The sequence below is a fragment of the Puma concolor genome, chromosome A2 (assembly GCF_028749965.1).
Source record: "Puma concolor isolate L17-30 chromosome A2, mPumCon1.1.hap2, whole genome shotgun sequence".
NCBI lineage: Eukaryota > Metazoa > Chordata > Mammalia > Carnivora > Felidae > Puma > Puma concolor.
This window is the reverse complement of record NC_141668.1, coordinates 67656850-68144436: the sequence shown is the minus strand read 5'-3', so window position 1 is coordinate 68144436 and position 487587 is coordinate 67656850. Positions and strand designations below refer to the sequence as shown.

The following is a 487587-nucleotide window of genomic DNA, read 5'->3' as shown; positions in this document are numbered from 1 at the left end:
AGGGCATCATTCCAGGTCAAGCTCTGGTGAAGCAGGGCTGGGAGAGGTAACCAGGGAAGTGGGGGGAAGAAGAGTGCTTTTTGCCTTGCTCACACTTGTGGACTGAGTCTGGGCACCGTGAGGAGGTGCTGGCGGCCTGGCCAGCAGTAGAAGGGCCTGGTCCTGGGATTTCACCCCAGGTATGGGCGACGCTGGCCTGAGGGTTGCGCACTGGAGAGAGTGAAGGGAAGAAGAAAAGGGCAAGGTTTGAGAGGAAATGGCGGGGTGAGGTAAAGACAGAGAAATACAGACATGGAGAGAGTCAGAAATCCTGAAAGAGACAGAAAGGTAGAAAGATGCGGCCGAAGGACAGGCACAGAGCACAAGAAAGAGAAAGGAGATAAAAAGACGATACCGAAAAGAGAGACAGCAAGGGAGAAAGGGAGAAAGACAGCGAAAGTCAGAGAAGAGGCCGAGAGTGGGAGACGCTGGTTGGTAGGAGGTGTCAGGAACGAGGGAGGTGGCGAAGGCTCAAGGCATCCACCGGAGTCCCCCCTCCACCCCACTCTTCCTCTCACTCGCCCAGCCCTCGGCGAGGAGTCGAACGCGCAAGGTCGCCCAGTCCTCTCAGCTGTCGCGCGCTGAATGGCTGGCGGTCCGCAGCGCCCCCGCATCGCGCCCCGCAGCCACAGGTCGGTGGTGCCCCGCGTCGGCGCCCGAGGCGGGCTGGGGGGCCCTGCACCCGCCTGCTCCCGTTCCTGCCCTACGCACCGCCCCACCATGCTCCCGGTTACTCCTCTGGCTGTCGCAGTTCTCCTCACGCCCCCCGGGGACTGGGCGCTGGGGCCACCAGAGACACCGTAGGAGCCACTTCTCCCTGCGAGTCCGGCCCTCCGAGAGCCTGGGAGCGGGATCTATTTACTCGGGGTATTAATTAGTCTCTGAGGAATCGTTGACCCACTCGCCAATGTCATTGCCAGTGTCGGGAAGGTAGGCGCCGCGAGCTGCGGACCTACGGAGAAAGAACGGCTTCGTCGGCGCCCCGAACCCCAGCGCGCTCCAGAGCGTCCCCCAGTGGCCGGGCAGGACCGTGCACGGGGCCTGCGACTCGGCTCTGGAGTGGTTCCTTGGCTTCCCAGTGTCGCGGTAGACGTGCAGCTACTCGGTGCGCCGGGAGCCTTCAGGTCTTGCCACCTCACCCCTCCCTCAGAAACTCGGACCGTTTGCGCCCGCCGTGTGGCTCTTTTCTTCCGAAAGGCCAGTGTTTCTCTCTCGAGTTCAAGTCCAGTCTCCTCCCCTTAAGTCATTGCCACCATCCTTTGGCAGCTTGGGAAGGCAAGGAGCCCCGGGCTGCGCGTCCCAGAGCCTGCGCTGGCAGTCCCAGTCTGTCCGGCACATTCGCTTCTCCCTCCCTCTCTCACTCCCTCCCTTTCTCTCTTCCTCTCTTTTCTCCTCTGCTTCCCCCTCCCTCTCTTGCCTCTTAAGTTTCCTGCACCGTGAATCAAACTGTGCCGAGCCTAGGCTCCCACGGAACCAAGCCTGAGCGCCACCCGGGCACTGAGACGCGGACTCCGCCGAGGCTGAACGAGGCAGCGGGACCGGTCCGCGCCTGAGCATGGAGATGAAGCGCCAGGGAGGGCATGTCCGGGGCGCCGGAGACGCCAGGCCCGAGTAGCTCCTCCATGGAGCCTGCCCAGAGCGGTCCCTGCTCGCCGAATTCGCCCCCAGTCCTGTGCGGTACGTACGCTTCGCCTCCACAGTCCCGGAGAGGGTATTTTGGGGCGGGATGGTGGGACAACAGAGAGGGGCGGCGGGCAGGCCACTGGTTGGGGGACAGAGTGCGCCTGGCGGGTGACCTCACAGACCGGGGCAGGCTCCCACTCTAGAAGTTAGCGATTGACTGTGTCCCTTGGCTCGAAATAAAAAAGTAGTGGCAAAGATGTGCTTGTATGCGCGTGTATCTCTCTTTGTGCAGGGGGCTCGAATGGGTAAACTGAGCCCGGCTTTACTGTATGCAAATTGCATTCCTTTTCCCCACCCCCACTCCACCGAACGGGTGAAGATACCCAGCACCTAATCCTGGTCAGCTCTACCTACCCCTTCCTCTTCCCGTGCCACCCCCCCCCCCCCCCGCCCGCCCCAGTCTCTCTAGCTCGCTTTCTCTCTTTCTCTCTCCATCTCTCTGCTGGTGTGTACGTGTGTGAGCCCTGCCAGCGCTGGCGAAGAACCAGCCGCCGCCTTTAAGTCCGAGCCGCCTGGCCATCAAACACTAGGGCAGGTCTCGCTGCCAAAGACGTTTGGGCTCCGAACCAGCTTGCACGCGGCTCTGTGAGCCCCGCCACCTCCTGTCTTCACCGCCGGGGAACACGCACCCGAGGAGCGCAGGGCGCAAGGAGCCCTTCATCCTCCTACCCTCCTGCCCGCCTGCCTGCGGACCGCGCGCTCGCTGCTTTCAGGCGCTGGATTTACTTGCTTTTCAATTTTTCCTGCCCCTACCCACTTCGGGTGTTTGGTCCACCCCTCCCTTCCACGACCCCCTTTCCCCGCTTGGTTGCCAAGCCTAACCTTGCCCGCGTGGTCATGGGATGTCTAATTTCATTTGTATCTAGGCTGCTGAGAGCGCTCCTTGCTCTGTAAAGTGGATGTCAGGTGGATCTATGTTTTTGAAGGAACAAAGACTCAGCGAAAGCACCGCCGAGGAAGTTTGAGACGCGGGAGGATGCAGGCTGCGTGCTGGTACGTGCTTCTCCTCCTGCAGCCCACCGTCTACTTGGTAAGTCGCTGCGGATCCGGCGCCCCCGCAATCCCACCCTGGTCGCGAGGCCAGACACCCAGGGGCGCGCGGGAGGAGGGTGAGACTGCCAGTTCAGCGAGAGCAGCGTTCCTAGCGACCGTGTTGGAACAACTTTGGCAAGCTGGTGTCTGGATCCCTGCGGGATTTTCCAGGGTTCCCACCCTCATTTCTTGCTCCGGTCCTCCCTCTCCTGTGCGTAATTCCGAACATGGTATAGGGTGCCCTAGACCCCCAGAAACAGAGGAGATAGTGGGACGGGATGCTTTATGGGGAGACAGGACAGAGAGAAAGGGTGTAAGACATGGAACTCTCATTAGTTCATCCACAGAGTTTAAACGAAAGGAAATGGAGGTAGAGAGTGCGGAGCACGAATCTGCCCAGGTCTGTGACTTTGAAAGTGAATCCACCCACCTAGTCCCCCAGTTTGGAGATATGGCACGTAAAGAAGTACAGGTAACTTTGTTCGACTCGTAGGGTTCACACAGGACAAGTTAATCAGATAGGAGCACCACAAGCGATCAGATCAGAAAGAGTTAAGTGCCCTAGCAAAACAAGTAGTGGCTCTCCTCCCTAGCTCTCCTTTCCACCAAATAATTGAACCCCAGTTCCAGCGCCGATCCCCTTACTAGGGAATGGCGGACCTTGTGGTCAGGAAGGGAATACTAAACAGAGCCAGCCGCTGCCGTGTCTTTCTGGAATGGAGTTTCGGGGGTCCGGATTTTGCACACAGTTGGAACTGGGGTGGAGGTGAATTGGTAGAGGTGGGCACCGCGTGGAGCCAAGACGGAGGGAGCAGTTTCTCCTATCTGGCTACAGGGAGGGCCAGGGACACTCGCACCCTGCTGGTAAAGTTGTGCTCTGTGCACCGACTCCCCATAGCTTATTTCACAAGAGCACACAGAGGGCTTAGTGAGTTCTGACTAGGGGCGAGGAGCGCTGGGGCGGCCTGAGCTCTCCGACGGGGCTGGATAAACGGGATGGGGCGGGGGATGGGGGGTCGGTGCGGTCCCTCAGTCCCAAGGGTTTCAGAACCCACAAGCTTGGGAGCAAAAGTGTTGCTAACCTGAGAACATTTCCCAGCTGTTGCCCCGGTGCATGTGATTGAGGGGTTGCTAGTTGTGTGAACTCTGTGTATGTTAATGAGTGTGTATGTATACGCGTGTGTGAATATGTATGTGGGGCGTGTGCTTTCCACGGGTTTCAGCTTCAATCCAAGAACCCTCAGTGTTGCCTGTCTTTGCATCTTTATCGCCTATCACAGCCGTGGACGCCAGAGGGCGCTGCGCGTCAGTGTCCTCGCCTACAGGACACCTTGGGGTAAACAGGTGAAAGCCAGGGCAGCCAATCCAAAAGAACAGCCTTTCTGACTCTGTCACCGAAGTCTGTGCTTTCCTAGACTGGAACGCAGACAGAATGCAAAAATTGTCCTTCCCATTTACCATCTTCAATCATTCTTGCCCCCACCTGTGTCCAGTCAACCCACTGACATTGAGAGCCCAGAGACCGAGGACAGAAAGTTTGACCAGAGAAAATAGAGAAATTGTTTATTGAAAGAAGGGAGGGACGGCAAAATGAAAGCTACGGAGGAGGGATATTAACGATTCCTTTGACCATGGAAAACCTTCTGCCCCTTTCCTCTGCATACCTTTACGCATGACCTGAACCTCAGGACTGTTCTTATTGTCCTTGGACTGTGCTCACACACACGGCAAAGGCTCCCGACCGTGGTGCAGTTTATTGCTTGGAGCAAGTATTTCGATAGTCTGTGAAATAATCTATCAAAAGCAGAAGTGAAATCAATACGTTGTGTTAAATTTTAAATGTGTTTGTTGGCAGTTAAACCGTTTTCCACTCATTACAACAACAGTGCTGGATTTATTCTAATGCGCTGCGTTCTCAACAACAAGCGCATTAATTCTCCTTTAATTGTAAACTGGGAGCATTTGAAAACCATTCAGTGTGCAAATTATGCTGATTCAATTACCGTTTAGTTACAGACTTCATTACCTGAATGCCTTTTGGCAATACTGAGAAAGGAGACAATTTTTCCAATCTCACTCAAAACAATACAAAATGTGAACAATAAAATAGAGAAGGTGATTTAGAAGTCCATCCTTTTCTTTCGGATCTAAAGTTGTTTTGTGTGTCGGGGATTAGAAACCACAAAAACAAAAGGCTGGTGGCTGTGACCCAAAGTAGTATTTCCAGGGATTGTAATCCTCTGGTTATTTGCCCACAGAATTCCAAGATGTTTTCCTGGAGGAGCAGAGAGCTGATTTTTACCATGGAAATAAGCTTAAAAGGGTGAATTGGACAGTCAGGACAGGTTGGTTCTAGGCAGTTAAGGAAGTGGAGAGCCTTGATTAAAGCTCTAGGGCAGTGGGACCAAGAAATGGTCAAAGCTTCTTTCTCCATCTGTTTTAAAACACCTCATACTGTAACTGAATTTATCATTTATTTGTAGTTGTACCTTAGAACATCCCAGGTCTTTGCCAGAAACTACAATAGATGCATGCAGTTTATCAGGAGCTGCTTGAAGTTACACTCCAAGAAGGCAGGGGTGGCAAAACCATTATTTTATTTTTTTTTCTCCTTGAGTTGACATAGCCAAGAAGGAGTTTAATGAGTAATTTTATGTCTTTATGAGCTCACACCACAAGGTAAGTGACAGGGTGCTCTGTTTATGCGTTGCCTTCTACCTGATAGCACAGTGCACCTTCCTTTCCCTTTTCAGCCCCTGGAATCCCAGTTATGTTTTCCAAGGTGTGATCGCTACATTATGTCCAGGGAACAAGATTTGTTTAGGTATTTCTTACACAAAAATATTTGTGCTTCTGCTTATTGACAAATACCTTAAATATTCCCAAATTGTGGATTTTTTTTTTTTTTAATGAAAACCAGTTCTCTGTAGAGAGCATTCAATGCTCTATTCTTAAGCCACAGTCTCCTGCCTGTATTTGGGTGAATGTTCTCAGAGTATGTTTCTTGGCCCAGAGTTCTTTGAATGCCTGTTCTAGGTTGAGGATTTTGAGTGTTTTTGTGTTTACTGTGAGATGAGTCTGTCCTATTTCAAACTGGAAGCGAATTTAGTACTGCAAAGGGAAGTTAATTAGAAATGTGTCTACAAAGTAACCTTCTGAAGCATATTAGCTGGCATATTAAAAAATCACCACAGGGCTAACTCCAGCCATAAAAGCAGGGGAATTGGAAACCATTAAAAAAAATAAAGGCAAGGAAATTTTCTGTCCATTGAATTTTGTGTATTGTAGATTTATTTAAAAGTCTCAATTCAGCAGGAGAGGAACCTATGGCATAACAATACTTGTGTAAAAAAAAAAAAATCCTGCAATCTTTATTCTCCTGTCAGTTCTGGACTGATTCCCAGATGTTTTCAGTATGATAGAATGGGTAACAGGACGATAGCATTTTAACTGAATTGAAGCACACACTGGATAAACTAGGAAAATGTGGTTTCTGGTCTTGAAGAAAGGAAGTCCTAAATTGGGTCATTCTCAGTGGATCAGACTGAAGGATAGGCCAGGGCACTCAGGGAGAGCACCTCCCTGTAGGAAGCAGAGGTGTCTTGTTGGGGGCTCACCTATGGCAATTTTCAGAGTTGAGAACTGAGTCTAATGAGCAATCCCTGGGCATGTCAACAAAAATGTTATTCAGAAATTGAGTCCAGGGAAGGTGACAAGGGGTTGAATGATGTTATTGTGGTCAGTCACACATCCACAGTTCTGTTCTCATGAGAAGAGGCTCTTCACTCTCCAATTTGGGCCCCACTAGTTCTGATAGGAATTAAAATCGCTAATAATCTGGTTGCTTTTTTAACCAATATGGGCATGAATTGAAAAATTCTTTCCAAACATTGTCCTTAAAAAAGATTTTGAGTCAGTTATTCCCTCAAAATTAGAGTGTCCTTAAAATATGAGTTCCACACCAATTTTTAACAGAGACTAAAGAATGATTAATAAATCCATGGAATACTACCTCCACACTATTAGAAGCCAGACCGTTTGGGTGAACTTCAAGCAGTGTGAAGATGGCTGTTAAGAACTGAGGAAGCTGAGGAAAAACAGCAGGAGAGAGACCACCAATCTCTGTCCTTTGGATTAGGTATAAGCACTTTACATCCTTGGAAAATTAAGCCACTGCCCACTGAAAATTTTACAATTTGGGTTTATTCCTAAAAAGAAAAGTGCATTAACTACCTAACAGTTATTCAGTGTTTTCTATTAAGCCCAGTTCTTGGAGACAGTACTAAAAGTTCCCCGCCCCTGCTGCATTTCCAGAGTTTTCTATCCTGGGTCAGCCTTCCTGATACAGGATTAAACCTAGATTTTTGAAGAAGAGTATACCCCAGCAGCCTGACATGAGAACTCATCAGTCCCAAGACATATTCTAGGGCTCTGTGGGAGGAAAAGTTGTTACTATCCCAGCTATTTTCCTGAAATGTTCAACTATCCATTGACCAAGAAAGCTCCCTGGGTGGTAGGAAGCGCTTGGGTGGGTTGTCCTTCTGCCACACTTCAGGGGGATTATTGTGGTGTGGGGCCTTCTAGTAATAGCTTCTGGGAGAAACTGCCTTCAGTATCAGAAGGGGAGAACCAGAATTACTCCAACTTTCTCAGCTGTTTTCCCGGAAAGCCATTAAGTTCGTGGCTCCTCTTTGTGTGAAGTTGATTTCTGTTTGGCTTTGAATTGTTGACTGCTATTTCCTCCTTAATGAAAGTGTTGTCTGGGTGAAAAATGTATCTGGTGGCAGGGAAATTGGTTGATTTTTTTTGAGACAGGTGCCCAATGTCCTACTTTTTTATATGAGGGAAAATTTTCTGCAGACTACAGAAATTGACAGCATTGTCCAGGTAATAACCACCGTGGACAATATTTTCAAAAGGACATTTGAGTGATGAAAGCATTTGGATATTGCTTTTTCAAATAAGCAATTTTCTGTCTTGGCCTTCTTTGATTTTATAGGGGGTGAGGGAGAAGGGACCACCGATTGGCAAAGGGATGCCTTCCTGATCTCTCCCAGTCCTGAATTATCGAGGCGGTCCTCAGCTTCTCTTGGAATTCCGGGGTCTGAAGAGCCTAGAATGAGTTTGGCTCTGGCGGCGTTTGTTCAGAGTCAAAAGGGAATCTTGGGAATGAGAAATAACACTCTTGTTGCACCCTTGCGCCCAGAAAGAAAGCCGATAGAGGCTCTGAAAGTTTGCTTGCTTTCCAGTGGCAAGTTAGGGAGTGTGGATTCTTTCAGAGTTGTTTGTTTGTTTTTAAATAAGATGCCTAGCTTTGATTCGATTCTGTAAAGTTCCCTTAAAACAACCAAGTCCTGTAGGATCTTCAGATCTCATTCTAAGACCTTAACAGTCTTTAAGTATTTTAATTAATAGAGGGAGGCGGACTAGTCAGACAGGCGAGGGGCGGTCGGGGTCGGCTGCGTACAGGAGCAGCGGGGTGGTAAATTGGGTATAATCTCTCGCCTCCCCCCCCCCCCCCCCACCTGCTGTCTACTCGCCACCATTCCTCAGGTCCCGACGCGTGTTTGCAGGAAGTTGCGGTCTTGATTTATCCGCTACTCCAGCTCCCGACCAGCTCTTTTTCTCTATGTCAGCACTAACCCCTCCCGGAGCTTGGTAAACAAGACGCGCACATTTTTTCTGCTGTCGATTGGCATGTTGACGACTCTGCTTGAAGGAATGTGACAATAAAGTGGGAAACCAAAGCTTGGCAAGCACTTAATCAAGGATAAAAAGGTTCCGCTGTAAGGATGTCACTCAATTTATTGTGAAAGTCGAATGAATTACGTTTAATGAAAGTGCTCCCCAGATGAATATTACCCGCAATTTCCTGAGTTGGCTCTGTCAGCTCGAGATGAGGAAATGCCAACCCAGATCAGAAAAGAGCGCCCATCTCAATTACTATGCAAGCTTTCCAAGAGCGGCTTTTTATTGAGATGATATATATTGGCGGCTTCTTCGTGCCCCTCCGCGCGCCTAGGAGCACGTTTGCGCATTTTCCAACTTTGCAGTCTGCCCTCGAGGGTTGCTGGCTGTTTGTTTAAACTTCTAATGAGCGCGCCGCGTTTCTGCTGCTGGCTGAAAACCTAATTACCCCGTCTGTAAACAGCTTTTTCTGGCATATTTTGTTTACTACGGAGGCGAGGGCTGCCGGGGGTGAGGTGAGGGTGGGAGGGAGAGAAATCTTTTTTCAGGTGCCCTTCGTTACAGAAAGTTCCTTTGGCGTTTAGTCGGGTGCTCGGGACGGTGGAAAGCAAGGTGGAGAGCGGGGGTTTGGGATAGTGAGCGCAGTGGGGTCCCAGGAGCAGCGAGAGTACACTACTTGCCTCTCCGGCCGCCGCAAGTAGCGAAACGCCTTCTGACGCTCCAACTTCCTTTAAATTAATGAGGGTATTTTACTTGTTCAAGCCGGAAATACGATGGGGAGGGGGATACACAGGCCGCAGCCGGAGCGCATCACCTCATCTGCATGAGAATGGAGAACCGAGAGGCTTTTCTTGTACTGCTTCTTTCTCCTACAATAAGACAAATTGCTGCTGAGAAATACTGAGGGTTTCCTTAGAAACTGGCTCGTGGGGGCTCTGCGCGTCTCTGCTGAACCTGACTCCGGCCAGGCCTCGCCCATCACCCTCGTAAGCCTAATGGATCCTGACGGGAAGGATCCGAGGCAGTGGCGGCGAAGGCCGCCAAGGGAGGTTGGACTCCCTCTCCCCACTGGAGGGAAGGGGGGCCCTCCTGACACATCCCGCCCTAGGTCTCAGAACCCCTCCCCATCCATTGATTTTAAAGGCCATATCAAGTCGTCTTCTGCAGTTTAGGGGCCAGAAACTTTCTTCGACGTAGGCTTCATACCCTAGAGTCGGAAAACACAGCCCTCTCACCAAAGCCGCAGAGTGTTCGGGCCCCGCGAAGTTTCCGGGCGGGAGTCGCCGCCGCCACAGCTACGCACGCTCTATTGTCTGCTTTTAGCCTCAGGTGACCTCGAGCAATCCCAGCTGGTTGGAGAAAACACAGGTGCAGCCTTCTCGCGTCTGGAATCCAAGCCTTCCCACCAAAGCGTTGCTTCAGGGGAACTTTTTGTCGACGCCGCCGAGCTTCGGCGCTTCTGGGGCAGCAGGCAGGACTGCAGCAGTTCTTCGGAGGGAGGTCGCGGGTACGAGATTGAATGGTTCGGTGGCCTGCGGCTGTGCCAGCCCGGCCTGCAGAGCGGTAGTTCAGAACCACGGACAGAGCCACAGGCTCCGCCCCGCCTGGTGTCCGCGGCTGAGCCCTCCTCCCCCGCGGCCGCTCGAGCTCGGCCCCTCTAGAAGTAGAGTTGGCGCTTCCCGCAGTCACTTCTCTACCGCCCAGTCGCGACTTTAACGACCTGCCTCCCCCTCCCAGGCGTTCGGGAGCAATGAGCTCGGATAGCTAGGTCCCGGTGTTTCCTGTGGTCAGATCGGCTCGTTTGCACCCCTTCCCCCCACAACATCGGTGGTTGCGGCGTCACGTGATTGCCACAGAGTTTAGGCTGAGGGGTGGTGAATCCTTGTGTCTCCCACTTTCTCCTCCCCTGTCCGCATTCCCTCACACAGTTCGTTAAATCTCCCCCTCCTCCCAAACAGGCATGAATCAAGTGATGTAAAGTTGTATCTTTAACAGCGTAAAAGCCCCATTTGACACACAAGGAAACTGAGGTTTGGAGGGGGAATCAACTTTCTCTTCAGAGTAAAACCACGTGTGTGTGTGTGGGTGGGTGGGTGGGGGGGGTGATTCATGCTCTCTCTCCCACCTGCAGGGAACACGGCTGGAGCCACCGAGACGCCCTCCAGGATCAGGCGCCTTTAAAAAGCGGCGCGGGCGCAGGGTGGGAAGTCCTAATTATTATGAATTTCTAAAGGAGCAGCAATTATTCACGGGGAGCAGGACAAACCAAGGCCCGGGCAAAGGAATCGATATATTTCCTATCGAAAGTGCCCGGCTCGCCTTTAATGCAGACGAATGGGGATGCAGCCTCATTATTTTCCGTGTGGTTAGGCTCCCCAGCGTGGGGCCTGATGCAGCGTGGAATCTATCATCATTAGAACAGGGATGGGGTGGGGGGAAATTTCTCCTTATTTACTTAACAAAACAAATAAAAAGCCCCTAAACCCCCCGAACAAACCCCCAAACCCTCCTACACCACGACTGTCCCTCCTCCCCTTTTCCTTCCTCCGCTCCCCTTCTCTGGCTGCTGTTGCACGTCCTTCCTGGGCCTTTCTGAGCCCTCTAGAGCCGTCACTGCGGTCACTTAAAGTGTGCGCAGTTCCTCTTTGGCGGTGGTCACACGCTTGATTTGGTCCAGAAATCAGCCGGGGAGTACCCAGAGTTGGCGCTAGGGGTTCTCTGTGTCAAAGGCGAAGGTTGGCTGGGAAGTTCTGTCCGTTTCTCTCGCCTTATTGGAAGAGTCAATCCTTTCAGGATACCCGATTCTGCAAATCCCCACAGTATTAAAGGAGCAGAGGTCTGGCAGGCAGTGCTCCATCAACCTGTGTGAGAAACCGGCTTGGGGAAAGGCAAACCTGCGAGAAGAGAGCCAATCTGGAGGTGAAGAGAGACCGGGAATTGAATAGGAGTGGAAGTAAAGGTTCAGGCGCAACGTCTCCAGGGTATTCTTGAAGGCCTGGCTGAGATAGCCTTCCTCTTCCCAGCGCGAAGCTAGCGTTTTGCCTTCGGGGCCAGCTGGCTGCGGTTTTTAACCTACCTTAACCCCACTGAAGTCACTGCAGTGTTCAGGGTCCTGCCTAGTGAATTGTACAGCGTTTTCCTGTTTTTCCCTGTTTGCGCAGCCCGCACTCCTGGGAAGTCTTTCTTACTCTTAGAAGTTGCCTGCCACCCCTGGTGGGCAGCCACTGGGATGAAAGTTGTATTCCTTGTGCGGGTGTCTTCATTGTTTCCTGCAATGTTGCTTTAACGGATCAATCCAGGGGTGTTGTGTGTATGTGTGTATTTTTTTTCAACGTTTATTTATTTTTGGGACAGAGAGAGACAGAGCATGAACGGGGGAGGGGCAGAGAGAGAGGGAGACACAGAATCGGAAACAGGCTCCAGGCTCTGAGCCATCAGCCCAGAGCCCGACGCGGGGCTCGAACTCACGGACCGCGAGATCGTGACCTGGCTGAAGTCGGACGCTTAACCGACTGCGCCACCCAGGCGCCCCTGTATGTGTGTATTTTTGAGGGCTTGGCCTTCATCTGCCTCACCCCTTCTTTATATCTGATCAGTCTAGCAGAGAAGAGAGGGTGTGGTATTTAGAAAACCTAACTCCTCCTCCTTAATTGCATTAAAATTATCATAATTATAATAATATCTGTAATAGCGTTAATGAAAACAAAGTTGAAAATTGTGAAGTTCCAAGCACTAAAGTAGAAATCATACTCTTTACCCCTTGGATTTTCTTTTTCTCCAAGCCCAGCCTTTCATGGTATATTGTGATTACCTGAGTGTCTTTGTTCTGTGCTGTCAGAGACAGCCAGCTAACTCAATACCAGAACTGTATGATCTACTGACATCATTTCCTCCCACCATCTTCATTTTTAGAGGCTTTATAATTAAACTCTGTGAGATATATGTAACATGCATCCAGTGGAGAGCCTTTTTATTTATATTTATGTAGCATGCTGAGGAAGGAAAATTAAGGAAGTGCTTATATTGAAGTAATAAGCCTGCTTTGATATTAGCAGGAATGTCTTTTTAATTTACTTTTCTCAAGTCTGAAAGACTATCTCTGTAAGACCAGACCTCACAGTCATGTCTTTTTAAAGAGAGGTCCCAATAAAGTGAAAAGACATTTATTAGCTTGTACTAACTTAGTGGAACAAAAGGCCCGGCTAGCCACTCAATGAAAATGTACACTGGGCTTAGCATGGCAAAGTTGCATTATGATGCAGGAAGCTGAGCAGAAAGAAACATCTGCAAAGCCCTGCATTTTTTCTGCCTCTCCCTGTACCTAACCCACCACAGTGCACACATTTATACATAGAGTAAGTAACGTGGCCTTCCAGAGCCAACACAAAGATATCACACTGCAAATCGGGAGGAATTTTAATAAAACCAAAAGTCACAGTCTAAAAGGAAGGAGGCACAGATTTCCTTCTGTAAAATAGATTATTACCAGAAAAAATTATGATAGAAAGGCTTGGAGAAAATTTCCTGATTTAGAAGAGTCTTTTTCATTTACAAGTTAAATGCACGTACGCGCGCACACACACACACACACACACGCACATACACACATGCATATAGAGGAAGATTAGATATACATCTGTACATTTCCTTTTTGAAGGATTCCATGGGAAATTACAGTGGGGAATCCTTTTGTTTTCTAAGTTGCTGGCCTTGAAATTTCAACTTGAGTTTGACAGTAACATTTCCTTGATAGGAATCTGGTAACTGACACTATACTACTGTCCTGTTTATGTCAGTATTTTCAGCTACAGAATGAAAGCAATTTTGGTAAAGAAACTGCTGGCAGCTAGAATTTTAGTTATGTATATATACGCCAACCTCTCCAACTGAACTTTAGAAAATGATTCTTCTCCTTGTAACCTTGTAGCTGAATGTTATTAGAGGCCCACAGGTATATAAAACAGCTTATATAAAATTAATGGACTGCTTTACATTCACAATCTCTTACTTGTGAAGCCCTTGTAAAATATCACTTCTACTTAAAATAGGAAGAATATAAAGTCAGGTTTTGTGTGCAATCAATAGTTGTAAATGGTTCAGTGAAATATTTGATTGTTTTGAGTGAGTTTGACAATATAATGGAAATTTATTGTCCTTCTTTGTGAACTGATGTGCTAATCATAAACCTGCCCCTTCTTTTATGTACTTGACCAGTTTTGAAACTGATTGTAAGACTCTGAGGCAACATCGAAGTACACAATCAAAATTTTAGGAAAGATTCATTTGTTTGATTTACCAGATTACAAGGAGATCCATGGGTTACTATAAAGAAAATTAAAAAAAAAAACCTTCCAATATTGTTTTTATTATTTGGTTTAAAATGATCAACAATATACTTATTGGAGTTGTGGACTGTGAATATTAAATGTGAATTTTTGAAGAAGAAAATAAGTAGAGGTTTTAATTTAGCCTCAAACTCCTTATAAATGAGACTTTCTGAATATAATGACACTATTAAATCTCTTCAGCTACTTTCCATAAATGTGGGCAAAATTTAGAAAAATTGGTGGTTTTCATTCTTTTCTTCCCTTTAAACACACGTTAAAAACTATGGTTTTCTTTATTCTGTCACTTGGTTTATGGATCTCATTAGCCCCACTATGAATTTCTTTCTTCTCTTTTCTTTCTTTTTTTAACGGTGTATTTTCATTTAGAGAATGAAGGTTTTTTTTTTTTTTCTTATTTTGTCTGATTGGATTGAAAATTATAATGGCCAAAAACCATTTTCAAAACATTCTTTTCCCCCCTATTTCATTCAAAGACTACCTAAAATAGTTAGACTCTTTTTTTTTGTCCCTTTTGTCCTTTTTGTAAAAATGGGCCCTTAATTATTGTGTTAACATCTCCTTTAAATAAGAAACAATGCCCTAAGTTACCAACTGGCTGTATTCATTCCTGATGCTGTTCAATGCTTGATAGAAAACTCTTAAAAACATGGACTGGATAACATGACTTCTGTTACGCTTTCTGTTTGAGAAGTTTTCAGTGAAAATACTATAATTAATCCCAGGTTTGATTCTAAATCTCTTTGTAAAATGATAAGTTGTAATTTGTTGTTGGGGCAGCTGTGGTGTTGATAATAGGGCTGACTATATGATCTCTAAAATTGAAAATATAAAATACCTTTACTCACGTATCTTTTTCAGTTATTTGTATATAGTTTCTTGTACCAAGGCACCGTCATTTATTGTTTTCCAGAATTAAATGCAGAGAAAGATGCAAACCACTGCATGTGAAAGGAAGTTATTCATGCATAGTCAGTGTAGTATTTCTCTAGTCTTGATGTGAAACTTAATTGCTATTGATGTGGAGATTTTGCAGAACATGGCAGAGTTTTTGCCTCTTTCACAAGAAATACATAATTGAATGATGAGTGCCTCATGTTAGATTTTCAACCTTATTTCTTTTGGTTTAATAAGACAGGGTTGTGAACAGCTGCACCAAAGAGTCAGTCGTAATCTCTAGCCATTATCAAACTAATGCAGATCTGGCATTAGCACAGGTTTGCTGAACTACTGCTTTTGGATCTGCAGCTTTGCTCTCTGAAATGTGCTGGAGAGTGGAAACGTGATAAGTGAATGGCTTGGCCCGAGATGTTTAATCCTGCCTTGCATTCTTGACTGAAGTCCTTTACAATTAGAATGGCTATAATTAATGTGTGGCTAGATATATATGCACCTCTCTCAGATTGATGTATACCCACACACCCCCTCCAGCCCCCTACAGTCTGCTTCTGTTCTTTGATCAACTGGTGAAGAAAACAAGAGGCTTTAAAGGCAAATGCACATGTGGAAAGATGGCTGATATCCTACCAAGACTACTTCTACTATTATTTCTACTAAATGGGTAATGTCATGGCCCCTGTGCAAGTGTCAACACTGAATTCATGGTAGAAATAGAAGAGTTATGATGAGGGGCGCCTGGGTGACTCAGTCAGTTCAGCGGCCAGGTTCAGGTCATGATCTCATGGGTGGCGGGTTCTGGCCCTGCGTCAGGCTCTGTGCTGCCAGCTCAGAAGACTGGAGCCTGACTCAGATTCTGTGTCTCCCTCTCTCTCTGCCCCTCCCTGACTCACACTCTGTTCCTCTCTCTCTCAAAAATAAACATTTAAAAAAATGCTTAAAAAAAGAGTTATGATGAAAAAGTGGATGACTTGTTGGCTCCAATGTGGACCTGGCCACGGGAGGGAGAAAACAGGCCGTTTTTCAGTCATTTCAGGATCTCTCCCTCTCTCAGATCACTCGCTTCCCTTAAGGGAAGTAGCACTAAAAAAGACTTGTTAAGAGAAAGAAGCTGAAAGAGAATAGCAGTGTGATTTCTTAGTTCTGTGACCTTGGGCAAACTTGTTTTTTAATTTTTCAAATTTATATCCAAGTTAGTTGGCATACAGTGCAACAATGATTTCAGGAGTAGATTCCTTAACGCCCCTTACCCATTTAGCCCATCCCCCCTCCCACAACCCCTCCAGCAACCCTCAGTTTGTTCTCCATATTTAAGTCTCTTATGTTTTGTCCCCCTCCCTGTTTTTATATGATTTTGGCTTCCCTTCCCTTGTGTGCATCTGTTCTGTGTCTTAAGGTCCTCCTATGAGTGAAGTCACATGATGTTTATCTTTCTCTGACTGACTAATTTCACTTAGCATAATACCCTTTAGTTCCATCCACGTAGTTGCAAATGGGAAGATTTCATTCTTTTTGATGACCTTGGGCAAACTTTTTTTTTTAAATTTTTTTTTTTCAACGTTTATTTATTTTTGGGACAGAGAGAGACAGAGCATGAACGGGGGAGGGGCAGAGAGAGAGGGAGACACAGAATGGGAAACAGGCTCCAGGCTCTGAGCCATCAGCCCAGAGCCTGACGCGGGGCTCGAACTCACGGACCGTGAGATCGTGACCTGGCTGAAGTCGGACGCTTAACCGACTGCGCCACCCAGGCGCCCCTTGGGCAAACTTTTTAACCTCTCAGAACCCAGTTTCCATATCTGTAAAATGGGGCTAACAATACTTCTTAAACCATACTTTTATTATTGAGGATTAACTGAGGTAATGCGCTATAAAGAGCTTTGACAGGTGCCTGGCACATAAAAGTGGTAAACTAGTAAAGAAAAAAGTGTTGATACTTTTTAGACAGGAAGGTTTCTGGACCAGGTTCCCCTGCTCCCAACACAGCCCTTATCTGGGTAAATGCAAAGGCTGACTCTATCCTAGGACCATCTTTTCTTTCCCAGTGGTTTATTGCTGTACAGTTGCCCAGTGTTGCCCAGAGAGCCATATGAATTTAATGGGAATAGTAACCATTGTGTAAAGCCAGAAGAAAATGGCCATTTCCACAGCAACCAATCAAGTGTTTATTGAAATGAAGACACAAGTAATTGACAGGCCTACTGAACAGATTGCCTAGTTGAGTGAGAATTTTTGTGATGTTTTAATTTAGGTGGCAAACAGTGTGAACATTTCTTAAGATCTGATTTAAAATATTGATATTTGTGTGGTGCCAGTGTGGCTCAGTCAGTTAAGCATCTGACTTCAGCTCAGGTCATGATCTCACAGTCTGTGGGTTCGGGCCCCGCATGGAGCTCTGTGCTGACAGCTCAGAGTCTGGAGCCTGCTTCAGATTCTGTGTCTCCCTCTCTCTCTGCTCCTCCCCCACTCATGCTGTCTCTGTCTCAAAAAATAAACATTAAAAAATAAAATATTGATATTTGCGAGCAATTTTTGCTTTTAATTACTGCTAACAGTTGAAATTCTGTTAAAATTTGCATACAAAGTAATCAAAACATCTAGCCTCCTGGGTTTTGAAGTCCAAGGTCCTTTGGCCATGGTATGGGCTACTTTTCTCCACTAAAGTTCATTGTAGCTGACTTCCTAGATGTGGCAGCACCCTAAGCTCCCAGCAGTACTAGATGAAATAATTTAATAGGTGAAAGCCACAGCACCCCTCTCCTATATGGCTCAAAATATCTCCTGTCTGCCACCATATACCTCCTTCCAAGGCATTGCCCTGATTACCCAAGAAGAGGTTCCTACATAGAACTTTTTGGTGTCTTGGATTTGACATGAGAATTGGGGAAGGTATGGGATGACTGCAGAGGATAAAGTGTTCTACATTCCTGTTTATACCCAGAGCCAAGCACTGTGCCAGGACTTTAGCAACTTTAGCATGGATTTTTCTTTTTCATTTTCATTTTATTTTTCTCAGTCCTATGAGATGATAGGTACTATTAGTATCAGTATTGTTCATATGATTAGTGTTAATATATTACTAAGCCCATTGTAGTCATATCATTAATAATACACCATTTTATAGATGAGGAAATTAAGGCATTGAGAATGTATCTAGTGCAAGGTGGCAATAATCGATCCTAGGCAATATAATTCTTGAGTCAGTGCTTTTAATTCCTACACCATATTGTGTGTGTGTGTGTGTGTGTGTGTGTGTGTGTGTGTGTGTGCATGTATGCATGCATGGGTGCCTGTAATGGAGGGGGAGGAGAATGAGCCTCATTTTAAAAAGTTTTTGAAAGAAGTAACTGTTGCTTTCCACTTTAACGCAGAGTTCTTCTTTTCCACTGCTCTGGGTAGACCTTATTTGGGTAGCTGGAGTGCGCATAAAATTGCTGTGGTGTTACTGTAATGTTGTTTTCATCATTAGATGTAGTTATTCTGGAGAGGCTTCCCGACAAATGGGGGATACAAGGGTAACAAATGCAGGTTTGATATTAATGGCTGTGACTCAAGCTTATGCTGATGGCATGTGGGACACAATCTCTTTAGGAAGTCTACATCTATTGACCTGACTGATATAAAAAATGATCCCTGGGCCTCAGGGTAAGGTAATAAGTGAGACCAGGGCATAAAGCACAACCCTCACAGTCATCTGTGATGGAGTTTAAAATGATCCATAATATCTGTATCTTTCCTAGCAAATCATATACCTGTATTTTGAATTACTTGCCATGTCTGGACAGAAGGAGGTGGGGAGAGAAGAACAGAGTTTATTTGTAACGGGATAACCACATGTAAGAGGCAAAAACTCTAGTTTCTCCTGTGGCATTCTCATGAGTCCTGTGTTCCGACAGCTTACCGGATATAAGACAGAGATGCAAATTCGTATTCTTTTAAAAGTAAAGTCTTTGTGTGATGATACAAACCAAGAAACTTTAAAATATCTGTTTAATATAATACCTTATTGTCAAAATAGTCCCAAACATTCAACTATTTTAGCTTAGGCATTCTTATCATAGTCTAGATATATGATTTAAAAAATAAAATAGAAAAATGCCCACCAAATATTCTATATACTTACTTGTGTTAGAATTAGGAATTTTTCTATTTCTGAAGAATAAAAGTAGACCCAACATACTCCTGCCCAAAGTGGCATTGGATGGTGGGGGGAGAATCTGGTTTCATTTCAGGCTTGTGCTACGTTTGACCTTGGGAGAGCTTAGTTATGCCTTGGGGCAAAAAATTAAATGTTCCATTTTGCAGCAGTATCATCTTTCACCTTTATGTGGATTTAAAAATGTAAATAAAATTGCTTTCTGTAAATGGTATACATGAAGGTCATATTCATATTCTCTGCAAGAATTCAAAATGCCATTTGACCCATCATTGGCTCAATAGATAATAATGTGTTCTATTAGTTTCTAGTAATCTACTTTTTAAGCATTTTATGACCCAATATTTTTATGCCTAGTTCCTAGTTTGTGAAATAAGAAATCAGAAATAAACCTTTTAGCACTTCATTGTAGGTTTATTTATAGAATGTATGCTTTCAACTTTGAACTTTTAAAAATGCCACATCTTCTCAGAATACATTTCCTTAGTATGAAAGTGGTCTGGCTGAGAGAGAAGAGTGTACTCTTAAAAAATTTTGAGGGCTCAAGCTATTCCAGTTATAATCTGAAAAGCAGAGGACAACGGATGAATTGAAAAACTAAAGTAACTGCTCTTCTCTTGGGGGGAGAGGGTGTTGGAATTCTTTTCATTGAAATTTGGATAATAAGACCCTAATAGATCCTTGTATTTAATTGTCATGATTTTGATCGTTAATGACTTTTGATTGCTTCTTCTGGAGGCACCTGTCAGCCGTCTCTGAAGCACAGATGGCTTCATCAGCAGCAGTAGGAGTTTCTTTTTCTTACTAACCCTGAGCTGAACAATTTTTTTTGGGGGAAGATGAACAGACCAATGTCATCCTAAGTTTTTCTGTGTTTGGGAAATTATTTTGTTATTGAGTAATGAATTGAGATCACTCTGTTTCAAAAGCTTCTACTTGTGTTTTTAATTGTGAAGAGAATTAGTCCTTTTTCTAAGTAGGTATTTAATGAATATTCAGTGATCAAGGCCATAAGACTAAGATGATAATATACTTCTGTTTGCTTGAGACAGTCCTATTTTATGCTTGTTGTTGATATAAACAAAATTTTCTTTTACTTTCAAAAGTATCTTGGTATAGATGATAAATTATATGGTCATCTTACATGCAACTCAGTGTTCAAATGGCTGACTGAGAAAGGTTGGTTATAAGTCTTTATAAAAGTCTTAAGATTATGCAAGATTGTTGAACAGGCAAGAATAGCATTTGTTCTCTTTCTCATGAAGTATTCAGGTTCTTCATGAAAACTTGGGTAACTAGGCTCCATTACCATGATGTGCTGCTCCACCCCATACTCTTTTATTTAAAAATCTGGAAAATTTTTTAATTAAATATTGTGCATTAAACAGTCCTGAGAAAAGCTGGTAGAAAAATGATTAGCTGAGGTCCTGCAGGCTGGCATCAGCTTGGTGAAACTGCTTTAGTCCAAGGCCCAGAAACTAAACTTTGCCAGTGCTTTCAGAGTTAACAGTTGGAAATAGACTCACTGTAACCAGAACATTATTTTGATAATGCCCTTTTCCTGTGAGAATACCTAAAGCACATATAGCAGCTCTGGAGAGCCCAATTAGTAATCAAAACTTGATGTAGATCCATATATCGATGCATCCGTTTCTCTCTATATATCTAGAAAGCTTTGAGGTTATTTCATAAGAGGACATGGCAGGATCCAAAGTAGAGTGAAGATTCTCTTTCTGTCTTGTGCTTTCCTGTCTTTGAGAGTGGTGAGCGTGCATGATCTTGCTTGCTTCTCTGAATCCCTATTTTCTATGCTAACAAACCCATTCAGTCCTTTTGATCCATTCTTTCTCTGAATATGTTACTATCACTGATGAAACTTCAAACAACAGTTCCTATTGGATATTCTTCCTATCCCACTTTTTGTTCATTCAGGGAATCTAATAGTTTTCTAATAGTTTTCTTCTTTAATATCATGGTTCTTTATGGGCTGGAACTTCGTTGACACTGTTGACCCTCTACCGTCTTTTATATCTTCCCTTTTTTAGGGCTCTGCAAGGCCTTGAGACTAGGATATGTGAACATGTGCTGTTGATTTAATAGGTTTTTATTTCATACCTTTACTGAGGAGTTATTAATGGTAGGTAGTTTAAGCAAATAGATAGGCACCTATGCGAAGCCATGTGTGATGTGTGATGGGAAAAGGGGAGAAGAAAGTATTTTCTATGCCTCTGTTTAAATGCTTGATCTGTTTTTACAGTAGGCATTCTGTAGACCTGTCTTGGTTTTTCCAAATTTCTTGGGATTGTAGAAGTTGGTACTTGGTAAAGCATTAAAAAGGTTGGTGGGGGGAAGGGGAGTGGAGTGAGGTGGCTATGGGGATTAATGCTAGAACCACCTCACAGATTCGCCTCTGTTTTGTAAATGCACTGGCAAAAATTAATTGGATCCCCCTTGGTAGGAAGTATCAATGTGGATTGCTCCTTTTGATAGCTCAGGAGATGAGTGTGCTTCCTACTTTGCTTTTCTGGGACAAATCTCATGAGGGATTTTTTTCCCTAGAAATCTAATTTGCACAGGTCTCTGGCAAGGTCAGAGTTTAAAATTAATTTTTAAAAATTAGTTTCTACTTTTAATTATGGTAAAATATGCAGCACATAAAATTTACCACCTTAATCATTTTTTAAAAAGCTTATTTATTTTGAGAAAGAGAGAGACAGAGGGAGAGAGTGAGCAGGGTAGAGGCAGAGACAGAGAGGGAAAGAGAGAATCCCAAGTAGGCTCCACACTGTCAATGCAGAGTCCAACGTGGGGCTTGAATTCACGAACTGTGAGATCATGACACGACCCAAAACCAAGAGTCAGATGCTCAACTGACTCTTAATCATTTTTAAGTGTACAGTTCAGTAGTAAGTACATTGACATTGTTGTGCAACCAATTTCCAGAACTGTTTTCATCTTATAAAACTGGGACTCTGTACCCATTAAATGGCAACTTCCCCATTTCCTTTACCCTCCACCCCAACAGCCATGATTCTACTTTTCGTCTCTACCAGTTTAACTATTCTAAGTACCTCGTATAAATGGATCATACAATATTTGCTCTTTTGTGACTGACTTATTTCTCTTAACATAATGTCCTTAAGCTTTATCCATGTTGTAGCATATGTTAGAATTTCCTCCCTTTTTAACTAAAAATATTCTTTAATGTAGTCATATTTATTGACCTTTTTATTTTCTGTTGATTTTGAGCCATAGAGAACTTTAGCTTATACCTCGTTAATATAGGAATTCATCCACATTTTCTTGTACACGTGTGGTTTTATTTTTTTTTTTACATTTAGAACCCTGATCCATTTGGAACTTATGTCTTGTATATAGTGTAAAGTATTAGTTTAATTTTATGTTTTCAATCGGTAACCAGACATCCTAGCATCATTTATTTAATGTCTCATGTTTGCTTCAGTGATTTCAGATGATGCTTTTATCATATACTAAATACCCTTACATCTGTTTCTATTCCATTGGTCTGTATGCATCAGAAACACTATGTTCATTAGGATGACTGTCTAGCTATTTAATATTTGTTGAAGCCAATCCCCTCTCATAGCTTTTTCCCAGCTTTATTGAGGTATAATTGATAGACAACATTGTGTAAGTTTAAAGTGCACAAGTGACTATTTGATACACGTATATATTGGGAAGTGTTTGCCATAATAAGGTTCGTTAATGTATTTCTCACCTCACATAATTACCAATTTGTCATTTTTGTTGTGGTGAGAACATTAAAGCTCTGCTCTCATAGTAAATTTCAAGCGTATAACACAGCATTGTTAGCTATAGTCACCGTGCTGTATGTATAGTTCCCATGCTGTGCTTTAGATCCTCAGAACTTATTCATCTTATAACTGCAAGTTGGTACCCTTTGACCAACATACCCACATTTCCTCCACCCTTCAGCCCCTGGCAACCATCATTCTATTCTCTGTTTCTGTAAGTTCGATGTTTTTATATTCCAAATATCAGCGAGATCATACAGTACTTGTGTTTCTCTGTCTAATTTCACTTAGCATATGGCCCTCAATATCCATCTATGTTGTCACAAATGGCAGGATTTTCTTCTTTTTTATTATGGCTAAATAATACTTATGTTGTTTCCATGTCCTGGCTATTGTTAATAATGCTTCAGTGAACATGAGAGTGCAGATGTATATCTCTTTGAGATAGTGATTTTGTCTCCTTTGGATATATACCCATGACTGGGATTGCTGGATCATGTGAGAATTCTATTTTTAATTTTTTGAAGAACCTCCATACTATTTTCTATAGAGACTGTACTAATTTATATTCCCACCAATGGTGTACCAGTATTTCCCTCTTTTCCACAAACTCACCAGCATCATTTTCTTTCTTTCTTTTTTTAATTTTATTTTTTATTTTTTAAAATTTACATCCAAATTAGTTAGCATAGAGTGAAGCAATGATTTCAGGAGTAGATTCCTTAATGCCCCTTACCCATTTAGCCCATCCCCCCTCCCACAACCCCTCCAGCAACCCTCAGTTTGTCTCCATATTTATGAGTCCCTTCTGCTTTGTCCCCCTCCCTGTTTTTATATTATTTTTGTTTCCCTTCCCTTACGTTCATCTGTTTTGTCTCTTAAAGTCCTCATATGAGTGAAGTCATATGATTTTTGTCTTTCTCTGACTGACTAATTTCACTTAGCATAATACCCTCTAGTTCCATCCATGTAGTTTCAAATGGCAAGATTTCATTCTTTTTTTGATTGCTGAGTAATACTCCATTGTATGTATATACCACATCTCCTTTATCCATTCATCCATCGATGGACACTTGGGATCTTTCCATTCTTTTTGATAATAGCCATCTTAACAGGTGTGAGGTGATATATCTCACTGTGATTTTGATTTGCATTTCCCTTATGATTAGCTATTTTGAGCACCTTTTCATGTACTTGTTGACCATTTGTATGTCTTTAGGAAAATGTCTATGCAAGTCTTCTGCCTATTTTTAAATCAGACTTTTTTTTTTTTTTTGCTATTGAGTTGCAGGAGATCCTTACATATTTTAAATATTAACTTCTTATCATATTTATGATTTGCAAACTTTTATTCCCATTCCATAGGTTGCATTTTCATTTTGTTGATTGTTTCTTTTGCTGTGCAGAAGCTTTTTAATTGAATGTGGTTCCATGAGTGGATTTTTGCTTTTGTTGCTTGTGCTTTTGGTGCCATATCCAAGAAAACCCCCACACACAAAGCACAAAAACAAACAAACAAACAAACCAAAACATTGGCAAGATCAATGTTGAGGAGCAAGGAAAGACTTAAGAGTTAATATCACATGCCAGGAACCTCACTCCAACCTGGAAACTAAAATGGACTAAAAGAAATCATCAGATTTCTTTTCAAAGATACTTTTTTTCCCCCTATAGGATTAGGAGGAGAGAAAGAAAAAAAGAAAGGGAAAGAAAAATATTTAGTATTTGCAGTTATTCTCTATTTAGAAACTATCATCATAAAAATATTGCCCTCTCCAGTGAGCTAAATGGTTGACAGGAGCTTCTGCCTTCTTAGTCACTCAACATCCGAAAATGATTCTAAATATTTTAATCAGTAAAAAAGAGACCAAAGGAGAAACACTCCAAATAAACAAACAAAAAACAAACTACCAAGCAAATACCATGTGCAACCCCCAAAAAGTTTTATGGAAATGTCTCATTGATTTCCAAGATGGCTATGTATCCCACGTGGCATTTTGCAATGGGATTGTTTTTCTAAATATAGAAAATGGGCAAATATGCTCTTAAGCAAAACATTTGCTTTAAGAAAATTCAGCGTTTTATTTATTAAACTTCCTTAGCTGAGGAATTTCTGAATTGTGTGTTCTAATTGCTCTGAAGACTATCACGATATTGGTACTAATAAATTCCAGATGTCCCTGACTTTTCTGATATGTGTCTTATACATAATTTTGAAACAAAAAGTTAGGGGACTTTGGGACTTGGCAGATTGCCAGTAAACGATAAGATATGACTGAAATAATAGATGATTTTCTATGTCTTAGGTATTTAAAGTGTAAAGGAGATGATCAGTTTTAACTACCACAGGTAAGGGACAAAGCTTTTCTCCCCTGCATTGTATACCATGCTTCCCTTGTTACACAATACATCTTTTCCATACTTGGCTTCTAATGACTGGGGAAGTGATAGAATTAGGGCAAGAAGGATATAAAAGATCCTCTGATATGTTTTTGGTCACTAGCTCCTTTTTTTTTTTTTTTTTTTTTTTTTAAGTAGGTTCCACACCCAATCGGGACTTAAACTCAACAACCCTGAGATCAAGAGTTGCATGCTCTACAGACTTAGCCAAACTGATGCCCCACTAGCTCCTCCTTTTGACTCCTACTGTATCTTACCTGTCTCTATTTAGGATATCCTCAAAATTAAGAATGAGTGCAAAAGTGTTCTTTAAAAAGGGAAACATGGTTCTAGAGACACATTGCCAGTTCATGGTGAAGGTAGAAATGAGTCAAATTTTGCAGTAATCAGTGTTCACTGGAGTCCCAACATTGAAATCAGAGTTTATTTACATCCACATGGGGCAATGTGACACTTTTTGTAAATCATGAATTTCTCTATTCTTGTTATGGTACATTGTGTTTCAGGCAGGAAATATAGATATGAAGAGGTTGTATAGAAGTTTTTTTTTTCTTTGGTAAATGCAAAAGACAAGGGCATTAAAAATATTTTTAATGTTCATTTGAGAGAGAGAGAGAGAGAGAGAGAGAGAGAGAGAGAGAGAGAGAGATAGAGAAGGCGCAAGTGGGGAAGGGGTAGAGAGAGAGGGAGACACAGAATCCAAAGCAGACTCCAGGCTCTGAGCTGTCAGCACAGAGCCTGGCTCAGGGCTTGAACTCAAGAACTAGGAGATCACGACCTGAGCTGAAGTCAGATGCTTAACCGACTGAGCCACCCAGGTGCCCCAACAGGGCAATTTTTTAAAGAATAGAATCTAGAAATCTAACTTATGCTACTGGTGCTATCATTTGTGTTGCTACTTACTGTAGAGTGAATCATGAGCCAGAGGGGCTGGGCGTTTGTGCCACATTATTATCACCAGTAACCTTGTAATGGTATGTCTTGCCATTACTTTCCATAAGACCTCAAATGAATCAGTGAATTATTCCATGAACTATATATTGTTAGTTCTCCTATGTGTAAATTTCATAAAAGGAGACTAAAGTCGGGTTTGCAGAACTGTAGTATAGGGCTGAAAAGAAAATGAATTGGCTTAAAGATCAACTTGTGGCCACTTTAACAGACTAATCCTGAGACTTTAATCAGTTAGTGTAATATTCCATGCATGAGGAAAATTGATGTACTGTACATTGTGTCTTGGTGAATAATCTCTGGTCCTATTTTCCTTTGTGGTGCCATTGAAAAAAGAAATGAGTGGATCTTTTAATGGAAATCAGGGCTGTTACAGCTTTAATGGAAGGGTGAAAGGTAAAGCTTTATTTCCCAGCCAGCCATTTCAGCTCACAATGAGAACAGACTTCCCTCTTTCTGTACACCATCTGCATGCACAGTCTTGTGGCCTGGGTTGCCATTTACTGTCCAGAGAGAATGGCACTTCCCAGAAAGGATCAGAATTTGAGCCTGGAATTTTAACATTCACAAGCCGTCTGTGAGCACAGGTTGGGAGGAAATTGGCTGATGCTTATCAGCGTCCACTTTTTGCCACTTCTTCCAAAAGCGTTTGGGCCAATATTTGATATCAGATGCTGTTGCAAGTCACTAACCTATAAAATATTAAGTGGCTTATTACAATGCACATTGATGTGCTTGTCATTTGGTCAAGCTAAATATGAGAGGCAGGTTTGTTTTTTTTCCCTTGTGCCCTAAGGACTTTTTTTTTCCCCAATCATTTATTTGCTGACCCTGACAGAAAAGAATAATTCTTTTGTATCATTCTTGTTAAGTCATCAGGAACTTTTCTAGATGTAACCTCTGCTCTGAAATGGGAAGTTAGGGAAGCTAGGTGTTGGTAAGTTATTTTATAAGTGGTAAGGGTGAGGCACAGGATAGTTAATAAATGTCTTACCTGAGTATTATATGTTTGAGTTAGAACTCAAGTCTACTGACTTCTATTTTGCCAGCAAGAGAAAATGAGAGCTACAGGATTTTGTTATATACCCCTCCCTGTCTAGATAAGGGTAAAAGTTCAATATATTGGCTTAGAGGGATCTACCTAAAAGCACAATATTTGTAAGGGAGATAAAGAATTCTGGTTTATACTGGTGGTAGCTGATTATAGTTCATTGATTGCTGGGTTGGGAATAATAAATACGGAATAAGTGTTGTGATTGTTTGCCATTATTTCTTGATTCCAAGGTTGCTGTAGTTTGAGCAATTTCAAGAAATAATATGCCCATCTCTTTAGAATTCACAGAGGCTGTGGGACCTTGAGTCTGGTCCAAGTGGCTGTGTGTGCTCAGCATGTGACAAAAATGATGAATGGAGATGTAGGTTCAAGGAAACAGAGGTCTTATTGGAATGACATCTGCTTCTCTTCTAGGCCAGACATGTCATACCAGGGTTCAGTGAATCATGGTAGAAGAGAAATTCGACAGGCTTGAAAACATAACTTTTTTTTTCTGGTCTATTTGATTTTGAGCAGAAAATGAACAAAAACTAAAGTAATTGATTTTTCTATTTCCTATACTTTTTACATCCAAATTCATAAAGCTATATTAAATTAATTACAAAAGTAAATAAATTTTGGTTTTATCAGACTTTTAATTTAAACCATGGTTGCCCTTTTATATCTATTTGCTTATTAAAGTCCAGCTTGGGGAAAACAGTGCTTTGCTTTTGATTTGTATTTTCATTTTTTTTTAAAGTTTATTTATTTATTTTGAGAGAGACAGAGACAGCATGAATGGGGGAGGTGCAGAGAGAGAGAGAGAGAGAGAGAGAGAGAGAGACTCCCAAGCAGGCTCCACACTGCCAGCACAGAGCCAGATATGGGGCTCCAACTCATAAACCATGAGGTCATGACCTGAGCCAAAACCAAGAGTCAGATGCTTAACCAACTGAACCACCCAAGCACCCCTTGATTTGTATTTTCAAATTGTTTCTTTGCCAATGATTTTTAACTCTCCATTCACACTACTCTCCCTACCACTATCTACATAGACTCTCCAAGTTTCAAATTAAGTTTTCAAAATGGTAACACATTATCCTGGGTAGACTTCCAAATACTACCTCACATCTAGAACAGAGAATCTCTTATTCCCATAAAGATTAACTGGGTATTGGGGCGCCTGGGTGGCTCAGTTGGTTAAGGGCCGACTTCGGCTCAGGTCATGATCTCATGGTCCGTGAGTTCGAGCCCCGCGTCGGGCTCTGTGCTTACAGCTTAGAGCCTGGAGCCTGTTTCAGATTCTGTGTCTCCCTCTCTCTGACCCTCCCCCATTCATGCTCTGTCTCTCTCTGTCTCAAAAATAAATAAATGTTGAAAAAAAAAATTAAAAAAAAAAAAAAGATTAACTGGGTATTTATACTCAACAGGTGGACATTTGAAAACACTTTGTGGGAGCAATGGGTTCTTTACATTTTAAAATGGCTTTTTTTTTTAACTTTATTTAAAAATCTTTTTAAGTTTTTTTTATTTTGAGAGAGAAAGAGATGGTGCAAGTGGGAGCGGGGCAGAGAGAGAGGGAGAGAGAGAATCCCAAACAGGCTCCACGCCATCAGCACAGAGCCCGATGTGGGGCTCAAGCTCACAAATGACCTGAGCCTAAATCAAGAGTCAGACGTTTAATTGACTGAGTCACCCAGGTACCCCTAAAATGGCTTTTAAGAGGTATTTTCAAACTTCTTAGTTATGGAAAAGACATTACTTCTTGACTTTTCCACTTAAGTTCTTATGGCATTAAAGAAATGCTCTGTGGTACAACCATTTTACAACAGTTGCCAACTAATGCAAATGAAATGAATCTCTACTTCTCTGGTGTAAGTAGTTTCATTTTCTCAGGCAGTTCCACAGCCTCTTTCTAAATGGGGGAAAGAAAGAACTACAGATGCAATGTGTGACTGGTGTATGCTGGATCAGAATTGGTGCATTCCAATGCAATTGGTGCATTCCAATTGGTCCATTCCATCAGAATGGAGAAAATATTTGTCAAGCTACACAGCTAAGAATCATGGTACTTGTGACAGCCCTGGACTGGAGGCCCACATTCTTAACATAGTTGAGAAACCAAGGGTCTCATCACACACCATATTTTTCATTGGTAGGATGCTTTTCATTGCCCTAATTTTCATGGATTTAAAAAGAAAAAAAAAGAAAAAACAGTTGAAAGCAGCCTCAAAAGGCAGGTAAGCCAAGTTCATTCGTCCATTAGGTCTTGTAGCTACTGGCACTCTCCTCCATTGTTAATACTTAGATTTCCTCAGCATTCTCTTTGGGTTGAGCTCTTAGTGAGGATCCACAGAAAGTACTCACATATCTATCCTTTGCTTCTCAGTCCTCTGGCAAAGACTAGGTGCAGGCTATTTTTCTCCCCTTTCTGTGTGTGTGTGTGTGTGTGTGTGTGTGTGTGTGTGTGTATCTTTTTTTGAAGACTACGGTAGGCATTTCTATCATCTTTGTTGCCATTTATCAAAATAATTTAAAAAAAATTTAGAACTATAAAAAGTTTAGAAATTTTTATGCTTACTTGCTTAAGGTCAGACAGCCAGTCAAATGAAGAGCCAGGTTCCTGGAACAGTTCTTAATGATGTCATACTAAAGGCCCACTAATTGTTTGAGACCTCTTTCAGTTAAATTGATACATTTTTTTAAATTATGAAAATAAGTGCTGGTTCATAAAAATAATACAGTGGTCCTAACAAATTGATGTCTAAGGAGACTGCATATATTTTGCTTTTTTTTTTCTTTCATAGTTTGTAGGGCTATGCTGATGTAAAATGATGAACAAGGGTGTTCTGAGGAGACATTGGGGATCTTTTACTTTTAGGTTTATTGACTTAAGCACTGGAAAGAGAACCAGATGAATAATCAGAGACTTATATCCTAAGTATGACTCTCAGTCTTGGGCAAGACTTAGAATTCAGAACTAAAATGCACCTCGGAGTTAATTTACACTAGCCCCTTATCTTCCTGGTAAGGAAAATCAGCAGAAAGATGACATGACTAATTCAGGAGGAACAAAGAATAGGATTCTGGTCTTCTGACTTTAAATCCTTTAGTATTTTTCCTACAGTAAACTGCTGTCAAAGTCATTCAGCTTCTCCACATCTCCATTTTCTCATCTGTGAAATGATGATTGTGGTCTTTTGTTTAACTATTAATAATAGCATTGTTGCAGAGAGTAACCTGTGATGAATGAGAAAGAGATACAGAGTAGTAGCTATATTAACAAATTAGTGGAGTAGGAATTATGAGTGAAACATTGTAAACATAGTAGGGTGAAATAATCTTGATGGAAAGGACCACACTGAATACAAGTGTGTTCAGTTGAAAAGATGCTTTCTGACCTGGAAATGGAATTTTAGGGTAAGGTTAAGGGAGAACAAATGACCCCTTTCTTTTCTTAAACTAAATTTATGAATTGATTATTGTCTTGGGGGCATTCTTAGCCATAAACTTAAAATTATATAACACAGCTCCATGTCATATAGTAGCTTTTTGATGATGATCTATTAATGATTTTTCTTTCATTTTTTTTTTTTTTTTGAAGTAGGAAGAAGTTAATTTAATGAGCATCTTGTGTTGTCTCTGCGGTCTAATAATTTAATGCTTATCTAAGAATTTTAGTATTTTGCAGGCAAAATAGTTAATGAGGACATAAAATTATTCATTTTTTACCTGAATTCTAGATGAAATGATATGAAAGAAGGATGATTAATTTCATCATGTGGAGACTTTACTGGATTTTAGAAATTAAAGCCAAATACCCTTCATGAAAATTCTTGGAGATGTGACAAACCGATTTATATTCCATTAATTTAACTCTACTTAGGCAGAATCATGGACTTTTGTACTAAAACACAAAATTAATTAAATTGCCCAGTAGTATAATTACAGTTTCATCAACAGAGAAAACAACTTTGAGTGCCAGAGTTTTGAAATGTTAAACTGCATTTTCAGTTTAATTTGGGAAAATGTGTAATTGTGCACTGCCCTGTCATTTTCTTCCACCTAGCAATATTAATGCAGATGCATACATGACTTTCCTCTACTTATGACTTCAGCTTTGATTTCAGTTTGTTAAACTTGTCCATGGTGGGTCCTCAAGGCCGGAAGAAACTGTGAGATTGGGGAGACAAAAGCATCAAAATGGAGTGGAAAAGGTAAGGGAAATTTAAGGGGAAAAATGTAAGGATGGGTAGTAGATATAAAGCCCATTATGAAGTATGTGTATCTGTGAAGAGAATGACAGAAAGCAATATAGAGCTAGATAGGCAATAAATATTTGTTGCATGAATGAATTCATGAATGAATGATATAGGGCAGGAGACCCCTTAGAAATGAAAGCAGCCATGAGCTATATAAAATATGGATGCTTAGCCAGACTGAACTATGCCATGATGACCCACAAAGTTTAATAAAATAACTGGCTTTCCTCAGGATTACAGTTCAGTTTGTGACATCTCCTGTTTTCATATTAGGTTCTCTGTTAGTTTTGTTTACATAAGTAAATAAAAAGCTTCCTTGCATGTAAAAAGAACTTAACAAATATTTTATTTACAAATATAAGAATGATATGATATATAATTTTGTAACCAGGATGAGTTTTTAACTGAATCTTTTATTAATTTTGTCTGAAAATTATCACTTACCAATTTTGTATCTCAGTTCTTCTTCATTTATTTTCCCTAATGGCCCCAGACTCCCCATTCCAAAGGAAGACGAAAGTCAAGAGGGGCCCTCTTTATATCTTTTCTTGTCCATCCAGTCATTGTTTTATACTAGATTCCATTAAGTATCAATTTTTAAAAATTAAGTGGCAGTGTGCATACAAATTTAGGTGTTTGAACCTTGATAGTAAAATTGAGTCCCCTTTGCGTGATCCTTTGCTTAGGAAGCAGATCTGAAGCAGGTCTCTTTCATTAGTAGTAGAATGGGATCAATGGGAAGGTTATCAATGGGAAGGCTAACTTTCAAACCTTGCATTGGCTTTGGACATGCCAAGCTCTGATCTCCCCAGATGAGTAGTAGGTTAGGGGAAATAATTCCACAAGGTTTTGAATGGTTTTTACTTCTTGCACTCAAGTTTTTTTGTCCCATTTTTGGCAAAATGCGAAGTGGAAAGTAAAACAGCAGGAGCCTTGGGCCAGACACACTTGAGTTTGAATTTCAGCACTCCCAATTATTGGCTGTCTACCTTTGGCAAAATTATAACAGCGAAAGCCTCTGTTGCCACATCTGTAAATAGGGCTGAAAATAGTAACCATCTCCCAGAACATTGTGAAGAATAAATGAAATAGTATCTATGAAAGTATCTGGCACATAATAATAGGGCTTCATTACATTCCTTCGTCTTCTGTTTCCTTTCCTTTTGGCTCTTTGTGTCTGCAACTTTGCAACATTAGGTATTAAAAATGACTGGATTGCATTGTTGACAGAGTACTGGACTGAGAAAAATGTGGTAGCTGTTGTCTATTGAGAGCATTGCGAAAACACAAGGATCTGAGTGAGGGCCACTGGGAGAGTATGCCAGCATTTGGTTGCAGAGGAGGGCATTTGGAGAGCGGACCCTGCCCCCAGCATTTGCTAAGTGTTTAGCTTTGTTCTTCTCCATCTTCCCTCCCACATTACATGATCAGGAAGAGATACTAGTTTGCACAAATCCCTTTCTTGCTCTCCAGTTTTCTCCCTCTCTCTCAGTCTCTCTCACTTTGTTTAAAACCCCAGTTGAGCAGAGTAACTTTAGCCACTACCTGGTTCTATGGAAGAAGAAAAGAAGAAGAGAAAAGGTAAGTGAAAAAATTAAGGAGCCTAGAAGACAAAGGAGGGCCTTGTAGAGACTCTGGACAAGAAGCATTGATTTGAAGTAGATAGTATTATCTAGGTCACTGAACTTCCCTCAAATCCAAATGACTTTGTTGCATGCTAACTATCAGAATAACATATACACACACACTCACGCACATACACACACATACACACACATGCATGCACACACGCTTTCATATGCAAATGTACCAATATTTTAAATTCTTAGAAGTGGAGTTGTTGGAAAATTAAATCTATGATAGAGAAAACAAAGAAACAAACAAAAACTGTGATAGATATTTCCAAATTGCCCTCCTAAAGCTTTGTCCCAAATTGTAGCTCCAACAATGTATACGTGAGCTATTTCTCTCATCCTCATCATGTTTTTTGATCATTAGCGCTTTCAAAGAAGAAATATAGTAACATTTTTATTATTTTCACTTACTTAATTTTGACTAAGTTTGAGAAACTTTCATGTGCTTAAATGCATTTGTATTTCTTTTTCTATGAACTGTTCATTCCAGGTTAGTCACTCAAGCTTTCTAAACCTCAGTTCCCTCATCTGTAAGCCGAGGGGCTCTTAGGGCTAAGAATGTAAGGGGGTTTTGCACGGCACCTGACAGAAAATAGGCAATTAGTAAATGTTGATTGGTATTGTTGTTTTCTTATTACTACTCTATATCAGCACCTTTTCTTCTCTGTCATTTGGATCTTTCTTTAGAATTCCAGATTTCTATTTCTATTTCTATATTTCTATATTTACATTATATTTATATTTCTCTTATTGTTTTAAGCAGTATCTCCCAGGAATCTTTTCTCCTCTTCCTCCTTCTCCTTTTTGTTTTCTTAGTGGCTCTTTCCTACTCCTATATAATCAGGGTTGACAATTCTTGGAGCTTTTCACTCCTCCCATTTCCTCCTTTCCCATATCTAATCAGCTGCTAAATCTTATCAATTCCACCTCAATAATCAATCCATTTAGTCTCCTTCTTTCTTAGCCCTCCCTAGACATCTTCTTTATATCCATTGATAGAGCCTTTTCTTACAGTCCCTAACTGGGAACTTGCCTCTTCAATCCATCCTTCTTACTGTTTTGGTAATTTTTCTTTCTAAAAACCAAATGATTAAGATAATAAATAATCTTAGGTAATGACACAGATATTTGCTGTTATAAAAGAGGGGGAAAAATAAAAAGAAACTTCAGGAAGAATAAAAACAAATCCAAACAAACAATTAGAATCCAAAAAGGACAAAAAAAGAAACAAAATAATGAGATATCACGTAATTCCAGAAACAAGGAATGCTAAGTAAATGTTTTTCACTTAAGCAAAACAAACAAAAATCAAAAAACAAAAACAAAAACAACAAAAAACCCCACCAAATTAGTTATTTTGTATCTTTTTCAAATTATTTGATAGCTGCCTAATGCCCACAGGCTAAAGTCCAAACTCCTCAGTCAGGTCTTCAAAGCACTTCTCAGTTTCAGTCTTCCAGACTTTTAGCCCACTATCCTAATCCTCTCCATGGCCCCAGAGGTTTCCTGATATTTAGCTCTTCAAATCCCTCTATTCCCTGAACATTCTCAAACCGTTCCCTCAACTCTTATCACTTAATTGTTGAATCCTCACCCATTTCTTTAGGGACAATTCAAATTCCTGTCCTTTAAAGTGGTATTCTTATATGTTTGTGGCCAGAACTGATCACATTATATGAAAACAGCACTTTGTACTTATGAGGCATTTTGAAGTAACACGACTTGTTTTAGAGCAGGAGTTAAGCTGATTTGGATTTGAATCCTCGTTCTGTTTGATTTGGAAAAATTACTGAGACTCAGTTTCCTCATTTATTAAGATCCAGGGTAACAAAAATTAAATGATGATTATCAAAGAGTTTAGTAGAGTGAGAGGCACACAGTAGACATGTAATGCGTGCAGTTTGTTTTTCTTATCCTTAAAGACTGTCTTCAACAGCTCACCTGGAAGTCTCCTGAGAATGCATACAGCAAGTATACTGCTCACTGGGCTGGCACCATTTATGGCCAAGGATTCATATGCACATGCTCTGGGGGGCTTTAAAGTTAGCCTAAGTAGTTTAGACTTTGGACTTTTGATGTTTTTTGAGTAAGGGAGGGATGCAATCAAAGTGTACTCTGGAAAATTAATCTGGCAGCGTGATGGGAGAGAAGGAGACACAGAGAGACCAATTAAGAAGAGGTGGATGTAAGGGTGGCTGGGTGGCTCAGTCAGTTGAATGTCTGACTTTGTCTCAGGTCATGATCTCACAGTTTGTGAGTTTGAGCCCCACGTTGGACTGCGGACAGCTCAGGGCCTGGAGCCTGCTTCGGATTCTGTATCTCCCTCTCTTTCTCTGCCCCTCCCTGGCTCATGATCTGTCTCTCTCTCAAAAGTAAATAAAAGAAAAAAAAGAAAAAGAGGTGGATCTAGATACTAGAATTGAGGAGTCTGGGCAAGGGAAGCAGGTATAACTAGGAATGATTTCACTTATAGCAGAAAGGACAAAAGTAAAAGATATAGTAAAGAGTATCTTCCCAAAGTCTAAAAGAAAGAAGCCTGAGGAGGTCTTGGTTTAATGCAAAAGCATGAGTAAAATCCAATTAAAACTTCCAGGAGATTAAAATGGCAAACTTACAGAAATACTTGGTTTACCTCCAGAATTTCTGATATAACCCTTTTTCAGTGTGATCTTTATAAAGAATTTAGAATAAGGGAATTTCGTACTCGCTCCTCTATGCTCAGGTGACTTTGGGGATTGCGCCTCCCAGAGTATTAAGTACCATGAAAGGCCTCTCACCCCTGAAAGGCTTCCTTTTAGGTCATGGTCTAGCTCAGCCTGGGTCGAGCTGGGAAGGCTTGTATGTCGGATGCCTGCAGTGCCCCTGACAAGTAGATAGATGAGCTCTCATTTCCCGTATCGTGCTATTAGATTCCAGAACCAATGTAGCGCAGGATACTGGGAAAGTATTGCAAAGCAGGGGGCATTGTCACAGTCCCTTTCCAGCTGTTGGCTGTTAGCAACAACATCCATTCTGCTGCTGACACCCTGCTCTCCCCAGCGGCACTTATGCTTAGGAATTATTTAAACCACTTAAAGACAGTAGAATATTTAAAAGTCAAAATGCCTGCTTTCTAATTATTCCCTAGACCTCACTTAGCAATAGCTGGCTTCGTGTCACACAATGTGACTCTCATGGGGACTTCAGCAGCCCCCTGAGCAGAAGTGGCTGCATTGGCATGCTATTAACAAAATGAGAGACTGCTCTGCCCACAGCCTTGAAGAGGAAGGCGAGAAGCCCCTCCCCCTTCCCCATTCCCTCCAGTCTCTAATCCAGTGGACAGGGCAATTTCAACGGGCTGCTCTTAGGTGTTAAGAGGGAATCTTGAGGCTATTCCTTGATTTGCTTTAATTCACTCAGGTCATTTCTCATGAAATGATCTGTGAAAAATGGGAAGTAGTGAAAAGGGGATTTGGTACTGTTGGCTTCTCTTGACCCTCCCTGACTTTTTCGTTAACGTCTTGAAAACTGGTGAGAAAATACAAAAGAATTAATGAGTTATAGCAAATCAGGACTGGGACCATCATATTGTCAGGAAGTTTGTTGAATGGCTTTTGAATTTGCTTTGTTAAATCTTGAAAATGGCATTAAGCAGCTAATGGGGTTGGTATATTAAATACAGCCCTAGTCTGTACACAAAATGGACCCTAGCTAATCAGTGATTTGGTACATCAATTGATATGGGAAAGATGAGCTCTTTTTATTAGGTCAGCAGAACCAGTGATGTATGGAGGCACTAAAAATGAGGGAGAGATTAGGCTTCTCTTTGCAATTTTAATTATGAATTTTTATGAACAGAAAAATAAAATGTAGACATCTTTAACTGGGAGAATAAAGGTGTCTGCAACGTTTGCTGGAGTTCTGATCTATTCATGTTCCATTTTTCTTTAGTCTCACATCTAGATAAAGATTTGAAGGGACATTATAAATTTACATATTCTTAGTTTTTAATATATTATTAAGGGAAGGTGAGGTGTGAAAAATTCTTTTATCTGATTTCCTCTGATATTACTCATATTACCCATTTGAAAAAAAGAAGAGAAAAAGAATTTTAGACCCAGAAAAAATGTAAGAGAGGCTGAGTCCTAGTCTTTTGTTCCCTAGTCCTGAAAATTCACTTCTCTCTCCATTTGTTTCTCCCAGTGATGCGCATGGGAGGTGGTGTAAGATAGTGGGGATGCGCCCAGCACCTGGAGTCATTAAGGCTGATGCAATTAATGGGCTCTGACACTTGCTAATTCTGTAACCTGGGACCTTTTCCTTAATTTTTCTAGATTGTAGTAGTTTCTACATCTATAAAATGGAGATAATAACTCCCCTATGGTATTTTGAGGATGAATAATATAAATGAGAGAAATATAAAACACTTAGCACATTGACTGATATTTAATGTTGAGTGAATATTTTTTTACTATTTGGGTTTGAGTCCTGCAAAATCCTTCTATTGTAGAGTACGTTTTTCTATATAGAAGTCTGTGACTGCTTTGGGCCTTTTCTAGTGTGGCCAAGTTTAACTCAAATTTGGTTTAAAAGGTCAATGTATTTTATAGGACTATGAAAGGGTATTAATAGCTAAATACTGCTAAATGAGGAATCATAGAAGCATCAGGTGATGAGGCCTCTTCTTAGACTCTCTCTAAGGCCATATCATGCACATTTGCATATAGTTGGCATGTGATTTACACACGCTTCCTATCTGTTCTGAGATATTTTCAACTTAGACTTTTATTATGGCTCCCCTCAGGACACCAATTTCCTGAGTTTCCCTAATCTTCTTGGAGAGTTTCTTATGTCTTACACTCTTTATGTTGTTAATTTTCAGAAATCATGAGCCTGAGACAGCAGATAGATAAACTTAAATGAGGAGTGTAGAGTAGGGGGCTGGCATAAATCTTTGCCAGCATTTTAGCCTGGGCATGAAAATGTATTTTCAATCTAGTATCTTTAGATCTTGCTAGAGTATCTTGGAAGTTCACTGGTATCAGGTTGTTAATTAGGACTAGTTGGTTAATATGATGATCAGTAACAAGTTAACAGTCATTCTCAATTTAGAACTTTTTGATTTAAAGTGAATAATCGTGAATAGACATTTTCCTGGAAGAAAGGAGTTACTGGATATTCTGTCTATTTTTTTTTCTAGAAATTTATTACCAAGCACTGCTATTTATTTTGAGGCCGATTCCAAGTTTTTTTGGACATCTCAGGCTATCAGTGTTATTGATTGCCCTCTGTAGGGATGCCTGTAATTTGTATGTAGTTAATTAATAAAGTTTATTGAGCATTTAGTTGGGAAGTAAATTGCACAAAATGAGAAAGAGAAAAGAAATTGTGATCTGTGCATACACTATTTAAATAAATCAGAAAAAATAAGTAAGGAAAGTGTTTTGGACCATGTTTTAATAAGCTTTCACCAGAATTTCTAAAACAGATGTATCAGATTCTAGGAAAAATGATAAACATAAATCCTTCCAGAGTGTAATATATAGGGTGTTGTATGAAATCAAATCTAGAGATTGGCTAGAACGTGAAAAATAAAGAAAACTCAGACAAATGTCTTAGCAAATGGTTAAGAATAATCTTTTCTTCTATAGTTTCTTTTAAAATGGGTATGTAGATGACTTTAGAGAGTTGAAGAGGATTTAAAATCAGTTCAAAAATTTAAAGCCTATTTGCATTTTATTTTTGAAAGCCTCTTTCCTGAAAATGAGTTTTCTTATAGTGACTCATAGACGCTCCATGATAATAGTCATTCAAACATAATTTTTATTTGTCAATACATTTTTGTTTTTATTAAAAAATTAAAAAAATATATTTATCTTGAGAGAGAGTGAGAGCGCAGGTAGGGGAGGGGCAGAGAAACATGGAGAGAAAGAGTCCCAACCAGGCTCCTCACTGTCAGCACAGAGCACTGGGCTCAATCTCACCAACTGCGAGATCATGACCCAAGCCAAAATCAAGAGTCAAACGCTAAACCGACTGAGCCACGCAGACACCCCTGTCAATACATTTTTATTGACTACTTACCAGGTGCCAGACACGATGCTGGGTTGATTTAGTTCTAGCTTAGGAGCTCTTGGTTTTGGGAGAACAATCATGTAGGACATAATGATACAGAGGAACAAATATGTCTTTGTGCTCTCATCTGTTTTTGTTTTTGTTTTTTCCTTTTTTTCTGAGTCCTGTTTCCTCCAGTAATGACTCCCTCTCCTCTTACTCTTTCATGAAACTACTGGTCTTTTTCTTCTTCAAAGTATGATCTCAGGAAACAATCATAGTCAGATAATCTTACATCGTACATCTTAAATAAGTTACATCTTATCTTGAATAAGTTAACTATGAATAAGTAGAACAAGTTCACTGTGAAGGCTCCTAGAGATTTTTACACTTCAGTATAATTGCAGATTGAAATGTACACTATGTTTGGGGCAAAATACACATCGTTACTATTGTTAACTGTAGAAGTCTACCATATGTATAGCATTTACTATAGGTTAGACATTATGGTGAGGTTTTGTATACATTATCTGTAATACACATACAATCTCCGTGAAATGTCATTATTATTACTCTAATTTTGCACAAGGAAGCTGAACTGTGTTGTTGGGCTTGCTCAAGTCCCTATAGCCTGTGACTGGAAGAGCTGTGGTTCCATCTCAGTTCTGACTGCTTCCAAAACCCAAGTCCCTCGCACTCTACTACTTGGCCTCTGAATATATTTTAATGATAAAAATATTAGACAATGGGGATAGTGTGTCTTTTCTATATAGTTAAATTGCATGTGTTATAGAAATCCAACTCAGGTGCAGTCAAATTGTGTGAAAATCCTTTTGGGATGAGTTTAGCTCAAGAATCTGGAGTTGGCCATAGCTCAACCTGCCAGGCTTACAGAAAAGACTCTATTTGTAATTTATGCTGTGCTTGCATTGCCAGATAGATCATGTAGAGAATTACAGTGACCACTAAGATGGTTAAAATGTAGATTCCAGTTGTTTCATGTATGTGTAAGTGAAGTTAGTGCATATCATCTAAGAATGAGAGGTATTTAGGGGGTTGAAGTTTATGATATGTGGTTAAGAGTAACAGGCGAACATTCCTAAGAAATCCTGAATCTGGAAATAATTTTCCTATAAAGGGAAACATTTCACTTTATTCAAGATGTATTGTTTTTAAAATTCTCAGAGAATGCATATGTTGTTTAAAGTTGAACCACTTTTGAAGTTTAGACCATTTAAGGCCAACTTCAGCTTTACTGGAAAAAATGCAGAGTAGGAATAGAGATAGATCTCAGGGAGGGAAACCTGGTGCCTGGCTAGGCCATCAGGGAAGGGGAAGACTATACTGAAGGTTGATGAGGGGGTGAGTACAAAATGAGCACCCCACCTTTAAGATTCTTGTTTAACAGGTGTTTCACAGTCTTGTTTTCACATGGATTTTTATAATGGCTCTTTATCAAGCTCTTTCAAATGTTGTGAAATAATCATAAAAAGCTTGTTGCAAGTTGCTACTTTTGTACAATGTTTACAAGGCCAATGGCTGTGAGCTCTGCTCTTTCCCACCAACTATGCCTCTGGGATGATGAAAAATGACTTTTTATTTATTTATTTATTTATTTAGTTAGTTAGTTAGTTAGTTAGTTAGTTAGTTAATTAGAGACAGAGAGTGAGCAGAGAGTGAGAGGGGCAGAGGGAGGGAGAGAATCTTAAGCAGTTGCCATGCTCAGTGTGAATCCCAATGCGGGGTTCGATCCCATGACCCTGGGATCATGACCTGAGCCAAAATCAAGAGTTGGATACTCAACCGACTGAGTCGCCCTGAAAAATGACTTTTTAAATTAAAACTTTTAAAAATATTTGTTTGTTTGTTTATTTATTTTTGAGAGAGAGAGAGAGAGAGAGAGAGAGAAGTGCATGATCAGGGGAGTGGCAGAGAGAGGGAGACAGAATCTGAAGCAGGCTCCAGGCTCTGAGCTGTCAGCACAGAGCCGGATTCAGGGCTTGAACCTACAAACCACGAGATTATGACCTCAGCCAAAGTCGGATGCTTAGCCATCTGAGCCACCCAGGAGCCCCCAAAATGGCTTTTTAAATAAAAAACATGGGACTGGCAGGATGGGCTGGACATGGGGATGGGGGTCTTACAAAATTCTGTGGTGCAGAAAGATAACTGGAGGTTAGGGCAAGGTTAGGAAAGGAAGTAACGACTTGAAACTTCTTGGGTCTCATTTTTAGACAGTCAGGCACTGGTCAGATACAAAATGATGGCATCTGAATTTCCAAGGGATTTGTATCTGAAAATTAGAGCTACTTCAGTAAACCTGGTTTTATCCAAATTAGATTTGAAAAACTTATGTAGAACTGCCAAGTTTAGCATCTCAGAATTAAAAAGAATAAGCACTTAGCATAACATTGCCAGGTAGTAAATAAAAATTGAGAATAAACTGAGGGTTGATGGGGAGTGGGAGGGAGGGGAGGGTAAGGGGATGGGCATTGAGGAGGGCACCTATTGGGATGAGCACTGGGTGTTGTATGGAAGCCAATTTGACAATAAATTTCATATTAAAAATAAATAAATTCATAAAAAGAATAAGCAGTGGGACATGGTCATCTTTGAATTTCACCTTTTTAAAAAGTTTATTGATTTATTTTGAGGTGGGGAGGGACAGAGAGAGAGAGAGAATTCCAAGCAGGTTCTGCACTCTCAGTGTGGAGCTTGATGTGGGTCTTGAACTCACAAACTGAACTGTGAGATCATGATCTGAGCCCAAACCAAGAGCCCGATGTTTAACTGACTGAACCATGCAGGTGCCCCTGAATTTCACTTTTTTTTCAATATATGAAATTTATTGTCAAATTGGTTTCCATACAACACCCAATGCTCATCCCAAAAGGTGCCCTCCTCAATACCCATCACCCACCCCCCATCAACCCTCAGTTTGTTCTCAGTTTTTAAGAGTCTCTTATGTGAATTTCACTTTTTTAAGATGGGTATCAGTTCAGTGAGGCAGCACGCTACAGTTAAGTTTGCATTTAAGGGAAATTATAAGTAGAATGAGCCCTCGCTCTGTGAGGAAGTATTGTGAGGAGTAAAACTGGGTCAGGCATATCATTAACTTTATGTTATGTTCTCATATTCTCATATATTCTCATATATGCTGGTCATATCTGCTGGATATATTCTCATAAAGCTGGTCTTTTGTTTAGAAGAGGGATGGAAGGACAGAGGATGGAGAAGGATGACTATTAAAAGTCACAATATCCCAGTTTTGTTACTCAGGGTAGGAGCTGCTGAGTCAGGGATTGCTTTGGAAATAGATTGTAAATACAATTGAAGTGACTTCTCATAGGAACTCGTTTTCTTGCTTACTACCGAACAGATCTTGATTTACCATGGAACATTAGTAGGATGGATTTGTCCATGGCCTTCAACTAACTGGAGAAACTACTTTTTAACTTGTTAAATTCTTCACCTATCTGTAGTCTTTTGTTCCCTGGAGAATACATCAAGACCTTTATGGGGGTTTTCTCTTCTCATGAAAATAAGTGCCCTATTTTTCTTTCATATTTTTCATTATTAACATATTTCACAGGTATTACTTTGTTAGAAGATACAGAATAGCAATTTAAAAAATTTATGTATTTTGAGAGAGAGAGAGAGAGAGAGAGAGAGAGAGAGAGAGAAAACATGAGCAGGGGAGGGGCAGAGAGAGAGAGAGAGAGAGAGAGAGAATCTCAAGTAGGCTCTGCACCAGGCTCAATCCCATGAACTGTGAGATCATGACCTGAGCCAAAACCAAGAATCAGATGCTTAGCTGCCTGAGTCACCCAGGTGCCCTCAGAATAACATTTTTAATTCTTCTCATTCAAAATATCAGATCACAAAATGGTATGCAGAGTATAATGTCATGGTATATGGTGTTTACCATAATGTTAACACCAACATTTTTTTCCTGAGAGAAGGATTACAGGTAGTTTTTATTCATTTATTTATTTTCTGCTAACCTATAGTGGGGCCAGAAAAACTGAAAATGTAAATAATTTTACCATGTTTACAGTGTCATCACAATAAGCCATTTATTACATATTCTGAACTCGGATCACTCCCTGATCATTTCATTTTATTTCTATAGGTGATGTGTCCTTTGTGCGGAGAAGAAAGAAAAATAAGTTATTAATATATATGTAGTCACATTGGAATTACACTGATTTGTAATAATTGTACTTTGACTTGTACAGAAGCTGTGCTTCTGTTTGACATTGTTCAAGTCATTTAAGCACTTGGGGACTGTTTCCTCATCTGTTTGTAATAAGGGACTGCACTAAATGATCTCTAAGGTCTTTCTAAAATTGTATACTTTTATGAGTGAACATTTTTCAAAGTAATTTCATATTCATGATTTCATTTGATTCCCAGACTGCCCAGTGAGGGAAATAAGATCAATGCTATTTTACAAATGAGGAACTGAGCCACAGAGGGGTTGGGCGCTTTGTCCAAAGTCACCCTGAACCAGTATCAGAGCCTATGTGAAGGCTGTAGCTGTCCTTCTTTGAGTCCATGTTTCTGTCCCTGGGCTGCCTGCCTCATTGCCACCAGTTCTTTCAGATGCTCTGGCTGCTGTAAATGCTGCGGATGCCATTCTCCTGGGTGGGCCCCTACATGGTAGGAAAGAGACTCTGGCTGGGAGACCACATTCCAAGAGTAACCCCATGACAGGAGATGGAAGAAATCACCAGGCTATGTCAGAGGATTGCAAATAATCCCTCTCAGCCTAATAATGAGTGAAACTAGATTGTGGAGGAAACCTGCTTATTAGCCACAATAGATTCCCTTTTCCCTAATGGAGGCAGAAAGCTTGAATACAAGGATCTGGACTAATTGATGGAAACTTGCTTGTATTAGCACCTTGTCCCAACTTTCCAACAGACTTCCAGGAGTTTGGAAAAGCCATTACTGCTCTGATGCTCCAGTTTCTCTATAGTTTAACAACACAGCCAATATACCTCCTCACTGAGACATCACCTTGTTGTCTTTACATAAAAGAGTAGATTAATATTAGTGTTATGTGCTGCCCTCCAGTTAATTCCAGAAGCAGAGAATGTCTGGGGCCAAGAGCCACTTTTCCAGTTACAGTGTTTAGACATGGCATAACTGATGCTCCTTTCCACTCTTTCTTTCTATTACTATACCTGGAGTTTTTGGGGGAACAAACTATTGGATAATTCTTCCATGTGGGAAAATGGTCACTGTCATGTGCCTGGAACTGTAAATGCTTTAGCAGTGCAGCTGCTCCCAACCAAGGCTTGAAAATCATTGACTGAAGCAGGCTGCATCACCTAAGTTAGTTGTTCCAATGCATTACACCCAAGCTGTGTTATCCATCATATGTACAAGAAAGCCTTTTTCCCGCTGCTATTGATTTTTGCATGGTGTGTATTTGTCTGTACTCTTGACAGGATGACAGTTGGCTGACATTGCTAAGCTTGGGTGTCCTTTTATACCTCCTGAACTCTAAAACTGGCATGTGGGTGGGAAGATTCAGATTAAAGCCCTCTTAAATAATTGTTCTCTTATTGGCTTTTCCCCATATCACTTGTTATTGTATTGTACTGTCGGTTCCAACATCTTGTGTCCCTTCACCAAACTTTAGTCCTATTTTTTTCAGGGTTCCTTCTCCTTATGCTGTGTTTTCTGTATAAATAAGGTTATATTCTCATGTGCTAGATTCTAAAGCCATTCTGAGGCAGTAGACAAGTGACTTGAGGTAGATACTAAAGTGCCACACTTCTCTAGGAGAGAAGACAAGTTGCCAAACCCCAGCAATGATAGACCTTCTATTTAGTTAACTTCTTAGTCCAATTTTAGTAGTCTAGATGAATCTACCCCAAAAGAACAGACATTTTCAGCTTGGGCAGAATGTCATTTCCCGTTTATAGGCTACTCAGATTTCATTTTCCACTTGAGCTGCTTGCAGGTATCCTGAGCTCCCTTCAAATTACCCAGGGGCTTGATGAGTAGCTGGACTCACCAGTGAGTGGACAGCTCATTAGCCAATCTGTGAGGGCCTGTTGTGACTATTTTGAATCAAGAAGCCAGGTTTCTAATGGTGGATGGCCAATTAACAGCAAAATGTACCCTCATGAATTTTAACTGTTGCCTTGTCAGAAGGCTGAGTTTGATGTTCTTTTTCATGATATTTATTTGCCTTATGATAATTTGGAACATGGGAGGACTTGAAATTGAGAATCAGGTGAGTGAAGACAGTTTTAGGGGTTGTGTTGATTGTTATGAAAATACTTTCAATTATTTTTTTCTTTCTCTTCAACTGGTACAAACAGTTTTGATCACAAGTTTTCATCAGATGGGTGTTGGAAAAAAGGATACAGAAAAAGAAGTAGTAGCATAGCTTTCTCATTTTTTTTTTTAATTTTTTTTTCAACGTTTTTATTTATTTATGGGACAGACAGAGACAGAGCATGAACGGGGGAGGGGCAGAGAGAGAGGGAGACACAGAATCGGAAACAGGCTCCAGGCTCCGAGCCATCAGCCCAGAGCCTGACGCGGGGCTCGAACTCGCGGACCGTGAGATCGTGACCTGGCTGAAGTCGGACGCTTAACCGACTGCGCCACCCAGGCGCCCCTCATTTTTTTTTTTTTTTTTAATTAAGTAGGCTCTGTAGGGGAGCCTGGGTGGCTCAGTTGGTTAAGCATCCAACTCTTGATTTTGGCTCAGGCAGGTCATGATCTCATGGTTTGTGAATTTGAGCCTTGCATCAGGCTCTGTGCTGACAGTGTGGAGCCTGTTTGGAATTTTCTCTGCCTCCTTCTCTGCCCCTCCCTCCCTTTATAAAAATAAATAAATATACATTAAAAAAATTTAAAAAATTAGGTAAATTAAGTAGTAGGCTCCACACCCATGGGCTTGAACTCATGACCCTGAGATCAAGAGTCACATGTTCTACTGACTGAGCCAGTCAGGCTCCCCTTAGCTTTCTCATTTTTATTAATTATTATTATTATTTCATGTATTACACAAAATTAAACAATACAGAGAAGCCTAAAAAAGAATAAAATCTCCCATAATCCCATCACACAAAATAACTCATGCTTACACTTTTTTCTACTTCCTCCTATCTTCTCACCCATCTCTATCTCACACACGGCTAATATATACACAAGTACCCTAACCTCTATGTTTAGACATATTGAAAAGAGTGAATAGATACTCTGTACACTATTTCATAACCTGCTATTGTAGTTGATGATTATATTGCAACCATCTCCCTGGTATCACTACATGTATTAGGAAATATGATTTCAATAGCTGCACAGTAGCATATAGCATTTTACTCAGCTCAGCCCTAATCATTCACCTTTTTCTTCTAGTTTACTTCATCCAAGCCCACACTTTTCCATTTTTCTTTTTTCTAACCTCACTTTCATGTACCTCTCTCCAGCTTTAGTACATTATCCACCTGAAACTGGCTTTTTACTCCCTCTTAGATGGAGTTCAAGATGAATGTGTTATGAAGTTGTGGCCACACTAGTTCTTCCATGAACCCTTTCCCGAGAATAAAGAATAAAGAATAAAGGCAGAATAAAGGCAACTGAAGCCTGAGTATAAGGAGGGAAGCAGGTATGAGAGCAGGGATGTCCCTAGCAACATCTGGAGCTGGACACCACCTCTACTGGTGGGCAGCCATCTTTGGTTGTTTTCTTGCCTGGTTTTCCTACAGTGTCCTACTCTCTTTGCTTTTGCTTCCACCTTCCTTGACTCCTTCAGAAATCCTTAAACTTCAGGTGTTTAAACCTTTTATAGAGAACTCTAGGATGTGAAGCCTGATTTCCATACTGACTTGTCCCCCACAAACTCTATTTAAACTCTTCTGCTTGGTCTCGTCAGAGGGAATCTCTGGGACTTTGTGCTTCCTTGGATGTTTCCCTTGGATGTGAGTCTTTCTGTTCCATAACCAGAATATAAAGTTGTACCACTTACATTTGGTATGAAACTAATGGGTCATTTGGGAATATTTGGGATTAGGTATAGGAGGGCTAATTTAGACATGATTTATAATTACATTGTAATTAATTAAACCCATGGATTGGAGAGCCTTTGTAAGAAATAGCAATAACTATACTGAAAAACCAACTAGACCAAAAAATAGCCCTCTATGAATCACATGAAGCTGGCGGCTTTCATATGCTTTCCTTTTCTGCTGCCCAGAGCATAGTAATCAGGAATGAATATAGGAGAAATTTTAGTGTTCAGTGTCTCTTCTTTGGTGGGAAGTTCTTCTTTCCTCTTTCAGTATCTTAACTCTAGTGTTTTTCAATATTTTTATTGTTTTACTTCTCCACCCCTTCTTTCCTTTCCTCTTTTCCCCCATTAAGTAAGATCTGATATCACATATACAATTGTAGATTAGGGATTGCTAATAATTTGATTGAAGTAAGACTAGTCATGGTAAAATGGTATCTCAAACAAGCTTTTAGATTCTATGATCTTTATCTCCACTTGTTTCCATTCTAGCTAATACCCATGTCCCCCACCCCTGCCCAACCTTTCCAACTGTCACTCACCTTGCTAACAGGGAATATTTTTGTTTGTTTGTTCTTAGGGCAATGGAAGTGGGGATGAGTCTGAAATGATACTAACATTATTCTCTTGATCCTGAAAGTAGTTTAAATTCTTCTGTGGGAGGTTTCTTATTTCTCTGTTTTAGAGATTTTGTATTCCCTTCTCCCATTATATATGTATTTAAAGGAAGTTCATCAGAGAAGTTCATGATTATGGTACCTGCTCTTAGTACCACTTTCAATGAGTGTGAGAAAGGCCCAATTATTTCTCCATCAGCTGATCACTCTCTTCCCTTAAGCACTTGGCCTACTTCTTTTTTTTTTAATGTTATATGTATTATACATTGTATTCTTTTTTTCCTTCAATTCTGTGTTTGTTTCTTTTTTTTTAATATGAAATTTATTGTCAAATTGGTTTCCATACAACACCCAGTGCTCATCCCAACAGGTGCCCTCAATGTCCATCACCCACCGTCCCCTCCCTCCCACCCCCCATCAACCCTCAGTTTATTCTCAGTTTTTAAGAGTCTCTTATGGTTTGGCTCTCTACCTCTCTCACTTTTCAGTTTTATTTAAAGTTCAGTTGGTTAACATATAGTGTGATAGAGTCTCAGGTCTAGAATTTAGTGACTCATCACTTACATTCAACACAAGGTGCTCATCACAGATGCCCTCCTTAATACCCACCACCTACTTAACTCATCCCCCTGCCCACATTCCTCCAGTAACCCTCAGTTTATTCTCTGTAGATGAGAGTCTATTTACTGGTTTGCCTCTCTTTTCCCTGTGTTCATCTGTTTTGTTTCTTAAATTCCACATATGAGTGAAATATGGTATTTATCTTTCTCTGGATGATTTCACTTAACACAATACATTCTAGCTCTATCCATGTCATTGCAAATGGCAGGATTTCATTTTTTATGGCCGAGTAATATTCCATTGTATATATATACACTGCATCTTCTTTATCGATTCATTAGTTGATGGACGTTTGGGCTATTTCCATAATTTGGCTATTGTTGATAATGCTGCTATAAACATCATGGTGCAGTAAAAAAATCTTTGGCTATCCTTTTAGGCCTAGGTTTGTGTCTTCATGTCCCCAGCACAGATATGCCCTCTGGCTCTCTCCCTACAGAACTATCTTACCCTAAATAATTTCTTATCTGAGATCATACTAAATTAATTTTCTTCCCTTTCTAACAGTATTCAAATGTTCACTTATTTTCTTTCCCCTCAAGACTTCCAAATTCATATTTGATATTATTAGTGTTATTATTGGTGATATTAACAATTATAGTATTATTTTAGTTACTTATAAATGAATTTTTATGCTAAAGTTCCTCTGATTTGACATCCTTAAATGCAACTCTATGCATCTGGGTTTTTTTATACCTTAGCTATGAAGTGTGTCAACAAAAGACATGCTTTCTGTTAGTAAATGTATTAATGTGCTTTCCCTTAATAAAGAGAATAAATCTATCGTTGCATTTAAAATCTCACAACAGTGTAGAACAGTTCCCAGAGTTGATTTCTGGAGCAGGTTACAAATATCTTCCCTCCTTATGCTCACCCCACCTTTATTTCAAATTGATAATTGGCTGAGAATTTTAGCTAAAGGAGGATATCCAAGTTCAAATATAGTCACATTTTTGTGAGACTTGGGCTTGTCTATATGTCAAACAATTCCCCAAAATGTATTGTGTCTGCATAGGTGGGAGAATGAGCTGATAAGGAGTTTCTTATTTTATTTTTCTTGGTTCTAAAATGGAGACAATAGTCTGAGATACAATTCTAAAGAGGCACTTTCCTGGTAGATGACCTGGGACGACAAACTCCCACAGTTCTTATAAGCAATAAAAAAATAGAAAATTCTGGTCTTCCCAAAGATTGGTATATTTGTCCACCTTGTGTTTACTTATCCTTTCTTGTTTTTTTATTAATTATGTTGCTGGAGTGCAAGTGACTGATGGCTATAGGTTGTAACTTCAGCTGGATGAATGAATACATATTTCCTTGAGATGAAGATGACTGGGGAAATAGCAGTAACTCTCTTTCCTTCTTACCCTTTTGTGTAGATGCACATATTGATGTTCAATAGGACAGAGTGAACTATATAATTTAAAAAGGGGATATGCAAATGTATCTGATTTTATCACATCTCTAATGGGTCTCTTAATATAATTCTACATTTAATGGCATATTAGTGCTTGAGTTATACCAATGATTTTTTTTAAGTTTAAACTGTACAGCATGATGGCTTGATTTACATAGATTGTGAAATTATTACCATGATAGGTTTAGTTAACATCCTTCATCTCAAACAGATTAATAAAAAGAAAAAAAAAATTTTCTCCTTGTGATGAAAACTCTTAGGATCTACTCTCTTAATATCTTTCCTCTATATCATACAGCAACATTAGCTATTGTCCTTATGTTGTATATGGCATCCCTAGTACTTACTTATCTTATAACTGGAAGCTTGTATCTTTTGATCACCTTCTCCCAATTTCCCATCCTCCTGTCCCCCACTTCTGGTAACTACAAATCTGATCTCTTTTTCTATGAGTTTGGTAGTGTTGTTGTTTTATTTTGTTTTTATTCTACATATAAGTGAGATCACATAGTATTTGTCCTTTTCTGACTTATTTCCTTTATCATCATGCCTTCAAGGTCCATCTATGTTGTTGCAAATGATAAGATTTCTTTGTTTTTTTTCATGGCTGAATAATATTTCATTGTATATATACATGCCATCCTTCTTTATTTATTCTTTCATCAGTGGACACTTAGGTTGTTTACATGTCTTGAGTATTGTAAATAATGCTGCTATGAACATAGGGATACAGGTATCTTTTTTGAGTTAGTGTTTTCATTTCCTTTGTATGTATTCCCAGAAATGAAATTTCTAGATCATGTGGTAATCCTATTTTTAATTTTTTTTTTTTTTTATTTAAAAAAAAATTTTTTTTTCAACGTTTATTTATTTTTGGGACAGAGAGAGACAGAGCATGAACGGGGGAGGGGCAGAGAGAGAGGGAGACACAGAATCGGAAACAGGCTCCAGGCTCTGGGCCATCAGCCCAGAGCCCGACGTGGGGCTCGAACTCACGGACCGCGAGATCGTGACCTGGCTGAAGTCGGACGCTTAACCGACTGCGCCACCCAGGCGCCCCTAATTTTTTGAGAAACCTCCATACTGTTTCCTATAGTGGCTGTATGAATTTACAATCCTACCAACAGTGCATGAAGCTTCTCTTTTCTCCATATCCACTCACTCCAGAATTTGTTATCTCTTGTTTTTTTTTTTTCTTTTGGTGATGGCCATTCTACCAGATATGAGGTGATATCTCACTGTGGTTTTAATTTGCATTTTATTGGCGACTAATAATCCTGAGCATCTTTTCATATACCTGTTGGCCATTCATGTATCTTCTTTGGAAAAAATGTCTATTAAGGTTCTTTGCCCATTTCTTAATTGTATTATTGGTTTTTTGGTATTGAGTTGTATGACCTCTCTATATATTTTAGATATTAACCTATACAGACCAATGATTTTTATTTATTTATTTATTTATTTTGAGAGAGAGAGAGAGAGAGAGAGAGAGAGAGGAAGAGAGTGAGCCAGAGAGGGGCAGAGAGAGGGAGAGAGAGAGAGAGACAGACAGACAGACAGAATCCCAAGCAGGCTCCACACTGTCAGTGAAGAGCCCCGTGCAGGAATCAGATTCATCAACTGTGAGATCATGACCTGAACTGAGATCAAAAGTTGGGCACTTACCTGACTGAGCCACCTGGGTGCCCCCCAATGATTCTTAATATGAGTCACCTCTTGCTGCAGGAGTTTTGGTGGGGAGGATAGCTGTGTCAAAATCATGTGGAGAACTGATTGATGTGCTACTGTAAGGAAATGTGCTTACTGAGCTGAAAAATCTTCACTGCCTAGTTAGGCTATTATCTATTGCTCTTCCATCCCTTATATATGTTATGGTAGAAGAAGGTTGAGGATCACAGAAGTAGATTTTCTTTGAGGACTTATTATAGTTACCTATTTGATTTTTCTGACCCCCCTCCCCCCACCATGAGGTTGTAAATCTATAGTGGCCTCAACCATGTCTTTTCCAATAATCATTCATTTTATTAATCATTAATTATCTTATTGGTAATTTGATCTATTGCACACATATAGGAGTTAACTCATTAGATGTTTGTTGAATGAATAAAATAATTAATGCATGATGATTGGGGAGACATTGCAGATGGAGATTTCTCTGGGGTTTGAGTTGGATTGTTTAGTTAGGCGTAGCTTGCAGGGCACTTGAAAAACTTTTCTTCTTCCATCTCCTCCAAAAGGTCACCAAAAAGATATAGTTAAAAAGAATTAAAGACTGTAATATATTATGTAAAAATAAGGTAAAGATTAAGAAAATTATTTAATACATGGATCAATCAAAGAAGATTAAAAAAATACTTAGAAATGAGGGAATGTGACTCAGGAAAGAATCAGAAATAAAAGAAAAATCAGTTCAAAAATAAAGATTAAATTAGAATAAACAAGAATGAATAACAGACACTTTCTTAAAAGAGATATAAGGTGAAAAGGAGGAAAATTTTAATGGCCAAGAAGAAATGAAGTAAAGAAGTTTTGAAAGAAAGAAGATCCATCACAAGTATAATAGGAATCCCTGAAGTAGTAAACCAAGAGAACAGATGAGAACAAATTCTAAAAACTTAATTCAAGAAAGTTTTCCTGAAATTCAAAAAAGATTTGAAACTACATATTGGAGGATGTATCTGAGAATATCAATCCAGAACAAATAATGCCAAGGCATATTCCAGTAAAATTTGGTGAATAAAATTATTTGAACATCTTGACAAAACAGAAAGTGAGTTATAAGGGAAATAAAATTAGATTATCATCACACTTTTCTTTTGACAGCAATGTTTTATGCCAGAAGAAAATGGAGTAACATATTTAAGAAATTCAAAGAAAGAAAAATGTGAGCCAAAGATTTTTATAACTTTCAAGTATAGGACCACAGACTGTGATTAACATACACTGACCCAAAGAATATTGTTCCCATCAGATTTTTCTGAGGAATATCCTAGAGAATGAACTTCAAACAAAGAGGATAACTAGAGAGACATTGCCATAATGACTTGTGATGAGTATTAAAGATATAGTTACAAATAGAGCTAAGATTAAATGAGGTCTGGAAGGGAGCAAGTATTTATAAAATAGCAGTATGCTATAAAATGTAGTTAAAGGTTAACTATAAACATGGGAGCACAAATAAGAAAGCATATGCAAATAAACACCCCAAAACTGTTCTCATTAATTATATTGGTGGTGGTAGTATTTGTACTGTTATTCTGAGACACTTATACTTCTAATAAAAGAAAAAGTACATGAGTAATTATGTAATTTTCTAATTCTGTCATCCCATCTACACTCTCTTTGAGAATTGTAATTTTTCATGTGGAAGAAAGAGATATAGGTGTAGTCTGAGGGGTTTAATAAAAAACCCTATATTCTTGAATTGCAGATACCAATTTGAACTTATGAAACATCGCATATATATAAATATGTGTAAGTATGTGTATCTATTTCCTTTCTCTCCCTACTAGAGAGGCCCGGAAACAAAGAGCAATCTAGGGGCAAATGTACACCTAACTTCCAGATTGTGGTGGATTTGAAATAACATTTCCCTTTAAAAGAAACTGGGACTTGGAGAAATGGCTAATTGTAGGTCTGGGACAAGAAATGTACAAGATTCATTTGGAACATCTTGTCATACCATATCAGAAACTACTGAGGTCATGTAAAAGAACTCAGGAACCAACTTTCAGAGCTTCCCATTGTGGGGGACCTGGGTGGCTCAGTTGGTTAAGTGTCCTTGATTGCAGCTCAGGTTATGATCTTGTGGTTCATGGGTTTGAGCCCCATATTGGGCTTTGCACTGACAGCACACGGAGCCTGCCTGGAGTTCTCTCTCTTCTCTCTCTGCTCTTCCTGCTGCTCGCATGTGCACTTTCTCTCTCAAAAGAAATAAATAAACTTAAAATAAATTAGGGGCGCCTGTGTGTCTCAGTTGGTTGAGCATTGGACTTCGGCTCAGGTCATGATCTTGTAGTTTGTGGGTTTGAGGCCCTCATTGGGCTCTGTGCTGACAGCTCAGAGCCTGGAGGCTGCTTTGGATTCTGTGTCACCTTCCCTCTCTGCTCCTCTCCACGCCTGAGCTCTGTCTCTGTCTCTTTCTCAAAAAAAAAAAAAAAAAAAAAAAATTAAAAAAATTAAAAAAAAGAGCTTCTCATTGGGACAATTTAAGTTTCAAAAGAAATAATAATTCCAATAGAATGAAACCCTATAAATTATGCTTAAATTCACAAGTATATAATTGTATTTAAAAAAACCTAGCCACCTTCAGAAAATCCTAGAGAACCAATTTATTTTTTTGAAAATGGACAAGCAAAGGGAATGAATGAAACATTTATACTGCCTTTCCAATATGAAACACTGGGAAACCAAATAGTGAATGAGCATTTACTTATAAAATATTTTAACTAGTAAATGAAAAATACTGGATAAAAGTTCATTATCACCATTTTACAAACTCCAAATGAATTACTAGATTTATGTATTAAGGTTCAACAGCTGCGAACAGAAGAAGAGAGATCATCAGACATTAAATGCTTTTTGATGAAAGGCCACACTAATTAGAATCTTTGCAAAGTATTGGAACCCAGACCTAGTCAAGGTTCTCGATCCCGCTGCCAATTTTCAGGAAATATACAGGGCAGAGGAGCATGTTGAACTCTGTGTACCATCTCCATCAGCAGGGGCCATGAGAAGCTCTGCAGGTCAAATGCCCAGATTCTTGAATAAATAAAATCTTTTTTTTTTAAACATGTATTTATTTTTGATAGAAAGAGAGAGAGGCAAAGAGGGAGACAGAGGATCCATAGTGGTCTCCGTGCTGACAGCAGAGAGCCCGATGTGGGGCTTAAACCCACGAACCATAAGATCATGACGTGAGTTGAAGATCATGACTGACTGACCCACTCAGGGACTGCCCAGATCCTAGAATAAAGAAAGTGAAAGGCAAAGAAAAGAATAGTTGTGAAAACTGTGCATTAAAAGAGAGTTAAAAAATGTATCAGATTTAATAAAATGGGCAAGACTAAAATATGAGGTCTAGGAATGTGCACTTATGTGTTAAAATCATAAAGAAGTGATTACTATGAAAATTAGGATAGTTATAACTTTTGGGAAGAGTACAGTTTTGAGATATGGATGGTGCACATGCATGGAGTTTCTTAGGTGGCTGTGAAAAGGTCTATATCTTGACTTAGGTGGTGGTTGCAGGATGTCTGCATTATAATAGCTCGTTAAACTATACATAAGTTTTGTATGGTTCTCTGTATTTTATTTTACAATTTGTTTTACAATTATTTTAAAAAAGGAAAATGAAATTGGATGGGATTTTTATTTCCTCTCCTAAGTAAATTCTGTGGTTCTTCCTCTGCTTATATATGTGACCTGAGATCTTATTAATGCCTAAAGTCCAGAAACTCTTAAAGTACAGGACAAATCCAACTTTATATGAGAGTATGCCTAATGCTCTAGAGAATTGACATGGTTCAAAACAGACATAATTTCCTTTTGGAATCCAGCATTTTTCTGCATTTTATGTGCCTCCAGGGAAAACAACATGACTTAATGGGCTTGTTGTCATCAGTGAGAATTTCTAACACTGGGGTGCCAGGGAACTGGGCAATAAATCTCAGTGGACTAAACCACTGCCCTAAGTGGCTTACTTATGCCTTAACATTCCATGAATAGCTGCTAACAATGACTGCAAGCTGTACTTTCCAGAAGCTGGAGTTGATCTTTATTTAATCTATCCATCCATTGTGTGAATGTGGCCACCTGGGAATTGTAAGAAGAAAAATGAGTCACCAAGACTTGTACATTGTGGAAGGCAAACTCTCCCTCCCCCAAAAGCAGTTGTAAAAATTAAACCTTGTTTTCCTTAGTGATTCACTAAGTGTTTGCAATCATGGTCCACGCATTTAGTCATTGTCAAAATGGATGTTTCTAAAGGAATTATTTTTTTCATTTCATGGTGAGATCCTTTTTATCTTCCAGACACTTCAATTACTGATAGAAACTGGACATGAGAGGCTCAAGTAGTGAGGTTTCATTTGTACATTGGTGCTTAGGGATGAGGGTCACACATATACTGTCTTCACTGTTGAAGGAGCCACAGCAGCCTCTTTCATGGACAGTGATGAAGATTTCTGAAACTCCATTCAGGGTCTGCCTTCTCAGTCAACATCTAAAAACATAAAAGAAATACCCTGCAATGATTACACCAGTCAACAATTTTTTCTCTTTTTTTCAGAACTCATGTTGAATAAACTGCTTCATAGATAATGCCAGACTGACTGGAGAGGGCTCAAGGCAAAGATTTTTGCATTAGCTTCTGGAGCGTATATCAGAGGCATTTGCAAAGGTGCAAAGCAATGGTGATCGAATGGGTATAGAAGCATCTTGGGACAGGAAAAAAAAACCCATAAAGACATTTGATTGTAATTGGGAAAGATTTTTTTTTTTTAATTTGAGGGTTTGGGAGTATTGGGGAATGAAATAAATACTGTCAAATGAAAAACAGAGGTCAGAGGTAAAATAGTTCATTTTCATTGCTTTTGGATTTGTTTGTAACTTAGAGACCTTTTATCTGGAGGAAGTTCTCATTGAGAGGAAGCAATGTATTTTGTAAGGTTGAAAGTAAAATACCCTCTACCACCATAAAAATGCTTTATCTTGGTCTAATAACTAGTTTTTGAAATGAATCCTGATAATTTCCATTTCAGGAGCCCTGTGAAGTTTTTGCATAGACCAGACTCTGTGCCTCAGAACAGGCTGAGCAGGACCCAGTACCCTCTTTGGGCAGCTTCATTTTGGCTTGGACCTAATGCACATGGAGTTCTGTTGACTTTTTGCGTAACTCCCTGTAAGACTGGCTTGGGAGGCCCTGAGCATCTGGCCAACGTAGCAGAATCCGTGGGCTGGGACTCTGCAGAAGCTTTGGCCCAACAGAGTGAAACTGCTGAACTTCAGCTTTTTCGCCAGTTTGCTTCACTTTAAAGAGCAGCCTCAGCTTGAACAGCTGGGGCTAAATTACAGGGGAGAGTGTTTCCATGAGCTTCGCTGGCTTTCCCAAATGAGTGTGTGGAATCTGGCCCCTGTCAGCAGTGCCCAAACACAGCCATCTGATTGTGCCTCAGTCAAATGAGGGTGGTTTCATTTCCCTTTTTTAAAGTCCATTTCCCACACAATCATACCTCCTCTAGTCAGGCCCACTTACTTCTGTTTTTAGCTGGGAACTGTTTAGGCAAGGAAAATATCTAGAAGCACTTATTTTTTTCATATGGCTTTGGGGTCTATATATCTCCTTCTGGGCTTTCCAAGCCTAACTTGGCAGGTAATGTGACTTAAAGGGAAAACTAGCTTGCGACTTAAGATTTAGCGTTCTAGTCTCTTTCTCTCTTCTGATCTTTCGGCATTTTAAATAAAGGATGGTGATGATTTGACGTGCATGGCTCCATTTCTCCCTTCCTGTGCCAAAGGCTGATATTGATCATAATCATGGACTCCTTTTTGCTAAATCAGTACTCAACCTCAGAATACTTGTTAATATGTCCAATCAATGAGTTAGCCTATGTGTTGCATCCTTTTTCCTGTTCTTAGTAAGAGGTGCTTGAGTGAAAGTGGAGTTGCCCAAGAGACTGGTAAGCTGGCCTTGCCCCAGTACTGAAATGAATGGAGTCTTGGATAGAATGGTTAGAAGAATTATGTTCTTGTCTCAGCTCTTCTACTTACCAGTTAACTACAACTACATTTGATCTCTTTGGGAGTTAGTTTTCCTCATCACAATAAATGGACTATCCAATTTAAATACTTTGCAGGCTTGTTATAAATTTGCAAGAATAAACAAATGTATGTGGATGCCTTTGCAAACTGCCTACTGTGAAACACATATAAGCTGTTAGCAATGTAATATATTGAAAATATCTGCTTCTCTATTTCCTAGACTTATAGGAAGTATTAGATGCTAGGTACTTTAAGTAAATACCTATAATTCCCAGTATGAATATTGCTGTGAAAGAATATGAAAGAAGCAGTAGATTGGGATTTAGCACGTTTGGGTTTTTGTTTATGACATCTTGGGTGTTTGAAATCTACATCCATATCTGCAAAATTAGAGTGTTGAATTAGATGAGTGGGTGTCAGGCATTGCTTTTATGTACCTGAAACCACATTTACTAATAAAATCGTATGAAACCCTGTTATATAATTGGGATATATAAGAGGAGCTGTGCTAAATTGTAAGGGAGTGGGATGTCTAGAGGCCTACCTATTTGACCATTTCTGCAAGTGTCCCAGAGTTGTGGAACCCTGGGGTCCCCTGGAACACAGTTTGAAAACCATTAGCCCAGATATATATATTTTTAAGATCCATTCAGTCTTTAAGATTCCATGATTCTAACTGAGCAAAGAAGACTTATCTCTCAATACCTGGATTAATTTTTTTAATCATACATTAGAAATAATCAAAGTTTATACCTTGTCTATGCAAGCAAGCATAGCCAATAATTAGAGTAAGTGACTCTCTCTCTCTCTCTCTCTCTCTCTCTCTCTCTCTCTCTCTCTCACTGTCTCTTTTTAACAAGTAGACTATAGAGGACATCAGAAATGTCTCTCACAGTCTATGGAGCTGTGTTGTCTATGGAGCCATCTGTTTCATTAAACCTTGAATCCTCCATACGCTCTCTTAAGGACCATAGAAATTTGTTTCGTGTCCTGTATGTGCTAGGCATGATGTTGCCTGGGTACCTTTGTGCTGGGGTTAACAAAGGTCACTAACACACAGCTCTGCCTCACGGATCTCACATAATCACAGTTGTTTTCAAACTGTGCTCAGCAAATTACAAATTGGTACTTTATATCTTGGACCTTACATACCAGGATTTTATTAGGTTTTTAAGGGTTGGTAAAACAAAATAGTTTGATTTATGTACCTGAAATATTTGGTCTGCTTTATTGGCTGTAGCTTGTCTTCGCTTATACCATCAAATTGGATGATGGCAATGCCTGTGTCTCAGGGCTTAGTGATGGCAGCTGTCAAGAAATAGGTTTTGGATTTGTGTGTGAATTCTGCAAAGCATTTGAACCTTCTTTTTAACAAAGTGAGAAAAATGTAAGTTAGAGATTTTAAAAATATCTTTTTAAAAAAAATTTAACAAAGCAATAATCGAAATGAAATTAGCCCTCCCCTTTTTAAACAATACACAACATAACCAGCTCATACGTTGCTTTAGGGTTATTTACCCTGAACTTCATTGAACTAAGCTTCATTAAAAATGAGAAAATCTTCGGGGTGCCTGCATGGCTCAGTCAGTTGAGCGTCTGACTTCAGCTCAGGTCATGATCTCACGGCTTGTGAGCTCGAGCCCCGTGTTGGGTTCTGTGCTGACTGCTCAGAGGCTGGAGCCTGCTTCAGATTCTGTCTCATTCTCTCTCTGCCCCTCCTCCACTTGTGCTCTGTCTTTCTCTGTCTCTCAAAAATAAATGAATGTAAAAAAAAAAAAAAGAAAATCTTCAATAAACTATCACTTTGGAGAGCAGTGAAGTAAAATGGGCATATGTAAGTTTGTGTAATTTTTCTCTTTTCCCTCAATAAAAAAATTGGTCTTTTTTCATCCAGCAAAAATATTGTTCATTCTGTAATAGACTTTTTTAACCTTAAAATTATATTCCAGATGTAATCAAATTCCAACAATGACCTTTAACCTCTGTCATTTCATACTATACAGAGATCTAGAGACCATCACCTAAGCAATTTGCAAAATCTAAGCTTCTGACTGAAGGGAAGAAGACATGACCAATCCTCAAACTGAAGTCAAACTAGATTATAGCTTGTCAGCTCATCCTCCAGAGCATCCTGTTCATAGAGATCTCAGAAGTTTCTTTAGATGAAACTTTGGATTTCTCATTACGTCCATGCCTTTGCTCCCCTGAAGGATGACACAAAGAACTACCCTATTCTTCTCCAGGTACCATGAGATTCAATTCCCTTTCAGGACCTAGGTGGTGATAGAAGTGGGATAGGAGTAGAGGTGTAGTGTTTTGTTTGGAGTAGGGTAGAGGGGGAGGGCTTAAAAGACTTAACTTTCCATTTGGTAAACTTTTTTTCTGTGTTTTAAATATGTTAAAAAAGGGAAACCGCTTTTTCAACTTCAGGCTAATACATTTCATGGGATTCACCAGAGATAGTGTACAAGAGGCAATTAACTACAAATCATTTTTCTGAAGAGAACATTTTGGATTCAGGTATTGATTAGGACCCTCTGTGATAATGAGAGGAGTCCAGGGTTGATAAGCTCAAATCAATGTCATAAAAACAAGAACAGTAGCTGCCAGAACCATTTGATAGGTTAAACATTATTGGTGTTTATCTGGCATTGGCGCTGGTTGTAAAGATCAGTTTCAACCTACTTGGTTTTCCATTTCCAAGCTGACTTGCTAGGATAAAATGCTTAGAAAAAGAGTTACTTCTTAGATTTTAAAAATACACTTATATTATGGTATTTAAGATGTCCCGATAAACATCACTACTTTCCCTACCTGAATTTGAACCAATTGAAAGGTGTCAGAAAAGATGAGTCCAAAATATCTCTATTTCTTTTTTTTTTTCAAAATATATGTATACAATTTTAATGGCTTCTTAAAATTGGAAAGATATATGGCATATTAATCAGTTTTCTTTTTGTACTTGTATTATAAAGGGTACGTTTTTGTTAATTTTTAAAATAATTTATTATCACATTAGCTAACATACAGTGTATGCAATGTAGTCTTGGCTTTGGGAGTAGATTCTTATGATTCATCACTTACATACAACACCCAGTGCTCATCCCAACAAGTGCCCTCCTCAATGCTCACCTCCCATTTTCCCCGCCCCCACCCCATTCCCCTATCCCCATCAACCCTCAGTTTGTTCTCTGTATTTAAGAGTCTCTTATGGTTTGCCTCCCTCTCTCTTTTTGTAACTTGTTTTTCCTTCCCTTCCTCTATGGTCTTCTGTTAAGTTTCTCAAATTCCACATCTGAGTGAGAACATAGGATATCTGTCTTTTTCTGACTGACTTTGGAAAGTGTGGCTTTTATCTGCTTGCAAATGGATTTCCTCATTCTAAATTTTTTTTTAATGTTTATTCATTTTTGAAAGACAGAGAGAGAGACAGAGCACATAAGCAAGGGTGGGGCATAGACAGAGGGGGACACAGAATCTGAAGCAGGCTCCAGGCTCTGAGCTGTCAGCACAGGAGAGAGCCTGAGGTGGAGCTCAAACTCACGAACCACTAGTTCATGACCTGAGCCGAAGTCAGATGCTTAACCAACTGAGCCACACAGGTGCCCCAGATTTCCTCATTCTAAAGGTAGAACTGGGGAGAATTGCCCTAAGCCACAAGCAGCAGAATGGCATTGTGTGACTCCTAATGTAACACAAGGAAGACCAGAGCAGATGTGTGCTTCTTTAAGGAAGAGAAAGAGAGGAAGCAGAACCTAGGCTCTGAGCACCCCCTTTCACCTTCCAAACTCACCTATTGGATGAAGTTGCTCCTGCAGGAGTGGAGAACATCTGGCTTGTTCTGCTAGTGGAGTCTCTCACTTGGAAGAAATCATCTGGAAGGGAAGGGACATTTTCTTAAAGGATACATTCTTATAATAAGACTACTCTCCTACTGACTAGTTGTGTGAACTCAGAGAATTTGTTAATTTTTCTAAATCTTTGTTTCCTCATCTGTAAGACAGACACAATAGAGACGTACCTCTTTCACGTGATTGATTTAGATGATACAGGCATGCTAAACTGGATCTAGCCCCTGACTTCCTCTCCAGACTCATCCTGTGCTCTTCCCCTTTTGTTCTCAATGTTTGGTTCCATAATCTTGCAGTTCCTGTACATGTCAGGCTCTTTGTTATCTCAGGAGTTTTGGTATACAATTATCTGTACCTGGACAGGCCTTCCCATTTTTCTTGATCTGATTAATTCCTACTTCAGCTTAAATATAATTTCTTTAGTTAAGCTTTTTTATATATAAAAATATAATTTTTTTAGTTAAGCTTTTCCTGACCTCCTCATTATCTAAATTACCTGCCCTTTATTATTTCTCTTTCATAGCCCTTATGATTTATAATTCATATTTGTTTATTTAGACGATTATTTATTTAATGTCTGTTTTCCCTGTCTGATTATTATGCATATAAGAACAGGACTGTGTTTATTTTGTTTGCAATTGTATACTGAGAGCCTTGCAGAGTATCTGACATATAATATTTTCTCAATAAATATTTGTTGAATGAATACATTAAGTGCCTAGCATGTAGTGTGTGTCCCATCGATACTAGTTTTCTTCTTTTTCTTTTCCAAATGATCATCTCACTGGCTAATAGGATGGTAGACACGTCAATGGTTAGTTTCTCTTTTGTTCTTTCATTTTATAACCACCTCCATAAGTAGAGTAATACTTATGAATTAATACTGTATTTCTTAAATCACTGTGGAAGATTTGAGTTTCCTGAAATGTAAGTCTTTACAAAATTTTTAAAAATGTTTATATATGCTGAGATAGAGAGAGATAGAGCACAAGCATTGGAGGAGCCTAGAGAGGAGAGAGAGAATCCCAAGCAGGCTTCACATTGTCAGCACAGAGCCCGACGCTTGAACCCATGAACCATGAGATCGTGACCAGAGAAGAAACCGTGAGTCAGATGCTTAAGTGATTGAACTACCCAGGTGCCCCTAAAATGTAAGTCTTTTCGTTTAACTTTACTTACCACTTGTCTTGAAATAAGTAATTTTACCTAAAATAGGAAGTCTTAGAGAATAACATTTTGGAATTCACTTAGGTAGGATAATTTCCCCATCTGGGGTGAGACGTGAGATCTTGAGATAGTGGGCCAGTGGAGAGAGCTCCTAGTTTAATATTAGAAGGTTTAGTTCTGAGTTCTTCTTCCAACACTTACTCATTTAAAATTTTCAAACCTTAATTTCCTCACCTGTAGCATACTGAGGGTCACTTGAAGTAATATATGTTAAAAAAAAATACAGAGAGCTATTACAAGGCTTATAAAGTTCATCAGTTGTAGCATGGTGGGACGAGGTACTTATCAGGCCCTGCCACTGGACTATAAACCTGTTTAAGGAAATTTTTTTACCCATCATTTTATCTGGTACACTCCTTGTTCTTAATCTGCTTAATCTTAATAACAATGTCTAATTTATAGGATGTATGAAGATACTGCATAGAAAGCATTAGCTTATAGTAGGTACTTCTTCTTTTCCTTCCTTTCCACTGTACCATACTATGCTATCTTATAAATATAGTATTACATACTAAATATTTATGTACTACCATAATATGATCTATCAGTTTATAAATCATATATCAGTGGTTGGATGGGGAGGATTTCTTTGCATCTCAATAACTTTGCTGAATCCTATTTTGACTTGACACCTAGTTCAGGGTGATTTGGCCCTTAATTAAGCCAAATTCCACATTGATCCTCTGAATCTGCATCTTGGTTCCTCCCACCCTCAAGTCCTATTACATCATCATTGGTAAAGCCAGAAACGCACAACCCTGCCTTGAGAGGGAGGTTCCTTCTGGGTTGCCTAATGACCTAATCTTACTCTTTGGAACATCTTTCTCTACATAAGCTTCTGATTTGGACATTCAAATTTTATAATTCTTCAAACAGTATATCTAACTACTTTTCTGTTAATAAAAAGGGCTTTTATGAATGATACCTAGAGAAAAATTAACCAACTCGCTTTGGCAGTACTTCAGATTAAGTCTAAATGAAAAAAAAAATAAATGGAGGGAAACTAAAAGAATCCATCAGCAGTACTTGGATTAGTACAGAAATTGTCCTCACATATGGCACGGGCTGTTTTCCCAACACATTTAACTCACCAGTTGCAACTTTGCAACCAAACTGTCTACCTAGTACTTCATAGAAAGAGCACTGTATTTCCTTCTCACTCAGCCTTGTGTGAGTGAGGGAATGTGGAAGTGATGATTCATTTGTGTGGTACAACACTTAACAACCAGGGAGGTCTTTGCTTCCTGTGAAGCAGATCAGTTCCAACATTCGTGGGAAAATTTTGAGTAGCACTATTTACTAGTATAAAAATCTGTGTTAAAAAATGTGAGAATTCCTGTTTTCTCTGTAAGATGTCAATAGTTTTATAATGGCAATAAATATTTAAGGGAGGAAGGAGGCACAGTGTTTAACTTATTCTAAAGCTTGACATCCCAAGCCATATAATTTAATCACAACAGCCCCACCCTCCTGTTCTTTAATATTTTACCAAATACATTTCATGAATAAATATTAGCCAAGTACTTCTGGAGTTTGTGATTAAATATTAACAGGGTTATTTTTACAAAATGCACAGGAACATTTCACAGGATTGTGTCTATGAATGTAAATAGGTCCACAGATATTTTGACAGAAGATTGTGGTTTCTTTTAGTGACACCTACTTTAGATATTACTTACTTAAAAAAAATTTTGGCTAATATACACCATTTGCCTTCTTCCTCATCAGGGTAGCTATGATTTGTAGTCATCTAAAAGTGTGATTTTTACCAGGGCAATGAATAATAAAAATTTTTTGTAATTCATCTTAATAAGTTTGAATGAGAATCTACTTGCTTTGGACATTTCCAGCCAGGCATAATTTATCCCCATCCTTGGCTGTGAAACAGTGTGGATCTTCTTAACTGAGTCCCTGACAGATGGCTTCAGTATTTTCAGGACTCCATTTCCAATCATTTTGCCCATATTGCAAAATTGGCCTTGAAACAGGGTAAAGAGTTGTTATGCTGCATTAACATCCCTTCAGAATTGCTTGCTGTGAAGGGCATGAAGAAATGAAGGAAATCAAGAGAGCAATGCTTGAAAAATATGCTTCTGGAAGTTAGAAGTATTAGTGACATATTGATGGCCCCAGATTACATCACAATCTCCATTTAATTTTGATTGTAAATCCCAAAGACACATTAAATGCAATAATAAAAACACAAATATTCAGTTAATGTGGTTCATAAGCCATTCTAATGGCATCAATAATGTAGCAAGCTAGAAAGAGCTCTAGTTTAGGCTGGCTTCCTGTCGTCTTAAATCCTGCTGATAGGTACCACCACTGACTATTAGATGAACAGAGATTCTCATAGTACCGTTAAAGCCTTGCCACCAGCTCATAATGGAAGCACTCAAATATCTACATTCATTTTCCAAGAAACATGAATTGATCACATTCAGCATGCCAAATTTTCATTTTCTTTTGCAGCTTCAGCTGACTGACTTCTTCATATAAAGTGCTGTTCTTTTCTTTTTGTCGCCTTTTAGTTTATGATCAAAATCAATGAGGACTGAAGCTTTCCACAGCCATCTATAAAATGCAATTACTGTATACAACACACAGTAAAACTCCTGTGGTGTATATGTTGAGACATAATTTATGCCACTTACCTCCAGAGAGGTATTGATCTTTTTCTGTGAATGTTTTACAAAAGGGTCTCTTGAGTGCAAGTGCAAGAAAATATGTGGCTATTGGGGCTGATCTATAATTTGATTAATAATGACCAATCTCTTGAACTTGACTCCTCACTACACTTTTATTGTGATCTGACCTTAGAGTTTTAAAATTTTTTTCTTTTGCCATTCTTTTCAAAGGCATAGTTGCTCCTACACTTTGACTATGCTAATCTTATTACTTGCTTTATCCACGATGTAGCTCTCATCAAGTTTGGCAGCACTTGTAGGGGAATGAGTTCTAAATTTGGAATTGGAATACTAAATTAGTTTGTCTTCTGACTCAGCCACTATGTGTACACCTTGGGCACACTGCTTACTTCCTGAATCTCAGTTTTATCCTATGTAAAATGGAACTAATAATTTACTTGGGGGACATTGCTTTCTGAGAATCCAATGAGATATTTAATTTGTCTATTCAACAAATATTTACCAATCAGGCATTTTGACAGGCTTTGGGAAACATGACAGTGAATAAGACACTCATGATTCCTGCCTTCATGGAGTTTAATCAACTGGTATATAAATAAACTCCATATTCTTGAATATGTCACACATATGGAATGTGGCATCATCATCATTATTGTTATATTGTTGTCATTGTTATCATGCCTGAGAGTGGAAAGTAAAACAATGCTGATGTTGTTTCTGACAGTCGGTCCCATTGGTGGAGGGAACAGTTAGAGCTAATGACATGGAAATTGTTCTGAAACTGCACAATGAGACTTCTTAATGCTCCAAGGCTTAGCATTTACCAGTTCATCCCCTTAAGTTTGGCTGGAAGCTCTATTTATTGATTATTTCCCTTGTATCCAGAGTGTTCTAAGTGAAAGAGACAGAAAGAAAAAAGAAGGAAAGGCCTTTTCTTTATACTCTTCTAAAATATAATCTATCAGAGCTAATGAGCTCGGGAAGTTAGTTTTCAAAAAATAAACTTTCCTATTTTATCCATGACCTCTCAGAATCTTATCTTGGGTCAACATGTGACCCACCATTGTCTTAACTGTCTTTGTGAGGCAGGGCAAATTTGTGATTAAGGGGTTGTGACTCTTTGAACTAGAAGGCTTTAGTCATGACTAGGGTTATATTGTGGGATTTTTTATGTCTTTAACTAATAGGGGGCAACAGTTAACTTACTTGGAGGGATATATCCTTTTGAGCCTTCTGTACCAGCCAAGGAAGAAAGTATGTTTCAAATTACTTGCAATTTTAACCCTATAACTCTGGCTATTTCAGCACGGCTCAATGAAAGGTAGGGTTCAAACCCGGTACTTTGCTGGTGTAAAAAATAGCCGGTTAGTAAATGATGAATGATCAGACTGCTTAGTGCTTTGACTTTGCTTACTGCTTGCTGTTCCAGGAACTTATATTCTGAAATTCTTCACATGTGAAGAAAGAACATTTTGTCCTGATAGAATGAAGGAACAGTTCAGGCTAATTTACCTTGAGCAGAAACCTGGAGAGTAGTATAAACTTCATTGTTATATGACCACAATATATTTTCCCACCTTGACCTGGGGTAAGTGTCCACTTTTGGGATTAGAGGAAAATTAATTGCCTATTTTCTGCTCACTGATGTCAGCAACATAATAAAATGCTCATATATATGCAATCAGAAATATAATATGGTCAAGGAAACTTTCTAGGGAGGTCAAGGCCTACTTTTTGGCTTAGGAAAAAACTTCTGGAAGAAGCCACTTCTAGTTAGATGAGAGCTGTGTGTGTGTGTGTGTGTGTGTGTGTGTGTGTGTATGCAAGTGAGCTCTTGTTTTCTCTCTCTTTTTAAAAAAAAATTTTTTAACATTTATTTATTTTTGAGACAGAGAGAGACAGAGCATGAACGGGGGAGGGTCAGAGACAGAAGGACACACAGAATCTGAAACAGGCTCCAGGCTCTGAGCTGTCAGCACAGAGCCCGACACGGGGCTCTAACTCATGGACCATGAGATCATGACCTGAGCTGAAGTCAGATGATCAACCAACTGAGCCACCCAGGCGCCCCTCTCTCTCTTTTAAGATGAGAGAATTTTCTACAAGTCTGAAGCATCAGGGACAACATGGGGGTAGTTCTGGATGAGATCCATAGAATGGGACATTTTGTCCTAATTTTGTTTGCTTATATAAGGGTAAGAGTACAAAAGTAAAGTGAAGGAAAACATAGGGAGCAGTTAGTTGATTTTTAAAACTATTTTTCTATTGGGAAGGGCCATACTTCTATATCCTAGATTTTTTATTACTGTGTCCAATATCAGAGGCCACAGCTGAGAATCAGGTGCTTAGCAGGCTCACAAGAGGTACATGTTGGCACACTTTGTTTTCTAATTCCTTCTTGAATTTTAATAGCAAAATAAAATTTTTAGGCAGGTAAGTATAATTTCTGTAGGTAGATATTTATTTCTGCAAAGGAGAAGGGCCTAATATTTATTGAATACATAGAATGTGTTAAAATTGTGATAAGCATTTTTACATATATTATTCATATATTATTCTTCATGTCAAACTGTGAGGTAAGTAGTATTTTTTAGTTTTACTGCTGATGTAGCTAGGATTTAAACTTATTCATTGTGCAACCTTATTTGACATCTGTAAGCCTCCCTTTCTTATTTGTTAAATGAAGCTAATAATACCTTTTCTATAGATGTTTAACAATAACGTGCATAGAATGAAGATCACTCAGAATAAGGATTTCAGAAAATTAATTCTTAAAATTTTTTTTACTATTATTACAAATATATTTCCTCACCAAATACCTTGACAATATAAGCAAAATGTAGTCAGTCATCTGAATGGTATATTTTTGTCAAGTGACAACAAACTGGTTCAATCAAGTTGATAAAATTATCTCTACCTAAAATTACTGAGTTAACTGTTCTTGTTCTAGATATATGATTTCATGGGTGAATCTACTTATGAGTTACAACTGCTGTAGGGATTCAGCCTTTATAGGCATGTGGTGATACTCTATGGTGGTGAGAACATGATCGTTAGAGTGAGAAAGTCTTGTTCAAATCCCACAGCTAGCTAGCTATCTCTGTATACTATCTATCTATCTAGAGATTGATTTACAGATATTTATTTTAAGGAATTAGCTCACACGATTGTGGGGGCTTGCAAGTCTGGAGTTTGTAGGATAGGCTAAGAGGCTGGAAACTCCTGCAAAAGTTAATGTTGCAGTCTTGAGTCCTGAGGCAGTCTTGAGACAGAATCTCTTCCTTTTCAGGAAACTAAAAAATGCTTTCACAGCCACACTGAGATAGTTTTTTTTTTAGATAGTTTTTTGATTAAATAAGTGGACGTTTTAGTCTAGCCAAGTTGAAATGTAAACTTAACCAGTACACCTATGATTTAATGGATGAGAAATTTCAAAACTGTTTTCACATAGGTCAATTCATAGAAGAAATGATCAAGAGCCAATTCCACACTTTTCTAACCTTTTCACATGCTGAAAATATAAAGGGCTAAGGGGAAGGAAGAGAAGGCAAGATTTGTGAAGAGATGTAATTGAAGAGAGGGACAATGCATCATGAATCTGTACCCCCGCCCTTACTCTAAGGAATGGGCATGTGTATTACATCCTTTGTCTCAAGCTTTGTGAGGGAGATTTCCATGAGTCCCCTTGGAGATCCTGAAATGTGTTCCTTGCAGTTGGGAAAAGACCTAGAGGATGAAGGCATACACATACATGAGAATGGTAAAGAGGCTTGTGGCAGCAGCATAGAAGTGGCCACCATACCATTGGTGTATATTCCTGGAATTTGTTGGGGCAAGATATGTGGTAGTGTTTCTGTGAACCAAACAAAGGAGAGAGAACTAATGTCATAGGTCATGGTTCTATCCAATAGTGCCTTCTGAAGGGACAGAGACCCTGTGGCAGGAACTTAAAGGGTGAACATTAGATTTCTAGGGGCTGAGGGAGGAGTAGGTGGCAGCTAGTTAGAATAGAGATATAGCACATGACTTGCAATGTTGACATTCTCAATTAACCCACTAAAGCACTCATGGGAGAGTCAATTTCAAACTGCCTGAGTGAGAGTGTGTGAAGGTCATTACAACAGAACCAGTTCATGTAAGGTCTTTCTTTACGTGTTATCTTTCTTTTTTCTACCTCTACAAGATCCTCTCCACCAACCACAGAGGAGCTGGTCTATGTGGGGAAGAGGAAGGAGAGAAATCAGAAGCCAGTCAGGTCCCTCTTTGCTACTCTGATGTCTATCAGCCTGAGAAAGCCTGAAGAGAAAGAAGGGAGGAGTCTTGACATGCAATTAAGTCAGAATTTTGATTAATAGCATAAAGTAGACATTCCACTTTCTGAATTGAGATTATGTTTATAATTATGTTTATAATTTAGAGTATTTGTAGTTTAGTAGAACACAACTGTGAGCAGGAATGCCTTGGGACCTACTCAAGTTTTCATCTGGGGCCAGTGGAGGAAAGAAGAGAATTGTGTCTTGAGTGTCTAACAAATGGTTCTCAAAGAGTGGTCCACAGACCCTTTAAATTAACGTTGTCTGAGAACGTGTTAGATATGCAACTTCTCCTCCTCCTGCCCTTGACCTACTGACTCATAAACTTTGGCAATCTCAACCCCTTTTGGTGATTATTATGCATGCTAAACCTTGAAAACACTTGTCCTACAACAATGTCTGACAGTGGCACATACCACACTCAGATAAATCTCTTTAATGATCATCACCTCTGGTAATAAATATAAAGAAGGTATGTAAATAAGAAAAGATTTAACCTGTTTCTTTATGGCACTAGTATTACAACTGATGTTTTCTCTTCTGTATGAGATAATCATTCCTTCTCTGATTATTTTGTAAGAATATATTGTATCAAATAAGCTAATATACTTGGAAAAGCTTTTTAAACCATGAAGCACTGTACATATGCAAGTTGTTATTATTACAAGTAACTTATTTACATGGACATCAACTTCAGTTTGAAAGTGGTATCCCTGGGGTTTGCTGAACATTTAACTTTCATTATCACACCTGTCAACCAGATCCTACCACTAACTAATAAGGTATCAAGCAGAAGACCCAAATCAGAAGGGAAAATTGGTCAAATCATGGCTGAATGCTTCAATTTTAGTGAGAAAAAATACAGTTGATGGATTTTGTTAAGGCTGAAATTGGATATTTAGAGTAACTTAATGACATCTGGTCTATCAATCCCCCTGTTTCCTTTCCCTCACTTTCAAAAATGTTTCTATCCATCATATGGACACAGCCTTGGGTGAGGTTAATAACATTTGCAAACCAAAAGGAATTTAAGGATGAGATTGACTGTTTTTGAAATTCCCATTTGTGGAAAGTTGTTTCCATGTTGAAAATTGTGTCTCATTTTCCTCTTTTTCAGTTCTACTGGGGAATTAGAGCACCATGGGATTTTGCATTTAAAAATACTGAAAACCGTGTGTTATGAACTTCAGTTTTGCCAGCGGTCAGGGATCACACTATTTTGAGGAGCTGTTATATGTAAAGTCCTAGGGGAGATGCCAAATGTGATATAGCTCCAAGTTGTTCTCAGAGCTTAGTTAGATAAAGGGTTGAGATTTTAGACTTAGGGAAAGGAAAAATGTGATGTCAGTCAATTTGGTATGAACAAATAGAGTCTAGGTTTGAGTTGGGTAGACAATGTATGGGCATAAGTGGCTTTATTGAGAATTTGGAAATTTTAGTTCTGGTTAGGTGGTATATATTTTGTTTAACATGAGAGTATAATGTTTGGCAGTTGGTACTCCAGCAACTTGGATTTAGGCAACAGGTTCTACATATTGTAAACCTCAGATCAGCAGGTTGAGATGAAGCAGTAATGCTAGTGGGAACCCCCACTACAGGTGACTGGGTGATTAATGGTGTTTGACAGGAAGTATCTTTGAGCTGTGCCAGTGGAGGATCCTTTTTCAGTTCTACATCAAGCAGGAAGAGACCATTCTTAAGAAAAGGGCTTAAAAACCCCTCCCATTACCACTACAAAAGAGAACAAGTTGAGCATAAGAATGCTCCTTCCAGCTGAGACAGCTCAGACGGAATGCTCGGGAGAACTCCAGCTGAGGCAGTCTTATACAGCCCTCCCCAGGTTCACAGAAAACATCCAGTGCTCCAAGACTGTACTTTAATCAAGTGCCCAGGCAAAGACAAAGACTTGGTAATAAGGGGCCTGATGCAAACAGCAGAGATCCCAGCTGAGCTATGCCAGCCCACAAGGGCCTGTCTGGGTTTAAAGATTAGCAAGAATGAGACTTGGATTCAGCTTTAAATTGCTTGCAGTTTGGTTAACTATTGAACTACTAAAACAAGCAGTGTAAAGATAAGGGTACAATGAGCTAGTGGGTATAGCACTTTCCCAGTGCCTCTCATGTTCTACACAGAGATAGATGCTCCCAAGTTCTGCAATCAGTACCTGTGTCCAGTGGGAAACTAGGTCAGAAGAGCAAAAACTGGGTTTGAGCAAGGCCCATCCATCCCTCAAAGGTCTATTTGAGGGGTCTTTCCTGTCAATGCCATAGTTGCACACTTCTGCATGTGGGCCTGTGCAGCTGACTAGCCATGGCTTCCCACATCACCGTAGACTTTAGTGGGGGAGGGGAAGACTGGATGAGCAAAGTGACTCCTTCTGCAGCCACATTAGTTACAGGTGATCTCTAGTTCTCTTGTGAGGAAGAATTACAGGCAGGGAGCTCTCTCCATATTCTTTACACCTTGTTTTGTATGCAGTCTATGAACTGTAAAATAAAATGAATAATGTTTTTATAATAGAGTGTGGGTTCTAACATCCTGGATAAATCTTTTTTGTCATTTTCATGTATTTGTGAGTTAAAATATTGCATCTAGGCAATATTCTAGGCAATATTTTATGTGTAGATTTGCACTGGCAGAAACTTCCTGGCCATGAGGGTCAAGATTTTGGAACCCAATAGAGCAAAACAAGGCAAGACTTTTTGGAGTCTGGGTGTACACAGACTTAAAAAGATAGCAAAAAGGTTAGTTTTGGAGTAGAATGCATGTAAGCCATGGTCACTTTTGCATTTTAAATGTTTCCCTCCAACAGCATCAAATTCCCATGTGTTACACAACCACTGATGGTAAGAACATTGAATCAGGTATTTGAATTGCTTACGGTTTCTCTGGAAAACTGATGACCCATTGATTTGTGGAAATAATTCCTAAGTGGGAATTTTTAAAAGTTTGTTGAACTGGGAAGAGGCAGGATATGACAATAAGAGCACAGACTTTAGGATCAAATTGCCTGAGTTTGAATCCCAGTCAGGCATTTCCTAGCAGTGGGACCTTGGGCAGGTGTTGATCTCTCTGCTTCAGAGATGGTACCTATTTTATTTGGCTGTTGTGAGGATTAAGTAAATTGCTGTTTTGAACATTTATCACAGTGCCTGCTATATAAGCATTTGCTATTATTTCCAAACACAGGCTTCCTCTTTTGTGAAGGGCACAATATTGTCTAGACTGCTTATTTTACCTGCTGCTAGGATACAGAGTTTTTGAAAGGAAACTTTTTTCTTAACTCAGTGGTCATACCACTGCCTATAACTTTTAGAACTAGCTGATACATTATCCATAATCCTTATAGCAAAATCAAATTTCTTAACCTCACCTTTCACAGAATCATTTAATTTTAATGCAGACCATTTCCAGTTGGACATCTTTATTTTTCAGACATGTATATGACCAAAGGTTAAGTAAGTAGGTATCAGTCCTCAAGCATACAGTTAAAGTCAGAATTTGAATACAGATCTTTATACTCTTAGATCTAAGAAGTCTCCCATAAAACATAATGTTCAAAGAGAAATACTATAGAGGAAGTCTCTATAACTCTAAGCTTCTGTTATCATGATAGGTGTCTTATTAAATCCTTTTATATACTTGTTTTTGAGTTAGGCTCTTCAGCATATGTTTTTGGTTTTTGCTTTGAGAGCTTTGGAAAATCTGTCAGCTGTCATAGATATGATTTCTGTCATCTGGTTCTTTCAAGCACTAAGGATCTGTCATTTCTAAATTTCATAATATAATGTGGCTATCAGTTTTCACCACTGAACTGAAGTTGGGCTTTTGATGTGCACAATGCAAAAATGAGAAACTGTAATTTGTTATCGAGTAATGAAATGGCAAATAATCAGTTCTTGGAAGCTTTGAGGAGCTGCGCTATACAAGATAGGACTATAAAACAATGAGTCTGAGTGCCTGGAAGCAGTGATTCTCACACCCAGCCATGCAATCCCTGGTACATTTTAAAATACAGATTCTTGGACCCATTCAAGCCTTTGGAGTCAGAATATATAGTGGATGGCATTATTCTTTAAAAATTCCATGGTGCTTCTGATGAACCACTTTCCCAAATGACACATTAAAATGGTCATAAAACTCTGGAGTCATGTTTCAAATATTAGAATCAAAGCACATGAGCACTGCTAAGGATTTAATGTAACATCCAGTCCAATTCTACATTTTGTAGGTGAGGAAAGTAAGATTGGGAATGACTTAGTATTTTTAGGATTATAGTGGTTTAGAGGAGGAAGAAAGCTCATACTTGATGTGACAGGTCACTAACCTCTTAGAGATGAAAAAAACTGAGATGTAGGAGGGTTGTGTGAAGGGTCTGGGGTCAAAGTCAGAGCAGCAAGCTGAGATCTATCATTGCCCCCATCACACGGATAAGGGAGTGATAACAGACATATTCAAGGTCTTTCCAAGGGCTGTGGACACATTGGTGTGGACATGGGTATTGGAGGGTAAGGCCCAAGTTGTATACTTATCAATTTGGCCTGCATAAATCTAAATTTGTCTTAGAATATTTCACATTTTAGAGAAAAAGTTAATTTAAGATGTCATTTGAGGTTGAATCAATCTTGATCACAGTTGTCGAGGAGTTAATACAGTAAAGGGGAAAAAGCATTTGGCTGAGAACTGGGAGATCTGGAATCTGTTCTTACATTCATCACTAATTAGCATTGTAAGGGTCATAGGGAGAGCATTTAACCTCTTCCAGCCTCAGTCTCCCTATGTCAGAAATTAGAGCGATCGTATCTTTCCTAAGTACTTTCAGAATCATATGGATGTAAAAGTTAAAAAAATGTCCCAAGAAAGTATATTGAAAAGCATGATGTATTATACATTTTAAATCTTGTATGGGAAACCATTTAAGTACAAATGCCTTTTTATGAAATAGGGGCATGTTAGTTAACTTGAGTTTATCATCTAGCCAGTGCTATCATACACATCAATTAAAAAACTAAAATATATATGCTTTAATTGTATATTTGTTTTTAATATCACTTATTTAATGTAAATTCCTGGTCTTTGTCTATTATGACAGGCAATAGGTTTTATTACACAAGTGTATTTAATGGCAAAAACTGTAAATGAAATAGAAGGAAAACAGATAGTTCTTCTTTCCCCAAGGATACTGGGTCATAGCAGACATTTATATAATATAGTTAGATCTAAAACTATACTTACTCCTTTCTTTTCTGGCCTTCATATTAAAATATTGTTATAATAAACACATTAAAAATTCTTATTGTACAAGGGATTGTTTTATGCTTAACAAATAGGATTTTATTAATCCTCCTACATCAGTCAGGGTCCAAGAAGGAGACAGAAACTACACAGTGATTTGAGCAGTGTAAGTAAAATATAAAGCATTAAAAGCCATGGTAAGAGATTGGATTTATGAGGCATTGGCTAGTAAGAAGTAAACAGAACTCTAAAAATTATGGGATTAACACATACAGGAGCAGCCACTACCTGCCTCCCCCCGCGCCCCCCCCCCCCCCCCCCCCCCCCACTGCCCAGGTTGAGATAGAGCCCTCAAGGAAGAAATAAACCTGAAAGTGGGTTCTCCCCACTCTGGGATTAAGATCCAGACCTCAATGGAGAAGGTGTGGTCATGGCATGCAGGATGGCAGAGGAGATTCCAAGGCACTTCACTGGTGGAACCTGCTAGGAATCTGTTCCCTAGGGTGCTGGAAGAAGCTATTCACATCACCAGGGTGTGTGGTACTTCAGAACTTGCTGCAATAATGCTCAAGGAAGTGTTAGTTTAGGGCAGCAGGGAGGCTGCTGGGTGCTAGGTGCTGGCTGATATTGGCCACTGCACACTGCAGAAACAGGGTACTGGAAAACTAATTCCCTACAAGAGCCTCATACTGGAAAGACTGCAAGCTGCACGAGGCTGTTGAATGAGAAGAGGGGAAGCTGGTAGGGAAAGCCCTTTCTCTTCCGGTGTCTCCCCAGTGTCCTCTTATGATGATGCTCAGCATCATGCCAGTTGGCAAAGGAGAAATATTTAAAGGGCCCATCTCAATTTGTGCAGAGCAGGCAGCAAAGGTTGAATTTGGAACTTTGAAGGAATATATCGATAACTGGAATACCTTTCAACAGTTCTGTGAAATAGGTCCTACTATTATCCCCATTTTACAGATGAGAAAACTAAGGCACTTGCCAAAGGAAGGTCACATGGGCATTAAGTGATGAGCTAGGATTTGAATCCTTATATTTTGGCTCTGGTACCCACTCTAAATTACTCCCCTGTGCAGCCTTCATGTTTATTTCCTCACCTGTGATGCATGTTCAACATTATCTCGTGGCTTCATGTGCAAGTCCCACTTGACGGTTCTTGTATTTATAGACATGATGTAAAATCCTTGAACTTTAATACAAAGTTTTCTTGTTGCTCTTCCCACAAGACCATTCTTCTGTTTGTTTTCCATGTTTATTTAATTTTTCCTAAAATTGTATATCCAAACCAAACCTCAGATTGACTTGCTTTTAAGCATTTTCTGTTCTCTATGAGGGGGAAAATATGAAGGAGCATTCTGTGGATTCTCTCTATAACATTTCTATATCTGTGTATCTATGTACCTTTACATTCTTTATCTGTATACTTCTATATCTGTTTTCTGCTTTCCATCTCACTATACTAGTTCAGACCCATAGTACCTCTTACCTGACTATGAACGCAGCCTACTAGTCTGTCTACTGCCAGTCAGAGGTCTGGTTCATCTTGAACAGCATCACTGTGTTAGCTTCCATGAAGAGCAGCCCTGGTCTTATCACCATCCCCCTCCACAGTCTCCAGTGGGTTACTCAGGTGCTTTCCTATTAATGCACATTCCTTCAGTTCAACCTGCCATGCTGTCTACATGATGATCCTGACTAAGCAGCTTTCTGGCTCTAACTCTCCTCTCTTCTACTAGCACCAATTCTCCTAGCTAAGTGACTAGTTAGTTTTCCTCCAACCTTGTTTCCTGCCCACAGCCTTTGTTTCAGGTGTATATTTTGCTGGGAACTTTTCTGCTCAGCTGCACAGGTCCAATCCAACCTCATTTCAGAAGCTCCTTCTTCCACAAAGCCTTGTCTGTATTAAAATAATATTTTTCTTTCCATAATTTGGCTATTGAAAGTGCTGCTATAAACATTGGGGTACAAATGCCTAAATGTCCATCAACTGATGAATGGATAAAGAAATTGTGGTTTATATACACAATGGAGTAATGCTTGGGAATGAGAAAGAATGAAATATGGCCTTTTGTAGCAATGTGGATGGAACTGGAGAGTGTTATGCTAGGTGAAATAAGTCATACAGAGAAGGACAGTTACCATATGTTTTCATTCTTATGTGTATCCTGAGAAACTTAACAGAAGACCATGGGGGAGGGGAAGGAAAAAAAAAGGGGTAGGGAGGGAGAGAGCCAAACAACAAGAGACTCTTAAAAACTGACAGTAAACTGAGGGTTGATGGGGGAGGGTGGGAAGGAGGGGAGGGTGGGTGATGGGCATTGAGGAGGGCACCTGTTGGGATGAGCACTGGATGTTGTATGGAAACCAATTTGACAATAAACTTCATATTAAAAAAATAATCTTTTTCTCTTTTGAGACTCTAGAATGCTATATTTTTCTCATATTGTAGCCTTTTAGGATAGCAACATTGGTCTTGATTTCTGTACTATTATTAGATTCACAAATTCCTTAAAGGCAAGGACAATATTTTATTCTTTTTTTTTCTTTTTTCTAATTCTCATATCATATCATTATCTATCTACCTACCTACCTACCTACCTACCTACCTACCTACCTACCTACCCACCTACCTACTTAACTCCCTACTTACCTAATTGACTGATTATATATCCCAAAATTCAAGAGGCCACCAATATAGGTTTCAAGATTTGGATTGTCAGTCAAGTTTGCAAGACTTGCCTAGGCTTACTTAGCATCACATTTACTTAGGATGTAGAACAGGGAAGACAAGTATGAATTATAGTGTCATCATAGAGTCTAAAACCATTCATACATGGTTTCTAATGTCTCTTAGTCATTGCTGGGATATGTTTTTGTGTCAAGATTAATAGTGAATGAATGGAGAGGAAATATATCAAGAGAAGTCACTGTTTCTGGGGTCCATGAGGTCAAATTCCCTGTTAGCTACAGAACTTTGAAAGGGTAAAGCACATTACCTAGCATGGTACCCTACACATAGTAGAAAATTAAAAATTAAAAAAATTGTAATTGTATGTTATTTTGGATTAAGTTTTTGGTTTTTTTCTGCCCTGAAGAATCAACATTCTCCTACCTATCAAGAGTATGCTTGGCCTCTGAGCCACTGCAGGCCCTGCTTCTGTCTATATATGCCTTTACCTGTTTGTAATTCCTAGCCCCATTCACACTTCCACTAACTGCTTGATATTTGAAACTTTTATAGTGATCTGGGCTCATTTTCAGTGCTGACATCCTGCTGATCCTTGAAGGCTTGCCTCCACCTCCTCTCCAGTTCTAGGGCCTTATTGTTTGTCTATAATTTGTTCCAGAGTAACTTGAACTGCCAAAATAGTCATTTATAGAGTTCAGTGTTGTAGATTGAATTCTTGAACCATTCAATGGAGGCTCCTGGTAGAAGCAGTATTGGAAAAAAAATAGTTTTAAATCACATTTTTCGTATTAGCACACTCTAGGAGATATATCACAGTGTATACTTATTAGATAACATCCACAAAACTTTTTATAAAAACCCAGACTCTTTTTGTGCCTATCAGACTTCCCATGTGGCTAACCGGGGATTTCAGCTTGCACTGAAATTTTGCGTACGCTGAACATTCAGTAGCTGTTAGTTGAATATCTATCCGTGTAAGACACATGGTGTTTTGTTCTCAATTATCAGGAATTTCATTGTTTGCTCGAAAATTACTTTAAAGAACAGGTAGGTTTCTCTGTTAAGACAAGGTCTTAACCAGGTGATTCGTCTTCTTGAGGGCACTTCCCTTTTTTTAAGCAGTCTTGCTGCAGATACATCACTGTTTCCAAACTTTGATGTGCATAAGAGTCACTTTCCATGCAAATTAAAAATGTAAATTTCTGAAGCCCCAACCATTTTGATCCAGTAGATCTGGAAATGGGTCTAGGAATCTGCACTTTTAAAGCATCCAATGTAGTTCTGATGTATGTGGTGTGAGGACCACACTTTAAGAAACACTAAATTAGTCTCTAGAGAAGATATTCAAGTGTTCCATCATTTTTGAGGTACTTTCTGGGTTGAGTTTCAAAATATCACTTAGGAATTATGATGATTTTCAAAAACAAATTTATCGAAGGATAATTTACATGTCATAAGCTTCACCTACTTTAGTGGACAATTCAATATTTTTAGCAATTTGCTGAGTTGTGCAGCTATCGTGACAATTGTTATAGTCTCTTTTTTTGCCTGGATCAATCTTCAACACAGTCCATTATGCTGACCAGTGAAAACGTATAATGTGATTTCTTATTTGGAAGGTAGCAAAGTGTTTGGGGAGGACCAGAGAGTCAAAAGACACAAGTTTGAGCTTTGGCTGCATCATCCAGTGGCCTGAGACCTAGGGCAAGAGAGTTGGCCTTTCTGAGTCTTCATCACCTCCTTTATAAAATGGGGATAACATTAATTAATATTTCTTCTCTAGGGCTCTTGGGAAGATTAAATAGAAAAAGGTTTTTGGAGTATAATTTGCATGCATATTAAATTATTTAACTAATGAGTACCTACCTTCTGTTGCTCAATTACTGGTCTAAGAAGTGAAGGTACTTTAATGAGACACCATCCCTGCTGTCTTGGAACAGACAGTAAGGAAATTGAACATGATCCTCTAAGGGCATATAACAAAGAAATTTAAATTGAGTGAGGAGAGGGGAGTCTGAGGAGAGTCAGGAAAGTTTTGTTCAAGGGGAGAGTGTTTGAGATGAGAGCTGATGAATAAACTGGCATTAACTAAGCAAGGAGATGCTGGTGCTAGCACTCCAGGCAGAAGGAGTAGGGAACAATGTGGCAGAGGGTACAGGATACAATTGTAGGATGTGAACAAATGCTGGGGTAGCTGGAGGACGAAGTTCAGGGAATAAGGTGGTGCTAGGGAGCAGCTTCCATGTGATGATTCAGGGCCTAATCCTTGAAGGGTGTTAAATGCATGGGCAGGTGTGTGTGACATGACCAGATTTGCATTTCCAATGCTCACTCTGGGAAGATGAATGGGGAGTGTGGGAGGGCAGAGGATGCCAGAAAGCCTGTTGAGAAGCTATTGGAACAACTGAGATGAGGGACGATGGGTTAAGGTGGTTGTGGTAGACCTAGAACGATGATGAGTATTCAAAATAGATTTAGGGGATGGAATTGATTGGATTTGGTTATGGGTTACATTTGGAGGGTGTGGGGAGTATGGTATCTGGATGACTTTTATTTCTGACTCACATAATCAAATAGATGGTGATTCATTCACTAAGATATGGAACACTACAAGGACAGAGTTTGAAGGTGAAGGGAGAGATCATGAGTAAAGCACATGTAAAGCACTTAGAGCTGTGCCTGATGGTCAATGAATGGTAGCTGTGATGATGATGGTGATGATTTTAAGATGCCTTCAAGGCATCCTAGTGGATATCTTGAGCTGTAATGAGCCATACAAATGTTGGTTATTACTATTATTTTGGTCATAAAGCTCGGCAAGCAATATATTAATTCATGTTTTAATTTCTTTAACTTATACTTCAAAATCACTTATAACATTAATCCTTCCCCCAACGGCATAAAAGCAGGATTTTACTATATTAAATAGGAACCCATGTTTCATAATCTTCCAAGTTTATTGATTGAAGCTGAAAGCTTCAACTAGATCATTCCTCAGAGCTCCTCTAGGGAGTGTTACATTAGAAAGATAACAGCAGGCTTGTAAATTAGTACAGTTTACCAACCCACAAACATTTGTCACACTCCCCCCCCCAACCCCCCGCCCCTCACAAGAGAGCAGAAGGAAAATAAGCAGCCTTTCCTCAGTGCCTTCTGCCTCATGATTTGTTTGGCATAAATTGCTACCTGCCTTGTGGCTGGGAAGTTAGCTAATTTAAAGGCTGAATGAGAAAACTCTGAAAACAGCCAGAGTATTCTATTGAAGTAGATGGCCAGTCAATAGGGAAAAGGGGGAATAAGCTGATTAATGATGAAATCAGGAACACCCTTTGAAAAGAATCCTTAAGCTTTGCCAAGCTGATTTAAGTGGATCTCATATTCCTGGTGCCTGGTGGTCATCCAGTGTTTCTGATTTTTACTCTAGACAGTTCCCAGTTTATTATTACTAAATTGTGGTTGATATGTATATTTTTGCAGTGAAGCAATACTCAGATAATTGTGACTTAGCTCTTTTATTTTTCTGTTATACATTCAGTTGCCTACTGTGAAACAAAATCACAACTAGATGCGTATTTGCATATTTACAGGTGTATTTCAACCGAAGAGAAAATCTAGATGTTTTTGGCTAACAAACTTAGATTGCGAAGAATATGTGGAGTTAGCGGTTCTTTGCCATCTGATTTAGGTTAGCATTCTAATTGCTTCATTAATTGTATGGCATTGGCTGTGTTAAATTACCTCTCTAAGGTCTGCTTTTCTCACCTGTGAAATAGAAATGATAGTAACATTATTCCCTCGTAGGATAATTGTCAGAATTAAATGAAGAAAATATCTGTTATAAATGTCTGCAAAATGCTTTAAACAGTGTCCGCCACATGATATGAATGTCTTATTCTCTTCTAGCTGCTGTGATGGATATGATGGATACTTGAGATTGGGTGACTTATAAACAAGAAGAAGTTATTTTTTATTGTTCTCGAGGCTGGGGAGTCCAAGACCAAGACCCTGGCAGGTTCTGGGTCTAGAGGCAGTCCACTTCCTGGATCACAAATGGCTGTCCTCTCCTGTGTCCTCAGAAGGTGGAAGAGGTGAGGGAGCTCTCTGGGTTGTCTTTTATAAGGACACTAATCCCATTCATGAGGGCTCCACCCTCATGGCTTAATCATTTCCCAAAGGCCCTACTTCCAAATACTATCACATTGGGGGTTTAGATTTCAACATATGAATTTTGAGGGAACGCACGCATCCAGTCTTGCAATAAGCATTCATTCTGTGAGGGCTTTACTTATTGCCAAAGACTTCCTTCTTAGCTCAACATAGTGAGAGAGAATGTAAATATTTCTCCATTCTTGGGTGAGAATTGTGGGTAGAGTGTGAGCCAGACCAAAAGAAATTGCCCTTCACTTATGAGATCTCAAATTTGCTCAGTATTTTCCTTCTAAATGTCTAATGTCTAGAATGTGAATTCTGGTGGCCAGAGGCTCCATCTATTTCTCTTTATAACCCCAGTGTCTGGTCCCATGTGCTCTATGTGTGTTGCACAAATGAATACAAAGTACAGTGATTTATAGGCTTTTCATTATCCTCAAGACTCCATGGAAGGTACAAGTCAGGGTATTTTAAAAGGAGAGGAATCAATCTGAGGCTGTTAATAACATACCTATAGTCGTTTGAGGAGTCGTTTGAGTCGTTTGAGGAGGACATCAGAGAAAATGGGACTGAATTTCCTGGCAAAATGGAAAGCTGATTCTTGCAACACAGTTTCTTGCAACACAATCCCAACAAGTGATATTTGTAAAAATAACTCCATGTTTGTGGATATTTCCTCCTTTTAAATGATAAGATTTATTTAAAGGAGGCATGAAACACCATGAAACAAAAATTCCAACATTTTGCATAATTTTGATAACTTCATTAAATGATATAATCCATTAATGTATGACTGCTAAGTCTACTGTTTACTAGTCTGAGATGAACCACAAAACTTACATATATTATTTAAAAATTAGAATATTGATTCCGCAGGGTTATTGAAAAATCCAAGTCATGCTCATTTAATATTGCAAGATAGAATTAATTTTGGAAGGCATTTTGTATAATTCAAGTAGCTTAATTCTTTTTTTTTTTCTCTTTTTTTTTTTTCTTTCTTTTTTTCCCCGGTTCGCACCTCCCAGACCCCGGGTCAGGCCCAGGCCCCGATCGGACCCCGACCCCAGTCCTGGACCCCCTCAAGTAGCTTAATTCTAAATTAGTAAATATATTGTGGTGTCTAGGATAAACACCTTGTCTTGGAGTAGCACATTCATTCTCCAAGGACAGTATCGACTTGTGCCTTATTATAAAGAGTAATATCATGATATGTAGAGTGTCTTTTCTTTCTTCTTTTCTTTCTCTTTTTCTGTCTCTGTTGATAAACATCTTCATTTGCCCAGGGTCTAGAGTAATCACAGTTACCTTGAGGAACCTGTTGGTGAGTCTGATTCTCCCTCTTTACTGCATTCTCCCTCCTGTTTCTGTGTGTGGGACCAGCAAGGGAGCTTGCAAGGGTCTGCTGTGGGCAGAAGCTAGTGCTGTATCTGAATGAGAAGAGAATAGTGAAAGCGGAGGGGGATGTTGGCTGTCCCATTCAACCTCAGTATGACCTGTGCTGCTTTTGATGTTTGTAAGCATGAGCCTCACTAGCACCAGTGAAATAGTTCACACATGTTCCAACAAAAGCAAAACCAACATAAGGATGTCTCATCAATCCCTTTGTATAGTGAGCAACAGGAAGTATGGGTGACAATGTTTTATCATGTAGCTGAGAATTAGCGGTGATTATTTTTTCTTAAAGCATCTGCTTAATAATGGCTTTTTAAAACTTCAACAGAAAAGAGTCTGTGAACAATCCTTAGCTACAAATGTTGCACTGAAGAGTTTATTTAGATGTTTACTGTTTCAGAGTCACTAGCTCAGAGCTCATCCTAAACTTTAAGGTTTAGGTGCCAATCCTGACAAGCTTATGTGTCAGACACAATTCTCCCACATACTCTGGGAAAGTTGTTAATAAAAAAAGGGAGCCCAACTGAGGACCAAGTGAGGCTAAAATCCAGGTGTGACAGAAGGGGAGGTGCTGGGGAGGCAAGAATCATAAACTTGACATTTGACCTATTTCTGACCCTGAAATGACTATAATGACAAATCTAATTGTAGTCTTATTAGTAATTCCTAATGTTTATCACTGTACACAAATATTAAATGAAATGATTTCCCAAGCATTTTTTTCATATAATTCTCACAACCACTCTGGGAGGTAATTCTTATTATCCTCATTTCTACAGATGGCAAAAGTGAGCCTCAGAGATGTTGAGACATTTGTCTGTAGTACGATTGTGACTTGATTCCAGGAACCTTTTTTTTTTCAAATACTGTGTACATACGATTCTAGCATTAGCCTCATTAAAAACATAGGGTCACAAGGAAAGTTTTTGAATTTTGATGATTGAAGAAATGTTGCATTTCATATTTAGGTAGAATAAGAAGTATGGCAACAAAAGTATAGAAAGCTTGCTCCTTTTGAGGGGGAATTATATATATTTGCTAAAATACAGGGATATATAACTTCAAAAGATATTTATATTTTATGTTCTGTGTGTATGTATTGATATATATATGTATATATATATATATATATATATACATGCCATTAATATTTACTTAAAAATTCTTTTGTAGAGTCAAAATGAGGAAATGGTATAAATTTAAGGTATTTGTTACTTTTAGCTGGTGCTATAGTCTCTCTCAGTAAACACTTGCCATTTGGCTCTAAATCATTTAAGTTTGAACTTCTGAACCCTTTTGTTGGAAGGTTCCATTTATTTTGTCATGGGATCTTGGGAAATACCTGTAGTATGTGGTCCCAATCTGATCTTTGTTTCTTTGACCTTGGATCAATAAAGGAGAGGCTGCAATAGATGTTCTCAACTTTGTAAACAAATCTTACTTTAAGTAGAACAATAGAGCTTGTTTTTAACTAGAATCCAAAAAGAATTAGACTTGAATTACAATTACAGACAAGTTTTCTAAAAAAATGATGCATTGTGTGTAACATTAAAAAAACATTCTAACCACTAATGATAACAGGCAAAATGGGGTATTATGAATACCTCCTTTATGAATCCTTGCTATATTACCAGGCTTTGTGTTGGTTACTTTCTGGGTTAATTCCTGAAGAGTTTATCTCCTTTTCTGTAGAGATTGTAAATCTTCTGTTAGATGCTGCCAACCACAATTTTGCATTTCCTTCCTAAGTGTGGAAATTGTACTGCCTATGAATATTGTCTTTGCCTTCGAGTTCAGATTTTTTGCTGCAAGTGGCCTTGGGTCCAATGGTGTCTGGCACCCTGCCCTTCTCCCAAGTATGAGGCCATTGTGTACAATGTAGACCAATCCCTCATTCAGCTAGAGACCTTGAAATGTCTCCTTCATTCTGTGAAGACTGGAGATGAGCAGCCTAATAGTAGAACAAAGGAGGAAGCTGCACATTGTGGCCAAAGGATTTGGGAATAGACTTCCTATTTGCACCCTAACCCCCTGGCCCTAGAGAAATGGTGGGCTCTATGCCACTGGCACCAAAATAATGCAGCTAATACCAGTTATTTCTGTTCTAGTGTTGAATTAGATTCTTAGCTTCAAATCCTCACGCAGCAGGTTTGTAGATCCCGCTGAAGATTCTGGCACAATTTCAGTCCTAGTGCAGGCAGCTTCAATAAGACACGGGCCAGGGGATTGAATTGAAGGCATATTTCCTTTTATCAAGGTTGACTGAAAGAAAGTAGCCACCAGGAGGTTCTGACAGCTCAGGACTGGGCGACCCTGCCCCGGCAGCTCTGGCCCTTGGAATCCAGCCAGGGCAGGCACTAGAGATGAGTCTCTCTACAGCTGCAGATGCCAGGGCTCAAGATGCATAATCCAGAGCTTGACAGATGCCAAACTAGCCCCCTGAGTGCCCAAATGAGTTGGCTCTTCTGAAGGAGATGACAGGAAGGAACCAGAGGGATTGCTGTGGCTCTTCTCCAAATACAACATTAAAGAGAAGTTAAGAGAACATTGCAATTTCCTCTATATTTTAAGAAGCTCAAAGAACCATGCAATAATCTTTACCCAGAGTATCATTGCAATACCTAGAGAAGGTGGTGAGCCAAATTCTGTACATTTTTTTGTGACTCTTTTCCATTCGTAAAGCATTCATCTGTTGAATTCATTGCTACTACATGGATAGTAGCAAGACTACAGAGGTTAAATAAAAATATAGTAATTTACTTTAAGGTAGTGGTTCTCAAACGTTTTGAACACAGCCCACATAGGAGGGGCTGAAGGCTCTATGGCTCACTTGCCTCACCCTTTTCCCTCTTTCAGTGGCAGGAAATTTGAGAAGGTGAGTATGATGAATTTATTTTAGAACTAGTGATATATACATGGCTTATATTTGAAATAATTGCCTAGTCTAGTAATGTAAAACTATAGGCTAAAATAATTTTGATGCAAATACACATTTCATCCTGCTATAGTATTAACCAAATAACTCAAAGTAAATTGATGATGAAGAAGTTAAATTAATCGTAATTTTTTACTAATTGTAACAAATGCAAACTACATCCAGTTTATAGTGCTGATAATGTGCTGGTAATAAAGTGTTTGTCTTCCAAATTCAAAATCCCATCTATTTGCTTGCATGTGTATAGAGGAGGACCAACATTTCATAGCAACCAGATTACTTAGCAGAAAACTGAATGACTTAGAAGTAGGTGCTCAGAAACACTCATTTTCTTTGGCAAATGCTAGGTGTTAGAAACGTCTGGCACACTTGGTATTTTACTAGTAAGTAGTCCTTAGTGATACATTAACATGTATAATATTGACTTTCATTTTCCCTAAGGACCCGGAAAAAGGTGTTCTTTTTGGATGTGTACACAGTCAATTTGAGAATTACTCAAATAAATATATACATTAGAAGATACCGTGGAAGAAGATAGGGAAAGTGCCCAACTACCTAACTAATGAGGGAAGATTTTTTCAATTGGTGCTTTTTGAACTGACTGATAATCATGGTATAGGAATTTTACAGGTGAATGGAATACTAACACATATAGGAATACTCAGAGACTTATTCTAGGCGAAGGAAACAGAATATATAGGGATGAGAGGATTAGAATGATCTATGGGTTCTTAGGCCCTTATCTGAAATTTTGAAATCTCAAAAGCTTTGAAACATGAAGGTTTTTTGTTAATTCATTCAGCAACTTTTGACCTGAAGTGATGTGAGGTTACATGTAGTTTCTGTTTATTCCTCTTAGTGGTAGTATTCACATGTTTATTTGCAGAAATATTAATGTGTCAATTATAGGGTGTATTATCATACCCTACCAGGAGTTTTACATAATATATGGTACATGTACTATAATACTTTTATAAAAAACAAAAATTTCTGAATTTCAAAACATATCTGGCCCTAAAGGTTTCAAGTAAGGGATTATATACCTTTGGGTAGCTCCAGACATTTCATTATGTTTAGGGAACAAGGAACATTTGGAGGCATGGTGGGAGATAGGATGAGAAAGGTAGGCGTCATTTGAGCCCCTTGAATTTCCTTTGAGCTCACCATTAAAGATTTTGCAGAGAACTATGTATGTTATGTGGTTTTCCAGACTTGCCTTGCTCCATGTATTCGTTTCCTAGGGCTTCCATAACATAGTACCACATACTGTATGACATCAATAGCAGAAATTTATTGTCTCACCATTCTGGAGATAGAAGACTGAGACAAAGGTGTTGGCAGCATTGGTCATTTCTCAGGGCTGTGAGGGAGAATCTGTTTCAGGTCTCTCTTGTTGGCTTGTGGATGGCTATCTTCTCCCCATGTCTCTTTACAAAGCTTTCCCTCTGTGTGTATCTCTGTGTCCAAATTTCTCTTTTTTGTAAGGACGCCAGTCAGGGCACAGTCTAATGACTTGATCGCAATAAATTACATCTATTAAAAACCTCATTTCCACATAAAGTCACAGTCAGAGATACTGAGGGTTAGAACTTCAACATACGAATTTTGGGGGTACACAATTCAACCTATAACTCTCCACATCCTGCCTGTTCTCAGTCCCTTCAGTTTCTTATATTACTAGACTGAAGATAAAAGCATTGATTCTCTGTTAGTTACTCATCCTCTTCGAGCATTTATTAAGCATTTAATATTCATAAAATATGTAAGTTAATTATTGTTTCCTTATTTCTAAGAACGACTCGGAGAGGTCCAGTAACATCCCTAAGGTTACGCAGTAAGTAGCAGACTTGCGATTCTATCTTAGGCTTCCTACCTTGGTAGACAAGCTTTGGGTTTTTGCCCACTTATTGGAAAATGGTTAAACCAGGACAGAAACCTGTCCCCCATACTTCCTCAGGATGGTATATAAAACATCCCTTCCCCCTTTGCTGTTCACATCAAAAGTGTGGATTTTTGAAAGCTGTAGGATATATGTGTCTGGTAGGTAGGTCCTGCCATCTCTTTGGTGCTTTACACTGTCAGCTGTGATCCAGACAGGCACTCTGTAAGCCTGCATGTCAAGGTTTCCAATTTCATGACATTCTGTTTCACCAGGCGAATGTCTACCTCATTGAACCTCCTACCCCTCCACTCACTTCCTCTTGCTATAAGTCAGTGATTCAGCCGAGATGACCTAACACAGATTACACTCCAAAAGAAATGTACTTTACTGTCTTATTTTACAAACACATTGTGGTCAGTTTAATTCATATGGCCCATATGTCCTCTGTCCCACACAGAAGGAACTGCATACTAAGGGCCTTTTCTCCCTTTCCAAAGAACATTAGAATAAACAGAGCATTGCAGAAAGGATGTGTGTGCATATGTGTGTGCATACACACATATGCTACAGATAGAACAAGAGTGAGAAAGAGACAGAAAGAGATGGTTTGTAGTTTACAAGACACTTGCCAGCGAAATGACCTTTTTCACTAGTTTCTAATCTAGCTAGGTTGAGAATGTTTCCCCGGGGGACTGATTTTGAGTGAGGCAAAAAATCTGCATTTCTGGGCAGATGCGTCTAGGTAGGAGGTGGGATAAATAAGAGAACAGTTCTGCAGAACTCCCACTAGTCTGTGTGATTCTGCTTCGTCATCATCAATTAATATTTATTGAGTGATAGATCATGGGGCACATGACACTGAATGCTGTTCCAAAGGGTAATATTTTATTTCCTGCCATGGGATCCTGGAGAGTTGCTACATTTCACAGCTAAATGGTGGATACTTGAACAGTTGGTTAAAGAGACGCCAGTCATCTATTGTTTACAAAATTACTTCACAGTCTTTGGAATCAAGAGAAACCTATTATAAGTATGTATCAATTTTAGCTGATTATCATAGAAAAGAAGAGGAATATATATATTACAGTGAAAACTAGCTTTTTTTCTTTTTGCTAAGAGTATAATAATAATATAACTCATGGACTCCATGTTACATTTTACCAAGACGTTCTAAAGTGCTTTAGATAAGACCTAATATATATTCAGAATCATTTCTGGGAAATGTGTTTATTGCAGGTATTATCATCTTCCCCATTTTAGAGTTGGGAGAACTGAGACACTGAGCATTTTAATGATGTCAATAAGCTCACATATGGAACATGGATCTGTTCATGTAGGCCCTCCAGGCCAGGACAAATTGAATAAAATATAAATTTCTCTTTGTTGTGGCCCATGGGTTACTTGCTAGTCTGTAGTTGTATTTTCTTCTAAATCTTCCCTCTTCCCTTCTTACTCCCTTGCCCCACCCCCTACCCAGCCACTCACGTGCTCCTGCACACGTATCTGGTATTCTTGCCAAGCTAGATGATTCATAATACCTTCTTAGTCATCTATTTTTCTGCCACCAAACTTTTGCTTTTATTGTTTTCTCATCTGTATCATCATATGCTATTATCCATGTTCTGCTTGCTTAAATCTCAGGCATTTTTATGGAGTCTCAAATCACACCATTTTTCATGGCCCTTTTAGATACCCCTTCCTTTTCATCATTGGTAAGCTTTCCTTCCCTCCCCCCCCCCCCACCATTACACATCTTTTGGATCATCTATCATAACCCTCCTGTTGCCTCATTTCTCATGCTCTGTCTACTTGGAATTTGCTTATTAGTGGGGGAATATCTCAGACGTGGGTCTTCTCTTGAACCTTATAGCATTTGAATAATCAATCAACAAGCCAATCACTCAATCAAGAACATTTGCTTACTTGTCCATTGTAAAGTAACAACATAAACATAGATCAAAGAGCATTATAGTGACCCTCAAAGAACTATCTAATACTGTTTTTGCTGATTAGGAATTAAAATTGCTTTGTATGGAGTGTCATTTGAAAGTCTTCAGATATAATCTGGGGCCCATAAATATCTTGATCCTGCTGAGATTTTCATTAAGTTGAAAAGTAATGGTCTTTCCTCAAGGAAAGTATTGGCACAAGGCCAACACCTGAGTGGGAGAATTGCATTATCAAGTTATTTGTGCCTTTATATACATGTCCAAGTATATAAGTGGTCAAGAATAGGTAGAACTGTAGAGTCTTTTGAGTTTAGAACTTTAGTAAGAAGTAGAAGAAAGACAAAAAGAATGGATCTCTTGTCATTTATTCCCACTGAAATGAGTTTATTTCTTTATCTGTCTCTGCCATGATAGCTAATATTTATTGAGTTCTGTTTGTTTTTTTTTTTTTAGTTTCTTTTTTTTTTTCCTTCCTAGTTTTAATTTAAATTCCAGTTAGTTAATATATAGTGTAATATTAGTTTCAGGTGTACAAGATAGTGACTCAGTACTTCCATACAACACTCCATCTGTTGTGATGTGCCCGTCACAATTGCCCTCCTTAATCCCATCACTTATTTCACCCATCCCCCTACCCCGCCTTCCCTCTGATAACCATCAGTTTGTTCTCTGTAGTTAAGAGTCTGTTTCTTGGTTTGCCTCTCTCTCTCTTTTTTCCCTTTACTTGTTTGTTTCTTAGATTCCACATGTGAGTGAAATCATATGGTATTTGTCTTTCTCTGCCTGACTTATTCACTTAGCATAATACTCTCTAGTTCCATCCATGTCATTGCAAATGGATGCAATTTGCAATTTGCAATTTTTGTGGCTGAGTAATATTCTATTGTATATCTATACCACATCTCCTTTATCTAGTTGTCAGTCAGTGGATATTTGGGCTCTTTCCAAAATTTGGCTATTGTTCATAATGCTGCTATAAACATCGGGGTACATGTATACCCTTGAATTATTATTTTTGTATCCTTTGGGTAGATACCTAGTAGTGCAATTGCTAGATCATAGGGTAGTTCTGTCAAATGGGTCTATAAAGCTCTTTATCAAACAAAACCATGAATGACTGCAGAGAGGTTCAATATCGAGGGTATAGAAAGGTAGCTAGAAAAGAAAGAAGGCAGATATTTCTCCTACATGATCTCTCATTTGGTTACCTTAGGGTTTTCTTGTTGTTTAGGGTTCAATCTGATAGGATTTATCATTTAATGTCAAAGAAAGCATACATCAACTAACAAATTAACATTAATTGATTTACAGATTCATTCAATCCACAAATACTTACTGAACACCTATTTTGTGCAGGCAAAATGTGAGGCACCAAGAAGACAGTAGTGAAGAAGATAGGGGCAGTATGTCCCCCAACTGAGCTTGCAGATGAGTGTATGTAACAACAATTGAGCAGTGAGCAATAGTGGCGTGTGACCAGGCTGTTACAGGGGAATGACAGGGTGCTTTGGGGGAGCTACAAGCAGATGTGGGGGCCCATCTACAAGTTGGGAACTGAAGGCTAAGTAGAAGTTAATTGGTCAGAATGAGAAGAGGATCATAAACAGAGGAAGGGACATGTGTGAAGGTCTGGGATGAAAGAGAATGTGACATGTGTGAAGGTCCATGTGGCTACAGCACGAGGCGGTGGGGGTGGGGTGTGGGGGTGGGGCAGATGGATGGTTGGGGCAGGTACAATTCAGTGCTTCCTGGATATGAGGTTTATTTTTGAGGGAGCCCACTTTCTGGATAGGGGAGAGAGAAGCAGAATCTAGAGTGGTTCTTGCACAATAGCTTTTACATGTGCTGCTCAAGATCTGACTGAGTGTGGAGGATATACACAAGGACTAAAGAGGTACTCTGATTATTTCTCTTAAAAATTTTTTTTAGGGGCGCCTGGGTGGCACAGTCGGTTAAGCGTCCGACTTCAGCCAGGTCACGATCTCGCGGTCCGTGAGTTCGAGCCCCCGTCGGGCTCTGGGCTGATGGCTCAGAGCCTGGAGCCTGTTTCCGATTCTGTGTCTCCCTCTCTCTCTGCCCCTCCCCCGTTCATGCTCTGTCTCTCTCTGTCCCAAAAATAAATAAACGTTGAAAAAAAAAAAATTTTTTTTTTTCAACGTTTATTCATTTTTAAGAGACAGAGAGTGAGTGGAGGAGGAGCAGAGAGAGGGAGACACAGAATCTGAAGCAGGCTCCAGGCTCTTAGCTGTCAGCACAGAACTTGGCTCAAACTCACAAACCATGAGATCATGGCCTAAGCTGAAGTCGGACGCTTAACCGACTGAGCCACTCAAGCACCCCTGATTATTTGTCTTTAAAAAGAACATATGACACTGGAATACTGAGCCCTCCCAAGAGAGATCTCCACCCATATTTGTGCCTGGGCTTCTGTTTATGGGAATAATAGAGTGGAGCTCAGGGAAGAGGGAGAGGAATAATATTGATTTTTCTTATGCTCTGCTAGGGACCTTTACACAGAGGCAGTTCCTGGCAGTTCTTTGTGTTAACATGCACTGGGGAGCAGGCTATGGAGGTGATTTCTGACGTCTGTAAAGAACTATTGGGAGTGAAAAGACCTGCCTGGGACTGTGTTTTGGTAAACAAAATTGTACTGAAACTTGGAAGTTTCACGTATGTTTGATGCCCTGAAGCAGTTTCTTTCCGCCATTGTGTTGTCAAACACGCAGATAAAATGGAGGTAGAAATAGCAATGCTTAGGTGCTGAATTTTAGTAGCTGTACTTGTGGAACTTTGCAAGCCTAAGGTATCCCCCTTCCCATTTAGATCATGATACAGTACTTGGTGCATGATACGTGTGCAAAAATATTATTTGACTGAAGTTTAATTTTGAATATATCACTAAAGACTGTAGATCAATATGGAATTCAAGGGAAATCCCAGATTTATTTTTTTTCCTATTAAGAACAGTTTATTTCTTTCTTTTGCACTATCCCTAGTACTGAGCTGGGTGCTGGATGTGTACTATATGTTGGTATGTTGAAGGAGTGTAGTCCCAATTAGGAGAAGCATAAGAAATGTTTTCTTCATCAATGACAGTTACTATGATGTCTCACTTTTTCCAAGGTGTTTTCATATGTATCTGTCCTAAATCATAACATTTATCAAAAAAAAAAGAGGTAAGACATTGATAGTAAAACCAGAGAATAATTTGTAAAATATACATTTATTTTCTAGCTCCATGTAGCTCCTTCTAATCCATGGAGTTTGGAACCCTACAAGTTTGTGCTTAAACCTGTGTTTTATTGGGAGGAATACGGGGCAAGTTCTTAAATTCTCTGGGTTTCCTCCCCTGGGTACTCCTACCTACCTCCTGACTATTATTTTTATTTCCAAACGGAGACAGTACCAATTTCATAGGATTTTGTGACAATACAATGATAGTTGTGTTTTTATGTGCGGCATGTAGCAGAAGGCCTGCATGGAGAAGGGATATTTAATTTTTGTTTGTCTCTTCTTCCCATCACTTTCTTCTTTGCTCTGAAGGTCCAAGTTCCTCAGTAGTATGGCTCAGCCTCAGTACTATTATTTATGTATTCTGAATTATTTATTATTTGTCAGGGATAGACACAGGCTTACTTTTGTAAACTGTAGAAGGGCAAGTTTTTCAAAATAAATTATGTCAAGAAAGTTATATTACATAAAATGTGTTAACTACACTCAAAAAACACACTTTAAAATGGTGAAGCAAATGACATAGATGTTAATTAAAACTTCCCTGTTGCATGTATATATAATTCTGAAGAATTATCTATTCTATAAATTACTTGTTCCGATTCAGCATGGCCTTACCATATTGCTTGATTTAGTGGCAACCTTTCCCCAACACTGCAAATGCTATTTTGTTTTTAGCAGTGAGCACATTTAAACTGAAAATGCACTTGAACTAGGGGATTCCAAGGAGAGAAAAAAGACTACACAAAGAAAGAGTTATAATCTGGAACAAGCACACTCACTACTTTTTTTTTTTTTTTTTTTTTGCTATGAAATTGAACTGTCAATACTTCTGTCTTGATAAATTGTAAAACAGCATCTCTTTTCTTCTGCTTTCTTCTCTTCCCCCTGCCCCCGTCTTTTTACCGTTCTTATTTGTATACTTTACTTGAAAGTCGGGTATGGGCTAAAGGATGTTGCAATCGAAAAATCAAGAAAAAGGCAAATGAAAGGTTATTGATTTTTGCCATTTGTTAACATGAATATGTATATTTGAAATGGAAAAGTTTGTGAGAAACTATCTGAAAAACTCAATGCTACCTCATCAAGTAGCTGTAGATAAGTGTGCTAGTGTTACTTCGCAACTTTGTGCACAGTAATCCTCAGCAATAATTATCTATATGAATGTAAGCATAGTATAGGTTCCCTATTATATAAAAAGGATGGGAGTATAGTCACCAAATTTAAGATTGAGAAGTCTGTACTGAAAAAGCTGCTTGACCACAGTGTCATGAGACTCTGGAATAATCTTCCAATCTTTCATGCTGACCTGGATGAGGCGCTCAGAAAATCCATTGCAGTGATCCATCCTCTCCTGCCAGTAGCTAGACAACTTAAAAGAAAGGTTTTTTTGCAAGTCACTGTCTGACTTTTCCAGGCAATTCAACAATTTCTTTTTAAGAGGAAAAAAAAAAAAAAAAAAAAAAACACCGCATTTGTTTTCCTTCAAAGCATTTTTGTTCTATGATTGAGATGACATGGTTTTTGGACTGCTCCCTGCAGGAGGAGAAGCCAGACGGAAGGCAGCTTTCTCTCAGCTCTGGCAATTATAACAAAGTCATAAAACCCCAGGTAAATGGGAACTCTTTAAACATTTGCAGATATAAATCCGACACAGTAGGAAAGTGACCCAAAGGGAAGTGCTTATTGATCCATTTTCCCCCAAAGCTGTCAGTGACGAATGAACATCATCTAATTTAATAGGAACGGCTCTAAGCCTGCAACCGTGCAGGTACTCTCCCTGGCTTTTCTTGGGTGGCTGTTTGACTATGACCAAGAAACTTAACCTTTTCAGGTATCATTTCTCCATCTGTTAATGGGGATAACAGTGTCTCTACTCTGAGCCTTCCTATCTAAGGTGGTTCAGGGAAATGTGCTGTTGTGTTGTGTTATATCATAAATATGTTTCTTGACAGGTTTTGTCACTTCATTTTCTCCTCAGTAGGGTCTTGTCCATCATTGTTGATTTCATTCTGTCCTAGAGTACAAAGCAGTGAAGGGGGAAGTTTCAGAGTTGTGCCATTCACATGTAGTCAATTGAGACAGCCACAAGAAATTCTGACATCCCTGCCACATTCATTTGTCTTACAAGCTGCACTTTTTTCCCCCTGCAGTTAGAAAATGGGGCCAAGAGCTATGGAAGAGACATAACTTGATCAGGTATAATGTTTTCCCTGTCAGTCTTCAGATTGAATCCATCAATAAATACTTTCTAAGGCAATTCTATTATATATGATGCATAGTTCTAGGAACTCTGGCAGACTCCCAAACATGTGTGTGAGTGCCTTGCACTTAAGAACCCCAGAGAGGTCAGACAAGCCAGCCCACCAACAAACAACCAAAGTGCAGTTTACCTGCCATTAGCATCACTGATCTCCCAGTCTGTTTGAGAGACATGACATAAACTCACTGTGGCAGAGAATACTAGGGCTCATCCATATCTAGATCTCCTGTTCTTTTAGAACATATAGAAATACTACACCTCCCAGCTTCCTTGTTGGTACGTGGGTTACGTGACTAGTTCTAGCTAGTTACATGTTAGTGGCTGTGATGTGTGTCTCTTCCAGGCTGGAACATTGAAGAACTGAAAAAGGTACCTCCATGCTTTCTGTTCCTTTGCCATGGTATCTTTGAGGGTCAGGTGTTGAGATGACAGCATCCCAAGATGGAGGGAGCTTGGGTCTCTGAGCCCCTAAATGGTGAAGAGACCCTAAGTAATCCTCATCAGGCTTTATGTGAGTGGAAAATAAACTTTTGAAGGGTTACATAATTCAGATACAGGGTTTCTTATTCAGATAGCACACCACAGTGTGGCTTATTCTGCCTAATGTGATGTTAAATAAAGTTATAAGAATTAAATGGAAGTAGAAGATAATGGCAAATACGAATATTCACCAAATGAGATGTAGGGCCAACAAGTTTCCTTAGCCTAAGGAGGGTTGAGGTCAGTGTACATGGAAGTGGTTTTAAAGATGTGGAAGACTTGGATGGGAGAGGACAGGGGAAGGAGGAAAGATGTTCTGAGAAGGCAGTAGTGCGATGTTGTGAGCCAAGACTTCCACGGCTGCATGGGAGAGCTTCATAGTAGGACCCTGGCACTGTTGCCTTGGGAGAGGGAAGAGAAAGAAAACAAAAGTTCTTATCATTAAATATGAAAAGCTATTAGTCTGTGTGCACAAAGCTTGTCATTGTTCTCAATTAAGAGTCCATGTTTCAAAATTAGGGCTGCAATTCATTACTAGCATTCAGGATAGAGAATATCAGACTTTATTATTTGAAAGAGAACAAGACAAGTTACAACTGAACAAAGACAATAAGGACCTCTGGGCAATCGGAGGCCATTCTTGTGAACTCAGTGGTACTAGCTTGAGTCTAGCTCCGTCCCTTGGCCCCACTGTCTGCTGGGCTTCTTCTCTAGAGGTGTGCAGTGTTGGCAATGCCAGCATATTTTATTGCACAGAGTTTGGGCCCATAAATCAGTTAGTTCATACAATTGAGTGTAATGACCAGTTATGTCACAACATTGCTAAAAGTCCTGTAGAAAATGGATCCAATCTATTTTATGCAGTTAATATTATTTTATTGAGTATGCATTATTGATTTTATAGAGTAGATAATTCTTTGAGAGATATGTGCATGAATTTGTATCAGCTCCGGCACCATTCTTTTAAAAGCACAGAAGATGCTGGTGAGGGTCTTAAAATTCAAGTCCACATTTTGTGATTGTTAACTTTATTCCATTGTCATTTAGATTAATTTCCTCCTGGGTTCCAGAAAACCAATTTTCCTATTTAAAGGCTCAATTGCCAGCTCAATTATAGACTGGTTTCCTCAGTCTGTATCTCCCGTAAATGGCCAAAGCTGGGTCCACTGCTGCTTCCTACCTGTATGTCCAGGCCCCTCGTGCACCCAGTCCCTCTGACAGTGAGTCTGATTACACTAGACTTTGAACTCAAAAGCCTGGACTCTCTATAGTCAGCTGGGCACTTGTGGGGTTTCCCTTTGGAGAGTGTTACGATGTGATACAGAACATTGGCTCTGGAGGCAGACTGACCTGGATTTCAGTCTCAGCTCTCTCACCTTATTTACTTTGTGCAAATCAAGATACCTCTTCATGATTGGCTTTCCTCATCTGTAAAATGGGCATAATGCAGGAGTAGTTGTGAGAATTATAAAATATGGTATGTTTCATATTTGAAGTTAACAGGCCCTCAAAAGATCATTGCATGAATGAACCTAACTGTCAATGCTGGCAAGGTGCTATTCCAGGACTTGCTGCGGCTACACTGGGCCTGATCTGGTGTCCAGCAAGCCTACATCTTTGAGAGTTAAGGCAGGAAGCTTATTACTGCCTCTCACATGCGGTACGTTATGACAGGCACACTCAGAATTCCCTGTTTGGGAGATGTTCCTAATTTGACCTCTGTGGTATCTGTATCTTGAAGCTAGGGTACCTCCAAATCAAGGTAGCCCTATATGAAAATTCTTATAGTAGTTTATTCTTTACTCTTCAGTTTGTATGAAAATGACTGAAGGATTTGATAAATAGATTTATACAATAGCCCTTAAATGAGAATTAAGTACAATTTGCTCTATACTAATATTTCCAAAACTGTCCTAGGTAATACTAATTCTTTGAGATGATCTAAATGTTCTTAGAAAGAAAAAAAAAAAGTAGGATTCAAAGGATTAAATACATTTGGGGAACATTGAACTAAATTTTTTTTTCTTTTAGTTCAGTATTCTAATTTGTACCTTACATCTCTAGGATACCAGGCATAGACTAGGCATGCAAAAAATATTTGTTTCATGAATGAGTAAATAAATGAATGGCTGAGTTACACCTAGATTACTCTTCTTGGATCCAGTTTTGGAACCTCATCAGCTTCCTTTTTTATCCCTCACCTCTCATCCCTTACTTACATGGTCCTGGACCTGGTTTCTTCTCCTTCCCCACTAGCAATATCTTTTCAGGCCTGTATGTCCCTGTCTCAATTCTGAGGATGTGAGAGGAAACACCACTGTTTCTGGTATATTAAAGATTTAGGAAAGCTATTTCCATGCTTGTGAGTCCTTAGACTGTGTATATAGTGACCCTAGCAATTAATTCTCAGTCATTAAACTCTGGAGTCCTGACTGTTTTCCCCCTGGGATGCTAAACCCTTAAAAGGAGCACCCCAGGCAGGACTTGCCTATAGTGGTCAGTCTGCAAGGTCTGTTTCAGAGGCTCACCTACCCTGTCCTTCTCCTCCTTACTTAAACAGACTTACGAATTGCCCTTTAAAAATCACAAAGTGGCTTCCTAGTTTATTCCTCTACTTTTTGCCCAAATAAGGGGCTCTCTTAGAAACTAAACACTGCCTTTGCTTTAGAGAGAAAATGCAGAAATGTCTTGACAGAGGCAAGGCACAGGCAAATGTATCATTGTGCTTGGGTGTTGCAGGCTATCACAGCCTTGGACTTCTGTTCTTCTGCCAGCCAGGACTACTATGATGATAATATCTCATCGGGAAGTTTCCTATAGTTATTTCCCATTAGAATTTCCAAAACGAGGTGATAGGATTTTCCTGCTACCTGAAATTCAACTAAACCAGACCTGATAACCCTCTCTTCTTTCATTAATAGCTGGAAAAATACGGCCATTGGGTAGGAGAAGGTGAGACCATTTTGAATGGCAGCTCTTTATTATGCAGAAATTCTGGTTGGGGTCATATATTGACCTGTCATCTCATGTGCAGAGCACAAGGGGTCGAAAGCCTGATCTATGCAAGATGACTAGGAAGTGGGTAAGGAGGAGGAGGCTCAGTGAAGTTCAGATGGTCTCTGAGTTGCCTTCAGGATTTTATCTTCAGTGCATGCAGCTAGTTATTCCTGCTTCCACATCTTTTCCTTTTAGATAAAAATAACAAGTCCCCTCATTAAATAAATGACAGCAGGTATGGCTTTGGCAGACTGACAGAGAAGACTAGTCCAGCCTACACAATCAGAAGGGGAGGACCTATGTCATTAGTTGAGAGCAGGACTTAATCATTTATAAGTTTGGCATGAATTAATTCAAGTGGACACTTTTGAATGAAGCTTTTCTGTGAACCCCCAATGGACATATTTTCATGGATCCAGACTCTGGCAAGGTGATAAATGAATTTGTTGGGTTAGCTGAATCTTTGACGTGTCCTCCAAATAGCTTATTCATCCAGGATCCAACCTGAAATTGTTTGGCAGATGTTTACCCTTCCTTAAGAGGCCCAGCTACAGTGATTAAACATGGCAAAGAGATATCCACAACTTGATGTACTTTTCATTGGGAGAGTTAGGGAAAAGAAGGAGCATGGGATGTGAGAATTGACCAGATGGATTTTGATCCACTGTTAATGATCCATGACATGCTAACTATCTATTTCTAACTGACTGCTTGGTGAAAAGAGTTTCCTGGGGAAGAGGCTTCCCTCTTTGGACTGTTTCCTTTGCTTTAGTCTTCACTTTGTAGCTGACAGAACTCACAAGGGTGGTTCTTTGACCCAGCTCCAAAAGCACAGTAACTGGTGCTTTCAATGAGATAGGAGCTGTAGTGGGAAGGGGGTAGTTTCATTTATAGAAAACAGAGGCGAGAGGAGGAAGAGAAACAAAAGCTTCTGCAAAGGGCCCTTCCTCCCCTGAAGGGCAAGCGTGGAGGACTGTGGTGGTGCCCACCACCAGCAGCACAGATTGTGCCCTTCTCCACAGTGCCTGGGCTGGCCGCTGTGGTGCTGGCTCTGCAGGGAGCTGGAGTGGGCGGGAGTGCCCACGCAGCCTCGGGCTGCAGGCTGGACATATTTCAGGAGGATGTGGTGGGATTTAGGCATGGCTTTGGATTGCAGAAATGCTTTTGTTTTTCCAACAGATTGCATCCCACAAGTAAACAGCACTCACAGACACACGATTCATTTTAACATGAAATCTGCACAGATGAAGTGCAAGGCATGGACCATATTGAATTGTCTTTGTTTTAGGACTCTTTGTCTGGATTGATGCCTCATTTGCATATGAAAAATATGTCCCTTTTTGCAGTGATCTCTTCTCCCTCCTTTTCTTTCAAGGATCAGTTCCAGTTTACAATTGAGAAGCATGACGTTTTTACTTTGTTGAAGGGTAGAATGAGTGGGTTAGTGACTGAAAGGAGACAAGTCAAGAAAATTGTACCTACTTGTTTAATATTTTGTTTATCTTAAAGGTGAGATATCTATTTGACTTCTCCACAGTGGACTTTGGAGAAGAACAAAAGCTTACAAGACAAAGAGAGAATATCAGTTTTCTTTTACTGTAGTAACAAATTATTACAAATTTACCAGTTTAGAACAACACCCAAATATAAGTCAGAAGTTCAGCAGGGTCTTCTGGATTCTTTAGTTAGGGTCTCATCTTGCTAACAATCACGTTATCAGCTGGGGCTGCAGTTCTCATCTGAGATTCAGGGTCCTTTTCCAAGTTCACTGGTTCTTAGCAGAATTTAGCTCTGTGCAGCTGTAGTACTGGTCTCTATTTCCTTGGCCCATGCCCCCTTCATCATCAAGTCAACAGTGGCACATTGAAAATTTCTCATGCTTAAATCTCTGACTTTCCTTTCTGCAACATCTGATTTCCTTTTGTACTGTTAGCTGAGAGAAAGCTCTGCTTTTGAGGGCTCATATAATCATCTCAGGCTCGCACAATCCATGTCTCCCTATTTTAAGGTCACTAATTAGAAACCTTAATTGCATATGCAGAGTCCCTTGGCCACGTAAGGTAGCATATTCATGGTGTAGCACCAGGGGGACCAAAATTCTGCCTGCCACAGTGGGGGAAGAGGGATTCAAGGCAGGAGGCATAGCAGGACTAAAGGTGTGGGCATGGTGTATATGAAAAGATAAAGGGAAACGTGGCTAGGATTTTAGCATTTTTATAGTTGTTTGTATGATTGCATCTTAGAAAGAACACTGGAAACAAGTAGACTAGTTAGGAGTTATGATGGGCCCAGACACATTCTTCATGCTGTTAAGAAAGGGTTTCACTACAAGTACTGCATACTGGTTAAGTGGAACTGAAGGATCAGAAGGACTGTGTTCAGCTTTTTGTTTTGCTATTCATTAAGTTTATTACTTTGGCCAGATTATTTAATTCTGCTAAGCTTGAGTTTTCTCATGTGCATAGTGAAAGTAATAATACTTTTTAGCTTATAGGGATGGTGTGAGGTTGAATGAGCTAGGGAATATCCTAGCATATAAGCAGTGGTCAATAAATGTTTGTAATTTTTTATTATTACTTCCTTTTTCCCTTGTATCAGAAAAATGGCCCAGAATAATTCATATCAAGCTGGGAGTGGTTTTAATTTAGTTTCTATTCTCTCTCTTCCATCAGGTAGTTATGCGATTTTCCCTTCTTTGTGTTACAGTTTTGTCACATTTAAAGTGAAGATGATGCTAATTATGCTAATCATGTCAAAAGTAAGTTGTGACATTAGAGCACTTTGAAATAATCACTTGTTATTTATGAAATGTATATGATTGTATAGAGGAAAGCAATCCTGATTTCTTTGAGCTCATTCTTTGAGTCACCCTACAACTAAGGGAAGAAGTTCAGGATATTTCCTGTGAGCCCATCATTCAATAGGATGTAGAGAAAACCAAACATCATGAGGAGCATGTTGGAAGTGAACTTACCCCATAGATGGGCAGCATAGCTGGCTGGCTAAGGGATGTGAATTGAGAAATTGAGAGGTGTCAGTCAAACTCCCCCTAAAATCTTTTGTATCAATCTGTGGCAAATGCCCCAAATACTAATATTAGAGATTTTTTTTTCCTTTTCCAATATTAAGACCTCAAAAACAATGTGGTGGAATACAAAGAATATTTCACTCAAAGCAGGAAATCTGCATCCTACTTTGGTTCTAGAACCAATTAGCCATAAGTCATATACCCTTTCTGGGTCTTATTTGTGAAAGACAAAGGTTGGTCTAGGATGATCTCTAAGGTCCTTTTCTTCCTTAAGATTCTATGACTTAGACTGCTAAGAGAGGGTGGATTTGTAAAATCTTTGGTCTTAATGTGTAAAAGTTGGGTAAGTTACATCCTAACAGCACATATTCCAGGAGGATTACTCTAGGGGCATAGGCAAAAGAGAGGGCTGTTGTAGGGTTTCTACAGGCAACAGAGGACACTGGCATGCATGGGGCCAGAGTTGGGTCTGAAGGGGCATGAAGGAGGAGGTGATTCAATAGAGGAGATGGTCTCATGGTGAGTGGAGAGGTAGGAGTGCCATGAAGCCCCTTGCCCACTTTCCTCTGGTGACAACCTTTGACTGGAAAGCTCATCTATTGGGGCACCTGAGTGGCTCGGTCAGTTAAGTGTTTGACTCTTGGTAACCCCATTTCAGTCACTGTGCTGACAATGCAGAGCCTACTTGGGATTCTATTTCTCCCCCACCTGTCTCTCTGACCCTCTCCCACTTCTCTCTGTCTCTCTCAAAATAAGTAAACATTAAAAAAAGTAGTATCATCTATTCAGATATCTGATTCATACTATAAATTTAGTAGCCTGTTTCCCAGGCTGATTGAACTCTACTGGTGAAAGCTTCATCTATAAATGAGGCTAATTTTACTTTATTTGTCTGAGTCTAGGGGTCAGGTTATATAGGTTTTTGAAATTCATTTAACAATGAGGTATATTTATTCTGGGATATACATTATCTCATTTGCCTCAAAAAAAAAAAGACAAGGAATTTAATTTAAGGTTTTGTATGTCATAGTTTGAGAAAACTAGAATAAGAAGCAGAAAACCTGATTATAGTCTGAGCTCTGGCATTAAATAGAGATGTGGACTCGGACATTCTGTAACCCTCTCGGTCTCATCTCTTATCAGTGATGTGGAGTTAATAATACCTGCCCCAACAGCCTATAAAGCTACGTGAAATGCTTTGCACAGTGCTTTGCACTTAGTAGATGCTCCATAACTATCAGCCATTATTTTTTCCAGCCCTGGCACAATACCTAGAAAATTTGAAACAATCAAAAAATAGTTATTGACAGAATAAATGAGAAAAAAAAGGTGTTGTGAAGTTTAAAATAAGTCAATGTATGCAGTGACACATAGGAATAAGTTATACTCTAGTTGTTGAAGCAGCAGTTTTCACATATGCAACAACATTCTAAAGAAATCCTTAAACCTTAAATGTCTCTTCTTAGCTGAGGTATCTCTTTCTTAAGTCAGGTGGATGGTATAATTGCTAGTGTTATCTCATCTCAGAGATACTTTCCCTGAACACCCTATCTAAAATAGAACTTCTCCAATTATTCTCTACCCTTTATCTTGCCCCGTTTTCCATTTCAGCATGTACTATTGCCTTGACAAGTCTACTTTTATTATCTGACTGCTCATACTGAATGTGAGATCCATGAAAATGGGTCTTTTGTCTGTTTTTATCTTTTCTCACGAGTATAAACTGGATTTGTACAACAGCACACAACATAGAGTAGGTACACAGGAAAGATGTTTAATATCTTTGGGGGATGCTTCAGCTGTGATAATTATTTTTCTTAAATGATCAACCCCTTTTCACTCAGTCAAAAAGCCTATAATATATTACATCTAGTTTGAAAGCAGTAGCAGGGATTTTTCTAATGTCTTATAGAAGGTATCATTGAATGTAGATGGATCTCATGACCAGGACCTGGAAGCTGTTTGTCTATGATTGTCTGCTTAGGGATGGTCAGGATAATTGCTTCCCAAATGGAAGTGCTCTCAATCCCGATAGCTACAAAGGTATCTAAGTTAGGAGAAACACCAGTAATTCTGCTATGTGCCCCATAAAAAATTAATAGCCATAAAAGTCAAATTGGCTTCCTCACTAACAAATGAACTTTACTACTCGCTTTAGCTTACAGACTCTTAGTAACTGATATGTAAAAAATACCAACTAGGGAAAGATATTTTCCTGCTTTATAGGCTTTAAAAAAACCATTTAATTCAATCTGGCACCCAGGCTGAATATAAAATAGCTTCAGAGCAGTATTGATGGGACAACACATGATATAATTAAATCTATGTATCAATCCATCAAGTTTAAGATAAAAATCAATCACATGCAAACAGATACCTTTAGGCGGGAAAAAAATCAAGCATTTGCTTCAGCCCTGCTCCTATGTTGTATCCTGTTGGTCTCTTCTTGGAGCATATTCTCACCTGCTGTAGAATTATCCTTTAGAATTTTTTGAGGGCCTGCTTTGTGCAGTGCTCTGAATAAAATGTAAGGGTCTTTGAGCTTGCATTGAGGTTTCGAAATTAGTCCACTCTGGAAAAAATGACAGAAAATCACTTTCCCATGTAGATCACTGTGGATCAAAGAGCCATGATCTGGGGCCTAAAACCCACCGGGGGAACTTGTTAAGCTTGCAGATTCTTGAGCCCCATTACAGAGATTCTGATTATACTATAGGTGGTCCCAATGCCATACTTTGAAAAATAGTGTCATTTGCAGCCACAAGCCCTGAGTAAGAACTCAGGCTCCATCACTCACAAATTCTATGGCCTTGGGCAAGATAATGAATCTTTTACTAAACCTCAGTTTTCTCATTTGTAATTCAAGCTGATGGATGATAAAGTATTCTGGATACATTCTCATCTAATCCTACTTTAGAGGATAGTGTAAGAGTAAATGAGGCAACGTGTGTAAAACATTTAGCTCAGGCTGATAAATATTGTACCATCACTACGATCAGTAGCTAAGATGTACTGAACGCTTAGTCTGAGGGACGCTGTTCTAAGTACTTTACGTGTATTTACTCTTTTAACTCTCAGGTAGATATTGCAATTATACCTGTTTTATACAATTGAGAAAACTGAGGCACATAGAGATTAAGTACCCTGTTTCAGATCACACAGCAGTGAAGTGGGTAGAGCAAAGACAAGAATCCAGATTTGTGTGACCGCACAAACTTTATCTACTATTAGTACTTATTTCCACACAGAGCCCACCTAGCTTTCTTCTTCTCGTTTTACGTCTTCTCCACACTGAAGCCGTCTTCCTGGCTCATCTGTTGTCCTTCTACATGTTCTGGTACCAACACCGTTATCGGTGAAGGAGAACTCGACACAGATATATAAATGCTAAAGTAAGAAACTACCTCACTGAACTTAAGAAATGTAAATAATCTGCTATTCTAGAACACACCCACACACTCACCCCCCCTCTCCCCCCACACACCCAACAGTAGGTGAGAAATGAGAAGAATTAGTATAGTGTTTGTTTGTTTGCTTGTTTTGGTCTAGGATAGTATGCCTCCTCAAGAGGAATCAGTAAGGAAACATTTAAGAACCAAATGGAAAATTTAGTATTGTTGATGGCTAGCTGTGGCTGGTGGGATTGTGAGTAATTCCTTTACTTCTTTTGCCTTTTCTGAATTTTGTACTGCAAATAACTTATCATACTTTTGAACTCAGAAAGAAAAAAAATGCTTTCTTCAAATAAAAAGCAAATTAATTGCAAGTAGGACCTCACAGCGTTAGTCTTTTATTTCTCCAGGCTGCTGCTCACTCCTAGGCATGCATCCTGGTCACCTCCATAGGACACTGAGAGAAAAGCTGATCAATATTTTGGTGCCAACGGGAGGAAAGAGTTGCTGGTGAGAGAGGGAATATTTTAAAACTCTGTGAGCTCTGTTAGAAGTATGCCTCAGTTCACTGACCTTGAAAATTAACCTAGGGTAACCAGAGGACTAAGCCCCAGAATAAACAAACAGGCAAGAAAATTCATTTCTAATTTTGACCAAATGTTAACAACATGTTATGTTTCCATGATGCCAAAACTTATTAACTTAATGAAAAACAACATCAGCCAAGTCATTGGAAACACAAAAATCAATATGGGTGTTATTTTATTTTATTTTATTTTTTTTAACGTTTATTTATTTTTGAGACAGAGAGAGACAGAGCATGAATGGGGGAGGGTCACAGAGAGAGGGAGACACAGAATCTGAAGCAGGCTCCAGGTTCTGAGCTGTCAGCACAGAGCCCGACGCGGGGCTCGAACTCACGGACCGTGAGATCACAACCTGAGCTGAAGTCGGATGCTTAACCGACTGAGTCACCCAGGTGCCCCAATATGGGTGTTATTTTATAGATCAAGCTATCACTTTATAGATGGAATTTCTCTACTGTTCATGTATTTGTTTAGTTACCGCTTGACATAGTTAGAGGTCACACTGGATTCTGAAGAGATACTCGTGCTTCAAAGAGAATAATTATGAAAATACCATGTTGTAAAAGGAAATGTAATGAAAAAGGCCCTAGTACTTTTCAGGGCCAAAAAAGAACCATTGAAAACGTTCAATTTTCTAATAATGTGATTACAAATTTTTTTTAATTTTTTTATTTTTGGATAGCACAGTGCAATCCATTTATGACTACATTAAAAACCTACAGGTATAAAGAAATTATAGACCATATGGGACAATCCTCTACAACAATAATAATCTCCCAGACACACTCATGCATTAAGCAACTTATAATAAGAGTTGCTTGCCAGCTAATGGGAAAGGAGGCTGCAGAACTAAGGTATTTCATGGTGTTTCATATAAAAGCAGAGCTTCTAAAATGGTGAGAAATGTTGTTAGCTCTTGAGAATGTGGAGAGGAAAAGTTTGTTATTTGTGTAGCCAAAGAAGTGATACCTTACAATAATGGTATCTCACATTTATATATTATAATACTCTCAGATATTTGGCATATTTTTAGATCTATTTTATCATTCTGTTCCTATTACAGCTCTATGTCAGGTAGGCATTTTCACTCCAGATTGATGAAGAAACTAAGGCATAGTTAAACCATTGGCTTGAGGTTACTGGTAGGGTCAAAACTATAACACAGGCTATTATACCTACCAAGCTGGGGCTTATGCACTAATTTTTGTCAGTTTTGAAGATCTGTTATATAAAATACAGGTATAAAAATATCTATATGAAAATTAAAAACAAACAAACAGTAAGAAAAAACACCATCAAAAAAGTCCAGCACCTAGTTTGCTTTGTCTGTATAACATTTATTATGTAGACTTGTCCAGATCAGTGAATGTGAAGTGCAGTGTTTCAGAAAGTTTGGGTAATTGACTACTATTCTTTGACATCACTTATGCCCAGCTGAAGTTAAAATTTGGACAGATCATACACACCACATCTATGTATATATAATAGACTATTACTCAGCCATAAAAAAGAATGAAATATTGCCATTTGGAATGACATGGATTGAGCCAGAGAGTATTATGTCAAGCGAAATAAGATGGTCAGAGAAAGACAGATAGCATATGATTTCACTCATATGTGGAACTTAAGAAACAAAACAAATGAGCAAAGAAAAAAAAGGAAGAGACAAACCAAGAAACAGACTCTTAATTATAAAGAACAAACCGATGGTTATCAGAGGGGAGGTTGGTGGTAGGATGGGTCAAATAGGTGATGGGGATTAAGGAGTATACTTATGATGACCCCTGGGTAATGAATGGAAGCGCTGAATCACTATATTGTATACCTGAAACTAGTATTCCACTGTATGTTAACTGACTGAAATTTAAATAAAAACTTTAAAAAATAAGCAAAGGTAAGAAAGAGACGGTGACTGGGGTGCTCTTTCAGATAGGGTGGTCAGACAGGCCTTTTTTTTTTTTGACAAGGTAAAATTTTAAAAATATATTTTAGTCAATTTGTGGTTATGTAAACAGTTTGACTTTATCAAAAGTAGTGGATATGAAAAGATTAAGGCAATACGTGATGGTAGAATCATGTTATATTCATCTTTTGTCCAACTCTACCGGAAGCTTCTCCTTTGCTCCCACATCCCACCCAGGTGATTCTGGTACCTTCTATTTATTCTTCAGGTCTCAACTCAGTTGATCGCTTCCTCAGACAGGCATTATCTTTTCAATTCTTCCTAAATGCTCCATACCTCCACTTCCATAATGGTAATCACATTTGTGTTTAGTGTCAGTCTGTCCTACTTGATTGAGTTACCAGAGTGCTAAAATGAAGCTTCTTGGTTCACCTTAACATTTTCTTCCTTTTATCTCTGTAAGTGTGGAGATTTGGATAAGAACATGAGAATTTATCTTCCATTTGGGGGATTGGACTTGCATGTGTAAACCCATACAATGATATAGAGTATTTAAAGTTCAATACTAATCACATACCGAGGGGAACAAAGATGGGTGCCTGTAAGTGACTTTATGGGTGATTAAGAAAATGGTTTTAGATATTTATATTCTTGCATTGGGAAGATCTAGTAAGCAATGAACTTTTCTGCCTTTGCTCTTTTGGAGAACCATATCATGTAACATATTCTGGTAACTGAAATCACCAATGGTTCCTTTTGCTAGTAGGTTGCAGCTGATGAGGGTTGCTAGTTTTACCTTTTTGGATTAATTTGAAAAAGTACATAATAAACTCAGTTATAAACAACAGAAAGGAAGCTATTATGACTGTTGGTAGTCTTGAGAAAGGGAGTTACATAGCCTGGTTCACCTGTTTCTAAAGTCATTTTGTTTGCTGGGTAGAAAACATAGGGGTCTGGAGTGGAAGAAGACAGACTGTTTAGGAAGCTATATGAATAGTCAAGACGAAAATAGGGTGGCTTGTCCTAGAATTGTGGAAATGGAGGAGAGAAGTGGACATATTTGAGATGTATCATGAAATAAGATCCAGAGGATTTATTTTATGGGTTGGATATGTTGTGTAAGGAAACTAAATTTGCCTGCTGATTTTTGCTATAAGTAACTGGCTCAATGGAGGTGCCATTCAATGAAATGACAAAGCTTATATGGTGAGTGAGTGAAACTGAAAGTTCCATTACGGACATTTTAAATTCTAGATGCCAAATGCTAAACGATTGATATATCCAACTGTCCTTTTTGTACAAAATTTGCAAATTATTACATTAATTGTGTTTTAAAATAATTTCTTAACCTGTTGCTCTTTTTTGGGGGGGGGGGCAGTTTGTGAACTCCTTCCAAAGATAGGATAGAGTGCTTTTGTGCTCACTTTTGTACTCCTTGTATTTCTGGGGCCTCTTGAATAGCTGAGTGAATGAATAGATGGTGATAGAGACTTCCAAATTGCTTATTCTTTCTTTATCTCCTGGTCTTGCCTCTTTTTCTTTTTTCCCATTCACTCTGTGTGCCAGTTCCCTGCTTTTTTTCAGTTTAAGAAAAAGCACTAAACTGAAAATCATCACATTTGGTTAGGAGTCTCCACTAGCTGTCTGACTCTGGAAGGTCTAATTAATATTTTTCTGAGCCTCAGTTTCTTCACCTGAAAAATGAGGCAATTAGAGGTGATCTCTGAAGTTTCTTCCAGTTTGAAAATTCTGTGGTATTTTTTTTTCTGAGATATGCAAATCAAATATGTACTTGTAGGTTTTACTTTATAACTGTTTCAAAGGAATGTATTTTTAGAAAGAGATAATTTAAGGGCACCTGGGTAGCTCAGTCGGTTAAGCGTCTCCTCTTGATTTTGTCTCAGGTCATGATCTCATGGTTTGTGAGTTCAAGCCCCTCATCGGGCTCTGTGCTGTCAGCTAGAGCCTGCTTGAGATTCTTTGTCTCCCTCTCTCTCTCAAAAATAAATAAATGAATAAACATTAAAAAAAAGAGACAATTTAGAGACAATCAATTCAACTCACTTATGTGAAAGGTGAAGGAAGTGGAACCCCGAGATAGGCTTTCTCACTTATAAGATAGACAAAAATGATCATAATGGTAACCATAAGAACAATAATGATAAAGAAGAACACCTACATCAAGATTCTTGTGGGAATAAAATTACATAAAACATTCAAAAGTGCCTTGTTAGGTATAAATGTTCAATAAATGCTGGTTCTCATGATGATTACTGTTAAATGTCATGTGACTTTCCCAAGGATATCTGACTAGCAAGTGGCAAGCTGGGGCTAAAATGTTTCCTTAAGAGGGACAAGCGTTCCATTTCTCTGCTGGGCCCTTCCTATCTTTTCCCCCAGAAATCAGAGCTGACTATGCTTCAAACACTGTAGTGATAGTGCACTAACATGGTTATGAGCATATGTTAGGGGCAAGATAAAACATGGGTCTGAAACTAGGTTCTTGCACTCTATCTGTGTGACATTGGATAAGTTACTGAATGTTTATGAGTCTCAATCTCCTCATCTGTAAAATAGGGGTAATAATAATGGGCACCATGCTCAAAGAGATGTAGTGAGGATGAATGATGTAATGTATGTCAAGTACTTGGGGGTGTTCATAGCATGGATAAGGTCAACAAACAGTACCTATCCTAAATATTTGCTCTCACCACCCTCCCCAAACTTGCCGAGTGACAGAAGTTCTCCACATTGCCTACATGGAAGCTATTACATGTATTCTTTTGTTGTTGTTGTTGTTGTTGACTTCATATTTATTAAGATGATTTTTTTCAGGTATATAATCGAATACTAAGCTAATTATCAGAAATATCTGCTAAAGAACCTTATCATTTCCTGTGCCGTACTTAATATATGGATGATGTTTCTCTTTCTTTTTCTTTTTTTAATGTTTGTTCTTAAAATTTATTTTTAAAAACTTAAATCCAGGGTAGTTAACATATAGTGTAGGATTGGTTTTAGGAGTAGAATGGGTGATGGGCATTAAGGAGAGCACTTGTTGGAATGAGCAGTGGGTATTATATGTAAGTGATGAATTACTAAATGTCATGCATTCTTTTTTTTATTTTTAAAAAATGTTTATTTATTTTTGAGAGAGACAGAGAGAGAGAGAGAGAGAGAGAGAGAGAGAGGAAGACTGCACAAGCAGGGGAGGGGCAGAGAGAGAGGGGGACAGAAGATCCAAAGCGGACTCCATGCTGACAGCAGAGAGCCTGATGTGGGACTCAAACTCGCGAACCATGAGATTGTGACCTGAGCCAAAGTTGGACACTTAACCAACTGAGCTAACCAGGCATCCCAAAATTACATGCATTCTTGAAGGAAGGTCTCGATACTGCCAGCCATGGTAGACCAAGATACCAATTCAAAGATCGTCTTGGGAAATATTGTCAGAGCAGTTTAGTTTGGATGTTAGAAGGTGACAACAGTGCATCAGGCCTGTTATGAATTGAACGGAGGATGAAGGGCCATTGGAGGGTCTGCAGGAAAGAAGTGAAAACTCTTAGGTTATTCGATGTGTTTGAATATGGAAAATATTATTGGTTTTTGATAGATCTGTGGTAACAAAAGAAAATATTAGGGATAGTTCATGTAAATCTAAGTAAATGACACACAGAGCTTCAAGGAAACACATGGATAGTAAAGAAAATGTCATCATTGTTCGTTATTTGTCTGGTTGAATGATATGACACAGTTAAAATTATTTAATCACTGATTACCTGTGTACCCCCAAATAGTAACTTCATTCTACTGGGAAGTTGGTGGGTGGAAGGGAAGGAGTTGAGAGATGGTGGTGAGAAACTAAATTCTCATCTAAAATGACAAGAAGTCAAAAAATAATATCTAAACTCAATAAATAAAAAATAAGTATTTATATTTGGAAACATTAAGGCAATTACAAGGAGAAACAGCTAAAAGTAGGAAGTGGTTATAGCTGAAGAACAAGATTGGGGAGTGGGGCATGATGGGGAGACCACTGTTTTGTCTTGTATGCACTTACGTACTTACTGTTTCACTTTTATTTTATTTTTTTTTCAACGTTTTTTATTTATTTTTGGGACAGAGAGAGACAGAGCATGAACGGGGGAGGGGCAGAGAGAGAGAGGGAGACACAGAATCGGAAACAGGCTCCAGGCTCTGAGCCATCAGCCCAGAGCCTGACGCGGGCTCCAACTCACGGACCGCGAGATCGTGACCTGGTTGAAGTCGGACGCTTAACCAACTGCGCCACCCAGGCGCCCCCTTACTGTTTCACTTTTAAAGTGATGACTATTTTGATAAAAAAAAAAATAGGAAAGAAGAGATTACCTACATCTGTCTGTACTGTTTGTATCTTTCCTAAATGAAATAAATAGGAATTATCTGTAAAATTTATATAAAGTTTATAAAGACTCTGACGGTGGTTTCAGAAATATAGCTCCCACACATTACGAATAAGGATCTCTATAATATGTAGTATTGGCAATAGCATTCTTCTGACATTTAGATACAAACTTAAGGAATCATTACGGTTGGAAATAAAGCTTGTTTTGATTGTATTACCAGTAAGCTTGTATTAATATCACCAAATCCATGTCTTCAACCAAAAACGGAGGTTGCAAATATTTTTTTACAAGTGGATCTCATGATAATTCATGGTATCACTTCTTTTTAAAAAGATTTTTTTGAGTGTAGCTGACACACAATGTTATACTAGTTCCAGGTGTACAACATAGTGATTCACCTTCTCTGTATATTAAGCTATGCTCACCACAAATGTAGCTGCCATTTGTCCCATACAACACTGTTATTATACCATGATAAAACTTCTCATTCTTTTTCTATACTTTTAGCTTATGAAGGGAAGGAACTGAGTCTTCTTCTCATCTTTGGTAACTCTTAGGACCAGAGACTGAATATATGAATTATATATGTTTTCATTCGTGACTTAAATTACATGGCATTTCTTCTTATGAATTTATGCAAGCCAGTAAACCTTTATATTTTATTTTATATAATGGTTTACTTAGCCAAAAAGATGGTTTTTGATAGAATCATTTTTGTTTTATATACTCTGGAAAATATAAAATCCTATCACACATTAATTTTATATTTACTATCAGATTTGGTGAAGGAGGTGAATGGTGTTACAAGATCATCGTGGAATCACATGAAATTAACTTAATATTCAAAATACATCTCCCATGCCATGGGGATGTTGATGGTGATTCTTTCAAGCATCTGAGAATAGTGGTATTTGAAAATATTCCCTAGGTTGATTGTATTAAGAACTTAGAACAACATTATAAATTTAACCTATTATTTTCATAGTTACAATAAGAACTGATATTTCTGTGTAAGGCTCAAAAATAATATTAATGAAATTGAGTCAAGTAATTTCTAGGTATCATAATATATTTAAAGTAATCTACTTGAACTGGGACTTCTGCATCCAGTAAAAATGAAGTAATAGGGGCTGAATTTATACTTCTACTCGAAACGAGCAAAGATGGACAAAATGTGTGAAACAAGTTTGAGAACATTGTGCATCATACGCTGGGCTTCAATAAATTTAAAGGTATTCAAGTCACACAAAGCATATTCTCTGACCACAATGGAAATAAATTAGAAATCAATGAAGTATTGCATATAACAAATTAACAAATGAAATTGTTTATATTACACAACAAGTCAAGTGAAAATATCTTTGGGCTTGGGGGAAGAAACCTCTCAGTTCCTATTCGTCAAGAGGAAAAATCATGTTAGAGTGTACAAAAATGGCCAATATAGGAACAACATTTTGCATATGAGTTTATGCTAGAAAAATAATGTGTTCTAGAGGGATATAAGATCATCAAATAACCATGTGCTCTTGAGAAATGAAATGAATTAGTAGACTTTGAGATCTAGATGTTCTAATGCATCGGGTAATTTTATTTTTTTCTTGAATGGAATATGTAGCCTAAAATTTGGTGAAACACATTTCAGGCAGACAGCATTTAAATAGGATTTAAATATCTTTGAAATATTTTTTTTTTTCATGATTCTCATCCTTTGGCAGGGGGATAGACATTTTCAAATTGGTTCTACCATACATATATACAGCTAATTCACTTTTTATTTCTGCTCAACACCAATACAGGTATTCTGGGACTTTTTCTTGACTTGTAATTACATCTCATTTACTCCCACATCTGTGCCTTTCCTCATGTTGAAACTCCACATGAATACCTTTCCTGGCTCCTCCCATCTTGTTTTTCAAAACTCATCTATTTAAGCTCCCAGCTTACCCACTATGGACTTTCCTTCAACTATTCTGACCTGCCAGGAATGTTCCTTTAGAATTTTATGAGTAATCAAGACTAAAGAAGTATAACACAAACTCTCTTACTAATTTTTAATTCAGTGGGTTTTAAACTATAGTAGGCATAATAATCACTTGAGAGTGATTGCAAAAAATGTGTTTGGCCAAATTGTCAGAGATCCCAAATCACTAAGACTAAGAGATCAGGAATTTGTATTTTACTAAAGATCCTAGGATGTCTTGATGTGATAGTCTGCATGTTACACTTTGAAAAAAAAACAAAAACCAAAAAACAAACACAACTCTTTATTGAATTTCAATAACTCAATCTGTTTCACTCAGAGATGCACAGTGTCCAATTCTTTTATATTTTCATATTATCAAGTAGAGTGCTAAGCATAAAATGGATGCCCAATAAATGCTCACCAACTGATTGAAGCAATGCAGTTTTACACTTAATGTACATTAGGTTCCCTTATTCCTAGTTTCACTTTCCATGGTTTCAGTTACCTGAGGCCAATCACCATTCAGATCTTCCTTCTCACCTATCATCAGGTCAGTGGTAGCCTAAAGCTATGTCATAATGCCTGTGTCATTCACTTCACTTCCGTAAGGCATTTCATCATCTCACAGCATCACAAGAAAAAGAAGGGTGAGTATAGTATATTTTGAGAGAGACCATATTCACATAACTTTTATTACAGCATATTGTTATAATTTTCCTATTTTATTATTATCTCTTACTGTGCCTAATTTATAAATGAAACTTTACCTGAAAACAACACAGTATATATAAGGTTTGGTGCTATCTGTGGTTTCAGCCATCCACTGAGGTGCCTTGGAACATATGTGTCACTGATAAAGAAGGACTACTGTATGTACTCTTTAGTTATTTTCTTCACTGATTGCACAGCCATTTATCTTAATTTTTTTTTCTAAACTTGTGATTTGATTTCTCTTGTGAATGATAGAATTTTAGAGCTAGAAAGTCTTTCTAGAATTAACTTAGCTTGGTTCTCTCATTTTTCGATGAAATAGTTCAGAGCATGAGAGGTCAACAGACTTACCCAACAATTACCCAAGTTCACACAGTTACTTGTTGAGAGAGCTATAGCTACAGAAGCCAACTCTCCAGGCTCCTAAGCCTAGTGTTTTTGCTGCTGCACATTTTGTCTCTTACTAAGAAATTTGCCCAGTGACTCGAGGTAGTGGCACAAGTGATTAAGACTGAAACACACATTTTTCAATAAATTTAGTGAAAAAATTTCATGTCATTCCAGAGAACGCATAGTAGCTGTTGCATTAGCTTATTTGTTCTGGATAATTTGGGGTCAGATAATTCCTTGTTCTGTGAATTGTAGAGATTTTAGCAGGATCCCTGGCCTCTAAGCACTGGTTGCTAATAGTACACTTTACTTGTGCCAATAAGAAATGTCTCTAGACATTGCCAAAAGTCCCCTGGGAAACATAATCGCTCCCAGTTGAGAACCTCTGCTTTATATAGACAAGGACATAAATTCTTGAATTCTTGGATTCTTAAATTCTTGGAAAGACTCAAAGGGTCTTTTGAGATCTCTTCAAGAAACATATTTGTGCATGGGAAGGTGCTTTGCATTTGAAGCAATCACTGTCTGAAGACACCAAATACGTATGTTCTAAACAAAAGGATGGTGAAGGTAGGAGTGCAGCGCAGTATTGTAAGTAGAACGTATAAGGCATATTATAGTGTGATTTAGATGGATTTTTATAGCTTTTTTGTTTATATGAATTTTTATTATGCTCCTTTTAATTTTATTTCTCAGTGCTATAGCGCCTGTTATTTCTTTAACTGGAACATTATGTTATGGTTTAAAGAGTGATTTTTCATCATCTGTAACCAATGTATATATAATCTAGACATGAAGTGTTTGTTTTGTAGATTTTTCAGAAGTCAGGAAAAATTATGTAGATACACCCTTTGTACATATAATACCTTGTTACATACAATGCGTCTTGTCCCTCCCCCACTTTTTTTTGAATGTAGAAGCTTAGGGAAGCTTGTTTGACTGCTTGAGTCAAGCTTGACCTTAACAGAATAATTTCTTGAAAGGTATCTGCTCATCTTTGCTGTTTTGCTAAAGAAAACAGCATCTTTCTGTTCTCCCAGGATACAAAACATGAGCTGAAGTTTAACGGATGAACAACATATTATCAAACAGCTGCTAGAGAAACATCTCTTTGGTGTAAATCAGGGTCCAAAAGAAAGGAAGAGAAATATTATGTAAGAAAAACTTTATCCCAAAGAGTAGCTTGCAAAACAGAAGCAGCATGCGGGGAGTGGTAGGTTGAGTTCCAGTCCTGGCTCTGTTTGGTACATTGGGGTGCATTAAAAAATAACGTTTATTTCTTTTTGAGAGAGAGAGAGAGAGGGAGGGAGGGAGGGAGAGAGAGAGAGAGAGAGAAAGAGATACACACACAAGAGTATGAGTAGGTGAGAGGCAGAGAGAGAGAAGGAGACACAGAATCTGAAGCACTCCAGGCTCTGAGCTGTCATCCCAGAGCCCAGTGCAGGGCTTGAACCCACGGATTGTGAGATCATGACCTGAGCTGAAGTTGAATGCTTAACCGACTGAGCCACCCAGGCACCCCAGGGTGCATTTTTATTTATCAGTGCATGATAGTGTTGGGTTAGATGATTTTGTACATGTTTGTACTGCACATCTACTCCACAAGTTCCAATTATTTATATTGCTCAGAATAAAATATTTCTCAGCAGAAAGAAGAAAAATAGCATTAGAGAAATGTTCCAAGTAATAATGTATACCTCATCACAAAAAAACTGTCCTCTTTTAGATTGTTGGACACAGGATTTTACTTAGAGGACATATGCATATGGACACTTCATACACAATAGTTCTAATTAAAACAAAATACTAACCTCCAGATGATTGCCTTCTTCTGTGGGTAAAAAAAATACTCTTAGCAGTATTCTGCTCAATTAGGTCAATTAGTTGTTTAATATTTAAAGGAAGTAGTACTCAGCAATTATAATATTGATGATTTTTGTAATTAAAATATAGAAATTATAAATATCAACTGCTTAGACTCCAATTAGCTTATTAGCATGCAGTAGAGAGTATATACCTACATTATTGGTATCAGTTTTCTTATTCAGTTCATGGCAACTAAATACTGTCAGCCCTTAATACGATTACGTCAAGCTTTCATACAAGTTAGCTCTTGGCCAAAGTCTGACACAGACAGTCAATATCTGGGCTTAATTATGTTGATGAACAAAAAAAAGTCACCTTTTTGTGTGTAGGCTAAATGCTCACTGTGTGTAGGGAGAACAGCTGTTGCACTTTTGATCTCACCCTAAAGATTGGAACAAAAGGTCAGAGATCTTTTGATGCAAGCTAATTAAAATATCAGTGATTATGCACACCATGTAAGCTTGCTCTTGGATCAGTGTGTAAAGCAGAAATTTCTTTTTTATATTTATTATGGCTGTGCACTTTGTTGTAATAGTTTAGATGTGTAAGTGCCAAAAAGATCCACACATTAACCTTTGAAAGAATACTCAAATATTCCTGTAGTTGTTTCTTCTTCCTTTACAAAATTGAGTACATTAATGTATGTTTTTCCTATTCACCCCAAAGGGCAATTGAGTCTGGGAAAGAAAATTGCAAACATGGAGAAAAGTAGGTTCTGTCAGATCATTATTGAAACCAGATGGGGATATTCTTCATTGGTGGTTGTCAGGCTTCTGGTCATATAGCTGTGAATATTCCAGCTGAATTAATTGGATTAGCTATTTTAGAAATTTGTCACCATAGATCAAAGTGTGACCTATGAAATATCTACCTTACAATCAACAGAATGTTTTAATTTAAATGCAATTTGCATTTTCCCTGGCCTCACAACCAGATATTCTGTTTTCATAGGTCTGGAGACGAGCTTGAAAAGATGTATTTCCTAACAAAAATTCCAGGTGATTCTGACACTCACTAAAAGTTCTCATATCACTAACTTAGCAGCATCCAGAACTCAGAGCAATCATTTTGTCTTTGGCTTGCCTACTTTTCTAATCATTTATTTTCCAGTGACCCCTTATCTTTTTTCCACCTCCTACCATTAGTTTATTTACGTTTTGGTGAACTGTCAACTAATGCCTCCTAATGGGAACTTAAAAGTATTAGATTCTCTAGGGGATATTTCTAGTTGAATAAGAACAACAATAATAATGATATTTGGCTCTATACATTTCAAACCTTGTGTCTCTTTTATCATGTATTTCTGGTGCCAGAAGTTGCAGGGAATTTTTATACTGTGAAATGACCTTGGCTCTGGACTTCTGTGGGGTCACTGTAAGTGAATGGGCACATTGAGAAGTGGGAGTATTCCTAGACTGCTCCTAAATTGAGATATGGTTAGTCTACATGGAAATGAGTGTGTACTACATAAATATATCCCATTAATGTCCAACTAAATGTAACTATTCACAACTCAGTTTTTCCTTAGGTGGGTGCCAACATCCCTACAGTCACTCCAAAGCCATGGCACACCAGGAAAGGAAGTGAGAGATAGGGGAGATCTGAGGGGAAAGAGACGGCGACCTTATTTGATTGTAGTTAATATATCTTCTTTTGCACAATTTTGCAAAATAGATGATTATGAAAGTGCATTATTGTCCTCTTCCTCCAGCGCTTCCCTAGGAGGGGCCCAGGCAAATGAGGTTCCTAAAGCTCAAGCTACATTAGCTTCTCAGTAAACTCACATCTACCTATATCTAGCTCAGTGATAGACATCCTGCTGCTATACAAAATAGATGTATAATAAATGGATGAGTGAATAAAAAGGTATAAATCTTATTCTCCCAGTAGTTCAGACAAAGAATTTAGCAACATTTTTGAGGTCACATAACTGAATAAGGTGACATTCATTTAAAAAGCAAGTTTCCTGTTCATGGACTTTGCTGTGCTTCAATGATCAGTTTTTCTAGTATAGTCCATTGTTGCTTGGGTAACATGTTTAGCATTGCCCTGGTTTTGGGGAGCAAGCTGTGCAGTGATAGTTTTTCTCCAAGAAAAATTCCACCTCAATAAGGTATGTTCTTTGTTGTAAAGAATCTAGAAGAATGCAATGACTATCAGATTTTTTTTTCCAGATATCAAAATTCTCTGATCTAGTTAACTTACAAGTTCCTAAGAAGGCTATTAAGCAGTTGTATAAATGCTGGGGGATGGAGAGAGAAGGGACTATTAATATTTTCTGATGGTTTTCCAGTTAGACTGTGTAATAATGCTTTGATGCTGCCTTTGCCATGAGAAGGACTTTCTCCAGTTCACTGGAGTCAGTATTGTTACAGGGGTTGAGAGTTTGGTTTCTGGAATCAGAGTTCCTGGGATCTCAGTTACAGTCTGCTGCTTACTATGTGCCCTTTGGCCAGTCACTTAATCCTATTATGCCTTTACATTTTTTCATGATCTATTACATGGGATTGTTTTGAGGATTGAATGAACTAATACATGATTTGTAACTGCTCAATAAATACAATTTCTGTCATTGCACTTGATCTTGTCTTTGACACTAACTTCCTGTTGACATTGGCAAGCACATTATATTTGTGGGCCTCAGTTTTTTCATCAGTAAAAGGAGTAGTTAAATTATAGTTAAGATTCATAAAATTTTATGATAGGAGTAACCTTGGTTCACTATACATTGCACTTGTAAAACTTATTTTTAAGTCAGAGTTGTTGTGAAACTTCTCTGTTTAATAATTGAAAGATAAAAACCCACTCATTTTCTAGCATCTTAAAAAAATAAATGAAAAAAAATCAAACAAGTTGGTCTTTTTCTCTTTGGATGGAAATCTTGTTTCCTAATGAACCAAGAGCACAAACTTTGGATTTCATTACGGTTACAATTCCAGATCCCACCCGAGTCCCTTATCAAATGTGGCCTCATTAAGTGCAAAAAGCAATGAATTTCTCTATTAAATAGTACTGAGCTAACTTATGGCTGACATGAGCTCAAATGAAATGTAATTACTTTAAATCTGTTCTTATTGGACTGTAGTTTCACATCGCAGACAGATATAAACACATGCAAAGATACATGGGAATCCTTATTTATCCAGGCTCTTTTCTGAGGAAATATGTGGATATCAAAGACTAACCCAACAGATTAGGTTGTGTGTTATCCTGTTTTGAGTAAGTTACCTCTAAGACTAACCCAAGAGATTAAGTGTTTTCTATTTTTTATTTTATTTATTTATTTTTTTGCTTTCATCAAAGATGGAAGTGTTTATAAACAATCTGTTTATGAACAGATTACAGTGTAATCTATACTTTTTTTAACCAAGAATTTTGTAAACATATTTATAACCTTGGGAAAAAAAGAAGATACATGCTTTGTAATAATAATTGCTAATATTTGCTCTATAGCAGAAACAGTTTTAAGCGCCGTATATGTGTTAACTCATGGAGTCTGTTTTACAGAGAAGGAAATAGAAGACAGAGAGACTATGCAGTTTACTCAAGATCATATCGATAGTGAGTGACAGAGCTGGATTCACATCTACGAAGTCCAGTTTGGGTTTGAGGTTGTAACCACTAAACTACTATTATTTCTCAAATCTATCCTAAATTATATTGGTTTCCTCAAGGTGGAAAGACCCACTAAGCATTGAACAGGGAGAAATGGAACCCAGAATGCAAGTTTGTATCTGGTGTATTTACATTTATTTTGTTTCCCAGTAGGAATATGATATCAAATGCAACCCAATTTTGAAGGAGGAGGACCAGCTAATAAGTGGTTATAAAACTTGCCTGAGGTCATCTAGAGATGTTAGTGAGAGCAGAAATAGGTATAAGCTGCTGACTAACTCTGTTTTTTTGGCCAAAGCCACTAGAGAATATGTCTTTCCAGTGACAGCCATCAATGGCTGTAGGGGATAGAAACAACTAGGAGACAATTAGTGATTCCAGAGGGAAGTGACAGAACATGAAATGCTTGGGGGCGAAAAGAACATTGCAGGGATCTGGCTTATGGTAATAACTTCACTGGCAACCTCAACTTAAAACAAAACTAATGATTTTAAAATGGCGTTCCAAAAGAATCTTACTATTCAACTCTTGAGTTCCCAGCATTCATTTTATAGAAGTAAGCCATATTTTGCATACTTAAAGTCTTTTTTTTTTTCAGTGGCAAAGACATATGGGTGATCCTACTAACTCCTGCTTAGACTTACTGGCAAGAATAATGCTTCTGTAGTTCCTTGATTTTGAAAGTATGGTATTGACATGTCAGAAACAATGGCTCTCGAATAGATATATTATATGCAAAACAAGGTAAAATACCAACACAGATTGGATAATAAAAATCACTTATATTCTACTATTCAGAAACTAAGTTAACATATTTTCCTGTGCATATTTATAGTTATAACAACTTAGGGATTAATTACATGCACCTTGAATGTATATTTCACTTTATGTGAATGTTTCTCCAGATCATTACATACTTTTAAACTTTGGATTTGAAAACACCAGTGAATGAGTGGAAAACACGTTGCACACTATATCATAACTTATTTGATATGCTTCTATTATTGGATGATTATTATTTTTAGATGTTTGAATAATAAGTATTTTTATACATGAATCTTTGTCTGAACTTTTTTATTATTTTTAGTATAGTCATCCTTAAGACAGATATAAATTTTCAGACTAAAGTTTAAAATGAAGCTTAAAATAAAATCTTTAATATATATTTAAAAATTGTTTTACAGAAATTTCTTACCGATTTTTTTGTCCTATCAGCTGTATAAAAGGAGGTCTGTTTCACCAAATCCTCATTCTCATAATTTTCTACATTTAAATACTGCGACATTATCATTGAAAATGTCTTAGTTAAGGGGCATACTGGTGTCTCAGTCAGTTATGCATATGACTTTTGCTTTCGGCTCAGGTTATGATATCATGGTTCATAAGATCAAGTCCTGCATCAGGCTCTGCGCTGACAGTGCATCATATCCTAGCCAATTGCCCTTTCTTAAATGATTGTCATCTGTGTTTCCTCTGCAAATGAATTGTCTACTTCATTCTTTGTCTAGGATCTAAACTGTTAAATGTTTGCTATTGTATGTTATGATCAAAATGTTGGCTAATCTGAACAAACTTGTTGAAAGCAAAACATACTAAAATGCCAAACAATTTCGTAGGAGTTAAAAATTTTTCCCTTTATTAATATTTATTAAGACTGTTTGTAGAAGAAATATGGAAGGATATAGTCGGATCAAATAACGTGCTTATAATATCTTATAAAAGTTGCTAAGTTATAAATAAGGCAAAATTATTGTATATAATTTGGAAAAAAGGGAAAAGCATTCTGTATATACAGATATATTTCTGAGCCCTGTTTACGACTATAAGTGTATAATTCATTGCTTCTGCATTCCTATAATGTGTTACAACAACTTGGAAGAAAAAGAAATGAGCAAGAAAACAGTTGCACAAACATTGTCAAATGTCTTTTCCCGATATCCAAACCCTATGGGTTAAACAGTCTGATGGCTTCTTTGATCCTATTTACCAAATTAGCTTTTCATTTGTCCAAATAGGTCCACAGCTTTTAAGATGTGCATTTTGTTTGAACATTTTCCCCCTCAACCCTCTGGTGTCTCTTTTTCTTAAACAAAGGATGTAAGTTTGGCTAGCTGCAAAATTTATTTCTAATTTTCAGAAATTCATGTGAATCTTTCCAAGTGTGAGAATAATAATTCCATTTGGCTTAACTCCAGTGATCTTTGAAACAAACAAACAGACAAACAAACAAAAACAAACAGAAAAATAAAATAAAAAACAAACAAAAAAAAAAGCACAAACTGTAAGGAGAGTAATGATCTGTAGAAATCTGCAGGAGGCCTTGGTCCTTGGTCCAGGAGTATTACTGCTGACAATTACACAAATACTGTTCCTGTGCAATTATCCCAGCAAAAATTATAGAGGCCTGATGCGATTTATGCCTACCGGTTTCTATGTAGCACTTTGTTTGAATCAAAATGGCTATCTTTATTTTTTCTTTTCTTTAAAGAGTCAGTCAACTCCTTAGGAGAATATAATTTTCTTCCATCTAGTTTTAAATGGCATTAGCACAGCAATCAGATGTCAAGGTGAAAGATAAACATGTCTGCTCTTGGGTGCAGAAGTGGTGAAAATACCAGGTAAAATGGGTACCATCTCACTGCTTTTGCATTTTAAATAGCACTAACCTTGTGCAGTGTAGAGTTATGATTTCTTAAACTGTTTTCTCCCTACAATGGGCAATCAGGTCCACAATTTAAAAATATACTGTGTACTGTCAAGTTTTTCTACTGGATGTAAGTGCATAGAAAAAAAAATTAATTTGTTTTGTTTCTTATTTTTGTGTGATTACTGCATTGTATTTATTTCCACAATTCCTTTAATGTCACCATTTAACTACCCTTAATTGAAGACTGCTTTTGTTTACTCTTTGCCCAGGAGATTACACTTCAGGTCATATGCAATACATTTTAAGCAAATCAGATTGGAGGGGAAAAATATATATATATGTATATACACACACATATATATATGTGCAAATCAGATTGGAGGGGAAAAAAAAATATATATATATATGTATATATATATGTGTGTGTGTGTGTGTGTATACATATATATATGCTTTTTCCTTCTAAAGATGTGTGTATCATGGTTAAGTGTGAAGTATGTTGAAAAGTAATCACCTACCAGTCTGTTTAAGGGCTCTGGCAGCCATTTTAATAAAAATTAAATGTAATTGCAAAATGGAAGGGGGGGGAAAACATGTGTACCAAAGCCCCTTAAACAATTTCTTTCTATCAGACATGACTAGAAGATAGTTTTAGTGAGGCTGCCTTTGCAAATTGTGCAGGCTCTGTTTGGCTGAAAAAGAAAAGGGTAGAACTGGATGAATAAATCTATTTCTCCACCTTAATACGATGAATGGAAAATGGATTCCAGCAGACAAGTTATCTCCTTTATAGTGTTTAAAAAGATGACATCCCAAAGGATTACAAATTTTGTAGCTTTTCATGTAATGTCATATATGTGTGTGTATATATATATATATATATATATATATATATATATATTTTTTTTTTTTTTTTTTTTTTTCCTAAGGGAGATGGTGGGCATTTTTTTGCTTATGTGTATTAGAAAAACAGAAACAGTCTAGTAATTTTCTATATTTGAATGCTGGAACAGGAATTGCCTAGTACATGGTTATTGTTAAATAAGTGCTTCTTAGATTAAATATTATTTGGTGTAGCCTTGGCTTGAAGCCTGGTCCAGTTTCATGATTATTTGGCTTACAGGGACTACACTCAGGTTCCAGTCCTAACCCAAGATTGTTTTTTTTTTTTTAGATTTTTAATTTTTTTAATGTTTATTTATTCTTTGAGAGAGAGAGTGAGACAGAGCATGAGCAGGGGAGGGGCAGAGAGAGAGAGAGGGAGACACAGAATCTAAAGCAGGCTCCAGGCTCTGAGCTGTCAGCACAGAGCCTGACGCGGGGCTCGAACTCACGGGCTGTTAGATCATGACCTGAGCCGAAGTCGGTCACTCAACCAACTGAGCCGCCCAGGTGCCCCTCCAAATTGGTTTTAAAGGGATGGAGGGGTGCTCAGCAAACTTCCTCAGGGTTCTAATTTAGCATATATATAGCAGTCCAACATCAGGTTGATCCATCCACTTGATACTTTCTTTGTCCTTCAGTCTTCCAACTAGCCTGTCTCTGTGGGTTTAATGCATCACCATGAACCATCAAGCTAACATGTTCAAAGAAGGGAATCAATCATCTTGAGTCATGATCATCTTAATCATTTGCTCTGTTTAATAAGGACTATGAAGTCTACTGGTCCCCCCAGCTGAGACATATCATTAATTTCATATCATCACCTAGTGTTCTGATCAGTGTTGGGATTTCCTATGGCACTAAGACAACTTTTCAACTATATTTATTTCCAAGCACATTTCTTAGAAGAAATTCTTTAAAGGTGGAATTTAGTTTTGAATCTTTGGAGGTCCTATTAATAGCCAGGGTATGATTTTAATCCACAAAGTCTTAAGAGATACAGAGGTTGTTAGGGTCAGAGCTAAGCTTGTTAAGAGCTAAAATCTTTGTCTCCACAGGATGTGGGACCCAGGGAGCTTATAAAATGAAGAAAGAAGACAAAAACAAAAGACAAAAGAAAGATATGTCAATGTTTGCTTTCTGTCATTGTTTAGGTTTTAGCTTTCTGGCATTTGGGATAATACTGATGTGGTCTAAAAATACAATTACAGCCAGGGGCAGACCTTCATGCTAATGAGACAGATGTGCTCCAAACCTGGCAATGATGCACTCCTCAGTGGAGGAATGATGTGGACCATATGGTGTGAGGTCGGCTCCCTTCCATCAGGATGATCCCATCAGGGCTCTTTGCATTTGAAGCTAAGGGTGTTGTGCTTATGGGTTATTCACATGTTTGGCTGTATGTGGGTAGGTAAGTGAACAGCAATCCTCAGCACCCTGAATTGTGATACTTAGATACACTTAAAATAAAAGTGCTCCTCTTTTATTAGTGCATGTAATGTATGTTTTCCTCATAGTTTTGCCTCCTTTCTCATTTTCAGGAAAAGCCAAGTAGTATTTGAGAAGAAAAGAGGCTCTGAGGATATCTGTTTTGACATTAAAAAAATAAACAGAATGTGGATGATCTATTTCCTAAATTCTTTAGCTTTTTCAATTTTAAATCCTCTTGTTCCCTAGGAAGGCTCTCTGCTTGAAATGGTAGAGTCTGGTCACTAGAACAATAGGGTTTGTAACAATATGTGAAAGAGGATTTTAAGGATTTAAAAAAAGAGACAAATAGTAAGACCTCAGCTTGTCTAATTGCAGTTTAAAAATTTTCTTGATTCCATCAGAATTCCAGGGGGGATCTCACATTGGTGGGAAATTGCCATGATTTCCTGATTTACATGGGCTTTAAGTCCCTTTTGGCTCAGGGCATAGCTAGATGCCATTTTTTTGCCAAACTTGGCAGTAGGGAAGGACACCCCTTGGATGGCAGTGTTGATAGGATCCTATAGTTTGTCTTCATTTCTGATAAAGGGTAGATCCTCAATAAAAGACACTGAATGAAAAGATAGCACACAACCTAGACAAGCTGGTGTCGAGAACCCGTGGTTTGAATGGTCAGGAGTGAACGTAGTTCGCTGGTTGGGGAAAACTGACACACAGATAGACTGAAGTCCAGTGGGAGTTATTTTCTGCTCAGCACTCCATTGGCAGCTGCATTCGTGAATCAACTAAGAGCAGCTTTTATTGATATGGTCACTACGCTTTTAGTTCCCATTTTGAAGTGTATCGCTTTGATGGATGTGTAAGGAATCCGCCTCGACACCTCTGACAGAAGACACCAGGCAGAAGACACGACTAGATTTTGAGCAATCCTGATTCCACAAAAGAGATGACACAGACTGCTGAGTAAAACACAGCAAGCCAGTTTGTAAAGAGCCCAGGCGTTATTTGACAGAAGCACCCTAAGTCACGGTTCTGCCCGCTTGTCTTTGAGGGCTGGAGAGAAGGCTCCTGTCTGAAAGAAGAAAAGAAAACTTCCCCAAGGCCAAAACACACCAGGTTGTAAAAGCCTGGAGTAGAGATTTGTTGACCCCTTGTCACGATCTCCCCAACCTCATTCCTTTGTTCTTCTTGGCAAGGACCCTCTGCTAGAATTTAAGCAGTCTCCTTCACAAGTCTTGTCTATGACTTGTTCATTATTAGTTTTGAACCTTCACATAGCCATTTCTAACTCACAGAATATATTCTCTGCCTTCTATTTGTATATTTACCCTGTTTTTGCTGTCCTTGAAAAATCTGGCTTAAATCTAACTCTTGGGAGGCATTACATAACTAAGTGGGTCCTGCCCATGTATCCCTTGCTTAGCCTTTTATCTGTATTTGGAACAAATGGACCTGATTTAGGCTTCCAGAATTTGTAAACCCTTTACTGGCATTAAATATTTGGTAACCATGTGTTTCGGCTACTTCTGCATATGGGTAGTTATTTCTCCCAACTATAGTGTCACTGCCTAGGGGCAGGAACACGTTTACTTATGCAATGTATAATTTCCTTCTCCCTGCATCCAGGACAGTCCAGTGATTAGCAAACAGTAGGCACTAAGCATGTGTAACAGTTATAAATCCTAAAATAAGAAGTATCTTTATGATGGGCATACTTAGAGAAGGTGAGCAGCAAGAAAGTGCAAAAAAAGAGTGATTATATAAAGTGCTACATATGTTCTGGATATCTACTACTGCATAACAAACTATCCCCAAACATAGAAACTTGATACAATAATCTGGCATTTAGGCAGAGTTTCAAAGGGACTGTTTAATTCTGGTCCATGTGGGGTTAGATGGGCTCTGGAGTCTGTTTCCTAGATTGCTCACTTATCTGGTTTGCAAGTTGGCTCTGGTTGTCAGCTGGGAGTTCAGCTACAAGTGTTGGCTGGGGGCCATGGTTTCTTGCCATATGGGTACTTTGGTGAGGTTACTTGTACTTCCTCACAGCATGGTGGCTGAGTTAGAGAGTGGTCTAGAAGGCAGGAAGTAAAAGCTAACAGGTCAGTTAAGGGATACATCTAGATGTCAGAAACAAATACTGCCTCTTTATGAGGGAGTGGCATGGTCACATTGTAGAAGACTACATGTGATGGGAGCTAGTATTTTGACCCTCTTGGGAAAATACAGCCTACCAGATAGATGTTGCTTTACTAACAAAACTACACAAAGTCAAATAGCATAAAGGGAGGAAACTCCTTGATTGTAAACTCTTTTCAAAATTAATGATGATAGTTAGAGTCCTCTGGGTGGCTCAGTCAGTCAGTGCATCCAACTTCAGCTCAGGTCATGATCTCACGGTTCGTGAGTTTGAGCTCTGCATCAGGCTTTGTGCTGACAGCTCGGAGCCTAGAGCCTGCTTTAGAGTCTGTGTCTTCCTTTCTCTCTGCCCTTTACCTGCTCACACTGTCTCTCTCTCTCTCTCTAAAAGATGAATAAACATCTAAAAAATATTAAAAAATAACTAATGATGATAGTTAACATTTATTTCCTGTTCTCTGCCAGGCACTAGGCTAAAAGGTTTATTATACATTATTGCTCATTTGATTCTCATAGTGTATGAGCTGGACACTTGTTATTGTACCCATTTTACAGATGAAGAAACTGGGATATAAAGAGGTAATAGAGTTTGCTCAGGGTTACAGCTATCAAATGGCAAAGGCAGGATGTTAATACAAGGAGTTTAACCCTAGAACTCACACTCTCTGTTTCCTGTTCAGTCACTATATAGAGCGAGAAGTTGTAATGTAGCACAGATATATAAGAAATGCCAATAGCCATTAGTGCAGGAGTTAAGAACCTGGGTTTGGGTCCCTGTGCTTCTGGGGCACTTGAAACCTCTGTGATTATTACATGGTATTGTTTGTATGTGTATTTGCTTTTATCAGATTCCTAAAAAGGTATGCTTTGTAAATTCTTAAATGTAAATAAATAAAGAATAAATAAATGCAATGTAATTATTCCCCTTTTTCCTAAAAAGGGCTTACTTTCCAATTTCTTACAGGATCAGTTAACTTCCTCCTTTCCTTTTTTAAATTTTATTTATTTATTTTGAGAGAGAGAGAGAGAGAGAGAGAGAGAGAGCGCAGGTGAGCACCAGTGGGGTAGGGGCAGAGAGAGGGAGAGAGAATCCCAAGCAGGCCCCGTACTGTCAACGCAGAGCCTGTCGCAGGGCTTGAACCCACGAGCCGTGAGATCATGACCTGAGCCCAAGATTGAGTCGGATGCTTAACCGACTAAGCCACCCAGGTGCCCCATCTCCTTTAAAACCTTCAGAAAAAGGCAGCCTTGCGACACTGAGGGCACACCAGCTTTGTGGCCTGTGACAGACTTTGTCAGGATCCCAGCGACTCCTTTGCAGTCCTTGTAATCTTAGGTGAATTACTGACCCCTCCCCTCAGGGCCTGGTTGCCTGGGTTGCAAAATGGGGCTAATGACCTTTAAGAGTTGGGAGGACAAAATAATATGCATTGTGTAACATACCTGGCAGTAATAGATTTTCATCTGGTGTTATTTCCTTTAAAGGTATTTTGAGTGTCGCACAGAATTGGTGCGGTAAAAACATTTTCTTCTCAAGTAGCTGCTAACCTCTAAAGGCAGGACAAATCCCCAAAGACATCCGTATACCACATTGCTTACATGTGGCTACATAAACGCCTCAGCTCATGTTTCGGTATTCAGTAGCATGCAGGCTCCATATTTTCCTCCTTGTGCAGAAGCATCCTGCAGCGTTAGGACCAAGTGAAGGGGATACAGAAAATCAATCCAGGCAATTGCTTCTTCACTTTCTGATCAGTGCTTCCCAGGTTACCCCCAGCTTTGAATGCATTTAATCTCTTCTGTGTAGACCAGTATCTACCACCACCCTGCAAGTGTTGCCATTAAAAGAAAGGTACAGAGACCTGTTATTTAAAGGTACAGAGACCTGTTATGAAAATTTCTCTCTGGTCTTCCCTAATTTGCTGTTTTGTTAATAAAATCTGGGAGAGATTTTCATCTGTATTTTTATTTGAGCAATACTTTGATTTTAAACTTTTATAATTACTATGGTTTTGGTTTTTTTTTTTTTAAATTATCAGCTTTCACAGGCAGAATTTTATCTGTTTTTTAAGAACAAATATGAACATGTCTCTGTGGGAGCTCTTGCTTGTAATGGAAGTATAATAGGTAATTCTTCCAGAGTGCTTTTCTCAAATAACTACCTGGACATCCTCCCAGACTTCAATAGTTAGAGCAGCTGAGGTTTGAGAGAGTAGGTTAACAAAGGGTTAAGGGTGAAATAGGCTTTTGATGTTATCTCTTTATCTTTTTAATGTCTGGCAGGCAGGGGAACCAATAAAACTTGGTAATTATTCAGAATATTTACTGAAGGTGCTTCCAGTTTGGTCTCTTTCTTTATTCTTGAGGCCTTTTTTTTTTACAGGTAGGTTCACTTCTTCAAAGCTTTGAAGATGGCTCCAAACTTGTCCTGGGCCCAAATCGCCAAGGAACACAACCCTTCCCTTTTATGTAACTATTACTGATACTTAATAACTTTTTCATTTCTCTTTGTTACTTTTGTATTAAGTTTCATCAGCCTACAGAAGAACTCAAATCATTTTATAGTTAAAATTGATGGTCTGAACTGCCTAGTTTTCTTGCAGTTTCTAGCTTTCCTTATAATTGTTTCAGCTCTGCCTGCTATCCTTTTTGTTGCTTCTCTGTTTTGCTATAGTTTTTTTTTTTTTTTTTTTTTTTGCTGTTTGTTTTGTATTGAAGGCATAATGAACCACAAGAAAAAAAAAAAACCCATGGAATATTGATCACATCCTAATAGTTTTAGAACATCAATGCATACATTAAAAAAAAAAAAAACAAACGTCATTTGATTAAAAAACATGCCTTTTCTTTCTTCTGTCACTTCCTTAGTGGCTTAAGAGATCTGTATTCAGTTTCCTTTAGGTTAGCAAGCCATGCTTTTGTCTTAGGTGTTTTTATTAAAATTCACAACCAGACAAACTTATCATTTGGATCCTAAAATTTAATAAAAATATAAATGCTTTTGGTTCCCATTTTCTTCCTAATTTCATAAGACATTATAATTGTTTTATTATGCTGAGAATATTCATGTCTGCCTCTTATCTGAGTTCCCTAAACCTTTCAGCAGTTAAGTTCACAGTGCATGAGTTTTACAATGTAGCTAGAGAGCTTGGGCTGGGTCTGGTGACCAAGCAGAGCTAAGTGGAGCCCCTATCACTTTAGGTCTGTTAATTATATTCTTCCTTCAATATAGCTCTACAGAGATACAGACTTCTGCCATAGAAATGCAAATATTTCGATGAATACAGAATACATGATGTCACCAATGTGAAGTGGTCATGACATACTGGGCCAGTTCTCAACTCACTTGCCCACTCTGATCCATTTGTAGTAGTTGGGGGAAGCACTAGTTTTCTGAGATCACAACCCGGCTGATGGAAAAAAAAAATTGCCGGAGTGATGATTCCCTCTATGCCTTTTCACAAAGGGAACAATGGCAATGGGAGAGCCGTATATTTGCCATCTTTAATCTAGGCATGTATTATTTATTAAGAAAACAAACAAGGGCTCCTTTTCATTTCATTTAGATGCCTCAGCTACAAACAGGAATCTGCTTGAAAGGTTCACATAACTCATTTCTGAACAACAACACCTATACAGTAGAGTCAAGTCATAAAAAAAAGCAATGGCACATGTAGAAGTTTATCATTATGAAAAGATTACAAGTTGTGTGGTTTGATTTCTCAGACCCAGCCCTCTCATTTTATGAAACCAAAGATTTGTGACTACAGACCCACTTTCCTCCTTGGCAGCAGATACCTCAAAGACTGTTGACATTTGAAAACCAGAGAAGCTGAACACTGACTCTCTAAAGAACACTCTACTTCTAGAAAAGAGGTGATCTGATCTGTTTGACTGTGTTTGATGTGAAGTACTGCAAGGGAGAGTGCACTGTGTGGTCACAGACGTGCTCTCAGGTTGGAAGCAGCCGCTTATTGGGACCCGTATCATTTCTGTTGCACCCTCCAATGGTAGGTTGTCGGCAAGTATTTATTACCCTTTCCGCACCATGTAAGTTAAATTCCTTTTCTAAGGCAATGGGGCCCTGAGGGAATGTCAAGGAAAGGGGGAGAGGGAGAGGAGTCTGGGATGAGATGTCTGGTTCTATAACCTCCTTCCAGGCCATTAGTTGATCTATTAGATCAGCTCCTCTCAACCTTTTGTGTGTAACTTTCCTGGCGGAGTTGTTGAATTATGTACAGCCACTCTCAGCAAGCTGTTTAGGTCAGGGGGCTTTTCTTTGGCATTTAGTTCCCACGTACTTAAACAAAACCTCAATTTGCTAAGGTTTTTAACACTAGAAGCTTGTTCTTTTTATCCATTTTTATTATTTCTTCCATGCATTGTTATTCACAACACATCTGTCTGCAGGTTATGGCATTTTGGCTGTGTTTCACCATGCTAACCTCTGTTACCTCTCCTAGGGTTTAGGAAACAGTCCCCTCTGGATTGAAATATTAATGATCATAAGTACAACAGCAACCCCTCTGCTTTTCAAGTAATGCAATTCTAAGCCGAAGGGCAGCAGCACCAATTATAACTACAGGAATCCTATATACTCTCCCAGTAGGATGCACAGATGCACACACAGGGACTCAGCTGGGCTCTGATACTTGTAACTCGATGCTTCCTTGTGCTTTGGTGTTTTGAGGCTCTAAAAGAGAAAAATGATTCTAGCAAGGAGATTTGGTTGGTGAGGAAGAACCACTCACAACTGCTGAGCTAGCTGTGTGGGAAATTGCCCTTAGGTGCATGGTAGGGCCTCCTCACCTCTGCTTATAACACTCAGTTGCGGAGATGAGGGAAGCCTGTGTGATTCTCAATTTCTTCTCCCTCCTCTGGCTGTTTTCAGTAATTAGAATAGCGTACCAGGGAATGTAGTAGTATATTTTATTTTTGGCTCAACTGCTACCTGAGAGACAGGCTCTTTGAGCCCCAGGACATTCAGCCCAAGGGTGAAAACAAATGAGCAAAGATTATAAAATGGGTCGAGTCACATGGGGTAGAGAGCCTGTTAGCAGAAACGGATGCACAGACCAAGTCTTTTGAGGCTGACTTTTCTGCTAGACTACTCTCTAACTTCAGGCTGACAGTCCAAAGCCTTAGACTAGTAGAGGGCATAATCAGGTTTTGTAAAGGTCCATGGGTTCCCACCAGGAAGAAAGGAGAAAGAAAATGTAGAGCAGAGCACAGGCAAGGAAAAATGGAAGTATTTACATAAAAAGAGAGTTGAGCCCGAACAGTAATACTACAGAAAAGGAGAAAATGAAAATAGTCGCCAAGAAACAAAAAGGCAAAACAATAGGTGATTAATGACCAAATGAGAGTTATAGCATTTATTGAATACCTATAGTGTTCTAGGCACCATTCTAAGTGCTAGATATATATTGACCTCTAATTCTTGTAACCATCTTTTGAGGAAGAGAATATTTCTATCCCCATTTTACAGATGAGGAACTGGAAGTGCACAAAGTTTAAATAACTTGCTCAAGGTCAACATTATACTCTTAACCATTATTCTTCAGCTTCCTCCTAAGAGCTGAAAGAGCCTTTCTAAGAAAAGATTGGAGCAGTTGCCCCGATAAAGATTGGTCCTCAAAAATCAGTAGAATTGAGCTATGCAGATGAATAGTATTAATAAAAGCATTTTAGTAACAGGATGTCTCCACAAAAGGGGATCTCTAAAAATTCATGGTTTTAAAAGATTAGTTAATTTCCTTACAGGAATTAATGAAGTCACTTTCCTTTGCCTCCGTAGCTTTGGATTCAGCTCTGGGTACAGTGAAATGATGAGTTTTTCTTTTCCTTAAGCCATCAGTTGCTTGAATGTGATTTTTTTTTTTTTACAGATATTCATCAATGACTAGTATTTTAATTTTTTTTTAAACGTGTATTTATTTTTGAGAGAGAGAGAGACAGAGTGTGAGCCGGGAAGGGTCAGAGAGAGAAAGAGAGAGAGAGAGACAATCCAAAGTAGGCTCCAGGCTCTGAGCTGTCAGCACAGGGCCTGACGCAGGGCTCGAACTCTTGAACTGTGAGATCCTGACCTGAACCGAAGTCGGACGCGTAACCGACTGAGCCACCCAGGTACACCTAAAGACTAGTGTTTTAGTCTTCTGAAGAATGTTAACTGGAAACTTTAAACCTAATTTAAAAATAAAGTTGATGGAATAATATTAATATTTCACATAATTGGGAGTGCTCCTGATACACAAACAACATGTCAAGCATAAGCCCAATTTTATTAAAAAAAAAATGTATATATGGGGGCACCTGGGTGGCCCAGTCAGTTAAGCGTCCAGCTCTTGATTTCAGCTCAGGTTATGATCTTACCATTTATGGGTTTGAGCCCTGTGTCCAGTTCTGCACTGGCAGCATGGAGCCTGCTTGGGATTCTCTCTCTCCCTATCTCTCTGCCCCTTTCCTGCTTGCACTCTGTCTCTCTCAAAATAAACAAATAAATAAACATTAAAAAAAATAAAAATGTGTGTATGTATATATGTATGTGCACATATTTTAAAAGACTGGAAATATATACCTCCACTTATCTCTGAGACTATGAAAGCTTTCTGTTTTTCTATTTACTTTTCTGAATTTCCTAGTTGTAAAAAATGACATGTATACCTGTATACGCAGAAAGGATGTTATTAAAAGTGAAAATAAACACAGTTCCAGCATCATGTTTTAGAAATGGTTTTGGTAGATACTTAATCAAGTTATGAATTCTAACCAACCCACATATCCCTATCTCTGATTTTTATTTGAATTAAATCTTCTGACTTTATAAGCAAGATAGAACATTGACTTCCGAATCTAAAACAGGATTAGTCAAGCTTCTGAAGGTCAAAATGGAACCAATTCTCTATCACACATTGCAAAGAAAACTGTCAGCTCCTGGTCTAAACTTTGGGTCCGTGGAATCTTTTGCTGTCTTAGTGAACAGCACTGTTTAGTTGGAAGAAGAAAAGCAACATGTTAAAACTGTAAGAAACTATATCTCAAGGCAAGAATCAGCCCTATTTTATGTGCGTTATATTCAATTATTGCGTCTGAATTCATGGAGCTCTTTGAGAGTGCCCACTCACTAGGAAGTTGGGTATCTATGCACCTAGTTAAGTGCTAGAATGAACAATGGAATGAGTATACAGTAGCTGGAGACCAGAAAACTAAACTTACGAAAGTATTACATTTACATGTCCATGTTGCCATATTCATTGATGGTGGAAGAAGGAAGCAAAAAGGACTAAGACGAGACTTTAAGAAGCACTCTCTGACTATGACTAATAAGGCATGAAGACCATTAAGATGTAGTATGAGGGCTGGTAAAGGGAAAGAATCTCAGAAGCAGTAAAACTACCTCAGGATGATTCTGATTGGAGAGAGGGGTTGCCCTCTTGGAAATCCATCCTTCTTACAGATTGACACAAACTTCACCAGCAAATGCTTTATCTGCTTACCTGGAGGTAATTCCCTAGGAACGCTACTTACCCTGCTTTAGCTCACCTGCCCAAATTCTAAACCCCTTAGAGAACTCGGTTAAAAACTGATGGCCCATTGAAATTAAAAGAGCAAAACAAATGGCCACAAAACAAATGAGTAAGTTATGCTTCTTCAGTTATTTAATGGTAGAACTGCTCACTGCCAGTTAGAAGTTGTGCAAGGGACAAGGGAAATGTCTATCTGAGTTTCATTGCATGGAGCTAAGAGTCTCCCTAGTCTTCCTATTGCATCCAGAGCACAGAAATTATGGATTTAGCACATGCTTTGTGCCTAACTGCTCGCTTCTTGGGCAGGAGTACCAATAACCTTGCCAAACACTTGCTCTGATGGGGCTATGTAGTCTTTCCTTGTTCATTGCCTGCTCGCCATCCTGATTTCTTACAGCAAAACGGATTTATGCCAACTGCAAAACTAATAAAAAAGTAAATATTTTTAACCAGTGTAGCAATAAATTAATTTCATGCCTATTTTAAATGGCCCTGTTAATAAAAATAGAACTCTTCTTGTGCTTGAGAATAACTGTATTGACAATGTGATTTTGCTGGCTTTCTCCTCGGGATGTGACATCGCTCACAGCTCTTCCCAACTGCTGCCAGAAGCTGTGTCAGTCGTTGGTTGTGGGTGCTTAACAGCCATCTGGAAGGAAAGTTGGCATCGCCTAGTTGAAGGCATATCTCAAATCGAGGGATTGTAGCTGCCATTGCAGTTAGTAAACACTGTAGCTTCCCTGCTGGATTGAATGTCTACTCCAAATTCCTGACGGGAAGAGAAAACCAAGAAAATCAAAGCATCACCTGAATGCTTTGCTGACTGGCAATTCATGAAGGCAGGAGTTTCTCTTTTAGCCCAGAGCTCAAAGCAGATGACGTGTGGTCCATTTTCATTCGTAATCTTATTAATAGAGCCAGTCAACTGCTGCCCACGCTTAGAAAAAACGTGCAGGCCATGCTCCTTAGAAAGCAGAATTTGAAAGTTTTTGCTGGAAATAAATGAAGGAGCAGGAGGCATAGGATTATTTTGTTTTTTATTTACCTGACACTCTTGTCACCTGTTCTGGGAGGCATGGGCAGTCATTTTATTGAATCCTCTTCTGCTATTTGCTGGACAGGATCCACTTTGCAAGTGTACTTCAAGAGTCCCCTTAAACTTTGGACTACAGGTAGCAAGCAGTAGAGATAAAACAGGAAACTTTTGTTGAGAACTCTTTATAATCTGATTACCTCTGGTTTATAAAACTGTACCTCAAAGCAGATGCGACCTGGCGTATTTTTTTCTAATGACTATTCTGAGAGACCTGGAGAGTGAGGATGGATAAATTCCAACCCACTGTTGTCCCTTCAAAATAAGCAAAATGTGCTTTTGTTGTCATTATGCTGTTCATTTCTTTACTCTCGGAAGTATTTCCCAGGAAAGTTTGTCTTTTTTTTTTAATTGAAGAATAATTGACATGTAATATTGTATTAGTTTCAGGTGTACAACATAGTGATTTGATAATTATATACACTATGAAATGGTCACCACAATGTCTAGTTACCACCTGTTGAAAGAGTTTGTCTTACATCCATCTTTTAAGCATGCATGCAATATGGGATCTTGGCATTTTTAAAGCCAGAAACACCAAGGAGAGTATGAGACAACAGAAAAATTTAAATGTAGAATCCAGATTGTCTGCTCGAATCTAATTAAAGAGCCCTGGGTTTACTGGTATGCTTAGGTGTTCCCATCACATAGTTTAAGGAATAACCTGATACCATCTCTTGGTCCACTGTTGCTTTTACCAGAGTTTTAGGAGAAATACCTTTACAGTGGATTTCCATTTCTAGGGCCATAGCTGGTGGCTTATAGGGTCATAAATAAATTAAAAAAAAAAAAAAAAAAAACCTATTCTTTTGGTTCAGTCTTCTCCCTCTTATCTCACTGTAGCCTAACTCCTCTCTTTGGATTAGGTATAGAGGATTCCTTGTGTGCCTTAAATTTTGACATTTCCCTTGAAATTTCTATTGTTTTTGACCACTCCTAACCAGGTGCCAGATAAGGCCTTTCTACTGTCAAGAGAATCCAGTTGTTATTACTTCCTTCTTATCTGCTTTGGTTTTCAAGGAAGTACAACATTGTGTTTTCAGAGTCTCCCATAGACACCAGCAGAAAAGCTTTAATCTCTTTAGTTTTGGTGCACATTCTCTTCTCCTAATATGTCAGGTACTTGTCCATATGGAATCACTGGAAGTTTCTCATGTGACTGCGCTGTGAGAAAAGTCATAGCCTCTTTTGTATGGCTGTGAAATTGTTCCTAAACTAAACCTGTTGCTTAACTTTAGTTGAATGGATAGAGACCCATCACTTGCTCAGATTATTTCAAGCAAAAGAGTATCTAGAGCAAAGATCCATGTATCCCTGAAGTTCAGTGGGAGCATTGTGAGAAATCTGGCTTCTCTGTTGACTACTTGGTGACTCTTCTCTCCCACATCAACATTTCTGATGGAAGCTTTGCCTTTCTCTTACCTCCATTACACCTTCTCTACCAACTGTTTTTCTCAACTGATGGTCTCTGGTCCCTCATACTTCAAGCTTATGACAAGTCTTACAGTTCCACCTCTGATGTTTTTTCAGTTCTCCCAAATAACTGTTAAAAGTATTTGGGGGAGGGGCTCTTGGGTGGCTCATCCGTTATGTGTCAGTTAAGCTGAGATTTCGGCTCAGGTCATGATCTCACAGTTTGTGAGTTTAAGGCCCTCACTGAGGTCCTCACTGACAGTCTAGAGCCTGCTTGGGATTCTCTCTCTCTCTCCCTCTCTGCCCCTCCTTCACTCTCTCTCAAAATAAATAGGTAAACTTAAAACAAAGTGTTTAAAAAGAAGTCTTTTGGGTTTTCCAGAAGCTATTTCTTGAGAAGCCCTCTTCCATTTTTATTTTAAATAACAGGTTCCTTCAGAAGTTGATTTTTAAGCTTAAATTACTTGCCTTTGGTTTTTGTTCCACCTCTGGTCAGATCATCTCTAGCAAGGGTCTTAGAGTAAATACTGGGCCTAGGGATTGTAAAAGGACATTTCCTCATGGAAGAGGCTGTGTGCAGATTCTGCAAAGACTGACACCCGAGAAGCCAATTTTGGATTGAAAGTATTTCTACAGAACTACTGTGAATCAAACATACATTGAAAGATAAAGGAGGGACCAACTTTATTGTATTCTGAACTTGAACATTTTAATTTGTTATGTTTTGAATGACTCTTAAAGGAAAAATGTGAAATTATGAAACAGAATATTGCAATATTATGACTTATACCAGATCTTTTCAAACTCTGTTGTTCTCTTTGTCTCGGGTATTCAATGCCAGTAGGTTGAAGGGTGTACATTTCTCTGAGATGGACCATACATGCTGCTGTCTGAGGTTACTTTTCCGCTAGTAAGGCTGTGTGGAATATGGTGTTCATCATAATAGATCTAAATATAGTTTAGTTCAAGGAGAACATATGGTCTTTTGGTGTTGCTTAGGGCATGGTTTCACTGGACTGATTTCAATCGTGTACTTTTCTGTGTATGGCACTTAACAAAGTTATAGACAGTTTGAGCTGGGAGTGACCTAACATCATCTAATCCATTCTTTTCATGTTTACAGGAAAATATTTGTCCAAAAACAGGTAATTAGTGTGGGTGTGGAAATTAGGAGCTATGTCTGCTGGATTTTAGGGTAAGGCTTTTTCTAATGAACCATGCTACTGGCAAGGATGGATAAATCATATGGCTTTAAAATTATACTCATCATCGGGGCGCCTGGGTGGCGCAGTCGATTAAGCGTCCGACTTCAGCCAGGTCACGATCTCGCGGTCCGGGAGTTCGAGCCCCGCGTCGGGCTCTGGGCTGATGGCTCAGAGCCTGGAGCCTGTTTCCGATTCTGTGTCTCCCTGTCTCTCTGCCCCTCCCCCGTTCATGCTCTGTCTCTCTCTGTCCCAAAAATAAATAAACGTTGAAAAAAAAAATAAAAAATAAAATAGCTTTTAAAAAAAATAAAATAAAATTATACTCATCAAGAGCCTTTTAAATACAGGTGAATAGAATAGAGCAAGTTATATAGATACTAACTAGAAATATCCTGAGGATGTAGAGACTTCTAACATGTATATCTGGTTCTGAGCCAAGATGCTGGGCTTTAATTTCCTCAAATGCTGTCAACATTTAAAATTTCCCTTGTATGTTTCTTTTGGGGACCCAATTTCTTTTGCCAATGAATAGGCAAACAGGAACTAATAATGTACTTTCATTAGCTACATTCTTCTCCCTGATGTTATGAATTTCTTTATCTGATACTCTGTGCAAATGTTTTAGATGATAAGTTTTTACACAATGCCCAGCATAGCAGCTTATTATGTAGATCCATAAAGAAAAAGGCTATATTTTGTACAGTAGGCTATGTTAATGTAATGGGGAAAATATTTAAGTTACTCTCCAAGGTAATATAACCGCTTAACTATGATTCTATTTTTTTGATAGATCTCCAAACTTGGTGTTTTGGTCAAACAGCAGGTCATCAAATACCTCATCCATGATGCCTAAAAGAAAGCTCACTTCCTTAGCAAACACCTAGTTTTAACAAGATAAATGTTCATTGGATCAGTGAAAAAATGTTCTGTGAAGAACCAGGTACCTTGCTGGTACTTGACGTCTATGTCAATTATAGTTTAATGGAGGGCTTTTTTGTTTGTCTCGATATGGATAATAATTTCTAAGAATAGAGAACTTTACCTTGAAGCCAGTGCTGAATGAGATGTTTACTATCTTTGTGTTTATACCCTCACCCAATAACTGAGCAACCCAACAGGGGGTTGATAATCAATAAGAATTCCAACTTACAAATGCAAAAGAAATTATAGAATTAGAAAAAAATCATTTAAAAAACTCTTAAAATATTGGTTCTTAAAAATGGAAGCCAATGGCTTCTAAAACTATTTTAATAAAATTTTTAGGAACATAGAATAATTAATGGATTAGGTTGACAATTCTTAAACCCACTGATGAATCTTAATCTCACAAAATTTGGGACCACCAGACATTATGTGCATCCTATCGGTGCCATAGAACATACGTAGCACCCCCTATGAGGATTTTTGCCAAAAATAGTTCAACCTGAATTCAATTAAGCCCCTAGTCATAGCATCCAGTTCTTCAACAAATAAACAGCATAAGAAAAAAAAAGTGAGGAGGAACCAAGTGTAAGGAGTAGACATTGCTAGGATCCTAATTCAAATACATCACTGTAAGAAGACTTTTTTTTTTGAGATCAAAGAAAATTGAGTATAGACTGGGTATTAGATTATACTAAAGGATATTAATTTTGTTGTGTGTGATAATTTTCTTGTGGCTATATTAAGATAATCTGTGAGAGATACATACTGATGTATTTACATGTGAAATGATATGGTATTTGGAACTTATTTTATTTATTTTTTTTTCAACGTTTATTTATTTTTGGGACAGAGAGAGAGAGACAGAGCATGAACGGGGGAGGGGCAGAGAGAGAGGGAGACACAGAATCGGAAACAGGCTCCAGGCTCCGAGCCATCAGCCCAGAGCCTGACGCGGGGCTCGAACTCCCGGACCGCGAGATCGTGACCTGGCTGAAGTCGGACGCTTAACCGACTGCGCCACCCAGGCGCCCCGGAACTTATTTTAAAACAGTGATAAACAGAGGATGAGAGGGTAGATGAAATGAAGAATGGCATACTACTGATAATTTTTGAAACTGGCTGATGGATCCATGGAAGATTATTATGCTCTTATCTCTGTTTTCATGTATGTTTCAAGATTTTAAAAATAAAAAGAATTACAGAAGAGCCAACAAAGGAAACTATGTCTTCATTCCAGAATATGTGAGATTTTTAAAACCAGAACTCAGGTTTGACTTGGTAAGAAAAGTAGATATTCTGGGGCACCTGGGTGGCTCAGTCAGGTGGCTGACTCTTGATTTCGGCTCAGGTCATGATCTCATGTTTTGTGGGATCAAGCCACTCATAGAGCTTTGTGCTCTCAGTGTGGAGGCTTCTTGGGATTCTCTCCCTGCCTCTCTGCCCCTTCCATTCTTGTGCTCTCTCTCTTTCTCTCAAAATAAAAAACTTAAAGAAAAGAAAAGAAAAACAGATATTCTTCAAGTTCTCAACACTGAAGGCTGAAAACTTGTGTCTTAGGATAGGCTTTCTTTAGCTACTAGTTTGCTGTATTACTGCGTGTGTGTCCATAGGCATAGAGGTAGCATCTCTATTACAAAAATAGTAGTATCCACAATAAATGGTTGTAACGAGGTTTAAACATGAAAATGTATGTGAAACACCTGGTATGGTGCCCAGCATGCATTCATTCCTCAATAAATAAGGCTGTTGCTATCTTTGCTTCATTTAACAAAGACAAAGTAAGTGTCAGGTATATGCCAGACTTGTGCTAAATCTAGGGAGTTTTTATGAAGGAAAAAAAAAAAAGATGTGGCATCTGCCTATGAACGATTCTTAATTTATTGGAAAAGTTGAATCTGAGGAGACTGGTGTTCTGTACGTGTAAAAGAGGGTAAAATACCAGCAGCTTCATATGGTTCAACCTGGTAACTGAAGTGAGATATAATCACAGAGGTAGTGAGATGAAGTGTTTAAGATGACAGACTCTCGTATCAGGTCGTCTGGGCTTGAAACTTGGCTCTGCATGAATTGGGTGATCCTGAATAAAGTAAGGATCTTTACTGTCTTCCTTCATGGTGCCTTCGTTCATGGTCTGTAAAATGGGGACATAAGAGTACTTACCTTATAGTATTGTTTCGAGGATTACACATAAAATTCAGACAATAGTACTTAGTACATATAAAACCCTGTATATTATTGTAATCAATGCATGTCCAAAGTTATGGGAGGTGCATGTAATTATATATAATTTTTTAATGTTTATGTATTTTTGAGAAAGAGAAAGAGTGAGAGAGGGGGAGGGGAAGAGAGAGAGGGGGACACAGAATCCAAAGCAGGTTCCAGGCTCTGAGCTGTCAGCACAGACCCTGACATGGGGCTCAAACTCATGAACTGGGAGACCGTGACCTGAGCAGAAGGTTAACTGAGCCACCAGGCGCCCCTTCGTGCATGTAATTATATCAGGTGCCAGGGGTTGGTGCTGAGGGGATGATAGTTTCACAGGAGAAAGTGTGACATTTGAACTTCACCAGGAAGAAGGAGCCACTCAGGCAAAGAAGATTACTCTAAGGACATTTTAGGCAAAGGGCCTGGAAATAGGAAAGAAGAGTTTCAGCAGCAGAAAGGAGTGGTGTGGGGAATGGAGTTTAGAACATGAGTCTGGAGGATGGAGAGGAGCTGCATGTGAAGTTATGATTGGTAGCCTGGGTGGCCTATGTCTTGATAATTCAGTAGCAGAAGGAGTCATAGGAAAATTTTACCCAGAATAGTGACAGAAATGTGGTGATTAGTTGGAATGGAAGGAAGACTTGCTGGGAGTCTATAAAAAAAACCTAGAGCCTTGCTGTTCAAAGTGTGCATCCTGGACCACCAGGAAATGGGAATTCATGGGCGCCATCCTCAGAACCTGAATTTTAACAAAATGTGCAGGTGATTCATGAGCACACTGAAATTTGGGAAACACTGGTCTGGAGACAGCCCAGGAGTGCCTGGGCTAAGGCAGGGACACTGGGGATGTCAAACAGAGAATAAGGATCCACTAACGCATGTATTTAAGAGGTGAAACTGAAAAGATTTGACTGATAAGTTACGGGGGTCGAAGAGGGGGTGGCTGAAGAGGGTGCCCTGAGAATAAATCTGTGTTTCCTTATTAAGATTTCTGGATGGATGACTGGTAATGCAGGAAAAGGGGAAGTGTTGGGGAACAAAGGTGAGAAAAAGAATTCATTTTATGGCATGTTGATTTTAAGCAGCCTATGGGACATAGAAGATCCATAAAAAATGGACTGAGGAAAATGAAAGTACGTTATTAAGAAGAAAATCTGAAGAAAGTAGTTATCTTAACGTCAAGTAAGAAACCAATGATGACAAATGCTAGACATATCCTCTCTACTGTTCTTCTATAATAGAACAAGGGCACATTAGAATAGGTTCTCTAGTGTGCATTAAGTACTCTGAAAAATTTTTGAGCTTGTAAAGTCAAACATTCCTGGCTCCTCTGTTAAGTATAAATGCATAAAAATAAAACTGTAAGACACAACAGAGCTTGATAATTTGTACATAATTCTACCATGAAGACTTGGCAAGAATTCAGGCTCTGGAATTTGGAGAGGTTAGGGACTCCTGGTGATTTCTTGGCATCAATGTTAGTGGACTTTCTTTTTTAAACTTGGTTTAGAAGGATGTGGAGAATTCAGATATCTCAGTCCGCTATCTGCTGAGTTTAAATGAAATGCTACCCGGGGGTAGGTTTGAGAGGTTATTTAGCCAGATTGTAGAATCTCTAAATATGCAATCACTCTCCCACTCAGAGTTCCCAGATTTAGCAAATAAAAATACAGGATTCCTAGTTAGATTTGAATCTCATAAAAACACAAACAGTTTTTTAGTATAAAAATATTAGACCAAATATTGCATGGGATATACATATACATGTACTTAAAAAAAGAATCACTGTTTATTTGAAATTAAAATATACATAAGTATTATGTATTTTACCTGGCAATTCCTTCCAATGTCCTAGTTATGGCAAAGAATGTATACACGCGCGCGCACACACACACACACACACACACACACACACAGTAAATTTTAGCAAATATTAATGTCCAAAGACTAAGCTGAGAAATTTTCAAGATTTTATGTAGAAATTTATTACATTAATTCATACAAACATCCAGTTTGGAGGAAAAAAACAGAATAGCCTTGTTAGGAACATTATGCCATGATTTTTCTTCCTGTGCTTATGATAAAATTACTAGTTTATTTTTTTAACCCCTACATACATTTTAGTACCTTGTTCCATAATGTTAATACAGCATTTAGTGGGAAGACAGTCTATAATTAAGGCATAAGTTTTCAAACAAACTGCAGATGTACAGCTGTGAGGGTAGGCTTGATGCTTGATTTGTAGGGGAGACTCTGATGTTAATCAGATGTGCTTCTACTTACCGAGATGATGTTGAAAATAAAGCTGTATTACAGGTAGTATCTAATACATATATATATATACATCTAATACATATATATTTATGTATTATATATGTATATACATGTATATATATGTATTATATATGTATATACATCTAATACCTATATATATCTAATACATATAAGATAATACATACATAGTATATATATATATATGTATATACCTCTTAAGTTGTGTCTGTTTTTAGAAATTTTAAGACATGGATCTATATTAGGTCTTTTTTCTCAATTAAAAATTCAACAAATATGCCAGAAAGAAAATGTGATTAAAAAGTAGTTGGCAGTACAATATATTATGGAACAACAGGGAAATAAGGAATTACTTCCATCAAGGATCATTTGAGAAGGTTTCACAGAGGGAGTGGCATATGAGCATCTTGAAATATAGTATTAAAAAAAATCTTTCTAGTATGTTCTTTTTTTCTAAATATAAAGGAATATATGCATAAGTTTTACAAAGACTATAATAGCAGCAGAAAACTATCATCCCAAGTCTCAAGAGCTAGAAATACCAATATTATTTTTATATATTTTCTTTTAGCCTTTTTTCTGATATTTTTTGCATAGTTAAGATTGCATATGTACATGCAATTTTCTATCCTGCTAATTCACTTAACGTGTCTTAAATATTTCTTTCTCTCATTATCATTAAAAACTCTCTGTTGGGGCGCCTGGGTGGCTCAGTTGGTTGGGCGTCCGACTTCGGCCCAGGTCGTGATCTCACGTCCGTGAGTTCGAGCCCCACGTCGTGCTCTGTGTTGACAGATCAGAGCCTGGAGCCTGTTTCAGATTCTGTGTCTCCCTCTCTCTCTGACCCTCCCGCATTCATGCTCTGTCTCTCTCTGTCTCAAAAATAAATAAACGTTAAGAAAAAAAAGAAAATTAAAAAAAAAACTCTCTGTTAACATTGTTTGAACAGCTAACCAATAAGCCATTATATGAATAATATAATATTATTTATTTTATTTATTTTTATCTTTTAAGTGGGGAGGGACAGAGGGAGAGGGAGAGGGAGAATCTTAAGCAGTGTCCATACCCAGTGTAGAGCCCGACACAGGGCTGGATCATACAACCATGAGATGGTGACCTGAGCCAAAATCAACAGTAGGAATCTGAACTGACTGAGCTACCCAGGTGCTCTGAAAACTGATTTTTAATATAATCCTCTAACTTTGGGTTTTTAGGTACCTTCCAGAGTCTTTTTTTCTTTTGCTTTTATAAAATACGCTGTTGTTCATTTAAAAAAATCTATAGTTCTGGTTATTTCTAAGACTTAAAAGTAGAATTATTGGATTAAGGCCTAAAATAACATTAATGGTCTTGACACACATCCTACCAAACTGCCTTCTGAATAGATTGTCCCAGTTTACACTCAAAGAGTCAACAGAAAGGATAAAAGGGAGCACTGGAAGATAGAGGTAGAAAGTGTAGCATGTAGTCACCAGCAAGGAATAGTCAGGTTTGTTTGGAGCATATGCATGAGTGATGGATGGTAAGTGAAATTAGGCTAAAAACGGCATTTAAAACCAGATTTTGGAAGACCTGAAATGCCCCGTACGGCAGTGAGCCTTCCTTCTGCAGGCAGTTGTGAGCCACAGAAGTCTTGTGAGTAGGAGAATGTCATGACTTTAGAACTTTCTTCCAGTTAATTATAGGTTATTAAATGTCTCTGAACTTTTGGATCATGCCCAAATAATATTTGAGGTCATCAGCTATCAAAATTTGAATGTCTGGAAATAAACTATGCCATTGGCTCATCATGTTTAAAGATATCATTGACATTTACCTTATTGAACATAAATTGATTTTTACACACTTCTGTCAGTGACTGCATAAAGCACCTGGAAGGTAGAAAGTGCTAGGTCAACTCTATGTCATGGAAACCTTTTAATGTATACTCCAGTGGTATATAGAACTGTGAGTGTTATAAAGATTTATTGAGGATTTAAGATGTTTCCAGGACCTTCTTGTTTAATCATATGCCCTGTAACCATTCCTGGCTCAGAGCAGGACTGGCAGAGCAAAAATGCTTTCAAAAAGAGTCGATTCAGGTACATATACTGTCTTTTTAAAATCAGGTGCAGTGAACTTTTTTTCCTCTAAGTGCTTCTGTTTCTCTATGGCACTAAATACTTATATGAAATGTTAAAAAATTAAGTTACTCAAATATCCAGATTTATTTTACATTTTTTAGGCAGAACTGGGTGATTTTATTTTCTCCCATCACACAGAAGCTTTCATGGAGCAAGTATGGACTCAGATTAATGTTGCTCAGTCTGGTCAATGGAGATTGTCTCTTTCTGAAGGAAGAATATGAAATCTGTTGACTTCTTTTATATGAGTGCATGACCACAAAAAGGAAGACGAAACACTGTCTGACTCTGGCAGTCACGTGATTTTCCACGGGTTGTTTTCTTGGTGTCTTGTGTCACATGCACTGGGGCTAGGAAAAATGCACGGTTCTAAATTTGGAATCTATTTAAACACTGAGGGTTCTGAGTTTCAAATTCAACTTGATCTTTTCAGCCTTTGGATTCTGTCTCCTGCTGTCATAACATCACTTCTTGATTCAAAGGGGAAGAAAAGAGATTCATAGCACCTCAAATAGAGCTTCTCGGGCATGGCCGTGCGTCAAGTGTAAATGAATCAGAAAACCGAGCATTAACTTTTACTTGAAATAGATAAGACTTTAAAAAATAGGGATAAAATTGCATTGATGGTTTGAAATAGCTATTCAAGTATTTTATGGCACCTACCACCAGACATGCTTGGTTAAGAGCGTGAGGCGCTCCTTCCATGTTACAGCGATTGCTGGAGACAATTTGTTAAATCTAAAATGTAAATAGCCTCTCCCTTTTATTCTATGCTTGACTCTGACATTAATACTATATCATTTAAATGACTAAAAGAGTATTTCTGACCAGGCTTTATAATTTTGTCATAAAATTTTGCCCAGAAGGAATTTTTGCTTAAAAGGCCAACCATTTAATACGTTTTTCTTTTGGCCAATTTAAAACAAATACATCAGGTCAGTTCTTTTTATGACACAAAAGGGAAAAATGATAAGTTTTCTTATTTCAGACTTTTTTATTTTTAAATTTCTACAGCTGAAATGTCTCTTCTTTCCTTTAAGTACAAACTGACAGGTCATTAATCCTTAATGTGGGTTTAAACCTCTGGGTATTTTGGGGGAAGAAAACTCATTAAAATTCTTTTGTTTTATATGTAACTGTCCTAATAGAAATTTGGAGTTCATGTTTAGAATTTGTTAAAATGGATAGAAAGCATAGAAATCCTTTTAAAAAGAATGGAAGTACAAGAAATTACTTCTACCTATAGTCAATGCTGTCACTCACTATTCCTGAATGTCTGCTGTTAACTTTTTATAGACAGAACGTAAGTTCTGGATGTCCATATTTTCAATATGAATATATTTATTTCATTTTGCATTATCTGGGTGGGTTTTATACATTTAATGGAATTTTCTCTAGTGCTTTCCTATATTTCTGAAAAGTACTGGATATTTTTGTCTTTAATTCTACCCAAAGTTGAGGGATTAGGCAGTCATCCTGCTTTTATTTTTAAGGAAATTGGCTTTACTTGGTGAAGTTTAACTAGCAATGGTCTATATGTAGGTAGTGGAAAATGTTTTATTGATACTAGTGAATCTATTCTGCATTGTGTTGCTGCATTATATTTTCCCCTTCCTCTTAAGTCTCCCCTTCCCTCTTCCCTCTACTGAGTGTTTGAAGGCCTTCTAAATGAAAAAGAGCTACCATCAACAAACTTACATTTCCAGCCTGTCTAGAAAGATTTTAAAATCTGTAAAAACTCGCAACTAAATTGGGGATTGGAATACACGCTTTCCTGATTGTCCAGAATAGCTTCTATCTGTTTTTATCCTTGCCATTGATATTGACAGAGCTCATCAAGAAAGACATTATGTTTCTGCTTTTTACTTTATTTTTCTTAAATAAGGGTACCAAAGTCTTCCATAATGTAAGCTACATTCTTTGTATGCATTTGAAATCTTCATTTCTTCAAGCCATGTGCACAACGGTGTACATCAGCTCTGTGTTGAGCTGGAAGCTTCCAGTATTGGGCACTGGAAACATAAGAGTGAACACAGTATTCACTGTCTAGGCCCATGGGGTGGAGTAGGAAGAATGGGGGGAAAGAGAGATCAACCCTACTCAATTTGTCCCATGAAGAATAAAAGTTATAGTTGTGATAAGAGCTACCAAGGAGATACATAGTGCTATAAAATCCATAAAAGGAAGAACTAATTTCCATTGAGGTCTTTCCACTGAGGAAAGTCTTCCTTGAAGAAATGACTTATGGAGTGCCTGGGTGGCTCAGTCAGCTAAGCATCTGATTCTTAATTTCAGCTCAAGTCATGATCTCACAGTTCATGAGTTACAGCTCCGCTTTGGGCTCTGCACTGACAGCATGGAGCTTGCTTGGGATTCTCTCTCTCTCTCTCTCTCTCTCTCTCTCTCCCAAAGTAAATAAATAAACTTAAAAAAGAAGGGACTTGTAAGACAGGATATGAGGACAGACATTCTAGACAAGGTAGACTACAGAATAAAGTGTTCGGAGTGTATACTTGAGGACTGAAAGAGGCTGGGACACAGAGCATGAAGAGGGAGTATTATCAGGTGAAACAGAGAATTATATCTGGACCACGTCATACATGACTCCATAGGTTATGTTAATGATTTTTATTTACAGTGCATATTCAAGAGTAAAAAGCCATACAAGACTTTTGAGAAGGGGAGAGACATGGTAGATCTTTGTTTGTTTGTTTGTTTGTTTGTTTTAATATGAAATTTATTGTCAAATTGGTTTCCATACAACACCCAGTGCTCCTCCCAACAGGTGCCCTCCTCAATGCCCATCACCCACTTTCCCCTCCCTCCCACCCCCCATCAACCCTCAGTTTATTCTCAGTTTTTAAGAGTCTCTTATGGTTTGGCTCCCTCTCTCTCTAACTTTTTTTTTTTCCCCTTCCCCTCCCCCATGGTCTTCTGTTAAATTTCTCAGGATCCACATAAGAGTGAAAACATATGGTATCTGTTTTCTCTGTATGACTTATTTCACTTAGGCATAACACTCTCCAGTTCCATCCATGTTGCTACAAAAGGGCATATTTCATTCTTTCTCATTGCCAAGTAGTATTCCATTGTATATATAAGCCACAATTTCTTTATCCATTTGTCAGTTGATGGACATTTAGGCTCTTTCCATAGTTTGGCTAATGTTGAAAGTGCTGCTATAAATATTGGGGTACAAGTGCCCCTATGCATCAGCACTCCTGTATTAAGGTAGATCTTTGTTTTTAAAGAGATCAGTCTGGTTGTCAAGGTGAGTACAGATTAGAGTCATGGTGATATGTGTGTTGAAACTTGTGTGTGTCATTTTGATGACAAAGGGTAGTGGTAATGGAGTTTTGCATGGGTTTAGGAGATATTGATGGATTTGGTAAGGGAGGTGATAGAGAGGGAGGTGTTCAGGATAACTACCAGGTGTCTGATGTGCTGTCTATGTGGAGGAAGGTTGATTTATATTGAAATACTGTCCTACTCTTGGTTCATTAGATCATGAACCCCAATAGGGTCAGAACTGTTTCTAGAGTGAACTAATAAACCTGGATATTAAAGTAATCAATTCTGGTCTGCAATGTTCCCTTCTTACTCTGAATGGCCTTTACTGTTTCATGGTCATAATTTACAAATATTTACTCAACTATTTAAAAATTCTTTCAAAAACAGTGTCAAAGAAAATGCAAATAAGTTATTATTAGAACATTGAAATGATAATTATACTAATGCTTGTATTAGCCAAGAATTCTAAAAGCTCAAATCCCCCCTGTATTGTTTAATGCATTTGCGTAACATTCATGAGGGTAGCTGAATTATGTATTTCAATAACAAGAATAATGAAAACAGTCAACTTTTGCAGTTTCTAAGTCTCTTATAAAAATTTTTAATGTAAAAGAAAAGTCCACTGTATCTATACATTTTGTTTTCAGGTATGCTAGAGGGCTGAGAAGAAGTAAGACTGGGTTCAGAAGCTTGAGAATTACTCCAGGGGCACATGTCCTCTCCCACTCTCACTAACCCCTCTTTTACATCCCTTCCCCAAACAGTAGTAACAGTCTTTGCTGTGGTGTTTGGGAAGAGTCTGTGTGTAGTCTCATTAATTGCTTCAGTTTTCCTTCTGATTTTTCCATTACTAGCATCAGATCCAAAGTAACATCCACTCCTTGGCCTATCCTTTTATCAATTCGTCTATGATTCCATCCATAGGTTCCATTAAATATTGATTTTAGAGCACATATTGTGTATGAAGCACTGTGCTGGTGACTTTATACAGACCTGATGGCTCCCAATGTTCCTTGCCTTTTTTTTTTTTTTTTTTAAATTTTTTTCAACGTTTATTTATTTTTGGGACAGAGAGAGACAGAGCATGAATGGGGGAGGGGCAGAGAGAGAGGGAGACACAGAATCGGAAACAGGCTCCAGGCTCCGAACCATCAGCCCAGAGCCTGACTCGGGGCTCGAACTCACGGACCGCGAGATCGTGACCTGGCTGAAGTCGGACGCTTAACCGACTGCGCCACCCAGGCGCCCCTGTTCCTTGCCTTTTGATATCATGCCCTGTGTAGTGTCATCCCACAAAGAACCAGGGCCTGTCTGTTTGTCAGACCAAGTATGACAGAGGTGGTGATGTGCAATTTTCAAGTCTTGGTTTTAAAGGGCATTGTATCTTCCATTTCCCGGTCCCCCCCCCCCCCCCCCCCGGATCCCTTGCAGTGAGGAGAGATAGTTGCCATGTTGTGGGGACATTAAGCAGTCTTGTGGAGAGGCCAATGTGGGAGGGACTGTGGTATTTGTTCAGTACCAACTTGTCACTCATGTGAGTGAGCCACCTTGACATCTTACCACAACCTCATGAAAGACCCTGAGCTAGAAACACCCAGCCAAGTCACTCCCAAATTCTTTCCCCACAAAAACTGTGACAGATAATAAATGTTTCTTATCTTAAGCCACTAAATTTTGGGGTAATTTGTTACACTGCAAAATATTCTGATACTGGTCTCCACCATCATATCATACTTCCTTGTCTAGCAGGGGATGGTAGTACTCACTGAGAAGTGTTCACTTCTAAGCCATAATAATAATAAATAAAAGCTCAACCATAGCTTCAGCACATAGAGATTTAGTTACAATTTGAGATTTTTGGAATTCAAAACATAAATGGATAATAGTAGTGACTTGGGTTTTTATAGCAATTTGCAATTTACTTTTGCAGTTTATGAAGTGCTTTCACATAATGTATATAAATAGCTGTAGCTCTCTGAAAGTAGTGAGGATTTCAGAAGAGGACTAGTTACTACATCTGTACTGAGCATGTACTATATGCCAGCAAGTGAGCTAGGTATTGGGGTCATACCAGAGCTCAAGGCAGACAAACTTTCTCTGTTTTCACTGAAGAGGGCAGAAACGCTTAAATGATTGTAAGACTTGTGCTTGCTGCCAAGGTTTATATAATACCTTGCATAATTTGCTATGAACACATTAAAAAAAAGAGGGAAGCCAAAATAATAAGGGTAAGTAAGGGAGAGCTTCTATGAAAATGCTATCGTTCATTTGAGTATTAGAAGATTAAGGGAGTTATCCAAGGGGGAAAAAAAAGTGGTAGATGAAGGTGAGGCTAAATATTTTAGGTATATAAAGTCCTGAGTCAGAATAGTGTGCTCTGTTGGAACTGAAAGTAGTCATGTATGGATGGAGTAGGACAAAGGAAAGGACAGATGGTGCTGGGTGATGCAAAAGGACTAGGCAGCACCAGCTATTCATTACCTTAGACCCTGTAGTACCACGTGCCTATAAGAGTTAAGGGGAGTCACTTAGGGGTGCCTGGGTGGCTCAGTCTGTTGAGTGTCTGACTTTGGCTCAGGTCATGATCTCATGGCTTGTGAGTTAGAGCCCGACATGGGGCTCTATGCTGACAGCTCAGAGCCTGGAGCCTGCTTAGGATTCTGTGTCTCCCTCTCTCTCTCTGCCCTTCCCTTGCTCATGCTCTCTCTCTCTCAAGAATGAATAAACATTAAAAAAAATTAAAAAAAAAAAGAGTTAAGGGGGGTCACTTGAAATGAAGTGTAAGGTTTTATGTGACTGAACTAGAACTTGGGTTTTCTTTCTACCTCTTTCATCTTATAGCATTTACTATTTCTTTATTATAATATCCTTAACAGGTAAACTGCAAGTAACCGAACAGCTAATTTATTTTTTTTAATATTTATTTATTTAGTTTTGAGAGAGGGAGAGAGAGCATGAACACAAGGGAGGAGCAGAAAGAAAGGGAGAGACAGAATACCAAGCAAGCTCCATGCTGTCAGTGCAGAGCCCAGTGGGGGACTCGAATCCACGAACCATGAGATCATGACCTGAGCTGAAATTGAGTTGGGTCCTTAAACAACTGAGACCCCAGGTGCTGCACCCCCCCCCCATACCTACTGTAAAAGGGAGGAAGAAAACAAGATTCAGTGCAGGCAAGGAGAGACTTACCTAAAACTATAACTCATCTGCAGTAGAGCCAGGGACTTGAATGTTGGTCTGATACTCATGGAATCCAGGTTTTATGACTCAAAATCCAGTATGTAATTCATTTTATCCACTTGGTTTCATATGATCCATGTGATTGTTCCACCTGATTGTGAGAAGCATCTAAAGTGTCTGTTGCAGAGGATAGATCCATGGCTATCAGAAAACCTGGAGGCTTGTCTGGTTGCATTTGCCCTGTCAACCCCCTTAGGGTTTCTAGGGGCCATCTAGAACAGAGTTGGGTATTTATTAGCTTTGAATGCCCCTAGCTTCAGTACCTATAGAGAGTGGTAGCAAAGTCTTTACATAAAACATAGTTTGTGTATTTGTCATCAGGAGCAGTGAGCAGAGACACTTGTGAAGAGTCTATGCTATTCTACAACTCCTTTGGCCAAAACCCAAAAAGTGTAAAATGAATGGTGCCTATTAGTTAAGGGGTACAAATTAGGCTGAGTCCTTGTAGCCTGCTTCACTGAGGAAGGGGTACATAGGATAAGGACTGGGCTTAGGACCTTCTACATAAAAGAACAGAAGGAAGGTGCATAAGGGTACTCGGACACTGCTAGAGAATGGATGTGGATGAAAGATAGAATTGATTGAAAATGAAATTTAGAGGGGAGAGAGTCACAGGCTACTATTATTAAGAGCTTATATTTTCACTATCTATGACACCTTGAAAGATGGAAGGGACAGAGAAGGAGAGAAAAGAGGGTTTTACATGGGTCTTGTATTTAACTAACATACATGTTTATTTGTGGCAGACAAAGATTAAGAGACCAAGGATTCTTGAATTATTAACCACAGATTCCTTGCCTAGGCAAGGAGAAGCTATTACTTTGCTTGGAGATTAGGGGACTAAGAGTAGGAGAGGGGCTGATCCTTGGAAAATTGCAAAGCTGCTGAAGAGGCAACGACTGAACATATTTTCCTTTTATTTTTGAATGTTGCGATGTCTGAAGAAAAAGATATCAGTCATAGAACTGACTGGCAGTGATCCAGCCAAACCTCTGGATAGCTTAGAATTCTGGTGATTGGCATTTGAGTGAAGTTCCCTGACATACAAGCTGAATCTGCTCTATTCATGCAGACTGACTTGTGCTGGTCATTTTTTTCCTCTTCTTGTGGGGAGGGGGAAAAGTACCTGTACATGATGGAAGGCCCTGTTTGACTTCTCAAGAAATTAAATTCCTTCCAGACCATTTAGGGCACCTCTTTCCTTCACGCTTCAGCCCTTCTATCAGTGAAGTATTTTATATTTTGGTGCTTGTCATATGGAATTATTCTTATTTTGTTAACATTTGTCTTTATATGTGAAGGTTGTTTTTGTTTGTTTATTTGTTTCACCTAACCATCAACCCAGTCAGTCCTCCAGGGTTTCTGAATATATCTTTACCCCTGACAAATGCCAAACCCCTAAGCAGGAAAAGGAGAATTTATTACATTTCCCTTCCACCTCTGAAATCATAGAAATTATTGGTCTAAAATTCCAGAATGATCCAGGTTTATTGAAGTTTTCTCTACAAGGGAATTAGAATGGAAGAAGAGAAGAAAAAAATATTTTACATTTTTCTTGTCTCACGTCCTTCCTTTTTGTCTAAAGATAGATATTTACTAAAGGCATGTATGTATCGAGCATTAGGGGAGAAAAAACAACATGCCAAAGTCCTCACAGAGCCTAGAATGTAGAGGGAAGCACAGATAGGAAACATACCACTACAGTCCAGTGTGTTAAGAGCCATAACAAGAAATTGTCAGGAGCTGGAGGAAAAAGCAGTGACACTCAACTTACTTGGGAAGAAGGTTGAGAGTGGGTCCAAAAGACTCCACATAGAAATAACTTTTAAACTAAATAATAATGAGGCAGGTAAAATGGAGCTGATAGAATGTTCTAAGAAGAGAGAGCAGCAAGTTGAAAGATCTAGAATAGAAATTATGGGATTGTGATACATTTAAGGCTTTGAGCTAGGTTCATGTGAGTGGAGTGAAGTTTGGTGGTCACGGTGTCAGGAGAGAGTGTCACTAAGGGTGGGGTTAGAGATGGTGAGAAATGGCACTGGAGAGATAAATAGGGCCAGTCCATGAAGAGCGTGGAAGTCACATTTAGGAATCTGTTCAAGAGGCTGTCTTACCCACAGGGTATAATGAGGACTCCTGTATTGACTTCTATAGGGTCTGCCAGTACCCAGATTCATTATGACTTTACAAAGGGGTACGGAGACCTGGCATTTAGACAGCACCTATTATATTACCAAGTACTGTGCAGTGGTTTATGGGCTCTGGAATTAGCATCTGAGTTTAAATCCTGGCCCTGCCATTTACTAGCCATGTGGCTTTGCTTTGGTCAGTGCCCAATAGATTGTAAGCATTCAAAACATGTTTGAAATCATTATTGTTATTATTATCCACATTTTACAGATGGAGAGACTGGGCTGTAAAAGATTTCAGTTGTGGGGCACCTGGGTGGCTCAGTCGGTTGAGTGTCCAACTTTAGCTCAGGTCATGATCTCACTGTTCGTTGCTTCAAGCCCCGTATCAGGCTCTGGGTTGACAGCTCAGGGCCTGGAACCTGCTTCAGATTCTGTGTCACCCTCTCTCTTTGTCCCTCCCTCACTCACACTCTGTCTCTGTCAAAAATAAATAAACGTTTAAAAAAATTAAAAAAAAACATTTCTGTTATTCACAGCCCAGCACTTGGTGATGGAATTGGAATCTGCATTACCCTGGTAAAGGATGTTGCACTTCTGTTTTCTGGAAGAGGGCACAGACATTGAATGTGGGAGAAGGAGAGAAAATCCCAGAGGGATCCAGAGCAACAAGTGTAGTGACACTGGTTCACAGACATTTTCCAGTACAATCTAATGTTTCTATGTTTGTTTTTTAATGACTTAAGGCTACTCTACAGCACAAGAAATGTTATCATTTTGCATTCTTACTGACTTTCTATATCAGAAATGTCAGTAGTATTCAAAGTCTGAAGAATAGGTCTACACAATGTTTTTATATATCCTTTTTTGTTGGGATACATCAATAATTATGGGAATCTCCTAAAATCATTCTATTTCTGCAACAAATGGTAATGTGAGATACTTCATCTGGTTTGGTTATACTTCCACAAGCCTCTTTCTTATGTGTTGTTTGTTTTTAAATATTTAAACTTAAAAAATTATTTATTTATTTTTATTTTGAGAGAGAGTGAGAAAGAGGGAGGTGCAAGTGAAGGAGGGGCAGGAGAGAGCTGGAGAGAATCTGAAGTAGGCTCCATGCTCAGCACAGAGCCCAACGCGGGGCTCGATTTCACAACTGTGAGATCATGACCTGAGCTGAAATTAGGAGTCACACACTTGGGGTGCCTGGGCATCTCAGTTGGTTGAGCATTCAATTCTTGATTTTGGCTCAGGTCACGATCTCATGGTTTGTGGGATCGAGCCTCCATGTCAGGCTCCATGCTTACAGTGTGGAGCATGGAATTCTCTCTCCGCCCCTCCCCTGCTCACTTGCTCTCTGTTAAAATAAATAAATAAATTTGAAAAAAGAAAAAAAAGCCAGATGCTTAACTGAGCCACCCAAGCACCCCTCTTATGCCTTTTTATAAAGAGATGCATGCCTCTTCTGTTTTATTGGTGCCTTTCTGTAAGAAATCCAGATTGCTGATAGGGGCCCATCCTATCTGTGATGTCCAGATGAGGCATGCTGGCTCTGTCAGGTGGTGTGGAGTTCACTTGGCTTTGTGTTAGCTGCTGCAAACAGTCCTTTGTTAGGGATCTTGAACTGGAGCTTTCATATAATTAACTCAATTCTTTCAGTAAAACTTGAGATGCTTTCCATGGGTAAATCAAAGCAAGGGTTATTGATGGCACAGTCAGGTTTCAGAGAGAGTCTTAAGAATGGGAAGATTATGCTCCAGTCTTGCCACTGTTACATAAAAGTGTTTCATATATAAGAAGCTTTAAATCTTAAGTCAGTTTTATGAATCTATTTTCATGTTTACCTTCAATTTGGCAATGGGATATACGTTGGCTGGACTGTTTTATTTCAAGAAGCTTCTTCTGTGCTTTAAAAATAAAGGGATGAGTATGCTTTACATATGTTGGAGCATTTGCAATTCGTTGGTGTTACTCTCTTAAGTGATTGGGCAGGAAAGGCAAACTGCCAGCCTTGGCAATCGTTTCAGATTCTTATTCATGCCAATTTGCAGTTTGTGACAGTGCCATGTTTTTATCAGGAGACTTTTAGTGAACTTCAGAAATGACTATACTTCTGACCTGACTAGGTGGATACTTGGCTGGAGTCATAAAACTGATCTTCCTTAAATATTTTTGCAAGGGGGTATTGGAGATAGCAATTCAGGAAGCTCAGTGTAGAATAGACATTATTTCATTACTCGTTATCATGGAGGGATTTGGAATACAGTTGGCTACCGAGATGAAGTAGTGACATAGAAAGTCTGATTGGACACATCCTGTCTTAGTTAATTAGATAAGAATGGAACTAGCTGACTAAAATCAAATGAAAATTTCAATTCCCAAACACTGAGGAACCTGAAATACTGAAAATTCTAGTATAAAAACTCTCTGGGAAACTGTACCAGAGCCCTGGAGGGTGAGAGAGGAAGAGAAGAAACCGTGGAGGGAGAGCATGTTACAAACGGGTTGAAGAACTGCGTTTTGGCATTTTCTTTATCTTCCTTTTTATCTTTTGACCTCCTCCACCCATTTCTCCTCCCTACCCCCTGACCCCCTTACTTCTAGCCTCTGGAAACCACCAATCTGTTGTCTGTATCTGAACACCTCAAAGTGTAGACAGTTTAGTTTGGAATTTAGGATTAATTCATATATACTTAACAGAATCCCATGTCCTGTGCCCAGTACCTAATTGTATTGCAGGAATGCAAATAAGAACTATGGGTTCTATGGAGAAATGAGACCCCTGAGTACTGAGATGGTTAGAGAAGATTCCAAGGAAAATATGTTTATTCCTGAAAGGTAGATACAAATTGGAAAGGTGGAAAGTAGATCAAGGGAGAGCATGACCCAAAATTCCAGGGGTAAGAATGACACATTAGGAGAATAAAGAGCATATATACATTGAGCAAAAGCTTTACATACTATACAGTAAGTCAGAGATTTGTCTTAGAATAGAAGTAGTGATTTTCAGATTTATTTATTTTTTTTTACCTTTTGTATTCCTGTTGAAGAAGCACTAAGGGTCTTTCTTTGTGTTGTTTTTTCTTGCTTGCTTTTATGTATTCACACAGAAGCCATGTTTGATATGTCTGGGGTAAGGCATTTCAATTGATTTTAATTCATAAGAATATGAAGGAAAAAAACCCCATGTAATAATATTAGCCTTTACAAAAAAGACTGTTGTTGACATTAAGCAGACATTTGGGCAATTCTATATGAATATATGAAGATGGGTGGATATAATTGATAGATAATCATATATAGTTTTAAAAATAATAGGATCATACTATGCATGTTTTTAAAAGTCTGTTACTTATTTTTAGTAATAAATAATTTCAAAATACAAGTAAACATATACATGTCAGATAATCCAATATGACATTTCATTGTCTAGTAATATCTCAAATATCATGATAGTTTCTTAGAAACTACTATATATATGTGACATTTGAGCACAGTTGTAAGATCCTTCATTTTTAATTTTCTGGGTTTGTGTATATAATTTCAATTCTTATCCACAATGCTGCATTTATTCAGGTCGGGGTGGAATTTTTTAAGTGTTAAAAATACTGCATTAATTAACACTCTTGGATTCAAATAGCAGAAACATAACTTGAGCTAACTGAGAAAAGTGAATTTACTGGAACAGTATTGGGACATCTAGTGAAAAACAGTAAGGACAGGGATAGTTGGGCTCCAGAACACAGGGAAATAAATGCTTTGCTTCTCCCTGCATGTTTTCCTTTCTTTGCATAGTAGGTCATACATCCACATGTCTGAGAACATGGTTGCTCAAGGCTATGAGGCCTGATATCCTACATCCCTCCAGAGAAGGACCGATTCTCTTCCCTTAGCTCAAAATGGAAAGATTTTGAAGAATGTCTGATTGGTTTGGCTTGGGTCAGGTGCCCAGTCAATTTTGAATGGAGTCACCTGGCACAATCATGGCACTGGGGAGTCTGTTCTTATATATCTGGTATGTTTTGGTGGAGGAGCTCAGCAACTACCCTCCCTAATTTGTGTCAAATATATTTATAAAACTATACTTGGCTTAAAATAGAGAGAAAGAGGGGAGGTACAGTTAAAATGCTGTTGTAAATTATAAAAGTTCAGAGCATTCAAGCACTTCATTGTTTGCAATTATAGGAATGTTTGATAAATGTACACTTTTTACATGTATGCCATCATCTTTCTTTTTATCCCTTTATGTAATAGCATTAGAGAGAAACTCATGGGAAAATGATCTTGACTGTTCAAGTTTGTAATTTAAGAATAAAACAGTGGGTTTTATCAGTGCAGAAAAAAAGATTAAAAACAAGTTTTTTGATGAAATAAAGTTTGCCCACTTTCACACCTGGATAACTGACCTTTAGAAAAAGAAAATTTAACTTCTAAGATGTTTTTCCTCTGCTCTGGGCCGTGGAAAGCAGACTAGAGATGAATAATAAAAAAAGGAGACTAATCTTAAAGTATAAGATGCCTAAAATAGGATCTGGGAATCAGAGAATTAGAGGTGGAGCTGAACTATCTTTGTTTGTCAGGCCTGACCACCTCTATTATATTAAGCCACAGGGTGTAAGGTTTAAGAACAGAACTTCCAGAATTTATAATTTTTTGAAGGTACAATATTCTTTCTTAAAGTGTTACTATCCAGAGGGAGAAAATAGCTATGCTAACCAGGAGAAGAATGCTCAGGACTATGTGAGTGGTAGCTTGCTAAAGAGAAGAGATAGTGGAAGGGAGGTTTCTGAGGATGTGTGCACCAGACAGAGTGCTAGGATCAGTCTGTACCCAGACAAGATCGGTTTGGACACTGTTCTCCAGGGACAGGAAATGGCAACATGGGGCCACACAAACATCCCAGGTCAGCAAGTCAGCAAAAGAAAAAAAACATAACCTGAAAAGCACTTGGTGAATAACTATTAAAGCTTGAACCAAATATGAAGGTGAGGTTGGCTGGGGGCCATTAAAGAAAGATGTTGCCTCACTTCTCACAGGAAATCCTTCCTATTTCTGAGATTTAGTGGTAAAATCAGATACTTCATCTATGCCTTGTAGATACTTTTCCAAGTGTTTTTTTTTTTGTTTTTGTTTTTTTGTTTTTTGGTTTTTTTTTTGTTTTTTTTTTATGTAGACAGTTCCTGCCCTATTCCAAGAATGTAGTAGTTCCAGAATCTGAGACTAAAGCGATATATTTTCTTGAAAAAACCTGATCTGTTCATGATAAGAAAAAGATGTTAAAAAAATGGAATCCATCTTTTACCATTTGGAAACATTTGTTCATTGATTTGGTGTATTTATTTTAACTTAGGTCTTCCTTGCCCTCATCAATGATTTCTCCTAGGGATACAAACCTCTTTTCACAGTAATTGACTACAATTTTGTTGAATTGGTGAGTTATTTGGATTTGTATATTTATTTATTTTTTGCTAGATTTCGCTCTTTTTAAAAGGGTGTTAAGGAAGAATGTCAAGACAATTCACAGAAGCTCATTCTCCCACTTCCTGAACTGTTCCTATTTTTAACTCAACATTTTTTTTTAAATTGCAGCAGCTTTCTGAGGCTATTAGGCTACTATTCAATTAGGTATTGCTTCTGTGTACACAATGGCACCCCAAGAGCTTTCAAGTGCTCATACAGTTTCAGAAATGTTTAATTTGCTACCAGGGAATAGCCTGGTTCAGAATAGCATGAGGAAGTCAGAAAGAAGAAAACAGCATACTATTTCTTACACCTGTGGGTACTAAGGCAAGAAAATAAGAACAAAAAATAAGAAAGCTATGATTTCTTGAGTTGTTACCATGAAATAAACATTGTGTTTTATTTTCATGTGTTTTATTTTATTTGACTTCAACAAGAATGATTTGAGGTTGGTAGCGTTATTATTCCCATTTTTCTGCTGAAGAAACTGAGGCTTGGAGAGACAGAATAATTTACTCAATGACACAGAGCTAGTAAGTGGATTTTGGACTTGTACTCAAATTTTTTGATTCTGGAAAACATGTTTTTAACCACCACTCTTCCTTAGTTGACTAAGATGGTACTGAATATAATCTATACTTTCCTGCATGTGTCTTTTCTCAAGCTGGGCTAGAAACGCTCTGCTCTAGTTGCCTTTTGAAGTTCTACCATGCTGTAAGATCCAGATTTTATCTCATCTCCTCCAAGAAGACTTTCCATATCTCTCCAGTCAAAATTAACATTACTCTCTCCTCTTAACCCTATAACACTTTGGTTCCATTATTGTTTTCAAAGTCTGCTGGGGATTAGAATTTTGCAACTATCCTGTGACCTACACTTTAGCTGCAGAAAGTTAATTTTTCCCCTGGTGCCTAGAATACCAGGTACTCAAAATATTTTCATTCTTCATGGTTTTGAAAATTCACTAACAACTTAATGAACGTTTTATTTTTTAAATTCTGGGTTGAAAGGAAGAGTGAAAACGCTATTTTCTTTTGAGAGTGTCTTCATTGCACTTGGTAATGGCTGAGGACAAGTTGTCCAAGAGCAACCTCTAGAGTTACAGGCATTGCTTCACCTGATACTTATTGTCAGCTTCTAGGAGCTGGGACTATAGTGGTGACAGAGACAGATTGTATCACTTTTCTCTTGTAGTTTAGAATCTAATGAGAAGACAACTAATAATAAGGGAGTTGCCACCTAAGCCTTTAATTATATGTACTGTGAAGGAAACGGGATCCTAGGACAGAGTCGTTGAGGAAACGATATTTAAGTCAAGCCTTGATGGGTGGAGAAGGAGAGATCTCTGGGATAAGCAGAGGGAAGAATGTCTTTCGCAGATGGGATAACATGGGTGAGAGTCCTGAGGTAGGAAAGAGCTTGAAAAATTGAGTCATATTGTCATGGCTCAGATTCAAATGTCATGGAATAGATAATACAACAACAATTACTTTCTGGTGGTCAGTTCTCCATCCTGCATGCATGATAGGCCCTATATGAATTGTACGGTTATAGGCTAGACCATAAAATATTTCGATTATTTTAGGAGCCTTAATGGCCAATTACTAAATGGGTAAGTCATGCCTTTTGTAGCCTTGTTTACCTTTGAAATTGTATATTTGGTTCAGATTATAATATCTGACAAAACAACCATAATATTTACCATTTACTGAGTGCTTATATGCCAAGTTCTGTGTTAACCATTTTATTTTTATTATTTCTTCTAATTCTCTGCAACAGGATTCTCAGCATTTTTTTTTCTGTAAAGGGCCTAACTATTTTAGGCTTTGCAGGCCACATGGCCTCTTTTGTCAATATTCAACTTTGCTGTTTTAACACAAAACCAGCAATATATAGTATGTAAATAAATGGGTGTGGCTTCGTTCTGGAAGCCACAACCTATATTTCTAGAAACTGAAATTTGAATTTTATACAATTTTATTTATTTTTTTTTTCAACGTTTATTTATTTTTGGGACAGAGAGAGACGGAGCATGAACGGGGGAGGGGCAGAGAGAGAGGGAGACACAGAATCGGAAACAGGCTCCAGGCTCTGAGCCATCAGCCCAGAGCCTGACGCGGGGCTCGAACTCAGGGACCACGAGATCGTGACCTGGCTGAAGTCGGACGCTTAACCGACTGCGCCACCCAGGCGCCCCGAATTTTATACAATTTTAAATGTTATGAAATATTCTTTAAAAAACTGATTTAATCTTTTACAAACATAAAAACTAATCTTAGCTCACAGGATATATAGAAACAGGCACTGGACAGGATTTGGCCCATTGGCTAAAGCTTGTCTATCCCTGCTTTCCTCATTGTCCCCATTTAATTGACAAGGAAGCTGAGGTCAGTGAAAAGTAATTTATAGCCAGAATTGAAACCCAGACTGATAGATTCCAAAGTTCCTGCCTTTAACTCAAATGCTTCATAGCAATAACAATTCTGTTGGGTTCATGGAATAACTTCCTAATTGTTTCTGGTGTATAAATCCTAGTCTGCAACCAGATTGCACGTTGCGGAAGGGGCTTTCTTCTGTGTGTTATTTCCCTCCACAACGACAGACCTGCAGGAGGCATTCAAAAGATTGAAGGCTTATCCTTCCTTCAAGCAGTCTCTCTGAAAGTGACTTGGAATTATAAGGATTTGGGGGAATACATTGAAATCATATTTCTATTTCCTGTATAGTTTTATCTCCCAAAATGTGGCCCTGAAGATTAATTAGAAATATAAAAATTCTAGGTCCAACTCCCATGTCGCATTTGTAGAATTAGTGTCATGTTACCTGTTTTCACATGCAACACTCATAAAACACAAGAAAGTTGATTTCTCTTCCTTTGTGGAATTAATTGCCTTCTAGTTCTCTAAACCATGGGGAACTTTTAGTTTTTTAGTTTGAAATTGTAGAGTCACTTAGAGGTAAATGTTAGCACTTTTAAAACTAAAAAATGAGTAAATAAGTGGAAAATGCTTGAAAAGATCCATAATCATTAAATAGTACCTGGATAAACAGTGTCTTACTGTCTTGCTGTCTGTCTCTTTTCATCTCTCTCCCTATTACCTTAAAATTAAAATTCATATGTGACCAAGCTGTCCCAGGGATGTATTAACATCTAGAAAATTGCTGATTGTTTTAACCATGAGAACTGGCTTTGCTATTTAGGGTTCTGGTTGTAGCAGACATTTTCTATAAATTGGAAGACCTAAAATATATTGTACCAAGGTTTTGGTAAAAAGCATATTTAAAGCAGACAGACACCCTCACATACCAGCCTACATATCTTTTATAAACATTTTCAGTTTATAATAAAATTTTAAGATGTCAACTTAAAAATGTGTGAGTGGATATAGTGTTTTGAAATTCTTCTGGAGGGTATGATAGCAACAAATTTTGAAGACCTTTGATTTAGGGTATTTGTTTTAAAGTGCTTTTTCTGAAAGTTGGACTTCAAGATCTCTAAGGGTTATCTGCCTTTAGAGGCACATCTTTTACTTGACCACCCCTCTCCACCCTACTCTGGCTTTATGGTAAATGTAAGCATGATAGGATATAGAGAAAATGACGTGCATATAAGCTACGGTAGTTTTTCAGTAAGTCTCTCGCTTTCTAGTATTTGCAGGAAGAGGAAATGTTTTGATGTTTGTTCTAGATAGGAACATGAAAGGGCTGTTTTAAAGTTTCATATATTTCAGACATGCAGAAGTATGTCATTGTTGAAAATGGTAAACAGCTGGAGAATATAACTGCCTTGAACATCTGGAGAAGGGAGTTAACTTGATGCTGTTTAGAAGTCTGGAAACAGAGAAGGCATATTTTCTTAACTACAGTGTACCTCAGCAGCATGGTGCATAGTCTGTGTGCCTATACAGCAGCCATTCAAGCTTAAAAATATGTTCCTCTTTGCTTATATGAGGGACAAGGCTGTGAAAAAGAAAATAAATCAAATAAGTAGGTTCTCACCTCAGCAGCTGATTGCCACAAAATGGTAGCAAGGCCCGAGGGGAGGAGAAATGAAGTTTGTTGGCCTCAGTGGAGTTTTCTCAAGGGAGGGTTGGTAGCAAGTTATATTTCTTTGGAAGTCGACTTAACTTTACTGTGGTTCAGTGGAGGAAGAGTGTACTTAATAGAGCCCTGGTGTCCCCGAAGAATCAATGCCTCTTCCAATTGGCACTTTCAAATTTAAACAAATTATTGCCTTGTGGAGGCATAGCTTTTTCATTAGGTTTTCATTGGGAATAAACTTCCTGCATTTGCTGCAGGCTGAGTATGTATTTCCATTAATTAGCAAAGCAGGAAGCAAAGAAGCCAAAAAATGAGCCAGCCTAGGTAAGACTCAGGAGTTCTTGAACCTGACTAAAAACTATGTAGGTTGACAAAAATGAAGTTTTAACTTCTACACCAGTAAGTAGAAACTCAGGGTCACTTTGGTGAATTATTTGGCCTCAAATTTTTAATCACAGCATCATAACAATCTTCTTTGGAAACACACTTTTATCTGTAGTTTTAAAAGTTATAGTAAGTTTTCTATGGTATAAACAAGTGAAATACATAAATAAATAAGCATTTGATTGTAAGACTTTAGGCTTATGTCATTTGAACAACCCCAATATAAGAAAACATGAAATGAAGACAACAAATATGTATTCAAAGGAGGCATGAACCAAATTTTAAGACATATAAAATGTGATTGGATTTACAAATAATAATTTACTTGTGACCTAAGAAAAAAAATGGATGTTAAAGTCATATTTACCACATGTAAAGAAGCTGAAAAATGATGACCATTTGGAAATAATTTGGTGAAATTGTCCAAAATTTATCTCTTTCTATATATATATAGATAATATATATTTAGACATATATATTTAGATATATATTTAGACCATATATATATATGTGTGTGTGTGTGTGTGTGTGTGTGTGTGTATATATATATATATATCTCACACAGGAATTTCATAAGTATGTAAGTTTATATTATGGAGATCCACTAAGCACTGTGGATGGGAATAGAAATGGAATAGAAATGGGATATAAATGGCTAATTTGGCATGTGAAATTGACTGAATCTGCTAGGCATTTGTTTGGAAGGTGTTTGATAAAATTCAATTTCTAATGGTATAACTGCCCATAATTTGTGAAGGTGTAAATCACTTCTACAGATTCCACAGTGTTCTGAGTGTATTTAAGCTGAGCTTAGTTTTCTTGTTTTCTGTGTTTTATCTGGGGCTGTTTTTCTTTTGAATTTTAAACCCTCATGTGCTAGTGAAAAGAGCATGGAACAAAGACAATCCTTCATGACCACTTTAATGGTCCATGTACCCATTTGTGGTTCAATTTTACAATGTGTTGTCAATTCTTAAAAAGTTATTATGAAGACAGATAAATAACAGATTCAATATTTTTAAGTTTCTCAAATGAATGAATTCCTACATTAATATTCAAAATTCTTGAAAAAACCCTTTGTATATAAGTTTGAAGTTTGATATGTTTATTGTGTGCACAGAAAAGACAAACGCTATATGTGTTCACTTATATATTATGTATTTTTTCAAAAGGTTTTTATTATTTCTTTGTTATAATGATATAAAAATTAGGTAAGGTTAAAGACTGGTGAAATTGTGTTCTTTCCAAGGTGAGCAGTGAAGCTGAGATTGGAAAGTTATTTACGGGTAAGTAAGAAAGCTCGTTAGCTCATTCTGAATTACATGGGGAAGTTCTGTTCAGGACAATAATGACAGTGCTGGTACAGAAATAAAACCTTAAAAAGGGTGAGTGTATTTGAGAATCAAAGTTTGAAAAGATATAGGATTACTGAAAGGAGTTAATGAAGATATTTAGGTTTTAGGGCTGTTAGAAGAATGTTTCCTGCCAAAACAGCCTTCAAAATCTTGCATCAACCACTGTCAGAGTGTTTCTATTGAATTGAACTTTACCACTATTTCTTTCCTTAACTCAGTTTACACAATCTAGTTCAACTATCATGTCTAAGTCTTTACCATGTGTCCAGTGGAGATTAAATATGAATCCCACTGACTTTGCAACCTGAAAAATGACATTCATTAAACATTTGCTATGCTTTATAGAAATCAGATTTTCTAATCCTCACAATAGCTCTCTTAAGTATATATTGTCATAATCCTCATTTTACAGTTGAGGACACTGAGTCACCGGGAGGTTAGGTAACTTGCCCAAGGCCACACATTAAGAAGTGGTACCATGATTTGAAATCAAGGAGTTCCAGAGCCCGTGTTCCTCATTGCTGTTTTACTTCAGGAGAAGCGCTTGAAGAGCTCACCATCTAGTAGAGAACAGAAAACATATTATTTTAATATGGTAGGATAAATGCAGTCAAAGAACTATGCACAAAAAGCAGGGCTACTATAAAAAGGGGACTGTTAATATTCTCTATGGAGTGGCCTTGTAGAAGGAGCTTACAGGGCCAGTGACACCTAGGAAAGTGTTGAGGATAAAGAGAAGCTTTCTAAGTAGAAAAAGTGGGAATGGCCTTTCATGGCTGAGGGAAGTATGTGGAAATACAGACACTATAATGTGAGTTTGTGTATCTACAAGTAGTTCAGTAATGATAAATGTTAACTGGAGTGGGGCGTGTGTGGAGTATCCAAGAGCTGAGAATAAAGAGATTGGTAACAACCAGAACAGGTGGATCTTTTCAGCCAGAATGAAGGGCTTCAGTCATGAGTCAGATTTGTTAATCAACTTGATTGTTTATGTGGACAGATTTGTGGTGGTCAGATGGAATGGGTGGGAGGCCAGTACAGGAATCAAACCAAGGACATTACCAGCTCTGGGGTGGGGAGGTAGGTGGATGGTGGAGCATCTCTGTAGAGAATACAAGAGCAAAGAGCAGGCTTGGAGAAGATACGGAGTTTGAATCAAGTTTGTAGTTCAGAATGGGTCACCTGGTAGTATTTTGTATTTCCTCTTTGTCTAGAATTTCTTTTAATACAAATTTGAATATGCAGATACTCTAAATATTGGCTCTGAATGATCTATTTTGTGGGGACAGATGCTCAGAGAGTCAATGTTAAAAACCAGATAGCCTCTCTGTATTTGCTCATCCAGATTTCAGATTTGTCTAAAGAAGAATCAGAACGCTGTGAGTAAATGCCTGCAGCTCTGCTCAGACAGTCAAACCTGAGATATAAAAGGAAGGTGGTCAGGGATGGGTGAGGAACAGCTATAACCTTTGTACTTGGCAACATGCCTCCTTACTCTGAAGACCAGTTGTTCTTTAGCTGTTAACGCTGATCATACAGAAAATTGCACAACACCTCATTTTGATTTGGCCAGTGAAATGCCCTTTTAGGAAACAAGCGGCATTACCAAATTGGTCTATTCCTGGATCAATGCAAATCTGAGAGTTCTTTTGTTGCAGACAGTGGTCCTATCATTTCAGCATGGTCAATTAGCAGAGGTGATATGAAAACATCCTGCTCTGCTCTAGAAAGCAAATAGCCTTTGGACAATTATTAAGCAGTTTTATCTTGTGTTCCTTCCCTGATGGAGTTAAAGGCATTAGGATTTGAATCCTGCCCACACTCACTGTATAGAGCATATGTCATTCTCTCCATCTTTATTGCTATTCATATTGAGGTCAATTATGAGCTGCTGTTTAATGTCACCATGAAATTGTTCAATTATTTTTTCTCAGCATCTAAGCAGCAATCCTCAAAGGGATTTAGGAGGAGTAGTATTAATACTGAAGAATTCTTAGGAAGCCAGTCGTGCTAGATGGTTCTCCTTTTGTGTTTCATCCCTTCTCAATTATGAAATCCAAAATGCCTGATAAGTTGTTAATGAATAACTCAGTATCCAATCTTCTCTTTGGTTAATATTGGGGAAAATAGACATAATTTCTTTCCTTGGTGGTAGAATCGTAATTAAAGAGAAGCTGTTATCTTTGCCACTTTCCCTCCTCCTTAATAACTAAACTCTTCTGGACCCCAAGGGCTTGTGTTTATTCCTAACTAGGGAGCCATTGGGGTGAGTTTTCTTTTTTCCATTTTAATGTTAGAATGGAGGCAGGCGAGATGTAAAAAACATTTTTTTTTTTTTTTTTTTTTTTGCTGTGAGTCATGGGTTGTCATTGTACAATGCCAGTATTTGTCTGTTTGCAGTTTACAATAAAATGCCGTTGGATCTCTGCTACTATTGTCATGATTTGCAAGGAGATGCACATTGAAATATTTTGATAAAGAAATAAGTATCAGTGCTTACCTAGAAACATCTCATGTTCCAGTTACTTTTTTTTTTTCTCTGTAGCCTAGTTTGAGTCTTCTGAAATTAGTCTGATTGCCTGCTTTTAGCCCTGGAATTTTGTTCTCTCTCTAGCAATGCAGAAACAAGAAAGTATTTTTTGAGGTATTTCAGTTTATTTATTTATTCAACCAAACTATTAAGTGCAAGTTGCCATGGTAGGTATTCTTTGGTGAAGGGGAATAACTGAATGAAACAGCCAGGGACCCTCTTTCAAGGAGTTTGTGGTATAATGGAGACCATACACATGTAAACAGCTAGCTGTAATGCAAGGCAGAGAGAACTAAATGTTATGAGGACAAACAAAAGACTGTGGGAGAACAGATGGAGGAACAGTTTTCAAAGAGATAGCTTCATGGAAGAAGAAATATTTTAGCCAAACCCTGAGAGTGAGAAGGATTTTTATAAGCAGCACTGGGCATTTAGGCTGAGGCAGCACCATTACAGTCACAAATGCCATTACAGCTTATGATTTTTTCATCTTCTTAACCATTCCCCTCCACTGCTTTTGTCCTGATCTTCAGGGTCCTTCTCTTTTCTATCTGTGTACCCATCTTCCAGCCTCATTCACTTTTTTTTTTTTTTTTACCTCATTTTCCTCCATGCTGCTGTAGTAACCTTTATAACTCACGAATTTCATTGTCTCCTCTGCTTGAGAATTACAATAGTATTCCATTGCCCCCAAATAAAGAGTGAGCTTCCTATCTTAGTATATGAGACCCACCATGATCTGGTAGGTGCCTGTGTCTGCCCTTTCATGTCTTTGGGCTGTCTCATTCAGGATTACCTATTTGGCAAGCAGACGTTTGTACCTGTTTGTCTTTCTGACTGTAATGCCTTCCTCTCCCTTCTGCCTGTCAAACACTAGGTTTAGTCACTTCTAGCTCTACTAAAGTTAGCCATTAAGACACTGTTTACTCAGCTAGTACTGTAGACTAGCATGAGTGGAGCAGGTAAATGGCACCATTCCAGAGTGCTATTTAACCAACCTTACTCATATCCAGTTGTGACAATATTACCCTCATGATTGGTAGGTTTTTTTTTTTTTTTTTTTTTTTTTGGACGGAGAGGGGGTTGTTGGTGTTAGTTTATTACTAAATAAAATTTTCAGCTTTAGTGATTATGTATCTTTTGGTCATGTTATGATAACGAAGCAGATACTAGAATAAGTTAATTTTGAAAAAAGAGCTTATGAAAGAACAAAGGGGAACAAGAAGTATCTGAGGGGGATATTAGTAGTTGAAAGTGAGGAGGTGGCATGGTAGAAGATGTTTTCCAATATCCACAAATCCTTTACTAAGAAAATATGTATTTATATGATGTCAGTCTTCAAGTGAAAAATTGGATTCATTCATTCATTTATTTAGTAAATAATTATTGGAAAAGGGCCAGTTATATGAAACTAGGTACATGCTTTATCTGGGGCCTATGCCTGTGTTTTTTCTGTGTTGACTTTTTAAATGGACTCAGGTAAATCCATGCTAGTGATGGAGAGAAACCATGCAAAAAGCTAATTTGGAAACCTGGAATCCAGCTGGGGGGATTTTGTAAGGCTCAGTTTATTTTTTCTTTATGCTTCAGCTCACTCAGTGCTTGACCCACTTGGCTCCTTGTGGTGTTGGCTCTCCTTTCTGATCTATTTTGACTTGGTTACAGGGTTTCGGATTGCATTCCAGTGCCATTCACTTGACAGGTGGAGGGCCATTGCTCTGGCCTAGATGGGCTTGCAGACCCTGCTGCCCCGGACCTGCAGCAACTTCTAGCTCTGTTTGCCCAGGATGGGTTGGGGGAGATCAGACACAGATGTTCAAAGCAGATATGTAGATTATGTGGTGTGACCAACTGGCCCTAAGTCCTGAACTTTAGGTCACTTTCATTGGACCTTTTCTCTAGTAACAATTTATATTTAACCTTTTGCTTGAGAAGAAAATTTAAATTTTGTTGCATTATATAGATGGACTGTTTTGTTCTCTTCAGGAGACTCCATACAAATGCAAATATTCCATTTGTTAAAGGAAAAGTGTGTGTGTGTGTGTGTGTGTGTGTGTATTTATTTTTTATTTTTAATTTTTTCCTATGTGGTGATTGCAAACTTTTCTTTCTTGAAGCTTATGTAATATTGTCATCATTCCTCCTCTTTGAGTGCTTTTTAAAAATATAACTTTAAAAATTAATCAAATTTAGGGGTACCTGGCTGGCTTAGTCAGAGAGCAAGTGACTCTTGATGTTGAGGTGGTGAGTTTGAGCCCCACTCTGGGTGTAGAGGTTACATTTATTAAAAAAGTGTTTTTCATTTATTTAAGTAATCAAACTTCCCTTTTAGTATATGAATTTAATCTACTATAGTGGATATAGGGGAACTAGGCTGAGAGGAAGCAAAAAAGAATTTTTTTCTAAAATTCTTTTTTTTAATGTTTTGGGTTTTTAAGATTTACTTTTGAGAGAGAGAGAAAGAGAGAGAAAGAGAGCATGTGTGCGGGATGGGCAGAGAGAGAGGGAGAGAGAAAATCCCAAGCAGGCTCTGTGCTGACAGCCTCACAACCGTGAGATCATGACCTGAGCCGAAATCAAGAGCCAGACGCTTAACTGACTGGGCCACCTAGGCACCCCTAAACTTATTTCTTAATATATTAAGGGAAAAGAACTAAAACAATGCTACTAAAGAGGTATATCTAGTGACCCCCGAAGTTACTAATATTTGCAGTGTACTGTACCTATTCTTCAAGACGCTGTTGCCTGGAAGTCCCCTCACTTTTTCCTTTTCTCTCCCATATGGAGCACAAGTAATATTGTTCCAGAATGGTAAGTGATGCTGATCCTTGTCCTCATTAGTGTTGTATGTAGATAGTCTTTTATTAGAAATGGGGAGTGAGCTCTTAAAAGGACATCTAGTCACCCTGGAATATATCATCTCAGGACTTGATTCCCTGAAACACAGGAAGTCAATGTACCCTTGTGCTTATCTAGTGCCTTCCTGCTTTCTGATGAGAAACATCTTCCATTCCCAGATATGTGATCCAACTGGTTCTTCTTCCTGTAACTCAAGCAGTGACAGTGCTATTCTAGGACCAGACCACAGGATATTCGGGAAAGTGCCATCATTTGCTGGCTGCTAGAAATATTTGGCTTTAAATCAATTTCAGTAAAAGTCCTGACCAAAGACCAATGGCTGCATTTTGGCTTAATCAATACTGGAAGTTAAATACTTATATGGCTTTAGATTTTTTTTTTCTGCTTCCAGCCTCTTATATTTATGTAATAATAAATAGTATACTTATATTGATGGACATTTATATCAGAAAAGTATACAACTTGTTTTTAAAAATACAAACACCACTTGTGCTCATTGTAAAACATTTAGAAAATATCAATAAGCAAAGAGGTAATTACCTGTTGTCACTTAAAAATACCACTTTTGTGACTATTTTGGTATATGTTCTTTTAGTGATTTCTCTCTGTATTTAAAATAGCTTTGTAAATGGTCCACAAATGTCTTCCAAAATTTTCTTTCTGAGCCAGAGGCCTGATCACATTACTGCTCACCTCAAAATTCTTTACTTGCCTTGGCTTTCCTATAGAACAAACTCAGGTTTTTTTTGGTTTGGCTTTTAAGACCCCTCATGTTTTTTTTTTTTCATTTCCCCTTAAACCGTTTGATCCATCATCTGGTCTCTGTCATTTGAATAGGTACTGCTCTGGATATTCGAACCTTTTGTTTCAAATACTCTTCCCCCGTCATTATTCATCTTGCTAAGCTTTTTCAGATATCTCTTCCCTCAGAATGTCCTCAGTTAGAATTGATACCTTGCTTCACTCTGTTGCACAGCTCATTTCTCTCAATATTAGGTATATCTCTTCGTCAGCCTCTATGTTTGCATGCCATCTTTCTCCACTAGATTGTAAATCTGGTAAGTGGGGATTATCATCCTCATAATTTCTTGCCATAACTTCTTTAATGTCAGTTTCTCCAACTCTCCTGTAGTCCAAATAAAAGCAGGGTCCACCTTCATGGCTCCAACATCATGTTCCTGTTGTTGGAGTTATAATAGCACAAACTTAATAATATTTGAGTCCCATTTATCCTGCATCATTTGCACAGTGCCTAGAAAATGGTAATACCTGAGATATTGATTGAATTGAATTATTTGTTATAGACCACAAATAAGGAGCACGCATGGACAAAACACCAAAGTTCTATGACTTGTCCAAATTCTTTGGAACATTTTCAGAGGAAATAAGCTCTTTACTTTGAAACTTATTTGAGTATAAAGCATTTTGAATAGAAATAGAGTAAGTAAATATTCTAGGCAGCAGTTGGTATTACAGGGTGTTCTTAGTGACCTCAGTAGCCACTATAACCTTTTGAGACATTATTCCTCTTACTATTTTTGTTTTTGTTCAGTTGGCTACATCATCACTGAGATAGAATCAATAATTGTGTCATCAGCTACATTCCAGGCAGAGTACCACCCATTTACTTTAGATGACCACTCAATTTTGCCTTAATTATTTTGGGTTTTATTGGTCTTCATTGTCATTTGCTTAACTCTTCCTCAATTCTTGGTACTTTTTCAGAGTTTATGTATTCCAGTTGGATTTATCTTTGCAGATTTATTTTGGATAGAAAATGGTTTTACTTTTTTTGGTTGCTCTCTAAGTGACATTGAAATATACATACTTTTCTCACTCTTTCTAGGATCCTAATAGGAAATGGCATGTTTTATTTTCTATCACACTGTGCAATCTCCTGAATCTTTCTTCCTTTATTTGTTGGGTTTTCTTTTAATTAAAAAAATTATACCTGGTTATGTTTTTTCCTTATGTATCATTCTTTTCTCATTTACTTTCTGGCAGACTAGCTGGGAAAAGTTAGTCTTCAATGCTGTCTGAAAAAAAATTAAAAATTTATATTGAAATCTGTTCTTTTGCATTCTTGAAAACGAATGTTCCCCAAATCATTGTTGTCTCATGGGACAAATGCAATGATGATGGAATGTTGGCTTCATTGTATTAGCAACAGTGCATGTAACTGAGGAAACAATGAGAAGGTATGGGTGGTTCTATCCCGTCTTCTAAAGACTGAGCTGGCATCTGGCTTCAATGTGGGTAGCATTTCTTGGTTGGGATTATGTGCTACCTAAATACATTTGAATTTCATATAATAAGAAGTGATTTAGATTCAGTTGTTTAAAACACTGTGTATTTTTTCATTGGCTATTTATTCAACATTTTCTACAGCCATTTCTAATGTTGCCTGGCCTTTAATTTCCAGCTATCTTCTACAAGTATCTCTTGAGTACTTACAATGTACCCAACCTGAAGTGGACTCTCTGAGGGGTACAAATGGAGTATAATGTGTTGTAACTAGAAAACACTAAATTTTCTTTGGCATTTTCTCTTCTGTTGCCCTTTTTCTGCTTTCTTACTGTATGATTTTCTTTTCCCTTTCCAAAGCAGACTGCTCTTCTCTCACAGATTTTTGTTTAAAATTGACTTATGCAAAAGGGACTTTCAAACTAACAATGTTGAAAAATATAATTTTCAGTCAAAGTTTGAGCTTCATGTTTATAATTTTTCCTTTTTATTTTGGAATCTCTAATATTTTATCATTATATTTCACTACATATCACTATACATGCGCACACACACACACACACACACACACACACACTATTTTTGATTGGAATTTATATTGAATCACTTTCTAAAACAAGGTTTTATAGTCAGGTTCTAATATGGTAATAGACTATTGCTGACAAAAGCAAAATCAAATACTAGTCTTTGGATTTGTGAACACAAGTTTCTCACAGATTTGTGGCCAGTTAAAATGCTGACATTCTGATGAATTAGAAGTCTGTAGTCTAAAATAAGCCTAACCCTACTTACTCATTTCATATAAGAGATATAGATATGCTTTCAAATAATTTACATTACATGGAAAAATAACATACTTGCCATTTATTGCCATTTTAGATTGATGCTTAAATGACACAACATTATATATCACTGCCAATTCTTGGAATTGTGTTGCATTTGCCAAATTTATTTCTAAGGCTTTATACTTGTACTTTAAGATTTGAAATAACATCAAGTGAGTTCATTCAGATTCATTCTTAATTACTGGATTCTGGTAGGACTGTTTAAGGAATGCCTTCTCTTTGGTGTGTGGGAGATGAAAGGTGATATAAAAATCTAGTGTTGTGGGGTAGCTTCTGTGTAATTTTGGCTCACTGGAATGCCAGTTGGGGAATGGCAAAGGCTAATACTCAACAGATGGCAAAGTCCTAAAACCTATAATAATGGCTGCAGTTATTTTCATTACTGTCATTTGATGACACATACAATAGTGTGAAAAGGCTTGAACTGGGTAATCACAGTATATATACTCAAAGGGACCAGATGCATTTCAAACAATCAAACCGGTGATGGATATTCAGGCTGAGTGCCACTTCTGCACATATTCTAGGTGCATTTATTGCTAGGAATTAGAAGCAACATTACTTGTCACAGAGAGGAGCTCCATTTCCCCTTTTAGTAATAACAAGCAACAAAAATTGACATCTGTTGTAACACAGACAGATTATTTCACATCCTTTATGATTGTGTGTCATTATCATGCATATAAATTTAGTTTGCAGATGTTCAACGTCAGAGATCAAAATACCAATTTTGCCTACAAAGGAGTTGCAATGGATATGGAAAACCTAAGCACTTTTGAAAATAGATAAGTTAAATCTTTTAGAGTGGGGACAATAAAAACCAAATGAGATTAGGAAGGAAGAGCATCAAAAGACATCAGAAAGGGATGTATGGAAGTTTCAGAAGATCTTAATATTTCTATTTCCAGCCTTGTAGAAACACCCATTCTTGATTTTAATCTCCAGAGACTGTAGTTATATCTTTTCTCTTTTCTTCAATACAATGAATAAAATGAGGCCATAATTTTTCCTTGAAAGACAGAATCTGTCATTCTGGAACATTAATTAGATCACATTTGAATATTCATAATTTCCCCTGTGTTTAATATATAAAAATAGTTCTTGGTGATTGCCTGTGGGGGGTGGGGTAACAATAGACTACAATGATGCTATTAAACATGGCTTGACAGACAAATTTACATTTTGAGGTGTTCAGTAACATCACATTTGTTCTGTGTATATTTTAGTTTGTTAATATTAAAAATACAGATAGAAGATGGTAGGGAAGGTTCTTTATATTTTGGGTATAATATAAAATGTCTAAGAACACAAGAATAATTATGTTTTACGGAAAACACTTTTCCTTTTCCCTACCCCCAAGAAACCCCAAACCACAAACAACATCAACCAAAGGAAAGAAACCCAAGTCACTTATTTTAACAATCTTGTGCCTGCTTCAAAGGCAATATTAACAATGTGGATATATTTTGCATTTGCCTCTGGGGATTTACCACTCAATATTAAAACACGTCCCACTGTGACATTTTTAAAACTGTCTCTTTCCTCTGCTGAGCTAACTGTATAATGGGGATCAAGAAAACAGTCTGGAACAAGCACAGCATACAATCCCTGTCAGGCATTGGAAGGTAAGGCATGGCTTTTGACCCTCTTTTTGTAATGGACAAAAGTATAGAACTGCTACCCTCGTCCACACTCTGCCTTTCAAAAGCTTACTGGTTGGGGTGCCTGGGTGGCTTAGTTGGTTAAACATCTGACTTCGGCTCAGGTCATGATCTCATGGTTTGTGAGTTCAAGCCCTTCATTGGGCTCTCTGCTGTCAGCACAGAGCCTGCTTCAGATCCTCTGCCCCCCTCTCTTTGCCTTCCCCTAGTACGCTCTCTTGCTCTCTTTCTCTCTTTGAATGTTAAATAAACATTCAAAAGCTTGTTGGCTTTATTATATTGTAAATTTGAAATATTTACACAAGGTCCTTAGTTGAAATCTAAGTGTGTATCCAATTAGATCAGTTAATATGTATGTGTAAATCAAGAAGTGGTGCTGATGACAATTTATGAAGAACCTGAAGGGGCATAGAGTTGGTAGGAAGCTGGGATTAAATGACGATGACATGTTATTTTCCTGGAACATTGACAAAGATCTTTATTTTCTTTTTCCTAGATATTTTTTGATCTTGAGAAGTAGAACATTAAGTTTAACGATTGGTTATTTTCTGGTGTTTCTTGGATATAATCTATTCTTAGTAAATTTGATAAGCTGAGGGCATATTTTATTGAGCTGTTTTACTCGGGGCTTTGAGCTTCTAGTTGCTTTGGGACCAAGATGTTTAAGGATATAGTAAATATTAATAAAATTAAATCAAAGATATTTGAACCTGAGCAGTGTGAAATCACTTTGGATCGTTTTAAATTTAGTAACAATTGGCCTATCCATAATTAATACAGTACTTATATGTATTATTGCTTAAATAGGTATTTAAATTTTACATGCTCTGGATAATTCTAGCTTAAATGAGTTGAAAGGACAATTTAATTAAGACCAATGAGATGCTGAAAGAATGCATTTGTTTTATACTTTGCCTAGATGGTGTCTTTCCATACAGTACTCATTTACCAGTGGCAAATAAAAAGTCAATAAATCCCAGTTTCCATCAACTAGACTAATGAACTTCATTAGTTGATCATGTTATCAGTATAATTGCTACAGACTACATTTTGCCCTTGGTTATTAATGCAGTAGACTTCTGCAACTTTTTCTTAGGAGAAGTAAGAGGACAAGAACTTAGTTCAGTTCTGGAAAAACCTTGTTTCTTCTCTTTCCAAACTCATCATTAAATCCTCCTGGAAATACTTAGAATATTCCATATACCCAGTTGCAATGGTTTTGACACTCCACTTTGGGAATATTTTGCTAGACATCTTTGTTTTGTTATAGTTTTCATAATTGGCTATCTCTTTATGGGATATACTTTGAGTTGAATTGTGTCTTCCAAAAGATATGTAGAAGTCCTAAATTCAAAATTTAATAATAATAGTTTAATTTAATATTAAATTATTATTTTTAATAATTTTAATTTTAACAATTTATATCTATAAACCCAATGTGCCATATTGTATTATGGGCAGCTACAGTAGGAAATTTGGGATCACATTTAAAAATAACTTGTATAGGGGCGCCTGGGTGGCGCAGTCGGTTAAGCGTCCGACTTCAGCCAGGTCACGATCTCGCGGTCCGTGAGTTCGAGCCCCGCGTCAGGCTCTGGGCAGATGGCTCAGAGCCTGGAGCCTGTTTCCGATTCTGTGTCTCCCTCTCTCTCTGCCCCTCCCCCGTTCATGCTCTGTCTCTCTCTGTCCCAAAAATAAACGTTGAAAAAAAAATTTAAAAAAAAAAAAAAATAAAAAAAAATAAAAATAAAAATAACTTGTATAAGAAATGAGAGCCAAGAAAATACATACAATTTAACCATATTTTAGGTCTAAAGATATATGTCAGGCTTTCTAATCTTTTTTATGTAAACTTAATGTCTACCACCTGTATTAGCTAACCCAGGAAAAGCTTAGAAACTCACTATATATAAGAGACTAAAAAAACTAAACATTATTTTTTTTTTTATTTTTTTTTTTCAACGTTTATTTATTTTTGGGATAGAGAGAGACAGAGCATGAACGGGGGAGGGGCAGAGAGAGAGGGAGACACAGAATCGGAAACAGGCTCCAGGCTCTGAGCCATCAGCCCAGAGCCTGACACGGGGCTCAAACTCACGGACGCGAGATCGTGACCTGGCTGAAGTCGGACGCTTAACCGACTGCGCCACCCAGGCGCCCCTAAACATTATTTTTGATGATTTTTCAAACTTTTACTCCAAAAATGGAGCAGGCATTATAAATAAGAGCTTTATAATTTTTCTCTACGCTTTGGAGATGGTGACTATAACAATCAGGAAATAGTCTGAAAGATTGGCAATAGAAAGGAAAAGAAAGAGAAGCACAGTCCTTAGCTAATTCATAGAAATGACTCAAATAAGAAGCTGGTGTTAAACAAACAGATCTTGTGAGACGGAATGAGATTGGGATCGTGACTGTGAAGAAGAGAAGGGCTTAAGGACAGAAATGTTTCTTGGTAAAAAGTATGTTATTATTGATGACTCTTTTTGAACATTTATCTTTGAACTAATATTACAAAGAAAAATCCTTATCACATGTGTCATCCTGCATTGTGCACCTGAATTTTAGTGGTCTCATGATTTTATGTGAGCACAGAATGATCTAAACACAGTATAATTTTAGTTTATTTATATATGTATATTATATATATTTATGTAAACATATATATTTGCCAAACTGTCAGTTTTTTTTGATTAATTTAATTATAACAGAGATTGCAATTTTCTAATTTTGTGGTTCTCTTTTTTAGAGAGAGTGCGAGCTGAGGAGAGGTGTAGAGGGAGAGAGAGAGAGAGAGAGAGAGAGAGAGAGAAATAATCTTAAGCAGGCTCATGCTCAGTGTGAGGCCTGATGTGGAGACCATGAGATCATGATCTGAGCCTAAATCAAGAGTTGGACAACTCAACTGACTGAGCCAGCCGGCCCCTAATTTGAGGGTTCTAAGGGAGAACTATCTTTGTCTTTTACTTTATGCTAGGTAAAGGAAAAACATTTTTGCAGTTAAGATAAATGAGTATGATTATTTTTGCCATTCAGACTTCCAAATCCTTTGGTGAAGAAGGTATTGCACTATTGAAATTTCCTTGTTTGATTTGGAGTTACTGCTGTTAGACACGGTAAGAGTTTTGAACTTTGATTTTGATTTATTTGTTTGCTACAGTGATGGCATTGAAGAATTCATAGCATTTTAAGTGGAAAATTGCTACCAGAAAATATTGCACTTTATAGTCTTTTTGAGACAGTTTTGGTTACAATTTCACATTTGGCTGTCAGCATTCAGAGAGACAATTCCAATTAAGAGAAGTGGCAAATATTTCTCTTCAAACTTTCTAAAAAGCACTGAGTGCCTTTCCATGAACCAAAGCATAGCTTGGCATATACATAACAGCTGTATATAATCCAAGCACTCTCTGGTAACACGATAAGAAGGTTGAATTACCTAGGAATTTATATTTCAGTGACATTTTATGTACCTATCAACATTCTCTCCATTTGTTTTTATTCCATTAATGTCTATATCAAAATCTTCATTCGCATGATTATATTGTACTTAGCACGTTAGAAAGAGTACAAGGCACTATAGTGTATGACCTTTTTTATTGAAGGGAGGGCAGCTATCTACATGATATGATTTAATGGGTTTTGTGAAGTCCTCTTATGCCAAATATCTCTCTACTAGCTAGCCCCAGGACTCATATTCCCCCTATATTCCTTTAAATATTTTTAAAAAATCATTTTGTCTTTAGAAAGAAAGTATATGAGGGGTGCCTGGGTGGCTCAGTCAGTTGTGCGACTGACTTCGGCTCAGGTCATGATCTCATAGTTTGTGGGTTCGAGCCCTATGTCGGGCTCTGTGCTGACTGCTAGGAGTCTGGAGCCTGCTTCGGATTCTGTGTCTCCCTGTCTCTCTGCCCCTTCCCCACTTGTGCTCTGTCTCTCTCTGTCTCAGAAATAAATAAACATTAAAAAAAAAAGAAAGTATATGAACATAGATGTGTTACATGGGAGGAACAATCATTCCACACAGATTACCTACCAGAGATCAAACCTGTGAGCAAATGAGCATAAAACAAGAATCTTGACAGATGAAATGGAATAGTATGTTTTGAAAAAATGCGTAGATCACTATTAGTAGCAATCAGGTAACAGAATGACAATGAAGGGTTTTGAGTCACCAGCAATCCATGTGAGAATTCTAAATGCTTAGTGGGGATTTGTGAAGAAAAAGGGGAAACAAAAATTAAGACTATATTCTGTGCAGTGAATCCTGGTGGCACATTTAACAAATATGTTTTTAATAATTTCAAGTGATCTCTTGGTATGTTGGAATTTATAATCATGCTGAATTTGAATCAAGTTCATGGTGAAGTGATAGCAGGACCCTTGGTTAGTGAGTAGATGCCGCTAACCCATCTACTCAGCATCTGCTCCTCAGCAGGGCTTTGTTGTTTGTCACTAGTGCTAGTTAGTCTACAGTAACATGGTGAGTTATTTGAAAATGGTCTCATCAGTAAAACCTTAAGTTACCAGGATATATGTAACTCTGGAAGGAAATGTGATTTAAGAATAAGCCAGATATACTTACAAACATTTCAAGATTGTGAATTTTTTGAAGTTTTCGATAATAAAGAATATCAAAAATTGACTCCCTGGGAGTCAGGGAGTTACAAAGGTATATGAGAATGTGAAATTTATTTTATAGATACGTTCAATGTTTGAGTTTCTTTTCTCTATTTTTCTTTTCTCTTTCCTTCCTTTGTCTTCCCTTTTCTTTTCTCCCTTTTCTTCCTTCATTCTCTTTTTTCCCTTTTGAATATTTATAGCGATATAATCAACCAACTCAGGCAATTTGGCTGCAGTAAAGATTTTTGTTTGTTCTATAAATCTGTGCTTTTCTCTCATATACTCAAAAATACTTGTGAGGAGAGGAGTTTGAGTAACGGTTAGTAGGAGCACTAAAGAGAAACTTGACTTCCCTTGTAATTTTATAAGCTATCTGGTGGTATCACATTAGATCTATAAAAGTATTGACGGCCAATTTTGCCAGGAGTGAATTAATGGGCATTTATATCTCTTAGGCTATAAGAGAACCTAATCAGTTCTGCAGCCTTACAGTACCTCTTGCTTCCACTTCTGTTACAGTTAAAAGTGAATATTTAAAATTCTATGTTTATGGTCGGATTGTTTGATATGAAATCACTACATATTTTGTTAGCATTCTGTCTTCACAGTATGTTTCATTCATTCATCAAACCCTTTTCCCTGCCTGGTATCATTAACCTTGCTTTGTAGATAAAGAGACACAGAGGTCAACAGTCTTGGCAAGGGTTTTGTCCACTCACTGCAGTTGTTGATATTAGATAAAAGTAATGAAAAATGCAGCTTTATTTCCTTGTTTACCTTGCATGAAGTTAGGTCTCAGTTATACACTAGGGGATTATACGCTGCAGCAACACTGCACAAATGGAATAAGCCATAATAAAGATGATCAGGGTGTTACCAAATTACAGATATATATGTGTGTTTACCTATAGCCATATACATTTGCATCTACGTTTACAGAACCATATATTCTGGTTTTCATGCCACTACTATCCTCTGTTTGTTTCAGTGGTTAAGAGCAGATGATCCTGGAACTTTCTTAGTGTATAGAATTCAGAGGTTTTTTTCCCATCATTAGCTCCATTACTTTTATATAGCCAATTTTAATACTTATAATCATATTTTAAAACACGTGCAAGTTTTTTTTTTTTTTATCTGGCCAGATAAGGTCCATTTTAAGTGCTAGAAAACCTAGTAACTAAAGGCTTTCAAATATAGTCTATTGTCCAGGGCTTTCATGGTGCATTTCAACAAAGAGAATCTCTGTGCTCACTCAATTTGCAAACATCTGGAGGAAAATAATGTGATAATTAGGAGGCAACATGGGCTCATCAAAAACAAATCATGCCAAACTAACTTAATTTCTTTCTTTGATTCCTTAACAAGCTGAGTGGGAACACAGTGGGTATTTTTATTATAGAAATACACTTGATATAGCTTCTGAACATTCTTAAAAGATCTAGGGAAAATGCAGTTAGGTAAAATGATTTGCTAATGCAGGATATCTTTGTAGAAAGGAATAAGCGAAGATATTTATCTATGGTTCAATATATAATTAGGAGAGATGGGTAAATTTTATCTTACTAATTGTATCTTCATTAAATATCTTAAGTTCTTGACTTTTGCTAAATATATTTTATTTCTTATAGTTTTCTTAAAGGTAATTGGCTATAACAATTTTATTTTTAAAAATTCACATTGGTAGTTTTCTTTCTAGAAAGAAACATATACCTTGGCCATTTTTTTTCATTGGAAAACTGTGAATATCATATATGCATATATATATATATATATATATATATATATATATATACATATATATATACACATACACACACACACACACACCACATGTATAAATTATAAACACACACGTGTGTGTGTGTGTGTGTGTGTGTGTGTGTATATATTTCCCCATAATCTCAGTTTCCATATACAACTAATATTATCTTGATAATTGTTCTTCAGACTTATTTCTGTCTATAGGATTTATGTTTTTATAAAAATACTCTATGCTTGCTATTTTTAAATTAATATGTTTTTACTGAATAGCATACTGTTAAAGATGGTTCCAAGTCAACAAATGTGCTTCTGTAGCATCATTTATAATGACTGCATAATATTCCAGTATCTGGATATGCTGTAATTTATTAACTGATCACTTTTTTTAGGTAGATTACATCTTTGTTGTTGTTGTTACTATAAACCATACCAAGATAACTATACTTGTAGTTAAATCTTTCTGTTATCGTAAGATAAATGCCCAGACATTGTATTATTGGATAAAAAATATGGACTCTATAAGAACTTGATGTATGCTCCTTAATTGCCTTGCAAAAGTTGGGCCGGTTTACATTCTTGCTGCTTGTTTGTTAAAGGAAGCTGTGTGTGTGTGTGTGTGTGTGTGTGTGTGTGTGTGTGTGCATATATATACATATGTATATATGCAGGCATCTCTGTCTCTTTCTCTTACCATATATATACATAAAAATATGTTTTTTAAGGAAAAAGGAAAGTTCCTCCCTGGGAAAAATGAAATTACCTGAAAATATTTAAATGATGAAAGTTATCATATATGTTTTAAAAACCTAATGTTTCATTAGGTAGCTGTGATGGAAGAATTCCAAAGTATAGCATTAAATTGACTTTTCTCCTATTTCTCCCTAAAAAATTATCAAAAAGAGAGATTCATTTTTATGGCAGTTATTGTTCTTATTGAACACCCTGAAATAAGAATTATTCTATGCCTCAAAGTGATACTAAATTATACTTTTCGTTCATATGTGAAACAAACCAAGTTCTTTTAAATGGTGCTACAAAGGAAAGATTCTCCCACTCTATTAAAAATAAATAAATAAAAAAATATATATATTTAAAAAAAATGAATAAACATTTAAAAAAAAACAACAAAGGAAAGATTCTGTTTTGTGCTTTAATCCTGCAGCAAATACAGTTTCTTAAATTCTACTAGTAGGTGGCTCTGATTTTCCATTCTCTTCCCTTCCTCCTTTTTGCTTGTTGTGCCTCATTAAAATTTCAAATGGAACTGTGTGGCACTGATTGGAATTGTTTCTGTTGGGGGAAATGTACATACTAGATGTGCAGCAGAAATTCATCTACGTTTGAACCCTTCTATTTGTTTGACACAATGGATTTTCAGGAATGGGATTGCAGGAACGAAATCTTTAATAAAATTGCTATTGACTGTCCCTTCAGGAGGCAGTGTGAATGGCAGCTAAACATGAAGGTTTGAACCCTCAGCTCTGCAACTTATTGGCTGTGTAACTAACCTCTCTAAATGTATTTAGTCATCTAAAAGATGTTAGTATGAATCCCTTAAGGCTATTGAGAAGATTCAACAAGATAAAGTGTCTGGGATCTAGTAAGTTCTCAATAAATGTTAGTCTTTACTGATATTGCTTCATGATCCATACTTCCCTCAGATAGTAGAGGATAACCTTTCCTAGAGCCTTTGCAAAAGTTACTACTGTTTGCCCCAGGTTATTGCATCATTTTGGAACAACTATATCAGAATTGGTAAAGTAACTCTTGTGTCAATATTTTCCTCTCCTTCTTTCCTTCTCCGTCATTCCTCTCTTCCCTATGTCACTTCCTTCCTACCTTCCTTCCTTCCTTCCTACCTTCCTTCCTTTTTTACCCTTTTCTCTTTTCCCTTCCCAGTATTCATTGTGCACCAACTGTGTTCTATACTGTACTAGACATTGGAGAAGGAGAAACCGAATTAATCCTTTTGAAAGAATTCATTGACCAGTGGAGACAAATATTAATCAGATAACCATACAAATAAATTTAAAATTGCAAGGATGTCAAGTACTATATAAATGAGAGATACATGGGTTGTAAGAGCATATAGAAGATTGGAAAGATTTTTCTGAAGAACTGAGACAGGGGTTAAAGAAAAAATAAGGGTTAAATAGGGGAAGCAGTAGGCTTCTGACTAGTCTACTTATTTCTGCCATTGATTCTTATAGTCTATGTTCTCCACAAAGAAGACAGAGTGATCCCCTGGAAATGGAGGTCAGATTACATTAAACCTCTTCTCAAGTCCCTCTCCTTTATGTGTTCCCATTTTATAGTAAATCTCATAGTCCTTGACTCAACTAATTGTGTCCTAAGTGATTGGCTTCTCACTACCTATCTGACCTCATCTTCCTGCACTGTCTTCTTATATACTGTTCTCCATGTACACACTGCTCTCCAAGGAGGCCATGCTGGCCTCCTTGCTGTTCACAGAACACACAGGTAAACTCCACCACAGAATCTTTGATCTTGATGATTCTCTGTGCCCCAAAATACTCCTCCCCAGATGCCCTTTCACCTAATTGATGAGGTTCCTCTGATGGCCCTATGTAAAATAGAAACTCTGTTTTCATAGCGCTCCACATCACCCTTACACTGTATTTACTGCCACTTCCTATATTGTCAATTCACTTTTTTGCTTATTTTTGGTTCTCTCTCCCCATCTCTACTCACCTTGTTGAAAACTCTGTGAAATCAGGAGTTTGTGTTTACTCCTGAAGTCCCAGCTCCCAGAAAAGTGCCTGGAAGGTATTAGATGCTCATGCAGTATTTGGGGAATAAATGCAAGATGAAGAGACATGGAGGTGTGAGCATTTAGGATAGAGGGAGAAGCATATGCCAAGGCACCAAAGTAGGTAGGGGTCTGTCAGCTAAGAGCTGAGGGAAGTGCAGTGCTGATGTTGAACAAAGCGAACAAAAAAGTGTGTGGAGTGACAGAGGCTTAAAAGAAAAAGTAGGTAAGGACTGGATCATGCAGTGGTTAAACATTTTTCTGAAATAATGCCATTTGTGAGAATATGGATGGACCTCGAGGGTATTATGCTAAGTGAAATAAGACAGAGAAACACACATACATGACATCACTTATATGTGGAATCAAAAACAAAAACAAAAACAAAAACAAAACAACCCAAACACTGAACTCATAAATACAGAGAACAGATTGGTGGTTGCCAAAGACAGGGAGTGCAAGGTGGGTAAAATGGGTAAAGAGAGTCAAAAGGACAAACTTCCAGTTATCAAATAAATACATGGGGCTATAACCAGAGTGACAACTATAGTTGATAATACTGTATTACATATTTGGAAGTTTCTGGGAGAGTAGATCTTGAAAGTTCTCATTGCAAGGAAACAAATTCTGTAACTATGCATGGTGATTGGTGTTCAGAGACACAGTGGTGATCATTTTGCAATTTATGGATGTAAGATTGATCAGGGACAGCGTGGATAGGGGTAGGTCAATTAGGAGGCTGTTGTAGTAGTTGTTTATGTTGAGAGATGATGGCAGCTGAGCCAGTGGCTTCAGTGGATCAGAAGAGGAGTGAATGGCTTCAAACCATTGGTTGACAACTGGGGTAGTTATGCTTCCCAGGGGAAATTTGGCAATGTCTAGCAACATGTTTTCATCTTAATTTAGTGGAGGGTGGAAAGGGTAGGTTGTTAATGGCATTTGTTGAGTAGAAACCAAGGATGCTGTAAACTATCTAGCCATGCACAGGACAGCTTCCACCACAAAGAATTAGTGATCCAGACTTAATGTCAATGGTGATGACACTGGGAACCTGTTTTAGAGGAACATGAGGTAAAAACTCAGAACTTTGTGTTGGAGTAAATATGAGGATTAAGGAAGTGAGGTATTATTGGTAACTTAGATTTTGGGCTTGCATAACTAAATGGATGAGTGTTACTCACTGAGGACTTATAATACTACTAGGTTCTTCTGCTCATATTGAATCATTAATTTCTGTCCATCCTATATCTTGCCTTTTATTTGATAGTAACAACACCAACTGAGAAGGTTAGAATGGTTACTCATGTTTGTACTTTATGATTGGGATGTGGGCATTTTGGGATATATTTTATGGTAGTGATACAAGGTAATGAATGACAATGTTTGGCTTGATATTTCAGTCAACTAACTGATGGCACTGAGTTATTGACTATTCACACAGCTGGTATATGTGGCACTCATTTTCAGTGCAGAGATCAAAATAGCCATTGAATTTATCTGTTGAGAACATTAACACTCTACTAACAGAACTTAGTTGTCCAGCTAATGTCTGGCTATGTAAAACTAATTAAATATTTTATTAACTTTTTATAAGGAGCCCAAAGCTCTTTCACATTCATTTTTTGCCCTTCATGCTCTTTATGTCCTTTTAATGACAGGAAGAGGCCAAATTAGCCTTTTTTTAATGGAACAAAGTTTGAGGCACTGAGATGTTAGTGAGCCTTACATTTCCCTGGCAAACTGGGAAAGGAACTAGAAATGGGGAATCAGGATTTTGCTAACATGTTATTGTTGCCAGAAGTGTAATCGTTGTATCATTTATTTTTCATTTTGAGGGCCTCCTGAGATTATATAAAATATTTAATCCAATATCTTTATAAGTTGAATCTACATAAGAAGAACTTATTACATTATATGTATGTTTTTTATTTTATTTGTTTGATATTTTTGCTAAACACATTATCCAGACTTCCAGTAATGTCTAATTACATGTGCCTCTATCGAAGTTATCTCCCGCTGCATATCTTCTCCTGCTGGATATTTCATGGTGGGAATATATTACAAAGAGGAAATTATAAAATTTAAATCTTTTCATTTTATATCTGACTGTTTTTAAGCAGGAAAAGTTTAGTATGAACAAGAGAGGTGGGATTAGTGAATTCCCATGGCATCACCGGTTATTTTCTCCCTTTGCAAAGGATATTGAGAAGTCCCTGAGTTTGATTTTAGAATTTTGTCTTCCCTGGTGAACACTTCTACATTTTCCATGTGTTCATGGCATAATTCTGAGGTAGCATGTACTTTGGAGGAGTATAATTTCATTTTGGAAGAAGTCAGACTCTGTCTAGTCAGCATGCTCTGTCTCATCTCCTTGTTTGGATTGACCTGCAAATCTTCTTTCCCCCCCACTACTTAACTTCTGTAATTTGCTTCTGTGCTCTTTTTAACCTTTGCTTATGTTTAAGGGATGAAGCTTATAATTATATGTCCATTGTGAACCCTTCACTCTGGTTTTTGGCCAATACTGGTATTATGTTGTTTATGTTTGTTTAGGTAAATGCGGGTCAGTGCTCTTCCAAATGTCTTTTAATGTAATTTAAGCTTATAAGTATGTGTATCCTGACCAAGCCCTTCTACCAACATGTGTCTGTGGTGTGGATTGTATCTACACTGAGCAATCTCATTGATCCCTATGAATTCATTTAGCTATGAAGCAGAATCAGATAATAGAATAAATTCAGTGTAAGAAAGTATCATAGAACTCTCCTATCTCCCAACCTATTTTTCAAATGAGAAACCGAGTCCAAGAAAATAGAAATAACACCTCACATTTGTTTAACACTCTACAGTTTGTAAAATACACTGATACACATTATTTTAAGTAACTTTTTCTCAGCAGTTCTGTGTGGTAGGCTGGGTAGTTATTATTTATCACTATTTTGCCAATGAGGATACTAAGGTACAGAGAAATTGAGACTTGTCTCAACTACTTACAGCAAGTTAAGTGGTGATCTGATCTAAATGCCAGGACTTGAAACTTCACTTGATTAGGTGGCCTTTCCACAATGTCATCTGCCTCCTGGACAGAGCTTCCCCAGCCACAAGCTGCTGTGCTGTGCTGTGTTGAGATACTGACTCTATCATAAACACTTAAGGTCGCTGGGGCAGCCATTAACCTCTAGCTGTAAGCTGCCTTCTTCCCTCAGCGTAACACAGGATGGCTATTATTTTCTATATACGATGACTTCAAGAAAGCTTGGAAGCACCGTCTTAGCATAGTGATGGGAGACCTGCTTAGGTCATGGAATGAGTTTACTTGGTGGTTACTAGGCATGTACAGCTTGTGAGTTCTGGACAGGTTTCTAAGCATGTATCCACCCACCCTCTGATACCTGAATCCATTTTCCTGTAAGAAACCACCTTTCCCCACTCTCTGTGAGGTCCCTGGAAGCCAACTAACAATCCCTCTGACCCAGGTTGGAGTGTGAGCCTTAGCAGGTCTGTGTGCTGTCTTCTTTTGTCATGGTGATTGGCTCCACAGTGGTCATGGATTCAATCAGAGCTAACCAAATCTCCTGAGACATTCTCTGTGACTTTTGGGAAAGAGAATATTGCTGCCCTTTTAGAACTGAACCAGGATGCATGCAGGCTGGAGCTGCTACTACTGCCTTGACTTCTCCTGAAACAAATACTGTAACTGAGGAGAGCTGACGGATAAACTGAGCCCTGCTGATATAATATGATATTGAACTGCACAAAAAAGTCAAAAATAATTCTACCCTTTAGAGTTATATAAACCAAAAAATTCTCCCCTTTTCTCGAAATAATTGGATTAAGTTGTTGTCATTTGAAGCCTAAAGAATCCTAATATATTTCTGGTCAAGAAAAAACAAACAGACAAACAAACAAACACTGGCACTTTTTCACAAATGATGAAAATTCCTGATTTGTCATTTCAAAGACCTGTGGAGATAGGAGAGATTTAGAAATGGATGGCCTAATTTGACCCATCTCTTTCAGCTGAAGTATGTTTTTCTTGTACCTTTGAAAAGGTGATTCATAACTTATGAATAAAAACTATCAGTATATAAAGTTTTACATAATCTATGAGTTTCCAGAAGGTGATTTTGTCATATCGGTTAGCTATGTTAATTCAACAAATAATTATTGTTTTGACACTGAACTAGTCTAGAGAATAAGGCATAATCCTTGCCATCAAAAATTTTGTCATTTAGTTGGTAGAAAAGGTATATTATTGTGTAAAGAAAATCAAGTACAAGTATATACATATATATATATATTCTTATATACTTATAACAACATATATAACTTATAACAACATATATATATACTTATATACTTATATATATACTTATAACAACATATATAACTAAATGGGAGTGTTGCTGAGTAAGTCAAAGTAAGACAAGGCCATCAAAGATTGAAAAATGACAGTTGCCATGAAAGAGGCAGGGATGGAGTCCACTCTTTAGGATTTGGGTAGGTGAAGAGGAAGAAGTCTCTCCAGGAGCTAAGCATACATAGCACAGGCAAGGACTCAGAGGAGAGAATGGTGATTGAGGAAGGTAGTGAGTCAATAGGATGGGCTGTGTTGGAGGAGTAGGGTGTGGGAAAAAAGTAGCTTAAAATTTCCATCTAGTATTACTTTGGGAAACAACTTTGGAATAAAGCTCCTTGCTTAGGATTTGTATTGAGAAACAACATCACAGCAACCCTTTTTAAAGCACTTACATATACCTGACATTAGGTTAAACATTTCACAGGGATGATCTCACTTGATAATAGTACTTTTGAAGTAGATATTATTGTCGTCTGCATTTTATGCAAAGTTGCATGTGTTTACCAAGCCTGTAAGTAGTTGAGGCAGAACTACCCAGGTCAGTCTGCCTCTGAAATTCATGCAATTTCTCTGTCATGAACTTTCCTCTCTTCTCTAAGATGGGCAGAGTGGTTACTTTGCATAAGCAAGTTGATATAGTGTTTTGCATGGTCCAGTGAATATTTGTATTTTTGGCAAGTTTAATATTCAGAGTTATTACCTGCAAATTCTTAGAATGATTGGATTTCAAGCATTTGAAGAGCTTCTCTTTTAACATGAGATTCTGTTTCTTCTAGACTTCAAACAAGACAGCAAAATCTCATAAATTAGTTTCAGCTAACAATTATTGAGAACATCACAATATCTAGGGATTGAGTTAATGTTCTGTGTCATTACTATTTCATTTTTTCCCCCAACAAGCTGGGAAGGTGTCATTATTCCCATTGTATATGCAATAAAACTGAGATCAAAAGTATTTAAATAGCTTGCTTAAGGGCATGTAGTTAGTGAGGGAAGAGCTGTGACCTGAACTCAGGCCCTTTAAAGTCCAGTTCTTTCCCACTACTTTAGGCCAACAGTGGCTGAAAGGTTTATCTCTGAAACTTGGCATTTGGATTTATTACTAGTTAGTATGAAAATTTAAAGTAATTATTGAGTATTAGTGATGATTTGACAGAGGCAAGCCTTTTTCAAACTGTTAAATTTGGATTTCTTATTTGTCTCATCATTTTTTTTTCTAGGATCTATCATTAAGTCAGATAACAAATATTTATTGAGTACCTATTATTAGGTGAAATTATGTATCAACTTAAAAAGGCCTTTGTGCGGACCCTATGCCAATGGAACTTAAAATATGATTGAGGGAGAAGGTGAAAAGTTATACAACAGTACATGAAAGGTTAAATAGTATGAATGATGAGTAATGAATGAGAAAACATTGAACAACTGTTGTGGGGCAGTATATTTAACTAATTGCCAAATGAATGATAGCACATGAATATTGAGAACTATCAGTTCAAGAAGAAAATAATTGTAGGCACTGGAGTGGTCTAGAGGAGCTTCATAAAGGAAGTATTTGAAGTAGGTTTTTGAAAGTAGGACTTGAAGAAATGAGAATGTCCTGAAATCAGAAAGAGTAAAAGCAGAGAGATAGGGAAATACACGTTATACTCTAGGGAGCAGTTTGTCTGAAACCAAGATTTAAAAAGGGGGAACAGATAGGGATGAAACCAGAGAAGTGGGTCAGGATCAGCTTGAGGAGGTCATAAAAGGAAAAATAAGGGGTCTGGATTTTATGATGTAGGTTGGGAGAGGTTGGTGCACAGGGATGATTTTAGCAGAAGAGTTAAAGCATAAGGAGAGTAGCGAGAAAGATTCATTTGGTATATAAAAGATTGGGAACATTAGGTGACATAAAGAGGACCAATTAGAAAGTGATTGGAATAGGCCAAGCCTCTACAAGTTATAGGGGAAAGAGGTAAAAGATAGATGGTATTTCAGGGAGACAATCAGAGAAATTCAGTTCTCTGACATTTTCTCAGACAAAGTGAACCCTTATGAAAAATAGGAAGGAGGGAAGTAAAAAGGAGATCAAGGAAATAGAATAATCAAATACAACTTCAACTTATAAACTGTGATGGAATCATAGTTTAACAAAAAAAAAACAATAGCTATAAGAGCCATGGTGGAGGGAATCAGTGAGGCTATTTGAATATAGATTGAATTTCAGGTAATATTAGTGGATTATTATTAATTTTTAGTTGTGATAATGATATTGTGGTAATATAGGAGAAAGTTTTTATTCTTGAGAGGTGTGTGATGTGTGCTGAGAAGTCTCATGATTATCTGCCCCTTACTTTCAAATTGCTTGGCACAGTATATGTATATGTATATGTATATGTATATGTATATGTATGTGTATATATGTATTTTTGTATCTGTGTCTACGTCTACATCTTATCTATGTCTGTATTTATATCTATACCCATACCCACATTCATCCCTATCTCTGTCTGTATACCTACAGCTAGTTTCAGCTATAGATACAGAAAAAGAAAATATGATATAATGATAAAAAATATTATTTCTAGTTTGTGGGTACAAACTGTGTACCCACTGTTATTCTTTTAATTTTTCTATATGCTGAAGATTTTTATAGTAATAATTGAGCCAGAGGGAAGAGGGAGAAATAGGTCAGGCTTGGGAGCCTAAAGCAGAAGCAGCATGAGTAGAAAAGAAGGAGCAGATGTGCAGGGATAATTGGTAACACTGGGTGATTTGTTTAACCGAAAGCATCAGAGGACTCTCTTAAGCCTGAGTCCTGGCATGAAGGCCTTGCTGAAGGGATGTCATCACATTTTCTACAGAGACAGGAAAGTTTTCAGAGGAAGTAGGTGGGGGGTGGGGAGGATACATTTGCAATTTCGGAAGGGGTTAGTTTCAAGTGAATCTGAAGTTTCCTGGGAACACTTGCTGGAGGAAGGTGGTTACAAGTTCTGAGGAAATCTAGGCTAGAGATGCAACTTTGTCATTCAGTCACAGAGGGTGATGGCTGAAATTATGGAATCAGATGAAAATTTTGAGTAAAGAAATTTTCAAAAGGAAAACTGACAACAGCCTTGAGAAATGCCTATGTTTAGGAGGTGGAAAGAAAAAGTGGCATTCACAAAGCAGACAGAGCAGGCTAAATCGGAAGGAAATAGCTTAGAGTCATGTGGAGAAATCGAGGCTGGGTGTGACAATTGAAGAAGGCCCTCCATAATTGTTTTTGAACAAATGGATGAATAGAGTTTTGCAAAGGAGTAAAGGTCATGAAAATAAAAAGATGCATTGCAGTAGAGAAAATTGGAGAGTGAAAAAAAAAAAGGTGGTTAAAAGGTTTAAGGTATCATTTTTTTTTTCAGCTGTTTTTATTTTTTATTTATTTTTTATTTTTTTATTATTATTATTTTTTTTATATATGAAATTTATTGTCAAATTGGTTTCCATACAACACCCAGTGCTCATCCCAAAAGGTGCCCTCCTCAGTACCCATCACCCACCCTCTCCTCCCTCCCACCCCCCATCAACCCTTAGTTTGTTCTCAGTTCTCAACAGTCTCTTATGCTTTGGCTCTCTCCCACTCTAACCTCTTTTTTTTTTTTTTTGTTCCCCTCCCCCATGGGTTTCTCTTAAGTTTCTCAGGATCCACATAAGAGTGAAACCATATGGTATCTGTCTTTCTCTGTATGGCTTATTTCACTTAGCATCACACTCTCCAGTTCCATCCACGTTGCTACAAAAGGCCATATTTCATTTTTTCTCATTGCCACGTAGTACTCCATTGTGTATATAAACCACAATTTCTTTATCCATTCATCAGTTGATGGACATTTAGGCTCTTTCCATAATTTGGCTATTGTTGAGAGTGCTGCTATGAACATTGGGGTACAAGTGCCCCTATGCATCAGTACTCCTGTGTCCCTTGGATAAATTCCTAGCAGTGCTATTGCTGGGTCATAGGGTAGGTCTATTTTTAATTTTCTGAGGAACCTCCACACTGCTTTCCAGAGCGGCTGCACCAATTTGCATTCCCACCAACAGTGCAAGAGGGTTCCCGTTTCTCCACATCCTCTCCAGCATCTATAGTCTCCTGATTTGTTCATTTTGGCCACTCTGACTGGCGTGAGGTGATACCTGAGTGTGGTTTTGATTTGTATTTCCCTGATAAGGAGCGACGCTGAACATCTTTTCATGTGCCTGTTGGCCATCCGGATGTCTTTAACTCAGACTAGAGGTTTATAAGAGGATATGTAGCAGTCCATTGGGGAAGCACAAATCAGCATCAGGAAGAGAAGAAGCTGAGTTGAAGAAGTCTCCTCCGTGAATTTGGAGATAAAAATCATGGATTCAAGTCATGGCTCTTAACTCATAAAAGATTTCCCTAAGCTTCAATTTTTATTTTTCTAAAAAAGTGGTTGGACCAAGGGTTGTTCAGTATTTCTTCCAACACATATTCTATTGGCCTTACTATTAGAGAAAAAAAAAAAGTATTTAGACAGGACTGTTCTAAGTTCCATATTACAGTGTCATTTTGAGAATCCTGTGTGTCATATTTGTGTTGACCATTGAGACCATATGTAGACCACTGTATTAGAAACATCTTACTCTCTTTTATGCAACCTCACTGATTTTTTAATCAATTATTGGAACGGTTAATAAATATATCCATAAAATATTTTGATACAAACAAAATGTGACTTGGTTGAATAGCAAAATTGTGTTTAAAATTTTTGTTTCCAAATCAAAGATTTTTTTTTAAGAGGTAAGGTAAGGAACTGTCATTATAGGTTGCTATGCATTAGGAACTGTTTCTAGCAGGAAGTTAGTGGGAAGACCTACTCAAAACTCTGAATGTTTCCCTTGCCCCATTATAAACCTTTCCAAACACTATAAGGTCCAAATATGCAGAAAAGAATTATGCAGATGGTACGCTTCTACTTACATGACAAACCTGGAATGATAAATGCCTTTCCTGGTCAATTAACCTCTGCTAGCGTTCTCAGTGACTAAAAGAAATGCTGTGGAACACAGTCTCAAGTAGACTATAAAATATATGAATCACAGATCTTCTGAAGGGGATAGCGTTGCCTTAGAAATCTACCAACTCCTTTTAACTCTACAGTTTCCTATTTCTCAGAACATTTTCCAGAGGCTTGAATGGAAAGTGGCTCATAACCAGTTTTCTTAACAAAGCTTTCAGATCTTTGTTATCACAAAAAGAGATAAAAAGTCTGAAATCTTCCTTATGATTCAAGCATCATCTGCTATCCTAGATCAATGTCAAACTAAAGATTTTTGGAAAGGATTCTGGCACAGTGCAGTTGTAGATTAACCCGCACCTTTCTGTTAGATAAGTGACATAATGAAGGATTTTAAAGAATGAGTCAGAGGCCTGAGTTCTGATCTTGAGATGACCGATTTTCTCTGTGACCTTCAATTAGTTGCATAACCTTTTGGTCGGTGAATCAGTTATCTTATTTGTGATATTTGGATACTGTTTTCCTGCTGGTTGGTTTGGGAATGCTATAGGAAATATAATGTGCTGTTATTTCTCATGTTTTAGAGAGATTCATTTTTTCTTTACTTTTCGCTAAGGAACCTTCTTCTCTTTTAAGCATATGAGACTTGACTGGCCGGCAAAGGATGCATTAACTTGATGAGGAAAGTCAATCCTGAAAAGAGGGAGATACCTGTGGTACTGAAAGTGCTCGCATCCACATCATACTGGGTGTGATGCAACATGGTAGGATGTGCATAATGGGTTACACATCTTTAGGTCTTTGTGTCTGTTGCAGCCCACAACTTTATTGCATTTCATGGACCATAAATCTGATTGTTCAAAATAATATAATCATTATCATGGGGTTTATTTTCTTTTTGGCAACTTCTAATACTTGTCCTACTCCGGGTCCTTCTTTCTGCTGAGGGTAACTTACCCCACCCAGCTTAGTCCCCAGGACTTTTTCACTGCCCTGGAGGACCCCCGAGCAAGCACTTGAGTTTCTATCTTTTTCTTTTAAATGGCTCTTTCCAATGACTGATAAAGAAGGTTACGTGAGCACACTTTACCAGCACTTTGTACTAATATTGCACTCAGTTTTGAGGCTTCAGGTCATACAAAACTAAAGTGTTCTTTAATTATCCATTTTGCTAGTTCAAACCGCTGCATATGACTCTTCAAGTTCTGATTCACAAGTGTGTCTTCCATTCTTCCTACTCAGGTTTTATGTTTTAATAACAGCAAACTAATAATTCCCCAGATGCAATGTGGTGTTTATCATTCCTATGTCATTATTCATGCTTCCCTTATTCTTGGGATACTTTTCCCACACTCCGCCTACTTAAATCCTACTCATCCTGTACATCTCTGCTGGGACTTTCTTTTCCCCAGCCTATCTTTTCTGACCTCTTCACTCCCTTCCTGTATTGGACTGAGGTCTTTCTGCACTTTCTCTTGATACCTTTAATACTTCTCATTGGACATCTCCCATCTCGCTTATATTTTGTTTATGTATGGTATCTCCATAAGTGTCAGATTTTCTTAATTATCGTATTCCGGTACCTTGCCCAGTGCTTAGTACATAGTAAATGACTAATAGATGTTTAAGTGAATTGGCCTACTTGAAGGAAGAATAAAAATGCAGATTCATGCATTTTTTAATTTTTTTATTATTTTTTTATTTTTTTTTAATTTTTAAAAATGTTTATTCATTTTCTGAGAGAAAGAGACAGAGCACTAGTTGGGGAAAGGCAGAGAGAGGGAGACACAGAATCTGAAGCAGGCTCTGAGCTGTCAGCACAGAGCCCAATGTGGGGCTCAAACTCATGAACTGCGAGATCATGACCTGAGCCGAAATCAAGAGTTGGACGATCTGACTAAGCTACCCAAACACCCTCACACAAATTTTCACGTACACTTGGTGTCACAATAACTATTATATGTGTAGCAGGCCACTCATGTGTGACCTTGGACAAGGTAACAAGGGAATATTCATTGGATGAAATGAAGCAGGACTGGCGACCACTTATTAATCTAGAAATAAAGGCCATATATTGACAGACAAGTCTACATGGGAGGGGAAAATGGTTGAAGCTGGCAACGATATAAGCTTCTTAATTATGCAATATACATACTTCAGCTATTATCTTACATAAAACACAAAAAGAATTCCAGGCCTCCAGTGCTCCAAATTGCCACAACAAGCAGCACCATCATTCCTGACTCTGAGTAGCAGGATTACAAGGGAGAATGGCCTGATTCTAGTAGGCAGATTGCCAAGGGGCTGGGAGAGGTTACTGAAGCATTTTATTACTGACACTGAAGAAATGATTATAGATCTTGAAGCAGGAGAACCTACCATACCGTGGCAATGAGATTCATTGGTTTCCAGAGAGTTGCATTTTGACTTAAAAAAAAAAAAAAAGATTTTTAAAAATGATAGTCAAATGCATTTCAATGGATTAAAAAGAATAACCATTTTAAAAGAGGAAGGATAGGAGCTGCTAGAGAGTGTATTCAAATCCATGCTTCTTAGCAACCAGACCAGATTTCACCCATAATAAAAAGCTAGAGCTACAATAATAATAATAATAATAATAATAATAATAATAATAATAAAAGCCTCTTTGGTTCTCTAGAGAATATAAAGGCATATTAGAGAAAAAGAACCACTTTGAGATCTTTAGATGAAAGGCACAGTGTGGGTATAAAGGATTTTTATAAAAAGAGAAGGACAAGAAGTGATGTCTAGACTGGATAGGTTATCTTGGATATATATGAGAATAATTGCCAAAGTCAAAATGAGAGAAGATCATGACAACTAGAATTATTGCAGTGTTCAGAGGTTGTTATTACTCTTTATTATAATGGATAGGATTTTTCCCCCTGAATCAAAGTAAGGGAAATATAAAAGGAGAATATGTGGATGACTTGGCAACTTGAGAATATTTTCTCAAAAGGTTTCACAGAGAAGCGAGATGAAAAGGTGCAAATAAAAACGTCACTAATGTGTTACAGAATTAGATGTCATCTATCTTCAGACAAAATTTCAGTGAAATTGTACACAAGTACTTGGTCTTCGTGATTCAGCGATGTAAGGAACATTGGGGCATTTATGCATAGTTCTTTGTAATTTAAGGTCAGAAGAATCATCATAAATAAAACAGAAAACCAAGTTAGAGATAGAGAGAGAGTTAGAGATAGAGAGAAAGAGAGAGAAAACAAAAATGAACCAAAACCCTACAAACAAACTCTTTTTAAAGAGGAAATCCAGTGGAAACAATGTCATTTTCTGGTCATACAATTGAAAAAAAATTCGTGAGTTAAACTAGAACCTTCATTTCCTCTGAATTAAATGAGGCCTTTTTGTGTATGTATAAGGAAAGAGAAGTATCGGGTGTGAATGCAAGGGTTCTATTCTTGTGCCACAAACAGTGTATAGGTTATCTTCAGGAAAACTCAAGTATGTTCCTGAGTGATATATATAAAGATTGATGTATTTAAAAAGGAAGGAAGGAAGGAAGGAAGGAAGGAAGGAAGGAAGGGAGGGAGGGAGGGAGGGAGGGAGGGAGGGAGGGAGGGAGGGAGGAAGGAAGGAAGGAAGGAAGGAAGGAAGGAAGGAAGGAAGGAAGAAAGAAGGAAAGAAAAGCAATAGATGTTGCCTGGATAATCAAAGAACCTGAGTTTGGAGCTAGAATGTGTAAATGTAGCAGAGATTTGATGTCTTGGTCTGAACAGACGGTGGTGCAGTTGTTATCTGCTGAGGTTATTCTATGATGGCTGCATTTTCCCTTGAAGCCAGACCCCATATGGGGTGGGATGACAAAAGCCTCATATATCTCACTATCATTAGGCTAATGAGATTGGTCAAGGCCACATGCATTCTAATTCTTGGCAAAATTTTAGATAAATCTAGTAAGCCATTCTAATAGCTTTGTGCTGTGTTTGAAAAGAAGAAGTAAAAGAATTAAGCAATGAACAAAAGTGAATCTTCGAGTACATTAATTAGGTTCTCTTTCAGAAACCCTGTTGTGTTATCAAAATGATTCTAAGAAAGGTTATTTTTTATGCACATGATTGTAGAATTTTACGATCAGAGAAAAAAAATCACGTATTTATGAAAATCCAATATGGAAACAAAACTATATGCAACATTTTTTCTTTAGCATTATTTTCATACACAAAAGTCTCCAGTTAAAAAAAAAGTTGAGTTTTGAAGATTAGGATACATAGGTATTGAAAATAGGTTTCATTACTTCTGGAAAGTTTATTCTTGGACTGAGACCACCTCTTGGAAATTATAGCCAATTTATAATTGCTAAAAAAGTTGAATTAGAAGGAACCATAATGAGTGCTTTCTGATATAAGGCTTATGATAACTTCTGTGCAGTTGAGGGAGATATCATTTCATTTAAAATCTTTGGATAGATTTTCAGAGCTAGTTAAAAATAATTCAGACTCATTTTAACTTTGGTGTGTTAAAATAATATTACAAGCTGTTATGTGGATAATTCATTGAAATTACTGAATTTGTGTTTTATATTGGTAGGTAATAACTACATAGTGTTTTCTATAAAGTAGAGGCCACTGGTGAAAAATGTTCAGATTGCTGTCCAAAGGCTGAAGTTATGATACAGTGCAGAGCAACACCCAGAAATAAATGAGAGTACAATCTGCAGTATATTACAAATGAGTCAATTTAAAGCCATGTGTGGGATCTCTAAACACAGTTGTAGCTACACAGACAGAGTGAAGTGGAGAGTTTAGAAATTATCTGATACATTTATCAGCTTAGGCAGTCACTGTGGATAATTTAAGTCCTACAACCCTTCTTCTTTCTGAGAATTAGATATTCTTGGCCTGAATAACCTATATAATGGCTTTAAATTTATATATCTCTTTGCCTGATTTGGCTGTAGTGTGCTCAGAAAGCCAAGATGGATGGGTTGGTGAATACTTCCCTCCCCACATTTTATCCCTACGTCTTAGAAAAAAAGTATACTACTAACTTTTCCAGAACAACTCATGTTGTAAGTCTTACTGATAGTAGTTCAGTAATATCACATTGACAAAATATTATTATAATAGATTCAATTAGAGAGTGACATTATAGTGCTAGGCCCTGTGCTCATTAAGAGACTTCACATGGAAAGTTGTTCCTACTAAGAAACTTCCTAAAATTATAAGGGTTTAGTTCAGTTCAATTCAATGCTGAATGAAAAGACCATTGAAGCATTAAAATTGTACAATGTTTTGTAATTACTCATTATTCTCAAGACATTTAATGCTGCATTTTGCACCTAGTACTGTATGTTGTTCCAAATGCAATGCATCCCCATGAGTGCTCTAGGATCTGACCAAAGAAAACAGCAACAACAAATATTTTGAAGAAGATATTAACAGAGTTAAAAATAGGACAGACATTTTGGCATGATATTTATAAAAATATTTTATAAGCATAGGTAATAAAATTCATTAATATTCTCAGTAATTTGTCATTTTACCAGCAAAAGAAATAGACTCAGTCTAATTAGAGATATTGAACTAATTTTTGTAAGTCTTGAATTTTCCAGTTCTCTTTTTGCCTGTGATGTTAATGATGCAAAATCAACTACTGAAGATTATGCATAATTTCACTTCATTTTATTGTTTGAAAGTACAAATGCAGGGATTTTTTTTCCAGCATCCCATTATTAATAGAATTAGTGCTATTTCAACTTTTTTACTTTCAATTGCTTTCTTTGATTTGTTGTTTTGTCAGTAGCATGTCCATGAAATTACCACTCATAAGCAATTTAACAATTTCACTTGTGTTAACTTATTCACAAGAACTGTGGTCACCATCCATAGGGCCATGGATTATTGGATATTCTAGGTAGTAGCTCATTTTAATTGTATTCCATTCCTTTCTAATGTCTTCTTCTTAGAAGGAAGTTTTACCTTATAACTGTTGTCAGGACATGAAATTGGAAACCATAATTCTCATTGAATGTGTCTTTACATTACTTCAAAATGTATTTGATTAAGATGGGTATTGCATCTTTCATAGCACAAATGATATCAGTCCCCTGGTCTGACAAAGGACACATTATCCATTTGTAGGTTATAGGATATTCTTTAGTAAGCCCTGAGATATCTGCAGTACTGATAAAGAGCTAGAGACTCATATAAGATCTGAGACCTTGTATCTTTCATTCAGTGAGCTGCCATCAGATGGCTGTGGCACTCAAAAATTGCCTTGTACTTCCTTTTCTCTTCAAGGACTGGTGGTTGTGGAGCAAGGATTTACTCATAATTGAAATTTTTGTCTTCTAATTAATATGTTTATTTAAAATATCTTTATTTAAAATTTATTTTATTTTATTTTATTTATTTATTTTTTTTTATTTTATTTTTGGGACAGAGAGAGACAGAGCATGAACGGGGGAGGGGCAGAGAGAGAGGGAGACACAGAATCGGAAACAGGCTCCAGGCTCTGAGCCATCAGCCCAGAGCCTGACGCGGGGCTCAAACTCACGGACCGCGAGATCGTGACCTGGCTGAAGTCGGACGCTTAACCGACTGCGCCACCCAGGCGCCCCTAAAATTTATTTTAAATACATACATTGAATTAAGAAAATCTCTTTATTATGACTAAGCAAAGAATTTTATCCTGAAACAAGTTTTAAGATAGAAAACATCTCACAGCTCATTCTATAGTGTTCTCTCTATCAAGATTGCTCTTCTGTTTTGTTGCATTTGATTCTGTTCTTCACCTGTTTACATGTAAGTGTATCTATAATTCTGTGTCTTGGGGTCTTTGTATCTTTTTCTCTGAAAGCTTCCTTTCTGGCTACTTTGAGGTTTGCCAAAGGTGAGTGGGCTATCAGTCAAGTTAGGTGGTGGTTTTTGACTTTTCTCACTTATATGCTGGATGGTGAATCACCCTGTTTCTGAAATGTAGAAGCTGGAACAGTGACTGGAGTATGTTACCTCTTTTTCCTGGATTCCTCATGATTCTTCTGAAGTAGAGAGCATTCTTCTCAAAGAATGGTAGCTGTGTAACTAGCTTTATTCTTATAAGTTAACATGGTATCAACTCACTCTCAAATCTCCCTTTTGAACACAAGAAGTATTTCCATGGTGTAGAATGAGAAGTATAAAGTAGGGCTCTGAAGGCTTCCAGAAATCTTCCAGTGTGGTAGAAGATTTTTAATATATTTTTCTAGAATTTTTTTGAGACCTATTTTATTTAGATGATCATCTAATAGACCAAATGCCTAGTGATGAAAAGGAAACATGGCAAATATATTTTGGGGGAAACTTATTTACTGCTATGTGCAATGTTATATTACTTTGCCCATGGAAGTATGGCTGATTCTTTTTCAAAGATGGATTCATGTGTCTAGTATATGGGAGACTAGTTAATGGTATTTTACAGATATTATCAATGATGAATCCATTACTGCCACATGCAACCAAACAAGTCACATGAACTCAATGAATAATGATGAAGTTAATGTAACTATAATGTATTCTTTTTTTTTTAAATTTTTTTTTTCAACGTTTATTTATTTTTGGGACAGAGAGAGACAGAGCATGAACGGGGGAGGGGCAGAGAGAGAGGGAGACACAGAATCGGAAACAGGCTCCAGGCTCTGAGCCATCAGCCCAGAGCCTGACGCGGGGCTCGAACTCATGGACCGCGAGATCGTGACCTGGCTGAAGTCGGACGCTTAACCGACTGCACCACCCAGGCGCCCCTAATGTATTCTTAAAATAAGAATAACAGCAAGTGAAAGCTGCAGTCAACTCAAGACATTCCTGTTTATGATCTGGCAACAAAGTTTCCTTCCCTAAAATTGTGGGACTATGAAAGTACATCTGCATTGTCCTTCAGTGCTATGTGACAACCAAATTTAATAGAATACTTAATTTCAGTCTCAGCTCTAGTAATGTGCCAATATTTGTTTATGAATTCTAAACTTTAGAAACAATTAATAAACCATTCAAGAGGATATTTAGTAGCTTGCAATAGTTTGTAAAAACAGATTTCCAGCCAATTACCCATATGAACTCAGGAAAGGACGTGTAATTTTGTGAGGTCCATGGCTCATCAGGCTGGCCCTGTGTGAGCTGCCAACAATGCACATATTTGACAATTACCATTTTGTTTGAACACTCTTTTTGCAGATGAAAAAATGAGGCCTACTAATGAAAGTAGTTTGTCAGGTTGCACTAAAGATGAATATTTTTCTCTATTTTTGGTGAAGTATTTGCTTAAGAATCTGAACTTTTATGTTATATGTTGGGTTCAGTTTCCTTATTTATTAAAAAGCTCTGTTTAAGAGAATCTGTAAACAGGGATTTCTCCCCATAATGAAGCCATTTATTCCATTATAGGGCAATTCTGATTGTTTGAAAGTTGAGTTTGACATTGGGCTGAAATTTATCTTCTGATAACTTTTATTTTTCCATTTTTTGAATAAAGGTAAAGTTTCTTTCGTTTTGCTATCACACTTGTGTATTTCAGGTCCATGATATGGGCACATCTGCATTAATTTTCAAAGTAATAATAATGAAATATTTTGGAGTCAAAGGATTCAAAGCTTTCTTCTGCACTTATGTGCATTATAGAAATTGTCCAGAAGATTTATTTCCAAAGAGACCTTCCTCCTTGTTACAATGTAATTTGCTTTGAGATGGAAATGGCCCAGGAAATGATAGAGTTTATATTTAAAGAGATCATCTTTAACTCAAATCTCTGATAATTTTCCCAAGACTAAGAACTCCAGAATACAGAAGTTCCAACTTCTTCACCTGGCATTTTTGAATACTGAATATTTTCTGTATAACTTTTTTAATTTTAATTTTCATTAATTAATTAATTTCTTTTTTTAAAAAATACAATTTATTGTCAAGTTGGCTAACATACAGTGTATACAGTGTGCTCTTTGTTTTGAGGGTAAATTCCCATGATTCATTGCTTACATACAATACTCAGCGCTCATCCCAACAAGTGCCCTCCTCAATACCCATCATTCGTTTTCCCCTTTCCACCCCCCTCTCCATTGACCCTCAGTTTGTTCTCTGTATTTAAGAGTCTCTTATGGTTTGCCTCCTTCCCTCTGTGTTTGTAACTATTTTTTCCCCTTCCCTTCCCCCATGGTGTTCTGTTAAATTTCTCAAGTTCCACATATGAGTGAAAACATATGATATCTGTCTTTCTCTGACTGACTCATTTCAGTTGGCATAATACCCTCCAGTTCTATCCATGTTGCTGCAAATGGCAGGATTTCATTCTTTCTCATTGCCAAGTAGTATTCCATTGTATATATAAGCCACATCTTTTTTATCCATTCGTCAGTTGATGGACATTTAGACTCTTTCCATAATTTGGCTACTGTTGAAAGCTGCTATAAACATTGGGTACATGTGTACCTATGCATCAGCACTCCTGTATACCTTGGATAAATTCGTAGTAGTGCTATTGCTGGGTCATAGGGTAGTTCTATTTTTAATTTTTTGAGGAAACTCTGCACTGTTTTCCAGAGCTACTGCACCAGTTTGCCCACCAACAGTGCAAAGGGTTCCTGTTTCACCACATCCTCACCAAGACCTGAGTTGTTAATTTTATCCACTGTGACTAGTGTGAGGTGGTATCTGAGTGTGGTTTTGATTTGCATTTCCCTGATGATGAGTGATGTTGAGCATCTTTTCATGCGTCTGTTGACCATCTAGATGTCTTCTTTGGAAAAGTGTCTGTTCATATCTTCTGCTCATTTCTTCACTGGATTATTTGTTTTTTGGGTGTTAAGTTTGGTAAGTTCTTTATAGATTTTGGATGTTAACCCTTTATCCAATATGTCATTTGCAAATATCTTTTCCCATTCTATCAGTTGGTTACCTTTTAGTTTTGTTGATTTTTACTTTGCAGTGCAGAAACTTTTCATCTCGATGAGGTCCCAATAATTCATTTTTGCTTTTAATTCTCTTACCTTTGGAGATGTGTTGAGCAAGAAATTGCAGCGGCTAAGGTCAGAGAGGTTGTTGCCTGTTTTCTCCTCTAGGGTGTTGATGGTTTCCTGTATCATGTTTAGGTCTTTCATCCATTTTGAGTTTAACTTTCGTTTGTGATGTAAGAAAGTGGTCTAGTTTCATTCTTCTGCATGTTGTGGTCCAATTCTCCCAGCACCATTTGCTAAAGAGACTGTCTTTTTTCCATTGGATATTCTTTCCTGCTTTGTCAAAGATGAGTTGGCCATACATTTGTGGGTCCAATTCTGTGTTCTCTATTGGTCTATTGCATTCTGTGTTCTGTTCCATTGGTTATGTGTCTGTTTTTGTGTCTTGATGATTTCAGCTTTGTAGTAGAGGCTAAAGTCTGGGATTGTGATGCCTTTCTGTATAACTTTCTGTTATGTGTAGCAATGATTCTTTTTCTTCCTACCATCAACATATTTTTTGGGAGCACAAGCAATATTTTGACAATGTAGTTATAATATTGGGAATTTGTTAAAATAGTGATCTGCAATCATTTTTGTCAAGAGCAGTCTAGAAGTCTTATCTGTCAGGAGCAGTCAACCAGTAGGCAGTTTTTTAAGAGGTAAACTAAAGTGCTGAATAAGACTTGCAAATAGGAAAAAAAATGCTGTATCACTGAGGCAGAGGTAAACTTGGAGTCCGGGTGCTATTTGTATTTCTTCAAAGGTTATGGGAATGACAGCTATTAGCAGGCTGAAGGTACAATTCTTTAAGAACTAATACACAACAGTCTTTGTTGCCTTTTGCCCTAAAATCTCACATCACATTTTATTTAGTTAGACAGCTATTGAACTCAAAAGAACTTTGGAGTTTCTTTCAAGTTTCTTTTTCTACCTTTCTCTTTTTGGTGTTATAAATACATTGAATCTCTTGAGCACCATTTGAATTATTCTGTTAAACTCTACAAGATCTTAGTAATTGGTTGTTGGGACTTCCCCTATTATGAAGACCACTGTTAAATCTTAAGGGCAAAGTCATGGTCATAGAAACAAGAAAATAAGGATATATTAAGATAAATAATTTGGAAGAACCATTGTTCAATTATTCAATTATCTTCTGGAATATTGGAGAGTATAGCGACATTGGGTGTAAATATATTTGTGGTATTTAAATAAGTAAAAAAGAATATAAAAAATATATTTAAAAAAACCCTGTGGAAATCATATTTAAATTCTACTGAATTTTTTGAAGCATTTGTCTTAAGTCTTTAACCAATGGAAAGATAGAATGATTTTTTAACAACTAAAAAAATTGTCCAAATGAATTTAGAATATATAAAATTGCAACTGAACAGGTTGCATAATTATTTCAATTAACTGGTAGAGTTTTATAATGTGTATTAATTTTACCTCCTCCATAGTAAAGAGTGTTATTCTTTGAGAGAAAGAGAGAGAATCCAAGGAATATGAGACTTAAAACTAATGTTTCTTACTTACATCCACTGAAGGTCACTTTATCCAAGGGTAAGGCTTTTCTTTCTCTTTTATTTTTTATTGAAGTTGGACTGCAGCCTGCATAGACTTTCTTTTTCCTTTAAAGATACCGTTTTCTGCCTAATTGTGCCCAGCTTCATTTACACCCTGAAAAGGATTGTGTTTGAGCTTATAGACTCAGGAGACTCTTTCACTCAATAGCCAAACTCCAGCTACAGCCCTTTGGGATATTTGAGTAAATGTAAGTGAAAGCTCATTGTGTTTGTCTCTGTGTTTCTTTTAAACAAAAGTTTAACTCAGGACACTATGGGAATATTTAAAGAAATTTATCTGTACAACTGTCTTCAAGATAAGATCTGAAAAATACTTTCTGGCCTGCAAAAGTATTCATCAGTCAGCAGAATTTCCAATAGCACCTCTAATGTTTTCCAGCCACCTTCTTCCCATAATAATAGGTAAAGAAACTACATCTGGCTACCAGAGATAATGATATTCCTTTGAAATTTTCCATAAAAACCCAACGGCAAAGGATTAAAAAGAAAAGGACAAACCAAGGATAGCAAATTGATTTTGCTTCCAATGGAGTGCCAATTGCAATCAATTAGTGACTGTGGAACAATTACAGGCTAAGTCAGATGATGAGAATGCATTCAGGGGGAAAGCATGCTATGATTGAATTATGATGTCTGCCATGGGCATGAAGAGTAAGTCTCGTATTTGAACATATGTTCAGTGTTGGCATATTCCACCTCCAGCTTAAATCTTCAACATCAGGTTTGTGTAAGCTGATAATTATAGTGACCTATTTGGTGTTCTGAGCTACATCATTCATCTTTTCTTTGTTTGGGCTGCTTAGGCCCAACTGATTCAATTCAATGGGCTCTAAGGCCATTGGGTCTCTACACTAAGTGAAATATTAGAATCTGGGAGTCATAACTGAAGGTTCAATAAGAGGCCAGCTTTGTTCACTTGGTGCTCAAGTCCCAGAACTAGGGTTATGACTTTGATTTTATGAGCATAATCCTACTTTGTGTTACAGCTCTGCTTGAACAACCTGGCTTTCTCTCCATTGGAACCTGGTGTATGGTACTCAATGCTTTTTTGAACTACTTTGGTTTATACTCTTTTTTCAGGGAATAGAGCCATGGCACAGACCACAGACATGTAAGTCAGAGTTTACACACAGACCAAAGAACTTCCAGGACCTCTGTCTTTGTGTAGCTAAAATCCCTTAAAATCATGTCCTTCACACCTCATGTCCTTTATCTCGACTGGGACTGACTCACTTTCTGGTCTGGTCAGTGAGGCTGGACTGTACCTGGTTAACCTGCTTTCGCCACAAATTGATCTGCTGCTGCAACGGCTTCTTTTTGTTTAGATATTGTGCCTTGGTTGTCTTTCAGGCTTTGAACTACTCTAGCCTTTATTAATTTGTGGAATGAACTCACAGTGCCTTACATGTTATTCAGCTTTGTTGAATGTGATGCTAAAATAGAGATTGGTATTTCTATTGGATATGTGGTTTAAGACAGAAAAGAAATAAGTTATCCAACTGGGTAAATATATTAATAGGAGGGACTCCAGTGACATAAGGCAAATCAAAGGAATTTATTTTAAATGTAGTATGGGTTAAAAAATGCATTGAACAAACTCAGCCTATACCTGGAGTAGAAATCCTTTTATAGACTTTCACATTAAGTAAGACAGACGTCTCCCCAAAATGGAAAGTCTGCCGAAGAAAAGTGGAGAATTGAATATAAAAATGGATAAGGTGCAGGTGGCTGTTACTTTGAAAAGAAAATACTCCAACTTGTAGCGATGGAGATGAAGAACCTGGAGAGGAGAATGCTGATCTAGTGAAGCAGATGGTCCAAACACACACAAGCTAGGAAAACAAAGCAGAAAATCTGGGAGGAGAGCCAACATCTACAATGGACTAATAAAAGCGAACAAACACCTCGGCAACCATGTCATACAGCTAGGAACCTGAATTGGCACTACTCACCTCATTGTCTTGGACATATTGGAAAAAACAGAGGGATCACCCATCTGTAAATGCTCACATTCACTGTGGACCAGTGATCACTGGAGAGAGTTAGAGTTCTCCTGGTGCCAGGAAGTCTCTGCAGGTTTGCATATTGGCCATTGCTGATACTATTTTTATTTTAAATGCATCAGCAAACCAAAGAAATAACTTAAGATATTTCATTAAGAAGTTGTAACCTACCTGGGGCGAACCTTTGAAGGAGGATGAGGAGATGAACAAATGTCTTATTTAGAGATCAGTTTTTGTATATTTTTCATAAATAGTTATGTTTGGGGATAGATAACACTTTGAGAGGTTTGAGGAGAGAGAAGAGCACATTAAAAACTCCCTTGCTCCTTCTGTATAGTGCTGCACATATTAATTCAATAAATGATTATTTTTTAATGTTTCAATTGTATGATTTTAACAATGCATCTTTTAGTTATTTCTATGTAATAAAAATTCATAATATAATCAGTGTTGACTGCATTAGTTTTGACTGTTTGCAATTTATTTACCATTCATATTTTACAGTCATAACATAGAGAGAGGTTGGGTGCTTTGGAGACCATCAGATCTGTCCTTGAATTCCCCTAATTTGCTGTGTGACTTTGGACAGTTTTCTTAAACTCTCTAAACCTCAGCTCCAAATTGAGGACGATAATACTTACCTCAAGAAAGTATTAAAACTATGAAATGAAATATACCTAAAGTGCTTAGTATAGTTTCTGGTGTGGAGCAAGCCATCAATAACTGATAGCTATTGACATTTTCCTGTCATTGCTACATATACATAAAAATAATTATGTAATTATTAAACTATTTCATATAAACTAAAAATGAAACTTCTAGTAACTAATTGTGATAGCATTAACATTTTGAGAATTCTGACTTTGATAAAATTACATTATCAAACTTTAGACCTATCTAGAACTTGTTTAATCTAGAAAAAAGAATAGTCTGATAACTGCATCTATATGGACAAATTGAGATATGAGGAAGCATCTGTTAAGTCTAGAAGTCAAATAGACTTTCACACCATGACCCCAGACACTACAAAAAAGGCATGAGCATTTACTTTAGATAGATATTCCTAAATTGTCTTCCAAATGATTGTATCAGTTTGCATTACTATCAACAGTGCAAAAAAAAAAAAAAAAAAAAAAAGACTATTGTTCTACATGCTTTTTAAGTTTTGCCAATTTTATGGGTAAAAAACCATATCTCATCATTTTCTTGGACATTTTCCTAATTATTAGTGAAGTTGAGCATACTTCTAATGGTATTGGCTATTTACCTGGCTTCTATGGATTATTTGATCTTATGCTTTGAGCACATTTCTATTCAACTATATGTGTTTTTCTCATTGATATATAGAACCTTTTTATATAGATCTTGATTAATAATGTATACATCAAATCCTTATCCCTAAAATATTTGCCTTTTAATTTTTAATTGTGTTGTATTTTAGTCCCTAGAAATTATTACTATTTATTTCAGTGTACATCTTTTCCTTTAAGACCTCTGTTTTTTTTTTTTTTTTTTTTTTTTTTTTTATGTTTATTTACTTACTTTGAAAGAGATAGAGAGAGAGAGAGAGCTGGGGAGGGGCAGAGAGAGGGAGAGAGAGAATCCCAAGCAGGCTCCACATTACCAGTGTGGAGTCCAACACAGGGCTCGGACCCACGAACCCTGAGATCAGGACCTGAGCTGAAATCTAGAGTCAGACGCTTACCCAAATGACCCACCTAGCCACCCAGGCCTCTGGGTTTTATATCTAACTTAAAAAGATCTTTTAAACTCCATATTTAAAGACAAATCTATATTTTAACTGCTTTTAAAGTTTTTAAAAATGTCTAGATTTTTATCTGCAAGTGATCTTTTAATATTATATAAAAAAGATCTAAATTAATAATTCAACTTAATATATTCTCTATAAGAATATCCACTGCTCCTTATGTAATTTTGAGTAGTCCAATTTCTCCCCACTCATTTGAATATTTTAATTATTAGTATTTAATATTTCTGTGCCCCATGCCAGTAACATTATCTTAATGGATATGGCTTTATGGTATATTTCAGCATAGTATTGCAACTGCTCACTATTCTTTTTTTTTAACTGACAATCTCATACAATTCTTATTATTTTAGGTTAAATTTAGAATCTACTTCTAAATTCTATTAAAAACCTATTTAGATTAGTTTGAGGCTTCAATTAATTAAAAATTGATTTGTGAAGCTTTGGCATTTTAATTATATGGAATCTGCCATGTAAGAAAAAAGTCTTTTTTTTTTTGTCCTTTAACCATTATTTAAGTTTTCTAATTTCCTTGATGTTGATCTTTAACATTTCCAGTTGTGTCTATTCCTAGGTATTTTGTTGTTTTTTATTATATATAAAATTGGGACCATTATTATTAAAAATTTTTAAGCAATTATACCAACTAATCTATTTAAGTATTTTTTAAAGTAATACATGTACAGAGTTTTAACGTTAAATAATAAAAATTATCTGTCTTTGGATCTAAAACACTGTTGGGCTGGCAGGTGTATGGGTCTCTTCCCAACTGTGTGTTTGGGGATTACACATTGGTACCTTTAAATCAGCCATGGTGGGAGTATTTCAACCACGGAAATCAGCACATCCTAAAAATCAGGGTTTTGTTTTGTTTCCAGAGCAAATTTTAAAAATTTACCAGCCTACCCCTGGATCAACACTACTCCATCCCAATTCCCACTCCCAGAAACAAAAAATTTTCAACATTTTTAGCAGTTTCTTTGGCTATGTTTATCTATTTCTAAATATCATGTTTTACTGCTAAGATTTTGCTATTGTTGTTCATTTGTTAGATAGTGTCTATAGTATTTACTTTCTACCCTGTATGATGAGAATTTCACTTTCTTCCATGGTCCCTTTCCTTCCCAACCCATTATAGTTATATAACATTTTAAGTTAATTCATTATTTAGGCAAATCATTATGATTATGCTAATATTTTTCACACGAGCTATATTGTACTCTCTAACTTTGTTTCCATTCCTGTACAAACTTTTTGTCCTTATTCAAGTTAATAATTATCTTATTTTTCCCTGCCTAGTTTTTTTTTTTTATATAAATCTCCTACACTCACAACCAATTATGTGAAATTCCTCGCAATAAAGCAAACACATGGGTAGTTAATATTAATTTTATTTCTTTTCTCTTGGACACATTCCTTTTGGAGCCTCTGTCTTCCTGTTCCATTCTGTTCTCTTGGTCTGTAGTGCAGCTACCATCCTTGGGCTTTCCTTCACCATCATCTGGGAATTCTTTTTACTTCTATCCCCTAGAATTTCTTTTCCTTGGGCTATTCCTTTATTTTGAAGCACTCTCAATTAGCTTCCTTAAAGAAGTGAGTAGGAGGTACATTCCCCACCCCCCTTGAATTTTGCATGATTGAGAGTATGTTTATTCTTGCCTCATAATTATTTGATAGCTGAACTGAGAATAGCATTCAATTTAGAAATCCTTTTCCCTTGGATTTTAAAGACATTGCTCTATTATCTTATTGCTTCCAATGTTGTTAAAAAGTCTGATGCCATTCTCATTTCAAATTGTTTGTAGGTGGCCCCTTTCATTCTCTCTGGAAAAGTTTAAAATCTTTTGTTTTATCCTGGGTGTTCTTAAATCAAACTGATATGCCTCAGGTGGGCATTTTTTTCCCCTTGATTTGATAGGTTTTTAAGAGTGAGAGTACATGACTGGTCCCCTCTGTGATTTATTAATATTTTTAAATTGATACTAATAATATTTGGAAGAGTATTTTTTTATGTTGTCTGTTAGTTGGCCACTTGATTGAGCTTTTTTATTCTCAAGTTTTCTGGTGATTTTCTTGGATATTCCAGGTAAGCAATACTACCATCAACAAATACTGACTTTTTTCCTCCTGTATTTCCATATTTATTCTTAATGTTTTCCTGTCTTATTTCATTGGCTAGGATATCTAGACCAATGGAAAATAGTAACTGTAGTAACAGGTATCCTTTTCTTTTTTATGACTTTAATAGGAGTCCTTTTGCTATGGAGGTCTGGGGCATATACTTTTCAAGTAAGAAAGTTGCTTTCCATTCTTAGCTTAATATGATCAGCATTAGAAATAATTGCTAAGTTTTTGCTAAGTTATTTTGGCACCAATTATATATATATATATATATATATATATATATATATATATATATATATATACATATATATATGTATATATATATATACATATATATATAATATGATGTATTTACATATATAAAATTTTGCATTCTTAGATAACTCATTTGAGGCTATTAGGTATTATGTTGTTAAGAAACTGTTGGATTGTTGCTAATATATATTTTAGGAATTTTATATAAATACAAAAATGGATGTTCTGAGAGACTACCTTTTTTGTGCTTTTATCCTCCTGTTTTGTTATCAGGTTATGGTAGCCTTCAGAAATTTTCTGGCCAGTTTTCTGTTGTTAATCTGAGAATTTGACTAGTTTATTTGACTATAGCTTGTATGATTTATTGAGATTTTTTAATAAGCCTAATACATGTTAAAATTTTCTAATTATTGCAAAAGATATTGGCAAAATGTGTAATTCTGTCATATATAAAATTATCTATCTACTTATTGTAAGATTATTAATTGATTATTATTAAAATGACTAAAATTTTATTTTGGGGTACTTTATTACTTTATTATTTTTACATAGAGGTGTATTAATGTGATTATAACTTCTGACAGTAACTTCTTATGTATCTAAGAGTGTTAACCTTGAATGCTGTTATTTGATATACAAAATGTAAATCTCTATGTGTATTATGTTTTTTATTAATAAAAATATACATATTGTTTCATTGTACCAGTATTCATTTTATCTGATAATAATATGTGCTCATAGAAGGCTTTCTTTGGAGCTATGGGCAACAACAGGCTGAAGTCTGCTCTTGGGGTACAAAAATTTGGTATATTTCACTTTTGGACTTCACATACTGCTAAGTTATCTCCTTGCCCTTTGAGGAAGTTTGGTTTGTTTTTCTCTCTGTCCTGGATATCTAGGCTAAGTACCCTCTCAGGGAAGATTCTTCTTTGTTTGGAAAGTAATTCTTAAGGTTTTGTCTTGGGAAGAAAATGCCAGTGTTTTTAGATACTTTGCTTTTTGTCTCAGAGAAGGAAAGCCAATATTGTCACAGTAGGAGCTGTTTGACTGATGGTCTTTTAATTAATTGTCCCCAGGATTGTCCTGCTCTTTGAATTTGCTGACTAAGCTTGGTTTCTCTGGAGCTTCTTTGGGAAGAAAGGTTCTCACCTTGGCAATGGCTTTTTTGTAGGTCACTTGAGTTGATGTTTTCTCACTGTGATTTCTGTTTGTTTGATCCATCATTATTCTCTCTTCTAAAAATCCTTTATTTCAGGTTTGTTTCTGGCATCCTTTCTTTTTGGTGACTACAGTTATTGTTGAGCTATTTTCTTGGGATCTTTTTTCCTGCCATATTGGAATTTATAAGAACATTTGTATTCAATCTGCTATCTTGAATTAATCTTGTCACGTGCTTTAAAAGACCAGCATTTTTGAAAATGAATATAAATTATCTAAAAAATATATATATAAAAAATACCATGATAATTATCCTCTCAAAGTGGTACCCACAATTTTAAATTTGCACAAGTTGTTCCCTTGCTTTTTGTAACAATTTGACACTATAGGTTTATATCTCAATACTATATCTAGTTTTGCATATTTTTTCTACTTTACATAAATGGAATGTCATCTTGGCAGCTTATGTTTTTGCTTTACAAATTGTATGGGAGATTCATCCCTGTTGATAAATGCAGTTCTAGTTTGTCATTTTTGTAAAGTGGAGAATTACCCTAAATAAAGATAGAGCTCATTCTCTTATTGATGAACATCTAAGTGGTTTCCAGATACTTTTTTGTTTAATTAGATACAATACTGCTAGGATTCTCTTACTTTTCTCCTAATCCACAGTGGCAAAATTCTTATAGTTTATATGGGTAGGATTAGAATGGGTGGGTAATGAGACAGATACATATCTTGGATTTTTAGATAAATTTTTTCCTTCCAAAAAAAGAGGCCTAGGGGCTCAGACAGTTAAGTGTGTCACTCTTGATTTCAGATCAGGCCATAATCTCAAGGTTCATGGGATTGAGCCCTGCACTGGGCTCTGTGCTGATTGTGCAGAGCCTGCTTGGGATGATCTCTCTCCCCCTCTCCCTGCCCCTCCCCTGCTTGTGCTCTCTCTGCTCAAAACAAAACCAAAACCAAAACCAAACCAAAACAAAACAAAACAAAACTTAAAAAAATGTTTTCTCTCCAAAGGCTGTATCTATTGCATTCCCAAAAGTCCTTTATAAAAGTTTGCAAGGTCTGCACCCTCAGCAACATTTTCAAGTTTTTAAATTTCTGCAAATATGTTGTATATCAGGTTGCTTTTAATTTGCAGTTTTTTGATTACTAATGAGGTTGAGTATCTTTTCATATGTTTATTTATATTCCTTCTATAAAATACTTCTTCATAATCACTTGCACACTTTATTGGCTTGTTTTTTTAATTGATTTGTAGGAATTTGTTAAAATGAATTTTAGATATCAATCCTTCCCTGATGATATGTGTTAAACATCACATATACCACTAATATATTCTCACTGGTTTTTGGTTCATCTTTTAATTTCTTCAATCATTTTCTTCATGGTGTATGTCTTAGTGTCTTATGATGGAAATCTTTCCCTATCTTGAAGTCTTAAAGTTATTCACTTATATTTTCTTCTACAAGCATCAAGATTTTTTTTTCTTATATTTTAGTGCTTATTCCTATTGGAATTGAGTTTTTTGGGTAACTTATGAGGTAATCACATGATTTTATGGATTTTTTTTCCATATGGAGTTCTTAGCATCATTATTTCCCCACTGATCAACAGTTCCACCTGTTATATATCAAATTTACATGTATTTGTGGGTCTAATTCTTTGTTTCTTTGTCATCATTTTTACTAATCCTGTGTTGTGTTAATTATATTTTTATAAAAAGTGCTAAGTCTACAGGAAAAGTATGCCATCTTCTGTGTACATGTTAGTAACATTTTGTCAAGTCTTTTGACAATTCTTAGACATTATGATTTTGATATGCACTAAACCAATTAAAGTGAAAAATTGACATTTTAAAATATAATCATTTTCTCCATGTTTGCGGTTGATTCCTCTATTTATTTAAAAATTTTTATTAGTTAATTAGTTTTAATTTTTTATTGAAATTTTTAACTAAAGTTTTTTAATATTTATTTATTTTTGAGAGAGATACAGACAGAGCATGAACAGGAGAGTGGCAGAGAGAGAGGGAGACACAGAATCTGAAGCATGCTCCAGGCTCTGAGCTGTCAGCACAGAACCTGACGCGGGGCTCAAATTCACGAGCTGTGAGATCATGATCTAAGTTGAAGTCGGATACTTAACCAACTGAGCCTGGATGCCCCTATTAATTTATTTTTAGAGAGTATAAGCGGGGGAGAAAGAGAATCTTAAGCCCCCGCATGGGGCTCAATTCCACAACTCTGGGATCATGACCGAAATCAAAATTCAGATGCTCAACCAACTGAACCACCCAGGCACCCCTTCTCTGCTTTTTAAAAGGTCTTTTTCTTTAATGTCTTTTAGCAAAGATTTTCTTTTTTTCCGTGAAGACCATGCACCACTTTCCTTAGATGTGTTAATGGGTATTTATTAATTATTTTATTTCTTATTATAAATGAACTTATTAGAGAAGCTTTTTAAAAACTCCATCTGGTTTAAATATAAATTCAATTGATTCTTTTACATTTATCTCATATCTAGCAATTTTGTTAAACTTGTATCAATTCTTATAATTTGTATATTGTTTCAAGTTTCAGTAATATTGTTTCTTCTTTTCCTATCTTGATCTATTCTATTGAATTTTTTTGGTCTCATTTTACTGGCTATGGTAACTGAAAACATTCTTTTCTTGCTTTTAAAGGAAATATGAATATAAATTTTGTTGTATTGTTTGTGGTTATATTTTTTATTAAGTTCAAGGCATTTTCTTCTATTCCTAGGTTCTGTTTTTTTTTTTTTTTTAATATTGGATGTCAATTTAATTGTCTTATATGCTTCTTCTAATATATTAAGGAGATAATATGATTTTTCATGTTAGATGTGTTAATATGATGAAATTGCATTAATAAATTATATACTGTTATATCAGTCTTCATACCTGGAATAATCCCAGTTTGGTCATGATATATATATGTTATTGAATTTAGATTGATAGCATTTTGTTTGGGATTTTGTGTCTATATTCATGAGTGGGTTTTTCTATAATTTTATTTTCTAGAAATCCTTTTGTCTAATTGTGATATCTCTAAATGATTTGGTGAATGTTTCCTATAGTTTAGTCTCTAGTGACATTTATATAACATCAGAATTATATATTCCTTCACCTTTAGTAGAAATTTCCTGTAAGCGTGATGAGTTTTTTTAATGTAAAGATTTTAAGCCATTGATTTCATTTTCTTAATTATTCATATCTTTTTTTTTCTCCTTGTATCAGTTTTGGTAATTTATATTTCCTTTTTAAGTAATTGGTTCATTTCACCTAATTTATCCTTGGCCTGTTAGTTACCTACAAAAAGAAGTTATCTTCTTGTTATTGAATCCTATCTTTATTTCATTTTGGTCAAAGTAAGCACGTGGCCTATAAGAAACTGTCCAAACTTGCTGTATGTTTTTAATTGTAAATTTACATAAATCCTTCATGTATGCTTGAGAAGAATGTTTATTTTCTTATTGTTGAGAAGATACTACTATACTGTATATTTTTGTTAGATCAAATATGTTAATTGCCTTGGAAACATCAGAATTCCATTCATTTTTCTTTTATTTGCTTAATCTATCAATTAGAGAGAGAGGGACCTACTTAGAAAGTCAATACTATGATGGTGGATTTGCCAATTTCTTGTTGTGGTTCTATTAATTTTTACTTCATAAATAATTGAAGCTTTGTTGATAAATACATGCAAGCTTCAAATTGGCATGTCCTTATCTTAGACTAAAACATTATTATGTAATCCCTTTTTAACACTTTTTTGTCTTAAAATCTTTTTTATGTGATATATTTATACCCTTTTGTGTTTGATAATATTTAATTGATTAATGTTCTACTTTTTTCCTTTATATACATCTCTTTAAAACACCCCAAAGCTGTATTTAAAAAAAAAATTAAAATTCTGTCTACCTATCTTTGTATTTTAACTGGGAAGTTTCATCCATTTACATTCATTGTGATTACCAATATATTTGATTTTTTTTTCTTTTTTGTGGGCTTTTAATGTGTCATATGATTTTTTTACAGTTTTTAAAACCTTATTTATTATTATTATTTTTCCCTTTATTTTAGAATTTACACTCAACCCACCTATTCACACAGACAAAACCACTGTGACTCCATACCTGTTCATGTATATATATATACACACACATACACACTTACAGACCCAAGACTAGGAAAGAAATTTCCATATTGTCTCCCTTGGTGGATTTTTTAAATTTGCTTTTTCAGTGTATAGCCCTTTAGAGAGTTTTTTCCCCCAGCTTTATGTGTTCAGGTTTCAAGTCTACTGCAAGTAGATCAAGGCCTTCTTTCTTGTCCCCTTTGGCCATTGTTAGAAATAGATTTCTTGTGTTGCAGACACCCTTATAATAGCCACAGGCTTAAATTTCTCCTAATTTTCTACTTTACTCCTACTATATTCAGCTTTTATGAGTATTTTCCTTACTTCTTTGCAGAATCAGCTATACATTTAAAAAGATATACTTTTTAAAGTCTGACATTTTTAGTGTTTGGTAGTGGAATGCTCCAAGGAGATCTAATCCACCATCTTTCCAGAAACAGAAGTCCTACATGCTCTTTTACTCTCTCTTCTCTCCTATTTCCTGTGCAGGTGAATAGCGTATCAAGTAGGGAGGGACTGAGAAGCTGTATGTGTGGTGAGTGAACTGGACATAGGACAGTAATACTCAATGAAACACATCCACCTGTTTTCATCACACAGGAGCTGTGTTGCTGGTATTTTTAGACAGCTATACAAGTAGAGTGCAGTAGACAATTTTTATTTTGTTTTATTGAAGAAGAAACAGATACGGTCTTTGAGTGATATGGGAAACATTTAATCCAGTGACTTTTGTTCTTAATGCTTTACCCATAAAATTTGAGATTAAAATGGATTAGAAACTTCCAAAACTGTTTTTATTCCTCTTTTTTTAATGAAATTATTAGCTGAAAATATGACAAATTAAAAGATTGTTTAACAAAATATTAAGGTTTGCTAGGTGATTTTCATCTATTTGGAAAGAACAGATTCAGTAAAGGAAGCCTGTACCACATATGATTTCTACGAAATTTGAAAGTATGTCTTGTGACCTAAAGACATAGTCTCTTTGAATGAGCACTAATCAGGAAGATAAGCAGTCTGAGCTTTAATATTGTCTTGGTCATTGATGTAAGTCTGTTAGTTTCTATTTCAGTTTTTTCTTCTACCAATACCTGCCTAACCTTAGTCCAAGAGATATGAGAATACAGTAGGGTTCTTGCAGCCCTCTTCTTTTTATCTTTAAACATAATTGCCTGGGGATACCTGGGTGGCTCAGTCGGTTAAGCATCCAACTTCATGTCAAGTTATGATCTCACAGTTCATGATTTCGAGCCCCATGTTGGACTCTGTCCTGACAGCAAAGAATCTGGAGCCTGCTCTAGATTCTGTGTCTCCCTCTCTCTCTGCCCCTCCCCTGCTCATGCCCTGTCTCTCTGTCTCTCAAAAATAAGCAAACATTAAAAAAAATTAAACATAATTGCCTTTTTATACATTACAATATGATATACTCTCTTTCCCATTTAATACCTATTTCTAGTTGCCATGGGGAAGTATTCTTTTCTAGCCTTTATTTCAGTTTTGACAACATGCCTGTCATTATTCAATAGTGTATAAACAATGATGAGAAAAAAGTAATTGTTTGGGGCGCCTGGGTGGCTTAGTCGGTTAAGCGTCCGACTTTGACTCAGGTCATGATCTCACCGTTCCCAAGGTCGAACCACGTGTTGGGCTTGTGCTGACATCTCAGAGCCTGGAGCCTGTTTCAGATTCTGTGCCTCCCTCTCTGTCTTTTCCTCTCCCTTGCTCATGCTCTGTCTCTCTCAAAAAGAAATAAACATTAAAAAACAAAAGAAAAAAGAAAAAAGTAATTGGCAGTGCTGTTGTGAGGAAGGTGGAAGCCATTACGATGGACCAAAGCAGCAAATATTTAGCCTTAATCAGACATTCATTATATTGATTATGAGTTTAATTGTGAGGAAAATGAACAAAATTAAACTGCATGAGTAAAATGTTGGAAATCTATCATTGAAGACTTATTCAAAAGACGAGATTTAATTTAGGACATTATAACTTTAAGATGTCAAATAGAATTCCTCTGTGTCTACAAGCCTTTTGGATGACTGACTTTAGAATATTTAGCTGTGGTTCGTCATTTTAAGTTTATATTTTGTCTTTATTACATGTTGTGATATTTGAAGGAAAATTTTTCAAAACGGTTCCAAATCAGAGTGTCATCAACTCTTTGATCATTATCAGCATATTAGAAGTATTTTTCAGTACCACTTTTGCAAATGGTTATATTGGAGAATTCATGATTAAAATAGTTATCTCATCCTCTTTTTTGTGTGTACTATATGAATTATTGAGAATGACTATAATTTTCTTTAGAACACTCCTACTAAGGCGGGTTTTTTTGTTATTATTTTTCTGGCTCACAGAACAATATAGGGCCATTTATCCTCACATACCCCACTCCATTCCCTGCTCTTTCTCTCTCTGTTTTTAATCCCAGCAGGATTTTTTAACTTAAAAAAAATCCCTTTTTAAATTTTCACAAATCTATGATGGACCTTTTCACTTTCTGGAGCCCTAATCTTCAGTCTCACCCTTTGCCTGACCAGTTCAGTCTTTCGGGTAAGCATACATTGGGCCAACCATTCTCTTAAAAATGACTTAAAAATTCCATAAGCAATAAATTATGATTATAGAACATAAAACTTAAGAAAAAGCTATAATGACATCATCTGTATCTCCACTACCTAGAAATAATTAATGTTACAATTTGATATATACTTCTTAAAGTATTTATGTGTGAATATAGCCTTATTTTATTTATCTTATATACAAAAATTAATGGAATCATACTTGACCTATGTATGGTTTTATAATCTCTTTATTCATTCAACAGAGAGAACAACTTACATCATGGGTGTCTTTCCCTGTCAATAAATACACCTCTAAAATTTATATTTTATATCTGCCCAAATTCAATTATGTGGATGTGCCAAGATTTACTCAATTAATTCTCAATTATTAGAAATTCAGGAGGTTTCTAATAACATCAGTTTATTAAACACGTTTTGAGGATCTACCAAGTGCCAATCCCTATTCTAGGCAGTGGAGTTTCACAGTAAACAAAACAGGTAGGTTCCTGCCCATGTGACGCTTATTGTTGGAAAGTAGCATTCAAATTATCCCTCTTTGGGTGAACTACTCTCCCTCATGATCACATAGGTACCTTAATTTGCTATCCACAGCTGATGTTTTTTATCCAACTTAAGGAAAAAATGCCTCATGTATACTTTTCTATCCCTCTATCCTCTACTATGTAAGTAACTGTTAGGTTTCTGTGCTTTTGTTTGGAGACTTTGATGGTACAAGAGAGTAAGTGTTCTTATAGAAATCCAAATGCATAGCTGGAATTATTAGTATTTATTGATTCAGAGTCATCTCTTACTGTCACTCATTAAAAATAAATGTTCCTAACTGAACACATTTTGGTACATATGAATTACAATATAATTTTATCTGACTTTTATAGGCACTGTATGTTTTAATTGTTGTTTTGGTGGTGAAATTTTATTTTTTTTATTATTAAGTTTATTTATTTATTTATTTTGAGAGCAAGAGCGCACTGAAGGGGCAGAGAGAGAATCATAAACAGGGTCTGCGCCATCAGTGTGGAGCTTGAGGCAGGGCTTGAACCCATGAACAGTGAGTTCATGACCTGGGCCAAAATAGAGAGATGGATGGTTAACCAACTGAGACACCCAGGCGCCCCTGGTGGTGGAATTTTGAAAAAGCTACTTTGTATTCCATTGTTGCTTTGTGTGATATTGCTCTGTATCCTCAACTGTAAAACAAAGAGTTTGTCTAGATGGTTTCTACAGTGCTTGTCAGCTCTAGACAAGGAAGCATTGCGCCATCATAAAATAGTTCAATGGGTGATGGGCACTGAGGAGGGTGCTTGTTGGGATGAGCACTGGGTGTTGTATGTAAGCAATGCATCATGGGAATCTATCCCCAAAACCAGAGCACACTGTATGCACTGTATGTTAGCCAACTTGACAAGAAATTATATTTAAAAAATAAAAATTAAAAAAAAAAACTTCTTAAGATTTTAGCTCAAATAGCTTCAAACCTTTTCTGTGTACACATATTCATGCACTCTCTCAGCTTATGGTCCTGATTTTTCTTAAATATATTATACTATTTTTCTCAATCATAGGGATAGCAGGATTTTTAATTAAGTATAGTCTATACTGACAACCTAAACTTAAGTTTGATTTCTCCTCTCTCACTCAGTTCTGGGAAACATTTACCCTCTCAAAGGCAGAAGGGCAGTCCACTCACCTCCTCAGGGAATCTTCTTAACTGTTAGGTTGGCTCATAAGCTGATAGATGAAATTTTCAGAGGATTTTTCCTTTTACCAGAAAAATGAAATACCATTGGACTTCATTTATTTTCTTGCTTTCATTCTTTATAATACACAGGAGAATATAATTCTTTATAATATAATACATGCATTTTCCCCTCTATATATTTTTACATGTCCAGGGTCAACTATTATTATTAGGAAAATGTAAATTAAAAGATTTAGTTAATAGTTAATAGTTAACCTTGTTTGGATTTAATGTGTGGAAGTTCAGTTGATAATTAATTGGGCTTTAATTGCATCTCTCTTGATGCATAAATCTATTTTCAGAGGATTCAATTCCAGTAGGATAGTAGAAATCAAAGATCTCTCCAGCCCTTAACTCTTGGCAAACTCTCCAAGTTGCTTTTGGATAATCTCAATTTCTTCTGCCATTTCTCCGGGGAGAATTCAGAATTAGTGTTCAAGAATTGTTTTTTTTTTTTTTTTTTCCTTTTTGGCAAAAACAAACTCTATTAGATTATTTCAAGTGAGTCACTTATCACAAATTTCATAAGGTCATATTCCAACTAGCATGTACACTTTTAATTGACATTCAGGAAGGATTTTTAGCTGGAGTTAAAGACAAAGATGAGGAACAAGCATTTATAGCTCAACTGTTCTGAAAATCATCTGATTTTTAAAATGCCACAAAATGAATATGATTATTTTATCATTCCTAATCTGAATTTACACCATTAAAACTATATTCCACTAAAGGAACATATAATACAAGTTCATTGCCATATAGTGTCACATTGAGGGATACAGAGGGAAAACTTACTCCTTTGAAAATCAGCCCATCCCCAGATGTTGATAGAAGGATTTATGTGGCCCATAAATCATCCCATGAGGCATGTGACAATGATCACAGTGTTGGTGACTGTCTCATTCTTGCCAATCTTTTCATTCCTACTCAAGTCACTTCTTGGCTTAGCCACAGACTTTGTGTTTTGGGAGAGGTGTTGCAGGTGTGGTACCTCTGTCTGCTCCAAGTCATTTCTACAGACATTCTATCTCTCTGAGCCGGAGTTTTGGGTCTTCAGGTTGGGAACAGGAAAGAAGGGTTTTGGACATTATCAGCTGGATGATGTTGACAGAGCCTTCCTAGAGGTAAGGGGGGATTAGGTGGATCTAATAATCCCCAGGAGGAATGAAAGGCAAAGGGAGCTGTATGGAAAATGGAAACTGTATGGAAGCTGTATGGAAAAAAGAAACCATAATTGTGCAGATTGTTTATTGCATAATCAGTGAAATTCAGTTATCCTTGAAGGCAAGACTTTCCACTGTATCTTTTTTTTTTTTTTTTTCTTTCTGATCTCTGGTATCTCTAGTGCATAGCAATTTTCTGGCACAAATTAGATGCAAGATAAAATTTTATTGACTGAATGCTTTTTATCTATCTAAATGATATATATGGTGACTTCAGTTTTGGCTTAAGTCTTGGTTGCTTTTATAAGGCAGATCTCTCTCTGTCTCTGTCTCTCTCTCTTTCTCATCTATCTATCATCTATCTATGCAGGGAATGTAGCAAGGTAGACTCTTGTAGTTCACTCCTGGTCATGTGAATAGTAGTAGTGATTGACAGTGAATTTTTAAATACTATTTTGTTTTGTTTCACAAAAACACGTAGGAGTTCCTTAGTAATATTTGTAGAATAAATGGATAATCAATAAAAACTTGTTTGCTTTAAACACTTATTATAGGCTAGACACTGAGTGAATTACTTTATTTACATTATCTCATTTTACTTTTATGGTTCTGTGGGGTATTATAATCTCCATTATAAAAATGAGGAAATGGACTCAGAAATTATATAACTTTACTAAGATCGTATTAGTTTGTAAACAAGTGGAGCCGGTATTTGATTGAGGTCTGTCTGATTTGCTTTCTCATTATCCTCTTAACCACTGTACATGTTGCCCATGAATTTATAGTTCTTCACTAATGGAATTTTTATTTTGGTCCTCATTCTAATTATGCATGGCAGAGTAAGTATTGAGTTTCTACAGTTGGTGCCTCCTTGATTCAATAAATGTGTATTGAAATTTTATGTACATGATGTTGTACTATCCGCTATAGGACAGACAGTCCGTAGCTACCTAAGGGCAGGAATTGTGTTTCACTCATTTCTTAGTCTCAGAGTATGTACCTAATGGAACTTTTTACTTATAAAAGCATACAAACACTTAATATGCAATTCCAAATTAAAAGAGTAAAAAACAATAACATAAATTTCATAAAGTAATACAAATGGCAAATAAGCAAAATAAGCAAATAAGTTATAAGTAAAATGAACTATGAATTGAGAAGTGTGAGAAATAATTGTTGGTAGAAATGCTCAGGACAGTTGGATTTGATAACTTTGTAAGATGTTTTGAAAATTTCCACTTGGATTGTTTTTGATAGTTCCTAACTGTTTTTCAGTAGCTATTTGCAGGACATTTCCTTACATGGGATGGAAAGGGTCTGCGCGCTTGTCTTGGGAACAAGTAAGAGGAGAGTGCAGGAACCCTGTTCTACTCTCAGGCAGTATTGGGGAGGATGGGGTTCAGACCAGTGACAAATCAGAGGGGATGTCATGGCAGCTGAAAGGGAAGTGGGCAGCAGACTGGAGTGTGAAGCTCACGTATCACTTATCATCAGCCATCTAACAGCAAGAGTTTTATTTCAAAGGTAACTCCAATATCAGAAGCTTCAGGAAGTAAACATTTCTCGGCCTCAATAATAATGGGAGTGTTGGGAAAGTAGTCTTTTGGAGAAAACATATTCAGTAGAATGAAACAATTCAAAATAAATTTCACTCTACACACTCATTTTCTGAAATGTATTTGATGACTTTGGAAATACAGTATTTCTTTTTTTTTATTAAACTTTTTTTTTTCAACGTTTATTTATTTTTGGGACAGAGAGAGACAGAGCATGAACAGGGGAGGGGCAGAGAGAGAGGGAGACACAGAATCGGAAACAGGCTCCAGGCTCCGAGCCATCAGCCCAGAGCCCGATGCGGGGCTCGAACTCACGGACCGCGAGATCGTGACCTGGCTGAAGTCGGACGCTTAACCGACTGCGCCATCCAGGCGCCCCGAAAATACAGTATTTCTAATAGGTACATTCTTATATGCTTTCTGTGTAAATTTTGAATCAAATTAGTTCTAATACTTATATGTGCATACATTATTAAGTGCCTAGATGGTGAATTCCTAATGCTATATTTTATTCATCTTTTTATCTTTGGTCCTTACCCATAGTGTCTAATTTATAATAAGTGCTCAGTTTGATTAATGAACAGATGTTCATTTAGTGTATTAGTGGCACTGAGTACCTAAGAAAAGAACTCTTTCTTGAGTTTCAGTTTTTTTATATCAGATATATTGATGTCAATATATCGATGTGTTCATATCAGAAAGATATGATATGAATTGTATTCATATCATTCATTTCATTCATAATGAAATGATATTGTAACTGCGGCTACAATAAATCTGCTGTGCTTATGAAACACATAGTGGCAAGGAGACTTTGTTTTATTCTGGTTGCTGGTAATGAGCTGATTCTGAGGTTAAAAAAAAAAAGTGGATTTAATGTGGCCATATCCAAACATTAAAAAAAAAACCTCCTTATCTATCCTTGACATTGATTTGTACGATATGTAATCAAGAAAAATTAAAACTGTCATTTGAAATCATCCTGGTCCCTGCATCACCACTCGTTCATAACTATTTATATCCAGCTCTCAATAAAATATCTATTATTTTATAATATTATATATGGTCCTGCTCTCCAGGTGCTAAGATTCTAGTATGAGAAAAGAGTCAACCAATTTAGTTTACATATGAGAAAATATAACAATATAGGATAATATATCTATTAAACAGTGTGAAGAGGCAGAATAGTTTGAATTGCAAGAGAATATTTTTGGGTAATTTATATTGGTTTTGAACAGTCCAAAATAAATTGTATGGGCAAGATTTATATCATATCCTTACTATTTGAATACTGTGACTCATAGAAGAGTGATAAAGGGAAAGTAGGCATAAGAATAATTTTTTTTTTTTGGCTGAAATAGGAAAGTTTGAACTGGATAACATGCAAATGGGTTTGTTTCATGGCTTGAACTCAAGTGATAGGTGGCTTTTGTGGCTATGGTTTTGAGCCCTACTTGTTTGGTTATAGGAGAACCCTGAAACTTTTGAAGGCTAATCAACATAGTTAAAAAGGAAGATTACCATGGTGCTCCTGACAGTAATTAAATGGAGATAAAAAGGAACTTAAACAGGTTTATTTGTTCCGGAAACATCACTATTTAGAAAAACTTGGGGTGCGTGGATGGCTCAGTCGGTTAAGCATCTGACTTTGGCTCAGGTCATGATCTTAAGATTCATGAGTTCGAACCCTGCATCGGTCTGTCTACTGTCAGCACAGAGCCCACTTTGGATCCTCTGTCCCTTTCTCTCTGCCCCTCCCCCATGCTGTCTGTCTCTCTAAAAATAAATAAATAAACACTTAGAAAAACTTTGGATGTCCCCAGTACTAAGGGTTGTTTCTTAGATTTTTTTAATGAAAAGCTATCAGGAAAAACCTTTAAGAGGAATGAATTAATATAATTTAGTAATAAGTGCATTGATTTACTTCTTTAATCAACTCAAAAATATTGTTTATTGTGAAGTTGCCTGGGCGTCATAGGAAACCATGTAGTGTCAGCCTGATGAATTCCATCATGCAGTGTTAGAGATATGTGACTGGTCGTACAGTCAAGTGAGAAGTGCCGGGCTGATATTGGTGTGGGGGCTTTTGGCAATACACAGGTGTGGCATAATCCTTCTTGGAAAAAAAAAAAAACAGCATGACTTTCTTCACTTCACAATTTTACTTTAAGTTAATTTGAATTGCTAATAATGTGAAAATGAATATGGCAGAATGCATATCCAGTATCTTTTTTTGTGCCGGTTCTGTGAACATGTTTTATGTGCATCATGCCATTTTAATCCGCAAAACTACCCTACCAGATGGGCACTAATTTGTTTTGTTGTGAACTATTTTATGAAGAAGGGAAATGAGACTTAAAAATGTTGTGTAGCTGTCTGATGGTCACAAAACTAGTCAGGAGTAGAGATGGACACAGACTAAAGGCATACTTTAACTTTCATAAACACACGTGCAAAACTTCTGAGAGGAGACAGTAAGTAGCACACAGAGTGTGTGCAACTAACACAACCGCTGCTTCAAATTAAGAACAGACGCTCCCCCATCTGAGTTCCTATTAAATTTTTAAAATTACCATGGCAAACTTGTTGAACTTTTTCAGATCAATAGGACTCAAATGTAAAACTCACTTTTTGGCATCCGAGGACAGGAAATATAAATGTAAAATGAATTGGACACAGTGAAGCCACTCACTGGAACAGAAATCCTTTTCAATAATAACAATTGAAGGCTTCTTTGGCACAAGAATAATTGTAAAATATTTATGTATGAGTGAAGCAGCAGTACCAGACAAGGAAAAGGTTCACAACCCTTCCAATAACAGGCTTGGAAGTAGGCAAACGTCTTTTTAATGCAACGTAGGAAACAGTTTTAGGTTAGTGTTGAAGGTTAAACATTCAGTTTTTAGCTTTCCTGTTTGTTTTCTGATGTCAAAAATTTCCAGCTTGACAATGGTTAACTTCACAGTTGAAGAGAATTGCCAATTACATGAAAATCAGAGAACATCATTTATATATCATTCCCTTATTAAAAAAAAATGGCTAACACCAATATACATAGCATAGCCTTAGCTGGAATGATCTTTTCCTCAGGTAATCTCTTTTGATTAAGAAGCTGCTCAGTGGCATAGAAAAGGACAGCAGAGTGATTGCTTCCTCTCCAAATCATGTCTGAATAATAAGTAGTCAAAGCAAGAATAACTTGGAATATTGAGGTGTCTTCTTTTTGTAACCTCAGAGCATTTCATCACTTGTTTTATCCTCACTATATAGACTTGAAACTTAGTTGTCTTAAAGTTACAGTACACAAAATGATAGTGATGGAGAACAGCTGGGACTCAGTATGCGTCAGAAAAGGACTTTTTTTTTCATCCTGAGTGATGCCAATATCAAAGTGATCACCTCCTGCATCTACTGATTCTTAAATAACAACTCGGCTCATCAAATCCAGATTTATCAAAGGAACTCAATCTAGTTGGATCTAACAACTGCCAGAGCAATAATTAACAAAGAGGGGAGGCATTAAAAGGCATTGTAAAACAAAGAAGAAACACAATGTAAATGGAATTAATGACTTGGTTCAGTTGTACCCAAGATATGTAGTAATCCCAAGAAATAACAAAATCGAGATAGAAGTTCTTCAGGTGTAAAGATATTGCTAAACATTTGACGTTTCCTAAATGATGAGAAATCCTAGGTCTTCCATAATACTAAAACAATCCAGGGCACATACCAGGTATGACTGATAAGTGGAATTATGCACCTGAAAACTGAGGAAAACTTATAGGTATTTGATATATTCCAAGTACAAAATAATAAACAATTTAAAGTTGTAAATTAAGCAACATATTAAGTAAATAAAAATATAAAAACTTTTTAGTTCACTTCCAGCCAAAAACTTGTTCATGGGCTTGAAAATGACATTATAAGTGCCTTATGTTTTGGCTCATATTTCTGGTTTCAGTGATTATTGCATATTTTTTGAGATATTGCATATATAAGTGTATATCAAGAGGAGATGCATAGTTTGTATTTGTTTCCATGTTTGATTCAACACTGCTATATATACTTGTCACTGGCACTAGATGATGTTAATGTCTTGTGATTCCCATAAATAAGAAAGGCAGGCAGTTGCTTGTCTTTTAATTCAATTCATAACAGAAGAGTTTCCCTCAATCTTGGGGATAAGTTTGGCTTAAGTTAATAAAACTTGTTCATGAGTGCTTATTTATACCAGAACAAGAAAGTTCACTATGACAACTTCAAGTGTAATTATGATTTTATTTCTCAATGGAAACTGTGAAAAATTAAAAATTTTTACATATGTGTAAATGTATTTGTAAAGGAAAGGTTTTTAATTCTTTATCCATTCTGAGTGATAGGTCAGCATTATTGCATTTGCCCTTTTGCAAATGAAAAAAAATGGGAAGTGAAGTACTCGCTTAATGTCAGACAGAAAGTAAGTGTCAGAGCTAGGGCTTAAACCACAGCTATCTGACTTCAGGTTCAATACTTTTCCCACTAAATCACAGCTAATGTTCTAAATCTATTCAATAATGCAGTGTTATCCTCAAGCCACAATTTGTGATGTGTTGCTACTGCCAGTGCTGTTACCTAAATATTCATAAATATATGTAATCATTAAATATTAGGAGGATGCAACAAAAAAAGTTGTGCATTATTTTCCAGCTTTATTGGAGTATAATTGATAAATACAAATTGTATATATTTAAGGTGTTGACATGATGGCTTGATATATATTATACATTGTGAAGTGATTACCATAATCAAACTGATTAACACATTCATCACCTCACATAGTTACTTTTTTTTTTTGGTATGATGAGAACACTTAAGATCTACTCTTTTAATGCCTTTCAAGTATAAAATACAGTATTGTAAACTATAAACACCATGCTGTGTAGAACTTATCTTAACAACTGAAAGTTTGTATCTTTTGACCAACATCTCCCCATTTTCCCCATTCTCCAGCTGCTGGTAACTACCCTCTACTCTTTGGTTCTGTAAGTTTGATTTTTGTAGATTCCACATATAAATGAGATCATACAGCATTTGTCTTTATCTCTCTGGCTTATTTCACTTGGCATAGTGTCTTCCACTTTCATCTGTATTGTAACAAATGGCAGGATTTTTTATGGCTGAATATTGTATATTTATACTACAATTTCCTTAAACATTCATTGGTTGATGGATACTTAGGTTGTTTTTATCTTTTGGCTATTGTGAACAATGCTGCAATGAACATGGGAGTGCAGATACGTCTCTTCAAGGTCCTAATTCCATTTCTTTTGGATATATGCCCATAGTGGAATTGCTGGATCGTGTGATAGTTTTATTTTTAACTTTTTGAGAGAACACTGTACAGGTTGTGCATTTTTTAACAAGTGAAGGCATTTTTAAATAAGATCATCCATGTTACCTGTTTTTATCTCTATCAAGATGCTTAGTAGTTATAACACAGTAAGTGGTAAAGAATGGAAGTAATGGGTACAATTCTCTGATCTGCTATGGATGCAATATTTCAGTGTGTTGGGAGATAAAATGGCTGCCTACAAACGACTGACAAGATCAGAAGCCATGGAGGTCCAGTCCCACAGAGAGTTCTGGGCTAGAAAATTGGGACCTAGGAGTCATTTAATATATAAGAAGTCACTTACTATACATGAGTATCAAATATTGTTACTTGTAAAAATGAGGGGTTTGGTAGAGGTCAGAATTCCTCGTGGTGTCTTCTGGCTGATTCTTCTTTCTCTTCCTTTTGGCAGGCATGATGTGCACAGCTTCCTGTTTTCAATCCTTTAGGAAGAACACACACTTAACGTTTTACCATGAGCCCTATAGACCTGTAGATGAATTCCAAGGACCCTTCCTGCGCAAAAATCCATGACTTTTAAATATACATTTGGCTGATTATATGTCATTGCACATAAATACTAGCAAAGGTCTGCTTCTATTTCAGGCCAAACCAATTTGGGGCTAAAAGACCTGTTTTTGTTTGTTTGTTTGTTTTGTTTTGAAGTTTTTATTTTAATTCCAGTTAGTTAATATGCAGGGTTATATTTGTTTCAGGTGTACAGTATAATAATTCAGCACTTCCATACATCATCCTGTGTTCATCACAATTACACTCCTTAATCCCCATCACCTGTTTAACCCATCCCCCCTACTCCTCTGTTCTCTGGTAACCATCCATTTGTTCTCTCTAATTAAGAATATGTTTCTTGATTCCTCTCTCTCTCTCTCTCTCTCTCTCTCTCTCACTTATGTTTCCCTTTACTTATTTGTTTTGTTTCTTAAATTCCACATATGAGTGAAATCATATGGTATTTGTCTTTCTCTGATTGACTTATTTTGCCTAGCATTATATTCTATAGCTCCATACATGCCATTGCAAATGGCAAGATTTCATTCTTTTTTATGGCTGAATAATATTCCATTGTATAAATATATCACATCTTATTTATCTTTTTATCAATTGATGGACACTTGGGCTGCTTCCATAATTTGGCTACTGTAAATAATGCTGCTATAAATGTGGGGGTGCATATACCCATTTGAATTAGTGTTCTTGTATTCTTTGGGTAAAATCCCAGTAGTGCAACTGCTGGATCATAAAGTAGTTCTATTTTTAACTTTTTGAGGAAACTCCACACTGTTGTCCACAGTGCCTGCACCAGTTTGCATTCTGAATAGTAGTGCACAAGGGTACCTTTCTCGCTACATCCTCACCAACACCTGTTGTTTCTTATGTTGTTGGTTTTAGCCAGGTTCCTCTGGGTGCCTGGGTGGCTCAGTCAGTAAACCATCTGACTTTGGCTCAGGTCATGATCTCATGGTTCATGGGTTCAAGCCCCATGTTGGGCTCTGAGCTGACAGCTCAGAGCCTGAGGCTGGCTTCTGATTCTGTCTCCCTCTCACTCTGTCCCTCCCGTGCTTGTGCTCTGTGTCTGTCTCTCCCTAAAAAATAAACATTAAAAAAATTTAAATTTGTTCCAGGCTGCTCAATTGCCAAAGTACTCCTTATAACATTATGTTAACCTAATATTCTAATTCATGGAAATTCTTAAAAATACTTTAATTACTGGACTTATCAGCCAGGGCAGCCAAAGTTAGCTTTATCAAATGTAACAGTTGAAGGAAGTCTAATTCTGTGATATACAGAAACAATCAGATTTCCAATGTCTGATGGTTTTAATTCATGGAGATAGCTTCCCTCTCTTGAAGAGAGGTAGTCATTTCCTTTTTATTTCTGATGATGTCTGTGTATCTGGGTCTTTTAGCCCCTCATCCTAATCCTGATGTCTTTTGAAAGAAGATCTCACCATCTTTTTAACTGTATTTGGGACACCCTGTATGATGCCTTCCTTCCATCTCTAACACATTCTCTTTATCTCAGTTCTGGGTATTTTTACTCTTTCTCTTCTTTTTGTCTCCTAGGGGAAGACAAAGGTAATCCCATCCTATCTCCTTTGGCAAGTACTTCTCTCTTTTATCCTTCTTTCTGCATCTCCTCTCACACTGTCAGGACCAAGAAAACCCCCTTCCTTGTGACCCCTGGGACACCTGCCCTCTTTATTCCTGCCTTTCATTGCTTAACTTGTTAAAAGAGTACGTTTACTTCACGTGCACCTTAACTGTTCACCCCCTAATCTCTTGCAATTGGTAATCTCCCACTGCCCATTTGAAATCACTTCTCCCTTGCCTTGACTGACATTTATTGTATTCTTTCTGTTTTTTTTTTTTTAAAGTAATATCTATCATGGTAAAACTTGAAAAGATATAAAAAAGAAAACAACAAAAACAACAACACCTTTAATCATTCTCCAGATATGGATATAACCACAGCTAAATTTGATATCATTTCATTTTATAGGTTAATGGTAACTTTTTAAGCCTTTATCTATGATAGATATAGATATAGATATGAATACATATACATATATATTCAACTCATGAACCTTGAGATCATGACCTGAGCTGAAGTCAGATGCTTAACCAATTAAGCCACCCAGGTGCCCCTGAAAATATGAATTTGAATGATTGTTTAGTATTTTGTTGTGTACTGTAGCATCAGGACTCAGTCTTCAGTTGTTAGGCATTTAGGATGTTTTTCACTATAAAAGTACTAGAATTGTTCTCTTCAGACAGAGTAAGCAATGACTGCTAGTCATCCAACCTAATGACATCTGGCATTTGGAATGGCTGCATCTTCTGACATGAACTTCCTTCTTCTGCCTTTGATCTTTCTTTTGCTCTTTCATTCCTTTCCCTCTCCCTAAATGTAGGTGGTCCTCAAGGCAGTGTCTATGGCTTTCTTATTTGAATAGGCTCTTCTGTGGAAAATTCACTTTTCTGAAATCCACATTTTCAGTCTTGAAATCTCTCACAAGTTCCATCGTCTCTCTTTTACTAAAAATTTCCACCTAAAACCAATGTTTAAAACCAAATTGGACTTATCTAAGCTTATATAAGATTGAACTTCATTAACCCAAATTCAGGACTTCTTGTGACCTCTAGATTTCTTTTAATGAATTGGCTAATGCAAAGCTTCTCATATAAAATTGTTCTCACTCATCTTTTCTACCAATATATCTGATCCTTCCTTTTTCCTCCTTTTCTTTCCACTGAAATTCATCCTTCATGGTTTCAATTGAACATTTACTTCTATTAACCTCACCTTTGTGCTGCCGATGCCCTCATTATAAATCAATCAATCAATCAATCAATCAGTCAGTCAGTCAGTCTTGGAAATGAAAGTCAGTGGTAAAACAGGGTCTTATATGTAATACATCACAATATTAAAGCAATTTAAGCAATTTTTTGATACTTCAAGTACTTACATCATAGAAAAGTTTTATTTTTAAACACAGGAGGATGGAGACAGGGGAGTCTTTGCTCCTGTTTCACTGAGGATTTCTGGCCTGTAAGGTTGTTTACTACATACACCCCCCTGGGATTGCTTTCTGATCTTTGAGATCAATATATATTGTGTTAGGTGTACCCAAACTGATGGCACCTCTGACCTGGTCTGACCTAAATGCAATGTGCCCATCTCCCTGAATCATCATCATGCTCTTGAGGAAAAAATACCTAAAAACATCACTCTACCACCATCTATGGACAAAGTCAAGTCAGGCACTCCATAAGTATGTGTCATTCAGCTTTAGTAAAGGATGTACATGTTATAGACCCTCATTATAATAGAAAAAAAATATTTCTGTACAAATGTTAAATAAATAACACCTACTATTTATGTGTGTTGTGTTACTTAAATAAACAGTGTGATTTCTATGTGAAAAAGAAAAAAAAATTGGGAGAATTATTACAGGAAAGTATTTTCATGTGGAGAAGCCATATGTTTGACTAAGGATTTTATCATATTAAGCACCCAGCTGTTTTCAGCCATTGAAGCTTTCTTGGACAGATATGTGCCTGAGTATTCTGAAAGCACTTTTCTGATTGCCAATATAAAGCTTGGCTTCAGGGACTGTCTCTCGTATATTTGCCAGAAAGAATGAAAATACCAATGCTTTCCCTCAGTTTCAGAGAGAAAAACATTTTAGAGCATTGGAATGAGGTACTGTGGAAGGTCGTATAATTACCTCCCATTAAGGTCTTTAAAAACAGAATGGCTATTTATATTCCTGGAGTTCTTAATGAAACTCTTCTCTACAGTGAAGGAACGATTCTGTGATGGTTTCTGAGGTCATTCTAGGTCTCTTTTTGAATAGTTCTAGTGTCTTAGATAAATTTGGTTCAGAAAAACACTCCTGTTCAGAAAAATTGGGTCTGGTACTGGCTCTGTCATAAAGTTATTGCATAAATCTTAATTCTTTCACCAGTTCTGAAGTGCATGTTTAAGGATAAGAGAAATAATAAATGTAAAGAAAAGAACTTGAAAGAGAAATTTAAAATCGTCTTGTCCAATTGCTTTCTAATTTCGGTACATCTCAGCTGTTGTGATGGTTGAGGTTTGCATTTTAAAGAAATAAGAAGTTAGGACCAAAGTCAGGGAAGAAACATTGTTTCATAGAAGTGACCTAAGTCACCAACTTGATGCATTAAGAGGTGTCACCCCTATTACCAAGTAGTGGGTTCCCTTTGTCCCCTCTGCTGTCTCTTTCTGTCTTACTTTTCTGAGCCCCACCATCAGTTCTTTCCCTTGTGTGCCATTCAGAGGAGAGGCAAGATGGCAGAGTGAAAGTGCATGGAGTTGGTGATTTCATACTGACTTGGGTTCATGTCTTGCTTTGCTACTTAGCATTTGGATTGGCTTTGTCAAGTTACAATTCCTCATGTGAGAACCCTGGAATAATTTCCACCTCTCAAAGTTAATACAAGATGAGACAGTATCTGGAAAACACCTTAGAATAGTTGCTGACATAGAATGAATTCTCAATAATTATTGGGCATTATTGTTCTATTTTCATATGTTGTTTCAGAATATCACTGCCAATTTGAATGTAATTATTTTAAGACTGATAAAAGGGTACAAATTGGCTATTGAAAAAAAGAATGCATGACAAATAAAAGCAAAAAATATTTGAAAGAGACAAAGAAACAAGCATTATTAACATAGTTTCAGTTGAGATCTATTTTTTAAATACAATAGCATTAAGTTCTCAAATATAATTTATCACCTCTGGTAATCAATAACCTTCCTGATTGGAAGCCAGCATGGAGAAAAATATTTTTTATATATTCTTAAAAATGCAAGTGTAGGTTGAGGTTGTATGTTTATTTGTGAAAGCCAAGTATCAGTTTTGTGTATGGTGTTTTCCAAGTTAGGGGAGCTGCATTTAAGACCAAGGGTTCTGAAGTTGAGTACCAGGGTTTGTAGTCCAGGTTCATCAGCTAGTAGTTGTATTACGATGGGCAAGCTACCTAAGAGCTTTGTACTTCATGCTTTCATGTGTAAATTTGAGGTTATAAACGGTCTGTGCAATATAATTTGTGTGCATGTATGTGTGATAATTAACTGAGTTAATACATGTACAGGGATTTTATCAGTACTTGGCAAAAAATAAGTGTTCTATATTTATTAAGCGCTATTATTATTGTTGTTGTTGTTGTTGTTAATTATTACTATTATTATTATTATTAGTGGTAGTAGTAGTAATAGAAGCTACAAGATGATAGTGCTACTTGAAAATGATTATGTGTGGGTGGCTCATTGGGTTAAGTGTCTGACTCATGGTTTTGGTTCAGGAGGTGATCTCATGGTTCTTGAGTTCAAGCCCCACATTGTGTTCCATGCTAACAGCACGGAGCTTGCCTGGGATTCTCTCTCTCTCCCCCTCCTCCGCTTTCTCTGTCTCTCAAAATAAATAAACCTAAAAAAATTTAAAAAAATAAAATGATTATGTTTGATAAGCTAAAATTATTTATGGCTAATGTTGATTAAACACTGAATATCTTCAAAGACTAGAAAAGGCCACTATTTGAGTCCAAAATAAGGGGATTAATATTATCAATACTTTATTTGTTCATTGATAAAGAAGTTAAAGAGAGCTATAGTTGGAAAAGCTATTCCATATGACAGAGTAAGGATCTATCGATATTGGGGTTATACCTAAATTTTAAAAAAATGATTTTTTTTCAAGGAGGTATAGAAAACATGAATCTCACCTTTGTTTTACTGTAAGATGCAACTCTAAGTCTCTGGTACACACACACTCACACACACACTACACACACAGATACACTCAATTCAATTATTTCTGCAAATCTGCAAGGCAGATACTAATATTTCTATTGCACAAATAGGAAAACTGGAGATTAGAAAGATTTTATGACTTGCCTAGGACACACACTGAGTGCATGGGGGAATTTCTTGACTCTTCATTGTGCCACTTTGTCTCTCTAAATTTATATTTATTTCCTGAGAGGATTGCAGTGAGGCCACTCTGTGGACCTTTACTATATTTTGTTATGTCCAGAAAATGTATCATATTTAAAAAGAAAGCCCATTCTTGTAAATCAATCTCTATTAAGAAACAAAGGTGCGTTCAGATGGAGAGCCATGAAGGTCTGAAGCTTGACAAGCAAAACTTTGGAAGCAGAAAGGGAAGTGAACTCGCTCTAAAGGAATTGAGGGCCCTGGGCATTCAAAAAGGCAGAAGGCCAGAGATGAGAAACACGTGAGAAACTGATCAGTAGACAAACTGGTAAAATGTGACCATAGTGACAGAGAGGTGGGATTGTAGCTGCGTTAATGAAGCAGGTTCTTGTCAATTTTGGGTGAATCATGCTGACAGCCAGCAGCACGCACCAAAGAGTAAATCATGCTCTCTGGAGGCCTATCACAGAAGGGATGCAACTAATGAGATTCCATGCATCACTCTGATGAGGTATGAACCAATGCTCATCAGGAACAACTGACCTAGAAACTGATGCCAGTTTTTTAAGGGATATCTTACAGCCAAGCCCCTACTAGTATTTTCAGCTTCAGATGAAGTATGTGATTTTTCTAAGCCAACTTAGTGACAGAGGAGCCCTGACTTTTTTCCTACCATTGCTGACAGGGTTTTTTGGGCATGGTGTGCTTGGGGAAGTCCTAAAATAGAACAAAGCAAAGGTAGGCTAAGTCCTCCTGGTCTTGGGTGTAGGGGAGAAAATAGGAACTCTGGAGTCAGAGAGACCTAGATTCAAATTCTAGCTCTCCCATTTGGTTTCTGCAAAATTGGGTAAGTTATTTACTATCTTGCTAAGTTTTTCTTATCTCTCAAATGGGACTGACAATACTTCAAAATGCCTAAGATGACATAGGTAATAGCCTGACATACAACATGTATTTAATAAATTTTGGCTCTATCAGTCTCTTTCTAGTTAGGGATAAGAATTGATATATAGTGTGCTGTCTTTTCCTGATTATATTTTCCTTGCATTCTTGCTCCTTTCCTAAAGTTTGAGAGTCATTCAGCAGATGTTGAACATTCACAGTATGCCAGGAACTGAGCCAGGTACTGGGATTATAGAGAGGACACAACCTCTGCTTCCACATTGCTCACTGATCACTGCAGAATTAATGAATAACTTCAATACAATGTGTTGAGTACAGGATGCTAAGAGGGCACCTAGACATCTGAGGGTTATGGGTCATCTATGGAGCCGTCTGAAGTGAGACTGTGAGATACTCAGGTAAAGGAGAGTGAGGGTAATGGTATATTCCCTAAAAAGAGTAACATATACAAAGATATGAAGGCCTTATTTAGAAAACCATGGATGGGTCTCTTTCCCATATTTTAAAGGGCATTTATAAGGTTTAAATGGCTTCCAGTAAATTAGTCAATTCAACTCTAGTCAAGGACACACATTTCCATCTAATCTCTTTTTTGTCACTCACTCCCTCTCACTGTTGGCTCCATCTATGTCTAATTACCAAACGTTTTCTATGAAGCTTGGCTGTGTAAACTAACCAAGCTCTAGGGCTGGGCCTTACAATTTCAGGCACAGTCTTAGATGTTTTTCTAAACAATTTAACAATTTAACTATTGTGGTCAGTGTTGCGCTGACACAGATTTTTAACTAACATCTGTGCTAGTTAAAAAAAAAAAAAACACGTGTAAAATTTTATTGGGTATTAGCATTTCAAAGCAGTTACTCCTATACTTTGCATACGGCCTTGAAAAAGAGTGTTGTAGATTGAATAACCAGTAAGGATTATGACTCTCTACTCCTAAAATGCATGTTATCCTAAGCTTCTATTGTGTTAAAGCACATAAGAACTAGCTTAAAACATGGCTTAAGTTTTGTTCCAAATAAATTTTCTATCAGAGCAAAGGATAGAGTTCTGGACCTCTGTACTTTAGTTGGATTGTGTGAGCTAAAATATGCAGCAATAACTGAAGTCATTTGCATAGTGATCCACTGAGAGCCCCAAATCAGTCTTCACCTATACACTTGTGATTTTTATTTTAGCTAGAAAAAAAAGTTAGAAGAGATCTTTTGGACAAAACAAGTCTTTTTGTTTGTATATTATTGGAATACAATAATCATCTTTAAAAGATTGCTTTGGCTTGCTTTTGTCTAAGTATAGGGAAATGCATGGTATATAGAGAAAATTCTGAATATATTCATTTACATTACTAGGAAATAATTGATGGCTTGTGACTCAAGATATCAAGGGCTGCTTCTTTATCTGTATAGAGCTTGGCTGTGTCCATATAGTTCCCAGTGCTTCTGACATATTGGTTAGTTGCTTAACTGGGTACAAGAGTATCCATTTAAATAAATTGAATACTTCATGATCTGGGACTAAAAGCCAGAAGCAAACCTATCGTTTTATACTGTGTTGTTTCAAATTTCTGTATTTATCAAGAACTTGAAAAAGCCAACTAAAGTGATTAAGGGGGGAAAGGATTCTGAACCAAATATAAGTCTACTTATCATTCTTAAGTATAAGGGTCAATGCAGAAAAGCTAACCCCGTTTTAAATTTATGTTCTTGAGGAAATATTGGGTATCTATACTTTATTTCAAGAATCTCATTGAACTTTTAGTCTCTGAAAGAGTGTTACAGGTTGAATGTGATATTAATCTGTGGTATCCTGATAGATCAGAGTTGTATCTTGACAGCAGAGAGCAGTAAGTTTATAGATGTATTTTATTTTTCCTAATTTGGTGTTGAGACTTAATGAAACTAAGAGAACAATAAGGAAAGGTCAATTAAAAAAAAAATTCCAGAAGCTACATTTGACCAGATTGATAATGGCAGAATTAGGGAATAAAACTAAAACTAAAAATTTCCTCAAGTTATTATATTTATATCAGAATTTTTGTCTCTTTAGAGAGTAGATGTCTCAGTTGGATTCCATTTAAGTAGGTTATCAGAGTGTTAATGTGGAAACTTCATAGATTTTTAAGATAAGATATTAAAAGATATTTTAGAAGTACATTTAAGAAATGGCAGACAAAAAAGAAAATGCTAGTTTGTTAATAGGAGCAGTTGATGTTAGATGAATTATTCGCTAAGACCTTTGCAGGGAAAAGCAGGGGACAGATGCCAGCAACAGACTTGAAGTTCCCCAGAGAGGAAAAGAAGAACCATGATAGCACAAAACCAGATGATCAAGGTATTAGAATGTGAAGTCTGACAAAAGCTCCAGGCCATATGGAGTCCATCCCATAATTGTGAGATGGAGAAAGGAAGAGATAAACCTATCTTCCCATCCTTGGTTTCCAAAGAAACAAGACCTTACGTTGAAAGGACTGAAATATATTGAATTTAGAATAAGAAAGCCAAAGATAAATTTAGCTATGAAAGCAAGATAATTTGTATTGATAATAAAACCATGCATTTTCCCAGACAATAAATTAATTAAGGTTTATTTGAAACTTATAAAATGAATTGATACAACAGACTCTATCCAATTTATTATGTCATCAATGTGATTATAGTATCAATCAGTTGCCCAAGGAATGAGTGTAAAACAGATATAGTTTATATTAGGTTATATAAAATAATCCTTAGTGTCAGAAAATAAAAGTATTTCTATTTTATATGGCCCTACTGAATAATGAAAAATAAGTGGAGAGAGTAAGTGGAAGTGTGATGGAACCAGAGGAAATTTCTGAGATCATCTGTTGAACAGGAGGGAGAAATTTTTCTTATTTCAAATATTCTTTATAGAAGGTGATTTCCTAAGTTTCTTAGATGGCTGGTACTATTGTTTAGCAGCCCAAGGAAACACAGGGCTCACTAGGTTATGCGTGAACAAGAAGGTTATGCTGGCAGTTATGCCAAAGCTCAGTGAAACCCACCACTGGCTGCCTGGTCTAATTGCCAATATCTGAGTTCACATACCTCTCCCTGAGTAGAGAAACATTTCCTTTTCCTGTATTCTGCTTAGGACCTTTGATTTTGTCTTTGGCTTCTCTGAGATACCCTCCCATATTCCAGAATATTTCTGGGAGTCTGTGGGAGTTTCTCATCTGCAGTCTCTGCTTTTCATCGTGGTTTTTCTCCAGTTGCATCTGAACTTCCTCTGGCTGTTGCAAACTGAAGCCTGCATTGGTGCTGCTTGCACCAATGGGTAGCCCCGCTCGAGTTCAGGAACAGGGATGGCCCCTGGACTACCATTTCTTGTTGCTCTCATCCCACAATTCTGGCTGAATCACAGACCCTCACGTGTTCCATGGGGCCTCCTGCTGGGTAGTAGGTCACATCCTACTGATTGCTGCCTCTGCCATTTGCAACTATATACTGTCACCACTGCCTCCAGGTTTATGGCCTGCACATGAACTACTTGTAATAAATAATTTTCTTGTTTCGTTGTTGTCATTTTGTTTATTTAGAGTGGCCCCACAGCAGAGTCGCTTGGGACTCTATTAGCATCTATTTTATTCTCACAGTCCTCTCTTCCTTTAATTTGATTCACCTTTCTAGATTTATCTTTCTTTGCTTTACTCAACTCACCTTGATATCTCAGTGTCCCCTAACACTTTAAGAAATATTCACATTTAAGTGTAATTCACTGTAATTTTAATAGACAAATATATTCTCAAGGTACCAAAGTACTAGAAATCTTTGAAATAGTACCTGCATTTTATATATCTGTTTATCTCACATATTGGCCAGAATTTTATCTTAATCAATTTAATATGTTTAATTGATAAGCAGTTACCAGGTAAAGAAAGAGACACTTCAGTCACAGAAGAATTGTTATTAGTTAAAATCTTATTTTCAATTTTCTCTCTTAGTTTTTATTTGTCATAAATTAATTCTTCTTATTTTTGGTGTGGAGTCTTTTGGTTAAGATAAATATATATTTGATTAGATGTGTCTGAATTGGGTGAAAGATTGTTCCTTCGTGAACATAATCACACTCCATTTGTTACAGTGTCTTCATTAAGATTTAAGCTAATTCTGCTATTTGAAAATCTATTTTTTCAGACATGGCATTGTAATCATTCACGGTATGGGTATTCTCATCAGCATCAGAAATCTTTCATTCAGTGCCATTTGTGGGTTTTCCTATGTTGGTAATTATACAAAAGAAGTTAAATTTAGTTCAAACATTTCATGCACAAGGTCCTATGACAGGCACTGGGGATTTGGAGATGTATTGAACATGGTAAGGGTGTGCATGTGGTGAAAAGGGGAGAGGGAGAGTTTGTTTCAGATGGAAGGCATGCATGTGCATAAAGCATAGTGTGTGGAAAACACATGGGCTGTGTGATGTCAGGTGAATGGTCAGCTACAGCTAAAGTTACAGAAATAGGGAATCCAGAAGATTTGTCGATTGCATTGTGCAAACCAGATCTCATGTCTTAGATTATTTTTCCAAATGACTGAAGAGTAAATTCTAGGTAGGATACACAGATGTTTACGTAAAACTCATTTGATGACAGGAAAGCATTTAAAAACCAAACAAAAACAAAAATACGTTCCCGGTAGAATTAGGAAGATGGTGTATGTACGTTTCAAAAAGTGACGTACTTTGTCAAGAGACTTAGTAGTGACTGAGGAAATTGTAGAATTAACATGCAATAATCAAAGGAGGGAATTCACATAATACAAGAGATCATTGTAGGAATTAGTGATATGAATGTAACACCTGGAGCTGCCACTGTTAATGAGGTAGCTTCAGTCAAAAATACCTGCTATCAGCATTTTTTATAAGCAAAGAAGTGCTAAAACAGCTCCCACATAAACCATGAGGGAAATTTCTATTAACAGAATGTTAGTGCTGGGAAATGATCACAGTGATCTGAAGCTGTCAGAAACCTTCAATGGTGACAGCCTTAAGAGAGCATCTAGTTCAATCCCTTGTTTTAGAGATAAACCAGCCGGGGTTCACAGAGGTAAATGGAGTTGCTCAAAGTCACACCGCTGGTTAGTAACAGAGATGGCTCTAACGTACACCACTTGTTTCATAGATTTTGCTACTCCTGTCCATCCCTTTATATTAGCCAAATAACAAAACAAAAGAAAAACTTATTTCTGTACTCTGAACACTTCTGACACCCAATGTGTGAGTTTTCTGCACATTGCAATTCTGACACAAAGTACCTGGAATTAGTAGAGACTCCACAGATTAAGGGTTCATTCCTACAAGACTGACTTTCACATCAGAGGCCAGTCACAAGCCCCGGGTTGTCACCTATACTTCTAATCAACAGGCTCTAAATCAGCAGTTTCCACAATCACCTCTTCAGCCTTGTTACTTTGCTAGACTGGATCATAGAATGCAGGAAAGTGCTATACTTACTATTATTGGTTTACTGAAAGGGATACAACTCAGGCACAGCCAAATAGAAGAGAAGTATAGGACAGGGTATGGGGAAAGGGTGCAGAACCTCCATGCTCTCTCCCCAAATCCTTCATGTGTTTATCAACCTGGTAGTTTTCTGAATTCCTTTGTTGAGGGTTTTTGTTACATAGACAAGACTGATTAAATCATTCACCATTGGTGATTTAATTCAATCTCTAGTCCTTCTCCTATCCTGGGGGGTCTGGGAGGTGCTGAAAGTTCCAACCCCCTAATCACTTGGTTGGTTTCTCTGGCAACCAGCTTCATCCTCCAAAAGTCACTTCATTAGCTTAGACTCAGGTATTGTTGAAGAAGACTTGCTATGAATAACAAAAGACTCCTATCACCTTTGTCATTCAGGAAATCCCAAGGGTACTAGACACTCTGTGCCAGGAAGGAGAGATAAAGACAAAGTATATATTTCTTATTGTATCACATATTAGGTAGTTAGATAAATAGGTATTTTTGAGAGAATTAAGTGGCCTTTCCAAGTCATTTAGTTTCAGAATAATAATAAAAAATATATAACAATAATAATAATAATCAGTCCTTTTAGTGTTGCAATCTTTCTATCATATCATACCACCTTTTGTGTATATTTTTTTTATCATAATATGGTCCAGAAATACCAAATTTCAACTGGAATTGATTTATATTTTTTTCTGTGAAAGTTAAGTGATTTTGAGGTATTTTGAGAGAACTTTACTAGGATGTGAACTACTTTCACTTCCCAGAGATCAAAAGGACTTTATATTTATTATAATATATAATATATATATCATACATATACATATGTATGATATACACATATATATGTATATATATGATATATATATATGAATGACATATGCTTTAATGTGACTTTTTTTTTTTTTTTAATTTTTTTTTCAACGTTTATTTATTTTTGGGACAGAGAGAGACAGAGCATGAACGGGCGAGGAGCAGAGAGAGAGGGAGACACAGAATCGGAAACAGGCTCCAGGCTCCGAGCCATCGGCCCAGAGCCTGACGCGGGGCTCGAACTCACGGACCGCGAGATCGTGACCTGGCTGAAGTCGGACGCTTAACCGACTGCGCCACCCAGGCGCCCCTTAATGTGACATTTAATAAAGCTACTCAGAGTGGGAAAAGCTCGTTAGGTGGGGTAATGCCATTATCCTTATCTCCAATGCATCAGTAGACCATGAGTCTCCAAGACTAGACAGTAAGTTCACAGGACTTCTGAGAGGAATGTGGCTTGTGAAGGACAATTACATGAGGTGACGAATTTTTCAGTAATAACGGTCATGTCTAAGAATTTTGATTTCATAATATAAAATGAATGGAAATATGTAATCTTAACTATTTTACTTGGTTGATAAGTTTGTGATTGTTACTAGAGGGAGGCTGCAATCCTTGCGAAACATCACTACTATGTCAGACTGAGTCCTAGGTGGTTTGGAGACATTCCCTGTTTAGTCTACTGCATCCATTTTTGCTCAGTCTCCTGCTACTGGAAGGCTGGAGAAGCACATCTAGATCTCTGTACTTCATTCATTGCAGTGAGACTTGTAGAAGCTATGTGTCTTTTCTAGAAACTGGAAAGTTGATATCCCAAACCAGGAAGAATCCTGGAGATAGTTATCAGAAGCCAGAGGGAAATAGCAGGAGGAGGAGAGTAGGAGTGATGGGTGAATAGGCCACCAGAAGGGTAGTCTGGGAGAGCCCTGGGGTAGAGGTGATGATCACATTCAGCAGTATACTTGGGTGAGCCTTCCTCATTGACAGGCAGCAAGGGGCAAAGTGGGCAATGAGGATGGAGTGTGGTTGCTCAGGATCTTGGGGAGAGGCAGAGGTCAGAGTCTAAGGCCTAAACTAAACACAAGGATATTAAAATGCTCTTGGACACTTTGGGTGGGCATGTGGGAATGCACAGTTCCAAGCCAGTGTGGCTGGTACAACAAGAGCAAAATCAGAGTAGGTATGCACAGGTGGGAATAGAATTCAGACTTCTGTAAGAGGTGCAGGTCTTTGGAATAGCAATTCCCTAACCTAAGTATGTATCAGAAGCTCCTTGGGATCAGGTTCCTAGATTTGTGGTTAGGAAATGTATTCTGACTTTATAGGTCTTAGTTGAGATCCAGATCAAGAATCTGTGTTTTTAAGGGTTGTCTGGGTAGCTCAGTCGGGTAAGCGTCCGACTTCAGCTCAGGTCATGATCTCACAGCTTGTGAGTTTGAGCCCCGCATCAGGCTCTGTGTTGATAGCTCAGAGCCTGGAGGCTGCTTCAGTTTCCGTATCTCCCTCTCCCTCTGCCCCCCCCCAAGCCCCGACAATCTGTCTCTCTGTGTCTCTCTCTCAAAAATTAAAGATTTAAAAAATTAAAAAAAAAAGAATCTGTGTTTTTAAACAGAATCCTAAAGTATTCTGATATACAACTGGATATGGGGTTACATTCCTTTGGAAATTTTTTACAATACTAACAAAGTAATTCATGGTGATATTTTAATATTTAATAAAGACTCTGGAATGCTTGTAAGAGATTACCTTCACTTTACCAAATTTCTTGAGTCTAAATAGAGATTTTAAAATACGAGGCAAGACTTTCCTCTCCTACTCTTATACCATTGGGAAAAAAAAATATCATCTGAAATAAACATCACTGGGATTAACATACAGACACGAAATTGAAACATAATCTCATGCCCTGGTGCTTAATGGAAATGAGTACCCACTGACTAGACTCTGGGCATGAATAAATAGAAGTATTGACCACTAGTCAGAAGAAATCATTGTAGCATTTTATAAAGGATGAGTGATGCCTCTTCAGAAATGTACCACAAAATATGTCATTTGAAGGAATGCACACACTATTAACCTTTTTATAGTTCAAGTCATTAGAATGTGATGTTGAATATTTTCAGGCATCAGGAAAGATAGATTTACCACGAGGCAGCTTGTTAGAGCAAAAACAGCTCTTGATGTCAATTCAAGGAATCTAGGCTCTACCCTTCATTCAGCTACTGACCCAGTGTCCCTGAAGAAAGGAGCAGGGCTATGTCTCCAAGGTTTTTCAAGATCTAATAGTCTATGATATTTGTCTTTGTAATTTAGGATTCTCAGACAGAAATGAGTCAGATGACTGCAGTACTATAGTGGTTGGCAGAAAAAAAAAATGCAGCAATACAGCTTTACATTCGTCTAGTAAGAGGCAACAACTAATGAGATCATTTCTGGATTAGCCATTTATGTCCCCTAAATCCTTAAAGCTCTTTTAATTAGAATAAAAAATGACAGCCCATATTCCTGGCTCCTTGATCTATTTTCTTTCTATAGACCATCCTAACTTGTCCTTCATTCATTTACTCATTCATATAACAAATATTTATTGACATATATTGTGTGCAAGACACTGTGATACTTAGTATGAAAAATCTACTCCAAAGGGATTTAAAAATTAATAGAGATGATAAGAAGCATACAGTGTTTCAGAAAAGAAGAAACACTGTGGTTGCAAATGATGATTGTCCTAAGAATTCATACTAGGAAAGCATATTTCTGGTGTGATTCATATTTATAGGATGCTATGCGAGTGATACCCTAAAGTTCACATAGGGTTTGCAAGTAGAAATTTGGTGGGGGCAGCCTTTCAGGCACAGAGAGATGAAACAACTGGATCGTATTTAGAGAAGAGTGAATAGTTCAGCTTGTTGTACTAGACACAGGAAAGTGAATAGTTCAGCTTGTTGTACCAGACACTGGGAAATGAGCTGAAAACATGGGCTGGATTACCAATGGTGAAGTGCCTCTAGTGAGGCTCATGGGCCTGGTTTTTTTTAGGAAACAGTTTTCTGCAGATCAGGCCATTTCTGAGCTGGTCAATTTCTTATTTCTGCCTTCAGGACACCTTTGCCTTTAGCTATGATCACCACGATAGTGTATGTGTGTTTCCCCACACCCGGGCTTATTTTCTGGGAGACATTTGCTTGGTATCCTGGCTTTGAAACTTGGCCTTTGATATGTAAGACTGGGATACCAAAGGTTAGGTTCAGTCTTTCTACTTTCTTGACTGTTTTCTCTCAGGCTATACTCTGATTTTATTAATTCTTAATCTTATTTCTTCAGTATGTCTCAAGATTCTTTGTGTGTTGGAAAAAGAGACCATTGTTCACAAAACAAGAGAGAATCTAGGCTTCCTAGTAAGAAACACTAGAGATCCTAGGTGTTCAGAGCTTTGTTTTTGTCTTACTAACCACCTAGCATACTTAAAGGTCTATAACTGTGCGAAGTGGTTGCATGTGTTTGAAGTTTCAGTTTAAAGAACAAACCAGACCTAATCATTAGTTATATTCTAAAACCTACTTTTGTCACTATGAGAAGAAAATTCCAAATCACTTCTTCCAGTATCCAATGTCTCCTGTGCTGTTTATTATAGTCCTTTGGAACAATTTTGCCTACCTCTTTGAAATCTATTGATTTTGCCCCCTCAGTGACATTTGAATCTTCCATGGGATGCCTTTGGTGTGTTGTTGAAATACCTTCCAACAAAAATAATAAGTAGATTTGATTTGGAGTATGGGTAATCTAGAATGTGAGTTTAAAGGACTCAAATTCACTATGTTGCTTTGTCTAACAGCATTAAGTATATTTAGGGCTGGCTTTGGGTAGAACCAAAGTGAGGGAGCTTAATCTTCTGGTTCCTTAGCCTTCTCTCTGATTCCTCCCTGTCTGGCCAGTGGCCCTAGGTTTTCTCTCAGGAGAAGTTTTTGCTTATTCTCTTCAAATCTCATACTTTGGTAATGTTCCATTAAACTAATTCATAAAAAGGTTTAATAAACTGATAACTCTCGGTGGGTTTCCTTCATCATTCTTACTTTTAATAGCTCATATTATCCTAAGCCGAAGGAGTTATTTTTTTTTAATTTTTTTTCAACGTTTATTTATTTTTTTTGGGACAGAGAGAGACAGAGCATGAACGGGGGAGGGGCAGAGAGAGAGGGAGACACAGAATCGGAAACAGGCTCCAGGTTCTCATCCATCAGCCCAGAGCCTGACGCGGGGCTCGAACTCACGGACCGCGAGATCGTGATCTGGCTGAAGTCGGACGCTTAACCGACTGCGCCACCCAGGCGCCCCAAAAGGAGTTATTTTTTAATTGGGTATGTTAGAGGTAGTGAATGAGGCATTCCTGGCTTCTTAAAATGAATAACGTACATTTACCCTCTCCCATCTCAATCAAAAAGAGCCATTTTTTTAAATTAAGTATTTATTTAGGTAACTTCTAAAGCTCCTTGTTAGGTATTAGGTTAAGTTTAGTGAATACACCTGATATTTTATGCCTACAAGCTTCCTGCTCCTAGTTTGCATTTAGAATATGTTTCATTCCTCAAGTGTTTGGTGTTTTCTACTTACATCTAATGAAAATTCTGTGTTGCTGTCAAAATTGAGAAAGCACTGTTATCATTCACTGTGGTAGGTCAGGAAAATTTAAATTGGATTTGTACTCTTTTAAATCATAGTCTGTTTAGACATAAGCAAATTACATGCAAATAATGTAGAAAATATCATGTGTATTTGTTAGACTTGGATATGACCTTTGGGAAAATAATATTAGAAAAGTGCCTGGCTGTATTGTAGCACCATTGGAGAAATCTGGCAGAATAGATGGTCATCGACACATAGAAAAACTATTAATTTCTTTATGCAATTGCTCATATGAGAATTGGATTGTTGCTCTGATAAGGAAGGGAAAAACCAAAGAAAGTTAGCCCCAAGAATGTGCTAAAGACAAAGGGACAAGTGGCTTTACTTGTTAATCTTGTTAAATCAAGGAAGAGAAGAGAATAATGTTAACATTGCTGTATCAGGAATGCCACATGCAACTCAAAGCAAGGTTCCCCTCAAATCAGCTTAAGTTTATGATAAACTTGAACTTAGGTCACTCACGTCATTATCACACTTATGGCCAATAATGCTGCCCTTTTTTCTGATTTCACATTAAGGTAAATAAATTACACTAATTTTGCTGCCTTTAAGACATTGTTTTAAAGAAAAAAAACAGCAGGCAAGCAGTTGCACTGTTTGGCAAGAGTTTTTCCATGAAGACCAAGTAAATCACCATCGATATGATGTGGTTTGGGAAGTGCAAAGTAAAGGTCTCTCAGTGTCAAAAAAAATAAAAAAATAAAAAAGCCCTTCTCTGTGAGTTAAAGTTATGCTATATGTTAAAATTATCCCTCACACTAGTGCTCCTTTAGGTCAATTCATAGGACATGATCCATCACTGCTCAGGTGCTGAGGATACCATACAGGTAAACTATGAGGAGGTGGGGCTAGGTGGTGGTGTGTTGGGACCCTAAGGTTAGGTCTGGATTTTAGAGGATTGAGCACTGCCAGAGTGAGTCAACTGAGCTGCCAATAGAGGCATTTGTGCAGCCAAGGAAGAACAAAGAGAAAAGGAACTCCAAAGAAGAGACGTACTAAAATGGGGAGATGGAGAATCCAAATTTCGTCAAATCTTTTCATAACGAGGGAGGTGAATTTTATGTCTAGTGTTATTCATTTTTTTCCCATTTGATTTTAACTTGCCAAGTCACCATGAAGATATTTGGTTGGGGAAAATGATGTATTGAAACATTATTTTAGCTTCATGTTTTTAAGCATAGAAACATGTTTCTTCTTTTGTGTCAAATTTATGTCTCTGGGCATTCCTTTCCCTCAAATGCATGACACAGAATCAGAGCAAAATGAGTTTAAATATTGGCATTGCTACTTAGGAGCAAAGTGATCTTGGGCAAATGAAATAACTGCCTGACCATCCATTTCTCTTTTGTGAAATAAACACAATCCCCTTGATGAAATTATCGAGGAGAAATACAATGATATATTTACATCATCTGGTTGAGTGGTACATGGTGAATATTCATTATTAGCTAGTATCATTATTATGCATACAGGTACCTCTCTGCTGACACATTCTGACAATTATTTCTTTCTGGAAATAAACCTATTGGTCAGATTTAACACAAATAAATGAAATTTCATTTTTCCATTTTTATGACTGTGAAGTCAGAATCATTAGGCTGTGTCACTTTTTTCCCCCCCTCAAACGGTACAAATATATGCATAGTTAACTTGATGCCAAATAACTGGGTTAAGAGAATCTCAGTCTAACTTTTTTATGTCAAGAAAATTGAAGATCCTATGTTTGGAAACTGATGTGGCTCTTTGTACTCATTATGAAATGCACATTGTGACTTGTTTCTCCTTGGATAGGGACCCCTGCTTACTTTGGCAGAGCTCTGTGTGTAAAAGGATATCTTCAAAAATGTAGAGCATACTGAGCTGATAGATGCGCTGGGATCTGATGTTCTCAAAATGGATAACACTTGTTATGCAGAAGCTTGAAAATAGAAATATAAACTTTTTTATTTTTATTTTTTACATTTTACTTTATTTTTGAGAAACAGAGTGAGACAAAGTGTGAGTGGGGGAGGGGCAGAGAGAGAAGGAGACACAGAATCTGAAGCAGGCTCCAGGCTCTGAGCAAGTGGTCAGCACAGAGCCTGATGCGGGGCTTGAACCCACAAACTGTGAGATCATGAGCTGAGCTGAAGTCGGACACTCAACTGACTGAGCCACCCAGGTGCCCCTAGAAATATAAACTTTTTAAGAGCATTAATATGATTAATAACTGCAGGGTAACACTAATGACTCATTGTATACCATAGATTCCTTTTCTTATCTTATGCATAACTCAGCTTTTACCATAAATATGTTCTCTCCTATTATGTATCTTGGTAAATATGATTCTCATTTTTTTTGCAATTATTACAATATCTTAGATTGATGTTTCCGTTCTTATTTTGTGTGTCCTCCTCTCTTTAGTCTAAACCTGTCCGTAGATTTCTTAAATCCGAAGTTCCCAACAGAACTGGGAAGTATAGCTAAGGGTCATAAGTCATTGGCCTAGGCACAGCAGACGAAAGATGTGCTAGAAGGTATGTGGTATTTGAACTTAGTGTGTGGCGTTCAGATTGGATGAATGGATTTATCTTCTTTCAACTTGAAGCCTTTGGCACTCATCAAGACACAAGTCACCCTTATAGTGGAAGGAGCCCATGCTAGAGAAGGGGACATGTGTGTCCTGTTCTCACCCAGCTCATCATCTGATAGTCTTATTGAGAAACTAACTTGAAATCGCAGGTAGATTTTCGTTGTTAGGACACAGCTAACAATCAAGATTTCAGTTTATCAGAATGCAATCAATAAATGTTGCAGGATGGGATTAATGATTCAGTCACAAGCTCTTGGCTGCTGTATTGTCACATTTAAAAATTGACAGCAGTTAATATTTCAAAGTACCTTTTTATTTTCATGGTCTTTCTTTCGACTTCTTCTAGTGCTTTCCCCAATTAGCATATTACCTAATTCATACTGGTTACTTTTTTTAAAAAGTAATTGTTGAATAAGTATTATGTTTATTTATCATTGAAATTTAAGAGCTTATTGCATCCTTCATTATCTAATCTAGGGCGGGAGTATATAGCTTGACTAATTTGACATAGGAGGATAACTGAGAGGTTTTAGAATCAGAGGCACCCAGATTTGAATCTCTTCTATCATGTACTAGGTGGAAATATAAAGTAGCTTCTTTGAACCTTATTTTTTTTCACAAGTAAAATTTATATGTTTTGTATGACACAGGGTTTCTGTGTGGATGAAGAGAGAGAGAGAGAGAAAAAAAAAATTCTCCCAGTCAGCTTCCTAGAGGGAAACACAGGGCACACTTAATGGGAAAATGAGGGAAGAGACTATTTTACAAGGTTGAAGGATATCTACAAGGTATTATGAAGCTTCCTGGGGCTAGCAACAGTAGGAAGCCACTGCTGTGCCTAGGTTTGAAGGAATGAGGAGAGTAAAGAGTTGGCAGAACCCAGAAACAGTGTTGTGCTGTTGGAGGGAGGCATCTGGAGCTGTGGCCTATGGTAGAGGGATGCAGCTAGACCGTAGCCAGGCAGAGAATGAGATCGGGGAATAAATATCCTGATTTCTCTTTATTTCTACCCTCCCATTTCCTGGTAGTGCCTCTGATAGGCCAAATCCACTCAGAAGGAACACACTAATACAGGTTAGTTCGTAAAGGTCTGTCCTGGGGAACAGAGCAGGGTAGAGAGAAAGATGTTTCTCTCTACTTCCACCCTCTTGCTTCCCTCTCTATGTTCATCTATGGATCCATCATGAACAGAGTGCTTGCTACATAACACACAGGGCAACCATATATTTTATTGCCTAAATTGCAACATTTTTTTTTAGAGCAAAAAAAAGGACAATACTATTAATAATAGTACTGGGAGAACAGGCATAGAACAGATTTGTGCCAGGCAAATCAGAGCTCATTGTCATCTTACTAACAGAGCATAATAAGCCTAGGTAAATGTGAATTTCCTTCCCTTCCTTTAATGCTTTTTTCAGATTCTTTCCTCCTGTAATAGAGTAATGTGGGTATTTTGAGAAAGAAGATTGGATTATTTTAATAAAGCAATCTAGACTCATCTCCCTGTGGCAGGCTTTCCAAAGTTGGTAATTATTACTGAGTCCCTTGCTAAAATCTGCCAGAAGAATGAGAAGGATTTAGGGTATTTTTTAAACCTAAAACCTGATTATCTTGTTTGGTAGTTTCTCCCTGCTTAGAAACCTTGTTTGAACACTAAAGACGGTAGAGGCAACAGAGAGTCTATTACTCAATAAATGGGATATACGTACTATGCACAGGGGAATTTGTTGAGGTGTTTATTCTTCTCTGGCATAGTCTTGCTGTCTCACTTATATCTTAAAACCTATTACTGCACATGTTGGTTGCTTTGATTTGGAAGACACCTGTGATTAATATTTTTAGTCTGGGTAAATATTGGCGATTGAACAGGAGTGGTTTTCAATGTCATTATGTATAACACAGAGCAAGAAAAGGGAGAATACTAATGAATGCAGGGAATTAACGAGATCAACAAACATTTCAGCATATGCTGATAGGTACATATCAGTTCAGACAAAAATAATTTTAGTTAAGCCAAGAAGTGTCAATATGATCAAATGTGATGAAGTGGATTTGGAACAAAAGAAGCTCTGTGCAAATTGTGTGTGGTTTACGTCCTACATGCTGGAATTTTTGACAACGTACTAGGGAAACAAATAACCTTGATTATTTCTGCTTATATTTATGGTTTTCTGCTATGTTTGTGATAGCTCCGTCAACGTCAGTGACCTGATGCTTCCCTTTGAAGTTCCCTGAAGTCATGGGCAGCCTGGATTTGAACCTACCTCTGGTGCTCTGGCTCTTGGCTTGTTGACTTTCTTGAAAACATTACTTTTGTCCAGTTTGGATGAATCTCTGTGCTCATAAGCTCTTGCATTGCTTAATGCCATGCAGCCATATTTGAATAAGATCTCCTCAAGGAGTAACTTACTCCTTTTCTCCAGAGACTTCTTTTTAGTTAACAATTGGGAGAGTCACTTGAGTGTGACTCTAATGGATTGGGGTGACATCTGGCTCACTCAGCCCTAGTGTTTTGCCAAGCCTATTCCTTAAGGAAAATGCCTACTAACTTTTCAGTGAGTTTTTTTTTTTTTTTTTAACTGAACAAACTTTTTTGGTAAGCAGACATTCGTTCTGGTCATTCAACCTGGTCTGTGCCATCAGTGAAGTCTTGAGTCTTCAGAGCTAGGGTGCGTGACCTTGTCTTATATGAAATTTTGAACTGGGGGCACACATAACAACATTCTAGAGGCAGTATTTTGTATCCTGTAATTGATATCATGATATCAGAAAGCTTTCTGAGGCAAGGTTGGTCACAGCCTCAGTGAAGGACCAAGCCTTCCTCAAAGTACAGATTACATAGGCCTCACTAGTTTTTATAATATGTTTGTGCAAGGGTTTGTAGTTTCTGTGAGTTCTTTCTGAAACTTTTTGAGGTCACCACAGAAAACAACCAAGGAATTTTCACAACTTGACATTAGTAAACATACATTTTAAAGTCATATATAATCATAGGAAAAGATCTTTGCTGCCAACTTTTAAGTTGAAAAGTGGCAATTAAAAATTTTTATCCACTACAATTATCATATAAAGGTAAAGCAAAAATTCATAAATAAATTTATTGACTAATTTATTTATTTGTTCACCAAATGCTTTCTGAGTCCTATTACACACTAGTGTTTTTCTCGACATAGGGGGTACAAAGACGAGTAAGATGGGCACATTCTCTAGTCTGGTGGGATTTACATTTATAGTAGGTGAGACAGGCAGTAAACAAGAAAAAACAAGTAAATAAATAAATGAACAGAAAGTATCAAATTCTATGTCAAGATTACTATGTTTGAGTAACAGAGTGGGTGCTCTTTAGGTAAAGGAAGGTCTTTTAGAGAAGGTTGCTTTCAAATGTAGGTTTGAGCGACAAGGGGCATCAGCGAAGCAAAGATCTGGGGAGACATGACTCCAGTCAACAGGAATAGTGAGCACACAGACCCCCAGGCCAGAACCAGCCTGGCACATTCCAGGCATGGGAAGAAGTGTGGGGAAGCTGGAGTGGGCAAGGAGGAGAGTATGATAAGGTGGTAGGAAGGGCTTGCAAGGTCCTGTTGGTGCTTTTAAGCCAGTAAAAACAGTTCCAATTTTATGCTAAATGCTATGGGATATAATGGAGGGCATTACATAAGACAGTGACATGTTATGATGAACATATTTTAGAAATACTCTAGCTGCTGGGTAGACAATTAACCATAAGGAAGAAAGAATGGAAGCCTGGAGATCATTGAAAAAACTATTGTGCCGCCAATGAGAGATGGTGGTGGCTTGCACTAGGGTTCTGGTGACAGGGATGGGGGCAGCAGGCAGAATGGAGAAAAGTCTTGCTTTGTGGATATTTGCCTTTAGAATATGGTCTATATGAACGTAATAGTCAATAACTAGCATCAGAGGATTGTTTCCTTCTTATTATTAGAACAAGGCTTCCTACGTAAGATAAATTTATATGTGCCTTCACTATACAACTTCTTTCCTGAGTTTTTTTGGCCACTCCTCTAAAACAGTGCCACTTAAACTTCCTCATATAATACTGTGGGAAATTCCTCCATAGTGCCTCTCAATCTGCTCCTCTTGAAGGAGTGCTTTGTGTTAGCTTAACTCCCTGCACCACTTGTGTGTACATGCAGTTTACAGATTTTCATGCTGTTCAGAAGAGTGATGGTAACTCTCAAGCCAAGGTGAAAGAAGGACAAGTATGGTGGAAAGGGATGCTGGGAGTATAAGTTGCTTTGGAGGGTGAACTGACCCACGCTGAAGGAATTAGATAAGAACGAAGGAGATTTGAATAAACCACTCTTGGACAAAACACAGCCTGTAAGTGATGTAAGGGATAAATGACTAAAGCTCCTTACTAGTAAGTTAAGGTTTCCAATAAGCCCAGGTCAGGCATCTTGATTAAATATTTAGAAAATATTTAAGAGGGGGGAAAAAAGTCAAGTTAGAGGCAAAGAGGGAAAAGTTTAGAGTGGAAATGGAGCTTCAGCAGAGTCAGAGAAGAAGGCTGAAGAGTTCCATTTCCCAGTCCCCTCAAAAACAAGCAAACAAACAGACAACAACAACAAAAACCAAAAACCAACCAAATAAAACCTGAGTCTTTGAACAAAAGCCCAGTCAACGCTTTGGTAGACAAAACAGTGACTTTAGAGATTACCCTCTTTTCTTTCCTTTTCTTTCTTTTCTTTTCTTTTCTTTTCTTTTCTTTTCTTTTCTTTTCTTTTCTTTTCTTTTCTTTTCTTTTCTTTTCTTTTCTTCTTTCTTTCTTTCTTTCTTTCTTTCTTTCTTTCTTTCTTTCTTTCTTTCTCTCTCATTCTTTCTCTATTTCTTTTCTCTCTCTCTCTTTCTTTCAATATTTATTTATTTATTTTGAGAGTGAGAACATGAGTGGGGGAAGGGCAGAGAGAGAGAGGGAGAGAGGGAGAATCCCAAGCAGGGTCCGTCTGTCAGTGCAGAGCCTGACATGGGGCTCAGTCCTATGAACCCTGAAATCATGACCTAATCCGAGATCAAGAGTTGGACACTTAATCAACTGAGTCACCCAGGTACCCCTAGATATTTAAGCTTTTTTAAAATGTTTATTTTATTTTTGAGAGAGAGTGAGAGACAGAGACAAAGAGAGAACAGGGGAGGGGCAGAGAGAGAGGGAGACAGAAGATCCAAAGCAGGATCTGGGCTGACAGCAGAGAGTCTGATGCAGGGCTCAAACTCACAAACTGTGAGATCATGACCTGGGCCAAAGTCAGACACTTAACTGACTGAGTCACCCAGGCACCCCAAGATTTAACCTTTTTAACTTTGGTTTCCTTATTAGTTATAAATGGGACTAATAACAATGTCACAGATTGTTGTCTTTATTAGTTATAAATTTATTAGTTATAAATGGGACTAATAACAATGTCACAGATTGTTGTCTACTATAGTATCACTACTTTACTTATTGTTGCTGGAGCTTTTATTACTTAAAATCTTGGCCAAAAGCAAGCCATGGATAAATGTTATTTTCTTTACTTCAACTCTTGCATCTCATTATCACTCCTCTTCCAGAAAGTCGTTTTCTTCCCACAATGTTCAATTTTTTGTCTCTAAGTTTGCATAAATGGTTATATGGCCGCTTTAAACTATTTTTCTCCTAAGATAAACACATGACTTCTTCCTCTCTGTTTGGAATAATTATTATTAGTTTCCCTTTTTGCTCTCAGAAGTGTACCAGTTTGGACAACAAAATACATGGTCACCCCTCTTATGTTTCCTGTTACTCATGAAATCATTCAATATATAACTGGAAAACCGTATCTATCTATATCTGTATCTATATCTATAGCTATCTGTATCTATATCTATATCATCTATCTATATCTATGTCATCTATATATCTATATCTGTATCTGTATCTGTATCTATCTCTATCTCTATGTCTATATCTATCTCTATCTCTATCTCTATCTCTATCTCTATATCTATATCTATATCTATATCTATATCTATATATCTATATCTATATCTGTCTTTGGAAAACTTAATGCTCTGTGAAGGAAGACTCAAGTCAAGATTAAGTTTGTAAAAATGATTTTCTGAAGAAAGCTGTGCCTTGTTTACCAAATATGCAATGAATCTACTAGCAAACCCTGATTGATGGGCACGGCACGCTTGTGAGAACTTGTATTGCTAGAACATTCTGGGCCAAACCAGATGCACTCCTGTAGGTTTATTTACTCAAGTTGCATGTTATAAAAATTCTCATAATGTTGGAAAACACTCATGGCTCCATTTTCCCCAAACATAGGTACCGGGTTGTCTCTTTGATTCAAGTGCCATTACATGCACACGGGGGAAGTTTGAATTGTCCTTTGCCAGCCATGTCATGTGAGCTTGTCAGAGAACCACAGCTTTCTTTGGGAAAATGAGCTTTATATGTCCCAACAGAAAATACAGTAGGATGGTACTGGGGGAACCACTGGGATGACATTTTTCTGGGATAGTGATTTCATTTCTCAACCTACACATTGTGTGGAGAAAAACTCTTAAAAATTTAGTCTGGGGTACCTGGGTGGCTAACTCGGTTAAGTGTGTGACTCTTGGTTTTGGCTCAGGTCATGATCTCATTGTTGGTGACTTTGAGCCCTGTGTTGGGCTCTGTGCCGACAGGGTAGAGCCTGCTTGGGATTCTCTCTCTCTCTCTCTCTCTCTCTCTCTCCTTCTCTCTCTGCCCCTCTCCCACTCACACTGTCTCTGTCTCTTTCAAAATAAATAAATAAACTTAAAATAAATTTAAAAATTTAGTGTGGACCTCACCATAGTACCATGTTAGTTTGGAGAAACCATGAAACTTTGAACCTTCAGTATTTTATTCCTGCTTAAACAAGTTATAATAACACTTATCTATTTCTTCATAGGGTGATATTTGATTCATATTTTCATTATTGTACATTATAGCAAGAAAGTAGGAGAGAAACTCATAATGTTATAATTAATAAATGTTACACATTTTGAAATTCATCTCACTATTCTCCATATACCACCATACCCCACCACAGTGTAACTAGAAACTCATAAAAAGCAGTTACACAAAATAGCCTCTGCCTTCAGTAGCTTGCAAACTTCTTAGAGAAATACACACGAAAAAAAGTTGAAGAAAATGAGAATACAATATAAGGTAAGTGCTAAATTAAGTTATAAATGAATACTTTAGTACAGGATTTGGGATTGTGTTGATTATTCAGTCCACTTGGCAAAGAAAATCTCTGAATACATTATTACTTTAAAACCAAGTATTAGATAGCTTAGGTTTTTCAAAGTATTGGATATAATTTTGGATGTCTGGCAGAACTAGAGTATCAACTTTTATTAAAACAATTTCTTCTAGAAATAACATGAAATATTCATTGCTAATATTAAACCAAACTTCCTTCTATATTAAATCTAGAATTAGAATAGGATGCTTTTAATTTTTATAATGGTAGGTGCTTTATTCTGTAACAATAATAGCTGCAATTTAAGGGCTTGGTGGTTGCTAGGTCTGTGGTATGTGCTGTCTTGTGTTATCCTTCCAATCTGCTCAAGAACTAGATATTATTATCTTCAAGTCACATATGATAAAACTGAGATTAGTACTCCAGTCAAAGCTACACCGTTAGACGTTGACAGAACTAGTTTTCAATGCCAGGCTTTGTTCTTACTATGCAGTTTGTTGAGCAAAATTATTATTGTGATGGTGTTTTCTTCCTAAATGTCATTATTGCTTTAGAGGAAGTCACAATTTACTGTGACCTAAATACTTGTTGAACACCTTTTTATTCTTATCAGATTGTCATCATCAGACTTAATTGCTTTGCTATTTGATGACCCTTACCTCTTAGTTTCCTTAGGATTAGGTAGATGTGAGGTCTTGTTGGCTTTTCTCACTAAGGCATTTTGGATACCTCTTGGTCCTGGTCTTCTGGCTTGATTCTAATACACCAAGTATTTGGTGCCATAGTTAACATTTGCTACCACTGACAGGAAGTAGCAGCATTCAAAGCTTTTCTATAAAGGAAAAAAACCCCAACCTCACAAATCTAAGATTCAGAACAATGGAAACTATCCACCATATAGGAGACATTGCTTATCTCTCCGATGGTATTTTTAAAATAGAGCATTAGGGGGCGCCTGGGTGGCACAGTCGGTTAAGCGTCCGACTTCAGCCAGGTCACGATCTCGCGGTCCGTGAGTTCGAGCCCCGCGTCAGGCTCTGGGCTGATGTCTCGGAGCCTGGAGCCTGTTTCCGATTCTGTGTCTCCCTCTCTCTCTGCCCCTCCCCCGTTCATGCTCTGTCTCTCTCTGTCCCAAAAATAAATAAAAACGTTGAAAAAAAAATTTATAAAATAGAGCATTAGAATGGAGCCTAAATGAAAATCTCCATTCCCAACTGTTTGCTCCAATTATTGGTCATGGAGTCATTCCTTTGCTTCTTAATTTTGTTTGATTTTTACATCAGTGTATGCCTTAAAACTGGGGAGAATAACATCATACACAAATCAGGGGATTTGGAATCATAGTGTGTAGCAATTGCTAAAATCATGAAGTTTCACAGAATTTTTGTTTTATGTTAAAAATTCATGTAAGTAGTATATTCTTATCAAAATAGATATAAATGTTTTAAATTACATTCACATAAAACTGATGTTTCAGGAAGATATGCCACATTTTCCAGTGGTTTGAGCTATTTGGCAAAGTAACTCATGTTTTTTTGGTGGTGCACATAATTTGAAAATTGTAAAGTTAAGGAATTTTCTCCAGGAAGATCTGGTTGGAGTACTAAGCTACTCATTAATTTATTCATTTGACAGGTTTTTTTTTTTTTTTTCTTCAGTGTCCACTCTGATTAATGACTATTCAAGCATTGGGTACAGACTTATGGCTAATTTCATCAAGGTTCTTGCTTTCATGGGTCTTACATTCAGGGGAAGATATGCCACATATTATTATTATTAAATAATAATAATAAATACACAACCCCAAGTAAACCAAAAAATGTTCCATACTGATCAATTCCTGGATTAAAATAAAGAAATACATTGTGAGAGGGAGTAAATGGGCATTTCTTTAGACCTGGTAAGTCAGAAAGGTCTTGCTGGGGATGTGCCACTTTAAGATGACAGCTGAATGATAAGAAGCCAGCCATATAAATATATGTTGCACTAATTTCCAAGCATACAGTTCCAAGACAGAGCAAAAGTCCTAGGGTGGGAATGAGTATGACTTGTTCTTTTATCAGAAAGAAGGCCAGTGGCACAGAGAGTGAGTGGAAGAAAGGTGAATGGTGAGGTAAGGTATTCAGATTGTTGAAGCCCTTGTAGACTGTGAGGCTCAGAGTTTGGGCTCAATTCAAAGTGTGAAAAATGTCGGTAGAAAGCTTGAAAGGGGGAGGGACATGATCTGATTTATCTTTCATAAAGATCACTCTGGATGCTGCGTGGAGAAAGAATTATAGAGGGTGAGAATGGAAGCAGCATGAGCTGTTAGGCAGCCTATGAAATGGTGTAGGCGAGAGATGATAGTTGCTCAGACTGGAATAGTAGCAGTGGCTGTGATAAATTTGGGATATGTTTTAGAGGTGAAGTCAAAAGGACTTACTCGTTTATTAGGTGAATATATATGTTGGGGTAAGAAGAAGATAATTGTCAGAGATTTTAGCCTGAATAACTGGGTGTGCCACTTCTTAAGATCCAGAGGGTGATGATTTAAATAGTGAACCAAATGTCCATTTTGGGAAATTAACCATCCAGGTTAAGAGGTCAAGTAGGATACAGGAGCCAGAGAAAGGGCCAGGTGAGGGTGTTCTGCAGAGAGAACTGCGAATACAAAGCCCCACATCTGGAGTAGGTTTGATGAGTTTTAAGACCAGCAAGAGAACTAGTGTGTCTGGAGCATGAAGCAAAAAAGACACCAGTAGAAGTGAGGTCACAGAGGTTGGCCTCAGGCGGGATCATTTCGGGCCTAAAGATCATGCAAAAGAGTTTGGACTGTATTCTAAGCGTGGCAGAAAATCATTGGTGGGTTTAGCCCAAGTAACACAGTGTGATTAACATTTTTAAAAGGATTACTCTGGCTGTTCTGTGACTAACTGATGGGGAGATGTTGGGATAGGGAGGAAGAATAGAAGAGGAGGGAAAAGGAACTTACTAGAAAGTGATTGGAGCAAGGGATAGGAGACAGCTTTCAGTGTGTGGGTGAGTTCTGCACAGTCACATGTTTTCTCAGTTATGTTCCGCATGGTCTTTGAACCCGCAGCTAGAGAGTCATAGAGGTGAAAGATCAACGTACAATTGTATAAACATAAATTTACATATATATATTAACATAAGTAATTTGTGCATAGTTTCAGTCTACACTAAATTTTCTAGGAATGTAAGTATGGTGTATATTTAAAGAAATACTGTCCTTGTCTTGTTCAGAACTCTGCCAACTGCTGTTCCCTACTTTGGAAAATCAAGTCATTGATGGCGGTGCCCCCATCGTATTTAAATGGCCGGTACCTCACATCTATATCTATCTGCATTTGTGTCACCTTATTGATGGTTCTTTGTATAGGCACGGGCAAGCCCCTGATACTAACATGTCTTGCAGAGTACTAGCATCCATACGTTCACATACTGAAGTATGTTTTATGGAACACTATACTGATTTTTTGAAAAATGTATAGGTTACAATATAGACGGATTTTATTTCAGAGTGCTGATCTAGGTAATGATGGATAATGTGGAAAGCTTAGGTTTCTGGTGATGACTGATGTTAAACTCGGTGGATTTAGATCTGACAATCTCTTAGATTAATGTAATTTGCCCAAGAACAGATAGCTAACTGGCCATAGATACTGGTTTTGAACCTAGCTCAGATGGTCTCCAAAGCCCATATTCATTGCATCATACGCATCAGGGTAAAGATTTATTTTCAGAAATTTATTTCCTATAGTAGAGTGTCCTGCTTAAATACTTGGCCTGAAAAAAGTATTGTAAAGTTGTCTCTCTACTGGTAACAAAGTTGTTAATTCAGGCAATTTAGTGATGAAAATAATTAAATTTGGATGGTAAGGACAGATATAATAATGATTTGATCCATTATATGAAAAATAAATCCTGATTTTGGCTTCTTATTTTTCACTTGTAGTTGTTAGGATATTTTGTGCAAAAGGCTGGTTTTTATCATGGTTTCTAATTTAAAGTTTAAAGTAATTTCTATTTGTTTTTAATTATCTTCCTCTTATTGCAAGTTTATCTCATATTGGTTAGGCAAATGCTTCATGACTTACAAATAGAAAACCCCTACAGATTTTTACTTTAAGATTTTAGAACTAATACTTAGTTACTAGAAAAGCTGTTCAGTTTTTATCTCTGATTTTCCCTTTGTAGAAATTCACCTAGTAAAATGTTCTTTTTAGTGTCAATGTTTTATCTTATGGGGTATCAACATATTATTATTCTGTAGAAGAATAACTGAGAAGGAATTAACTTGGCAGTAATTCTCATGTAGAAAAGTAATTTTGAACAGACATGACAGTTTTGTGAGCCATAGTTCTAGAGACTATCACCAATGCATTTTAATTTTAATGTAAGAATTTGCAACATTTTAGAAAAATAGTTGCTAGGGAATATGTGACAATTTTTTGTTGCTATATCAAAGGATTTTTTTTTTTTTTGATAAGGTTTAGACAATGGGGAAATGTAAGTTAAAATGCTAAATATGTCTTCTTTTGTTTGGGCCACTTTGCATGGGAAATTGACATGGTATTAAGAGATTGATTTTTAACATTTCACTTTTATGGTGAGGTGATGAATAGCTTGGATCCACAACATCATAGGAAATTTCTTAATCTTCACGTTGCACCTTGCTCTTCATGGTGATTTGTGTCTGACTTTGTCTTATGGATAGAAAGGGAAGATCTACTTTCTTACTGTGTTGAAGATATAAAAGAAATTAATTACACTGCCTGTGGTTACTATCTCTACAGAATCAAATTACTTGGTTTAGGAAATATTTCATCTGTTAAAAATCCAATGTGGACCAGAGATACCGCGCCTCAACCAAATAAGAGGTGCAATCTCGAGATAAATGTACTTTTCATGAGTCTGACTGTGAAAGGCAGGGTAGCACGTGTACAAAAGCTGTCCCAGTGAGGCACCAGAGGCACTGTCATCATTTCTTTATCAAATTGAATTGTAAACCATTTCTCTTTAGGATCATTTATGAGTGGTTTGAATGTTACTTAACAAGCGTAATGTGGCAGAGTGGTGTTACATATTGCCTAAGAAGGAAGTTTCATGACTTCTATTTATCTTTTGCATCAGTGTTTTTGACAAGTAACAAATGAAATTCCTCTTCTAAAATTAAATCCAGCTTCATTTCTGTCTTTCACCCATAAAGGATGAAACATTATTTTCTTCTTGGACAGTTCCTGTACTCTATCATCTTTCATTACTTTTATAAGTTCTGTCATAAATGCTTTAGCTCTTTGGCCTTAGCTTCTAACTGCCTATTATAGAGATAAGTGTCTGGGTTTGATAATATGAAATCCTCAAATGTTGCTTTACCTGCAATTAAAAAGTACTTTGCAAGCAGCATTAGGGTAAGATATGGTCTTTCATTTCTCTCTTGTACTTGCATTCTCACATAATGTTGGTTCTTTATGACCATGAAAAACAGTGTTTCTAGAGCATTTGGGACTCCAGAGTTCCCTTTACTGAGGTCCATACCTGAACACCTGCCTCTGGCCATCCTCACCTGGATGTCCCACAGCACCTTAAGCTTAATCCGAATGCTATTCCTTTCCATGTTTTTTCTGTTGTATAGGTTGACAAATTATGGTCCTTGGGCTAAATCTAGCCTACTGCCTGTTCTTACATGGCCTTATGAAAAGGTGAGAATAGTTCTTACATCTTTAAGAGAAAATGAAAAAAAAAATATTTCATGACATGTGAAAGTTAGACGAAATTAAAATTTCAATGTCCATAAAAATGTCTTATTGGAATACAGCCACACTTATTTGTTCATGTATTGCCTATGGCTGCTTTTATGCCACAAAAGCAGAACTGAGTACTTGTGATGAAGACCGTCTGGCTCTCAGAGGCTTAAACTAGCCCACGCTATCTGGCCATTTATAGAAAAAGTTTGCTGACTCCTGCTCCATTTGAATGGAAGATTCTGCCACTCTCTCAATTTTTAATCTCCCAATATAAAAACCTCAATTATTTTCCAGCCTTTCCTCTTTCACATGCATATCCTATTGATGTATATAAGGAACATCTCCAGACCAGACTCCTCGTCTTTATTCTCACTTCCACAGCTTTGCACGTGGTCCTTGCCGTCTATTGCCTGTGAAACTGCAATATTCTCCTTTTTAAAAAAATAATAAATTATTTGAGAGAGAGAGAATCTTAAATGGGCTCCATGGGATTCCCTGGGATCATGAACTGAGCTGAAATTAAGAGTCATACGCTCAACCGACTGAACAACCCAGGAGCCCTAACTGCAATATGCTCCTTAACGCCAGTGTTTCTCCAGTAAAATTCACATTCTGTTGGAGTATTGAAGCTGTCATATGCAAATTAATGAATTAGATCAGTTCAATTCCCTATTAAAGATGTCATAGGGATCCTGCTTCCAACAGAATCAAGTCCAAACTCCTCAGCATTGTAACAGGTCCCTTCATGCAATGGTCCTGGCTTCACCAGTTTCGTCTCCTTTGGCTGCTGTACCCTCTCCTCTCTGTCTTGCACCCTCAGTTCCTGCAAGGCAGTATAGTATTTCTTATTGTCCCCCTAGTATGTTGCTGCCTTTCATAACTTTCTGTCATTGTACTGTGGCTGCTTTTTGCTTTACTGCCCTTTTAATACCTTCTAAGTAGCAAACTTGATTTAAGTTTTTGAGATTCAGCTTAACTGTCACATTTGAGAATCCTTTCCTAGAACCTTGAGGTAAACTTAATTGTTCTCACACGGTATCTCAACACTTATGTAGGTTTCAGAGCTCGCCCTCGTTTTTATATCCTTAGAACCTAGGATTTGTCACAAAGAAGATAGTAAATATTTGTGGATGAATGAATAAATTCTCATATACTTTTAAAGAGATTCTTCAGTTTAATTCAGTAGAGCTAAAAATGTAAGATAGTAACAATCAAGTCTGTTAATTCTGTCCAGTCTGGAATGAAATTCTGGTTTGTGGGCAATTACCCGCAAGTCTTTGATAGGCATCTCTAAGTGCTATAGTATTCATTACTTAGTTTTGTGATTTTTCTAACTTGCAACACTATTGAATCAAATATACCAATTTATCTATTAACTCTTTCCTTTCCAAATAATTATCCATGACCTCAAAGTAAACCAAACAAAAACAAAAACAAAAACCAGAAACAAAAAACAAAAATGAAAACAAACCAAAAAACGACAACAAAAACAAACAAAACAAAACAAAACCCTTTCTATTCTGAATTTTTTTATGTGTTCTATGTTGGCCTACTACTTATTTACAAAATTTTTACTATTTGTGAAGGCAATACTTAAATTTTGAAATTCAGTTTTCAAGAGGAGTAGGTTATGTATAAATAGTTTGTGACCATGTTTTAGCTATTCAAACTGGGCATTCATTTGGGGACTTAGCTAAACTCCTGATATTGTCTCATTCTCCCCTGGTACTGTCCTTGGATTCACATTACTGCTTGTTAGCAACTCCACAGGACGCTAGACATGGAGCTTATTGAGCTATTTTGCATGTGTCCTATAAAGACTGGTTAGATAGAAAAGAATATAAAGCCATCTAAAAGAAGATTTTAAGATTATCTATGAGTTTCATTCATCTATTATTTTCCTAGCTCCATTTAGTACGGATAATAATAGTGAGACAAGCTTATGATTATATAGTACTCTATACTTATTCAAAGTGCTTGCAACTACATTATGCCTCCTGTGAGGAAGGCCTGGGTGGTATCGTTATAGTTATTTTTTTCAAGTGAAACTGAGGCTCGGGAAGGTGAAATTACCTTCTGAACTTCTTAGAGTGCATTAGAGATGTGGCTGAGACCAAAACCTAGTTCCTGACCCCATGTAATTTTTCTGTGGTTTTGTTTTCTTCACATAAGATATATGTTGGTTAACAAACTATTGTCTCTTGGCTCTGAAGCTACCTTCCCATACTTTGATTTGTGGTATGGGGCTAAGACTACAGAGTCCTGTTCCTTACCGTTGGCTTCTTGTTAGGTTTTGCCAATAGGGGTACATGCAGGAGGCCGGATATTAGGAGGGTGGTATTCTCCCTGCTGTTCCTGTCAGCATATACCTAGTGATAGTGGAATGCAAGCTTCTTTTGGCCTTCCTACACCAGCCTCACCCATCATACCTCTCCAGAACTACCAGCACCAGCAGGGCAGTGCCTCTATCCAGAGTTCTGTGTCCTTATCCCTTCTATTGGCTTCCAGGTCCTGATAGCCACAACCCCTCTCCTCTGTTTTTCTAGCCTTTGTGGTGACAGCTGCTCTTCATAATTATGTCCAAGTTACTTTAGTGTTCTTTTTCAATCCTTTCATTGCCTGTGAAACCAGTTTCCTGTGCTATCTGTGCTGTATTAAAATACTTGGTCTGGTTTTGGTTTTCCTGACAACATGCTGCATGACACATACTGAGTATCAGAAGTGGTCCTGGAAACACACTCTCAAAGATGATACTTGGACATTGATTTAGGAGATGCTGACATTGAGATATTTGTCTTGAAAGTAGTGCTGAGTTCCTTGTTTATGGTATGCAGTGGCACACAATTAAACTATTGCCTGTGGTTGATTGAAATGAAGTATCTTGTGAAACAACGTATTGGGGGGATCAAACAGATACTGAATTTAGTATGGCAATGATAACAGGTACAAAGACTAGGGGGCGAGGTGGCTTTTTATGGCTACACTGGGAAGCTTAAAGGAAGAAAAGAACAAACTCATGGCTTTAAACCCTTGTTTCAAATCATCATTATAGAACCAGAGAATGTTCGAAACAGCCCAAAAGATTCCTTTGTCCTGTTTTGCTTTAGAGTTAACCTCATTAAAAACAGACACAAGGGCGCCTGGGTGGCGCAGTCGGTTAAGCGTCCGACTTCAGCCAGGTCACGATCTCGCGGTCCGTGAGTTCGAGCCCCGCATCAGGCTCTGGGCTGATGGCTCAGAGCCTGGAGCCTGTTTCCGATTCTGTGTCTCCCTCTCTCTCTGCTCCTCCCCCGTTCATGCTCTGTCTCTCTCTGTCCCAAAAATAAATAAACGTTGAAAAAAAAAATTTTTAAAAAAAAAAAAAAAAAAAAAAAAAAACAGACACAAAATTGTACTAGGCTTCCCATGCTTGATGTTCCTGTAATTAGTTAACCCGGGGCATTTGCCATGTAAGGGGATGTCCATTCTTCTCAAGACCCATGCCAAATATCTCCTATTGTCTCTATTCCCATAACTAGAATCAGATCTCAGGATATTCCAGGGGAACAAGTATAAAGTCTCACTCAGAATGAGATAGCTTATATTCCAGAATAATTGCAAGATTTTGCTAATTTATACTGAATAGTTCCTAAGAGTTTTAGACTGAGAGGGAAGACCTATAACTGGTTAAGGCTGAATTTATTGATATGGTAAACTTGGTAGAAATTCATGATGTAGTGTTTTAATTTGTGCAGTTGGAAGTGTTCCTACAAATTTGGTTAACTGATTGAAACTTTGACTTAATGGTGGTTTGCATTCAATGAGGTTGAAATTCCAGAACTACTGTGGCATATATAGCAAGGAAGGAATCCAGAGGCATATGGAAGTAGGTACTTTGCAGTAGATTATCCTGTGGAATCATCATAATCAATCTTCTTCCCCTATCCCAACCACCTCCCATGCGTGTACACTATATTCTCAGAGACAGCCCAAAGGGCATTCCTTTAATTTAGGTATTGAGAATACATGAACACCCCTGGGGTCATTGTCTTCTACAAGCCAGAGATGATCATGGGAGATGCTGACAATGAGATAGGGTCCCTGAATTCACTGGAGATGTTGGAATTCTGGAAGGGAAAGGTCCAAGTGAAGTGCCTTTGACAGAATTAGTAGAACACGGAAGAGACAAATGGGTATTGAGTATTTTTTTTTCCTGCATGGATATTTTGGTTATAGATAATTATTATGGTATTTGTAGGAGTAAGAGATTATGGACACCTTATTAAATATTGTTTAAACTGTAAGAAGACAAAATTCTAGGTCTGGTGGCCAGAAACTTGAGTTGAGTCACCGCAAGGAGGATCCTGATATGTTGCCAAGATTCCAGACTAAGCCTGTTGACAGACCTAGAGGCCAAGATCTTGAGTTGAACCCTGAAATATTGCCACAAGTATATGGTTAATCTTTCTGTAAGCTTTTCCCAAAGGGAACTGCAACCACTAACTAGGACAACTTGTACTTGGGAAAGAAAAATACCCAGAAATTTTAGAAATTACTAAGCAGGTTCCCTAAATTTATGCTAATTAATGGGGACCCAAAATGATAATATAATTGACCAGTCAAAATGGAGATATGGGGGGGCGCCTGGGTGGCGCAGTCGGTTAAGCGTCCGACTTCAGCCAGGTCACGATCTCACGGTCCGTGAGTTCGAGCCCTGCGTCAGGCTCTGGGCTGATGGCTCGGAGCCTGGAGCCTGTTTCCGATTCTGTGTCTCCCTCTCTCTCTGCCCCTCCCCCGTTCATGCTCTGTCTCTGTCTGTCCCAAAAATAAATAAACGTTGAAAAAAAAAATTAAAAAAAAAAAATGGAGATATGGGTCAAGTGACACAGGGCTGGGTCTAGGGTGCAAGATTTTAGGATGTACCTGCAGGTTTATGCAAATGCAAAACTGCCTGATGTCTCAGTCCTGCAGTAACAAAGGTACCTTTAGACAAATATTATTCCAGTGGGTTCATAAAACCACCCTTTTGGTATTGCCTTAATATCTGTATATATAATTGGAACACACTTATATGCAAATTGTCAAGTTCCACACATTGGCCCTTGACTTATGAAGTGAAGGTTATTCTGACAGAAAGGGCATGTGTAAGCTTCTGGAACTTTCCATCTCTTCCAGGATGGTGAACCTAAAGTAGTACTGCATCCCTAGGAAGACCACAAATTAGTGCCACCATCAAAAACTTGAAATATGCAGTGGCGGTGATTTCCATTGTGTCTTCATTTAATTCACTTGGTTGGACTTTGAAGAAGATGGATACATCTTAGAGAATTACTGTAGATTATCTTAAATGCAATCAGGCAGTGATTCCATTTGCAGCTGTGGTTCCAGATGTGATTTCTTTGCTGAAGCAAATCAACACAGCCCCTTGGACCTGTTACACAGCTATTGATCTAAAATTGCTTTTGTCTGTATAACAATTTGCAAAGATCACCAGCAGCAGCATGCTTTTACTTAATACAATCAATAGTGCATCTTCGTAGTCTTGCCTTAAGGCTCTGTCAATACTCCTTCCCTCTGCCTTAATTTAATTCTCAAAGATTATGGTGATACAAAGTTTGGTTGGCTAATTTGGATTTGGGAGACAGCATATACCACAAACATGCTGCTCTACCATATTTACTGAGTAACTCAAAATGAAGCAAGAAAAGGCTCTGCAGTTAGTAGCACAGCAGTGCAAAATGCTCTTCTGCTTGAGGTTAATGAGCCGTCAGATCCAATAATATTTGATGTATCTGGAAATAGGGATGTTTGTGGAACTTCTGACAAACCCCTATAGGAGAATTGCAGCTATGATCTCCAGAGTTTTAAACAAAGCAGTGTCTACTTCTGCAGATATGTTTCTGAGAAACAGTTCCTGGAAGAATATCAAGCCTTGGTACAGTTGGAATGCTTGATCTTGGACCACCAAATGACCATGCAAATTTAGCTGCCATCATGAGATGAGTATTCAGTTATGCGTGAACAGCTATGATTTATCATTAATGGAAACCTGAGTTTGAGGTCAGGCTTAAGCAGATACAAAAGGCATAAGCAGTTATCTCATACGTTACTACACATATTCCTACTGCACTGACCCTCCCCCTTCAATGTATAACCAAGACCTTATGGGGAGATTCCTTATGCCTATTTGAGGACTGAAGAGTGTTCAACTTGGTTGAGGTAAATTCATGATCTTCTTGGTGTTGTTGGAGTGTGAAGATGTTTGTGTTTTATGTGAATGTTCAACAAAGGGCATCTACCAGAGAACCATCAATGTGGAAATGATGACCCCTACTCTGGTTGTCAGTTGGCTTCTTTTTTCAGCCACTCTCATTCTTGCTCAGTGGTCCTATTGACAGGGGCTAGGGCCACAGAAATAGAGACTCTTCCTGGGCTCAACAACAACACAGATGTCCCCTTAGCAAGACTGGTATGATTACTGCCAGTCCTGAGTGACTAACTTGATAACCACAAAGGCCAACACTATGTCCTCAATATGGCACCATACCCATTTGGTGAGTGAGAGCCTCATCTAAGGGCAGGTTCATTACATTAGACAGATCTGTTTTAATTATCTAAAAATTAAGATTTAAAAAAAATGCTTATTTATGTATTTTTGAAAGAGAGAGAGAGAGGCAGAGAGAGAGAGGGAGAAAGAGAATCCCGAGCGGGCTGCACACTGTCAATACAGAACCTGACATGGGTCTCAAATGCATGAACTATGTGATTATGACCTGAGTCGAAATCAAGAGTTGAATGCTTAACCTAGGCACCCCTCCCCCACCAAAATTAAGATGTTTTAATGACTTATTGACTCTGTTAGGTTGACTTTTACTATTTAAGCTAGAAACCTGCATGAATCCTTGATTTCCATTTCTCTCTAGCTCTCCACTCTTTCCCCATCCCATATTTCTTATTGTTAGAAGGAACCTGTTTGGCATTACTCAATACATTATGCTTTTCCACACCTTTGTGCCTCTGGAAGACACAGTTACTCTATTCTACTTACCAAAATATATCTAACATTCACAATCCATCTCAAGTTCCATCTCCTTTAATTCCTGACAATACTTTATATGCATTTGTATCATAGTACTTCTCAGTCTGTGTGGTAAGAACATATTATGCATATTATAAATGTATATTATAAATGCATGTTTACCTTTACTGAACTGTGTATCCAATGAGGAGTTGACAATGCTCTCCCTTATTGCATTCTGCTCTTCTGCTTCCAAGTCAATGGTTATCATGTTAATGGTTCTCAATACATATTCATTGAGTGAGTGGAATATCCTTCTCTTCCCATTCTTTTTCTTTTTTCCACTATATTGAATCACAATGATATTGGGGTCTAAAGGTCAACTTAATTAATGATAGTAAAGCATTGTGACATATGAGAGACAAGCATTGGTCTTATAGTCAAAGGCCTAACTCTGGGATTTGTTAGCTGTGTGACCTTGACAAAGTCATTTGTTTAACTCCCCTGAGCTCCAATTCCATCTTTTCTAAACAGAGCCTTCTTTTAACTTTGTAATTCTACTGTTTCATGAGTTATATCAAAAAAGAAATAAATTATAAAATAGAATAAATAAATTAAAAATTTTTTGTATTCTTTATTTTTACATAGTTTAAAATAATTGCCTAAATATTGCAGATAAAAGCTTATTCTTTTCTTTTGAAGATGATAAATGCTTGAAACTTTGCTTGAATAGAAAACATAAATCTTTAAATAATTTAATATGCATTCATATATATGAATATGCAAATTTTACACAGGATTAATTTAAAACTGAAAATATTTATAACGTTCTATTACAAAGAATTTATCCTACATTTGAATCACTATAGTGACAAATCATGGCTATGAAGAATTCTTAGTTCTTTTCTTCATTCAGAAAAATCATCAGACATGAGGAACTAAATGCCTATTAGTTTATTCATTCCACTGACATGATGAAGGTATGTTATTCACCTTTTGCTTGTCCAAGTGTTTGAAAGTTTGCCTTTGGGCCAAAGTACATATTAAAAGATATGTGTGCCTCAATGCATGTTTTTATATTCTACCTCATAAAATTACTTTTACACAATTTCACTTATTGCATTGATATTATACAATCAGCATGCCATGAGGGATGCTTTAGAAAATTAAGTTCATTATTGATGGATTGCCACCAAGATCATCCTTGGTATTTTCTAGATCTTGCCATTCAACATATTGTCCATGGACCAGCAGCAAGAGCTTATTAGAAATCAGAGTCACAAGCTCTAACTGTAGATGTACTGTTAGAACCTCCTTCTAATTAGATCCCTAGATGATCCATCCACACATTAAAGCATGAGAAACACTGGACAACATCACCCAGTAGTGTCCTTTATATGAGATTTCTCATAGAATTATTTTATCATAAAAATTTTTGTAGGGGCGCCTGGGTGGCTCAGTCGGTTAAGCGGCCGACTTCAGCTCAGGTCATGATCTCGCGGTCCGTGAGTTGGAGCCCCGCGTTGGGCTCTGTGCTGACAGCTCAGAGTCTGGAGCCTGTTTCAGATTTTGTGTCTCCCTCTCTCTGACCCTCCCCTGTTCATGCTCTGTCTCTCCCTGTCTCAAAAATAAATAAAATGTTAAAAAAATTAAAAAAATATTATAATAAAATTATTATTATGCATACACATAATCAAGGGAAAAAACTGTGCTTCTCCAAAACAAGTGTTTTTTGGTTACAGTTGTTTTTAAAATTTTTGAGCACTGTGAATGTTGTGATTGATCCCGTTTCCCTCTGCCCTAGCCACATCTTATAGTTCATGTTACATCTGCTGAATACTATACGCAGGCATTTTTGAAGTACTTTTGTACATCATCCACATTTCCCTTTTGCCTCGATACTTTCAATTAAAAAATTGGTATGTGGTATATTGGATGCCTCAAATATTTTGTGGAATGAGGTGAAGTATAAAAAAATAAAACCAACATAAGCAGCCTAAATATTTCTAGGATTTGTTCTATGACTTGAGTATTGCAAACCTAGACCACTCCCTCTTAGCCACCTACTCTTCTGAGCATCATAATTAATGTTCACTATGAGGATCTTGAAGGCACTCTGGGGGTTAGAGTTATCAGAGAAGTATTAATTATGCTCAGCACACTATACTGTACTTACTGAGCCAGAAACACGAACTAATATGTTTTATAAAGATTTTAAACAAGAGTGGAAAACCCAAAAGATTTCTGACTAAATCAGAACATTCACTTCAATTAAAACATCCCATTTCATGAGCACACTGGTGAATATCAGTCTTTTAAGTCTTTTATAGACAAATTATTTTTCTACTACTTTTTTTTTTTTTTACTGGATACAATAATTTCCTAAGAATTTAGAAATCATTTACATCAAACACGTACTGATAAAACAAATAGCAGGTAAATTCTGAGCTAATGTCAGGCTATATATCTTTACCAGCAGGCAGCCAAATAGTTGAACTTACTGCCTCAGGAGGCCACTGAACCAACTATGGTGGCTGAATAATTTTATGACCAGTAATAAGGCTCACACGTTATACATGCTAAGAGAGGGGTAATCAAATCTTATGCTTCAGGGCATAAATTAATCACTGCAGGGGTCAAAAAAGAATCTCCTTTGCCCTATGAAGAGAATTGAATAATTAAGCAGTGGCTGTATTGATGTTTTTAAAGCCTTCTTCTTAAGGATCAGCACTGGTTTTAAGAACAATTCTGAGACTTCATGGGGGTGTTTTAGCTCTTGATTAGAAGAGGAGGGGCCCTACAAGTTGAGCAGTTTATTCTGGCAGACAGACAGGTTGGGCAGCTTCCTGATACCACACTGTTCAACCTGATTTTCATTAAAAGCTTCAAGTGCCTGCTGTTAAAATGTCTCCAGGCAGCTGGGGCAAATGGGCCTCCTTGCCTATCTTGGAGTCTTGAGGTGGATTTTCATGTCTTTTAATCAAGTCTTCTTATAAGGTGGGGAGGGTTGTTTATTAATGTGTGAGGTTCATTCTCCTTTTTCTACAATTCATATTTTACATTTTAAAAAGGTATATTTATCTAGGATTGGAGAAATAAACCTTGAGTTCTTTTTCAGTAAAACAGGCTCAAGGGAAAACCTGTTAATCAAATGGCATTGAAGGCCAAGTGTGATCAACTACCTAACACATAAATCTTTTCAAGTTTGCCTACATGGTTATTGAATGAAGCATGTCAAACGTGGTTTTGCGATAATGCAAGGATACTGTATTCCATGGAAAATAAATTTTATTTCCTGTATCCTTCTGCTACACCTCCACATTCAGCAGTTTTAAATTTAGATAAAGCAAAATAACTTTCAAGTTGTATCCCAGTATTCCTAGTAAAGTAAAAACTGAAGAATGAATCATTTCTAAATAATGACTGCATATGTGTGACCTAGATAGTTAATACTCCTAGAGATGAAAGGAAAAACCTTATTGATTACCTATTTATTGACTCTAATAGCCATCCTGATGTTTGTATATTTGGCTTTCTTTGCCTTTTCTCTGTTTTCACTTTGAAGTAAGTCAACTGATATTGTGCTGCTAGTCCAGCAGCGGGTTAAATATATTTATTTGTGCAAAATAGTGTGATTTTTCATTGAAGAATTTACTGTATCCTTCTAATGAGCCTAGCACTGAGGCACGCATGGAAGTTGAAATGAAAGAAGTGACTTTTCCCTTTAGAAGCTCATGGTCTTGTTGGGAATATAGAACATACACACTAAAAAAAAAGTTATGTCATGTTATAAGCAGTGTCAGGTTAAATGTTAGGTAACTGGTGTCAGGGAGGCCTGTGTATGTTCAGAAAAAGGGAGATCAGCATGATCTGGCATGATTCATGGTAGGAGACAAGACTGCTTCTGGGCTTGAAGAGAATGCATGCTTTGTAGGGCTATGGGAAGATGGTATTGTGTATGGATATGAGAGTGTACATAGGTGTATATGTTTGGGGAATCATGTGCATGGTGGAGTATGCACATTATTGCAAAATGAACAAAGACTTGGTTCAAAAAGGAGTTGAAAATGAACTGAGAAGGACTGAGGGTATATTTTAATGATAATATGGAACAGGGTTAGATAGATAGGAGTCTGATCCTTGAGGAACTTGAATGCCAGACATTAGGAAACCACTGACTTTTTTTAGTAGACAGTTGGCATGTTGAAAGCATATTTTGGGAAGAATAATATTATTACAGTATGGAAGGTAGATTTGAGCAGGCAAGGGCTGGTGTCAGGGATACTGGTTTGAATACCATCCAGTTGTGAGATAATTATGTTTATATTATTTGCCATTCACTTTCTGGTTTCATAGCCAGAGATTCTGATTTATCACACTGGCTTTTGTTTTTCTGAAAGCTCAAGATTGTCTTTTGTCAAAACAGAGATGAGAGGTGTTGTCCAATTTAGCAATATGTACTAATGTGACCATAGTATTGGTATTGCCTGTTAGGTACTGGATTCAAGTATCTATATATTTAGATGGATGGTGAACACAATTAAATATGTGTCCCTAGATCAGTGTTGAATTCAGGATGCCTAATTTCAGTATCAATTCTCTCTCTTTTCCCACAAAATATTCAATATTTTTACAAGGCTGTTTTCTTGAGTTAAGCATGCATTAAATATTTCATCTAGACAATAAATCTTTGTGTCAGCAACTATCATAATCTCACCAGATTTCATATTGCCACATTTTTATGATACTCTAAGATAGCAAAGTAAATCAACTGCTCAGACAAATGAGCAGTTCAAACTTTTTTGAAAAGTCAGTCAGTATTGGTACAGTGCCTATTGAATAAAGAATTCTTTCCTCCATATTCTGGGAAGATACAAAGGATTAGATGACTAATCTGTCCTTGGAAAGACTGTAATATAATGAGAGAAAGAGAAAAAGCACAAATTAAAAGATTAAACTAAAACTGGGGCCCCTGAGTGGCTCAATTGGTTAAGTCATCTGACTCTGGATTTTGGCTCAGGCCAAGATCTCATGGTTTGTCAGTTCGAGCCCTACTCTGGGCTCTGCACTGAAAATGCAGAGCCTGCTTGGGATCCTCTCTCTCTCTCTCTCTCTCCCAATCATGGGTCCCTCCCCCAATTGTGCTCTCTCTTGCTTTTCCTCTTTCTCAAAATAAATAAACATATTTTTAAAAAAGATTAAACCCAAACCTGAAAAGACCCTTATAATAGTAATAGCTCTGAATCAAATAATCCTTGTTTCCAGACATTTCACAAACATCATCTCACTTACTTCTTGCATCATCCCCGTGGATTATATTGTTGGCATCCCTAATATTTCAGAGGAGGAGTCTGTAGCTCAGAGAGGTTGGCCATCTTATCTTGGTCACAGTCACACAATGGCAGACTCAGGATTTGAACTCATGATTCTCTTACCTTTTGTGCCAGGTCTCCATTGAGGATTCTATAATCAGTTGTGAAAAGGCAAAAATGCCAAAGTTATTGATTTTTAATACCAAATAAAGTGATTTGGCAAGTTATATAGAGTCTTGATTTGAAGGCAACTGGGATTGTGAGAAAAGAAAGTGACACAGAATAGATGAGAGTCTTCAGGAGAACATTTCAGATCAGGAAAATGGCAGACTTGTAATCAGAATACAATAAGGTTACAGGTGTGGGGCAGGGAGAGGTGTGAGGTGAGGTGAGAGGTGTGAGGTGAGGTGAGAGGTGAGAGATGAAGGGAGGTACATCCCCAAACTAGCAGCATTACTGGGACTTGAAATCCTGATTAGAAAATTTAGTGTGGGCTTATAATGTGATTTGCAAATGCGTATTGAGATGGTGGTGCCTTGTGGTGCTGAGCACTGATGGGGGTTCATGTGGTGAAAGAAAACAAATGGGAAGACAGGGAGAAGGGGCTGGCATCTCCAGGTGTTAAGAAGGCTCAACTTATTTTTAATTTTTAAAAGTCTATTTATTTATTTTGAGAGAGAGAGAGAGTGGGGGAAGGCCAGACAGACAGGGAGAGAGAGAAAATCTCAAGCAGTCTCGACGTTGTCAGTGCAGAGCCTGTTGTGGGACTTGATCTAATGAACCATGAGATCATGACCTGATTTGAAATCAAGTCAGATGCTTACCCAGCTGAGTTGCTCAGGTGCCTCTCAAATTATTTTTAAAACTTTCCTCATAGTAGTAAAGCAATGTGAACATTAGGTGAATGTCAGCTTCCTGCTTTTTATATCATACACCCCGAAACATCAGGAAGCCCTCTCATGTATTTGCCCTTCGAGATGGCTCTGGATAGAACTTTAATCTATAATTCATTGTATAAAAAGTACTAGAGAAGGGAATTTAGCTAATATAATTTTTCAAACCCTGGACTCTGGGATTAGGATTAATGGATCAAGAAAAAAAAAAAAGAGCACCGACATTGTTTCATAATCTCCTGAAAAGGGCAGTTTAACAAAAATATTTACTTAGAAAACTTACAATGCAATTTATAAGTAAGTATAGCAGATTGATCCAATTTATTGTATCAGATAGCAATAATTCAAAAGAATTCTACCTACACATTACAGAAGGGTACACAGTAAAGAAAGTATGGTTCTATCCTTTCATTGACTTTTAGCCATTCTGAATTCCTTGGCCTTTGGAATTAAATGGTTATTGAGACATATTTGTATTTCTAAGCTGGTGAACCATGAAGGGTAACTGAAGAAAAAAACAGGGTGTATATTCAACTGGTATGCACCAAAGTTAAAATACTTAAATACTTTTGTATGGGTTGGTAAATAACCATGCCCTGAACCACTGGTGTGTCTCCCCCTCCACCCTACTACTCTGCTGGGCACTCTGGCCTTTCTGAACTCTGGTCTACCCCCAGGATAATTTCCTTACTTCCCTAAGGTCCAGCATCTAAAGGGTTGACTAGCATAGCAGAAAGCCTCTAGGACATGCCCTGCTGCCCCAGCACCCATCCTCATGTACAGTTGTTAACCATTTAACATGCCAAGTAATTGGTTGAATGTGATTGAAAATGCAACAGTTTCTTCTCATATTCAAGTTGTGCTATTCCTGCATCTTTCTATGTCTCCTTTTGCTCCCTTCATAGGCTCCTAGAGGAGCATAAAAACATGACCTAGGGGATGATACATCCTTGGTCTTGAATTAAGGATGCTTCCACATACTAATTTTGCATGTTCTTGCCCTTTTTTATGCTACCATTTGTGAATAGGATTGAATAATGACAATCATCTTTTTACAATGTTCATATCTAGGTTTAAATGGCTTTGAGATGAATGGATTCTAGATTTTTCTAATATTAAATCATAAAATTAAAAAAAATTGGATTGTGTATGTATACATGTATGAGTATGAGTGTGCATATATAAAAACCCACATTAATATGTCTGTGTACACACACACACACATACATATTTTCACATTCATTTTGGCTTGATCAGAGTTTAAAAAGTCATAACTATTAATACTTAACATACTAATGTATTCCTAGCACAATATTTCTTTAGGTGCTTATATCATTCCTTATGTGTGGCACTGTTCTTCCTTTGCAGTTCTCCTTGAAATGCACTTGCCCTCTCTCAAAATAGAGTATTTATACAGTCATACTTAATGTGAAAAAGGGATCTTTCTTTGCACATATTATATGTAAAGCAGGCTTGAACTCAGCTTTTGATTAAAACATAGTTGTGTGGCCTTCTAGCTCAGCTTTAATTGCATTTAAAATTCCTTTCCGCACCCATACTGAAGATGGCAAACCAATATTAATAAAGTCGGCTTAGAGCAGTTCAGCACCTGAGCAACAGCTTCTTGACAAAAGTTATTTACCTAACTAGAGTTTCATTTCAAAGTTAACATGTCTCCGTGCCACTTGAATAAGGCACTCATCAGAAAACTCTGTTAGACATTTTAACCCAGTTTAATTTATTCCCTGAAAGTTTAATCCTCTGCTGAAAAGAGTGGTTGCAAATTTTCCAGAGTCACAATCCACTGAAGTGAAAAATGTTTAATGACATCATAGGTACTGAGCTTCAAGAGTTTAGTTAAAAATCTTCTTCAAAATGTAAAACAGAGGGCAAAAGTTAATAGGATATTTTATATAGTTATATTTCAATCCTATTCCAAATCTTTCTAAAGTCACTTGCATCTCTACCATTAAAGCTGTATGAAATGAGTTACTTAGACATCTCCAGGGAGTAGGGGGAAAAAAAAACACTTAAATTTTAAACCATAAAAGCAAATCTCTTCTGAGCCTTGGCATTTAAGTGGCTCATTCAGTCATTTTACATTTTATAAAACTCGCTTTGTAATCACATCAGCCAAACAAAGCAACTATTAGGTGCTGACCACCCACAGCGTTCTACCCAACTGTATGAGAAAGTGGCCCATAGTGCACAACACGGGGTGCTTTGGTGCCCATGTAGCATCAACTCAGACTTCATTTTTTACAGTAAATTGTGCAACAGAAGCCTGTTTATCTGTTATTGAAATATTTTTGGTTTGACTGCCAGAGAGTGAGGATAAAAACAGGGGAGGAGAGAAAATAAAATCTGAATTGACTTTGTTTTTGGCACAGTAGAAAGCATTTTAGTCCTCTTTATAGTCTCCTAAAAATCTAATTATTCATTGGCAGATATACCTTTATAGCACAACTGGGTAGTTGTTCTAAAGTATGCAAAGCACAAATTTCAGATTTCATAGGCGATAATGACCACTTTATAGCCTGTCAGGTCATGGCCTATTTGGCCTAGTTACAGAGATATTGCTTCATGGTTCAGTACTCTGAGAGCTGATGATGTCTCCAGGCCAGCGAAGGTGTCGTTGACATAATAGAAAGTAAGAGTTTCTGTGCAACTCTAATGAGATGCTTTGTAGAGAATAGATCAACAATGTCGTGGCTTGGGTAGTACAACTCTGATGGGGACATTGGGTGGTATTTCTCTCTCCTGTATCATGAAAGAAAGGAAAAAAAAGGGAAAGAAAAAGGAAAACAAAAAAGGACAGGAAGGAAGGAAGAAAACAAATAAAAATCTATGGTTTGAATCAAGTTTCTTTATAAAGTCATACTTTCACATTCTAATACTAGGATTATTTGTGCAAATCATATTATGCTTGGAGTATTACCACTTCAAAAGGATAACAGTTCTTTGGTTGCCAAATGACTTGGAAAGTCATCATTTAGGCAATTCCCATGGACAAGGGCATCGGCCTTAAGAATTGGGATGTGAGCCCATGGCCTGGCTTGAGTCCATACTCTTACCACTATGCCAAGATACCTAAAATGTGCAATTTTTTCTACATGAATTTAAATTATGTAAATTAAATTATTTCATATAAAGTTAACTACATGGATCAATATAGCCATCTTGATGAGTAAAAATAAAACAAATTAAAGGAAATGTTAATATCTACCATTTATTGAGGAGAAACATTCATATACATGGTCTCTAATTCTCAAAATAAAGCTGGGGCAAGGGTATTAGTATCTCTAATTTACAATGAGAAAAAAAAATTGAGGTTTAAGAGTATGGCTTTGAAATTGTCATTTGGCCATGAAACACCTGCTTAATATATAATTCATTATTTGCACACCTGAGCACCTGGTGTGGAATGAACAGTGTGATTTGCCAGTTAATTTCTTTGTGTGTGTGGAATGATGATTTAGATTACACTTGAACTTGAAGTTCTATATTCAAGATTGAAATATGAGGATACCCCTACTTGGTCAAGGTCAATTGGCTCATGCCTCTTCAAGGAACTGAATAATCATGTTTCTGTTAAATAACAATAGATAGTATTACCACCTTTATTTGGTAATGGTAGAACCACCCTGGGATTTGGGGCCAGAACCTGAATTTTCCTTCCTGGATATGTGATTCTAAGGAAGACTTTTTGCCAATGGGCCTTTGTTTCCTCCAATTTATCATGGAGCTATTGGTGTCTCCATCCCAGGAAGGATTTTGGAGATCAATTCACTCATATAACATGTTAATATATGGTGAAAATGATAAACACTATGCAAATATTACTTAAAAAATCTTTAAAAAAATTTTTTTAATGTTTATTTATTTTTGAGACAGAGAGAGACAGAGCATGAATGGGGGAGGGGCAGAGAGAGAGGGAGACACAGAATCGGAAGCAGGCTCCAGGCTCTGAGCCATCAGCCCAGAGCCTGACACGGGGCTCGAACTCACGAACCATGAGATCGTGACCTGAGCTGAAGTCGAACGCTCAACCGACTGAGCCACCCAGGCTCCCCCAAAATCTTTTTGATTAAAACAAAATAATATCATCCTTAGACTGATAAGTTTAGTGAACCCAGAAAATAGATTAAAAAAACACAAAAATTAGTTTCATTTAACAAATTGTGAAATGGAAGAGGGCATAAAATGACAAAATTTTATGAGTTTATTATCAAAAATAGAAAAACAATGATATACAATGCAAATTAATTACCTGTAAAATTATATTAGTCTAAATAATTTAACAAGGCTATGCTTTAGCATACTATAATATTATTCTCTCTGCACCTACTCAAAAGCATGGCTTCCTATACTCTCAAATCAAGGAACACTCTTTTCCCACTATCATCTTTGTCAACCATGATCCCTAGAATTTTATTATAAACTGATTTTCAGTGCACAGCAGACAAATTGAGAAATATTTTACAAATTAATTAACTCAAATCTTTACATTTTACAAGAATGTAAAAGAAAAAGAAACAGAAAGGCTGCTGAAGCGTTATGACAACTAAGTGTAATGCATGATATTGCACTGGATCCTGAATCAAAAAATTAGTAAACATAATGGATATTATTGGAACAACAGATGGCATTTAATATTGACTATAGATTAAGTTATAGTAATGTATCAAGGTTAAATTTACTGATTTTGATAGTTGTATTATGGTTATAGAAGAGACTGTCATTCGTCTTAGGAACTATTTCAGACTTCTTTTTAAAATTGAGGTATAATTGACATAGAACATTATATTAGTTATAGGTGTACAACATAATGATCATATATATATATATGTATATATATATATATACATATATATATATATTATATAGTGAAATGATCACCACGATGAGTCTAGCTAACATTTTACACTATACATAGTTACAAAAATTTTTTTCTTGTGGTTACAAATTTTTCCAGAACCCTTTTACAGATAAGTGGGCATGATGTCTCCAACTTACTCTGAAAATGGCTTGGAAAAAAATCTATATACATATATACATACATTTTTACATATATAAGAGAAAAAGAGAAATATAAACAATGAAATGAAATTAATTAGTGAATCTGAGTAAAGAGGATATGTAAGTTTCTTATAACTTTTTGTAAGTTAGAAATTATATCAACATTTTAAAATTACAGAAATATAAACATAAATACCATTTCTACGCAGATTCAGATTCAGATGGATCATCCTCACAGTGTATCTAAAGAACCAAGACCACTTGGTAAAAGATGATCTCACTTAAAAATGCACTTCTTGACTGTTTAAAACTAATCTCTACTTTCAGAAAAAACACATAAATTTCACATCTTCCTTTTAACATGTCAAACTATGAAATAAATATTTTGACTAAAATCAAATCAATGGTACATTTCAAATATGCTATTTAATGCTGTACACATTCCAACTCCCACCCCCCACCCCCAACACACACCAATTGCAACATGATTCTCAGCAAGATTACAGCTCATATTACTGGCTTTTCATTAGCATTCCCTGTTGAGAGTCACTGACTCTCAAAGCTCATTGCAGAAAGGGGAGGGCTCCAAAATACTCAGACTGTTATTTATTTAAAAAGTACTGATGTAGGTTATCTAGAATGAGCAGGCATACAGAAAGATTTGAAGTGAGTAAAATGACTTCCCTGAGGTAATTTTTGAAAATGTTTGAGATCATAGTTACTTAACAAATGCTTGTTGATGTATTTATAAAAGAGAGAAACTGGTGCTTCAACTTTGCTTTAAAAAAAAAAATCTTGGGGCACTTGGGTGGCTCAGTAGGTTGAGTGTCCGACTCTTGATTTTGGCTTAGGCCATGATTCCAGGGTAATGGGGTCGAGCCCTGTGTCAGGCTCTGCACTGAGCATGGAGCCTACTTAAGACTCTCTCTTTCTCCTTCTGCTCCTCTTCCTGGCTCATGCACTCTCTATATAAACTAAAAATAAAATTAAATAAAAATTAAAAGAAATAAGTTTTCTGAAAATAGAAACTGACAAAGTTTTTGGAAACAAATCTAAAGCACTTTCTCTTTTAGAGATGGAAGAATAATTCTGTGTTGTCATTTGCTTTAACCGGTTACTGTGGTTTCCTCGTTTCGATTCTTTCTTCCTGCAGAGCAGTCACTATTCAGACTTAAATGTTGGTAGGTTTGTGTACACCGGCAACCCCAGGGACCCCAAGCTACAATTACCATGAAGTGCCTTTTGTTTTAGGGTTGGCACATGGTGCCATATTTCCATAGTAGCCCTTCCTGTCACAAAATTAAGAAACCCTTTAACAAAAATAAGCCAGTTCCTTCTTTTGAAGTTGACTCCCTGATTTCTAGAGCTTCGACAAACTCTGAAGGAGATATCAAGTACCCACTTTCAATAAAAGTGAACTTTGGAATACAGGAAAAGTGGACCAGACGATAGGAAACCTTCACTACAATTTTAACTCTGCCCCTAACAATCTTGTAAGCTTTAGGGCAGTTACTCAGCTTCCTGAGTTTTAAAACATTTTCCAGGGAGGTCTCTTTAGCTTCAGATATTTTGGGATTGTAACTCTCAACAGTTGTGGATTTTTGCAATATGGACACAAGGCAGAAATGTCACAGTCATATCACATTTATTTACAATCTATCAATTCTAGAGTAAAGCCAAAAATGCCTTTGAGACTCACATTTTTTAATAACAATTTAATTTGTACTGTTAATGGACACTTTTACAGTTTAATTTTGAGACTTTGCAAACACACCCATAAAACTGGTTGTATTGCTTCACATTTATAAAACCTACTACATTTTCCAAGCAAATGGCATTTATGCAGAGAAATAGCCCAACACATGTCTGTCTGTTTCAATGCAATTATTATTTGTCAATACAAATGTACACTTGAATAGTGCAAAGAAAATGCCCCCAGAAAATTTGGCAGGCTCTTGTTGAAGGAACTTCTGCTTTTAGAATCCCATCAGCATTTTCTTTCATTATTATATTTAGGATCAAATTTCCAGAAATTCAAGAAAGAAAATTCAGATAATGGTACTAAGTTTCTTGCCATCTGAGAGACCATAATTGTTTTGTTAAGTCTTTCTGATTTCGTCAACTTCCAAAATACAGTTATGTTCATCTAGGTAATACTGTTCTTATTCACTTTTCACTTTTATTTAAGTGAAAATTCTTATAGTTATTTGGATATTTTTTCTGCAACATTTCTGACTGGTTGTAATGGCCTGTAGCAGTCACTGACTTGTATTTTCCTAGAAAAACATCACCTTTTCTCTTGTATCACTGCATTTTTACAGAATTACACAAAGCCTCCACAAAGGCTTACAATATAAACACGTTTATCAGTGTCAGAAAATGAGCTGTTCATCTGCTTATGCAGCAAGCTCATCAGCAAAAGGATATCATTATGTGTGGATAGGCACTCCATTCAAAAATGCATTTATTCATTCAGCCAACATTTGTAGAGCACCTACTTGGAAACTGACATTTTATTAAGTGTAGTAAAAAGTAGTTACCAAGACATTGGATGGGTTTATCATGGAGATAACAGTTCATGGAAAGGAAAGAAGGAAGGAAGGAAGGAAGAAAGAAAAGAAGAAGGAAGAAGGAAGGAAGAGGGAGGGAGGGAAGGGGAGAAAGAATGAGTGAGAGAGAGAGGGAGAGCAAGGAGGGAAGGTAGGAAGGAAGGAGTAAATATAGATAATGGTGTTACTTTCATGAATGAACAGTACAGGGCACCCTGAAAGGATCAAAGATTACTATGGAAATGAAGTTTAAACTAGGCTATAAAATAAGTAAGATTTAACTAGGCAAATGGGAATGGATTCTAAGGATTCCAAGGATGGGGAAGCAGCCTATGCAAAGGTCCTGAAGTTGGAAGAAAGAGAACATGTAAAAAATGCATTCAGATATGATCAGAACTCTAAGGCCAAAGGAAAACATAGCCAAGATTAGGCTGGAGATGTAGAAATAGGGTGCACTGACCTAGACTAGTTCCAAACAAATAAATATAAGAGTCTTAATCCTTAACACACTATCTGTTAGGAACTGAAGATGTACAAGAGCTTCTTTAGTTGGTGATGATTGCTGTAGGAGTTCATTGAGCAACAGCAGCTCCTTCCTGGTCTCTGCAACTCACAGAAGAGGTGGCTCCCTGGGGCTGTGTCACTCAGCAGTGACTACAAAGTTTCCTGCTCTATCTTCTGTTTTAAAGAGCTCCGGAACCCTTCATGATAACAATTCTGTCTGACTTCAGCACCACGAATAAAGACAGCTGTCAGATGTCCTAGTTGTGCCCTCTAGTGGCAACCAGAGTGTTACCCAGCTCTTCTGAAAAGGATAAACTGCCTCTCAGAGTTTGGAAGTAAGTGAACGGAGGGACATACTAGGGAAGGAAATTCTACCCTAACAACCTATCCTTCTTTCAGTTATCCTATGTTACGTTATATCCAAAGTTTTCATGGCAGTACAAATTACTACTGCTGTAATAAGTCATTTTAAAGTTCATTAGTCTGTTCAATAAATGGTGTTGGAAAAAACAGACAGCTACATGCCAAAGAATGAAACTGGACCACTTTTTTACACCATACACACAAAAAAAATTCAAAATGGATTAAAGATCTAAATGTGAGACTTGAAGCCATAAAAATCCTAGAAGAGAGAGCTTAGGCAGTAATTTCTCTGACATCAGCTATACCAACATTTTTCTGGATTTATCTCCTGAGGGAAGGGAAATAAAAGCAGAAGTAAACTATTGCGATTACATCAAAATGAAAAGCTTCTACAAAGGGAAGGAAGCGATCAACAAAAGTAAAAGACAACCTACTGAATGGGAGAAGAAGATAGTTGCAAATGAGATATCCAATAAAGGGTTAGTATCCAAAATATATAAAGAACTTCTGTAACTCAACACCAAAAAACTCCAAATAATCCAATTAAAAATGGGCAGAAGACATGAACAGACACTTCTCCAAAGAAGACATACAGATGATCAACAGACACATGAAAAGGTGTTCAACATCACTCATTATCAAGGAAATGCAAATCAAACCTAGAAGGAGATCACCTCATACCTGTCAGAATGACTAAATTCAAAAACACAAGAAACAAGTGTTGGCAAGGATATGGAGAAAAAGAAACCCTTGTGCACTGTTGGTGGGAATGCAGACTGGTGCAGTCACTGTGGATAATAGTATGGCAATTCCTCAAAAATAAAAAATAGAACTACCCTATGATCCAGTAGTCCCACTACTGGGTATTTACCCAAAGAAAACAAACACATTAATTCAAAGGGATATATGCAACCCTATGTGTATTGTGGGATTATTTACAATAGCCAAATTATGGAAGCAACCCAAGTGTCCATCAATAGACAAATGGATAAAGATGATGTGGTATGTGTATATATATATACATATATGTATATATATATATATATATATACATATATATATATATATATATATATATATATATATAATGGAATATTATTCAACCATAATAAAGAATTAAATACTGCCATTTGCAATAATATGGATGCAGCCAGAGAGTATAATGCTAAGCTAAATAAGTCAGAGAAAGGCAAATACCATGTGATATCACTCATGTGTGGAATTTAGGAAACAAAACAAATAACAAAGGGAAAAAGAGAGAGACAAACCAAGAAACAGACTCTTAACTATAGAGAACAAATTGATGGTTATCAGAGGGCAGAAGGTTTGGGGGATGGGTGATCTCTATCACCTATTTCACCCAAATAGGTGATGGGGATCAAAGAGTACACTTACTGTAATGAGCACTGAGTTATGTATGGAATTGTTGAATCACCGTATTGTACACCTGAAACTAACATAACACTGTATGTTAATTATATGAGAAGTAAAATTCAAAACTTAATACAAGTGAAAAAAAGAACAATAATAAACAGGTATCTAATCTAAACTGAAGAAAAAAGTTACATTAAAGGTCAAGGGGATTTTAGAGCTCTGACTGTAGACATATTTTCATTTAAACTCCCATTGTGACTTCACTTACAGCATCCTGTCATTTTGGAGCTCTGTTTACTCCATTCCTTTCATGATCTATATCTCCCTATACCATAAACTTTGGGTGAACATCCTTCTTTGATTTAGTGACACCGCTTACTTAGTTCCCTTGGTGACAATAAGAGCAAAGTTTTTTTTTCTTTTTGGACTCCAGGCATGCCACTATATCTGATTAATTGGATCTTCATTAAAGATGATCCAGAGGCCATCTTTTTTCTTGTTTATGAAATTCTCTGCCTAAATATCCTTTTCCATCTAGCTCTTTGGTATGCGATTCCACATGCCATGAGAATAGCGGAGAGGGGTTCGTAAAGACCAACGTGAAATCTAGCCCAGACGGTGGACAATAGGTGCATTTGGTTCCAAAGCTGACGGGCACTGGATAAGAGATCTGTGGAGGATAGAGTCTGTTTACCCAGTGCTAGGAATCTTACAAGAAAGAAACTGAAAGTCAAAGAATGCCTGCTAATATTTTGGGAGGGGTTTTAGAAAAACAAAACAGAGCAACACAAAAAAAAACAACAGGCTAGTTTAAGAGCTTTCAAGGGATTTTATTATTTTGTTTTGTTTGTTTGTTTGTTTATTTGTTTTTTTTATTTTTGTGGACACACTGGCCGTTGAAGTTCCCTGTGCATGAGTTGTGTCTTCCCTGAGCTACGTTTAAGAGCCACTGGGGCCTGGTGCTCTAGGTGTATGTGTCTTTACCACATCTTTGGCTAAAGCATGATCCAAAAATATTTATTTACTCAATGTCAAAAGTTATTACATAACTCAAACTCCATCATCATCAACTTTTGATGAAATAGTGAGGGGTCCATTTTCCTTGCTAGATTTTGTATCTTCTCAGAACACTGTATTTGTTCCACTTGAGGAAACTGGGGATTCCTAGTCCACAGGATTTTTATAGTAGTATGGAGGGACGGTATTTCTAGGATTTAAGCCCCTATTATATTTCTGTGTTGGCTGTCTGGCTTGCTGTCCACTCTGTAACTGGGAAGCTCTTAGCAGTGCCCACACACTGTAGCCTGATATGAATGATGTCCTAGAAGAATTTTTGAACCTATGTAGGACCTAAATGGCAAAGGGATGATATTGCCCTATAACTAGTTTCTATCACTTCTTTTATATAATTTTTTTGTCTCTATTGAAATGTTTCCAGATCAATCTCTTGATAATCAGAGGGTAAGTAGGTATATTGTCTCAAAAAATATCAAAGTCCTTATTCCTCAAGAATTTGAGCTTCTTTTGGATAAGGTGTACTATTATTATTACTCAATATGTAGATATAAGTTACTGAAAATAGGGCTGTAAGGTGAATCAGTCCTTCCTCGTTTGGTTTATGCTAGATAGGCATGCACTTTGACCTTCATTACCATGCATATAAAAAGCCTTTTTTTTTTATAAGGAAAATCACTCATATTAACCTTCATTTCAGAAAGAAAGACACTGGATCTAACCAGCCATTCCTACATATGCAACATTTCTCTTTTCCTCAAAGACATCTGGATTTACTGACAAATTCAAATCTCTTTAAGGGTAATGAGAAAATGATGCTGAAAATGATGCTGAAATGGCTTTATTTCAGCCCAGAAATACTCTTTCAACATGTTATTTTAGACATTTTGTTCATCATATTAACCACATACCCAGAGGTCTTTACATGAGCTACTCCTTATGTAGTCTAAATGGAAGTAATATAAAATACTAACAAAAGAAGCAACTTTTGCAATGCAAACCTGGGTAATCCATAGTTACACTCTGAAAGAATGGGTTAAGTGAGGCTAAGTGGAATAATTACATTTAATTTCTCATTAATATTAATGTGTTTATGTGTCAAAACTTACATTAGTTTATACAGCAAGCATGAGGGAGGGGACAATATTTTCACAGGATGAAAAACTGTATTTCTCAGTAACAGAAACTATTGTTCATGCCTCTTCATAAGGTGTGTTTTTCCCCTGCAGTTAAAGAACGAAGAAGATTTTTAATATAATTTCTTAAGAGTACCTGTAGGAAAAGGAACCAAAGAGAAAGCTAATGATTATGGTTATACAAACTTGTGAGGAGCTCACTTATCCATGACTCACACCAATTTCTAATATAGTGATGTTGAGAACAGTTAGTACCCTATGTTAGAAGTGAGCCATCCTCTGTGGAAACATGAGAACTCATGGGGTAACATACCTAAAATTCTTAGCCATTTGAGCATTCTTCAAACTGACAGGGACACCATGTTTCTAGTTTTTGAGGATGACATGGAATGTTCAGTCTGGTCAGGAGCCCTTTTTTAAAAATTATTATGTTAAAGATAAATTATTGCCCACATTTGCCAATACTAAATCATAATGTAATCAGCATGGTCCCTTATCACCGCCTACTGCTAAAGATGACCACAGAGTTGTTACAATTATGCCAATTTTCATCTCAGTTTGTTTGGATCATTTGAGCAGATGTAATGTCTCTAGTGAGAACCAGGAATAGAATAGCAGTGTGCATTCTGAAAGGCTTGTTTTTCTTTTCTTGAGGGTTTCATAACCAAGCCAAGCATAATAGCTCTCACATGTCGAACTCATACTGTTTCCCCTATTTTTATGTGTATTACATATAAAATCTTCTACTTTATGTTCATGAAAACCCAATGAGTGGGGTATCATCTCTATTTTCTATTGGAGAAAACGTGGTCCTAAAGAGTCACTAATGATAAAATAGCAGATTTTGGAGTTAGTCCTGTGATCTCTGACTGCAAAGCCCATTTTCTTAGTTTGTATGCAGTACAACCTCATAGCACCTACTGGGTTAAAGGAGAAGCACAAAGTTCCTTCTCTGCTTTTTTATTGTTAATGCAACACTGTTGCTCCTGGAGCACTGCTTTGCAGCATAAGGAAATGATGTATTTTTGATGTATTAAAACACTAACCCATTTCCTCTGGCTTATCATATATAATAAAGGCACTTCAGGTATTGTCAATGTCCAGTGCAGCCTCAAAACTTTCAAGAGAGAAATCTCTTAAGGCCATATGTGCCAACCCCTCCCCAGTCTTGATTGTGACTAAATGGTTAATGACCTTAACTGTTGAAATAGATGTAAGTAAGAATATAAACCATACAGGTAATTTATACAGTGGTTACTGTATGCGAGGTATTCCCTCCCCCAAGTTACAAAATGTCATACTGTAGAAGAACATCCCTCAAAGAGTTTATAGACCTCTTGGGAAAATTTGATGAAAAGCCTCATATATCTAGAAATATCTGCATGTTTTTCTCTGAACTAGCTAAGAAACAGGCTGGAGATTGCACAACGCCTGAAATAGAGAATATTTAAATTATTTTTTGGAAAGAAAAAAGTTAAGCAGAACAAAGTGAATTAAATGATGAACATTTGACCCAGTGTAAGCCTATGTCCAATAAAGACATTTTAAGGCATAGACAACTTAGTTTATCCCCTCTGAACGCTTTCTAAAAGAATCACACAACTCTATACATCAATAAAAATTAAAATCCAGCTCAAGGGAGGAAGGAGTGAGATATTTGAAACAACAATGGCAGAAAAAGTAGTAGAATCAAGGTTAAAAAACAACTATAGGTAACCTGGCTGTGAAATAATGTAATGATTAAGGATCTATCAAAAAAGGTAAACAAAAAGTGGAAGTATAGTACATTCATATATAAAATTCTATATTCCCCTTTAATAAAGATGATATACCTGGATGTGTAAGAGATATGTCTCTCTAAAGTATTTTGTTGATGGGAAAGTATACAATATAATTCACAAAATATGACACTATATACATAGTATTTATATATGAAAAATAGTTGAGATATTTATAAACAATATACACCAAAATTTTGACGGATTTTTACCTCTGAAGAGAGAGATGGGGTTGTAAGAGAGAAGAGGTTGATGATGAAGCCAGGCTTTTACTTTTCATTTCGTAAATTCTATAATGTTTGAATATTCTTATAAACATATTAATGTAGAATTTCATGTTTAAAATAATTTTAAGAGTAAAAGACATAGCCTGTGGAATAATAGGGAGTAGCTTTTTCACTTAACAGCAGTAATCTGGTCAAGCTCTTTTTGAGTTTTATATCCCCATCTGTAAGCTGAGGATAACAATATTGACTTTAAAGTGTGTGTGTGTGTGTGTGTGTGTGTGTGTGTGTGTGTGTGTGTGAGAGAGAGAGAGAGAGAGAGAGAGAGAGAGAGAGAGAGAGGGAGAGCAAGTGTGTTTGAATAGTTTAAATACAATACAATGCCATATCTGAAAACTAATTACAATGACTGGAATATAGTGTGCCCTTAGCCAATAGCAGCTAATAGTATGCAACATATTGTCAACATAGCAAATCATAAAATTGTTAAAATGAAGTAATCATAGAGCAAGACCACTTTGTTGATTAGTTATTCAATGTTGAAAGATATTGCTTAAGCATCAAGTTGTTTAAAATTTTTGGCTTACGTATTCATACAGTTGATGAAATAAATACATAATTTTCAAAGTAATCTTGAAATTATTTATATTGAATAGTAATAGATCGACAGAAAAATGTGCATGTTAGTAGAAATTAAAAGGCATCTTATCACAACATCTGGGGAAACCTCTAGCTGGAGATAGTACGCGTAGAGGAGTGAAATGTTTATATACCGTCTCATAAGGCCAGGAGCATAATTGAGGTGACGATATAGTAGAGGGGTGGTTTATTTTCCCAAAGTGGTATCATTGAAAAGTATTTTAAAAGGTGATGTAGGACATTGTGATTGTAAGCCTTTAACGAAAAGTATTAGAAAAAGCGATGTGAAAGTATGGCCCTAAAATATACAGAGAAAGAGCTAGATCAAAGTGTGGTAGCTCTTACATCTTACATTCTGCCATCTGAGGCGTATTTTCTTCTCAGCCCCATGCACAGATCCTGCCCCAGACATTTTCCCTTCATGTTAGATCCAAGCTCTGTCTGTGCTTATGGTTGCAGGAAATGACCCTTCTCTTTGCACCTATTTTTGGATGTTTTTTAGTGTATACTTTCAATTTCATACATCTAATTATGTTAGGAATCTTTATTATCGTTAGGGATTCTAAGACAGTGAGAAAGACAAACACATATAATTTGTGGAAATGGTATCATTGGGCTGGCAAGCCTGCTCCTTTGGAATGGGCGTTGGTGACTTTTGACATGGCAAATTATACTGTCAGAAAGTATATTTGCTGTTTTCACTGGTATAGAATAAATTGCTTGTAGAAAAAGTTCATGATGCTTTGTGTTTTTAGAACTGAGTTCATTAGAGGTTGTCAGCTTTTTCATTTGTATTCATCTTTATGCCATAGTCTTCACCGCTTTTGTTACCACTCAGATATACTGACATCAAAGAATCTTCAGGTGACTTTTAAAAAGAAACTTGTTATTATGTTCATAATATCAATAGTAGAGGGTGTTCTGGATGTAACGTTTCTTTTTACTAATATCTTTTTTGTTCGGTAAGATTCAAAACTTTCAATTTTGTGTGTATATGTATGTGTTTCAAAAATGAAAGTTCTTAAGATGTAAAGCAATATGATAGAACGAGACAGCCAGTGATTCCTGACTGCAGCTGGGAGCGGATGCATCAAGCTAGTTGCTCTTTCTCATCTAGCATCATGTCTTCACCACCATGAAAACGAGCTTCAATAAGGTCATTAGTAGTGGATTCAAAAGTCAAGAGGATTCTCTCCAGGTGTTTACACTTTTACACAAGACTTTTACTTGGAATTTGAATCTTCCCATGCCTGTCTTTACTCTCCCCAATTTTTCTTTTTTTCTATAACATTATTTTCTTTCTAATAGCCTCCTTTGTCTCTACCTAGCCTGGATCCTCTCCTGTTTGTCCTCAAAGCATTGGCATTACATATTGTTACCAGCCTTCTTCCGTATCCCCATGTTCTATCTGCAGAATGGCATCTATTCATACTACAAAATCAACATCACCATCTCACACGTTTCTCCAGACATTCAGACCCATGTTATCAACTTTCTTTAGATAGCACCACTGGAATGGCTTGCAGGCACCTTAACCTCCAGTTTTCCTCTGAGATTTAATTATATTTTCCAGCTAACTTGTTACCTTTGTATTCCCTGCAGATGCCAGGAAACTCGTTAATTCAACTTTTCATATTCCTGCTTAGCCAAAAAATCATCCAGTTGAGTTAATCCTACCTCTGAAATATTTCATATCCATTTTTTCTCTTTTTCTTTTCCATTGCCTTGGTTAAGCCTCATTTTACTTTCTCAAATGAAATATCACAATTAGTTATGTAATGAATCATTCTACCAGTCATTCTTCCTTCAAGGTCTCTCCCTTCAATGTCTAATCAGGGATTCTTCTAGAACTGGAATGACCTACTTAAAAGCAAAACAGAAAAAATTTAGTGCTTCCACATTACCTATAAGATTAAGTTTCAGTGCCTTAGTAGGAATATCACAATATGACCCTAGCCCACCTTCTTCAAGTTCTACCCACTTCTTACAACTTCTTTTCCTTCCTATCAGAGCTCCCTAAGGCTCAGCAATAAGGAACTGTTTTCCATTCTTACATTTAACATGGCCCATCTAAGCTCTTTGCTTTTACACAGTATGTTCCTTATGTTTAGAAGATCTCCTTAAGCTTATTTTCTCTCTGTTGAACTCCTAAACATCTTTTATCTCCAAGATCTGAGGATTATTTCTACTGTTACATCTTCTCTGTCTTTTAACTTTGATTTTAACTACTAGAATGTTGTATACATCACACTGTTAACATGCTTAATTTATTTTCCCATTAGACTGTGAACTTCTTGAGGGCAAGGACCATGTTTCATTTATCTTTGTATTTCTATTATTTAACTCAATATTAGCAGAGTTTCACTATATAGTTATTGAACTAATAAAACAAAATAAATCAGGATGCTTATGCTCGACAGGTCTGGGGAATTTCCTAAAGACCCAAAGGAAGGGAAGGGAAGGGAAAGGAAGGGAAGGGGAGGGAAGGGAAGGGAAGGGAAGGGAAGGGAAGGGAAGGGAAGGGAAGGGAAGGGAAGGGAAGGGAATGAGAATAGAATATTCCAGACTGTGTTGTTGACAGTACAGCCGAAACCTGCTTTGATTCTGTGCTCAAACTGAGATGTTCTGGAGAGGTGTCTTGACAATCAGCACAAATGGAAGGCTTTCACATTATAAATAAATTCATTGCATTTGGTAGCTGAGCAGCATAATGGCTGAACTTATGTTAATTTTTTGTTAACTTGAGTTTTACTGCCTATTCGACCTGCCATGTTTTTTCATTGTAATACAAGAACTCTCAAAATTATATGCTTTCTTTTTTTAATTGTTTGCTAAAGTTTTTGGTTATGTAAAAAGGAGATTTTCTTTTGAAAATATTTTCTGCTCTCACATCCTATTATTATTCATTTACATAAAATATTATGTAGTGAGATTTAAAGGTTAAAATATTTGAGGATGTTAATAGTATTAATAATGTTGAAGGGAGCCTGGGTGGCGCAGTCGGTTAAGCGTCCGACTTCAGCCAGGTCACGATCTCACGGTCCGTGAGTTCGAGCCCCGCATCAGGCTCTGGGCTGATGGCTCAGAGCCTGGAGCCTGTTTCCGATTCTGTGTCTCCCTCTCTCTCTGCCCCTCCCCCATTCATGCTCTGTCTCTCTCTGTCCCAAAAAAATAAATAAACGTTGAAAAAAAAATTAAAAAAAAAAATAATGTTGAACAATCACCGTGGCCCAGATACTGCTCTTAGTGCCTTAAATGGAGTGTCCTGTTTAATTCACACAGCAGCTCTATGAGAGAGGTGGGCATTATTCTCCTGTTTTCTACAAAAGAAAAACATAAGTATACACAACTTGAGCAACTTCCCTACATCATATACCTGTTACATACCTCAGCCTGGATTGGGAGGCCATCTGACTCCAGAACTCATACTCATAATCACTACAGCTGTGGAGAGTATAATTTAGAACTAAATTTCTGTTCTATCTGAAATTCAGAAGTTTTTCTGCCTGCCAGTCTTAGCGTCTTTTTTGGATAGATTGGTCCTTTAAAATCCTATCTCCCACTTCCATGTTTCTTTTCTTTTTTTTTTTTTTTCTTTTCTTTTCTTTTCTTTTCTTTTCTTTTCTTTTCTTTTCTTTTCTTTTCTTTTCTTTCTTTTCTTTTCTTTTCTTTTCTTTTCTTTTCTTTTCTTTTCTTTTCTTTTCTTTTCTTTCCTTTCCTTTCCTTTCCTTTCCTTTCCTTTCCTTTCTTTCCCTTCCTTTCCTTTCCTTTCCTTTTTTCTTTTCTTTCACTCCTTATATGCCATTGCTGGATTGCAGTCTAATTACATTTAACTTTCTTTTTTGGGACAATTTCATTACTGCTTCTTGAGCCAGTGCTCATTACAGTGCATCTCCTGATCAACTGTGTTGATTCTGAGATACAAGTGCCAAGCCAGTACCAAATGCATTCCTGTATTTTTTTTTTGTCATCCAAAGAATGGGAAAATAGTTATGTAATTCCAGGTAAAAATGAGAAAATAGGATATGCGTTTGTTTCTTTTATTTCTTGTACCTTAAGCATAAATATAGAAGCTGTGTTAATGACAACATTTATATAATCAAGCAAGTTGAGATTTGGATGTTTGACTAACCAATTAGATTTCATTGAGACAACATAAAACAAATATACAAAAAATAAACTCCAAGCTAACAGATATGTACTACTCTTATAAATTAATGTTTGTTTTATAGAAAAAGTGTATTTTGAAATGTACTTCCTTCAGTGAATTGGTAGGAGAATTGTAGTTGTTTTTATTTGTTTTGTAAATTATAAAGTTATAATATTAACTTGGGAACTACTAAGGATTATACTTTTCATATTAGAGTAAAAATTGTTCCATAGAGAACTGACTTTATTATCAGGTGAAGAGGATAGGTGGGAAATTTATGCTTTTCCCTTAAGAAAAGTCATACATTTCTATGTATCATCCCCCTCCCCACAGGATATTTATTTCTCAGTTTCATCCCTTTAAGACTTAATATTCAGTCCTTGTTAAACAACAAATTGAATTTTGATAAGGCAGCCACTTAGCTATTTTTACTCACATACTGCTTGAGTATGATCCATTTCTGGAATGTTTTGGCATGAAGGGATTCTGAAAACAGGTGCAGGGGGAAAAGGTGCAGTTTGGGCACAGGGGGAAAAGAGACAGACCAATTCAAGGGTTGAGGAGAACTGAAGGGGAAGAACCTAGCACTAAAAGAAAGTTGGCAGCAAAGACAAACTTCTTTCAATTCCCAGTATTTGCCCCAAGATCAATAGTGGCCCATCTGATGATAGCCATCCTTGATTCCACATGAGGAGGTTTGTTCATTTCAGTTGGGTAATATGTTTTAAGAATTTGGAGACTATGTACATGAGGCTGATCTGTATTTCTCTTATATGTGATCTCATCCCCACCACAATCCATCCATTTTTCTGAGCCTCATCCCATCCCTAGGGTCTTATTCTCCCTTGGTCAGTGTTTGTCTCTCCTCTGTTAACCTCTGTGCACAATGGCCTTCTGGATCTTTTTATAAAGGCATCACTGTTGCCGGGGGATCACAGGGGTTGCAACTGGACTTAGACTAGCAGCTTGAAATAGTGACATTTTGTGTTAGCCTACCCAATATTGCCATCTTGGTTTTTCAGGGTATAGTCATGGGACATAAATCCATTATAAAATCTCATTTAGTCTCAGATGCAATGAATTTGTGTGGGACTAACTAGCTTGCAGGGTTTTTTTTTTTTTTTAAAGCTCAGAATTACTGGGAAGAGACCAGCTTCAACTGGTAGTTTATTCTAGAGGGGAATGGCCTCATAGAATTCACATCTGTCAGTTTGAGCTGGGCAGAGATAAGACTATTTACCAGCTGGTAATGTAAAGCTCATTGTTCCTGAGGAATCTGTGAAAAGACAAGATTACAAGTTCTAAGTGATTTTGTTCTAGTTTAGATTACCAGGCCCTCTTGTATGTATATGTCCCTGGGAAACCTACCCTGTGCAGATTCTGAATACTTGGCCATGTGACCAAGAGCAAAGCTACTCTCAAGCCAGACTTCCATATGTACTATTTGGTGGCCTTTTTTCTCTACTTGTCTTCACATAGCAGCTTGGGATTTATAAACATAGCTAAATTTAACTGAACCATTTACATGTGTTAGCCATGCTATGAGGTAGGCACCATTGTTACCCTCACTTTGCATTTGCGGGAAACTAAGTAAAGGGATGTTAAATGACTTGACCAAGGGCACATAGCTTGAAAGTGGCAGCACTGAGCATGGATTCCAGAAAGACTGATTTAAAGTTTATGCGCTGGTCCCTAGGGATTGGGATAGAGTCCTTTTAGCACAAGTGACTGAGTAAAAGGCCATTCTCAGGCCAGGGTTGTATCTTAGCAAGAAGCCTCCACGCCTAAGTCTGTGGAGAGATCCCTAGAATGCAGCTCTAATTCCTAGTAGGCCTGAATTAAAAAGCTCTCCAGCAATTACCTCTTATTTTGAGAACAGTTTGGAAGGAGACTAGCAGGCCCAAATGAGGCTGCTGAGTGGTAGTCAGACTCATGTCTGAGATAGGACTTAGAACTGATTCTAGAGGGGGCTGGTGATAGAGGTTTATTGTGAATCTTGGCTCTTTAGCAGACTTACCTTACAGGCAATCAGTCCACATCTTAAAGGGTTTATTTGTATTGGCTGTTTTGATTCCTGTGGGCCCTTAGCTGTCTTCTCTACTGTCCTTGAGCTCTCCATGTTAACATCAGAAGTCACTGCTTTAACTTTAGACTAATGAATGCATCGTGGATTCTCATTTCTTTCTTTTATTTCTTCTACACTAAAACATAAATATAGGAGCTGTGAAATATAGGACAATGCCTGTATAATTTGGCAAGACAGATCTGAATGTTTGATCAGTCAGTTAGATTTAGGGTTCCCTGGTCTAGCTGTGGAATCTAAATCTTCCCAGAGAGAAGACCAGGATCCCAGGAGAATGGCTCTGAATGTGACTCTCACAATCCAACTTGAAGTGACCTCTCTGTCACTGACCATGTGTTGTTAGCTTCTCTAGATTGACAATTATCTATAAGACATTGTGTATTTGATATTTTCATTTATGTCCCTTTTCCTGGACCACATTTTAAGCCCTTAGGGTAAAAACATTATGTCTTATCCAGTATGTTCCATGCTACTAATAGCTGATAATAAACATGATTTCTTTTGACCAGTTAAAATATACTGGAGTCTCTTGCCAAAACTGACTTTTCTAATATAACTGTGGCATGGGTGACCAAAAATCTTTAGGATGTTGGTTGACATAATTCTGAGAATCATATAGTTTTAAAGCTAATGGCAATTTTGAAGTAGAAAAGTAACAATTATTTGTAAAGTTTTTATTTTAAAAGTTTTTGGATCTTAGTGCTGAGAAATAACTGGTTTAATTTCTGTTTGAATGCAGTTTGCTCTACTCATCTTAGATGGTCTTTTCCTTGTCAAAGTCAATGTTTTTATATAGTCTTTCAGCCATGTTTAGTGGTTTTTATCCACCTATACCTCCTCTCTCCCAATATTATATATATAAATATTGGCCAAATGCTGAAGATAATTTAAGTGAAGTATCTTCATTTAATTCTGAGCCTCTGAGAAAGAGCTGTTCTCAGATACAGAGATGTAAACACCATTTTTTTCTGTTCCATTTGCAGGTCACATGTGCCAATTTAACGAATGGTGGGAAGTCAGAACTTCTAAAATCAGGAAGCAGCAAATCCACACTAAAGCACATATGGACAGAAAGCAGCAAAGACTTGTCTATCAGCCGACTTCTGTCACAGACTTTTCGTGGCAAAGAAAATGATACAGATGTAGACCTGCGATATGACACCCCAGAACCTTATTCTGAGCAAGACCTTTGGGACTGGCTGAGGAACTCCACAGACCAACAAGAGCCTCGGCCCAGGGCCAAGCGAAGGCCCATTGTTAAGACGGGCAAGTTTAAGAAAATGTTTGGATGGGGTGATTTTCATTCCAACATCAAAACAGTGAAGCTAAACCTGTTGATAACTGGGAAAATTGTAGATCACGGCAATGGGACATTTAGTGTTTATTTCAGGCATAACTCCACTGGTCAAGGGAATGTATCTGTCAGCTTGGTGCCCCCTACAAAAATAGTGGAATTCGACTTGGCACAACAAACCGTGATTGATGCCAAAGATTCCAAGTCCTTTAACTGTCGCATTGAATATGAGAAGGTTGACAAGGCTACCAAGAACACACTCTGCAACTATGATCCTTCAAAAACCTGTTACCAGGAGCAGACCCAAAGTCATGTATCCTGGCTCTGCTCCAAGCCCTTCAAGGTGATCTGTATTTACATTTCCTTTTATAGTACAGATTATAAACTAGTACAGAAAGTGTGCCCCGACTACAACTACCACAGTGACACACCTTACTTCCCCTCCGGATGAGGATGGACATGGGTGAGACTGAAGCCTGAGGAATTAAAGGTCATATGACAGGGCTGTTACCTCAAAGAGGAAGGTCACATCTGTTGCCTGGAATGTGTCTACACTGCTGCTCTCGTCAACTGGCTGCAAAGACGCTAGTGGAAAACAATCCGATGTAATTTCTGCCCAGTCAGCTTCATCTCTCAGCATAGTTGTAAATCACTACAGGTTTTAAAGGCACACTTGAAGACATACTCTCACACATAGATATACACAAACACACGTTCATATACATTTCAGCTTGCATCTGTCATGATTGCTGTCAGGAGGGCTTTCGTTATCTGACTCATAATGGTTCAGGATAAACTATCATCAAGCAAAAGGATTAACTAGACAGTGAATGGTTTCTAACACTTGCTGTTATGGAAATCTCTTTTAAAGTCTTGAGTACATGCTAATCAATAATCCCCACTCATGCATTCCTACTGCTTGGAGTAGCTGTACTGGTAAATACTACTGTAGGAATATATGCTTGTTCAAATGGAAAAAAAAATGTGTCTTTAGAGCTCAGTATTCTTTATTTTATGAACACAACAAAGTGTAGTAACTTTTTTCCAGCATACAGTAGGCACATTCAAGGTAATATAAGATGGCTCTTTTTTTTTTTTTTTTTTTCTATGGAGGGAGCCTGTTTTCAGTAAAGATGAGCAAACATTTGGAATTTACATGTGGGCAGACATTGGATTACAGCTTTCATCACCAGTCTTTGGACTTTCGCAAAGTTGAGACCAACTAAGGCTGCTTAAAACAAGTTCTGATCATTATATAAGAAGGGAAATGCCTGACAGACACCATGTAAGTTATAAGTGTCTGTCTTATCTTTACTACACATATTGTAACAAATTCAATATCCTAGTCTTCATTTGTATGAATGGTTTGTATTGTACATAGTTTAACCAAGTGTTATTTGAGCTGCTTATTAATATTAACTTGTACTTGTCTCTCTGCTTGTTATTGGTTAAAAAAGAAAAAAAAAGGATATGAGGAATCCATTTTATCAATGTAGCTGTGACCTCCATTAAAAAGACAAACCTAATGTACAAAGCATTTATTCAGCTCAAGTATTGTTGAAAGCTATACATATACAACATTACAGTCTGTCTGTATTTAGATATTTTATTTCTGGACAAAATGAAATGTACATAAAAATAAAATGCTTAAAGTTGAGTTTCAATATGTGCTTGTGTAAGATGGTGATTTAAATGGTTCTGACAGGAAGAATGTGCTGGAATACAGTAATGGTTTTGCATCTGATGTCTCTAAATTTGTACAGAACTATCTAAATTGCTATTAGTTGCCCAGTCAAAACAAGTTAGGAGTTTCAGTCTCAAGCCTGGCAAACAGTTGTGGCATACAGCATTGCACACATTTTTGGTTTACTGTCGTGCTAGTTAATTCAAGAATACCAAATATCAATGAACATAAGAGATGATTGAGGTCTCCTAAATGATTATAGCTGTTTTTTTTTTTTTTTTTTTTTTTTTTTTTTTCCTGTGTAGAGTCTTTATTTAGCAGGGAGATTGAGAAGAAGGTAATTTTTTTTTCTTTAAAAGAAAGTCAAGATGTCTGAAGAAGTGTGGCTGGCTTTCCCTGATTCTACTGTTATCATTCAACTCAACTGAGAAAATTACAATAGCAGTGAGAAGGCTTAGGTGTTCAATTTACTTATACCAAATTGGATCAATTTATTTATATAGCATTGTTTATGGACATTAAACTTTCTTTTAAAAAAAATTACTGTATATAATCCCAGCGAAATAAACAGAAGAAGAAATACGTAAGGTAACCCATTTTTAAAGTCACAAATGAGGGATTGGGATATTAAGAGTCTCAAAGGTTAACCAAAGAAGCCAAATTAAAACACTAACCCATTTTCATCTTCCCTTCATGCTGCATAAGGATAAGTATGTTCTCATATAGAAAATAATAGAAGTACTATAGGGAACACAAGACCACAGAGTTCTAAAGTGAGGACTCAGCAACAGATTTGACTAAACAAAGCCTTCAACTGCAAGTCAAAGACACATCATTCCATTTAATGTCCATCTCTCAAAATCCTCCAATGTATCTCGACAACCATTTCTATCAATGCATTAATTTGCTGTGGAATTTAGAAGCTAATGTTAGAACAGACTCTGGAACAACAGGCAATAAATGCATCATGAATTCTAACTGTGGGACAAATTTGCCACAGATAAATCTTGTTATTCTGGGATTTATTTATCACAATGATCACTTAGGAGTTAGTTGCTCTTAGCAAAAAGAGGACTAAATGAGAAAGAGAAAATCATTAAAAAAAATTTTAGGATCATCTGATTAGTGGACTGTGATTTCCATTACGGGGTCTAATCTGTCCTTTTTTGATTCCAAATTCAAGATGAGATAAAAATATACTTCAATCTCCACCCGTCTGCCCTGCTTTCCAATCTCTTCTTGAAATGTTGCTTTTTAAGAACATAGCTAACTAACATCCAATGAATTCAATTATTTTTCTGTGTAGTTTTCCTTTAAAAGAAAAAGAAAATGTAACAAACTTCCAAAAAGACTTTCAATTTTGAAAAATCTAAGCTTTCAGGACTCTTCTGGCCCTGTACACACTTATCCCAAACTGCTACATCATCACCTCCCTCTGTAATATAGAAAAGTCACGATGATACAGGACTTTGTATCCAATATACTCTTCCTGTTCTAGACGAGGATCATGATGAAGATGAAGGTTCTAAGGGTTAGATTAAAACTCTATTAGACCAACTTGTTGCTTTAACAGACTGGTCAGTTAAGTTTTACTTATACTAGAAATTTATTTGTTATTTGGAGAAAATAAATTTTAGGTTGTCCTAAGATAATCACCTTCGCTAGAATCTTAAATATTATTTCATAACTTTGCTAAGTTATAGAAAAAACCTGCAATGTGGAAATAGCACCTAATGCAAACATGTGTTTGTCATTACCTATTGTTCTTTTCAGAAACATTTTAGTAAAATTGAAATTACTACAAAGAAATAACTATTGCAGATTCTTGCCTCATGGAAGAATAATGATACAAGTTACTGGTTTATCTACTTATGATAAAAACGATGCATTGTCATGGTATGGTATCAATTGGGCATTTTTGAGTCCATGGCTCTTGTTAGAATTTCTCTGCATGAATAGAAGGGGTTTAACTGTTAATAGAATAGTATTAAAGTTCTGGAAGTAATTATTCTGCAAGCAATTGAGATACTTGTTAAATTTAACACTGTGGACTGGGAATCTTCAGGTTCCTACATTTCAGCAATAAACTGTAAGCCATATTTTTTGCACAGAATAGATTAAAAAAATCATGAGAAGCCTGAGAAAGTGTTTGTCTTTTCCCTTTTCCCCACTATTTTACATGTAAGAAGCAGCTTAACCAATATAAACAGCTCTTTGGAAAAGCAATTTGCATCTCCATCATCAACTTTGAATGCCAACTCTTAGCTTAAGGCAAATTCAAATGGCTGGGTTTAATAAGCTTTTTTTTTAAAAAAAATTTAAAATGTTTATTTATTTATTTTTGAGAGACAGAGACAGAGCATGAGCAGGGGAGGAGCAGAGAGAGAGACACAGAATCCGAAACAGGCTCCAGGCTCCGAGCTGTCAGCACAGAGCCTGACGCGGGGCTCGAACTCACAAACCGTGAGATCATGACCTGAGCCGAAGCCGGACGCTCAACCGACTGAGCCACCCAGGTGCCCCTAATAAGCCTTTTAAAGACTTGGTTTGTGTACCAGTTTCAGATATTTATTGATATTTATTCAATTATCAATAGATTTACCTATTTATATTTATTATACATCTTTACATTTTTGTTTAAATAAAATGCAAATTAGTGGGTGCACTAAAAGTACAAAATTTAAAAACATTAATATGCATAAAGATAATTACTATTTACCTAGTTTATAGGAGACAAAAAGTGAGTATCTTAAAGACAGAATTGAATTCTGAAAAACTGGTTGCCAAGTCAGGATTTTCTCAGGAGTCCCATGCATATCAGAGACTGATTTCAGAGACTGGGCTCATAAAGGAAACAATCCTTAATTTAAAATTGTGGTGTATCATTGCGTTTTACATCCTGTACTATCAGAAATATTTTAAGTAACAAATCTACAACTACTTTTGACTAGGATGGGGAAGAGCAGAATTCTCATGAGTGAATTTTAGTTTCAATTTGTTTGTATGAACTCAGTCTAGAAATTAGAAAGATTTCCTAATTTCCTTATCCTAAAATTAGGAGACTACCAGTGCCAAGAAGCTGGCCAAGTGCTCCAAGTTTGGTCAAAAACAGTTTAATATTTTTGGTTCTGCATTTGTAAGAACATGTCTCTTCTCACTGATGGATTGGAGGACAAGTCTAAAGGTCCCAGAAGTGATGGATGCAGAAGGCTTAGAGACTGTCTTTCGGTGACTGTAGTGGCTGTTGCAGTTGGAGGTGCCTTTAGAGTTGCCAGTTGTTGATTCCCCCGTATTCTAATTAGTGACTTGGACAAACAGCCAAAACTCTGTTCACATCATCCTCACCTGGCAGAAGCTTTCTATTTCCTAATCCTATGTCAGAGTTCCAAAGAGACAACTAAAATATGATTGATTTCTGATGGTCAAATTCCTTTACTCAAACACCGAAGTACACTTGGCCATTGAGATTGTGACTATTTAAAGAAGTAATCCAAGAGATTTGTTAGAATATGTTAATGCCACACAGGTATTTTTTTTAAATGAAATATCTGCCATTGTTTCTGTTACTGCCCAAATTAACTTTGTCAGTGTTCTGAAACTAAGTTTTATTTTATTTTATTTTTAAAAATGTTTATTTTGAGAGAGAGAGAGCATGAGCTGGGAAGGGGCAAGAGAGGGGGAGAGAGACTCCCAAGCAGGATTCACCCTGTCGGCCCAGAGCCTGATGAGGGACTTAATCTCACGAACTGTGAGATCATGACCTGAGCTGAAATCAAAGTTGGACACTTTTAACCAACTGAGCCACCCAGGTGCCCTGAAACCCTATTTTAAAATTAATTTATTTTTTGCAATTTATAAAAGTTTTTGGTAAAAAGCAATGGTTAAGTGATATCACCTAATCAGGTTGAAAATATTTCATGTAGTTTTTCAAAAAAAAATTAAAGTATAATTGGCATATATTACATTAGTTTCAGGTGTATAACATAATGATTTTCTATTTGTATATATTCCAAAAAGATCACTACAATAAGTCTAGTTAACATCCATCACCATACATAGTTATAAAACTTCTTTTCTGGTGATAAAAAACTTTGAAGACCTACTCTCAGCAACTTTTAAATATGAAATACAGTATTACCAACTATAGTCACCATGCTGTACATCATATCCCCATGACTTGTTTATTTTATAACTGGAATTTTATGCGTTTTAGACCCCTTTTATCCATTTTGTCTATACCCCTTTCCCCTTTCTGGCAACTTTCAGTCTCTTCTTTGTATCTATGAGCTTGTTTTTTTTTTTTTTTTTGTTTGCTTGTTTTTGTTTCTGTTTTTTGTATCTATGTATAAGGAAGATCATACTGAATTTTTCCTTCTCTGTATGATTTATTTTACTTAGGATAAGGCCCTCAAGGTCCATTCATGTCACAAATGGCAAGATCCCATTCTTTTTTGTGGCTGAATAACATTCCATTGCACACACAACACACACACACACACACACACACACACACACACACACACTTCATCCATCCCTTGATGGATACTTAGAATTTTTCCATATCTTGACTGTTATAAATAAATAATGCTACAATGAACATGGGGTGCATGTATCATTTTGAGTTAGTGTCTTAATTTTTTTGGTTAGATTCCTAGAAGTGGAATTACTGAATCATATGGTAGTTCTATTTTTAATTTTTTGAGGAACTTCCATAATGTTTTTTGTAGTGACTGCACCAATTTAGATTCTCAACAAAAGTGTATGAGGGTTCCCTTTTCTCTACATCCCTGCCAACACTTGTTATTTTTTGCCTTTTTGGTAATAGCTACTCTAATAGGTATGAAGTAATACCTCATTTTGTAATCTTATTGATAAGGAAATATATTATTTGCCTGATGATTAGTGATATTGAATATCTTTTTTATGTGTCTGTTGGTCATTTGTATGTCTTCTTTGGAAAATTTCTATTCATATCTTCTGACCATTTTTAATTGGATTTTTTAGTTCGTTAGTTTTGCTATTGAGTTGTAGTTCTTTGTATTTTTTGGATATTAACCCCTTCTCAGATATATGATTTACAAATATTTTCTTCTACTTACTAAACAGACTTTTCATTCTGTTGATGATTTCCTTTGCAGCACTGAAGCTTTCTAGTTTGATGTAGTCCCATGTATTTATTTTTGCTTTTGATGCCTTTGCTTTTCATGTAAGATCCCAAAAAAATCATCACAAGACTAATGTCAAAGAAATTACCACCTATATTTTCTTCTAAGAGTTTTATAGTTTTAGATCGTACATTCAAGTCTTTAATCCATTTTCAGTTAAGTTTGTGTATGGTGAAAGACAGTGGTACAGTTTCTTTGTTTTGTTTTATTTTTATATTTATTTATCTATTTACTTATATTTTATTTTTTTACATGTGGCTCTTTGGTTTTCTCAACATTATTTGTTGAAGATATTGTCCTTTCTCCATTATATATTCTTGACTCCTTTGTTTAAATTAGTTGACCATATTTGTGTGGGTTTATTTTTGGGCTCTCTATTCTTTTCCATTGATCTGTGTGTCTGTCTTTATGCCAATGTTGTTTTGAATACTATAGCATTGTAATACAGTTTGAAATTAGGGAGTGTGATACCTCCAGCTTTATTCTTCTTTCTCAAGATTGCTTTGGTTATTGAGGTCTTTTGTGGTTCCATACAAATTTTAGCATTATTTGTTTTAGTTCTGTGAAAAATGCTGTTGGTATTTTGTTGGGATCATGTTGAATCTGTAGATTGCTTAGGTAGTATGGACATTTTAATAATATTAATTCCTCCAATTTATGAGAACAGAATATCTTTCCATTTTTTCTTTTTGGCAATTTTTTCAATTTTTTTCATCAGTGTCTTATAGTTTTCAGTGTACAGAATATTCACCTCCACCTCCTTGGTTAAGTTTATTCTTAAGTATTTTTTAATGTAATTGTAAATGGGTGTGCTTTGAATTTCTCTTTTTGGTATTTTGTTATTAGTGTATAGAAATGCAATGTATTTCTGTATGTTGATTTTGTATCCTGCTACTTTACTGAATTTGTTTACTAGTTCTAACAGTTTTTTGGTGGAGTCTTTAGGGTTTTCTATATAGAATATCAGGTCATCTGCAAATAGTGAGTTTTACTTCTTCCTTTCCAACTTGGATACCTTTTATTTCTTTTTTTTCACCTAGGACCTCCAATGTTGAATAAAATTGGGGAGAATATGCATCCTTGTCTTGTTGCTGATCTTAGAGGAAAAGCTTTCAGCTTTTCACTATTGAGTGTGATGTTAGCTGTGGGCTTATCATATATGGCCTTTATTGTGTTAAGGTATGTTCCCTTTATACCCACTTTGTTGATAGTTCTTATCATAAATGGATGTTGAATTTTATTAAATGTTTTTTCTGCATTTATTGAGATGGTGATATTATTTTTATACTTCATTTTGTTAGCGTGGTATATCATGTAGACTTATTTACAAATGTTGAACCATTCTTGCATGCCTGGAATAAATCCCACTTGATCATAGTGTGTGCTCCTTTTAATGTATTGTTGAATTCAGTTTGCTAATGCTTGGTTGAGGATTTTGCATCTATGTTCATCATAGATGATGATGGTATTTCTTGTGGTATCCTTGCCTGATTTTTGTATCACGGGAATGCTGGCCTCACAAAAGTGAGTTTGGAAGTATTTCTTTCTATTTTTTGGGAGAATTTTTGAAGGATCAGTATTAATTCTTCTTTAAGTGTTTGGTAGAATTCACCAGTGAAGCCTTCTGGTCCTTTACTTTTGTTTTTGGGAGGTTTTCAATTACTGATTCAATCCCCTACTAGTAGTAATCAGTATGTTAGATTTTCTATTTCTCCACGAATCAGTCTTTAAATCTGGAAAACAAAACATTAAAGAACAGCAATGCTTTAAATAAAGCCATAAAAATTATAGTCACCTCCATCAGTTGATTCAGTCGCCTGTAATTAATTCTTGTTTTGCTTCATCTTGGGTTAGCAGCTTTATAGATCAATGAGTTTTCCATTAGAGTTTTAGAAATTCTAACCTAGTTTCGTGTTATAATCTTAAAGTTATCAGAAACCTGTGCTTGTCAGAGTCTTTTCTATGAATCTCCTTGAAGAGAAACACTTTTCAGGAAGACTTTGCAAAAGGATCAGAGTAAAACAAAAACTGCCTATAAAAGACAAAAGACCTAAAAATGGCCTGGTTAAAGATTTGGTATGAGTTTATTATGGCAGAGTTGACAACAAAATTTGATTATTTCTCTGACATATGTTGTAAAGCAATAAGTAGAATTATAACTGATAACATTATACCAGAACACATAAGTTTTAGGTATTTTATTTAATTTCTGAATTACTTACTTTAATTATATATATTCCCATATAAATATGATCTAGAAGTTTAAATATTACTTTTTATTTGACATTTTCCATGAACTTTAGCATATCAAATAAGGCTAAGCAAATAACATTGCTCTTTTTATAAGGATAGAGAGTAACTGTTTTTTTTTTTTTAATTTTTTTTAATGTTTATTTTTGAGAGACAGAGAGACAGAGCATGAGCAGTGGAGGAGCAGAGAGAGAGGGAGACACAGACTCCAAACCAGGCTCCAGGCTCTGAGCTGTCAGCAAAGAGCCCAACGTGGGGCTCAGACCCGTGCTCTGTGAGATCATGACCTGAGCCGAAGTCGGACGCTCAATAGACTGAGCCACCCAGGCACCCCGAGAGCAACTGTTTTGAGAACTTCTAGGTACCCTCTGGAAAGTCCAAGTTCATTCAAGAGCAAAAAGACTTCATTTAGAATTTGATTTGGGGAAGTTTACTTAAAATGCCAAAATTTTTAAAACATTTGATCAAATAGGATCACAGGTCACTGTGAAACAATACTTATTTACCCATGCAACCAAAGTAACAAAAGATTCTAGGGAGAATACAGAAAGTTAGACTGTAGTAAAACAAAAAACAAAAAACAACTTAGGTCTTTTAATAGAGAAGACTCAGTTGTTATTGTTTTTAAGTAGTCAAAGACCTGATAAAGATAACATTGAATACAGGAAATATTTTGAGAAGACACAGAATCTTTGTTTCCCAGGCACAGACCTTAAAGGAAAATCTTTATTTATAAATTTCTTATTAAGAGCAGACCAATAATCTAAGAAAACCTTGTTCTTTTAACAGAGAGATTTTATACTAGTATACTTTTGATATTAAAACTCCTTTTTTTAAAAAAATAAGTAAATCCATTTCAATCTGTGTCTCAAGATTTCTTTTCCATAGACTTCTACAACTTTTTTATGTCTATTCACCCTTTGTCCACCCCCCTTTTCTTCATTCTGGAATAATCATTCTATTTTAAGACAAAATTACTTTCTTTTTTCCTTCACCAGCTTTCCTGCCAAACCTCCCACCCCCCTTGTGTCTTTTATACCTTTCCTTATCCAAAAAACACATTCTATTTTCCTTACCTATTTTTCATATACAGTTGTTTTGTCTCACCTTTATTATTTCCAGGAGATTTTATCACATATTTTACTTAGAATTCTTAACCCTTAGAATCCTTAATTCCTAGGAAGCAATTCTGGACTGGCAAATTTATAAACATATTTAATAATTTCTAAAGTATATTTTTCCTCATAGTAAATTTTTCAATGTGACACAAAACATGTTTGCTAATAGACCCAAATATCTTTTGTCTTTCTGTAAAGATGTTAAAAAAGACAAGAGAAGACAAACCTATGTTTAGCATTTATTTTATTTGGAGATAATTTTGATATTCAATGAATAGCGAATCAAATCAATATTATTTAGTTTAACTTAGCATAAACTTTTATTTGCATTTATTTAAATTACTTGCTTTTAGCAATTATGCTTGGATTAGACATAAAATAGCTCATCTTAAGCTATTTTTGTTGTTGACAAATTTTGTAATATGGAGATAGCATAAGCTTATTTAACTCAGGTAAACACAGGTAGAAAAAGTTGTATGTCTGCATTACCTTCATGTTGATAACTGTGAAGACACTATTGTTTTATTAAATCAACAAACTTAAAACTAGCTTTTATTTATCAAAGTTTGTCTCAGATCATATGAACTTGCAAAATATTTGGGTTAGTTTGTATATTTCTGAGAGTTTTAGAAGTACTGTATATAAAACACTTATTTTTCTCTAAGCCAACAAAATAGGTCTCTTTACAAATTGACTTTGGCAATACCATCTGAAGTAGAAAAACATCACACATCTATAATATATATACATAGACATACATAAACCTATAGGCAGACACAGAGACCTCACATTTTTTACTCTAAAATTTTAGCTATAAAAACTTACTAGTTTATAAAAGAACAGTTGGATCCAAATTGTGTTTCTAGAAGATGAATGAGGAAGTTAAGTTTACCTCTCAGATGGCCAAACTTTATTATTGAAAATTTTTATTTTCATGGTGTAAGAATCCTTTTAGAGCTATTTTTGGAGTCTCTTAGTTTTTTTTTTTTTTAGAAGTTTCTGGATACTATCAAATAATGCATCCACTGTCTCTAAGAAGTTTGACACCCTCTCTTGTGAGGGACATCCTTTAAGGTAGACTTACTCAAGGTAAGGTTTCTCCAAAGTAGCTACTACGATTACAAATTATCCAAAGTTCACAAATTTTCTAAAAAGTTACAAGTTTCTGGTTCCATGATGGGTATACACTGAAGAAAAAGGAATTTTCTGACAGAGGTGAAGAGTGATTTGACAAGGTGGAGTCCATTTTTGCCCTTAGATTCCCTAAGATGTCTTAAATTTGAGGTGACCTGTTTCTTCATAGCTTTTCCAAAAACACAGGGAATTATGTATTTTCCCCCTTTTGAACAGAATAGGCTGACTTAACAAGAAGCTTCAGCATACAAAATACAGTCATGCACGATAAAGTTGGAGAGCTCAAAATACAAAGAGAACAGAGCTTGGGTCCAAGGGACTTACCCTCAAACTCCAGGATCAGCCAGAAAGCAGGGAACTCAGTGGGCTCTGTGGATACTGGCACCTTTTTGCTCATGGGCCTCAGAGTTATTGGAGGGGTCTTCTTTGTACCCCATATCTGATGACTTGAACTGTCAGAAGTTCAGAAATGGCAGAAGTAAAACCAAATAGTTATTGAAATACTAATTAATAAAAGTTTATCATGCACACACTGAGAACACTCAGACCAAAATGTGGAGTGCAGCTCAGGGGTATATTGTTATAAAGCAGCTTGTGTAGTGAGAAAGCTGTGACTGTATTCTTCACAGTGACTAGTTACGGTATTAAAATTTTCTTAAATGATAGGGAATTGGTTAGTAGTTACCTCATATCAATTTTGGGAAGCAGTTTAAGTTTTGCTTATGATTCCCAGAGGTATAAGCAAGAAATGACTCAGGTTAAGTTAGTCTTGCAAAATAAGCTAAAGTTAACTTTCTATGACTAAACTGCTTTTGTCTGCTCAGGGAATTAAAAGAAATTTTTTTCAAAGTTTATTTATTTTGGTGGAGGGAGGGGCAGAGAGAGAGAGAGAGAGAGAGAGAATCCCAGACAGGCTCCACACTGTCAATGTGAGCCCGACATGGGGCTCGAACTCACAAACCACGAACGAGATCATGACCTGAGCTGAAATCAAAAGTCCGATGCTCAACGAACTGAGCACCCAGGAGTCCCGGAATTTTTTTAAATTGAGGTAGAATTGATACACATTGTTACATTAGTTTCAGGTGTACAACACAGTGATTGGACGTTACACATTATGTTATGCTCGCCACAAGTTGTAGCTACTATTGGTCACCGCACAACGCTATTATATCACTGATTATATTTCCTATGCAGTGCCTTTTATCCCTGTGATTTACTCATTCAATAATTGGAAGTCCTCAGGGATTTTTTTAAAGCTGGTCTCCATTTGTTTTTTAGTTTAATAAGTTAAACAAATAATAATAATAATAAATAAAAAAATAAAAGGTAGAAAAAAAAAGAGATGGAGGCTGCCAGCTTCAACAAGGTAGAGGGAGAGAGTAAACATTGCTCTCACTAAGCTCCCTCCCAGAGAGTATCTCAGCTTCTGAGCCCAGTGCTTTAAAATCAGGAAATGAGCCTCTTTCCCATAAAGTCTGGGCACTTTTCAAACAGCTCCTGTGTGCTGGGCTTTGGAGCAGGTGAGTCTACGCACGGGCCCTTTAAGAGCCATTCCTCAGTTCGCACAGCCCTATGGGTCTCACAGAGGAGAGCTTGTGTGGTTTCCAAGCTGGGTGTCTTGGAGGCTGTCTCTCAGGGCAGGTGTTAAGAGGTGGGGTGTGCCATGTGAGATATGAAAACTTAGCTCCTCGGAGAGAAGCTCCAGGTTCTGCATTCCTTCTGGTCGGCGAGATTGTGTTTCTCCCTCTCCTGGCCGCTTCAGTGTGTTCTCCCTCTCCTTCCCAGTGTGAAGGAGTGGCTCTGATAGTTTTTAGTTTTTTTTTTTTTTTTTCCCCCAGTGGAAATTGTTCCATATGTAGCTTTAGATTTAGTGTCTGTGGGAGGAGTTGAGTTGAGGACCTTCCTATGTGGCCATGTGAACTGGACTTGGACCTCGCTGGTGAACTTTTTCAGAGGGGTAAGCAAATGTTATTTTCTCTTACTACTCCCTTCACCCCAAAGAAAAAGGGGTGCAAGTCCCTTGTAATGGCTAATATTTATCGAACACTTAAAGATGCTGAGTTCCTCTGTGGCCCCGCCCGTTTAAGCTGTACAGGCCTTTCATGAGGGCCCTTGTTCCAATGAGGAGTCTGATGCCCAGAGACGTGAACGAACTTGTCCTGAGTGACACAGCTCTTAAGTGATACATGTAGGAGTCATCCCATCTCTATGTCTCCAGAGCCTGACTTTTTCAACCGTTCATCCTATTACTTTAATTTTTTTTTTTTTTCAAATTGCATTGAAAAAAAAGTGTATGCAAAATTAGCACATTTAATATGAGCATAAGCAGAGAATCATTACATGAAAAGAGAAGAATAATTCATTTAATCCATTTGTTTTTCTTCAGCAAAAGCTGAAGGAGCCCTCAGAATCCTGTGGCAAATTCAGTCCTGGCCCTGGCTCGGGCAAAACCAGCTCTGCAGTGGCCTGTCTATGCCAATCTGCTGTGGTAGCCAGTGTTGTTTCGTAAACCGTTTTTTGTGAAATCATTTTTGATTTGGGGCCAGAAGTGTCTTTGAGCTTGATGAGTATGAAATTTGATGGTCAGGGATGAGCAGAGCTATAATGTACTTTTGAATTACCCATCCCCTGCATAGGAATCTCGTTTCGGGGAAATCCTACTGTATGTTTAGGAAATCTTCAGCAAAATGGCTTCAATTTTTTCTCAAAAATGAGTCAAGTAATTTTAATATGATTTTCAGTCAACTCGTTATGCCTTTTCATAATTTGCTTTCTGCCTTCCTGTTATTATAGGCTTTGAATTAGGTTTTCTTCACAAAGGGGAAACAACACATGATGGTATTTTCTACATACAGCAGAAGTGGATGGGTGCATTTGGAAGGATTGCTCAATCGTCTTTTCAGACAGGTTTCATTATTCATTTGCCATATCTTACTCGTAGAACAAACACACCAACAAATTATAACCATTTTCTTGCTTTACTTCCTCAAGTTTTTTAGAGACAGCTTTATACACAAAACAGGAATTGGAGTACTCTTAATACCCTGGCCTTCTGACTATAACAGGGATATTCGTTCTGATTTTTTATTTTACACATGTTTTGCTCATGTTCAAAATTAATATTCTTTCAAAGAAAGCATAAGTAGGAAGGCACGTTATACTCCATTCATTTAACTAGAATCCTGCTCAAATTTTGTCATGTTATAAATCACTTATGAATTCTTCCTTTTTTGTTAACTGAGCCTGATACTTACCTTTTCATTCCCCACCCCCCCAATGTTAGGGAAAATTGGATTATCATTAAAATAACACTTCTGTTCAAGTTTGAAATATGTATAGTATTTTACTCTACATAAGTTGTAAAAACTGAGGGATTAGTTGAGTTTAAAATGTAGTTCTTTTTTTCCTTCAGTTCATAGATATTTTCCCCTCCCCTGCTCCCCCCTCTCCTCTCACCAGATATCTATTAGATATTACTCATGCAGGACCTTTTTAAGTAGATGCTTTCAAGCCTCCATATACTCTTTTACTTTATTTCTCTGGGCTGGGGCTTTGCATGACTTAGACAACTATAGCTTTCCACATTCGGGCCCCTGCTGCTCCTGTAAATTTATTTTTAAAAATTTAGCCGAGCTAATGGGTTTGTCCAAAAAAGTTTCTTAGTGTGCTTTTTTGTTTTCCTTTAGCTTGAGTTATGTATATCAAAAGGAAGGCCTTGGAATATTAGGGCAAAAATTGTATGTCATGTCTAATAGAATCTGTTGGGAAAAGTTAAGATCATACATAGCCAGTTTGCTCCTCACTCAGAATAGGTGCTCCTTATTCATGCTATGAAGGAAGTCACTGGTGGAGGCAAGATTATGAATGCCAGTGTGTCTCTGGGAAAGAGCCTTATGCTCTCAACACCTGGGAACCTGAGAGCAGGAGGTGGTACTTGCTTCAGGATAGAATCTGGGGAAGCAGCAGCACCTGCTTCAGAGTTGAGATGGCTGCATGGAATATCTAGGCCACTGGGAATGGGGTATAAAAAGTGTCATGAGAACAGCAGAAAGTTTTCTCTTGTATCCAAGAGTGCCATAAACTTGGCAGAGCCCAGCGTAACCACAGTGCCTTGAGGTTGAGAGGAGTAGGCAGGAGAAATCTACCCAGACTTGACTACTGGAACCCAGATGGGATGGGTGTCTCAAGTGTGGGCTGATAATAAATGGAACCTGGTACCATCTCCTGCCAACACCATGGCATTATACATGCCCCACGAGTTTTATGCAACCTTGGGAACAGGTTGGGAGAACCCCTAGATAGACTGAAATTGGCCTCAATTGGCTGAGATTTTAGTGTTCTCCATATGGTACAATTTGGGATTAAGGTAAAAATTAAGTTATAGAAAGGTAAAATTACATTTATTCCACAGTTGATTATGTGACTTGAAATTAACATCTGCTAGATATTATTTAATTCTTTTGATAGAATTTGTTGATATATATCATGTGGGAGATGCAATGTTAGCATACCGATTCTGAAACAGAAGTTTTAATATGGAGATACATATATTTAAGGACAGAGTAATTTATTAAAACAAAAAGCAAAGAGGATGTGTGACCTTAATGATATTTTCCATCCAATATAATCCTTAACTTTATACTGGCTTAAATAATCTTTATAAATAATGGTTTTGGATTAAAGGGATAATTATAGAAACATGGAGATGGGTGGAGGATGAACTCACACCTTTAATCATTCTTTTTTTTCCTCCCTTTTTCAGTTACATGTTTACAGTTTGTGGCTAACTGTAGAAATTGATCCCAAACACTGACACACTAAAAGGAATAGAATGTTTAGGATATCTTCTAGGGCTCTGCAAAGGGAAATGCCCTGAAGTGAGAATAGGACTGAACCTAATTCATCAGGCTACAAGTCTAACACTCTTTTCATCACATTCCAGTTATGTTTTCCCCATTTTCCCTGGGAACTCCTACTTGTGTGTCTGCAAAATAGTGTTTCTAGATTACAGTTATGATTTGCAAGTGGGTCCCAAGAACCCGTAAATTTCCAAGGAGATGGCTCTGGGACCTTTGGAGTGGGACATAAAGGAGGCCAAGAGGGGGTGGAAGTAGGTATCTGTAAGACTTTTCACACAAGTGTTCAGTTATTGTTTTGACACACGTTTATGGAATACCTACTATGTGTCATGCACTGGTATAAGGTCCTAAGGATACAGCAGTGGACAATATCGACAAGGTTCATGCCCTATGTAGCTTATAATCTAGTGGGAGGAGACAGCACTCACTAAGTACATTCATTGTATGTCTGATGGTAATAAGTACTATGAAGACAAAGGAGAGAGAGGGTACAGAGGTTTATTGTTTTTTAATTTAATTTTTAATCTTTATATTGTGGGGCTTAGAAAAGTGGTTCTTCTACAGTGACATTTGAAGGAAGTGAGGGAGCTAGTCAGATAGATATTTAGGGCAAGAGCATTCCATGGATAGGGAAAAGCAATCATAAATACCTGAGTCAAGGGCTCACTTGGCATGCATTTAAGGAAAGGCAAACCAGCTAGAGTGGCTGGAGCAGAGTGAGCACTGGAGAGAATCTTAGAAGATGAGCTCAGAAAGGAAGCAGGAGTTGGACTTTACCTACCAATGTGAAAGGAACCTTCAGAGGGTTTAAAGCAGATGTGTTCTAAATGGACCACTCTGACTTCACTATGGAGAATGGACTATATGGGGGAAGAGTGTAGGTAGGAGGTGATGAAGGCTTGGATTTAGATCATAGTGGTAGCAGTTTTAGCAGAAAGAAATCATTAGGTTTGCATATATTCCAAAGGGAGAGCCCAAGAATGACAGTTGGACTGGTTGTGATATGTGAGAGAAAGAGAGAAGTCAATGATGTCTTATTTTTTATATTCAGTAACATATAAAAACAGATGCTTTTATAAAAACACACGTATTTTACAACCTGATTTAAAATTCACTGGAAGTTACAGATACTCATTCACCTTCTGATCCCTATGAACTAGTAAGTTTGCTCTAATTTCTTTGGAACTCACGGAAGGGAAAAAATTGATTTTATGTTTCTAAAAGTCTATATATCTGCTTTTGGTCCATTCTGACAATTACTTTTATTATTCTTAAAGGTATTATGAGATTTGCATAGTTTCTTCAGGTGGTGATTTTAAAAAAATGTATAAAGAGCTTTCACATAGTATATCAATCCGTTGTTGAAAATTTGAAAGAAAAACCACACTAATATAAATTGGAATGAATAAGTAAATAGAAAAGTATAACATGTAAATCTCTTCATGTTCTGTTTTAAAACTTGATATCCAATTCATGACTAAGCAGACCTACATGTAATCTGCAGATAGGGTAGGGCTTCCAGAATTAGCTTTTATGGAGGCTAAGAAACTCCCCAAATTGTATGTATATTCTTTTTTCTTGGAAGAGAAATCTTATTTAAAGAGAGAGCCATCTATTTCAAAAGGAGTTTTGGGACACCTGTGTGGCTCAGTTGGTTAAGTGTCCAACTCTTGTTTTGGACTCAGGTCATGATCTCACAGTGGTTGTGAGATCAAGCCCGTGTCAGGCTCTTGCAGTGACAGTGTGGAGCCTTCCTGGGATTCTTTCTCTCCTCCTCTCTCTGCCCCTCCCACTCTCTCTCTCTCTCAAAATAAATAAATAAAACATGAACAAAATTAAAAAGAAATTTTTAAGGTAAATAAGTTCAAGAACAAAAAGATTGGATGATAAGGAATTATGATCAGTTGGGCAGGGCCAAAGTTATCAAACAATAAAAGGAAATTTTGAAAGATGTTATAGAGGATTACTTTAAAAGTGTATCTGTTTTAATGCTCAACTATCTGCAAATTTAAAAATTATTTTTAATGTGACTAGTAAAGAAAGACCATTTCTAATATATTTTAAGCCTCTGAATAAAAACCGAATAAATAACTTAAACTTCTAAAATATTTATCTTGGGGGCGCCTGAGTGGCTCAGTCGGTTACGCGGCTGACTTCAGCTCAGGTCATGATCTCGCGGTCCGTGAGTTCGAGCCCGGTGTCGGGCTCTGTGCTGACAGCTCAGAGCCTGGAGCCTGTTTCAGATTCTGTGTCTCCCTCTCTCTGACCCTCCCCCGTTCATGCTCTGTCTCTCTCTGTCTCAAAAATAAATAAATGTTAAAAAAAATATTTTAAATATTTATCTTGTCCAAAAATGTCTGGAAACATATTTGAGGCATACTTTAAAATCAGGTGTTGACACCCAGAATTATCTGTTAATCTACAAAATTTTCAAAATCTGTGAGTACTGACATTAGGCCTGGGCTCAGATTTTTTAGAAATGTTCAGTCAAAACTTTGAAAACAAAAGGAATCTGTAAATCACAAAATGGAAACGCTCTAATAATTCACATGTCTAGAAAAAAATGAATTGATTGTGTAGTTGGGTATGTCATTGTATGCTGTCTAATGTATTTAATCTACTTAGATATACTGTAGTGGGACAATAGATTCAAAAGTATTGTGCCTGGAAATTAAATATGTAAAATTCATATTCATTTGGAAATTTAAATATATGTGGAAGTTGAATAGATAGTTATGACTATAATGGTTGATGCTAAATTTCCTCAAGTTGTTAAGAAACAAAACAATAACAAGCCTAATTGTTCCACTTCATTATGTGGGAATTTATATTCTCTTAGGATTCTCAGATAACATTTAGTGTTCTTCTGTTGCAGAATAATAGTTTGATAGTTATAACAGTTAAGTGTCTTACATACTACATTTATCCCTAAATATATTGCTGCTAGTGATTGATCATGGGAAAGATGTAGTTCTTTGCCAAATAAAGACCACTGCGGGAAAGAATAATTAGAATATTTCTAAATCATGTTCCTATTTTGTCTTCTCTTTACATTGCTCTGTACTTTATTTGATGATGACTAAATTTGATATTTATATTTTCCATCATATTCAAATGGCATAAACCTGGATTTCAAATTTGTGGTCAGTTCCTGGGGCTTACATCTTTATTGTAAAAAATGTGTTGATCTTAAAAACAAACTGCAAATAAAACTATCAAGGATCCAAAGTTGTGTTCAACTCTAATACCTATATAGCTAAAATTTCTGAATCAGCAATGTGGTTTAAATTGTTGGGTGTTCTTTTCCAGTAATGTTGTAGCAGGCACTGACAGTGTCCCATTCAAGTTCCTACTCCCCTCAGCATTTCAGTCTATATTCATTCAACTTCCATCTGCCAGCACCTGCATTTCTTTTCCAGAAGGATCTCTGTCTAGTGGCTCCTGCTTTGCTCCCTGTACAGCAGATAAGTGCCCAGGAAGTAATGCTCTGCAGGCTTCCAGGGACGGGCTTCCAACGATGACCAGAGGAGCCATCAACCACTGATCTTCAGGTGGGATAACTAACTTTGATATGTGTGAGCCATACCCTTGTTTGCCAAATCCCCCAGTAGTAATTTGCCTAATGGAACAAACTTTATTGAATTTATTCTCTTCCCTGCTTCACTTCTTCCCTCCATTTCTGATGCCTTCTGTGATCACCTCCGGTATAAACTATTTTCATTCAAATCTTTGTCTCGGGAAATGCTTCTGCAAAATCCACATTAAGACAAATGTCAATTGTAAAACTTTTATTTGATGATGATACTTCTCTCAATCATAAAGGTTAAATGATATATTTTATGAATACTGATTTTTTAAATCATATTTATTGATATATAGTTTACATAGAATAAAGTGCAATAATTTTAGGTGTATAGTTCACCCTAACAAGTTCCCTCCTGCTTTTAATTAATTCCCCATCACTTAATCTGTCTTCTCTCACTAGATAATACTTTTTCTTATTTTAGAATTTCATATAGAAGGAATCATACAGCATAAACTCTTTTGTCTGGCTTCCTTTGTTCTGTATTGTGTTTTTGAGATTCATTAATTGTGTGTTCTATGATTCAATAGGTTTTTTTTTTAATTTCCAAGTAGTAATCCATTGTGAAGAAATACTACGATTTGCTTATCCAGTAACCTGTTGATATAAATTTGAGTTGCTTCCAGTTTTTTAGCTATTTTAAATAATGCTGCTTTGAATACGTATGTGCAGCCTTTGTGTGGACTTACCTCTCCATTTCCTTTGGGTAAATACCTTAGGGTAGAATTGCCGGGTTGTATGATAAAGGTATGTTTACCTTTAAGCAAAAAGAACGAACTGGTTTATAAAGTGGTTTTATACATTTTACATTCCCAACAATAGTTTATAAGAGCTGCAATTGTCCTGTGTCTTCCCCAACACCAGGTATTGTCATTCTTTTTAATCTTAGCAATTCTAGTGAGTATTTAACAATATATCATTATGATTTTAGTATCAATTTGCATTTCCGTCACGATCCGTCATGACGCTGGGTATCTTTTCAGATGCTTATGCTACTCATATATCTTCTTTTTGTGACCTACCTGCTGACATATTTGCCCATTTTAAAATGACTAAGTTGTAGAAAATCTTTATATATTCCGAATACCAGCCTTTGTCAGATATATGTACTGCAAATATCTCTTGGTCCTCACTTGCCTTTCATTTTTTTAAAAGTGTCTTTAGAAGAGTAGAATCCAATTTATCATTTTATATGGTTAATGAATTTTGGTATCTTGCCCAAGAAATCTTTGTCTATTCATTTTCTCCCAGAGGTGTTAGAGTGTTAGCTTTTTTTGTTTTAATCTATGATACATTTGAAGTTAGCATTTGTGTGTGGTGTGAGATAAGGGTTGAAATATTTTTCCAAATGAATGTACAGTTCTTGTGGCAACATTTGTTGAAATGACTACCTTTTCTCTGTTGAATTATCTTAACAACTTTACTAAAATTAATTGAAACTATACATGAGATCTACTGTTAGACATTATTTTGTTCCATTGATCTATATGTCTATACATTTTGGATTTTCCAGACTTCTTTATCAATATGTTATTGATATTACTTTAATCCAATTGCAGTCAGAGGCTATACAGTACATAATTTTTTTTCAATATATGAAGTTTATTGTCAAATTGGTTTCCATAGAACACCCAGTGCTCATCCCAAAAGGTGCCCTCCTCAATACCCATCACCCACCCTCTCCTCCCTCCCACCACCCATCAACCCTCAGTTTGTTCTCAGTTTTTAAGAGACTCTTATGCTTTGGCTCTCTCCCACTCTAACCTCCTTTTTTTTTCCTTCCCCTCCCCTATGGGTTTCTGTTAAGTTTCTCCGGATCCACATAAGAGTGAAAACATATGGTATCTGTCTTTCTCTGTATGGCTTATTTCACTTAGCATAACACTCTCCAGTTCCATCCACGTTGCTACAAAGGGCCATATTTCATTCTTTCTCATTGCCACGTAGTACTCCATTGTGTATATAAACCACAATTTCTTTATCCATTCATCAGTTGATGGACATTTAGGCTCTTTCCATAATTTGGCTATTTTGAGAGTGCTGCTATAAACATTGGGGTACAGGTGCACCTATGCCTCAGTACTCCTGTATCCCTTGGGTAAATTCCTAGCACTGCTATTGCTGGGTCTAGGGTAGGTCGATTTTTAATTTTTTGAGGAACCTCCACACTGTTTTCCAGAGTGGCTGCACCAATTTGCATTCCCACCAAGAGTGCAAGAGGGTTCCCGTTTCTCCACATCCTCTCCAGCATCTATAGTCTCCTGATTTGTTCATTTTGGCCACTCTGACTGGCGTGAGGTGATATCTGAGTGTGGTTTTGATTTTTATTTCTCTGATGAGGAGTGACATTGAGCATCTTTTCATGTGCCTGTTGGTCATCCAGATGTCTTCTTTAGAGAAGTGTCTATTCATGTTTTCTGCCCATTTCTTCACTGGGTTATGTGTTTTTAGGGTGTGGAGTTTGGTGAGCTCTCTATAGATTTTGGATACTAGCCCTTTGTCTCCTATGTCATTTGCAAATATCTTTTCCCATTCCGTTGGTTGCCTTTTAGTTTTGTTGGTTGTTTCCTTTGCTGTGCAGAAGCTTTTTATCTTGATGAGGTCCCAGTAGTTCATTTTTGCTTTTAATTCCCTTGCCTTTGGGGATGTGTCAAGTAAGAAATTGCTACGGCTGAGGTCAGAGAGGTCTTTTCCTGCTTTCTCCTCTAGGGTTTTGATGGTTTCCTGTCTCACATTCAGGTCCTTTATCCATTTTGAGTTTATTTTTGTGAATGGTGTGAGAAAGTGGTCTGGTTTTAGTCTTCTTCATGTTGCTGTCCAGTTCTCCCAGCACCATTTGTTAAAGAGACTGTCTTTTTTCCATTGGATGTTCTTACCTGCTTTGTCAAAGATGAGTTGGCCATACGTTTGTGGGTCTAGTTCTGGGGTTTCTATTCTATTCCATTGGTCTATGTGCCCGTTTTTGTGCCAATACCATGCTGTGTTGAGGATTACAGCTTTGTAGTAGAGGCTAAAGACTGGGATTGTGATGCCTCCCGCTTTGGTCTTCTTCAAAATTACTTTGGCTCTTCAGGGCCTTTTGTGGTTCCATACAAATTTTAGGATTGCTTGTTCTAGCTTCGAAAAGAATGCTGGTGCAATTTTTATTGGGATTGCATTGACTGTGTAGATTGCTTTGGGTAGTATTGACATTTAACAATATTTATTCTTCCAATCCATGAGCACGGAATGTTTTTCCATTTCTTTATATCTTCAATTTTCTTCATAAGCTTTCTATACTTTTCAGCCTACAGATCTTTTAAATCTTTGGTTAGGTTTATTCCTAGGTATTTTATGATTCTTGTTGCAATTGTGAATGGGATCAGTTTCTTTATTTGTCTTTCTGTTGCTTCATTGTTAGTGTATGAGAATGCAACTGATTTCTGGACATTGATTTTGTATCCTGCGACTTTGCTGAATTCATGTATCCATTCTAGCAGACTTTTGGTGGAGTCTATCGGATTTTCGATGTATAATATCATGTCATCTGCAAAAAGTGAAAGCTTAACCTCATCTTTGCCAATTTTGATGCCTTTGATTTCCTTTTGTTGTCTGATTGCTGATGCTAGAACTTCCAACACTATGTTAAACAACAGCGGTGAGAGTGGGCATCCCTATCGTGTTCCTGATCTCAGGGAAAAAGCTCTCAGTTTTTCCCCATTGAGGATAATGCTAGCTGTGGGCTTTTCATAAATGGCTTTTATGATGTTTAAGTATGTTTCTTGTATCCCGACTTTCTCGAGGGTTTTTATTAAGAAAGGTTGCTTAATTTTGTCAAATGCCTTTTCTGCATCGATTGACAGGATCATATAGTTTTTATCTTTTCTTTTATTAATGTGATGTATCATATTGATTGATTTGCGAATGTTGAACCAGCCATGCAGCCCAGGAATGAATCCCACTTGATCATGGTGAATAATTCTTTTTATATGCCGTTGAATTCGATTTGCTAGTATCTTATTGAGAATTTTTGCATCCATATTCATCAGGGATATTGGCCTGTAGTTCTCTTTTTTTACTGGGTCTCTGTCTGGTTTAGGAATCAAAGTAATACTGGCTTCATAGAATGAGTCTGGAAGTTTTCCTTTCCTTTCTATTTTTTGGAACAACTTGAGAAGGATAGGTATTATCTCTGCTTTAAACGTCTGGTAGAACTCCCCCGGGAAGCCATCTGGTCCTGGACTCTTATTTGTTGGGAGATTTTCGATAACTGATTCAATTTCTTCGCTGGTTATGGGTCTGTTCAAGCTTTCTATTTCCTCCTGATTGAGTTTTGGAAGCGTGTGGGTGTTTAGGAATTTGTCCATTTCTTCCAGGTTGTCCAATTTGTTGGCATATAATGTTTCGTAGTATTCCCTGATAATTGCTTGTATCTCTGACAGATTGGTTGTAATAATTCCATTTTAATTCATAATTTTATCTATTTGGGTCATCTCCCTTTTCTTTTTGAGAAGCCTGGCTAGAGGTTTGTCAATTTTGTTAATTTTTTCAAAAAACCAACTCTTGGTTTCGTTGATCTGCTCTACAGTTTTTTTAGATTCTATATTGTTTATTTCTGCTCTGATCTTTATTATTTCTCTTCTTCTGCTGGGTTTAGGTTGCCTTTGCTGTTCTGCTTCTATTTCCTTTAGGTGTGCTGTAAGATTTTGTATTTGGGATTTTTCTTGTTTCTTGAGATAGGCCTGGATTGCCATGTATTTTCCTCTCAGGACTGCCTTCACTGCATCCCAAAGCGTTTGGATTGTTGTATTTTCATTTTCATTTGTTTCCATATATTTTTTAATTTCTTCTCTAATTGCCTGGTTGACCCACTCATTCGTTAGTAGGGTGTTCTTTAACCTCCATGCTTTTGGAGGTTTTCCAGACTTTTTCCTGTGGTTGATTTCAAGCTTCATAGCACTGTGGTCTGGAAGTATGCATGGTATGATTTCAATTCTTGTATACTTATGAAGGACTGTTTTGTGACCCAGTATATGATCTATCTTGGAGAATGTTCCATGTGCACTCAAGAAGAAAGTATATTCTGTGGCTTTGGGATGCAGAGTTCTAAATATATGTGTCAAGTCCATCTGATCCAATGTATCATTCAGGGCCCTTGTTTCTTTATTGACTGTGTGTCTAGATCTATCCATTTCTGTAAGTGGAGTGTTAAAGTCCCCTGCAATGACCACATTCTTATCAATAAGGTTGCTTATGTTTGTGAGTCATTGTTTTATATATTTGGGGGCTCCTGTATTCGGCGCATAGACATTTATAATTGTTAGCTCTTCCTGATGGATAGACCCTGTGATTATTATATAATGCCCTTCTTCATCTCTTGTTACAGCCTTTAATTTAAAGTCTAGTTTTTCTGATATAAGTATGGCTACTCCAGCTTTCTTTTGACTTCTAGTGGCATGATAAATAGTTCTCCATCCCCTCACTCTCAATCTGAAGGTGTCCTCAGGTCTAAAATGAGTCTCTTGTAGACAGCAAATAGATGGGTCTTGTTTTTTTATCCATTCTGATACCCTATGTCCTTGGTTGGCACATTTAATCCATTTATATTCAGTGTTATTATAGAAAGATATGGGTTTAGAGTCATTGTGATGTCCATAGGTTTCATGCTTGTAGCTATGTCTCTGGTACTTTGTCTCACAGGATCCCCCTTAGGATCTCTTGTAGGGCTGGTTTAGTGGTGACGAATTCCTTCAGTTTTTGTTTCTTTGGGAAGACCTTTATCTCTCCTTCTATTCTAAATGGCGGACTTGCTGGATAAAGGATTCTCGGCTGCATATTTTTTCTGTTCATCACATTGAAGATTTCCTGCCAATCCTTTCTGGCCTGCCAAGTTTCAGAAGAGAGATCGGTCATGAGTCTTATAGGTCTCCCTTTATATGTTAGAGCACGTTTATCTCTAGCTGCTTTCAGAATTTTCTCTTTATCCTTGTATTTTGCCAGTTTCACTATGATATGTCATGAAGAAGATCAGTTCAATTTACATCTGAAGGGAGTTCTCTGTGCCTCTTGGATTTCAATGCCTTTTTCCTTCCCCAGATCAGGGAAGTTCTCAGCTATTATTTCTTCAAGTACACCTTCAGCACCTTTCCCTCTCTCTTCCTCCTCTGGAATACCAATTATGCATGTATTATTTCTCTTTAGTGCGTCACTTAGTTCTCTAATTTTCCCCTTATACTGCTGGATTTTTTTATCTCTCTTTTTCTCAGCTTCTTCTTTTTCTATAATTTTATCTTCTAGTTCACCTATTCTCTCCTCTGCCTCTTCAATCTGAGCCGTGGTTGTCTCCATTTTATTTTACAGCTCACTGATAGCGTTTTTTAGCTCCTCCTGGCTGTTCCTTAGTCCCTTGATCTCTGTAGCAAGAGATTCTCTGCTGTCCTTTATACTGTTTTCAAGCCCAGCGATTAATTTTATGTCTATTATTCTAAATTCACTTTCTGTTATATTGTTTAAATCGTTTTTGATCAGTTCGTTAGCTGTTGTTATTTCCTGGACGTTTTTTTGAGGGGAATTCTTCCATTTGGTCATTTTGGATAGTCCCTGGAGTGGTGCAGGACTTCGGGGCACTTCCCCTGTGCTGTCTTGAATAACTTGCGTTGGTGGGCAGGGCTGCAGTCAGACCTGATGTCTGCCCCCAGCCCACCGCTGGTGCCACAGTCAGGCTGGTGTGTGCCTTCTCTTTCCCTCTCTTAGGGGCGGGATTCACTGTGGGGTGGTGTGGCCCATCAGGGCTACTTGCACACTGCCAGGCTTGTGGTGCTGGGGATCTGACGTATTAGCTGGGGTGGATAGGCAAGGTGCAGGGAGGCGGGATGGGCAGGCTCAGCTCCCTTTTCCTTCGGAGATCCTCTTCGGGAGGGGCCCTGTGGCATCGGGAGGAAGTCAGACCCGGCCGAGTGATGGATCCGCAGAAGCACATTGTTGGGTGTTTGCATGGTGCAAACAAGTTCCCTGGCAGGAACCGGTTCCCTTTGGGATTTTGGCTGGGGGATGGGTGAGGGAGATGGCACTGGTGAGCGCCTTTGTTCCCCGCCAAGCTGAGCTCTATCCTCTCGGGCTCAACAACTCTCCCTTTCCACGTTGTCCTCCAGCCCACCCGTTCTCGGAGCAGAGCTGTTAGCTTATAACCTTCCAGATGTCAAGTCCCTTTTGCTGTCAGAACACATTCTGTCCGGCCCCTCCGCTTTTGTAAGCCAGACTCTGGGGCTCTGCTTGGCTCGCAGGCCGCTCCTCCGCCCCGGCTCCCTCCCCCCAGTCCGTGTAGCGCACACCGCCTCTCCGCCCTTCCTACCCTCTTCCATGGGCCTCTCATCTGCGCTTGGCTCCGGAGACTCCGTTCTGCTAGTCTTCTGGCGGTTTTCTGGGTTATTTAGGCAGATGTAGGTGGAATCTAAGTGATCAGCAGGATGCGCAGTGAGCCCAGCATCCTCCTATGTGGCCATCTTCCCAGGATACCCCCTATACAGTACATAATTTTAATATCTAGATTTACTGATATTTATTTTATAGGCCAACATATGGTCTGTTTTAGTGGGTGATTCACATGCACTTGACAAGAATATGTGTTCTATTATTGTTTGAGTGTTGTGTAATGTGAATTATGTCAAATTGGTTGATAAAGTTTATTTTATTTTTTATTTTTATTAATTAATTAATTAATTTATTTATTTATTAATATTAAATTTATTGTCAAATTGGTTTCCATACAATACCCAGTGCTCATCCCAACAGGTGCCCTCCTCAATACCCATCACCAACCCTCTCCTCCCTTCCACCCCCCCATCAACCCTCAGTTTGTTCTCAGTTTTTAAGAGTCTCTTATGTTTTGGCTCCCTCCCTCTCTAACCTTTTTTTTCCCCTTCTCCTCCCCCATGGTCTTCTGTTAAGTTTCTCAGGATCCACATAAGTGTGAAAACATATGGTATATGTCTGTCTCTGTATGACTTATTTCACTTAGCATCACACTCTCCAGTTTCATCCACGTTGCTACAAAAGGCCTTATTTCAGTATTCTATATCCTTACCAATTTTGTATATACTTATTTTTCCATTGGTTATAGAAGAGAATCGAAGCCTGCAACTATTAATTTTAGTTTTATGTATTTCGTCCCTCATTTCTGCCTCTTTTTGCTGCATGTATTTTGAATTTCAATTATTAGGTACATACGCATTTAGGATGTTATTGTCTTCCTGAAAAATGAAGACTTTTTCCTTATGAAATATCCTTCTATATTCTTAGCAATATTCTGGAATCTTAAGTACATTTAAAAAATTAATATAACCACTCCATCTTTCTTTTGATTAGCATTTTATAGTGTACTTTTTAAAGCCCTTTATCATTGACTTACCAAAGGCTTTATTTTTATACTGTGCTCCTTAAAGATAGCCATACAGTTAGGTATGCTGGGTACTGTGATGTGTTACTCATATTCTCATTCAGTAAAATAAATTAGCCCCAGCTTTTTAGAGGGTAGGCTTCAGCTTTCGCCTCTTTCATAAATTACCTCTCTCCAGAAGGTTGCCTCACCATATCTTTTGAGAAATTACATTTCTGACTCCAGTTGACCTATCTGAAGAAGATAAGGCTAGGATTTTGGTTGCTTGTAGAATATGCTTTCTTCTGAATCACCTTTATACTTTACCTTTGTTCTGACACTTTCATTAAATTCCATAGGAAATCAAATAGTTATCTGCAAATGTTTAAGAATTTTAAGAGGAATTTGTGATATTAAGCTTCCTTTTCTACATTAATTAATGAAATGCGGGATTTTTTTTTTTTTTTTTTGAAATGTGGACTTTATGTGAGTTTCGTGTTGTTTTGAACTGGGAACGGATGAGTGTGTTAATCTAGGAAGGGTCATATTTTCTGTAAAATATACCAATTCCTTAAGGAATTGATTTAGATGAGACAGAATCAAAATAAAATATCAGGACTATATGGCAAAATCTGTTGGTAGATTTGCATCAGCAGCTTCAAGAACAGATGCACATTTAGTTTATCTTTTTATCCTATAAAACTGTTGTACAAGAGTATTTATGTAGCATTATACGTTGTTAATTTTCATAGGTAGTAAATTTCCAATTTGATAGCTGAATTTAAAAGGTAGGAATCATTAATTGAATCTCTACTAGGTTCCAATCACTATTCTAGGTGTTTTTTTTTTTTTTTTAATTTTTTTTTTTCAACGTTTATTTATTTTTGGGACAGAGAGAGACAGAGCATGAATGGGGGAGGGGCAGAGAGAGAGGGAGACACAGAATCGGAAACAGGCTCCAGGCTCTGAGCCATCAGCCCAGAGCCCGACGCGGGGCTCGAACTCACAGACCGCGAGATCGTGACCTGGCTGAAGTCGGACGCTGAACCGACTGCGCCACCCAGGCGCCCCTATTCTAGGTGTTTTACAAGTTATCTCTTTTGGTCCTAAAATGATGCTATGAGATCTATAGATACAGTCATTCCTATTTTACTGATGATGAAACTGAGGTTCAGAGAGGTTAAGTCTGATTCCAAACAGTGTGTTTCTCTTACACTATCCTTTTGTTTTGAATTTTTGGACATAATTAAGTTCATGTTTGATATAAACAGGTTTTAGATAAACTGTTAAAGCCTAGCAAAATGCAGATATATCTCTGAGTACATATTTTATTTTATTTTTTTGTTGGTAAAGATATATAAAAAAGAAATTTACAAAACAAACTGATAGCAGCCAGAGGGAGGGACCTGAGGAGGATGGAGAAAATGGGGGTGGGAAACATAGCCTTCCAGTTATGGAATGAATAAGTCATGGGAATAAAAGTCACAGTATAGAGAATATAGTCAATTAGACTGTAACAGCATTATATGGGACAGATGGTAGTTACTTGTGTTGAGCATAGCATAAGATACAGAGAAGTTGAATCATTATGTTGTACAACTGAAACTAATGTAACATTTTGTATCAACTATATTTAAAAAATAATAAAAAATACATTTAAGCAGCATAAATTTGAAAAAAAACTGAGAAATAAATTTATAAATAGAGAATTACTGAGTTTGTATTTGAAGAAGGTGGTTTAAGCAGTTTATTCCACATAATGTACATGAAATATTTAACTCTGATGACTTAGATACAGTAATGTTATACAGTACTATCTGAATTACTAGAATTTAAACATGCACTCGCAATTTATTTATGTCCTTATTCTGAATCAAGGGGCCATGATATACTTAATTACCCACTAGCAATGGCAGAGGTTTGACACAACTACGGCTGTGATTTGAGGATCATTTTTATCCCTCAAGGTGACTATTTAGCATTTGCCTAATTGGAATAGAAACATGTATATAGCCTACTTTAGCATTACTAAAAGCATCCTGTGCAAAATAAAAGCCTTTGATGCTATGAAAATCAGATAAATACTATTTTTTAGTATTTTTCTCCTTAAGTGCATAAATTGCATAGAAAGTCATATTTTAAGAAACATGGATTTTCACATAAAAATAATTTATGAAATACCACAGATTTAACTGAGAAAGCTTTCCATGCTTATAAGTTTAGCTTTCTATTCTGTTTCTCAACCACAGTTTAGCTTTACCCAGAATGTATTTTTTTTCCTTACATATAAATGATTCCTCACTTTCTTAGAAGTATTTGAAAAGATTAAATAATATTTCAAATACTAGGGTCTTTATTTGTTGCAATGTATTTAATTTTTTTATGAATGCTTTTTTTTTTTAGAATAATAAAAGTTCACAGCAAAATTGAAGGAAAGGTACAGAGATTTCCCATATATCCCCTGTCCCCACAGACACATAACATCCTTTTTTTGGAGTGGTGCATTTGTTACAGTTGATTAACCTACATTGGCACATTGTAATCACCCAAAGTCCATAGTTTACATTAAGATTCACTCTTCGTGTTGTACATATTATGGGTTGGGGCAAATGTTATAAAGACATATATTTATTATTATATCATATAAAGTGTATATACTGCCCTAACAATCTTCTGCTTTCTGCCTATTTACTCTCTCCTGCTTCCTCAATGACTGGCAACCACTGATGTTTTTACTGTCTCCATAGTTTTTGCCTTTTTGCAGTTATGTTTTAAAATTTTTCATTTAACAAATAATTATTGAGCATATACAATGTTCCAGGCATCATACTAGGTCCTAAGAGCACCAAGATGAATATTTTCAAGAGTTGACACATTGTAGAGGGGTAAAAGTAAATTATATCCTCTGATTGGTAATATAATATAATAAATATAAAAAATGTAATAAATATAATATGATATATAATAAACATGATAATATAAGTGTGTTATAATATGAAATGTATATTGCTTTTGTAACAATGATGAAGAAATAAGATATTTTGCCTGTAGATAGCATGGGAAAGCATTCTATTATATGTTAACCTACTAGTAGACCCTGTGAGAAAGGTTTGAGTGCAAGTGTTTATTTGGGAAGTAGAGAAATGAGATTGGAAGTAAGGAAGCCAATAAAGGAGGCTTGTAGGTGAGCATAATAATTGTTATACATGGAACTAGAAACAGTATAAAAAATAAGCTGAGCATTCTGAAAGGTATAATGTTAATTGGGAACCTTAAGTAAAGCATTCAAACTTGGTTCTAAGACAAAGAACAAAAGATTTTGGGGAGCTCAGACTGGAGATATTTCTATAGGAAAGAAAGTGACCTTACTGAGCTCTTTTTCTATATTTCTGTATCAATGTACTTAGTTATTAGTGTCAGGGAGCAAGAATTTCTGTGTCGTCTAAGGTCCTTCAAGTTGGACTAAGAATCAAATTGACATGAAACAGATTAACAGGAAAATACCAAATTGAATAGCTTATGTATAGGGAATTCACATAGACATGGAAATTCCAAAGACAGTCCAGCAAAATAAGGTATATATGTCCACCTAAACTAAGGAAAAGGGGGTAGGTGTCTGGAACTTCAGAGGAAAATAATGTAATTCATAGGACAAGAAGAACAGATGTTTGGTAATTAGATGTTTGCTGTGCCATACAGATGGGTCACTCAGGTAAAATTTATCTTTGCTAATAACCCTTATTCTGGAAAGAACTTCCAGTTAAGATTCTTCTGTATAGTTAAGAGAGGAGCAGAAGTTTGTTTTGAACCCACAGGGTGTCAATTGCCTTCAACTCAAATTAATCCATGTGTCAAAGTGGCACATTCATGGTGGGGTGGGGGGGGGCTGTCCTGAACAGTTTCACTGAATATATAAATATAGATAGATAGATAGATAGATAGATAGATAGATAGATAGATATTTAGAATTTTCCTAATTAGTCCAAAATACTTTAAAGGCTCAACTTGAAAATACCAGACTAGTGTGAAACTGATGTTGTCTTTTAAGGATATCTCATCTCTGGGCATTTTCTATGCAGCAAATAGGTAGCTTTTATTGTTCTTTTAGTTTAGGATTTGATGAAAATTTGTGAGGCAGATTTTTAGGGTTGATAAGAGAGCCTCCAAAAATAGCAGAGTTTTCTTCGACTCAGATGTTATACAATTTGAGAAATTAAAAAGTAAACTTGGAAGTCAAAAGATCAACTCTCTGATGTGATTTATTGTTAGAGCTAAATCCATCTGACATTCACACCCCAGAATTAGGCTGATTTATCTGGTGGTTCAGGCACCACACTTCTCCATAAGGACAGCTTGCCCAAGAAATACTGAGTAATCTAAGAATTCCTGCTCTTGAAAAACAAGGCTGTTCTCAAATAGAAGCAGGGTGGAGCTGAGCTGAATGTGCCCAGTGATTCCTCCCACATTTACTTGTTGGATATACCACTGCTCTCCAGGAGTGGAGACAGCAAGGGAGCAAAGAAAGTCTAGGAGTATCTTTAGAACAGATTTTTCCCTATGGGTTTCTATTGGAGAGGTGGCAGGGGAGAGCTGTTCTCTCTTTTACAGGGGTCGTATAAAAACATATGGAAGAGATTAGAAAGATTAGTGAATAATTTAATCTAATATTTTTCTTATTAAAAGAAACATTTGGGGGTCATTATTGTTTAGAACAAAACGAAGAAAATCTTTTATTTTATAACCACTCATAATGTGATGCAGGGGAAATCACATATCAAAACATCTCTTTTTTTTTTTTTTTAATTTTTTTTTTCAACGTTTTTTATTTATTTTCGGGACAGAGAGAGACAGAGCATGAACGGGGGAGGGGCAGAGAGAGAGGGAGACACAGAATCGGAAACAGGCTCCAGGCTCTGCGCCATCAGCCCAGAGCCTGACGCGGGGCTCGAACTCACAGACCGCGAGATCGTGACCTGGCTGAAGTCGGACGCTTAACCGACTGCGCCACCCAGGCGCCCCTCAAAACATCTCTTAAACTGAGAATTTTCTGTGTTTTTAAAATTTGGTCGTTACACTTTGGGCATCACCTTTGTTCTAATCAGTGAACCTAAACAATTTTAATAATATATTTAACTGAAACTTAAATTTGGTCCAAATATAACCTAATTTAAAAGTCTCACAATACTTTTTAACATAATGTACTCTATACCATCTTCTCTATACTCTGTAGTTGCACATCTAAGCAGAATGATGTTCACAGTCAAAAGATAGCATGGTCAAATTGGGGAAATACTGAGATAAAGTTTTGTTCAAAGTTTTCCTCACTATGATGATAGGACTTCTTAAAATATTAAAAGTTTGAATATAAATTGTGAATCTTCTAACATTTTCAGAACTTACTTGACTATAGTCATTTCTTTCAAAGACTAGTTCATGGGACCAATTTTCTATGGATCATGCTTTGGAAAATAGTGTTTTCAACTTCTAAAATTCTTGTATATTCATGTATATTATTGTAGTATTGTATAAAATTCATGTATATTATTGTATTTTGATATCAAAGTTGTCTTCTCAGATTGGCCCTAATATCAGAATGCGAGAGATAAGGAAATCGAGGTATTAGGTTACATCATTGGATCAAGGCACAGGTCTCAAGAAACCTAGGAGTTGAACATGAGACTTCTGACCCCTACTCTATTAGCCTTTCCACTGTGGTGTTATTTCTCATTAAGTACAAGGCAGAGTCCATGTTGGGTCAATGCAGTCAATCGAAAAGTAAAAAAGAAAAAAAAAACTAACATAAGAATTTTCTTAGTAATAACATGAGGAGATTTACATTATTGAGAATAAATATTTTAGACATATTTTCTTTAATGGATTAATGAGTTAGTTTGGAGTCATGCAACAAAGATTGAATTACAGTGTTTTGTGCAAATGGTTTCCTTTAACCTGAATCCAGTTCATTTCTTTGACTTTGAGATAACATGTTGAGGTGGCATCACTTTTCTAGAAAAATTCTGGCATGATGTGAATCGAAGAATATCACTCTCTCATAAATACTGGAAAATTTTCTTTTTCACTTGATATTTGAAGATAAAGTGTTTATTGATGTATTTTTTCACTAACCACTATATTAAAAACTACTTTATAAGAGGTTCTTCATTGGAGATTCTGAAGAAAATAAACATGAACCTGATCCCGATTTCTGAAAAGCTATTTCTTGTGAAACAGAAATGAAGTAACTTGATAATGCAACCTTTTTAAAAGTGATTTGATAACTTCAGTGTTAAGGGATTTGCTCATAAGAGCTTCATCTTCTACACATTTGCATGACATTTTATGGGTAAAATATCCCCTTTAGTTGAAGTTAGGCTGGTGAAACATTTAGCCCAGAGGAAGGATTTTTATATCTGAACGAATTTTGTGTATCGGCTGATAGTAAAGGATTCTACTGTCTTGGGTTCTTTCACTTTTTTTTTAAACAAGTGCTTTTTCTCAGGATTGCTATTTATTAGCAGCTGAAAATTGTATGGAAATGAATGGGAATTCAGTCTGTTTCTGAGGTGATTTATGTGCAAGTAAATCCTGTAAACCATCACCCCAAAGCATATTTATGGCTTCAAATATCTTTCTGTTTCCACTGCTCTTCAGCAGGCAGGAAGCATCTCATTTTGGATTCAAGTCTTCCAAGAGGGAGAGAAAGTAGTCAATATAAGTTAGGAGGATATTTTCTTAAAGTTTGCTCCCATTATTGAAATCTTTTTGAAGCTGAAATACAGACAATTGTGTCAGCAGTCAATTAATTATATTAATTAATTGAGCAGAACAGTTCCCACACTCTGGCATGTGTTGACTTGACTCTACAATGTGTAGATATAAAGCCAGATTAGTTTTTGGTTGCAATATTAGAGGTACAATTGGAAAGGAGGGAGATGTTGTGAAAGATGATTTGTATGGATTCACTTTTCAAGTTGTTTTGGTTTCATTTAGTGCAATTCATTTGATCTCTCTTGAGTTTTAGATTCCTAATCTGTGAAATAGATGTAATGAAACTTTCCTCTGAGGGTTGTAAGGATTGAATATGGTGGAGTTTATAAAGTAACCTAACATGGTGCTTTACACACAGTAGAGACGCCAGAAATGCTAGCTGCTCTGATAGATTTTAGCAAAGGATATCTTTTAATATGACAATCCAAATGTAATGTCAATGGCAACACATATGGTCTATTTTAAGTTCACAGAAGCCAGCAAATAGGCTCTGAAGGTCCTTGAGTCGAAGTTATTCATAAATAATTCTGTCTTTCATGACCTATGTTTATGTCCATAAATATACATTTAGTCTAAACCAGTAGTTCTCAAACACCTGCATATTAGACTAGACAGGGGAGCTTTAAAAAAGTATATATGGATACTCAGACCCCCGCCTCACACCACTTAAATCATCTTGAGGATGGAAACTGTGCATGACTAGTTTTTAACAGCCCTTCAAGTGAACTGCAGCCATACATGGAAAACTGTCCAGCCTACTGTCCATCTGGCTCCAGACTGATATCATTTGCATAAATTGTCTGCAATAAGATATTCACTATAGGTTAAGGATATGAGTGGCATCTTAGGCTGTAATGCCTGATCACATTCCCTAAGCCTTTATTGCCAAAAGTATTAATAAGATTGAAACTTCTAATAAAGTCATGTTTAAAAGACTCTGTTTAATAGGCTATTGGGAAATAAAAAAAAAGTAGAGAAGAGAATTTTCAATTGAATAAACACTGAAAATGGTAGGTTATTGATTACTGCTCGATTACTACTAATACTCCATTTTACCATTATTTGCAAACAAACAAAAAACAAACCCAAAGGACAACAACCAAAACTATGATCAACTCTTAATCGACCTTAGCAAATTTTAATGTTTATTTATTTTTGAGAGAGAGAGAGAGAGAGTGAGTGGAGGAGGACAGAGAGAAAGGGAGACAAAGCATCCAAAGCAGGCTCTAGGCACCCAGCTGTCATCACAGAGCGCGATGTGGGGCCCAAACTCAGAAGCCATGAGATCATGACCTCAGCCAAAGTTGGATGCTTAACCGACTGAGCCACCCAGGCACCCTGACCTCAGCAAATTTTAACAGGTGAGAATGAGCAAAATCTGGAGCTTTTATATGGCTGGCTACTTTCTTTTGTTATAAACCACCTGCCTGGAGGCTGATTTTGGGTTTTGTCCACTTAGCCAGAGTGAGAAAGGAGGAGGCATGTTCCATTATCAGATCAATTATGTAACGACTGCATGCCTAACTTGGATGGTGCAGCCTAAGTTTGTTTTGACCCTGAAGTCCTGGATTTAATCAGTGCTTGTGATCCTAGATCATATTAACATCCCCTAGGTAGTCAGCAGTAATGGTGGTATTCATTTAGGGTGTCAGTCTTTCTGCCCATGTTGAAGTTGTAAATCTGAAAATTCATAAGACTTTTGCAACAGTAATTCCAGGGTGACAGGGTAATAAGTGACTTTTTATTCCTACATGATTTAGATAGCTGTCATTTTGTATAAAATAGGTATATCCTTGATGATTGGAAGAACACATTTGTATTATAGTAAACGTGCACACAGACACATCTGGATGGCATATAATGATAGTATGCATCTACCTGTTTCTAAAAAGCATAAAGCAGGGGAACCTGGGTGGCTCAGTCGGTTAAGCGTCTGACTTTTCAGCTCAGGTCATGATCTGACAGTTTCCTGAATTTGAGCCCCACGTCGGGCTCTGTGCTAACAGCACGGAGCCTCCTTGGGATTCCCTCTCTCCCTCCCTCTCTCTCTCTCTGTCCCTCCCCCACCTGGACTGTTTCTGTCGCTCTCAAAATAAATAAATAAACTTAAAAAAAAAAGCATAAATCTATAGTTAATATATATTACTCTACCTGCCTATTCTGTCTGCAAAGACCATACATTGGCCACAGTGTTAGTAAAGACATCTTTTGCTATAAATTATTTATGGATTGAGTAAGAAAATCACAACTATTTGCTTTAGTGGAGTCTATTCAACAATTAATCATTTTAATCCATAATACTTTCTCCAGTGAGCAGTGAAGGTGTTAGTGCCTAAAGGAATCATGTGTCATCATCTGGAATAGTAGTTAGATTGTTATCTACTACTCAGACTACTCTGAGGGCAATGGTAAAAATACACATGGAAATGTTTCCCAAAGTTATAAATCACAATCAATACTAAAAAGTTCTTCACTCCTAGATGGTCTAAATAGACTAACTCAAATGAAAAAACATGCAAATTACCCAGTTTCTTCTTCCCTTTATATTTGATCCATTTCTTTTAGCGTGTGATTTCTTTTTTTAAAGTTTATTTATTTTGAGAGAGAGAGAGAGAGAGAGAGAGAGAGAGAGAATATCCCAATAGAGCTCTACCTGGTCAGTGTGAAAAGCCTGACCGGGGCTCGAAACCATGAAACTATGAGATCATGACCTGAGCCAACAAACTGAACCACACAGGCACCCCATCTTTTGGCATATGATTTTATATTGTGTGGTTTGTGCAATGTTGTCTCACCAGACTGCATATTTCTGTGATGGCTTATTGTAACCCAGTAGAATTAGTGCAATATTGAGACTATGTCTTCTATGCTTAATGAACTTGGATTCAATCAAAATATACCGTTTAATGTTGGCTCTAGGTAAATAGCAGTTTCCTTGCTATTAATTTTTCTAAAAGGAAAGATTGTTTTCTTATTTAAAAAATTTTTTTTCAACATTTGTTTTCAAGAGAGAGAGACAGAGCGTGAGTGGGGGAGGGGCAGAGAGAGAGGGAGACACAGAATCCAAAGGAGGCTCCAGGTTCTGAGCTATCAGCACAGAGCCTGATGTGGGGCTCGAACCCACAAACTGTGATATCATGACCTGAGCTGAAGTAGGGCACTTAACCGACTCAGCCACCCAGGCGCCCCAAGATTGTTTTCTTATTAAAATATATGTTCTTGGGGCCCCTGGGTGGCTCAGTTCATTGGGGGTCCGACTTCAGCTCAGGTCATGATCTCACGAATGTGAGTTTGAGCCCCGTGTCAGGCTCTGTGCTGGCAGCTTAGACCCTAGAGCCTGCTTTGGATTCTGTGTCTCCCTCTGTCTCTGTTCCTCCCCCACTCGCACTCTGTCTCTCTCTCTCAAAAATAAATAAAGATTAAAATATATGTTCTTGGGACGCCTGGGTGGCTCTGTTGGTTAAGCATCTGACTTCAGCTCAGCTCATGATCTCACAGTTCATGATTTCAAGCCCCCTGTTGGGTTCTGTGCTGATAGCTCAGAGCCTGGAGCCTACTTCAGATTCTGTGTCTCCCTCTCTCTCTGCCCCTCCGTCACTCTCTCTTTCTCTCTCAAAAATAAATAAACATTAAAAAAATAAAACAAACAACATTTTACAAAAATATATGTTATTTGGGTGCTTGGATGGCTTAGTTGGTTAAGGGTCCAACTCCTGAATTCAGCTTAGGTCATGATCTCATGGTCATGGGATCTAGCCCTGTGTTGTTAGCTCCATGCTGAGCTTGGAAACTGCTTAAGATTCTCCCTCTCTGCCCCTCCCCTTGCTTGAGCGTGTGCATGTGCACTCTCTCTCTCTCTCTCTCAAAAGAATATGTGTGTGTGTGTGTGTGTGTGTGTGTGTGTGTGTGTGTGTTCTTGTATATAATTGCATCCTTGAGATTTTAGAAGTATTTCATACATTTTGAAGCTATACTCACTTTGTGTGTTATAATGGATTATATTAAGCAGTGTAATTTTGTCTGTGAAGATCAAGATTGTGTGGTGCCTTGGTGGCTCAGTTGGTTAAGTGGCCAACTTTGGCTCAGGTCATGATCTCACGACTCAAGAGTTCAAGCCCTGCATTGGGCTCTCTGCTGTCAGTACAGAGCCCATTTTAGTACTCTTTGTCCCCCTCTCTCTCTGCCCCTCTCCTGCTCATGCGGACACATTCTGTCTCCCCCCCGCCTCTCAAAAATAAATGAACATTAAAAAAGGTCAAGATTGCTTAGTTTTGTTATATGAATTTTTTGAGAATTTTAGGAAAAATATTAAAAATATTATGGAAGAAAATTACTAGACACTGCCTTTAATGAATTTCAAAACAAAACAAAAATATGTATATAAGGAAGCATCTCTTGGTCATTTTATTTCTAAAAATTAAATTCTTATTTCTGCTTTTAAAAAATTACTTTTAAGTCTCATTAGAAGTATTTATGCGTATTTGCTTTTTTTTAAAAGCATAAATTACTTGCCCAAATGCTCATAGTGGGCCATTCATAAATATTAGTTAATTTTCAGTAATCTTTTACCCACTTTTCCATTTTGCCATCTGTTGTCCATGTAACAGAACACGGAAAGTAAATTGGTATAAACCTCCTGAAGGATAGTTTGGAAATCTTTAAAAATGCTCATAAACTTTGGCTCAGAAATTTTTCACTAAGAATTTATCCTTAGGTGATAGTCAAGTTTCCACACAAAGATTAATGTACACGGACCTTTATTACATCTTTTTTTTTTTTTTTAATTTTTTTTTTCAACGTTTATTTATTTTTGGGACAGAGAGAGACAGAGCATGAACGGGGGAGGGGCAGAGAGAGAGGGAGACACAGAATCGGAAACAGGCTCCAGGCTCTGAGCCATCAGCCCAGAGCCCGACGCGGGGCTCAAACTCACAGACCGTGAGATCGTGACCTGGCTGAAGTCGGACGCTTAACCGACTGCGCCACCCAGGCGCCCCATTACATCTTTTTAAGATGCAAGAAGACCATGCAAAATGGAAAAGAAAAAAGGTTAAATGTCTAATAACAGAATTATTAAATAAATTATGGTATATCCATACTGTGAAATACAGTATGCTTTTAAATTCATATTTTCAAAGGGTATGTAATGGCATGAGAAAGTCTCATAGCAGAATGTTACCTGAATAACGCTGGAGGCTGTTTATATGATATGCTCCTGGTAATTATGATGTGCTGTTAGTGGTGCTGTGGGTGTGGCAATATGTTTCAATACATTCAGAAAGAAATGTATAAAGTGTTAAGAGAGATTACTGCTAGCTGGTGGCACAACAGGTAATTAAGAATTTATTCCTTACACTTTGCTCTGTTTTTTTCCATTTTTTTCACAGTAAATATGTATAATTTTGCTATTAGAAATATGTCACCAAAAAACCTGTATCATTATACATCTCAGCAAAGATAGCAATATATCCCAAAGGCCATCACGATGTTTTGTTAGTAACTGGGGAAACACAGCCTGCAAAGTGACTGCTCTGTAACCAAGACAGTGATCATCCCAGTCAAACACAAGACGATGAAAGATATTCAGAAGCCTTCACTGACCTCATGCCAAACTCAAAGGCTTTGTGTCAGCTCTGTTATTCCCAAGTTGAAAAACCTTGGTAGCAGCAAATATTTGGCTCAGATCAATAAAAAAACTAAAGCAGTAAAGTTTAAAATACAATAATGTGAAAAAAATAACAAAACCTTTTCAGAAGCACTAAATATCACAATACTAAATATCAGTACTAAATGTCACAAGATATAAATGTTCTTATTTTTCGTCTTACTAATTTGAGTTCTGAGGATGAGTCTTAAGGAAACAATCTTAAATATTGAACAAATTTTATGTACAAGTATGTTTAGTGAGTGAAGGGTTATTTTCAATGGAAAATTAGAATATGGGAGCTGAATATCTACTTGGAGAATCATTAAGTTGATTATAATATATTCACTTGATGGAGTATTGTGCAGATCTTAAAAATGTGACAATTTTGAAAATGGTTAAGATAGGTTAAATGAAAAGTAATATATATTAATGAATCTACATAAAAGGTTTAACAACTTTGCATAAGGGAGCCCTGTATACAAAAAGAATGGAATAAAATATACCAATAGGCTAATAGGATATTTTTTCTTTTATTTTTCTCTATACTCCATATTTTCTTTTCTGAGTATCCTTTCATAAGGCAAAATAAACTATTGTAAAAAAAAAAGATGGTGTTAGAAAATTTTTTGCATGATTTTACAATGGAATAATTCTCTCCCCCCCCCCCCCCAAAATGGAGTATTTAAAGAATCCTCTGAAATTTTCCAAGCCACCTTGACCATGACTCAGTTTTCCTCACGGCTCCACATATATCAGTCCTGAGCCAAGTAAAAATCCATATCCAATCAAGTCTCATTCTCCCAGAAGTCCATTCCCAAATTTTATCTCAGAGCTCTGGATGAGTATTTGTCTGAGGATGGTGTGAGGAGAGGTAGAATTAGACACTATTCAACAATGAAAAAGTATGTTTGAAAATGAGTTTGGTTGAGAATTTTTTATTCAAATTCTCAGAAAGTTATGGGATAAAATCACCCTAATCCTTGCATGCACATGTCTATATAAAAAATAAGTAGCAAGATAGGACAGGGTGGCCTAATGAGAACACAGGAATCTGTAAAAAGAATATCCAGTTGCACATTACTTATAGTGCGGTACCCAAAGGAATTTTAAGAGCTGAGATACATAATATTCAATTCTTGTTTGTTTATTCTGCTGTGATATAAATCTGATCCATTGGATTTAATCTCTAGTAAAAGTCAATTACAGACATAGCCTTGAATCAGTGGCTGTTTTGGAGAGTGAAGGAATCAAGATCCTTTCCAGTATGGAGTGATTCAGTGAAGGAAAGGAACAATATATATCCGACACAAAGACTATCTGAACTAATTAAGAGGAAAGAATTTGACACTAGTCAAGACTAGGAGGGATGTAAGCCCCCAAGAATTTTAAGAAAAATTGAGAGATATACTCCTTCATATTTGGTTGGCAAAAGCCAATTTTATTTGTATTGCAAAGAGCAAGGTGATTGCAGTTGGCATAAGATTTACAGTTGTAAAGGGCAGAATTTATTATATAACCCTGGGAACTCAATAATGATCCAACTGAAGTCAAAAAAATCAGAATGGCCAATTTCCCTTGCCTCTGCCAATTTTTCTTTTACTTGTAATAGAAGAGGTTTCTAACATCACAGAGATAAGGGGATTTATTTTCTAAAATTAATTCATTCATCCAACAATATTTTATACTGTCTAATATATGCCAGGCATAGTTTTAGGCACTATGGATACAATGATTAGCATAACATACAAAAAGCCCCACCATCTTAGGATTTATATTATTCTAAAGTTAAAACCCTAGAGAAAGAAAAATCAACAACAAAGCCAGTGAAATACAGGCAAGTTAATTGCATTTAAGTGCCCATGTAGTCACATCCTTGAAGAAGAGAGTGGTTGTTTTGTGGTGACATTTCAGGGACTTTAGCAGATCTGGAGAGATGAGAACATTATCTTTAGGCACTTTTGAGGTATGTTGGAGTTTGTTACTTAAGATTAAGTTTTAGGGCCAAAATAGAGTTGGATTGAGAATAATTATCCACAAGGAATTTACTCCACTCTCTGGTTGGAAAAAATGGAGGTAGTTGTGGGCAAGAGATGAACTATGGAGTGAACAGTGAAAATGCTGGTCAGAATGGACCTCGTGGAAGTTTTGTATTATCCTCCAAAACTAGTGATTTTATTTATTTCCAAGCCAACTCGTCAGACTATACATTTAGAAGTCTCGTGATATCATTTTGAGAATTAGCTCTCCCTGAATCACTGCAGTATATTTTAATAGCAACTGATGTGAAATAAGACAAACACAGGAACAAAATTCAATAAAGTACTGTAAGAGATTGTTTTTAATTACCATTTGGTCACAAATACTTAATATGGCTTCTATTAGGAAAATGTAGCAGAAGAGTAGTAGTCTCTTATGGTACTTCTAGAAAAAGGATTTAGTGGTCAAATGAGTTTGGAAAACTGTTTCCTTTATGGGCGTTCACAACGATCCAGGTGACCCAGGTCTGAAAGACATCGACCAATAAGGAAACCTCTTTAGCTTTGCTTTCTCAGTTTTCTGATAAGTTTTGAACATAGAATCTAGTTTATTTAAATCCTTATTTTAATATTTTCTTGTTTTGAGAAACATCAATTATCATCCCATGAATATACTTTGGAAATGCTACTCTAAAATGGTTTAAGTTTTATACAAAAAGGATAATTATGTTAAGAAGAGAATTTACTTGAAGTTCATGAATGGTGCCTAAAACCAAATATGGTAGGCATTACAAACTTGAAAAAATATTTTTTGAGGTCCTTTTGATTATTTTACTATCATAAGTCAAAATGATTTGAAAATAGTGAGTAGGTTTCTAGGCCATACATGGCTGATAGCAATTTGTTGCACAAATTTGCACTGGTAGATAATCGAATTTTTATCACTCATTTCAAGCTGATTACATTCTTTGAAGATGTTCTACTTTTTCCCGACTTTGCATCCGAGGCACACATTTGCTGGGCAATTGCTTGCAGTTTTTGTTTTCTGTTCTCTAGCTTTTAATGCCATTTGAAGATCCAAAAACTTTCAAGAAGCAGCAAAGCAAGAAAGTACTATTCTGCTTGCTAAAAGAAAATAAAACCATTTTCAAGGTATGTTTATTCCTCCAATTTCATGGATGCTAAAATCCATGAATGGGCTTCATCTTCAAGGCCATCTTGAGCAGAATTACACTGTTTTGCATCTAATGTTGGTTTTCTCTATTTGGGAGTTTTTTTCCTGGGAGAGCATTTCTTAATAAAGATGAGGTGCAGAATTTCCCAAGATTAGCAAAACCCTGTAATGACTTGGGTTTTAGACACCTGACAGGATATGCTAATACAAACAAAACTGCCTCTCTGAAAGAGTAACAGCATCCTATGGGCAAAATAAAACCAGGCAAAATAAAAAAGGCTATGTCTTTTTACTTCTGCTGCTAATTAAAATGTTATAATTATAAAAGCTAATGAGTAGATTTCTTGTACTGTATAGAATTGTTATCTTTCCTTATTAAAATATTATTAACATTTAAAAACTATTTATATTTCATTTGTGCAGAGAGACCCCTTGTTCCAGAGTAAAGTTCAGATGAATGGCTGGATCGTGAGGGAAATTAATATCTATAATATACTTTGTTATGTCTAGAAATAATCCAGTAAAAGAAGTCAGCTTCAAAGTAAGACCCAAACGGCTTTTAGTTAAATTGTAATCCTACTAAAATAGAAGGCCCAAAGTGAACTTGTTGAAGGTATTAGCTATGAAAACCAGACAGAAATTAATTAAATTAATATCTATCAAACTGACATGTATATCTTATAGGCTAGGCCATTATTATAGATACTGGAAGGTTTGAAAGCAAAGTCATAGTCCCTCTTTTAAAGAAGTTAACAGTCAAGTAGAGGAGAAAATACAGTAAATAGGCAATTATGCCTTGTCCAGTCTCAAAAAGTAGGAAGGGAATGGCAATTTATGAATGTTTCCAGAGGAAGTGAATCTGAATTGAGTTTTTATTTTTATTTATTTTTTAAATGTTTATTTATTTATTTTGAGAGAGAGAGACAGAGAGAGAGAGAGACAGAGAGAGAGAGAGACAGAGAGACAGAGAGACAGAGAGAGAGAGAATAGGAGAGGAGCAGAGAGAGAAGGAGGGAGAGAATCTCAAGCAGGGTCTCCACTGTTAATGCAGAGCCTGACGTGGGGCTTGCTTTCACAAACTGAGATCGTGACCTGAGCTAAAATCAAAAGTCAGACACTTGATCTACGGAGCCACCCAGGTGCCCCTGAATTGAGTTTTTAAAGGTGACCAATAGGCCTGGTGAGCTGAAGCAGTAGGACACTCCAGGTAGAATGTACAGTATGTGCAATGGGACAGGGTGAAGGGAGTATGTTGAGTTTTGATAATGGAGATTAGTTAGAAGAAGGCCAGAGTATAAGGGATTGGCATGGGATCAGGCTGTAGAAGCAAGCAGGAGGTAGATCACAAGGAACCTTACATACCATGTTAAGGAATTGAGATTTTATCCTATAGGCAATGAGGGTCATTGATAAATCTTATGCAGGCATTTCATAGGTCAGATCCTATCAGGCACATTGTTATTGTTAGTCTGGGTGGCATTTGACACATCAAGTGGTAGTAGTTGCAGTGATGGGTGTGTGTGTGTGTGTGTGTGTGAGAGAGAGAGAGAGAGAGAGAGAGAGAGAGAGAGAGAGAGATTGTACAACTCAGTGGGTCTTGGCAGTTGAGCAGAGGTGGTGTTGGAGAATGGATGTTGGGGTGTGATGGGCATTCTGCAATAGTATAGTAGATGAAGGTAACATTTCTTTTGGCTATTAATAATTCACTACTAGGTCTAAAGATCAGAGCTCTTCTCTGCTTGTTTGAGGAAATAGTGGTGATTTTGCTTGTGGTGAGGCAAGAAGGTGAATGTGTCTGGGATTCAGGTCTTAGTCTCAATGGTAAAGATGCCTTCTTTGCTGTTCATGTCTCTCCTTCTTGGTAGACCTGTTTTACTTCTTCAGTTATCTTTTATGTCTTTCAAATTTTATTTTTCTCCATAATATACTTTAAATTTTTCCCATAGTGAAATATGCAGCTGATTATGAAATCTAAAGCCACCCTGTGCTGAGAGTATATCAGCTTTATTAATCAAACGTTCAGACATTTCCTCCAATTCAGTCTTCATAGAGCTATCAGATTCTTTCCCCTTAAAACACTTTTTTTTTACTTTTTTATATATATACAAAATATAACCTTTAGTGACTCTTTAGTTCGTATATAATGCAATGTCATTTCCTGACACATGGCAACAGTTTATTTTTATCATGAATACTGATTGAGCCCCAAGTTGTCTTAGCACTCCAGTCACATGTATACGTACATATGTATATACAAATCTTCTTTAGATACAAGGAGGGAAACTCAACTTGCATGAAAAGTAAAGATATATCATGGATGGAGCTAGAGAGTGGTATGTTAACCAAAATAAGTCAGAGAAAGACAAATATCATGTGATTTCACCATTATGTGGAATTTAAGAAACAAAACAAATGAGCAAAGGGGGAAAAGAAGGGCGGAGGCAAGCCAAGAAATGGACCCTTAAAAATAGAGAACAAACTAATGGTTACCTGAGGGGAGGTTGGTAGGAGTATGGGTTAAAAGGTGATAAGGATTGAGGAGTACACTTGTGATGGGCACTGGGTGTTGTATGGAAGTTCTGGATTGCTCTTTTGTACATTTGAAATGAGTATTACATGTCTGGTAACGAATTTAAATAAAAACTTAAAAAAAGTAAAGGTATAAGGTGAGAGGACTTTTTGGAAAGGTGTAGGAGTTAGACTGAAGAGTTATTGGCGGGTACTGTGAGCTATAAGAATGAGGATTTGAAAAGTCAGTCTTTCTTCTGTTTATTCCCCCAAGCCTTCATGGTCTCCAATCCCTGCTCCTCTGCCTGTACCTGTTTCCATTATCCTGTGTCTGACGACTGGCTCTATTTAGGTGTGTTTGGGAGACCCTGATTTGGGCTGGATACAGTCTCTTCAGTCAAGATCCCAGTAAAAAAAATAGCTAATGTCTGTGTGACACAATTCTACGATCACAGGAAAGAAATCCTAATTGGTTCATCTTGAGTTGACAGCCTCTTTCAATCATTTAAAGCCAGGGGGCTGGGTCACATGAAACAGTATTCACTGTTTAGAGCAGGATGTCTAAAAAGAGAGAATGGAGAGTTTCTCCAAGAAGGGAACATGGGGCAGGAAGAAAATAATTGGCACAGCTGAGCCTTATTCCTGAACCTACTGCTACTCTCCCATCCTTCCGCCCACTCAGAGCATCTAAAAAACTTCAACTTAACCTAAGTTCCAACTCTTTAATTTAGATGCTAATGAGCAGTGAAATGACCAAACCATGGACATGAATAAGGAAAAGGTCTAAGGGGAAGCTCATGAAGAAGATAATGAACGCTTAAATAATCCAGCATTACCTGGCATATCTGTGACCTACTATCTGTAGGGCAAGAGGACTGACTCTTCTTCCCAAACTATTGGTGTGGTTACAGAGACCTGCATTTCCCCCTGCCAAAGTAGAACAAGCTGAATTAGTTCTATGAATCTTTCCTAGAAACTGCTTTGTACTTAACCTCTCCTCACCCTTTGCTAGCAATTCAGAAGTGGTTATTTGTCTTGTTTCTATTTGTGCTGTTTTATTCTTCTCTTTTCACAAACTGCACCCTTAGTCTTTTGCTTTTAATAATGAGAATATAAATGTCTCTAGAAGCAAATCATGTAAAATTTAACCCATTTAACACATCCTTTTCCATATGGCCAAAAGCTTTCTGAAGTTCTTTCTTTCCTTTAGTACATATGTAAGGATGAGGATGTATAGTACAGGAACATACTCTATCCCCTGTAGGTGATCTGGAATTAAACCTGGGGAGTGAAGGATAATGGTCTTTGGCTTACATCACTTTTAGCTTTAGAAATGAAATAGCAGTAGAGGTGTTGGGCAAGCACTATCATTTTGATGCTGAAAACTATTTTAGCTTAAAAATGAAAATATGCAGGCTGATTTTCAATGGATTTATATAATTGTGATTTGACATGTGGTTTCATTTCAGGAGCTACCTTCCCTATAAATGACACCCTGTCCTGCTTTGACATTCACAGAAAAACAAGGGAAAAGAATTAAAAAAACAAAACAAAACAAAGATCATTCAGTAATTTAAATGGTTTTTCAAACTCTTGATATTAGGGATTCTGTAGAGGTGTGTCCAAAGCACTAGAGAATGCAGGAGTAAAGCTGAGTGCCCCCTTCTCTTTGAACTACAGAAGCTCCATAATCTCAAGTGTTTTATATCCATATGGATGGTAGACAACTTTCACTTGTCAATCCATTGACCTTTGTGCCCAGGTAGAACAAAAATTTTAGAGAAAATATATAATAAAACAGATTGCTTCTTCTATCAATTCATGTGTTCCAACTTCAGGTCAACTCTTAGTATTGTTCAGCAGTCCTGGTACATTTCACTGGGCAACCCTCTTACCCTCCAGATTGATATTTTAAAGTTTCTCTACTTTTCTCAATTCTCTAATGTCCACCATCCCATTCCCGATTTGACTCTTCCGTGTCAGCATATCACTTTACTTTCTATTTATAGAGACAAAAGAGAAATGAATAGACAAAAGAGAACTAATTCTCAAACTTAATTGGTTTTCTACCCATTATCCTTTCCTCCTATAATGGGACAGCTGGCCCTTCAAATGCTCTTGGCTAAGACTAAAGTAACTCCTTCTGTCTTCTCAGAAACTATATGCCATTGCTTATTTTTTTTTTTACTCTTCTTTTAAAATTGCTCTCAATTTCCCCTTGTCTACTGGATTATTCTCAGTGACAATTAAACATGTTCAACACCACCATTAAAATAACAACAAAACAAAAAACCTCAAAATAACAGCAAATATCCTTTTGTGGCACATTTTCTCAAAGGAATTGTCTGTACTTAATGCTCAATACTCAACAAGTAGTTTTTCTTTTCTTTTTTTTTAAGTTTATTTATTTTGAGAGAGAGAGAGAGAGAAAAGAAAGAGAGAGTGAGTGGGGGAGGGGCACAGGGAGGGGACAGAGTATCCCAAGCAGGCTCTGTGCTGACAGCAGTGAGACCAATGTGGGACTCGAACTCACGAACCCTGAGATCATGACCTGAGCCAAAGTTGGATGCTTAACAGACTGAGCCACCCAGGTGGCCCTCAACAAGTAGTTTTTAATACATGAAGAAATCTCTTAAAAATATTTGAAAATGTAGCAAAATGTTTTGAAGAAGATTATCCCTGCAAAAAGGTTTTAAAACTGCTGAATGTTTATGGAGGCCCTACTATACTAAGTGTTGAGGATATAGAATATGTAGCATGGTTCTGTCTCTATTATGATAGGCTTACAGCCTCGCACAGAAGACTGGCAAATAAAGCAAACATTAACAACACAATTTGGTATGCTACATGAAGATATATATCTGGGACTATCTATGGAAGCATGTTCTTAAGTAATTAAAACTTTAAAATGGAAGCACAACACAATTTTCATGGAGGCTGGATAAAATGAAAGCGTATTTTTAAATTAGAATAGAAAAAAGCTCTAAAGAAACTCATAGTGTATATTCTATCCACAAATTTTATATAAATTCTATTTTGTGAGATCTTTTGATTTGGGTCAGAAATTGCACAGGTATTTTAATTACAGGCAAAACTCTACTTTAAAATCCTCTGATGGGGACACCTGGGTGACTTAGTTAAGTATCTGACTCTTGATTTTGGCTTAGGTCATGATCCCATGGTTTGTGAGATTGAGCCCTGTGTCCAGCTCTGTGCTGACAGCATGGAGCCTGCTTGGAATACTCTCTCTCCTTATCTCTTTCTGCTCCTCCCCCACTTGTGCTGTATCTCTCTCTCTTACAAAATAAATAAACATTTTTAAAAATTAAAAAAAATCCTCTGCTTGACAGTTAAATCTTTCCATTTAAATGAGGTCTAATTTTTCAAGATACTGCTCATTTTTCTTTCTATAGTGAGTCTCGGTACTGACTCCCAGTTCATAAATTTCTTTTCAGTTTACTAGCTTTGATAGACTTTCTTGTATCAAAACAAATTCCCCAGGAAGAACAGTTAGTAACACTGAATTCAAAACAATCTGAAGCCACTGAGAGATTTACCAAATCATATAAGACTTATGATATAGAAGAGTAACTATGTGGACAAAGTCAAATAAACACTGAATGATCCAAGTAAAAATAAAAATAAAATAAGAAAAAATAAAAAAATTGTGTTTATACATGTATATATACAGCTTGTTTATATGTGAAACAGTAATGTTTAAACATGAAATGATCAATAATTGCATTAAATATAAATGGACAAAATACTATAATTAAAAGTATTGCCAGACTAAAAAAAAAAATTTAATTATTTAAATATTGCTTACAAGATGGGTAGCTTAAATTTAAAGTCATGGACAGGTTGAAAATAAAATATAAAAGATACTAACCAAAACAGGTTAATACAGCTACCTAACATAATACAAAACAGATTTTTAAGCTAGGATACATTCTAGAGACAGAAGGATAATTTAGGGTTAAGGAAAGTTAATATTATCAGGAAGACATGTTATTTTATGTTCATACATGCCTAATAACATATATTCAAAGCTTATAAAGTAACAGAGAACTAACTGAATCCATAATAACAGTCTGAAATTTGAATGTATTTCTTTACATGGTACCGCTTATAGCAAGTTGTAGTAAAACCTCTAGAAATTGAAATATTATAGGTTATGATTTCTGACACTGAAATTAAGCTAGAAATTAATAATAAAGGGAAATAAAGATAAATTAAGAATTGCAAATTAAACATTGCTCTTTATTTTTTTTGCTTTGTAAAATTCTTTTTTTATATTTTTATTATTTTTTTAATTTACATCCAAATTAGTTAGCGTATAGTGCAACAATGATTTCAGGAATAGATTCCTTAATGCTCCTTACCCATTTAGCCCATCCCCCCTTCCACAACCCCTCTGGTAACCCTGTTTGTTCTCCATATAAATAGCTATTTGTTAAGGAAACAAACCATAATGAAATTTACAAAAGATTTTAATTGAAAGATAATGAAAAGATGCCATTTCAAAACTTGTGGAATGCAGCAAATCAGGGATAAGAGAGAAATTTATATCCTTAAATTAATATATTAAAAACAAGACTAAAAATAAGTATTGGTCCCAGTACATTGGGAAAAGAACAGAAAATTAAACCTAAAGAAGATAGAAGGATGAAAATTAAAAAGATCATGGCAAAAATCAATAAAATAATAAGCAGATCTAAAATAGAGAGGTTTAAGAAATCCAACAATTAAGTTTCTATAAAGATCAATAAAATTAACAAAGTTCTTGCAAGGAAAGCAGAGGAAAGAGGTATAAAATTTTAATATTAATGTAAGTAGTAAGAAAAGAGATATAATTAGAGATTCTATAGACTCTCTGAAGATTGTAAGAGAATATTATGAGAAATTTTTGAGCAATTAGAATGGAAAATGTAGGAGTAATGAGAAAATTCTTTAAAAATTATCATAAGGGAGCATACTTACAGTATTTTGGGATACAAAAAACTCTTAAATATACAAAAAAGTACCTCACCTAAATTTTAAGAAAAAGAAAGCTATATTCCACTTTTTATAAAACTAAAACATTTGTTTTTGAGTTCACTTATTTTGAGAGTAAGAGAGAGAGTGAGCATCAGCAGGAGAGGTGCAGAGAGAGAGAGAGAGGGAGTGAGAGAATTCCAAGCAGGCTCTATGCCATCAGTGCAGAGCCCAACAAAGGCTTGATCTCACCAACTGCAAGATCATGACCTGAGCTGAAACCAAGAGTCAGTCACTCAACTGACTGAGCCACCCAGGTGCCCCAAAACTAAAAGATTTTTTTTTAACTGGGAGTCATTATTATGTGGTAAAAGGAAATCTGTAGTTCAAGGAGATCATTACAGTATTATGATTGAAAAAAGGAGCTCTTGTTCAGAATATATTAGTTTTCTACAAGTCAATAAGAGAAAGATGTTCAAAACTAACAGAAAATTGGGCACATTTAATACGTACATTACAAAAGAGGATTTCAAATGGCCAAAATAACATATGAAAAAGGGGCTTAACCTCATTAGGCCTTATTTGAAATTCATGAGCTCAAACTGCTCCCCAGAATGGCTAAAACTAAATGATATATACTTGGGATGGGCAAGATTGTAGAATAACTGAAAACCACATGCATTGCTGGTGGAAGTATAAATTGGTACTACCACTTTGGAGTGGAGAACTGTTTGATAGGCTGGAAAAGCTGGAACTAGCCAAACCCTATGACTCAATAGTAACATAGTGGGTATGTAACCACCAGAAATGCATACATGTCTTCATTTAAAAAAATGTTCACAAGGTTAATACTAATGAACAGATACTGGAGTCCACCTCAAAGTTCACTAAAGTTGGAATGGATAAATATGTTGTGATGTATTAATATAATGGAATACTATACGGCAATGAATATGAGTGCATTATTTATAACCCCAATCACAAGGACAAATCTCACAAACACAATGTGCAGTGAAAGAAGGCTGAAACAAAGTACACAAATGGTATTGTTCCATTTGTATAAAATTCAATTCTTGTCAGGAAAGATCTCTTGTTTTAGGAGTCTGGACACGGATTGATTTTAAGGGGAGAGTAGTGTCTGAGAGGGGCACCGAGGAGTCTCAGAACTGCTACTGGTGTTCTGCTTCTTGGCAGGCAGAGTTAGAGGGATGCATTCACCTATCTACATTCATTGAACAGTTCAATTATGCTATGTATGCTTCCCTACATAAATGTTATACTTGAATATAAATCTTAATTAAAAATTGTTGAAATGCCTATAATTCGGAGTATTTGGAGTTACAGGGAGTTAATGTGGAAAAGAAAACCTGCTACTGCTTTTAGCAAGGGAAGATTTTCCATCAAAAGCAAGATGGTATAATAAAAAACATGGACTTTGGGATCAGGAATTTTTGAGTACAAATTCTAAATTTACTGTTTACTGGCTTTATGACCTTGAATACATAACTTTATCTAATCTTCAGCTTCTAAAAACGCATCTAAGGAATATGTAAAATTTATCAATAGGCCTGGAACCTTTGTTTTCCTAGATTTTTTTTTGTATTTAGTACTGCTTAAATAGTGAAACTACCATGTTACCAGGATGGCTGGTGGTTATCGTATTTTTGACTTTACTCATTTGGATGTAGCCAATTTAGAAAAATATAAGGCACTTCTTACACATAAGTTAAGTCATAATTACTTAGCTTTGCAACACTTGCTCTTTTGTGGTTAGCTCCTAGGCATGTTCAAACATAGCAGCAACAAACAGACTAATCATTTTCCTTTACTGAAACTTAAGGCAGGAAATTAATTTATCTCATCTGTGCCAAAAGCAAATATCTTCACAGTCCTCCCTGCTTTGCCTTTTAGGTGACTCAGAACACCTGGTTGCCAATTGCTAGCTGACGATAATTAGCTTTCAATTATCACCAGTTACATTTTCACCTGTTCAATTTGCAAATTCCTGAATTTTTTGGCTTGTCCTATTAACAAGTTCTGATATCTTCTGTCTTCAGTACACCTGCTCTGTGAGAGTAGGGAAACAGTTCTCCCACTGGGGAATTTCCCCTTCATCTGCCATCCTGTCCAGTTTTATCCATCTGGTGTTAGATGGGTACACACTTTGCAAAGAGACACACGGAGATACCTAGGTTCTTAGTCTCTTATGTTTCCGGGCTGTCCTGCTTTCCTGGTAGTGATTCTGTGACTCTTTTCACTTTGTTCAGAAATAACCAAATGATTGTTTCTATAAATTATCTTTCTTAAGAGATAACCAAAACAATGGCCAGACAACATAAGGAATGAGTGAATTTTTAACAATGGAGTTCTCGTCAATTTGATAACGTATTGAGATTCAATAAACCAGGAAATGAGATGACATTATGAGAGAATGCAGTAAGATTTTGAGAGAAAACATGAAAAATATTCTCGTGAAATTTGTTGGTGGCTGTATTTTAAGATATTTATGTCAGTTACACAGAATGTACTCATGAGGCATCTGATAGGTGATCTTAGAATAAACATAAAAAAGGGGCGTCTGGGTGGCTCAGTCGGTTGGGTGTCAGTCTTGGGCTCAGGTCATGATCTTGCAGTTTGTGGGTTCGAGCCCCAGGCAGAAATCCATGTTGTAGCCTAGTCTTCCCAATTATATTTTAGATTTGTTAGGCCTAAGCATCATGCTTTATATTTATTGAGAATCCACACTGTGCAAATCATAGTTTTTTCACATGAAAGATATTCAAATGCTTTAAAAATTTTTGAGGTCCAGTGTTTTCCTGGAAGCAGACATTTACATTAAAGAAATCCAATTGGAACTGCAGACTTTTATTAAAATTTTAAGTTTGTGCTATCTCCCAAATGGTTTATTTATATATTTATTCATTTACTCAAGGGGCATTTATTTTTTAAAGCATTTTATTATCTTTAAGTTTTAAAGTATTTTTAATTTATCATCATCATCATCATCATCATCATCATCATCATTATTTTTCAAGTAAGCTTTACATCCAATGGGGGCTTGAACTCATGACCAGGAGATCAAGAGTCACACGCTCATTTGACTGAGCCAGCTAGGCACCCTTCAAGGGACATTTATTAAGTGTTAAGCAAAATACAAGGAAGGACAAGGTCCTTCTATTAAGATGGGCCATAGGTCAGCCAGAAAAGGCTTCATTCCACGAGTAAAACTTCACCAAAATATTGAAAGACAATAGGTCTTCACAAGGTTCAGGCAAGCAAGAGAAGGATAAGTATTTCAGGAAGAAGATGCAATATGATCAAAGAGTCAAACATATGAGAAAACCATAATACTGACAGCAGCTTGATGGGAGCAAGAGGTGTTAAGAAATGAGCCTACAGAAATGAACAGGGGCTATATCAGAGTGGACATAAGTGTCATGCTAAAGATAGTTACCAAAGGCATTACAAAACAGGAATTGATTTAGTAATAGGAAAATACCTAACTATGTGTAATGAAGTTAGTCATATATTTATTACATCAAACCCCAAATTTCCCATGTTCCAGAAGACATTTCATCTATTAAGAATAAATAAGTGTATATGGAAATTTCTTCTTAAATGCCAAATTATATGGTCATTGCACACATACATGTTCATAATCTAAGCAGTGAAAACAGTATGTTTCATGAGCATTTCTCTCTTATGGTAAATGAATAAAAAGGCAGTTTTTGGCTTCATCCCAACTAAAATTTAACCCTCAAGCCTGTAAACACCAGTAAATACCACCATATCTCTTAAAACAGCAGGTTATAGCTTTGCAAATATTTGTAATAGGTGACAACCGTTTCCCATATAGATGCTTTCACCTTGAAACTATTAAAAATGGCTATAAATGTAAAGAAAACAAGAAAAATATAGACTGTATTCCTCAAGAATGGTAGCTAAACTTAGCCACCATGGATGGTCAAAGATCAAGAATATACTCAATGCAGGATCAGCAAATTTAAAAAAAAATTTTTTTAAATGTTTATTTTTGAGAGAGAGAGGGTGAGAGAGCATAAGCGGGGGAGGGACGGTGGGCAAGGGGACACAATCTGAAGCAGATTCCAGGTCTGAGCTTAAAGCTGTCAACCCAGAGCCCAATGTGGGGCTTGATCTCACAAACTGTGAGATCATGACCTGAGATGAAGTCAGATGCTTAACTGACTGAGCCACCCAGGTGCCCCAGGATCAGCAATTTTAAGTGAAGTAGTTTTGTCAGACCACAGGGTGTGGATCTGAGCATACATCAAAATACACCCAAGTGATGTCATTTGGCCCACTACAAGCATTAATGCAGAGTCTGCATGTGCAACAGCAAGTATAGTGGAATTCAGTGTATTCCATTTATATGAAAGCATTTCATGAGTATTTCGCATAGCATGTCTGAAACTTCTTCACGGTCCTTCCATCAAGCTTTGGCTCATTTTGTTTCAGCTGCCAGGAGATGTAGCAGGCACTATTAAGGCAATGTTGAAACTTTCTCATCCCTTAGACTTCTTCAGGACATCTCTGCAGAATAGGGAGAAGTTTATAGTAGTGCCTAAATTCCCTAAACTGATTTTGATTTCTGAGCCTCAGCTAAGAAAAGCTGAGTTTGTAATTGACCTGATTATATAATTCCCATTCTATTTGTGTGTGTGTGTGTGTGATTTTAGAATGTTTATTCTCATTGCAGAATGGTGGTCTTCAACTTTTATGCTCTTTATACCACTGAAGTTTTTCATTACAAATACTAAGAAATGTAGTCAACAAGAAAGAGATTATGGGACCTTTGAAGATCTCACAAGTACCAGTACTTTTGCTATCTTTATTTATTTGGATAGTTAGTAACTGTTTGCATTGATAAGCCACTTACATATGAACTGTTGGCTTCACTGGTTCATTGAGTCTATGATTTATATTTGTGAAGTTTGGCAGATCTCATGTAGAAAATATACTTTATTCTTGGGATTGTCAGGGACCTTTAAAGTGATAGGATTTTTTTTTTTTTGTATCTTCATTCACCTGAAGAGAATTAAGTATGTTGACTCTTCTTCATTCTTATGGTTATCATATTCCTTTAAAAATGAAATAATTTTGAAAGTCAGATGATTCATTTCATTGACATGGGAAGACAAGGGGTGAGTAAAAACCCCAGAAAATCTAAGTCTTTTCTCTCATTTCCATGTCGGCTTCTCATTTCTTGATTATTAATGAGTTTATATATAAGCTACCTGTACTTGTTGCTCTAAAAAAAAAAAAAAAGCCCCTGAGCTGAGGTAGCCTCTAAATGTCAAATAGTAGGGAGTCAGTTAAGATGGTAGTATTTCTGTACTTTAGGATACAATTCACCTATTGCAAATGTTGCAGAATATTTAATGAAATGTGGCTTCCAGATGCTCCCTTTTGATTTGGGCATGTTGGCAACGTTCTGGGTTTCAACAAATTTATGCTCCCTAGCTTTCCCTTATCCCAAGGGGTAGATATGTGAAATGATTTTGGTCAACGAGATGTGAGAAGAAGTTGCCGGGTGGGAGCACATTCAGCTAGCACTTACCATCTGTCTTTCCCCTTCATTTCCTGGAACACAGATACAAAGAGGAAGGTAGAGCAACCACTTTTTCTTCACAAGACAGCAATAATGAGGGTGGTATTATTTTCTAAGGAGACTGTATTTGTGTTGGCATCGTGGGCCTGCCATCACAGAATTGTATTAACTGTCTCTGATCTTCCTGCAGTGTGAAAAAAGAATCCTTTATTTGATTCAATTTTATTTGCAATGTAGTTTATATACCGTGTTATATTAACTTCAGGTGTACAATACAGTGATTTAGCAATTCGATACATCACCCACTACTCATCACAACAAATGCATTCTTTAATCCCCATCACCTAACTTTAACCCATCGTTCCCACTCTGGCAACCTTCAGTTTGTTCTCTATAGTTAAGGGTCTGTTTCTTGGTTTGTTTCTCTCTTTTTCTTTTCCTCTCATTTTCCCCTTAAGTTCCACATATGAGTGAAATCGTGTGGTATTTATCTTTCTTTACTGATTTCTTTCACTTAGCATTATACTCTCTAGCTCCATCCATGTTGTTGCAAAATAGCAAGATTTTATTCTTTTTTATATTTTTTATAGCTGGAATAATATTCCATTGTGTGTGTATGTATGTGTGTGTGTATATATCTATATACCTTTATTCATCTATCGGTGGACACGTGGGCTGCTTTCCTAACTTGGCTATTGTAAATAATGCTGCTATAAACACAGGGGTATATGTCTCCCTTTGAATTAGTGTTTTTTGTATTTTTTGGGTAAATACCCAGTAATGTGAATACTGGATTATAGGGTAGATCGATTTTTAACTTTTCTTAGAATCTCCATAATATTATCCACTGTGGCTACACCAGTTTGCATTCCCAACAACAGTGCAAGAGTTTTCCTTTCTCTTCACATCCTTGTCAACAATTATTTCTTTTATTTTCTATTTTAGCCATTCTGATAGGTGTGATAGGTGTATCATTGCGGTTTTGATTTGCATTTCCATAATAATGAGTGATGTTGGGCATCTTTTCATGTGCCTATTGGCCATATGTATGTCTTCTTTGGAAAAATGTCTATTCATGTCTTTTACCCATTAAACAAAGAATACTTTCATGGTTAAACCATTATAGCTTAGGTTTTCTGTTATTTGTAGCTAAGTTCAATTCCTAACTCATATAATAGAAAAAAATTTACTATATAGTATTAAATTGAATAAAGAAAGAAATGTGAATTTTTGCTTCTGGCCATAATGGAATAACTAGTACAGAATTACACTTTTGCAGGGGCGCCTGAGTGGCTCAGTGGGTTGAGCGTCTGACTTTGGCTCAGGTCATGATCTCACAGTTCGTGAGTTCGAGCCCCACGTTGGGCTCTGGGGTGACAGCTCAGAGCCTGGGGCCTGCTTCACAGAATCTGTCTGCCCCCCCACTGCTTGCACTCTGTCTCTTGCATATCTCAAAAATAAATAAACATTAAAATTTAAAAAAAAAATAAAAAAGAAAAGAATTATACTTTTGCAGAAAAAAAAATAGAAAAAAATGGAAACCAAACAAAACCACTGTTTTCAAGCACCAGGCAGCACAGACCTAAGATTCCCTGAGAGAGAGAAGAGAAATATGTTTGTTGGGCCTTACTTTTAAGAATCCATGCAGAGTCTGTGAATCTTGCTGATTTAAGGAGACAAGGAGTTGTCCAATTAAAAATGGATATATGAAGAAAGAAATGTAATGCAAAATTAAGACAAAAATTAATTGAAACTGTTGAAGAAATAACTAAGATGATGGAATTGTCAGACAAAAGCATTAGAAAGCTGTTATGCACATTATGCACAAAGGTTTAAAAAAGGAAGATATAAAAAGTAAATTAGAACTTCTAGAGATGAAAAATATGGTGTCCAAAATAAGATTTCACTATATTGGATTAATGTCAGATTACACACTGCAGAATACAAGACCAGTGAACATTAAGATTCTGTCTTCTTATGTCTCCATAGTTTTTTTTTTTTTCTAGAATAGCATATAGTGGAAAGCATATAGTATATTACCTTATCAGATTGGCATCTTTCACTTAATAGTATGCATTTAAGCATTTAAGATTCCTTCATATGTTTTAATGGCTTGATAGCTCATTTCTTTTTACCTCTTTTTATTTTGATTCATCTATTATTTAGAAGTATGTTTTTTTTTTTTTTTAATTTTTAAAAATAGCTCTGAAACAAGTTGGTATTTATTTATTTATTTTTTTTTTTAAATTTTTTTTTCAACGTTTTTTTATTTATTTTTGGGACAGAGAGAGACAGAGCATGAACGGGGGAGGGGCAGAGAGAGAGGGAAACACAGAATCGGAAACAGGCTCCAGGCTCCGAGCCATCAGCCCAGAGCCTGACGCGGGGCTCGAACTCACGGACCGCGAGATCGTGACCTGGCTGAAGCCGGACGCTTAACCGACTGCGCCACCCAGGCGCCCCAAGTTGGTATTTATTTGAGAAGAAATAAAAACTTTAACCCTATATATAAATGTTAACTCAATATGGATTATAGAACTACATTTAAAAAATCTGTAACTATAAATCTTACAGAAGAATACACAGGAAAAAAAATGCAGGCAACAGATTCTTAGGCAGGACACAGGCACAATTCTAAATAAAAGAACACTTTAAATAAAAAACACCTGATTAGTGATAGACACTATTAAGAAAATACAAGCCACATACTGAGAGAAAATATTTTTAATATATTTCTTTGATAAAGGACTTGTATCCAGAATATATAAAGACATTCTACAATTAGAAGATAAGAAACAGATCAATAAAAAATGGATAGACACTTGAACAGACACTTTGCTAGAGCAAATATATGAAGACTTTTAAGCAAATTAAAGATGTTCACCAGTATTAGTCCAAGGCAAATCAAAGCCACTATATGATCCTACTATATGCATATTATAATGTCTAAAAGCAAAAAGACAACACCAACTTTTGATGAGCATGTAGAGTGACTAAATTCTTACATACTGCTTTTGGGAACACAGATTGTTCAGTTTCTTTGAAATCCAGGTTAACATGTTTGAAAACAAACATGAACTTATTATACAACTGGGGCAATTCTACTTCTGTTTATTTGTCCAAAGTGTTAAAGACATGTCCACATATGTTCATTATAGATTTGTTTACATTAGCCAAGAACGGGAAACAACCCCAAAGTTTTCAACAGATGAATGAATTTACAAATTTGTCTTTGCCTGTATAATAAAACACTATTTAGTAATTAAAGGAAAAGACGATTGATATATGCAACAAGATAGATGAATATTAAGTATCGCTGTGTGCAAAAGAAGCCAGGCTCAAAGTCCATATTGCATGATTTCATTTATATGAAAATCTAGCAAAAACGAATCTCTGGGGGCTGAATGCAGATCAGGTTGCCAAGAGCTTAGAGTTTGGGTAGGAGTAATGATTGGGATAGTATTATAAGAGGGAACTTTTTGGAGAGTTAAAAATGTAAATCTTTTATGTGGTGGTGGTTAGACTAGTGTATATATTTGCCCAAATCAATGTAGCCTATTGTATCTAAATTATACATCAATAAAGTATGTGAGAATGCAGAAAGGTACAATAAGATATAAAGATATTATACTCTTGATGTAGCATACACGTATATACATATACACGTATATTTAAATGGCCAATATAACATTTGTAATACCATATAATACAACATGTAACAAAACACACCCAGAACGCTTTAACACCATATTTCAATAATAATTCCTACATATTCTTCTCAGTATTACTCGTATTTTTCATATTTTTCAAATGAGTTTCACATTGACTTTACAACTAGAAAAAAAATATTAAAATAGAAAGCAAAGACCTGAGTTTCCAGGGTTAAATATACACTTTAAGTTTTGACCTGTTAGGCAAATTTACCAACAGAGGTTTAAGCTATTTCCTCTGATCTTTCATGCAGACATCATGATCATTTACAAAAGTTAAATTTTGTTCCCTTAGCACTGAATACTATGTGAAAACATTATCAATTTTTATAATGTCTAAATGCTAGTGTTAGTTTTCAGTTGAAACATAAATAAGACTTGATTTGATTTAACAAAATGATAGTGTTTAGAAAAATCTTACATTTATATATCCTAAACCCAGTATTCAGTTTTTCAGAAAATCAGCTATAGAGAACATATTTTAGTTCATTTCACACTGTGTTAATTGTATAACACGCTGTAACCATTACCTTTTACCAAATACAATTACTCTTCTAATGAAAACTGATGAATTTAACAAGAAATTATTAGATCTGTTTGATCTAAGCATGAACAAGTGGTTGATGGGAAATGCTTCCTAATGAATATTTCATTCCCTTTACCACTCCCTCCTTCAATTTTGTAATTGAATTACATGCCTCAATTTAGTTAAATGAAGAAATAATAATTTAAAACATTTAATGTACAAAATAACATAATATGTAATATTAGCTATAAGGAATTGTCTCTTGCAGACCAGAGAAGATATTGACCTCCTGACCACTTCTGCCATTTGCTTTTATTCATCCAGTGTGTGACAGCAAATATTTGTAAGATTTTTTTTCTTTTAAATTTCTCTTCTTCTTCTTCTTCTTCTTCTTCTTTACTTTTCTGCCTCCCATTATCTTTCAAATATATTCATATATTCTCTTCTCTCTTTTTTTTTATTATTATAAGTTTATTTTTGAGAGATAGAAACAGTGTGAGCAGGGGAGGGGCAGAGAGAGAGGGAGACACAGAACTCAAAGTGGGCTCCAGGTTGTAAGCTGTCAGCACAGAGCCCGATGTGGGGCTTGAACCCACGAACTGTGAGATCATGACCTGAGCTGAAGTTGGAAGCTCAACTGACTGAGCCACGCAGGCTTCCCTCTTCTCTCTTTGTTAATGTCCATGGAAACCACCATTATTTCCAGATTTCAGTTTGCTGCTTCCCTTTCTTTACTTCCATTCTTCTTCCAATGTTTCATTAGAAGCCATTTTAAAAATGCTTAAATTCTGACTTAGATCTTTTAGTCATCTCCCATTGCCTTTAGAATAGGTGTTAATACCTTAGAATAGTGTAAGCAAGCCTGTGGGAAATGTTTCCTGGCTACTTCTCCATGCCATCTTCCCTGTTGCATTCAGTGCTTTAGCAGTCCTGGACACTTTGCTACTTTTCAAACATTTCCTTATGTTTATATAGGCTTGCTTCTGTATATTCAGTTTTCTCTGCTTAAATACTTATCCCCAAACTTTCTTTGCCTCCTACCTCACTTAGTAAATTTCTACTCCTCATTCAAGAATCAAATGGAAACATTTTTTTTTTCTCAGTAGGAGGGCAAGATACCAAAGTTTGTCGTAAGCATAAACTTCATATTAAGAAATCTATAAAATGATTTATATTTTTGAACCCATTCTTCATATCAATTTCCAAATTCCCTATTTCTACTATGTTTACAAACAGAACCTTCAGAGAATTTATAACGAAGAGGAGAAGAAGTGTAGATCAATACCCATTCACCTCCTTCATTTTTACCTCGTCTGTGGACACCAAAAATGCAGAGAGTTAATAAAACTTTGGGAGCAGCCCTCAACCTGTTATGGGAGAGAGTTAATATATAAACAACCACACCTTCTTCACCCCTAGCTTGGGTGGTGAAGCTATATGAGGTGTTTCCTAGATAAAGATTTTGTCACTTGCAGAGGTAACTAGCTTTATGGTTTTCTTCCCTTCCTTCTCATCCTTTCTTGGGATCATTTCCAAAATAAACTACTTGAACTAAAATCTTTGTCTAGCAGTCTGTTTCTGGGAGAACACATACTAAGGCATGAGCATAATACCTTTTCTGCATTAAATTGTTTTTTCATGTTGTAATCTCTTACTGTTCATCATTGCTAATCTGAATATATTAGGAGTTTCAGAGTAAATAATGATTGCTTTTATATAAGTGTATACATTTATGTATAGTTCACATATGAATATATAAATTTAGAGCATATAAATTCCACTCATATTCAAATAAATGAAAGTAGTTTAAAGAGTGAAGAATAGGACAAAATAAACCAAGGATGATAATATAAAATTAGCCACAATCTATAAGTAACCTGGCACTATTTGACTTACAGGATTCTTTCATTAGCATTGGAAAAAAAAATCCCTGAGTCAGTTCTTAGCATCAAAATATCACTGAGATCCGTACATGTTCTCCTTACAATCTTAGCTGAGTATGAGAGCAGTGTCTAGCCTGTGGTAGGTGTTTAATAAAGTTTTGAGAAATAAATAAGTGCAACTTGAATAATTGTGTAATTAAATTGTTTGATTTCTACCTATTGCTTCTCATTATCATAAGAACCAACATTCCATAATAAATAGGTTATTTATATTTTTTCAGTTTGGAGATTTTTGTCATTGGTTGCTCAGTTGCTAGTTTTCCTTTGGGTTCTTGGACTATTTTCATATGTGTCATCTGTTCATTTGCACTAGAAAAATCACATTATGAAGTGGAATGCTCCCAACACAGGGGAGAAAAGGACTGACCTTCAAAAATGGGTGTAGAGTCTGAGCTCCACATGAATTATCTCAAAGTCCAGCACCAAAGTTAGGCTATACATGTAACCATTACAAGAGTAAATATAAATTATCACTTGATAGGTATCTATTATCTATTATCTATTAAAGTTTATAACAAGTTTGTTAGCCATATTTTTCTCATGGAATATCTTTCTGGTAGAAATAAGTGCATGAACATTTTTTTAAGTTTGTTTATTATTAAAAAACTTTTTTTTAACATTTATTTATTTTTTTTGAGAGAGAGAGAGAGAGAGAGAGCATGAGTGGGGGGCGGGGGGGTGGGAGGGTGGCGTATAGAGAGGGAATCACAGATTCCAAAGTAGGCTCCAGGCTCTGAGCAGTCAGCAAAGAGCCTGATGTAGGGCTCCAACTCATGAACTGCAAGATCATGACCTGAGTGGAGTTGGATGCTTAACCGACTGCCAAAGTTACTTATTTTGAGAGAAAGACAGAAAGTGCGAGCAAGGGAGGGTCAGAGAGAGAAAGGGAGAGAGAGAATCCCAAGCAGGCTGTGGCACTGTCAGCCCAGAGCCTGATGGAAGGCTCAATTGATCTCATGAATCATGAGATTGTGACCTGAGCTGAAAACAAGAGTCGGATGCTCAACCAACTGAACCACCCAGGTGCCCCAGTGCATGAATATTTCAAGGCTATTACACATTCATTATTTTCACTTAGATTTTGGGATGTCAAAGATATTTATATGATTTGGAGTAGGGGAATAAAAAGAATTATTCATTTATTTTCTTTGCTCTTTAAAAAATTTATTTCTCCTTGCTTGCTGCTTTTTGAGGGAAATGCTAGGTGTTTTAAGAGGGAAATCTTTCCCTTCCCACGACTGAGCTCAGGCAGCAGGGTGCCATAGGGCAGGGGATTCCATCATGTTGCTGCTGCTAGTCATCACAGATCTTGACACATGATATGTTTGATTATTTTAGCTCTATAATTACAAATGGTATTTAACAAGAAATTATTTATATCTCTTTGGAACCAGCTTTGGTAGTTGACTCTATAACCTTTAGAGTTGAGTCAATACAGAGGTCTGATTTATAAGATTTTATAGAAAAAGGAAGAAGTCCCTTTTTCATTTTTTAATGTACTTTTATGATTTATTTACTGAACTGTAATTAACATACAGGGTTATGTGAGTTTCAGGTGTGTAATATAATGATTCAGCAATTCTAAACATTGTGCTCAGTGCTCAGGATAAGTATGCTCTTAATCCTCTTTATCTATTTCACCCATCCTCCCACCCACCTCCCCTCTGGCAACCTCCTCTTTGTTCTCTGTATTTGAGGTGGTTTTTTTTGGTTTTTTTTTTTTTTGGTCATTTTTTTTCTTTGTCCCTTTGTTTTGTTTCTTAAATTCCATACAAATGCAGTCACATGGTGTTCATCTTTCTCTGACTTATTTCACTTAGCAAAAGTCCCTTGATTTAAAATTAGCCTGTCTTACTGCAACCAAATCCCTCTCTTATCCCAGAAAAAAAAAGTGATTTTCAAAGATTATATAACATACAGAAAGAAAAATAAAACATACATACAATTGATATTATAAAAACTGAAACAATGATTATTTTGTTGTGTTTGTTACACTGTGGAATGATTTTTAGTACCTTTTGATCCTAGCATGACTCAAACTCTATTCTCACATTTGGAGAATTAATGCCTCAGATTACCCAACTTCAATAAATGTAAAGCAACATAGAAATAAGAAATAAAAAAGAAAAATTGATAATATGTTTTATTGCAAATTGAATAATTTACACTCAAACCTGTCCCCCCCCCCCAAGCAAAAGGGCATGTGCACAAATTTAAAAGATAAACCAGAGGCTGGAAAAGAAATGTGTAATTTTTGGGATCCCCACAACAGCAAGACCCAGAATATATAAAGATTCTTGCCTTTTAGCAAGAGGCAAGCCCACAGAAAAATGGACAAAAGATATGAAGAGACAATCTAAAGAAAAGGAAGCCTGTATGTCCAATAAATATGAAAAAAATATGTATTCTTAATTTAAAACAGGAAAATGAAATAAGACATCAGTGAGATACTGTTTCAAGTCCAGTAAAAAAACTGACAGTTTCAAATGTTGATGAGCATGTGAAAAAACAGTAGCTCTCCTATGCATTGTAAATATAAATTGGTACAACCTCAGTGGAAAGCACTTTAGCAATATCTAATATAATCGAGGGTGCAGATAACATGCAGTTGGGTAATTCTACCCTTAGTCATACATTCTAGAGAAAATCTTTCAAAAACAACCTGCCAACCACCGACGCATGAATAGGTCCAGCCCATAGGTCCTCTCATATCTGTCTGATATCTGAGTGCAGTTATCACACAAATTAACCCAGGCCAGAATTGTGAGAATTAATATGATTTCAAGCCACTAAAGTATGGAGTAATTTGTTTCACATAAAAAAGGCTAACATATCCACTCATGTCTATGTTTTATGTGTGTGTGTATGTGTATATATATATATATATATATGTTTTATGTATATGTATATGTATGTTTTATGTGTGTGTGTATATATATATATACATATATACATATACATATGTATATATGCATATATATTCACATATACAGTGAAAAGAATAATAGGATCATATTACTACTATGGAAGAATAACACAGAATAATATTTTTCCCATATGAAGTTTTGTTTGTTTTGTTTCCCATATGATGTTTGTTTTTGTTATTCTCCCTATGGCTAGAGAAAACCAGAAAAAAATAAGTAAAAAGTAAAGTATATTTCCTTCCCCCTTCCAAAAAAGTAGCTGAATGCAGGCTGTCTTGTATCAGATGATCTTTGGGGACCTTGGTATTTTGTGATCACAAGGAGAATTTGCTTTGTCTTCATCCTTTGAGAAAGGCTAGTTTTTCAAGTTGAAGTGGTTGAAGTGCCCAGATTTAAAAGGAAAAGAAAATTGTTAGTTTAGGTTATCCCAGAAGCAGACACTGAGAAAAGGATTTGAGTATCAGAGATTCATTTGGGAAGAGCAGAAAATAACAATTAGGCAGAGAATGGGGCACCTGCATGGCTCAGTCGGTTAAATGTCCGACTTCAGCTCCAGTCATGATCTCACAGTTCCTGAGTTCTAGCACCGCGTTCTAGCACCACTGTGCTGACAGCTCAGAGCCTGGAGACTGCTTCGGATTCTGTCACTCCCTCTCTCTCTGCCCCTTCCTCTACTCATGCTCTGTCTCTCTCTCACATCAATAAATAAATGTTAAAAAAACAAAAAAAAAAAAAAACAAACAAGAAGGCAGAGAAGTGATTAGGGAAAGGGAGGAGACCAATAAATGGTTCATTACTCAGCCTGATCCCACAGGGCACTTGGAGCTCAACCCTGTAAGGAAACTTTGAACTAATACAAAACACCTGACTTAAAATCATCTCGTCATCCTCTGCAGAGGGGTGAAGGGGCCAGAGTATTTATATACCATCTCCAATGAGCTCAATGAAGCCTATTCTGGTGAGAAGACAGTGTTAATTCTTTGGAATTTTCAGACTCTTACATGGGAGAAAAGCATTTCTGGTTCTAGGAAACAAAACAAGAAACAAACATAAAACCCTCAGGCACAGAGAAGTTCTTTAGAGAGCAGTGAGAGAGAATGTGCAGGACCTGATGGTGTCTTTTCCAAAGATCTTCCCCCTAAGTAGGTAAAGGAGAAGACTGGCCCCTGTGGAAATTTCAGAGACTGGCCTGTTTGCCCAGAGTTTGGGAAGTGGGGACTGGGATGGCTTCAGGTTGCCATGGTTACTCTGAATCCACACCTTGAGAGCAGAGTATAGGCTGATTCTGGGTTTGCTCTGCATGACCTCTCAGACCACGAGGTTCTCAAGGGCTCACAGGCTGCAAAGAGCAAGCCCTAGGGGAGCTGGGTATAGCAGAAGGAGGAACAGCAGTTTCAATCTTGTAAGCCTTTGGATGCATTGTTAGGAAGTGTGTTGCCCCACTACCAGATAGGATTAAAGTAAGGCTTTTGCCTCATTGGTAAGTGGGGGACATAGAGCCTGAATGATTTGGAAAAATACAAGCATATAAGGTTTCCTTTCCTAAGTGATGTGGAACAAATTAATACTTGTAGTAGATGATATTAATATGTTTTATATTATTAACATATAGGCTATTTATTTATTTAGGAGAGAGACACAGAGCACAATCAGGGGAGAGAGGCAGAAGGGAAGAGAGAGAATCCCAAGTAGGTTCCTTATTCAGTGCAGAGCCTGACATGGGGCTGTATACCACAACCCTGGGATTGTGACATGAGTCAAAATCAAGAGTCTGATGCTCACTGACTGAGCCACCCAAGTGCCCCTGCAATATCATTTTAATCTAGTTTTTGTATTCCATTATAAGAATGTATCATATTTTGTTTATCCAGTCTCCTATTTATTTGACATCAATGTCAATAAAAAATGATCATCCTGGAATTTTATCTCTGTGAGGCTATCTGAGAATTTCCTCAGGAGAAACCCCTAAATATTGAATTCTGTATAAAAGATGCACACAGATTGAGTTTTAAAATACGCTGCAAAATTGTCTATCAGGATGGATGTATTGATGTGTACATAGTTCTAAGTGTACTTGGGTTTTGACGATGATGCATATGCAGCATTTAAAAGCATATCTTAGTTATATACACCTATTCCTAACTTCTCTGTCTTAATCTTCTCTTATTTCTTAAGACAACAGAAATCTGTGAGTTACCAGCACAAGTGTATCAAAGGGTACCATACTTTTCTTAATTAGACTAGCTTATATTCTTCTTGCTTTTGAGATATTTCTGGAAATTTTGAAAGACTTTTTTTCTTTGATGTTTAAGTTATCTAAACTAATTTGGTAAATTTGCTTGCTTTTGTCTGATAATAAATTCAGGTTTGATTTAATGTCAGGGAGTTACTAGAATATTAGTTTTGTGACTCAATTTTTCCAGTTTTGTTTTTTATTATTTAGTTTTCTTTCATGAGAGCAAACTGATAAACAGAATTGTGTGTGTATTATATATACTACCTGGTTGATTTATAACACTTGGAAATCCCAAGAAGTAAAAGGAAAATGAGAGAGATTGCATCGCTAAGATTAGCCTCATCAGGAAGTAATATTAAAATTGGCTTTCAGAGTATAATCAAGCATTTGTCCAGTTATCTTTAATTGATCTGCTGTAAAAATGAGAGTGCAAATTGTAGATGAAATTGCAATGCATTACAAATCAAAGAAGAGGATAAAATAAAGCAATTAGATAAGATTGGGATTTTCTTTTCATCTGGGTACTCCTGGGCTACTTAGTGTTTTTCAGTATTGCTGGTGAGGGAAAAAAGTTCAATGGTTTAAAATGAATGTGGACTTTAAAATGAAGTGAAAAGGAGGGTTTTCACAGTTTTGGTTACTTTTCACTCAAGAAGGGTGTTCTGTGACAGACTGCTTGTTACTGCCTTATCTGACAGCCTAGAGATACCAGTTACTCAGGGAGCATGGGTGAAAGAGGGGAGAGAGGGGATAGAAATTAATGAGCCTGAGTCTCCCCAGTGCTGTTACTCCCTTTCTCCCTGTTATTAGGTTAGGCATGTAAAGATGTCCATTTCTTTTGTAGCCAGCAATGTTCAGGGAAGCAGAAAAGATCATGGATTTGGGTTTCTCAGTGACTGAACCTCGTCTGTCTCTTACTTGCTAAACTGGAAGTTCTTTAATCTCCTTGGGCCTCAGTTTGTTTGGTATACAATGATAAAAATAATACATTTCACTGGATAATTGTGACAATTAACAAAGACAAAAATGTGTGCGTTTTCCAGGTTTGTGTGTGGTGCACATTAATTCTTAAAGGATGAGTATGTTATTTTAATGTGCTGTTTTTGTTACTATTCCTATTATTATTATTACCATTATTGTAACACTTTGCTCTGGGTGAGGATCAGATTATTTAGTAGAAATGAAGGTAGCATCACACAGGATTAGCTCTCCTACAAATCATACTTAAAGATAAATCCCAAATGATTCCTTTTACCTTTGAGAGGAGAATTGGCTTTCTCTTAGGTCCGTTGAAGGGGAATTCTTACTAAGATACTTACAAGTGAAGCAGTACACAAATGTGAACATTTATAGAACTCATTCAGTTTTTAAAAATGTTTATTTATTTATTTTTGAGAGCGAGAGATAGCGAGCAAGGGAGAGAGAGAGAGGGAGGGAGAAGGAATCCCAAGCAGGCTCTGTGGTCTTAATTGACTAAGTTGAATTCTTTCTGTATCATTTAATTTGCAGATTATTTAAGGAGTGAGAGTCTTTACTTCTCAGAAGTTGTATGTATTCTTCTAGTTTTCTTAAATACCATAGTCCTTTTGGTAGAACTTCTATTTTTAAATTTTGATAGAGAGATGAATCCAACGAATATTTCATTTTTCCCTGAACTGTACTTTAAGAAAAGTGACTGAGCAGATGTGATGATAAACGGCAGCTGAAACTGGACTGCAGTATCTGGAGACAACAGGAGTGAGGATGATGATGAATGAAAGAATTCATTCACTATCTCAGGAGAACAGCCGTGTCTTTGCTTACTGTTGCAGTGTAGAAATAAAGACTTAATGTTTCTGATCTGATATCTTTTTCTTTTAAGAGGTCTCCGTATTTTTAAGAGAGAAAAATTAATTTAAAATTTTAAAACACATTGTTGGTTTGTACGATTCAGGACAATCAAAACACATTTGTGGGATAACATGTGGCCCTCCTTATACCTTCTAATAACATCCATTCTAGACTTCTAATTGCTTTAAACATAAAAATAACCAGAGATACTTGGCATTGTGATATTTTTTCTATGTTTAATAAAAATATTTTGAATTTTGAGTTCATACGGTTCTTTAAAAAAATTTTTTTTCACATTTATTTATTTTTGAGAGACAGAGAGCATGAGCAGGGAAGGGTCAGAGAGAGAGGGAGACAAAGAATCTGAAGCAGACTCCAGGCTCTGAGCTGTCAGCACAGAACCCACAAACCATGAGATCATGACCTGAGCTGAAGTCAGACACCCAACTGACTGAGCCACCAGGCACCCCTGAGTTCTATACGGTTCTTAAATTATATATTTCAAACATTTGGAAAGAGTATTCACTTTAATATAAAGCCTTAGAATATCAGTTTTAAGCGTTCTTAGAGAAATCATCATCTCTTCATTTTGAAGATCAAGAAACTGAGAAGCAAATGGAGTTGCTAAAAGTTCTGCATCTAGTTAGTGATAGAGTCAGGGTTTGAACCCTGAATTCCTGAGTATCACTTCTATTTATCATGTCTTCAGTTTATTTGTTGTAAGACCTGCAAAGTAAGGTTCAATAGATGCAATTTCCTTATGCAAACGTTTCTAATGATCTAGCCCATAAGGCAATACATCCATGTATTTGACACCTTAGACTTTAGCAAAATTTAAAATGACTTCCTAAATGGATGCTTTGTTAAGATGTTTCAGTGTAACTTAGATTAAGTGATAGCAGAAGTAAAATTAGAAAACTGGTGTCTATTCTATACATTACTAAACAAGTAGTTTTCTGCTTAATTCATTTTATTGATCATCTTTTCAGTTTTGGGTAGTAAGCTTCAGGAATTAGGAAGTGAAACATACTGTGTTGCTTTTATTATTCTTAATTTTATCTTGGTATGCATGAAGAATGAACTTTCCTTGAGTCTTTCTTTTTTGGGGGAGGGTGTCTTTATTTTGACTTCGTTCAGCACATTTATTATAACTAGAAAATTCCAGACCATTTTCCAACAGAATTCAGATCTTCTTTCCCAACCATATTTAGGAAATAGCGGGTGATAATGCAGCTATGCAGTCTACTCAGAATCTGCTATTTCTTAGTGCTGAGAGATGCAGCCCAAATCCCATTTGCAGTGTTTATTACCTCTCAGAATCTGTGAGCAAGCATCTTTCCTGGTCCTTTTACTTGTCTGTCTTGTCTATTGGCTATCCATTTTCCATTGTTGTCCCAGGTTGGCTGCCAATGGTACATTTCTCAGCCACTTAATAACTTTACTTAGACAGATTTATAAGAAGCCAAGTGCTGTCAAGTCCCTGAGATGTGTAGATTGAGGCTTTCTTCCTCTCCTCCACCCTTTCCAACTTTACAGTGTAAGTCTGTCTCCTTAATAGCACTTTGGTCTTAATAGAGTGTGTCTCTCAGGGTCCGGCATCAGCTGCATTGTTGGAGCATGGCTTATGCTCATCTCTTCTGAGCTAGACTGCAGTTAAATAGGAGCAATTTATTTCTGCTGTTGTCAATATCACATTTCATGAACCTGAAACTCATTACCTTTTTTTTTCAAATTACCTTGCTTGGCTTTATAAGGGCATTTTGTATTTGCCACAGATCATTCTTTTAGATTTGGAAAGAACTGAAACTTTTTGTTACACTTCTGATTGGTATAATAGGATGCCATTTAGGCTAAGGGTAGGCAGAGGAAAATCACAGCTTTTGACTGTAGAAACTGCACTTGCCATGCTCAAACACAAGGATAGTGGTTGTGGGGCTTTTAGCTCATGATGCAAATGAAGGAAAAGAGCCTCTTGCATTAAGAGGTTTATAGTAATATATTATAGAGGCTGGAAATGTTTTCAAAAAGAATTTAAGAAATATATCTGAGGGGCAGCTATGATTACAAAGAACAATGTCCTTGTGAATATTGCATTTACTGGACTCAAAATAGTCTGTTTTTTTCTTTTATGTACATTTTGTGTTGCAGTTAGATTATATGTGCCTCTAAGAGCAGAAGCTGACAAACTGAAGTCCACCACCTGTTTATGTGTGGCTTATGAGCTAAGAATTGTTTTTTACATTTTTAAATGGTTGAAAAATCAAAAAGGCTAATCTTTCATGACATGGGAGTGTTAGATGGAACTGAAATTTCAGTATCCATAAATAAAGTTTTATTGGAACACAGTCATGCTCTTGTTCACTTATTAGGTCTGCGGCTGCTTTCCTGCTCCAACAGCAGTGTTAAATAGATGTGACACAGACTATTTAGTTTACAAAGTCTATAATATACACTCTGCTTCTTTGTGGAAAAAGTCTGCTAGTCCCTGTTCTAGAGTGCAGTGCTCCAGATGTATTTTTTTTCTTTTCTTCTTCTTGTACTGCTGCTTGGAGGAAATCCTGATAACAAGAGCTACAAAGTCAGAGCTGGCTCTCTGCCCAGTTGGAGTTGCGTAAATGAAATGATTTAAGGATACAGCAAAGTTTCCTCTACCCAACAATATCTCATTTGGTGTTCTGTCAAGATACAACTCTTCTATCCTTGTCTGATCTGAGTCATTCTTTGAGTTCAATGTCCAAAGGTGATGGAGAGGGTCATTATTTACAGAAGATTACAAAAAAATATTTTAGAGTGGAGAAAGTCCTAGACTGAGAGTCAAGAGACATGGGGTCTAATTACGATTCACCAACGAATGACTCAGCTACATGCACTTAAGAAAGGTGTTTGAGCTTTTTGCAGTTTTCTCCTCTGTGCGGATGATGAACCACATGCTCTCTAAGGTCTGTTTTACCTTGGAAGCTTTGATTCTGTATTTTCCAATATATGTGAGGGAGGCCTTGTGCATTATTTGAACTTCTCCCATTACTATGATTGAATTTACTACCTAAATTAATTGTTACTCTGTAAAGATGCAGGTATTTTGTCCCTTAGTGAATGTTATTCACCAATTCCTAGTGCAAAGGAGATGTTTAACCATCACTTTTGAATTAGTGGATAAATGAATGCATGAATGAAATAACCTAATTATAGCATGCTTAACCTATCTAGCACCATGTCCCTTAGAGCTTTAGAGACCCCCTTTTTACTGAATTTTGTCTTTGTGATTTGTCTTCTTATTTATAACTTTACCTTACACTTGTGAACTGGTAATGAACACACTTTAGCTATCCTTCTCACAACCATGGCTTAGATTGTCAGAATGACCTTATATAGGCTTTGCTTACACCAAACAAACCAATCAATTCAACTGATTCACTAGACCCTTGGCAGAATTACCACTGCCAGGCAGGCTGAATGCCCAAGAGGGGGAGCTAGAAACCTTACGGGGCTGAAAAGTAGCCATAAAACACTGAGTCAGAGGAGAAAGCATCAAGGTTTTTGTATTAAACAAAAAAGTGAGGCAACTCTCACTAATAAACTTTTATACTTCTCAAATTTGTCCAGAACCAATAGTCTATTAAATGTCCAGGTATTGATGAGTATATATGTTGGCTTTGTAGGTATCTGCACTGAGAAGCTCCTGTGGCTCCAGCTTTTTCTAATTTCAGAGGGCTCCTTATTTCTTAACAGCAGCTGAGCATGTTTAAGGAAGCAAATACATAGACTTTATCATTAAGAAGTTCATAATTTTGTACTTTAAACAAATTCTAAACCTTAAAAAATAAGAGATTTTGTAAATGGACTTAGCATTGAGAATATTTGCCTTGAGAAAGGAGCTATTGTAAAGGAGTCTCCTTTGTTATAGTTTTTTTTTTTTTTTTTTTTTTTTAAATCACTTCTATGGAGCAGTACCTTCAAGCATCAGTTTTCTGAGATCTAGAAAGATAGAAAAAGCAATTAATGTGTGTTGGTCTAACACCTAACATCACTGAATTATGAGAATTTAATAAAGATGTTTCTTAGGCAGGCAACTGTAGCATCTCATAAATACAATTAAGTAAATACAAATATTTGCAAAAGACATGCTTATTTATTTTCATTGCCCTGTGATTTCAGAAGCAATGGCTCTTGAGACGGTGACAGTTATTTCAACAGTAGAATGGGCAAAGTACCAAACCAAAACAAAATTTAAAAAATACCTATAATTATTCTAGCTTCCAAGCTGAATGGTATTAATGTAATCTACATGTGTGTCATGTGGCTTTTTGCTAAAAATCACTATCGCTTACTGATCAGAATAAATAGCTATTTGGTTTTTGTCATTGTGTACCTATCATTCACGTGAAAATAAATGATTTTAAAATATAAAGAACAACTCTGGATCTCCCTATAATCAAAACTCCCAGGTTTTAGAAAGCATTTGTGAGAGTTGATGTGTGGATGAAGAGGGAAAGATAGTATCTCATGCAGATGAATTATTTCTTTGTTTACTCTGTTTTTTTCTACTCAAATAGAAATAGCTGCTATATGTGTCTTTACAATGTAAGAGACCAGGTAAGAGGACCTAGTTGCCCTTTGTAAGTCAGTCTCTGGTTGGTCTCATTTTAAAGACTTCTGTAGGAGAAATTTCTTAACTTTCTCCATAACATTTCTGTGTCAGAAGTCATTTAGGTTTTCTCTTTCAACATTTAAAGATTCTGGTTCTTCACTTAATTCAAATGTTTATGGCAAAAGTGGAGTGAATTAGGACGTTGCTCTTTGATTTTGATATCATCATGTTGATACCACCATAATGAATGATAAATAAACCTTGCCAAAGAATAGCAGATTATCATAATGGCCAGTGTTTATTGAGAACTTTAATATGCGAGGATTAGTTCCAAGTAATTTGTAAGTTACAACATTTATTTTCTTTTTGTTACTAAAAATTTTTTTAACGTTTATTTATTTTTGACAGAGAGAGATAGAGCATGAGCAGGGGAGGGGTTGAGAGAGGAAGACACAGAATCTGAAGCAGGCTCCGGGCTCTGAGCTGTCAGCACAGAGCGTGACGTGGGGCTGGAACTCATGAACTGAGAGATCATGACCTGAGCTGAAGTTGGACACTTAACTGACTGAGCCACCCAGGCGCCCCTACAACATTTATTTTCAAATTAATCCTGTCAAATCGATACTCATCTTCCTTTACATTTATAGATGAGGAAGCTGAGTGTTTAGGCAAATTGCCCAAAGTGACACATCCAGAAAGTGATGGCACTAGAATTTGAACCCATACAGTCTCAGGTCAAAGCCCATGTTCCACCTCATTTGTTACTTTTTAGACATATTTCTGAACTTAACTGTTTTGTCACAAAATGTTACTAATTTATTAAATTCAACTTCCATAGTTGTATTGTCCAACATCTGTTCCCCCCAAACAAAAGTTCCAGGAGGTAGTAACTCATATAGGTGGTCACAATGGCTGAATATATTTGGTAAGTGATGGCATGAACAATGAAATCAGTTTGTTTTCTGTAGGCCTTCTCAGGACTTTTATTCTCCTAAAGCACACTGCAAGACTAAGAGAGTATGCATTGTTTTCCTCTCCTAATCACACTTTGGGAAATATTTTCATACTAATTTTAGTCTATCGTTCAACAATGTCTAATAGGATAGCCACAAGCCAAATGTGGCTATTTAAATTTAAATTAATTGAAATGATTAGATGCATTAGTCACCTGTTAAGTGTTTAATAACCACATGTGGCTAATGGATACTATGTTGGGCAGTGCAGGTATAGATCATTTCTATCCTTAGAGATATTTATGTTACCACTGCTGTTGACTTCCATGCCTACATTTCTGAGTAGATGGAAATAATTCTTTGTTAGGTTATTAAATGATACAGGCAGACATTGGTGGCACTAAAAGTGAATCTAGAGATAAAAACAGTGCCTTTTGACTGACTTTAGTTTTTGTTTTTTTTTTCAACGTTTATTTATTTTTGGGACAGAGAGAGACAGAGCATGAACGGGGGAGGGGCAGAGAGAGAGGGAGACACAGAATCGGAAACAGGCTCCAGGCTCTGAGCCATCAGCCCAGAGCCCGATGCGGGGCTCGAACTCACGGACGCGAGATCGTGACCTGGCTGAAGTCGGATGCTCAAACGACTGCACCACCCAGGCGCCCCTGACTTTAGTTTTTCTATTGAAAACTAATCTTTTGATTAAAACAGAATGATAGTATTTATGAATCACTAATTCCTTACATCTAAGACATAATTCAAAAGATTTGTAGGGCTTGGAATTTAAATAAACAGCAAAATAAAATAAGATAAAGAATTGAAGAAAGGATAGATTAGTAATTGATTTTGAGAGCAAGAAGCTGGGTATAGAGGTTCCCCTTTCTGTGTGCTGGGTAAGTAAATAAAATCTAATTGTAAAATTCACCTGGCCTCAAATCCCAGGGAAACAATGATTGGGATGCCTAACTTAATAAAACTAATAATTTAAAAATGGACCCACCCATTAAAATGGCATTAATGAGGGAAAGGTAATTGAAATAGACCTAGGGGCTACTTTTGGATGCCTAGCCAGGAATTCTGAAAGCAGTGATATTTAGGTGTCAGGCAGGTGAAGTAAGTAGAAAGGGAGAGGGAAGGGAGGTGGAGCAGGGATTGGGCATGTGGGTATTACACAACAGGGACTTTCCCAGATCAGTACTTGTGATTCTGGCTGCCAGTGTGTCACATCTGAATCCTAACTTCTCTGTACCAAATGGAAATAAAACATCTCCTATTCCTTAAAGTGAACAGGAAACCATTTGAAGCTAGGGGACAAGGTATATATTTATAGTGCCATATCTGGGTAACTACAAAGCAAGACATCGCCACCATCTGGAAGTAGCTGCTCTGAGTTGCAAGTACACCATCTCAGAGATAAAACCAGTTTCAGAAGTTTCTTAAGTGAATACCTGCAAATAACTATAATGTTTGGTGGTATTAAATATTATCCATATTATGAGACTTAAAAAATGTGAAGACTGAGGTTTTGGTTTAAAAGACAAGGAATTAATATATGTTTGTACCAAAAGAAACCCCACACTTCATAGTATTATAGTTTATACTTTTTCGAGTCTGCCTTCTTTCATCTCAAAGTCATATTTGTGAGTCATATTTACTGTTATTCCATCTAGTGGTAGTTATTTTATTTTACTGTTATATAATGTTAAATTTTACATTGTAAAAATATACCACAATTTATATATTCACTCTATAGTTGATGAACTCTTGAGTTGTTTCCAATATTTAATGTTATGAATTCTGCTGCTATGAATATTCTTCTTTATATATTTTTATTTGTGCACATATGATGCATTTCTTGAAGTGGAATTTCTGGGTCCAAATGTGTATTTGTATTTTATTAATACTACCAAAAAGTTTTTCAAAATGATTGTACAAATTCCTCCTAACCCTTAGTAGTGTGTCAGAGTTCCAGATGCTCCATATCTTTTCAAACATATGGTATGGACAGTCCTTTAAATTTTAGCCGTGCTTTTAAGTGTATGGTGCTATCTTACACTGTTTTAAAATTTTTTATTTCCCAGATCACTGATGAAGTTGAAAACCTATTCATACTTACCGGCCATTTGAATATCTTCTCTCTTGACATGGCTATTCATTTTTTTCATTATTTACCCATTTTTTTCCTACTGGATCAATTACCTTTTCCTTATTGATACATTAGAATTTTTATATATTCTATGAGTCTTTTATCCACTAAATGTATCTTCTCTCACCCTCTGATTTCCTTTTTCTCCCCCTCTCTCATATTGAAGTCTTGGTTGAACAGAAGTTCTTAATTTTAATGTAGTCTATTTTATTCTCTGTTTCTATAAGTCTAGTGCTATTTTGTGTTCTTTAAAAAGATTTAACCCCAAATTCATGACCTTTTTTTTTTTCCTGTCATCTTGAGGGTTTTATTTTCTTATTTAGAACAACAATTCCCCTGGAATTGATTTTTGTATAAGGTGTGAGGTAGCAGCCAAGTTTCATTATTTTGCTTTCATACAGATTTATAGTTTACCTACCTCATTCTCTACTGCATTGCAGTGCCACTTTAGAATACATTGTATGTCTCCATTTGTGTAGGACTGTATTGGACTGTTGTATTCCTTTCACCTATGCATTTATCCTTCTGCCAGTAGTTTGATATTTTAATAACTGTGAACTATTTTAAGTCTTGATATCTGTGTAAGCTCTCCACAGTTCTCTTCTGAGAATTTGCATTTCCATATAAATTTTAGAATAAACTTTTTATTTCTAAAAACCAGGTATTTTGATTGGAATTATTTTTTATCTATATATCAATTTGGGTAGAATTAATATATATATTCTTCCAATCCATAAATATCAGTATTCCCCCATTTACTGAGAATTTCTATAGTTTTTAAATTAATGTTTCTGCAGTTTTACTCTGTTGAGATCTTGCATATCCATTTTCAGATTTATTGACATGTTTTTAATGACATATTTTAAATAGTATATTTATTTTATTTTTCCCTGAATGTTGCTTGCCAGCATTTAAAGTTACAATTGACTTTTAAAAATTGATTTTGAATTCAGTGGCCTCTTAACATTCACTTATGAAGGCTAATGACTCATCTAGAACTTTTTTATAGTTTAAAAATATATTTTATATTATCTGTAGATAGTAGTGATTTTATTTCTTCCTTTCCAAGTTTCTAAAGTAGTATTTCTTTTTTATTGCTGTCCTATGCCAGTTAGGACTTCCAGTATAATTATAGAACTGGTGATAGTGGATATGTTGTCTCATTCCTTATTTCAAAGAAAAAGCTTTTTGTAATTCACTAATAAGCATTATATTTACGATAGGATTATTTTTAGAATTGACCAAATATGATCATGTTATTTTTTTATCACTGAATAAGATTTGATAATGATTTATTTAGGATATTCTTAAACTTGTTTATGAGTGAGTTGACTTGCTTGTTATAATGAGTAACCTAGAGATGATAATATACAATTTGCCTTATTAAAGCTCATTATAAATGATACTTTTATGTTTAGTGTGATGACATTAGGGTACTTTAATATCATTTATCTACATCTTTACTTATATGCCATTGTTGTCTTGCATTGGAATCCAATATATAGTTTTGACATCACAATATATTATTGTTATTGAGTACATACTCAAGGATTATTTTGATAAACTCATATATTTTATCATTGATTTGCTTTGTATTATATCTTTTTAAAAATTTTTTAACATACATTTATTTATTTATTTATTTATTTATTTATTTATTTATTTATTTTGAGAGAGAGACATAGTGAAAGTGGGGAAGGGGTAGGGAGAGAGGGAGACACAGAATCCAAAGCAGGCTCCAAGTTCTAAGCTGTCAGCATGGAGTCCAATGTGGGACTCGAACCCACAAACCGTGAGATCATGACCTGGGCCGAAGTTGGATGCCCAACCATCAGAGCCACCCAGGCACCCCAATGTATTACATCTTTTATTTGGGGGTCATTTTGTTTATGCATAAAAGCACATTTGGAACATCTTTTAGTTGATGGTGATAAATTATCTCAGTTTTTACTTGTCTAAAAATAATTTTTTAAAAAATTATTTTTTTTAATTTTTTTTTAACGTTTTTATTTATTTTTTTGAGACAGAGAGAGACAGAGCATGAATGGGGGAGGGGCAGAGAGAGAAGGAGACACAGAATCGGAAGCAGGCTCCAGGCTCTGAGCCATCAGCCCAGAGCCCGATGCGGGGCTCGAACTCCCGGACTGTGAGATCGTGACCTGAGCCGAAGTCGGATGCTTAAACGACTGAGCCACCCAGGCGCCCCAAAAATTATTTTTTAAAAAAAGTTTATTTAAAAAAGTTATTTTGACTAGTTATAGAATTACAGGTTGATCGTTTTTGTTTGTTTTTTACCTTCTAGTACATTGAACTTTCAATATGTCTTCCAGCTTCTGTTGTTTCCGTTAGGAAATTGTTTTTATTATATTTTTTATTTCTTTGAAACATTTTGTCTTCTTTTCCTCTGATTATCTTATGTTTTCTCTATATCTTTGTTTTTTAGCAGTTTTACTATGATAATTCCTAGGTGTTTTAACTTTATTTTATATTATTGTGCATTAATTTTCTTTTATCTTTTTGAAATTTTTATTTAATTCTAGTTAGTTAACATATAGTCTAATACTGGTTTCAGGAGTAGAATTTAGTGATTCATCACTTACATATAACACCCAGTGCTCAACACAAGTACCCTCCTTAATCCCCATTATTTATTTAGCCCATCCCTTGCCCACCTCCCCATCCAACAACCCTCAGTTTATTCTCTATAATTAGGAAGCTCTTATGGTTTGCTTCCTTCTCTTTTTCCTTCTTTCACCTACGTGCATGTGTTTTGTTTCTTAAATTTCACGTATGAGTGAAATTATATGGTGTTTGTCTTTCTCTGATTGACTTACCTCACTCAGCATAATACACTCTAGCTCCATTCACGTCATTGCAAATGGCATGTTTTCATTCTTTTTGATGGCTAAGTAATATTCCATTACATACACACACACACACACACACACACACACACACACACACACACACACACATATATACATAGATATATACACCACATCTTCTTTACCCATGCATTAATTGATGGACATGTGGGCTCTTTCCATAATATGGCTATTGTTGGTATTGCTGCTGTATACATAAGGTTCATGTGTTCCTTTGAATCAGTATTTTTGTATCCTTTGGGTAAATACCTAGTAGTACTAGGTAATAGGATAGTTATATTTTTAACTTTTGAGGAAACTCCATACAGTTTTCCAGAGTTGCTACACCAGTTTGCATTCCCACCAACAGAGTAAGAGTGTGGGAAAAGATAGAGATAAATTAATGTGTTTAGTACAATAGATTTCCCTAGGATTCAACTGTGTCTTTTTTCATTTTTGGCTTTACTATGTAGCCCTGTGCTAATTATGGGAGGATACTTACTTTGATTGACTAAATGACTCTTTGGAAAAACTTAAGTTTTTAAAAATATTTTAAATAAGAATAATGTTAAAAATTAAAATCATGCATTTACATAAGCACTTGTATAATATCCTACATAAGAAATATGCTAAGTTAATTTTAGGGATTATTTATGTTGGAAGTATTTCTTGGGTACAATATTCACAATTGGGTGCAGTCTTCACAATCATGAACAAAAATATTCATTAAACATACTGAATAAAAGTGTGGACTCTGAGAAAATTAATGTAAGAAAATCATGAAATGTGTTAATATAGACAAATACTTGGCAGTTCTAATGAATCAAAAATAACTCTACCAATCATTTGTGTGAACACTACCTAGTAGAATCATCAGAGGGATTGTACATGGAGGAATTGAATCCAAGAATATAAAAAATATTGGAACTCTACTAGTGAGGAGGAAGGACAGTATCAATATTCACAGTCCAAGAGCAGAGTTAGTTCATCAGGGTTTCATGTTTTAGTTTATCTACTGTAAATTTTGTAACTGAGGTTATTGACATCACTTTTTTAATTTAGTTATTTCCTCAGATGTTGTAGAAACAAGGATATTAAAATATTCTGAGTCCTGGAAGAGAGTAACATTTCATCTCGTTTGAAATCATATCCTACTCTGAAGCCATGTGTATGTGGGACCGGGTAAAGGATTAGAATAGGAAGACTAGCTAACTGATCCTTCCCAAGATGGGCATTGGTGAGACATTGCATTAAGATGGAAAGGACATGGGCTCTGAAATCAGGCTGATTTGGGTTCAAAAACTAATCGGACCACCTGCTAGTTCTATTCTCTTAATTATTTCAGTCTTAGCCTTGAAATGGAATAATGATGTTTTGAGTCAAAGTAAAAATTAGCAGCTGTGATTTTTAACCTGGTCCCAGCTTTTCACTTTAACTTCCTCACTTGCCACACTCTGTGCCCCTAACATATTCTTCTGCCACACGGAATTCTAAAATTTCTTGAATATTCCAAATGTTTTTTAATCTGTGAGTTGTTTCTCCCCTTCTCTACATGTAACTGTGCCTGCTTAAATCCTACTATTCCTTGAGGTCTCAATTTAGATGCCACTTTCTCAGAGAACCTTCCCTCAACCTCCAGATTAGGTTCAGTGTCCTTCTTTGTTCTTACAGAACCCAATCATGTACTTTTCATACTGTGTTAAAGTTACCTATTTATTCATCTATCTTTCTTACTACATTGTAAGAGGGTAGGGAGTATGTCTTTTTTATTGTTAAATTACCAGTGCCTGTTACTAAGAGGGGACTCTATGAACCTTACTGAGTAAATGACTGAATGTTTACTTGGGATTCATCCATAAACATGACACAACTGGTAAGTAGAATTTTTGGTTTAATGGGCATAGCATTCCAAATATGGAAAAATATATTACATAAGTAGTTACAAAGAAGGTCATTGAAGTACAATTATAGGTGTTACAAAGAAAAATAATGGTAGTAATAAAAGCCTTTAACAGAGAATCTTGGCCAAATCCTGATTGGAGAATTGTCAATCTGTTATGGCTAATCTTATATGTTGACTTGACTAGGCCATAGTACCCAATATTTGGCCAAACACTAGTCTAGGTGTTGCTGTAAAGGTATTCTTTACATGAGATTAACATTTAAATCAGTAGACTCTGATTAAAAGAGATAGCCTTCATTATATATGGGTAGGCCCCACCCAATCAGTTGAAGGTCCTCCAAGAAACAAAACAAAACAAAACCTAAGCTTCCCAAGGAAGAATGAATTCTGTCTCCACACTGCCTGTGAACTCAAGATAACATCAACTCTTTGTTAGATTTCCAGCTTGTCTTGAGAAATTTTGGACTTGTCAGCTACCACCATTGTGTGAGACAATTTCTTAAAATAATCTCTATTTATATGTACATATCTTTTTTATTCTGATTCTCTGGAGAACATAACTATATACAACCATAGGAAGATGACAGTGAGGAAGTAATGTTTAGTTTGAACTTTGAAAAAGAAGGAATTAGTAGTGGAGCGAGTAGAAGCCACATTCCAACAGAAAGAAAAACATGTCCAAGGGCCACATTCTACCAGAAGGAAACATGTCCAGAAGCCATATTCCATCAGAAGTAAAAATGTGCCCAAGGGTTGGGAAGACACTGCATCTTCAAAGAATGAATACAAAGAATAAGGGGTTTGCCATGAAATTTGTTGGATAAGGCAAAGAGGGTCAGACCATGCAGAATTGGTGATTTCATTTGGAGAAAATTCACAGAAGACCATCTTTATTTGTTTTTGACAGTTATTAAACTATTTTATAAAATTAGGCCTATATACATTGGTATTAGCCACAATTAAAATCATCTGTACCTTTTTTTTTCCCTCTACATTAATGGTATGATCAAAAGTGAACAACTACCTGCTTTTTACTACCCAAACTCAGGCACATTCTGGGAAAGGTAATGGAAACAAATCCCATGATGCTTAAATGGATGTTTGAAAATGTGAGAAAAGATCAAATATCTACTACATTGAATCAAAACATCAGTAAAATATTAGCAGAGCTTGAGTGAGCCTGACAAAAGTTCACAAAACAATTCACTTGAGATAATGAGAAGGAAGTTCATGTGTGAGGCAGGCAGAACGACATTCAGATTATTTAATATTCCTTAGTTATTGTACTTTAAAAAATACAATTTGGCCTTATCCTAAAATGTCAGTGCACATTTTTGTAAATTTCACTGCACATCTATTCATTGTGTAGCTTCTTTTAGACCTTTTAATGCTTTGTGCGTGTTCTCAGTATTGTCAAATATTTCTGAAACCATACATGTAGTAGTGTTAAAGAAGTAGGAAAAAGTAAAAGGGTAAAAGAAAAAATAAACAATGCAAAAAATTGAAACAGTTTTATTATAGGTACCTTTATAATAATCCAAATAAAAAAATCAAAATATACTTTAAAGGAAAGGATATGAAAACAAAGGAACACATTAGGTGTTTCCTATTTTTAAGTCAGTATTTCATGATTAAAAATTGACTGTGATAGTGGTATAATGAATCCTTTAGGACAAAGCTGAACATAAGCTACTTTTTTTCTAAGAACTTAGTGAAAAATCTTATATAGGATGTGCATTAATTTCTGCACCTTGTGGAGAAGCCTAACCAGTTGGGGTGACAGCAATGAGGACAGGAAGGTGATGGCCAGGATCTACCATTAATCAAGTGGCCAATGCCTATGGAGCAGAAATGGCTGACCAAATCTTGATGGTAAATGAAGTGAGTCTGTAACAAATGGAGAGTTAATTTTCAGTCAATTATACATTGGGCCATGGAGTTAATTTAATTAAAGGGCATTTGCATTTTTCCTCCAGTATTATTGAAGTATAACTGACATATAACATTGTGTAAATTTAAGATAATATAATGACTTGATATACATATATAGTGAAATGATTACCATAGTAAAATTAGTTACATCTATCATCACCTCACAGTTGTACTGTGTGTGTGTGTGTGTGTGTGTGTGTGTGTGTGTGTGTGTGTGTGAGTGTGTGTTGAGCACACTTGAGGTGTAGTCTCTTAGCGGATTTCAAGTATATTATAAAATATTGCAATTGTAGTCACTGTTCTGTATATTAGATCCCCAGAACTGATTTGTCGTATAATTGAGAGTTCATATCCTCTGACCCATACCTCCCCAATTACCTCACTCCCAGCCCCTGGGAACCATCAATCTACACTCTGTTTATATGAGTTCAGCTTCTTTAGATTCCACATTTAAGTGTGATCATATAATATTTGTCTTTCTCTTTCTGACTTATTTCACTTATTAAAATGCCCTTAACGTTCATCCATACTGTCACAAATGGCAGGATTTTTTTATGGCTGAATAATATTTCATTGTATATAGCACATTGTCTTTATCTATTTATCCATTGATGGACACTGTTTCTATGGCTATTGTGACCAGTGCTGCAATGAACTTGGAGGTGCAGATATCTCTTTGTGATGATTTTATGTCTTTTGGGTCTATACTCAGAAGTAGGACTGCTGAATCATATGGTAGTTGTATTTGTAACTTTTTGAGGAACTGCCATACTGTTTTCTTCAGTGGCTGTGCCAGTTTACACTCCCACCAACAGTACACAAGGATTTCCTTTTCTCTGCATCCTCACCAACCCTTATTATTTCCCGTCTTTTTTATCACAGCCATTCTAAAAGGTGCGAGGTGATATCTTGTAGTTTTGATTTGCATTTTCCTGATGATTAATGATGTTGAGCACCTCTTCCTGTACCTGTTGGCCATTTGTATATCTTCTTTGAAAAAATGTCTATTCAGATCCTTTGCCAATTTTTTAATCAGGTTATTTGTTTGTTTTTGCTCTTGCTTTGCATGACTACCTCATGTATTTTAGATATTAACTCCTTATCAATTGAACGGTTTTCTAATATTTTCTCTCATTATGTGGGTTGCCTTTTAATTTTTTTTCTCTTTGATAAAGCTTTTCAGTTTCATATAGCCTTACTTGTTGATTTTAGCTTTTATTGCTTGTGCTTTGGGTGTCATATACAAAGAAATCAAGACTGATGTTAAAGAGTGTTCTGCCTATGTTTTCTTCTAAGAGTTTTACAGTTTTAGGTCTTATAGCTAAGTCAAATTAATTTTGAGTTATTTTTTGTGAGTAATGCAAGACAGGAGTCAGGTTTCATTCTTTTACATGAATATCAACCTGTAATTTTCATTTCTTGTAGTGATCTTATCTGATTTTGGTATCAGGATAATGATCGCCCAGAGGAATAAATTTGGAAGTGTTCCCTATTCTTATATTTTCTGAAATAACTTAGAAGAATTGGTGTTAATTCACCTTTAAATATTTAGAACTCACCAGTGAAACTATTTGGTCCTGGGCTTTTCTTGGTAGGAGGTTTTTGATGACTGATTTAATCTCCTTTCTCCTTAATGACATGTCCAGGTTTTCTACTTTCCAATGATTCCGCCTTGGTAGATTGTATATTTCTAGGAATTTATCCATATTTCTAGGCTATCTAATTTATTGGTGTATTATTATGATGTTTTGTATATTTGCATTATTGGTTATAATGTCTCCTCTTTCTTTTATAATTTTGAGTCCTCTCATTTTCTCTTGGCTAGTCTACTTAAAGATTTGTCAATTTTGTTTATCTTTTCAAATGACCATCTCATAGTTATGTTGATCTTTTCTATTGTTTTTCTGGTCACTATTTGATTTATTTCTGCTCTAATTGTTACTACATTCTTCCTTCTGCGAACCTTCTGTTTAGTTTGTTTTTCTCTTTCTCGGTCCTTGAAGTGTAAAGTTAGAATTTTATTTGAGAATTTTTTTTTTGCATTATGCATTTTGTAGCTAAACTGTCTCATCAAAAATTTTAGAATGTGCACAAAGTTGCAGCGGTTAGTCCTGGGGAGTGCTTTAATAAAATTAAGAGTAGGCTCACCTTATAGATACTGGCTCCCGTGTTTAAGAATGAACAGTCATCATGGTTTTTCTTATGATAACTCTTTTTTTATTTAAAACCATGATTCCTAGGGAAAATTGGGGTGCAAGTTCAACTATTGCTGTCTGTTGTACTATTTCATTAATATTCATTTTAAATTGTGGAGGCTTAATGCATATTATTAAGCAACTACTCAATACTTTAAAAAAAATATTTCTTTTAATCCCCATAAACAGCTTTATAAAGTGAACATTAATACTCATTTTATAGATTAAAAAATAGCCTAGAGAGGGAAAATAATATGTTTAGAAGAAGAGCTTGTATTCAAACTCATTCTGTTCACCCCCTAAACCTGTGTAATTTCAAGTGCACTCACTTGAGCTAAACGAAATTAGGGTAATTCTTAGCTCAGATACACCCTATTGCTAATGTTGCATTGCAGATGAAATCCAAACTAATACATAAATAGTATATATTCTGAGAGATTAAAAATAATGACTATGCTCCTGATTCCATGAAATTCTTTGGGAATTCAGCATCATCTTGATAATTTTTCTCATGTTCCTCTTACCTGGGTCACCAACTGGTTTGTCTTTATGTTAATCCTGAAGCTTTTCCTCCCTAAAATCTCATCTCTTCATATTCCCAAATGGCTGTGTGAATTTTTGTTGTTGTTGTTGGCTAATATTGTGATAAATTGTCTTTTTATCTTTATCTTTTTTCTTTTTTTTTTTTTTCTTTTTTTTTTGGTTAGCCTGTTGTTGTTCTGGATGATTGACAAGAAGATAGATCAGGTAGATTAGATGATGCTAAGCATCCATGATACTGTTGATCGCCACACCTTTAAAATCCTGCTTGTAGCCACTGGAACAAGAAAAAGAAGAGATAACCACTGAATCCTTGACTTTCAACAGCCTGGCCACCTTCAACATTTAATAACTACTCAAGAGCTTCTTATTTTCAGATAGAGTATTGCTATGGTGCTAAGAAATGCTAGCTTTTAAACTTAGCTGTCACATGATTTGTGAGTGGAAGTGTATAGGTCTCATCAAAAATACTGAAAATGGTCAAAAGATCACTTATGGGAATAAAAGTTATGCAACATCTGGGCCAGTGACCAGCAATATTGTTCAAGGTCCAGGAATTGGCTTCCTTCAGTAAAGACTGTGTTGTTCTGGAGTTTCTTCTGTTTAATACTGTTTGGTGATCTCTTTCTTTTTGCCACTTCCAGGTTGCATTCGGAATTATTTCATTTAGTACAGTGCATATGTATAGGTATTGAGCATATGTGAAGTTAGATCACCAGGGACATGACTAACCTAAGAATTAGGGCAAGTTCTCTAAGTTAGAGACTTAAGTCCTTTGGAAATAAAGGATTCCTTATTTCTTCAACCCTGAGACCACTTCTGAGTTTTAATCTACTTTAGTCTATTCACTGTACATCCCTCTCTCACCAATATCATCTTGACTATGTAGTAATCACATATCTAATTCAATTAAAACCAAGATTCTAAGGAACAATTTGAATAGAACTGATCAACATAAATAATTGCCATTTTTGTTCACTTCCTTTGTGCAGCAGACTCAACACCTTGAGAAATTAGCAACATGAACTTTAGTTGTGAATTTTCTTGCCAGCAGTGTTTGTTATGTAACTACATAAAAGTACTGAACTCCTGTTTTCTTACTAAAATTCTCTTTCTTCACTGAGAAATAGATAAGCTGCAACTCCTGATTAATTGTATTATAGAACAAACAATTATGGAGAAGCAATTTGGTTTTAAAAATTAAGCTATTGGGGGGGGTAGCTTTGATTAAACCTCATAAAGTAATAAATCAACCACGATGTCCATACAGAACAGTGCTGATTTTTGTTTTTCTTGGGCAGCCAGCCTTTGGTATTGGATATAAGATATTATACCCACAGAAGATTAGTGAATGGCAGTTTAAAAATTATAGTAGTTCTTTGCTGCATGAAAAGAGCTTTAAAAAATGTGGTTTTTTTTGTTCAAATAACATTGCCTCCTGAAAATGACAAAAATGAAACAACTAGCTATCTTAATTTCAAGCAGTGTTATCTCAAGCAACAATAGCTCAAGGATTTTGTTTTTTTTAATGACCTAACCCTGGGGGTAAATGATTGATAATGTTTGCTTTGCAGTCTCACCAGTAAAATCTTATTAGGAAATGATCTATTCATTTTTTTTGTGATAGAGTACTTTGAATAAAATAATATTTAGGCAATATATAATATGTACCATCCTTTCCCAGATATACCTAAAGTACAACAAACAGTGGGCTCTAAACAGTGGGCTCTTCTAACGCAAATCGCTGTTTTTCCACAACAGAAATTTTGCTTCCTCTTTCTCATAGCTTCTACTTAGATAGCCAAAGTTAAATGATTCTTGAGATCGTGATGTTGTCATAAAATTGTGTGGATTATTTTGTAGGAATATCATAATTTTGTTAAGTTAGCCAAATATACATATTTAGAAGTACACATTTATTATACATACATATATAAATGAAAATAATTTTGAAACCCTATTTATTTCTATAGTTTCTATCAGTATGTAAATTTTAAATATAGTTTTCTGAATTAAAACAAAATAAAATCAAATCATTTGGAGGCATTCTATCTAAAATCCAGAATTTATTGACTCTATGGTATGATTTGGAAGATTTGAACTGTGCTATGTTAACATAAATTAATACCAACTTAATTAAAAAAATTTTTTTACATTCATTTTTGAGAGACAGAGAGAGACAGAGCACAAGTGGGGGAGGGGCAGAGAAAGAGGGAGACACAGAATCTGAAGCAGGCTCCAGGCTCTGTGCTATCAGCACAGAGCCCAATGCGGGGCTCAAACTCAGGAATCGCGAGATCATGACCAGAACTGAAGTCGGACAGTTAACTAACTGAGCCACCCAGGCAGCCACCCAAATTAATTTTAAATGTTTTTATTTTTACTTCTGTCCTATTAACCCTAAATCATTTTCAAAGACAGTACATTATATAAAGTAAGATTTTTGGAGTTTAAGCTTCTATGACAGTTCCTTAACAAATTGATTCTTGAGAACCTTCATTAATAAACTGCAGTTTATTTATTATAAAATAAGAAGTGAGTTGTTTTCAAGGATTTTAGTTCTGGTAGTAATATCCTATAAATAAATTTTATGGAAACAGACCTTTGTTTTGTTTTGGAAGACATGTCAGTTTGGGCACCTTACCATATCTAGCAGCATTGATTGACCTGTTGAGTACTTGGTGTAATGAACTTAGCTACAGATCCTATTTATATCAGACACAAATTTACAATTACATAAAATGTCACTTTGAAATACGTTATGAGCAGAATATTTTTAAAAATGAGAAAACTAAAAAGAGGACCATAAATAAGAACCGAGAGGACATTAAAAACAATTGGGATCATAAGGTCAAGGCCCTCAGTCAGTCTGGGTTTCAGGTCAGACTGATGTGAGACAGAAGAGCATTATCATTATCCTGTAATTACACTTTACACTCGAGAACCTTTCAATACCACAAAACTTCAAGTTGTTTTGCGTGATTTAAATGCCAACCAGTGATACAAGGTGAGAAGGAAGAGGGTTCATCTACATCTAAGTATCAAAGCACACTTATTTTTGACATACATGTGTTTATTTTCCTTTTCTTTGGGCTAATTTCTTTTTAGAGAGGTGTCACTAAGCATGGAATGAAAAGAAGGAAAAAATATATAGACAGAGCAAATATGCATAAGCAAATTGAATTAATTAGGAAAAAAAACAAACTTTATTCCTTGCTCTAGGATTCAATATGACTTTGAGAGTACATAATCTCTGCAAGAACAATTTGGAAAATAAAAGAATGGTATTCTACTTTGAATGTATAAAATAGATTAAGTGTTCTGAACATAATAATAATAAACTCAGAAAAATAATGAAGTTCAATCTGATGCTAATATGCAAGCACCAGGGGGGCCCTATGAAAAATATAACAATAAAATCTAGTTTCACATTAATTATGCCATTTGACAAACTGAACATTGAGTTGCTTATGTCCAATAGCCCTTATATAGGCAAGATCACAGACAGTCTGAGATGTAAAAATGCTGGAAATCCATCTTCCCAGGAGGATTTTTGCCAATTAGTTTGGGACTAAAGAATCCTGCCAGGCATGAGGCTGCCCAGCAAGGTAGTGGATCAGAAACAAGAAAAAAGAAATATTTTATGAGAGAGCTAAAAAATCAGCAACTCAGCTGGCAGCACAAAACTATGCTTGAAAGCAACTTTAGGATTTGGAGGCTTTCATAATGGATTGCATTATAATTTTAGAGGTCTGTTTGGGGGAGATTTGCTATATTTCTGGCATTAGAAAATTGTGTGAAGATTATATGTTGTATTTATTTACTATGATAGGCTGCACCTAATGAAGAATCTTGTCAAGTGCTGTGCATATATTACAGTGCAGTTGATCGGAACATTATGGGCCTATTTTGTCACTTTAAAATCAGGAAAATATTCCTGGATATTTAGACATTTGTAACAATTGATGAGATGAATCCTTATTTTCTAAGTCTTTATTTGGAGATGAAACATCATGATACATGGGGACAACTCTCTACTCAGTAAAAACAGAACCCGAAATATGAATATAACTTTCAAATAAATGAGCAGCTTTGTCACACAGAAAGAATTAGGATATGAACTTTATACATATGAGTTAGCTACATGACTTCTAAATAAAAATGGGAAATACATTTTATTTTCAGTATTTTTTCGTTCCTTATTTCTAAATCTTTAGCCTTGGTTTTATTCTGAGATATAAGAAGTCCATGCTTTTTGGGTGGAGGATGGCATTCTAGCTACTCTTCTTTGAAAAACTACAACTGTGCTTGCCTTCATTGGGCATTTGTCAATTTCTGATTTGTGTGTCATGATACAATTAAGGATAATTAAATGGAAGGATTAGTAATTGAATGACAAAGCCAGGAGAATTTAGGAATCATGAATTCACTCTGTGATCATAAATGAGCTGAATACCCTGACTGTATTTGATACTTTTTACTATTTTCTTTCTGAAATTCCTGACTTCCTTGGCCTGGGTGATACCACACTCTTCTACTTTTCCTATTTCTTTTTGGGGGTAAGAAGCAGAGAAAATCCTCAATATATTCCAAAACATTCAGGAGACCACTAAACATCCTGTAAATATGCAATATTTATATTTATTGGATGATTAGCAAACTGTAGAGAGGTGACCAGTTACTGGGGAATAGATGAACACTCATCTGACAAGAAATAAGTTCTAGAAAGAAAATTGTCCTAGTACATAAATTAACTTTATGAATTTAAGGTCCAGAAAATTTAAGTTTTTGAATACTTATCAGTCAGAGTCCAAGCAGAGAAACAGAATCAGCAGGAGATGTACACTAACATATTTATGGCAAAGAATTTCCTTAACATTTGAATGTTGGCTAGACAAGTCCAAAATCCACAGGACTGGCTGTCAGAAGGACAGACTAGAACATTCAGGCACAGGCTAACACTGTTCTCAATGCACAGAATTCCTACTTCTTCAGGAAAGCCTCAGTTCTGCTCTTAGTGCATTTCAACTTAGTGAATCAGGCTCACACAAATTATCAGGGATAATCTCCCTTACTTAAAGTAGACTAATTACAGACTTTAATCACATCTGTAAAATACCTTCTGAACAACACCTAGATTAGTATTTGGTTGAATAACTGATGACTGTAACCTAACCAAGTTGACACCTAAAACTGACACACAAGTAATTCTCATAGGACTTTCTGGCATAGAAAAAGAGAACTTCAGATATAGTAAGCGTTGAGCATTAACTCAAACTTTGCCTGCTATTACCTATGGGATTCTGAGTAAATTACAAAACCTTTCTGCGCTGCTTTATTCTAAAATTTGACATGTTCTTGTTAATGAACTTTATCATTACCAAAATGGAGGTAGTATTAACCCATTTCTTGGCACATAGTCGCCATGAGTACTCTACCCTTAGCAGTCAGATCTTACGGTTAGTACAGTGATGTTTCTAAATAACAGTGCTTTGTACAATTTTAAACCAGGAAAAAAAAGAGTAGCAAAAGCAATGATGCAGAGGTGACAAAATATATTGAAGCTTCTATAAGGTATATTCTCAAGGTTGTTGGAATGAGGCCTAACATTGAGTGTTGTCTGAATTAGCGAGCTATTGTGACAACTTGTCACATCACTTGATCATTTTGAATCTCAGCTTACTCCCCTGTAAAATGGGCAAATAACTACTTGCTTTATTTATTTTATAGGTTAAAGAAAAAATAAAAAAATGTATATGAATGAACTCTGTAAACAGCTGTCATATTTATAATTTTTAGTCTTGGGAATTTGAGAATTATTATAAAGTAAATTTTATTTACTGTTTCTTTTTTTAAAAAGTTTATTTAGTTTTGAGAGAGAGGGAGCATGCATGTGAGTGAGGAAGGGGAAGGGACACAGAGATAGGGAGACAGAGAATCCCAAGCAGGCTCCGTACTGTCAGTGCAGAGCCCCATGTGAGGCTCGATTTCATGGACCATGAGATCATGACCTGAGCCGAAATGAAGAGTCAGATACTCAACCGACTGAGCCATCCACGCACCGCTATTTACTGTTGATTTCCTATAATCTTGATAAACTAAGACTCTTCCAAGTATCAATTTATTTTTAAAATCTATGTCTAAATTTATTACATATATAAATATAAAGAGTCCTATGATTTCTGATTTATTAGTCTCATTTCATTTGTCATTAATTTTCTTACTATGAAAGGCATATACAACTCTTTGTTAATAAAAATAGTTGGGGGAAGTAATAGAAGAGGCATGTCTTAAAGATCATTCTAATCAAAATTAAGTAAATTTAAAGTAACATTAAAACTCTTGTTCATTTGACCAAATTTAATATTAAATAAATTAAATGAAAAGTTTTAGTTCCTTTATGGATGGAATTTTTTTTTTAATTTTTTCAATTTAGTTTTGAGCAAGAGAGAGCACATGTGTACGTGAGTAAGTGGGGGAAGAGCAGAGAGCAAAACACAGAATCCGAAGCAGGCTCCAGGCTCTGAGCTGTCAGCACAGAGGCCCATGCGGGGCTCAAACTCACAAACTATGAGATCATGACCTGAGCCGAAGATGGATGCTTAACTGACTGAGCTACCTAGACACCCCCTTGAATTTTTTTTTAACTGTAAACATCATTTGTGCTTTCTATAATCATAATATTTCAGATCTAAAACATTACTTTTTACATACTAATTTGTCATTTATTTGTAATTGGGGTCACTTATATCCAGCTGCACCTGTAAGTCTGTCTAGCACAGAATGGGTATGTGGGTTTTCATGGATCAATGTACACAAACAAGCACACATGTTCTATTTATAACTAGTTCCCCTTGTTGCCAGTAGTTGGTAGGGGGATAATACCCCAGAGCAAAATAATTGTTGCAGTTGATATGACAGAAAGCACTTTGGATGGCAGGACAAATTTTGTAGATTCTTAACTTTGTTGGATTGAAGATCAGTAAATGGGACTAAGTAGTTTCTCAATTAAAGACATTAAACAACTAAACAAAGAAAATTCTTGATCTAGTCTAGAGTAGGAGAAATTCAAAGATGTTTTAAAGTGTGTGATTCATTTAGTTGCATTATTTGGGTGACTATTTTAAGTAGACTCAAAGACACATTTAAATCTTAGATTTGACTGAATGACCTTAACCTTATGTAAACATTGTCCTAATATAAATACTTAAAATGTAAATTTTAGGAAATTGTATATCGAGGAGAGTCTTTCCATTTGTAACCACCCAGTTAATTAACTAGTGAATTAGCTCGACCCTTTCCAATTCAGAACCAGTTTGGAATAAGAAACTCTCATTATAATTTACCAATGCCTAGATATGTAACAAAGCAAGTATAAAAATATTATTTATAGAATCTAGGTGGGAGATATATAGAAGTGCAATGCACAGTTTTTTCAACTCTGAACTCTCAAAAATTTTAAGTTGGGTATTATTTCTTGCAAATACCATATAGTTTTACAGCAGTAGATAAACTATTCATGAACTCTGTAGTTTTGTATTCTAATACCTGTAGAAATCTTAACTAAAAAATACATATAGTCATTTAATTCTTATGTCTAGTTTTTGTCATTTTGTCCAAAGGGTTTATGTTGCCAAAAATAATTCTTGCCAGTTCCAAAATGGAACATCCTTGTGTATACATAAACCCACATGAAGAAATCATTATTGGCCTGTTTGGAAGGATGTATATACGTTATGTTAACAATTATGGGTTGGTTACTCTTCAAGCAGAGTGTCTTACTCACAAATTAGTGACACAAGATGGGTCTCCCCCTCCCTTCAATTTATACTGTATGACATTTCAGTTGAGTTCTATATTTATGTTCCTTTTTTATTTTAATTTTTTTGCCATATAATATTTTAAGTTTAATCAAAAGTCAACTTAGAAAGGCCATTCTGCCTAAGGGATATTTTTCCATTAAGTATTATGACATATTGGTAGCCTTGAGGGATTATTGGTTTTTGAAGAAATATTAACAGCTGGAAATTTGCATTTTAATACAGTTCTCCTCAGCTACTCAAGCAATTTTATTTTTAAGACCTGTGACAGGTTTCAAAGCTTTAGTTCTAAAGCAATCTAGCCAAGTAGAGCTAATTTTTGTAATAATTTTATTACAAATAACTAAGTTTCTAATAGTTTTTTTTTTTAACCTGAAAATTTTAGTTTGTGATGTCAGGGAAATCAACACCCAAATTTTATATATGTACTAAAACCAGACTTGATAATTGGAACAAGTGAGGAAGAATTCTTTTTAAGTCTCTACTTTGAAAAATTGAGGAATAAGAAAATAGCACATCTAATTAGCTTTCTCTGATTAGTAGTTAAAAATGAAGTTGATGCAAAGCAACCCTTCACAACAATTGTTTCAGTCTATCTAGGTAGTTGTCTCTTAGGGAAATGATTCCTGGGAAAGAAGAAGATGCTGTGAAATGAGAATGGAATCCTTCCCCCTTGATCCTTGTATTAAATACATACTCAGAATTGCTATTGAAATTAATTGAGGATTTTGGGTCAGGATCAAGCAACTTACCACTTAGAATGATAGCAGTGAATAGTACTGAATGGTAGCCTTTAAAATTACAAATGGATTTTTCCTCTAAAATTGACTAAGTGGCTAAATACCTTAAGATGGTGTAATAGGGAACACCAACTTCCCCTTTTCATTTTCAGTCTGAAATGAAAATTTAATTTGTTAGCCAAATCTGAAATGACAGGGCGACAGCATGGACAATTGCTCATTTGTTAATGACCAAATCAAATAACCATGGTTTCAATACAACACATTCTGAGAGAATGGAAGACTGGAGAAGAAAAAGTAAGAAAAAGGTGCCTGAACTTTGAACAAATGGATATGTGCAGTTCTTATAATATTAAATCAGCATTATCACTAATATAAAAGTTTTCCAAAAATTCCAAGTTTGCAAATGTTGTTACTTAATAGATCACTAAGTACTAACCCTACAACTTTTTTTTTATGTTCACCCATATTTGATCATTTTCTTTAATATTTAATTCTATTCAATAGAGTAAAAATATATAAACATAAATTAGCCATGGTAAACTAAGAGTTTGTCTTCTTTGGGTAACATTATTTTGTTGTTTGTTTAGAAACATAAGGCAAATGGTAGGAATAGTTTCTGGCAATGTCTTAAGTAGTGCCTATGGCATGCTTTTGCTAGGTGATATTAAATTAAAAAAAAAAAAAACAGCAAAGAGCTAGAATCCTATTCAAAAATACAGTGTGACCAAAAGAGATCACTGTTTCCTGGATATAGGTTAATAATTACTTTACCAATGTAATTCAAGCCAGAGTGGGTTTTTAGGTCTAAATTATATGACTATCTGAGTGTATCACCTGCACTCTATTGCTTAGAAAATATGGCCAGTAATGTCTATTGATGATAGAATTTTTATGGGCAGTGTCAGATATAAAAACAGAAATCAATCTATGACAAAAATTTTATTGGCTTATGGGATAGTTGCTTATAATACTTGACTTTTAGAACACTACATAATCTGTGGTGTTTGTACTATATTATGACTGTGAGTACCTTTTTTTTTTTTAAGTTTATTCACTTATTTTGAGAGAGAGAGGCAGAGCATGAGCAGGAGAGGGGCAGATAGAGAGGGAGAGAGAAAATCCCAAGCAGGCTCTGCACTGTCAGCACAAAGCCCAATGTGGGGCTCAAACCCACGAACTGTGAAATCATGACCTGAGCCAAAACCAAAGTTGGACTCTTAACCAACTGAGCCACCCAGGTGCCTCTGACTTTGAGTATCTTATCAAAATTTTGGTATATTAGAAAAGGCATGTGCCTTGGAATTATATATAAATAGGATTATATTCTGTTTATATCATTGTAACAATATGATATAGATAAGTATTTATAAACTTCAGTTTCCTCTTCTCTAAAATGGTGATTATTCTTGCTCTTCTCTTAAGGGGTAAATTGAGACAGAGGATTGAATTAGATAAAGATGATGTAACACTTTGTACAGAAAGTATGCTCCAGTATATATTGGTAAATGCTGTTTTTCCATTTTCCTTTGCTTCTGAGAAATATATCTTTATATATCAAAGGCAAAAGACGTTTGGACAGTTCTGATTTAGCTGTGAAAATGTTTGCGCAAAAGGATCTGAGTCTCTGAATATTAGGAAACAAGTACTGTTGGTTGAAAGGAAATTGCAGGAATAAGAAAAATCAGACCTCTAACAGTGCCTTTTGATTTAAACTCCTACAATTTTCCTGGCTTTCCTCCTGCCCTGAGTCCAAATTATACCAGTACAAAACTGTCCCATCAACCCATGAGTTTCTCACAAGTTGGTTTATTTGGTGTTTCATCTCTTTTGTTCCTCTGTGGTTGCTCTTGGGTATAAAGGGAACCAGAAATCTTGAGAGTGCTGGTCCAGCATTTAATAAGAAAAGAAACAACAAAACCATGTGGGCATTTGTGTCAGGCACTGTGCTAGGTGCTGTGTGCCAGCTGGTGAACAAAACAGGTTAAGACTCTTACATTTTAGGATTTACATCTCATTGGAGAGACAGGTTTTAAATAAACATGCAAACCTTACGTACATTATTACATCATGTAATTTTGATGAGAAGAAAAATATATTCTTTGAGAGAAAAAGTGATATTTAAGTTTAGAATTGAGAAATAAATAAGAGCTAGCCAGGTAAAATGGGTTTTGTGGTTGTGACTTGAGCTGATGATGGTATGGCAGAATATTCCAAGTGAGGGGCAAAAGGATGCATGAGGATTTAATGGTGGGAAAAGCCTTGGTTTATTCAAAGACCAGAATGAGACCCATTGCAGCTAAAACATAAAACACATATGTAGCTTATGAGTACACGGACTCAGCTCTGGTTTTCACTGTTATACCCTGTTATTTGTTGAATAAATACATTCATAGTTAGTGACATCTAATAGATGATGGTCTTTGGTAGGCTCTTATTTCAAGTTTTAGTATTTGGTTTCAAGGCCTAAATTCTTGAAGTATTTAAAGTGATCTTTAAGGTACTTTAACAGTTGCCTTGCTTGGTATTCACTATTCTTTGGATGTATGAGTGTGGGTGTATGTACTTCTTTTCACAGCTTGGGGAATTGTACCTTCTAGTTTTATGTCAGGACAAGCATATTATCCATGTGCATGTGTCCAGAAGTTGCAATATAAAGTATTTTAAAAAACCACAAACAGCTTTTAAAAAAAAAAACATGTTCAGGTCAAATGTCTGATAAATAGTAAGGCAGAGCAATGACATTCATTAAGCAGCAATGAAGAGGATACTATGTTGGGCATCAGGCAGAACTGAGGCTCGTCTCTGCTTTGCCTTAGTAGCTGTGTGTGCCTAAGCAAATTGCTTAACCTTTTCTGTGACTCAGCTATCTCGCATATGAAATAAATCTAAACATAATATAAGTGGCCAGTGAAATGTTGAATGAGTTCAATCTGAGACATGTGAAAAATGACAAGTAAAAAAGGCCACAGAGGAACCCAGATAGATGTGACACAATCCTTCCCCGAGTCATAGGTAGGCAGATGCTTCAGAAGTGACTACACAGACTTATTTTAATCCATGGTGTACATATGCAGGTTTGATGTGTATATTAAAGTAGAAGTAAAAGTAATAAGTGTTATGACAGGTATGTATAAATTGACAACAGAGGATAGAAGAGGAAAAATGTCAACAAACAAATATACGTCCCCAGAAAATAAAATAGTCTGGGGGTACATGAAGTGGTGAGGGAAAATGACCCCTATATCTGCATAGGTTCCCAGGAAAGTTCTATATAACAGCATAATGCAATGGTTATAAATTATGAAGACTTGGGTCGCTGAATAATTATTCAACTTAAAAATCTAAAGGCTTTCTACCTTTCAGGAGTTCTCAGTTTAGTAGGGGTAGGAAATATTTAAGAAATGTTCTTAGGAAGGTGAAAGATGTGTGTGCTCATAGGAACCAAGGAAAAGAGGGAAAAATGCCTCCTCTTGCTTAGGTCATGCAAGTCTTTCAAGGAAGGTGACATCCGTGGATGTGTTCTGATCTGAGAGACTGCTGAGAGATCATCCTTGGTATACCTGACAAACTCCCTCGACTGTGAATTGTTTATCCAGCTAAGCCATTTAAGTATGACCTAACATTTTCTTAGTCTTTATATATCCCATTGAATCCTTTCAATCTCTAAAATCCAATGGAGTAGTAAAACATTTGCAAAACATGGTTGGGATCTTTGCACTAAAACTCATTTATGAAAGCAAATGATGTCATTATAAACTTATTCCTGTGTGTTTCTTATATACTTCTTTCTTGCTTTTCAGTGACCTCAACTAATTTATTTTATTATTGGGTAAAAAAAAAAAAACTTTCTGTGGATGTGAAGATCAAAGGGAAACTGTGATTTGCATTCTTGTTTTCTCTCTGGTTAAAAATAAAATGAGATAGAGTTGGTATCAGTGTACTAGCCCTTTTGGAAATTAATGTAAAAGTATTAGACCCTATTGCAGAAAGAGTGATATTTTAAGTGTCAAAACCCTTGCTAGAGGGGCGCCTGGGTGGCGCAGTCGGTTAAGCGTCCGACTTCAGCCAGGTCACGATCTCGCGGTCCGTGAGTTCGAGCCCCGCGTCAGGCTCTGGGCTGATGGCTCGGAGCCTGGAGCCTGTTTCGGATTCTGTGTCTCCCTCTCTCTCTGCCCCTCCCCCGTTCATGCTCTGTCTCTCTCTGTCCCAAAAATAAAATTAAAAACGTTGAAAAAAAAATTAAAAAAAAAAAAAAAAAAAAAAAAAAAACCCTTGCTAGAAATGAGCCAGTAGGATTTGCCATAGCCAGAAACAGCCCTAGTTCAGTATTTACTAAACAGCAGTATCCAAGTGAGCAGATTAGTAGAAAGGAGTGGAGGAGGAGAATTTGGAACATGAGACAAGGCTTATGGGAGAAGTAAAAGGGGAAAAAAAAACCACTTGAAATTTATAGGTGGTAAGGGAAAATAAGCCATATATATGACTTATATAACCCAGCCTTTTTAATAATGGCCCATATAATATAGCATTTATATTGTTTCTTGTGAGCCAAGAACTCATATATATTAATAAGACAGTTTCATACTGGTTCTAGGAAATACTTAGTAAAAGTATAAACTGTTAAAGTTTTATTTTTTATATATAACTATAGGATCATATGTATTTCCAGTTTGAATTTACATGTTAAGATTTTTTCTATATATAAAATACTTACACACATTTTATTTCCATTTCAACTCCCAATAATCTTGTAGAGTATAATTTAGACTCCCTCTCCAGATGAGGTCACTGACTTTTAGAAAAAGTTAAATAGTTCAGTGTTAGATAGGTATGTATTATACGTATATTTAGGGAATGGCTGTCATGCTCTAGTGATCAAAGTAGACAATGTCCATATTTTTGCATAGTTTATATTTGAATGTGTTCCTATGGTGAAGGAAGAAAAAAACCCCACACGAATAAACAGGGTAGTTGCATATAGTGATGTGGGAGGAAGGGGATATATGCCTAATTATAAATGGTCAGGGAAGTCATCTCTGAGGAAGTGACATTTGAACTGGGAACTGTATAATAAGAGTCAGGCCAGGTCTGCATGAAAATGTTTCAGGTGGTAATTTGTATCAGGAGACACTGCAGCATTATTTTTATACCAAGTGATCATGACATGGAGAAAAGCCTCTTTGAGTTCTCTATAGCACATAGCTACTTTGAATGTTTGGTGTAGGCACTGCCTTTTAAAAATGTGTTTATGCAGTTATTTCCTATATACATGCTCTTTAGTATTCAAGAGTGTTCTTGCAACTCTGGCAATAATTCTAAGAGTAAGTTTAGTTCAGATTGTGCTTTCTTTCTTTTAAAAAATTCTTACATTCTCTGGCAGCTGTAATACACCATGAATATTAAATTAAAATCAATTGCACACTTACTTATCCTACTCTAGGGATAAAAAGCATAAGCTAACTTGGAATTAACTTCCACTTTAAAAACATGACTTCATTTCAAAAGCTTAGGGTACTATCTGAGAAAGTTTGATATCCTCATGTCTCTTTATTAGAAGTCTTATGCAGCTAGTTTGGGTAGAAATAGGAAAAAAGGAACAGTATTAAAATGTACATCAAGCAGACATGAGATTAACTCAGTTTTTTTTTTTTTTCTGGATATTTTAGTACCTTTAGAGTGTGTAGTAGATCTTGGGATCTTCTCCAAGTATGTGTGTTTTCTTATTCCCACTCATTAAGCAACCATGTTCTTAACTAGGTACAATCTTAATACTCACCTATTTAGTGTTCACCTCAAGGGTTGCCTGCTATATATAAGAGGCTGCACTTAGGAAGTTCCAGAAAAGCCAATTGTTGGAACAAGTAAGATCCTAGGGCTCTGGCTAAGGCTGAGCCACAGGAGCTCAGGCTGACCATGGAGTGGTCAGATATACCCTCAGATTTGAACATAGAGAAATGCATCCTAGTTCATTTATGATCATGATAAAATGTTACTTATAATGATAAAGATATGATTGTATGAAACATTAGAGGGGAAAGGGAACTATAATCCATGCCTTAGGGAAAGGGCCAACTGAAAAGCAAGGACATTCTATCAAGACCAAGGAAGATGAAGCAGAGATAGTGCACAAAAAAGTGGTTGGCTATGATTTTGTAGGTCAGAATGGATATTTGAGGTGAAGTTAAGAGGTCGTTAGCAAAGGTGTGGTATTGAAAGCTATGGGATGATTGGTATTATTTAGGGAGAAGGTATGAAGGTGGGAAGGAGTTGCAGAGTTGTGTACTAATTCCAACATTTAAAGATAAGGTTGAGGAGATGTAAATCAGAGATGAAAAAACACTAAGGCATTTTTGTGTTACAGATGCCAAAGAAGAAGACTATTTAAAAAAGTGAGAGTTCAGTTATGTTTTATCAGTGCTGATAGAAAGGATGAGGACAGAGAAACCTTTATTAAGTTTAGCAGAAAAAAAAAGTTATTGGTGATCTTCCCTAACACAATTCTGGTACACTGGTGGGGAGAAAGAAGCCTTAGTGAGTGAGGTAGGTTTAGGAGTGATTGGGAAGTGAAGAAATGGTGACTGGCTGTGTATTCAAGGAGCTTTTTCAGGAAGTTGGAATATGAATCTGAAATGAAAATATTGGACATAGTTGGAGTGGGAAACAGAGGAGTCAATGAATGTTTTACTTGGGAGATGGGAGATGGTATAGAATTCAGAATGTTTTAACAGTGTTGAGTCAAATCTAGTAAAGGAAGAAAAACATAGAAGGAAACAGCAGTAGGAGCCTAAGTGGAAGGACTGTCCTTTAATTTGAGAAGAACCACTTATTTCTATTTCTAGTTGGGTTGAAGGAAAATGTAGACAGACTTGCAAGAAGGCAAATGTCAGGAAGTTAATAAGTTTCCATTCTCTGAAATATAGCTGGTAGGAAACGGGTAGAAACCTACTAAGCACTTGAAGCTATTTCAATGCAGCATTTAAAGCCATCAGATTTCTACTCCAGTGGCTTCTCCCTACAGCTTCTGTTTGAGCCTTACATCGTCCTCCATTTACTATCAGTAGAGAATGTAGTGATTCCAAGATGGCCACATCTAGACTACAGAAGACATCTTTTCCCCTTTGTTACCCATCTCTAGGGGATGGGTAAGTGTTTTCAAGGCATTACAAATTGGGCCAGTTGTAAAAATGTGAAGGAAAAAAGACGACCCTATATAGAATACCATCTATGGATCAGCCATTTTCACTTTAGTCCTACAATTTTCTGTGAAGGAAGGATCTTACTTTAATTTAGGAAACTGAGACATTAAGAAACTAACTAAAAGTCATACAGATAGTAGACAGCAGGGTAGGATTACCCCCTTTTCCTTCAGGAGAAGTATGGTGATATAAATCAACCCAAAAGGTTTCTTCTCCCAAGTTATAGCAACTTGTATAATACTTTGTAGCTCTGGAAACAGAAACTATAAAGTTTCTCTTTTAGATTTATTTAAAACATTATTTTTGTTGACAAATGATTTAAAAGCAACTTCATGAAGAGGATTGTGTTATATTTAGAACTTCTCTATTGTAATACATGTCCTTTCTTTACAAAATAAATTGTTAAGAAATGTTAAGCACTATCAAGCATAAATGAATAATAAATGACATGAATCATGTTGCTATGTCAGTATTCAGACAATTATATTTTTAAAACAATCTTTTCCAAAATTATTAAGAATAACGACCAGATACATATTCTTCCCCCAAATACTCATAATTACAATTCAATACCCACTTTAAATGACTGAACTATCTAAAGAAATAATTATCACACGGTTTTTTTTCATACATAAAATCTAACTGTGTTGCCTGACATTTAGTAAACAAGTAGTTAATATTGGTTGGTTGAATGAATTAACAAATGGATATAAAATACAGTCTTTCAATGAACTCTTACTAAATAATACCCATGGCATCTCTGGAAAGGATACTCAGTTAATAAAAAGTGTACTCTTAAAGGTTAGTTCCATACATGTTAGCTCATCATGTGCTCATACCTCTATCATTTATTCAATTTATGTAGCATTAAATGACAGAATGAAATTACTGTGGTTACAACTCACATCAAATTGGTAAAAGGCTTCCAAAACTGGCAAAGGGAAGTCTATAAATGAGTCTACCACTTCTCACTTTTTATTTCAAGTCAAGTATGAATGATTCATAGCACTTCCATATCTATGACATTTTCATTATTAAAAGTTTATTTAATTATCAGTATTATGCCCTTTTCTATTAAGAACATCATATTTTATATTGACCATTCTTTGTGAATGGAGTTATCAAAGTCATTCAACCCACTTGGAAACCTGAATATTGGTTATATTATGCTGATGGAGTTTGCTATTGACAGGTTAAATAGAATACATTTTCCCAGGGCTCTGGCAACTTGTCCATATATTCAGTTGAACTCTTTTGTGCTAGTAATAGAATAAATATGTACAACTGATTTCTTGTTGTTTCCCATTTATTTCTTTTAGGTTTTGTAGTGGTGATATATTCAATGACAGTAACCTCTCCTTACTGGTTTTTAGATTAATTTATTTTGCTGCTATTTCATTATAAATGCATGACAAGTATAACAATTGGTGCTCGCTTCGGCAGCACATGTACTAGAATTGGAATGATACAGAGAAGATTGCATGGCCCCTGCGCAAGGATGACACACAAATTCATGAAGCGTTCCATATTTAAAAAAAAAAAAGAAGTAAAATAATTGTTGCTTGTAAATTAAGAACTGGACACATAGACTAACCATATTTGTTATTTTCTGTTAATATTGGTTGCTTCCAGTTTGTCCAAGTACATTAAAATATGATATTATGTGAGCACTAAAATTAACATATTTTAATATATGCACCCATTTTTGTCTTCCATTCCAGATTGAAATCCATTACAAAGACTGATGTTTTATTCCTCTTGTGCTTGAAATTGAATTCTTCATCAGAATAGATAGTAACTATTTATATGAGAAAATTACAATTCCTCCAAATAGAAGAGGACTTCCCCTCCTAGTTAAGTTGGTTGTCACGCTCAGATGGTATATTTTGCTTTGTCATTAGCTTCAATTGTTTTTGAATTGGAAAACACTTACCATGTCATTGAATTATTATAAGTAACATAATAAGTTGAAATCCTAAGATTTCTTTGCTTAGTAACTGCTTGGCAGGAACTATTATTTCTTTGCCACATCTTCATCCTTGCTACTTTCTCTGGCAACTGGTAACTTGGCACAGGATTCTCTTACCAGGGTGTGGTTTTCTTCATATCCCTTAGAGCTCATATCAGATTTTTATTAAGGGATAACCAGGACAATATGTATTCTTTTTTTTTTTTTTTTCTGGACAACATGTATTCTAATTATAGTCTACCAGCTGTAGTAAAACTTCCTATATTTCTACATATTTTCAAAGGAGAGGCTGATATATCCTCTTGAGTGGAAAAAAATTGACAGAATGAAAATCTGATTAGCAACCTTAGACTATAAATATTAACTTCTTTTGTAAGACACTTAAAGAAAATCTAAATTGTGCAAAGAGATTTTTCAAAAAGCATATCTATTTCTTTATAACAGAAGAATGGCATTTCTTTTTCATTTTAAAATTTTATTATAGATAATTTCAGGCACACGTATACAAATACACAGAGATTAGGACAATGAAGCTCTGTGTATACCATCTTCAAAAACTCAAATTTCTGGCATTATATAAGGGCCTAATGTAAGTGAATTAATGACTATGGATTCATAAGAAAAGTTTCCCGATAGCCTTTATGCATCAAAAAAATCAAGCGTGTTCCAGCCTTTTTCTCCTCAACTAAGATTGCACCTGATAGGAAAATCTGAAATTTTATCAGATTAGGGCAATTTTGATCACAATTATATTAATACAATCGCATCTTTATTGAACAGTGCAATTTCTTTCTATGAAAAAGTTATAGAAAACAGATTAGACTTTGTTCTTACCCTCAGGAATCTTACCTAAGTTTGGAGAAGAGAATTGAAAGAATTGTATATGTATTAGTGCAAGCTAGACTTGAGTTACTGTCTATAAATAGAGAAGAGCTATTAGCATATTAATTAATTAGAATTACATTTGCATTTTTATTGTCATGAAAAAATATCTGTGTTCTAGTTTAGATCTCCCTGTTATATTACTCTCATTACTGCCTCTCAGTAAGAGATAATCAGCTTGAAATTTATATGACTATGTGAACAATACTGGTTTACATTTGGCAGAAGAGACCCATTCTGGTTAATATTTCAAAGCATGACACTTCTTCAACACAATAGGGTTCTATTTAGATTATTAGAGAATTATGCTTTACAATATAGCTGTTAAAAGAAACAACAATGGCGAGCTTTGCTTATAGCTTGTTCATGTATTTGGACGTTATTAACCTGTGTTTGCTCTTTACCCAAGAAAATGATATGCAGACACACTCATATATATAATATATGTATGTACTTACACTGAGAAAACAAAGGTAGTCTTAAAGCTAAGTGTATGAATTAGCGCCTGGCTTGTGTGAACTAAAGAATATCTCACAACGTAACTAAATTTCACGATTCAAAATAAGGAGTAGAACAAGTATATCTGGTGATGTAAGGTGGCGTAAGACTGCTATATGTATGACAATAGGAAAAAGTGCCCAGAAAAGAGAAAGTAAAGGACATCAAAAGAGATAGCAAAGTGACTGGGAATGGAAGTATTCTGAGATGTTTTCAGTAGTTGTAGAGAGCACTAGAATTAAACTTTCGTATTTTAACCAGGGAATGTTTGGAAGCCTCTAAATAATAGTATACATTAAGTCCTCAAACATTAATAATAAAAAAAGTGAGTAAGGAGTTGTAATGGCTAATTTTTCCCATGTTCTTTATAGCTGAACTTACCTATCTGATGAACTTGTTGGAGATAAAACAATAGCATAGATGGGCATATTTTTTTAAAAAGTTTATTTATTTTGGGAGAAAGAGAGACAGAGAGACAGAGAGAGAGAGAAAGAAAGAGAGGGAGAGAATCCCAAGCAAGCTCCACGCTGTCAGCACAGAGACTGATGCAGGACTTGAATCCACAAGCCATGGGATCATGACCTGAGCCGAATTCAAGAGTCAGTCACCTAAGTGATTGAGCCACCCAGGCTCCCCTAGACGGGCCATAATTTTATCTGATCAATACATATATAATAACCATACCTTCATAATTTTTCAATAAAAATGTGCCTTTTTCACAGCATCTGATCAACAATTACAAGTTTGGGCCATTTGATGAACTCAGGAAACATATCTGATTTGGTTTATAATATTAAAACTAAGAATTTTATTGATTTGTTCTTTTTATTATCTAAGGAAAAAAGAAAAACTTGAGTTCAGCATATCATCCAGTGCATAAATACTTGTTGAATTGAAATATTCAGCAGAAAAGCAAGGTGGTTTGGTGGTAAAACTTAACTTCCAGAAGGAATTTGAGTCCATCATTTTGAGGAAGATCTTCTCTATTACAGTAAATATTAAGATAGTTTTGCTTATTCAGCATAGTATATACAACGTTAACCAACCGTTTTGCTTCAATACACTCATTCTTATTAAAGCTCCGATTATTGTGGAGAGCCATTTTTTGATTAATGTTGCTATTTCTGTTTGATAGCTTTGCCTCAAGGTTATAACTGTTTTGTGAAACATAATGCAGTTTAAGCTTGTTAGATCGATCAATTCTCATATCAGATAGTCATAAACATTTACAAACATCTTTTAATCTAAAAGTTACATAATATATTTCAGAGCCTCTTTAGTGCAACTCGTACTAACCAGCCATCTGTGTGTCTGAAACTGTTTATTTTTATAAACATATTTGAATATGAAAAATGATACAAAAGCATATAGGATGTTGAAAAACTTACATGGTGGATGGATTAGTGTGTTACTGAATTCTATATAAGGCCTTGCATGGGTTTTAAGAAGGCAAAGTGCTGCATAGTAAACATTGTCAAACATTGTATCAGGTACAATGTGTTATATAAAACGCATGACTTGGGGTTCAAAGATAAATATCAAGACAATCAAATGAAGACAATACAGTCATTTGCAGTCTATACGTATTTATAGAGTTAGTACTTCTTTGAACTTGAAAAGAGACCAGAGTTTAGGGAGGTACATTTTGGTGTCCAAGCAGCTAGATTTTTCAGGTGGATGATTTCCTTTGACTCATGGCTGAGGAAGATGTCAGAAATCCAAAGGGGAGCTTTGAGCACTATTGATACTGGCTTATATAAATCAGTATAAATACCTTGCAATTAATGCAAAAATTGACTGATAAAAACAAAAATGTAGCCAAATATAAATGCCCAGCTACTCTTGCCTAGAAACTCTGTCAGTATATGCAGTACTTATTGTAGCATATTAATCAGATGAGTCAGATTGCCAATAAATAAAGCATTACCATATTTCACAAAGGGTATAAAAGATGGATCTAAGACTTTACATTCTCCAGAAAGGAAAATCAAGACAAAAATTTAATATGCTGGGTGTATAACACTCTGTTGACTTGGAGGAATCAGTATCATTATTAACTTCTGTCAGTATCCCATGGTTTAACTGCTAGTATATGTTAGAAAGCAAGAAAAAGAGACTCTTTTGTAAGATCCACATGACTTGACGGAACAGTATTCATGTTGAATCTGTGGATTTTCTAAAAATTTTTAAAAATATCTATTTTTGAGAGAGAAAGACAGAGCACGATCTGGGGAGGGGCATAGAGAGAGGGATACAGAATCTGAAGCAGGCTCCAAGCTATTTACACAGCCTGATGCAAGCCTTGAACTCATGAACTGCTAGATCATGACCTGAGCTAGAATCAGATGCTTAACCACCTGGGCCACCCAGGCACCCCTGATTCTGTTGATTTTGAGTACTACTGGCTACTTCCTCACACAAAGGTGATTTTGAAAATGTCGGGACTGGGCAACACAAAAGAATTCAGTAAGGGGCTCAATAGTGATTGTGTCTTAGACCAATCAGAACTCTATGATCTTATCTATAATACACAAAATGATACTCTTCAGAGAAAGACAAGCTGACATAGTATGTAGCTTAACTGAAATGAGGAGAATCATGCAGCTCCATATTTGATAATCATCCCTTTGTATGAAATGAAGTTCCCAGTCAGAAAAAACTAACAATTTATTCTCATAACGTCCAATAGTAGAAAATGTAACAAAGCAGTAGAAATATTATAGTAGTTTTCTTAATTCTTACACCACTTGAACTATCTATGGCACTTTCCTTGGGATATTTCACATGTAATAAGTTTGGTATGATTAAAGGTAAGGAGACACAGGCCATACTAAGTATGGATGTTGTTATTTTGTCACTCTTTACTTGTGTATATATGTATACACACACCTAAATTATTCATATTTCTTTTCATATTTATGAACACATATATTGTATAAGGTTATATTGCCTTAAATGCTGACAATGTCTAAAGCAATGATAAAAATGCAAAAACTTTTTGAAATAATTTTGTGTTTTATTTCCAAAATGAAGTACTATTTTAAGCAGAAGATTATATAAGAATTTAATATATTTTAATAGTGTAAGCTAAAAACATGATTTAACATATTTTACATTGGAATGTGTGATTGACCAAAGATTTTCTAGTGGCAGTGAGAGTCTTGGCCTGAATTTTGAGTTCTAATCCTAAATAGACCATTACCTTGTTGGATGACCATTACAAATGATTTCAAATCTTAACTAAATTATTTAGAGAATAGTAATTCTTGCTTCTCTCTCCTGCATCATTAATTTTCCATCAAAATGATTACTCACATTAGTAATGACACATTCTGTTATTGTTTATAAACAATTGTTTATTGTTTATAAACAATAAAATTGCAACAATGTTTTCCAGATTGTATTTTTTTCTTCCACCTGATACTCCACTACAATACTTTCCTTAATTGAAGTGTACTCTGACCATTTATCTATGTGCTCTTCAGTTCTTTTCTTCCTATTCATTCTTAAACCTGTTTATCTGCCTTTCTCTCCATTCAGTCATGGAAATTACTGCTGTCAAGGTTCCAATGACTTACATTGTAAAATGGAATGGTTAATTCTCAATTCATATTTCACTTGACCTATGAGTTACATTTGACATGCCTGATCATTCATTTGCCCTTGAAACCATTCCTCCCATCTTGGATTTCCATCTCCTTTTAGTTTTTCTTCTATCTTGTCACCTTTTTTCCAGACTCCATTACTTAGTATTCCTTTCTACTCAACCCCTAGATGTTGAAGAGCATGGTCTTACAGAACATCCTCTATTTATTTTAGATTAATAGGTTTATTTTTTTTAATATGAAATTTATTGTCAGATTGGTTTCCATACAACACCCAATGCTCATCCCAACAGGTGCCCTCCTCAATGCCCATCACCCACCCTCTCCTCCCTCCCACCCCCCCATCAACCCTCAGTTTGTTCTCAGTTTTTAAGAGTCTCTTATGCTTTGGCTCTCTTCCACTCTAACCTCTTTTATTTTTTTCCTTCCCCTCCCCCATGGGTTTCTGTTAAGTTTCTCAGGATCCACATAAGAGTGAAACCATATGGCATCTGTCTTTCTCTGTATGGCTTATTTCACTTAGCATAACACTCTCCAGTTCCATCCACGTTGCTACAAAAGGCCATATTTCATTTTTTCTCATCGCCATGTAGTATTCCATTGTGTATATAAACCACAATTTCTTTATCTATTCATCAGTTGATGGACATTCATAGCTTTAAATATCATGGTATTAGTCAAAATCAAAGGAAAATACAGAACCACATAGTAATTTGAATAGAGAAAGTTGAATGTAATAATTATTATGAGTAACAGGATTGCCTGCTAAGGGTAAAGGAGAGTCTAAAGCACTTCGGAATGCAAATATAAAGAGTAGCAACTATTTATATGGCTAAGACAGAACACCCACAACAGAAACAAACATGGAAAAGGACTTCTTTCCCCCAGGAAGTGGTCTAGATTTTTTTGGATAGATAATGGCCATGGCCAACGGGATGGTACACAAGTCACTGAGATACTGCACCATGGAACTCGCTGGAAAACTGCCTGTGGGGAGCCAACTCCTGGAGTTTCAAGAAAACTGTCCATGGAGAGGTGCTGTATGCCCCTGATTGCCTCACTATGCCAAAAGGTGCACATTCCCAGGAAGAAGAGAAACTGTCCTCCAGTGTCTCTCTGAAATCTACTGAGGAAACATTTCCTTGTACCAGCCTGCAAGGAGCAAATATGCTAGTATCATATGTAGGATAAAAAACAGTGAATGTTAAGCCAAGGTAATAGATTCCATAACTGACATAACTGATATATTTACCTTATTTATTTTATATTAATGTCTATATATCTCCATATATCTCCATATCTATAAAATAAATATTTATATATATACAACTGTCTTCTCCCTAAGTTCCAGGCTACTATATCCAATTGCCTACTTGACATCTTCATTTGAAGGTTTAGTGGACGTCTCCAACATAGTATGGACTTTATTTCTATTTCCCTTAAACCTTAAACTTACTTTATCCATAGTCTTTCCTACCTTAAATGACAACAACTCCATCTTCCCAACTAGTGAGTTCAAAAACTTTGGAATCATTTTTAAATACTCTATTTCTCGCTTTAAAAATCCAATCTGTTAATATATCATATTGACTTCATATTTAGACATTTCCAAATTTCATTGTATCTCACTTTAATCAACACTGCTACCGGTATGGATGTCATGAGTATTATCTTTGATCCATTTATTTCATTGCCATCCTAACTTGTTTCTCTACTTGTGTTCTTGCTTCTCTAACATCTATTTCCAACACAATGGCTACAATGAATCTTTTAAAAATAAGTCAGGCCATGTCACTTCCCTGTTCAAAGCCCTTCAATATTTTTCCATCTTACAAAAAGCTAATGTCCTAAACATGGCCTATATGACCCAAAAAAATGATTTCACTGGAGGCATAATGATTATTTTACTCTCCCTCAAACATTCCAAATTTGAATCCACCTCAGGATCTTTGCACTTGCTCCCTTTGTAGTATTTAATTAAATATCACTATCTCTGGACATATTAAGTAAAATATCAGTCTGCTTCACTGACCCTTTGCCCTTCTCTACCTTTCTGTCTTAGCTCTTGCTATATGAATTATCATTATCTAAAATACTATAATTTCTTTATTTATTTTATTAATTTTCTACCTCTGACACTAGGATTTGCATTCCATGAAGGCAAATATTTTTGTTTGTATTATTCATTGTTGTGTGATCAATGCCTGTCCCAAAGGAAATATTCAACAAATATTTATGGAATTAATAATTAAAAATAGATGAATTAATAAGTAGATGATTATTTGGTAACATGTTAGAAACAAAATGATAACATTTATGTTACACCAAAGCAATATTTAAGTCACAAAAGATGTCTATTGAATATAATTTAAAATTTTTCTTTCATAGGGGCTACTGGATTGTTCAGTCGGGTTCAACCTCTGGCCCTTGATTTCAGCTCAGGTCAGTTTAGGTTGTGGTCAGCGCAGATCCTGCTTGGGATTCTCTGTCTCCCTCTCCCTCTGCCCTTCTCCTGCTTGCACACTCGTGCTCTCCTTTTCTCAAGATAAATAATAAATGAACTTTATTTTAGTTATTAAAGTTTATTTATTTTGAGAAAGAAAATGAGAGCAGGGTAGGGGCAGAGAGACAGAGGGAGAGAGAGAGAATCCCAACCAGGCTCTGTACCAGTAGTGCTGAGCCCCATGCAGGGCTCGACCTCACGAACTGTGAACTATCACCTGGCCAAAATCGAGTTGAACGTTTAAGAGTTGAGCGCCACCCAGACACCCCAATAATAAATAAACTTAAAATTTTTATCCTCTCATAAAATGGAGTTAATATTTATTAGGTTTAAATATATTACCTTTTCTTCCTCCCTTAACCCAATATAAGTACATATAGAGAGAATTCTAATTTTTGATGCTGTGTATTATTGTAACGTATGACACCTTTTTCCAGAACTATTTTTCTTTCTCTCTGTTTCTGGCCAACTTCAATGTCAAATAAATCATAGTCATGAATAAATAGATGCTTTACAGTACAGAAACAACTATTTGTGTGTCTCTTTAATAATTTTTTAAAAAAAATAGAACTGTGTTATATATAGGTATAACCATCATGCTTATTGCATTGATTATAGGAGGTGATTTAATAAATTTGTTATAAAGTATGCATAAAAAACATAAATGTGGTATTGCTTCATATATTGTGTAATAAGATCAAAAATTTTAATTTATCATAATTCTATTCACCTTTATTTTAGGTTAACTTTTTGTACAATGATTTAGATGCCACAGGTCTTTTTTTAAATTTTTAGTGTTTATTTATTTATTTATTTATTTTTTTTTTTTCAACGTTTATTTATTTTTGGGACAGAGAGAGACAGAGCATGAACGGGGGAGGGGCAGAGAGAGAGGGAGACACAGAATCGGAAACAGGCTCCAGGCTCTGAGCCATCAGCCCAGAGCCTGACGCGGGGCTCGAACTCACAGACCGCGAGATCGTGACCTGGCTGAAGTCGGACGCTTAACCCACTGCGCCACCCAGGCGCCCAAGTGTTTATTTATTTTTGAGAGAGAGAGAGAGAGAGAGAGACAGAGTGTGAGCCTGGGAGGGACAGGGAGAAAGGGAGACAAAGAATCTGAAGCAGTCTCCAAGCTCTGAGCTGTCAGCACAGAGTCCAATGTAGGGCTCAAACTCACAAACTATGACATCATGACCTGAGCCAAAGTTGGACGCTCAACGGACTGAGCCACCCAGGAGCCCTGCCACAGATCTTTTTAAACACAAAAATTAGAACTATTATGCCTTTTCCTCTTGACGTGTTTCTTCAGAGAAAGCTAAGGAGGGGCGCCTGGGTGGCGCAGTCGGTTAAGCGTCCGACTTCAGCCAGGTCACGATCTTGCGGTCCGTGAGTTCGAGCCCCGCGTCAGGCTCTGGGCTGATGGCTCAGAGCCTGGAGCCTGTTTCCGATTCTGTGTCTCCCTCTCTCTCTGCCCCTCCCCTGTTCATGCTCTGTCTCTCTCTGTCCCAAAAATAAATAAACGTTGAGAGAAAGCTAAGGAATTCAAGTCATTCCACTGACCATGCACCAATATTAATTACAGCATGAATGAAAATTGTAGTTGATGATGATGTTATTTTTCCACTGGGAATTATTTTATTTTATTTTAGTTATTTTAGTTTACTTGTTTATTTTGAGAAAGACAGACAGCAAGAGTGGGGGAGGGGCTGAGGAAGAGGGAGACAGAGAATCCCAAACAGGCTCTGCTAGTACAGAACCTGATGCTGGGCTCACACCCACGAACCGTGAAATCATGACCTGAGCCCAAACCAAGAGTTAGACATCTAGTCAACTGAGTCCCCTAGGTGCCCCACTGTGAATAATTTTAAAATGTAATATCTAAAGCATCATTTAGTTCTATCATCATCTACCTCCCAAGATGACAGTCCATCCTACAGGTGTGTCTATTCACTTAGCAATACTGCAAAGAACCCATAGTTCTGTTAAATTACTCTCTTAGCTTTTACTGAGTTGGTACAACAGGAGGATTTCACACATCACTGGAAAGCCAAGGAAACTATTTCCAGATCATTATCACAAACTGAAGGATTGCTTACAAGATTGCTTGCTTAGCATTAATGTTATCTTCTTTGAGAGGGCTTCACTGACCAGCTTATTATCAATCTTACCAAAGCATACTTGATCAACCACCTTTCAGTGTTAACACTGTATGTAGTCCTCTTTTGACGCTTTTTATATTTTATATTAATTGCAACATAGCCTCTGCCTTATGGTTGCATAAAAATTCTCACTGAATATATATGAGTATGAATATACATATGACTATATATATGAATTAATGGGCATATTATTGAAACAAAACAAATTTTGTTTCAGTATTTTAAAATATCTCCCTAAAACATCTTAAGAGTTTTCATGTTTAAGTAGTTTTCAGTATTATAAGATGAAATTAATTAGGCTGTTTTACTTTCTTCTTATACTCTATCTTTTGTGTTACACCCAATACAAATATGTTGTGTCAAACTAAGAGTATGATTAATCTAAGTAGTAACCATATATCTGTGTTATCCATGTCTTTTAAAAGCAAGAGCTTGTTGTTAAATTAATTAGTAAAATTTCAGTTAATGTTATAAGATGCTTATCCAACACTGAGTTAGTCTTTATATATGTCTCACTGATTATAAATTTGCATTTTATCAAGCCTCAGGTATGTTTTTCTTCACCAAATAAGGTGTATTATGTCTGGTTCATGTCTACAAATTTATGGCCTGCATGGCCAATAGTGATTGGTAGAGAAGAGACAGTTAAATGCTAATTTAATTAATTAAAAAACAGTTTACTTGGATATTTGGTTCTAGAAATGGAAAATGGATTTTTATCAGACTATCCTAAAGACAAGAATTTTAATCTCTGGTAAATATATTAAAATGTATATTTGAAAACATCAAGAAGTAACTAAAGCAAACAGAAATTGGAGGGCATCTAGCTCTTGGAGTAAGGGAACACCACTGGGTGAAATATATGTTTATATGGCTTTCCCTCTGAGAGCTCCCAATTTTATATGCATGAGGCAGCTGGAGCTCAGGAAGAAAGCTTGAGGTCTCAGAATATGAAGTTCAGGATTGCAAAAGCAGGTATCAATTAAGAGAGTAATTTGGAAGGAGGAAGTATTCCCAGAGGGGGAGCCCAAACATCTGTGACATTCTTTCTTCAAATCCTACACACATCCAGAGGGGACTCTAAAAGTCCAAGGGAAAAACAACAGCTAAACTTTGAAAAGTTGAGTATGAATTTGACAGTCTTCCACTACAAGGTATATAGAAGGTGCAGTTGGAATTCTTCCATAGGTGAAGTATTTGGTAATAAATACTGTGGGTTTTATGTTAAAACTCAAGAATGGCCTCAACTTTAGAATTAGTGACTAAATTTCAGGACTAAAAGTTTTGCCCCAAAATAAGACTAAAAACAAAACAGATGCATTGTGTTTTTTTTAAGCTAAAAAAATGTTTTATTATCCATAGTTGAGAGAGACGGAGACAAAGCATGAGCAGGGGAGGGGCAGAGAGAGAGAGGGAGAGGGAGACACAGAATTTGAAGCAGGCTCCACCCTGTCAGCACAGAGACTGATAGGGCTCAAACCCCAGAACCATGAGATCATGACCTGAGTCGAAGTCGGGTGCTTAACTGACTGAGCCACCTAGGCGTCCCAAAACAGATGCATTATAAAAAAGTCTAAAGGCAAGATGAGTCATTCATTGAACTGGTTATGAGAAGAAAATTTTTGCACTTTAGAGGAAGAATCCAAAGCCCCTATAATGTTTGATCTATAGTGTCTAGTATATGATAGAAAATATGAAACAAATCAAAATGCCATTAAAAGATATGGGATAGAACGACTCAAGGTCAAGGGAAAACTAGTCAACAGAATCAGACCATAAGATAACTCAAATGATGGAAGTAGTATACAAGAACTTCAAAGTAGATGTATATAACTATGCCTGAAGATTTAAAGGAAATGATAGTTATAATGAGTAAATATATAGGTCATATCAGAGGAATAGAAACTGTAAACATGGAAATTTTAAAACCCCAAACTATAATTTATGAAATATAAAGATTAATAAGTAAGCTTCACAATGAATTTAAAATTACAAAAAGTGGCCTAGTGAATACAAGGACAGATTGATATTGTCCAATTGGAAAATTGTCCAGTCATAAAAATATAAGTATAAATGAATAAAATTAGAAAAAAAACAACAACACAGAATTCCAGTGACTTATGTGGTAGTATCAAGCAATATAGAATATATACGATTGGAGTTGTAGACAAATATTGTTGTGCAATAAGGCACAACAGTTTTGGAAGAAATAATGGTTGAAAGTTTCTGAATTTTTATGAAAAACATCAAGACATAGAATCGAGGATATTAGTAAATAGCAAGCATGATAAATACAAAGAAAAGAAAAAAAAACCTAGGTCAGGATTTTATACTTAGCAAAAAACAATTGTCAAAACTGAAGGTAAAATGAAAACTATTTCAGAAAAACAAAAGTTAAGAGAATTTTTCATCAGTAAACATGAAGTATAAGAAATGCTGAAAGAAGTCTTCTAGGCTGAAGGGAAATGATACCGGATAAAAATTTAGATTTACAGAAAGGTATTTACCATAATTGGTAAATATATGAGTAAATATGAAAGAATATCTTTTCTTACTTCTCTTACTTAAAAGACAACTGAGCAGAAGATGATTATTTTTATGTTAATGATATGTGTATAATTAAAATGTATGATTTAGTACCACATGGAATGAGTTTGGGTGCTGTAAATTAAGTTGTGCCACTCTGAAGTTCTTAGGTTTTGTGTGAAATGATACAACAATAATTCTAAGTGGCCAATTTGAAGATGCACATTTAATCCTTAGCTTTAAATAATACAAAGAGGTGTGGAGAAACAGCTAATAGAGAAATTTAAATAGAATGTCAAAAGATGCTCAGTTAACCCAAAAGAAATCAGGAAAAGAGAAAGAAAAAAGACAGGTGGTGTAATTAGAAGAAAAATAACAAAATGGTGAACCTAAACATAACCACATTTATAATTACATCAAAAGTCAATGGACTAAATAAATATTTTAATTAAAAAACAAAGACTGTTGGAGTAGATCAGAAGTTGGCAAACTTTAGCCCATGGATTAACAACCTGTTTTGGTAAATAAAGTTCTTTTTGGAACACTGTTACATCCATTAACTTACACATTGTCTTTGGCTATTTTTGCATTATAATCGCAAACTTGAGTATTTGTAACTTATGGCTCTTAAGAAGCCTAAAACATTAGAAATGTGACCCTTTAGGAAGATATTTGACAATCCATGGAGTAGATACAATACTGCTTGGCTATTATAAATTGGAACATATACCTACCCTATATACTGAATTGTTAACTCAAGAGCAATATAAATTATATCCACAAGAGAGTTGTATAAAATATGAATAGCAGTGTTACCCATGGTAGTCCTTAACTGGAAACACTTCAAATGTCCATCAAGTAAAGAATGGAGAAGCAGATTATGTTACATAATGAAATGCAGTACACTGATGGAAAGAATGATGAATCCACTATGGTTGAATTTCAGCAACACCGTGGTGAATAAGAGAATCCACAGAGGGGAAAAGTGCATACTGAATGAATCCACTTATATGAAGTTCAAAAACAAGTAAGATTAATCTATGTCTTATAGAATCAGAGCAGTGGTTATCTATCTATCTATCTATCTATCTATCTATCTATCTATTTAGTGATTGGGGATTGGTTGGAAGGAAGTGTAAGGGAATTTTCTGTGGTAATGGAAATATTACATATTTTATTTTATTTTTGTTTATTTGAAATATTATGTATTTTAATTAGGTGGAAGTTATAGCAGTATATGCACGTATCAAAACTCAAGGAGTAATATATTTAAAACCTATATATTTGAGCTTAAATAATTTTTCTCAATCAAAAAAATAGAAAAATACACCTCAAAAACAAAGGGAAAATATTTTGTTCCTGAAATTCTAAATACATATTACTGTTGACCATTCAATATTTTTTTTCATCTAGTAAAATGTAATCTTGTTTTGAATACTAGTCTATAAAGGAGATGATGAATTATCCTTCAGCAAGTGACCTGAATTATTTTTTTTTCTTATTTTTTAAAAAGTATTTTGTCTTTAATAGTTGTATTTACTGACTTCCTAATAATATAGATTGATTGAGTAAGGCTGTTCTATCTCATTCATCTGTTGGTCTGTTTCATTGAATCCAGCTTGTTTTTTTTTTTTTTTTTTCTCACAATATACATAAACTGTTGAGCTTTCAGAGCAACCTTTCAGGATGTACATTGATTCCGTTACCAAACATGTATTTGATCTTTGTCTCCAGATTTCTACAATAGCCTTGGAATTTTTTTTTTTTTTTTTAGTTTGAACATTTGTGAGTAATTGTAGGATGGTATGAACTTTATAAAATTTAATGACATCTGTAATAGCAAGCACTAATAAGACTTAACATTAAAGTATTACAGTGATGTACTGTGAAAAAAAACAATAATTACTATTATAATAGAAGGTTGGGGAATTATTTGAATTAAATCAATGAGGAAAGTGAAAAAAAATCTCTAAAAGTATCTATGTGAGAGAGAAAAAGATCATATATTTGGATATGAAAGTAATTTTTTTTGTATTAAGGATTTCCCGAAAGCCAGGTTTGCCAAAATGTCAAATTAAAAGCAGTGCCATAAAAGAGGGATTTGTGAAAATTCCTGGATTATGTGAAAATGACTCTTAAATCTCAGTATGTCTATCCAATTCAAACTGTACTGCACTTTACTTTCTACCAATGATAGTGACTGAATAACTGTGGGTCATGTGTATAAGAGGGTATATGCAGTCATTTGCCTACTGCACCTTAACTTTATATGTACTGCTGATCAAACTAGTTCTAGTTCTAAGATAAACACATCAGGAAAGAAGTAGGGCTGGCAGGTGGGGGAATGTGGACCTGGCAAATTCCCTACATAACTGGCTCAGTGTATACATTTGCTGTTCTCCTTTATGATTACATGCAGCTCTACACTATAAAAAGAAAAGCAGCCTACTGTTTAAAATGCATTTAGGGGACTATGAAGGTCACAATTGAAGTGTGAATTTATTTTAGTTGGTTTGAGTTTCAATTCTAATGCTTTTACTCTACTGTGTAAAATCTCTCTCTTGCTGTTTTGAAAATTACACTTGTACAGAGAAAGGTCTCATTTAATTCAATATTACTTTACTTTTATATATATAGTCTTTCTTTAAAATCATGTTCCAAAAGTCTGAGTTAAATAATACGGCTTGAAAGTGAAAATTAAAAAGTAAAGTCAGGGAGAGAAAAAGCAAGTGTCCACCAAGACAGTGAAACATTAAGATGGATAATATTAATATCATTATCCTCAAAGCCACAGCTTTGGAGGAATCTTACTGTTGAGTCAACTTAGGAAGATACATAGCTAAAAAATTTCCTCTTATTGGTATAGACTGTCTATTCTTTTATGTACACTTTCAGGGCCCTTCTCTAGTATTGCCATATTTAGTAAATAAAAATACATAATACCAAGTTAAATTTGAATTTCAGATATACACTAGATGTTTGTTTTGTATAACTATGTCACATGTAATATTTGAGACATACTTATCCTTAGAAATATATAAATTTAATTTAACCTTGTGTTCTGTATTTTATTGACAGCCTTTTTTCTTATATTCAAATACCGAGGAGTAAACAAAATGATGGTTTCTGGGGATCAAAGTCTTGAAGAGAGAGACCTGTGTGAAGTTTTACTTAAGATCCTGGCCTTAAATATAACTTAATCTATCTTTATGATTTGGCAAAGTGACTATGTATTAGAGGGCAATTATAGCTTTACATTCAGAACTTTGTTTACATGGCACATTATCTAGAGGGAGGTAGCAATGACAACCATGTTATTATGCATATTTGTTTTTAATTATCTCCCAAGATTCTAGGTACTTCCAATATCCATAGTTCCTGGATACTTATTCAACTTTTCTTGTGCAGACATTCACTTTCATTCTGCAGATTTCAGACTCCTCATCCAGCCACAAGCTTCAGTTCCAGAACTTTTAACCACTTTAAAACCCTATTTGCCCTTTCATGAGACACAAAAACATCATTAACAGCAATATTGTTTTCTTTTCTATAAATCTACTTTTTCAGATTTTTTTAAATAAAAGGAGTCTCATTACCAATATATTTTACCAGATTAACAAAAAAAAAAAAAAATAAAAAAAAACACAACTATTCTCTTTAGCCACTCATCAGACTGAAATTGATGATAAGGTATCATAGTTTTTCAGGCTGATGATACTTTTCACTTTCATATGGGGTGATTAATTCAATAGAAAATGTACTCCCTTAACAAGTAGGCTTATCATCCAAGACAGATTTATCCATCCTATTAGGGGATTAATGGTACTGTGAATATATCAGGAACTCAAAATGCAAACCTTTCTCTTGAATATTTTATCTACTCTTGATAAACCCTACTTAATTCTACCATATCCCATACACTTTATTTACCTTACAGCAGGATTTAATCTCTAAATATATTACAACATTTTATCTTGTGAATTTATTTACCATTGAGAAGGACCAAAACAATATGTATGGTAATGACATTTAGAAAAACTGATACTTCCTAAAACCTAGTGTCAGCTCACAGAAAGCTGTGGAGAAGAAAAACTCTGAACCCCACTGAATACAATTAATACAATCAGAAGCTTTATAATTAAGAGTAAGAGAATGAATACATGTGTAATCATCCTTAATATTGGTGTCTGGCAAGCAAGCTTTTCAGGATTCATTAAAGAGTTTCACTGATACTCTGTAATAGGATGTGAATAATAGGATTAATATAGCTATGGGCAGTGTTAGGTCAGCTGGCAATAGATCAATCCAAAAAGCAGAGCATATTAAAAGGATTATAGATTAGCAATTAGATGGCTTCACAAACAAGGAATAGTTTCTTGAGCATCTCTAAAGGTTAAGAGAGATAGAATGTCAATTTTTTTCAGTTTATAATCCAGTAGTGCCTAAAGATGAAAGAAGAGATGGGATTTAGGCTATGATCACAATTGACATAATCAAACCAAACCATCCTTTAGTATCAGCATCTGGATTTCAAAGGGAGCAGATCTTAGTATAAAGTGAAGGGAACACTGGTGATATAATAATGAAATAGTTCAAAGGACAAAGGTTTAGGCATTAGGATTCTGAGAGAAATGTCGTAGTCAGTTATTCAGATCTTATATTCAGCATTAAGCTTCCAAGCATTTGTGAGATCCCATGGTATATGTAAGTGAATTCTCAGTTTCTGTAGATGAAAATCAATGCTGTGCATTATGACTATCACATTTTATTGAAATTTCAGCTTGACACATACTTTAAATTTATCAGTAATATATAGCTATCTGAGTTTCTGTCTGTTTTATTGTTTTCTACTGAGATATTTCCAAGTGGTGGTATTATACTGCTTTTGATTATACGATCTATAAAGAAAGTATCATGTAAGAACCTGCTGATATTTAGGATTTTATTTTTGATGATTTGTAAGTTCATGACTAAGGAATTTGTATCAAGAAGCTGCTATAACTAAACTTTTTCCAGAAAACAGGTTTTTTTCATGCTTTCATAAGATAATATAAAAATGCTACTATTCAGGAGTATAGAGTCTATACCACTATTTATTTGGTGAAGCAATAAGTGTGAAAACCTGCAAAATATACCTGCCATATCACATTACATGAGAGTATGTGGAATGGGCCTTAGATATCTGCTGTGTTAACCCTGTTATTCCAACATTCAACTTTCTGCAACCTTTGACCTTCTTAATTGGGTGGTTTGGCCCAATGAAATGTTTAGTGTTTAAGAGCGAAGTGTAACAGTGGTGCTTTCTTCATACCTCAGGGTCTTCATAACCTCTGAGCTCACTACCAATTTCAGTTGGAATTGAGCTCACACATTTCCTTGCGCTGCTGGCTCATATGTTTAGGTGCACGGTGTTTATGTCTCATTTACTACATGTAATTGGTAAAAGAATGCAACCCATGGCTAAATCAGGGCAATATAAGAGCTTTTAGTCTTGGAGTCCTATTTCAAATTCACTTGCCAATTAATAAAAATATGTTGAGTTAACCTTTGTCAAAACTGGCATATTTTGTCTTGTTCAGTGATGCTAGTATAAACCTTATGTTAGACAATTATCTGAGAATTAGCTGCTCATTTTGAAAGCATGCATTTTCAGGCTTTGGTGGAGTTGTGGTATAAGGAATTTTACTAAGATAATGATTGGCTTTCCAAAAAGAGAGAAGAGTTATTATGGACTTATTTGACTCAAAATGTTCAGCTCTAATTGCCGTATGTGTAATGTTAAATATCTGCCATCTAGGGACTTCTCTGATACTTTATTTTTGTATAAACATCAAAATGGGGCTCTGTCATGCTATAATACCTAGAAATAATAAGTAAATGAATGAATGAACAAAAAGCCAAACCTCAATATGATTTATAACTATCTGTTAAACTATCTGTTATAACTATCACTTAAAAAGGATTAGGTATTTTAAAATTTGGAAATTATTATGGGGATGGTATTATTTAAATAATAGTCATATTTGCAGATGTGGAATACATGTTTTCAAGCCCAGAAGAAATCTAAAACTACAGGCAGTCATACTTCAGGCAGTTGGTGAGGGAAGGGGCTTGCCCACATGACTGTCAGCAAGGAAAGCAAGGCCACATGTGGACAGAGCCAAATTGGAAGTCAGATTTATGAATGGTAGGCGTGAGTTTGCTATTAAACTGCTTTTTAATCAGACAAAAACTTTTGTGTATAAAAGTATCAGGTAAGGTAGTGTGGTCTATATTTACAAAGTAGACTAGGGCTTATATTTTAAATAAGAGTAATCTTATTTTTTTCACAAAGAGTTTATGAAATATGAAAATAATCTGGGGGGATTCTAGGGAAGATGGCGGCATAGGAGGACGCTGGGCTCACCGCGCCTCCTGCTGATCACTTAGATTCCACCTACACCTGACTAAATAACCCAGAAAACCACCAGAAGACTAGCAGAACGAGTCTCCGGAGCCAAGTGCATACGAGAGGCCCACGGAAGAGGGTAGGAAGGGCTGAGAGGCAGTGCGCGCTCCACAGACTGGCGGGAGGGAGCTGGGGTGGAGGGCGGCCCGCCGGCCAAGCAGAGCCTCCGAGTCTGGCTTGCAAAAGCGGAGGGGCCGGACAGAGTGTGTTCCAACAGTGAGCGGGACTTGACATCTGGAAGCTCTGCTTGGAGAACGGGAGGGCTGGAGAACAACGGGAGGGAGAGTTGTTGAGCCCTGGACGACAGAGCTCAGCTTGGTGGGGAACAAAGGCGCTCACCAGCGCCATCTCCCTCGACCATCACCCAGCCAAAATCCCCAAGGGAACCAGTTCCTGCCAGGGAACTTGCTTGCACCGGGCAAACACCCAACCCTGTGCTTGCGCGGATCCATCCCTCCGGTGGGTCTGACTCCCTCCTTACCTCCTTATGCCACAGGGCCCCTCCCAAAGCGGATCTCTGAAGGAAAAGCGAGCTGAGATTGCCCCTCCCACCCTTGTGCACCTTGCCTATCCACCCCCGCTAATACACCAGATCCCAAGCACCACAAGCCTGGCAGTGTGCAAGTAGCCCAGAGGGGCCATGTCACCCCACAGTGAATCCTGCCCCTAAGAGAGGGGAAAAGAAGGCACACACCAGTCTGACTGTGGCCCCAGCGGTGGGCTGGGGGCAGACATCAGGTCTGGCCCCACCCACCAACTCCAGTTATACACCACAGCACAGGGAAAGTGCCCTGCAGGTCGGCACCACTCCAGGGACTATCCAAAATGACCAAACGGAAGAATTCCCTTCAAACAATCTCCAGGAAATAACAACAGCTAATGAACTGATCAAAAAGAATTTAAACAATATAACAGAAAGTGAATTTAGAATAATAGTCATAAAATTAATCACTGGGCTTGAAAACAGTATAGAGGACAGCAGAGAATCTATTGCTACAGAGATCAAGGGACTAAGGAATAGTCAGGAGGAGCTGAAAAACGCTAAAAACGAGATGCAAAATAAAATGGAAACGACCACGGCTCGGATTGAAGAGGCAGAGGGGAGAATGGGTGAACTAGAAGATAAAATTATGGAAAAAGACGAAGCTGAGAAAAAGAGAGATAAAAAAATCCAGGAGTATGAGGGGAAAATTAGAGAACTAAGTGATGCACTAAAAAGAAATAATATACGCATAATTGGTATTCCAGAGGAGGAAGAGAGACGGAAAGGTGCTGAAGGTGTACTTGAAGAAATAATAGCTGAGAACTTCCCTGAAGTGGGGAAGGAAAAAGGCATTGAAATCCAAGAGGCACAGAGAACTCCCTTCAGACGTCACTTGAATCGATCTTCTGCACAACATATCACAGTGAAACGTGCAAAATACAAGGATAAAGAGAAAATTCTGAAAGCAGCAAGGTATAAACATGCCCTAACATACAAAGGGAGACCTATAAGACTCGTGACCGATCTCTCTTCTGAAACTTGGCAGGCCAGAAAGGATTGGCAGGAAATCTTCAATGTGATGAACAGAAAAAATATGCAGCCGAGAATCCTTTATCCAGCAAGTCCGCCATTTAGAATAGAAGGAGAGATAAAGGTCTTCCCAAACAAACAAAAACTGAAAGAATTCATCACCACTAAACCAGCCCTACAAGAGATCCTAAGGGGGATCCTGTGAGACAAAGTACCAGAGACATCGCTACAAGCATAAAACATACAGACATCACAATGACTCTAAACCCGTATCTTTCTATAATAACACTGAATGTAAATGGATTAAATGCGCCAACCAAAAGACATAGGGTATCAGAATGGATAAAAAAACAAGACCCATCTATTTGCTGTCTACAAGAGACTCATTTTAGACCTGAGGACACCTTCAGACTGAAAGTGAGGGGATGGAGAACTATTTATCATGCTACTGGGCGCCAAAAGAAAGCTGGAGTAGCCATACTTAGACAAACTGGACTTTAAATTAAAGGCTGTAACAAGAGATGAAGAAGGGCATTATATAATAATTACAGGGTCTATCCATCAGGAAGAGCTAACAATTATAAATGTCTATGCGCCAAATACGGGAGCCCCTAAATATATAAAACAATTACTCACAAACAGGAGCAACCTTATTGATAAGAATGTGGTAATTGCAGGGGACTTTAACACTCCACTTACAGAAATGGATAGATCATCTAGACACACGGTCAATAAAGAAACAAGGGCCCTGAATGAGACATTGGATCAGATGGACTTGACAGATATATTTAGAACTCTGTATCCCACAGCAACAGAATATACTTTCTTCTCGAGTGCACATGGAACCTTCTCCAAGATAGATCATATACTGGGTCACAAAACAGCCCTTCATAAGTATATAAGAATTGAAATCATACCATGCATACTTTCAGACCACAATGCTATGAAGCTTGAAATCAACCACAGGAAAAAGTCTGGAAAACCTCCAAAAGCATGGAGGTTAAAGAACACCCTACTAAAGAAGGAATGGGTCAACCAGGCAATTAGGGAAGAAATTAAAAAATATATGGAAACAAACGAAAATGAAAAGACAAGAATCCAAACGCTTTGGGATGCAGTGAAGGCAGTCCTGAGAGGAAAATACATTGCAATCCAGGCCTATCTCCAGAAACAAGAAAAATCCCAAATACAAAATCTAACAGCACACCTAAAGGAAATAGAAGCAGAACAGCAAAGGCAGCCTAAACCCAGCAGAAGAAGAGAAATAATAAAGATCAGAGCAGAAATAAACAATATAGAATCTAAAAAAACTGTAGAGCAGATCAACGAAACCAAGAGTTGGTTTTTTTGAAAAAATAAACAAAATTGATAAACCTCTAGCCAGGCTTCTCAAAAAGAAAAGGGAGATGACCCAAATAGATAAAACCATGAATGAAAATGGAATTATTATAACCAATCCCTCAAATATACAAGCAATTATCAGGGAATAATATGAAAAATTATATGCCAACAAATTGGACAACCTGGAAGAAATGGACAAACTCCTAAACACCTACACGCTTCCAAAACTCAATCAGGAGGAAATAGAAAGCTTGAACAGACCCATAACCAGCGAAGAAATTGAATCACTTATCAAAAATCTCCCAACAAATAAGAGTCCAGGACCAGATGGCTTCCCAGGGGAGTTCTACCAGACGTTTAAAGCAGAGATAATACCTATCCTTCTCAAGCTCTTCCAAGAAATAGAAAGGAAAGGAAAACTTCCAGACTCATTCTATGAAGCCAGTATTACTTTGATTCCTAAACCAGACAGACCCAAAAAAAAAGAGAACTACAGGCCAATATCCCTGATGAATATGGATGCAAAAATTCTCACTAAGATACTAGCAAATCAAATTCAACAGCATATAAAAAGAATTATTCACCATGATCAAGTGGGATTCATTCCTGGGATGCAGGAATTCGCAAATCAATCAACGTGATACATCACATTAATAAAAGAAAAGATAAGAACCATATGATCCTGTCAATCGATGCAGAAAAGGCATTTGACAAAATTCAGCAACCTTTGTTAATAAAAACCCTTCAGAAAGTTGGGATAGAAGGAACATACTTAAACATCATAAAGCCATTTATGAAAAGCCCACAGCTAACATCATCCTCAATGGGGAAAAACTGAGAGCTTTTTCCCTGAGATCAGGAACACGACAGGGATGCCCACTCTCACTGCTGTTGTTTAACATAGTGTTGGAAGTTCTAGCATCAGCAATCAGACAACAAAAGGAAATCAAAGGCATCAGAATTGGCAAAGATGAAGTAAAGCTTCCAATTTTTGCAGATGACATGATATTATACATCGAAAATCCAATAGACTCCACCAAAAGTCTGCTAGAACTGATACATGAATTCAGCAAAGTTGCAGGATACAAAATCAGTGTACAGAAATCAGTTGCATTCTTATACACTAACAATGAAGCAACAGAAAGACAAGTAAAGAAACTGATCCCATTCACAATTGCACCAAGAAGCATAAAATACCTAGGAATAAATCTAAGCAAAGATGTAAAGGATCTGTGTGCTGAAAACTATAGAAAGCTTATGAAGGTAATTGAAGAAGATATAAAGAAATGGAAAGATATTCCGTGCTCATGGATTGGAAGAATAAATATTGTCAAAATGTCAATACTACCCAAAGCTATCTACACATTCAATGCAATCCCCATCAAAATTGCACCAGCATTCTTCTCGAAACTAAAACAAGCAATCCTAAAATTCATATGGAACCACAAAAGGCCCTGAATAGCCAAAGTAATTTTGAAGAAGAAGACCAAAGCAGGAGGCATCACAATCCCAGACTTTAGCCTCTACGACAAAGCTGTCATCATCAAGACAGCATGGTATTGGCACAAAAACAAGCACATAGTCAAATGGAATAGAATAGAAACCCCAGAACTAGACCCACAAACATATGGCCAACTCATCTTTGACAAAGCAGGAAAGAACATCCAACGGAAAAAAGACAGTCTCTTTAACAAATGGTGCTGGGAGAACTGGACAGCAACATGCAGAAGGTTGAAACTAGACCACTTTCTCACACCATTCACAAAAATAAACTCAAAATGGATAAAGGACCTGAATGTGAGACAGGAAACCATCAAAACCCTAGAGGAGAAAGCAGGAAAAGACCTCTCTGACCTCAGCCGTAGCAATCTCTTACTTGGCACATCCCCGAAGGCAAGGGAATTAAAAGCTAAAATGAATTAGTGGGACCTTATGAAGATAAAAAGCTTCTGCACAGCAAAGGAAACAACCAACAAAACTAAAGGCAACCAATGGAATGGGAAAAGGTATTTGCAAATGACATATCGGACAAAGGGCTAGTATCCAAAATCTATAAAGAGCTCACCAAACTCCACACCCTAAAAACACATAACCCAGTGAAGAAATAGGCAGAAAACATGAATAAACACTTCTCTAAAGAAGACATCCGGATGGCCAACAGGCACATGAAAAGATGCTCAACGTCGCTCCTCATCAGAGAAATACAAATCAAAACCACACTCAGATATCACCTCACGCCAGTCAGAGTGGCCAAAATGAACAAATCAGGAGACTATAGATGCTGGAGAGGATGTGGAGCAACGGGAACCCTCTTACACTGTTGGTGGGAATGCAAATTGGTGCAGCCACTCTGGAAAACAGTGTGGAGGTTCCTCAGAAAATTAAAAATAGACCTACCCTATGACCCAGCAGTAGCACTGCTAGGAATTTACCCAAGGGACACAGGAGTACTGAAGCATAGGGGCACTTTTACCCCAATGTTTATAGCAGCACTCTCAACAATAGCCAAATTATGGAAAGAGCCTAAACGTCCATCAACTGATGAATAGATAAAGAAATTGTGGTTTATATACACAATGGAGTACTACGTGGCAATGAGAAAGAATGAAATATGGCCCTTTATAGCAATGTGGATGGAACTGGAGAGTGTGATGCTAAGTGAAATAAGCCATACAGAGAAAGACAGATACCATATGTTTTCACTCTTATGTGGATCCTGAGAAACTTAAGAGAAACCCATGGGGGAGGGGAAGGAAAAAAAAAAAGAGTTTAGAGTTGGAGAGAGCCAAAGCATAAGAGACTCTTGAAAACTGAGAACAAACTGAGGGTTGATGGGTGGTGGGAGGGAGGGGAGGATGGGTGATGGGTATTGAGGAGGGCACCTTTTGGGATGAGCATTGGGTGTTGTATGGAAACCAATTTGACAATAAATTTCATATATAAATAAAAAAAAATAAAAATAAAAATAAAAAAATAAAAAAAATAAAATTAAATTAAATTAAAAAAAATCTTTAAATAAAATCAGTCAAACATTACATATGGCAAATCGGGTCGTGGGTATATGAGTGTTTGCTTTGTTATTTCTTCAATACTAAATATTTGGGGAATATTTCAAAATAAAAATCTAGCATAAAAAAATAAAAAAAAATAAAAAATAAATAAATAAATAAAATAAAAAAATAAAAATAAAAATAAATTAAAAAAAAAAGAAAATAATCTGTTCATTTTTCCAATTCCTAGAAATTTGCAGGGTAAATTCTCAGTCACTTTTTTTTTTTTTTTTTTTTTCTCAGTCACTTTTTAAGTTCTTGATCTTTTCAGGTGTAATTTGCCTGGTTTAATTTTATGTTTATATGTATGTAATACTCTAATTTCATAGAGATTTTCAGAGTTAATTAGAGTTTAATTACACTTAATATATTTTGGTTATTACAAATTTTTTTAAATGTTTTTATTATTTATTTTTGAGGGATTGAGAGACAGAGTGCAAGTGGGAAAGGGGTAGAGAGAGGGAGACACAGAATCTGAAGCAAGCTCCAGGGCTCGAACTCACAAACTTTGAGATCATGACCTGAGTTGAAATTGGGCACTTAACTGATTGAGCCACCCAGGCACTCCTAAAGAGGGTGATTTTTAGAAATAATTCACTTTATTGTTATTTTATTCTCATGATTTCTCATTTTATAAATGATTTATAATAACTTTTTAAATTTTTTTATTTTATCATGTATTTTTAATTTTTCTTAAGTTTATTATTGCTTTGTTTCTTAAGTTTATTGAGTTTGCTCAGTACCACATAAAATATGGATTCTAAATTTTATTTATATTTCTATGTGATTTTATATTTTATTCTAGGTTTTATCTTTGAAATATTTTTATTTAGGGTATTTTAAAAATATCAGTAGTTGGTTTTGGTTCATATTCTGAAATTAATGTCTGGTTTTATTGTATTATGTAGGAGAGTATAGACTACATGATTATATTAATTTGATTTTTAAGATTTTCTCTAATAGGGTGATAAGTTAACAATAAGAGGTTAATTATTTTTGCCTCTAACATTTAACATATCAGTTTTATTATCAGCTTAGAAGGACTTTGAAGGTAGTTTTTACCCTAAATCAGTGAGCACATTACAAAAAGAATTCCAGGAAAGTGATTTAAAATTCACCAAAATTTCCACTTATCTAATATGACTGGAATGTCATCAAGTGTTTCTCAGAGGAGAAGCTTCATAATTAAGTTGTACATGATGAATTGATTTAGCACCAGAAGCAGGGAAAGTGTACGTCTGGCAATGGGAGAAGCATGCAAAGGCAGTCAGGACAGGGAGCTCCTAGAAAGGAAGGGGTCTGTATGATCACTGGTTTCTGGATTGGGTGACTGAATGGATAGTGATGTGCTTTATTAAGGTGCAAATGCAGGCAGATTTGGAGAAGGAAGAAACCAAGTCCAGTATTACCTATATAAACATGCAATCATACCATTATTTTTAATTTTCAAAACAATTTCAATGTAACATACCATTTTTTCCCCACAACAAAGCAGTGCAAGAAATAAGGCAGTTAATATCTCCCTTTTACATATGGGAAGATTAATTAAGTGATTTGCTGAAGGTCACAGAGCAACTAAAGAGTGGACTCAGGAATCAAATTGTGGTTTCTAATTTGCAAATTCAGGGCTTTTCCTGCTATATTGCTAGAGATTCACACTGTAATTATTTAGCATTCCTTTAAGCATATTGGTTGTACACTATTTTAAAAAAAAGTAGATGTTCATTCAAGTCCTTTAATATGTATTTAATATATATTCATATATATATGATAAAAGAGTCACCTTCCTGACAATGATATTAATTTATAACTTTTTTGCGTAGATTTCTAATATTAAACATTCCTCATTTTCAATTCCAGGAGAGACTGTAAATGATAGCAAAACAAAACACTGTAAAGTTTTCAGACCATGATACTAGGTCTGGAGAAAAGTTATTTCTAAAGGCAAGAATTTAGCTTAACTGGTGAAACGAAAACCTTTCCTTTCATTACAAATAGCTTAAACATGTAGTCTCATAACTGCCCCTAGCCATGAACTTCAAAGCCCTCCCAAAGCAGTCCTGGAACAGGTTTCTTATTTTCCACTTGAACTTCTTAATCAATCTTCTCTACTACCTACTATTCATGCTTTGGAAGTAGAAGGAAATATGAATCTGAGTTTTAGCTAAATCAGACATAAACAAAAACCAGGAGCTAGAGTGAAATCTGCCATTCTGTCCAGCTCTTTTGTAACTAACCCTATGAAAATTTCTGAGCTCTATCTCTTTATAATAAATCAGATTGAGTTGTTCACTTCCATTTGCTAGGAGGGTTGTCCTTTAAGAAATGGACTTATTTGTGAAAATATAGTAGCAGTTTAATAAGGAACACAAGAACATGGTAGTGTGCACACTCCATTCTATCTAATCTATATGTTTATGATTTCAAGAAAATGCATACTTGTGATAGAGCCAAGTTTATTGCACGGTTTGTATTTATTTGTGTTTATGATTTCAAGAAAATGCACACTGTGATAGAGCCAAGTTTATTGCATGGTTTGTATTTATTTATTGTATTGACGATATGTTAAAAATTGGCTACAGTAGTATTTCTGGTCCTATATGTTCTTCTAGAAACTTGTCAAACCACAGAAGTGGAGTCTTTTTCTCCTCCCCTAAAAGCTGAGTGGGGCTTTGTGATTGCCTTGAACAGAATCTGATGGAAGTGACATTACAAAACTTTTAAGGTTATGTTGTAAAAGGGGAATTGAGCTTACACCTGACTCACACTGGGGGAACTCTTAAGATTGTGTGTAAGAGGTCTGGATTCCTAAAGCAGCCATGCGAGAGAGACCACAATTACAGGTCACATAGAGATAAAGAGAGGTGCCTGAAGACCCCTCGCTGTTAAAGCTCCCAGCTATTAGAGTCTTCCCACCATCAACTGCCAGATATACAAGGGTGTAAGCCTTAAGGTTATTCCATCCCTAGTTTTCAGGCTGCCCAGTTGACACTAATGGAACCCAGACAAGCTACCCCCACTAAGCCCTGCACAAATTGCAGCTTTGTGGGGAGACTAAGCATCATTACTGGGTTAAGCCACTAAATTTGGGGATGGTTTGCTATATAGCATTTGGTGTCAAAGAAAAGATGCACTTTAAATTGCATGATATCAATAGATTTGACCCTTGATTATTTAGGAAACAGTATCATTTTATGTTTTATTTATGTACTCTTCATATCTCTTCTGCCCACCTCTTGGAAATTGTGTCCCTATCATTGCTATATTGGGAATGTGAAAGATAAAAGTAACAACAGGTAATTTGATTGTGTTAAAGTATTTTTAAAAGCGATAGTTGGGGAGAGAGAATGGGGAGAAAAATTTTCAATAGTAGGATGGAAAAAGTTACTGGCATGATTTTATTGTGATTTCCTATGCAAGTCCATGTTACTTCAGGCAACAATACATTTGCTGTATTACAGGTTGGAATCTTCCACATAATCTTCAGAGTTTCTCCCCCAAACTGTAGAATAATAGTATTGTTTAAAAAGTCAGTGTCTCCAGGAGTACTGATGCATAGGGGCACTTGTACCCCAATGTTCATAGCAGCACTCTCAACAATAGCCAAATTATGGAAAGAGCCTAAATGTCCATCAACTGATGAATGGATAAAGAAATTGTGGTTTATATACACAATATATATGTACTACGTGGCAATGAGAAAAAATGAAATATGGCCTTTTGTAGCAACGTGGATGGAACTGGAGAGTGTGATGCTAAGTGAAATAAGCCATACAGAGAAAGACAGATACCATATGGTTTCACTCTTATGTGGATCCTGAGAAACTTAAGAGAAACCCATGGGGGAGGGGAACAAAAAAAAAAAAAAAAGAGGTTAGAGTGGGAGAGAGCCAAAGCATAAGAGACTGTTGAGAACTGAGAACAAACTAAGGGTTGATGGGGGGTGGGAGGGAGGAGAGGGTGGGTGATGGGTACTGAGGAGGGCACCTTTTGGGATGAGCACTGGGTGTTGTATGGAAATCAATTTGACAATAAATTTCATATATAAATAAAAAAAAAAGTCAGTGTCTCTGTAAAACAGTATGGAGGTTCCTCAAAAAGTTGAAAATAGAACTACAAACTACCTTACAATCCAGCAATTGCACTGCTAGGTATCTACCCAAAGAATACAAAAATGCTAATATAAAGGAGTACATGCATCCCAATGTTTATAGCACATTTATTTACAATAGCCAAATTATGGAAGATGCCCAAGTGTCTATCAACTGATGAATGGATATAGAAGATGTGGTATATGTATATATATGTATATATATACACACACACAATGGAATGATACTTAGTCATTAAAAAAAGAATGAAATCTTGCCATTTGCAATGACATGGATGGAGCTAGAGAGTACTATGCTAAGTGAAGTAAGTCAGAGAAAGACAAATACCGTATGATTTCACTCACATGTGGAATTTAAGAAACAAAAGAAATGAGCAAAGAAAAAAAAGAGAGAGAGGGAAGCAAAGCAAGAAACAGATTTTTAACTATAGAGCACAAACTGATGGTTACCACAGGGGAGGTGGGTGGGGAGATGGGGAAAACAGGTGATAGGGATTAAGGGGTACACTTGCTGTGATGAGCACTGGCTGTTGTATGGGTGTTGAATCACTATATTGTACATCTGAAACAAATACTACAGTGTATGTTAACTGGAATGTAAATAAAACTTAAAAAATAAAATAGAAAAATAACATTCAGATTAAAAATTAAGAACAGGAGCACCTGGTGGCTCAGTTGGTTAAGCATCTGATTTGATTTCAGCTCAGGTCATGGTCTCATGGTTAGTGGGTTCAAGCCCCTCATTGGGCTTTGTGCTGACGGTGCTGAGTCTGCTTGGGATTCTCTTTCTCTCCTCTCTCTGCCCCTCCCCCGCTGTGTTCTCTCTCTCTCTCTCTCTCTCTCTCTCTCTCTCTCTCTCTCTCCCTCTCTCTAAGTAAAAAAATAAAAATTAAAAACTTAAAAAAGTCAGTGTATCCCTACTCAGATGACAATTTGGCATTTTTTCCTTTCTTAGATTGTAAACTTAATTCAAATGAACAATTCTTTATGTTCCATAAAAGTCTTAAACACAAGTCCACGAAATGAAAAGATGGAATGATTATTTAACAATATGTACAAAGAGGGAACTGGACTGGACACCCAGCATGGATGCCACTAATGACCACTTAACCACAGAAATGCCTTTGGGTTCTCATTTCAGTGGGACAAAGGCTGTGCCCTTTATAGGTAGATACTTTGCTGCTTTTGCCTTCCTATGTATAGCAGTTCTCTCAGAGATGGAGTCTGTTGTCTTCGGAACCCTTAGCTCTTTCCAAGCCTTTGACAGTTAATAGAAATGGGCTTCAGAACACAGGTTCACTCCTTTGAAAACAAAGCCTTCCCTTTCTCCCTGATAGCACAGTTATTGCATAATTATACTTATCAGCTCCCTCTCACCAGCTTTTAATCATACATTTTCCTGTCAGGGTCGTCTTTGTGGTTGCACACACATGCACATACATACACATACAACTATTTCCTGACCCCTTGGAGAAAGCACAGATAACATTTAAGAAATGCAAAACTACCCTGCAGCAAGGGTATAAGGAAAAGGGCGGGTTGAGAAAGAAGATAAAGTTTAATGTTCTCACATGAGACTGTAAACTGGGGGAAAAAAAAAAGGACCATGATATTATATAAATAAGGACTTGTTTTGTTTTGTTTTTCTCCATGGAGCCAACTAAGTCAGTAAGAAATGCATTGTTTAGAGAAAACATAGTGTTGAAATTTTATTTCTTTATTAAAAAATGTTTGTTTTTTAGAAAGAGAGAGAGTGGAGGAGGGACAGAGAGGGAGAGAGAGAATCCCCAGCAATCTCCTCATTGTCAGCGTAGAGCATGATATGGGGCTCAAACTCACGAACTGTGAGATCATGACCTGAGCCGAAATCAAGAGTCGGATTCTCAATTGACTGAGCCACCCAGACAACCCCAAATATTTTATATTCATTATCTTAAATTATCAAAACTACCATCCTCCAATTGCTTTGATTGTTGCCTTTCCCGATCTCATTAATTCCTGATAAATTTGGCTCAAGATTATTCCACAGATTTATCCCCTTCTCTCCAGTTCTACTGCCTCTACCCTGTTCTAGGCACCACGTCTACCAAAGCCTCTGGCTCCCTTGTTCCTCTGTGTCTTGTCTTTGGATTCTCCACATCACTGCACATAGATCTCAAATCACAGTTAATTAGAAGACTTTAACAACTAACTATGACCTTAGAATAAAATACAGACTACTTGCTATGGGATGTACAGTGTGTCATCTGACCCTGCCTCACCCTCTCAAACCTCATCTCAATCCACTGGCTGACTACAGACACCCCTGTATTCTGTATTCTCCCATTGCCCTCTAATACCTACTACAAACTCAGAGCCTTTGTAAATGCTCATTACTTGGCTTGCAGTCACTTAATGCTGCTCTTTGCATTTTTAGCTCCTAAACTCGGTTTAAATAGACCCATGATGGAGGGGTCTTCCTTACACATATTGCTGAAAGTAAATTGTAACCCTAACCCTTCATTATTCCCTATCTCATTCACCAATAGGTACTCTCCACAGCACTCCTTACAATCTACACTTATTTTTTTCTATTTACGTATTCACATCTTTCTGTACTCAAATAAATTGTCATTCAAGTGTATGCACAAAATAAGGACATTTTCAAACAAAAACTTAGAATTTATCCTGAGGAAATACTAAAAAAAAATATAGATGAAAAAAGAGGTCATAAATTCAGAGTACAGGAGTGAAGTAAAAGCAAAATTAAGTAAAGATACTATATTGTTATAGAAATAATTAATTACCTTTATCATACTTAAAAATAATTTAAAAGGGAATAGACTTTCAGCTGTAAGATGAATAAAGTCTAAGCATCTAATGCAAAACATGGAGACTCTAGTTGATAACACTGTATTCTATAATTGAAATTTGCTAAGAGAGTAGAACATAAATTTTATGACCAAAAATAAATGGATTCATTAAAAATAAAAATAAAAAAGATAAATATGTGAGGTGATGAATGTGTTAATTAACTACATGAGAGCATCCCTTCACAACGTACATGTATGTCATCTCGCCATGGAGTAGCTTTAAATATCTTACAATTTGACAGTTACACCTCAAAGCCAAAATTATAAAAAAGGTGGGGGAAATGATCTCTATACCTTTAAGTTACTTTCTTTGAAAATCTGGGTGAATGGAAAATTTTCCAGGAAAAAAAAAATGGCTCAATAAGTCGTAAAAACAGAAATAGAATTTTTATGGTTATGTAAGTTAAATTAGTATTTAAAATATCTCCTTCTAAAAACCTTCAAATCAGAACTTCTGGTTTTCAACCATCAAAGGAACACATCACACCTAAAGTATGTAAACTCTTCCAGAGAATAAAAAGGAAGAAATCTCGCGGCACCTGGGTGGCTCAGTCAGTTGAATATCCAACTCGTGATTTTGACTCAGGTCATGATTTCATGGTTGTGATATGGAGCCCCCTGACTGGCTCTCCACTGGATGTAGAGTCTGCTTAAGACTCTCTGTCCCTCTCCCTCTGCCCCCTCTCAAAAATTAAAAAAAAAAAAGAAAAAAGAAAAAAAGTCTGTCCATTTCCTTTCATTGGATTATCTTGATAAGAAAACATTGCAAGAACTTGATAGGCTCTAAAGTTATAGCTTAGCATAAAGAAACATAGATGTAAAATTCATAAATAATGTGACAAATTGAAATAGTGTATGAAAATATAGTATCTTTGACTAAGCCTTTTACAAATGAAGAGGTGAGTCAATATCAGAAAAATCTGATGCAAGCCACTATGTGAATGGATTAAAGGATATAACCCAATAATAATTTCAGTAGCTAAACAAAAGACATTTAATAATTCAATGCTCATTCATGAAAAAAAATTAAACCAACTTAGAACGGAAAATATGCTTTTATTTGATAAAGTATATTTACCTATAGCAAGTTAATCATGATTTTAAAAAGCATTTCAACACAGGTAGAAACAAGGAAAGGATGCCTGTTGTCACCCTGTCCATTCAATATTTGTACCAAAGGTACTGGTCAAGGCAATTAAAGAAAAATGAGAGAGAGGGAGAAGGAGAGGGAGAGTGATGTAAGGGATAGGATTGTTAATTCTTATGGACATGTCTGCACAGAAAATCCAAAAGAATCTAGACATACAATTAGAATAAGATAATTAAGAATTGTTATGTATAAAAGGTATAGCATACAGAAGATAATTATTTCATCACTAGCATTTCCAATGAGAAAATAAAAATTCTATTCACAATAGCTATACAACTAATATGGTTTCTAGAAATAATTTTCCAAGACATCTGCAAAATATCAGTGGAAAAAATGTTATAATCCTAACATATAATATACTATTATATATAAGACCATATATATAATATATATAAGACAAAACATAATATAAGATAACTTAAAAAATAGGGATGGGAAGCATCAATTTTATAAAAAGTTCAGTTCTTCCCAATTTATGTCCAATTTTCACTACAATTCCTGTAAAGCCCTATATGGTTTTCATATGGAACTTGATTAGCTGAACTCAAAAGTCATATAGAATAGCAGTGTCTAAGAAGAACCAAGATAATAAAGATAAGAAGTAAGAAAAGGAGAGCAATGTTGTGTGATACACCTATTTAGTTATCAAGATACATACTCTAATGTATGATACAGTATGTTACTGATGTAAGAATAAAGAAACAGAAAAATGGAAAAGAATAGAAATTCCTAGGGAAGACCCGAGCATGTGTGCATTTTAGAATATAAAAGATACTACAGGTCAGTGGAAAAATAATTACCTATTCAATAAATGATGCTAAGATAATTGGATTTTCACTATTATCTATTATAAAGTGCACTTTTTAAAGTTCATTTATTTTGAGAGAGAGCAAGCAGGGGAAGGGGCAGAGAGAGAGAGAGAGCGGGGGACAAATTCCCAAGCAGGCTCCGTGCTGTCAGTGTCAGAGTCAGATGAGGGGCTTGAACCCAGGAACCATGAGATCATGACCTGACTTGAAATCAAGATTGGTCACTTAACTGACTGAGCCATCCAGGCAACCCCACTTTTGTTTTGCATTTAAACATCTTTGAAACTGCAATGTGTTCTAAGGGCAGTGGCAGCTGATAATCACCATCAACCAGGTGACTCATCTCAACAGAGTCATGTGCTTTTTTACCTCTACTTCTGTTGATACCACTCACTAAATAATGCAACTCAAGGCAGGAAAAACTGGCTCATCTTCTGGAACAGGTGAAATCATAATAAGTTCTCCAGTGACTAATTTGAATAAAACTATTGTTAAAGCATCAGGCATTACCAGTGATTTCTTGTTTTCTTGGGAGAGAAGCTGCTTAATTTCTAGAAGTGTTTGATTTTGTCAAATAAAAGAGCAAAACTGTGGTCTGGTCAAAAAGTAAAATGAATTGAAATTTATAAAATAGACTTCAATTAATTGAAAGAAAATCCTAGTTCCAACGTGTCACACACTTAAGGGAAGATGTATCATGATGCTAAGTATTGGTGATAATGAAGGGAGAAGTTTTCTTAGATATTTGCTAGTACTGAAAATTAGTTCAATATCTTTAGAGAGCACTTGAGGAATATTTGGTAAAACTGAAAATGCACACATGCTTTATCTAGCAAACCTTTTTCTAGTTATATGCAAGGGTTTGCAACTCACAGTGAGGTGCTTGGACCACCAGCCCCTGTAGTACCTGGAAATTTGTTAGAAATGAAGTTTCTCAGACTTCACCCATCACCTTGAATCAGAACCTAGAGTTTAGGAAGATACCCTAGTGATTTCTGTAAACATTAACATTTAAGAAGCACTGTACTAGAGAATCTCTCGCATGCCATTCAGAAAAATATGTATAAAAATATTTATTCTTAAAGAGACAAGTAAATAAACAACACATGTCAATTGGTAAGAAAGAGGATGAATAAAATGAGATGAACTCATGTGATGAAATATATAGTGGTTGAAATCTATGAATTAGATCTATATCCTCAACCTTGATCATTAAAAAAAATATAATATTAAATAATACACCAAGTTATAGGATAATAAATACTTTATGACAATGTTTGCATAACTAAAAATTAAACAAAACCCATGTAAGCAGAAATATACATATAGAAAATATGTAGTCAAATATGTGTCAGTGAATTTGGGAAGGAAGCAAAAATGGAGGATAGAAATTTGAAGGAGAAGATAAACTGCAAGCTTACTGATGTGGTTTTTATTCCTTAAAAATAAGGAAATATTAACATACTACCATAATATTTTTTGTTAACTGGGAACAATATTAATATATTTGTTATAATATCTTTTTCAGTTTTCTAAATATAGTTTTGATTAAAACAAAAATAAAAGTTGGACAAAAACATAACACAATTCACAGAAAAAGACATAAAATTGCTTAAGCATATAAGATGCTGCTCACTCATAGTTAAATAAATGTAAAAATGAAACAGTTTTGTGTTTTTTATTGATGAGTTTGTCAAAGAAAATTTTTGATAAAAAATTTTTAGTAAATTAAAAAAGAAAGACTCTCATATACTGCTTATGACCATGTAAATTTTTGAAGTTTTATGCTTGGTTTATATGTATCAAGATTTTTTTTAAAGATTTCTTAACACGCAAGCCTCATTGAGTTAGCAATTCCAATTCTAGGGATTCAAAGTTTAGAGGCTAACAGTTGTGTACAAAGAATTTGTGATTAGTAATGTTGATTATGACATTACTAATAATAAGACAAACTAAAAGAATATAAAACTGGAATAAAAATGATAGGTATACATCATAAAGGATTAGTTAAAATATGGTAGATACATCAACTCCATGTAGGAGTGGTCAAAGATTATGGGCAACTTTAATTTTTACAAATTTCTGTTTTGTTCAACAAGAATGGTTTTATTGCTTTTGAGTTTAGAAAAATTGTCATTTGTCAAAATACAGCTTTTTTCATTTCTTCTTGTATAATATTAATAATATTTTCATAATGCGTGTCTTTTACGTAATGTCCCTGTTTCCCTTCGTGCGAGTGAGCACAGAATATCTCATTGTTGCTCTCACAGAAAAATATCATGAAAAAGGGAGGATGTTTTATTTGGTATTTATTATAGTCTGAGAATGTAGTTAAATAGGTTCTATTAGGTCTTTGTAGTTCTCCCCTCAAATAAAACGCTTAAAATCAGAGATACTGCCAGTTCTTCATTATTGACAGGGAAACGAGAACATGGCGAAGGTACAGTTTCATGTACGTTGTGGACTTTGGTATTATTTTATGAGAAAGTATAGTCGTTGTATTAAGGAATTCAATAGATTATACATTTTCAATCATCATTAATATTTAAATTTTATGATTTACTTAACTTTTAGATTCTCATTAATAGTTAAGCATTATGATTTATTTAAATTGATAATATTTCATTAGATTTTAAAATTTAACATTAATCAAATTAAATCTAAATCATTAAATCCTATATTATTGGAGAAGAATCATGAAATATCAGAAAGAGTAGGAATGAGTATATTTCAGGATATATATATATATACACATTTATAAAAGGCACTGACTATAGTCATTGTTTTATGTAAATGTACTTGAAATTATCAGTTTCTAAAATACGATGGCTAGGTTTGCTTGCTTAATTTTACCTGTAACTATCTTAAAATTTTATAGTCAAGTGTTTAATAAATTATTTTATTGATCATTGCTAAATTTAGGTAAAGTATAATATACATATCTACACAAGCATATAGATATGGAGTAAAATTGCCTTTTTTTCAGTCATGAAAGTCCTATATTTATGTTACTTAAAAAAAAAGACAATTAGATGACATCTTGGAGTCTTAGAAAAAGACATTTTCTTTTTGAACATGTATATTTTACAAGTTCAAGATATGTTTAATAAGGGAATTGAAATTTTAGTGACACTTACATCCATGAACTGTCTTTTAATTTTTATCAATTTTTATCTTCAATGTTTAATTTCTTTTTTCTTTTTTTAAAATAAAATTGCATTTTAAAAATTACGATGTTGTGGCATGATACCCATATTCATGTATCTATGTTATGTGTTATCACTGCATTATTTTGTATTCCTCAAATATTGCATAATTGCAGCTTATTTATAGCCAGATTTCTTTTTGTTTATAGGGTAGAGGATGAAATGCAATACTACGATTTCTTTCCCATCTTATTCTAGTTCACTGACAAGGAAATAGAAATTGTTATCAACTTCAGTTTCAGTTTCTTAGTTATGATGATTTCTTTTCGTGTAATAAAATATCATTTTTGTGAGTTTACCTCTTTTGTTCTGTTGTCACTGACCTGGCCTCCAGAAACATGATTTCATAGAGCATTTTCTTAGACAGTACTTCCAGAAATGTCATTATAGCACTAGAGAATTGGCATTTTCTGTGCCAAGATGTCATCCTAATAATACTGTGTCTGAGGAAATGAAGCTGGGAGAAATAGCTAGCAGGGTGATGAAGGACAGGTTTGCCTCATCTGTAAATAACAGTGATTTGTGGGATGATGATCTCACCAACAGAGCTTCTCTCCTCCTCTTCATTATGATCTTCTGCAGTGCCCAGTGAAGCTGTCAAGGACCCTGCTGGGAACTGGGAGTGATGATGGAAAGCTCTTGTTTTGTTTCCCATTTTAGTCATTTGTGAATGTCCTGTAGCTCTCTCCAGTGCAGAAGTGAGAAGTCAGGTTGTGGTGGAACTCTTCTCATCTCTCCTTGCTGCTAAGGGCAATTCTTCTCTGTGACAGAGTTCTGCTTACTCTGTAATTCAACCTAAACCTCTTTAAGAGGGCATGGGTAGGTAATGGAGGAAGAGTCAGGACCGGTATTCAGGTGGGGATTTAGTAACTTACACTACGTTTGCTATTGCCAAGCTCTGGGGAGTGTTTCCTCAACCATTAAGCCAGAAGTGAATGAGTGTTCACTTAAGGTTTCCCTAAGCAAAACTGTCAAAAGGATAGTGTCCATGCTCCTGTCAATCACATTGAATAGAACCTGAAATAGCACCATGCTCATGATCACATAATATTTGCTGAAGAGATGAAACTGAATAGGAGAATATATTTTAAAAGAGATCCACTATAGATCAAAGGACAAGGATCTCTTTCAATGAAAGCAGTCCCACCAGAGATGAAAATGTGTTTCAGGAGACTTAGGGATAGATAGCAAAATAGATCCAATACATAGTCATTTCTATAGCTCTGATTGGAAAGAATGTCAGAGTTAGTTACAAGCTATTTGTTAAAGTAAATGTGACCCAAAAAAGGGTAATTTTCTATATTTCCTTCTCTACATCTGACAATTTGGGTATTTTCATCTCCTTTCCAGAAAAATATCACTCCATATCTTCTATTTTGGAACCAATAATGATCCTATCAAATTCACTCTCCATTTATTTTTTTAGATGAAGGCACTAGAGAGGTTAAATGGTTTATCTCTTAAGTGAGAGACCTAGGACTTGAATTCAGTTCCATTTGGTGTCAAACCCATGTTTTTGGTTAACTCTGATATATGGTCCCTCATCCTTTTTCAGTTATAAGTACCAGAAAATCCAAGTTGAACTACCTTACACAGAAAGGATTGTTTCCTGGAGTAAAAACTGAAAACTCCAGACACAGTGTGTTAGACATTAATATTAGTCCAATATCCAATTTCCCCAGCCTCCAGCTGTGTCTGAAACTGAGTGACCATAAACCATGCTCTACCTGGAACTGTCACTGTAACAGAGTTCAGAGTGGTCCATAATTAGGTTGGTCTCAATGCACCTTTTAAAAATTATCGTCCCCTATTCAACTATTCACCTTTTTGCCTTTTCTGTTTCAATTAGGCCTGCTAGTTGCTGGCCTAGGAGCATACACCCTGTGTTTGTTTCTCTCAACTTGAAAAAATACTGGGATTACTCTGTCCAAACTTAATTCTATTAGTTCTTTAACATCTGCTATCTGCTTTAAGACTAATGTCTTCAACAAGGCCTACGTGCTTACCCTTAGTTCACTTTGATGAATTCTTATAGATTTTGTGTGTTACTCTGTTGTCTAAGTATCAAGTCAAACCAGAGCTTAGATGGCATTCAAGATTATTGGAGAATGAGTGTGGTGATTGTCTGGTCTTACCTAACTCTTCTAAGAATTAATCAGAAATAGTGATTATGGTAGCTAACTTTTAATGAGCATTATTTGTTAGCCATTGTTTAAATTCTTTGCATGTATGAGCACATTTCATGCACACCTTAGGAGATGTATAGCATTATCAATATTTCACAGATGAAATTGAGGCAATGAAAGCATAGGCTACTTAAAAAAGTCATGAAGTTAGTAAGTGCAAGACCCAAGACTTGAATCCATACTTAACCATTGTAATGTATTTACCAAAGGATATGGTTCTTTAAAAAGATTATAGTCTAATGGTTGCTTATCCAACAGGTAAAAATCAGGATGGAAAAAGAACTTAAAATAACTTAAAGCCATTTCAGAATGAAGTGGGACAAGACATGATAAAGGGAAAATTTTGGGTAGATATGTTTACTGTCTTTAAGTATTATGCAGCCTGTCAAATAAGAGAGGGATTAGCTTATCTTGAATAGACCCAAAGACTAGAATTAGAAGCATTAGGCACATATTTTCACCTAAACATAAAAAAAGCTATTTCTACCTGTCAGAGCTGTCTGAAAATAATTTCAAAAAAGCTTTTTTGAGAGAGCAAATTTCCTATATCTGGAAGTTTCCCCAGTAGGTTGGTTGACATCTTCTGGCAAGAGTGTTCTCAGTGGGAGTCAAATATCAAAAGCTAGTTAAAACACACATGTTTTAAGGGCCTAAACATTCCATGAATCCTCAGAGGATTATTCCTTCTGGCTGCTGGGACTAGGAAGTAATGTAATGCCATGGGTATATCAGGACTTGTAAGCAAATAAATGAAGTAGGAAAATAGAAAATAAGAAGGGACATGGGGGTAGGTGGGAGATGCCGAGGAGATGAGTAAAAAAAAGATAAGCCATGTCATCTAGATCTGGGCCCAGGGAGGCCCTGCTGGGCAGAGTAGCTACAGCAGAGACAGTTGAGCCACCAGATAGCCTTTTCCTGACCTTTCAAATGTTCACACGTTTAATGGTGGTTTAGGGTTGGCTTAGCTCAGTTGTTATTTTTTCCTCTGAGACAGCTTTTTCCTCTTTAGTTAGGAAGGCAGAGCTCTGACTCTGTTGTGGAGAAAAAGCTATTAAAAGGAAATTGTGGTATATAAAATGGAGACACTTTTTTGATCATATTTCAAAGGATTTGAAGGGAAAGACAAGAAAATCAATAAATGCATGGATTCCTTTACACTTTAAAAAGACAATTCTTTCCTTTCTAAAGTCTGTTTCTGGGTGTTCCTGCTGTGAAATCAGCCTATAACACCCAGATTTAATGGAAATTTACTTAGTAAAAGGATAAAATAGTAAACAGAACAATGAAGAGTTCAGTTACTTCTTTCCCTTTCTACCTTTTGACAAGTGATAATACCTGCAATGGAAACCATATAATTTTCAGTCTGATTATTTGTTTGTTTGTTTGTTTGTTTGTTTGTTACTTATTTATTTTTTTAGAGGAAGGTTGGTGTTTACTTTCAAATATGAAGTATAGAATCAAGTCCTGTTTGTTTATCATAGTAACTAATAATACGTTGCAGATTTTTATCTATGACAAAAAATTGTCTATGATATAGGAACTTTTTCTCATTGCTACTTTGGCTAACACAACCATGAAACAAGTGTTTCTACATGTGATACTTTAGCAAAGGAAAAATCACTATGATAATAAAATCCCTTGACGTTTGTGAGGGCAGGTCTCCATTTTATATATTTTGTGGGTTATTATTCTAAAAAGAAATCCATCTTCGAAGTAAAGAATATTATTTGCTTGAGGGGATTTTCTATAAACCAGATCCCTTCTAAATCCTACTCTCTTCAGTAAGTATAATATGGAACAGTCTGTCTTCTGTAATTACTATGCAATAGGAGATTTTGTCTTGATTCATCTACATATCTTTATTTGTGTTGAGAATACTAGAACCTATTATTCTCTCTCTCTCTCTCATTCACATGTAAATGAGACATGTGACACAATGTCTCATGAGACACAATACATGTACCCTCTACTCTGTTTGCTCCAGTATCCACCTTTTGCAAAATGATAATACAGTAACCAGAATATTGATGTTGATACAGTGAAGATAACAAAATATTTTGCATACCACAACCATTCTTCACGTTGTCATTTTTCTAGCCACAACTACTTTATCCTGCTTCCACCCATTCCTTGTCCCCTGCCAACCACTAATCAGTTCTCCATTTTCATAATTTTGTCATTTCAAGAATGCATGTATGTGGAATCAAGTCATGTCTTAGTCTGCTCATGCTATCATAACAAAATACAAAAGGTTGGATGGCTTACATGACAGAAATTTATTTTCTCATGGTTCTGAAGTCTGAGAAGTCCAAGATAAAAGCATTGGCCAATGCAGTTCCTTGTGAGAGCTCTGATGTCTCTCTGGTATCTCTTCTTAAGGGACACTATTCCCATAGTGAAGTCCCATCCTCATGACCTCATCTAACCCTAACACCTTCTAATTTTTTTTTTCAACATTTATTTATTTTTGGGACAGAGAGAGACAGAGCATGAACGGGGGAGGGGCAGAGAGAGGGAGACACAGAATCGGAAACAGGCTCCAGGCTCTGAGCCATCAGCCCAGAGCCTGACGCGGGGCTCGAACTCACGGACCGCGAGATCGTGACCTGGCTGAAGTCGGACGCTTAACCGACTGCGCCACCCAGGCACCCCAAACCCTAACACCTTCTAAATGACCCAACTGCAAACTGCATCACATTGGGAGTTAGGGCATTAATGCATGAATTTTCGAGGGACGCCAACAATTTAGTCTGTAACATAACGATATGAAACTTTTAGGAATTGGCTTTTCGCACTCATGACTTTCTGATTTATCCAGTTTGTTATGTGCGTCAACAATTTGTTCTTTTTTATTGCTGAGTAGTATTCTCTGGCATAGATATACCATAGTTCATTTAATCCTTCGTGTGCTGAAGGATATCTGGGCTGATTCCAGAGATAAACTACTACAAACAAGCTGTTGTAAACATTTTTGTTCTCTCTCTCCGTGTGTGTGTGTGTGTGTGTGTGTGTGTGCGCGTTTGTGTGTGTGTGTGTGTGTGTGTGTGTGTGTGTGAAATTTACTATTCTTTCCTCTAGGATAAATGCCCAGGAGGGCAATATTTGGGTCATATGGTAGTTGCATACTTACTTTTTTGAAAACTCTGTCAAACTATTTTTCAGAAGGGGTTCTATCTTTTCACATTCACACCAGTGACCTTTTTTTAATGACAGAGGATTCCAAATGAAGTATAGTGTTTAACTCCCCATCCCACTCCATGTGACATAATGTGCCTTTGTACTTGGACAAAAACACAGGACACAAAATTGATGACAATTCTCTTATTTTTCCAACCAGTTACCTACATTCTCACTTGTCTTATTAATAGGACATCAACAAATTTGCCCCATTAAACATGCATATATCTTTCGTATTGTCAAAGAATACAAATAATTTAGATTGTTTAAATGGGGTCATTTGGGCTCTTCCAAGCCAATTGGCATGTGATTAGTTTATTACTGTTATTTCATCTTGCAGCCAAACAAAATTACATTTAGACTGGCCTGACAGATAAAGCCTGTGCCCTGCTGTAATGATTCTTTGCAAGTTCAGATTCTTGCAGTCTGTAGTAGTCTTCAAGAGAGGATGGGTTCCCTTTATAACGCCAACGTAGTCATTGGAGCTCTGTGCTAGAGATACTGAAGTTAAAGGCCCAGACATTAGCTCTTTCAGTTAATATACAAGAACACTTACCTTGGGACAAGCTGAACCTGAAAGTGTTACAACTGACTTTGGCATCTGCTACCTAACATTCTCAGAAACACTTTCTATCCTATTCATTGAACTCAATCCTCCTTGGAGTTTACCCCAAAAATTGATAATTTATCTTTTAAATTCTGAGAACACAAAGGTCTTCTGAACTCCTTTCCTAGATAATTGGGCTACTCAGTCTCAATTCATTCTTCAAGGAAAGCTACTCTCACAGATACCGAGATGATTTATTACTTAACAATAAAGTGAAGTTCATGGCCTTGCTCTCATCAAATTAAAAAAATTATTCTTTGACAGAAACTTCAAATGAAAGCCATTTTAATATCTGAGAAGAGCATAATATAGAGATGGATCCCTTACTAATTTGACCTTAAAATCCGTTTTTACAATATGTCTTGGGGCCAGTATATTACTAATGTCTGTATAATATTTTGTTTTTCTAAAGCTTAAATTAAAGAAGATGGGGGAAACAATTTTGAAAGCAAAGAATGTGGAATTAGGAAGGTAAAATGATCTTCTCAAGGTCACACCAAAAGTTCTGGCCCAGGTCTATTTATAGTTTATCTTTAAACTAGTTCACAGACAGGGACACGCAAAACACTAACTATGTCCAGGAATTGTTATTCCAATCGAAAGCTTTAAGGAGATCCATAAATGTATTTTCTTTTACATTTCATGTTCACAGTCTTTTTATTTGCGGAATAGTGAAAGAACAAAGATAATAGTACTTGTATTTCACAAATATACAACATATATAATCTCTGGTCCCTGAAGTTTGTCTTTATTTGCAAGGTCACTTGCTTGCTTTGTGAGTTATCTATGCTTCCTCTTCCCAATCACTGAAATGAATGTCTTTGTAGAAACCTAATAATCTTGAGACTGAAAGAAGTAACATATTATCCTAAGGATAGAAAAGTTATAAGGAATAAAATGCTACATTTTTTTTTTATGGCAGGCATCTGAGATGGCATTTAGTGGGGGGGGGGGGGGGGATGCCTTTTGCTCCATAGAATGGCAAGTTAATGTCATAATAGTATTACCCACTTTGTGAGTTGCTCCTTTTTCAAAGTCACATCTTCAAAAAAAAAAAAAAAACTCAAGAAAGGATAAAGCAAAACTATTTTTTTGGGCAAAAATATATTAATTTTCTCGTTCGAATTTCTGGCTGTTATCTGTATAATTACGGGGTTGACTTAACAGCAGTATACAGGAAATTCTTTAAAATAGTTTTTTTATGTTAAATTGTGACAGCTGCTTTGATTTTGACAGACATCCAGTAAAGTGTTTCCGATGCAATATGACAGTGCCAGCCATGACATTAATTGCATCTTTTGTTGGAAAATGCCACATGTAACATTTCAAACAGAATCCAAACACCAGGATAACTATTCATTTATTTCACTTTGCAACAGAACTCTGAAATATTAGCCTTCATTTTGTCTTCCTCAGTTACATAATTGACTATTTCGACTATATGCACTGATCACATTAGCCAGCCCTATCAGTTAAGTAGACAGTCTAATCAAGTATGTCTGTTATCAACAACATATTATACCCAATCCATTTAAAGAGATGTTAGAGTTGTAAATTGTATTTTATTTTAAGGGTAAAATTAATTTGAGAAATAAACAAGTCAGATCATTTTTCCCTAGAAAGTCATAAAAATGTGAAACATAACTTCAGGTTTGGAGACATTGATATGAATATATAAAAGAAGGTAAATTAATCACTTCAGCTGGAATTAGAATTTCTTGGGTTCTCTGTCTCCTCCTTTTCTTTTTTTGACAGGAACATCTTTCTTAGCATGAGTTGCAATACTGTTATGGCTAAATTATTGCATTACATGCATTCATATATTTATTCATTCATATGTTGATTTAATAAATATTACAAAATCTATTCAGTGCTGTGCACAATGGCGAGCAAAATAGTAACAAGTCGCTGCCTTCATGAGGGTTGCATTATACCAAGTTTTTCTTTAAAATAGTTCACAGTTAGTATCATCATAGTTAGTGCAAGTGTTTTCTTGCACTTAAAATCACCTTTAACACTTGGGATATAATGACCCTTTACCCAGAATCAGAAAGTCTAAATTTTACCTCAGAAGCACTGTAATAATTAGTTTCATGGTTCCATTTCTCATGGCTTCAAGTTTTCCTTCTCACCTACCTAATACCTGAGAGGTTTTTTTTAATTCATATCCATTTACAAGATCACAGTGGCAGCCTCAGAAAATTAAAATCCCTATCCATTTTCTGATTTGTCATTGTCATGGCAGTGAACAGAAAATAAATAATGGGCATGGCAATAACTTAGAGCACAGGAAATACTTTCACTGAACTGACTAATGTCTTTTGTGTTCAGTAGTGATGATCAGTTACAATTTCATAATAGCTATTTCCCCATTGATAATGTCAGTGCTTTACCAACATTGTATTCATACTGTTGCACTTTTTAAAAAGTTGGTACCAGCAATGGATGCCATCTGATGTCTTTGGAAACATTTGCCAAGATGGAAAAGTCCAATCTCTATTATTGACGAGGCCACTAGAGAAAGATACATTTAGAAATGATTAAGAATATATTGATTATCAGATTTTATTAAGATATTGAAAGGACTAAATGTCCTCCATTTGCTTTTGAATCTTGGGACATTAATCAGCGCTGAATCAAATGATGCATTATCCACTTGATTACACAAGATGGTATCACAGGCTATTCACAGAACATTTTCAATGTTCTGTCAACATCTTTCTTGTTTTATCTTTATACTTGCTCTGAGTGAATTTGTCTATTCTTATGACTTTGAATATTTTAATGGCTCTAAAATCTAGACCTCTTTCCTAAACATAATTTTCAAGTTTGTCTTATATCTTTATATTCTTTCTAATTATAATGTCTTTGAAATTTAGGGGACTTGCTCTCCCAAATTCTGTTCAACATCTCATGTTTCTCAAATTGTTACTTCTTTCAATTAGCTAGTATGAAATATTGGTAATGGCTTTATTTAGTCCCTTGTTCTAACCTCCATTTCAAAGTTACCAAATGGGCACATTTTTCTATCTTCTCTCAGGTAGGTGTTCTATTTTTCATTCCTACTGCCATTTCTCTACTTTAGGCCATATTGTTTCTACACACCCACATATATACACATTTGCCTGTTACAATAGCCTTCCAACACATACTTCCTCAGAGTTCTCCCTCGAAAATATAGAATTGGTCCTATTCCTCTACTGCTAGCAAATGTTTATTATCTCATCACTCCAAGCTTCCTAGCCTGATAGTCAAGGCCCTCTGCCCATTGCAATCGTTGCCTCATTTGTTTTCCTGTTTCGACTCAGGCCCCCTTCCACACCATTTTGCACATACACCGGATAGACATATTGAAAATGTCAGTCAGACAAAGTCCTCACATGTTTATAAAAACAATATAATACACTTTCCATTGCTCCTAGAATACAATTCAACCTCCATTCTCCAGCCAAAGATCTGTGCGTGATCTGGCCCTGACTGCCTGCCTAATTTCTCAGAGTCTATTTGTGCCACTCTATTCCTTGCTTGCTATGTTCTGGAGCCATTGTCTTTGATAATCAAGAGTATATCCTTAATAATGTATTTCTTTAAATCCTAACTGGGGTGGTAGTGAAAAAATAATGTGCCTTGCCAACATAAAAAAAGGGGAAGGGTAGGAGAGATTTCACGGAGAGTAATTGCTATAATTCACTTCACATTACCACTACTAAAGAAAACCAGTGTAGTCTTTATCACTAAGAATTTTCATTAGTATGCTTCTGTGTTATCACAGAAGTCTGAAAGTGGTTGAGTTGTGGGTTTTGACATAACTCGTGAGTTTGTATGGATGTATAGACATAAACATACAACTTCACTCATATGAACACAGTCAAGCAGCAAACATTATAATTATGCGCAGATTGTCCCTATGTTCAGAGTGAGTTATGTTTCTGAAAAAAAAAACAGATTTTTCATAATTTTAGCAGATTTTAAAATAGTCACGTTAACTTTTTCACAATCTTAGTTAACTTTAAAAGAGTTACTCAAGTGTTTTTTGACACTTTTTTTCTTGGTATTACTTCTGATCAGGTTCACCATCATCAGGACACGAGTCTCATTACATAGTATATTTATAGACACAGTTGTTTCATAATTTAATATTTACTAAAGATCTGTAAATAACTACATTATGTGTAAGACAGGAAGATGATCAAGGAAGGCTGAGTTGCTGTGGCCAGGTTGGGAAACTCTAAGAATACTAGTAGCTGTCTTCTCTTGTATATTTATAGTTTTCCTTTAATTTCTTTTATTTCCTTCTCCTCCCCAAATGGGGAGACTCTTATGAAGTTTTCTAATGAACTTAAATAGAATCAAAAGACAGTAGGTTCTGGAGGTGGCTTAAATTAGAGTCTGGAAGAAAATCTTCAGGCAGGAAGATTATGTATATTGACCCTGGAAGTTTTTGTTGTATTATTTCTTTGTGTATTTGTTTTATTAGCCGTCAGCAATTATAAGAATCTTGAATAGATTTAGTGAAGGGTATATCATTTTTACGTGGGGCAAAGACTAAAATCAAAGGCCTGGCTGGTTATATCCTGATATATTAACAAAGATTATACAGAACAATATCTATTTGTCCACAGATCCATGAGTTGTCATCATGTCGTGGTATGATATTTTAAAGACATATTTAAAAAAATAATTGAATATCTTTTTGGATTACATCAATAACACATATTTGCTAGATTTTGCAAACTGAGTTGTCAGATGACAATTTGTGTTAATTATAGGAAAATTGGCAATTTTGCGTGAAAATTATATTAAGAATTTGCCAATGGGCAGTTGTTATTGATTTGAATTAGTTTTTTAATCTAAATTCATATTTTTGAAGAGTTTCCTTCAAGAGAATATATAACCATTCCTTTAATTTTTCTAGAATCAACTCCTCTAACTTTCAAAATGCTCTATTTCACTTGTTCATTCATTTTCATAATTAGAATACTGAGAATTTTACAGGAAGCTGTCTGTTTTTACATTTTTGTGAGCTGTGTTTGTGGATGGTTTAGGGACAGAGAATTAAATCTGCATGAAATCATCACATTTCTCTAGATGTAGCCATGAAATTGGTATTTTCCCCTGAAAATTTCCATGAAATTACAGAAATTATTGCATCTTTGTCTCCGGATATGTTGCATGGAAATATAAAGGAGGCTGAGTCAATCTTTCTTGTTCCCGAGTTCTTCATATAGCTAATTATGCATGAATCTCTTAATTAAGCACTAAGAGAAAAATGTATATGGCTTATATAAGAACACTTTGGAAGAAGGTGAGTCTTACTGAATGTCTAAATTCAATGATCCAATGAGCCCTAAATTCTATTTCCAATAAATGACATATTGTGGCATACACAAATTGTGCATTTTTGCCAGTTTCACAATTAATGGTAATCACTGTAGCCAAATAATTCATGTAATAATATGCATTATTATTAAGATTAACTAAATTGATGAATTAACTGTAATGAAGGCTACTCTTCTTTATGATCATTGGAAATGACTTTTCAAATATAATTTGAAATAAGTACTCAGGTACCTGGGTGGCTCAAGTGGTTGAGCATCTGACTCTTGACTTCAGCTCAGATCATGATCCCAGGGTTGTGGAATCAAGTCGGGGCTGTGCACTAGGCATGGAGCCTACTTAGGACTCTCTCTCTATGCTCCTGCTCCCTCCCTGTGTCTCTCTTTCTCTAAAATAAAAACATAAAACATTATTTCTAATAGATACTCTAAATCACAGTTACACACACACACACACACACACACACACACACGCATCCCTTATTTAAAGTTGATATGGGAGACCTTTAAACATAATTTCACCCTTCTTATGTTGGGATTATACATCCTGATACTTTCACTATCATATTTTGACATGTGATGTGTGTTGCTTCTTTTTATGAGAAAATTATGGATTTCTGTTACACTGACACCACACTTGATATATGATTTCCTTGGCCCAATGGCATGTGAGTCAAGGGGCTTTGTACCACTTTTAAGTATGTACCTTAAACACCATTATATGATTCTGACATAGTGTCTTTTCCTTCTGTCATCAAACTCGCAATCCTCTAGACATGTCTACTCCTTTATTTCAGACTACCTGAGTCCTGAAATAAAGATAAAAGAAGCTGAGTTGTAGCCATCCTATAATAAATATGTGACATGATTGAGAAATAATCCTTTATTTTAAATCTACTGATAATATGGATTTGTTTGTTACTATAGCAAAACTTACTATAAATTGACTAAGAAAGTGAACAAGTTAAATTTAAAATTATTTATAATTATTGTTGAAATAGAAAAAATGCCATTTATTGATATTTTTTCTCATTTTTTGAATAAAAATATATTATGCTATTGACCCCACTTATTTCTGATTATCTGACAATTGCTCTTTGACATATAGTATCAAAACCTAACCTAACTGATCAAATATAGCATAGAATCAGTGATAAAAGTGTGTCCTAACATTTTTCTTTTATTTAAAGTATTTATAAAAATTCCAGCTTATGATACTGGAGTAAGCAGATCCATAGTTAATTCTTTTAATGGTATATCCTGTTTTTACAGAGTGTATTCTCATAGAGGAAAAGAAAATAGACCTAATACCAACTATTCTATCTTAAAACACCTAATTCCTGGGGCACTTGGGTAGCTCAGTTGGTTAAATGTCCCAGTCTTGATTTTGGCTCAGGTCATGGTCTCACAGTTCATGAGTGTGAGCCCCATGTCGGGCCCCGCACTATTGGTGCGGAGCCTGTTTGGGATTCTCTATCTCCCTCTGTCTCTGCCCTTACCCTGCTTGCACGCTCTCTCTCTCTCAAAAATAAATAAATAAATAAACATTAAAAAAATACAACTAATTACTAAATTGTTTATTTATTTGTTTATTTCATAAATAATTCAACATTTATTTGCTGCCTACTACTATAATAGCCATGTTGCTAGTTATTGACTGTTAACTTTATACTAAGAACTTCTCTGTGTACTTTTACCTTTACTGACTTAATTTAATCCTAAGATTGCTGCTATTATTATCTCCATTTAATAGTTAGTAAAATTCTACAGTAAGGTTTTGGAAAATTGAATAACTTGCTCATAGTACACAGCAGGATGAGGATTTGAGCCCAGTGAGTCTGGCCCTAGAGTCCACACTGTCCTTAAACACTAGCCAAGTTGCCTTTCACACTGATATATCATTTTTTATGTGCCAGTCATTATTTTAATTCTAGAAACAGCAATGAACAAGATGGTTAACAGTGTAATGTAATGGAGCTATAATAAATGAGAAAATGGCTATTATAACTTTAATTTGTGATATATACTCTAAAGAATCAAGGAGGGAACATGAAAGAGATAAGTGAGACGGAGCAATATGTGTGGAAAGAGAATCAGGGAAGTGCGATACCTGGAAACCAATGAAAAAAGAATGCGGTGTAACAGTGTCATATATTGATGAGTATTGAATAGCCTTTGGATTTGATAGCATGGGATTCTTTGGTGCAGGTGAAAAGGATGCTTTCCGTGGATTTGTGTGCATAAAATCCTGATAGAGATTAAGAAAAGATTGAGAGCTGTTTCTTCAGTTCTTGATTCCTGGAATAAGAATCCCCTGAAAACAAAAATCACAGTAACATAAACAATAAAATGCTAAAAAAATTTAAGCTACATTTGGAAAAAATTATAAATTACTTGGTGAAGAAATAAAGAATCCTAAGAAGGCAAAGACAGTATGAATGTTGAAATCCAAAAAGGTAGAAGACAATAGTCAAGCCAATTTGAATCTGTAGACCTCTCCTTAACTCTGGTGATGATGGAAGTTTATATTGATAGACATAAGATGGATGGGATCAGGGAACTAATCCTAGCACCTTCCCAAGTAGAAAATTGAATTGGAGACACTGAAATATAGCTGAGACCCCAGATGGAAACAATCACAATGTAAGAGGGAGCTAAACATAATGGAAAGTGAAGAAAACTTGCCTTTTCAAACTTGCTACTAGATAGACAAGGGAAACTCTGCCTTGAGTATTTGAAAGAAAATTCTGGATCTTACTCTAGATTTGTGCCTTATTTGGTCCAAACAAAATGATAACAACAGCAAAACAAAAAACAAAAGCTGTAATCTAAAATACTTTTTTAAGTGGTTCTGAGATTTTGTGCTCCCAGAAGCCTGGCAACCAAAAGCATATTATCTCTGGAGGAATGCATTCTCAATACCAAATTGAAAATATTAATATAAAGTACAAGAAAACCAAATCAGAGGTGAGAATTACAAAATACTTGAGGAACCTGGGCTCCATAAGAGAGCTGCCCCAAACAGTTGGCAACTGAAACAAAGCATACAGTATTCAAATATTGCAGTTATAAATTCAGTATTTTAAAGAGGAAAATATAAGTCAGAAATAAAATATAAAAATTAAAATGAAAAATGGTATGGATGGGTTAAACATTAAAATAACACAAATAAGGAAAGAGTTAGAGAACTTGAGAAATTATAAAGGAAGAAGTTGCAAAAATTTAGCACAGAAAGATAAAGAGATGGAAATATTAAAAAGAAGGGAGAAGACATTGATATTGGGATAAACATGTCTAAAATATATTCAATAAAGAATAAATAAAACATATGAGAGACAATATTCAAAGTAAATGTGTATGACAAAGACACCAAAACAGATTCAGGAAACCCACTGGATTTAAATATCTCACACAGAATAAATAAGATCATAGAGAGACTTAAAACACCACAGATAGGGGGCGCCTGGGTGGCGCAGTCGGTTAAGCGTCCGACTTCAGCCAGGTCATGATCTCGCGGTCCGTGAGTTCGAGCCCCGCGTCAGGCTCTGGGCTGATGGCTCAGAGCCTGGAGCCTGTTTCCGATTCTGTGTCTCCCTCTCTCTCTGCCCCTCCCCCGTTCATGCTCTGTCTCTCTCTGTCCCAAAAATAAATAAACGTTGAAAAAAAAATTAAAAAAAAAAAAGAACACCACAGATAGAGTGAAGTTCTTAGAAGTCAGAAAGACAGTGGAGTCATATTTTCTGTGTGCTGATCAAAATAGGTTTAACCTAAAATTATATTTTATACTTATACAAGCAAAGGCATCTTTTGAGATTTTGGGCTTAAAATTCAGACAGTTACAGACAAACAGAAGTAGAAAACATTTAACACTAATAGAACTTACATCAAAAATTCATCTATAGAATATATTTCAGGGAGAATGATTTTGATCTAAGGTCTGAGAAACTGAGAATCAAAGACACAGAAACTGGTTAATATATGTGTTAGAAATAGACTTTTCAGGGGCGCCTGGGTGGCTCAGTCGGTAAAGCGGCCGACTTTCGCTCAGGTCATGATCTTGCAGTCCGTGAGTTCGAGCCCCACATGGGGCTCTGTGCTGACAGCTCAGAGCCTGGAGCCTGTTTCAGATTGAGAGCTGTCTCCCTCTCTCTGACCCTCCCCCGTTCATGCTCTGTCTCTCTCTGTCTCAAAAATAAATAAACGTTAAAAAAAATTAAAAAAAAAATAGACTTTTCATGAAAAACAAAGTGTAACATTTATAGTGTTGTGTGAAAAAAGACAAAATGCTGGAAAACATAATCTCATAACTTAGGAAGATGGTGGTGAGAGATAATGATTTTTCTCTATACTGTTTAAGATGAGCATATATAGATATAGAACAATATAACTTTTGTTAAATACCATACCAAGATCACTAAAAGAATAGATATTGTATAAATTCAAAATGAAGAAGAGGAAAAAATGGAATGAAAAAATAATGAATACATTAAAATAAATGCAAGAGAGGAGGAAGAAGGGGAAAAGGGGCAAGAAAAAAGAGGAGAGAAAATAACAAAACTAAATCTAAATGTATCAGTAATCACAAAAAAGTGTGCAATTAAAAAACAATAATTCCATATGGGATTTTAAAAGTCAGCTATATTCTATCTTAAAGAGACTAACAAGAATATAAGAATATTTGTTTTGGTTTTCTTTTGGTTTTTGATTCAGCATGTAAAGAGCACAGAAGGTATCACTCTGCCCTAACAACAAGTAAACAACTGAACACACTGAAAAGTCAACAACTCTTCTTAGATCATTCAGAGAAGTGAGGTCACAGGGCCAACCATTGCCACCAAATTGGAGGTTACAAACAGGGAAACACGAAGAATAACAACTTACTGGAGCATAAACTCTCAAGCAGAAATCTGCACAGGAAAATCTGAACTGTATTTGACAAGTTGTTGGGGCTCAATATGAACAACTCAGGCCTGTGGGGGTGGTGGCTACACCTTTGTGAGTTTTATCTCCAGGAGCTATACTATGTTCTTATGGCAAATATTGGAGAAAAATCTTTTCATGCTTGTAGCAGGGGGAAGAGAAAAGGAACAATTTTGAATATGCCAGGGAATTCTGTCCTTAAAAAGCCTTCTCTCAGGAGAAACTATTTATTTATTTATTTATTTATTTTTTTAATTTTTTTTTTTTTTTTATTTATTTTTGGGACAGAGAGAGACAGAGCATGAACGGGGGAGGGGCAGAGAGAGAGGGAGACACAGAATCGGAAACAGGCTCCAGGCTCTGAGCCATCAGCCCAGAGCCCGATGCGGGGCTCGAACTCACGGACCGTGAGATCGTGACCTGGCTGAAGTCGGACGCTTAACCGACTGCGCCACCCAGGCGCCCCGGGAGAAACTATTTAAAAGTCCAAACTCCTGAGGTTTTATCAGAGTCTAAATGACCTAGTGGAAAGGAAATACCAACCTAAGCTCACTGTAGCTTCCCAAGTGGGGGAAAGGAAAAACCTTACTCTAGCCTACTATAGCCATACCGTCCTGCAAAATAACAGGGAAAACCTGAGAAGCAATTGTGAAGTTCCCAATTCAGAAACAGAGCTTCATTAAAAGACTGAGACTGAATTATAGGACTATCAAATGCTTTCCCTACCCACATACTTATTACTATATTACTAAAAGCCTATTTATCTCAGTTTCTTTTACTCAGTACATTAAGTCTGGCTATCAAGAAAAAATTACAAGGCATACTAAAAGGTCAAAACCACAGTTTGAAGAAACAAAGCAAGCATAAGAAGTATAGTCAGAAGTGACAGAGATGCTAGAATGATCAGAATATGAATTTAAATAATGATGATAAATATGATAGTGGCTCCATGGATAAAGTAGACAGCATGCAAGAACAGATGGGAAATGGAAGAAGAGAAATGGAAATTCTAAACAAAAAATAAAAAGAAACTTTAGGGGTCAAAAACATAACAGAAATGAAGAATGCCTTTGATGGGCTCATTAGTAGTGAGACACAGTAAGGGAAGACTCTCAGAACTTGAGGATATGTCAATAGAAACTTCCAAAACTGAAAAGCAAAGAGAAAAAAGGCTGAAAGAAATATATAATAGAATATACAGAAACTGTAGGACAACTACAAAAGGTGTAACATACACATAATAAGAATTCCAGAGGAGAAGAAAGGAAAAGATAATATATTGAAGAAATAACAACTGAAATTAATGTCACACACTAAACCACAAATCCAGGAAGTTCAGGGAACACCAGGGGGATTAATTCCAAAAAAACCCATATACACCTAGGCTTATCAAATTCAAACTATAGAAAATCAGGGTTAAAGAAAAGATCTTGAAAGGGATGAGAAGAGGTAGAACTTACCTATAGAGGAACAAAGATAAGAATTACACGTGACTTCCTTTCAGAAACTATACAAGCAGGAGGACAGTAGAATGTAAAAGGTAAGGTGTTGAAAAATAAAACCACCAATCTAAAATTCTTTACCCTGTGAGATTATCCTTGAAAAGTGGAGAAAAAGACTTTCACAGACGAACAAAATGACAGAATTTGTTCCAGTAGCCCTGTCTTGCAATAAATGTCGAAAGAAATTCTTAAAAGAATAGGAAAGTAATATAGGTCATAAATTTACTTTTTACATAAATAAAGGAAGATCATTAGAGAAAAAAATAAGTAAAGGTAAAATAAATTATTTAATTTTCTTACTCTTGATGTAACAGCAGTTTGTTCAAAATAATAATAGCAACAATATATTCAATTATCTATACTTATGGATAGAAAGATTATAATAATATAGTTTATATGTGGTTATATATATATATATATATATATGTGAAACAAATTACAGCAATGATACAAAGAATAAGCTACTTGAACTACCCATTAGGCAGTATACTGTTACTTAAAAGTGGACTTGGTATAAATGTAAATGCATATTGCAAACTCTAGGACAACCAATAAAATAGGTAAAAAAAGAGGTATAATTGATATGCTAAACAAGGAGAGAAAATAGAATCATATGAAATGCTGAATTAAAACAACAGAAGAGGGGTGCCTGGGTGGCTCAGTTGGTTAAGCATCCGACTTCAGCTCAGGTCATGATCTCGTGGTTCATGAGTTCAAGCCTCATGTCAGGCTCTGTGCTGACAGCTCAGAGCCTGGAGCTTGGTTTAGATTCTGTGTCTCCCTCTCTCTCTGCCCCTCCCCCACTCACACTGTCTCTCTCTGTCTCAAAAATAAATAAAAACATTAAAAAATTAAAAAAATAATAAAACAACAGAAGGCAGATGGGGTGCCTGGGTGGCTCAGTTGAGCGTCCGACTTCGGCCCAGGTCATGATCTCATGGTTCGTGAGTTTGAGCCCTGCATAGAGCTCTGTGCTGACAGCTCAGAGCCTTGAGCTTGCTTCAGATTCTGTGTCCCCCTCTCTTTCCGCCCTACCCCTCCTTGTGCTCTGTCTCTCTCTGTCTTTCAAAAATGAATAAACATAAAGAAAAAAAAAACAGAAGGTAGAACAAAAGGAGACAAAAATAGGAATGAAGAACGAGGGCAAAAAAAGCAGTAACAAATATGGTAAGTACTAACCCAACTAAATCAATAATTACCTTAAAATGTCAATGGTTTGACTACAGCAATTGAAGGACAGTGAATTTTGGAATGGATTGAAATCAAGGCTCAGCGGCACCTGGGTGGCTCAGTTGGCTAAGTGTTCAACTTTGGCTCAGGTCATGATCTCCTAGGTTCGTGAGTTTGAGCTCTACATCAGGCTCTCTGCTGTCACTGGGGAGCTGCTTCGGTTCCTGTCTCCCCCTCTCTTACCCTCCCAAGCCCTTGTTTTCTCTCTGTCTCAGAAATAGATAAAAACATAAATAGAAAATTTTTTAAAAAGACCAAAAAGAAATACAATTTATTTTTATTTTTTTAAAGGTTACTTATTTTGAGAAAGAGAGCATGTGTGAAAGCAGGGGAGGGGCAGAGAAAGGGAGAGAGAATCCCAAGCAGTCTTAGCAAATCAGCAGAGAGCCTGATGTGGTGCTTGAACCCAGGAACCGTGATCATGACCTGAGCCAAAATCAAGAGTTGGACTCTTAACTGACCCACCCAGGCACCCCAAGAAATACAATTTAAATGTAATTACATATATAGATTAAAATTAAAAGGATACAGGAGTATATGCCATGCTACCACTAATCTAAAGAAAGCATGATTAGTTATGTTAATTTCAGACAGAGCAGATTCAGAGCAAGGAAAGTTATCAGAACAAAAAAGGGGAATTACATAACAATAAAGGGTTCAACTCTCCAAGAAGACATAACAATCATGAATGTGTATGCTTCTAACAACAGAGGATCAAAATATGTGAAGCAAAAACTGATAGAACTGTGAGGAGAAACAGATGAATCCACTATTACAGATTCAGATTTCACCTTCTCTCTATCAGAAATGGACAGCTCCAACAGGCAGAAAATCAGTAAGGACATAGTTGAACTCAGCAGCACTATCAATCAACTGGATACAATTGACATCTATCGACTACTTCATCCAACCACAGCAGAATACACATTCTTCTCAAGCTCACCTGACACATTCACCAAGATAAATGACATTCTGCGCCATACACATACCTTAACAAATTTAAGAGAATATAAATTATACAATGTCTCTTCTCGATGCACAATAGAATTAAACTAGAAACAACTAAAAGAAAGACAGTTAGAAAATCCCAAAATATGTGGAGATAAAAAAAAATACCTCTAATTAACACATAGGCAAAAGAAGAAATTTCAAGAGACATTTAAAAATAATGAGACTAAATGAAAATAAAATCAAACTTATCAAAGTTTGTGGGATGCAGCAAAAGAACTGCTTAGAGGGAAATTTGTAGCATCCAATGCATACATTAAAAAAAAAAAAAAAGACACAAGACCTAAGTTCAATAATCTCAGTTTCCACCTTACCAAACTATGAAAAGAATAGCAAATTAAACCGAAAGTAAGCAGAAGAAAATGAATAATGAAAAATTAGAGCAGTAATCAATGAAATTGAAAACAGGAAATCAACAGAGAAAATCAACAAAACCAAAAGCTAGTTCTTTGAAAAGATCAACAGAATGGATCATCTTCTATCCAGGCTAACTAAGAAAAAAAAGAGAAAACATAAATTCCTAGTATCAGAAATGAAAGAGGGAACATTACTACAGATCCCTGGACTTTAGATGGCTAATAATAAAACATTATGAACAACTGTATGATCACAAGTTTGATAACGTAGATGAAATGGAACAATTCCTTGAAAGACAAAATCTGCCAAAACTCATACAAGAAGAAATGGACAATTTGAAGTCCTATCTATCAGAAATACTGACATATAAGAGAAATTTAATCAATAATTAATAAACTTCCAAACAGAAAACACTAAGCTAGATGGGTTCCCTTATGAATTCTGCCACACATTTAGAGAATAAACAGTACCAATTCTCTATAATCTATTCCAGAAGATAGAAGGAATACTTCCTAACTCATTTTGAGGCCAGTATTACTCTGATAACCAAAACCAGACAAAAACATTACAAGAAAAGTATAGAGTAAGATATCTCATAAACATAGATGCAAAAAATTGACAAAATATTTGTGAACAACTCCATGACCACAATTTGACAACCTAGGTGAAATGGACCAACTCTTTGAAAGACACAGTCTTCCAGAAGTCACATGAGAAGAGACAATTTGAATACACTTCTATCTATTTAAATAAATCTGTAAACTCACTAAGTTGCAAAGGTTTCTTTGGCATATAATATCAGAAGTTTATTTTAGCAAACTGCAAATTCCTCTCTAATTACATTTGGTTTAAAGTTATTATGTGGGATCATAAAACTGAAGGTCTGAGGGCACACAATTATGAGGAGATAGAGAACAGCTTGGGAAATCAGCTGTCTCAAGCATTAATTCATCACCAGAGAGATTTTATAAAGTGAACAAGTATAATTTCTATTTTCATATAAGATGTATAAATACTTTTATAGAAATAAAATCAAAGGAACTTTGGCAATTTGCATGCCTTTACAATTGTAAAGGCTTGGTAACATTTCTTTTTCACAAGCGAGAGAACCAAAATCTCAACTGTCACTGTACTGGATTTTTGTCATTGGTATTGGGCTACATACAAAGAAAGCTGAAAGGGACCTTGAATATCAATTAGCCCAATTGTCTATTAACAGCAAGGAAATAAGTGTCAGCCTTCCCTAACTTCCCAAATTCTATTTGACGTGCCCATTTTATATTCATAGCATTTTGTGTATCTCTTATCATAATAGCATATTTAGAATAGCTATTTATTTGTCTGCTACCCACCAGAATGAAATCTCACTGAAGGCAAGAACTATGATGTTAGCATTGAATCTCCAGAATAAACAGGGCATTTACTCATCTAGAACTATAATGATAATGATATGATACATATGATATATATGACATTCTCAAATGATACTATATGACTATATGATGTGTGTGTGTGTGTGTGTGTGTGTGTGTCTACTCTCATATCATTCTTTCCAGTACTATAAGGAATGTATTATTACTTATTTTTCTTTCTTTATAAGAGGAAATTAAGACTCAGCAAGGTAAATCAGCTTGTGTAAAGTCACTACACATTTAGTAAGTAGTGGATTCAGGCTCCAAATGTAGCACTTTAATTATAGTTACTTCAATAACCATTATGTTAAACTGCCAATCAAAGAGTAAATGTCTCTACATAAATAGTGTTGAAAGCAGATTAAACAAATCCAATTGAGGGAATAGACAGGTAAAACACAATTACTATTCAATATACTAAATTATATAAAATTAATAAACATAAGGTATACTGTATATTTTATACTATTTATATACTATTACACTCAAAGTAGTCAGAGAAGCTTCAAAGAGTAAGAAACTTTTGAACTGAAATTTATGCTACTATTTTTAAGAAACATTTTTAGTTCAAATTAAATATAAGAAATTTTATTTTATCTTCCTCAGAGTAACAACACCCCCTTAGGTTCTTATTCTGCCTTACCAATTTATTTAGCTGGGACTTAGTAAAATATACTGTAAATCATTCTAAATCATTCTTAATAAACATTTGATGCTGATTATATTTACATTTCTCTATACTTTTGTGAAAAAAATGAGTGAAACTTCAATAACTAGTAAGCTACTATGACTACTGAAAGTGAGGTATCCCGGTCTTTTTCCTTTGTTAAATTCTCTATTCTTGAATTAACAGCATTTGGTTTAATATACTGGGCTTTCAGAAAAGTGTATCCTTTTTGGAGTGAAACAAGCAATTTCATGGTACTGATGTTCACTTTACATTTTCAAAATTTAAAGTAATTTGATGGGATAATGGAATTTTTATGTTTATCCATGAAAAATTAATGTTAAAGCAAAACTATCCAAATGATTACTGATTTTAACTTTAAAAAGACATTAAGTTTCTTTAATTTATACTTTATCTGATAGTCACTAATGTTTGCCCTGCCTTATCCACTTCCTTCTGCCACTAAGTTGGAATTAAAAATGGAATAACATTTATACATTTCAATTAAGGGAATAGTCAAATGTTAAAATGAAATAGTACCTCAAAAAAAGCTTATTCTTTTTGTGCCAATATACTGTTTCAGTGTTTAAGTACTCTGCCACAGGGAGAAACATTTATACAGGTTTTGTGGGTTGTCACATAGTTAGAACTCAAAATTTAAATTTTCTCTAAGGTTTCACATTTATCCCCACTCCCAATTTAGGGTGATATCGTCTGAGACATACAAATGGACCTTTGTTTCTTACAATAGAGATTTCCAATGAAACCACAATTTTCAATAGTTCCAGTACCCAAATCTTGGTTTCTACCAGTCTCCAAGATGGTACTATGTTTCCTTGAAGAAATGACTAATTTTAGGAATGAGGTAGGAAATATACAAGATGAGCTTGTAGCATGTTGTAGTACCTAAGGTACTATAGTAAGGAAGTCAGTACCCACCTTCCCCTGAAAAATCCAAAATTCACAATGACAGAAGTATGTAAAAAAGACACAGGAATAAACTGAAATAGCTCTCAAGGCACCTGGGTGGCTCAGTTGGTTAAACATTGGGTTTTTGGTTTCAGCTCAGGTCATGATCTCAAGGTTTGTGAGTTCAAGCCCTGCCTGCTTGGGTTTCTATCTTCCTCTCTCTTTGCCCTTTTCATACATATGTGCATGGGCACATTCTCTCTCTCTCTCTTTCTCAAAATAAATAAACTTAAAAAAAAAAAAAGCCATGAAAACAGCTCCTCATGTCAAACCTGAAATAATTTGAGCAACAAAATAAATAAACTAGAATTAACTTATAACCCAAATTATAAAATAAATGTCTGAATTGACATAAATGATTGAATGAAGAAATGGGGAGAACAGACAAATCTTCAGTGAAGAAAAGATTCCAAATAATATCTCCAGATACATAGGCCTCTAGGAAGTATAACTGGAGCATAAGCCCCCATTTCTTTAATGTGGAAAGTATATTATGACTCCCTTCTAAAGAGTATAGTATAGGAAAGGGAAAAAAGAGTAACTGTATACTGGAGAAAACTAACTTAATCTAGGTTATCAAATTAATATCAACCATAAAAATTACATTGATAGTAGGAAACTCTGAAATGTGATGAGAATGACACTTTACCTTTTCAGTCTTCCTCCCCAACATAAATTACCTGACCCTCATCAGGAGAAAAAAAAAATATCACACAAAAACAGAAAAACAATAACAAAATCTGTGAAAACTATCACAGCTAAGAAGAAACGAAGCGGGGGTGGGGAGCGCCTGGGTGGCTCAGTCGGTTGAGCGCCTGACTTCAGCTCAGGTCACGCTCTCGCGGTCCGTGATTTCGAGCCCCGCATCGGTCTCTGGGCTGATGGCTCAGAGCCAAGCCTGCTTCCAATTCTGTGTCTCCCTCTCTCTTTGCCCCTCCCCCGTTCATACTCTGTCTCTCTCTGTCTCAAAAATAAATAAATGTTAAAAAAATTAAAAAAAAAGAAGAAACTAAGGGGATATGGCAATTAAATGTAATGTGGTGTTGGGCACGTGGGTGTCTCAGTCAGTTAACTTTCGGCCTGGGCTCAGGTCATGATCTCATGGTCCATGGGTTTGAGCCCTGTATCGAGCTCTGTGCTGACAGCTCAGAGCCTGGAGCCTGCTTCAGATTCTGTGTCTCCCTCTCTGCCCTCCCCCTGCTTGTGCTCTCTCTCTTTCTCAAAATTAAATAAACATTGAAAAAATAACATAAAGGTAATGCAGTATCTTAAATGGTGTCCTGGAAGCAGAAAATAATATTAGGTAAAAACTGAGAAATTCTGAGTGTAATATGGACATTAGTTAACTATAATGTATCAGTATTCACTAATTATAACATATGTATCATACTAATGTAAGATGTTAATAAAAGGGATAACTGGATATGGGGAGTTCAGAAACTGTACTATCTTTGAAATAATTTTGTGTATCTACAACTATTCTAAAATAACAAAAGTTTGTCAGAAAAAAACTAGTAACTTAGTCAGGTTAGGGGTTCCACAAGGAAATTCTGAAACATTGAGCTATCTTGGGTTTTGCCCATGAGTGATAGGATTGGGATATAAAGTATTTGCTGTAGTAGACTAGAGAGAGACTTTGGTGAATCCATTTGAATACAGACATTGAACTTACCCTACTATGAACATTTGCATTCAAATGAGTGACTCTTCTTTTCCATATAGTGATTTTTCAATGCTATAACTTACATATGAGAGAAAATTTGCCTTCAACCAAACTACCAAGTGGGGCTGGTCTAGCTGACTTGGACTTATGACCTTTCTTTTTCACGAATACATGTATGTCTCCCTCTGTGTCATTTCTTGTGTCATAGAGGTAGGGTTAATCTTTAATTAAAGATGCATAAGTAGTTGTACTCCCTTCTGAATCAGTTATATTTTGAGAATACAGATAGGCTTTTTAATTATTTGAAAGGGACAATAAAGAGCTCCATGACAATAATAAATCATGCAAATTGGTAACTTGGAATCTCTTGATATAGTGACATTCCATGAGAGCAAGCTTTTAACCTTATCTGTCTCTAAAAACCATGTAAACCAAATTTTCATCTTAGCATAAAACAAGTAGTATGTTTATTGCTTCTTGCTATTACATGCACAGTGGGATGAGAAGTTGCTTAGAAATGCTCTCAGGATAAGGATGACTATTCAGAGAAGTCAGGACTGTAAAGACCGAAGGTCTATTAATCCTCATGCTTCACAGTTGTAATTTTTGTCCCTCACCAAAATTTCAATCTTTCCTATTCAGCTACTATTGTTTTCCCAATTAAAAAACTATAGTCATCTTCCTTCTTTCCAAAACCTTTCACCTGTGCCCTGCAGAACATTCTCTTCACACTGAGAACAGTTTACCAGTTTCTTTAAGAAAATATGGGCCTTTTCCCCCATTGTCTTCTTGATTGAATTTGGTATGTCTCCTGGATACCCCTTTCTCTGTAGAGCTCTTAAATAGTTACTTTGTTTTTCTCATGGCAAATGTCCCTAAAGATCAGAAATGAAGTCATTTGCATTTTTCCCTAAAATTAAGAATGACTGTTTTGAAAGATAAGTAAAAAAAAAATCAAATGTTAATATTGATGTTTTTTCTAGTCATGCTAAGCTTCTTACAGACCTTATCCTTCCTTCCTTCCTTCCTTCCTTCCTTCCTTCCTTCCTTCCTTCCTTCCTTCCTTCCAACCATCCATCCATTTGTTAGACATGAGTCAGTATGCCCTGCCCACACTCAAGAGAAAGGGATTAAAAAAAGTTATAAGTACCATAAAGTGGGGATAACTGACTGCCATCTTTGGAATCTGCCTCCTTCCTTCCTTCCTTCCTTCCTTCCTTCCTTCCTTCCTTCCTTCCTTCCTTCCATTAAAAAAATATACATTTACAAAAGGCCATATTTCATTTTTTCTCATTGCCACGTAGTATTCCATTGTGTATATAAACCACAATTTCTTTATCCATTCATCAGTTGATGGACTGGAGAGTGTGATGCTAAGTGAAATAAGCCATACAGAGAAATACAGATACCATATGGTTTCACTCTTATGTGGATCCTGAGAAACTTAAGAGAAACCCATGGGGGAGGGGAAGGAAAAAAAAAAAAAGAAGTTAGAGTGGGAGAGAGCCAAAGCATAAGAGACTGTTAAAAACTGAGAACAAACTGAGGGTTGATGGGGGGTGGGAGGGAGGAGAGGGTGGGTGATGGGTATTGAGGAGGGCACCTTTTGGGATGAGCACTGGGTGTTGTATGGAAACCAATTTGACAATAAATTTCATATATTAAAAAAAAAAAAATATATATATATATATATATATATATATATATACATTGAAGATTTCTATATATGAGGCACCTAATTATGTTCTGAGCACAGCAAACTCCCTGTTTTAATGAATTTTACATTTGTATCAGTTATCTATCGCTGTGCAATAACGTACTCAAAACTTATAGGTTCAGTATAGCACACATTTATTATCTCCAAAGTTTGTGTGCTAGTAATCTGGGCATAGTTAAATCAATTACTCTGCATCAGAATCTCACAAATAAGTAATCAGTGTGTCAGCCAGGTCTGCAGTGTCATCTTCATGGGTTTGCTAGTAGAAATCAGTTCATGGTGGGTTGATTTCCTGAGAGCCTGATTTCCTTGTGAGTGGTTGGTCAGAGAGGGAGAAGGAGAGTGAGACTGCTAACAAGATCAAAGTCAGGGTATTTTGCAACCTAATTGTGGAAGTGACATTCCATCACTTTTCTGTAGTTAATTTGTTAGACATGAGTCAATAAGTCCTGCCCACACTCGAGAGAATGGGATTTAAAAAAGGTACAAGTACCATAAAGTGGGGATAACTGAGTGCCATCTTTGGAGTCTGCCTATTGCAACAATCCCTCAGGGAGCATCATACTCTTATTTTTCCTGTATGTACCACACACACTTTGCATTTTCCCTCTGCTTGAAATGTGTTTCTACAGCTGCCTCTTCACTCCCTTGTGAGTACATTTCCTCATCTTCAAGATACAGTTCAGAGTCCTATCCCTAATTTTTGTCTAAAATTTTATCCCAAAATAAAAGATAAATGTGATAATTAAAAAATTATAATCATAGAATGCTGAAACTTTAAGAGGCCAAAGATTACATCTAGTTTCTTTTTACAGTCACTGAGTAAGCAGATTTACTTTTCTAGTGTTGTATAATAATCCAGACAAGAAACTAGCTTTCTTAGTCCTGATATCTTCCTGCCAATCTTATTGCTTCTCTAAAGCTAAGTGATATTCTATTTCTGATTAATAAACCCATCCAGTGACTTTTAATTCAGAGTAATGGCTTTGTTTTTTCCTGAATGGTAGCCATACCTGGATAAGTACTAGTGGGTATTTCAACTTGAAGTTATAAGTTATTTTTCCATGGAGGAAGCTGCATAAAGTGTCTTTTTCCCATAGAAGGCCAAGAATATTTTCCTATGGTAGAATAATTTTATAAAAGGAAAATTTGATATTTTTGTTTTATTATTTGTAGAAAATGTGCTAAATTTACAGAATTAACCATATAGAACATGAAACAAGTTAACAATCCTTACAAATAAATTGATGCATTAAATAAGGAGGCCAGTTTCAGGGCGCCTGGGTGGCTCAGTTGGTTAAGCGTCCGGCTTCGGCTCAGGTCATGATCTCACAGTCTGTGAGTTCGAGCCCCGCGTCAGGCTCTGTGCTGACAGCACGGAGCCCGGAGCCTACTTCGGATTCTGTGTCTCCCTCTCTCTCTGCCCTTCCCCTGCTCATGCTCTGCCTCTCTCTGTCTCAAAGATAAATAAAAACATTTAAAAAAAAAATAAGGAGGCCAGTTTCAATTCAGAGTATGTTGATCTTATCTACTCAATCTTGGTTAATGTAAAATAGTGCTGATTTCTTTAAGATGCACATTGTTTTAGAGACGTCAAGTGTGTGTCCACATACATGAATTTTATGAACACAGATAGACACCCATGGCATTTAGAAGGGCATTTGAAAAATAATTGAAGACAAGAAAGTAAGCCTCTTATCCAATAACCCATTATTAATTGATATAAAAAAAGTACTGTTGAATAAATGAGGGTACATGGCTTTCAAAGTTTGAAGGTCCAAGTTATATATCTAGATTATGCACAAGGATGTTGAAGTCTGCATCTACAAATAAAATGAAAAAACATCAGTTGCTTGATTTGTGATAGTGAAATGGATGCGGCTGCATAGTTCCCTGTATGATTATAGGCCTTTTACCAAAAGAATGGGAATTTTAGCAGCGAGCTTTCTCTCTCACTATAGCACTGATTCATAATTTAATTATATACGTGCTATTCAAATATGGTTGACCACACACAGGCGCGCGCGCCTGCGCGCGCACACACACACACACACGCAAGTTTTCCATTCTTTTCTTGAATTTCCATTATGGCCAATTACTATGGCATTAAGAAGTTATTTCAAAGCTGATCTTTGACTATTTCCAATTAGATTAATTTCTGAATTATCTTCTTGCATTAAATTTCTCTTTCACTAAAATGGGAATAGTGATATGTGCCAACACTAAGCAGTTAAGGTGGCTGGAGGGAACTTAAGTGGCTCCAACATATTTAAAGCATGAATGCCACGAGGCACAGCCCCTTCTCTATTGTGTCAACCATATCTGTGTCTGTGCTTAATGTAGAAGTGGAACTATTTGAATTATGATGAAAAATGTCACAGCTCATTAAAGATGGTAGATAATGATAATGAGCCAAGGTTTGTAGCCTATCCGTGCTGGCTGCCTGATTTGTCCTGATGGGTTTGCTCTTCTGTGCCTGGAGGGTCATTAGTGTTTGACAGCATCCTTATGAACTTCACTTTGCAAAGGGCTAAGGCCTGGAAACTAGTTCCACCTCTTGTGCTTATGTGATGTGCGACAGTAGGAATTAGGAAATGCCAGGGACCCCACTTAAAGCCTGTGCTCCGGAAAACAGTCAAATGAAAATGTGCAAATATCTTCACTCAAAAATAAGATTTTTTTTTTTTGGAAAAAAAAAAAAGTGCTGTTATTAAACTCAGCATGGGAGACAATATGAACCAGGATCTTCATCAATCAGATTAACTACTTTCGAAGATGAAAACAGACGAGGCACAGTGTGAGGCTGAGCAGATATTTATCAAAAGCCATATTAATAACCACTTTCAGCTTTTTCCTGACAGTTTCATCTGAGGTTCCATGTTTAACATTTGAGTATCATATGTTTTTGTCAGGATGAGGCTGCTAAGAGCATCAATTAATTAATTCCTTTGAAGTGCGGTTCAGTAAGGTAATAAAGTAACTGTCCCTAAAGCCACCAGTAATGGTAAGCAACATTCTGGAGTTAGTCAATTTGTTATTTCAGAAATTAAAACTAGAATGTTTTCTTGGGCCCACCTAAGAATACATTCAGGTATATTTTTGCAAAGTGGCAGTGAGCTGATATATATATATATATATATATATATATATATATATATATATATATCATATATATGATATATATATCATATATATCATATATATTATATATATGATATATATATCATATGGATATATGATATATATGTATATGGATACAAACACATATCATATATATCATATATATATATGATATATATATGGATACAAACACATATTCAGTATGCATAATTGCCTATCTGAGATAGGCTGAGATATTCCTCATTTACATGCTAGTGTACAGTCTAACACACCCCCTCCAAAATAGCCTCTTTAATTTGTGTTATCTAAATGGGCTGTAAATAGGGCAGAATTAAACTAGGAAAAATAATGAGGAGAGTTTTATATTATTAAGATTATCAACTGTACTTTAGTGTTTGAGGAAATTAATTTGGTGGGTTAAAAAAAATCTCAGCTCATGGAAATTAACACTTCAAGTAATGCAAGTCAGAGTATAGAAGAAATTTGTACCTTGTCACAGCCAGATGTAGGCTACATATATTCAGGGACTTATTCTGCCATCTCCACTTTATGCAGGGCACATCAAAAGCATGGCTAATGTAGTTTTCATTTCAATGATGTAATATCAGCAATTGGCAATCAACCAAACCACAGTAATCTCAGAGAGACTTTGTATATGTAAGGTGTCAAGCCAAAGTGGGAAATAAAAATAGGGCAGGTGTGTGCTGATGGCGGGTTCATCTCGTGTGGGATGTTTCTTCAGTCTGGAGGCATATTTCCTATGAATAATTTAGAATGAGCTCTCTGTTACTCAGAGCTTCATATTACCCCTGTCTGTTTAGTGTGATCCAATCTAATGACAAAGATCTGTTTCATAAATTTCTGGAAGAGATGGTCCACTTTGTAAAACACTCAAACTAACAAACATAGAGGCTAATGGGAAGTGGCATGGCTTAGGGGAGTGGAAGCTAGTCTGGGAGTTAGGAGGCTGGCTTAGCAATGTAAGTAAGGTGTCTTCTCCCTCTGATCACCTATGAATGACAACTCGCAGACACTTGGTTTATAACCTTCTACTGTTGTGATTTGGATCCGTATGTTATGCTTCCTTTTCCTTTTCTTCTATTCACTATTCCTAGTCCAGCGTAATTTATTTTTTTCTTCTAATTGATTGGATAAGAAATATAGGAGACATTGATGTTTAATCAATCTATACTCAATCTTCCAGTATAAAGTATTAGAAGTTTTGTGGTTTCATTATCTCTCTTTTTTTTTTTTTTTTTTGTCAGCTGGGATTTGAGAGGTCCTTGAACTGCTACTATTTATGGAAGACTTTATGGAAGGCTGGCATTTCAGCTCTCCGGATGCGAGCAAGTGGAGTGGTGATAATACATTGCTATGGAACAAGTGATAGAAATTTGAGTCCTTAACCAAAATCCATTTCAAACCTCAGTGGTCAAATTTCTCTTGAATCAACTCTTCAAAGTAGATATTTATAGTTAAAATATTCTATTGCTGTGTACTTTTAACGTATATTCATGTGCAGCATCTAATTTTCTTCTCACAATAAACCAAGACAGGACAATTTTGAACATAGGAAGGAAGAGGTTGTCATAGTGGAAGGCAAGTCTGGGGAGAGACTGGGCTATTTGTATCATCTGCAGGTGACACAGTTGACCCTAATTTAATTATAGAGCCACAGCACCTGTGATGACAATATGAGCTGAAAGGAGAATGAGGATGGGAAATAAAGTGAGATTCTCCCCTCTCTCTAGGAGTGGAAGTTTCCAAAACATGGGACTTTAAGAAATGCATCTTACTCATTCTAATTATATGGGTGATTGACTCCAACTGATTCTCCCCTTTCCCACCACCCTTCTTCGTTTTTGTTGTATGTTTTGCTAAACTAGCATTTTGAGTTTCTATTGTAAATATTTAGCTTATGGTAACTTGGAGTTGTTATAAGTCATTCTACAGCTTTGATTTGTGCTCTTTCTTTAGAGTTTCTTTTAAATTCTGTCTTGTCATTTGCTTCATGCATTTATTTCCTTTAAAATTATTTCTCTTTTAATCTTATTTATTCTTATGGTTTATTCTATTTTTTTAACTTCTAAAACATTAATATGGCTTAAATTTATTACCTAATATTATTAAAGTGAGAACAATTTATTTCATATTTATTTATCAGACACTTATCATATGCTAGGCATTATCCATTAATAATGTATGAGCTAGGTTCAATTTAGAACCATCACTAAGCGACTTGTACTGGCCTGTTTGTTATTCTGAGTGTGAGGTTGAATATCGTTTCTGAGGGTTTTCACCATGTGCTCTACTTTACTAGGTTTTCTGTTCATGACTAAAGCCAATTTTCCTTGAGGTGTTTATTTTGTTATATTAACTTAAAAAGAGAACTGTAGGAACACCTGGGTGGCTCAATTGATTGAGCATCTGACTCTTGATTTCTGCTCAGGTCATGATCTCACAGTTTGGGAGTTCAAGCCCCAAGTCAGGCTCTGTACTAATAGATCCCTCTCTCTCTCCCCTCCCCCATTTGTGCTCTCTCTCTCAAAAATGAATAAATAAATTTTAAAAAAAGAGAACTCTGAAAAATTATGTATATTTATACATACATTAAATATTTGCCTTCTTAACCAATGTTTATTCACACTGTATTTTAGTCATTATACTAGCTTTTAACAAATATATAATTTTCTTGATACCCTATTAAATATATATATATTTTTTTTTTAATTTTTTTTTCAACGTTTATTTATTTTTGGGACAGAGAGAGACAGAGCATGAACGGGGGAGGGCCAGAGAGAGAGGGAGACACAGAATCGGAAACAGGCTCCAGGCTCCGAGCCATCAGCCCAGAGCCCGACGCGGGGCTCGAACTCACAGACCGCGAGATAGTGACCTGAGCTGAAGTCGGACGCTTAACCGACTGCGCCACCCAGGCGCCCCCTAAATATATATTTTTTAATGTTTATTTATTTTACAGAGAGAGTGTATATATGAGTTGGGGAGGAGCAGAGAGAGAGGGAGCCAGAAAATCCCAAGCAGGCTCTGTGCTGTCAGCACAGAATTCTACATGGGGTTTGAACTCATGAATTATGAGATCATGACCTGAACAGAAATCAAGAGTAGGACACTTAATCGACTGAGCCACTCAGGTGCCCCAACACCGTATTAAATATTATTATAATCCTCACGTTAGAATTGAAGAAAGAATAAGAGAAATTAACCCAATCTGTAGAAAGTCACACAGCTATAACAGATAGGCTAGTATTAAAGGTATATAAAGGTAGGTCATTTCAAACCCATGTGCTTAACTCTATTTTATGCTATCTCTCTATTTATCCTGTAATTATTCCCCCCAGGCTTTTACTTTTAACTTTATTAACAGTTTCTTTTTCCATAAAAATTGTTTAATATTTATGTAGTCAAATCCATCCATATTTTACTGTAGGGTGTGTGCTTTTCCTGTTAAGTTTAGGGAGTCTTTACCTGCTTCAGTATTATATAAACAGCATTTATATGTTCCCCTAGTTTAGCGTTTTAAACTTTAAAAAATTATAATTACAGATCCATTCACATAGCTTATGAGATATAAAGTGTCTCACTCAGAAATACAAATATACAGAAAATTTTGCCTGCCACTTCAGGGAGTTCAGAGAATCTCTGAAACATGTGCACCAAGGTCAAAGGGTCATGTTTTGTTTTTGTTTTTAAACATTTATTAATTATATTTGAATCTATTTTTTATAAGTGTTTTAGGACAAAATGTGCCCCTTCCTCCAACTCCTATGCTGAAATCTCCACCACCTCAGAATGTGACTACATTTAGAGATAGGGCCTTTCTAAAGAGGTAATTAAGGTAAAATGAGAGCATATGGGTGGGCCCTAATCCAATGTGACTGATGTCTTTCTAAGAAGAGGAGATTAAGAGATAGATAGAGGGAAGACTACTACTGTGAAGACACTGGAAGAAGGCAGCCATCTACAAGCCAAGGAATGAGGCCTCAGAAAAAAATCTAACCCTGTGAATACCCTCATCTTGTATTTCTAGCCTCCAGAATTATGGAAAAATTTATTGGTGGTGTTAAGCCATCCAGTTTGTAGTACTCTGCTATGAAAGCCTTAGCAAATTAATACGAGATAGAGATCTAATCTTTTTGTTTGTTTTGCAAAAGAGTTTATTATCCCAATTTCACTTATTTAATAACACATTAAGCACAGAAGTCACTTCAATCATATTCTAAATTCATACCATGTGTATAAAGTGCATATGTGGATTTATATGGGGTGTATATATACACATATATGCATACACACATGAACTTACTCTATTTTCATTCATATGGTATAACCATAGGCCTTTAATTATCCTTGTTTTTAATTAAGTTACAGTATAAAGAGAGACAAGTCCTCCCACTTTTTTTGGTTACTATTCTTTTTATATCCTTTCTGTGCCAATAGAACTGTAGAATTATTTTTCAGATTCCAGGACATTTCAGTATTTAGCTGAAGGGAGATTGGATTAAATTTACTATTGAGAATCAACATCTTGCAATACTTATTCTTTACATTTAGGGTAATGTTTATGGTGCTCTGTTGTGCTTATTTTTTGTCTGTTAGTCTGGCTTTCTAGTATTCTTCACATACTCTTGCATATTCATGTTTTGTCTGTTCCTAGATGTTTTGTATTTTTGGTGTTATTATGGATAGAACTTTCTTCATATTTGTGTCCTACTAGATTTTTAGCAGTATTAGTAAAGCAATTGAAGAAGGAGAATCATCTATTGTAGTCCCATTATGTTTCTTTATTTTCTTTTTCTTAGAATCATTCTTCTCTTTTTTCCTTGTCTTTTCTTATGATACTCATTTTGGGATTCAAATATATCACAGAGTCATTAACAGACATTAAGTTAGGTGGCCTCAAATGGCTTGTTCCCTAGTGTCTTAGAAGAATACCAATCCTGAAATTATTAAAGATCTTTTCTGAAGACCCCTTCCTTCATAGTTTTTGTCTTCATGTCTGTGTTAAGAGCAGTGAATAACTGTTGTATACTTCATACATGGCCTTCAGGTATTCCCTTGCTGGATCCTGGTACTCAATCTTTTAACTTTTAAGCCAAGTAAATAAAAAGGAATGGAGAATGTAAAATCTTTTATCTGCCTGTGACCCTTATTGTTACCTAGGAGTCTAACGTATTGTTTTTGTTCATTTTATTCTATTTACTTCTTTGCTCTTATATCCTGCTTCTTCTTATATCCTGCTTTCCTCTACACTTACTGTATATATGTGTCTATATTTTATACATTTCTGACATTTTTAAAACAAAAGCTATCACTCAAAAGATTAAGTCTTTTGTAAGCTATTCCTTCCCTACTTAATGAAAAAATACTTTTGCATTCTGTCTATTGAACTCTTATGTGGGATCAAATTAAAGGCCTAGTTAGCAAGATGGTACTGGTTACAAGGCAAGAATGGGAAACAAAACACATTGACTATTTATGTGGGTGAAAACATGGAGAATCTAAAAATAAGTTAGTTTGTAATTCTGAAACCGAATTATCTAGGAATCTCAGGGAGTGAGTGGTTGCATATATATATATGCATATATATATATATATATATATATATATATATGTATATATATTTAAAGCTTAGGAAAAAAATTTTCTATGGGATGTTCCTTGGAGTCATTCTTATATTTGTGGCTTCCCTCATTTTCTTAAAAATCCACATAGAGTCCCCAAATTAACCTTTATGTTTCAATGTTCCGCAATTTCTTTTTTAATTTACACCCCACTCATATTGCCTTCCAACTATTTTTTTCCCTTTTTTTTTTGTTTTTAATATTGCAACTGTTTTCAGACTTTTCCTTTCTCCCTTCTATAATACCCTCTCCAGACTTGGATGAATATATTCATTTGTCAGAAAACCTTGCCATAAATTTTGCAGAACAAAGTCTATACTTTTTAGCAAGAGATAGGAGCCTGCCTCATTCTTTTGTTTTCATATATGTTAACTGGGCTTCTATGATATATCAGGCTATTCTACATTTGCAGCTATGAATAAGACAATCTTTCCCCTCACCTTGCTCACAGTATATTGAAGATGCCAGAAAGGCTAATCAAGTTACCTTTGCATTAAAATAAGCTGTGACATCTTACTTTGAACCTTGTGCAGCAGACACACTATCTGCAGCAGTTGCTTTTTCCAAACCTTGTTTATCCTTATCTTTGCAAATAGTCTCTTTTGACTGTGGTGTCCTGCTTTCTTCCAGCTATAAGTTATCAAGTTGTGTTGGTAAATGTTTATCAAATAAATGTTATTGAAACTTACAATGGAGTTTCAAATCATTTCTTTTAAAGACTGGTTAGCCCAGAAATACTGTTTGTAAGTTAAACAAAAGTTTCAACTCAGATCCTTCCAGAAGTACCTACCTTCCACATTCCCATACCACACAAAGTTTCACCATTTCCTAATTGCCACCTAAGTGGGCTGCTACTTTTAAAGTGATTTTGGGGCGCCTGGGTGGCGCAGTCAGTTAAGCGTCCGACTTCAGCCAGGTCACGATCTCACGGTCCGTGAGTTCGAGCCCCGCGTCAGGCTCTGGGCTGATGGCTCGGAGCCTGGAGCCTGTTTCCGATTCTGTGTCTCCCTCTCTCTCTGCCCCTCCCCCATTCATGCTCTGTCTCTCTCTGTCCCAAAAATAAATAAACGTTGAAAAAAAAAAAATAAAGTGATCTTTTCCCCTGGATTTAGGTGGGCTCCAGTTTCCAGGTTTTGTTTATAAATAAGAAAATAGTTTTTATTTGACCAGCAAAAGACATACACAGACCTTTAAATATAATTTTCAAGTATTTTAATGTTTTTGGAAATTGATTTGATCTTTGACTTATTTTGACCCTCTGCTGGGACCTGGCAGATAGGATCCTTGCCTGCAGCATGGAGTTTCTAACCTAGCAGGAGTGGCAAATGTTGAGCAAATAATAATACATAATACTTTTGTTAGATAAATAATAAGTAATTAGTTATAATTTTAAGAAATGTAATGAAAAGCGTTTACTGTATTAGATTCTTGGTTGTAAGACATAGAAACCCAACTCAAATTATTTTTAACAACAATGGGAAATTAAGGAGCTGTCTTCAGTTTATATGTCAACAATATATAAGCTGAAATGAGGAGGGGTAGATTTGGCTTTGGTGGGACCTGGAAGAAAGTAAGCACTGTAGAAATGCAAGTATGTAGGGGCGCCTGGGTGGCTCAGTTGGTTGAGCGTCCGACTTCGGCTCATGTCATGATCTCACAGTCCGTGAGTTCGAGCCCCGCCTCGGGCTCTGTGCTGACAGCTCAGAGCCTGGAGCCTGTTTTGGATTCTGTGTCTCCCTCTCTCTCTGACCCTCCCCCGTTCATGCTCTGTCTCTCCCTGTCTCAAAAATAAATAAACGTTAAAAAAAATTAAAAAAAAAAAAAGAAAGAAACGCAAGTATGTAGAGTGGTATGAGGATGTAATATTGAAGAATGTGAGGTGAATGAGAGATTATTTTATATGGAAAAATCAATAAGACTTCCAACCAATTTGATAGGAGAGAGTAAAAGAAAGGAGTTAAAATGAGTCTGAGGTTTTGACTGTATTATTTGGGGGGTGAGTGGTACTATCAATGAAAACAGGTAACATCACTAAAAATTTGGCTGAGAATAAATCCTCCATGAAAACGCAATATCAGGAATAATCAAGGAAGTAGGAGGAACCAAGGGAACCTATTAAGAACTATAGAAAACACCAAGAAAGAAAGTTAAGAAATAATTGCTGGTTTTGGAGACAGAGTATCATTAAGGGCCTTTGAGAGAACTTTGGTGTTGCCGAGAGGATGGAAGCCACACATAAACAAGCCACACATACAGGATGGATGCAAGATGTATTGCTCAACTGTTTGGCATCAGTGTTCATTCACTCTTGCCAGCCCTAATGCCTGATATTATTCTCAGTGTCCATCCCTGCCCCACCTTTTTGCCACTCTCCCTGTCCAACTCATAAATAACTTCTACTGAATTTTCTCACTAAATGTCTCTCAAATCTGCCCTCCCCTATCTTTCCCAATGCCAACAACACTTTTTCCGAAGCCAGGTCTACCACTGTGTCTCTACTTAATTATTGTAATAACGTCACTCACTCTATTCTGTGTATAGCAGCAAAGGGATCCTTTAAAATACGCATATCTGATCTTGGCACTATGCAGTGGAATAGCCTTTAATATGGTTTTATTTCCTTCAAGATAAAGGCCAAACTCTTCAGTATAGCTCTTTTTAGCTATGAATGATTTGGGTGTAATATATCTCTCCAGCCTCACTTATCAATACTTTTCTCTAAATATTACAATACAGTTACACTGACTTCTTTCGAGTTTTTCAAATATATTAGTCTCCATTATATACTGTATTGATATATCTATTGGGCAGGAAGATCTATCATTTTTATTATTATTTCTTTTTTGCCTCCCTTACTCCATGGGGTATAGTAAGGTAGTATGTTTTTAACAAATGCTTTTGGAGAAAGTACATGTGATATGGTACTTTTCCCTCATGATGGTAATGGGGTATAGTATCATGGTATAGTTTTTGAAGACATTCAAGGTCAGTAAGACCTACTTTCTAAGGATCTTTTATGAGCAGGAAGAAATCTTTTTGGATAACACAAATGAACAGGAAAACTGCTGATTTTAGGTATTTAAATCATCAAGCTGCCTGCTCAGAAGAATGATTTAAATCGTTATCTGAAGATATTTACTCTCTCATGGAGTTCAACTGGTGAAAGTACTTATCTCATACTACCCGTGACCTGCAATGTTTATATTTAAATTTCCCTGTTCTGTGTATAATCTCTAGGGTAAACATCATTCTCATCCACCTGCATGGAATGTGGTAATATTGTATACATAAATATACGTTGTCATTGGAAGGATTTGAAATGTTTATCAATATTAGTATTTCTGGAAACTTTAGTAGGTGCAGATTTCAAATTACACAATTTTTAATATATTGATTGATTTTCTCAGAATCTAATTTATGTTAACCACTTAGTATTTTATATAATTTCATAACAAAAATTATTTCTTTGCGTAGGTTACTTGTTAGTTGGCTTGTTTCACTTTCTGTGCCTTCCGTGCTCCCCTCTATTAGGATTGTGGGTTACTGGCTCACTTATGTTTCCTTAATATTACATGTTTCAATGAATAGCACCTCTATCCTCTTGGCTGGTAAACAGATTCTTCCCTTTACTTAATTCCTACATGCAGTCCATCAGATTCAACAACCTCAAGGTGACAGTGATTATGGGCACCGGATAACATGATTCTCCTTTTTGCTTCTGCTGAAGCAACTACTTGGGGTAGTAAGTAGTTTCCCAAAAAGGAGGGAGAGAGGGTGAAAGCCAGCAAAAACTGTATCCACTATTATGACTCAGGCTCAGATCTCCAACAGTGTCAAATTTATTGGACATTATTTTTTAGAAATGAAATGCTAAATATAGAGATTATGATATCCATCCTTATAAAGGTATATTTTAAATACTTTTACCACCTCTTTGATTGTGTAAATATCTGTACAAATTTCTCTTGGGGCGCCTGGGTTGCTCAGTTGGTTAAGCATCCGACTTCGGCTCAGGTCATAATCTGACTGCTTGTGGGTTCTAGCCCCATGTTGGGCTCTGTGCTGACAGCTCAGAGTCTGGAGCCTGCTTCAGATTCTGTGTCTCCCTCTCTCTCTCTCTCTGTCCCTCCCCAACTCATGCTCTCTTTCTCTTACTCTCAAAAATAAATAAACATTAAAATTTTTAAAACTTCTCTTCATTCACCCTTTTTTTTATTGTTCCCATGGCTCTCATTCCTACATGTATTTAAATAATGAGACAACATTATTGCTGTCTTAAATAGTATCTATTTAGATTTATATGCACACTTATTCTTTTTGATAGTCTTTGTTTATTTCCATAGTATAATACCTTCATCTGGAATTGTATCACTTTACTTGGAGAACTTTTTTGAACTTCCTTCTACCTCATGGGACTCCTGTCCATGCATTTGGTCAGTTATTTTTAGTGCGATTTTTTTTAATTTGTCCTCACTTTAAAATAATATTTTTACCGAATATAGGTTCTAGATTGACAACTATTTACTTCTAGTCCTTTAAAGCTGTCATTCCAGGGGCGCCTGGGTGGCGCAGTCGGTTAAGCGTCCGGCTTCAGCCAGGTCACGATCTCGCGGTCCGTGAGTTCGAGCCCCGCGTCGGGCTCTGGGCTGATGGCTCAGAGCCTGGAGCCTGTTTCCGATTCTGTGTCTCCCTCTCTCTCTGCCCCTCCCCCGTTCATGCTCTGTCTCTCTCTGTCCCAAAAATAAATAAACGTTGAAAAAAAAAAAAAAAAAAAAAATTTAAAGCTGTCATTCCAATGTCTTTGGCTTTCAATGTTTTTGTTAAAAAGTCAAGTATCAGTCTTGCCATTAGCCCTTTGAAAATAATCTCTCCTCTCTTTATTTTTGATTGCTCCTATAATTTTTCTCTTTGTTTTTGGTTAATAGCAGTTTTACCATGATGTACCTGAGTGTGTTTGTTGTTGTTGTTGTTGTTATTGTTGTTATCAGTTATGTTTGAAGTTCAAAGAGCTTCTAAAATTTGTGACAAGACATGCTCTATCAGTTTGTGAAAATTTTGACTAATACTTCTTTTAATGTTGATTCTGCCTCATATTCTCTCTCATCATTTTTTATACTCCAATTAAAGATATATTTAATCTTTTCCTTATTTCCTATGTCTCTCTTTCACTCTTTTCCATATTTTCCATTTTACTTATTCATGCATTTGCTTCAGTCTAGGTGTTTTCTATTCAACACCTTTTCAGTTGCCTAATTGCCTTTTTCTGCTGGGCTAGTCTGCTTTTAAATACATCTATTGGTTATTATTTGTTTTTCAATCTCAGGATTTCTATTTAATTGCTATCTATGGATTCTAGCCCTTCAGTCGCATTTCATATCTGTTTATTTATTGTAGGGATATATTAATAAATTATTTTAAGTCCTATCATCTAAACTGTCAAGTGAAGAATTAGTAAGACAATAAGAGCTATACATGCTGTTGTTGGCAGTGAGTATTATATGGATTGCAGAGTGTTTATTACCATTATCATGACAAAGTTAATATTCATAACAAAATTCAAATTTAATTGTGTTCTCTGTTCTCTAATAATCCTAATATCTTGATTTTATGTATATATACATAAGATGTATATATATTTAGTCTCTGAGTCCTTTTTCTCCCACAACTGTATTTTTAAATAAATGCCTAATGTTTTATTTAAAATAATTTTAGAGCCTCTGGATTATGGTGTGGTCAATTCTCACTATTTTGGTAGTTATGTTATAAAGTCATTGGACTAGTGAATATTGAACCAGTGTTCCTTGAGGAAACACAGAATTAGGTTCCTAGGGGCATCTGGTCATATATTGTCATGAATCAATCAAACAGACCCTTGTTTTATGTGTGTTTCTATTAAAGAGACATTATTTAATATGCATTGTTGATTCATTAACATTAAACTCCTGGCCAATAGCTCTATAACTCATGTCTATCTAATGTGCATTTTCTCCGTAAGGCAAATATAACCTTCTTACAATTAGGAGCGCTAATCAGCACTTTAGCACTATGCTTTGAGCTCATTTTAAACAATGAAATCACAAAAAATAAAAAAATGCAAAAAGTTTGGCACTAAATATATCACAAAACAGAGACTTGTTTACGGTATGAGAACTGAAACAAGGAGGCAGAGTGTCACCTGTTCAACATCAACAGAGAATGTGAGCATCTGGGCAATTCAAATTTTTCATCACTCTGTTCATGTTCACCATGATTGTAAAAAAAAAAAAAATCTAAGTATTGATGTTTGGGGAACTACAAATTTTAGTGAGGAGACAAATTTGCACATATGAAATCATTGAAGAATAAGGATTGGCTATATCTTCCCAGGAAAAAATTTAATTTCCTCCTTTCAGGAAAATTATCTTCAACCAATCAGCGACTGATTCCAGAATCTCATTTAAAAGCATTTAGAAATGCTCTTCTTTGTTGGTGGACTTTAAACTCCAATGTTTGTCTCATTAATGCCATAATATTTCTAAAATGAGAGTTTAGCCTGTTAACAACTGCCTTTTAAGCACTTACCCAATGCATCTGCAGCTTAGGAATCGCCAAATCCCTTGAGGAGACTGTATAAAATATTAGATTCTTATCTTTATTGTCTCTTTACATCCAGAATGATCTTAGCTCCTACCTTCCTTCTTGCTTCACTGGAGCCTTGAACTCCAATTTTTCACTTCTTTACTAAGTGACTTTTCATTCTCTAAGCCATAACGTTCTGTTTCAACTCTATGCCTTGCATTGAAAATTAGAAAAAAAAAAATCCCTAAGGGAAAAAGCAGTGGTGAATACAGGACTCTTTTCAATACATCCCCCCTCCCCTCCCTGCACCCCACCGGGACCTTTGTCTCTCAAATCCTTAGTGGTTTAGTTGCTCTTCTGTGATTCCATAAGAATATTTTTGTATTCTTCAAAGTTTACATTTGGTGGGAAGATTAGTAGCTCTTCCTTATTTAGGCTGATAGACCAAAATCTCATATATTATTTATTACATGAATAGTGAACAGATATTCAATTTATTTACCAAAAGGTTTAGTAATTATTATTTAAACATATATCTTAATACTCACTACATAATAAGCACTTGGAATATAGCATTGAATAAAGTACATATAACGGCTTTTCTCAGGGAGCTTAACATCTAATGAACAATACAGAAAAAATTTTAGAAAGCATTGTATTATAAAGGTGATAGGAGCAAAGATTCATTGTGCTTTAGGAATGCATTGAGGAGTATTTAACTGGGACTTGTGAATTCAGGGAAGAAGTAATAGAAGAAAGGGCATTTAAGTATAATCTTGAGGATTGAATAAAAGTTAGTCAGGTGGGAAGAAGGGGTATTTGAGAGGAAAGAAAAAGATAAATTTTTTAGGAGTTTGTTAAACATCATAGAAGAAAAGAACTGGTTTTTAAAAGAACTGAAGAGAAAAATATGCCAAAAGAATGAAAATAGATGAGATTAAAGAAGACACAATTCACTGGGATTTTCCAAAAGAGCTCTCATGATTCTATGGCCTTACCATAATTAATTTATCCATTTGCCTTTGGTTGACTATTTAGATTTTCTGTTTAGAATAATTTCTCATTAACACTCCCAGAGAATGTTCTTAGAGGAGGGACACTGGTTGGCTCAGTCAGTTAAGTATCTGACTCTTGGTTTCTGCTCAGGTCATGATCTCACAGTTCCTGAGTTCAAGCCCCACATTGGACTCTGTACTTACAGTGTGAAGCCTGCTTGGGCTTCTTTCTTTCTGCCCCTCTCCTGCTTCCTCACATATGCTCCCTCTCTCAAATCAAGTATAATAAACTTTAAAAAAAAATAAAAGAACATTCATGGAAGAAAATCTTTTTTGAATATCCATGTTAAATTCTAAAGATACATGTGTGGTAATTATAAGATATTTGCGTATTTATTTGAAGATTTTGTTATGTGTTGTGAATATGATGTTTAGAAAATCTTTACTTATGTGTGTGTTCCCAATGGAGGTGTTTGAGATTGCTGAACCTTTTCTAGTCTGGACATATGCTTTTGTTAAAAATTCCAGAACAGTGAAAACATTTCCTTCTGGAGGCAGTATAGTTGTTTCAGAGGCAATTTGAATTGCCTGCTTTCCCTTCTAGTTGCTGTATCTTCTTTTCAGCTGGAACATTTTGATAAAGATTTCCCCTCAACGATTTTATTACTGGTTTAGTTCCTACAATACTACCTACCTCTTGTGACAAGACATTTTACCGTTCGCTCTGCATGTTCCTGATTTTCTGTTCATCTAATAGCATTGTAGTTTCTCTTGGTTATTCAATATCAACACCTTCTTGGCTAACCAAGGGGAATAGCACTTTTGTATAATGACTTGGAGTCACATTTTGACTAAAACCATGCTATTTCTGATCATTTCTTCTCAAGGGTGAACTTATTTTATTGGGATAAAATTTAAGAATTAATCTATAAATTTTATATTTATAAGCATACTCAATACCAAAATATATAGTAGAGAATTCTAATTACAAAAAGTGACATCATTTACCTGAATTGCTAGTAATATAATAAAGCATTATGTGAATCATGTATAGTATAAAGCTGGAAAATTATTAAATATTTAAGACTTAAACATTAAAACATAATATTCTTACTATATGTTTGAGGGTTTGCAAATATTTAGCTTAAATATTCAACTTTTTATCTAAAGAATTACCTATTTTAAAGATAATTTAAAATTTGACCCTTAAAGGACTATATTGGATAGTGATTTGTGCTTCTTGTTAAACAGATAATTTTTAGGGAATGTGTTCATTATTGGATTTTTGTGTGTTTGACTTTATAAATTTGGTAATTTATTATTTTCAATGCCAGTATATTATAATGCCCTTTTACTAAAGAAATGCATTGCTTTAATTAAAATAATTTATTAATTTATAAAACACTAAGAGAATTTGTCAAAAAGTAATTAAATTGTAGTAAGAATACACGGTGGTTTCTATTGCAAAGTCATTGGTTTTTTTGGGCAGTGAGGATCTCCTGACTTTACGACTTCTTTTTCTTTAAGCATAGCCTCCTAGTCTTCCAAAAGAAATGATATGGAACATATTAGGATTTAGGTCAAAACCCCATTTGAATCACTATTGGATATTAAAAACTTATTGACATTTTCAGTAAATTATGAATGAAAATTATGTCAGAATTAATTTATACAAGGATACAAATAAACTCAATAAAATGTAGCTTAAACAGTTAAAGTCTTTTAAAACCAACACTGAAATGTATTGAATATATTAATCAGGATATTAGAAATTGCATATGACAAGATTTACCATTCAAAATTCTAACTATTCATGAGAGACCTTGAATGTCTATGAGTGATCTGTCTGGTTCACCACTGTCTGGAGTGTCGAGTACAATACTTTAGCGATAGCACATATTTAATTATGGATGGGTACAACGATGGTGTAAGAGACTGACTCAATTAGAGAGGTAGCCTAGACAACACCCCAGCATCTGTATTTAAGAAATGATTTCCTTTAAACCTCATAATAATGATTCAGTAGTTACTGTTATTTCCATTTTCCAGGAGAAAAAAGAAACATACAATAGCAGTATTTGCAAATTATAATTTATCAAATTCTTGTTTAAGTAAAAATCACAACTCTGCTAGTATAACCCAGCAATAGCACTGCTAGGAATTTATCCAAGGGACACAGGAGTACTGATGCATAGGGGCACTTGTACCCCAATGTTCATAGCAGCACTCTCAACAATAGCCAAATTATGGAAAGAGCCTAAATGTCCATCAACTGATGAATGGATAAAGAAATTGTGGTTTATATACACAATGGAGTACTACGTGGCAATGAGAAAAAATGAAATATGGCCTTTTGTAGCAACGTGGATGGAACTGGAGAGTGTGATGCTAAGTGAAATAAGCCATACAGAGAAAGACAGATACCATATGGTTTCACTCTTAAGTGGATCCTGAGAAACTTAAGAGAAACCCATGGGGGAGGGGAACAAAAAAAAAAAAAAAAAAAAGAGGTTAGAGTGGGAGAGAGCCAAAGCATAAGAGACTGTTGAGAACTGAGAACAAACTAAGGGTTGATGGGGGGTGGGAGGGAGGAGAGGGTGGGTGATGGGTACTGAGGAGGGCACCTTTTGGGATGAGCACTGGGTGTTGTATGGAAACCAATTTGACAATAAATTTCATATATAAATAAAAAAAAAAAAAAAAAAGAAAAAAAAATAAATGTGATTAGTTGAAGGAAAAGTTAATGAATACTGCATTCTTACTATGTGCTCAAAACAGTTCTAAGTTGTTACCATTAATCTTCATGTAGCTCCAAAATAGTTACAATTATTCCCTCCAGGTTATATTGTTATGAGTTAATATTTTAAATATTTCATCTCTCTATATATTATCATACAGAGTACATTTTTTTTTTAATTTTTTTTTTCAATGTTTATTTATTTTTGGGACAGAGAGAGACATAGCATGAACGGGGGAGGGGCAGAGAGAGAGAGAGGGAGACACAGAATCGGAAACAGGCTCCAGGCTCTGAGCTATCAGCCCAGAGCCCGACGCGGGGCTCGAACTCATGGACCGCGAGATCGTGACCTGGCTGAAGTCGGACGCTTAACCGACTGCGCCACCCAGGCGCCCCCAGAGTACATTTTTTTAAAGGAATGATGGATCTTCTCTTCTGTTGAGATTATAAACAGCAGGGTAAAAAATTCAAGGTAGTCCAAAAAATGCAATGGAGAAAGAAAAAACAAACAAACAAACACAGTAAGTATCTGAGATATTGTCATTTGTTAACAATTTAGAAACATTGGTTATTTCTATAAAATATCTATAAAAATATAAAGGCATATAAATAGAATTAATTTTAAAAACATTATATATTATTTTAATATAAACCGTTAAATAAAATATACTTTACAAAGGAATATAAGGTCAAACTGAAACAGTTGTTAAATTTCCTTATAATAAATGACATAAGTATCTAAAGAAATTTCTCCAATTATAAAAGAAATATTATGAAGACCCTTAAGGTTATGAGTTCATTATA

General features: G+C 36.6%; 1 protein-coding gene, 1 long non-coding RNA gene and 1 other non-coding gene across 4 annotated transcripts; 2 read left to right on the top strand and 1 right to left on the bottom strand.

Moving 5' to 3' along the window:
* Window positions 1–551: 551 nt before the first annotated feature.
* On the top strand, window positions 552–301205 carry NXPH1 (neurexophilin 1). The gene is made up of 3 exons (XM_086695321.1): window positions 552–1716; window positions 2589–2752; window positions 299231–301205. The coding sequence occupies exons 2-3, from the start codon at window positions 2699–2701 to the stop codon at window positions 299990–299992; spliced, it is 816 nt and encodes a 271-aa protein (XP_086551447.1). The 5' UTR covers window positions 552–1716; window positions 2589–2698; the 3' UTR covers window positions 299993–301205.
* LOC147583241 (uncharacterized) lies at window positions 135203–137755 on the bottom strand. Of its 2 annotated transcripts, XR_015246724.1 has the most exons (3): window positions 137608–137755; window positions 136138–136258; window positions 135203–135861 (listed from the first exon to the last, which is right to left on the bottom strand). It is a non-coding gene; the product is annotated as an uncharacterized LOC147583241 (long non-coding RNA). The 2 variants fall into 2 exon arrangements; XR_015246720.1 differs by having other exon boundaries at window positions 136138–137755.
* A 102577-nt stretch (window positions 301206–403782) lies between the features above and the next one.
* On the top strand, window positions 403783–403888 carry LOC112867136 (U6 spliceosomal RNA). Its single transcript, XR_003224178.1, has one exon. It is a non-coding gene; the product is annotated as a U6 spliceosomal RNA (small nuclear RNA).
* Window positions 403889–487587: the final 83699 nt, after the last annotated feature.

What these genes read in the sequence shown, in the direction of transcription:
- NXPH1 (XM_086695321.1), top strand. Translation starts at nt 2,699, where the DNA reads ATGCAGGCTGCGTGCTGGTACGTGCTTCTCCTCCTGCAGCCCACCGTC. An exon ending in TGCAGCCCACCGTCTACTTG is followed by an intron (nt 2,753 to 299,230) that starts GTAAGTCGCTGC and finishes TTCCATTTGCAG; the next exon opens with GTCACATGTGCCAATTTAAC.